This window comes from Bos indicus, chromosome 11 (assembly GCF_029378745.1).
Source record: "Bos indicus isolate NIAB-ARS_2022 breed Sahiwal x Tharparkar chromosome 11, NIAB-ARS_B.indTharparkar_mat_pri_1.0, whole genome shotgun sequence".
NCBI classification, from domain to species: Eukaryota; Metazoa; Chordata; class Mammalia; order Artiodactyla; family Bovidae; genus Bos; species Bos indicus.
The window spans coordinates 21,174,575-21,751,290 of record NC_091770.1 but is presented as its reverse complement, the minus strand read 5'-3'; the positions used below and the strand labels follow the sequence as shown (position 1 = coordinate 21,751,290).

At 38.8% G+C, this 576,716-nt stretch overlaps 4 protein-coding genes, 1 non-coding gene and 3 pseudogenes across 15 annotated transcripts; 5 read left to right on the top strand and 3 right to left on the bottom strand.

Annotated features, from left to right (window-relative positions):
* Positions 1–91,368: 91,368 nt before the first annotated feature.
* MAP4K3 (mitogen-activated protein kinase kinase kinase kinase 3) lies at positions 91,369–274,517 on the top strand. 6 transcript variants are annotated; one of them, XM_070798534.1, is made up of 35 exons: positions 91,369–91,742; positions 152,422–152,479; positions 185,585–185,675; positions 197,466–197,530; positions 202,525–202,580; positions 203,138–203,185; positions 205,589–205,631; positions 207,122–207,194; positions 209,921–210,052; positions 210,248–210,310; positions 210,397–210,478; positions 210,576–210,686; positions 215,317–215,395; positions 219,960–219,995; positions 221,478–221,536; positions 222,819–222,881; positions 232,813–232,871; positions 240,484–240,522; positions 240,767–240,820; positions 243,626–243,668; positions 245,205–245,364; positions 246,229–246,341; positions 249,238–249,279; positions 251,765–251,849; positions 253,274–253,353; positions 254,472–254,532; positions 254,619–254,736; positions 256,335–256,393; positions 257,426–257,529; positions 262,701–262,872; positions 266,232–266,300; positions 266,381–266,473; positions 269,738–269,808; positions 272,322–272,377; positions 273,086–274,517. In XM_070798534.1, the coding sequence occupies exons 1-35, from the start codon at positions 91,647–91,649 to the stop codon at positions 273,171–273,173; spliced, it is 2,721 nt and encodes a 906-aa protein (XP_070654635.1). In that variant the 5' UTR covers positions 91,369–91,646; the 3' UTR covers positions 273,174–274,517. The 6 variants fall into 6 exon arrangements, with proteins under 6 accessions (XP_070654635.1, XP_019825599.2, XP_070654636.1 ...); XM_019970040.2 differs by lacking the exon at positions 219,960–219,995; XM_070798535.1 differs by lacking the exon at positions 222,819–222,881.
* LOC139186023 (U2 spliceosomal RNA) lies at positions 211,125–211,281 on the top strand (annotated as a pseudogene).
* Positions 259,007–259,114, top strand: LOC139186045 (U6 spliceosomal RNA). Its single transcript, XR_011569614.1, has one exon. It is a non-coding gene; the product is annotated as a U6 spliceosomal RNA (small nuclear RNA).
* A 3,917-nt stretch (positions 274,518–278,434) lies between the features above and the next one.
* Positions 278,435–341,225, top strand: CDKL4 (cyclin dependent kinase like 4). Of its 3 annotated transcripts, none has more exons than XM_070798538.1 (10): positions 278,437–278,576; positions 292,706–292,929; positions 296,137–296,258; positions 311,961–312,033; positions 318,499–318,589; positions 319,646–319,843; positions 321,494–321,576; positions 323,970–324,026; positions 326,028–326,162; positions 327,731–328,392. In XM_070798538.1, exons 2-10 carry the CDS (start codon positions 292,762–292,764, stop codon positions 327,794–327,796), a joined length of 993 nt encoding a protein of 330 aa, XP_070654639.1. In that variant the 5' UTR covers positions 278,437–278,576; positions 292,706–292,761; the 3' UTR covers positions 327,797–328,392. The 3 variants fall into 3 exon arrangements, with proteins under 3 accessions (XP_070654640.1, XP_070654639.1, XP_019825597.1); XM_019970038.2 differs by lacking the exon at positions 327,731–328,392 and adding an exon at positions 328,422–341,225 and having other exon boundaries at positions 278,440–278,576; XM_070798539.1 differs by lacking the exons at positions 296,137–296,258; positions 311,961–312,033; positions 327,731–328,392 and adding an exon at positions 328,422–341,225 and having other exon boundaries at positions 278,435–278,576.
* LOC109566007 (large ribosomal subunit protein uL23 pseudogene) lies at positions 298,404–298,947 on the bottom strand (annotated as a pseudogene).
* A 52,444-nt stretch (positions 341,226–393,669) lies between the features above and the next one.
* SOS1 (SOS Ras/Rac guanine nucleotide exchange factor 1) lies at positions 393,670–524,886 on the top strand. 3 transcript variants are annotated; one of them, XM_019970033.2, is made up of 23 exons: positions 393,670–393,896; positions 446,147–446,272; positions 451,467–451,598; positions 453,661–453,825; positions 455,389–455,598; positions 458,498–458,641; positions 463,278–463,388; positions 463,463–463,561; positions 480,710–480,837; positions 481,633–482,288; positions 491,197–491,278; positions 492,027–492,149; positions 492,661–492,764; positions 493,866–494,088; positions 495,431–495,550; positions 499,522–499,684; positions 500,170–500,287; positions 508,056–508,228; positions 508,430–508,546; positions 511,653–511,917; positions 517,201–517,245; positions 518,904–519,022; positions 519,940–524,886. In XM_019970033.2, the coding sequence occupies exons 1-23, from the start codon at positions 393,810–393,812 to the stop codon at positions 520,429–520,431; spliced, it is 4,002 nt and encodes a 1,333-aa protein (XP_019825592.2). In that variant the 5' UTR covers positions 393,670–393,809; the 3' UTR covers positions 520,432–524,886. The 3 variants fall into 3 exon arrangements, with proteins under 3 accessions (XP_019825592.2, XP_019825595.2, XP_019825593.2); XM_019970036.2 differs by lacking the exon at positions 451,467–451,598; XM_019970034.2 differs by lacking the exon at positions 517,201–517,245.
* On the bottom strand, positions 418,915–419,396 carry LOC139185749 (ubiquitin-ribosomal protein eS31 fusion protein-like; annotated as a pseudogene).
* Positions 524,887–532,032: 7,146 nt separating the features above from the next.
* On the bottom strand, positions 532,033–574,341 carry ARHGEF33 (Rho guanine nucleotide exchange factor 33). Of its 2 annotated transcripts, none has more exons than XM_070798531.1 (14): positions 574,182–574,341; positions 573,732–573,853; positions 572,438–572,580; positions 569,042–569,101; positions 567,959–568,183; positions 561,746–561,875; positions 555,097–555,229; positions 553,351–553,434; positions 552,087–552,170; positions 548,744–548,892; positions 547,584–547,748; positions 543,918–544,713; positions 540,601–540,740; positions 532,033–533,777 (listed from the first exon to the last, which is right to left on the bottom strand). In XM_070798531.1, exons 1-14 carry the CDS (start codon positions 574,299–574,301, stop codon positions 533,648–533,650), a joined length of 2,481 nt encoding a protein of 826 aa, XP_070654632.1. In that variant the 5' UTR covers positions 574,302–574,341; the 3' UTR covers positions 532,033–533,647. The 2 variants fall into 2 exon arrangements, with proteins under 2 accessions (XP_070654632.1, XP_070654634.1); XM_070798533.1 differs by lacking the exon at positions 532,033–533,777 and adding an exon at positions 533,885–535,634.
* Positions 574,342–576,716: the final 2,375 nt, after the last annotated feature.

Sequence of the window (576,716 nt, the reverse complement as noted above, 5' to 3'; positions counted from 1 at the left end):
AGACCCTGATGCTGGGAAAGACTGAAGACAGGAGGAGAAGAGGATGACAAAAGATGAGATGGTTGAATGGCATTATTGACTCAACGGACATGAGTTTGAGCAAGCTCTGGGAGTTGGTGATGGACGGGGAAGCCTGGCATGCTGCAGTCCATGGGGCCACAGAGTCGGACACGACTGAGTGACTGAACCGAATTAAGGATTGGGATAAAGGGCTGGGATTAGGATTAAGGCATGGTACCTAACCTGGAGACATAATACACAGAAACCTAGACAAGACTACTGATATATACAAATAATATATACATACTTGCTCACACGTACCCAAACAATAGCAGGGGAGGAGGAAGTTTGGTTAAGGGCCAGTGAGTCTCAGAATATTTCAGGAGTTCAGGGGAGGGCAATCTCAGAAAGGAGAAGCCAGTCTAAACCATCACGGTTCCCTTGGTGACAACAGGGTGGACCCCATGGTATCCCAGGAGCTGGTTCCAGTTCAAGTTTAGGAGTCATCATTGAGTCAATTAACACCATTTCCTGGGAGGCTCTGGCTAGTCCTATGGAGACATAGAGGTGAACAAGCGGAGACTCTGGCCTCCACACAGCTCCCGCCCAAGAGAACCAGGAACACAGACCCCTGACTGCAGTCGTCCCCGGACCACCAGCCCCACCTGCTGCAGCTCAGTGACCGGAAGACTCAGAGAAGATGTGTCCATAGAATTTTCTTTGAGTTATTGATGAAGACAGTTGAAAAGTGAGAAAAATATCCATCAGGGGGATCAAAAGAAGCAATCTTCCATCAGTAGGAATGCACCAGAGAATGGTGAGGTGAGAATGTGACTTTGGGTAGAGATTTGGGTTTTCCTCTTTAGCTGGCTGCCTGGCAGTCCCAAGATCTTACCAATCCTGTTTGCTCAAAATGACAGTCACAAAACATAATGTTACCCGACGTTTCCAAAAGCAAAGAAATATGCAGTATCATTTTTCTTTGCTTTAAGCAACTCTGATTTTTAAAATTCAAAGAGATAAATCACTGAAGGATCCTTGACTTCATAAAATGTCTCACGTCAGGATGGCCTTAAAAAGGAAACTCCTGCAGTAGTACATTTTAGGTAGAATTGACTTCCAAAAAAAGAATTTTTATGCAACATGGAAGCAGCCCATCTACTACATGAAGTCAGGTAGCCTTGAAAGTTGATCCAAGTCATAAAAAGAAAAAAAATACAAACAGTCATTCTTCATCAAGATTATTCAATTGAGAAATCCGGAAGGGCCATCTAAACAATAATTTTCCTGTCAGTGACTGTATTATTAGACTGCAGCTTTCCAGTTTCCTGTATGTTGACAGGAAGCTGATCTCCTGAAGTAATAAGAATAAGACAATGTACACCCATGGGATCCTTTCTTCAGCCCCATTAAATGTTAATCAGGGCCAGTTTATCTACACTCAGCCCCTTCCACTGCAGTGAAAAGTCTGATGTAACAGATTGACATGGAAGGATTTCCAGGAAAATTCTAGAATGGAGTATTTAAATGATGATTTGTGAGCACTTAGAAATTGAGACGTGATCACTGATTTGTATTTTCTTGAGCGGCCATACTAAATGATTGATGAAAGGATCCATGTGAGCCTGGAGGGAGGGTCCTGAGAGAGCATCACAGAGCTCTTTACTGCTCAACGTCTTATCAATGTCTAGAATAAACATTTGGAAAGTTCTGTTATCAAAATCATGTAGCATACAAAGCTGGAAGGCTAACATACTAGGTAGCAGAATGTAGATTTTAAAGTTTCAGCAGTATGGAAGAAAAAAATCAAAATAAGCAAAATATAGTTTATAAGGGATAAATACAAAATTTCACATTTAGAATTTTATACAAAGAAAAAACATCTGGCTTGTTGAAAGGTCATGGGACAGAGAACTAGGTGTCTTGACTGGCCAGAGATTTTATACGGGCCCTTAAAGAAATATAGATGTTAAAAACAATAACGAAAAGCTAATGGTTTCTGGGCAGTTAACATTTATTTTCTCCTTGTTTATCAAAGATTCTTATTTTCCTTATACTCTTCTGAACTTTTCCAAATTTTATACAACAAGAATATGTTATTTTTATAAACAGGAAAAAAACTATTCTTACTATTTGAAAATATTCTAATGACTGTCTGTGGAAGTTGGAGCAGGCTATTCTATACAATAGAGGCTGGAACTAGGGGAAATAACTCCTATCCAGTTCATAGTGGAGTGAATTCCCATTTCTGGAAGTGTCCACATAAACACTGGCTAACTACAAAGGTGGCATAGCATTTCTCCATCTACAAAAGATGTATTACAGTAACTGTACTTACCATTTGGTTACAAAGGATTCAATAGGTTCATTCATATCAATGTTCTTAAGACAGTAACAGGCCTGTGCTCAATAAACATTAGCTACTAGTATCTTCCAGGAGGGGCTTCCCTGGTGGCTCAGTAGTAAAGAACCTACCTGCCGGTGCAGGAGATGCGGATTCAATCCTGGGATAGAGAAGATCCCCTGGAGAAGGAAATGGCAACCCACTCCACTATTCTCACCTGGGAAATCCTATGGAGAGAGCAGCCTGGCAGGTTACAGTCCATGGGGTCGCAAAAGAATCAGACACGACTTAGCGACAAAACAGCATCTGCCAGGAGTGGTACAGAAAGAATGTCTGCTTCACTTGAGAAATTAAATGATTACCAAGGGTTTCTTCCAACTCCATGATCTTATTATTCTAGGTGGGAGATTCTCTACTCCACCCCCAACCCAGATGGCTCTCTCTTATTATCTAAGCCTGAAGTTCTGAACAGAATTCTGATAATAACAAAATTATTGCATGAGAGGAAGTGTCCACCGGAGGACGCTGTCCAGAGGTTATGCAGAATCTCATGAGTTTCCTTACCAACATAGAAAGAAGACCCAGCAGTGGCACTGAACATGTAAACCAAAGTCATGATTGAGTTTCCAACGACTAGACAAAGGATAAGGCATGGGTGAGATAGCCAAAAAAAGAGGGAGCCAAAGAAATCACAGAAAACCTAAGTCCATGTTCATTCATTCAGTCGTCTATTCAACAAACATATTTACCAAGCATCTTCTATGTATTACACATACTAGGCTCTGTGCTGGGTCTAGGCACAGAAAACCAGGCACAGTCCCTACCCTCATGGAGTCTACAGTCAGTGAGAAATTTATCTGAACCAAATAATCACAATAAATATAAAATTACAGCCATGATCATGATATGAAGGAGAAGTACCCAGTGTCATATGGTAGAGATTTGCCCTGGATATAGAGGTCAGGGAAGACAGTTCTGGGGAAGCCACAACTGAGAAAGACTTGAAGAAAGGGGCGAAGTTACAAGTTGAAGAGGGGTGAGGAGCTTTCTGGGCAAAAAACTATTGAGAAAGGGAAACATACCAAGTAAAAGGAAGTGAAAGAAGGCCAGAGTGGCTGGTGTGCAGAAAGCATGGTGGGGCATGGTTTCAGATAAAGCTGGATAGGGGCAGGGTATGTTAAGAATATTGTGTCCTAAAATAATGGAAAGAAATTCAAGCATTTCAACCATTTTCAGCCTGGGCAGTGGTGGCCATAAAGATCAGATGAAGAAATCACCCTGGATATGTTGTGAGAGGTAAAGGTCAAAATGGCTGCAGATAGACCAGTAAAGAGGCTTTTGTAGCAATCTAAGTAAGAGATGATGGTAGCTCCGGATAGTGGGAAAGGAAGAAGGAACAAGATTATGGATTCAGGAGAGGTTTAGAAGGCAAAACTGAATGTGAAGGGTAAGGCAGAGGGAAGGGTCTTGGAGACTCAAGTTCTGGCCTATTTAACTCTTCAATGAGATGGGGAACACTGAAGAAATTTGAGGTTGGGGATGGAGATCAAGTTTAAAAACTATAATTCAAAAACATGCATGCACCCTATGTTCATAGCAGCACGAGTCACAATAACCAAGACATGGAAACAATCTAAATGTCCATCTACAGAGGAATGGATAAAGAAGATGTGGTGCATATACACAATGGAATACTACTCAGCCCTAAAAAAACAACAAAATAATGCCATTTGCAGCAACATGGATGCAACTAGGGATTATTATACTAAGTGAAGTAAGTAGAAAGAGAGAGACAAATGACATATGGTATCACTTGTATGTGGAATCTAAAATATGATACAAGGACTTCCCTATTGGTCCAGTTAAGACTCCATGCTTCTAATGCAGGGGGCACGGGTTTAATAGCAGGTTGGGGAAGTTCTGCATGCTGTGTGGTATAGCTGGAAAAAAAAAATAATAAAAGATACAAATGAACCTATCTAGAAAACAGAAACAGACGCACAGAAATAGAGACCAGACTTGCGGTTGCCAAGACAAAGACAGGGATGGATTGGGAGTTTGGGATGAGCAGATGCAAACTATATAGAATGGATAAACAACAAGGGCCTGCTGTGCAGCACAGGGACCTATATTCAGTACCCTGTGATAAGCCATGATGGAAAAGAATAGATATACCTTAAACTGAATCATGGCTCTACAGCAGAAATTAACACATTATAAATCAACTCTACTTTTTAAATACTAAAATTGAAAAAAAAATAGAGTTTGGTTTTGGATGTGTTATATTTTCAATATCTGTGAGACTTCCCAAGTAGAAATGTTAAGTAGGAAGTGGATACGTGGGTCTAGAGCTCAGAGGAGAGATCTAGGCTGGGAAAACGTTTTTGGCATGAATAAAATATAGAAGGAGGGAAGAGAGTCTAGGAGTGAACCTTGGGTATTTTAATATTTGTTAATTTGAAAAGAATAGAGAAGGCTACAAAAAATGATAGTAAATTAGCTGTCAGAGAAGACAGAGGAGACCAGAAAAGTCTTGTATCAGTGAAGCTAAGAAAAGACAGTGGTCCCAGGAGGGATGGTGAACAGGACAGATGACTGCTGGGGAGGCAGGGGAAGAGAAAGGACCTCAGCACAAGCTGTTTGGTTTGGTTGATGGCTCAGGAGCCAAGCTGAGAGTGACCAGAGGAGCGAGTGGGAAGTGAGAAACGGAGTCCACAAGTATAAATATTCTTTCTAGAATGCTCTATAAGGGGGAGAAGAAAATGTAATGGTTCAAGAAGAATGTACGGTTGTGATATGGTTGTCTCCACTCCTCCCACTCCACTCTCAGTGGGAGACTTCAGCACACTTCAAAGGTGACGAGAAGAATCCAATAGAAAAGAGACTAAAAATAAAAGCATGATGAAAGAACATGCAGCACCACAGCAGGATAAGAGGCTAAAAAGGACAGCTGGCCAGGGACGTGCCTTTTGGCCAGGAAGATGCAGCAGGTAGGACTTCCTGGTCAAAAGGTGGTCGCAAACGGCAGGACTCTGTTGATGTTTTGACCAAGCTGGTGGAGAGGGGACCAGCTGGAATCAAAGCTCCCTGCTGCCCCCTGGTTTAGGCTTCCAAGCAACGTATCTGTGAGAAACTGGTAAGGTACTACCAAGAAATCTTAGCTCAGGCATCCCAGAGATTGGGTCCTTTCCTCGAATAGAAATAACAGTAGTCCCTGTGGGAGGGAGTTCTTAGGGTCCTCTTCTGAGTTGAAATCCATACCAATTGTTATCTGAAGAAATGATATCAGGTGTGCTTCCTCACTCGGGTCTCAAGTTTATTTCCCAGAAATATAATATTTTGCAAATGAAGAAACTGAGCTGCATCCCTAGCTATGGCTATTCTCAACCTGAACAGAAGAATTTGGAGTTTGCATGAGTCCAGCTTTCCCGTGGTTTTGAAAATGTAGAATACCAGCATGGCAGGAAGCTATCCTCTGAGACAGTGTTTTCAGACACCCACGCCCAGGCCTGATGAAATCACAGTAGGGAAGGAAACCCAGGTTGTCCCAAGCATCTGCTAGGTGCCAGGCTGTGCGTTGGTCACCATGGCAGGCATTATCTCACTTAACCCTCATAACACTCTCTGACTTCTGGATCTGAGCTTCTACCCAAGATAAGAGAAATCTGCTTTGCCACCTTTCTGAGTGCTCCAGGCTGGTTCTTTTACTTCCCTGGTGGCATTCATGTATGGCCCCAGGCTAACCTGGCCTGCCAGGCCTCTGACAAAGTAGATTTTTGAGTTTATAGCAGCACATTTCCCTGAGCTTTTCTGTATTTCTCCCAGCCAACTCAACTGCCAGGAAAGGTCTGTATTTTTATCTTCTCAACTTTCCTTTCTTCCAAGTTGGGTTCCAGACAAATATTTGTGGTCACTGCCCAATGAAACCAAAGTACACGAATGTCATGTGCTAATTAAAAAAAAACGGCGAGATGAAGGATTTCTGAGTACTTACCAGAGACCTAATACATTATTTTTTTTAAGCCAACAACCCAACCTTAATTACAACTCCCATTGTTAGAGCCTTTTTCATCTTTCAATTGACAGAACCAGGGCAACCCACTGAGCAGGGCTTCTAGAAGGAAGTGAGGTTTCCAACAAATAGGAGACACATCTCTTCTTTCCGTTTCTCAAGGACATATTCCAATCGTCCTTGGCCACTAGGGACACTTAGGATCCACACTTTCCTTTCTCACTAGTCACCCTACCATAATTGCAGTATCTCCTATGAGAATATCTCACTATTCAGCTTTTATGTTCTGAATTTCTATAAATTTTTCTTGAGATCTTATTTTTCCCAGCTTTATAATCAGATGATATAAGCATAAGTAGAATGCTGGCAATTAATCCCAGATTCATAAAATGTGTATGTTAGTCATGCAGTCATGTCTGACTGTAGCCTGCCAGGCTCCTCTCTCCATGGAATTCTCCAGGCAAGAATACTGGAATGGGTTGCCATTTCCTCCTTCAGGGGATCTTCCTGATCCAGGGATTGGGATCCAGGGATTGAAGCCAGGTCTCCTGCATTGCAGGTGGATTCTGAGCCACCTGGGAAGCCCGCAAAAGCAATCCCTAAACAGTTTGTTCCTAAGAAACAGCAGCTCTGATCCCAATGGACACTCCTTCACAGGGCAAATAAACACTCTGCGTATGTAATCCCAGAGTGCCTTGCGGATTGCTGAAGTGGGTCAGGGATTCGGAAGGCTGCTCCGTTCCCATCTGGGAGGAACTCCTGGCCTCTCTAGTCTCTGCCTGCCCCTTACTCCCCAGCCTCTCCCACTCCCCACACTTCCTCCATGTAAAAGTGAGGGAGGCTTTTTTCCTATAAGTTTGCAGCTACCTGTCCCTAACTGAGTTCAGTAATGAATCAGTCAATCACAATGTAATGAATACCAGCTGCATGTGACACTAGATTACCTTTCATTACCTCTGTCTGCATAGCTCATTAAGAATGAGGAAAATAACACTTTAAAACACATACTGCATAAATGCTGAATAATTATGATAATTATTAATAACACACCAGTCTAAGTGGAAATCGGGTTTTACTCGGATGGATAAAGTTACCTTCAGAGAACAATCCATTTATGGAATAAGTGAGTCAGCATCAGATATTTGTGTTATTTGCAACAGCGATATTCTTTATTCAGTCTGTAGGTCATACCTGGCATTCAAAGCCTGTTTCTCAAACACAAGGCCCTTGTAAGCTTTTCCTTTTAAATGTACCTGCAGCCTTGTCTTCGTCACTAGCATAATTTTGAGTTAGGGCTTCCCAGGTGGCATGTTGGTAAAGAATCCTCCTGCCAATGCAGGAGATGCAGGAGACAACCGTCTGATCCCTGGGTGGGAAAGATCCATTGGAGGAGGAAATGGCAACCTGTTCCAGTATTCTTGTCTGGAAAATTCCATGGACAGAGGAGCCTGGTGGGCTACAGTCCATGGGGCTGCAGAGAGTAGGACATGACTGAGCAACCAAGCACACACACAGGCTATTTTTCCAACAAGTGAAAAAATGTTGATATGAACGTATTGTGTGTTTGACTAGTTACTTCCTTTCTTTAGTGAGCATGTGTTGCAGGCTTGCTATGCTACAGGCATTAGGCCAGGCACTGAGCTATCAGTGTGAGCAAGACACACCCATGCCCACAAGTACCTCACAGTTTAGCAGGTACCCACCCAAATTATAGTAATAGTGACTGTTACTGGTACGATGACAGACATCTGTGAAGTCACAGTAAGGCCCCAAAAGCCATTACAGTGGGTTCTACCTATGAAAGGTCATAAAAGACTTTACAGAAGAGATAGAAAACAATCACTTGGCAAAAAATGCACACCATTTCAGATTCACATTTAAGCATTTTGTTATTAAGTGACTAACCTCTCTAAAAAGCAGAGACATTACTTTGCCAACAAAGGTCCGTCTAGTTAAGGCTATGGTTTTTCCTGTGGTCATGTATGGATGTGAGAGTTGGACTGTGAAGAAAGCTGAGCGCCAAAGAATTGATGCTTTTGAACTGTGGTGTTGGAGAAGACTCTTGAGAGTCCTTTGGACTGCAAGGAGATCCAACCAGTCCATTCTGAAGGAGATCAGTCCTGGGTGTTCATTGGAGGGACTGATATTGAAGCTGAAACTCCAATACTTTGGCCACTTGATGCAGAGAGCTGACTCATTTGAAAAGACCCTGATGCTGGGAAAGATTGAGGGCAGGAGGAGAAGGGGACGACAGAGGATGAGATGGTTGGATGGCATCACCAACTCAATGGACATGGGTTTGGGTGGACTCCGGGAGTTGGTGATGGACAGGGAGGCCTGGCGTGCAGCAGTTTATGGCGTTGCAAAGAGTCAGACGTGAGTGAGCGACTGAACTGAACTGAACATCTCTAAATACAAAAGTATTTGTTATTTCTGGCAGTAATGACAGTTAAGCTTAAGAACTATGGTATTGGCTCTATCAATATATGTGATGTTTTTTACTGAGGTTTGTGGTTTGTATGTTCTTCTATAGAACAATCCACAGTTGCTGTCAAACTGTTCTATTCTCAGCTGGCTGATCTGCAAGCAAAGCATCAGTTTCAACCCATTCTGCAAAAATCTTCTGACCCAGTACGTGCTAAAGTTGTACATCCTAGAGTAGTGACTTCACTATTTAAATATATATCTGGTGAAACTTAAGCTCTGAAGTTTAGTTAATAGTTTGGTACCAGTGTTCATGTCTTCATTTGGAAAATTGTACTTGGTTGTAGAGATGTTAAAATTGGGAAACTCGGGTATATACAGCAAAGCTCTGTACCAGTTCTACAACTTTTCAGTAAATTTAAAATTAGTTCAAAATAAAAAGTAAATAAATACATGTGTGCGTGTGTGGGTATATATGGGCTTCCCAGGTGGCACTAGTGGTAAAGAATCCACCTGCTGATGCAGGAGATACAAAAGATGCCGGTTCAATGCCTGGGTCAGGAAGATCCCCAGAGAAGGAAATGGGAACCTGCTCCAGTATTCTTGCCTGGAAAATTCCATGGACAGAGGAAACTGGCAGGCTACCGTCCACGGGGCTGCTCAGTCAGACATGATGAGCAACCAAGCACATACACACACACCTGGATATATTAACATTTTTATGAGATCAATGCTACAGAAAGTGTGTCCCACAAATTCTTTTTTTTTTGAGAGGGGGGCTGTGAGTCACCCATCCATGGGGTCTTTTCTGCCAGCAGTTTCTTTTATTTCCATGAAGATTTTACTTACAAAATGCAACTTATTTATAAAGTACAGTTTTTAACATCCACTTTTTTTTCTTTACTTTTTTTTAAACTAAAGTATAGTTGATTTACAATGTTGTGTTAGTTTCAGGTATACAACAAAGTAATTCAGTTTTATATATATATATATATATTATATATACAAAAGAATATATATAATAAGTATTATATATGTGTGTGTGCTCAGTCACTAAATTGTGTCAAACTGTGAGCTCATGGACTGTAGCCTGCCAGGTTCCTCTGTCCATGGAATTTTTCAGGCAAGAGTACTGGAGTGGTTTGCCATTTCCTCCTCCAGGGAATCTTCCCAACCCAGGAATTAAACCCTGATCTCCTGCATCTCCTGAATTGGCAGGCAAATTCTTTACCACTGAGCCACCTGAGAAACCCTTATTATATACATATATAAGAATATATATTTTTTCAGATTATTTTTCCATTATAGGTTATAATAAAATATTGAATATCATTCCCTGTGCTATACAGTAGGGCCTTGTTATTTATCTGTTTTATATATAGATATGTACCCAACTCCAGTACTCTTGCCTGGAAAATCCCATGGACGGAGGAGCCTGGTGGGCTGCAGTCCATGGGGTCGCTAAGAGTCGGACACGACTGAGTGACTTCACTTTCACTTTTCACTTTCATGCATTGGAGAAGGAAATGGCAACCCGCTCCAGTGTTCTTGCCTGGAGAATCCCAGGGATGGTGGAGCCTGATGGGCTGCCGTCTATGGGGTCGCACAGAGTCGGATACGACTGAATCGACTTAGCAGCAGTAGCAGCAGCACAGTGTGTATCTGTTACTAATTTATTCCTCTCCTCCTCAATATCAACGAAATAAGCAACCCAATCAAAAATGGGCAGAAGACCTAAATAGACATTTCTCCAAAGACAAACAGATGGCTAACAGGCACATGAAATGATCCTCAACATTGCTAATTATTAGAGAAATGCAGATCAAAACTACAATAAAATATAACCTCACACTGGTCAGGATGGTCATCATCAAAAAGTATGAATAATAAATGTTGAAGAGGGTGTGAAGAAAAGGAACCTTCCTACACTGTTGGTGGGAATGTAAACTGGTATAGCCACTATGGAGAACAATATGAAGGTTCCTTAAAAAATAAAAAATAGAGTTACCATATGATCCAGCAATCCCACTCTTGGGCATATATCTGGAGAAGGTCATAATTCAAAAAGATACATGCATCTTAATGTTTGTTGTAGCACTGTTTACAATAGCCAAGACATGGAAGCAATCTAAATGTCCATCTACAGGTGAATGGATAAAGATGTATATTTATGTACAGTGGAATAATACTCAGCTGTAAAAAAGATTAAAATAACATCATCTTCAGAACATAGATGGACCTAGAAATTATTATACTAAGTGAAGTAAGTCAGAGGAAGAAAGACAAATATCACATGATATCACTATATGTGGTATCTAAAACTGATACAAATGAACTTATTTACAAAACAGACTATTATTATTAATCAGACAAACTAAATATGGCAACTGAAGTTAAGCATTTAGAAGGTTGTATAACAATTTAACATTTTTACAATATTTAAGCATATGATTGATTTCCTAGAAGTTTACTTTTATTGCATTTTTAAAAAGTATCAATCTGTATTAGAGTTCTCCAGAGAAACAGAACCAACAGAAGGTGTGTGTGTGTGTGTGTGTGTGTGTGTGTTTATATATACAGAATTCCTTCTTGCTCAGGGGAGTTCAGTCTTTGTTCTGTTAAGACCTTCAACTGATTGGATAAGGCCCACCCATATTATAGAGACATTCTGCTTTACTCAACTACTGATTTAGTTGTCAATCTCATCTAAAAAATTACCTTTGCTGAAACATCTAGAATAACAAATATCTGGGCTCCCTGGCCCAGCCAAGTTACCACAAGTTATCACATAGTCTATGACAGATTGAAAGATAGTTTGAGAATCCTTGTACAAGACAACTTTTAATAGTCTACCAAATAGTTACATTAATAAAAAACCTTCAGACTAAGAATGTTCCTGTTTCCACAGGGGAACTACTATGAGCAGTTCCCTGGATAGTCTAGGGAAAAAAAATAGAATTACTTTTCTATACTCACCATTGAGCCTAAGTCATTAAAATCCATCTTCACCCATTGAGACAATTTGTATTGTTCTAATCCTGAGGTTCCCAAACTTTTCCAATTCATGGCTTCTTACTGTCTCAGTAATTTTTTTCACAGAGATCCTGGGCCAAAAAAAACACTATAAATCTCATTTATCCAATAGGAAGATCCCAACAACTTAGCTATTTGAAAAAAAATAATACCCATAAATTGAAAGAAAAAAATATTTTAATTTTATTCTTAACCACATTTATTTATAAAAAGATATGTATGACAACTGGGCATTGAACATCTTCTCAAACCTTGGAAGCTGTTTAGACACCACCACTCATTCACCTCATGTTCACACAGATTTTTACTTACTAGTCTCATTTTATAACAGCTGCTGAAAACCCAAAGATATCTTTGAAAGGAGTGCAGCACAATCTAATGTTGAAACCCTGAACAACCTTGACCAAGTAGTCCACCTGGGGCCAACAGATGTCAAGCATCACCCTCGACATTTAACCTACACCACAGAACCTCCATGAATTTGCGGTGGTGTCCTGGGCACCTAGCACATAGTCTGGAATTCTTGACTCTATTCTTTTTCAATTTTTTATTCTATCCTCCCATTTGTAAAATAAAATCATCCATTTTAAATGTCTAGCAACTACCTCTGCTAAAGCTGGGATTAAACAGAATATAACATTTACTGTCAGAACTCTGGCCTTTCACCGCTAGCACTCAAGAAGCTGTGTATTTCCTCCTCTGTTCTTTGTTTCTGGTGAAGCCTGTAGAGGATGAGAAGGTCCCCAGTGGCCAGACATCCCAAATATACGTCTCAGAGAGGTTAACAAAATCTTCTGCTCTGTTATACATTTAAATAAAAGTGCAGTTTTAAACTTGAGCTCATAAATAGATACAGAGAACAGATGGGTGGTGGTGAGGGGGCACAAAATGGGTGAGGGAGGTCAAAAGGTACAAACTTCCAGTTATAAAATAAGTAAGTCATGGGTATATAATGCATAGTGTTGTAACTACAGTTAATATTACTAATTTCATATTTGAAAGTTGCTAAGGGAGTAGATCTTAAAAGTCTTCATCCTTGGCTGCCCAGTGGTTAGGACTCTGCACTTCCACTACAGGGGACACAGGTTTGCTTCCTGCTGGATCCTGCACGCTGTGTGGTGTGATCCTGGAAGATCCCACATGGCGTGTAGTGTGTACTGTGGCCAAAAAAAAAAAAAAAAAAAAGTGTTCATCACAAGAGGAAAAAAAACTTTTGTAGCTATGTATGGTGATGGCTTTAACTAGACATATGGTGATCATTTTGTAATATATACAAATAACGAATCCTTATCCTGTATAAGTCAGTCAGTTCATTCGCTCAGTCGTGTCCGACTCTTTGTGACCCCTGAACCACAGCACATCAGGCCTCTCTGTCCATCACCAACTCCCGGAGTTTACACAAACCCATGTCCATTGAGTTGCTGATGCCATCTAACCATCTCATCCTCTGCCGTCCCCTTCTCCTCCTGCCCCCAATCCCTCCCAGCATCAGGGTCTTTTCAAATGAGTCAGCTCTTCACATCAGGTGGCCAAAGTACTGGAGTTTCGGCTTCAACATCAGTCCTTCCAATGAACACCCAGGACTGATCTCCTTTAGGATGGACTGGTTGGATCTCCTTGCAGTCCAAGGCACTCTCAAGAGTCTTCGCCAACACCACAGTTCAAAAGCTTCAATTCTTCGGCGCTCAGCTTTCTTTATAGTCCAACTCTCACATCCATACATGACCACTGGAAAAACCATAGCCTCGACTAGATGGACCTTTGTTGGCAAAGTAATGTCTCTGCTTTTTAATATTCTATCTAGGTTGGGCATAACTTTCCTTCCAAGGAGTAAGCATCTTTTAATTTCATGGCTGCAATCACCATCTGCAGTGATTTTGGAGCCCAGAAAAAGAAAGTCTGACACTGTTTCCACTGTTTCCCCATCTATTTCCCATGAAGTGATGGGACCAGATGCCATTATCTTCGTTTTCTGAATGTTGAGCTTTAAGCCAACTTTTTCACTCTCCTCTTTCACTTTCATCAAGAGGCTCTTCAGTTCTTCACTTTCTGCCATAAAGGTGGTGTCATCTGCATATCTGAGGTTATTGATATTTCTCCTGGCAATCTTGATTCCAGCTTGTGCTTCATCCAGCCCAGAATTTCTCATGATGTACTCTGCATATAAGTTAAATAAGCAGGGTTATACCTGAAATCAATATAACATTATGTGTCAATTATAACTCAAAAAAAAAGAAAAGAAGTTTTTAACTCATCATGTTATCTTTTAACAGACCATTCAAGACTGAAAGCAGTACAAAAATAGGTGGAATTTGGCACCTTCTAATTTTTTTAACCATTCTCAATCACATTTTATTCTAATCCTGACTTTTCTATCCAATTATATTTATTTCATTCATCCTAAATTCCTGTCCCTTGGATCATGTAAGAGGCTCTAACAGGAATATGTGGGACTTAAGCATAGCTTGAAATCAAGTCTTTGTTTTTTTTCATCTGGGTCAAAATGTTCTCTTCATCATCACAGTTGTCATCATCATCATAAATATGAACTATTTATCCTATTTGGCTGCTATTAACAGTTGAAGGGATGGCCTCCCTCTGTCTCCTGTTTCTAGCTTTTCCTGGCTCCTTTTCCATCAGCAGAGGAAAGGGGAGAAAGAGAGAGACTCATATATCTTATACTCCCTACAAGACTGTCTCTTCCCGGCAACAACGAAAAAGACTTTTTCTTTCTCTCTCTCTCTCCGCCCCCTCCCTCCTTTTTAGGAAGATCCCCTGTTCTCTTATCTTCTGTTCATTACTACCTTCAGATAATTGATACAGACTACCTCTGACATTAAGCTACTGTCTTGTAATGGAAAATACATTCCGTGTCCAAGGATAAATCCAAGCTTATCAGAATATACTATTTAAAACCACTTTCATAAGAAACAGCACACAAATTGTAGATTGATGGCTCAGCGCCACTGGGACTCCAGGACAGGTATCTGATGTCAGAACAAGGAGGGCAGCGCCCTTCACTGCTGCTCTTCATTCCCCCTGCCTGACGTGGAACTCTCCACTTCTTTTCTTGCTGGCGATTTTCTATACACCAGATGTCAACAAATATATTGGATTCTTTATCCTTTAATCTGTTTAACATTTCAAAAGTGCTGAAAGATTTAGGCATATTATCAATTCAACTATGGGCTAGTCTCTGATTACTCAGTTCAGTTCAGTTCAGTCGCTCAGTTGTGTCCGACTCTTTGCAACCCCATGGACTGCAGCACTCCAGGCTTCCCTGTCCATCACCAACCCCCGGAGCTTACTCAAACTCATGTCCATCAAATCAATGATGCCATCCAACCATCTCATCCTCTGTCATCCCCTTCTCCTCCCGCCTTCAGTCTTTACCAGCATCAGGGTCTGATTACTAGGGGAGGGGATTAGCAGGATACCTGTTTGAAGCAAGTATCCCAGAAGTCACTGTGTTTAAAACCCGTGGGAAGACTGATGGATGGTGCTCAGAAAAATTAAAAGCCAGGAAAAGCAGAGGCCCCGGGGCCAGAACAAGGCAGGTAAACAATGGTTCCATCTGGGAGTCAAGGTGGGAAGTTTTTCTTACCCTGCTCCTGGGGACAAAAGTTAAGTGAAAACATCTTTACAACACTAACTCCCCATCAGAGGGACTCCTGTTTTTGCCAAGCTGATTTTGTTGCAGGAGAGGGGACCCCTTCCAGGGCCTGAAACTGGGCTCTTGTCTAACACTCGGAAAAGAATTGTCCGAGGAGACACGTGCTGACAAAGCAAGAGATTTTCCTGGGAAAGGGCACCCAGATGGACAGCAGTAGGGTAAGGGAACCCAGGAGAACTGCTCTGCCGCATGGCTCACAGTCTCCGGTTTTATGGTGATGGGATTAGTTTCCGGGTGGTCTTTGGCCAATCATTCTAATTCAGAGTCCTTCCTGGTGGCACACGCATCGCTCAGCCAAGATGGATGCTAGCCAGAGGGATTCTGGGAAGTGGATGGACATGCGGTGTTTCCTTTCGACCTTTCCTGAACTCTTCCGGTTGGTGGTGGCTTATTAGTTCCGTATTCCTTATCAGGATCTGCTGTCATAAAACAACTCATGTAAATGGTTACTATGGTGCCTGGCCAGGGTGGGCGGTTTCAATCAGTGTGCTACCCCTAACAATTTCATGAGTGGTAAATGAAATGTTCCTCGAAGAGAAAGATGATAGAGGAAGACACAGGAAAAGCACAACCGAATGGCCAAACGTGACCCGCATTGCAAAACAGGAGGAATTTTCAGAAGCAATGAGAGAGACCAGCCCAACCCAGCTCTCCCTCAGGTACGTTTTCTTCCTTCCTGACTCATCGGTTTCTTTAGGGAAGCCTGGTGGGAAGGGATTAGGCAGCCAGCAAGGCAGCCAGCTTTTTCTGGCACCACAGGGCTTTTTGATTTCAGATCCTGTGAGTCTTCAAGAACAGACGAGGCATGCCAGTGTTCTAGGCTGGGGGCCAGCAACAATTCAGCTATGACGAAGCACATCAGATGGTCGATGCTCCCAGCCAGAGACCTGAGGACCCTCCTGGGGTTGCCCCTCTCTGGAAGTTTGAAGCTATCAGGACAGGTCTGCCTTCTTGAAACATACAAATGTCACCAGCCGGGAGTGGCAGATGCCCAGAGGCGTCTGGAAACAGATTTCCATCTGGTAATGGGTTAGGCTTCCTGGGACACAGATTAAAATAGTTTGAAATAAAGCCACGGAAGTACCGGCTTGGCTTTTCACATATTGTTATGGTCTCTGGGTCATTTCCTGCCTTTGGAATTTACTTCCTTTCCAGGTTCAGCAAAACCCCACTGAATACAAGAAAGAGGTGGGGAGTTTTCTCTGCCCAGGCCCGGCAGAGGGGCCGCTCTGCCTCTGGGAACTGGTACCTCTCGGGTGGTTGCCTCTTCCCGTGTTCCTGTCTGCTCACGCTGAGCCCTGCAGGGCGGAAGCTTCAGGAATGGAACAAAAATTAGGAAAGGGAGCCATCTCCAGTTAAGTCAGATGAATCCTCTTGTTTCCTGGAAAATAAGGGAAGGAATAAACTGGGAAGGATGCAAAGGATGATTCATCCTTTTGTAAAGAGGAGAGCCCTTTACCACCAGTGTTCTGTTCAGGGAGGGATGCAGCCTCTCTTGGAAAGAGGCTGAAACCAGCTCCACCTGGTCACCCATCCCCTGACCTGCAGTTAGGTGCTGAGGACAGTGACATCAGCTACACCACCAGGACCTGTCTTGTTTTATTTCACTAATATTAATTTTCTACTTTGTTCCCCAAAAGATTTATGGTACCAATGACTGTCTTCCTGGCAGCATTTTTATGCTTATTTTGGGCACTCCGAAGCTGATGTGACTCCTTGGAAATTTTACCCACAGCTCCTAGTATGCCCTGAACAGCCACTGTGTTTCTGCAATGCAGGGACACCCAGAGGTCAAGGTAGAACCCTCTCACTCAAAACGCTATAAGAGCTGGTCAGAACTTTAATGCGTAAGCTGCTGCCACTGCTGTTTCCAAAAAAGGTTTGTCTCTCCAGAGTGATCCAAAGTCACAAGTTCCCTCTGAAAAGCCAACTCATGCAGTCCTTGTTGTCAGGAGGAAGCTCCTGGTGTCTGTTCAATGTCCACAACTCATCTCTCTCTAGACTAAGAGATCAGAGTTCACAGCTTTGGAGGAAGGGCCCATTTTTGCCCCAACTCTCAGTATAAGCACAGCTACACTGGCAGCAAGAGCTCGGTCAACATAAAGGAAGTGGAAGCTGGTGATCAGCCTTTATTCTGGCGGCCCCCTCCCCCATCCCCAGAAACAAGAACCAGGACTCCCTTCCCTCCCCCACTGCCTTGACCAGGTTATCACTGTGGCTTAGGACTGAATCAAAGTGAACTTTCCGAATCACGCTGTCTCATCGGGTATCCACAGAAATGGTCTGTGACCTTCACGGCAATGTTTCTAGCGTTTAGAAAGTTCCGGGGGAAGTGAATAAGTGGCTAAGGACAGAGTTGGCCCTGTAACTAAGCAGGGTCAGAAACACCTCTAAGGTATGATTTTTTTTTTCAATTACACAAAGATATCTTTAACAAAAAAAATACTCATACACATGCTGCTAAAGTTGAGTAAAATACGTAATTTTTGAAGCAACCAGAAATCTGCCCAAGGGCTCCAATTTTCCTCCACAAAGGAGATTCTGGATGACTAAGGCCTTATGTTTCCATAACATTTTCGTAAAAGTGTAACGAGGGACTGGTTAACTTTCTAAGCTTTTGCTTTTTAACTTTAGAGAGTCTGATTGCACAGGTCTCGCAGGAGGCCAGGGACCTGCATTTTTTATCAAGCCCACCTGCTGATGCTGGTACAAGTGGTCTGTGGCCCATATTTTGGAAAACTGTGCTGAAAATAATAGTGAATCATTATCATATTAACATGGATTAACTGCTAATACAAGAGAACATTGCACCTGGATTCCAGGCCAGGCTTTGGTGCTCTGCGAGGCTGCAGACAAGAAAGTTTAATTCTCCAAGATTGAAGGTCTCAGGACCAGATGGTGACCTCTAAAAATTTAGTTGGAGGCTGTTTTCTAAATTATGGCTGAAAATCCCAAAGAGTATGAGGATTTGTCCAAAGGGTCAAAGATGGTAGGCCTTCTACAGCGTGCCCTGAGTACTCACTGAAGTCCTGTGGTCAGAAAACCACAGAGGCCAGGGAGGATCTTCTGACCCCAGGGCTGCAGTCTTGATATCCTACATCTCAGGACAAGAACCAAAGGAACAGATACATCTTTCCTTGCCATTATGCATGTGTGCATGCTAAGTCGCTTCAGTCGTGTCTCTTTGCGGCCCTATGGACTGAAGCCCACCAGACTCCTCTCTCCATGGAATTCTCCAGGCAAGAATACTGGAGTGGGTTGCCATGCCCTACTCCAGGGGATCTTCCCGGCCCAGGGATCGAACCCACATCTCCTGTGGCTCCTAACTTGTAGGCAGATTCTTTATTGCTGAGCCACCTGGGAAGCCCTTCCTTGCCCCCAATCATTTCCAAACAGAAAAGAGGAAAAGGGAAAAGATTAGAGTTATTTAGTGCTTTATATGCCTTTATATCTTTTAAATTCTCAAATAGTCCTAGTATCATTAGTCTCATTTTGAAGATGAGAAAATTAAGGATTAAAGATGTTGCACAAGATTGAATTCAACTATACTTCAATAACAAAATAAATTAAAAGAGAAAAAATGCTGGATAACTTTGCTAAATTGCCAAAGCCATATGGCTATTGAATGCCTGAGCTGAAATTTGAACTCACATCTATCAAAGTGCAAGTTCCATTTTCTTTTCAGAAAGCCATTCACAACTAAAGTTATGCTGTGACCATTTTGATGGCCTAGCTGTTTTGAGACCCTCAAAATACCGTCACCTCTCCATGATCTTCATCCATACCCGTTACCTACTCTATTTCAGAATCTCACCTCATTTTTTATTTTTATTCCATCCCGGGTCTGCAACCAGTCCCTCAGTCCTGGTCATTTCTTATCACAAATTCTTTACCCCCCAGAGGTGAAATATCACCACTTCTCCTGGGCTCAGGAGGACTTTTTTGGTCCATAATCACTCCAACCAATGACTTTAAGACCCTTAGGTTCGAGAGAACCCAGGATATCCCCAGAGGTTTCCAAGGAAAGAGACTCCTCAAATGCCTGAGAGGCATTCAGTCCAATTCAGTTGCTCAGTCATGTTCGACTCTTTGCGACCCCTTGGACTGCAGCACGCCAGGCTTCCCTGTCCAACACCAATTCCCAGAGCTTGCTCAAACTCATATCCATCGAGTCGGTGATGCCATCCAACCATCTCACCCTCTGTTGTCCCCTTCTTGGTGCCTTTAATCTGATACCACCATCCAACCCCTACCCCCAACTCCCTATGCCCCACCTGTGGATCTCTTCTCAGATCAGGACAGAGAGGCAGGAAACCGGGGTCAACTGGTACCCTTCTGTATTAGAAGGAGATGCCCCTCCAACCTCAACTTCCTAGTAACAGTGATTATCCTGGGATGCTGGGCACCCCCTAGTGGGAGTAACAGAAGAAAAGACAAACTTGTGATGCTGTTCTCAGTCACCCATCCACCCCCAACTTCCTGCCCTCAGCTGCCTTGGCCCCCCCCCCCCCCCCCCCCCCGCATCTCGCTGTTCTTGAAATGATTCATTCTTCCCACGATGACTCGGCCTTTTGCCCCATAAAGCCCTCCCTGTCTTTAAAAATGTAATGAACTAAAATTAAGCAGAAGGCAACTCAGGCAGAACAGCAGGAAAAACTTCCTATAGGGAGAGCTCTCAAAACCGTGAAATTCCTTATAAGGCAAACTTTGACCTAACTGCAGTGGGAAGACAATAGAGAATATCTCAGAAAGATATTTTTGGAAACGAGGAGGATGAGGGAAAGGCTGCTTTCCTGATTTTAAGATCTATGTTAATACACACATCTGACCCCCTCAGCCTGATTCCAAGACTTAGATTAATGCTTGGTGCTATGTCTTACCTCTCCTAAGGCTGAGGGAACACTCAACCTTTATGCATTTGGGGATAAGCAGGTGAAGCCCTGTCCTAGCAGAGAGGTAGCCCATCTGTAGACTATTGTGGGATTTTCTGAACATGTGTCACTATCGCTCACTCTTTAAAGACCACGGCCATAGCCCCCCATGACAGGGATGAGCCTTATTACATTATAATCAATAAGCCATTTTCTGAGTACCTGCAATACACAAGGTTCAAGTAGCCCCAGTCTAATGCATTTTAAAGATCTGCCCATATCTAGTTTAGTCCTTTATATACAAAGAAAGTCTTTGATAAGAGAGCTAAAGGATTCAAGTGCATGCATTAAGAATTCCGGGCATATTCACAGTCCATGTTTTAGTTAAAAACCTGATCATTTGCTCACTGGGCAGGGGACAACCAATCCCATCCTGTAGCCCAGTGCCAGTCCCTAGGGGATGTTATAATTACATGACATCACACCTCCCTTTGGTTGTTACAGTCTTACCTGTTCCTGGATCTGAGTCATCAATTCATTAGTGCCCATTCGAGTTAACCTTCCCTGATAAGTTTCCTGAAACCTTGCTCGTAATGCTGGCAATTCCAGTGCAGAATTGTCTCTGCTCTGGCTCCTGTCTCCTCTTGAATGAAGTCACTTGGACAGTCTGATCTCCCAGGTGCCTACAATGTTGATCTCTTCCATCATTTCTTTCAGAGTCATTTGATATATTCATTTCTTTGACAGCCAAGAACTTTGGAAGAAACTCTCCCCTCAGGCACTTCCATTTTTGTGTCCTTGCAAACTCAGCAGGCGTCTCGCAGGAGGAACCTCTGTGGGGAGTTAGAGGACACACTGGACCCCAGTTCTCAGGACTGCTGGGAGGCAGAGAGAGGTCAAGGATATTCCATGGTCAGCCTCTCATGTCTAACAGCAGAAGCTGGGACTCTTTCCCGAATAACTTGAGCTTGAATTAGAGGCAAGGAAATGGCAACCCACTCCAGTGTTCTTGCCTGGAGAATCCCAGGGACGGGGGAGCCTGGTGGGCTGCGGTCTATGGAGTCACACAGAGTCGGACACGACTGAAGTGACTTAGCAGCAGCAGCATGTCCATTGAGTCAGTGATGTCATCTAACCATCGAATCCTCTGCCACTCCCTTCTCCTTTTTGCCTTCAGTCTTTCCCAGCATAAGGGTGTTTTCCAATGAGTTGGCTCTTTGCATCAGGTGGCCAAAGTACTGGCGCTTCAGCATCAGTCCTTCCAATGAATATTCGGGGTTGATTTCCTTTAGGATTGACTGGTTTGATCATAAAGGTTAAGAAACTTTAATTTGGGCTGTCTGTAATGAGCTGGATTCCTAGCATTGGATGCTTTCCAAGAAGGTAAGCAACCAGAGCAGTTATGGGAAATTCCGCTGTGTACTTTGTGGATAAAGGTGAGGAGAGGGTGTTCAGCTGCACCAAACAGAAATCAATGGTTTATGGAGCTTGGGGAGGGGGGTAGGTGGTGCCCAGAGAGGATGGGCCCCTTGGATCAGGCCTTGAGAGACCCAACACTGAGCCCCCATGGCAGTGTTTGTGAGCAGGGGGAGAGGTTCAAGCTGCCTGCCAGTGCCTACAGCAAGTCAGGTAGATAGGCTTTATCTGCTAACCTCCCCAAGGGAAGGGAATTATGGGCCAGCTGGAAATCTCCCAGGAAAGACAGGTATGCAACTCTTGGATGGCATTCAAGGAAACCAGGCAAGGGCTTGAACTCTGGCCAGAGAAGCAGGGTGTGTGACACCTAGGGAGCTGGGTGGGAGTCATTAGGGCTACACTCAGGCAGGGGAGAATAGGGCGTGGTGTGCCCATGAAGGGTGGGTGTGAGCATTCCAGAGCCTAGATAATGTTTACGGAAGAAGCTTTGGTAAATATAGACTGTAAGTCACTGTGGCTGCAACTGAGTTTCTGGTTCTTTTAGAGCTACAACATAAGGACGTTCTCAATAAACTTGGAGTTAAGAAACAGCCACAGATTGGACCAGATGGCCAGATCTGCAGCCTGCAGCCCAGGAGACAAGGCAAGTCCCTTTGACTTGATAGTTTTGCTTCAGAATCATAGTTACTGAAGGTAAAGCAAGCACTGCAGGTTGTCATCAACTTAATTTTCCTCCCCTCACTTCTGGGAAGTCTGTAAACCACTCTGTTTGGTGCCTTCAACCCTTTATTTCCTGGGGTGTGCTGGAGCCACTACGTACCACCTCCCAACTCCATGTTCAGTTAATGTCATGGCAGTTCACAATCAGTCATGGAACTATTTATACTATGGAAATTGGCCAACAGTACAAATTAGAGCTTTATATTTGTTTCTGGAGAGCCAGTTGTTAAACATTTACCAGTACACCATGCTCTGGTGCCTCAGAAGATAAAGAATCTGCCTGCCATGTGGGAGACCCGGGTTCGATCCCTGGGTTGGGAAGATCCCCTGGAGAAGGAAATGGCAACCCATTCCAGTATTCTTGCCTGGAGAATCCCATGGACCAAGGAACCTGGTAGGTTATATGTCACAAAGAGTCAGACATGACTAAGTGACTAACACATGCCTGTTACTAAAGGCTCTTACATGAAAGAGGGGATAGCGAAAAAAATGTAATTTTTTCCCCTTGTTTCTTCCTTTCAGACTTCCCCCACCTTTTATATACCTATTCAGCTGTTTCTCAAAACGTACCTCTTAGGCAGGTCAAGGAGAGTTATATCTGCACATTCCACTGGAATCCAGTGAGGTTAAGTGTAAGATCAAGGACACACAGCAGAGCCTGAGAGAGAAGTTTGCACACAGCAGTTTATTTGAGAATCCCAATGAACAACAGGGCAATATGGGAATCAAAAGAGGGAAGGAAGAAAAAGCAGTTCTAGAATGTGTTTGTTGTTGAGTTGATTCTGGCGAAGAGCAACAGGCACTCAGTCCCATGGAACCTGCCAAAGGGCCTTCTGCTATGCATCTCAGTATATCTCAATAATTTATATGGCCTTTCCATTATGAAATTACTGATTAAATGCTTGATATCCTTTATTTTCCAGTTTTCAAATAATGACCTGGCTTCCTAGCACGGTTAGTCAACAGTAAATTTTCTTTTAATATGATAATTAATTCATGGATTGAAATATCCATGCTAACAAAGATCACTTTGCTAACAAAGATCCATATAGTCAAAGCTATGTTGTTGTTTTTTTCCCAGTAGTCATGTACTGATGTGAGAGTTGGACCATATAGAAAGCTGAATGCTGAAGAATTGATACTTTTGAACTGTGGTGCTGGAGAAGACTCTTGAGAGTCTCTTGGACAGCAAGGACATCAAACCAGCCAATTCTAAAGGAAATTAACCCTGAATATTCACTGGAAGGACTGATGCTGAAGCTGAAAGTCCAATACTTTGGCCACCTGATTCAAAGAGCCAAGTCATTGGAAAAGACCCTAATGTTGGGAAAGATTGAGGACAGGAGGAGAAGCGGGCAACAAAGGATGAGATGGTTGGATGGCAACGTACATGAGTATGAACAAACTCCAGGAGATAGTGAAGGACAGGGAAACCTGGTGTGCTTCAGTCCATGGGGTCACAGAGTCAGACACACTAAGTGACTGAACAACAACAATGCACTTCACTGCAGTTATTATCCTGACTTGTGCTCAACTTTGTCCATGGAGGCTTATTCCTGTTGCTTCCTGAGTTTTTTTGTTCAACCCCAGTAGTTTCGGAGAAGGCAACAGCACCCCACTCCAGTACTCTTGCCTGGAAAATCCCATGGACGGAGGAGCCTGGTGGGCTGCAGTCCATGGGGTCGCTAAGAGTTGGACACAACTGAGCGACTTCACTTTCACTTTTCACTTTCCTGCATTGGAGAAGGAAATGGCACCCCACTCCAGTGTTCTTGCCTGGAGAATCCCAGGGACGGGGGAGCCTGGTGGGCGGCCGTCTATGGGGTCGCACAGAGTCGGACACGACTGAATCGACTTAGCAGCAGTAGCAGCAATAGTTTTTTATGGCTTTCTTCTTTTCTGGTATAATAAGATATCCAATAGAACGTTCTGTGATGATGGTAACGTTCTATGTCTGCACTCTATGATGCTTTAGCCACTAGCCACACGTAGTGATTAACTACATGAAATGTAGCTAATGCAACTGAGGAACTGAATTTTAAACTGTATTTAACTGTTGATTGATTTTATTTTAAATAGCCACACGGCCAATTGCCACCAAACTGACCAACACAATTCTATTTTGTAACAAATGAAGAAACTTAGTTACAGAGAAGCAGTAGGATTTGTTATGGTATAATTTATTTGATCCTTATCATTAGAATAGTGCAGGGAATAACCACATGTAAATAATGTGGGAAACTGCTCTAAAATACTGATTTCTGAGCCTCACCCTCAGTTATTTTGATTCATTCTGTATGAGGTGGTGCTCAAGAATCTGTTGTTTTTAAAAGTTATTTTAATATTATCATGTGATTCTGATGAGCAGCTAGGTTCCAGAGCCACTATATTAGGTTGCTGGAATGTAGTATTTATGTTACAGCTATGGTTCATTGAAGATCATTCCAATGAATCAACTGTACAGCTGTAACTCCTTGTGGTCCGTCTTAGAACTTCTCAGAGGATCGTAACACTCTGCTAGTTAGAGGAGCAAGAGCTACAGGTGCTTACAGAGCCTCGCCTCTCTCTGATGTCAGTGTAGGCCTGCTGGCCTTTGTTTTGCCTGCTGTAACACAAATACTATTAACTGAAAGAAAATAAAGAAAGTGAAGTCACTCAGTCGTGTCTGACTCTTTGCAACCCCATGGACTGTAGCCCACCAGGCTCCTCCATCCGTTGAATTTTCTAGGCAAGAGTACTGGAGTGGGTTGCCATTTCCTTCTCCAGGGGATCTTCCCAGCCCAGGGATCGAACCCAGGTCTCCCGCATTGCGGGCAGACGCTTTACTGTCTGAGCCATCACTATAAACTGAGTAGCTTACAAATAACAGTAATTTATTTCTCACAATTCTGGAGGCTGAAAAGTCCAAGATCAAGATACCAGCTGATTCAGCATCTGATGAGAGTCCACTTCTTTTTTTTTTTTTTCTTTTTGAGAGTCCACTTCTTATACACCATTTTTTCACTGAGGCTTCTTTTACAAGGGCACTAATTTCACTCATGAGGGTTCTGCCCTCATGACCTAAACAACTCTTAAAGACCCCTACCTTCTAATACCATCACCTTGTGGGGTAAGAGTTCAACATATGAACTGGGGAGACAGAAACATTCAGATCACAGCATGGCCCACATTCACCCATTGATGCTTTCAAACTGTGGTGCTGGAGAAGACTCTTGAGAGTCCCTTGTACAGCAAGGAGATCAACTAGCCAATCCCAAAGGAAACCAACCCTGATTATTCATTGGAAGGACTGATGCTGAAGCCAAAGCTCCAATACTTTGGCCACCTGATGCAAAGAGCCAACTCATTTGTTAAAGACCCTGATGTTGGGAAAGATTGAAGGCAGAAGGAGAAGGGGGAGTCAGAGGATAAGATGGTTGGATGGCATCATCGACTCAGTGGACATGCGTTTAAGCAAACTCTGGGAGTTAGTGAAGGATAGGGAAGCCTGGTGTGCTGCAGTCCATGGGGTCACAAAGAGTCAGACACAATTTAGCATCTGAACAACGACAACATACATCCAAAATTTTAAAGGCATGGAGCCAAGCCAGGAGTTGGACAGCCTTTACCCTCAGACCAGCCTTCATAACCCATTGTACCTCTTGTATATGTCCTAAGAATTGTGGAAGATCTAAGATTTTAGCCTTTTTACACAATAACAAGTTAGCTGCCACAGAGTCAAGGATGGTAGTGGACAAAACGAGACTCCTGGGCCAAAGACAAAGGACTTTTCTATGCTCCACACACCAAGCAACATGAGCTTCATGTTCATGTCACTCCCCCTTAGCCCCAAGACCCAAGGGGTGACACAGTAGCCCAGATGGAAACCACACACACACTGGGTTCCAACACAGCTGAAGAACCCCAATCTTCTACAATGGGCTGCTAGTGAACTTGCCCAACTTTGCCCCAGAGGGAGACATGGTCTTTATTGTAAAGTACAGTAAACAAAACCTCCTTCTGCTCCAGAGGAAGACACTATTTCTAACTGCCAGGGCTGTTCAATATACAAATACACTTGAAAAGACACTGCTCAACCAAAGGCTGCCAATGCCTTTGGTTGAAGACATGCAGAAACATGAAAGCCCATGGAGAATAGTCTCCCCACAATGTACACCCCAGGGCTCTATTCTTGGTTTATTTTCAGCACAGTGAATCCCTAGAACCAGAACCAAGACAAAAGTACCTAGATAGAGAACCTTCTATTTTCTGCCAGCTATGATGACTTTGGACATGGCTCTGACCTGGAGCAGGAGGTCATAATGCATAGAAGTTCAGTTCAGTCGCTCAGTTGTGTCTGACTCTTTGCGACCCCATGAATCGCAGCACGCCAGGCCTCCCTGTCCATCACCAACTCCCGGAGTTCACTCAAATTCATGTGCATCGAGTTAGTGATGCCATCCAGCCACCTCATCCTCTGTCGTTCCCTTCTTCTCCTGCCCACAATCCCTCCCAGCATCAGAGTCTTTTCCAATGAGTCAACTCTTCACATGAGGTGGCCAAAGTACTGGAGTTTCAGCTTTAGCATCAGTCCTTCCAAAGAAATCCCAGGGCTGGTCTCCTTTAGAATGGACTGGTTGGATCTCCTTGCAGTCCAAGGGACTCGCAAGAGTCTTCACCAGCACCACAGTTCAAAAGTGTCAATTCTTTGGTGCTCAGCTTTCTTTACAGTCCAACTCTCACATCCATACATGACCGCTGGAAAAACCATAGCCTTGACTAGACGGACCTTTGTTGGCAAAGTAATATCTCTGCTTTTGAATATGCTATCTAGGTTGGTCATAACTTTCCTTCCAAGGAGTAAGTGTCTTTTAATTTCATGGCTGCAATCACCATCTGCAGTGATTTTGGAGCCCCAAAAAAGAAAGTCTGACACTGTTTCCACTGTTTCTCCATCTATTTCCCATGAAGTGATGGGACCGGATGCCATGATCTTAGTTTTCTGAATGTTGAGCTTTAAGCCAACTTTTTCACTCTCCTCTTTCACTTTCATCAAGAGGCTTTTTAGTTCCTCTTCACTTTCTGCCATAAAGGTGGTGTCATCTGCATATCTGAGGTTATTGATATTTCTCCCGGCAAACTTGATTCCAGCTTGTGCTTCTTCCAGCCCAGCGTTTCTCATGATGTACTCTGCATATAAGTTAAATAAGCAGGGTGACAATATACAGCCTTGACGTACTCCTTTTTCCTATTTGGAACCAATCTGTTTTTCCATGTCCAGTTCTAACTGTTGCTTCCTGACCTGCATATAGGTTTTTCAAGAGGCAGGTCAGGTGGTCTAGTATTCCCATCTCTTTCAGAACTTTCCACAGAATTTTCCAGTTCCACTGGAGAAGGGAATGTCAAACCACTTCAGTATTCTTGCCTTGAGAACCCCATGAACAGTATGAAAAGGCAAAATGATAGGATACTAAAAGAGGAACTCCCCAGGTCTGTAGGTGCCCAATATGCTACTGGAGATCAGTGGAGAAATAACTCCAGAAAGAATGAAGGGATGGAACCAAAGCAAAAACAATACCCAGTTGTGGATGTGACTGGTGATAGAAGCAAGGTCCGATGCTGTAAAGAGCAATATTGCATAGGAACCTGGAATGTTAGGTCCATGAATCAAGGCAAATTGGAAGTGGTCAAACAGGAGATGGCAAGAGTGAATGTCAACATTCTAGGAAACAGGGAACTAAAATGGACTGGAATGGGTGAATTTAACTCAGATGACCATTATATCTACTACTGTGGGCAAGAATCACTTAGAAGAAATGGAGTAGCCATCATGGTCAACAAAAGAGTCTGAAATGCAGTACTTGGATGCAATCTCAAAAACGACAGAATGATCTCTGTTTGTTTCCAAGGCAAACCATTCAATATCATGGTGATCCAAGCCTATGCCCCAACCAGTAACGCTGAAGAAGCTGAAGTTAACGGTTCTATGAAGACCTACAAGACTGTTTAGAACTAACACCCAAAAAAGATGTCCTTTTCATTATAGGGGACTGGAATGCAAAAGTAGGAAGTCAAGAAACACCTGGAGTAACAGGCAAATTTGGCCTTGGAATATGGAATGAAGCAGGGCAAAGGCTAATTGAGTTTTGCCAAGAGAACACACTGGTCATAGCAAACATTCTCTTCCAACAACACAAGAGAAGACTCTACACATGGACATCACCAGATGGTCAACACCGAAATCAGATTGATTATATTCTCTGCAGCCAAAGATGGAGAAGCTCTATACAGTCAGCAAAAACAAGACCAGGAGCTGACTGTGGCTCAGATCATGAGCTCCTTATTGCCAAATTCAGACTTAAATTGAAGAAAGTAGGGAAAACCACTAGACCATTCAAGTATGACCTAAATCAAATCCCTTATGATTATACAATGGAAGTGAGAAATAGATTTAAGGGACTAGATCTGATAGACAGAGTACCTGATGAACTATGGACAGAGGTTCGTGGCATTGTACAGGAGACAGTGATCAAGACCATCCCCATGGAAAAGAAATGCAAAAAAGCAAAATGGCTGTCTGAGGAGGCCTTACAAATAGCTGTGAGAAGAGAAGTGAAAAGCAAAGGAGAAAAGGAAAGATATTCCCATTTGAATGCAGAGTTCCAAAGAATAGCAAGGAGAGATAAGAAAGCCTTCCTCAGCAATCAGTGCAAAGAAATAGAGGAAAACAATAGAATGGGAAAGACTAGAGATCTCTTCAAGAAAATTCTGAAATGCATAGAAGAGCAGCCTCTAAAGTTACACTGTCTAAATGGATTCACATCTCAGCTATGCCACTTACTAGCTATATGTCACTGAGAAATTTATTTAGCCTCTAAATGCCTCAATCTCATCTATAAAATGGGAATATAATAACACCTACCTCAAGTTATTACAGCAATTCTATGAGATTATCAAGTTATTATAAAGATTACATGAGGAGGTGGATGAACCTAGAGCCTATTATACAGAGTGAAGTAAGTCAGAAAGAGAAAGATAAATATTGTATACTAATGTATATATACAGAATCTAGAAATGGTACTGAAGAATTTATTTGCAGGGCAGCAATGAGGAAATAGACATAGAGAACAGACTTATGGACACAGGGAGAGGGGAGGAGAGGGTGAGATGTATGGAGCGTAACATGGAAACTTACATTACCATATGTAAAACATAGCCAACGGGAATTTGCTGTTTGTCTCAAGGAACTCAAACAGGTGCTCTGTATCAACCTAGAGGGGAGGGGTTGGTAGGGAGGTTCAAGAGGAAGGGGACATATGTATACTTATGGCTGATTCATGTTGAAATTTGACAGAAAACACAAAATTCTATAAAGCAATTATCCTTCATTAAAAAATAAATTTATTAAAAAAAGGTTACATGAGATTGTGAAAATAACATGTAAAGTATTTAACACAAGTTTCACAGCAAGTCCTCTGTAAATGCCAGCCATTCATAGTACCCCACTGTTATTATTCATGCATTCTCATGACTCTTCCTACCACAGTGGATCTACTTGCTCATATAGAGCCCCAACACACATTGACTTCGTGCACTGTAGCTAAAATGTCCAGTCCTGGCCTGTGCCCTCTCACTGCAACCTGAGCACCAGCCTGATACCCTGTTGGGCTTGCTCTTTTCTATACACCATGGCCTAATAAGCCTAATACAACCTGCCACCTGTGTTTTTTAATAAAGTTTTTTGGACTCAGTCGCATCTGTTCGTTTACATATTGTCTATGGCTGCTTTAGAGCAACAGCACCAGAGTTGAATGGTCCTTTGAAGACAAAGCTTGCCCATCCTTTCCCTCTTCTATTCAGAGACTATATACCAACCCCATGCACCCATCTTGGGGTTATTGATCACCAAGGGGCTCAGGTAAGGGTGAAGAAAAAACACTGCCAGCTCTAAAACAACTCCAAAGTACTGTCAATAGAGAAGGCACCAATTTAGTCTTTGAAGAGCAGTGCTTTATGTTATCCTTCTCTGAACTGGACTATTTACAAGGTCCATCATTTGACTAATATCCATCTGGCAGGCAAAGCATCAATAAACTCTCTTTGTGTAAAATTATTAGCTTAAAAGCAGAGGACTATTTCTAAAGTAAACTTCCTTTTATTAAAGGATTTTTATAAAAAAATACTCTAAAAATAAATTAGCCTTTCAAATAAGAGTAAATATAGATAGAATTTATCACTTTCATTTTCTCCACAAATATCTTTGACATGTTAATAACCACCTAATGAAGACAGACATTAAATGAATATTTATGATCCCATGGTTAATGAATATGATCCATGATCTATGCATCGAGTACTGGATTTCAGAACAAAGTTATAAGATACAGTTAGTCATCATAATTGAATATGCATTGAATGACCACTTTATTTTAGGTCCTCAACCCACATAGAACTTTGAACTTCTTCGTGCAATGCTTTCTCAGGACAGAGAGACAGAAAGTTATTTGAGAAGGCCAGCTCTGAGCAAATAACAACACAGATGCCTTTATCATGTTCAGGGTGCAGTCTTCAACAGCCTTCTGAAAGCAGCCCAAACCCAAAAATGCAAAAAGGGCAACTGGGGAGGGAGTGTTTGGTAACTCGTGTTATTTTGTAATGAAAACAGTATCACATTTCAGAAATTTTAAAGGAAAATTCCCTTTCTCCCTGTACTCTAGTACATTTGTATTTGTGTGTACATCTTTGTGTGCTATTTACACTTCATCCAAATGCACACACACGTTCACATACAGTTGACTCTCAATGAGAGTTTCTATCTGTGTGAGTTGCTCAGTCGTGTCTGACTCTGTTACCCTGTGGACTGTAGCCCACCAGGCTCCTCTGTCCATGGGGATTCTCCAGGCAAGAATACTGGAGTGGGTAGCCATTCCCTTCTCCAGAGGACCTTCCCAATCTAGGGATGAAATCCAGGTCTCCTGCATTGCAGGCAGATTCTTTATTGTCAGAGCCACCAGGGAAGCCCCAATGAGAGCTTATCCTGATAAAAAACTATTTTAAAAAAACATTAATTTTATTTATTTATTTAGCTAGGCTGGGTCTGAGTTGTGGCACTTGGGATCTTTGTTGAGGCATGCCAACTCTCAGTTGTGGCATGTGGGATCTAGTTCCTTGACCAGGAATTGAACTTGCACTCCTTGCATTGGGAGTACAGAGTCCTAGCCACTGGACCACCAGGGAAGTCCCTAAAAACAATTTTGAAATGTGTGCAAAGGTTTATCCACAAGATACTCATCACAGAGGAATCAATAGCATTATATATTAGAGCTACAAGTGACTCTCAAAAAATTGCTACACAGTGGTACCACTTAGGAAGTTTTTGTTTGTTTGTTTGTTTTTAAATGCTAACATTCTGGGCCCACCTGTCAAAAATCCTGATTTAATTAGTTTGAAGTGGGATCGAGGGTTGTGTATTACTTTAAAGCTTCCCCAGGTAATTCTAAAATGCAGCCAGGCTGAGAGCCATGGATTGAGCCCAGTACCTTAAAATTTTACAGGTCAAATATTGAGTTCTGGAGATGCACTTCAAACCCACTGCCCCTTCCTCGGCCAAGATCTTCCTGGATCCCTGCAAATTACAGCAAATAAACAGCCTCTATGTAAAGGAAGATGGTGATTGCAGCCATGAGATTAAAAGACGCTTACTTCTTGGAAGGATAGTTATGATCAACCTAGACAGCATATTAAAAAGCAGAGACATTACTTTGCCAACAAAGATCCGTCTAGTCAAGGCTATGGTTTTTACAGTAGTCATGTATAGATGTGAGAGTTGGACTGTGAAGAAAGCTGAGCGCAGGAGAATTGATGCTTTTGAACTGTGGTGTTGGAGAAGACTCTTGAGAGTCCCTTGGACTGCAAGGAGATCCAACCAGTCCATCCTAAAGGAGATCAGTCCTGGGTGTTCGTTGGAAGGACTGATGTTGAAGCTGAGACTCAATATTTTGGCCACCTGATGTGAAAAGCTGATTCATTTGTAAAGACCCTGATGCTGGGAAAGATTGAGGGCAGGAGAAGGGGACAACAGGGGATGAGATGGCTGGATGGTATCACCGACTCAATGGACATGAGTTTGGGTGAACTCCGGGAGTTGGTGATAGACAGGGAGGCCTGGTGTGCTGAGGTTCATGGAGTCACAAAGAGTCAGACACAACTGAGCGACTGAACTGAACTGAATTGAATGAAATGCAAGATACTCAAAGATTTCCTTGTGTAGGTACGATGTACTCCAGGCTTCTGAGAATAAGGATTTAGCCCTTGCAAAGCAAAGAATAAATCTTTCTTGAAATATTCCAGATTTATAAACACAGGGTCGGATATCATCCCTTAATTGGAGCCGTACCTTTGACCTAGTTCAAATATATTGTGCAAATGTTTGGGATTGTGTTCTCTCAGCCATCCACCCCTCTGCTGAATATTCAACAAAATGACCACCAATATTTAGAATTCTCTTGAGAACATAGGCTCCAAAACTGAAGATCCAGCATACTCCCTCTGTCCTCTTTTTCATGGGGTTGAAACTTAAAGTGCTTCTGTGTTGTCTCTCCCTTTGGGAATTTCCTCTGGAACTGGAGATTAAACATTATGCAAATAATAAATACTTTGAAAGTTCAAGAAAGGAAGAGAATTTGTTTAAGCAATTCTGTTATTGTAGCTTAAATGAGAGATAGCAAACAGCTGTTGTGATTTGACCTGCATTCAAATTCTACTGTACGGTTTGTGTAATTTCCAATTATATTTAATTCTTCTTTGAGATTTATATGTACCTTTGCCAAAACCTCTGGATTCCCATAAACCTTCAAGTAATTGCCCATCACCCAGCCTATTTGTACTTCCTCCCAGGCCAAAAGGGTGTTCTGGGAAAAGACAGATTAAAAAACATTTCTCTCTTGGAATGTTAGTTTGACTGAGATGTTATTTAGATTTTTTAAATAGCCTAAATGCTTGGGTCGATCTGAAAGGAAAATGCTGCCGAGTCTAATGTTGCCTAATAAATGGGGCAAGTCATGCTCACTCAGGCACAGCCCAGAGGGAAAAACAAAATCTTCACTCTTATCCTGAAGGTCAAAACTCCTTGGCTTGACTCGTCATATTTTCTCCTTCTGCATCCTCATGGGTTTCTAAACGATAGACTGCTAGTTAATAATTCTTTATACTAAACTTCCCCTGTTCAAATCACTAATCCCCAAATGAGGGCCCCATCCTCATGACCTCATCTAAACCTAATTATCTCCCAAAGACCCCATTTTCAAATACCATTACATTGGAGGTTAGGGTTTTAATTTTATGCAGAGTACATCATGCAAAATGCCAGGCTGGATGAAGAACAAGCTGGAATCAAGATTGCTGGGAGAAATATACCTCAGATATGCAGATGATACCATCCTAATGGCAGAAAGTGAAGAACTAAAGAGCATCTTGATGAAAGTAAAAGAGGAGAGTGAAAAAGTTGGCTTAAGACTCAACATTCAAAAAACTAAGATCATGGCATCCAGTCCCATTATTTCATGGCAAATAGATGGGGAAACAATGGAAGCAATGACAGACTTTATTTTCTTGGGCTCCAAAATCATTGTGGATGATGACTGCAGCCATGAAACTCAAAGACGCTTGCTCCTTAGAAGAAAAGCTATGACAAACATAGACAGCATATTAAAAAGCAGAGACATTATTTTGCCAATAAATGTCTGTCTAGTCAAAGCTATGATTTTTCTAATAGTCATGTACAAATGTGAGAGTTGGACCATAAAGTAAGCTGAGCACTGAAGAATTCATGCTTTCAAACTGTGGTGCTGGTGAAGACTCTAAGAGTCCCTTGGACAGCAAGGAGATCAAACCAGTCAATCCTAAAGAAAATTAACCCTGAATATTCATTGGAAGGACTGATGCTGAAGCTGAAGCTCCAATACTTTGGCCACCTGATGTGAAGAGCCATCTTACTGGAAAAGACCCTGATGCTGGGAAAGACTGAGGGCAGGAGGAGAAGGGGGCAACAGAGGACGAAGTGATTGGATGACATCACCAACTCAAGGGACATGAGTTTGAGCTAACTCCAGGAGATGGTGAAGGACAAGAAAGCCTGGAATGCTGTAGTCTTGCAGTTTATGGGGTTGGAAAGAGTCAGACATGACTGAGTGACTGAACAACAATGCGTACTAGGGGGTTGGGGAGGAGACACACTGAGTGATTAGTGTGGTTTCTCTCTCTTGATCTGACCCACACTGATAGCACATCCTTGCTAGATGCTGAGTTCCCCAAGAACAAAGGAAGAGCAGCAGGGCTGGGACCAGGCTGAGGCAGGCAAGGAGTGCAGGTTCGTGGCCTTGCAGGGTGAGCGCCTGAGGATGGGTGCCTCCTAGAATGCTGGGCCTCTGGTCACTTGTTTGCCTCTCCCTAGTCCAGGCTTTATTGTGCTCTTTTCTTTCTTTCTTTCTTGTCAGAATTTAGTCTAACATATTCCAGAGAAATCTAGTTAGTACATGCTATAGACTGAAATGTTTGTGTGTCTCCTCCCACCTCCACCCCCCAACACACATAGTGAAGCCCTAACCTGCAATATGATGGTATTTGGAGATGGGGTCTTTGGGAGGTAATTAGGTTTGGACAAGGTCATAAGGGTGGGGCCCTCATTTGAGGTTAATGTCCTTATAAGAAGAGGAAAGCAGAGAGAAATTTCTCTCTCCACATGCATTCACCAAGGAGAGGCTGTGTGAGCACACAGAGGAGCCAGGAACTGAATTCACCAGGAACTGAATCTACTAGCACCTTGATCTTGGAGTTTCTAGTCTCCTGTTTCAGTCGCTGAGTGATGGTATTTTGCTATGGAAGCCTGAGCTATGACAGTGCTCAATCAGGATTTAGTAAAAGGCTGAATTACCTTCTCTTTTAGAAACATTTCTCTAATACAGCTTAAGAAAACAGTTGACTCTAGAAGCAGTGTAATGTGATGTTCAAAACTTAGACTTTAAAGTCTTGAAGTCCCAGGGTAAAACCTATTACAGCCCTGATGCAGTTATTCTCTGTGCCTCAATTTCTTTAGCTATAAAGTACCTACTTCATGGAGTTGTGGAAAGGGTTAAATAAGTCTACACATGTAAAAGACTTAACTCAAATATCGACTTGTAGTGTTGACAGTAAACCAAAGTTACTCCCCAACAAATTAACCAAAATTCCCCCTACTCTGAGTCACAAAATAATGAAATTAAAAACCAAAATTCAAAGTGTCAGTAATCAGTCTTTCAGAGGGAGTCTAAAATCACAAAAGTTGAACACTGCCTCTCTCTGTCCCAAGAGTGAAGCAAAAGCCAAAGTAAAGAAAGTTTAGGAAGGAATGTGAAAAACAAAAAAACCCCAGCAATGATACCAATTGCTTTTCCCTTAAGAGTTAGAGTAAATATTCAATCTGTTCTTTTTTTTGTTTCCCTTTCAAAAAGTTGAAACCTTATTTAAATTCAATTCAGAGAGGATGCTTAGGGCTTATTTCATGATCTAGGAATTATGCTAGTTAGTAAAGATTAAAAAATAACACATTATTGACCGGAGACATATCAGTATATTTTTAGAGAGTGATACAATTAACACCACCATGCAAAGCTGTTAGAGTTTAAAATTGATCAGGGTTAATTAGACAACTTATGATTGTTGTTATTCACATTTTGCTCCATTAGGTTTTTGTTCCAAACTTGTGTATATTATAAACTCAAGTTTATTACCATAAAATTTTCAAAAATGATGCATCATGGAATTTGCAGTGAAGAATTTTTTGGTGAATTTTATGAGTACTATCTCTGATTGTCTGGGCAACACATACACTAGTGTCTCAGAAGATGGCAGTTCTTCAGAATATAGTTCTGATTCAGACAATATGAATATTAAACCAAGAAAAAGCACCCCCCCCAAAAAAAAACTTATTGATTCTGATACAGAAAGTGAAAATGAAACTCACAGTACTGGAGAAGACTTCACAGGTGTTACAGGTGTAACTGTTGAATGGAATAACTAACAAAGTGCTAGAGAAATAACAGAATTAATTTTTAGCTGGCCAAAATAAAAATTGCTGGCCACAGGCTTTAGTTTCTGCAAAAATCCCCCAGTCAATAATGACATAAGATATCCTTGTTCTCAAGCAGCTGAAGGTCTTGAGGTACAGAGATAAGCATGTAGACAAAGCAAAGGTTATTTTGAGTGACAGTTACTCTAGCTTAACTGAGATGAAGTTCACAGGTTCTGTAGGAGAGAAAGGGCAGGGACCTGTCAAAGTCAGAAAATCCTTCCCAGAGAAGAAAAAGATAATATTTGTATTGCTGCTGCCCTGCGGAACTGGAAAGGGAAAAATGGAAAGCATTGTATTTTTCAAGTGACTAGTGAAAAATGGTGTTTTGTTTGTAATTGGACAAACAAGGGCTTAATTTCCAAAATATACAAACAGCTCATACACCTTAATAACAAAAAATCAAACAACCCAATCCAAAAAAGGGACAGAAGACCTAAATATACACTTCTCCAAACCAGATATACAGATGGTCAATAGGCACATGAAAAGATGCTCAACTTTGCTAATTATTAGAGAAATGCAAATCAAAACTACAATGAAGTATCACCTCACACGAGTCAGAATGGCCAACATTAAAAGGTCTACAAATAATAAATGCTAGAGAAGGTGTGGAGAAAAGGGAACCCTCCTACACTGTTGGTGGGAATGTAAATTGGTAAAACCATTATGGAAAATAGCATGAGGGTTCCTGAAAAAACTAAAAATAGAGTTACCATATGATCCAGCAATCCCACTCCCGAGCATATCCAGAGAAAGCTCTAATTTGAAAAGATACATGAACCCCAATGCTCACAGCAACCCTAAATTATAATAGCTAATACATGGAAGCAACCTAACACATGGAACTGATCATGGCCCAGAGACTTCCACTCACTTGGCCAAGGAGTCATTCCCAGCCAATAGATATACTCTCCATAGTCCCTTTAATCAAGCCCTGTGTTGATATTGGAGGTAATCTCACTAAAATAACCAAAGGACAGAATTGGAAACTATGGAACTAGGCTAGGAAGAGTAAGCTACATAAACTGGAAGTCCTGGAAATAGTTGCACGAAGAGCCCCAGGGAATGACTGAGGTGGCAGTTGGAGGGAGGCAGGACATGTATATTGTGGCATATCTCCTTAGATTCTGGAACTCCAGAAATAATTTATGAGATTGGAACACACATGTCCAGATTTGGGAAGGAATAATAGTTGAGATGAACAGATTACTATGTGCTGAGTACTTTGCCCAGTATATAGGAAGTACTCAATAAAATAAGCTGCCCCTACCGTTATTAAAAATTTGTTCCTATCATTAAGACTAGTTAAGGATGTTATATAAAATACAGTACATCTGTGTATATAAGAGTCTGCTGAGGTGGGTGTTGTGGGAGGCTTAAAATAGCCCTCCCAAGATGCCAGGTCCTAATTCCTGGGACCTACAAATGTTATACTATTTGAAAAATCAGTCTTTGCAGATAGGATTAAGTTAAAGATCTTGAGATGGAGGAGATTATTTTGGATTACTGGTATGGGCCCAAAATGCAATCAGAAGTGTCCTTACAGGAGAGAGGAAGTTTACACACACACACACACACACACACACACTCATACAAAGGCAATGTGAAGATAGAACAGAGAGAAATTTACAGATGCTGGCCTTGAACTGACCTTGATTATTGGGGTGATGAAACCAGAAACCAAGAATTGCTAGCAGCCACCAGAAACTGGAAAATGCTGGAAACAGCTTCTCCTCTGGAGACTCTGGAGGGAACACAGTCCTGCCAACACCTTGAATTTGACTCAGTGATACTGAGCTTGAACTTCTACATCTAGAACTATGAGATAATAAAGTTTAATTGCTTTAAGTCACCAGGTTTGTGGTACAGCAGCCATAGAGAACTAAAACATGTATTAATGGGCTTTTCAACCTAGCAAAATTCATCAGTAAACTGTTGTCCATCCTGAGCCCTAGTTAATGAGTATTAATTAGATTATGCAGTTCAAAGGTATAGAGAGACAACGGTGTGCTGATAAACCAGTACCCTGAAAGAAAAAACAAACAAACTGATTTTTAATAGATGCCAATTCCTGTGATATCAATACTCCCACAATGGCCCAATTCCAAAGGTTTAACATCTGGCTCACACAATTGTTTATTACTTAACAATCAGCTCTCACAAACTGGTAGGAGCTGACTTCAGACCTTAGCACCTCCCTGTAGAGGTGCCCTAAACCACTAGCAAAATTGCTCTCAAACTGTATTGAGTGTAATTGAATTTCTCCCTGACAATCCTGAAGGGTACTTCATGGTATTGTGGTTCCTGAGAGTCAACATGGGGAACATTAATTACTGTTGCACTGCGTACGTGCAGAGTTGCTAATCAACAGTGTTGTGGTGGATAGCTTAAACACCAAAGGACTGAGAAGGAAAAGGCAGAACACAATGTCCCATGGGCTGTCAGTTGTATGGTGTTATTCCTTAGGGAACTCTGGAAGGAGTCCAGCAGAGGCTATCCTCTTCCTTAAGTAAATTTATTATGGTATAAATAGTAATAACTGTGACAGAAATCATAATTATTTTCTTCCAATGGAATAAGGCTTTCAGATTTTCAAAGTGAATTAGACTTTCACCTTGAGGAAAATAGAATAGAGGCTTTATCTCCAGAAACAAATGAAGTATGCAAAATTCAGTCTCCAGCCCCATGCTACTGATTTCTGAATAGCCTTCCAGTTGTACATATCTGGGGTTGGGAATGTTTCCTAGTTCCTGGGAAGGAAATTAACTAAAGCATATGACATCTCTGGCAAGAGTCACGATTTCACACACACACACACACACACACAAAACCTTCTTGCAATAACTTCACATATTGCTTCCCCTGGTGGAATCTCTATCTCCAGGAAAAGCTTGAGTCTAAGATGACAACTCCGTTTTTAATGAAAGTGAGAGGTGAATGCTAAAATCAACAGATTTTATTTCTTAAGAAGTCTCCATCTTAAAAATCACTTTTTACAGATGATGTCATGACAGAGATAAGTCCTTCCAGATTTCTTTCTTTATGTTTTTAAAGCATAAAAACATTTAAAGCCTTCTTGAGTGAAAAAAAGATAAGCAAATGCAGTTACTACTCCTGTACTCAACAGTGTTTCCTGTAGATAAAATATTCCAGAGTGTTTGTTATTTACATGAAATTGGGGGTGGGGGTTGGTCACTGGAGAAAAGGTTGACAGGGATTGGTGGTTATGTGATTTATTCCTGAATTAGATTACTGGAATTAATGCTTTCAAATCTCAAAATTGCTATAGATGGCATTATGGATGCCATATAGAATAGATATTATATATGTAAATATATTTATATCTATTACACATATTATATAAATATATTTATGGAAATAAAAGCAAGATAGCTATTAGCCATCCTTGCCAGTAGAGGACAATAAAACCATTTCAGTATTAAAGGATGAGATTACCATTTGTGTTTCAACATGGATGCAGTGCATGCCCTTTATGTACTCATATGTATAAGGGCCAGGATCTGAACCACAGACAATCTGATGCTGGACTTCATAGTGTACCCTAATTACAAAAGAACACATTTGTTAATCATCACAGTGATGAGATGGTATTAAAATGTTTGACAAACATCTACTGCAGGAAACATGCTCATTCCCTATAGGAAATGGACAGTAGGGTCAGAGCTGGAGGGTGAAGGACAAGATTTACAAAGCTTCAGTCCTTTTACTCAAGAGTGATGGTGAGTCAGTTCAAGTCCTCCAACTGTCCCATAGGCTTTGTGGTACAAAAGCAAATAACTTGCAGCGAGCTTAAAATAACAAGTCCAACAACCAGTCTTAATTTTGCTACTGGATTGACTAATCATTTTGCTTGTGAAATCATGTATATCTTGTGGAAAATTTTAAGAAAATCTTTGCAGTATACATAATCGAATTCCCCAAGGTGACTTCCTTCCCTTTTTATAACACAAATGTCTGCCTATAACCATTTTAACTAGCATTTTCCCACAAGTGTGTTTAAAAACCCCTAAAAAGATTCTAATAATCAGATGTCAAATATAATGAGGTAGGAAGGGGAAGAAAGAGAGCATGGCGGATTAACGGTCCACAGATAATCCAGTGATGCAACCTCTTAAATGAAAACACAGTCTCTGTGCTACTCCAAGGATCCCACAGCATGTTCTTGCTCTTGAATAAAATTAATAACAACAACAAAAGAGACGGTCAAAAGATTACAGCAAAAAGCAATCAGGAGAAATCGTGACTTTGTAATTTCCCAAACCAAAGGAACAATCCCTGAAAAGTGAGGTAACATGGGTGTGGGATTAAGATATAGACGAGTGTTTGAATCCTGGTTGTCCATTTACAAGCTGTGTAATAACGTTGGACAATTCACCTAATTCCTCTGAACCTTAATTTCTTCACTTCTTAAGTAAGATAATTACACATAGTGCATAAGGTTTTTGAGAAGATGCCCAGCAGAAGCTTAATAATTCTATTACCCAACAGGTAGGGAAGTCAGCTGTGTGGTTTTCTTTGAGGCTGTGAGTGAGTGTGTATGGATGTCTCCGGTGGGTTTGTGCCAAGGGGTGTAACTGTTCCGAGAGGCAGGAAGGGTTGGAGGTGTGTGAAGGCTCCCCTGCTCCTATACTTCATTCATACACTTTCATCACCACCAGATGAAAGTTTCACATCATTTACATTTCCATCTGGATGGAAGCAGCCTAGGAATTTTTGCCCTGCCTCTCAGCAAAGATTCACTGACTGCCCCAGGAAGTCATCTGAGCAGTGGTATTCCACCCCATATATTCTTTGCCCATTCTGTGTATCTTTGTACTGAAAGGCAGAACAGTGCAGTGATGAAGAGGGCAGGTTTTAACGTCAAACAGACCTACTTTCAAAGCCTACTTCTGCTATGTGCCACCTCTAAGCCACAATCTTCTAAACAGTAAATGATGATCATAATAGTATCAATATTTACCTCACAGGGTCATTAGGAAAATTAATGGCCAACATATGCTGAGTGCTGTCTCCATGCAAGTACTATTCTAAGGGCTTTAATTTAACTCATTTCTCACTTTAAGTTTGTGAGGTATTGTATTTCCATTCTACAGACACAGCAAATGAAACATTTTCCACTGCTTGCTCGAGGAACCAGAGCCACGCTACTCTGGTTCTGAGTCCATGTTGCTAACTACCATGTAACCCAGCCTAAGAAGAAAAAATGAAATAGAACACATACAGCTCTCCACAGTGTCTGGCACTTGGAAACCAATCCACATGTGATAGCAGTGTAAGTATATTTAGCTACTGTGCATCCAATACTTCTTTATGAATTCTGGTTTGATTTGCCACCTGAACCTCTGTTGGTTCTGTTCACAGCATTTGTACTCTGGTTCATCAAGAGATAAAGTCATGATGCAGATGTTAGGGGGTGCATTCTGGCTGAATTCTCTCAAGTCATTGGAAATATCAGTGAATGGCTGGGCAAACTAATCAATTAGTTAGAGTTAGTCACTCAGGAATCAAGATTGCCAGGAGAAATATCAATAACCTCAGATATGCAGATAACACCACCCTTATGGCAGAAAGTGAAGAAGAACTAAAGAGCCTCTTGATGAAAGTGAAAGAGGAGAGTGAAAAAGTTGGCTTAAAGCTCAACATTCAGAAAAGGAAGATCATGGCATCTGGTCTCATCACTTCATTGGAAATAGATGGGGAAACAGTGGAAACAGTGACAGACTTAATTTTTTTTGGCTCTAAAATCACTGCAGATGGTGACTGCAGCCATGAAATTAAAAGATGCTTGCTCCTTGGAAGAAAAGCTATGACCAACCTAGACAGCATATTAAAAAGCAGAGACATTACTTTGCCAACAAAGATCCATCTAGCCAAAGCTATGGTTTTTCCAGTAGCCATGTATGGATGTGAGAGTTGGACCATAAAGGAAGCTGAGTGCCAAAGAATAGATGCTTTTGAACTGTGGTGTTGGAGAAGGCTCTTGAGAGTTCCTTGCACAGCAAGGAGATCCAACCAGTCCATCCTAAAGGAAATCAGTCCTGAATATTCATTGGAGGGACAGATGTTGAAGCTGAAGCTCCAATACTTTGGCCACCTGTGAAGATGCAAAGAACTGACCCATTTGAAAAGACCCTGATGCTGGGAAAGATTGAAGGCGGGAGGATAAGGAGCTGACAGAGGATAAGATGGTTGGATGGCATCACTGACTCCATGGACATGAGTTTGAGTGAACTCCAGGAGTTGGTAATGGACAGGAAGCCTGGCGTGCTACAGTCCATGGGATCGCAAAGAGTTGGACACGACTAAGCGACTGAACTGAACTGAACTGAAGTCACTCAATTATGTCCAACTCTTTGTGACCCCATGGACTGTAGTCTACCAGGCTCCTCTGTCCATGGAATTCTCCAGGCAAGAACACCGGAGTGGGTAAACACTCCCTTCTCCAGGGGATCTTCCCAACCCAGGGGTCAAACCCAGGTGTCCTGCATTGCAGGCGGATTCTTTACTCTCTGAGCCACCAGGGAAGCCCAAACTAATCAATAGGGCTTGCAATAACTGTTATTCACCCCTGGGTAATTTGGATCTTAATTGTATTTTGCAGAAGAAAGAAATAAAGGTTCTCAGGCACTACCAGCAGATGGACTGGAATTTTAATATCAGCCTTCATACTTCCAGCTGTGCAAACTTGGGTGCATTACTTAACCAATCGGAACAGAAATTTCCTGATATCTAAAATTCAAATATTATCACTCATCCAACAATTGGCTGTAAGGAATAAAGCATGTTAAAGGTTTGTCACATAGGAGATACTCAATAAATGGTACTTAATGTTGTTATTATTTTTGATTGGTTTCTCTTTGAATACATTTTTGTGACCTAAATGAGGACCTTATTCAAGGCATATATCCAGATATTTCTTAAAAGAATTTTTTCTTTTTATCATCCAGATTATATGCATCAATACTGTTTACTTGAGTGGAAGAAATTCTAGAATGGAGAATTGACTTTCTGGTGATGAGACAAAATTAGTTGAGTAAACTATCCAATCAGCTCAGAAGAAAGAAAAAAAAAACAGGGTTCAAAGGTTTCTTCCCCCACCCCCCCCACCCTACCCCCCAACCCCCCGCCTTTGGGTTTAGTTTATTGCTGTAAGCCTCTGTTTGTTTTAGCTGTGGAGACATGTCAATTTCATTGCTAGTTTTACCCAGGAACTGGAACTATACTTCAAAATAGGGAAAATTGGATTTTTATTTTTTTATTCATAGAAAATGACTTTTATATGACTAGAACTCATTTACAATTAGTCATTCAAATATCCAGTGACAGCATAATAAAGATTTAGGCCCTTCATTTAATTATACGCTCTGGTTTACTATTCCCTGGAAGTAGTTACACACATTTGGGAACTGCTCCTTTTCATATATTTAAAATAGCGTCTAACATTAAGACAGAAATTTATTAAGAAGTAACCTGCTGATCTGAAAGTGCTGATGTGATTTTACAATGTATTTAGGATGAATCCAACTCAATAAGGCTTATATGCAGGGATTTGGGAAATAAGAAGCTTGTTATAGGATTTTCATAGCTACCCCAAAATGACAAATGAAGAAAAATTGCAGAAATCAGGACTACATGTTGTAATCGAAAAGGAACCTTTCTACAAACTGAAACAACTTGGAAGACAAAAAAATGGAAGATTAAACACTGAACGCTGAGTAATATTACTTGTTCCTCTGTGTTAAAGTCTGACAGGAACCATGAGTCAAAATGTAAACACACGCTAGTTATGGTGGACCTCACTAGTTACATTTTGGTCAACCACAGCTGCCTCAAACTCACAGTTGAAAAGGTGTTTTAGGGAAATGAAACTAGACACCGCCCTTTTTTCATGCATGTGATACATTATTCATAATAAGTACTTCTTATAATTGGACTAAGCATACTTATAATATTCCAATGACTTTCCTAAATCTGCAAAAATATATTTATAATATATAATCTCCTTCACCTGAAACTAATAGAATATTGAGTCAACTTTATTTCAATTTAAATATATATATAATTTTCTTATATTTTTCATACCTAATTTACAAAATATTCAAGAATTTCCCATTATGAGCTTAATTTTAAGGTCTGAATTTTTTTGATGCCTTCTTTTTTCTGAGCTAGCAGCTTTTCTAATGCACTACTACGAACACACAGAGAGTGGGGAGCCCCTTCAAATACCATATACCAAGAAAATGTAGTATAAATGAGAGGAATCTAAGTATGGGATCAGCTAATAATAGTAAAGCGAATGTTTATTCAGTACCTGCTATTTGCCAAACACTATGCTAAGCGCTTTAGAAGAATTATTTCATTCAGTCCCAACACAACAAAATTCCAGTATTCCAAGTTACGAGAATAAACGCTTTTTAAATCCTCATAGTTGACAAAGACGTAAATCCCTAAATGAGAATAGAAGTTATTTTCCAGGTGATCCGTAAAATTGGCAATTTGTAAAATTAAAGCTTTCCGAAATTACCTGTATACTGATATACACTTCTCATACATTGCCAGTGTCTACAGCCAAATGCCAAGTAATTTCTCTGCTTTGTTAGTAATATTTATCAGCTTTTATATGAAATTTCCTTTTTGTAGGCCTAATTGAAGACCAAAAGATAAAACCTCCTTTTCTATACCTTAAGCTAATTTTCACTAAAGTATCTTGTCTTCAGAAGCCAACTACTATAAGATTTTCCATGATTTGGATTTCTCATCCACTCCTCAGACTATATTAACTACCTCCTGTGGACTATACCCTGAGAATACAATAAGACATGAACCCTGCTCTCAAACAACATTCAACCTATTGAGAGGCATGTAAACAAACCATAGCAAATACCATATGCACTATATCATATACTAGAGGTAGATAGAACGGAGGCCTAAAGGAGGAAGTTGTCACTTTCCTTCCTAAAGAGGAAGTTGTCACAAAATAAAGAAGAACATTCTAGAATAATCCAGAAAATTCAAAGTTCATGGAGGCATTGACACAAAAAGTAGTCTTAAATGTAGATGAAAATCTGTGGCTCTCAGTGGTTGTTCAATTGACTTACATATTTGATCTACCTTTTTTGTCAAAAGATGGACTACATTTTTTAAAAAAAAGCATAGTCACCTACCCTCCTATACTCTTTTATATCTTTATAACACTTTATATCTAAGTCACCTACTCTCTGATACTATTTTACTTCCTGTACCTGACAATCTATTTCTTCCAGCACTTATATTGGCTTCATTTTTATCTCTTAGGTATCTAATCAATTTTGCTAACAACATGAAAATTCTTTTTAAAATATTTATGATACAACCAAGTGATGCCACACCTAAAGTTAGAATATTTCATTAATAAAGATGGAAAGCAATCATATCAACAATCTGTATTGTTTATGGGTATATATATATAATATAAGAATAAAAAATCACACAAAAATTAAAACTGGAAATTCAAGATAGGTTTTACTTCTACAGATGGCAGGAGAGTAATGGGACAGGTTAGTTACAGGGGCTATAGCTACATGTATAAGACTTTAATTTGGAAAGAAGGAAGAGAGATGAAAGAAAGGGAGAGAGGGAAGAGACAGGGAAGAAGAAAGATATCTGGAGCATATATGGTAAACTTTTATTATATGACTTAGTTGGATGACAATTCATGACATTTTGTTATTTATCCTCTAAACTTTTCTGTATGTTTGAAATAATCTACAGTAAAATGAAAGATGTGCTAATCTTTATACTATTAATCTTCAGTGTTAATCAAATCTAACAGTAAAACAAAAATTTTAAAGTAAAATTAGTAAACTGCACATACAATTTTCTAGCTCTACCAGTAAAGAAACATATTTGCTTCCAGGGAAGATATGATGCACAGTGTTAACTTTCCCGCTCTCCTTCTAGAGCATCCTTAAGGAAGATGAAGTGAGTGTCTTTGTATTATAAAGTGACAAGCTGGTGCTTATTAACTACTCTGCTGTGAACCAATTTGTGAAAGAGCTCCTAAAAGACCAATGAAGGGCTGACAATTTGCTCAACCCTTATTTATCATTTTTTTTCCAAGTCCCTTCAGAAATTGTAAGAAGAGGTTTACAGTTCAGTAGGCCTCCAAATGAAAAAGCTTAATGCTAATTCATTTGCTAATAATTAAATTATTAGTTCCAGAAGCAAAATTAAAGCCTCAACATGGTAAATCAAGGAACCAAGTCAAATCCATATTGGGTTTCTGACATCAAAATAGGATGATCTGAAGAGTGGCCATATGTAGGGAAAAGAGCCCAGGGCTGGGCGGATGGAAACCTATCTCCTGGGGCTAACTGGCACCCCCTAGTAGAGTGGTTTTCAGAGTTCACTTATCTTGAGAGGGTGCCCTTTGATTTCACCATCTCTCATCCTTCTTTCAGGGCATTTAGGACAGCCTGCACTGATTTATTTGTCTGAATTCTTATGATTTGGTTTTGTCTTGTCAGTCTCCCCACAAGAATTAGAATTCCCTGAGGATAGGGGCAAGTTCTGTGCAACTCATCACTGTATCAGCAGCATGTAGCACAGTGGGTCGTCGATTAATGCTTATTGAGTGAATGAATGAGCGAATCTCTGGCTTCCTTGATTCAGACTGGGCTCATCTATAAGAGTCCATTTTGCCTCAGCCTCTCCACTGTGTTATCTGCCCAGACTAGCCACCAACCTTTTCACCTATAGAGCATCCGATTTCACTCCTCACCCTTGCCTGGCTCAGCCCTTCTGGCCTTGATCTCTCCCCTTGGGTTGCACAATGAAAAGTGTGTTTGTCTTGGAGCTGTCTCTCTTGCTGCCTCAATGATCAGCTAGAGCTGTTCACCTCAGCTGCTCTACTTGTCAAAAGAACAAAAACAGCCAAAACCACAGCTGTCTTGGGATTCTACAGCTAATCCTGGAGAACTGGCTCTACTTATTAAATTTACACAAGGCACAAAGTTGACAGTGTGTCTAATACAATGGCGAGTCAATATCACAGTGGTCTTCCCTGGCTGCTTAAGTACACCTCTGGTACATGGTTTTCAAGCTGGGTTCCCTCCTTTAAAGGGGAAAGACTGAAAACTTAAAAGTATGTCCAGAAGAGGGTGATACATTTGTAAACTATTGAAATAAGAATGGAGCTAAACACACAGACTCTGGAGCTAGACTGAGTTTGAATCCTGGCTCTAACATAATACTTCCTATATGATATTTTATCAACTACAGCTTAAGCTCCCTATATACGAACTTTCAAGTTGCAAACTTGCAAAGATGTGAACATGCCCAGAGAAAGCACAAAGAGAGACAAAAGGAAGAAGTAACGGAATAACTGAAGAGATTCCTGATGCTAGAAATGGCAAGGGGATTTTCTTTATTTGAGGCACAGGACCCAATGTAGAGCAGTACACAAAGGTTGTAGCATCTGTTCAGAATGCAACCTAGGGCTAAAGTGTCCTCTATGAGGAGAAGAAGAACACTACTACCAGACCTCATCAGACTGTTTTTTCAAGAGGATAGATAGAATTGAATCCAGCAAGGAACTAGGACTTGTGCCATCCATGTCAGGTGTGAGTGAAACTGCAGCTTGCCCTCCCTCTCCTATTGCTGATGACCCTTCAGCTCCACCATCTCCCACCTCCTCTCCCTTCTCCAGTCAGTAACTCTTGTCCGTTCACTCCATGCCAGCCCCTCTATGCCAGCTGTAATATTGTGCTACTGTACTTTTCAAGGTACTGTACTGTAAGATTAAAAATGTCTATTTTTTGTGTTTGTTCTTTTATGTATTATTTGTGTGACAAGTATTATAAACCTATTACAGTACAGTACCATATAGCTGATCGTGTTAGTTGGGTACCTAGGCTAACTTTGTTGGATTTATGAACAAATTGAACTTAAGAAGATACTCTCGGAATAGAACGCATTCATATGTAGGGGGCCTACCGTAAATAACCTTGTGCCCTGGTTTCCCCAACTGTAGAGTGGGGCTAACAGTAGTGCCCATCTCATAGAATTATGGAGATTAAATGAGTGGATACATGCAAAGCACTTAAAATGGGCAGGCACATAAGCTCAATCTGAACATCAGATATAATTATACAAAAAGTGGTTAAGAAACTGGTACAGTATGTGATTCATCATTCTTCAAGACCCTTGCTACTTAGAATGTGGTCTGAGGGCCAGCAGTACTGGCTTCACATGGGAGCTTGTTAGAGATGCAGACTCCTGGGCCCTGCTCTTGACCTACTAAATCAGAGAGGGCACAGCAGAAGCCAAGTTGGGAGCGGGGAGAGGCACAGTAAGATGTCAAGTTTGTAGAACAATAAAATTAGTTTTTTCATTCTTCTTTCTGCCTCCTTACCTCTCCTACATCTCTATGTCAGTCTTTCTTCTCTCATTCTTTCTTTCTTTTTTTTCTTGTATGGGCTTCCCTGGTGGCTCAGAGGGTAAAGCGTCTGCCTGCAATGTGGGAGACTCGGGTTCGATCCCTGGGTTGGGCTTCCCAGGTGGCACTAGTGGTAAAGAACCAGCTTGTCAATGCAGGAGACATAAGAGGTGCGGGTTCGATCCTTTGGTCAAGAAGATCCCCTGGAGGAGGGCATGGCAACCCACTCCAGTGTTCTTGTCTGGAAAATCCCACGGACAGAGGAGCCCAGTGGGCTACAGTCCATGGGTCACAAAGTGAAGTGACTTAGCACGCACACACACCACTTTCAAAAGGAAAGACACATTAGTCAGAGAGAAGCAGCCACAAGCTTGGAGGGTGCGTTCCCTACCAAGGGAGCATCATCTGGGCGGCTGTCCCAGATCACCCACCAGAGAGTGAGGTCAGAGTCAAAAGTGGGCAAAGAGGGGCTAGGGTGGGAGGAGTGGGTCGGGTCTCCTGCCAGCTAGAGGCAATACTGACTCCTCTTACTTCTCTAGCTCCTTCAGGAAGAGCTTCTCCAAAGGCAGAATCCCAACCTGACCAGCTCCCTGTCTTCTGTGCTGCAATCTAAAGGAATGTCCTCACTCCGGACCACCCATCCACCTGGGAGGAGTAGGAGGAAGCAGCCACGAAAAAAGAAGAGAACCTCAGGCTGCCCGGAAGCCCTCACAGTGAAGGGGCCAGAGAAAGGGTGTGTTTGAGTCCCCACCATGAGACGTATCCATGGGAACTCAGCTAACCAAAGATATACATATATATTCCGGTTTGGCTAAGATGTCGGCCAATGGAAACCTACTCTCCTCCTCGTGAAGAACCGTGACATACAAGAGAAATACAAAGAACTTAGTAAATAGACTGCGAAGACAGGCCAAGGAAGTGTGGGAAGAATGGATTCTTGTTTCGTTCCACTTTGAAAGCAAAATACAGCTTATTCTGAGATGTCATATTAAGAGAATCTCTGATTGGAATGGAAATGTTGTGAAATCAATCGCAAGACTATCAAAAAGGAAAACAATCTCATCTCACTGAAGAGAGAAAGGAAATATAACAGTTTTTTGTTTGTTTTTCTTTTAACATACACTTTTCAAATGTCATTTTCTGTGCATTTGGCTTTATAACTAGAGTATAAGATACTATATGTCTGGGGCCATATCTTTCTCTTTCAGTTTCCCCAAACGGAACTTAATACACTGCATTACATGCCGTAGTTGCTCAATAAACGCACTGCGTTTCAGGAGATGCTGATCTCACCCAAACTTAAACTGACTTGACAGTAATCAGATGATTAACATCATGAATATGAAGAACGTACGTGACCAGAAAGTAAATGACCCGTATTTATCACAATCCTCTTTGTCCTTTGTTAACCAGGTAATGACATAGGAAGGCAGCAGGTGGGAATTGTTAGAAAAAAGTACAAACAGGTAAGAACTGAGAATCCTTGTTGCTTCTCTAACTTGCTATGCGAATCCTGCTCTCAGTCACTTCACATTTATTAGGACCTTGATTTCCTTCTGGGAAATAAAGGTGGGAGACAGAAGCTATCAAAGCAAATAAGATTTACAGAAATGGGCATCAAAGGCATATCTGGGCAGAGATTCATTTATGTTGAATTTCCTGATGGAGAGATTTCCAACCTCACTTTGGAAGTGTCACAACTTCCCAGGTTGTTCCACATGAGGAATTTATCCTCAATTACCTGCTTTGTTTGAAAAATGAAGATAATAAATGTGGTCAGTGAAGTCTGGTTGAATATTTGGAAAAGACTCAAAATCCACCAACACTCATAGTCAAACCACCCTTCATTACAACCCCTAAGCAGCATTTTAATAGAGATGGTCTAACGCAGAACTTGGGGAAGTTGGGGAGAAGGGACCAAACCCCGGCTTTATGGTGGGCATGGATCGGGGGGATAGGCAAGATGTAGAATCAGTTCGTGACCCTTTGTACATGGCATCCAAACAGCAAGGATCCCTCCCTGCCAGGTAAGGAATGGGCAATGGCACCCCACTCCAGTACTCTTGCCTGGAAAATCCCATGAACGGAGGAGCCTGGTAGGCTGCAGTCCATGTGGTCACTAAGAGTCGGACACGACTGAGCAACTTCACTTTGACTTTTCACTTTCATGCACTGGAGAAGGAAATGGCAACCCACTCCAGTGTTCTTGCCTGGAGAATCCCAGCGGCGGGGGAGCCTGGTGGGCTGACGTCTATGGGGTTGCACAGAGTCGGACACGACTGAAGTGACTTAGCTTAGCTTAGTGGGGAAAAAAAAGGGATCCAAATTGTCTGCTTCACTATACCTGGGAGCTTCCCAGGTGGTGCTAGTGGTAGAGAACCCCCTGCCAATGCAGAAATATAAGAGACGTGTGTTTCATCCCTGGGTCTGGAAGACCCCTTGGAGGAGGGCATGGCAACCCACTCCAGTATTCTCTCCTGGAGAATCTCATGGACAGAGAGGCTGGCAGGATGTAATCTATAGGGTCACCAAGAGTCAGACATGATTGAAAGGACTTAGCATGCATGCACTACACCCTAGAGATGCCCAGACAAGGTCACTATAGGTCTCAGTCTGTTCAACCTGCTATAACAGAATATCAGAGACTGGGTGCATTATAAACAACAGAAACTTATTTCTCACAGTTCTGGAGGTTGGGAAGTCCAAGTTCAAGGTGCCAGTATGCAGTGTCTAGTGAGAGCCCACTTCCTGATTCATAGGTGGCAGTCTTCTTGCTGAGTCCTCACTTGTGGGAAGGGGCAAGTGAGCCCTCTGGGGTCTCTTTTACAAGGGCACTAATTCCAGTCATGATGACACCATCTTCATAACCCATGCTGCTGCTACACCTCCCCAGAGTCCCACCCCCATATACCATCACATCAGAGATTAGTTTTCCAACATATGAATTTTGGAGGGGACACAAATATTCAGTCTATTGCAGTATGCTTGAAAGAGTAAAAGAGGCTTACTTTTTTCCTAGGCTCCTCATTATTAAACCAAAGGTCAAAACTAGTAAGTACATTAGTCATTGTTTTAAGACTGCATTGTAGCCTGTGTGCATGCTGAGCCGATTCAGTCGTGTCCGACTCTTTGCAACCCCATGGATTGCCGCCTGCCAGGCTCCTCTCTCCATGGGATTCTTCAGGCAAGAACACTGGAGTGGGTTGCCATGCCCTCCTCCAGGGGATCTTCCCGACCCAGGGATCAAACCCACGTCTCTTAAGTCTACCTGCATTGGCGGGCAGGTTCTTTATCACTAGCGCCACCTGGGAAGCTCACGTTGTAGCTTAATCTTGGTTCAGAGAATGGGACAAGCTTATGTTTTAATGTCAGAATAGTAGCAAGAAAATCTGGTGCCAAATATGAGGGTTTATTATATCAGAAGTGGGATGGGAAGCAAAGAATTAACAGGAACATAAGTTAACACATATGCCCCTAAATTTTCAGTTTTCTCATATGAGCATATTTGCTGAAAGCAGGATTTCAGGAGGGTTACACCATATTTCTAGCTATGTTAAGTAACAGAGTGAAGAGGAAGAGAAAGGAAATAGAATCTTATCAAGAAGGAAATGAGTCAAAGAAAAGCAAAAATATCCCTAGAATGCTTCTGAAGTAAATCTATTTAGAAACCTCAGAATCCCTTTAACTTTTGGGGAGGAAAACCAAAAGGCCTTTCTTGGGTTATCATTTACAGTTCTGAAATTTAGCCAAGTTCAGTGAGAATCACAGGATTGTATTTTTTTATATATATGGTATTATTGGCACATCAACTTGTCATTGGAAAAAAACAACAAATTTCAATGGAACAAAAAAAGATGTGGTAAAATCAAATACTACAACATTCAGAAATAGATTGATTTCTAAATCAAATGTTTCTAGCTCCAACTGGAGATTATTACCTGTCCCAGGAATATTATTCAGATAAAGAAAATTGAGTCCAAAGATATAACTCATTTTACTGGTAAGCATTTGTGAGATGGCTGATGAAAATAAAATTAAGCAAACGGTCTACCTATAGCAAGAGTAAATTACATATACTGGATTCTGTTTACCAGACAATTGTTATTGTCCTAATAGCAGCTTCTGTAACAAAATTCTATTCATTCCCTCATGCTATAATTGTAAAATTTTTTCATTCTTCAGTTCAGTTCAGCTCAGTTGCTCAGTCATGTCCAACTCTTTGCAACCCCATGAATTGCAGCACACCAGGCCTCCCTGTCAAATTCCACTAATTCCCATTACTTATCATTAAATTAGTCAATTAAACTTTGTTGAGCACTTCTTTATTGAAATGTTTGTTCATCTAATCCTGCCAGTGTTGTTAACTCAAAATTATTTGTTCTTTTATGTCTGTATTTCTGTTTGTTCTCTCCTCTCCAAAGTTAATCATTAGCAACTTAATTTTTCCAATTCTAAAATGAGTATCTGTCTCTAAGAAGCCTACTGTAAAGAAAACTCACTCCAATCATAAAATGAAAGTGATGTATTTGCAGAAAAGACAACAAACTGGTGGAAAAAAAAAGATTTCTGTTTTTACATATGAGTTATAATTGCTAAGAAATAAAGTTCAGTTATATTTCTACACTGAAGGTCAATTCTGTTGGAGTCCTACTATTATTGAAATCAAAACACTAACTGTTTAATGAGACAAAATTCTCTGATAAACAGACTTCTGTTGAAGTTTTATGTTTTTAAAGAACAGTGTTTCGGGGAAGGAGAGGATGGGACCGATTGTGAGAATAGCATTGAAACATACATTACCGTATACAAAATTAGATACTAAGTGGAAATTTGCTATTCGATGCAGGAAGCTCAAATCTGGTGTTCTATGACAACCTAGAGGGGTGGGATGGGGTGGGAGGTGGGAGGAAGGTTCAAGAGGGAGGGGACATATGTATACCTATGGCTGAGTCATGTTGATGTATGGCAGAAATCAACACAATACTACAAAGCAATTATCCTCCAACTAAAATTTAAATTAAGAAAAGAATAGTGTTCCAGATGTCTTATATATCCATCTAAATGACATGTGATACTGGAAATCATATGTACTACATTACATTATCATGAATCATTGTCACTAGGCCAACAGGAAGTAACAAAAACAAAACAATATGATTTCTTTAGAGGTAACTCAATGCTAGAGACATTTTAACACAGCATTTTCTTCCTATGGAATAGATAAGGATTCCAACATACATAGGCGTGTGTGTACTATATATGCATTATATAGCCAATGTCATTATATTTAAACTTTCACATGTAGATATACAAATATCATGCAGCTGACTTAAATTCGATCACAAATACATTGCTCTTGCTTCTCTCAGTTACACTTAAAAAAAAGTGTAATCTTAATAATTACAAATTTAAAAATCATTATAAAAATAACTTTTATATATTATGTCTAACCTGCAACTAGTATGTGGTTCTTTGAATGTCTATTTCTGCATCCAGTATGATTTTTCATCCTAAAGTTAAATTTGCTACTAATTTAACACATCACAAAGGTGATCACATCTATTTCCTGCATAAACCCCTCAGAGACAGCTTCTTAGAATAAAAGACAAAGAAACAAAGCAAATTCATTTAAAACTCTACAACCCTTAAAATAAGCTGTTAACAATGGTACTCTTTTTCATCTTGGTAGATTACTGTGTTGTATCTGATCCCTTGGCACAGGGCTTATCAATGTAGAAATGTATGACAACTTTAATCATTTTCAGTCCTGCAAGTTACTTGCAATAAAATTAGAAACTCGTTTCTGTTTGGCTTTGCTGTTTTTTCAAATTAAAAAAATTTCATTATCCTAATCACTACCTTCCCTAATTCAAGTAGTATCTATAGACCCCTAACACTAGGCAAGTGCTATCTCAAGCTAACACATTCAATAGGAAATTCATATAATGGAAGGGACCTCTCAACCCTCTCTCCCTGTCTTATATTACTTCAAAAATACGACTCAGGGCCCAGTGGTACAAACTTATTAAAGCCACCAACCATTTTTTTTTTTTTTTAATTTTTAAAGAGCTCATCAAACGTTTGAGTTAATTATAATTAAACTGCAGAAGCACGGAGTCAGAGGCAACAGCCCCCTCATTTTACCTCTGAGGTTAAGAGATTTGCATCACCCAGGTCAGTAAATAGAAGGCTTGCACCAGAACTCAGGTCTCGCTCCCAGGTGAGTAATCCCGTGTGTGTGTACTATCAAATAAACACAAGTAACAGCGTTGAGTTCTTTACTGAAGAGAAAATGAGAAGGAGCACTTTAAAATACCATTCAGCTCCATAGGTTTCCAGACTTTTTTAGTTCTCTTCTAAATGAGTAAGAATTTGTAGATTTTATAAACAGAGCCAAATTTTCAAATAAGGGAATAAGACAAATACAGCCGCATAGGAGGTATGTGTGCTAAAAAAAGAATGCGCCTCTTCTTATCTCAGAAACACTTCATATACATTTTCTTAACTTGAGAAGTCAGGCTATTTTTGATTAAGCACATTTCTACATATCGCGTGAGCCTACACTAGTAGTACAGAAGACAGTGGAAACCAAAGGAAACGCCACATCTTTCATGGTGTGATTCAGTTTCTTTCCAAATGACACCTCCTTTGAAAAGGCATAGCTTGGGAATCTGCCTTTTGGAAATGCTTCGTTTCAATTTTCAAATATAATTGTGATGTAACTGATCTAATCCGCATTTCAAAGCTTCCAGAGCTGAGCTTACCACCAAAACTAAAGCCTGAGATCTCCTTTTATGGACCCAAATAAAGAACGCTGTATTGAATTATTAGATAAGCTTTTGTTCTTTTCTTCACAATATTTGCATGAATTATTCAGGCCTTGTATGGCTGGAGCTTTGAAATATTCAAGTTCCTTCAAATATTTCATTATTTAAGGTTCATACTTATTAAATCCTGTAGGAGGTACTTTACCCATGAAAGTACAGATTCAGCTCATTTACTGTTTCTTCAGTAGAAACTATATACAGGGCAGAGTCTCCGGTGATGGAGAAGATACAAAGATAAGCAAGACAATCTTAAGAGATTTTATCCACAGGTGGAATACAAAGCTATAAAATACTTGCAAACCACAAGTTATAGAGTTTACAAAGAAAAAGGGATAGCTACCGGGCCAGGGGCTAAAGGAAAAACTTCAGAGAGAAACAAGCATTTCAAATGGGCCCTAAAAGACCAACAGGAGGTTCACAAGTAGGGGAGCCATGAAATGAGGGGCTGAGATCTTCATCTGACCCATGCTCTGGGTTCGATCCCTGGGTTGGGAAGATCCTCTGGAGAAGGGAAAGGCTACCCACTCCAGTATTCTGGCCTGGAGAATTCCATGGACTGTAAAGTCCATGGGGTTGCAAAGAGTCGGACACAGCTGAGCAACTTTCACTTTCACTTCACTTTCACCTTCACTGTTTCATCCATGAGACCCTTTTTATTTTATTTATTTATTTGGGTGCACCAGGTCTTAACTGCGGCATGTGGGATTTACTTCCCCAATATGGGATCAAACCTGCACCCCACCCGGCATTGGGAGAAACTCCTACCTATGATAACCTGCAGAGCCATATTGCCAGCCATGATGGTGACTCCTCTGGTCTAAACCTTGATTTGCCCCCCAACTTGGCAAACTCATTCTGACTATCCCAGCAGCCCCCTTTCTGGGAGCCGCTCCTGCATTCTTTCTTCACAGAGACTACCCCATGCAGCAATTCTGGTCACAAGGAGCCCTAAAAAGGCAGTGAAGAGCAGCAAATTACAGTCTTATCACTATCCTTAATACATACCCATTCCTTCTCTACCTTGAGTCCTGCTTAATGAAAGATGCAATCCAAATGGCTACAAATGTAGCCATATGACCCCATCCCCATTTCTAATGCATCCCTGATACCCCAAACTGTTGTTATTCAGTCACTAGTCCATGTCCAATTCTTTTCAACCCTATGAACTGCAGCACATCAGGCTTCCCTGTCCTTCACTATCTCCTGGAGTTTGCTCAAATTCATGTCCATTGAGTTGCTGATGCCATCCAACCATCTCATTCTCTGTCACCCCCTTCTCCTCTCGCCCTCAATCTTTACCAGCACCACGATCTTTTCCAATGGGTTGGCTCTTTGCATCAGGTGGCCAAGGTATTGGAGCTTCAGCTTCAGCATCAGTCCTTCCAGTGAATATTCAGGGTTTATTTCCTTTAGGATTGACTGGTTAAATTTCCTTGCTGTCCAAGGGACTCTCAAGAGTCTTCTCCAGCACCACAGTTCAAAAGCATCAATTCTTTGGCACTCAGCCTTCTTTACGGTCCAACTCTCACATCTGTACATAGCTACTGGAAAAATCACAGCTTTGACTATACAGACCTTTGTCAGCAAAGTGATGTCTCTGCTTTTTAATATGCTGTCTAGGTTTGTCATAGATCTTCTTCCAAGGAGCAAGTGTAATTTAATTTCACAGCTGCAGTCAGCACACTCAGTGGTTTTGGAGCCAAAGAAAATAAAGTCTGTCACTTTTTCCATTTTTTCCCCCATTTATTTGCCATGAAGTGATGGGACCAGATGCCATGATCTTAGTTTTTTGAATGTTGAGTTTTAAGCCAGTTTCTTCACTCTCCTCTTTCACCTTCATCAAGATGCTCTTTAGCTCCTCTTCACTTCCTGCTATTAGAAAGGTATTATCTGCATATATGAGGTTGTTGATATTTCTCCCAGCAATCTTGATTCCAGCTTGTACTTCATCCAGCCTGGCATTTTGCATGATATACTCTGCATATAAGTTAAATAAGCAGAGTGACAATGTACAGCCTTGATGCGCTCCTTTCCAATTTTGAACCAGTCCATTGTTCCATGTCCGATTCTAGCCCAAACGGTCGTCTTTAGCTTGATGTAGAAAACTTTTGTGCTCAGCCTCATTTATCCCTATTCTCCCTGGCTCACATTGACTCTTTGTAGACCCCCAACACACACACACACACACACACACACACACACACAACTCACAGGCACCATGTTGCATTTTGTTTCTGTTTTGCTTATGCTTCCCATTCTCTCTGGAAAACAAGCCTTTCTTCCCTGGGTTGTCAAAATAATTCTTACTCTTCCTTTTAGTCTCAATTCAAATGAATTCTCTCCTATTGATAATGTCTGGCTCTTTCTAATAGAACAACTTAGCCTTTCTGGACTGAACCCACATCAGTCTTGATTTTGCCCATACAATAAAGGATTCTCCCTCCTTTATTGGGGCAATAAGGGGACCAGGAAGAAAGCTAGAATATTTATAAGTCTTTTCTGGAAGGGAGTGTCCAGAATCATAAAGCTTGACACAAACTCATGAAAATTCTGCCACTTTTAAGCTATCCTGCTTTGCTAGGAAAACACTGAAATGGTCTGAAAAAGGAATAATAGGGTATCACGGCAGGTGCACAAACAGTGCAATCAAGAAAGGAAATTCAAGGCACAAGGATCAATAAAATGTGCAATTAGCTGGCTGCGGAGAAAATAGGAGGGATCAAGGATGGGTGTGAATTTGACCTTTAGAAACTAGGAAAAGATGGTACCTGTGATGGAATTTGGAAAGTTCAAAAGGGGAATAAATTTGATGGAACAGTAGGACATCAAGTAGAACTACCACAGGCAGATGGATAGCTATAGAACTCAGGTGGGAAAAGTCCTGGGATGAAGACAGGCACTCACTTTAGAGGTTACTGAAGATGTGAGAAAGTATAAGGGTAAAGGAAACAGAGAGTGAAACCAGAGGGGAAAGACCTTGGGGCCCTCTACAGCTAACACATAAGAGGAGGAAGTGAAAGTAGGTTTAAAAAGGGAAGAATCAGAAGAGGTAGTGAACCAAGTCGGTGGAGCACAGTATTGGCCAAAGGCAGAGAGGTGCAAAAGGAGAGCAATCAACGTGGCTGGATGCTGCAAACGAGTGAAGAAAATGAGGACTGAAGGGAAAAGCTATTTATTTCAGTGACTGAGAAATGGCAGCATTGACCTCAGAGAGGACAGTTTCCAAGAGGAAGGTGAGAGGGGAGGAGGATATTGAACAGTAAAGAGCAAATGGGAGTGGACTTACAGTGCTCTGAGGACCACTCTAAACCAAGACGATGGTGATAACGGATGAGATGTAAAATGGGAGAGAAGTGTGAAGTGTGAAATAGAGTGTGAAGTTTTGTTCACACTCAGAAAGACCTCTGCTGCCCAGAAATGGAATGGAAATAATAAAGCAAGTGGCCTCGAGCTGAAGGCCTTCCTTTTGTTTGGCCGAAAGCAAACAAAGGAATTCAGGAGCTGGACCCATACAAGGTGTCAGGGGCTAAACATCTTCTGTGTAAGGTAACTGAAATCAAGGGTCGGACAGGACTACCCCCTTGACGGAAGCTGCTTAAGACTGCAGGCTTGAACAAATCGACATACTAGAGGATGCGGAAGAGCCAGGCACAGTCTCACAGCCAGAATTTGACTCTGGAGAAGGAAGTGGATCTATAACACTATAGAATAAGATCAAAGTCTGGCCTGGAAGCCCAGGAACTAGCTGGAGAAACCACAAAACTGCTAAACAGGGAAGGTTGTATTTAGAGGAACATTCGAAGGAAGGAAGGGAAGGAGGGAGGAAATTAATGCTAAGAAAGTGAGCGAAAAGTAGCAGCCATAACATGAAGAAAAATTCACACACATCCCCCCGCCCCAAAATGAGGGGAAGGTTATAAGACCAAAGAAAAGAAATCATAGGTTTAAATATTGAAAACATTGAAAGAGGTTTAAATATGGCAGAGTGGATACTGCCTGCTTTTCCTCTATCCACCATCCATATCCTCTTCTTTTGATAAAAACATTTCAATTTTCCTTAAAGAACCAGTCTCACTCCCTGTCTGCATGCATATTATAATCTACTGACTGAAACGATTGGTTTGGAGATGAGCATATGAGCAAATCAATGAATCAAAACCATCCTATTGACCGAATTATTGCAAATAGAAACTTTGCAAGGTGAACACTAAAAAGGAAGTTCTGGGTGCTGCTGAGAGAATATAGGATGTAAGCTTGGGGCTTCTGGCAGGATCTCACCACAGGGAGATCATGACCTGAAATGGAGCCAAGACAAAGGGAGGTACAGTAGAGGGATTGAGAAAGCAAGACCAAGATCAAATGACATTGTTTTATCACCTGAATCCAAACGTATTGGCTTATTAGTTAAGTGAGTGCATAAGCTTCCCTTTTTTTGGTTAATTTGAATTACGTTTCTGTTATTCTTACCTGAAAGAGCCCAGACAAAACAGAAATGAAGAGACTCAGTGGTTTCTGTTTCCAGATAACATGGTCAGTTACCTAGAAAATCCAAGAAAATCAGCTGAAAACTATTAGAACCAATGATGCAAGGTCAATATGTTAAAAAAAAAAAAAGTCAATAAACCAATTATTTTGAAAACAGAAAGTATGATAAGGAGGGAAAAAAACAGGTTCCATTCACAATAGCAACAAAAAGTAGAAAATAGCCACCAAAAAAACTAATAAGATATGTGCCAGAACTACAAGAAAAAATTATGAAACCTAGACGAAGACTTGAATAGGAGGACGTGAGGTTGTCAAGATAACAACTGTCCCCAAATTATCCAAAAATACATTTCCAACAGAACAAAAATTGATCAACAGCGCAATAGAAAAAGAGAGAGAGCCTGGAAACAAGCCAATGTTTATAGGAATTTAGTATGATTGTAAAGGTAGTATCCTGAAACAACAAGGGAAAGAATGGAATTTTCAATAAATGATATTAAAACAACTGGCTAATATTAGAAAGAAAAATTAAGTGACCCCCTTTTTTTTTCTTGGCTAAGCCATGCAGAATCTTAGTTCCCCAAGCAGAGATTTTGAACCCATACTCCTGCATTGGGGAGTATGGAGTCTTAACCCCTGGACCACAGAGAAGTCCCAAAGTGACTTTTTTTTAACCTCAATTATTTATTAAAATAAACTCTAGGTAGATTTGGGTGAAAAAAGCTAACATACTATTAAACTATAATAAGAAAATACGTAGAAGACCAAATTTCTGATCTTAGGGATAGAAAAGATCTTCTGAAACAATATATAAACTGCAAAAGCCACAACAAAAAAGGGTTAAAAAGATTAAGAAATTTCACTTTATCAAAACTTTAGATTTGTTCAATGAAATAAGCCATAAATGAGATGAAAATTCCAGTGACAGACTGGATGAGATCATTGTAACATACACAGCAAAGGACTTGCTCTTATAGATCCTCAAAAAAAAGGCAAACAAAATAAAAAATGGACAAAAAAATATGAACAGGCAATTCACAAAAGAGTAAACACGAATGACAAACATTTGAAAAGATGCTCAGTGTCACCATATTAGGAGGAAATGCCAGTAAAAGCATGGGGGATACCATTTTCCACATTTAATTGGCAATAAGGAAGAAAGATCGATATCAAGCGTGACAAGCATATTGAAATGGAGGTGCTCTCTTAAATCTGGGACTATAAACTGCGTAAAGCCTCTTGGAGAACAAACTGGGCAGCAGCTTTTCCGACTTGAGATGCATCTATCCTTTGACTCCGCAATCTTACACCTTGGTATCTACTCTAGAGAAATACTGCATGGATGCCAGAAGGAGAGTGGTAAAAGGCTGTACACTGAAGACTATCTGTAGCAGTGAAAACCAGAGCAATCAAAATAATCACCGAAAGAGGGAGAGCTGAACAAACAGCAATGCATCTGAGTTACGTGCAAGAGTATGCAGCAGTTGGGTTTCCCAGGTGACTCAGTGGTAAAGAATCCGCCTGCCGATGCTGGGGCCACAGAAGATGTGGGTTCGATCACTGGGTTGGCAAGATCCCCAGGAGGAGGAAAGGACAACCTATTCTAGTATTCTTGCCTGGAAAATTCCATGGACAGAGGAGACTGGCAGGCTATGGTCCGTGGGGTCACAAACAGTCGGGCGTGACTAGATGACTGAGCAAGCACGTATGCAGCAGTTAGAAAGAATTAGAAGCTACTGCCACAGAAAAGTCTCCAAGAGACGTAGCTAAACTAATTTTAAAAAAAAAGCAAGTTGGAGAATAATCCACACTGTATGACACCATTCAGGTCAAAGCAAAATTCCCTTTGTCTATAAATCTCTGTTATGTGTGTATGTATACACATATAACTATATAATACATAGAAAATAATACAGATATTTAAACATCTGAAAAGATGAAAAGATAGAGTCCAAAATGAAATGTGCCTTGGCCCGAAGTAGGAACCTGAAATGGAGGTGGGAGGAGAAGTAGAAAGAAAAATTCTTTATTTACCTGTAATGTGTGATTTTTTTTTAAAAACATCTCTTGTAGCTTTATGAATGTAGGTTTTCACTCTGTTTAGGAAAAGAGCCTCCCCTTTCTAAAGGCCTGTGCCCCTGCACTGCATTCCAGACGAGCTGCATTCCTGAGGAAGCCGTGACTCAGCGCAATGTGCCCCAGGCAGGCTGGTGTGCAGCGATTCTGTGCTTCAGTCCTGGGTCAACACTCACCCAGGCGGACTGAGGGCAAATCAGTTTCAGCTCCCTTCTCACCACCAGCTCAGTTTGGAAGCGGTTTGCTTACAATGGGGTGAGAACAAGGGTGCAAGCAAACTGCCACTCGATAGGCTGTCTCCTCCCAGGCCTCTGGTAACCAGCCAAACTCGCCTTGGCCAAGGGGCCGTGGAGATTTCAGGGGAAATGCTTGTGGACTTTGTGCACTGCTCACAGCAAAAGGGCAAGCTGAGAATACCATGGTTGGAAATTTTTTAGTGCAGTCAAGTGTTTCTGGCCCATCTGGCAGACTAACACAGTTTTTCTTACACTCTTTTTGGTAATTGTAAGGCAGACAAAATGGCTCTTCACCATGAATGAAGCCCTTGGAAAGATGATTTACAGGCCACAAAGAGAGATGGAAATGGGAAGGGGAACCTAAATGCTGTGAACGATCTCCTTAGGAGAATGCTATTAATAAAAACCCTACTTAACAGTCAGGGGCACCCTGAAAGGAGAGGAAGTCAGCATGTATGAAACAGTCGTATAAGTTACACAGCTTCCAGGGCACTACTAACATCGTGCTACTTCCTAAACACTGGATTCCCTTCTCCTTTCTTTTCTTCCACCCCCCAAAGAATCTAAAACAATCTTTTAACAATTACTAAACTAGGGGAAAGGCAAACCACTCTCAGAAGGAAAAAAATAGCTCTAGATATCTTTTTCAGAGTTTGGCTAGGACTGTTGAAGTTATTTGTCATTTTCCCTTCTTCTTGGCCACATTGACAGAGCTTCAGGATTTCAGCTGGTTCCAAGAACTGCTCAATAAAGATCATTCCAGAGAAATTTCATATTCCTGAGATTCCTTACATTTCTCTCTCTTTAATTTTAGGAAATGAGATTGGAAAAGATGAAAAGTGGCCCAGATTGCACCATTTTCTATGCAAGGTTCTCGCAAAGCAAGCTGTGCCTCTCGTTCCAACAAGAACAGAGAGAGGCAATTTCAGTTGGGAAGTGGGCGGTGGGGCCCTTGGAGCAGCAGTAGGACTATTTGTCTTTTGAAAAGGCCCAAGAGGCCCAAAAGCTCTTTGAAAGCTTTTTGTAAAGGCGGAGAAGAAAAAACAAAACACCAGACTTTAGTGTGCTCAGCCATTCAAAAAGCTTGTGACTACACCATGGACATCTTTGATTCACCAAGTGTTTACCTTGTACTTGTGCGGTACCAGACTCTGTTCTAGGTACTAAGGGTAGAGCAGCAAAGACAACCAAGTGTCTGATCCCTGGAGGGAGTTTCTGTGAGGGTGGGGATGGGACTGATCTATGAAGAGAGCTCCAGGAAGTCCTTTCCCATTTCCTCGCAGCAGAGTACCTGCTGGTCCCTTCGTCCTTGGGGCTCTGGAGTCGCTTCCTTCTCCTGCGTCCTGGGTTTATTATTCCCATTACCTTTCCCCTTTATAATCACTTGTCCCTTTGTAAACATCAAAGCAGGACCAGGGAGCTGAGGAAAATGAGGCCTGTGACTCATAGGAGGATGTTTTTCTCTTTTTCATTTATGCAAGTCTCTTCTCAAGAACCTTTTCATTATGAGACCAGCTTGCCTCCTCTTTTTCAGAGATTCCTCATTTTCAGCTCTGGTTGTCAAAATCACTCTCAACTTTTCAGTGGTGTTTCAACTCAGCTACCACTCACCTGAGCCCTCAGAGTAGCCTGACGATCATTTCCTGTTTCCCTATGCAGCTTTTTGTTGTTGTTGTTTTTAATCCTTTGTTTAGATGATTCCTCCCAAATCTTCACACTCCTCACAGCTCCCTACCCACATCCCACCCCAACATCCCTGCTCACCCAGCAAGCCTCAGCAGATGACAGTGCCCATTCAGTGAGAACACAGAAACCAGCAGAAAGAACTTCTTCCATTTCCAGTCACCTGCAATAGACTGTTTGTATCCCCCAAAATGCATATTTGTGGTTGTTGTTCAGTCCCTCAGTCGTGTCTGACTCTTTGCAACCCCATGAACTGCAGCGTGCCAGGCTTCCCTGTCTTTCACTATGTCTCCTGGAGTTTGCTCAAACTCACGCCCATTGAGTCGCTGATGCCATCCAACCATCTCATCCTTCTGCCCTCAATCTTTCCCAGCATCAGGTCTTTTCCAATGAGTTGGCTCTTCACATCAGGTGGCCAAAGTATTGGAGCTTCAGCTTCAGCATCAGTCCTTCCAATGACTATTCAGGGTTGATTTCCTTTAGAATTGACTGGTTTGATATTCTTGCAGTCCAAGGGACTCTCAAGAGTCTTCTCCAGAACCACAGTTCAGAGGATCAATTCTTCAGCACTTCTTTGGCCTTCTTTATGGTCCAACTCTCACACACATACATGACTACTGGAAAAACCATAGCTTTTGACTATATGGGCTTTTGTCTACAAAGTGATGTTGCAATCTAATCACCAATATGCTGGTATCAGGAGGTGGGGTCTTCGGGAGGTGCTTAGATAATTAAGTCATGAGTGGAGCTGTCCTGACTGGGATTAGGGCCCTTCTAAAAGAGGCCCCAGAGATTTCTCCTTCCCCTTTCCCCAAGTAAGGACACAGTGAGAACCAGGAAGTGGGCTTTCACCAGATATTCACATATTCACCATCAAATTTGCTGGCATCCTGACCTTGAACTTCTCAACCTCCAGAATTGTAAGAAATAAATTTTTGTTGTTTATAATCCACCCAGCCTATGGTATTCTATTACAGCAGCCTGACCTTTCGGAACCTTTAGAAAGGGGAGGCTCTTTTCCTAAACAGAGGGAAGACCCACATTCATAGAGCTATTAATACAAAGACTAAGACACGAAGTTTTCTGCTCCCACAAACATTTTTTTTCCACCCCTGCACAAAGAAAGGGTGTTCTACCATTTAATGTGAGTGCATGCACCAGAGCTTTGGACCCACTCCATTTAACCTTCTCAGGGAAAAGACCCCAGCAGTTATCCCTTCTTCACCTCCCCGCTCCATCCCTTCCCCTCAGCCAGATTTTTGTTCCAGTCCAATGCAAAAACCCTAGCCTTTCCCTGTATGAACTAAAAGCAAATCCAGAAATCTAGCCAAGGGTGAATATTAACAATAAAAAGACCAAGACAGGACCTACATAAAGATACTGTTGGGTCTTTTTAAAGAATGCCTTTCACCTTTTTTTCTCATATTCTACTGTCTGACATATTTTATCTTCTAATCCTTCCACTGAAATTTTTATTTTGCCAAGCATACTTTTCATTCCCAAGATGTCTATCCTCATATTTCTGATCATCCTTTTTATCACATCTTTGCTCTTGCTGTACCTTTTCAAATATCTGGAAATGTTAATTAGAGACTGTTGGGTTTTTAAAAAATAAATTTACTTCTGTTCCCTAAATTATTTCTCTGTCAGCCTTGTGGGATCCTCATCATTACTTGGCAGACACTGATGAGCACACACAATATATTGCTATTCCAGGCCACACTCCTGAACTCGATAGTATCTTTAATCACCTAATGAACAACTCTGACTTCCTAAAGGCACGTCTAACTGAACACATGTTTTCCTTCAAACTTGTTTTTTTCTTTTATCACACTACAAGGCACTACCATGCCCTCAGTTACCTGAGTAAGAAACATAGGAGTAATTCTTTTTCTTTTTTTTTTTATTGTATTTTTAATTAATTTATTTAATTGGAGGATAACTATTTTGCAATGTTAGGAGTAACTTTTGACTGGCTCTATTTTTCCTCGCCTATATCTACTACGTTAATTCCCAGTGATTCTATCTCTTCAATTTCACTCAGTGGTGTCCTAATATTTTCTGCTTTGTTGAACAAGCATAGGTGGTGTCAGTCCTGGCATTTCTCCATGCATTTGACTGCTCTATCTCAGGGAAGGTGGAATGACCCATGGTTTGTCTAGACGAATTAGTTCTGAGCCACTTTTCATCCTCTCGACTGCTAGCTACAGGAGACAAACATCCCAGCCCTCCAGGTTTTGCATTCCCTGAGGTGTCACATGTTGGGTTCCCTGGGAGGCAGATTCTGAGATAAGTACTATTGTGCAGGAGGTTTATTAGGTAGTGCTTTTGGAATCAACAGTTGGGGAAGGAAAGAGAAAGAAAGAAAAAAAAAAAGGAGGGAAAAGAAAAGGACAGGATGGGAAGAATGAGCAGGAAGGAAAAAGAAGGGAGCAAGATTGGGCAAAGGGAGAAGTGCAGCTGAGAGTTAGTCTCAGTAAAGGCTGTGGCCATTCTCCAGGGAGCCCCAGAGCTGGGATGACCTTTCAAAGTTGTCTCAAATTGGGGGAGGGGGACCATAGCTTTATATTCCTTACTGATCAGTCGTTGAATTCCAGCCACTCAAGAAGGAGACATAACTTTGGGCTATCGGGATTTTTCTGCCAAGGCCCTCAGCTGCTAGCTGAGTGTAGTAGCAGCACTTCTGGCACAGGAGAATCAGTCCTTTATTTCTGAAGAGGGATCCAGGTGGCATACCTCAAAATTCACCTCAGAGAGGGCTGCCCTCACCTAGGGCTTCACTTAGCATCTCATTTGGCTTTCACTCTAAGCTAAGACTTCTACGGAACTTTTTCCAGCAGTAAATGGCATGTTTTGGAGTCCACCTGTCAATCTTTTGTTTTATTGCTTAATTTTCTTGAAGACCTAGGGGTGCTATTTAAACCTAAGACAATTCTCAGTATCCTTCCTGCCACTTGCTGGGATAAAGCCATCCTCAGCGCCCTCCTAGACTACAGTCGTTGGCTGGCTGGCCACCCTATCTTGATTATTACCCCTTTCCAGGTTCTTCTGCACACTTTAGTCAAAGGGAAATTACAAAAGCACAAATCTGATCAGCTCGCCCCCTCCTTTCCTTTGCCCTCAGAGAAAAGATCTAACCTTCCTGATGAGGCTGACAAGGCCAACAAGATTTGATTTGAGATCCTTTGTTTGGTCTGATTCTCAGCTCCATCTCTCAGCTCTGTATTTGATGTTCTAGCAAGAGAGAAGTATCAAAATTTTCAGTCTCCACCAGCAACCTAATGGTTTTTTGACTCTGAACTTTTAAAATATTTTCCCAGATTAGAATATATGGAACAGCTTCCCTGTCCATTTCTCTCACTTGAAAGTGAGCATCTTAGAAGTAGAGACATTTCACTGTTCTTACACTAGGCATTCAATAAATATTGAATGAAAGCATGAATATATTTGGAAAGGATTTATGGCTTATTGCGTGCTTATTTATTAGCAAGGGCCACTGAACATGGAAAAATATTCAACCTTGCTATTAAAAAGGCGCTCTGAAACAAGGAGGTACAATTTTTCACTTAGAAATTGGCACAGCTACCATCAATAATATTTGAGGTTAGCAAGGGTATGGTGAAATGAGCACTCTGATACACTGCGAATATCAGAAAAGCATTATGACAATATATAACAAATTATAAAATGCTTAAACCATGCACCCTAATAATTGCACATCAGAAATTTATGCCATATAACCAGAGTGGGAAATAAAATATATGTGCAAAGGTATTCATCATTATATGTTTTTCTATTATACTTGCACTCTTAAATTGTCCATATGTTCTACAATTTAAAAATCAGCAGAATATTACTAAAATGCTGATAGGGTTAGAGTTGGGAGCCAGCCTCCAGGATGGCCCAATAATTCTTGCCCCCTGGTATTCACACACTTGTGTTGTTCCTTCTCACATTGTTCCAGAGTTGATCTGTGTGACCAATAGAATATGGCAGAAGTGATGACATGTAACTTTCATGACAGGGTTGCAAAAGACTCCACAGCATCCAAGTTAGCCTTTCTCTCAGATCACATGCTCATGGGGAAAGCCAGCTGCCAGAGAGACCCACATGGTAAGACATTAAGGCCTCCTGATAAAACCACACGAGTGAACTTGGATGCAGACTCTTCAGCCCAAGTCAAGCCATCAGATGACTGCAGCCCCAGGTGCCATCTTGACTGCAACCTCATGAGAAACCCTGAGCCAGAACTATACGGTTAAGCTCTGCCTCCATTCTTGGTCTAGAGAAACTAGATTACAAATGTTTATTATTTTAAGCTTCTAAATCTTGAGTAGGATGATCAACTGTCCAGATTACACCAGGACTGAGGGGTTTCCTGCTATATGGGACTTTCAGTGCTAAACCAGGGAAGTCCTGGGCAAACTGGAACAGTTGGTTACACTAGTACTTTTAAATACAGCTTTCAGTTCACTTCAGTTCAGTCTCTCCATCATGTCCAACTCTTTGCGACCCCATGAATCACAGCACGCCAGGCCTCCCTGTCCATCACCAACTCCTGGAGTTCACTCAAACTCATGTCCATCAAGTCAGTGATGCCATCCAGCCATCTCATCCTCTGTTGTCCCCTTCTCCTCCTGCCCTCAATCCCTTCCTAGCATCAGGGTCTTTTTCAATGAATCAACTCTTTGCATGAGGTGGCCAAAATATTGGAATTTCAGCCTCAGCATCAGTCCTTCCAATGAACACCCAGGACTGATCTCCTTCAGAATGGACTGGTTGTATCTCCTTGCAGTCAAAGGGACTCTCAAGAGTCTTCTCCAACACCACAGTTAAAAGCATCGATTCTTTGGTGTTCAGCTTTCTTCACAGTCCAACTCTCACATCCATACATGACCACAGGAAAAACCACAGCCTTGACCAGACGGACCTTTGTTGGCAAAGTAATATCTCTGCTTTTTAATATGCTATCTAGGTTGGTCATGGAGAAGGCAACGGCACCCCACTCCAGTAGTCTTGCCTGCAAAATCCCATGGATGGAGGAGCCAGGTAGGCTGCAGTCCATGGGGTCACACAGAGTTGGACACGACTGAAGTGACTTAGCAGCAGCAGCAGGTTGGTCATAACTTTCCTTCCAAGGAGTAAGCGTCTTTTAATTTCATGGCTGCAGTCACCATCTGCAGTGATTTTGGAGCCCAAAAAAATAAAGACTGACACTATTTCCACTGTTTCCCCATCTATTTTCCATGAAGTGATGGGACCAGATGCCATGATCTTAGTTTTCTGAATGTTGAGCTTTAAGCCAACTTTTTTGCTCTCCTCTTTTACTTTCATCAAGAGGCTTTTTAGTTCCTCTTCACTTTCTGCCATAAGAGTGGTGTCATCTGCATATCTGAGGTTATTGATATTTCTCCTGGCAATCTTGATTCCAGCTTTACTCAGATATAATTCACATGCCACAACATTTGCCTATGAAATGTCCAATGGCTTTAGTGTATTTGAAGCAGTCAGCCATCACCTTAATCCAATTTTAGAGCCTTATAAAGAAACTCTGAAAAAAAACCAAAACAGAAATCCTGTACACTTCAGCTATCATCCTCCAGTCTCCCCACTCCCTCCAACCCCTAGGCAATCATTAATCTACTTTCTGCCTCTAGTCATTCTAGTTTTGAAGATAATTAATTATGCAGCAGTACTGAACAGGGTTATGAATAATAGGATAAAGGATGCTTGCTTTTTCATTACTCTTTCTTTACACTTTACTGAATTCTATAGTTTCTACAATTAGCATATTCTCATTTAAAATTAAATAAAAAGTAGTAATATTCTGATTTATTGAAAACACGATGTACAATTTCACAAAACTGTTTTGGCCCTCCCAGGATCCTTCTACACCCAGTTCTTCTAGTAACAACACTACCCCTCTTCCTTAGGGAAGTGTCTTTCTCCAGGTCCAGGTTGTTCTGATGTGGCAGGCAATCAGAGGATAAGGTGGATACTTGACTCAGTTCAGTTCAGTTCAGTCGCTCAGTCGTGTCCGACTCTTTGCGACCCCATGAACCACAGCACGCCAGGCCTCCCTGTCCATCACCAACTCCCGGAGTTCACTCAGACTCAAGTCCATCGAGTCGGTGATGCCATCCAGCCATCTCATCCTCTGTCATCCCCTTCTCCTCCTGCCCCCAATCCCTCCCAGCATCAGAGTCTTTTCCAATTAGTCAACTCTTTGCATGAGGTGGCCAAAGTATTGGAGTTTCAGCTTTAGCATCATGCCTTCCAAAGAACACCCAGGACTGATATCTTTTAGAATGGACTGGTTGGATCTCCTTGCAGTCCAAGGGACTCTCAAGAGCCTTCTCCAACACCGCAGTTCAAAAGCATCAATTCTTCGACACTCAGCTTTCTTCACAGTCCAACTCTCACATCCATACATGACCACTGGAAAAACCATAGCCTTGACTAGATGGACCTTTGTTGGCAAAGTAATGTCTCTGCTTTTGAATATGCTATCTAGGTTGGTCATAACTTTTCTTCCAAGGAGTAAGTGTCTTTTAATTTCATGGCTGCAGTCACCATCTGCAGGCCAGAATAATTAGATTTTCTCCTCCAATAATTTGAATCTTGCATAGCAGCACACAGGGAAAGAAGGTATTTACGACTAGTCATCAGAAGGCAGAATCCTAGAGACTTTGCTGGGGAACTTTTGTTTCTAAAATCTCTGTAACCTTCCTAGTTCCTTTTCTTTCTTCTTAGGTATGCAGTAATTGATTTGATTCTGTAACTTACTCCTTTATGACTCCATAAATCTCTTTTTTACTTAAGTTAGTTTCTTGCAATAGAAGAACTCTAACTGGTTCAAATAATATAAAAAATATTCATGTGGTAGGGAGGTTGAATGTAGGGGGCTACCGCCTCAAAAAAAAAAAAACAAAACAAAACCATAAATCACTCCAACACAAAAGTTTTTTATTTTTTTATATCACCTATTGGTTCATTTTCACATAGTGTACCTATCATCTTAAATTTTATTTTTCTACCTAACATTGTACCTGTAAAAATTTTTAGTGTCTCTACAAAGTCTGATCACCATTTTAAGTGTATGTTATTATCTTGTACTGATAATAGCATAATTTGTTAAATCTTGGTCCACTCATTGAATATTTGGGCTGATTTTAGCTAATAGATGTCATGTTTAAAATAATCATTTCTACAGCAAGCTTTGTGCTTCTGTTGAATTTTTCTTTCCTTAGGATAAATTTACAAAATTGAAAAATGGATCTTCTATGGTGTTTTCCTTGTTCCTTTCATGAATTTGATGTGTTGCTTTGTAAAATGAAAGGTGCTTTTGTACTACAAATAATTTTCCGGTTTGAATGTTTGGATTTCCATTTATGCAATATTCTTAGATTGGGCAAATTCAGATGAACAGAATTTGCTTAGTTAAAAATCTACATTGTGACTGTTACACAAGTATTCATATGATTATAAGTATTTAAATACACCTTTGTATTGAATATTACATAAATAAAAATGGTACAAATCATAAGTGGAGAATCTCAATGAATTTTCACAAAGTGAACACACGCATATGTAATAAGTACAAAGATCAAAAAGGGCTACTGGCCCTCTAGAATCCCCTTTATGCTCCCACCCAATTATAACCTTCTGTCAGATAACCACAATCCTGATGTCTATTATCATAATTTAATCTCTTCTGTTTTTGAACTTTAAATACATGCAGCCTTCTGTGCACAGTTTCTTTCATTTATTATTATGTTTCACACATATGTAGCGGTAGTTCATTCATTCTCATCATGTGTAGTATTGCATTGTGTAGATCCACACCATTTAGGTATCTATTCTACTGTTGAATGGATATTTGGGTTGTTGGTAAATTTTGACTACTACAAATAGGACCGAAATTGCTGGGCCACAGGTTATGCACATATTCAGTCATCAAAACTGCCAAATAGTCTCCCAAAGTGGTACCAAGTTTACATTCTCACCAGCTGTGTGGGACAGTTACAGTTGCTTCACATCTTCCAACGTTGTGGTTTTTCACATGTTTATCGGGCACTTGGATATTCTCTTTTCTGAAGTACCTGTTCAAATCTTTGACCTATTTGGGGGGTCAGACTTATTGAGATATGATTTTCTTTTTTTTTTGAGATATGATTTTCATACAATGAAATTCACCAATTTTAAGAGCACAAGTCTATGGATTTTACAAATGCATTCTATAAGGTAAATATCATCATACTAATGATATAGTTCCCTTTTGCCCTCTGAAGTCAATTTCCTTCTCCCACCCCATGACCACTGGCAACATGGACATGCATGCCACCACTGTACCTTGTAATGTACAACTGCACACACATGGAATCAGGTAGGGAGTCTGTGTCTGGCTTCTTTCACTGAGGATAATGCTTTTCAAATTCTATCCATATCATTTCATGTATCAGTAGTTCATTAAGTTTTTTTAAATTGCTAAATAGTATTCCACTGTATAGATGTGCCACAATTGATTTATCCATTCACCTGTTTAATAGAACATTTTGTTTCCAGATTTGGTCCATTATGAATATAGTTGTAGTAAACGTTCAAGAATTAATATATATGTTTATGAATACATATGTTTTCATTTCTCTTAGGTAGATACACAGGAATGTGATTGCTGGGTCCTATGGTAGGTCTATGTTTAACTTCATAACAAATTGTCAGATTTTTCCAAAGTGGCCATATTGTTTACACTCCTACCAGAAGTATATGAGTGTTTCGGTTGCTCCAAATCTTTGCCGATACTTGGTGCTGTCAGTGTTGTTAATATTAACCCTTCTAGTTTGTGTGTACTGGTATCTCATTGTGGTTTTAATTCCATTTCCTTGACAGTTAATGATGTTGAGCATCTCTTCATGTGCTTATGGCCATTCATAAAATATCTATTCAAATCTTTTGCCCATGTTATAAATTGCATTTTTTCACTTTGAGTTCTTACTGAGTCATAAGCATTCTTCTGTATTCTTGATACAAGTCCTTCAGGTATGTTTTACAAATATTGTATTCCAATATGTGGTTTGAGTTTTCATTTTTATAACAGTGACTATACATTTCTATAAGTCTAAATTTATTTCAAACTAAAAGACTTCCAGAAAGAGAAGAAATAACTAGTTTGTTAAGAGTTTTAAACCATGAATGGATACTGAATTTTATCAAATTCCTTTTCTGTATCTATAAAGATTATCATATATATTTTATTTATTTATTGGGTAAATAATAAGACTATTAATGTTAAACTGACTTTGAATGCTTGAAATAAATACACATCTTATATATCATATGCCACTGGATTTGTCTTGCTGATATTTAATTTATAATTTTTTTCATCACTGATAAGAGAAAGTAGTCTATAATTTTCTTTTCTTGTAATGATCTCAGATTTGGAGATCAACAGTTTATTGGCTTCATAAAATGAGTTGGTATTTTTGTATTCTCTGAGTTTGTGCAAGACTGTTATTTCTTCCTTAACATTTGGAAGAATTCAATAGTGAAGTCATAAGAATCTGGGGTTAATAGCTAATGTCTCAGTATTTTGATTTCTATTTATTCCACTCGTTACTTACTCTTTCTTATTGTCTTTTTTTTATTATTAATTTGGGGTACAGTTGCTTTATAATATTGTGTTTGTCTCTGCTGCATAGCAAAGTGAATCAGTTGCATATATATGTATGTTGTTGTTGTTGTTCAGTCACTAAGTCACGTCCAGCTCTTTGCAACCCCATGGATGGCAGCATGCCAGGTCCCCCCGTCCCTCAGACCACCCGTAGTTTGCCCAAGTTCATGTCCATTGAATCAGTGATGCTATCCAACCATCTCATCCTCTGTCACCCTCTTCTCCTTTTGCCTTCAATTTTTCCCAGCATCAAGGTCTTTTTCAATGAGTCGGCTCTTTGCATCAGGTGGCCAAAGTATTAAAGCTAAAGCTTCAGGATCTGTCCTTCCAATGAATATTCAGGGTTGATTTCCTTTAGGACTGACTGGTTTGATCTCCTTGCTGTTCAAGGGACTCTCAAGAGTCTTCTCCAGCACCACAATTTGAAAGCACCAATTCTTCGGCATTCACCCTTCTTTACTGTCCAGTTCTCACATTGGCACATGACTACTGGAAAAACCATAGCTTTGACTATACAGACCTTTGTTGGCAAAGTGATGTCTTTGATTTTTAATATGGTATCTAGGTTTGTCATAGCTTTCCTTCTAAGAAGCAAATGTCTTCCAATCTCTTGGCTGCAATCACCATCCTCAGAGATTTTGAAGCATAAGAAGAGAAAATCTGTCACTGCTTCCATTTTTTTCCCTTCTATTTGCCATGAAATGATGAGACAGGATGCCATGACCTTAGTTTTATGAATGTTGAGTTTTAAGCCAGCATTTTCACTCTCCTCTTTCACCTTCATCAAGAGGCTCTTTAGTTCCTCTTCGCTTTCTGCCATTAGAGAGGTATCATCTGCATACCTGAGATTATTAATACTTCTGGCAATCTTGATTACAGTTTGTGATTCATCCAGCCTGGCATCTCGCATGATGTACTCTGCATATAAGTTGAATAAACAGGGTGACAATATATAACCTTGTTGTACTCCTTTTCCAATTTTGAATCAGTCTATTGTTCCATGTCTGATTCTAATGGTTGCTTCTTGACCCACATACAGGTTTCTCAGGAGACAGGTAAGATAGTCTGGTATTCCCATATCTTTAAGAATTTTCCACAGTTTGCTGTGATTCACACAAAGGCTTTCATGTAGTCAATGAAACAGAAGTAGATGTTTTTCTGGAATTCCCTTGCTTTCTCTACGATTCAGAGAATGTTGGCAATTTGATTTCTGGTTCCACTGCCTTTTCTAAACCCAGCATGTACATCTGGAAGTTCTTGATTCAAGTCCTGCTGAAGCCTAATTTGAAGGATTTTAAGCATAACCTTACTAGCATGGGAAGTGAATGTAACTGTCCGGAGATCTGAACATTCTTCAGCACTGCCCTTTTTTGGGAGTTGGGATGAAAACTTACTTTTCCAGTCCTGTGGCCACTGCTGGATTTCCCAAATTTGCTGACATATTGAATGCAGTACTTTAACAGCATCATCTTTTAGGATTTAAAATAGCTCAGCTGGAATTCCATAACCTCCACTAGCTTTGTTGGTAGTAATGCTTCCTAAGGCCCACTTGACTTCACACTCCAGGATGTCTGGCTGTAGGAGAATGACCACACCATTGTGGTTACCTGGGTCATTATGGCCGTTTTTGTACAGTTCTTCTGTGTATTCTCTTTTTCAGATTTTTTTTCCCATATAGGTCATTACAGAGTATTGAGCAGAGTTCCTTGTACTATACAATAGGTATTATTAGTTATTGATTTTATAAATAGTAGTGTGTATATGTCAGCCCCAACCTCCCCTTATTGTCTTTCTTGCCTTCCTTTTGCTTGAGTTTTCTTTATTATTACTTTTCTCTTTTACTATTTATACAAGATATTGTTTACACATACTTTTACTGTTCTCTTAATAGTAACCCTAGAGTTTACAACTTGTACCCTTGATTTACTTTAGCTTATTATAAATTAGGGCTTCCCAAATGGCACTAGTAGTAAAGAATCTGTCTGCCCATGCAGGAGACGCCAGAGATGCAGGTTCATCCCCTGGGTCAGGAAGATTCTCTGGAGTAGGAAGTGGCAACCCATTCCAGTATTCTTGCCTGGAAAATTCCACAGACAGAGGAGCTGGTAGGCTACAGTTCATGGGGTGGCAAAAAGTTGGACACGACTATGTATGCCCACACATTATAAATGAATACTTTTACTACTTCTGAGACGTCATATCCTTGCTGGCATCCCCGTGAGAGGTCTATACCATTCTGAACTGTTATCTGGGGATGAACATGGGTCTTCACCATTTATGGAAACTGCCTCTTGTCTAGTTCTTGCCTCCTTCTGGAATCAAGAGATCCAAATTCTCCTGAAGTCAAGTCATTCCCATTTTCTTAGAACCCTTCTCCTTCCAGATAATTGAGTCTCCGTCTCCCTAAAACTTTAGAAAATCACCACGTTTTATCCTTTCCTCTAGACAAGAGAAGGGAAAAATATTTGTTTTTCCATGGCAAGCCCATAGACAGGAAAATAAGACATGATTTCTTAATCAACTGCCACATCTACTAATATTATTTGGATTTTGTGGCCTTGAGTTAGAATGTAACAATTATTAATTACTCTATTTCCAGGGGAAAGTAATTTCATGTTATAAACTTTTAGGAAACTTTGAGAACCCAACATATTCATTGGATATCAGTTCAGTTCAGTTCAGTCGCTCAGTCGTGTCCAAATCTTTGAGACCCCATGAATCGCAGCACGCCAGGCCTCCCTGTCCATCACCAACTCCCGGAGTTCACTCAGACTCATGTCCATCGAGTCAGTGATGCCATCCAGCCATCTCATCCTCTGTCGTCCCCTTTTCCTCCGGCCCCCCATCCCTCCCAGCATCAAAGTCTTTACCAATGAGTCAACTCTTTGCATGAGGTGGCCAAAGTACTGGAGTTTCAGCTTTAGCATCATTCTTTCCAAAGAAATCCCAGGGCTGATCTCCTTCAGAATGGACTGGTTGGATCTCCTTGCAGTCCAAGGGACTCTCAAGAGTCTTCTCCAACACCACAGTTCAAAAGCATCAATTCTTCAGTGCTAAGCCTTGTTCACAGTCCAACTCTCACATCCATACATGACCACTGGAAAAACCATAGCCTTGACTAGCCGGACCTTTGTTGGCAAAGTAATGTCTCTGCTTTTCAATATGCTATCTAGGTTGGTCATAACTTTCCTTCCAAGGAGTAAGCATCATTGGATATATTCCCTCTATAACAGCATATTTCTTGCTTTTCTTTATTTAAGGAAAGGAAAAATTGCAGATACCAATGATAAGGTTCATTATTAATATAAAAATACTCTGGTCACTGCTTTAAGACTTTACTTCAACCTTAATACCCACAAATGAGGTCAACATGAGGGAATAAGTGATCTTTTACCAAATTGCAAGATATTTTTGTGTCTCTAGTTTTCTTTGTCAAGGCATAAATGACATAGAGATAAAGAAGGATAATAATTTAAAAGATATTACCTCCCTGAGGTACACTTTAGAATGAAGAATGAAGTCATAAATACAGATGTAGGTAAGGTCTAATTTAAGAAACTGTATTTTGGATATTGTAGCACTTAGGCCAAAGAACCCTGAGACAGTGGTCTGGTTTAGTAAAATACACCAGGGATAAAACGGAGGTAGTTTTGAAATAGACCATACCAGCTACTACTTTTGCTAAAAGTAACCACACTGATTCCTACATTTATTTCATTCTGTGATAACTGACTTTTCGTTCTGAGAAGAGACAGTGTAGTCCAGGCCTCTCACCATTTCCTGTGCTCCTCAGCTTTCATTCTGGACTAGTAGAAACGAACCTTTTACTCTGAGGTGTCGGGGGAGGTGATTGCCTCAAGCACCAAGCACTTTTTACTAGACAGACTACAGGTAAATTGAACTCAAAGTAACTTCTTTTCCTCCAAAATCCTTTCTGATTTCACAGGTGCAATATTTTTTGTTTTTTAGTTTCACTGGACCACCATTCCCAGGTCTTGTCTAATAAACACTACAAAAAACAAGGTGTATTTGTGTGTGATTATGCAGCATATCAAGAGAGGAAATGTTTTTCCAAAATAATTTGTAAGTTTGGCCTATGATTGTCTGAAAACTGGAAATAACTATGAAGCAGTTCAATAGTCATAAAATGAATTTTTAAAATCTGACTTTCCCTATAAGAAATAACCCACACTTAATAATTCAAGAGCCGATTATTCAGAATGTGTAATATACAAACCCGTTATTTTTTCTTTTCCCTTCTGCTGCCTGATTTTTCGTCATTTCACAGCTCATTAGTATTCTCTCTCTTGGAAAAGAAAAGCAAATGTAGCTCAAACTAGTATTTTCAACTTTCTATGTACAGGTTTTGTAGGAAGGGTTATAATTATTGGTTCATAAACCACTTTTCTTTAATAAGTATCTGGTTAGGCTCTACTGGGCACTGGGGAAGAATAAAACACATTAAAGACATTGTCCCTGCTCTTAATTCTCTTACAATATAATTGGAAAAAGAAGGTTCATGTACAGTAAAGTCAAACATTAATGCAAGGCAATATATATTTAAACAACAATATGAAAGAATTTGGTCATAAATACATAGTGTACAAGAGAACTTTATAGATCTATTAGGAAGGAAGCTAGGCATGAGCAATGAGGGTTGGCCTGGCTGAAAGGCATGCAAGCTCATCTCTAAACCCCATCCCAGACACACCCAGGAGAGCTCACAGATATGCTACAAAAATAGCCACAGAGACTCTTCCAACTCCTGCACATGCACACAGTGGATACAAACCAATCACAGGGGCTTCTTCAAGTAATTTTAAGCAGCCAGGAGCCCATTAAGGGTTCATAAATATTCTACACATATATACATCTGATTATAACAGACTGAATTATGGGAAGACATATACAACAGAGCCTGCTGTTATATAGCTTGCAATTGTCAATCGGCCTTGACTATATGCCTATTTACGTTTCCTTTCATTGATTGGTGGTGGGTACAGGCCCTATTTTGCATAGTGAAAGTGCAAGTGAAAGTCCCTCAGTCATGTCCGACTCTTTGCAATCCCATGGAATTCTCTAGGCCAGAATACTGTGCCTTTCCCTTCTCCAGGGTATCTTCCCAACCCAGGGATCGAACCCAGGTCTCCCACATTACAGGTGGATTTTTTATTTAGCACAGGGCATAACCAAGAGGAGGAGACAGGAAGTATAAAGAAGAGGGAAGCCAAGAGGGAATGGGATGACTCCTTTGGGGTCAGCCTGCTCCTATGCCTTGGGAGTGTCTGTCTAATGAAAGACCTGTCTGCTTGCGCTGAACTGAGCTGTAACTTTTCTGTTACGTTAAACCCTTTAGTTCGTTGTTCCAAATTTTTGTTGCAATGAGACAAGAACTGAGGGAAAAAAATAAACTGACCTGACAGATCTATCACGGTTTCGAAAAGCGGAAGCAGTTTGAATTGATAAGGTTGGTCACAGAAATTCTCAATTAAGGTAGTGAGACTTGAGCTAGATATCAAAGAATGGATGGAATTCCAGCATGAGAAAAGAAAAAGAAACAAATCTGCACAAGAGTAAAAACCACAAGAGAATCCCAGAACTCCAGGGCCCATGGCCCAGAGATACTTTTAAACGGAATATTCCAAACATACAGAGTATAGAAAAATAATATAACAAACTCTTTTGTCTTTCCCACCCAGCTTTGTCACATATTTACTTTTGATCCACGTTTTTTGCTTTTTTTCTTTTAAAAGAAACACAGATTTGGCTAATGGCTTCTGCATACTCTATCATTATCCTGCCTTCTCAGCAGAGGTAACAACTATCCTGAATTCAGAGTTTATCATTACCACGAATATTTTAAAATGCTATTACAAATGGAAATATGCAGTATCATTTGATGCATTTAACATTCATGTCAATGGTAGCATACTTTATCTTCTGTCACTTTTTTTCACTCAGTATTCCATTAGTTGAGATTTATGCATATTCTAATTCCAGTTTTAGCTCATTTACTTTAACTATAATATTATATTCTACTGTGTGATCATACACAAATTTACTTATCCATTCTCAGGTTGATGAATATTTAGGTTGTTTCCAATTATTTTCCTATTATAGACAATGCTTCAGTGAACATTCATTTACATGTCTCCTTACCCATTTGAGGGAGAGTTTCTTGTATACATGGGGAAGTGGAATTGTTACATTGTAAGACTGTAAAGGCATCTTTAGCTTTGATAATGAAACATGTCCTTCCAACGTGGTTGTACCAATTTATTCTCCTCCTCACGGTGTACAAGATTTCCCTTTTCTTCTTTACCTTTGCAACTGTGACGACTGCAGCATAGGCATGGAACTGCCAGGTACCCTGGAGTCAATTCTTCGTGTAAACTGCAACCTGTAAGCACTTTGCGTAGGTGATGCTCAGTTGTGGACTGCACCATGAACCAGCCCAGCCCGAGCTCAGAGGGGACAGCAAAGCTCTGGGAGAGAACTGGAGAAAGAACGGGCTGAGTGGTCGAGGACTGGGTGCATATCTTACTCATAATACAACCAACACCTAATATAACCTGAAGTTCAGTCATCAAAGCTGACTTTGATGGTGGGCTTCCGTCTATGGGGTCACACAGAGTCGGACATGACTGAATCGACTTGGCAGCAGCAAGCTTCAATTTCCTACTTTCTAAACTGGGGACGATAAAAAATGAAGGAGTGATTCCAAAGATAAAATGAGATATAAATATGAAAACATTTATAAATGCTAAAAAGCAATGCAAATTCAGTTATAACAGCTTTGAAAGCTGCTTCTGTGTCATGACTTGTTACATAGGACCAGATAATATTTTAGCAAAATTCAAAACTATTGGCAAATTTCTCATTGGCATTCTTCTCGTAACCTTAATTTATTCTGGGATCCCACCTACCTCAAACTCTTCTTAGGATCACATATAAAGATACACCATAATCTTAGAAAGGTATTCTAATCATTACTTGCAGCTCTCAAAGAGCACCTATAAGGAACCCATTCATGGTTACAGACTCACACTTGAGGTCCATTCTATTCTCTTTAGGCCTTAAACACAAACCCCCAAACTTTCTCTAGGAACCAGTTAACTGAGCTTTTGGTTATTTTCTCCCTTCTCTCTTTCTTTCAACATCTGAAAGGTTGATTCAGCTTCTTTCTGGCTGAATTATTCCCCTTGTCTTCTTACTGCCCGACTAACATGTCTCCAACTATCCTGTCTCTAAATTTCATGTCACAAATATATCAAACAAAGAAAGGCTGGAAAACACTGCCTGAGGAAGAATGAATACATACTCAAATCTTAATAAATCATCCCACAGTATAAATTCTTGATATGGAAGTAACATTCTTTTCACTTTAAATGTTTAAAAAAAAAAAAAGAAGTCCAGAAACATTTTCTGCTCCCTTTAAGTGGCCTTCATTCAAAAAAAAAAAAAAAATGCTCACCATTGTTCTACACTCTCAGACTGAGAAAAGAACTTAGAGATCTCGTGATTCTACTCTTTATTTGTATGACTCAAATTTACACGTGATGATCTCATTTCCTCTTGTACTTTCTAAATCTGTCACCATCTTTGCAATGGTTTCTCCTTAATGCCCTTTTTATCTTCTCAAATTTAATATGCCTAAAAGTGAGTTCATATTCATTCCAAATTTAGCTTCCTCCCAGGACTTCCATATTTTCACTGTTGGCATTTTAAGAAGCCTGCTTCTTAGCCAGGTGTGGTATTGTCAGAAGAGAATGGGGCCAGGGAGACTAATTAAGAGGCTTGCATCCCATAGCTAAAAACAGACTGCTCTCAGATTTGCGGACATGGTATTTTGGATTTATTTGGAAGGATCAAAGAGGGCTCTCTTTAGGTGACAGGTTAGCCCTAAATATTGACATCAGCAATGTAAAAGTGTTATACTTTTAGGTATTAAAAGTTCCTACAACATTTTCAGATACTGATGCCCAGTTGATGTTGGTGTTGAGACAAAGATAGAATGCCTGTACAGCTCCACACTTACACTTAAAAATGACCATTCATAAATTTTATAGAAGAGCTTAGCCTTTTGTAAATAAAATACAAAGCAGCCAGGAACGTTTCATGAGTTTCCTTCCTTTTGTTCCTTTTATGATGAGAACAATTATTTCACCAACACATGTTTAAACTATTTCTGATGGTATCAGATGCTCAGCTGGGAAAGTTGGTATTACCAGATGAGTCTTAATTTAAACATAAGAAGATTTTTAAAGTATCTTTAAGTCCAGATGATCAGATTCCAGGCTGAAGTTTTGGCTCTAATGCTGAGAAGTGGCAGAGAAGGCAATGGCACCCCTCTCCAGTACTCTTGCCTGGAAAATCCCATGGACAGAGGAGCCTGGTGGGCTGCAGTCCATGGGGTCACTAAGAGTCAGATACGATTGAGCGACTTCACTTTCACTTTTCACTTTCATGCATTGGAGAAGGAAATGGCAACCCACTCCAGCGTTCTTGCCTGGAGAATCCCAGGGACGGGGGAGCCTAGTGGGCTGCCATCTATGGAGTCGCACAGAGTCAGACACAACTAAAGCGACTTAGCAGCAGCAGCAGCAGCTGAAAAGTGGTCTTGATCCAGTTGGGCTTTACCATGAGCTCAGGCCCAGCAGGTTCTGTTTCCTGAGGCAGAGATCTGGGTCAGTTTGAGAAATGAGTTACCTTCACAGCTGCCTTGAGCAATGAGCAGAGGGTAAGGAATAATGAAAAACTCCTAGCATTTTATTTGAATTATTTTACTGGGCTTTTATTTCTGATTTGCTTTGTTTCTGTTTTGGCTGTTTTTTGTTTGTTTTGATAAAAAAAAAAAAAAAAAAACTCCAGTCCAGGTTTAAACCAAATTAGTGGATTTTTTTCCTCCAAGGTGATGAACTTTTTAGATATATAAGCAGATTGCTTTGCTACAGGCTTTGTTGAGAGTAAGGTTTGGAGTCCTCCTAAGGGAATAATAGCAACTAGACTAAAGTTTCTAATGAAAAGGCCAGCAGGATGGCACTCTGGGCAGTCACCTACCCTGGAAAAACACTGTATGTAATTGAATTTGTTCCGGTTCAACTCCATCTGGCCCAACAGTTGTCTTACTCTGTACTTGGGAACTAGAGGACAAGGCAATAGCCTTTAACTGAGGGCTAGACGTTATATGAAAGGGAACCAGGGAAACACTGTGCTCTCATCTACCAGGGGACAAAAGATGAATATAATTAGGAGTTTTATCCATAAGATTATCTTAGCATCTCTATCTCTCACCCAGCCTGCAATCAGCCTGCCCTTCCTTACAATCCTTTAATATTTTGTCTATTTTTTCCATAGCCTGCACCCATCAAGGATTAGTTGGGTCTAAAAAGATATCATTTACCTATAGAGCAGGCCCAAGAGCACCCCCTTGAAATCCTGACTTCTCAAGAAGATAGGAAGTACTTCTCTACCTAAACAAAGTTCTTGTCTTGTTTTTCTTTGCCAGATCTCTGCTGGTAGCAACACTGAGTAGTGGTATTCTGTGCCCGGTTTTGTTGGTGTGTTACATCTGTTTGGTGATGAGAAGATGCTATCTGATCTGATGAACTTTTGGCAGGGACTTTACAGTAGGATTTATGAGATTAGGTTTCTTGTCCCTGGTACTTCACGGCAATGGGCGTTCAAGAACACCTCTGACGATCTGATTCAGAGGTGAGCAAATGTTTTTTGGAGACGTTTCATGATCAGGACCTAGGGGCCAGCTGGAGTTGAGAATTATATAATTGCAAATTATAATCTGATCCCCTGGAGTTGGGCAGTACAATGGCCCTAAGTTTGTTGGAACTATAAGAAACTGAATCAAAGTTTAGGCCATGATAGTGCCGAGATAATAGGTACTTATAGTCTTCCAGTAGTCAACACTGACCAGACTCCATGTGGAATACTGAGCTAGCTCAATGCTTAGCACCAAAATTTAGAAAGATATGAATATACAATATGTGTCCATATGAGAGGGGTCCAGATGAAATGTATGAAGATCATGATGTATGAGAAAGGCTGAAGGGGATCTAGGAGAATATAACTAAGAGGGGACACTCTGGCAGAAGAGGAGTCACGAATGTCAATACTTAGGTCAGCACTAACCTCCATGATGATAAATCTAATGACACTCTTCTGTCTCCTGTCTCTTTTTTGGCGTTTAACACACTTGATCATTCTCTTTTTTAAAACTCCCTCCTTCTTTGCTTTGTTAATACTAATTGTCCTAGTTCCACAGATAGTAAAATTGAATTAGAAGGGCAAGAGACTTAGGTGTGGAAACACCTGTGAAGTATAAAGAGGACTGGGAGCAGAAGTGCGAGGCACAAGACTGAGACTGCAGACCAGCTCTGCGGAAGGCTCAGTGAGGCCAACGAAGACCTCAGAGCAAACACTGCTCCATGTTCTCCCAGCTCATCTCCAGTTCTGCCCCCCGCCAATTCACTCGCCACCTGCAGACACTGCCGTATTTCCAAGACATAAATAAGATTATGCCACTCGTGAGCTGATGACCCATCACTAGCCCCCTTGGGTTCTCAATAAAAATCCAAATTATTTATCACAATTTGCATGCCTGTTAAGGGACGATCCCTGTTTACCACTCTAACCTTATCTGTTAGTCACCCCAGACAGAACTACTTTCATTTCTTTGAGTATAATCTTTCTACTCTCAGTATGGAGTATACTTTCTTGCCTGGCTAATTCTCTACTCATCTTTTAAGTCTCAGCTTAGAGGTTCCTTCCTCTGTGAAGATGTTCATAACCAGCAAAGACTAGATTCAGTGCCCTCTTACGTGAACCCAGGAACTACATAATAAAGGGGAAGTAGAATCTTGGCTGTGGATCTACAGAGAGCTGAGAAACATCACTTGGGTGCTAAATACTGGAAATGTAGTAAGAGAGACAGTACATATTAGGACTTCTCTCAGGGAATGTACTATGATGTAGAAAGGAATTCCATGGTAAATAGTTTGGTGTGGGTGATAGCTCTCCTAAGGGACATGATAAACATTCTCAATTCAGTCACTATCCACACCCTCCAGCCCAGCCCTAGGCATTTGGAAATGTTACTGTTGATGTCAGTATGGCTGGGGGCAGTACTGGTGCAGGGCAGGGATTTATAATGCTTGGGGACAGTCCCACACAAGGAAGAACTGTCCTATCCAAAATGCTCCTGAAACCTCCATTGAGAAACACTGTGCTAGGAGGTATGCAAATCTGAGAGCAGAGGTGAACTGCTCAGAATAACAGAGTAGAAGCTGAAAGCTGACACCTGAGGACTTCCATCTCCACCTACTTCCCATGCAGGGCTCCACTTGCCCTGTGAGTAAACGCTGAGTAAAAATACTGCTTTTAAAAATACGCATTTACTATCTTAAAAAAAAATTAAAATATTTATTTAAAGAAAGTAAAAATATATATAGGTTGAAAAAGAACCAAATTACTAGCCTGAGTGGCATCTAATATTTCCTTCTTGCTTTGCTTCTCTGCACCTCAGTACTTACCTGAGAACTTGTCTTTAGCCTCAATTTGAGTTTAGGGACCTATTTCATTGCCAGAACTTCATATATGTTTGACACCTAACAGATGCTCAACAAACATTTCTGAACTATGGCTCCCCAAAATTTAAAATTAGTCTCCTAGTTTTTTCTGTTTCAACTGTAATTTTTATTAGTGATAAATGTAAAAGTTATCACTTATTTCACATTTCTATTTGAGCACATCAAATTTAACATATACAAACAGAATCACTCCTTTGATCCAGTGTTAAAACTCTCCAGCAAATAACCCCAGCTCCTCTTATGACAAATGCTATCACCTTTTGGGGATCTTCCCAATTGTCTAGGTCAGGCACCTGCTTGTCATCCATGTCTCTGTCTGCTCCCTCACCTCTCCAAATCTGTCAATTCCATCTTCCAATTACTTCCTGGTTTCCTTCCCTTTTCTCCATCCTAGACAGCTCTGGCCTTAATTCATGTTCTGTTATTGCATTTGCTTCCTAAATCATATCTCCATCCCCATCCTCATGACTCAGTTTAGTTCAGTCGCTCAGTCATATCCGAATCTTTGTGACCCCATGGACTGCAGCACGCCAGGCTTCCCTGTCCATCACCAACTCCTGGAGCTTACTCAAACTCATGTCCATCGAGTCAGTAATATCATCCAACTATCTCATACTGTTGTCCCCTTCTCCTCCCGCCTTCAATCTTTCCCAGCATCAGGATCTTTTCAAATGAGTCAGTTCTTCACATCAGGTGGCCAAAGTATTGAAGTTTCAGCTTCAGCATCAGTCCTTCCAATAAATATTCAGAACTGATTTCCTTTAGGATGGACTGGTTGGATCTCCTTGCAGTCCAAGGGACTCTCAAGAGTCTTCTCCAACACCACAGTTCAAAAGCATCAGTTCTTCGGCGCTCAGCTTTCTTTATAGTCCAACTGTCACATCCATACATGACTACTGGAAAAACCATAGCCTTGGCTAGATGGGCCTTTGTTGGCAAAGTAATGTCTCTGCTTTTCAATATGCTGTCTAGGTTGGTCATAGCTTTTCTTCCAAGGAGCAAGGGTGTTTTGATTTCATGGCTGCAGTCATCATCTCCAGTGATTTTGGAGCCCCCCAAAATAAAGTCTCACTGTTTCCATTATTTCCCCATCTATTTGCCATGAAGTGATGGGACCAGATCCTCATGACTGTTCCCCTTTAAAACATTATAAAAATGTACTCAAAACAACAGTAAATAATACTTTGTGGGATTACTATGGTGCCAGGCACTACTGACTTTTACACATTATTTTCTTTTCAACTCTTCATAATTGCTCCTCTTTGAAATAACTTCCCAAGGTTGTTCAGTAAGGAGAGAGAGACAAGATTTGAACCCTAGTAACCAGGCTCAGAGCTGTGCTAGGCGAGGCTATATAATCTCCTGCAATGTTCTGCCACATTGGTTCACAGACATACCTGGGTCTGAGTCTCTTCTCCCATGGATGGCTTGGTTGTACTGAGTCTTTTCTGAGTTAGGGTTGCCTCAGCATTCCTTTCCCTGAGCTGGTGGTGTACTGAAAATGTGAATGGTGGTTATTAGAGAGTTATTAGACAATGAGTTATTAGACTCATTGACAGTGAGTTATTAGACAACAGGTTCTGAGGATAAAACTGAAAGCTGGTATGGAGACCAGAGAATTTCTAAGCCACAGATCCATGAGGGACAGGCTAACAGAAGGGTGGTCTGGATATGGCAGTAACTACTACAGTTCATCTTAGCCTTCATGTGCTCCCTACATAGATGGGTGCTTTAAGGGCCTGGGGCTAAATGGCCAGCTTGGAGTGTACCATTTCCCACCTTGTCTGGCAAACTCTGATGTAGTTTTCAAAATTTAGCTTTAGCATCATTCCTACATCTTCTGGTCAACATTTATGTCCTTCCTCTGTGCTTCTCACACTGTTTTGGATACTGCAAATTCCTTGAAGGCAGTCACCATGGCATTTCTTTGTACTCTATGCCACTAGAATCTAATAACCACCGACTCGAAATGCGTAACAGGCAGGCAGATTCTGGCTAAGCATGAGAGAAAATGTTTAAAGTATAGTTTAACTACAAACTAGTGACTAAGAGCCTGACCTTTGTGTAGCACTGCTGCTGCTGCTGCTGCTAAGTCGCTTCAGTCGTGTCAGACTCTGTGTGACCCCAGAGACGGCAGCCCACCAGGCTCCCCCGTCCCTGGGATTCTCCAGGCAAGAACATTGGAATGGGTTGCCATTTCCTTCTCCAATGCATGAAAGTGAAAAGTGAAAGTGAAGTCGCTCAATCGTATCTGACTCTTAGCGACCCCATGGACTGCAGCCCACCAGGCTCCTCCATCCATGGGATTTCCAGGCAAGAGTACTGGAGTGGGGTGCCATTGCCTTCTCTGTGTGTAGTACTACATTTAGTCAAATTTCAGCTTTTTCTGTTACCTTGAGCAGTTTACTGTCTGTGCAACAAAAAATGGAGATAGTAATATCTATGTCATCAAGTTGTGAGATTTAAATGCGATAAAACATGGAAAGAACTTGGCTCAGGGCCTGGCACCTTGTAAGTACTTGGTAATGTTAAATATTGTTGTTTTCTATTATTGTTATATGATTATTTACTAACACTATCTCACAGTAAAGTGGGGTGCTTCAGAAATGTGTGTTAGTCACTCAGTTGTGTTCAACTCTTTGTGATCCCATGGACTCCATCAGGCTCTTCTGTCCATGGAATTCTCCAGGCAAGAAGAGGGTTGCCATTCCCCTCTCCAAAGGATCTTTCTGACCCGGGGGTTGAACCGCATCTCCTGCATTGCAGGCAGTAAGTTCCCTTTTAATGAAGGTATTCAAGCAGTAGTAAATAGGGAGAGACGCTTTGGAAGCAACTTATGACTTCTAAGGATGCTTCTAATCATAGAAGAGGGAAGCTATTTCTCTGATTCAAAGAAAGTGTGATCATTAGTGTTATTTCTAGCGAAGATGAGAAGTGTTAGAATAGAAAAAAAAAATCAACTTTGACTGTATATATGTATTAGTATTGCAAAGAACAAAATATTTTATTCTTTGTTGACTGCAAAAGTCCTTTTATTTATGTTGTAACCCACATGGCAAATCAGGCCCTTACATACAAATCCATGTCTTTTCAAAAGGACTAGTTTGGCCCTGCCAAAATGAAACAAACAAAACTTTAAAGACTGTTCCAACCCTACTGAAATGTCTCTTCCCTTTGAAAGAAGTCTATTAGCGATGCAAATACAAAGTTATCTGCACAGATGATAATCCTCACAAACAAAACAGTGAAACCATTAGAATGTTCTTTTTGGCGCATTCAATCTTGAGACTTTGTCTTTACAGCATTAAAAAGGCAGAGAAGGAGAGCAGAACTGGTTCCTATTTGGGGTAGTTTATTAGATCTGCTTATCTAAATCCTGGGCTAATTATCCTCATGTTTGGCTTAAAGAAGCCAAACAATTCTCCAAAAGTGGACAGGCTGAAGAACAGGCTTGCACTCTGGGGAAGTGCCTTAAACAGACCCAAAACAGGGTCCTTAGCCATGGAATAACATTTATAGTCAGGAGTTTAATTCTGAAGATACCAGAGGCTTAGGGTAGATCCATCTAGAAAAAAACCCAGTGATAAGTATTTATACAGTGGCAGTTTAAGTAATATGTTCATGGTATAATATGCTCATGGTACTGATACTTTAAAATAATTAAACACTAGATGATTGAAAGTCTACTTGTATAGGCGAAGAGATGGTCATTTCCCAACATCTTTTAGTCAACAGAGCAAACAACTTTGAGAATTTAGTAAACATGCAATCTTACTGTAAGCAAAGGGACTGAAAAGATAAAAATGAAGCAGTTTAGTTCATTTGACTATTATTTGATGATACTTACATGGTCTTTCATCCCATGGACAGAGAACCTGGCAGGCTACAGTCCACGGGGCTGCAAAGAGTCGGGACATGACTGGACAACTAATGTACATGTAGTTAGTTTTCCCAGTAGTTATGCACAGATGTGAGAGTTGGACCATTAAGAAGGCTGAGCACTGAAAAAATTATGCTTTGAACTGTGGTGCTGGAAAAGATTCTTGAGAGTCCCTTGGACTGCAAGGACATCAAACCAGTCAATCCTAAAGGAAATCAAAACTGAATATTAATTGGAAGGACTGATGCTGAAGCTCAAATACTTAGGCCATCTGATGTGAAGAGCCGACTCACTGGAAAAGGCCTTGATGCTTGGAAAGATTAAGGTCAGGAGGAGAAGAGGGCAACAGAGGATGAGATGGTTGGATGGCATCATCGACGCAATGGACATGGGTTTGAGCCAACTGTGAGAGATCGTGAAGGACAGGGAAGCCTGGCATGCTGCAGTCCATGGGGTCACAAAAAGTCGGATACTACTGAGCAACTGAACAATTTTATCCTTAACAGGTTTGACAAGACCTAGTTTCTCAGGGAGACTCGAGGCATTAGAGAATATTGATGGTCAGAGGGTGCGGTGCCTAAGGGTATCAGGAAAGCATTTCTGAAGCAAAACTCCCAAGTGGTACTTCGGAATGGCCATCACCAATCTACTTGATTACCGCTGTTGGAAATGCCTAGTGGGCGCTTCCCAGGTGGCGCTGGGGGTAAAGAACCTGTCTGCCAATGCAGGAGACATGAAACACAGGTTTGATCCCCGAGTCAGGACGATTCTCTGGAGAAGGGCATGGCAATCCACTCCAGTATTCGCGCCTGGAGAATTCCATGGACCGAGGAGCCTGGCGGGCTACAGTCCATGGGATCGCAAAGAGTCAACAGGACTGAGCGACTAACACAATGGGTAGTTTCCTGAGAACAGAAAATTAACCCTCCATACCCAAAAGTTTTCTTGGACAGCTAATAAGAGTTGGAGCTGGTGTCCACATACATGGGATGCAATGGTTGAAATCTGGGTCTTAAGCAGGGTGGAGCTTTGGGTTGTTCAACTATAGAGCTTCCGGATCATCACGTGTTGACATGTCAGGCGTGGGAATGGAGCTTGTCCACCCTCCACCTTTCATCCCCACCCCCCTCTCCTTTGCAAGGTTGCTTGACAGCTTGCTGGTCTCTCCCCCATCTGTGATAATCCAGATGCCTTGTGAAGGTGATCGTCAAGCACTGCTTTAGTTCTAGACTCTGCCTGTCTCCCACGCCCTCCACGCGTTCGGGGTGTTTCCCACCGCCTACCTACTCCACAGGCCACCCTGGCCGCCCTCCTGGCCCGTCCTCTTTGGCACCCCGGCAGGTCAACTCCACGGGCCCGAGTGTCGGGGGTCGGAGTCTGCACAGTTCACTTTTTTTCAGGGGCTTTCCTCAGGACACTTTGCCAGCAATACCAGAAAGTCTGTGGTATTCGGTTGTGTCCTATTTGTGGCTGCGTCTTAAAAAAAAAGTTCGAGACACTACCTGCAAATTCAAATTACTACCTGCTCAGGATGGGAGCCTAAGGAGGCGACGTCAAACTTTGTCGTTGGGGGAATGACAAGCGAATAGGCGCTCCTGTCGGCCTGTGCCCACCCACGGTCCCGGGGACAGGCGAGCTTTCCTGGCGCGGCCTGGCTGGCGGCAGCCGCAGACCGGTCCGCCACCACGGGAAGCCGCGGCCCCCTGGGCCGGTAGGGCCCGGCCACCCGCCCGCGCCGGGGAGGCGCGCGGAGCCGGAGCGCGCAAGGGGCGGGCTGCGCGCGGGGCCGGGGAGCGCTCCCTCCGGGATCGCGGCTGCGCAGTCGGGCGGGAGCCGGGAAAAGGGGAGGAGGGTGGCGGAGCCGGAGTAAGGGGAGGGGGAGGAGCGGCCAAGGCGGAAGCCATGTTGGAGTTTCACCCCGAGCTAGGGGCTGCGAGCGTCCTCCGCTCCGTGTGGGTGTGACCCGGGTTCGGCGCCGCGGCGGGCTGCGGGGGGCGGGGACGGTTAGGCCGGTGGTTGTCGTCCGCGGCGGCGGCCGCAGCGTGGAGCCGGGCAATTGTGACCGCCGGGGGGAGCCGGGGGCCGGCCGCGGCTCCCACTCTCCGTGTGGCCCCCTGAGCGCCCCCCCTCCCCTGGCTGGGAGGGAGGCGGGGGGCACCCGGGGCCCGCCATGAACCCCGGCTTCGATCTGTCCCGCCGGAACCCGCAGGAGGACTTCGAGCTGATTCAGCGTATCGGCAGCGGCACCTACGGCGACGTCTACAAGGTGAGGGCGAGGGGCCGCGCGCCGCCGAGGCCGCGGGGCGCTGACCCGCCGCGGGGAGGGTGGGGGGCGCCGGCGAGCCGGGGCGCCGGAGTCCGCCCTGCCTGTCGGCGCCGGAGAGATGTGGGGGAGGAGGCACGGCGGGCGCCCAGGGCTCCGCGGCTGTGCAGCGAACAAAGGGCCGGGCGGTTAACCCCGAGACCCCCGCGTCCTTACCTGGATCTGCCCCGGACGCGCGTTTCCCGGGAAGCGCTGATCCGCGGCGGCAGCTCTGCTCTTGACCGCGTTGAGAGGGTCTGCGCGTTTGTTGCTTTGGCAGGGGCAGTGCGACGAGCCGGATGGCAGGGGTTTGGCGTGTGTCAAACCTGCGTGCTCCGCACGGACCCGGGATATTCCGCGCTGGGTTGGCATCTGCTGCCCACCAGGCCCGGCAATGGTCATTACTCTGGGCAGTCTCAACCACCTTTCGTCTCTTAGCATCTGCAGGCCAGTTTCTTTCAATTTTCCAAGTAATGACTTTCTTTTGCAAAAGAGATCTGGTTAGGATGACTCCTTTCTCCCTTTCTTTCGAAAGAGCAACTTTTTCTCCATCTCAAATTGGATTGTGATGCCTTATTAAACTTGTTTCCGTCAGTGACACATACGATTCAACTCTCTCTTTTTTTTTTTTTAAGTGACTTGAACACTTAGGGGAGGTACTGGTTTGACAAGGTTAGAATTCAAAGTCCATTAGTAGCACAGCATTCCTGTTGTAGAGGGACCACTTCTAAATGTGGGAGATAAATCATGCTTCCTTGGCCAGCTCAACTCTTGGCCTCGCAGAGGCTGCCAAGAAGAGGACGCTCATGCCAAATGTGGCAGCAGTCTTGATTTGGTTGTGTATCTTCTTACTGGTAACTGAAGTGGAACTCCTCCTGTTTCACATAACACCTGAGGATGCGTAGAGAAACTTAAGTTTACTTTGGAAAGTTGAGTCTTAACTTTGTTTTGCCCACGTTTAAGCAGAAGATTTTTACTTTGACATGACTTGTAATGCATGTGGTAACTTAGATATTCAACACAATGCAGCCAGTATTCTGCAGGAGTCATGTTTTGTGAATGAGTCGCTTTCCCTTCCCACTTATCTCACCACTTTTCTCCATGAACAGCACGGGTGTCTTATGCATGCCTATTGTGTATAGGGGCTTCCCAGGTGGCTCAAGTGGTAAAGAACCTGCCAGCCTTTGGAGGAGACATAAGAGATGAGGGTTCAGTCCCTGGGTGGGGAAGATCCCCTGGAGTAGACAGTGGCAACCTACTCCAGTATTTTTCCCTGGAGAATATCATGAACAGAGGAGCTTGGTGGGCTACAGTCCATGGGGTCCCAAAGAGTTAGACACAACTGAAGAGACTTAGCAGGCTGGCACTGTATATACTGTGTGTCTAAGCACTTGGGTTGTAGCACTAAAAGAGGGATGGTCTTCGCAAGTCTTACTTGTGTATATTTTTTGGACAAGAACAACAGTAAACAGTCATTTAAATAACTGTCTTATTGCAATTTCCTTTTGTGCTGCAGAGAAGAGAGGATTAGGATTAGGGCTAGTAGAGCATGTACCAGGGGGGACCTCATCTCCTCAGGGGAGTCAGAGGCACTGGGGAAAGGGGATTATGCCAGATAGAAGGAGCATGATCTGGGAAGGCTTGGAGGCCCCAAGGGCAGGGTGAGGATTTGAAAGAAGGCCTGTATGGCCTGAGTAGCCAGAGAGGGAGAATGGCCCTAGATTGAGCAGGCCTCTTATTAGGTCCTCCAAGGAGGTGGGACTTCTCCCTAGGACAATGAGGAGTCATTGCTGGGTTTTAAGCAGAAGAGTGAATTTAGACTTGGATTTTTACAAGCTTTATCACTGCAGTGTGTAGGGTGGAGATGGGGGACAGAGGTGAAGAGCAGTTAGGAGGCCACTGTAAGAATAACCATTATGTTACTGTGTTTGGAATTTGTAGTGATTGTGAAAGTTGAGGTGAGTGAATCCAGGTAACTTAGAATTGGTTAAGGAAGTCTTGCTGTATTGAGATGAAAAGTAACTGAAACTTTGCTAATGTGTCAGTCTTAGGTGGCGGTGTGGACAGTAAGTGCTTTATCAGTTCTTTACAGAATAATCGGCCATGTACTTACTGTGTTTAGAAAAAACAGCTGGTAGTTAAGCCACATGCTTAAAAAAAAAAAATTCAGGCCTGTAATTTCTCAAGACATCTAAGTGCAGTACAGGTATAAGTTGATTAATTTTGTCATCTGTTTAAAATAATGATAATAGAAGCTAACATTTATAGAGTGTTACTTGCCAGGCACTGCTCTAAGACTTTGTCCTGTATTAACTTACTTAATCTTACAACAACTCATGGAGGGAGACATTGTTACTAACTCCATTTTGCAGTAGAAGAAACTAAAGCACAGGGAAGTTGCAGTAACCTGTCAAAGATGGTAAGTGGCCAAGCCAGAAGGTGAATCAGTTTGCTTTAGGGACTGCATTCTTAATTCTTAACTTAATATGTGGGCAGATCATGTATTATCCAAGTGAGGACACAGAGGCACACAACTTAGTTCAGCATTTAGCTGCAGCCGCGCTCTGAGTCAGAGAGGATCTTTAAGTAGTAGTTGGTATACCTAAGTCCTGCTGTGCAGCCAGGCCTCACTGTTTTTGTAGAGTCTGCCAAGTGGACATCAGATAATAGATGCTTGATCCCTGCCTGCCAGACTCTTCTAGTACCAGGGACCCAAAAGAGAGAAACTACGTGGTTTTTGGCATCATACCCTGGTTTGCTGAACAACCCAAAGCTTAAACTATTTGTATTTTTGTCTGTACATAATCATGTTCATGCTATAAAGATAACAGATTTTTTTTTTTGGTATTTGTTTTGCTCTTTTGATTTTCCTTGTTTATGCAAATTGTGTTAATTAGAGAGGAGTGCATTAAAGGATTTTTTTTTTCAAAAGTCAGTAGTTTGCTCCCTGATTTACCAGTGTTTAGGTGCTAAAAATGGAATGATCCGATTAAGTAAAAAAGTTAGAGGCCTGATTATGTACAGTCATTCTTAGAGGGTTGGTGTTTTAAGGGATTTTTGTTTTGAAAGCTATATCCTATGCAATGTAATAATATGCTTATTATATTTAAGGTGGTGTGTTTTGGTTAAAAAGTATTGAGCTAGGATGTGGAAGTGGAGAAGGAAATGGCAACCCACTCCAGAATTCTTGCCTAGAGAATCCTGTGGACAGAGGAGCCAGGTGGGCTGCTGTGTATGGCGTCGCACAGAGTTGAACACAACTGAAGTGACTTAGCTGCATGCATGCATTGGAAAAGGAAATGGCAACGCACTCCAGTGTTCTTGCCTGGAGAATCCCAGGGACAGAGGGGCCTGGCGGGCTGCCGTCTGTGGGGTCGCACAGAGTCGGACATGACTGAAGCGACTTAGCAGCAGCAGCAGGATGTGAAAGAGCCAGAGTTTATTAGCTCTGTAGCCTTGTAAAATCATTTAGCCTCTCAGAGCTGTTTTGGTTTGAAGGTATTATTACCATCACGTGCCCTTCTGTTTGTGGTGTTAAATGACTTATGTCAGTCAACAAGTTTTTAATTTTTTTAAGACCAAAAAAATACAGATAATACATTTCCTCTGCACTGTCTTGGGCTTCCCAGGTGATGCTAGTATTAAAGAACCCGCCTACCAATGCAGGTAGATATAAGAGACACAGGTTCGATACCTGGGTCAGAAGGATCCCTGGAGGAGGGCATGGCAACCCACTCCAATATTCTTGCCTGGAGAATCCCATGGACAGAGAGCCTGGCGGACTGCAGTCCATAGGGTTGCACAGAGGCAGACACGACTGAAGCGACTTGGCATGCACTGCACTGTCTTAAAGTACATGAACATATAATTTAAAAAGAACAGTCATAATACTTTTAAATGTCTTATAACTCTGGGTTTTATCAGATGAAGTATCTGTAGCAGGAGTTACCTAGGGACCTGTGAGTTGACAGCTAAAAGGGGCTCGTTGATTGAGCCTCAGGAGGCCCATGAAATCCTCTGAAATTAATAGACTTAACATTGTATGTTTGTGTGTTTTTCTGGAGAGATGGCTCTTGGTATTACTACGTTTTCAAAGAGGTCCATGATCCTAAGGAAGAAAAGAATGGAGAGCTGTAGGTTTGTTATTTGAAAGCAATTTCTTGGAGAGGTTAGGTAGTTATATACCATATCACGTTACCAGCATTTGTTAACATTAATGTGATTTCCATATGCATTATGCTTTTTTTCTCAGGCAGTTTTCCTGTTGAATTTGTATTTTTCCTACCGTTAGAGCCTTTGTGTCCAGATGTTTTTCTAGATTTACAGCTAGAGAAGATGCTAAAGCTGGAGATAGGGTGAGGCAAGGTGAATTTGAAGCACCGGTTTTCATGTGTTCTAAGAGAGCCTCTCAGTTGGTTCAGTGGCTTTGGCCTGGTCCCTGTGGACACTCCCAGATGCCACCAGCTTGTGCCTTCTCCTGAGTTCTAGCTCCTTGTCTCCAGCTGACCTTTTCGCAGACTACATCTTCCTCCAAAGGTGCCTCATAGCCCTCTTTTGTCAAGTGCCACGGTATGTCCCAACGCAGTTGGTAAGTCTTGAAGCCTTGGCATCATCTGTGCCTTCAGACTGGACTTCATAGGTGTTTTCCAAAGTGTGACCAGGATGCTCCAAGGAAAGCAGTCCTATGAGTTACACCAAAGACCAGGAAGTCCTGCAGTAAACAGACCTGGTAAACAGCGCTTTACCCAGCAAACTCCAGACTTCCTTAACACTGGGATTCTTCTCTGTAATTCCAACTGCTTACCCTTAGAACTAGTGTCTTGTAGAACATACTTTGGAAATGTTGATACTGATTTTATCTATGTGTGTTGGGAAGTCATTCCCTCTGGAGCAGAGGCTGTAGAGAGGCTGCGCTCCAGGGTAGCTTTCTCGTGGTGATCTGTGTAAAGAGAGTCTCTGAAAGCTGACGGGAGAAGAATTGAAGACGGGATAGTGAAATCAGGAAATTAATTTGTATGTTCAAGTGTTCATGTGTCCGAGAGGGACCAGAGGAAGTAGTCTAAAACTTCAGAAAGATAGAGTGAGATAAATTAAGGGTGAGTTTCTCACTTCAGTACTTACTTGAGATGGAAAGTGACAGTGGAACAGATTGTTGAATAATTTCTGTAGACAAACAGGTTATCACAACACATGTGATTGTGTGTTAACTTGCATGTAACTCTGCAGTCTTTCAGGCATTCCGATTAATACCCTCAGACACTCTTTCATTATAGTCAGGATTTGTAAGGACTTCTGTGGAAAAGTCAGTTAAGACATGAAGACCTTTAGCATTTAGAAAAGAACAGCTGAAAGAAAATGAAACATGAGTATCTAGGGCTATGCCCATTTTTTTTACTTTCATGGAGAACAAAGTCGAGAGGGACCAGAGGAAGTAGTCTTAAACTTCAGAAAGATAGAGTGAGATAAATTAAGGTTGAGTGTTCTCACTTCAGTACTTATGTGAGGTGGAAAGTGACAGTGGAACAGATTGTTGAATAATTTCTGTAGGCACAAACAGGTTATATGATTTTGTTAGGCTCTGATTCCCTAAAGAGGTACTTACCTCTAGAATTCGAAAGTACATCTAATTGTTTTGTATTGAGAATGAATAGTCATTCTCTCATGAGAGTCCATTTAACATTTGCCCCACATTGAATAGCTGTAATATGAAAGGAAAGGTTCTAGGGACTGTGTGTGAAATAGTGAAAAGGATAAGACTTGGTACTTTATGTACAGGGGCATAAAATGTGAGCCTACTTTAAGCTGTCATAGTTTGAGATCAAAACTGTGTTGGTTTCCCCTTTTCTAGCACATTAAATATCTTACTGGCAGAGGGATTGTTCCGACACTTGATAAAGTGGACAGCCAACCTCTCTATAGCACAGCATAGTGATTTAAGAGTAGTTTCTGGAGTCAGACTACCTGATTTCACCACCTACTAGCCAATTACCTAATCTTTCTCTCTGTTCCTCAGTTTCCTCAGTTGTAAAATGGAGATGTTTAAAAAAGTATTTGGGACAGTGTGTGTGCGTGCATGTGGGTGTGCATGTGTGTGTGTGTGCATGTGTGTGTGTTGCTTAGCCATGTCCAATTCTTTGTGACTCCCATGGACTGTAGCCCTCCAGGCTCCTCTGTCCATGGAGTTTTCCCAGGCAAGAACACTGGAGTTTGTTGCCATTTCCTCCTCCAGGGGATCATCCCAACCCAGGGATTGAACCTGGGTCTCCTGCAAGGCAAGTAGATTCTTTCAGTTCAGTTCAGTTGCTCAGTCATGTCCGACTCTTTGCGACCCCATGGACTGCAGCACGCCAGGTTTCCCTGTCTATCACCAACTCCCAGAGCCTACTCAAACTCTTGTCCATCGTGTCAGTGATGCCATCCAACCATCTCATCCTCTGTCATCCCCTTCTCCCACCTTCAATCTTTCCTAGCATCAGGGTCTTTTACAATGAGTCTGTTCTTCCATCAGGTGGCCAAAGTATTGGAGTTTCAGCTTCAGCATCAATCCTTCCAATGAATATTCAGGACTGATTTCCTTTAGGATGGACTGGTTGGATCTCCTTGCAGCCCAGGGGACTCACAAGAGTCTTCTCCAACACCACAGTTCAAAAGCAATTCTTCAGCGCTCAGCTTTCTTTATAGCCCAACTCTGACATCCATACATGACTACTGGAAAAGCCATAGCTTTGACCAGATGGACCTTTGTTGGCAAAGTAATGTCTCTGCTTTTTAATGTGCTATCTAGGTTGGTCAAGGTTGGTCATAGCTTTTCTTCCAAGGAGCAAGCATCTTTTAATTTCACGGCTGCAGTCACTGTGTGCAGTGATTTTGGAGCCCCCCAAAAATAAAGTCTCTCACTCTTTCCACTGTTTCCCCATCTATTTGCCATGAAGTGGTGGGACCAGATGCTGTGATGTTAGTTTTCTGAATGTTGAGTTTTAGGCCAGCTTTTTCACTCTCCTCTCTCACTTTCATCAAGAGGCTCTTTAGTTCTTTGCTTTCTGTCATAAGGGTGGTGTCATCTGCATATCTGAGGTTATTGATATTTCTCCTGGCAATCTTGATTCTAGCTTGTGTTTCATCCAGCCAGGCATTTCGCATGATGTACTCTGCATATAAGTTAAATAAGCAGGGTGACAATATACAGCCTTGACATACTCCTTTCCCGATTTGGAACCAGTCTGTTGTTCCATGTTCAGTTTTAGCTAGAACCCCATGAACAGAGTGAAAAGGTAGATTCTTTACTGTCTGAGCTACCAGGGAAGCCCCATTTGGGACAGGGCCTGTCACCTAATACTCAGTAATGGTTCATTGTCAGTCATAATATTTATTATCGTATATTGCTATTTCTCCTGCTGCTGTCTTCCTAACCTACTCTGCTCCTCCTGCTGCTGCCTTAGTGGTTTTGCACTTGCTGTCTGTGCTTGAAAATTCCCCTCCCCTAATGTCTGTAGGTTTGCCTTTTCATTTCCCTCAGGTGTCAGCTCAAATGTCACCTTTTAATGTGCATGTTCCTTACGATCCTATAAGAAACAACTCCTCCGCACTTCTGTCTTTACCCGAAATGTGTCCAGATTTTGTAGGACCTGAACTTTATACAGTAATTTGGGTACCCTCAGTGAGAAAACAAATACATTAGAATAAAATGTTTGGTGTGAAAGTGAGTACTTAGAATTAGAAAAGGTGTCCCAGCAAATACTGTAACCTTAGAGGCAGGTCCCTCTCTTCTGAGGGCTCGTCAGGCATTTAAGCAGAGATGCTGGGTGGCGCTTCCGGATGCCACCCACCCTGCCTCTCCTCCCCAGCGGCACCCTCCATGTCCCAGTAGCTCTCAGCACTCTCAGAGGCCCAGGAGAGTGAGGGGGCCTGAACTTTTAAGTTTTATTAGCTTTATAAAAAAATTCAGCTCTGCTTCTTACTCTCCCTAATTCTCACTGTGGCATGTGTCACCTTATATTTATTTGCTTATTGCCCTCCTCTCCGCACTAGGGTGTAAGCCCAAGAAGCTGGTGGTTTAGTTTTGTCCATGGCTGTATCCCCAGAACGTAGAAAAGTGCCTAACACGTATTAGACTCACAGTAAATATTTGTGGAATGAATGAATGAACCGGCATGAGAGAAACCATGTGCTACTACCTAAGTTTAGAGGAAGGAGAACATTATTTCCGGTTTGGAGAAATCACAGCAGGTTTTATAGTGGAGATGATATCAGGCTTGACCTATAGTTGTGGCCACAGTGGGTACAGACTGAATTAAACATTATGGATTATTATTAGGACCAAGGTAAATCAATAGGCTTAATGTATCTTCTGCATAATAAGCAGTGTTCATAGCTTACATGGATGTAAGAATACTCTTGTCATTTTAAACTAAAGACATTTAGTAACTAGTAAAAAAAAATACATGTAGCTGTTACATACTGGTTTTCGTGTTTTGAAAATATGATTAAGTTGGACTTCAAATCAGGAAGAGGACTTTGTTCACCAGTACCAAAAGGCCTTAGATTTGAGAGATAAGTTCATGTTTGTTTTAGCTTTGTTTTTACAGGGTTTTTTTTTGGTGGAGATGCGGCTGGAAGATGCCATGTTTCATTTCCAGCTGCCTTGACCTGAGGTTATAGGTTTGGATTCTTCATGTGACAGTGTATTGCCTCCTTTAAACCTTAAAATCTGTTGAAAAAATTTTAGATGTGACCGTAAATTTAGGTACGTCCAAATAAGACATTTATTTAGTTTGTTTAAAGTCGTCTTAAAAACTTGAGATGGTAAGAAAGTTCTTCCTGTATAAATCATCCACCTTCTGTTCCTTCATTACCTATAAAATGGAAACTTCTTAAGAAAAATTGAAGTACAGTTTCTGTGGAATATATAAATTACAATGTAGTGATCCACAATATAGAAAGATTATGTGCTGCCGATAGTTTAAATCTCACCTTTGAGACATTGTCCTTTTTGCCTTCTGGCCCCTTAGGAAGAGAAAGTTGAGATTGGAGGAGACAGGGAGAGAGGAAGGAATGGTAGGTGCTTTCCAGGTGAGGAGGGACTGTATATCTATAGGAGTAAAGGTTTAGAGACTAAAAGGGAGGATTGACTAACATGGAAGACCCGTGTGCAGGAGCATGGAGAAGGAGAATTTGCTAGGTGGGGCAGGACCAATTTACTAACTTGGAAGCCAGGTAAAATCGGAGTGACAGGCTGTGGGGAGCACTAACGGCTTTTGTGCAGGATGTAATAATGTTGATGAGTGCCCAGGGTTATTCTGGCAATTTTATTCTGATGAGAATGGATCAGAGAGGAAGGGCAGAAATACCTATGAAAGAATCTGCTTTAGAATCCTTATGTACTCTTAAAAATAGTTGATAATACCAGAGTTGTTTATGTTAATTGTATCTATTGCAATTGACTATATTAGCAATTATACCTGAGAGGTTTTTTAATTTTTTGAAAAAAACAATAAACTTATAACATGTCAACATAAATTGACATTTTCATGAAAAATTTTTTTCAAAATAAAAAATTTAGTGAAGGGAGCAGCATTGTTATACATTTTGCAAATCTTTTTAATATTTTGTTAAATAGAAGGCAGCAGATTCTCATTGTTCTTTCATTCAGCCTGCTGCTGCTGCCACTAAGTCGCTTTAGTCGTGTCCGACTCTGTGCGACCCCATAGACGGCAGCCCATCAGGCTCCCCCATCCCTGGGATTCTCCAGGCAAGAATACAGGGGTGGGTTGCCATGTCCTTCTCCAGTGCGTGCATGCATGCATGCTAAGTCGCTTCAGTAGCGTCCGACTCTGCGACCCTATGGACAGCAGCCCTCCAGGTTCCTCTGTCCACAGGATTCTCTAGGCAGTAATACGGAGTGGGTTGCCATTCCCTTCTCTCTCATTCAGCCTATTGGGATACTTTTTTTTGGTTGACATGTAAAGGAAATCTGGTCTCTGGCACATATTTTTTTGGAAAAGGAGAATATTTTTTAATAGCCTTTTCAGATAATTATGGGTATTTTCCTCTGATATTTCTCTACAACTTGACAGTTAAAAATTAGTTATAAAGTAGAATCTAAGACCTACCATTATGGTAAAACACTTAATTGTTAGTCTCTCTTGAATTTTAAACATCATTTTTACCCATGTATGATTTTTTTTTAACAGCATGCATTGTTCACTCAAAAATATAGATCCACGACATTATCCAGACCTTCCCAAGGTTGCCACCTTTCATTACACAGTACCACAAATCATCACTCATCTCATCAGAAAAGTCTTAAAGTATCAATGGTAGATACAAGTTTTCCAAGACTCAAGTTTCTATTTAAAAGTGCTAAATGCATCCCCTGCAACAAACTGTTGGTTTTTTCATTGAACTGACAAATTCATTTCGTTCATGTTCAAGAAAATGTCAGATATCTAAACATGAATAATCACAGGTAAGTCAGTTGGTCTTTGAAGTAAAAACAGTGTACTGTGGAAAAAGTGGCTAGTTCAGGTTGCAGCTCAATCCCCAGTGCTGTTCTTTGAGATGATAACCAGTGTACTTGGAATGTGGAAGTGTTTTATGCATTTTCTCAAATAGAATATTAAAATAATAAGTGTTTAAGGGTGAAGATTTAATAATACTGATGCTTCCACAAGGGCATTCTTAAGTGAAACTGGTCTGTTTTTTCCCAGTGAGTGCGCGGCAGTGAAGAATACAGTTACTGCTGTACGTTGTGGGGCTGCTGCCTTGATTTGTGCTAAGGCACGGTAGTTTGGGCTTCCCTCGTGGCTCAGATGGTAAAGAATCCTCCTGCAATGCCTGGGTCGGGAAGATCCTCTAGAGAAGGAATGGCAACCCACGCCAGTATTCTTGCCTAGAGAATTCCATGGACAGAGGAGCCTGGCGGGCTACAGTCGGTGGGATCATCAAGAGTCGGACAAGACTGAACAACTAACACTTCACCCGCAGTTTTACCATCACTGCTTTTGTACTGTTGGTACAAATGTCAGCACAGAGAAAGGGGGCCAATAGCGTTTCAGTATTATTATGAAAATGGTTTTGACTTTTCAGACTCTCAGAAAGAGCTCCCAGGGACCTCCAGGGATTCACAGAACTGTGCTAGAGGGTTATATAGAGATCTAAGAGGAAGGTCAATGGGAATGGGTCAGACAAGGCAAACAGAAGTGAAGAATGGAAAGGAAGAACAGATAGATGAAAAGCATCTTGGAGAGAAATTTGACAGGGCTTTGTGGAGAAGTACAGGGATGGAGAGAGACGATTCAGAGAGGACTTAATTTTAAGCCTCATTGAGGAGACTGTAATAGGTGCTTTATAAATGCTTGTTTAAATCAGTTAGTGGGAGAATGGCATCAGTTACAGAGACAGTGAAGTTGAGAAGGGGAGCTCTGACAGTTTGAATACTCTATTAGAAAATAGGTATCCGTGAGGTTTTTTTGCCCCTCCTTATTTTCTGGCTGTGGTTACTCTATAAAGAAACAGGAATAATAAAGACTTCCCTTCATTTTTCTGTGCAGAATAACAATTGTTTAGCAGTGTCTTAGGATAAATGAGGCTGATAAGGGCCAGAACCTTTCTCCCAGCTTACTAAGGGATTAACAGGAGGAGATGAAAAATGTGTCCTATTGAAGAAAAATGCTGCAGATTTGGAGGATAATTGATATAAGGAATTAGTGAATGGAACAGTAGAATATGAGCTAGATATTTTTATTCTGGCATAAATTTGAAAAGTTTTTTGTATTCTGATTATAATGTACCTTTTTTAAAAGAAAAAAATAGACAATAAGAAAACTCTGAGAAAATTAAAATGATTGATAGGCTTACTCCCAAGAGGTGAATATTCTTAGTATTTTGATGTTTCTTTGTAGACAGATATTTTACAAAACTTGTATGCAGTTGTGTATTTTTAAAATTAATTATGGCTTACTTAGAGTGAAATGCTTAGACCTTAAATGTTTCAATTAGAGGAGTTTTGACATATATAGTTCTGCAACCCATGCCTTTATTAAGGTAGACGGTTTCCTTAACCTCAGAAAATTCTCTTGTGTCCCTTCTCAGTCATGCAGCACTGCCCCCCTCAACCATTCCACTCCTGTTCTAATTTCTATCACTATGAAAGCTCTTCTAGAATGTGATATAAGTGAATCCCAAATGGATTACCTTGGCACCTTTGACAAAAATCAGTTGACAGTACGTGTGGTATTCGGCACTTTGTCTTGTCCCATTGAGCTTTTTGGCTATATTTTCAACAATACCTCAGTCTTGCTTGTGCATATGTGCATTCTCCAGGCAAGAATACTGGAGTGGGTTGCCATGCACTACTCCTGGAGAATCTTCCCCATCCAGGGATTGAGCCCAGGTCTCACGTATCTCCCGCATTGCAAGTGGATTCTTTACCTGTTGAGCCACCTGGGGGTTTTCTGTGGCTTTATAGAAAGTCTTGAAAACAAGTAGTGAGATCTTCCCAGATGATGCTAGTGGTAAAGAACCTGCCTGCCAGTGCTAGACATGAAAGAGATGCGTGTTTGATCCCTGGGTCCAGAAGATCCCCTGGAGGAGGGCATGGCAATCCACTCCAGTATTCTTGCCTGGAGAATCCCATGGACGGAGGAGCCTGGAGGGGTACAGTCCATAACGTCTCAAAGAGTTGGACATGACTAAAGCAACTTAGCATGCACTCACACAGTAAGTCCTTCAACTTTATCCCCGCCTTTCAAAATTGTTTTATGTATTCTAGGTCCTTTATTTTTACCATGCAGATTTTAGAGTCAGCATTTCAATGATATGAAAAAGGCTTCTGAGATTTTAACTTTTTATTTTGAAGTGATTAAAAACTCACAGGAAGTGGCAAAAAAAAAAAAAAAAAGGACAAAGAGATCACGTGAACCCAACCCCCAGCTTCCCCCAGCGTTGATACTTTGCCCAACTATAGTGCATTATCAAAACCAGGAAGATTGATTGATACAATGCAGTTAACTGGACCTTAGTAAATTTCACCCCTTTTTGCATGCACTCATATTTTCATATCTGTGTGTATAATTCTGTGACATTTTATCCCATATGTAACCTACTGGATTTTATTGGGATTACGTGGAATCTGCAGTTCATTTTGTGGAAAATTGAGATCTTAACAATACTGAGCCCTGTGATCTGTGAATATGGTATCTCTCTCCATTTATTTAGCTCTCCTTTAGCTTATTAATGTTTGCCTTTTCTTCTTATTTATAAATTTCATCATTTGCTTTCTCTACTAATATAGTAAAAGATAGCTATTATGAAGTATTTCTTCATAGTGGTACAGTATTTGTAATGTGAGCCACAGTTTCAGTTTTTATTAAAATCTTCACTGTACTAGTGGTGTCTGACTTCCTTTGATTTAACCTTGAACATTTTTAGCCCTGAGCATATGGACTCTTATTAAAATTGGCAAAATGAAAACAGGGGAAATGAATTTAAAAAGCTGTCCACTTCAACTATATTATCTAAAGATTAAAACAAAGTCCTTAGAGCCTTATATATGAGATGAATTGGTACATATTTTGCAAAATTAATATTTTGTGCTTATTAAAGGAAAATAAAAGTTTGCTTCATCCTTAAGAGAAAAACAAACAACATTGTGCTTGATTGGTTTAGAAAATCCTAGAGAATTCTTTCAGATCTTGAGGAGCTTATAATCTGATTAAGGAAACAAATTATGACTAAAATGTATATGTGCTGCCAAAGCAAGTGCAAAATTATGCCTAAAATGGAGCATCTAAGGAACATTTCTAAGGCGGTATTTGAACAATTAAAAGAGCAATAACATGTTTTAAATACTATAGAAAATTCAATTTAAGGGAAAGGTGAGTTGGCACTAATTTAGTAAGGACTTCCAGGAAGAATGAATCTGACCTGGGAGTCAAAGAAATAATTAAGTTTTCATTTTTAGAGAGAAAACTTTTCATTTGTGAGTGAAGCCATTCCAAAGGAGTAGGTATGTATAAACATAAAACTGTGGGACCTAAGTGAGCAAAGAGGTAATAGACATTCTGACTAAAGTGAGCGTTCATATTTTGAGATGTGATAGATAATGTTTCAGATATCCAAGATAAAGACAAATAAATGCTCGGAAAACGTGCTACTCATTTGAACTACAGTATATTTTCCAAATTCGTAGAGCCAGTCTTGTCTTTCTGACCGTCTTAGGTCACTCTTGGATGAGTTTTATTTCCTCCCTTTTCCCTCTGTTGGGCTAAAAGTTATTTTTATACATTTTATTTTTATACTTCTGGTTTAAAATTTCAACCATAATAAGGTGGATAATAAGGTTAATGCATCTTTATTCTCTTTCTGGTCAGTGCATGGACTTGAGAATGATTCGACTCAATTGCCACCTTTCTGCTCTGTGTTGTCTGTTAGTTTGGTTCTACACTGCTTTTTTTGTCTCCCAGATGAGTGTTTACTATCATTGCTTTATACATACAGTGCTATTTTACGTTCAACCATATGGTTTTCAGTTTCTTTGCTCACTATTGTTTCTTGGCAACTTACTGTGTCACTCTGGCTTCAGTTTTCTTCTTCCTGTTTAGCATTATTTGGTAGATTATTATTCCTCCCTCCCCCTCTCCCTTCGACTGTGTAAAGTTAAAACTCAGTCTCTTTTTTTCAATAAATATCTCTACTTTTGTCTTAACTTTTATAATGTAGTGTAGTATAACTAAGTTAACAATTACTTTCTCTCGGAACTCTGAAGATATTCTATTGTTGATGATAGGAAGTCTGTTGTCAATTTGTTGTTCCTTGTAGCTTGCTAATCAGTGTTTTCTTTCTAATTGATTTTAAGATTTTTTTTCTTTGACTCTGGTGTTACATTGATGTTTCTAGATGTGGATTTAAATAAAAATATTTGTTTCATCAGTTCTGGAAAAGTCTAAGCTGGCATATCTTTGACGATTATCTTTTCCTATCGTTTTTTTCTTTAGAACTATTGTGTACTTTTCTTTGTATTTCATCATGTTGCATAACATCATGATTTTTCAGCTCTGTATTCTGTCTTACAGTATGGTTCATACCTTCAGTATCTTCCATTGTGTCTGTGTCTCATCAGCTATTCAGAATTTCTGTTGCCTTTAAAAAAAATTATTTGAACTCACAGGAAAATTAGAAGAATAATACAAAAAACTCTCATATACCCTTATGCAGATTCACCAGTGGTTAACACTTGGCCACATTTGCGTTGTCATTTTTTTCCCTCTCTTTCTGTCTCTAGATGTATATATATGTATGCACACATATTACTGGGTTGGCCAAAAAAAAAGTTCATTTGGGTTCTTCCATAGCATCCTAAGGAAATACCTGAACGAACGTTTTGGCTAACCCAGTATTTTTCTGGGAAGCATTTGAGAGTAAATTATAAGCATCATGCTCCTTTATGTATATACAAATCACATTGTTTCTCAAATATTTTTCACTTAAATGAAACCGCAGAGTCAGACTTTCAATATAATACTACTATCTGATCTGTAGACCTTATTCAGATTTCTCCAGTGGTCTTAATAATGTCCATAAGAGCATTTTGCCTGCTAGTTTAGAAACTGACACAGGATTATTCATTGCTTTTAGTTTTCAAGACTTTTCAGTCTCTCTTCATCTAGAATAGTTTTTTAGCCTTTCTTTGTTATCCTAGACACTGACATTTCTGAAGAGTGTGTGTCATGTATTTTGTAGAATGTCCTTCATTTTTGGAGTGTCTGGTGTTTCCTTTTGGTTAAATTCGGGTTACACATTTTGGGCAGAAGAGTGTGTAAGTGATGATGTGTACTCAGTGAATCGTATCAGGAGGCACATGATGTTGATTTGTCCCTTTATTAATGTTAGTTTTGATCACTTGATTAACAAGGGTCTGCCAGATTTCACCACTACAGAGTTAACTTTTTTCTTTTTGTAGTTAATAAGTAATTTGTGGGGAGATACTGTGAGACTGTATAATACCTCCTTTTTCATCTAACTTACATCCATTAGTTTTAGCTTCCAGTGATGATTCTTACTCAAGTTATTACTATGATGGTTGCAAAATAGTGGTGTTCTAGCTCCATTAATTTTTTCTGTATTTATTGGTTGACATTCTGTCGTGATGAAGAGCTTTTGCTGTGCTTAGTCTCTTAGTCATGTCCAACTCTTTGCAACTCCATGGACTGTAGCCCACCAGGCTCCTCTGTCCGTTTACTTCTCCATTTATTTATTTTTGGACTTAAAGATTCTTATTTATTGAGTTCTAAGTAATCACTATCACTTATTTTAATGGCCAAACTATTTAAGCCTTGGTTATTTAGATTCTGTCTTAGTCAGCTCCAGCTGCAAAAACAAAATACCGTAGACTGGATGGCTTAAACAACAGAAATTACTTTGTCACGGTTCTGAAGACTAGAGGGCTAGGCTCAAGGTGTGCCAGCACAGTTGGTTTCTGGTGGGGGCTCTGTTCCTGGTTTGTGGAGGGCCCTCATCTGCTGTCTTACAGTGTGCTTATGGCAGAGACGCAGTGAAGCTCTCTTGTATCTCTTCTTCTAAGGGCACTGGTGCCGTGTGAGGGCCCCCAGCCTCATTACCTCATCCTCATCTAAACCTAATATCTGCCCAAGGCCCTGTCTCCAGACACCATCATATGGAGATGAGGGTTTCAGCATATGAACTGGGGGGAGGTGGGGGACACAGTTCAGTCCATAGCAGATTCACTTCCTTTAATAATTACATTTCGAGAAGCTCTGTTTTATTATTTTTTTCAAGTCTGTATATTTTTTGCATAGTTTCTTGTTCTTAGGGTTTTGACCCCTTCTTATAACTTTGATTATCTTAACATACTTACTAATGTTTGTTATTCAGATTACTATCCTGTCTTTTCAAATTCGGGGTGGAGGGAATGTTGATCTTTCTGTGTTTTGGTTTGTTGTGTTTGTTGATTCTCCCTTGTGGTAGATTTTTATTTTAATTTTTAATTCATCTGAAATTTATGTGAAAATCTTTTGTGGCTCAAGTTATATGGGAATGTGCTTCCAAAACAGTTTTGCTTTCACTCCTACTGGGAACCTCATGAGTCTCATTGGTCTGGAACTAACCTTTATGTTAAATGCTCAGTTTGGAATTTCTCATACATTATGTGTAATGCAGATTTGAACCCCAGACCCAAATGAGTAGCACACTCTTGGTTTTGAATTCTGAAGGGGCTTTTTTCTTTCCTCCCTGCGGTAAACATCGTGGACAGAGATTTTTGTGTGGACATAACTTTTCAACTGTTTGGGGTAAATACCAAGGAGCGTAATTGCTGAATTGTGTGGTGAGACTATGTTTAGCTTTGTGGAAAAACTGCCGAACTTGCTCCCAGAGCGACTGTACCATTTTGTATTCCCAGCAGCAATGAGTCCTGTTCCTGTCGCTCCACAGCCTCGCCAGCATTTGCTGGTGTCTGTCTTTTGGATTTGGCTATCTTCGTAGGTCTGTAGTGGTTATCTTATTTAATTTGCAGTTCCCGGGGACATTGATCATCTTTTCACGTGCTTGTTTGTCATCTGTGTATCTTGTTTGGTGAGGTGTCTGTTCAGGTCTTTTTGTCTTTTTAAAAATTGGATTGTTTGTCTTCTAACAGTTTTAAGAATTCTTTGTATATTGTAGGTACAAGCCCTATATCAGATATATGTATTGCAGTTATTTTCTCCCATCTGTGGCTTGTCTTTTCATTCTCTTAACAGTGTCTTTAGCAGAGCAGAAGTTCTTAATTTAGTGAAGTCCAGCTTGTTGATTATTTCATTGATCATGCCTTTGGTGTTATTTAAAAACCCATTGCCAAACCCAGACCATGGTCACCTAGATTTTCTCTTCCAGAACTTCTTTAGTTTTGCATTTGACATTTAGGTCTATGATCTATTTGAAATAGTTAATTTTTGTGAGAGATGTTAAGATCTGTGTCTAGATTTTTTTTTTTTTTTTTTTTTGGCATGTGGATGTCCAGTTGTTTGAATACCTTTTGTTGAAAAGATCATCCTTTTTCCATCTAATTACCATAATTTCTTTGACAAAGGTCACTTGACTGTATCTGTATGGGTCTATTTTGGGGTTCTTGTATTAGCTTACTAGGGATGTCAAAATAGAGTATCATAGACTGGGTGGCTTGAACAACAGAAACTTATTTTCTTGGAGTTCCTACTAGCTCTGGAGGCTAGAAGTTCTGAGATCAAGGATTTTTAGCAGAGTTAGTTTCTTCTAAGGCCTTTCTCCTTGTCTTACGTAAATGACTGTCTTCTCCAGGTGTCTTTAGGTGGTCTTCCCCGTAACTGTCTGTGTTCACACAGGGGTAGTTTGAGATTATTAAAGAGTGGTATGCAGTACTTTGGAGTCAGATGTAGCATAGAACTGGGTTTCCCAGGTGGCACTAGCGGTAAGGAACCTGCCTGCCAGTGCAGGAGACATAAGAGAGACAAGTTCGATCCCTGGGTCGGGAAGATCCCCTGGAGGAGGGCACAGCAACCCACTCCGGTATTCTTGCCTAGAGAATCCTGTGGACAGAGGAGCCTGGTGGGCTGCAGTCCATCGTGTTGCAAAGAGTCAGACACGACTGAAGCGACCTAGCATGCACCACACATATAGCATACAACTAGGGGAAGTAAGACTGGGAGTTCATTGAATCCAGTTAGGAGAATGTACTTGCTGTCTGTAGAGTTGTTTTCTGGAGTGTTTAGAGTGGTTGGAAAAATATCCTGTTTATAAGTGATTCAGAAAATAAGAGAAGATGGTGACATCTTTCGTAGTCTTTTGTTGAGGAGTTTGATCCTGTTACTTCCTCCTAGCGCCATATCATTTATATCCTTCTCTAAATGTGTTCCCCAGGGGTACTTACTGAGCATCTCTGCTGAACCCTGTACCACGGCTATGCGGAAGATGTGAGCCCTCTTCTCAGGGAGGTGGCAGGGTAGATATGGGCGTGTGTGTGGGTACACGCTCAGTTGTGTCAAACTCTTTGTGACCCCATGGACTGTAGCCTGCCTGGACCCTCTGTCCATGGCATTTTCCAGGCAAGAGTTCTGGAGTGGTTTACCATTTCTTACCCCAGGGTATCGATGTACTATGTAATTTAATTCCAGCATTAACATTGAGCATTTTTTTATTTGTATTGAATTATGTGATTCTTGATAGACTTACAGAAGATCAGAAAACGGTTGTAACTTTCTAGAAGAAACAGACTGAAAGTTGGTCTCTAAAATGTGCTTAGATTTAATAGGTGAAGTGGAACAACATTGCAGTTGAAATGAATATTGGAAAATGAAGACGATTGAGGGTGGGGGATAAGCAAGAAGGGATCATCCAGGAAATAGGTCAGATTGCATCAAATGAGAATAGTGGAGAATATTGGATATTAATGACAGCAGTAATTAAATAATAGCAAATAGCATTTATGGAGTACTCACCAAGTCCTAGGCATGGTTCTGTGCGAACAGTCCAAGAATGAATGATAATAATGTGAATTAGATTAAGGACATGGGAAGTTTGGAGCATAGGTGGCCTGAAGAGATGGGAAACTTGAATAAAGTAAGCTGTATAGTTGGAGTTTGGACAGATCGATTGAGATAATCAATTTAAGTGGAAATGTGTTGTCTCATCTCCTTCCCCTTCCCTCCCTGCTAGTGGTCGACTAGCAGAACTGAAGGGATCGGGGGGAGATACAGTAAAGAAAGAAAAAGTGAATGTGCCAATGAGATTTCTTCAGATTTCTTATGGGAACCAAGAGAAGGGACATCTTTTGCTTAGAGGTTTCAAATAAAGAAGAGCTCTCATCTAACTTCCTCCTCACTTTTAAAAAATGTTCAAAGGATTCAAGATTCGTGGTTTCAATCTTTTTTTTGAGGTGTCACATTTGAGTGAGTGAGTGAAATATGCCCTGAAAGACCTGTGCCGTAATATACATGTGTGTGAAAGTTATGGTATTTAGGAAAAGGTTTGGTGTTACAAGTTACTGAATATGTTCTAGTCGAAACAGCTAAGACTAATGGAAAGATAGTGAGATATGACCCACCATTGTTGTAATCAAAGTTTTCTTTCAACACCTGTGCATCCTTGAAATCCTTTTTTGGATTCCTGTTTTCCTTCCGGTACCTCAGGAGTTGGTGACTTTGATCTCCCAGTGTCCCTACACAGGAGGCTTCACACTGCTCTCCCACCACAGCATCCTTAAGGTCACGGAGTCAGTGAGAGGTAGAGGACATTGAGGCGCCAGTGATAGGAGACTCAGGTGGACAGTCGCTTTATGAAAACTTGTTCTGCTTTCCTTTCTCTGTTTCTTGCTGCGTTTGTCCCCGCCCCTGCTCCTCCGCCTTTTCTCCCTTTAATGAAACCTCAAACCCCAAACCTTCAAAGAGGGTTGAGTAGAGACTATAAAGCCTTCTACAGAAACAGGCCACACGCAGAGCTGTTTACTTTTTGTGTGCCGTTCAACTTGAACAGTCATAGGTCAGCCAGCCATTGTCATTTTTATTTCATAATCATTATGTTGACATTTTTCTTTGGGGGTCTTGTGTTTCTAGTCAGTGCTTTGATGTTCATCTGCTTCACTACTGGAGTCTGCTAATCACATATGATGTTTTCATTTGGAATGTTGAGGTTTTTTTGTTGTTTTTTTTCCTAAAGTAAACTGTGGTTACATGAGGCTTGACAGACTTTTTTCTTTCAAAAAACCAAAATTGAAGGTTACTGTTAATTACTGGGCAGAGTTGCTATTTTTACAGTAGGTTTGTATTGAGATTTCCTTGGCTGTTTCTATCATGTTATAGTATTTGGATTAAATTTTAAAGAACATTTCTGTAATAATATAACCTGTATTGTTTTATAATAAGTGATCATATAAAAGGTATGAAATTTAAATCTGTGTTTTATAATACTTTAGACAAAGTATTCTAAAAATATAATTTAACTTATTTTGGTGGGTTTTAGAAAACTCTGGAAACCGAACTTATTTTATATGGCCGCAAAAGGGTCTAGTTTTTTTTTTTAGCAGCATTGTTTGTAAAAGTTATTCATTTACCTGATATGATCAGCTGTTTTAGAAGATAAATACGTTTTTGTTTATCTGGACAAGGCTTAAACTCATCTTTTTACACTCATACCATTTTTAAAATCTAGTTTCTCTTTTAATTCTTTGGCTTGAGATTTTTTTTTTTAGCTTATTTTAGAATATTCTTAGATTTATAAAAAGTTACAAAAATAGTAGAGAGTTTCTGTAAACTCCTCACCTGTTTTCCCCTTTTGTTAACATCTCACACGACCATGTGACTTCGTCACAACTGTAAGAACCAACTTTGGTTCGTCACTGTTAATTGAACGTTACCTTTTGTTTGGATTTCACTGGCTTTCCCCTGACTTCTCTTCTGGTACCATTCAGGGTGCCTCCTTACATTTTGTCCTTGTGTTTCCCAGACTTTGTTTGTTTGTGATGGCCTTTACAGTTTTGAGGAGGGCTAATCAGGTATTTTATAGTGTGTGTCTCTATTTAGTTGTATCTAATGATTTTCTCACGGTTAGACTGGAGTATGAATTATTGGGGAGGATGAAGTATCCATGCTACTAATTTGACTTATCACTGGTGATGTTAACCTTGATCACCTGGCTTTGGTGATGTTTTCCAGGTTTCTTCATTGTAAGTCACTGTTCCCACCTTTCCATGCCGTGCTGTCCGAAAGCAAATCATTAAACATAGCCCCACACTTAGAGGGTGACTAGTTAAGCCTCATCTACGTGAGAGAGGGAGTAGCTATGTAAATTACTTGGAGCTTTTCCGTATGGAGATTTGTATCTTTGCTCCTCAGTTAGCATATTCAAAAGCAGAGACATTACTTTGCCAATAAAGGTCCATCTAGTCAAGGCTGTGGTTTTTCCAGTGGCCATATATGGATGTGAGAGTTGGACTGTGAAGAAAGCTGAGAGCCGAAGAATTGATGCTTTTGAACTGTGGTGTTGGAGAAGACTCTTTAGAGTCCCTTGGACTGCAAGGAGATCCAACCAGTCCATTCTGAAGGAGATCAGCCCTGGGATTTCTTTGGAAGGAATGATGCTAAAGCTGAAACTCCAAAACTTTGGCTACCTGATGTGAAGAATTGACTCATTGGAAAAGACTCTGATGCTGGGAGGGACTAGGGGCAAGAGGAGAAGGGGACGACAGAGGATGAGATGGCTGGATGGCATCACTGACTCGATGGACGTGAGTCTGAGTGAACTCTGGGAGTTGGTGATGGGCAGGGAGGCCTGGCGTGCTGCGATTCATGGAGTCACAAAGAGTCAGACACGACTGAGCAACTGAACTGAACTGATGGATTTATCAGTACTTATTTTATGTTGTGGACTGTAATCCAGTACTCAGATTGCTCAAGTTGTTCCAGCATGGTCATTGGGAGCTCTTTCAGGTTGTCTCTTGTGTCCCTTTGATATGTCCCTATCATTTTGTTTTTAATACTTTATTACTCCTGGCAATATTGGGAGGGACTGGGGGCAAGAGGAGAAGGGGACGTCAGAGGATGAAATGGCTGGATGGCATCACTAACTCGATGGACATGAGTCTCAGTGAACTCCGGGAGTTGGTGTTGGACAAGGAGGCCTGGCGTGCTGCGATTCATGGGGTCGCAAAGAGTCGGACACGACTGAGCGACTGATCTGATCTGATCTGATCTGATCAGGCTCATCGTGTATATTCCCTGCCCCAGCCTTATGATCAGGCATTTCTTCAAGGACCCCAGATACCTTATATTGAAGAGTACTGTGAGAAGCCAAGATTGGGGTTATAGGAGTACTTGTTCTTACTGGTGTGTCACTCCTTATAGGCCCCCTTCTAGATGCATCTACTGCTACTGCTAAGTCGCTTCAGTCGTGTCCGACTCTGTGCAACCCCATAGACAGCAGCCCACCAGGCTCCCCTGTCCCTGGGATTCTCCAGGCAAGAACACTGGAGTGGGTTGCCATTTCCTTCTCCAATGCATGAAATTGAAAAGTGAAAGTGAAGTCGCTCAGTTGTGTCCGACTCTTAGCAACCCCGTGGACTGCAGCCTACCAGGCTTCTCTGTCCATAGGATTTTCCAGGCAAGAGTACTGGAGTGGGGTGCCATTGCCTTCTCCGAGATGGATCTAGGAGATATATATTTATATACGCATGTATACACTCACGTGTATAAATAAATCTAGGAGATATATATGTATATAATATATATTGTTAATGTATAAAATACTTATATAAATCTAATAAATATATAGTATATAAAATATGTTGTTAATATATAAGGTATTTGTTTTATAATATATATGTTATACATAAATACATGTATTAGTGGTTAATGTAGTTTTTTTTTGTTTATATAACTATTCTTTTAAGCTAAATGTGGTAGTGTACTGATGTCTTTGAATCTAATCCAGTCCCCCATGGTTCATTCTAGACTTCCTCGTTGCCTATCTGTAGCCTTCTCTAATAGTATGAAACCTGGCTCACTCCCACCATCTGCCATCCATTTATGTCCTTGTTCAATTTTAGTATATCTGTACAGTTTTTTAGGAATTGCCACAACTCTGTTTTACAAGTTTTCAAACCAAACTATCTTCATACTTTAAGTTGCTCATTTGCATTTTGAAGTAATAATTATTACTATATATCATGTGCTAAGCATTTTTCTGTAAGCTTTGGCCCCTGATAATCTGTTTTAATCTTAATCCATGCTATGATGTAGCATCTGCATCTCTAGTTTACAGACGAGAAGAGAGGGGTACAGAGACCTTTGGTGGTTTGCTTGAGGGTTCCCAGCTAGCAGCAACTGAACCCAGTCTGCCTGCGGAGTCGGTGCACTCAGCTACACTGCCAAAATTAGGTGTGTGGAAGCACAGAGCTATGCATCTGTTGTGTTGGTTTCTACTTTTTTAAAAATAATGTTTTTGTGGGGTTTTTTTGCCAAGGAAGGAAGGTTGGAAGTGATTCGGTGATATGAGAAAAGCCCCCAGTGTATCTCCCTGGTCATGAGAAGGGACAGTGATAAGAAATGAGTAGATTTCCTTAAAAAGGCAACTATGCAGTGGAACTGTATACTTACTAAAGGAGAGGATATTTATCTTCTGGTTAGTTAAGATTGAGCTTGTGAGGAAAGTAGTTTATGCTTTTGAAAATGTTCTGGCATAAAACATGGACAGCTCCCCCTTCTCCGCCCCAAACCTTCCACCACTGTTGCCAGAATATTATTTTTTCCTTCTGGTAGAAGCATGTGGTTCTCACCCTCTTCAAATATGTTCCTTGCACAGAGGGGAAAGGAGTGGGTCAGAACTGCAGTTAGCAAAGGCGGGTTAGCTGGCTGCTGATCAAGTCAGGAACCCAGTCATTTGAGGGGATTTCTTTATTTAACAGGCCAGAAACATCAAATCTATTCTGTTTCACCAGAGCCTGTTTAGCTTTTGGTTTCATTGGTCAGCTTATATAGAAAAGCTTAGTTATTCTGGAGCTTTTTTTTTCAGACACTGCAGTCCCCCCGCTCTTTCTCCCAACCCCGGCATTTGACTTAAATGTTTTTTAACAAGTTTATTGAGAGAAAATTCACATACCATAAATCTCACCCATTAAAAGTGTACAATTCAGTGAGTTAACCATCTGACTTAAATTTGAGTCTTAAAATAAGAAACAAAATAGAGATGGAATTTATTTTCCCAAATTTATGTATTTTATATAATTCGTAATTTTATTTTTACATTAACTGCTGCTTAGGGACACCAAAGGTGACTACTAATGCCTAATTTTGTTAATTTATAAGGATTGGAGAGACATAAAGGCCATTAGAAATTATCAAAACGTGGCTTTGTTTATTCCTCTTTGAATAATATACAAAATTGACTTATTTTCACCATAATTCCATTTTCCTTTTTTCTTTTTATTGGCTGTCTCCTTTTTTCCCACTCAGTCTTAAAGGGCATTCAGTCCTCTAACCGTGTTTCAGCTAAGTCATAATTAAGCTGAAGCTAGGTTCTGTTTATTACTTGTCTACCAGTAGATGCAAAGGGAAGAGGTCTTTTTCGTACACTGAAGATTCCCACTTATTTAGTGTCAGTTCAGTTCAGTTCAGTTCAGTCACTCAGTCGTGTCCGACTCTTTGCAACCCCATGAACCGCAGCACGCCAGGCCTCCCTGGCCATCACCAACTGCTAGAGTTCACTCAGACTCACGTCCATCAAGTCAGTGATGCCATCCAGCCATCTCATCCTCTGTCGTCCCTTCTCCTCCTGCCCCCAATCCCTCCCAGCATCAGAGTCTTTTCCAATGAGTCAGCTTTTCGCCTGAGGTGGCCAAAGTACTGGAGTTTCAGCTTTAGCATCATTCCTTCCAAAGAAATCCCAGGGCTGATCTCCTTCAGAATGGACTGGTTGGATCTCCTTTCAGTCCAAGGGACTCTCAAGAGTCTTCTCCAACACCACAGTTCAAAAGCATCAATTCTTCGGCACTCAGCCTTCTTCACAGTCCAACTCTCACATCCATACATGACCACAGGAAAAACCATAGCCTTGACTAGATGGACCTTTGTTGGCAAAGTAATGTCTCTGCTTTTGAATATGCTATCTAAGTTGGACATAACTTTCTGGAACATGTTAAATTTCTCGTGTTGCTTAAGCAGAGTCAGATCAATTCACATAGAAAATCTGAAGGCAACCTTAATCATTAATTCTGGTGCTTATGCAGATAGGCATTATGTTTTTAGCCATACATTTGAAACTGTTTAAGAACCTTATCTTTTAAAAAAGCACCTTACTTCCTAGAAGGAGTTTGGACTTTGCAAGTGCAAGCTGTCATTTCACAGAAAAGAGAACCTGGCTAAGAACCACACCCAAGTTGTGGGCTGTTACCCCTGGCTCAAAATTGCTTATAAACTCTGGAAGTTCATAGTTCTTCCCAAAATTGTAGGTGACAGTAGTTAGGATTCTTTATGGATTTGGTGGTTTTATTTTGAATAAATGAACTACCATTTATGTGATGAATTACCGTTGACATAATATTTGGTTTTCATACAACATTCAAAGTATCAGATTGGTACATACTCTTGAATTGAGGCACAGGAGGCAGAGTGGGAAATAGAGATCTGCAAGCAGGTGGCAGTGGAGGTGGGATGTGGAGGCATTTTCCCAAAAGCATTACCGACACATTTTCTTAAGAACACATATTCTTCTGAAAAGTTTTCCTGATGATATTGTAATTTTGAAATTACTATTTGCCTCCCATTTCCCACAGAATGATATCTAAAAACTATTTAATAGAAGATTTTAATGTCAAATTCTGAAATTCCTTATGCATAGGGATTTGGCAGTAAGATATGAACATTCAGAGCAGGAATTTTTCTCCCTGCCTCTGGGCACCACTAGTGTTTAGAGAAGAAGTGTTCAGTGCTTCTCTTTACTTCTTGCTTTTGGCTTTCGATGGAAAGGTTGAGGGGTATGTTTCTAGCTTCCAGAGTTGGCTGTTTTCTATGAAGATAACAGCATGTTGCTTATTGTAAACGTATCAAGGCAGAAGGGAACAAAATCATATTTAACTGTGCCAGAACATTTTAATGCTGGCCGTGATCATATTGTTTGGCTTGCAGATACTCCTTGAGCTACGCTTCTTCTGGGGTCACTTTGGGGAAAATGTTATGGGAAAATGAGAATAACTGTGCAGGTCGTTAATGTGAAGATGCAGAAACTGATAGGGAGGAAAGGAATGATGTGCTTTGGGACTGTCAGAATCTTGTACATGTTCTGTAGGAAGCAGGAGATTAAAGTCCCCATGAGTGGCAAAGTGATCGATCCAAAGCTGTACTTCCCCTAGAGCTACTTAGTCAGCATGTGTGTGGTGAAGGTTGGACCTCTTACTCCAAGAACTCTCGGAAAGACAGTTGTGAGCAGACTTCTTTGCCTGGTGGCACAGTGTGCCTGACTCTACCTGATCTTGCCTTTCTGATGACTTTCTGGTTGTACTGTCTTCTCTTTAGTCCCTGTTCCTGACACCTGAATGTCTACCGTGTTTGCTGTTCCACATAATGGCAAAGTGGATTCTTGCAGTTGTAATCTCAATCGTTGTAGTTACTGGCTGTGACCCATTTTTGACTGTTAGTGTTTGGTTTCACAGATTTTGTGATTGTGCCTTTTTTTGTCCCCAATACCAGTATCTGGTATACCTTGGACCACAAGGAGATGAAACCAGACAGCCCTAAAGGAAATCAACCCTGAGTATTCATTGGAAGGACTGATGCTGAAGCTGAAGGAGGAGAAGGGGGTGACAGAGAACAAGATGGGTGGATGGCATCACTGACTCAATGGACATGAGTTTGAGCAAGCTCCAGAGGATAGTGGAGGGCAGAGGAGCCTGGTGTGCTGCAGTCCATGGGGTCACACAAAGTCGGACACAACTTAGCAACTGAACTGCAGGACAGTAACATCAGTCAAGTAGATACTGCTTGGTCAGATGGCCAAATAGTTAAGAAGTTAGTCTCTTGAACTGGGAAGCTGGATTTGAACTTAAGCTCTCCTAGTTTTTTAGCTTTGTGACCTTTGACACTTAATTTATCTTCTCTGTACCTTGGTTTAATTTGTTAGATGAAAATAATGAAATAGGTTATTGTGAGGTTTAAATAAAGCCTTTAGATCTTAGTATATTACCTTTTACTTACTAAGTACTCCATAAATGTTAACTGTTTTTGTGATAGTGTTTGTTCCTGTTACTATATAAATTTGAGCCTATATCCATGGCTCAGTTTAGGAAAGCCCTTCTTAGTACTTCCAGGGTTTTTTTGGTTTGTTTTTATTTTGGTATTAGCCTGTCTCAGTCATACTCTGTGTCACATCTTCCAGGTTTTGTTTGCTTTCTTTTCCTCCTACGTAGCACTACTCAATCTGTTGCCTGTTTGTTTGTTTCCCACAACTGGAATGTAAGCTTTGTGGGATCAGGGAACTTCTGTGTCCTATATTTTGTTATACCTCCAACTTTTAGCACAGTCCTGGAACAAGTAGAAGCTCAGTAAGCATTTTGGAGGAAGACATTAATTGCTACAGTTAGCTGTTCAGTGTATAGCTGCAGGAATTGTGGACATTTCTCTTCTTCTTCAACCATTTTGTCATTTTTTCCAGGTCCCTGACCTTCTGGCTGTCAGTCAGTTTTATCTCTGGAAGTATGTTCTCCCCTGACATGATCCTTTGTATCTTGTTTGGTACAGTAGTAAGGTTTCCCCAAATTTGTTTTCTGGAGCATTAGATCCTAACTTAAAGGACTAACCATTCTGTGATCAAATGAGTTTGGGAAACGCTGCTATTTCCTTCCTCCACATGGAAACTCACATTATATATTAGTGTATTGAAGACTTTGAAAAGTCTTATAATAGATGGTACTTTTAACTTTGATTAGTTATTGTCCTAAACTAATAGATCATAAATCTAAACTTTTTTTTTTTTGCCTAATATCACAGAACACGCTTTGTGAAATGCAGGGCTGGCCTTCTGCTCAAGGCCTGATTTACCCTCTCTCAGTTCCTTTCTGTATAAAATTATGAGGTCAGGAGAGTTACAGCAAAATAGTGAGAAACAACTTTATGAACTCTAAAGTGCCTTAAGGCATTCATTGTTGTCAGGCATTTAAACCTCCCTCTTTAACTACCAGGTGAATGTGGTGACCAATATCCTTGGAATCTGAAGGCATTACATCCCCCTATCTGCAGACCTTAAGGTTTTTCATGGCTAGTAGTCCCAGCTGTTCTTTCCCTTAGAATTTTTTTTTTTTTCTTTAGCTCAGGAAGACTTTCTGCCCATGTGTAGAACAGATACTTGACATACCAGAACTAAATGAATGATGAGGCCTTGACAGATAAAAGCTCACTGGCTTCATCCACTGTCTCACCAGTCTTACTCAGTCATTCAGGGAAATGGACTTTCAGAATTTTAACACATGGTTTTACCATTTAACAAAGGCATTAGGTTTATGCCAGCAGAAGCTTTGTGTCCCAACACCTAGCACCGTGCGTGCTCAGTCACTTCGGTCATGTCCAATTCTCTGCGACCCCATGGACCACGGCCCGCCAGGCCCCTCTGTCCATGGGATTCTCCAGGCAAGAACACTGGAGTGGGTTGCCATTTCCTTCTCTAGTAATAAAGTATGAAGTGAGTGAATGAAGTCGCTCAGTTGTGTCCAACTCTTTGCGACCAATGACTGTAGCCTACCAGGCTCCTCCATCCATGGGATTTTCCAGGAAAGAGTCCTGGAGTGGGGTGCCATTGCCTTCTCCAGCAGGTATTTGGCTCCCAATAAATAATTAGTAACTGAACTAGACACTGAAATTATTCTCTTTCTTCATTCTTGTGTAGTGAAATGAAGACACCAGTTAGAAAGGGAATATAAATTCCTGCAGTCAGTCTGGAACATGCATGACAATTTTACAGTATACTTTAAATAAGTAAGAAAATGTAATCAAGACACCTGAATTTATACGAGAAGTAAGTGAGTCAAAGTGAGATCGATATAGCCAAAGTTTAAAGTTTTTCCAGTAGTCGTGTACAGATGTGAGAGTTGGACCATAAAGACAGCTGAGTGCTTAAGAATTGAGGTTTTCGAGTTGTGGTGCTGGAGAAGACACTTACGAGCCCCTTGGACACCAGGGAGATCAAACTAGTCAATCCTAAAGGAAATCAACCCTGAATTTTTATTGGAAGGACTAATGCAGAAGCTCAATACTTTGGCCACCTGACGAGAAGAACCGAGCCATTAGAAAAGACCCTAATTCTGGGAAAGATTGAAGGCAGGAGAACGGGGCAGCAGAGGATGAGATGATTGGATGGTATCATCGACAGAATGGACAGGAGTTTGAGCAAACTCCAGAAGATAGTGAAGGACCAGAAAGACTAGCATGCTGCAGCCCATGGGGTCGCAGAGAGTTGGACATAACTTAGCAGCTGAACAACAAGGGAGTCAAACTTAATATTTCTCTGTACTCGTCTTTTAAACTGGATCTCATATTGCAACCTTAGCTAAAAATAGAGGTCAAGAAGACTTCTCAGATATTGCTGTCAGTTTATTTCCTAGTCCTTTTAGGAAATCCATCCTCAGTCTAAGGCATAAAATTATAGGGAGTATATCTTGCTTTAAAAAGTTACTGTTTAGGGGATTCCCTGGTGATCCAGTGGATAGTACTCTGCACTTCCACTGCAGAGCACACGGGTTCCATCCCTGGTCCAGGAACTAAGATCCTGCAAGCTGTGAGCTGTGGCCTAAATAAATAAAATTTAAGGGGAAAAAAATGCTGTTTAATTATTGTTTTAAAGAGGACATTTGTTAGGTTCTGTTCATTTATGTATTCAATTCAGTTCAGTCGCTCAGTCATGTCCGACTCTTTGCGACCCCATGAATCGCAGCACGCCAGGCCTCCCTGTCCATCACCAACTCCCGGAGTTCACTCAAACTCATGTCCATCGAGTCGGTGATACCATCCAGCCATCTCATCCTCTGTCGTGCCCTTCTCCTCCTGCCCCCAATCCCTCCCAGCATCAGAGTCTTTTCCAATGAGTCAACTCTTCGCATGAGGTGCCCAAAGTACTGGAGTTTCAGCTTTAGCATCATTCCTTCCAAAGAAATCCCAGGGCTGATCTCCTTCAGAATGGACTGGTTGGATCTCCTTGCAGTCCAAGGGACTCTCAAGAGTCTTCTCCAACACCACAGTCCAAAAGCATCAATTCTTCGGCTCTCAGCTTTCTTCACAGTCCAACTCTCACATCCATACATGACCACTGGAAAAACCATAGCCTTGACTAGATGGACCTTTGTTGGCAAAGTAATGTCTCTGCTTTTCAATATGCTATCTAGGTTGGTCATAACTTTCCTTCCAAGGAGTGTCTTTTAATTTCATGGCTGCAGTCACCATCTGCAGTGATTTTGGAGCCCCCAGAAATAAAGTCTGACACTGTTTCCACTGTTTCCCCATCTATTTCCCATGAAGTGATGGGACCAGATGCCATGATCTTAGTTTTCTGAATGTTGAGCTTTAAGCCAACTTTTTCACTCTCCTCTTTCATTTATGTATAGCTTTAAGTAAAATAGTATAATGACTTAAAAATCTTCTGTTCTTTTAAACACATTTTATTATTTCTAAAAGATTTACTTAATGCCTTTGTGGATTAGATGGTATGGTTGTATTTCATTTGAATGAAAAAATAATACAGAAAAGCAATGCTAGGACAGCAGTGTCATTTAATAATATATATATATATATATATATATCTTTAATGTCATTATTACACATAGCCTTTTATGTATTTTAAATGACTGTTCCATACATTTTAATTTAATTGCTAGATTAAGAAAGTTTCATTTTTGAGAAGCCAGAGAGATTTTCAAAAGTTAGGAAAATGTTTTTGTATTTTATATTATTAAAAGTACTAGTTTATGATATTTACCAAGTCAAAGTCTTTTTAAAAATAATCCTTTAAATATCATTTTCACTATAAGTAAATTCATGTTTACCTCTTGAAGGCAAATTTTGGTTTTCTTCACATGTTGTGTGTTTATAGGAAAATAGCATAATATGGTTTTTGGCTATTATAGTTAAATGACTGTAGTGGTTTTCCATAGTTTGTTATTATAATGTGTGGGTACGGAATCAAAATTTATATAGATACAAAGCTTTACAAACTTTTTTTTTTTAAATAATACCAGTTGACTTTGTTATGACTATATTACTCTTAATTTTCTAGAACTGTGAAATTCTCTTATTAGAGTGAGTGCAGATTGTTGCATGAGTACAGGGAACTCAGAATTCTTGATTCCATCTATTCCTGACAATCCAGGGAGGGTTCTTCTGCCTCTTTTGCTTTAAAGCAGTGGCCTGTCCCTGAGCTGAAAATCAGCTTTCTTGTTAAGACGGATCAGCAGCCCCACCTCCAGTATTCCAAATTACTGTCCTTCCACCCAGACCTAGATGTAATAGAAACCAAAAAGAGATCAACCAAAGTTATTTCTCTGATGTAATCAGGAAAAAAAGGGTGACTGTTGGACATAAATAGCATTTTGTGGAGAGAAGTTTTTCAAAGTACCTTTAACAGTTGGAATCCCTTTCTGCTATTTTCAGCTCATTGTTGGAATTGGCACATAAAAACTATCCGCTTAAGAGCTGTTGACCCTCTTAAAGCTATTTCTTCCCTTAACCACACTGTCTTTATCTCAGGACCCGTGAATTAGAGGTCTGTCTTTATATTTCATATGGTATTAGGTAAACAGGCATTTATACAGACTAACATAATCAGTGATTGCATGTAGAATATGGATAATGATTTTGTTTCTTTCTGTCCATAGTGTTAAATTACTGTGTCTTCCTTAATTTTTACCTGAGTCTCTCTCGGTATCTACCATATTTTATTTTTTTCTTCTGATTTCTGCTCTCTGCACACTAAATTTTTCTGGAGGCATTTACAAACTGGCTGTTTATATTGAAGCATTGAATACAACTTCAAGTAGATTTTTGTTGAGATTCCCATCGAGTACCTATTTTCATATCTTTAATTCTATTTACTCAAAATTCTGCATTTGGTTTTAAAAAGCTAAAGTTCAACTAATCATACATGTGTTGTGTATTTATTATGTATAAGCACTACCCTATTAAGTCATAAATATGTCATACAAATAAGCATAACAACAGTATGATTTTATTTTAGGAGTAAATTGTAGGTTCTCTGATATGGTATGAATACAGATTTGGGGTGAGGATACCAGAAAAGTTACAGTGAGGAAATGATCTTTAAGGTTTTTTTTTCTTTCTTTTTAAAAAGCAGTTTATGGGGGTGTAATTGACATATTGAAACTGTACGTATTTAACTTGTATGATTTGATTACGTTTTGACATATGTATATACCCATGAAGCTATCACAGCAATCAAAATAATAAACATCCCCATAATCCTCAAAAGTTTCTTTGTGCCCCCATGTAATCTTTCTTGCCCCTCGCCTTTCTCACTTCCAGCTAGTCCCCAGGCAACCACTACTGTCAGTTTAGATTAGTTTGCCATTTCTAGAATTTTATATGACTGAAGTCACAGAGTATGTACTATATTGTCCAGCTTCTTTTACTGACCTTAATTATTGTGACATTTACCCATGTTGTTGAGTGTGTCAGTATTCCTTTTTATTGATGAGTATAGTGTTTCACTGTGGGGATACAAGACAGTTTGTTTCTTTACTCATGGTTCTTATTCATGCTGTTTTTATTTTATTTAAGAAATATTTGCCAAACTCAAGGTCACTAAGATTATCTCTTAATATTTCTTTCAGAGTATTTTTCGAAGTAGTGTTTGGGCTTTGCTGTAGTATAGCTAACAAAACATAAAAATTACGCAGGACTGTATTACAGTCTGATTTCTAGTAAATTTATATGGTTGTGCAGCTATCTCTACAATCTCATTTAGAAGACTTCCCTCACCCCTGGAGGTTTCTTTATGTGCCTTTGATCTCAGATCAATTTGATTATGATGTGCTTTAATGTTCTCTGCATGGTTCTTGTGCTGGGAGTTAAGGTGTCTTAGATCTGTGGATTTATAGTTTTCATCACATTTGGGGAAAATTTGATCATCATTGTAAAAAATTTCTGATTACCTATTATTAAGGTGCTTGAAGCTGTCCCACAACTAATACTCTGATCATTTTATTCCAGTTTTTTTTCTCTGTTTCATTTTGCATAGCTTATACATGATTTGTTTTTGAGTTCATTAATCTTTGCATCCATGCTGTCTGATCTGCCAGTGTATATTTTACCTCAGGTAGTTTAGTTTTCATCTTTTAAGCTTGATTTAGGTCTTTTTCATATTCCCTGTTTATAGTTAACTTGCTCAATCTTTGCTTCTTTAACATATGGAATTCAGTTATACTATTTTCCTTTTTTTTGTTTTTTGCTTTTTGTCCTTTAGTATCCTAATAAAGTGTTATTATCTTAATATCCTTGTCTAGTAATTCTTTTTTTTTTTTTTTTTTTTACTCTCTTTTCTATCGATTTTCCTTCCCATTTTATGGGTTGTATTTCCTACCTCTTTATGTGCTTAGTCATTTTTACTGGATTCTAGACATTGTGAATTTTGCCTCAAGTATGTAGGATATTTTTGTGTTCTTATTAATGTTCTTGAGCTTTGTTCTGTGGTGCAGTGAAGTTACTTTGGAATCAGATCCTTGGGAGGTTTGTTTTCAAGCTGAGTTAGGTTGAAACAGAGCATCCTGTAGCTTAGGGCTAGTTTACCCCAATAGTAAGGTAGTACCCTTGTGAGTGCTTTTACCCATGGCCTCTTACATTATGAGGTTTTCTGGTAGTAGGAACTTGAACTATTCCTGGCCTTAATGAGCTGTGGGGGCTGCTCTCTCCAGTCCTTTCTGGTGGTTCTCTTTCGGGTCTCGCACACTGGGGATCGGTGCTGAGCTGAAAAACTTGAGATTTAGGTGGACTCTCTACTGAAGTTGTCTCTCTCTGCAGTTCTCTCTTGGATACTTTTCCTATAAATTCTAGTTGCCTGGGTTTTCCCATGTTCCCAGCTCCATCTTCTCAACTCAGGGAGACCATGAGACTGCATCTGGATTCCTCCTCCCTGCACTAAGGCCTGAAAATTATCCCTAGGTTATAAGCTGAGACAGTTGTAGAACTCTGTAGGGTTTTGGTTGTCTGTTTACAGGAATCACTGTTGTTACTATCTGATGTTCAGTGTCTAAGAACCATTGTTTAAGATTTTATTTTTTTCAGTTTCTTAAGAAGAAAGGGTAAAACTGGTCTGTCTTAGCCAGGTCCCATACTTTTGGAAGCTCAAAACCACTTTATTACTCACCTAGTTAAAGCGGAAATCACAGTGAAAGCCACACAGTAATCTTATCCATGAAAAATTATCAAAACTCTGAGTAGATAAAGCAGGACTTGCAGTCATAATTTATAATTGCTAATTTATTTATTAAAAAAACAATAGCAAAAAATAAGCATTCACCCCCAAGAATTAGAAAAAGAGCAGAGTGAAATCGTAGGCACTGGAAGACATGTAAACAGAAAGGAGGGATAGGAATTAAGTGAAAAAAAAGAATGTGGGGCAACTGATCAGGAAAACCTAAAGCTGATTATTTGAGAGAACGTGTAAAAATGGTAAGTTTCTGACAAGATCCAGTGCTTTGGCCACCTGATGCAAAGTATTGACTCATTAGAAAAGACCCTGATGCTGGGAAAGATTGAAGGCAGGAGGAGAAGGGGAAGACGGGATGAGATGGTTGGATAGCATCACTGACTTGATGGACATGAGTTTGAGCAAGCTCCGGGAGTTGGTGATGGACAGGGAAGCTTGGCATACTTCAGTCCATGGGGTTGCAAAGAGTCTGACACAACTCAGCGACTGAACTGACAAGATCACCTAAGAAATGAAAGAGAAGGCATAAATAGTATGTATTGTTTGATATTTATTGAGGAAAAAAGAGTGTATACCTACCGATATAGCAGATATTTTAAAACTCATAAAGGAATATTATGAGCAATTTATGCTGATAAAAGTGAAAGCCTGCTAGATGTGTGGATTGTAAAGTCACAAGAGAGTCCAGGCTAGAGACTGTCTCATCAAATATTCCAGAGAAGAGATGATAGTGGCCAAAACCCTAGAGCACCAAGAGTGGAAGTGGAGCAGTAGAAGATTCAGCAGGCGTTTAAAGTCCTGTGCGTGAAGAGATGGAGTGTCAGAGAAGGGTTAAGGTGTTGGGTTATCAGATCTTGCCTTGGATGGTATTGTGCAGTAACATTACACCTAAGAAATAACATAATTTGGGTGGAGGCTCTTGAATTTGAGATGTGTTGGGTATGGGAGGTGTTATCCAGTTGGTTATATGGATCTTGAACTTTGAAGAGGGGTCTGAGTAAGTTGTCTGCTTATGTTGCCACAGGATTAGGTTCTTGTTTCCAAACTCATCAGCTTGTTTTTGTGAATATGCCTTCAGAAGTTCCCAGAGATAAAAATACCTTTTTTATCAGATTAAACCCTCCCCCATATAAATATTATTTACCCAGGTAGATCTTAGATACAAGAACAAAGATCCTACTTAGAGCAGTCTCTTCTAATAAACACTAGAACATACGCCTGTAACAGGAGCCCTTAAATTTTTGGCACAGTTCTGTGTCCATACTCAGATTTCTTTGAGTGATGTGGCCGTGACTTAGATTCTGATTCTTTGGAAGTCATTGCTGGGCTTAGCTGACCCTGTCCTAGGCAGCTGGGGCAGCCTTTACTAGACTTTAGCCCTTTCCTCTTACCTTTCATTTCCCTAATTAGTGCCTAAAATACTTTCTAAATGAGCCACTTTCACTTATGTTAATGAGGTGCTAAATGTAGACTTTTCTTTCCTCTCTGGTCCTAAACAAAACTCCCAACCGACCCACAGATGGAAGCAAGATGGGGGTGGGTGTGTGTGTGTGTGTGTGTGTGTGTGTGTTAGTCACTCAGTCGTGTCCAACTCCTTGTGACCCCATGAACTGTAGCCTGCCAGACTCCTTTGTCCATGGAATTCTGTGTGTGTGTGTGTGTGTGTGCGAGTGTGTATGTTAGTTGCTGAGTTATGTGTGTCTGTTAGTTGCTCAGTCGTGTCTGACTCTGCAGCCCCACGGACTGCAGCCCAGCCTCCTCTGTCCATGGAACTCTGTGTATGTGTGCCTGAGTTGCTCCATCATGTCTGACTTTTTGCAACCCTATGGACTGTAGCCCACGAGGCTCCTCTGTTCATGGAATTCTCCAGGCAAGATATACTGGAGTGAATTGCCATTTCCTTCTGCAGGGGATCTTCCCGACCCAGGGATCGAACGCAGGTCTTCTGCATTAAAGGCGTATTCTTTACCATTTCCAGGTCCTTTTTAGTTCTTTTTGGGAGAAGAGACTAGCAGATATTGGAAGTGGCTTTTCCTCATTGTTTCATTCCTTCACTGGATTGAAGGCGGTCGTTTACCACCTCCACCATGCCAGTGTTAGCATAATCCCAGCCTGACCTGCGCTGAGCTGGCTGTTATTAAAACCTTTATCTACAGAGGCAGAAGTGTTTATGCTTGTCCCAAGCATTTACTCTCCTGCTGGCTGCTTATAGACATGTGAAATGCAGCTGTGTCCAGCCAGGCGGACAGCATGCTTTTCACCACATAGCGCAAAGTGAGTTTTCCAAAGGGAAGGACGTCCTCTGGTTTTAATAGATTGCTTTGAAATTTGGTATGAGCATACAGACAAGTGTGATCATGTTTGTGATACTGATGTTTCTTTCATACAGTGATTAGTATTGTTGTCATTTTAATTACTTTAAATATCACTCAGAGGAAAGGCTTACACCATGGTCCAATGACGTTTTTTGACCAAACATTAACCAAGTCACCAATTTCTTTTTATATCTTTATTCCAAATGTAATGGTTAACTTATGATTTTTTGAATAGGGAATATATTTGCTTACACGGGTCAGAATTGAAATGCTGTTTTTTAAATTGTATATACCTTAAGAAGTCTTAATCTTACCCATCCCTGTTACTTCTCCCCAGACAATTACATGTAACTATTTTTGCACATTTCTGTTTATTCTTTCAGATGTTATGCAAACAGCTAATTCAAATATATATTCTTTTCTTCCTCCTCCTTTTACTCAAGATTTAGCATACTAATGGTTTTCACTTTATTTTATTTTTCATTTTTATACCTTGGAGCTCTCTATCAGTACAAGAAGATCTTCCTTTTTTTTTTCTTTTTTTGACTATATAGTATTCAGTTGTGTGTATGTACCATCGTTTATTCAACCAGTCCTCTGTTGCCAAACACTTGAATGTGTTCAATCTTTTGCAGTTACAAACAATTTTGTAGTGAATGAGCTTGTTCATGTATTATTTCTTATGTTTGCAGGTGTCTTGTTTTGATTCCTAGAAATGTGTTTGCTGGGCGAAAGAGTAAACACACCAGTAATTTTGATAAGTATTATTACAGTCCCTTCATGTAAAGGTTGTACACTTTGCATTTCTACCAGCAGTGCCTGAGGATCCTTGGAGCACCTATTCTTAATGGCTTGATGAGAGAGTGGTTGAACTCAGATAGCATTTTGCCTCTGATAAGAAGTGCTATCTCATTTCTGTTTACATGAGTTAGGTTAAGGATTTTATGCTATCTTATTTGTATTTCTTTTAGAGTGTAACCTGTCCATTTTTATTTCAGGTTTTTTCTCTGTTTCTGGAAATTGTATGAGTCTTTTTCTGGACTTTGTACTGTGTCCCATTGATCTGTTCATTCATTTGTCATTTCTTCGTGGTTTTAACTCTTGAGGCCTTATAAAATATGCTTTAATATCTTTTAGGGTTGTCTTTTTCAGAATTTTCTTGGTAATTATTGCTTGCTCAGTTTTTAGTTCAGTTGTAATTAGTGAAAACCTAGTGGTTTTGACTGACAAAGAAAACCAAAGCCAGTATCATCATGTAGTGGAAAAAGCTACTTGCTATGGCCTGGTTAAAACAGTTATGAGTTAGAAAAAAGTTTGTATGTGTGGTGGTGGTTGGTGGGTTGTTTAATAAAATCCACTTTTTACATACTTAGATGTGTCAACATTAAGTTATTAGTTTCCACTCTTAATTTCTGCCGTATTTTCCATGGATTGAGAGCCCTGTGCAGATGGATTTATTGCACATTATGATATTAGTACTTCATTATGAGTTGTTGTTATTTTTTGAATGGAAACAGTGGCATTGACTTTTTTTTAACTGAACGTCAGAATGCTAAAAAGTCTATTTTATCTGAACTACTAGTATTACATCTGCTCTTCAGATCAGATCAGATCAGATCAGTCGCTCAGTCGTGTCCGACTCTTTGCAGCCCCCCATGAATCGCAGCACGCCAGGCCTCCCTGTCCATCACCAACTCCCAGAGTTCACTCAGACTCACGTCCATCGAGTCAGTGATGCCATCCAGCTATCTCATCCTCTGTCGTCCCCTTCTCCTCCTGCCCCCAATCCCTCCCAGCATCAGAGTCTTTTCCAATGAGTCAACTCTTCGCATGAGGTGGCCAAAGTACTAGAGTTTCAGCTTTAGCATCATTCCTTCCAAAGAAATCCCAGGGCTGATCTCCTTCAGAACGGACTGGTTGGATCTCCTTGCAGTCCAAAGGACTCTCAAGAGTCTTCTCCTACACCACAGTTCAAAAGCATCAATTCTTCGGCACTCAGCCTTCTTCACAGTCCAACTCTCACATCCATACGTGACCACAGGAAAAACCATAGCCTTGACTAGATGGACCTTTGTTGGCAAAGTAATGTCTCTGCTTTTGAATATGCTATCTAGGTTGGTCATAACTTTCCTTCCAAGGAGTAAGCGTCTTTTAATTTCATGGCTGCAGTCACCATCTGCAGTGATTTTGGAGCCCAGAAAAATAAAGTCTGACACTGTTTCCACTGTTTCCCTATCTATTTCCCATGAAGTGGTGGGACCGGATGTCATGATCTTCATTTTCTGAATGTTGAGCTTTAAGCCAACTTTTTTACTCTCCACGTTCACTTTCATCAAGAGGCTTTTTAGTTCCTCTTCACTTTCTGCCATAAGGGTGGTGTCATCTGCATATCTGAGGTGATTGATATTTCTCCCGGCAATCTTGATTCCAGCTTGTGTTTCTTCCAGTCCAGCGTTTCTCATGATGTACTTTGCATATAAGTTAAATAAGCAGGGTGACAATATACAGCCTTGACGAACTCCTTTTCCTATTTGGAACCAGTCTGTTGTTCCATGTCCAGTTCTAACTGTTGCTTCCTGACCTGCATACAGATTTCTCAAGAGGCAGATCAGGTGGTCTGGTATTCCCATCTCTTTCAGAATTTCCCACAGTTGATTGTGATCCACACAGTCAAAGGCTTTGGCACAGTCAATAAAGCAGAAATAGATGTTTTTCTGGAACTCTCTTGCTTTTTCCATGATCCAGCGGATGTTGGCAATTTGGTCTCTGGTTCCTCTGCCTTTTCTAAAACCAGCTTGAACATCAGGAAGTTCACGGTTCACGTATTGCTGAAGCCTGGCTTGGAGAATTTTGAGCATTACTTTACTAGCGTGTGAGATGAGTACAATTGTGTGGTAGTTTGAGCATTCTTTGGCATTGCCTTTCTTTGGGATTGGAATGAAAACTGACCTTTTCCAGTCCTGTGGCCACTGCTGAGTTTTCCAAATTTGCTGGCATATTGAGTGCAGCACTTTGACAGCATCATCTTTCAGGATTTGGAATAGCTCAACTGGAATTCCATCACCTCCACTAGCTTTACTTGTAGTGATGCTTTCTAAGGCCCACTTCACTGACTTAAATGATAGATTCTGATTGCTGTCACAGAGGAATCAAAAGAATTAGGAAATAAACATTTTTTATTTCTATGTGTTTGTACCTTAAAGGTTCAAAATCTTGGTCGAAAAAATATGTTTTACACATAATGTCAGATCACAGTTGTATCATCAGAGAATCCCTCCCTGACTTTGTTAGTCTCTAAGGAAGAGTCTCCCATTTACTCTTATAGCACACATCTCTATTTCCAGTCCTGTATTTCTCTTTCACGTTAGACTGTCTTCCCACAAGAGCTTATTATAAAGAACATCTTACACAGAGCCTGGCATTCAATATTTGTTAAATGAAGCAACTGCTGCATTTTTGAGCTTTCTCTAATATTTTCCTCAAAAATGAAATTTAGAGGGGTGGGAGGGATTAAAAAAAAATGAAATCCAGGCACATGTGAAATTCACAACTGAACCTTTAGTTTTATATCAGGCAATTGAAAATGTGTATGGCGTCTGCTTAATACATACTTGTTTTCAGGGAATCTCTTTTGAGTAACATTTCCTGGTTATGGGTAACTTGGTGATGAAGAGCATAGCTTTTTGGAATCAAGACAGCCTGGGTTCAAATTTGTTAACTTATCTGAGTGCCAGTTATATCATTTATAAAATGGATTTAATAGTACTGCCTACTTTATAGGGTCATCGTGAAATAACTGAGGTTTACAAACAGAGCTCTGGCACAGTGCCTCGCGTGTAGTATGTGCTGGGTAAGCATTTATTGCTGTTTAGCATTTATTGCTGGGTGTAGTATCATCATCATTGTGTTCTGAGCCGTACTGCCATGGTTTGTGCATATACTGAAGCAGAAAGAGAACATTTTCAGGTAGGAAAACTGTAAAATTGCATAAAATGAATATCCTTCTGTAGTAGGATACTAAAAATATTCTATTGGCATGAGTTAGTATTTTATTAAAGATTCCCTCCCCCTCCCAGAAAAAAAACCCTTCTAGGGAAAAAAAATCTGATTCACCTTGTTCAAGCATCTAAGTAATTAGCCAATGTACTTTTTGAAGGTTGTAGGATATTTTGTAATCATCAAAGATTGATTATCCTTTTTGCACCCTTCTTATATTATTAACACACATGAAAGAGGTTGCTGGTTTTCATCTACATCACACTAGGAATTTTTACTAGAGTGAAAGTTGGCTGGTATCATTGAAAGAGCCTGGTATCAGCATTGCAAAACTGTTGAAGAGACAGACCGTGATCTGAAATGAGTGTGTCGACAAATGTAATCCTTCTGTCAATTTCATGAGCTGTTTTTTGCCTTATAATAATTTAATATGTTTACTGTGAAATGCCAAGATTACTAACTGAAGTTGTTCAATTGTGTCCAACTCTTTGTGACCCCATTGACTGTAGCCCTCTCTCCATGGGATTTTCCAGGTGAGAATACTGGAGTGGGTTACCAATTCCTACTCATGGAGATCTTCCCCACCCAGGGATCAAACCCACGTCTTCTGCATTGGCAGGTAGATTCTTTGCCATAAGCCCCTGGGGAAGCCCATTTCTTCATATAAATCTGTGCCTTTTCGATTAGAAACCTTAGGGACATTCTCTTATGTTTCGGTGGAAAACCATGAAACTAAAATCTTTATGCTTTTATTTGGCTCTGTGTGTGATGTGGTACCACTTAAAACTTCCAGAGATTGAGAATCTGCTAGTAGTTTGGATAACTTGGCTTAAGTTGTAGATTAATTGCACCATCACTTTTATATATATATATATATATTTATATTTATATATATTTATATATATATATATAAATTGTTGTGGTGCTTTTAAAAGTTATTATCACAACTTTGCTCTTCTATTTTTGTTCTTAATAATTTTTTTTAATTAACAAGTAAAAAAACCTGAGAGTCTCTTCCTTTCACCTTCTTCCTGTTAGCTGTATGTAACCACTGGTTACTGTGTATTTTTACTGTGTAAAAATGTGTATGCATTTTTAAAGCTTTTCTATATGTATGTGAACTGCTATCTTTATCATATTTTAAATTTATTCCATCGATTTGGTGATTTCTGTGCCAGAAAAACACTTTCCTAAATTCTCTACCGTTTTAGTATGAGAATCCCTTGGACTGCAAGGAGATCCAAACAGTCCATTCTGAAGGAGATCAGCCCTGGGATTTCTTTGGAGGGAATGATGCTAAAGCTGAAACTCCAGTACTTTGGGCACCTCATGCGAAGAGTTGACTCATTGGAAAAGACTCTGATGCTGGGAGGGATTGGGGGCAGGAGGAGAAGGGGACGACGACAGAGGATGAGATGGCTGGATGGCATCATTGACTCGATGTATGTGAGTCTGAGTGAACTCCGGGAGTTGGTGATGGACAGGGAGGCCTGGCGATTCATGGGGTCGCAAAGAGTCCGACACGTCTGAGCAACTGAACTGAACTGAATACTTGTTACAACAATTTATCTTCTTTTTTAATTCTTTGAAAAATTTTCCTTGGTTAATCACACATTTTCACTTCCAAGTGTATTTAGAATTTGTGTAATGGGATGCCTTTAGGCTATTTGTGAGTATAAGATTTCTAGGCTCAGGTACTCTGCATTTATACAGTAAGGCTTTGATCATATCTACTCTCTGACTTATTCCCTGTGTTTGTTATCACTGGCTGTTAACTGCCTCTTACCTTTCCTATTTGCCATTCCATTTGTCTTTTAGCTGCTAACTAGTACACCCACTTGATTGGATTCTTTGCTTCTGCTTTCCAACTTTTGTGTGAAGCATCTCAGCTTCTCTAGATCTCACTGGCCAGTCAGCAAACAAACAATCATATTACATCTGGTTATGACCTTAGGCTTCTTAATTCTCTGCCCTTTCATTATTGCTGACTACTCAGAGTACACTGCAAATGCCAAACAAGCTTTTTGTTTTTTAATCATGCTTTTGGAGCTATTTCATTTGCTTAGATTTGCAGGACGTCTGTTCTAATAACCAAGATATTATTGGATAGTCATTATGGCAGTGTGTTTCTGCCCTGCACAATTTGAGATAACATACTTGTTTTGTTCCTCTTGCCCTAACTTTTCAGCTAAGTCTTTAAATGTTGTTTAGGTTGTAACAGACCAGTGTAATCAGACCAGGTTTGGAATTAACTGGTATGATTAACTACACATAGCTACTGTTGGATACCAGCTTCATGTAAATTTGTATTTCCAAAACAGATACTTTTAAAACATTAAAAAAAATTTACCTGATGATTATTTGCTTTGCATAAATGCTATCTAACTGCAGCCTGGTGTGCTGCAGTCCATGGGGTCACAAAGAGTCGGACACAACTGAGCGACTGAACTGAAGTGCTGCGACACCTGTAGAGCTCCTACTTGGTTTTAAATGCTTTCTTAAAGAAACTAGAATTACTGTTTGTTTTGTGTTTTTTTCTTTTTTCTCCTAAATTTACCTAGTATATTCCATTTAAAGCAGATTCATATAGATTTCTCAATATTTTCTCATTTTATCCAAATTTTGAGAGTTCCTTGACTGAGTTGAGACAGTGGAAAACAAAAGTCCTCACAACTATAATGAGTTTACCTCATTTATTATTTCCATTTTACAGATGAGGAAACTGTAAAAGGTTAAAGAACTCGCTCAGTGTCATACAGGCTGCTGAATGTGTTGTGTGTGTTTTCATAATAAATGATGGAGCTGGGATCCAACCTCACAGAACATACCCAGAACCACTGTGCTTTATTGCCTTTATATGTTTTTGTTTGCCGTTTAATGGATTCAGATTCCATCTGAGTCACAGGAAGGTCCCTTTCCAGCCTTTGGGAGGAGGATATATCACTGGCCAAAGGTGACAGAAGCTCACTGTCCATTTTCCTTTAGCCCTTTCAGACCTGTGTGAGATTATCATGGGAAACCACAAGCTGTCCCACCAGAATGTGGTACCTGAAAATAACATTCATCAGTACTGGCGAGATCAGGTTCAGTTGTTGTCAGCAGTCTGGGCTTATAGCCACTGCGATGCCTGTCTCTGTTTGGTCTTGTCTTTGGCCCCATAACTACATTCTCCCTGCCTTATTCTCTGAATTGGTCTTCTTTTTTCCACAATCTGCTCTTACATTTCTTTTTCCTGTCCATCTGGCCAAGCTCTTTCATAACTTATTTGAGGATATGCTGTCTTCATACTTGGCAGCCTGTGTGAACTCAGGTCCAGTTTTATTGGAGAGGAATGGCCCTGCTCCACTCTGGTCCTTCCTTTGTTGTTCGAGGACTGTCCTAGAACACCCCTGGATTGACAGTGCAGCAGAAAACATAGCTGTTTATTCCTGAAAATAATTGCATTAGCAAATAAAATGTGGATCTTGTTAATTTGGGCTCTGGACAACCACAAATGGAAACATGGAATAATGTAGAATGTTAGCCATTTCTGTCCATTCTCATTAAATTACTTTAGCTCAAGCACTTATCATTCCATGCCTGCTTTAACACTGTGTCCTTAGGGGTTGTCCTGTCTTCTTTTCAGCCCGTCTTTTCAGTTTATCCTCTGAGATCACCAAAGCATGATTGAGGTAAAAACCCAGCAGTAATGGAAACAAGTGAGATGCAGTCAGAAGGATTTTGGAACAGAGGAAAAATGTGAAAAAAGTGGTATTCATATTGGTCGTTCTCCTGTATTAATAGATGGATTTTTAGTGAAAGGAGGAATAATAGTAGAACATTTTTTATATAATATGATATCAAAAAAGATGTTTCTAATATTTTTAGGAGTGCTTTGTGAAAGTATCATTTATAGATTTCATGAAGCTAAATTAGTCTGTCTTATAAATATATTTAAGCTTGTAATTTTGTGTCAGGTAAAAAGCAAATACATGTTTTAATATCACTGATTTTAGGGAAAGATATAAATCCAGCACTCAGATGCATTCATGTGTTCCAATAATTTGTTTATTTATTTCAGATCTAAACAGAATTTTAAATTTAAAAGATGCAGTTGGCTGTTGCATGCTTTTATTTAATGGATAGATCCTGATTATTATAGGTGGAAATGGTGTTCTCAAATGGATAGATGCTAGGTTTCATGACTGATGTATTTGAAGGATATATTCTTTTGTAAGGTAGAAATTCATACTTAAAAATAAATAGAAGGCTTCAAGTGAGAAAAAGATTTTACTGGGTAGACTATTTTGTCTTTTTTTCCAATCTTTTTATAATTAATCTGAACTACCAATTATCTCAATAAATAAATATTCAGTTTATTTGACATAATATTTCACCATGGTTGGATTTTTATTTTTTTCTTTTGAAATTTTAATTAGATGTATGTTCCCTTCTCTTTCATGAGATGTATTTATGAGATAAGATGATTTTAAAATGTCTCAATCTCTCATATCTTCTATATCTGTCTCTTTTGGCTGTTTTAGATCTGTCATTTGGTTTAAATTCTGTCTCTGTGTGTGCTCCAATTAGGTTTTTAATTTCAAGAATTACATTTTTTATTTCCAGAAATTCTATTAAGTTCTTTTTTTCCCATCTTTCAAGTCATTTTTGTTAGCCTCTTGTTTCTGGCCCATGTAGTTAATACTTTCCTTTAGTCCTGTAAACTTGTAAAGCATACTTAACTGTAATTTTATGTATCCATTAATTCCAAAATTTGAACTCCCCACAAATTTCATTCTGTTGTTTTAAACTTTTGCTGTTCTTGTAGTTTGTTTCCTTTTGGTTTGATAATTTTGTTTTAATTCCATGTTTGGCCAGTGCTGTATTTAGGAATCTCCTGGGGCATGGATTGAAAGTGTATTTCTCTATAGAAAATTTGTTTCTCTTTCTGACAGGTGCCTTGATTACCAATGCAGAAACAGCTTAAATTCATTTCTTAGCTTGAGTTTCCTGGTCCTTGCAGTGTAAATTTATACTCAACTGAGAAAATAGGCTGTAATTATGAATTTGAATTTTCGAGGAATCCCATTCCAGTGATTCAAGCGCTTTTTTTTTAAAAATTTGTTCTCTGTGTCAGTGGACAGACACCCCCTTCCTTACCTCCATGCACCGAGAGGTGTGATTTTGGGGTCATTGTTGCTTTTTTTGTGATGATCTCAATTGCAGCTTTCACTGTCAGTTCAGTTCAGTTCAGTTCAGTTGCTCAGTCGTGTCAGGCTCTTTGCAACCCCATGAACTGCAGCATGCCAGGCCTCCCTGTCCATCACCAACTCCCGGAGTTTACTCAAACTCATGTCCCTTGAGTCGGTGATGGTGATGCCATGTCGTCCCCTTCTCCAGCCTTCAATCTTTCCCAACATCAGGGTCTTTTCAAATGAGTCAGTTCTTCGCATCAGGTGGCCAATTAAAGTCTCTAGATTCCAAGTTCAAGCTGAAGTCATGACTTTCGCTCTTGTTTACCACTCTGATTTCCTGCAGTAAATGCATTCAACAGATTTTATTTTTTTAGCAAATTACTGTTTTCTCTGTTTTTGCCTCCTGTGGATTTCTTTCCTCCTGAGTCCAGCAGTACATTTAAAAGAGTACTTGTTCTGTCTTACTTGCTATAGCTGGGTATTTATAATGGGAAGGATTTTCATATCTAGTTTTACATATTTCCAAAAGCAAAACCTCAGGTGATTTTTTTATACGCACTGGAGTTTGGAACTCTTTGGATTAGAGATGCTGCTTCTGTCGTTTCTTTAGTGGGAAGTAGGAATGAGGTTACCTGGCCCCTTATGTTTTCCCTAACTTATTGCCACTGTTAAGGTTTTATACATGTTATCAGTTCATTTGACATTGTGGTCTGCCAGTTACCATTTGAAAGTGTTATTGGTATGGAACAAGTCCAATTTGAATTCCAAATAACTTTAAAAAAATAAACTTTGAAATATAACTTGTTGCTGTTTGATTTTTATCAGTCATAGATTATTTTCTGTCTTTATACAGTCATTAGCTGTTAAGTGCATCTTTTTAAAAAGTTAGTATGATAGTCTCAATCTGTTTTTTGTGTTTTTTTTTTTTTTAATTAACATCATACAGTCTTAGAAACTTAGATCTTTAATCACCTGATTTTAAGAAACAAAGACATTCAGGTTAATTCAGGAAAAGAGAGGCTGTTGAAAGCTGCATGTGATAGGGGCCTGGAAAGTTGTCAGGAACTCAGGGCAGCTTTGGAGATACGTTTCTTTCTCATGGTCTCTTATTTTTTTTTCTATGCACTTGTTCTGTTCTCTGCTCTTTGTTGTCTGTCTCCATGCTGTATCTTTTCTGTTTCTTCGTATCTTTATTTTGCCCACAGTCCTACTTGCTAAGACACTGGCACAACTTTATGGCATCATTTTCACACTGGGTTATATCGCATGCTGGTTCAAACTTCTTAGAGCTGTGATGTCTAATATGGTTGTCACTGGCCACACATGGCTTTTAAAGTCGAAGTTAAACCAATATGTAGGATCTATGTGCTGAAAATACACAATGTGTAGGATCCATATGCTGATAATGTTTTTATAAAACACTCACGAAAAACATCAAAGAAAACCTAAACAGAGAGTAATGTTCATGGACTGAAAAGTTCTGAATGGTAAAGGTGTGAGTTTTCCACAAATTGATCTATAATTATCAACAATCAAGATCAGAATCCCAGCAGGATTTTTTACAGCAAATATAGACAAGGTGATTCTAAAATTTCTGTGAAAAGAGAAAGAACCTAGAATAGCTAAAGGAACTTTGAAAAAAGAAAAATAAAATTGGAAGAATCACAGTGTCTCATTTTTAAGACCTAACTATAAAACTGTGGTAATCAAGATTGTGTGTAGTGTGGGTAAGGAATAGAACAAGATCAGTGGATCAATGTAGAATCCAGAAATAGAACCACACAGATAACAGCCCATTGATTTTTAACATAGATGCAAGGCAATTCAGTGGAAGAAAGATAATAACCTTTTCAACAAATAGTATCAGAAGAGTTGGACATAAACATGCAAAAGACAAAGGAACATTGACCTAAGCTTCACAAAACAAAATTAACTTAAACAAAAATGAACTCAAAGTATATCATAAATATAAATGTAAAACTTGTTTTTTAGAAGAAAACACAGGAGAAAATCTTTATGACTTGAGGTCAGGCGAGGTCTTACACGTGACACCAGAAGCATCATTCATAAAAGAAAACAATTGATAAACTGGATTTCATCAAAAGTAAAAAATTCTGCTCGGTGTGTTAGTTTGCTAGGTCTGCTGTAGCAAAACACCACAGATTGGGCGGCATAAAACAATTGAAATTTTATTTCCTCACAGTTGTAGAGACTAGAAGTCCAAAGTCAAGGTGTGTTGGTGTCTCCCGAGGCCCCCCCTTGGGTTGTAGGCAGCTGCCTTCTTGCTGTGTTCTCAACGTGGCCTTTTCTCTCTGCACTAACATCTGCGGGCCCTTTTCTTATAAGAAGACTAGTCCTGTTGGGTTAGAGCCCATCTGTATGAACTCATTTAACCTTGGTTACCTCCTTTAAGGCCTTGTCTCCAAATACACTTACATTCTAAGGTATTATGAATTAGAACTTCAACATCCAGATTTTGGGAGCACATAGTCCATTGTTCAGTCGCTCAGTCATGTCCGACTCTTGCGACCCCGTGGACTGCAGCACAGTAGGCTTCCCTGCCCTTCACTGTCTTCCAGAGTTTGCTCAAACTCTTGTCCATTGAGTCAGTGATGCCATCCAACCATCTCATCTTCTGTCGCCCCCTTCTCTAGCCCTCAATCTTTGCCAGCACCAGGGTCTTTTCTAGTGAGTTGGCTCTTTGCATCAGGTGGTCAAAGTATTGGAGCTGCAACTTCAGCATCAGTCCTTCCAGTGACTATTCAGGGTTGATTTCCATTAGGATTGACTGATTTGATCTCCTTGCCATCCAAGAGACTCTCAAGAGCCTTCTCCAGCACCACAGTTCGAAAGCATCAGTTCAGTCCATAATGCTCTGCAAAAGACACTGTTAAGAGAAAAGGCAAGCTAAGACTGGGAGGAAATATTTACAAATCATAGTGCTTGCAAAAGAACTTGTTTCTAGAATATATTAAAAAAAACTTTCAAAGCTCAACAGTAAGAAAATAAACATCCCAATTAAAACATGGTCAAAAGATAGAAGACCTTTCACCAAAGGGTGGCAAATAAGCAGTGGAATAGATGTTCAACATCATTAGCCTCTAGGAAAATGAAGACTAAAACCACTGTGATTATATACCTGTTGGAAATGGCTAAAAAGTACAATTCCAGTTTCTGACAAGGAAGTTCTGGAAGAGCTGGAGCTCTCATACATCACTGCTGGAAATGAACAGTGGTACATCCACTGAAGAACAGAATTGGCAGATTCTTTAAAAATTAAACATATATCTACTGTATCCCTCTCCAAGATATTCTTATAACCTGTGCGTTGGGTTTATAGCAACTCTGTGTATATTTACCAAAAACTAAAAATAGCTGATAGCTTCAACTGGTAGTGAATAAACTGGGGTATATCCATACAGTGGAATACTACTTAACAATGAAAAAGGAACTAATGATATATGGAGCAACTTGGTGAAAGAAGATAAGTCTCAGAAATTTACATGATGATTTAATTTACGTGAAATTCTTAAAAAGGTAAAACTGTAGTGGCAAAGAACAGCCAGTGGTTGCCAGAGGTAAAGGTAAGGGGAGAATGTAACTTTCTAGGGAGTTTTTGAAGTAATGGAACTTTTCTGTTTCCAGATGATAGTTAACTCACTTTATGCAAATCTATACATGTGTTAAAATTACTAGAACTGTATTTTTTAAAGTTGATTTTTTTTTTCCCCAATTAAAGCTAACTGAGTCCTAAGGATGAAATGTTCAGCATGGTGACTATAGTTAACAATAATGTATTGATACTAAGAGAACAGATCTTAAAAGTTCTCATCACAAGAGAAAAAAATGTGTAACTAGGTATGGTGATGGATGTCAACTAAACTTGTGATCATTTAGTAATATATATATCAAATCATTATTTTATACACCTGAAATGAATACAATGTTATATGTCAATTATATCTCAATTAAATATTTAAATATCTGAACAGTTTGAGAGCCTTTCAAATTTAAATATCTTATTGCATATCAAATAATTAAATAAAATTCAGTTCTTCAGACAACCAGCCATGTCTTGGTTTGCCAGTAGCTTTATGTGGCATGGGGCTACAGTAAGTGGACAGTGCGTGTAGAACCTTTCCCTTAACACAAAACATTCTATTGGACAGTATTGTTTCAGAGTGGGAGTCAGCGGGTTTTTTCTGTAAAGGGCCAGGTAGTAAATACTTCAGGGGTTCTAGGCCATATGGTCTCTATCTCAGCTACTCAGCTCTTACATTGTGTTGTGAAAGCAGCCACAGATGATACTTAACCCAATGAACACGTTCCTGTACAACTTCATTTACAAAAACAGTCATGCTTGCTGACCCCTGTTTTCAATAATCCGATCAGCCTCTCTCCTTTTTCATGTTGGCTCAGGTCGCGAAGGTAGAGTGACCTTATAGTTTACTGTCCAAGTTAAATAAAATTTTAATTATAAATTTGAGAGTGAAAGTGGGCCCTGTTAGTAATTCTGCTAGGACAATCGGCATAACCTATGCAAACCAGGAATGTCTGTCACCCTGGCTATCAGTCTTCCTATAGAATTGGCTGCCCTTGTAGTAGGCTCCTACCTAGTCTGAGTAACTGAGGAAAAGCAAACAAAACTCTTCCTTCAACAGGAGCTTTGGGTTAACCATTTCCCTCTGAAAGGGAGCATTTATATGGGAAGGAGCATTTATATGGGAGACACCCTGAGGTTCTGCCTGCCCAGTGCGCTCAAAATAGCCTCTGTTTTCTGTCCCTGTGCATTTGCTCATACTTTTCTTGCTGTGCCCTCTTTCCTATCCTGCTTCTGTGTTTGTTGTAATCCAGCCCGTCTGTCAAACCTCTGCTTAAATGGTACCTCCTTCATAAAGCCATCCCTGTAACACCCCTTCCAGACTTAGAAGTTGGTATTTATATTTTAGAAAATTCACAAGGCATGGTGCCTTAAGCCAGGTCCCCAGACCTGGCTGAGTATCAGAAGCACCTCAGTAGCTTTAAATACAGATTGCTGTCTTGTCCTAAACCTGTTGGTTCAGAAATCAGTGGCAGCGTTTTTTGTTGTTTTTCAGCTCCTCATATGATCCTTGTATAACCAGCCAACTGGTTTAGTATTTGGAATCTGTTAATTTAGACTTAAATTATTTGATGCAAACACCTTACTTTTAGAATTAGAAGGAAACTTCGAAATAGTCTCTTTTTTCTCCTCTTATTTTTAGATTGAGGGCAGAAGACACGGGGAAATTACTAACTCAGATCCTATTGCTTGTTACTGGCAGAGCCAGCACTAAACTTTGCATTTCTTCACTCCCATCTTGGAACCTTTCTTTATATATGTTCACATTGGACAGCCCCTTCTGAACAGTAAGCTTTGAATATAGACGGTGTTGGGTATATAGTAGATGATCAGGTTTGTTACTGACAGTTATCTAACTCACTTTATATAGTGTGTAGCATGTTTTTGCCACTAATAGTTCAGTCTAGATTTTGTTTACTCCCATTGTCACAGTCAAGGAATACTTTTCCGATAGTTAGAGATAACTTAGTAGTCAGTATGAAATCGTCTCACAGAAACCTTTTCCCAAACCAGTGCTAGAATTGAACCAATTCAGTGAACCAAACTGAATTCCAGGACAGCTTAGAAATGGTTTCCAAGAGCTCCTCTAATCTGAGATCAGCTCTAGATCTGCAGGATTTTCCAAACCAAACTCACTCCTGTATGAGAATGGTTACCCAGAATATCTGGGAGTGTGTGTGGGGGGTGCCTGACTTGAACTGGGGTCAGGAAGGGTTTGTAGGCAGTGATAATAACCTAAGGTGAGCTTTAAAAGATGTCTAGGAGTTAGGCTAGGGGAGGGAGTTTACGGAAAGTGTTTGTCTAAGCAGTAAGTGCTAGAGGGTAAGTGTGGCTAGCACTGGGGTTGGGCAGTTGTTTAGTTTGGCTAGAGCATAAAGCGCCAAGTAAGGACCAACTGGAAATACAGACAGGTAGTAAACAGTTTTATAGATAAAATGTTGTACTTCACAGCTGGCTGTCCATGTGCAAAGGAGTGAAATTTGAGCCCTGCCAGACATCATAGAAAAAGTCATAGACCTAAATGGAAATGGGTCATAGACTTAAATGGAAAAGCTAAACTATAAAACTCTTTAGAAGAAAAAATAGAGAAAAAAAATCTTTGTGACCTTGGTTTCCAGGCAGTCGTTTCTCAGCTATAATACCAAAAACATAAGCAACTAAAAGTAGATAAAGTTTGACTTAACAAAATTTAAAAATTTTTTGCTTCAAAGAACACCATCAAGAAATGAAGACGACTCAAGAGTGGGATTAAATATTTACAGGTCATGTAACTAATAAGAGACTTACATCAGGATATATAAAAAATGCTCACAAGTCAACAGTAAAAGTACGACACAATTAAAAATGGGCAAAGAATTAGATACACATTTTTTCAAAGACACTATTCAAATGACAAACAGGCATATGAAAAGATGCTTAAGATTGTTAGTCATTAGTGAGTTACTAGACCACAAAGAGATACCACTTCACGTCAACGAGGAAAACTAAAGGTAAAAAGCCAGGTAATAATATATATCGGCTTGGCTGTAGAGAAATTGGAACCCTCATACATTGCTGGCAATCATATAAAGTGGTGCAGCCACTTTGGAAAACAGTCTGACAGTTCTTGAGGAAGCTAAACAGAGGTTGCCATGTGACTCAGCGATTCCACTCTTAGCTCTCTATCCAAGAGAACTGAAAGCATAGATCCACACAGGGTTCATAAAAGCATTATTCATAATAGCCCAAATGGAAACAGCCCACACATCCTTCAACTGGTAAAAGGATAAACAAATGGGGAATTTTCATTCAATGAAATATTATTCAGCAACAAAAAGAATAAAGTCCTGATATATGCTGCAACATAGATGAACCTGGAAAGCTTATGCTCAGTAAAAGAAGCCAGTCACAAGGGACCAGAGTTTGTACGATCATATTTGTGTGAAATATCCAGAATAGTCAAATCCATAGAGACAGAAAGTAGAGTATTAGTTGTCAGGGATCGGGAAGGGGAGGAATGGAGAGTGACTGCTAATGGGTCTTGGGGTTTCTTTCTGGGTTGATAAAAATGTTTCAAAATTAGATAGGAATGATGGTTACATAACTATGTGCATATACTAAAAATGACTGAATTGTACACATTGAAGGGGTGAACTTTTTGGTATGTGAATTGTATCACAGTAAAGCTGTTATAAAATGCTATATTTAGTAAATACTTTAAATTTTCTGGTAAGGAATTTGGATCATGTCTTTCAAACAATAGTGTGTACCCCTAAAGAGTTTTGAACTCAAAAACAACTGATCTGAGCATTACTTTCAGAACATGTGAGAAAGGTGGACAAATCAATGCTGTGGCAGAAGACTAGGTCTAGAAGCTGAGAATATTTATCCTCAGTTTTCTTCTGTGGGCAGATCTGTAAAGTTCATGTTCAATTCAGTTCAGTTCAGTCGCTCAGTCGTGTCCGACTCTTTGCAACTCCATGGACCGCAGCATGCCGGGCCTCCCTGTCCATCACTAGCTCCCGGAGTTTACCCAAACTCATGCCCATTGAGTTGGTGATGCCATCCAAACATCTCATCCTCTGTCGTCCCCTTCTCCTCCTGCGTTTAGTCTTTCCCAGCATCAGGGTCTTTTCAAATGAGTCAGCACTTTGCATCAGAGGCCAAAGTATTGGAGTTTCAGCTTCAACATCAGTCCTTCCAATGAACACCCAGGACGGATCTCCTTTAGAATGGACTGGTTGGATCTCCTTGCAGTCCAAGAGTCTTCTCCAACACCACAGCTCAGAAACATCAATTCTTCGGCCCTCAGCTTTCTTCACAGTCCAGCTCTCACATCCATAGATGACCACTGGAAAAACCATAACCTTGACTAGATGGACCTTTGTTGACAAAGTAATGTCTGTGCTTTTCAATATGCTGTCTAGGTTGTTCATAACTTTTCTTCCAAGGAGTTAGCGTCTTTTAATTTCATGGCTGCAGTCACCATCTGCAGTGATTTTGGAGCCCGAAAAAATAAAGTCAGCCACTGTTTCCCCATCTATTTGCCATGAAGTGATGGGACCGGATGCCATGATCTTTGTTTTCTGAATGTTGAGCTTTAAGCCAACTTTTTTACTCTCCTCTTTCACTTTCATCAAGAGGCTCTTTAGTTCTTCACTTTTCTGCCATAAGAGTGGTGTCATCTGCATATCTGAGGTTATTGATATTTCTCCCGGCAGTCTTGATTCCAGCTTGTGCTTCATCCAGCCCAGCGTTTCTCTTGATGTACTCTGCATATAAGTTAAATAACCAGGGTGACAATATACAGCCTTGATGTACTCCTTTTCCTATATTGAACCAGTCTGTTGTTCCATGTCCAGTTCTAACTGTTGCTTCCTGACCTGCATACAGATTTCTCAAGAAGCAGACCAGTTGGTCTGGTATTCCCATCTCTTAAGAATTTTCCATAGTTTATTGTGATCCACACAGTCAGAAGCTTTGGCATAATCAATAAAGCAGAAATAGATATTTTTCTGGACCTCTCTTGCTTTTTTGATGACCCAGCAGATGTTGGCAATTTGATCTCTGGTTCCTCTACCTTTTCTGAATCCAGCCTGAACATCAGGAAGTTCATGGTTCACGTATTGCTGAAGCCTGGCTTGGAGAATTTTGAGCATTACTCTTCTAGTGTGTGAGATGAGTGCAATTGTGTGGTAGTTTGAGCATTCTTTGGCATTGCCTTTCTTTGGGATTGGAATGAAAACTGACCTTTTCCAGTCCTGTGGCCACTGCTGAGTTTTCCAAATTTGCTGGCATATTGAGTGCAGCACTTTCACAGCATCATCTATCAGGATTTGAAATAGCTCAACTAGAATTCCATCACCTCCACTAGCTTTGTTTGTAGTGATGCTTCCTAAGGCCCACTTGACTTCACATTCCAGGATGTCTGGCTCTAGGTCAGTGATCACACCATCGTGATTATCTGGGTCGTGAAGATCTTTTTTGTACAGTTCTTCTGTGTATTCTTGCCACCTCTTCTTAATATCTTCTGCTTCTGTTAGGTCCCTACCATTTCTGTCCTTTATTGAGCCCATCTTTGCATGAAATGTTCCCCTGGTATCTCTAATTTTCTTGAAGAGATCTCTAGTCTTTCCCATTCTATTGTTTTCTTCTATTTCTTTGCACTGATCACTCAGGAAGGCTTTCTTTTCTCTCCTTGCTATTCTTTGGAACTCTGCATTCAAATAGGTATATCTTTCATTTTCTCCTTTGCTTTTCACTTCTCTTCTTTTCAGAGGTATTTGTAAGGCCTCCTCATGTTACTGATAGTGAATTAGAAATTTTTTAACTATATGCTTTATTATAATTATAAATATTTACCTTGTTTTCATTTTTCTGTAATCAATTTTTCTAGGTGATTGAAAAAAGAATAGCAGGTACAGAGCATTAGAATTGGTATTTTAAAATTTACTTATGTGTAATCTTGGCTGCTGTAAATTTAGAAACAGCAAAATATGACTTACTTTAGCCAGAAGACCCAAGATTCTTGATGAATCATAATGTTAAACACCTTTCATGAATAAACCCAAGGACTATGATGTGGTAAAGATCAGAAATTCAGGTTTCCTGAGGATTTTTTCTTCCCTTTTTTGTGAATTATCTTATTTCTGTCAAATAAGTTACATATTAGAAAATATTCAGAAGGCAGAAAGAACAGTAATCATTAGCTGTCTTCTTTTCTTATTGACTCTGAAGAGCCATAATTTAAAAACTTGTTACCCTTTAGAAAATCCTAATTTAAATTTTGAAAAATAGTATTCATAAGTCAAGCCTATAGTAAATAATTGACTCTCGTAAAGTACTTACCCGTAGTTTACTGTCATAGTTTTTCTGTTAAATATGTGCTGTGTTAACTATTAATGAATCTATTTTTAGAAGAGTACATTGTGTGCTGCAGCCATTTTGGACCCTTGTGTAACCTGTGTTGTCAGTGGAAGTGTGCCCTCTTGCGGTCAGTTGGAAACAGAATTTCAGTTGTAAAAATAGTCACCCGAGCTTTCTCTGAGGGACTTCCCTGGTGGCTCAGATGGTAAAGCGTCTGTCTACAATCTGGGAGACCTGGGTTCGATCCCTGGGTCGGGAAGATTCCCTGGAGAAGGAAATGGCACCCCACTCCAGTACTCTTGCCTAGAAAATCCAACGGACAGAGGAGCCTGGTGCAGGCTACTGCCCATGGGGTCGCAAAGAGTCGGACATGACTGAGCGACTTCACTTCACTTTAGCTTTCTCTGAGTTCATATTTTCTTTTGCTCGTTCGTTTGGAATTACCCAGACTCTGAATTTATTTTTCAATAATCAGAAAATAAAACTATTTCAAGATTTTTAAATGGAGAATTGAGAATTAGAGAGGGGTGTCTTATTTTATTGGAGAAGTGCTTAAAAAAGATACGGATTAGAGGACAGAGTGTCAAGAAGTCTAACAGAGAAGAGGTATCACAACGTGAGGAAAGGCAAGGTGTTCTGATAGTGTTTGAGAAGATTTATGACTAACGGTGCTGTGATATAATGAATATTTTGCACTCTGCTCCATCCTCTTTACAAAATGCTCCCAGAATGACACTCTGATTTTATTTCTATTCCATTTATATATATATGTCTTCTTATCCTGGTGAAAGCGATAAATACTTCTGTGACACTATTGGAAATGTCTGTTTCATGTAATGGAAATTAAGTTAATTTGAGTAAATGTTCAAATCTGTTTTGAACTGCTTGTAGTTCAAAAACTTACTGCTGAGTTCAAAACTTACTACTCTTTAGTAAGTTGGCATCATAAGTGTTCATGAGTTATGGAGATTTTTTTCAAAAGGAATGAACTTCCCTTGAAATTTTAATTTTAATTCTTCGTAATTTGTATTTTTAATACCTTTGTTGTTCTTTGAGTTTAAAGGTTAAATTTTTATTTATATGTTTTAGCAGTGACTGTGTCCCGTATATATCTTCTTAGAAACTGATTTTTTTTTTAATGCCCCAATACTCTTAGAAGGATTCACTGTTAATATTGTTATCATCCCTTATGGGTGATTCACTGAGCTTTCAGTTCAATTCAGTTCAGTCGCTCAGTCGTGTCCGACTCTTTGTAACCCCATGAATTGCAGCACACCAGGCCTCCCTGTCCATCACCAACTCCCGAAGTTCACTCTAACTCATGTCCATTGAGTCAGTGATGCCATCCAGCCATCTCATCCTGTGTCTTCCCATTCTCCTCCTGCCCCCAATCCCTCCCAGCATCAGAGTCTTTTCCAATGAGTCAACTCTTCGCATGAGGTGGCCAAAGTACTGGAGTTTCAGCTTTAGCATCATTCCTTCCAAAGAAATCCCAGGACTGATCTCCTTTAGAATGGACTGGTTGGATCTCCTTGCAGTCCAAGGGACTCTCAAGAGTCTTCTCCAACACCACAGTTCAAAAGCATCAATTCTTCGGCTCTCAGCTTTCTTCACAGTCCAATTCTCACATCCATACATGACCACTGGAAAAACCATAGCCTTGACTAGATGGACCTTTGTTGGCAAAGTAATGTCTCTGCTTTTGAATATGCTATCTAGGTTGGTCATAACTTTCCTTCCAAGGAGTAAGCGTCTTTTAATTTCATGGCTGCAGTCACCATCTGCAGTGATTTTGGAGCCTAAAAAAATAAAGTCTGACACTGTTTACACTGTTTCCCCATCTATTTCCCGTGAAGTGATGGGACCAGATGCCATTATCTTCGTTTTCTGAATGTTGAGCTTTAAGCCAACTTTTTCATGCTCCTCTTTCACTTTCATCAAGAGGCTTTTTAGTTCCTCTTCACTTTCTGCCATAAGGGTGGTGTCATCTGCATATCTGAGGTTATTGATATTTCTCCCGGCAATCTTGATTCCACTTGTGCTTCTTCCAGCCCAGCGTTTCTCATGATGTGCTCTGCATATAAGTTAGATAAGCAGGGTGACAATATACAGCCTTGGCATACTCCTTTTCCTATTTGGAACCAGTCTGTTGTTCCATGTCTAGTTCTAACTGTTGTTTCCTGACCTGCATATAGGTTTCTCAAAAGGCAGATCAGGTGGTCTGGTATTCCCATATGTTTCAGGATTTCCCACAGTTTATTGTGATCCATACAGTCAAAGGCTTTGGCATAATCAATAAAGCAGAAATAGATGCTTTTCTGGAACTCTCTTGCTTTTTTCATGATCCAGCGGATGTTGGCAATTTGATCTCTGGTTCCTCTGCCTTTTCTAAAACCAGCTTGAACATCAGGAAGTTCACGGTTCACATATTGCTGAAGCCTGGCTTGGAGAATTTTGAGCATTACTTTACTAGCGTGTGAGATGAGTGCAATTTTGTGGTAGTTTGAGCATTCTTTGGCATTGCCTTTCTTTGGGATTGGAATGAAAACTGACCTTTCCCAGTCCTGCGGCCACTGCTGAGTTTTCCAAATTTGCTGGCATATTGAGTGCATCACTTTCACAGCATCATACCAGTCCACTAATAAGAAGTGTTACAACTAAGAATAATTCTCATGACATGAATGAATTTTTCAGTGTTGAGTGAATTGCATATATTGGTCTTCATTAGTTGATACAAAAATCAATTTGTTTCAGTTCATAGTTTAAAATATTTTTAAAATTTTTATTCAATTATAAAACATTTTAAATTTACAAAAATAACTACCATTTTTATACAAATTGAAAAGATGATTTCTGCTTACTTACATGTAATTACACTTGTAAACACTGGCAATCTAATATTATGGGTTGATTTTTTAAAATAGTTTTTACTTTTAATATGTGGCTTGTAAAATGTATTTGGTTTGTATTGAATTGATTTCTTTATACTATCAGATGTGTTTAAACAGATATGAGGAGCTTGTTTTTACAGTTATATAAAGGTATATGATTTTCATAAAGTTTTTTTAGGTTAAAAGTTTAAAGCTAGTTAATTCAGAATTCTTTGAATGAAACAGGACAGTGAAAAAGTTGGCTTAAAATTCAACATTCAGAAAACTAAGATCATGGCATCTGGTCCCATCACTTCATGACAAATATATGAGGAAGCAATGGAAAGAGTGAGAGACTATATTTTGGGGGCTCCAAAATCACTGCAGATGGTGACTACAGCCATGAAATTAAAAGACGCTTGCTCCTTGGAAGAGAAGCCATGACCAACCTAGACAGCATATTGAAAAGCAGAGACATTACTTTGCCAACAAAGGTCCATCTAGTCATAGTTATGGTTTTTCAAGTAGTCATGTATGGATGTGAGAGTTGGACTATAAAGAAAGCTGAGCACCAAAGAATTGATGCTTTAGAACTGTGGTGTTGGAGAAGACTCTTGAGAGTCCCTTGAGTGCAAGGTGATCCAACCAGTCCATCCTAAAGGAAATCAGTCCTAAATATTCATTGGAAGGACTGATGCTAAAGCTGAAACTCCAATATTTTGGCCACCTGATGCAAAAGACCCTGATGCTGGGAAAGATTGAAGGTGAGAGGAGAAGGGGAGGACAGAGGATGAAATAGTTGGATGGCATCACCAATGCGATGGACATGAGTTTGAGTAGGCTCTGGGAGTCGGTGATGGACAGGGAAGCCTGGTGTGCTGAAGTCCGTGGGGTCACAAAGAGTCGGACACAATTGAGCTACTGAATTGAACTTGAGTGAATCGCAGTGGAATGTAATGCTTAAAAAACTCAGGCTCTGGAGTCAGACTGCCTGGGTTTGAATCCCAGCATGTCCCTAGCTATACGGTCTTGGCAAGTTCTCTGTGCTTCAAATTCTTCATGTGCAACACGAGAATATTATTGATATTATTACATTAGTACCTGCCTTTTAAGATTGCTGTAAACATTCAATAAATAGAAAACCACTTGGAATAGTGCTTAGATATACTACAATCTAGGTTTCTGTTAACTGCTGTTATTATCATCCTCATTAAATTTATACTTGGATTGATGTTGAAATTCATTGGGAAGAATATACTGTTTGTTTTGTAAATATAAATCACTTTTACAATTCTTGCTTTAAAAAATATTCTGAATAATTGACAATATAAGTAGTAAGCTAAAATAGCATTTCATAAAGTTTTTATGAAAGCTTTCTTTTCACAGTTATCTTCTTTTGTTTTTTAGGCACGGAATGTTAACACCGGTGAACTGGCAGCAATTAAAGTAATAAAATTGGAACCAGGTAAATTCATTGAAATTTGGTGTTTCTTACTGCCCTCAGCCACTGGATATCTCAGGCTTGTTTTAATGATGTTTGGTCAACATTCTCTATTGTTCCCAATATCTGGCAGAGAGGGCTGTTGTCTGCTCCTCCACCTCTCTGAGACCTGTAGACACCATGCCCAGTTCTTCCCTGAGAAACCACTGATGACTGCAGGAGGAAGGGGAGCTCCGGAGGAGACTGTTGCCTCTGGACTCCGTTGAGCTCACTTGTCACACAGTGATGGCGGGGTTTGTCCAGGTTAACTCTGTCCAGTGACGAGAGGCAGTGTGCTGCAGTGGAAAGAACGGAACTGGCATCTGGTATTTGCAGACCAGTTCTTGGTGTCCCATACTCCTGCTCTGTGAACTTGGGCAAGTAACTTTAGCTCTGAGTCTCAGTTTCCTCAGTAAACCTAACTCTCACATTTTATGGGTCGTTAATATTGGAATAGCTGCCTTCCACCTGGAGTAGCTTGTAAAGCCCCAGGACTGCTCCCTATTTTTCATCTGCTTCAACTATATTCTATCCCTGAATTCCCCCCACTCCCTGCAGAACCCATGTCTTTCTGAACTAACTGCGTACTCTTAAAAACCCCTCTCCTCCCCGGTTTCTCCCTCCCATCGTAAGTACGTACGTGTACTGGTGTCTAGACTGAATTCCACCTCAGTGATAGTGCCTTTCTGCTGATGCCTTTCTGTATGGCCACAGATCCATCCAGTAATATATATAATTTTTTAATTGTAGACAACTTTTTCTGTAAAGGTCGAGAGTAAAATATTGTAGGCTTTTGGGACCACATGTAGTCTCTGTTTATGGTTCTCGCTCTCTTCCCTCCTCTCTTTCTTCCTCCTGGAACGTAAATACTATTCATTGCCGAAAAACCATTCTTAACCAACCAGGCCACCTGTGCTTGTAGTTTGCCCACCCCTGATTTTAATCATCAGCACACTTAGAAGTGCTGTTAAGATGAAGTTTCAAGGGTGCCTTGACTGGCTGTGATCAAACTACACGCGAATATAATGAATTTAAAAAATACTTACTCATTTATAGGTATTTACAGATTTTTTTTTATGCTCTAATTATATTCTAACATCACAAGACAAAGCCTTTTTCCTTTTCTTTGAAACTCCTATTCTTTAGTGGATATTCAAAATTGACAAACTGACAAAAAAAGAAAGGTTTGACATTTGAAGCAGGGCCTCCGTTTTTAATCATTAAGAAGAGGCTATGTTATTGATGAAAGAGTCTGCTTAGAAGCAGTGTGTTCATACACCATTCCCTCAAATCAGTTTAATGCCTTCTCTTTCGGGAAACCTTTCTCCCTAACCCCTCCTCTGATAAAGATGACTCCTACTACAGGAGCACCTTTTCCCACAGCTGTGATTCTAGAGTTGCCTTTCTTTTTTCCTAAGTTGCAATCAGATTTATGTCCACAGCACTCAACTTAGGGTCAATGCATAGTACTCACTCAGGACATCTTAAAATGTCCTTTAAAAAATTAGGAACTTAAAATCTTATTGTTCATCAGGTCATTTGCTTTCTGATTAGTGAGTTGTTTGTTTTATGTTAATCTTAAATACTGCCTTTTATATATATGTATATATATATCACTGTAATAAATGAAAATACAATTAAATAAAAAGAAATGGAATACATTTCAACTCTGCCACTCAGAGATAACAAGAATTACTACCATATATATGTTATGAGGTATACACTTAAATTTAATTAACATTGGACTGTCTCCTTTTGTGTTCTTAGAAGCCACCTGAATTTTTATATTAAATTTCTTTAATTTGTTATGTCTTGTGAGAAATGTTTAACTTGTCAGTGAGCTTGAAGTATATGGCCTAGTGGTTATGACCACAGATGCTAAAGCCAAGCTACTTTGATTCTCATCTGACTTGACCACATTGCTTAAGCTTTTTGGATGGACTTTTGTTTCCTCATCCCTAGAATGGGGATAATAGTAATAGCTTCCTCTTAAGGCTGTTGTAGGGATTAAATAAGCTAATATATCTAAAACACTTTAAACATTTCTTGAAAAGTTTATTAGTTTGCCGTAAAGTGACTTAGCAATAGCAATGGCAATGACCTAGCAGTTCCACTCCTGTGTATCTACCTACACAGCAACTTTTACACACAGCAGTGTTATTCTTAACAGGCAAACGTTGGCAGCAACCTAACTGCCCTACAGCAGCCTAACTGTAAATGAATAGACTGTAAATGAATAGACAAAACTGTAAATAGACAAAATATGTCTATACAATACAATGGAATACTATTCAGCAATAAAAAGAAACAAGCTGTTGATACATGCTGTGACAGTGCTGCCGCTGCTGCTAAGTCGCTTCAGTCGTGTCCGACTCTGTGCGACCCCATAGACGGCAGCCCACCAGGCTCCCCCGTCCCTGGGATTCTCCAGGCAAGAACACTGGAGTGGGTTGCCATTTCCTTCTCCAATGCATGAAAGTGAAAAGTGAAAGGGAAGTCGCTCAGTCGTGTCCTGCTCTTCCAGGCTCCTCCGTCCATGGGATTTGCCAGGCAAGAGTCCTGGAGTGGGTGCCATCACCTTCTCCAGCTGTGACACTAATGAACCTTAAAAATTGTGAAGTGTGAGGAGCCAGATGATTCTGTTAATGTGGAATGTCTGGAAAAGACACATCTACAGAGTCAGAAAGAGGATTAGTCAGCTGGTGTGTTTGTGAGAAGGGATTAATAGTTAATGGATGTGAGGGGTCTTACTGGGTAATGGAAATATTTTCAAATTGATTTATACTGATGGTTGCACAACTAGGTGAATTTGCTAAAGAAAAATCTTTGATTATGCACTTGATATGGATTAATTGTTGCTGTAGTTCAGTTCTTGTCATGCCCGTCTCTTTGCAACCCCACAAACTGTAGTCTGCCAGGCCCCTCTGTCCCTGGGATTTCACAGGCAAGAATACTGGAGTGAGTTGCCATTTCCTTTTCCAGGGGATCTTCCTAACTCAGGGATCACCCCGCGCCTCCTGCATTGGCAGGTGAATTATTTAGTGCTCAGCCACCAGGGAAGCCCATGTATGATTTTAAAATATGCCTTGATATAGTTTATAAAAATATAATCATAATACCATTGTCTTAACAATATTAATAAGAGCTTCTTAATAACAAATAAGTTTCACATGTTACAATTAGTTGATATGTCTCAAACTTCTTTTATGTCTATAAGTTCTGCCTTCACTTCTTTATTTTTTTCCTTGTCCCTCCTGCCTTTTGTCCTTAGTCATTTGTCCTGTGGAACTTCCCCCCTTAACCCAGATAACTGGGTTTTGCCAGTTATCTCACCATAGAATCATTTAATGTGGTCTTCTGTGGGTGGGGAGTTAGCTCTCGAAGACTGGTAAGATTCAGGTTTGATTTGGAATGTGGTAGAAGAGGACAGCTTCATTGGTAGTGTTATGTACTCATTTTTCTGAATTAGAATTCTAATATCTAGTCTTTGACATTTTGAAAAACAAAAACTAAACCTGAAATAGTCAAGTGTAATGAAAAGGATTTTAAGAATTTGCATCCAAAGTAGTTGTTTTTCCCCTTTTTCTTGATAACTGATATCCAATCTTAACGTGAAGCTAAGTGAAACTGTATTTGGGCAAAATTGTTTAAATTTTTTTGTATAGAATTTGATGAAGGGTAACATAATGGCTGATAATGGTATTGTTTGGATATCAGAGGTAGATACAATAATGGAAGATACTCAGTGACTTTGGAAAATAAAGGATTTCATAGAGGTAAATTTTCTAAAATTCTATTTAAATTGCCAAAGTTGTTTTAACCATTATCTGTAAGTATTTCTCAAATGCATTTCATCTGAAATAGCATGCTGAGAGTAGGATAGTTATCATAATGTAACTAATAGTTATAAGTTGTCTTCAGCAGCTCATGACAAATAAAGAAACGTGACTGTGCCTCTTAGAAAAAGGCTCTAAATGATGACCTTTCCCCACTCAGTGTCGCTAGTTGCCCCTGCTCCCCCCACTCCCATCTCTCTGATGGCCGTGCTGAGCAACTTAATAAATAGAATCCTAACCACTGGACTGTCAGCGAATCCCCTAGTTGCTTCTCTTTACATCAGTTAACATTTACTGACTATGTATTGTATTAAGACAAAATGACAAGGCACATTTCTTGATTTTGAAGTCTGGCCCTTTATATCTGCCTCCTCTGTCTGCTTGTTTCTGTTGCACTGTTGGCCAGAAGATTGGACAATCAGGTTTGTTAGAATTGTATCTAATGAAAAAGAGCATGCTATGAGTTTATCAGAAGAACTTTCCTTTGAACTGTGCATTGTCTCTTTTATCTTCTCATGGTACCTTTTTGTGCGTGCCTGATTCTCATTTATGTTCTGAAAAGTTAAAGTTATTAAGGAAGTGCTTAGTTTGAAGCCCAGTTGTTTCTATGATGGATAGTGAAATCAAAGCACGCATGGTATAGTGGTTAAGAATGTGGACTTTGGACCCAGAATGCTTAGATTATAATTGAGGCTCCATCACAGCAAACTGTGTGACCTTGGCAGATATTTAACTGCTCTACCTGTTTTTCCTTTCTGCACAGTAGGGATAGCAATAGTTTCTACTTCCTAGTATTGGTGTGAAAATTAAGTAGTTTAATGTATTGGAGAAGGAAATGGCAACCCACTCCAGTATTCTTGCCTGGAGAATCCCGTGGACAGAGGAGCCTGGCAGGCTACAGTCCATGGGGTCACAAGAGTCAGACATGACTTAGCACCTAAACCACCACCACCAAATAAAGAAAAGAGCCCTTTTTATATGTTTAGTTTGAATCTTTGATATATCCAATTTAGTCTTTAAAGTCTAAAAATGTTGTATAAGGTAACATTTACTTTCCCGAGTCTCTCACACACACATGTACTCTTACACATGCTTAGAACTATTGGAGATACTTAAAATAACATTAATAGGCTCTGAAGTACTAACAGGTCCTTTTGAAATTAAAAACCAGGAAAATGCACCTATCATATTGGGTTTGTCTTCTAAATCAGAGAAGGTACAAAGGAGAATTTGGCCATGTCCGACTGTTTGTGACCCCATGGACTGTAGCCTGCCAGGCTCCTCTGTCCATGGAATTCTCCAGAAAAGAAAACTGGAAAGGGTTGCCATGCCCTCCTCCAGGGAAATCTTTCTATCCCAGGGGTCGAACTCACGTCTCATGTCTCCTGCATTGGTTGGCAGGTTCTTTACCATTAGTGCCACCTGGGAAGCCCCTGGCAGAATTCCACACGGGCCCAGAAATCAGTAGAAAATAATGATGATGTGCAGAACTTGGTTCAACAGAAATTAACCTTCTTATTAATGTTTTTCCAGATGGTGGAATTATCTTCCTTAAATTCACAAACTCACATAACAACAATAATGCTAATGATGATAAGAGTTCCAGCAGCCACTTTTTGGATGCTTGCTTAGGACAATGTGCCAGACCCTATACTGAGCTCTTCCTTTGTACTGTCTCAATTAATCCTCCTAATGAGAGGCAATGCAGTAGGTGTGGTATTAGCATCCCCATCTCATAGAATAGAGACACAGAAAGATTAATTTGCCTAGGACTGTATAACAGAGGAGCAAATTCAAATCCAAGTTTATGTTTTCTTAGAGCCTGTGCTATTATGTATTCAAGCGTTACAGGCGCTTCCTGGAATTTTTAGAATAATTCCCAGTTCTCCAGCAATATTTTTTGAAAGTTTGCCTCTCTACTATAGAGCTCATTGTTCATTATTTTCAATGTTAAATCTTAAGTTGTTACAGTTTTATTTAACGTAATTTCAGACTTTAGGGAAAATTGGAAAGAATAGTACAAAGAATTTTAATATTTCATCTAGATTTCTCTATTTCTTTTCCTACACTTAAAATACCCTCTTCCTCTGAATACCTTTCGTGTGTATTTCCTTAAAACAGTGGAATGTCATTCATTGCCTTACATAACAGTACGGTGATCAAAATCAGGAAATTAATGCTGCTACGGGGCTGTTATTTAATCCACAGTTCTTACTCAGATTTTGTCAGTTGCCCCAGTAGTACGTTTTTAGAAAAAAAAAAATCTAGGAGGATGTGTTGCAATCAGTTGCCAGGTCTCTTCAGGTTTTTTGTTTGTTTGTTTTAATCTGAAAGAGTTCCTGAGCCTTTGTTTTGAATGCTGGGTCTGTTTATTGCTACTGATGCATGGTTTCTACTAGGTTGTCTTCAGGGATAGAGCCAGGAAATAGGTGTGTATATGCACACATAAATATATACATACCCACGCACCTCTTCCCTCCCCTATCCCCATCTATCTTTGTTGAAAACCATTTCACGCTTATACCTCCAATACCAATCTAATACTCTTCTCTCCATTCCATATGTGTAACTTCCTTCTCCAACAGAGAGAAACTTCATTTCCATTATCAACAGTATATTTATTTATTTTCTTAATCCTTGAACATAAAAGTATTGTGAACCTATGCCTCCCTTGAGAACTCAGCTACTAACTGGAGGTCATTGTTCAGAATTCTGTTGATCTGTAGGCTGAGGACATATATTATCCTAAAATCTGGTTCTCCGTCTCCCTTTCAAAATTGCTTATGTTATTCTTTTGAAGTCTGTATGGTTTCTAGGCTGCCATAACAAAATAGCACAAACTAGATGGCTTGAAACAGCAGAAGTTTATTCTCTACAGGGGAGGCTACAAGTTGGAAATCAAGGTGTCAGCAGAGTTGGTTCCTACTGAGAACTCTGAAAAATATGGCCAACAATTTTGGTATTCCATGGCTTATAGATGGTTCCAGTCCTTACCTCCATCATCTCAGAGCAAACACCCCGTGTTCAAATTTCTCCTTCATATGAAGACACCAGCTATAGAGACCACCATAAAGGCCTCATCTTAACTAGATTACAGCAAAGACCTTATTTCCAAATAGGATCACATTCAGAAATACTGGAGGTTGATTTCGCCGTATCTTTTGAGGGGATGCATTTTACCCCATGAAAACCTGACCAGTTCATTTGTTTCTGTTTGTATTCATCTTTGATTTCATTCCTTTAGAGTATTTGTGAAGTACATGAAACTTGAACATGATTTAGGGAAGTATCATTCTGTTTTGTATTCTATTCTCATTCATCTCCTGTTGATAACCACAATTTATGGTCTCAAGATTATCCTTTCCATGTTGTGTTGTTTTGTTTACCCAAACGGGCAGTACTTGAATATTTTCTTATTTTTTGTTTTTTCACAAAAGGTAGACAGCTAGAGCATACTATAGCTATCCCTTTGAATTTTGCCCTTTTCATTTAACATTATGTCTGAGAAACCATTCCACATTAATTCTCATTCTGTATAGTTACTCCATCATATGACTATACAGTAGTTAATTCAGTCACTGGTCTATATGTGAGCCTTTAGGTTGGTTTCAGTATGTTGCATTTACAAATATTCCTGCTTGTAAAATTTATATCATCCATACTGATAAAACTACAAAATGAAAAAGGATGAACCTCAGAAACATTGTGCTAAAAAGCCAAACACAGTAGGTCACCTATTGTATATTCTGTTTATTAATATATGAAATATACAGCATAAGTAAATCCAAAGAGACAGAAATCTAGTTTGTTGTTGCCAGGGGCTGAGGAGAGGGAGGAAGGGGAAGTGACTGCTTAGTGGGTGTGGGGTCACCTTTGGGGGCGATAAAGTGTTTTGAAACTAGATAGAGGTGATGGCGGCACAGTGTTGGGAATATACTAAATGCTACTTTGTTATACGGATGTCACCTAAATAAAAAGTGTATATTATCCATATAATTTAAATAACCGCTTATTTTGTTTTTTTTTTCTGGATGTTGATGCTGTTGACATTTCAGCCACTGGATAATCAGTACATCTTCAGATGCTTCTCAGAAAGAGCATACCCTGAAGTTAATCACTTTAGTGACCATATGTGTATATATTGTCTCTTCACACCTTTTTTTGGTCGCTCAGTCAGATTTAATTTTCTTTACCTCCTCTGTCTTTCATTTTACAAAGTTATGTTTTGTTTTTCTGTTCATTGGAAAAAGCTGAAGTCTAATGATGCTGGAGCTAAAGAACCTTCATGGGAAAAAGTGGGGCATGGTCCAGGATGGGAGTGGACCATAAAGGATGAAAACCAGAAAGATACTTAGGGCCAGATTAGGTACCATAATACCTTTGTTCCATGCCAGAAAGTCTAGAGCCATGGGTCACAGAAGATTATTAGGGAGAAGACTAATATTTAGTCTGTGTTTTAAAAGATAACTGGTAGTAATGTGGCAGATGAATTGAAATGTAAATTAGTATTGGAAACAGAGAGACCAGTGAAGAGGTATATTGAGAAGGGTATTAGGAAAAGAATGTGTATATATATGTATAACTGAGTCACTTTGCTGTACAGCAGAAATTGGCACAAATTGTAAATCAGTATCAAATGGTAAACATTTTTTAAAAGAAGCATATTACATTCAGGTTAACTGCTATAGCAAAAATACCCAAAATAAAGTGACCTAAACAAAATTGACATTTATTTCTCTGTCATATAACAGTTCTGAGGTAAGCACAAGTTGGTAATTCAGTTCTGTTCCATGAGGTTGTTCAAGGATGCCTGTTCCTTGTGATTTATCACCCAGTGCAGCACTCATTCATCTGCTGATGTGAGGTTGGGTCACTGGTATGTCCATCTTTAGCTTGCAGGTAGAGAGATAGATATTTTAAGGCAAGTAACTTTTCTTTTTAAAAAGTGAGGTTGGAAGTCACACACCAGTTCTGTTCATTTTTGTTGCTCATTTTGTTGCTATAACGTAACTTCAATGGCTGTAGAAATGCAAGAGGGAAATGGAAGAGGCTGGGAAAAGTAGTCGTTAACATGTCCAAGAAGAAGGAAAGAATGGCTTTTGGAGGCACAAGCAGTAGTCTACCCCACGAGGCAATCTGAGTGTTTTTATTTTGAGGATTTGAACCCGGGTAAGAAAATAGACGGAACTGACCAGTTAACAGTGATGGAATTGTTGTACAGTATTGACTGCTTAATTGAAGTTAGAAATCAACTGTTTTTATTATGCCCATTGACTTACCTATGCTGCTATTCAAGAACTGTCACTGGAATATCACCTAGAAACAATATGTCATCGATTTTTACCTATTAAAGAACTTTTCTTTAGAAATTAGTATTAAGGGAATTAGACGGGTACTACCCCTAGGTAGGTAAATTTGTCTCTATTTTAAAAACTGCTCATTAGTGCATTTCCTGCCCTGTTATATAAATTATCCATCCATGTTACCTTTTCCCCAAAGTCTCAGAGGATAACAAATATGTTTGTAAATTTATTTTAAGCCTTACTCATGAAGTGGGTAAAAAAAAAATATCTGAGCAATACTAAGACAAGTATTTAATGAGAGATAGAAATATTAATACTTTCATAGAAAAGAGAACAACATTACCCAGATAATGTCACTTCATGATCTCATCTTCCTGCAGAAAGGCTTCTTGATTCTCACTATGTAATGCAGACCAGTGACTTCTGGCGTTTTACCTGAAATACGGCTAATAGAAATGTAATATTTACTGTATTCCCATAATACACCAGTATAGAAGAAAGTCCAGTTTCCATTTAAGACCAGTTGCTTCTAACAAAGTTTACATTTTATTGATGTTTTATAAATTACATTGTAGTCCCAGAGATCTTCACAATAAAAATTAATCTGCACTTGTTATCTTTTTATTGCTTATGATAACCATTTTAACAGACGTGAGGTGATGTCTTATTGTGGTGTGTTTGTATTTCCCTGGTGATTAATGATGCTGAGCACCTTTTATATACTTGTTGGCCATTTGTGTGTCTTCCTCAGAAAAATATCTCTTCAGTTCCTCTGTTCATTATTAAATCAGATTGTTTGGGGTTTCTTGCCATTCACTTTTATGAGTTTTTTATATTTTTTTGGATATTAACCTCTTACCTGATATATGATTCTCAGATATTTTCTCCCATACTGTCTTTTCATTTTCTTGAGGTTCCCTTTGCTGTGCAGGTTTTTAGGTTTTTATCATAAAAATATCCCATTTTTTATCCAGGGATAAATGTTGGTGAGGAGGTGGAGAACAGGGCACCCCTGTGCACTGTTGGTGGGAATGTACATTGGTGTAGCCACTGTGGAAAACACTAAAGATTCCTTAAAAAATGAAAAATAGGACTGCAGTGTGATCCAGCAGTCTTACTTCTAGGTATATATCAAAAGGATATGAAAGGATATCGAAGAGATACCTGCACTCCTATGTCATTATTCACAACTGCCCAGATAAAGAAACAACCTAAGTGTCTGTGGATGAATGGATAAAGAAGATATGGGTGTGTGCATGTGTGCGAGCTGCTGCTGCCGCCAAGTCGCTTCGGTCGTGTCCGACTCTGTGCAACCCCATGGACTGCAGCTTACCAGGCTTCTCCGTCCATGGGATTCTCCAGGCAAGAACCCTGGAGTGGGTTGCCATTTCCTTCTCCAATGCATGAAAGTGGAAAGTGAAAGTGAAGTCACTCAGTCGTGTCTGACTCTTAGCGACCCCATGGACTGCAGCCCACCAGGCTCCTCCATCAATGGGATTTGCCAGGCAAGAGTACTGGAGTGGGGTGCCATTGCCTTCTCCCTGTGTGCGAGCATGTGTATACATATATACACGGAGTATTAGTTAGCCAAGAGAGAAAGGAAATCTGCCGTTTGCAGCAACATGGATGGACCTTGAGGGCATTATACTAATTGAAATTAAGCTAGCACATTAAATGAGTACATAAACTTCACTGAGGTTAGATAATGTTTCTTCAAAACCAGTGTATCCACTGAAGTTGGATATCTTTCATGGAGAAATTGCTGTATAACAAACAAAAGATAAATCGGCAAACAAACTTTTCTGAAGAGCATAATGTAATCAGTTTAATTAGCAAGCTGTGGAGACAGGAATCTTAAATAGCAGAGAAAGTCAGAATCTGGCCATTTATCAGGCTGGAATAGCAGACATAGATAAAACCTCAAACTCAACAAGAAACAATATTTCTCCCAAGAATGATAGAGCTGTGAAATGTCATAACAAACCCTGTCTTTGAATGACTATGGCTTGCCAACTCACTGAAAAACTTTGTTTTGGAAAATCAGGCTGTCGGAAACTTGACTTGTGTGTAATTATATCAGGAAGAATAAAACATCCCACTCTTGCCTGGAGAATCTAGGTCTCTCTGACATAGAATAATGGTCTTAATTTACAGCCAAGACACACAGCTCCAGATAAGGGGTTTCTGGACACAGCATCCACATCTGTCTTAACTTTGTAGTTCCTGAGGAAAGAGGATCTTGGTTCACTTTGCAGTCCAGTCCTGAAGTAGACCCTTTACACACAGCTCTGCTTTGCTCTAAGCCTATCAAAACACAGCTTCATGTAAATCTCACCTGTACTCTGTGTGTGCGTGCTAAGTCACTTCACTCTTGTCCGATTGTTTGCAACCTATGGCCTGCAGCCCGCCAAGCACCTCTGACCCTGGACGTCTCCAGGCAAGAATATTGAAGTCATTTGTCATGCCCTCCTCCGGGGGATCTTCTCAACCCAGGGACTGGACCAGCATCTCTTATATCTCCTGTGTTGACAGGCGAGTTCTTTACCATCGCGCCACCTGGGAAGCCCTATACTCTACTCTTTTGTAACTACTATAAATATTATTATAGTTGTAAGTCTTACAGCTTTCATACTCTGCTCAGTTGTGTCCAACTGTTTGTGATCCCATGGACTGTAGCCTGCCAGGCTCCTCTGTCCATGGGGATTCTCCAGCCAAGAATACTAGAGTGGGTTGCCATGCCCTCCTCCAGGGGATCTTCCCAACCCAGGTCTCCCACAGTGCAGGCAGTTTCTTTACCATCTGAGCCACCAGGGAAGGCTAACTACTCTTCCCCAAATCTTGTAACTACTCTTTCTCCTTCGTTTTGTGAGACGGCTGAAGATTGCCCTGGTGTGCAGTCTTGCTTGTTGCAGGGGGTCAGTAAATCTGCTCTTGTCAGACTGCAGGTTTGTTTCTGTGGTTGTTAGGCTGATGGAGCTAGTACACCACCAGCTCTTGAGACTTACTTTAAAAGAAAGTTAAAAGGGATCCAAATGAACGCTTGTGGCAGAGCCTGCTAATAGAATAGAATGCACAGATACGTATTGGGTTCCAGGCCCAAAAGTTCGTTTGGGTTTTACTACATCTTACGGAAAAACTCAAATCAACACAGTACTTTCAGACTTCACTTTCAAGTTCTTATCTTTTTTCTTCTTATTGTGTTTTAAAGTCTATTTTAGAGCCAGAAGATACTTTTTAGGTCATAGATAGATGGTGGTCAGATCTTTTTACAATTTTCAGAACTTGGCGTAGAAAATACTCGAAGGCAGAGAAGTGTCATTTGAACACTCTCTTCCGCCTAATGCTCGCATTTCCTATTGCAGGGAAGCAGGCATGGCGCTTGTAATTTACCCAAGGCCATTCATCTTGTTTGTGGACCTGATTCCTTTGACTCTTTACCAGTTGTTCTTTAGTTTTTCACACTAAAGAAATAGTATTTAATTAAAGTTGCTTGCAGTCACTCATTTGTGGTATTTTTCACAGCTTTAGTTATTAAAGTAGAATGTAAATGCAGACAGATAACACTGATTAGGTAGCAGCTCATGGGAGCAAGGAGAAGGCAATGGCACCCCACTTCAGTACTCTTGCCTGGAGAATCCCATGGACAGAGGAGCCTGGTAGGCTGCAGTCCATGGGGTCGCTAGGAGTCGGACACGACTGAGCGACTTCACTTTCACTTTTCCCTTTCATGCATTGGAGAAGGAAATGGCAACTCACTCCAGTGTTCTTGCCTGGAGAATCCCAGGGACGGGGGAGCCTGGTGGGCTGCCGTCTCTGGGGTCGCACAGAGTCGGACACGACTGAAGCGACTTAGCAGCAGCAGCAGCAGCAGCATGGGAGCAACTCTTCTAAGTAGGGAAACTCATTCCTCTTCCAACACCATGAAAAGTACTGAGATTGATAAGTAGGAAAATTCTTCGTGAGAAAATAAGGTATGATGTTTTGTTTTCAGAAGAGCATTGTTTATTAAACTGTAAAGCAAAAATTTGAAAGTGTGACTAAGTACCAGTAAGACCCATTCCACAGTTTTTTCATGGGGCTCCAGAGTTAACTGTTATGAATCTTCTTTCCTGCCAGCCTTTGACATTAGCCTTCTCTGTCCTGAGAGGTGGGAGAGTGCATTTTCCTCCTCCGTCTCTCATCACAGAGGGCAGGGAGGGGAATGAGTTATCTGCTGCTTTTCCCATCTCCCTGAGCGCTTGATTAAACCCCTTGCCTCCAACTGTTTGTTCAGTGCTGCCAGGTGTTGATTGCCCTCATGAAGAGAGTTGTTACATCATTCTGATAATTACTTTTCAAAGGTTAACCATGGATTGCCTAGCCACTCCTTAACATACTAGAGCCACATTATTGTCACAGTAAGCTTGAGGCCCACTATACTGGTCAGATTAGATATTTACACAGGGCAAGGGAATAATGTTCAAAAATAAAGAAGATGTTTTACTTAGTATATCTGCACTTTCTTCCTGCTCCTCGACCCTATGTCACTTCAGTGATTCAGCTTCGTGAATATTTGTTTAGTACTCAGTTTAATTAGAATAGAAGGTACAAAGACGTGGTTCCTCCCTTCAAAGAGCTTGTTACCCAGTGTGAAAACTAACCGACCAGAAAGCGTGTGTAAGTAGCCGAATTGCAGAGATTTACCCGTTGAGCAGAGTATATGTATGAGTAGTGGTGCTGGCAATAAGGAATGGTGGTGGTTGTGGCTAGAAAAATGTTACCAATTCACATGTCTCTGAGTAGCTGGCTTTGCTGTTTTCTTGTGAAATACTCTAGATTGGGCCTATTTAGGCAAGATGCTGTCTGACAGAATGTGGTCCACTGGAGAAGGGAATGGCAAACTACTTCAGTATTCTTGCCTTGAGAACCCCATGACAGTATGAAAAGGCAAAATGATAGGATACTGAAAGAGGAACTCCCCAGGTCAGTAGGTGCCCAGTATGCTACAGGAGATCAGTGGAGAAATAACTCCAGAAAGAATGAAGATACGGAGCCAAAGCAAAAACAATACCCAGTTGTGGATGTGACTGGTGATAGAAGCAAGGTCCAATGCTGTAAAGAGCAATATTACGTAGGAACCTGGAATGTCAGGTCCATGAGTCAAGGCAAATTGGAAGTGGTCAAACAAGAGATGGCAAGAGTGAACGTTGACATTCTAGGAATCAGCAAACTATAATGGACATTCTTTAACTCAGATGACCATTATATCTACTACTGTGGGCAGGAATCCCTTAGAAGAAATGGAATAGCCATGATGGTCAACAAAAGAGTCCGAAATGCAGTACTTGGATGCAATCTCAAAAACGGCAGAATGATCTGTGTTTGTTTCCAAGGCAAACCATTCAGTATCACGGTAATCCAAGTCTGTGCCCCAACCAGTAACGCTGAAGAAGCTGAAGTTGAACGGTTCTATGAAGACCTACAAGACCTTTTAGAACTAACACCCAAAAAAGATGTCCTGTTCATTATAGGGGACTGGAATGCAAAAGTAGGAAGTCAAGAAACATCTGGAGTAACAGGCAAATTTGGCCTTGGAATACGGAATGAAGCAGGGCAAAGGCTAATAGAGTTTTGCCAAGAGAATGCACTGGTCGTAGCAAACACCCTCTTCGAACAACACAAGAGAAGACTCTACACATGGACATCACCAGATGGTCAACACCAAAATCAGATTGACTATATTCTTTGCAGCCAAAGATGGAGAAGCTCTATACAGTCAACAAAAACAAGACCAGGAGCTGACTGTAGCTCAGATCATGAACTCCTTATTGCCAAATTCAGACTTAAATTGAAGAAAGTAGGGAAGACCACTAGACCATTCAGGTATGACCTAAATCAAATCCCGTATGATTATACAGTGGAAATAAATAGATTTAAGGGACTAGATATGATTGATAGAGTGCCTGATGAACTATGAACGGAGGTTCTTGACATTGTATAGGAGACAGGGATCAAGACCATCCGCATGGAAAAGAAATGCAAAAAAGCAAAATGGCTGTCTGGGGAAGCCTTACAAATAGCTGTGAAAAGAAGAGGAGCGAAAAGCAAAGGAGAAAAGGAAAGATATTCCCATTTGAATACAGAGTTCCAAAGAATAGCAAGAAGAGAAAAGAAAGCCTTCCTCAGTGGTCAATGCAAAGAAATAGAGGAAAACAACAGGATGGGAAAGACTAGCGATCTCTTCAAGAAAATTAGAGATACCAAGGGAACATTTCATGCAAAGATGGGCTCGATAAAGGACAGAAATGGTAGGGACCTAACAGAAGTAGAAGATATTAAGAAGAGGTGGCAAGAATACAAAGAAGAACTGTACAAAAAAGATCTTCACGACCCAGATAATCACGATCACTGACCTAGAGCCAGACATCCTGGAATGTGAAGTCAAGTGGGCCTTAGAAAGCATCACTACGAACAAAGCTAGTGGAGGTGATGGAGTTCCAGTTGAGCTATTTCAAATCCTGAAAGATGATGCTGTGAAAGTGCTGCCCTCAATATGCCAGCAAATTTTGAAAACTCAGCAGAGGCCACAGGACTGGGAAAGGTCAGTTTTCATTCCAATCTCAAAGTAAGGCAATGCCAAAGAATGCTCAAACTACCGCACAATTGTACTCATCTCACACGCTAGTAAAGTAATGCTCAAAATTCTCCAAGCCAGGCTTCAGCAGTATGTGAACCGTGAACTTCCAGATGTTCAAGCTGGATTTAGAAAAGGCAGAAGAACCAGAGATCAAATCGCCAACATCCACTGGATCATCAAAAAAGGAAGAGAGTTCCAGAAAAACATCTTATTTCTGCTTTATTGACTATGCCAATTGACTATGACTGTGTGGATCACAGTAAACTGTGGAAAATTCTGAAAGAGATGGGAATACCAGACCACCTGACCTGCCTCTTGAGAAACCTATATGCATTGTCAGGAAACAACAGTTAGAACTGGACATGAAACAACAGACTGGTTCCAAACAGGAAAAAGAATACGTCAAGGCTGTATATTTTCACCCCGCTTATTTAACTTACATGCAGAGTACATCATGAGAAACGCTGGGCTGGAAGAAGCACAAGCTGGAATCAAGATTGCCGGGAGAAATATCAATAACCTCAGATATACAGATGACACCACCCTTATGGCAGAAAGTGAAGAGGAACTAAAAAGCCTCTTGATGAAAGTGAAAGAGGAGCATGAAAAAGTTGGCTTAAAGCTCAACATTCAGAAAACGAAGATCATGGCATCCGGTCCCATCACTTCATGGGAAATAGATGGGGAAACAGTGGAAACAGTGTCAAACTTTATTTTTTTGGGCTCCAAAATCACTGCAGATGGTGACTGCAACCATGAAATTAAAAGATGCTTACTCTTTGGAAGAAAAGTTATGACCAACCTAGATAGCATTTTCAAAAGCAGAGACATTACTCTGCCAACAAAGGTCCATCTAGTCAAGGCTATGGTTTTTCCTGTGGTCGTGTATGGATGTGAGAGTTGGACTGTGAAGAAAGCTGAGCGCCGGAGAATTGATGCTTTTGAACTGTGGTGTTGGAGAAGACTCTTGAGAGTCCCTTGGACTGCAAGGAGATCCAACCAGTCCATTATGAAGGAGATCAGCCCTGGGATTTCTTTGGAAGGAATGATACTAAAGCTGAAACTCCAGTACTTTGGCCACCTCATGTGAAGAGTTGACTCATTGGAAAAGACTCTGATGCTGGGAGGGATTGGGGGCAGGAGGATAAGGGGACAACAGAGGATGAGATGGCTGGATGGCATCACCGACTCGATGGACATGAGTCTAAGTGAACTCTGGGAGTTGGTCATGGACAGGGAGGCCTGGCATGCTGTGATTCGTGGGCTTGCAAAGAGTCGGATACGACTGAGCTACTGAACTGAACTGAACTGAGGCAAGATGCTGTGTGAAAGAATACTGATTGAACAGAGGAGCTAATATCTCCTGATTCACTTGGTGAGTCCAGAGAGGTTGTGAGGTTCATTTCACTTGGGGTAATTAAGAAAAGAACTGTTTAGCTGAGTCTTTAAGGCTGGCTGGCATTTTGCTGGCAGTATAAGAGAATGGAGAGTATTTCATATGAGGATAATATGAAAGCAGAGGTGATATTGACTTACTAGGCCTGTTTGGAAAATTGTAGTTTGATTTAACTACAGCGGTATGCTCTGTTGTATTCCCCAGTGGCTCAGATGGTAAAGAATCTGCCTGCAGTGCAAGACACCTAGGTTCAATCCCTGGTTTAGGAAGACCCCCGTAGAAGGGACTGGCTACCCACTCTAGTATCTTGTCTAGAGAATTTCATGGACAAAGGAGCCTGGTGGGCTAAGGTCCATGGGATCACAAAGAGTCAGACACAACTGAGTGACTAACAGTAGTGACTGTGCTCTGTTTGTCATAGTGGGAAATAAATAGGAAATATAGTAGGAAATAAGATGTGAAAAGCAGATTGATTATAGTTTATGGAGAACCATAAATGTAATAGCACAGAGATTTAGACTCTACCCTGTGGATAATGGGATTTTTTAAAAATAGGTTAGTAGTGTGGTCAGTATACACAGGATAGATGGAGAAGAGAGACTCCCCTGGTAAGAAGACCTATTCCTATTAAAACATCCACACTTGAGTAGCATGGTAGGCAGGGATGGGCAGGATTTTAGGGTGAAGGAATGAGACTTAAAATGTGACTGATAAGACAAAGGATAAGGAAGAAGTACTGTCTGTGTTAACATTAGGGGCAGATGTAACTCAGAATTTAGTTTGTGGGGAGAATAGTTTTGCCATACATTTTTTATTTTAGGGAATGGTAGCTTAGTGAGTTGATTGTGGTTTATGCCTCATGGCCTCAAGAATAGATCAAGAGCCACTATAAAACTTTATTTAAAATCAAGTCTTCTGAGAGAGAACCAGAATGTCTGAAAGCTTGAAGCATCTCAACATTAGAACTCTCCCTGAATAATAGACTGTGGTTCTCGTTGGTAAGCCTCTAGAGATACAAGTTTTACCCTGTATTCCTTCAGTTCAATTCAGTCACTCAGTCACTTGCGACTCTTTGCAACCCAATGAATCACAGCACGCCAGGCCTCCCTGTCCATTACCAACTCCCGGAGTTCACCCAAACTCATGTCCATCAAGTCGGTGATGCCATCCAACCATCTCATCCTCTGTCATCCCCTTCTCCTCCTGCTTGTATTCCTTATTTGGCTTAAAATCTGTGCTGTGCTTTATTTTTCCTTCTCTCTGTTCTTACTCCAGAAACCTTTTTTAGCCTGGTACAAGACCTACTTTGCATAGAGAGACTCTAGCTATGCTACTGTACATTTTTACCAGAGTAGGAAAGATAGAATCCAAAGACTGGGAATTCACCTCTTGTGTTGAGGGCACATGACTTATTTTGGATCGTCCATCGGAGCCACATAGGTAAACCTGGCTCTCAAAAGAAGAGCTGGATCCAGGTAAGAGAAAAAGAGACCTAGCATGCTAGTCAGGAATCTCATATTAAACCATTCTTCCCTCACTACCTGGAGACCATCTGTTACCACTGAGGAATGTTTTCTCATATGTGCCTTTAACTTGAGAAGGCAGCGGAATTTATTTCTTTAAGAAGAAAAAAAAAATCTTAATATATTAAGCACAGATATATACACACAGTACATAAACAGAATATCTGTGGCATTAAATTTTCATGGAGAGAGGTGACTAGGACCAAAAGGGTTATAAACATTGCATTAGAGTAAGACTTTTTTGAGAGTGAGGATCATGTTTTCTTTAAACCAAAAACTAAACCTAATCATCCAATAGAAGCTATTTTGGCGGCTATACCAAGCTGGATATTTTGATCTTTCCATTTCAGTAAGGGACTTTTTTTCTTGATCCTGTTGAACCCAAGTTCAAAATTGGTTCATAACAATTTATGCAAAAATAAGTGATACTTATCTTAAGCATTGTTAATCATGAACACTTACTAGAAGACAGGCAAATAAACAGGCTGTAAGTTATGTTTAAACAAAATTCAGCTGAGTAAATTTGTAGATATAATTGGTTGTATTCAGTGACTCATGAATCGAGCAGAATCCTGTCTGGCAACTGGCACAGCCCTCCTAGGGGATGTACAAAATGGAAAGCTTTTAGAGGAAGAAATATGGGACAGGGGACCTTTAGCAAAAGAAAGGAAGGATTATTGTTAGACCAGGACATCTTTTGTGGGGAAGGAATAGCAAGGGTTTTATGCTACAGATTGCTTTTTCCTCCTCAGTGAGGTTGGAGAGGGCCCGTGTGACGGATTAGTTAATTGATGCTGACCAGAAAATCCCAAACTGGTTGGTCAGGATTACATTCCTGGTGAAAGCTCAAACTGCATTCGGGTTAGGTTTTTGATCTAGGTTAGATATCATGGCCTTTAGTACAAGTGATGCCATCTTAGACCTGTGATTTTCCTTTTTTTAATCTCTCTTTATCAGGTATTTTCATCAGATGAAATATTTGAAGTGTCATTTTCTTCATTCTCAATCCTTAAAAATACATACATTGATATTATAATTAATTTTTCTGTATGTCAAAATATCAAGAAGTCAGTAGGATTATTAGATGCTCCCTTTATATTTCTGTTTGGTATTATAGTTTGACTATTTCTCCAAAAACCAAAAATTAGGTGCTGGTTTTATGGTTTTACAAAAAATATCTTATAATAGTATGTCATTACTTAAAGCCGATTTTATCTTTTTTAAAACCAGTCATTAGATCTCATATCTTCTTAGCTTACGATAGTAATTGAATTTCCTGGTATTCTGGTAATTTGTGATAATAATTGACAGCTTGTTTAAGGGAATCATAACAGCTCTGGGTTGTGAGCCATGGTTTTACTGAAATTATTTCCATTGTTTCTGTAGTATGAGATGGGGTTTATAAATTGTGTACTTGGAATGGTGTGTGCTCAGTCGCTTCAGTCATATCTGACTCTTTGCGACCCTGTGGACCACATATCATATTAAAAGATAAATTAAAACTGATCTTATAATTAAAATACTTCTATATAATAGGACAGGTAAATATTACCATTTCTCTGTGTTTAAAATAGAAGGAAGATTTGTGAATACCCACATCGTGGGTGTGAGAAACCTTACTTATTCCCATAGTTTAAATTGTTTCCTCAGGCCATAGGACACTGTGTGTATGTCTGTGTGTTTGTATGTAAGAACACATAACATTAGGTCTACCCTCTAAATAAACTTTTAAGTGTATCAAGCATATCAATAACATGATATGCTGTTAAGTATATCATGCAATACAGTTATAGCAGTATTGCTAACTGAAAACTTAAGCTGTATAGAGGGTCTCCAACAAGATTGAAACTCTAAATCTATTGAACAGCACTTCCTCACCACTCCCACCCCACTCAGCCTCCAGATCCTGGCAACCCCCGTATTTTTTCTGTTTCCATGAGTTTGACTACTGTAGATATCTTATAAGTGGAATTATGTAGTATTTATCCTCTGTGACTGACTGATTTCACTCAGCATGTGTTCGGGGTCCATCTTCAAGGTTTATCAGTGTTGTTGTATATGCCAAAATTTCCTTCTTTCTGTGGTTGAAGAGTGTTCCATTGTGTGTGTGTGTGTGTGTGTGTGTGTGTGTGTACCACATTTTCTTCATCTATTCATGCATCACTGGACCTCTTAGCCATTGTGAATAATGCTACAGTGACCATGGGAGTGCTGATATATCTTCGAAATCCTGATTTTAATTCTTTTGGTTAAATACCCAAAAGTGGTATTGCTAGATCAGATGATGGTCCTATTTTTAATTTTTTGATCAACCTCCATTCTGTTTTCCATAGCAGCTGCATCATTTTGCATTTCTACCAAGAGTGTACACGTGGTCCGATTTGTTCACATCCTTGTCAACACTTGTTATTTTCACTATTTTTTGTAGTTGCTGTCCTAAGAGGTGTGAGTTAACACCTCTTTGTGGCTTTGCGTTTGTGTATTTGCAAATGTGGATTTGCATTTTCCTTCTGATTAGTGATGTTGAACAAGTTTTTGTATACCTCTGGGCTGTTCGTAATGTCTTCTTTGGAGAATTATCTATTGAAGCCCTTTGCCCATTTTTTAATAAGGGTTTTTGTTTTGTTGGGGTTTTTTGTTTATTTTTGCTGTTGAGTTGTAGGAGTTACTTAGATACTTTGGATACTAATCTCTTATCATATATATGGTTTGCACATATTTTCTTATTCTTTAGGCTCCTTTTTTGCCCTGCAACAGCTTTCTAGTTTAATGTAGTTGCACTTTCCTATTTTTGCTTTTGTTCCTTGTTCTTTTCACATCATAGCCAAGAAGTCATTCCAAGACCAGTGTTAAAGATGTTTTCCCTTTATTGTTTCTGGTCTTGGGTTTAAGTCTTTAATCCATTTTGAGTTGATTTTTGTGTGCGATGTAAGAGACAGATGGATCTCGTGTCACGTTTCTGTATATGGATATCCACTGTTCCCATCACCAGTTGTTGAAGGGACTAGTCTTTCCCTATTCTGTAGTCTTGGCACCTTTGTTCAAATCTATTGATCATATGTATATGGGTTTATTTCTGGGCTCTCCATTCTCCTCCATTGGTCTATAGGTCTGTCTTTATGCCAGTACTGAAAGGTTTTGATTACTGTAACTTTGTATCTTGTTTTGGATAATCAAGGTCTTTCATAATGGTTTCATATGATTTTTAGGGTTGTTTTTTCTAATTCTGTTTTTTCAAAAATGCCATTGGGGTTTTTACTGGGATTGCATTGAATTTGTAGATCACTTTGGGTAGTATGGACACTTTAACAATATTAAGTCTTTTAATCCATGAATATGGGTGTCTCCATTTATTTCTTTAATTTATTTCAGCAGTACTTTGTAATTTTAAGTATGCAAGTCTTTCATCTTCTTGATTAGTTTATTCCTAAATATATTACTCTTTTTTCATGAGATTGTGTAATTGAGATCTTCTTCATTTCCTTTTCTGAGTGTTCGTTGCTTGGGTATGTTGATTTTGTATCCTAAAACTTCGCTGAATTCATTTATTCTAACAGTTTTCCTGTGGAATTATTATAATTTTCTACATAGAAGATCATCTTGTCTGCAAACAAAGACAGTTTTACTTCTTCCTTTCCAATTTGGATACTTTTTATTTCTTTCCCATCTCTCTGGTCACAGGACATTTAACATGATCCAAAATAGACAAAGAATCAAAAAGATGAGAATTCTTTTGGGTGTATCAATTTTTAAATAAGAGCTACTCATTTAAAAATAATGCCTACTACAAATGCCTATCTACAAATTCAATGCAATCCCAGTAAAAATCGTTCCCTTGTGTCAATTTTTTTTCCAGATGAATTTAGTTACAATTTTTTTATGTTCAAAGGAAGATTTAATTGGTATTTTGGTTGGAATTAATAATTACATTAATTCAGAGATAAATTCATGAGACAGTTGCCATCTTTACCATAGTAAATTCTTTTGTTCATAAGTGAAATGTTTTTCCACTTTTTTCAATATCTTCTAACTCCAAAAATACTTACAAATAGTTAATTAAATGTAGCCCACACATTTTAAAGCTTATCTTTAGGTACATAATTTAATTTGATGTATGTATTCTAACTTGTTGACTTGATTATTTTTTTTTAATTGTTTCTGGTTGTTTTTTCAGTTGTTTTTTTTGTTTGTTTGTTTTCTTGCTTTCCAAGAACACAATAATATATATTGCAGATAGTGAGAACTTTGTATTTCTACTATTCATACTACCTTATTTTTTCACTTGTGGGTTTCAGTTGCTTAGTACTTCTAGAATAATTCATTAAGTCCTTCAGACTGCCTTCAGACTGAATGCCCCTATTATGTGTTGGGAGACAGAGTAAATAAACAGAGAGTGTATTAGATGTGATAAGTGCTGTGGAGCAAAATAAAGCAGAGTAAGAGTGTTATAGAGTTGTAGTTGTGAGTTGCTGTTTTATATGGGGTTATCAGAGAAGGTCTCGTCTTAGAGGGAACAGTTGAGTGGAGCCCTAGAGGAAGTGAGAAATCAAGGCAGCTGCTCAGAAAAAGAACATTGCAGGCAGCTGAATAAAAAGTACCCTGACTCTGTTTGAGTCAGGAGCTGTGTATGGTATTCAAGGAAGAGCAAGGGAGCCAGTGTGGCCGAAGCAGAGTAAGTGGGGGAATAGTAGGAGAAATGGAAGTAGGTTTACAAATAACAAATCATACTGGGTGACAGCAATAGAGGTAATAGTTATTAAACATGTGTGAGACCTTGTTCTAGCTACTTCTTTCATTTAATCTTTGCAGTAACCTTCAGAGGGAGACACTGTTATCTCCATTTCATAATGAGGAACCTGAGCTCAGAGAAGGTGAGGATTTGCCTAAGATCATACAACCAGAACGTTGTGAAACCAAGTTTCATCGTTCAATATTTTGATTCCAAAATACTTGTCCTTAATCTTGACCCTGTGCTAGACATGTTGAGTCCAGCAGCAAAGCGTAGATTTAATGTTACAGAAATAAGGGAGTCAATCCATTTCAGAGAATGGCAACTCCATCTTTCCAGTTGCTCAGACCATATGTTTGAAAGTGGTATTTATCTCATCTCATTTTTTCATACTCTACATCCAGTCAGACTGAATCAGTTGGCCCTATCTTTAAAATAGATCAAGTTGGTGATCACATCTTTCCATCATCACTGCTCCAGCCCTGGTGCAAGCCAGTGCACATCTCCAGGGATTGATACACAACCTTCTGAATGATTTCCCTGCTCCCATTGCTCCTTTTGTTTTCCACCCAGCAGTCAGTGTTAGCATGTCAGGTCTTTGCAGATTCCTGTCTCAGGGTACAAGACAAAGTGCTCACATATGATATACCCCCTCATCACCCTCATCTTCTGCGCTCTCTCCTAGCTCACTCCACACCAAGCACAGCAGCCTGCCTCCTATTCCAAGAAGCCAGGCAGTTTGACCCTTTTCAGGGGCTCCCTTCCCCTTTGTATCTTTAGTCAAATATCTTCTTTCTCACCCACTCTCTTTAGCCATTCCTGCCAAATCCCTATTCCCTCCTTTGCTTCATTTTTCACCTTACTACTCATTGCTTTCGAATATACTATATAATTTTGCTGACTTATTTTGTTCATTGCCTGTCTACTTACATTAGAAGGTAAGCTCTGCAATGTCAGGGATTTTTGTTTGTATTTTTTTTTAACTGGTGCCATCCCATTGCTGGCAGATAGTAGTTGTTAGTAAAGATCTGTTGAATAACTTTAAAAAAAGAGAGCAGGGAGTTACTTAAGGTTTGACTCTAAGGTATTATAGTGATGATTGTGCAGCATTTTTTATCCCCTGTAAGTTTCCTAAAGTCAAGGAAAGTCTTGTTCATTTCTAGAACTCTGCCCATGCTCTTTAGTATGTCCTCTTTTATGTCATATTAGCTGCTCAGTGTGTGGTGATTGTTGAATGTCTTCTCAACACAGAATGTCCTAAGAATAACTATTCATCTTCACCCAAATGAAAGCACTAGATATTTTCACAAATAATATATATACACAAATACATCCTCATACACATATTTCTTTACATGCTTACACACTAATGTAAATCAGATCTATAACAAAATAACTTGCTTTTAAACTCTTTAAAAGTTATAATTAAATGTTTTAAATTCTAATCTGTATTGTTAGTTACCACGTTAATTAACTTTTGATACTGCAAAGAATTATTTCATTATCATGACATTTGTCGTGACACTTCTAGAAAAACATGTTGGCTTCTGAGAGACATGAACATGTCACTTAGAAGAGACACATAAAGATGCCCCAAGGAAAATTTAAAAAACAAAGAATCAAGAAACAAAAAACAAAAGGTAATTGAGGGTGACATGTAAACTTGTTTATTACTTCATAAGGAAAGAACTAGGGAAACAGAAGACTCACAGTTTACAAGTAGACCCAGACTTGGTTTCCTAAAGACTTGTCTGTTGGTTCACCTCCCAGTACAGATAATCCTTACATTTGCCTGTTCTTCTTATAACCTCTCCTTCCACTCATTGTGCAGATACACATAAGAATACTTGGACTTAGATACATAAACTGTTAAAAAGACCACAGTGGTAGTGCTACCCTGCCAGTTGTTTTCTTTTGACAGCTTCACCATATTTATCTAGCAACAGTGTTTGTGGAATTTTATTTGCTTTATTGAATTTTTTGCCGATTTTTTGAAAATGTAAGTGGATAGCTTATTAAGACGAAAGTGAAAGTGAAGTCACTCAGTCATGTCCAACTCTTTGCGACCCCATGGGCTGTAGCCCACCAGGCTCCTCCATCCATGGATTCTCCAGGCAAGAGTACTGGAATGGGTTGCCATTTCCTTCTCCAGGGGATCTTCCCAACCCAGGGACTGAACCCGGGTCTCCTGCATTGTAGGCAGACGCTTTACCATCTGATCCACCAGGGAAATCCATTAAGACAAAGTGCTTATGTTAAGAGTAGGTCTTACAGCTCTCACATATATGAATAGCTTTTTACAGGAAAGCATTAAATTAAAAATGTATAAAAAATGGACCAAATACAAATGTCTATAATCTTATTCATTTTATCTGTCCTCTGTCTGTTAAAAGGATAGTCTTGTGTTTGTAATCCACTAAAACATTTGTGAATTAACAGTTTGGAAAAGCTACAGTTTGGACAACCTTTTTAGTAAGTGGTTGGTAATTGCATCACTTTAGGATAATGCTAACTGCTGTAATAACTAAACTAGAGCATTAAAAGTTTTCATTATCTTCATTATATCCACCATAGTTTGACCTCAGGTCAAACAACAGGGAGGGAACACAGCCCCACCCATCAACAGAAAATTGGATTAAAGACTTACTGAGCATGGCCCCCTCCATCAGAACAAGACCCAGTTTCCCCCTAGTCAGTCTCTCTCATCAAGAAGCTTCCGTAAGTCTCTTACCATCAGAGGGCGAACAGAATGTAAACCAGTCACAGAAAACTAACCAAACTGATCACGTGGACCACAGCCTTGTCTAACTCAATGAAACCAGGAGCTATGCCGTGTAGGGCCACCCAAGATGGACAGGTCATGGTGGAGAGTTCTGACAAAATGTGGTCCAATGAAGAAAGCAGTGGCAAACCACTTCAGTATTCTTGCCTTGAGAACCCCATGAACAGAATGAAAGGCAAAAAGATGGGACACTGAAAGATGAACTCCCCAGGTCAGTAGGTGCCCAATTCCCACGGGAGATCAGTGGAGAAATAACTGCAGAAAGAATGAAGAGACAGAGCCAAAGTAAAAACAACACCCAGTTGTGGATGTGACTAGTGTTGGAAGTAAAGTCTGATGATGTAAAGAGCAATATTGCATTGGAACCTGTAATGTTAGGTCCATGAATCAAGGCAAATTGGAAGTGGTCAAACGGAGATAGCAAAAATGAATATCAACATTTTAGGAAACAAAAATGGACTGAAATGGGTGAATTCAATTTAGATAACCATTATATCTACTACTGTGGGCAAGAATCCCTTAGAAGAAATGGAGTAGCCATCGTAGTAAACAGAAGAGTCCAAAATGCAGTACTTGGATGCCTCTCAAAAACGACAGAATGATCTCTGTTCGTTTTCAAGGCAAACCATTCAGTTATCACAGTAATCCAAGTCTGTGCCCCAACCAGTAACGCTGAAGAAGCTGAACGGTTCTATGAAGACCTACAAGACCTTCTAGAATTAACACACACAAAAAGATGTCCTCTTCATTATAGGGGACTGGAATGCAAAAGTAGGAAGTCAAGAGCTACCTGGAGTAACAGGCAAATTTGGCCTTGGAGTACAAAATGAAGCAGGGCAAAGGCTAACAGAGTTTTGCCAAGAGAACACACTGGTCATAGCAAACGCCCTCTTCCAGCCCCACAAGAGGAGACTCTACTCATGGACATCACCAGATGGTCAATACAGAAATCAGATTGATTATATTCTTTGCAGCCAAAGATGGAGAAGCTCTATACAGTCAGCAAAAACAAGACCAGGAGCTGATTGTAGCTCAGATCATGAACTCCTTAATGCCAAATTCAGACTTAAATTGAAGAAAATAGGGAAAACCACTAGACCATTCAGGTATGATTTAAATCAAATACTTTATGATTATACAGTGGAAGTGACAAATAGATTCAAGGGATTAGATCTGATAGAGTACCTGAAGAACTATGGACGGAGATTCGTGACATTATACAAGAGACAGTGATCAAGACCATCCCCAAGGAAAAGAAATGCAAAATGGTTGTCTGAGGAGGCCGTACAAATAGCTGAGAAAAGAAGAGGAGCGAAATGCAAAGGAGAAAAGGAAAGATAGACCCATTTGAATGCAGAGTTCCAAAGAATAGCAAGGAGAGATAAGAAAGCCTTCCTCAGCGATCACTGAAAAGAAATAGAGGAAAACAATAAAATGGGAAACACTAGAGATCTCTTCAAGAAAATTAGAGATACCAAGGGAATATTTCATGCAAAGATAGGCACAATAAAGGACAGAAATGGTATGGACCTTACAGAAGCAGAAGATATTAAGAAGAGGTGGCAAGAATACACAGAAGAACTATACAAAAAAGATCTTCATGACCCAGATAACCATAATATGATCACTCACCTAGAACCAGACATCTTGGAATGTGAAGTCAAGTAGTCCTTAGGAAGCATCACTACAAACAAAGCTAGTAGAGGTGATGGAATTCCAGTTAAGCTATTTCAAACCCTAAAAGATGATGCTGTGAAAGTGCTGCACTCGAAATCAGCAAATTTTGAAAACTCAGCAGAGGCCACAGGACTGGAAAAGGTCAGTTTTCATTCCAATCCCAAAGAAAGGCAATACCAAAGAATGCTCAAACTACCACACAGTTGTACTCATCTCACATGTTAGCAAAGCAATGCTCAAAATTCTCCAAGCCAGGCTTCAACAGTACGTTAACTGTGAACTTCCAGATGTTTAAGCTGGATTTAGAAAAGGCAGAGGAACCAGAGATCAAATTGCCAACATCTGCTGGATCGTGGAAAAAGCAAGAGAGTTCCAGAAAAACTTCTGCTTTATTGACTATGCCAAATCCTTTGTGTGGATCACAACAAACTGTAAAAAAATTCTGAAAGAGATGGGAATACCAGACCACCTGACCCGCCTCCTGAGAAATCTATATGCAGATCAGGTAGCAACAGTTAGAACTGGATGTGGAATAACAGACTGGTTCCATATCGGGAATGGAGTACATCAAGGCTGTATATTATCACCCTGCTTATTTAACTTATATGCAGAGTATATCATGAGAAATGCTGGGCTGGATGAAGCACAGGCTAGAATCAAGATTGCTGGGAGAAATATCAATAACCTCAGATAGGCAGATGACACCAGCCTTATGGCAGAAAGCAAAGAAGAACTAAAGAGCCTCTTGATGAAAGTGAAAGAGGAGAGTAAAAAAAAGTTGGCTTAAAACTCAACATTCAGAAAACAAAGATCATGACATCCGGTCCCATCTTTTCATGGCATATAGATGGGGAAACAATGGAAACAGTGAGAGACTTTGTTTTCTTGGGCTCCAAAATCACTGCAGATGGTGACTGCAGCCATGGTATTAAAAGATGCTTACTCCTTGGAAGAAAAGCTATGACCAATCTAGACAGCATATTGAAAAGCAGAGACATTACTTTGACAACAAAGGTCCATCTAGTCAAAGCGATGGTTTTTCCAGTAGTCATGTGTGGACGTGAGTTGGACTATAAAGAAAGCTGAGTGCCATAAAATTGATGCTTTGAACTTTGGTGTTGGAGAAGACTCTTGAGAGTCCCTTGGGCTGCAAGGAGATCCAACCAGTCAATCCTAAAGGAAATGAGTCCTGAATATTCATTGGAAGGATGTTGAAGCTGAAACTCCAATACTTTGGCCACCTGATGTGAAGAACTGACTCATTTGAAAGGACGCTAATGCTCGCAAAGATTGAAAGCAGGAGGAGAATGGGATGACAGAGGATGAGATGGTTGGATGGCATCACGGACTCAATAGACATGAGTTTGAGTAAGCTCTGGGAGTTGGTGATGGACAGGGATGCCTGGGGTCGCAAAGAGTCGGACACGACAAAGCGACTGAACTGGAGTTTTTATTGCAAGTTTATGTCATAGTTTAGAGCAGATGTTCAAGTTGTTGGATGAAATTTTTCTTATGATGACTCAGAGACCCAGACTTCTCACATTTTCTGGGACTTCACAGTGTCATGTAGCCTGCTAATGGGAAAACAAAGAGCAGGAAAAGGGCATAATTTTTTTTGTCCACATCCCATTGGCGAGAACTAGTCTCTTGGGCACATCATGTTGACAGGGAATTGTTGTCTTTTGACTGGCTGATTGCCTCCCAGCAGTAACTTCCCTACCATGAAAGGGAGAGCATAGATATTTTGTGAGTGGCTAGTCAGCTCTGTCGCACATAATGTTGATAGTAATTATGTGTTAATTTCCTATGGCTACATTTGCAAATCCCACACTTGATGACTTGAAACAGCGCAGATTTATTCTTAATGTTCTGGAATTTAGAAGTCCAGAGTGTGTTTCATTGGGTCTAGATCAGAGTGTCCACAAGGGTGCTTTTCCTCTGAATACGCTAAGGGAGAACCAGTTTCCTTGCCTTTTCTAGCTTGTAGAGCTACATTCCTTGCATTTGTTAATTCTTGGCCTCTTCCTCCATCATCAGAGCCAGCAGCATAGCATCTTGCTCCTTGCCTTCTTATAGTCAAGTCTCCCTCTGTGCTGCGCTCAGTCGCCCAGTCGTGTCCAACTCTTTGCAACTCTTTGGACTGTAGCCTACCATCCTCCTCTGTCCAGGGGATTTTTTAGGCAAGAATACTGGAGTGGATTGCCATTCCAAGTCTCCCTCTCCCTCCTCTTACATTTGATCTTAGCCAAAAAATGGAGCAGTGATCCCCTCTGCCTCCTGTTAAAAGGACACTTGTGATTACACTTAGAGGGCCCACCCAAATAATTCAGGATAATCTCCCCATTGGAAGATCCTTAATTTAATCACACTTGCGAACCTCTTTTGGCCATATACGGTAGCATTCACAGGTTTCAGAGGTTAGCATCTGGCTCTCCTTGGAGCCGTTATTCAGCCTACTAAATAGATAACATTTTTTACCACTTGGTATGTGTCATGTTGATTCTGAGAACTTTGCATGTGTTAGTTTGTATTTTTCTGCCTGCCTACTTGGTTTATTCATGATCTCTTCTTCTAGGCTTGCCTATTTTTCTCAGTTAGGTTTTGTTTTTATTTTTGCCATCCTCTGGAAGATATATACTTCACTTTCATGTCTAAAAATTTTACCAAAAACGCCTAGACTCTCAAAATTGGAAAGAATTTGCAGTATCCAGTTAGGTATGCTAAGATTTAGGCGGGGAGGGCTGTTAATTTATTCTTTGGAATATTTCTCTTGAACTTTGAAAAAAGTCCTTTAAGTCTGTTAGGCTCCTTTGGATTAATTAATGTAATAAACTGCTTTCTTTTTTCCTTCTCAAATCTACCTTTTTCAGTTACCTTTAAAAATCAAATTGTGAGTTTTTTCCTTTGAATTTTTTTTCCCCACAAAAATGTTGAATTTCATTTGGCCATTGTCCTAATCACAGGAATTGACTTAATAGGATAAAAAGGAAGCACTTTGTATCAACATTTCCTGGGAGATAGTTGAAGGCTTAAAGTCACTCATAGGTTTTAGTAAAAGCACAGGAGTAGCAAGCAAACTGGAGAAGGCGATGGCACCCCACTCCAGTACTCTTGCCTGGAAAATCCCATGGACGGAGGAGCCTGGTGGGCTGCAGTCCATGGGGTCACACAGAGTCGGACATGACTGAAGTGACTTAGCAGCAAGCAAACAGTTGTATAAAACATGCTAATAACTGGATGAAATTAAACCAAAAGCCGATGTTCCTGATTTAGAGTCATCAGGTAGAGGCATTATGTTCTGTCATGGATTCATTCAGACAGCTGCATATTATTGATTACATATTAGGTGCTAGGGATGCAAAGGTCATAAAAGCATCATCCTGTTCTGTAGGCTGTCACAGTCCAGTGAGGATGTAGACATGCAGACGTTGATGCACTGATGCTTGCAGGTGTGACAGAAGCTACAGCTCAAGGTGGCTTAAACAGTACAGGGAATTTATTGATCAAGAACAGGTATATCTGAAAATGACCAAGGCAGATGAGATTTCCAAGTTTAATTACATTGTCACATGCCTTTCCCTTTCTCCCCTTTTTTTGTTTCTTCTTGCTGTTTTCTGCAGATCAGTGTTATTCTGGCTCCCTAAGAGGTTGTGTGATGACTAACAACTTCAGGGCTGCCCCCCAAAAGAGAGCAGCTTTCCTCTAACCATTAAACTAAAGTCCTGGAGTTAACTTTATCTCAACTTTGATTTCCTGTAACCCAGTTACCAGATTGGGGAGAAGGATAATCAAGAGGCATGTGAAAAAGCAAAATTTAGAGCTTACAAAGTATTTAGTGTATCCCTGAAAATTGGTATTAGTCTCATTATGGCTTTATTATTTTTATCTTGGATTTTTCTTAATACACTGAAAATCAAGAATTCTTACTAGTGGAAAGTAAACCCAGCAGAATATCCTCCTGGTTTAGTGATTTTCTTTTGAAATTTTGAAGATATAAAAATTTGCTACTCTCCCTTTGGAGATCTTTGATTTTCATTTCAGTGCAGAAATGACAAATCTGACATACTATCTCTTCTCTACCTCTTCCCTGTGACTGGGACTGTATTGAGTTCATATGTTTCACAGTTAGGCTACTTCAGGTCTCAGTTACATTTACAGGTGGAAAATGCCAAGACCAGAAATGTCAGGGCTTCTCATTACAGCCTTGCTTTTATGATTTAGACTGCTTTGGGAAGCCTATTTTTGACTTTGCCACTAATATTCATTTAATCAGATTTTTTATAGTATATAATGCTTTAAAAACTGAATTAGTAATAAAAAGCTGCTTTGATTTAAATGTAAGTACTTCTACATGTTCTTTTTCTGCATAGTCTCTGGTTTACCACATTTGCATTCATGGCAGTTCTTTTTCTCTCATGACAAGTGTTCATTCAGGAGGCATAGTGTGTGACATTGTTATAGGATTGCCAGATCTTATTTCGAAGAATTTGGGCAAGGAGGAAAGGAGTAGAAGGGGAGAGATTACTTGCTTACAGTCTGACCAGGCTTAAATGCAATCCCATTCTACATCCCAGTACACCTGGGACGAGGCACTCGAATACGGGATAGGCCTGTGTGTGGGGACCACCTGGTAACCCAGTACTGCTAAAGGCCGCTCAGCTCTACACAGAGAACTGTGGAGGTACATTTGATAGTCTGGGTGTCTAGGGGTTCCTACCCTATCTTTAAAAAGAATTGCTTCTTTGTGTAAACTTATATTAAATGTTATTTGCTAATAAAGGGAAAAAATAATGTATTTCTAGTGAATTATGTGATGATTATATCCAGGGCATAATTGTAATAATAGTAAATGCTTATCTAATGCTTTCTTTGTGTCAAGATACTCTTCTAAACATTTTACATACATTAGTTCACTTGACCCTTCCAACAGCCCTATGAGATAGGTTATTATTATTTTTTATCCCCATTTTACAGAGGAAGAAATTGGCACAGACAGATCAAGTAATTTGCCCAAGTCCACACAGCTTCGTCAGGGACAGAGTTAGGATTCGAATCCGCACAGTCTGGGGCCAGAGTTCATACTTTTAATTGCTGTACTTTACTTTCTGTCAAGAAAGGACTGAAGTTATCATTAAAAATAATATCAGCATAATTTATTATGTTTTGAAACAAATTGACATTTTGAAATTTACCTACTAAATATTCAACATGCTTATTTTTTATTCTAGGAGAAGACTTTGCAGTTGTGCAGCAAGAAATTATTATGATGAAAGACTGTAAACACCCAAATATTGTTGCTTATTTTGGAAGCTATCTCAGGTACATTGTTTGTTTCCCTTATGAAAAGCAATAATGATTTCTGTCATTTAATCCATTTAACAAAATTAAGTTAGCTCAAGTACCATGTTTTGTATATTTCTTCATGCTTTGGAGACACGATATTTTCACATGAATGGAATTTTTGTGACCTATCTAATTCTGTAACCAGTACCACAGTCTGTGATATGTCTGTTGTACTCTTGGGAATTCTGGGTGTAGTTTCACAAGTAAAAAGTTCTATGGTTAGTCTTTCTATGGTAGAGATCTAAGTAAACCATTCTGTACATGCCCCTTTCTTCTAGTCTTGAGTGAATTTAGAGAGTATATCTGTTGTTTTTATTAGAACCTTTTTTTTTCTTTTGTGCTTCTATCCTCAGAGTATTGCCTCATCCCTTCCTTTCGTTTTATCCAAAGGACTACGAATTATAATTATTTCACTAGCTTCTTATTTTCCCAGGTCCTAAAGTGAACTTAGAAAGACTGAATTTACCACCCCTTGTTTTGGTTGGCAGGACCAGGCTGGGTTTCCCAGATCATATTCCATAGGGGATGACCTCAAGGTCAAATCTTGTGTTTCATTCACTTCTGTATGTAGTTATAAGTTGAATACTGTGACCTAATTGTTTTCAAGGTTCCTTCCAAAAGGGGGGATTGCAGAATGTTTTCTTAGGTATTAAAAAAAAAAAAACAAAAAAAAACTCCTGTTTGGTTCCCATACATTGTAGGATAAGTAAGATAAGGATGTAACTTATTACAGCGCCCCTTCCATCTATGAGCCAAGTACAAAACACTTCTCCTCTTCTGATGCAGGCACAGCATATGCAAAAGACTGGGCAGTTCTGCCCTCTCTTCTTTCCAGCTTGTGAAAAGCCAGCCGGACCAACTCTTCTTGATTCTAACTACTCTTGGACAGCTTTGATTGCCCACCTTCATTGAGGTCGAAGGGTGGGTTTAATGGAGACTTTAGTTCACATAGGGACAGGTACTACCCCCAGGTCAGTGACTATTAAACATTTTGAATGGGTTCTTTAACAACCAAGTTGAAACTGCTTTAATGCTGAGTGGTTCAGACAATACTCTTAACAACCATTTCTGCATCCGTTTTTATTTTATGGACAGACCCAGCACAGGCAGTTACTGTTATCAGCTCAAAGAAGTCTCTTAAAATCTTTTAAATTCATGATACAAATAATCGATTGCTATCAATATGTTAAAATTATTTCAAAACAATTTGTTTTACTATTCTTGGTTCTAACAAAATGACCCTGCTTAGACTCATTTGGGAGAAGTATTACAAAGTTTTCTTCCTCCAAGGAAGAATAGGTAATTTAAGAGTTTCTGTGTTTCCCCAAAGACATTAAACTGAGTATTTCTCAAACATGGCCTGAGTCTTCTAGAAGTAAGGGACCATCCACAGTCTAACTGTTATTCCAAGATAGCTGCACCCATTTACACGTCAACCTTGGGGTGGTCTTTCTGTGAAGGAGACAGTAGTATAGTTGCTAGTTCAGAGAGCCTAGAGTTCTGGAATCAGGTTGGTTGAATCCTGACACCATCACTTACTAACTGTGTGATTATGGCAAATTACCTAATCACTCTGTGCCTCTGTTTGCTCATCTCTAAAATGCAGATAATAATAACAGATACATGATGTGATAGCAAATGGGGGTAATTGGTAAATACAAGTGTTTAGAACAATGATTACAGCATAATAAATGCTTGATAAATGTTAACTGCTATTACTACTATTATTGGTACAATTGCTATTACTATTAGCTATTTTTTGAATACCATCAGGTCCGTGCCTTATTTGATTTTTTTCAACAATGCTGTTAACAATTTTACTCTGGTAAATATTCTTCCAGTTTTACAAATAAGGTGTTTGAGAGAGTTTCCTACCAAGTATTTAGTTCCCAGTCTCATTTCAAATTATTTACAGAAGCTTTGTGTGATACTTTGCTCGTGAATCACATGACTTTTGACTTGGCCTTTCTACTTCTTGGCAAAAGAGCTGACCAGATAAACTTCTAACATTTCACATCTTACCACCTGCCCTGCCCTGCCCCAGAAAATCCGCCAAGCTCGTGTTACACTAAATTGGACATTAGACTTTTTGGCTTCCTTAGGCAGGAGCCTTCTCACACAGGTTAAGCAGCAGAACATTTGATCTTGTTACCAGAATGCAGAATTCCTTTGGAGTTTATATCCATTTTTGTTGAGGCTTTGGGCAAAAGAGCACAAGCTTGTAGTCACATACTCTTTAACCTTAACTTTGAGACTTGCTGCAAGAGAGTCAGTTTGAGGTTATGCCTAACAAAAATAGTACTTCCTTTTAGATTTCAGGAAACATGTATTCTGACTATATTTTGAATACCCTTTTTTGAAAAGTAAACTTTTAAAATTGAAAGATAACATACATACAGAAAAGTGTGCAAATATCTGTTATGTGTATAACTGGATGGATTTTTTTTTAAAGAGGGTACTTTTATTTTAATCTGAATATAAGAATGCAAAGGGCAAAACTGTCCAGAAACCATAATGAAACCGACAAAATTGAGGTTATTATTATTATTTTTTTAAGTGAGGCTGTGTTCATTTGGAGTTGAATGATTTGATATAGGAATACTGGGATTTTTTAGGGGGATTTTTTGTTGTTTTGTTGGTGGTAGGTTTTGGGGGTTTTGTTCTTTTTTTGTTCTTTTTGCCACACGGCAACACATGTGGGATCTTAGCTCCAAACCCATGCCCACTGCAGTGGAAGCTCGAGGTCCTAACCACTGAAACACCAGGGAATCCCCAGTACTGTTGGTTTAAATAGATAGTTTTATTCTGTAACTTGTATAGCTGATGAAAGTAATATGAAAGCAAATGGTAGTTATTAATATAAAATAGCAATTAATCCTCTCTTTCTCTTTTCTTCAATAAATTCTTCCCTGCTTCCCTAGGTAAAGTCTAGACCCATCCAAATTCAGACTCTGGGATAATGATCACTAGCCTTGTGGGGTGTTAGAGCTGGAAGGGACTAAGAGGTCTTGTCACTTTAGCCCACGCTTTTTTTTAACTGATGGGAAGATGGAGTACTGGATAAATGACTTCTTCAGGTTATCCAACTACTCATTGTAGGCACTGGGATTTAAACCTGGCTTTGCAGGTACCTCGCCAGCATTTTTTTAGGTATAGGTATTACATAGTCCTGGAGAAGGCAATGGCACCCCACTCCAGTACTCTTGCCTGGAAAATCCCATGGATGGAGGAGCCTGGTAGGCTGCAGTCCATGGGGTCACAAAGAGTCAGACATGACTGAGTGACTTCACTTCCACTTTTGACTTTCATGCATTGGAGAAGGAAATGGCAACCCACTCCAGTGTTCTTGCCTGGAGAATCCCAGGGACGGGGGAGCCTGGTGGGCTGCCGTCTATGGGGTCGCACAGAGTTGGACACGACTGAAGCGACATAGCAGCAGCAGCAGCATTACATCGTCCAGAAAGGACAGATTTAGTCTCCAAGGAAACATGGTTTCTTGGATTCTTTCTCATTACTGAATGATTTTACAGAAGGCAAGGAGCTTGTTTGCTTGAACTTGATACAAGCCCTCTAAAATATATATTGTTCTTAGTGACATTCTTCTATCTTGTTGCCATTGTAGCCTAGTATAACAAATTTAGGCCAAAAAATGAGGAAATTGAACTAATGTAGTTTGTTAATAAATTTCCCCTCCAGAAAATTACACTTAACCCTTGAATTTACTGAATAGATGACCAGCATATAATTAATTTCAGAAGCATATTTTATAATAGGATTATAGTGAGCTATGATTATTTCCCAAGGAAATCTCAAGACTGAGCCTCCTATAAAACAGGAGCCTAATATTCTTGATGGTGCCTTCCTTATTTGCTCTTCAATATCCTTAAAAGCCTGTGTTTATTCCAACAAGGACCTACTATAAAACACATAGAACTTTACTCAGTATTCCGTAATAGCATAAATGGGAAAAGAATTTGAAAAAGAATTGTTATTGTTCTTTTTCAGTCACTGAGTCATGTCTGATTCTTTATATCCCTGTGGACTGAAGCACATCAGGCTTCCCTGTCCACTGTCTCCCAGAGTTTGCTCAGATTCATGTTTATTAAATAAATATATATATATGTACAGCTGAATCACTTTGCTCTACACCTGAAGCTAATTCAAAACTAACTATGCTCCAATACAAAATTTTAAAAAATATTTTAAAGGCCTGTGTTTATTGAGTGCCTAATTATGCATACTATGCAATAACAGCTGACTATATAAAACATTTCTTTGGAAATTTAAAGTAAATAGTCCTGGTTTTGTATATATATTTATCTATGTATTTCTGTGTATATATTTATAAAACAACAGATTTAAATCACTTATAGGCCTATTCTTTATTCCTAGAAGAACTTCTTTTAAGCTTCTTTTAACTATTGTTTCTTTTAAGCAAATTATGATTTTGACTTCAGATTGCTTCTGAGCTTTCCTTAGCCCAGCGTATCCTTTGAATAACAGCAAATGCTCCTCAAAAGATAAGCCTTTGGAGGATCAAAGCCAGATTTGTAAAAACAATTTTATTTAGATGATGAGATATTTTAAACCTTTGAAATCTAACGTACTTGAACATAATTTAATTTACAGTAATAATATACTTCTAAATCACCACCACTTACAAAGTGTTTTTATATTATTTCTTAGAATGTCTGGAGTGCTGTATTGATTTCTGGAGATGTTAAGATAGATAAAACAGCCCTTGCCTTTAAGGAGCTTATTATCAAATAGAAAAAACAAACATGAGCAAATAATTGCAACATGCTATGCTAGGTGGACACGACTGAGTGACTTCACTTTGACTTTTCACTTTCATGCATTGGAGAAGGAAATGGCAACCCACTCCAGTGTTCTTGCCTGGAGAATCCCAGAGATGGAGGAGCCTGGTGGGCTGCTGTCTATGGGGTCACACAGAGTCGGACACGACTAACGCGACTTAGCAGCAGCAGCAGCAGCATGCTAGGTGAGGCCCTCCAGGTGGCGCTAGTGGTAAAGAACCTGCCTGCCAGTGCAGGAGACATCAGAGACCTGGGTTAGGAAGATCTCCTGGAGAAGGGCATGACAACCCACTCCAGTACTCTTGCCTGAAAAATCCCATGGACAGAGGAGACTGGCAGGCTACAGGCTATTGGGTTGCAAAGAGTCAGAAATGACTGACACACAATATGCTAAGTACAGTAATCATTTTGATGTCAGTTACAAAGTGGTTAAGATGGTAGAGCATCTGATTTTGCTAAAGCGAATCAGAGAGAGCTCTTTGAATGATATGATTCCCAAATGGTGTTAAAGGGTTAGTAAACATTTACTGTGGTGTGTGCATGTGTATAGAAGATTATAATTTCTGACAAAGGAAATGCATGCATGAAAAAATCATGAAGTGTTCAGGAGACAGCTAACAATCTCACATTAAAGCTTAAGGGGAAAGGGTGTAGTTCAGAAGGTAAGGCCGAGGAGATTTAGGCAAAGAAAGAAACCTTTTATGCCTTAATTAAGAGCTATAAGTGTAGAGCATATTTGTTGGAAGGCTTTAACTCAGAGATAGTATATTCTGTGGGGGAGGAACTTGGAGTGAAGGAGAGTAAGACAAGGAGTCAGTTAATTTTATACAGTATATTTATTACAGTAATCCAAGAAAGAGATGGTAGTCTCTTGAGTTGTACAGAAAGTGGAAGAAATTTTTTTTCTAGAGCCAGAGAGAGGACTTGCCAGGGAAACCACAGAATCTTAACTAAAAATGCCTTTTTGAATGTTCACACTATGAAAATTAAAATTACAGTTAAGTCATTTTAATTTATACCTAGTTACTCTTTTTTAGAGCAGAACATGGCAATCCACTCCAGTATTCTCGCCTGGAGAAAGAGACAGAGGAACCTGGCAGGCTACAGTCCATGCGGTTGCAAAGAGTCAGACATGACTGAAACGACTAGCACACACATCTTTTTTTAAAAAAAGAAACTTAATTTTGGAATATGTTCGATTTACATAAAAGTTGCCAAGATAGTACAAAGAGTTCCCTCAGCTTTATCTGATATTAACATCTTGCATAACCCTGGGACATTTGTCAAAACTTAAGAAATTAGCATTAATACAAAACTATCAGTTAAACTAAGATATTTCATTCGAATTTCACTGGGTAATCCCTAATAGTCCTCTTTAAGTGTGAGAGATTTGATGGAACTACCTTACAAGGTACTTTATTACACCAGTATTGCTCAGGTATTTCTACCGAACATTTGTTTTGAGGGGTGCTCATATGTGGGTTTATGGAAAAAATAATTTGGGGGCGAAGCAAATCAGAGAATTTGTATTTCCTCTTTATCTTTGTCTTCCCTCGCGCCTTCTGCTGTTTGTTCTCCTCTTCCTGCTCTCCCTTCTCCCCTTCCCAGCTTTTTCCGTCTCCCCTCCTCCCCCTTTTCTTCTCTTCGTCCGTCCTCGTTTCCCCACCCTTTCCTCCCTTTCCTGCATCTCCTCCTTCCATTTCTCCTTGTACTCTGTCTCCCCCAACCCCACTGGTTTTCTCAGAGCCCTTTAAATATCAGTGGCATTGTTAATTTCCAAGAGAAGGTTAATATATGACATTTCTAAAACTTATTTCACTGTCCAGCCGTTAACTTTGAGGGAGCGTGCTTCACATAGAGCTGCTGTCCTATGGTCCATTCTTGGTCAGATATTATGCCAAACTGGGGCTTGTTAGGTAGAATTACAGAGAAATAGGTCACCTTGTATCCCCTGAATACATAGCTACCCCTCATTGTTAAAGGGGAAGCAGGTGGATGGGTTCCATATACAAAAGGCAGTCATTTTTTTTTTTTTTTTTTGCATATGTTTAAAAATGAACCAAAACATTTTAAATTCAGCTCACATTAAAATAAGTCATCCTAAATTAAAACGCCCAGCAGTTAGTGAACTTTACATTTTTCACATGGGGTGGGAGGAACGACTTGGTGTGCCCGTTTGTAGCAGACATTCAAGAGCTGTTTATCCTTGGTGATCATGCTCACATTTTTTCTTTTAAAATATTTTTATATTTGGGCAAAATATATAAATAATTATGCTTAGTTTGTTCAATTGGTGTGGGAAGGTTAAAAGGTATGTTGTATTGATAGAAATGATAAACTCTTCAGTGAAATATATATTCTAGTAAACACCGAACTAGAAGGTGAGAATAGTGAATTTTGCCCCTATTTATTTTTCTATTCCTTGTCAAATAGAACAGTGATTTTAGAGGATAAGAAAGAAGAATTCTAAGGATTTGCTGAGTCAGGGAATTAAGAGACACATATATTTACCTCAGTGATTAATTGTATTTCAGTCCCAAATACCCAGGGACAAAGATTTTATAATTTATTGGCCTGCATAAAGTGGACTAATGTGATTCAAGTTCTTTCCTGTTAGACAGATGGCTTGGTGAATGACCAAAAGCAAATGAAGATTCACCATCACAAGAGGGACATTCATGGAACAGATGGAAGTCATTTTTCTAATAAACTCAGAATATTCAAACATTTTTTATAATAGCAGAGTTAACTAAATAGAGAGTTATAAAGGTGAAGTATTTATACCTCCTGAAAAGTAAAATTTTAAATGTATTATTACAATTTTTTCCCTCAGTGTGTAAGTTGGAAAGTCATTTCACATAGAATGAAGAGAAAATTGTACTTTTAAGCAAGGTAGGCAAAGGAGTAGACCAACTTCAAGGAGAGGATGGTGTGATACTGAAATATGTTAAAAAGCAGAGAACTCATTTCCTACATCCATTTTCCTTACTAAAGGAGAATTGTTTTCAAAGTAGCAAGGGTAGGAAAAGCATTATTAAGAAGGAATTAAAGCACAGATAGATGAGTAGATAATTACAGAACACTAGACACTACCTGAATCCAAGCCTTTTTAGATTTATATAAAGTATATCTCATTACTGTACTGAAAATATAGCAGACACGATGGCCATCCACTGTCAGTGAGTGCCTTTTGACGAAAAGGAGAGATGTCAAAAGATCAGTGATCACATTGACCGATTCGGAAAGGAAAAGGTGATTTTTAGAAAATACAGACCGTTAAACTTGTCGGTCATCTGTCCCCAACAAGCATCTAAGATAATTAATCACATAATTAGCACTTACAAGAAGGAAGTGGTGATTAACACAACTTTAGTAAGAAGTTACATCAAATCAATCCCATCTCTCTCCTATTTTTTTTTCCTCTTAGAAAAGGGCAGTTTTATCTATTTACACGTTCTCTGAGTTCTAGGAGCATTGTAAGCAGTGTAAATAACTGCCCAACAAGATGAAATATAAGAAAAGAAGTAGAAATGGCTTAACGTTTATTGGGCTTATTAAATTCGAGGTCCTTTACTAAGCAGTTTACATGTTATTTCTGTTTATCCTAAGCAGATCCCAGAACAACCGTTCAGCCAGTTTTTGTAAGGTGTGAGAAGTCCCTGCTGCCTGTTTGCATAATCACTTGCAACAGGAATTTTACATCAGATTCATGTGCAACAGATGTGAAAATATTTTAGAGCCGTAGTTCTCAAAACATTTTGGTCTGAAAGCTCATTTTTTTCTGCACTCTTAAAAATTATTGAGTACCCCAAAGAGCTTTGGTTTCTATGGATCATATCTATTGATACTTACTATATTAGAGATAAAATTGAGACGCATTTGAAACAAGAATACATAAGCACATATCCCAGTAGCCATCAGAGGACTTACATCATCATCTCACTTCTGCAGCCTCTGGAAGACTCCACTGTATTCTCAAAAAAGAGTGCAAAGGGCAAGTAATTTTTAGTGTTGTTATGAAAATGGGTTTAACCTTGCTGACCCACTGAAAGGATCTCTGGCACTCTTAGAGGGCCCCAGACCATACTTTGAAAACCATTGTCCTAAAGAAAGGATTCAGTCTAGAGAGATCAGGCTATGAAATCCTGCATTATACATATTGAATTATAGTCTAAGCATCATTTCAAAGAATATTAGTTGATGGACTTGCCTGAGCCTTACACCTCTCTGTGCAACCAAAGGTGCAGAGAGGTGCCAGGTGGTAATTCTGAGCAGTATACATAGCTATTCATGTCACCAGTGGAAAAATTACTTCTTAAGCTCATTAGTGGAGAAGGCAATGGCACCCCACTCCAGTACTCTTGCCTGGAAAATCCCATGGACGGAGGAGCCTGGTAGGCTGCAGTCCATGGGGTCGCTAAGAGTCAGACACGACTGAGCGACTTCACTTTCTCCTTTCACTTTCATGCATTGGCGAAGGTAATGGCAACCCACTCCATTGTTCTTGCCTGGAGAATCCCAGGGACGGGAAGCCTGGTGGGCTGCCGTCTATGGGGTCACACAGAGTCGAACACGACTGAAGTGACTTAGCATAGCATAGCATAAGCTCATTAGTAACCTCACTTCTTGTTGTTTAGTGGCTAAGTCATGTCTGATTCTTTGTGACCCCATGGACTGTATTCTGCTAGGCTCCTGTGTCCATGGGCTTTCTCAGGCAAGAATACTGGAGTAGGTTGCCATTTCCTTCTCCTGGCGATCTTCCCAACCCAGGGATCAAACCCACGTGTACTGCATTGGCAAGTGAATTCTTTACCACTGAGCCACTTAAGAAGCCCAGCTAGGTCATACTTTACCATCAGCTGCCATGTCTCAGTTTCGTCGGTGCGTGGACCACCTGTAAATGTGAGGTCCTGATTTCTTTCGCTGGGCTTCACTCTCTTCAACTTTGTAGAATCATGGCAGTTTGTACTCTTGTTTGCTGACCACACTCTTTAATAGTTTGTGTTCGCTTGTTACATGGTCCATGGTCCATTGTACCCAACCAGGTCAGCTCAGCTCTCAGGTCTGCTTCATCATACCAGCACTGCCATACGTGTCCACTTGTTAGTATACTGTTCATGTACTACTCTGAGGGCTTCCCTTGTGGCTCAGCTGGTAAAGAATCTGCCTACAATGTGGGAGACCTGGGGTGGGAAGATGCCCTGGAGAAGGGAAAGGCTTCCCACCCCAGTATTCTGGCCTGGAGAATTTCGCAGAGTCAGACACGCCTGAACGCCTTTCACTTTTCACGTGCTGTACTCTGAATAGTACTTAACTCTGGGTGCCACGTTTTAAGAGACACTGACAAACTAGAGACCTTCCAGGTGAAGGGAACTAAACCAAGGCATCCACAAACAGACCGTTGTTTTACAGTATGACCTCAGCCCATTCTAGCTTCATGTCTTGCACTCTCTCTTCAGGTAGCCTGAATTCAGCTCATGCTAAATCATCCACAGTCTCTCAAATGTGGGTCTTCTTTCAGATTTTCATTCTTTTGCACAGACCTTTTCCATGTCTCTTGGCAGTGAGTTCCTACTTTAACTTCAAGACCCAACTCAAATGTTTTTTCCTCTCTTAAATATCCCTTAACTTTGCTAGTTTTTTTACCTCTAGGTTCTTGCAGAACTTATACAAGGCCGGATTGTCCATTAATCAAACTATAATTCTGTCAAGGGGTCACCAGACCTTTTCTTTAAATGACCATATAGTAAACCATTTAAGTTTTGTGGATTTTGTGTGTTTCTCTCTATCACAATAGCTCACCGTTGCTTTTAGTACAAAAATCAGCCACAGATAATATGTAAGTGAACAAGTTTGACTATGTTCCAGTAAAACTTTACACGGACACTAAAATTTGAATTTCACATAATTGTCATGTCAAGAAATCTTCTTTTGACAACCCTCCCCCAACCATTTAAAAATATGAAAACCATTCATAATTCCTGGTCTGTGCAGAATCAGGCAGCAGGTTAGATTTGGCCCACTGGCCATAGTTTGCTGACCCTGGATCTAATCAATTTGTTTATTCTTTCACTCACTCATGTATTCATTCATTTATAGAATAAATACTCATTTGCTGGATACCTAGGCACTATCGATACAGGGGCGAGAGAGACAGACATATGTCTCTATTATGTCTCTATTATGAAGGCAGAATCTTCCGTGTTAGACTGAGCTTGCTCATCTCTGGCCCCCAAGAATAGTACATTTCCTGGTACGTTTTGAGATGAAGTAATTAATGATTCAACAAAGGAATGAACAAAGGAATAAGCAATTATTTCTTTGCTAATTATTTCTCCTGTGACTTATGATTATGCTGTCTTATAATGTAAATGTGAGAGAGAAATTCTACTAAAGACAAGTGAGTGATAGTTTTTCTTTTCTTTTCTTTTGTTCTAAGTGATAAATTTTTAACAAAGGTTAATTTTGAAAGATCTTTGTTGAGTCTAGATATGAGGGTAAAATTTACATTTTGTCTGTTTTGTTGATAAGAGCGCCATCAAAGTGATGTAGTTTAAGATGTATTGCTATTCTGTGTGATAAATCTTCTATATAATTTTTGGTATGAACCTTCTAATTAGCATTTAACTTTTATAATACAGTCATAAGGTAGATGGATAACTGATGGAAGGGAAGTTTTTAACTAAAGGGACATTTTCTCTCATTTGAATGTGCTGGATGACATCTTTATATCCTGCAAAAGGTGTATTTTAAGAATTAAAACCTTAGGTTGAGTTACAGTAGCACATAAGTATCGAAGATTCGTTTACTCATAGAGATTAGCTTCTCTCTTAAATAGCACATTGCATTTATGTGGTTTTTCAAGGTATTAACATACAGCCTTCCAATACTTGTTACTTCAAGTAGTTTTAATCATGAAAATGTGATAATGCTTATTTTCTTTTTATAGGCGAGATAAACTTTGGATTTGCATGGAGTTTTGCGGAGGTGGTTCCTTACAGGATATTTATCATGGTAAGACCAAAAGTTGTATGTTAAAGAGATTAAGTAGACTTTCTTAAAATGCAGTTATTTACTATATTAAACATCAGTGTTTTGTGGAAAGTATGTTTTATCATTATACTGTATGGATACATAAGGAAATTTAAGATATATACAGGCAAAAGGAGCATTTGCTTTCTAAGTTAGAAAGCTTCATGCAGTGGAATTATTTGCTAATTCTAAAGAAGGCATTTTATATATAGTTAGTTCAGTTGGAATAGGAAACAGGAAATGATAGATTTTCCAGAAGTGCTTTAGAAGGTATAATGAAGAAAGTGGGCTTTAAATTGGTCTTTAAAAGATTGGTGAACTTTGGGTACAAAGAAGAGGGAGATGTGCGCTCCTGGGGGTGAGGCAGCAGCACGGTGACATGAAGGTGTGGTTCGAGATCACTCTCAATGTCTGGGGTGTGTCTGGGATCAGATCCAGAGAGCCTCGAAAGCCAGAAAGAGGGACTTACCGGGTAGTCTAGTGGCTAGGACTCATTGCTTCTACTGCAGGGGACATGGGTTCGATCCCTGGTCAGGGAACTTAAAAAAAAAAAAGTCAGAAAGAAAAACATGAGAATATTGAGTATTTCTGCTTTATGAAAAGTTACTTATTTTCTGATAATATTTTTTATTAAGTGTGGCTATTCTTTCTATTTGATAATTTTTTCCTTTTTATTAATAACATTTTGATGTCAAAGGTTCAGTGAAAATTGAAAAATATTTGGCACCATTTGCATTACAGAACATAGTGTTTCTGGAAGTTGGTTATAAATTTTAAAAGCTATTTTCCCCTTTTATTGTCTTCATTTGGACTAATTTCTCTACTATGTTACTTATTGATTTAATTTCCTTCTTTCTTAAGTTTTTTTCAACTAAGTCTCCTGGTGGTAAACTCAGTCTTTGATCCTCATTCTTAAATGATAGATTAAGCAGACATAGGCACATTTTCTCCACTGACAGATGTTTTCTGTCAGCATTTCAAAGATACTGGCCCATTGTCTTCTAGTTTGTGTAGTTGTTGGTACCTTCTGCTAACTGTTGATCCTTTGCAGGTAATCTTCCTTTCTTTCTAATTGCTTTTAAGATTTTTCTCTTCATTTTTGGTGTTTCTAGTATCTAAGTGTAGATTACTTTTCCTGCTTGGGACTTAAAGTGCTTACATATGAGATTTTAGTTCTTTTATCAAATCTGACAATGGTTAATTACTGTCTATTCAAATAGATTCTCCTTCAGTTTCTCTGATTGCTCCTTCTAGAATTTCCATTCCATGTCTCTTAAAGTCACCTTCATATTTTCCAGTTTTTAGTCCCTCAGAACACTGAGGATACTCATAGCCATCTTCTGGTTCACTGATCGTGTACATGTGATAAGTACATCCATTAGGTTTTAATTTTTGGTGACTGTATTTTTCATTTCCAAAATTGATTCTGTTTCAGGTCTCCTTCAATTTTTTGTCTTATTCTTGTCTTGTAATTTTTCATCCGTTCTTTTGCATCTTTAGTTTTTTGAAGCATACTTATTTTTTGGTCTTAGATTGCTTCATAATTTCATCAGATATATATGATTGGTCTTAGATGTCTGATTCTGCTTTCTTCATTAGGAAGCAAGAAAGACAGTTGTTACAGAAATAGGTTGTCATGTTATCTTTCCATATCAACCTTCTGATGGAAATAACATAGTAATATAAATTTGTTGGTACTGATCTGTTTATGAAGAATCTATGGAAGAAATAATCTTGTATTAACTTGCGTGCTGTCAGACATACATGCTGAGAATATACATGCTTATACACAGCTCCAAACCCTCTTTCTCTGCATTCACTCCTTTGATTTCACCTAGGTTTCTATCGAATAGCCTCCTCATGGCAATGTATAGTTCTCTTTGGCTGTGGTCTACAGTGCTGTCTACTCACATAACCATATAAGACGTGTACTTCCATTTCTCTGTGTGTGCGTGTGTCTGTTTCCTCCTCTCTCTCTCTTTCATCGTGTTGTCATTCCATTGGGAGTAGTATAAAATACGCTGAATTACCTTCGTTGGTCAGAGAGATGTTCTACTTTTCTAATAACCACAGTGCTTATGGGGTTTTTGTTTGTTGCTTTGCTGGCATATACAAATTATATTTTGATCCATTATGCAATTTTTTTTATTAAAGCAGCTTTTAAAAAATTATTTCTGTTTATTTCTGAAGCACCATTAAGTGAATTTTTATATTTTTTCTTACTGTCCTTAATTCCATCATCTACTCAGTGTGATTTTTCTTGCATTTAAATCTTCTTAAAAGGTGAACCATATTAGTTGTCTGTTGCTGTGCAACGGTGATCTTAAAATTCATTGTCTTAAAACAAACGTTTGTTATCTCACAGTTACTAAGGGTCAAGAATTAAGAGTGGCTTAATTGGGTGATTTGCCTTACAGGACAGGCCAAAACATGCGTAAGACATTTGGTCCATGCTGAAAGTCCTTGCAGTTTGGTCCTGTGCAGTGAGCGTGTTTGGTTCATGCCACATGGTTTTATACAGGACTTGATATCAGTCATCTTTTAGCATGGACCAAATGCCTTGAGGACATTGTGGGCAGGACCAAATATCAACAAATACCAAGATCCTTTCGGTGTGGATCGAAAGTCTTATGGAGGTTTTAGGAAGAACCAAATGTCTGCTAAAATGGGTGATTTTAGTTCATGGTCACTGATGAAGTTGTAGTCAAACTCTTGTCTGGAACTGTAGTCCTCTGAAGGCTTGACTAAGGTTGAAGGATTTACTTTCTAGATAATTCACTCACATCAGTATTAGCAGGAGGTCTCAGTTCGTTACCATGTAGATTTTACCATAGGACAGCTTGAGTCTCTTCATAGGATGGCAGCTGATTTCTCCCAGAGGAAATGATCCCAAAGAGCAAGGAAGAAGCCATAGGCTTTTTATGGTGTAGTCTTAGAAGTTGTATTCTGTCACTACCGTTACAGTTTGTTCTTTAGAAGCAAGTCATTTTGTCCAGCCCACTCTCAGGAAGGGAATGAAGTTGCCACTCTTAAGGGGGCTGTATCAAAGAATTCATGGACATATTTTTGACCACTTGGCTGGGGGCAATGGGGCAAATCCTTCTTCTCTCCTTTTGTTTACTTTTCTTTGCAGAACTAACATTAGAACTTTATACTGTTGCAACATAATAGATTTTTTGGTCTCTGTTTTTCATTGAACATTTATCTTTCTGTTTGATGTTCTTTAACAAGTTTCTACACTCTGTTAAATATTTATGTTGAATTTTTTTCTCATTCATTTCATAATTTTGAGATCATCTTCAGTGGGAGTTCCATATGACTTTAAAGAGTGTCCTTTCAACAATATTGGATTATTTTCCCCAGGGCTCCAATGGCCTCATTGTTTTCGATATATATTTGAACTCTAAACCTCAGTGAAGAAGCAACCTTATGAATTCCAAGAGAAGATATCTTTTTCCCCTGTCCAGATCCCAGGCCATGACACATCCCTAGTCATCTCCTGGTGCTTATCTGCTATTTTAATGAAGATGTAGCCCTTTGAGGATTCTGGTTTTATGTGGGTGTTTGTTTTAACTCTTCCTTTGCAGGCCTATAACCTTTTCTTCTGTGCCCATGTAGGGGATAAAACTAAAGCCCTAGCTTATTAAGATTGGCCTTCTCCTCAGAGACAGCTAGAATATTTGATATTTTCACCATTCTGCTTTTCATTTCATCTCTCTTTTTGCTTTTGGCTTCTGAGCAAGTCTCTTACTATTTATAAGCTTAGCTAGACATTTTAAAAATTATTTTAAAATGTTTACCTGGTGTTACTTTCAGGGTTTTCAAGTTATGTTATTTGTCATATTGTGGGAACAGACTTGTCAAGAAGGCCTTTCTTACTGGATGAGAATAGGCTTACAAACCACAGAAATTAGTTACTATATGGTTTATCCTCAGACGTTGAAATTTATCCTTGTCCCTAAAAGAATCTAAGTGAAATAGATTCTTCTCTCCCACAGTTGTAAAATACAAGTAGTCTGAACTACACATTTTTACAAAACGTTTTAAGTTTGTGTAAGTGGGAAATCACTATCTAGTATATGATTTCATCGTTGGGATTTAATTCAATTTCTGGAATAGTTTCTCCTACCTAACTTACTTCTTATATTCTAAAGTGATTTAATAGTGAAAAAGAAAAAAACTGTTTGAATGTTTTTCATAGTTTTTCATAGCAGATGCACACAGAGGAAATACTATTCAAATATTACAATATGATTAAACTGTATCTCTCTCTCTCTATATATAGAGAGAGAGAGATGGAAAGATGTCGTGATAAGTGAAAAAGGCAAGTCCCAGAACTGTCTGTGTAGTATGGTTCCATTTATGTTTCTGTGTGTGTGCACTGCCTACCTGCACTGTATGAAACATCTGTGCATAAAGTCATCTGGTAGAGACAGGCCACACTGTTGATTTTGTTTATTATTGGGTAATAGTGGTTTGGATCAGGAAGAGACCTATCTCTGTTGATTGAAATTTTTTATAGTGAACATGTGTACTTTTATATCTATAAAGCAAATAATTTTAGGGGAAAAGTATTGTTTTTAACTTAGCCAATAATACATGTTATGTCAGTTTTTTTTTTTTAAAGTTTTAATAAAAACTAGTTAGACATCTTGGCTGTGCTTTCTTTAACATTTAAGAGGTGTTATGATCAGGTGTAAAAAATGAAAATGTAAATTAATTTCATTGACTGTTTCACTGTTTTATTTATTCTGTGAACATTTACTCAGTAGCCTTTCCATGCCGGGCACTGTTCTAAACACTGGGGATACAATGAGCAAATCAGATTTTTAAAATTCCTGCCCTCATGGACCTTACATTTTAGTAGAGCTTAAATATATTAAGTCTGTTGCTTAGTGGAACTTTAACAACTTTGTCTTTTATTGAAAAAACACACTTCGAGTAATTTTATTAACATTAATTTTCTCCTCTCATAGTAACGGGACCTCTCTCAGAACTGCAAATAGCGTATGTTAGCAGAGAAACACTACAGGTAAATTCAATGCTAATTGAAAAGTAATGTTCTTTATTAAACTAAATGTTTGATTACTGTGCATAAGCTGTTAAGTAGAATAAGGATTAAATATTCCAGTTTGGAAAATTCTTGAATTTGTACATTATATTTGCAAATAAACTATTTAAAGCTTTAGTATGATAATATACCTCCTAAAATTGGATTTACTTATTTATTTTTATATATCTGTTAGTACCAAAGAAAGTCTTGAAAATTAAATGCTCTTATGAAATTGAAACTCATTCTGATACTAATTGGATATTTATTTTTAAAATGTTATTTCAAACTGAGCAGAGTTTAGTGAAAATTATTTGTCTTAGGAAAATTAGCAGTTCAGAGTGAGCTCTGCCTCTTTCATTTTCTTGATTCTTTTATCTTTTTGGATATTCCAGTAAAATAAAGTGATTATCCCTAGAGCTTTCTGTGATGAGTAAATAAGTAAGAGAGACTACTACTCAGTTAACCACTTTAAATCCTAGAGTGTTTTTTGTAGTAAAGTCTTACTACTGTTTCTGACTTTTTTTTTGAAACTCCAGGGATTATACTATCTTCACAGTAAAGGAAAAATGCACAGAGATATAAAGGTATATATCATATGTTTATTTAATGGCCCTCTTCTTCTTCTTAAAATATTCTGATCAAACTGAGCAAAATTGTCTCAATTATTCTATTTAATGAATTTATTGTCTTAATATGTTACTATAATAAAGTTGAGTGATACTTTGAAGATTTTCATTATTTTTTTATAGCAGCTCTATTGAGATACAGTTTACATACCATCAAATTCATGCCTTTTAAAGAGTACAATTGTGGATTCATGTTTTAATAACACATTTTATCTTGTTTGTGGTTATTTATTTATAAAATGTAAATTAGGTCCATAACTTCCATTAATTTACAGACTTTAGGAAGTTTCTGGCTGGCCAAAATGTTTGTTCAGGTTTTTTTCTGTAAGATGTTTAGTTAATTTTGGCAGTCTTAAGGAACTGTCTTTAATAATGTATCAAGATGGGTAAGTTAAACCTTGACCTTTTCTGCTAGTCTTTAATTGGCAGGGGAGAGCAGGTGCCCCATACATGCTTGGCAAAACACCCCGATGGTAGGACTCAGCTTATTTCCAAAGATAACTGACATCTCCTTTCTTCTTCCTCACCCACCTTACCTCCTGCTTTTTCATTCCCCCTTCTGTTTCCTGAGGTTTTCTCTTACAGAAGGGTTCTAGCCCTTTTGGGAGGAGGGGTGGATCACATATTCTTTGAGTCTCTGATGAAAGCCATGGACTCTCTTCTCAGAAAATACCCTTATGCACATGCCTTCAAATTGTGCATGAAATTTCAGTGGACTCTCAGATCACCTGCTGAGATCCTCTGCTTTAAGTATGGTTTGTAAGCCACTTAAAAGACATAAGAGCCTTGGATACAAAGGTAGGAGGGATCCTAAGAAGATAAGTAAATCAAGAAAGATTCTGTCATTGGCACTTCAGTGATCTGGAAGAAGTGATAGATTTTTGTTGGAGGTTGGACTGCTTTCTAAGCAGAGGGAACAGTGTGGGCAAAGATACAGAGATCAGAATTTTGGGGTCATTTCAGGGATTGTCAAGTCCGCATCTTACAGATTGAAGAGAAGAAAATGTAGGAGAGTGTTAAGAGATCAGGTTGGCCAGGAGGTTTGGTGCTCCATTATGCAAAAACTTGTGTGCTGGACTCCAGAGTTTGGGCCTGATTAGGTAGATTCTGGCCATTGCCACTATTTCTCCCCTGTCTAAGTCGCTATTATATCTCACCTGGACTTATGGAATAGCCTTCTAACTGGTCTTCTTGCTCCCATTCTTGAGTGGTCCAAAGGAAGTTCTCTACCTCACAACCAAAGTGACCTTTTAAACTCAGATCTTGTCACCCTTCTGCTTATAAACTACCATTGGCTTCCCGTGATACTCCATATATATTCAGATTTTTTAACATGACCATTAAAGTTATGCATGATATGGCCCCTGCTTTCCTCTCTGACCTCATTTCACACGTCTCTTCGTTTTACTCATTCTGTTCTAACCAGACTAAACTTGCAGTTCCTGGAACATATCAAGTTCATTCTGGTCCCAGGACTTTGCTGTTACTGAAATGTTCTAGATTTTAGCATGACTCTTACCCTCTCTTCATCTGAATCTCTGTGTAATTACCACTGCCTTAGAGAGGACTTTTCTTCAGCTTTATCTTCAGAGTACTTACCTCTGTCTGTCTTTGAACCATTTGTTGGTTCATTCATTCATTCGTGTAGTGTGTGTGTGTGTGTGTGTGTGTGTGTTCATTTTTAGATTTTCTTTCATTCCTACTTGGATGTAAGCTCCATGAGAGCTGTAACTTTTTTGTTACTATAACCCCAGAGCTTAAAATAGCGTCTGGTTGCTGGTAGTCTCTCAGGGAGAGAGGGATAAATGGGTGTGTAGATGGATGGATGAATGGAAGGAAGGAAGCATCATAACTACAGGTGACATGATATAAACGGTAATTAAAAAAATTTAATCTGGAGAGAACAAATCGAAGACTTTGCAAAAGTCTAGATTGCTAGGGCCTAATTCAAGTTGAAATCACTACTCTAGTTTTCTTTCCTTTTTCTCATCTCTCCCATTTCTTCTTAGAGCTGCAGTAATATCAGGGGGTGCAGATTTTGGTTATTTCTTCCTCTCTGGGGTGTGGGAAGGGATTTCCTGATATTTTTTCCCCAAACTTACTCTTATATAATTGATTGCATCCTGAACCATACAGGCTGCTTATTTTTGCTTTCTCATTTAAAAGTTGCCCAGGGAGGAGGCGGGTGCAGCCTATAGAGGCAGTATTTCTATTTAACATTTTAATTGGGCATACTTTAAATCATAAGTATTTCTAGGTCTGAGGCTGCCATTTGTTATTTTAAATGTGTATGTTTAATGTATTATATGTGCGGTCTGATAAAATGTTTCCTACTTTAACTAAAATGTTCTCACTTTGAAGGGAGCTAACATTCTATTAACGGATAATGGTCATGTAAAATTAGGTAAGTAAATTTGAGTTTCATCACTTACACAAATTTATTTCAAAGCATAGTAAGTTTGTTTTACTCTGTAGGATTAGGTTTCCCCTTTCAGCAGTGTCTATATATTTTTAGGCAGAAATTTTCGTTGCAGGACATAACATATATAATCTCTCTGTATCTGTTTCCTCTTCTCTTAATGGGAATCAGATTTGTCCTTCATATATGACAGATTTGTTATAAATAATGATTGATGATATAATGAATAGTGAAATAATATACCTTGAAAATTCTTTCACCTCTAACCCTAAAGAAATGGGACTTCTAGTAAGAAATCTGTATAAAATTACCTTGTAACCAAAAAGCAAAAAATCAATAAGGCCAAAAATCCTACCTACTTACGTAAGCTTTTAAAATAAAACACAGTATTAACTTACATAAGAATGCGATTTAGATGCTAAATGGGCTTTTATTTTGTAACTTTTGGTTGTCACCTTATGATTAAAGCAGTTCAAAACCTAAATTTTAACTTAATTTGGAAGTTTAAGATAGAAAACATGTACAATATAGTAACTTTATAAAACTGTGTCTGTTAGGTTTGAAACGATTATTTTGAACTGCCTGCCACTATAAAATCAAAATTCAAATATTTATTTTCTAAAAATAAGATAAAACTATTTTGATCTATAGCCTACATTAGGACTAAGCAAATTTAAAAGTACAATAATTTGCATAAAAAAAATTTCCTAAGTCACCTCTATATATGAGAAAAGCAGCTATCTATTGATGGCTTAGTGAACAGTTTCCATCTGCAATTTAATGTTTAGTGTCAATATTATGTGCCTTAGAGACCTCCTATATATATAATATATATCTTAGTTTGTAAAGATTTATAAATCATTCATTAAAAAACTAGAAAATACAGAATTCAACATACTTAAATAGCAACATAAAAATAAACTGACACAAAGATACATTTCTTGATAGTGATTGATATTGGTATTAGAATGTAAGATTTTTACAAAAAGATTTTTTAAATTTTCTAAGATTTTTAGAAAAAGTCTGTTTCAATGTCGTTTCATGGTAGATTTGCCAGTAGAGATTTATTTATTTATTTTTTTATGTCAGCTGTCACGTGTATGGCAGGAAATGAATGGAATATATTCCTACTTAAGGTCCCTTCCAACGACTTTCCTTGAATTTCAGGTCCTGGGAATTAGAAATTATAACATTAAGTCTGGCAGGTTAGAGTCTCTCAGTTGTTTCTTCATCAAAATTATTGATCTTGACTTCTGTTGTCGTTTGATTCACGTGGGGATGTATGGGAATCCACATGGCTATCATGCACCGTATTTTGTGATATTTTAATGCTAGTCCACTTAAAGAATTTAGAGTGATGTTTGAGAATGTCTCATTTCTATGAAATTAATTAAAATAATTACTGAAATTTTTTCATGTTACTTTAATTTTACTTTCAGTTTTATTTTCTAAATGTTTCTCTCTTTTTTTAATAGCTGATTTTGGGGTGTCCGCTCAGATAACAGCTACGATTGCCAAACGGAAGTCTTTCATTGGTACACCATATTGGTAATTTTATTTTGACTGATAATTTAACTTTCTGTTTTTCTATCATTATTGTATGCAGTGTTTATTTAAAAATAGACTGAATGGTGTAAAACAGATTAAGGAGGTCATCAACAGGCCAAGTAATTTAGGTATATACACTGTGGATGAATTACATAATCATTGAATATTCTACCATGTTATTTTTCATTAAGTGGAAAAGGCATTAAAGATTGATGTGGCTTTTAGAAGACCTGGTACAAACCTGATGGTTCAAGTTTTGCCCCCCAAAAACCCTCAACTCTCGGTCCTACACATATTATATATATTTTCATAGTCAGTCCGTATTCTGACAAATTTTTCAACATTATATTATTCACAGTATTCTCTTGCTCAAAACTTTTTGAACCAACTAGTTGGAAGGAACCTAGTCATCAATAAAATGATAATTGGCTTACATTAAATTTTACTTATTGGGGTTCTTGGCTTGCTTGTTGGTCTCGTCCTTCACACGCTCTTAGATTTGTCCTTCCTCCTATTTGCCACATCATTTACTATTATTTTACTTCTGTCCAAATATGTCTTCTAGATTTTTCAAAGACGATATGTTTATATTTCTCCTTTTGTTCTCATTATTTGGGGTTGATTTCCGAGAGGAATAAGAGATTAAAGAGTTATCTGTTACAACTCTTTTTAGGTACCCTGTCTCCTCAGTTTGATTTTAAACATCTGGAGGAGCTCTCATTCAGTCTCCAGAATCTAACATGATTCTCTTCCGACTCTCCTTCAACTCTCTCTCATATCATGTCTTTCCCACCTAAACTCTAGGGATGTAGAATATTTACGGAATCTCTCATTCACTGTCACTAAGGTTGGCGGTTATTTCAGTTAATCCGAAAAAGTCTGTGATATTGGCAAATCTCAAAATTAATACACTGCACATGTACCTTAAACATTTTATTTCAATTTAAGGTGAGTACTTTTTTTTTGGCAGGGGACAGTCTTCTGATACAGGATCAAGGCCTTTTCTTTGTGCAGATGACTAGTTAGATGTATGCAATTGAACCATGTTTTTTTAGTTTGTGTTTCTCTAAAGTCTAGTGAGAGCCTAGCCAGTCAGGTTTGTTGAGGTATGAATGTAACATTATTAGGTGTACGATTCTATGAATGTTGAGAAACTCTGTGGTTGTGAAAAATGCCACCACAATGTGAAACATAGGTTTCCATCGCCCAGGAAAGTTTCCTTTTGTTCCCTTTCATAAATTATTTTTGCCCATCTCTAGCCTCTGGCAGCACCTGCTCTAATTTTTGTCTCTATAGTTTTGCCTTTTCCCCCAGTGTCATGCAAATGGAATCATGTAGTCTGTAGCCTTCCTAATCTTTCACAGCTGTCCTGTTCTTAGCCTGGTTTGCCAGATTTTTTTGGTTTTTCATCTTTAGAAACTTGTCTTCAAGAATCTTTTCTAAAGCATACATTTTCATTTTCATGACAACTTATTCTTTTTACCTTCATAATAAATTAGTTTTTATAATTAATTAAATTACATATTCATAATAACAAATGTAACAAACAGGTTCACAGATGACTCAGTTGGCTGTGGTAAGGATGCAGCCTAATTGGCAGGAGCAGAAGTGCATAGGGTGGAATCTGCCACTCATATTTTTGTAGAGGAAGAGGGAGCATCACCTGTGAGCTCGTTAAGGTGCCGCCTGTGTGCACTTCATCCTCTATAGGGCATTTCCACAGCCATCAATAAAGTTACAACCGTCACCCTTAAAAATTCACTTTTCTTATGATAATTTGCATAGTCATAAGAGCTACTTTAAAGTTAAAAACCATCTTAAGATCAAGGGTTTAAAAAATTAGAAGGAGTTTTATTGTTTGTTTGTTAACTTGACTGACTTCCTTGACTTTCCTGAAATAATACCGGGAAAATAAACATTCTTGTAAGGCTGCCTAGATAAATCATACTTTTTTTTTAAATCATACTTTTGATATGTAAGAGTTGAAGTGTTTATGTCATGTAGTTATTTTCAGAACTACTGCTTAGGATTTGAAATTTTTTATATTTGAAAATCAGTGTATTTAATAAAATATAGATTTATAGAGATAGAATAAGGCTACAATAAAGTTGAAAGAAACAAAAAATTTACTGAATTTAGGTAACTTTCCTCTTAGTAAATACATTTCTTTAAAAAAAGCAGACCCTCATTTTTATAACTTTCCACACACCATTTAAGTTTATAGTAAATACTAGTTAAGTACTAAATCAAGATTCTTGGTGCCCTGGTAAATAGTTTTGGTCAAGTGAAAACAGTCAGAGACCAGATGACAGTTATTGATATAAAAAGGAAGAGCTAAAATGATAAATTATTTATTACAGTATGTTATTTCTCTATAGAATTTTGCATATACAGAGGAAGAAAGATTGGGGTTTGGACAAATTTAGTACATGTTGCTCTATTACATTTGTAAATTGTTATAAACCTTTATACTAAATAGCTAACTTAGCAAAGTAATGGATGAGAAACCAGTAGGGGCTTGGGATGGGGAGGGTCTTACAAGATGTAACGGTCTCATCTTATGAGATGTCGCGATCTTGGGAGCCACATTAAGTACTACATACTTACTTTTCAGATGTCAGGGTCTAAGTAGGCCTCAGCTTACACAGTGATGGTTCCATGTGTCTGGTGGGAATAAGATTAAAATACAGTAAACAGTTTTTTCTTTTCTGGAATATTTCCTTCAGGATGGCTCCAGAAGTCGCAGCTGTTGAGAGGAAAGGGGGGTACAATCAGCTGTGTGATCTCTGGGCGGTGGGGATCACTGCCATAGAACTTGCTGAGCTGCAGCCTCCTATGTTTGACTTACACCCGATGAGGTCAGTGCGTCGTACCTGAAGAATGCTGTGCTTAAATTGAGGTCCCATCCCCCTCCCAGTACTATTTATCATGTTGTGACCAAATAGCATTCTTAGTTTTGCTTCACCTTATTTGGGAACAGTAGTAGTAGAATTAATGTTTTATACTAAAGTATGCAGTCTTAAAATGCTGTGTAATAATTGTTGATTTTTCAGAGCATTATTTCTAATGACAAAAAGCAATTTTCAACCTCCTAAACTAAAGGATAAGATGAAGTGGTAAGTATTTTTGTGCTATTTACTTTTACAGTCATGAGCAAAATACAGAATTGAAATTTTAAAATCTGATTTTCAAAATTTCTTAGGTCAAATAGTTTTCATCATTTTGTGAAAATGGCACTTACCAAAAATCCAAAGAAAAGACCTACTGCTGAAAAGTTACTGCAGGTATTATTTTTGCCCTGAAAAATGTCTTTTTTTTCAAGAGGTAAGATGTCACTTAATCAAGACTTCTAATAAGTACTATGTTGTTTTATTTTTATAGCACCCATTTGTCACACAGCCTTTGACACGGTCTTTGGCAATCGAACTGTTGGATAAAGTGAATAATCCAGATCATTCCACTTACCATGATTTTGATGATGATGATCCTGAGGTAGGAACTGTTTTTACCGTTTTTACCAAGTGGTATATGTAATGTTTGTGTATATAAGTATATACATCTTGGAATCAGTTTGCTAAAGGTCTGGGTCTAATTTAAATAAACTCTTGAGGGAAGAAATACCCCTTGATTTTGCCTATCCTAGAGAAGTCATGAGCTGAGTTTTTTCTGTTGCCTTCTTTGGAAGACTGTTTTCTGAAAATATTAAAGGTAAAGGGTGCATTGCAGGCAGGGAAGTCCAATAGTAAAGGCAGAATCATCTAATCCACTTCTTGAAATTACTCTAGTTATTTTAAAGTAGTCATTTTAGATGAAGTTGCCAAATAAATAACCCATTGTAAAAGAGAACGCAAACGGGAACCACCTATACAAGGTGTTAGAATATACACAAAATTTCTGTTCTGTTTTCTTCTCCAAAAGAATCCATGTACAATCGCTTCTCGGCCTTTTGGCTAAGATCAAGTGTAGTAAGAATCCATGTACAGTACTTGATGAGTTATTAGTGGTTAGTGGAAAGTATAGGATTGACTTTGTTGGTGACTAATACCCTAATTGTCTGCTATGTTTATCCAGTGTAATTAGAGAATTAATTAACCCTAGTGTGATGGGAGAATAGATATAAAAGGAAGCTTTCACTTTGGTTTGCATATTTAGCATTCCTAACTCAGCTAATAATTGTGACACCAAAGATCAACTCATATATGTTACCTGTCAGAATTCTGTTACTGAGTATGTAGCTGAGGTGGATAGTCTTGAACTTGATTGGCTTTTAGAAGGTATTTTAAATGGTGTAAATTTCAGTGATGATACTGAAGAAACTATGGCTCTTGGTGGTCAGAAAGATGGTCTCAGCTTATCTTAGGTCAGAGAACCTTTCTATCAATTCACCACTGTTCTAACTTATATTTATACAACTGTAAATAAGCCACTGTCCTTTTGTTTAAAGGTCTGGAAAGGCATTTGGAAATTTAAAAAACTTAAAAATTATTAAATATTATTGACTTTATACTAGGGAGAAATTGGGTTTTGTTGTTTTGCTTTATAAATTCTTCTTTAATTTAATATATAGGTGTTGCCTTGATTTGGATGGTAGTAAAGGACTGTAAAAATGATCAAGTGAGCTGAAATCCTGCAAAGCAATCTAAATTGTCCATAAGGAAAATTATAATTGTTTTGTGATCTTAAAAAATTTTTGTCAGAAGATTAAAATCTCTCTTACTGTCCATTTTAAATGTAAATGAAAAATAGTACAACTAATATTTAGTACACTGTGATATATTATAACCTAAGAGAATTGTTTCTTTTCTTTGTTTAAATAAAAAACTACTTCGGTGGATTATTTCACTATCAAGTAGTCTATTTATTAAGTAGATTGCACGGTGTCTGCCTTCTTCTTGTCATTTAACTTCATGACACAGAGCAGATTATTTTTATGCTTTGGTGAATGTCATTTTCCTACATTCAGAGCACCTCTAGCATTTTATCCTTTGAACTTTGAATGTATGAAATAATCTCCATATTCCTGTGATGTGCAGTTTTTTGCTGGTGCCCCTTGTTCTAGGGCATCTTCATCCTTTTTATCAGAACTTCTTTCTTCACTTGCATCAGCTTCATCCTCACTAAGTTACCATGGCTGTATGTCTGCAGTCTCTTGAACAGCAGCAATGTCAGCATTCTCACTGTCGTCTGTTTTATCTTGTAATTTCATTTCCAGCATTAATCCAGAGTGATCACTTTCTATTTCTTTGCAGCAGTTTTATCTTTGTTGGCTAATTCCTTCTTTCAGTTAACAAGTTTTTGTAAAAATGTCACATGAGTATATTATCCCTGGGAGACAGGGAAACAACACAGCTATACACTTTGCTGCCTGTGCATGAATTGAATAACAGATGCTCAGGCATCAGTCACAGATGTACTTTGAAAGTAGTGATGTGATTAGCCACTGATCATGATGTACATATGTTATTATAAGTAGACTATAAGTCGTCTTGCCTGGTGGCTCAGTCAGTAAATAGTCTGCTTGCAGTGCGGGAGGCCCAGGTTCAATCTCTGGGTCAGGAAGAGCGATCCCCTAGAGAAGGAAATGACAACCCACTCGAGTATTCTTGCGTGGAGAATCCCATGTATAGAGGACCCTGGTGGGCTACAGTCCATGGGGTCACAAAGAGCTGGACACGACTGTGACTAACACACACATAAATCTATAGTCATCTGTGGACTGAAGAGCTCACAGTGAAGTTTCTGTCTTATGCAATTACAATCAATATACTGAATGTTGATAAGATACTAATATACTGAATAACATATAATTAATAATTCATAATATACAATTAATATATTAGTGACTAAAATTTGAATCATGTTATAGAGGACTAGTATAATTTAACTATATGATAGTAACTGAAATTCATGTGTATCAAGATTCAGCACATGGACTGCCTGTACTCCTTCAGTGCATTAGATGCTGTGCAGTAGATGCTGCGCTGTTGTCCCTCACTTCATTCTGTTTATTTGTGCTGGATTATAAAGTCCTTTAAAATGTGTTTAAAGTGGAGAAATAATAAACCAAATGTAGAAGCAAGCTGTAGAATAAAGACTCCTCTGAGATTTTCTCATATGGCAGAGAAATAAATTTCTGCTTATCAAGACTGTGTTACTGGTATTAAAATTATAGGTTAAGGATGGGGGTAGCTTTTCTTTTGACCACAGTTTAAGATCTTTTTATTTTTCTTTTTGATCATACTTTCCCCAAAGAAATTTATAATAATTTATACATATATACTACAGTGTATGTTATGCATAAAAGGTAATATCCAACAGTCTTATTATATGCAAATGATTTGTAATTGCTAAGTATTTGAATGTGCTTAGTATTTCAGCAGTTGCTGATACTATATATATATTGTGGAAACTGAAATCTCTTGAAAATATTTAGCATGTGTACTAGTTCTACTTCAGTCTTTAGTTTTTCTTTATTATACATTATTCACAATGGAAGAAAGTCCCCTTTTCCTGTACGGTTCCCGTGTAATTTCTGTTTTAGAAGTACTGCACATTGAAGTAATTGTGATTCTGGTTTTTACTTGATAGTATTTTCTTCTATATGTTAACCCATTTACTAGGCACAACATTGTAAGATTTAATAACTTTATACCTTTGAAGCTGGGAAAGTAAAACGATTCTCATAGAAAGGGCGGATTTCATCCATGTTCACTGATAATAGCAGTATGTGTTACTAATCTAACGTGATACCTATTTTTGCTTGTTTTTGTTCCAAATATTGTTTTCAAAAGTCCAGGGTTTTTCTCATTCTGCAGCTAACTAGCTGAATGTCCTCATCTATAAAATGAAGATAAAGATTTGTTTCACAAGTTTGAGAACAGAATGGGCTAAGGTATATGAAAGCACTTTGTAAACTACAACTCACTGTGTATGTTTGAAGTTTAAATACTTACTTTTTAAAGTTATTTTTGCTTCTGTTTTATTACCCACTGGTGTTTTAATATTTGGGTCTCTCAGATTCATATATCTTTATTTCCTGAGAGATGTCTACACTGAGAATAGTTAACCTGGGTCCTGTTCTTGATTTACCTTATAGAGTCTTAAGAATTGGAGCTCAAGTGTTTACAAATTACATTTTCCAAAAAGATAGATATATGAGTATATCTTCTTCACAGCTAATAACTTCAAAGATAATGTTTCACACACAGGGAGAAAAACCTATTTGGCACGTGAAATAGATGCTGGCATAGAGTATATAGAATGAAGTTGCAGAAGCTTTTCAGATAGAGCCATTTTTACTCCATAAAGATTGGAGAATGTCCATGTGTTAGTATTAACAGTAAGAAGAACTCACCCCCACTTCCCCTCCCGCCAGGATACCGCTCTCTGAATGTGGCAGTACACATAGAGAGATTTTAATAAAGTAAAAGGAAAGAAAATAAAGTGCTGCTTCTATAAGAAAAAACATTAAGGTGGGGGAAATGTTGTGTTTACTAGGTAAGAAGACCATAAATCATTAATGCCTTTAGCATTATTTCATTTCATTTATTTTATCCTTGATATAAGAAGTTGAGGCAGATTTTTTTTTAATTACAGTTTTCTCCTCTGAAGCAGGGAAAGCTTGCTGCAGCCTTTGAACACCTATTGTATTGTCAAAATATTCATTTTTTAATATTTATTTATGTTCAACTCATAAGAACACTCCTATATTCACTTACAAGAATATGCCTGCAATGCCTGAGACCTGAGTTCAATCCCTGTGTCGGGAAGATCACCTGGGAAAGAGACGGCTATCCACTCCAGTATTCTTGCCTGTAGAATCCCATGGACAGAGGAGCCTGGCAGGCTACAGTCCATGGGACCTCAAAGAGTTGCACACAACTGAGCAACTAACACTTTCATAAGAAAACTCACTGGGAACCTGCTGTGGATAATGTTTATCCCTAATCTTTAGCTCCCAATTTGAAGAGAAAAGAGTTTTAAGTTTGTGGTTGCCATTTAAAAATACTAATAATAAAGTTGTATTTTGTTCCCATTTTTATGTAAAGTGAGAGCTTTCTTTCATATGTAGGTAATTCTGTGGACAAGACAGTGACTTGTCCTTGACTTTGTTCTTTCCTAGCCTCTTGTTGCTGTCCCACATAGGATTCACTCAACAAGTAGAAATGTGAGAGAGGAAAAAACACGCTCGGAGATAAACTGTAAGTATATATTGTATAGAGTTTGTAATTTAACAATGAAAAATAAGATTTCAAGTTGTAATTTAGTTGCCATTATTTTTGCTCCATTTTCTTCCAAATAGTTTTTATGTTTTCGATGCTTTGAAAGGTAGAATTTAATTAAGACAGTAAGAATTTTGTTTTCTTGCTCCTGGGAGCTTTCTGGTGGTGGCTGGGGATGTGTATTTGTGTTATTGTTTGGGAAGAGGAATAAAATTCCTAGAGTAGGCAGGATAGAAGGAATCAAGGCAGCGCTCCCTAAACTTCCTTTTTGGTAGCACTTGCCTAGAGAGCTTGCAAAAATGCCCTTTCTGATTCAGTAGTTCTGAGGTGAAATCTGAGGTTCTCTGCTTCTGACAAGCTCCCAGGTTACAAAGAAGCTGATGGTCCAGAAGAAGAGAGGGCTGCAAACTTAAAAGCTAAGTAAGGCAAGTAGGGACAGACACTATCACCATTTAATAGAAAATAAAAAAGAAATGCAAAGATGAATAGATCTACCTGTCGGGTGGAGTCATACAACTGATTAATAACAAGCCCGAGATCTCTCAGCCTCCAGCCCAGAGGTCTTTGGCTCCACAGAAACACCTCGGTACACGTGTGTGACCTTCACCCTGAAAGTCCTTTGTGAACTGTCCTTTGGAATGGTGGCTGCACCTTACACTGTGTATTAAGTTCTTGGCAGATTTTGGTGCTGGTGCTACGTAGAAATGCTCATATAAGATGGAAATTCTTGAAAGATAAGCACAATCTACTTGGCAAAAAGCCCAGGACTGGGATTAATACTTTGCCTATAGTCAGTTTTGTGACCATGTTAAATTACCTTTATAGCTCCCACTGAAGCCACGTGGTTTAAATTTGCTAATTTCTCCTCAAAAGTGTTTTTCTAAAAATGACAACTTTAGCATGCAAGCATTCCCCATTAAAAAAAAAAAAAAAAAACCTGTTATTTTTATTTATTTTATTTATTATTACTATTTTACTTTGGCTCTGCTGGGTCTTTGTTGTGTCACACGGGCTTAGTTGACCCGCAGCATGTGGGATATTCCCGGACCAGGGATGGAATCCACGTCCCCTTCATTGCAAAGTGGATTCTAAACCACTGGACCGCTAGGAAAGCTCCCCGTTATTTTTTAAACTCTAAAAAATGCGTTTATTTTATTTTTGACTGTGCTGGGTCTTCGTTGCTGCGTGTGGGGTTTCTCTAGTTGGTGGCAAGTGGGGGCTCCTCCAGTTGTAGTACGTGGGCATCTCATTGCAGTGACTTCTCTTGTTGCAGAGCACGGGTTCCAGAGCATGCCGGCTCAGTAGTTGTGGTGCAAGGACTTAGTTGCTTGGTGGCATATGGAATCTTTCCAGGCCAGGGACCGAACCCATATCCTCTGTATGACAGGTGGATTCTTAACTATTGGACCACCAGAGAAGTCCTCCATTATTTTTTAATATGTGAAAGTAGTTACAATATGTCTTTGTCATTTCTTTAATAATACAAAAGGTGATTAGAGATGCCTTTGTAGTTGATTCAGAAAACCTTATGTGTTCAGTAGTATTGAAAATCTGAAGTACTTTCTATTATGTTATCCAGTTATATTTTTAAGTTGTATTGTCAGGCCCTTTATTGCAAAGTGCAGTTACCTCTGGGTCCTTCTTTAATAGTTTGTATCAGTGATTATCCGCTCCTAACTACATATGCATATATTCTATTTAGCTAAATACTGTTACCCTAGTTTTTCTGAGATACTGATATGCCCCATTTTTGGTGGGAGCAGGTGATACGTGATGGACATTTTCTCACCATTTACCAGTAAGAAAAGTGTCATGTCCCTCCAGTATGTTGAGGTAGCAATGGGATTAAAATCACCACTTCTTACAACTTGTGGGTTTGATATTTGAGCCTTTAAAATCTTGTACAATGTTCTAGTATATGCTTTCTTAGGATGTTTTATGATTTTATATGAGATGTTATAAAGTATAGGCAGTCGTGCTATTGACGATAAAGACAGGCTTTGAAAAATAACTTATTTTAGTAGTCGTATATCTTTGTTCCTTTAATAATGTTTTCTGTTTACAATTACATGATGTCTCTTCATGTAACTGAGGTTTTCTGTTTATTAAGCTAAATGATGTTAAGGCAATATATGTAAAAACTGACTCACTTGCAGAAAAGTTATTACTCTTTCCCTTTTAGAAAGACCTTTTTGCCTTCAGTTGAATATGGTAAGCAAAGACTTGCTTTGAGAGGAAGTAATTCTGGGGCTCTTCTTGTCTACCATGGTAGGATCAGTTTTGACCCTAATAGTAGTGATGGGTCAGCAAGTGATCATGTCAGAGCTGTTTCAGAGAACTAAGAGGGAGTTTTCATCTGGATGCTGCTGCTTAGTCAGTTCAGTTGTGTCCAATTCTGTATGACCCTATGGATTGCAGTCCACCAGGCTCCTCTGTCCATGGAATTCTCTAAGCAAGAGTACTAGAGTGGATTGCCATGCTCTCTTCCAGGGGACCTTCCCAACGCAGGGATTGAACCCGGATCCCCTGTGTTGTACGCAGATTCTTTACCACTGAGCCACCAGGGAAGCCCTTTCATCTGGATAGTAAAACATAAATTTATGGTTTGTAACTTGACATATGTTCAAGGAGATAGTAGCAGAAACAGAGATCAAGACCAATAGACGGTTACAGATAAGTAGGAATCTTCAACATTATTAAGAACATCATAAATAGCACTGCAGCCCGGGGTGATTGTCCAGCAGTTATTTGAACAGAAGCTGGAAGGTCCTGTGGCAGAAACTGTCATAACTTTAGGGAAGTTGCAGAGAACAGAAGAGTGACACCAATGTAAGGCGTGAAGAGTGAATCTCCAGAGGGACTTTGTGACTCTTTCTGGGAATGCATTCCCACAGAGTATAAGGGTGGTGAATACCTGTGACAGTTGGGGTTCTGTCCTTGTTATGAAAGTTAGTCTTAAGACAGCATCACTTAAATCCATGCACCTTATCTTTGACAAAGGAGGCAAGAATATGCAATGGAGAAAAGACAATCTCTTTAACAAGTGGTGCTGGGAAAACTGGTCAACCACTTGTAAAAGAATGAAACTAGATCACTTTCTAACACCATACACAAAAATAAACTCAAAATGGATTAAAGACATAAATGTAAGACCAGAAACTATAAAACTCCTAGAGGAAAATATAGGCAAAACACTCTCTGACATAAATCACAGCAGGATCCTCTATGACCCACCTCCCAGAATATTGGAAATAAAAGAAAAAATAAACAAATGGGACCTAATTAAACTTAAAAGTTTTTGCACAACAAAGGAGACTATAAGCAAGGTGAAAAAACAGCCTTCAGAATGGGAAAAAATAATAGCAAACGAAGCAACTGACAAAGAATTAATCTCAAAAATATACAAGCAGCCCCTGCACCTCAATTCCAGAAAAAAAAACGACCCAATCAAAAAATGGGCCAAAGAACTGAACAGAAATTTCTCCAAAGAAGACATACAGATGGCTAACAAACACATGAAAAGATGCTCAACATCACTCATTATCAGAGAAAAGCAAATCAAAACCACTATGAGGTACCATTTCACACCAGTCAGAATGGCTGCGATCCAAAGGTCTACAAGCAATAAATGCTGGAGAGGGTGTGGAGAAAAGGGAACCCTCTTACACTGTTGGTGGGAATGCAAACTAGTACAGCCACTTTGGAGAACAGTGTGGAGATTCCTTAAAAAACTGGAAATAGAACTGCCATATGACCCAGCAATCCCACTGCTGGGCATACACACCGAGGAACCCAGAATTGAAAGAGACACATGTACCCCAGTGTTCATTACAGCACTGTTTATAATAGCCAAGACATGGAAGCAACCTAGATGTCCATCAGCAGATGAATGGATAAGAAAGCTGTGGTACATATACACAATGGAATATTACTCAGCTATTAAAAAGAATGCATTTGAATCAGTTCTAATGAGGTGGATGAAACTGGAGCCTATTATACAGAGTGAAGTAAGTCAGAAAGAAAACACAAATACAGTATGTTAACACATACATATGGAACTTGGAAAGATGGTAACGATGACCCTATATGTGAGACAGCAAAAGAGACACAGATGTAAAGACAGACATTTGGCCCCTCTGAGAGAAGGTGAGGGTGGGATGATTTGAGAGAATAGCATTGAAACGTGTGTTATCATATGTGAAATAGATCACCAGTCCAGGTTCGATACATGAGACAGGCTCAGGGCTGGTGCACTGGGATGACCCTGAGGGATGCGATGAGGAGGGAGGTGGGAGAGGGGTTCAGGATGGGGAACACATGTGCACCTATGGCTGATTGATGTCAATGTTTGGCAAAAACCACCACAATATTATAAATAGCCTCCAATTAAAATTAATTAATTAATTAAAAGAAAGCATCACTGTGCCCCTGTGCTCAGTAATTATGTGGTCCAATGAAAGCGGGCATTTCATATGTGACAATAACAAGGCAGATAATGCATGGAACTGTCCTCGTGTAACTTTATTATGCTATTTGGTGACAGGTATAGGTGAGAGTTGTTCAGTAGGCCTCTATCAAGGTGAGATACATATATATATATATGTATGTGTATATATATGTGTATGTATGTATATACATGTTTTAATATCTTACTAAAAACTATTTTGTAATCTTTGATTTGTGATCATATGTGAACAGGCATGAGGAACCCATTATTGAAGAGCCTGCTTATCTCCAAGAGCCAGAATTAGATATCTAGTTCATAACAGCTATAAAGCATATACATACTTCACATTACAACTGTGTGTTTTGTAGGGCCGTTTCTCAACTTTCTTTATTTGTGCTTCCTATTGCTAAATATTCAAATCTCATGATCTCCTTTCATTGTTGTTAACATTCACAGTAATCATACATACTAAGCTAAAATCAAAACAGTTACAAAATAAGTGTGCTTTGAAATCTCACTCGTTCCCCTGCCTTGATTGAGAATTGTTGTTTTGGCTGAAACTCAGGCTCTTACTAGTTGAGCTGTAATATCTGTGACTCTCTGTTTTGCTTCTTTTTCATGTTTTATATTTGTGCCCCTGCTTTTATCTCGGTGGTCTTGAATGCTGTACCAGGTTATAAAAGCAGATAATGACAATGAGATACAGAAATTAAAGATAAAGGTAGTGAGTCATTCATTAAATTAGAAGAGCAGGGGGAAAGGTGAATGTAGTATAGTCAGTTCATGTCGGCTCTCATATTTCGGTGGTACTTTCGCTGTAGAGGTGTGCTAGTTATTTATCGTTGTTTAACAGATTACCCCTAAAATGTAGCAACTTAAAGCAATAAACATTTATTATCTCATACGTATTCAGGGATCCAGGACAGCTTGGCTGGGTGGTTCTCGCTCAGGGTCTGTCTTGAAGCTACAATCAGAGTGTCATCAGGGGCTGCAGTTTCCCAAAGGCTTGACCAGGGTGGAACATTTGCTCTCAGGGTTACTCACATATTGTTAGCCCAGGACTTCAGTTCCTTGCAGTGTAGCCTCTCCATAGTGCTGTTCAACATGACTTCCTCCAGAGCCAAGTGATCCAGTAGAGAGAGCACCCAGGACAGAAGCCTTATCTCAGAAGCTGTATGCTACCACTGTGCCATCTTCTTATCACATAGGCCACCCCAGGATGTAGGAAGGGACTACATAAGTTTATGAAGGTCAGGAGGCAGGACTTATCAGAGACCACCTTGCAGGCTGGCTTTCAGAAATACTCTGCCTGAATTGCTGTCTGTCTATAAAGTCCTAAGTTAAGATTGTCTGTATTTAATGCTGGGTCACAATGAAGTAGCAAGTTAGATCCTGACATAATTTTGCTAATCATCTTTGGGTTATTAGATTAAGCTTTAACAGCTTAGACTTTCTTAGGTTTCTTCCAGCTAACAGATTGTTTATTTAAATCTTTGGGTGTTAATCAGTCTATAAGAGATGATGGGATTAAATGTGTTTTGCTATGGAGTAACTTTTTAAATTATTGTTAAGAATGTTGAAACAGATCACAGCTTTACTTTTTATCTTTTTTAGTTGGCCAAGTAAAATTTGATCCACCCTTAAGGAAGGAGACAGAACCACATCATGAACTTGTAAGTAGTGTAATCTTGGAATCTTAACACTGAAAATAAATGTTTTAATTAGTCTTTCTGATTTGTTGGCACTGACTACAAAAGCTAGTTAGTAAAATTTTCTAAGCCTTTGGGGAAATAAAAAGGTAAGTAATTCTAAAATTCAAAATAAATAAATCTGTGTTGCTGAGATTAAATATTTTCAAAATTACTTTAGGAGAAACTTAGTTTGTACCATTCTCTGTTTAAATGTCTTTAATGATTTTTTTTTCTTTTTTCATTTTTGCTTTGCAATTTTTGAGGGGCTTTTTGCAGATATATTTATTAGGATAAATGCCACAGTCTTAAACTAGAATTTTGGACCAGTGATAGTATTAATATGTCTTCTCATTAAGTTTATGGGCAACTTTTTAAGAGTGTCAGCCACTTTTCTAAACATCAAGGTAGAATCCAGTCTCCTTGGAGTAACTGAAATTCAGGAGAGACTAGGTGTACATAGCAGATTAAGTTTATCATTTATTTAAAGATTGCTAAAATGTTCTTTTCATGATTCTTTTTTGTTAATTTTTTATATACTGCTTTCCAGATATATGATAAAATATTAAGTGCAATCTCGGAAGCAAAATGCTGTGCAAACATTTGAGATGTTAATAGTCTACAGAGGAATAAAAAATGAGACTTAAAAAACAAAATCAATCTTAATGAAATTACTTAACCAAAGTTCCAGATTGTATGTTTCATTTTTTTTTTTCCCTTTCTTGCTTAATAATGAGAAGAAAGTAACTTAATGAATACTCAGAACTGAAGTGGGAACTTTCTTCTTAAATTTAATGCTTATTTTAATCCACCTGACTAATGGCATACAAAGAGAGTCTTTAGCTTTTAATCTAAAGAGTTGCTCTCAGTATACCAGCATGGAAGAAAAATTCTTAACATGTTAAGAATGTTAAAAGAAAAATTCTTAACATGATCATGTTATAGTACTTCAGCCTGACCTTTATGGAGAGGATGGAGAAGGTAAATCTTGATGTTTATAAATGCCAGTTGTTATTTTCTGCTTCTCTTTTTAAGTTAGCATTGCATGCATTTAAGTTCTGTACTAATTTAGTAACTGTATTATATAGCAAAGTTGTTGCACCGCTGCTTTTTTAGAAGCTGCTTAATTGGATTTGACTTTGCATTTACCTTAATAAAATGATGTTAGCAGGACTGACTGACTTCCCTTGTGAAAGTCTCCCTTTGTGAATTTGTGGCTTTTAGTCTGAGTGTAAATAACTTGGGTTTTTTGGTCTCTGCTGAACAGCCCGACAGTGATGGTTTTTTGGACAGTTCAGAAGAAGTATACTACACTGCAAGATCTAACCTGGTATTTCCCATCTTCTGATTTTCTTTGTCAGCATTGTTTTAGTCTTAACTGTTTTTAGGTTTTTTTAAATCAACCATTTTGTTCAGTTTTAATGAATCAGTTTAAGCATTGTTTTATAAATTCCTGCCAGTAAGCAACCTACCATATATTAAGGATTATAGCAATTTTTTCTATAAGGTAAACGTATTTACTCAAAGATACTATAATGTTACAGTAAAAATTAATTTTTTTATTTGTTATAAAAACATTTTTGTTCTCACTCAGATATAAATTTTTTCTTTAAATATTGCATTTCCCTATAAACATGCCCAGTGTGAATAATGTGACTTGTTTTAGTGAACTATAAACCATCCATGTATATACATATCCATATATTACAAAAATAAAATATATATAATTTTAAAAAATAAATTACCCCTAATTAACAATGAAATCCATCTCAGATGAAATTTTAACTTTGTAATATTATGTAATATCCAGTTTTCTCAGGCAAGAATTTGGGTTATAAGGACTCCCTGAAGTTTTTTTTTTTTTTTTTAAATTTTATTTTATTTTTAAACTTTACATAACTGTATTAGTTTTGCCAAATATCAAAATGAATCCGCCACAGGTATACATGGGTTTTAAATACTATCTTACCATTAGGTAAGAAAAGATGAGAAATTAAGCCTAGCAAATATTAAATAAATAGTACTTTTAACAGTTGTTATTAAGTAGCTTTTTCGATTTTTGTAGCTGGCCAGGGCCCCAAGTTGCCTCAGCGTTTACTTCTTGATCTACTTTTCTGCCTTTTCAATTGAATTTTCCTTCTCTTTCCTTCCTTTCATACCTGTTTTAGTTCTGGTTAGTTTAAATGATTCTTTATAAAAATTTCTAAATCTATGCCAAATAACATTTGTAGAACATAAAAGAGACTTAAGATACAGTTTCCCTTTTAGGAAAGTTGCTATCTTGATAGGCGGAAAATACTTGTATATGTAAACTCTTAGCCTTGCAACAGAATGTACAGTGCCCTGCCAGAGTTTCTTCTGGTGGTGACTGTTGAGGAGAGTCTAACATATAATAGATACTATGGAAATCAAAGAAGGAGAAAAGCTTTGGGGTTAATGTGATTGATCTGGTTTGTGGGAGGAACTAAAAGTCTGATTTCAGTATTGTGTAGGAATCATTCTATGTTTTTCAGGAAGAAAATGAACAAATGACTCCTATGTTTCGTGGGAATTAATGTGGGAACAGTCATTGACACAGTTTTGAGAGATGGCAGATAAAGAGCTGAAATTATGGAGTGGTTATACTACTACTAATTATGAGATTAGCTCAGAAAAGGATGATTCATGTCATCAAAGAGGAAATGATAGATGAACCCATGGGATTGCATGTTTTCCCCAGTTAGGTCTGAAGAAAGAAAGTGCAGAAGACTAGTTACCACAGCGGTGCTGCCTCTTCTGCGGTAAGAGGTAGAACCAGCACTGGAGGCAGGGAAGCAGCAGCTGAAACGCTGGAAACTTGAAACTGACGTCGCTCAGTCGTGTCTGACTCTGCGACCCCATGAACTGCAGCCTACCGGGCTCCTCAGTCCATGGGATTTTCCAGGCAAGAGTACTGGAGTGGGCTGCCATTGCCTTCTCCAGGGGATCTTCCCACCTGGAAGAGTCAGTAAATGGCCCAGAGAGGCCAGAAGACATGAGGCCAGAATTAATCATCTGAGGAGACAGGTGAGATGGAATGTCTGAAGACAACACTGCCAGTGATTTGTGGATAGAAAATGTTTTCAAAATTAGGCATATGTAGGCTAGAATGATAGTTAGTGAAATTTGTTGTGGAAATAAAAAACCATAGACTCAAAAGCTTAAAATGACTATTTTATGTATTTATATTCTCCAGGAAAAAAAACAGCAAAACGAGAAACCATTTTAGAGCTGCAGTCTTTTTCTCTGCCCTGTGTGTAACTCACCTAGTAACTTGAGTGAGTTATCCTGGCTCTGTTCCCTCGAACTTCCTCCCACACCACTTATGTTATGATAGTGGGGCAGTTGACAAGGGGTCTTGTAACCGAGAAGAGCTTTAGAGCCATTCAACTTGTGGGTAGTTCTGGAAGAAGAGGAATGAATGAAGTATTTGTCAGATCCTACCATTTATAAAATCAACCTTTAAAAATCCACTTATATTGATAACACTCCCATTCCCCCATCCCTAGCCCCTGGCAGTTGCCATTCTATTTTCTATGTCTTTGAGTTTTTCTGTACTCTATGTAAGGGTATTCTGTATTCCATGTAAGTGGAATCATGCATTATTTGTCCTTTTGTTACAAATAATATAAGTGAAGTGACTGGCTCACTTCACTTGGCATAATGTCGTAACATCTTCAGGATTTATCTCTGTTGTAGCATGTGTCTGAAGTCTGAATAATATTTCATTGTATGTATAGCTGCATGTTGTTTATCCATTAATCCATCAGTGGACTCTATTGTGAATAATGCTGCTGTGAACCTGGGTATACAAAAATGTGTCAAGTTTCTGCTTCTAGTTCTTTTGGGCATATAACTGGAAGGGTGATTGCTGGATCATGTGTTAATTCTATGCTTGATTTTGGGGGGGATTACCATACTGTTTTCTATAGCAGCTGCATCATTTTACAGTCCCACCAGCATTGCACAAGGGTTCCAATTTTCTCCACATCCTCCATGCTTGTTATTTTCTGAGTGTATGTTTGTTTTATTGAAGTATAGTTGATTTATAGTATTTCATTAGTTTCTGGTGTGATTCAGGTTTTTTGTAAAGATTATATTCCATTATAGGTTGTTATAAGATATCAGGTATAATTCCCTGTGTTATACAGCAAATCCTTTTTGCTTATCTATTTTATATTTAGTAGTTTGTATCAGTTAATCCCGTACTTCTATTTTTCTCTCCTCCTTCTCTCTCCCTTTTGGTAACTATAAGTTTATTTTCTGTGTCTGTGGGTCTGTTTTTGTTTTGTAATAGATTAATTTGTATTGTTTTTTAGATTCTGCTTAGACTAGGCATCATATTCTATAGGCCAGTCCACATTGATGCAAATGGCAGTATTTCATTTTTTATCACTGAGCATTATTTCATCATGTGTATGTACCACATCTTTTGTTGACGGGCACTTGGGTTGCTTCCACGTCTTGATGTTGTAAATAGTGCGGCTGAGAACTTTGAGGTGCATGTGTCTTTTCACATCAGTGTTTCTGTTTTTTGGTGTGAAGTATCCATAATTATTCCAGTCTCCTGCTTTCATAGTTCTTAGCACTGTGAACAGGATTTCAACTCATAACAAATACCTGTTGCTGGCCACTAAAAACCTGATGGACCCAACATGTCTGGCTGTTATCTTAGTAGAGTGTTGGCACCAAGATGATGGCCCTAAATCTTTTGCGACTGAAAAGAAGTATTTATCCTCTTAAAGACCTCACCACCTTACTTGTCATCAGTGATTTCTGGTTGCAAGTATTTTCATCTTATGGTTTTTGTAAATGAATTCAGAATATTACTATACCTCAATTTTCAGTACTATAATAGAGGTTTTTTTAATCAGGCAATCTTAATATGTAAAATATATATGAAATATATGAAACAAAAAGAAGAAAGCTTGATTTTAGCATTGTTAGAAAAAAAAAAAGTCTTTCAATTTTGAAAGATTTCTGAGTTAAAAAAGCAAAGTAAAAAACTCAGCAAAATTCGATAATAGTAAGAGTTTTGCCTATAACCATATAAATGAATATATCCCATCTACAAGATGCTGTCTTTATGTTAAAAGAATATATTACACATCTGTTCAGCTACTGCTGATTTTCCTAGTTGTACTAGGCATTTTAGCCCATGTACCAGTGAAAAATATATTGAAAGGTAATTACGGTTGACCCTTGAACAGCAAGGGCATTGGGGACACCAGCAGTCAAAAGTCCGAGTATAACTGTAAAGTTGGGCATCCTGTGCATCTGTGTTTTCAGGTTCAGCCAACAGCATATCATGTGGTAGTGTAGTATGTCCTTACTGAAGAAAAGCCAACATATTAAGTGGATGCAACCAGGTGGCGCTAGTGGCAAAGAACCTGCCTGCCAGTGCAGGAGATGTAAGAGACTAGATCTGATAGACAGAGTGCCTGATGAACTATGGACGGAGATTTGTGACATTGTACAGGAGACAGGGATCAAGACCATCCCCAAGAAGAAGAAATGCAAAAACCAAAATGGCTGTCTGAGGAGGCCTTACAAATAGCCGTGAAAAGAAGAGAAGCAGAAAGCAAAGGAGAAAAGGAAAGATACACCCATTTGAATGCAGAGTGCCGAAGAATAGCAAGGAGAGATAAGAAAGCCTTCCTTAATCATCAATGCAAAGAAATAGAGGAAAACAATAAAATAGGAAAGACTAGAGATGTCTTCAAGAAAATTAGAGATACCAAGGGAACATTTCATGCAAAGATGGGCTCGATAAAGGACATAAATGGTAGGGACCTAACAGAAGCAGAAGATATTAAGAGAGGTGGCAAGAATACACAGAAGAACTGTACAAAAAAGATCTTCACGACCCAGGTAATCACGATGGTGTGATCACTCACCTAGAGCCAGACATCCTGGAATGCAAAGCTAGTGGAGGTGATGGAATTCCAGTTGAGCTATTTCAAATCCTAAAAGATGATGCTGTGAAAGTGCTGCACTCACTATGCTAGCAAATTTGGAAAACTCAGCAGTGGCAAAGGACTGGAAAAGGATTGCATTCCAATCCCAAAGAAAGGCAGTGCCAAAGAATGCTCAAACTACCGCACAATTGCACTCATCTCACATGCTAGTAAAGTAATGCTCAAAATTCTCCAAGCCAGGCTTCAACAGTACATAATCGTGAACTTCCAGATGTTCAAGCTGGTTTTAGAAAAGGCAGAGGAACCAGAGATCAAATTACCAACATCCGCTGGATCATCGAAAAAGCGTGAGAGATCCAGAAAAACATCTATTTCTGCTTTATTGACTATGCCAAAAGTTTTGACTGTGTGGATCACAATGAACTGTGGAAAATTCTGAAAGAGATGGGAATACCAGACCACCTGACCTCCTTCTTGAGAAATCTGTATGCAGGTCAGGAAGCAACAGTTAGAACTGGACGTGGAAAAACAGACTGTTCCAAATAGGGAAAGGAGTACGTCAAGGCTGTATATTGTCACCCTGCTTATTTAACTTATATGCAGAGTACATCATGAGAAACACTGGGCTGGATGAAGCACAAGCTGGAATCAAGATTGCCGGGAGAAATATCAATAACTTCAGATATGCAGATGATACCACCCTTATGGCAGAAAGTGAAGAGGAACTCAAAAGCCTCTTGATGAAAGTGAAAGAGGAGAGTGATCAAGTTGGCTTAAAACTCAACATTCAGAAAACTAAGATCATGACATCTGGTCCCATCACTTCAGGGTAAATAGATGGGGAAACAGTGGCTGACTTTATTTTTCTGGGCTCCAAAATCACTGCACATGGTGATTGCAGCCATGAAATTAAAAGACGCTTACTCCTTGGAAGGAAAGTTATGACCAACCTACACAGCATATTCAAAAGCAGAGACATTACTTTGCCAACAAAGGTCCATCTAGTCAAGGCAATGGTTTTTCCAGTAGTCATGTGTGGATGTGAGAGTTGAACTATAAAGAAAGCTGAGTGCCGAAGCATTGATGCTTTTGAACTCTTGAGAGTTTGGACTCTGGAGAGTCCCTTGGACTGCAAGGAGATCCAACCAGTCCATCCTAAAGGAGATCAGTCCTGGGTGTTAATTGGAAGGACTGATGTTGAAGCTGAAACTCCAATACTTTGGCCACCTGATGCAAAGAGCTGACTCATTTGAAAAGACCCTGATGTTGGGAAAAACTTAAGGCAAGAGGAGAAGGGGACGACAGAGGATGAGATGGTTTGATGGCATCACTGACTCAATAGACATGAGTTTGGGTAAACTCCACGAGTTGGTGATGGACAGGGAGGCCTGGTGTGCTGTGGTTCATGGAGTCACAAAGAGTCGGACACGACTGAGTGACTGAGCTGAACTGAACTGAAGAGACACACGTTTGACGCCTGGCTCTGGAAGATCCCCTGAAGAAGGGCATGGCAACCCACTCCAGTATTCTTGCCTGGAGAACCCCATGGACAGAGGAGCCTGGCAGGCTACAGTCGATAGAGTCACACAGAGTTGTACACAACTGGAGCAACTAAGTATGCGTGCATACACTTTAAACCCATTGTTGTTCAAGGGTCAGCTGTCTCTGTAGAACACTATGTTAATTGCTGTGGAGGAACATCAGCAGTAACATAATCATTGCTCTGAAGAACATGGGTCTCCTGCATTGCAGGTGGATTCTTTACCACTGAGCTATAAGATTACCCCAGAGTTAAGTCAAATTGAATAAAGTCTATAAATAAATTTACTATGGAAAAGAAACAGATCAGCTTTGTTCATTTTAAATCTGTTAAACTATTACTTACTATAAAGTTTTGTTGTGTGGTCACATTACTTACCTTTTGTATATAAATACAGTTCTAGGGAGGACTCGTTTTATAATTGCATGATGATAGGACATTTGCTGGAAAATACACCTAACCTGTTTCAAATATACTTCAACAAAATTAAAAAGAGAAAATAATAACCTACTGATATTCATTCCATATTTATTCAGTTTGCGTCCTTTCTTCTGCTTTTATTCAGTGTTCCAACCCTACTTGCTTTTCTTTTTAAGAAACAAGAATTATCTAGGGTTCAGTCCCTTTTACATATGTAAATTGTCAACCACATTAAAAAGTATTTCCTAACACTTCACTTATGCACCATATTGTCTCATTTTTTTGATGAGAAAAAAAATTCTATTTTCTGTTTTCTTGGTTAAAATATATGGCTAAAGTATTTCTTTTCTGTTTTTGTAGCTAACTGTAATAATTCTTTAGACTTCCTGCTGTTTCCTCATCAGTTATAGATAGACTTTGTAATCTCCAGCTAAGTTTAAAAAAAAACAATAATAAGATTTTCTTGGTGATATAGTCTCCTTTTCCAGTGTTCCACATCACATCCTCTGTTTATTTTCAGCTCTTGCAGGGCCCTTGTTTTCTTAGAGCCTTTATCCTAGTTCAGAAGTTTTCCCCTATTCATTAAAACACTTAGGACTTTCTGACCCCAAAAGATATTTTAATTGGGCCTAGGTTGACCATCTTAAATTTTTTGCTGAATGTTTAGTTTGAATCTGTTCTGGGCTATTGCATGTTTTCAATCTATGTTGGTTGGCTTCTTTGTTAAATACTGTCATTCATTAATAAGTTGGTGCCTGATTTATGCTACTGAATTTTTTATGTCTATCCAGACATGTTCAAATATATTCTTATTTAGCTTATAAAGAATGGACTTATTATCACTTTATAGGGTTATTTGAGTGTTTTGCCAAAAGTTTTGGTAGCATTTTTCTATTCAGAATAGCTTCTAGGTCCCGTTGGAAAGCTTTTTAGATCAGTCTTTCTTAGACTGCCCTAAAGATACGTGAATGACTGCTAACTTTACCCAAGCTTCACTTTTCTTCCTTTCCTTTTTATTTCTTCTCATTTTTCTTTCTCATTTTTCTTCTCTGATTTGCTCTCTGAATTCCTGCCATTTAATAAGTGCTTGGTAAATAATAGTTGAATTAAATTAACTGCTTATTAGAAGAACTTAGTGTAGTCCTTTTACTTGATAACATGCCCAGCACATTTTTTCCCCACTTTGGATGCTAAAATATAACTTGATTTACAGAGGCGGAATTACTAAAGAATGAAACCCTTTCAGTTTTAGCTTTCCTGGTAGGGCTTAATACATGGCACATTTAATCATCAGACTTGGATCTATCAACAGATTCTCCCCAGCCTGAGTGTTATTCTGTATGTGAACTTAGGCTCCATTTTCTATTAAAATATTTCATTAGTTATTTTAAATTCTTCTCTTACCTTTCTAAATATCTCAGCTGATCTTTTTTAATTATTATCATCAACCTGGTAATTGTCATGTAGCAGATGAGCTAGCTATTCTTAGGACCTGCTATATTTATATAACACAAGCCATGGCCACTCTGCACGAATGTGTGCTTTCGAAAGCTGTCATATGATTAAAGGCTTAAGAGATTATACTGGCTAAAGAGATTGCTGGTCTGGCTTTTAGAAGGGCCCAATTACATGTAGCTAAAGAAAATAAAGTTGAATTCAATAAGGTATGCATTGATATTAGTATTTTTCTCTTCTAATTACCAAAGCTTAAAAGTTCCTATGTAACATGACCCCTTAAATAGTACAGCATAATAACTGTGTGGTGGTCTTATGAAAGTAGTGATCTCATCATATTAAAATACATCGTTACAAATTAAAGAGAACAAGTGTCCTTTTTCATTAGGATTTTATGTGATACTAGTGTGACAGTTCACTAATCTTTTTTGTTTATGATATATTATCTTTTCTGTCACTGGTAAGTACATATGTTATGCATGGAAGAAAACAGTTATTGAAGAAGACAAAATTTGAGCCTTGTCTAAACCAGGCTTTTGACTTTTATTTTCATCAGATATTTTTTTGGACAGGTCTTAGAGTATTTAAATGTTAAAATGCTTTTCACTTAAATGTGATGTATTGCTTAGAAGTCTCATATTTCCCAGCTTAATATTTATGTGATCTATGTATATCTTAACAAGGCTGAATATTATTTATTAACAGGAAAATAAACAAATGGCATTTGAACAAGCATTTATTTAGGGCCTAATTACTGTGTGCCAGGTACTATGCTAGACCCTAGGCTATAGGGAAAAAAGATGGATTTAACAATTTTCCTATGTTTGAGGAGCTTACAGCCTGGCTATTATTTTTATAGACTTATAAATAAATTAATGAAAAGCCAGTGTAAATGCTAAAGGAGACATATGTGTTAAATACTTTGGAGTCATGAAGAAGGTCACACTATCTTCCTGGACAGTCTTGGAAGGCTGCTCCAAGAAGGTAACTTTTGCATTAAGTCCTCATTGTGCATCTGGCAATATCTTGTAAAATTAGAAAGCACTTTGAGTACACTAATGTATTCTAATGAAAATAACATTCATTTAAAATGTTAAATATTCCCCCCTTAATCATTAAAACAGTGCTTGAAATACCCTGGGAGAAAATGAAACTTTGTACTTTCCATTGTTGTTGGAAGGCACTTTTTCCTCAAGAAGGCATATGAGTCGAGCATACTTATTATTATTTCCCTTATATTTCAGCTCTTAGCTCTACAACTTGTAGCATTCAGTGGACGTGTTTAAATAGTTGACCTACCTTAATAATTATCATGTGAAGCTTTGCTGTGTAACTCTACAAGAGTATTAAAAGTCCTTAAGTGCAGTTTATAATCTTGTGCAAGTTCACATGTATAATTTACTTTAAAAAAGCACCTTATTTTTTAATCTTTAAAAAATTATTACCTGTTGAGGCAGTAGTAGAAATATGTGAATGTGTGTATATACATAATGAATCCAGATCTTATTTACAAAGTCAAACCAAGATTTTTGTTGCTTGTTCTCTTTTGTAATCATTTTTGCTTCTTTATAGCTTGAGCATAAATACCTTATTTAAGCTTTTTCTTTCCAAAAACTTATTTTTACAAATGTTAATTATAGTAGCAGTGACCATAAATGAAACTTGCATATATTATTCAAACTAATTGCCAGAATATTTTTGGTAACTTAAATCATAAAATGTATAAAGCAAGACTACAAACTTCTGAAATCTTTTATTGTTGGAAGTCCTACTTTGCCTCCTTTTTAAGAACATATAGCAATACAGATTTATTTGAAGTCTGAGGTTTCTCTTTTTAAAAAATATTTATTATAGTATCATGATTTGTGATATACAGCCATTTTGCTAAATATTTTATTTTGTACCATTAGGATCTACAACTAGAATATGGACAAGGACACCAAAGTAGTTACTTTTTAGGTGCAAACAAGTAAGTAAAATCCTTTTAAAATTATATTTAAATTTAAGAATAATTAAGTTGCCTTTAAATATGTTATTAATTTTATTTTAAATATTTACAGTAGTAAATTATACTAGTCTGGTAGATTATATTTTATAATATGTTTTAAACTTTTTTTTATTACTGCCTTGCCAATCATCTACTCAATAATTGTCATAATGGGGACAATCACATTAAATTTTTTATGTCAAGCTACTTTGTAGACCTTACCTGTTAGGGAAAGCTAAGTACATTCCAACTGAAGAGAAATATATGTTTCAGCAATGTATTGCTTTTATTTGCAGAGTTGACATGTTTATTCCTTATAAAACTTGTTCCAGTGCATCTTTCAGATGTGTTGGCCTGTGAAAACAGATGGAAATAGTCACACTGTTTAGAAATCTTTGTCTTAACTTTCTTTTAAGAAAATAAATAGTTAAAATGAGTCTCAAGTTTTTGAAGTTATCATATATTTTATGCAAGAAGTAAATCCAACAGTTAATTCAAGGTCAGCTCTATACCAGGCCCTGTGTAGCTGGTGCAGCCCCGCAGTGAAGCGGCACCTAGCTTACAGGGTGACAATCTAAGATGTTCATAGGCCTGAATTAGCATGTTACCAGCCAGGGTCTGCTGTTTCTCAAAGTCTCATTTCCTGAGTTCATGGATGAATTATCATTATAAAAGCTAATTTATAGGGAAATACTTTAAATTGACAAAATCTCCCAGCTGTGTGGCTATTATTTCAATAATCAGAACTACTTAAAATTTCAAAATACATTTTCAGTGAAATTATAGGGTTGAGACATATTTTAAGTTAAGCAGGTGACTAAAAGACAAGCAACTCAGATTCTCAGATTTAGAGATAGTAATGCAAAATCTCGGAGAAAGCAATGGCACCCCACTCCAGTACTCTTGCCTGGAAAATCCCAAGGGTGAAGGAGCCTGATAGGCTGCTGTCCATGGGGTCGCGAAGAGTCGGACACGACTGAGCAACTTCACTCTCACTCTTCACTTTCATGCATTGGAGAAGGAAATGGCAACCCACTCCAGTGTTCTTGCCTGGAGAATCCCAGGGACGAGGGAGCCTGGTGGGCTGCCGTCTATGGGGTCGCACAGAGTCCGACACGACTGAAGCGACTTAGCAGCAGCAATGCAAAATCTTGTCTCTTTTTTTATAAACTCAATGTTTAATTTAAATATTCTTTTTTTAACTCAGAGAAGGCTTTGAATGACAAGCTAGAGAAATGCATTAGTTATAATTTAGCTCAAGATTTTGGTTTGTTTTTTATACCTTATGTTTCCTAAAATTTAAAATAAGTCCAAAATTTCCCTGCTAGAAAAATGAAGTTTGTCAAAATAATAGCAATGTGTTATTTTATAGTTTGTCCTGATTTATTGATGGGCAACAAAGGAAAGTCTGTCTCATAATGGGTTAGCAAATAAAAAATTCTGATGTGTTTCTGTGTTATTTTTGTCTTAATTTCAGGTCCCTAGTTTTAAGAATCTTGTTAACAAATTTTGATGTATTTTTATGAGATTGGATAATTTGGAAAAATATTTCATTTACCTTTTTTAGTTTATTTGAAATATATTTTTATATTATATACTTGCAAAAATACCCCCAAAATAGCCTGTCACTAAGTGCGTTTCCAGATTCCTTGGTTCTCATTTGTCTGATTGTGGGGTTTTTTTTGATTGTTAAACATTTTCATATTATATAGTTAACGTTGGCTAGGTAAAATGTTAATAATTTGCCCAACCTTCATTTTTTGATTAATTGGATCCCTGCTTAAGGAACTGTATTCTATATAACGAATCACTGGCAAGGTAGGTTGGCCAATATATACATACATGTGACATGAGCATGGATGTAGCACTTCTCTTATTGTACTGATATGTCTGCTTTATTCTTGTGACGAGGCAGTGTTTTAAAACTCAGAGGATTTTCTGCTTTCTCCATAGGTGATCAGGCAGACAGATTTCCATTTATGGGTTTCTACCTATTCCAGACCACATAGGAACTGTCTAAGAGAGTTTTTTGTTTTTTTTTTTAATAGAGTACATACGTATTTTGACTTAGTTGTTTTCTTTTGAATTCTGTTATTATTGGGGTCAACTTTTCTGTTAAAAACCAACAAGATATTATTTTTTAAAGAAAAATTATTTCTGATTTCTATTAATATAGAGCCAAAGTTCTAAAAATAAATTCTCTTCTAAAGACTTAAATCAGTGAAAAGAAATTCCTGGCATAATTAAGTATAGCAGTGCACACGTGTGTGCTAAGTCACTTTAGTCGTGTCCGACTCTGTGACGCTATGGACTGCAGCCTGCCAGGCTCCTCTATCCATGGGATTCTCCTGGCAAGAATACTGGAGTGGGTTGCCGTGCCCCTCCAAGGGATCTTCCCGATTCAGGGCTCGAACCCACATCTCTTACACCTCCTGCATTGGCAGGTGGGTTCTTTTACCACTAGCACCACCTTGGAGTGTAGCAGTAATAAATGCCAGATCAGAGTCAGAACTCTTTCTTGCTATAACTGTGTAACTCTGAGAAATCTACTTCAGTTCTCTCTAATGAATGGGGATTATAATAGTACCTACCTCATAGTACGAGAAGGCAATGGCACCCCACTCCAGTACTCCTGCCTGGAAAATCCCATGGACGGAGGAGCCTGGTAGGCTGCAGTCCATGGGGTTGCTAAGAGTCGGACACGACTGAGCGACTTCACTTTCACTTTTCACTTTCCTGCATTGGAGAAGGAAATGGCAACCCACTCCAGTGTTCTTGCTTGGAGAATCCTGGGGATGGGGAGCCTGGTGGGCTGCCGTCTATGGGGTCACACAGAGTTGGAAACGACTGAAGTGACTTAGCAGCATAGTATGTTAAGGATGAAAGGGAATAATCATTGCAAAACATTTAGCACCTTTTTAGTAAAAACACATTAGTTGCCCTTATTTATGGTATTTACTCAGTAAATGTTGATTGTAAGAGTAAATGAGTATGAGTGAAAGAATAAAATTGCCTTTTGGTTTTAAAGAAATAGGTTTTTTGCTTTGTGTTTTAATATAATCAGGGTAATACTTACAGTTTTGAGCCAGTTAGGCAGTTTTGAAAGATTATAGTAACAAGCAGCTAATTCAGATATTCCATACACTTCGGTGGTGGTTTTTTATTTCTCTGTCTGTTTCTTCAGTTTATCAGTTAAGTATATGATCTGTTTACAGATTGTACCATTTTTAAACTCTTCATCCAAATTTTTTAGTCATTTTAGATTGACTATTTAATATGTGAGGACATCTTTTTTGATTTGTTTTATTCATTACTGTCTCAAAATTCCATAAAAGGAATTTAAGTAGGCTAGTGAATAGTGACATTATTTATTATGTTGCATCCAGTCTTGTGATTAAATCAATATCATATTTTTCTCCAACGCATTCAAGATGCAATATTTAGTATAAATGAACCTTTATGTAAATGTAGCTGTATTTCATTTTCTCTTCTATAAAGGCTGAAAAGCAAACCATGTTTTCTCCTTTTCGTTAAAACTTCATGAAGTCTGTAACTTTATTAACAAAATATCTTAACTCATCATAGGAGATTTATAAATGAATTAAAAATATATGAGCCCCTAGCCATAGAATATCTGCTTTTTCATGTTCTCTTATTTTATAGAACCTTTAATCCCAGGAAGATAATATTTTAAAAAGTGAAATGCCATATGAGTCCAATTAAATATGATAAACTGAAAATAAAAATACATTTTAAATTCTCCTTTTAATTATTTTAAAATGCTAATATTCTCTACTGGAAAAGAAATGGCTCAGAAAATATTGTCATATGCTTAAGAAAAAGTTTTTTTCATATCTTCTAAGATCTTCTAAGATGGCTTCCCTTATAGCTCAGTTGGTAAAGACTTTGACTGCAGTGCAGGAAACCCGGGTTCGATTCCTGGGTTGGGAAGATTCCCTGGAGAAGAAAATGGCAACCCACTCCAGTAATCTTGCCTGGAGAATTCCATGGACAGAGGAGCCTGGCGGGCTACAGTCCATGGGATTGTAAGCGTCGGACACGACTTAGTGACTAACCCCTCAAGATGGTGTGAAAGCCTACTGTAGAGTTTAGAAGACATTATGTTTCATTTGATGAAAATACAGCAGTGCTTCTGAAATTTTTAGTCTCAGGATCCCTCTACCGTCTTAAAAATTATTAATGATTTCAATGAGCTTTTGTATATATGGGTTACAAAGATAAATATTTGTAGTACTGAAAGCTTCAAAATATTTTTTTATTTCAAATAGTAATGTACTCATTCCGTGTTATCATTAAAAACGTTTTTTGTGTGTATTAAAAAATTCCTCATCTTTAAGAATGAGGTGAAATGCCAACTCTTAATGGTACCTTCTTTGTAATACCAGTTGATTCTTTTCATGAGACTTAAAAGCAGCTTACATATGGCAGTATAATACAGCAAACATTTTGTTGAGGCCCACAAACAACATTGTTTTATGAAGAATAGCTGTTTTTTTCTGAAGCAGAATAATATTAGGAAAAAAGGTGGCATTGTTTTATATTTTTTGCAGAAATCCTTACTATCTGGCTTGATAGAACATAGCTGGATTCTCACGTCTGTTCCTAATCTATTTTGATATACATCTCATGAAAACATGAAAAGAGCACGTGTTAGTGGTTCAGTCGTGTCCAGCTCTTTGGGACCCCATGGACTGTAGTCTGCCAGGCTCGTCTGTCCATGGAATTCTCCAGGCAGGAATACTGGAGTGGGTAGCCATGCCCTCCTCCAGGTGATCTTCCTGACCCAGGGATTGAACGCAGGTCTCCCACATTGCAAGCAGTCTCTTTACCATCTGAGCCACCAAGGGAAGCCCTTCACATCTCATAGTCTCCAGAAAACTCTCTTGAGTTTCATTCTCAATGAAAGAATAAAAGAGAGAAAGAAAAAGAGTGAATGAGTTTGTATTTTTTTAAAGTGCTTTAGATTATGAAAATAGTTTTACCTTGCAAACCTCTTACAGGAGCCTAAAGGACCTCCAGGGTTCCCAGACCATACCTTGAGAATTGCTAATTTAGAGTAGTGTTACTTAAGAGATGGGCATACCAGACCACCTGACCTGCCTTTTGAGAAACCTATATGCAGGTCAGAAAGCAACAGTTAGAACTGGACATGGAACAACAGACTGGTTCCAAATAGGAAAAGGAGTATGTCAAGGCTGTATATTGTCACCCTGCTTATTTAACTTATATACAGAGTACATCATGAGAAACGCTGGGCTGGAGGAAGCCCAAGTGGAATCAAGTTGCCGGGAGAAATATCAATAACCTCAGATATGGGGATGACACCACCCTTATGGCAGAAAGTGAAGAAGAACTAAAGAGCCTCTTGATGAAAGTGAAAGAGGAGAGTGAAAAAGTTGGTTTAAAGCTCAACATTCAGAAAACTAAGATCATGACATCCTGTCCCATCACTTCATGGCAAATAGATGGGGAAACAGTGGAAACAGTGGCTGACTTTATTTTTCTGGGCTCCAAAATCACTGCACATGGTGATTGCAGCCATGAGATTAGAAGATACTTGCTCCTTGGAAGGAAAGTTATGACCAACCTAGATAGCATATTCAAAAGCAGAGACATTACTTTGCCAACAAAGGTCCGTCTAGTCAAGGCTATGGTTTTTCCAGTGGTCATGTGAGAGTTGAACTATAAAGAAAGCTGAGTGCCGAATAATTGATGCTTTTGAACTGTGGTGTTGGAGAAGACTCTTGAGAGTCCCTTGGACTGCAAGGAGATCCAACCAGTCCATCCTAAAGGAGATAAGTCCTGGGTGTTCATTGGAAGGACTGATGTTGAAGCTGAAATTCTAATACTTTGGCCACCTGATGTGAAGAGCTGACTCATTTGAGAAGACCCTGATGCTGGGAAAGATTGTGGGCAGGAGGAGAAGGGGACGACAGAGGATGAGATGGCTGGATGGCATCACTAACTCGATGGACATGGGTTTGGGTGGACTCCAGGAGTTGGTGATGAACAGGGAGGCCTGGTGTGCTGTGGTTCATAGGATCGCAAAGAGTAGGACATGACTGAGTGACTGAACTGAACTGAATTTAATTGATAATAATAATTTTTTAAACCCCACTGACTGAATACTTACTGTACTCTAAATTACTATTCAAAGCATTTTACCTATATTAATTAATTGTATTTTCAGATAGACATTTTGATCTAGATACTATTGTAATTCCCACTTTACAGATATGGAAACTGAAGCTTAGGGAAATCATAGTAACTGATTGAAGGCCGCATCACTTACAGTGGAGAGGCTGCTTCACAGCTTGAAATCATTTTGCTATACTGCCTCCTGGTCTCTTAGACAGGTCTCTTTTAGACCTAGTCCTTGAAGAGCTTTGTGAATAGATAATACATTTGACCAAAGTCCCTCAATTTTTTTCACATGCAAAATAAGGTTTGCAATTAGTTTATGGTTTTCCTATATCATTTACAACTCCAGACTTAAAATTTTGTCATTTTAAAAGACTTAAATTGTTATTTAACTATCCTAATTAAAACATTTGATGGCTAAAATCTATTCTGTTAATTGTTTGTACCAGCTAACCATACCTTTCATTTTTCTCTGGTTTTATGCTTTGATAATTCTGAGGGTAGTTTTTTCAACTTTATATAATAGGAAAGGGAAATGATTAGAAGGTACTACCTTACAACTTTTGAGGAGAGTAAATTTTCTGCTGAATCACTTTTACCACAGTAACCTATTAGTAACCGTATTTCTATCTCATTAGCTTTAAGAAGGCTCTTGAGTTTTTATGCTTAAAGAATATAATACAGGAGGTATGCTGCATGAATGGGCAGGGAAAAGAAGTAAGGGACCTTCAGGAATGCTGTGAATTCTCTCTTACATTCCTGAATACCAAAGTTTTATAAATTGCTCCTAATGGTAAAACCCTCACACCTGGTCTGATAGAGGCTTAGTCTCCCAAAAGTGTAAATGTGTTTGCCAGTACACCACTGGAGAACAGATCCTTCAGGTAAGTGAGTGTCTCCTGTGGAAGCAAAGTGCTACTACATTCATGTATTCACATCACATGCATGCGTGCTTTTGCAGAGATCCAACCTGTTGAGTTTCATTTCGGAGGATTGCCTGAGAGCATGATGTTTTTTAAAGTGTGTCACCTTTCTTAAGAAAAAGAAAATATAATTTCAGGTGTCAGGTAAAATAGTCCAGGTAAAAATGTAAATCCTGGAAACCCTTGAGTGTGACCCTGCAATTATTGCTTTGTCAGCTCTATTGTGACCTTTCATGGTGGGTTGTCCTTTGTTTGAATTGATATTTTTCCAGTAAACGCTAGAATTTATTTTGTTCATTTAAAATACATGTATAAAGACATGAGCAGCAGAAAATAGATGTTAAATGATGTTTTATGGTATAGAGATGATCATTGTAGCAAGTTTTTAGTGAGTAATAAAAGTATTTTATTTGAAAATTTTATATATAAGGTTAATGTGATAAAAAAAATTGTACTTGATATTTCTTTGCTTTATTCACATTATTTTTAATTTTTACTTTTCTCCTAAGGAGTCTTCTGAAGTCTGTTGAAGAAGAATTACATCAGCGGTAACTTTAATTTTTAATTAAGTTTATAATATTTTATGTTACAGATGAGTCAAGTCCATTTGCCCCCTTCTCTATCATATAGCCTAAGAGTGTTTTGTTGTTGTTTTAATATTCTGAATCCTAAAAAGATACAGAAATAAAATTCTGTCCTGTGTTAGCTCTTCTTGCATTGTCTAAAATTTCTTCTTAAGCTTTTTGGTAAAGTCCATTTAGTAACAGTGAAATTACCCTTTTTCATCCGTAGAGGGCACGTGGCACATTTAGAAGATGATGAAGGAGAAGATGATGAATCTAAAAAGTAAGTTCTGTTTCCCTTTTTAGTAAAAGAAAGAGTGTCATTTAGCCTGATTGAGTAAATCTGACGGCTTAATAGTGAAGTAATTTTACTGTCTTTTATCATGTAGTATCATGGGTTGTACCAGAGTTTCTTTCCTTTTCTCTGTTCTAGTTGTATTAGTTCGGGCATCCTTAACAAATACCATAGACTGGGATTTATTTCTCATGGTTTTGGAGGCTGGGCTGCTGGTCAGTTTACCTCCTGGTGAGAGCTCTCCTCCAGGCTGGAGACGGCTACCATCTCAGTACATCCTTAGACTTCCCTCAGTGTGTGCGTGCAGACAGAGAAATCTCTCTTCCTCTTTTATAAGGCCACCAGTCCTATTGGATTAGGGCCTCATTCTTATGACTGCAGTTAAATGAGCTTTATTACCTCCCAAAAGCACTGTCCCCAAATATAATCAGTCACATTGGAGTTAGGACTTTAACATATAAATTTTGAGGAGACACAGTTTAGTCCAAAAAGTCTTATTAACTCCTTCCAGCATCAACTCTAAAGTCCAAGACTCATCTAAATATCATCTAAGTCAATCTGATTTCGATCTCATGATCCCTAGATCACCTTTAGGATTTATTTTTTCCTTTTTTTGAAGAAGCATACATGTTTGGAAAGCTCTGTCATCCCGTCTACAGCCTCCCTTCATTTTGTCTTGTCCATCTTCTATTCAAGCTGCCAGTGTTTGTTCTGGTACAATCCCATGAATTCTTTTTTTCTCTGAGTGATAGTTCAGGCATAAATGTAGTATTCTCTCCAGTACATGCTTTCTGATGCCATCCATTTCTGAGCTAATACGGATAGGCTGAGAATTTTTCAGATTTCAAGTTCTGGCTCCTTTTTGCTTAGTAATTGCTTCTTCAGTTCATCTCTCTTCTCTTATTTCACTAGAAGCAATCAGAAAGAACCAAGCCACTCCTTCAGCAGTTTGCTTCGAAATCTCCTCAGCTAACTTATCCAGTTTCATCCCTTGCAGATTTTCCTTCCACAGAACACTAGAACAACACAATTCAGCCAAGTTCTCTGCCACTTTTTATGAAGGATTACCTTTCCTCCATTTCCCAGTAACTGCATTTCCATTTTGAAACCTCACCAGAATAGCCTTTAATGTTCACATTTCTACCAACATTCTGTTAATGCCTATTTGTGTGTTCTCTGAGAAGATGGAAGCTTTCTCACCAGCTCTCCTGTTTTCTCACTGACCTCTCACTCTCAGCGTCCATATTTAACTCTTACAGTCTTTGCTTATTACTCAGTCCCAAAACTGTTTCCACATTTTTAGGTATTTGTTACAGTAGCACCCCACTTCTTGGTACCAAAATATGTTTTAGCTCAGGCTGCCGTAACGAAATATCATAGACTGAGTGGCTTGAGCAACAGAGATTGGTCACAGTTCTGGAGGCTGGGATGTTCAAAATAAGGTACCTGCAGATTCAGTTCCCAGTGAAGCCCTCTTCTTGGCTTGTAGACAGTGGCCTTCTTGCTTTGTCCTCACACAGCCTTTTCGCAGTCTGTGCACACACACACACAGAGAAGGAGATCTCTTCCTCATCTGACAAAGCCACTAATCCTATTGGATCAGCTCCCTACCCATATGACTTCATTTAACCTCAGTTACCCCCTAGAAGCCCAAACACAAGCACATTGGGGGTTAGAATTTCAACCTACGAATTTTCAGTGGACACAGTTCAGTCCATAGCAGGAGTTGATTAAAAAAAATAATAACTGAAAAATGTTTACAGAGACAGTAGACATATCTTGTGGTTTAATGTTATAAATTAGTAATTGGTAGCTGCTAGAATTATTACTGTAACTACAAAGAGTCTTACTATATGGTTGATTAAATTTCATCTGATATGTTTCAAGTAAACAAATCCTTTGGGTACAATTTTTTTTTCTTTTTTTACAACTGTATTTTTAAGGGGAGAATATTTTTCCCTTCCGTATTTATTGATGTTAGTTCTTTGAGAGAGGAGAGGGAGTTTGTTTTTGTTTTTTTAAAGAGGGATGCAGTTTCCTGATAGAGTGACAAAAACACCTGAGAAGCCATTGGAACATTGATTTTCTTTCCTACCTCACCACTATGCGACCTTGGGCTGGGTCACTTAACCTCTCTGGGCCTCAGTCTCCTTAGCTGAGAATTTATGCTCAATAATCTTTTTTTTTTTTTTTTTCTAATTTTATTTTATTTTTAAACTTTACATAATTGTATTAGTTTTGCCAAATATCAAAATGAATCCGCCACAGGTATACATGTGTTCCCCATTTAATTTTAGTTCAGTCCTGAGTTGTAATGAATCTCAGTTTCAATCAAGTAAATTCTGCCATTAGTTTCATAGAGCATGTAAATGAAAAAAGCATGAAGCTTTTGATGAGCTTCATCAGAGATATTTCCTAATAGTAGATAAAAATGAAGCTTATATCTTGATATATTTTTATATCATTTTACTGTCTTTCCTTAAACCAATTGATGCTTGTGTTTTTATATTAATTACCTTTTGATTGATATAAATTGGAATTATAGCTATCTTTTCCAGTTTTAATTACTAAATATTATTTGGAAACAAGAAAGCATATAAACTCAGTTATTTCTCAATAATACTTCATTCAGCATAATGTGATTATTTCACAGAATATTTTGGAAAACACTAATCTTAGAAAAAGAAACCTGTATATATAAATCATCTATATTTTTGAAAAATGAATCATATTTTAATAATGATTTATTTGTAAAATGGAGAGTTCTGATTCTAAGTGTTTATGTTTTTATAGTTCAACCATGAAAGCCAAAGTTCCACCTCCTTTGCCACCAAAGGTAAAAAGATTTCTTTTTCAGTGTGAATTGTGTATGTGTATCTTATTGTTCTGCCACTTTAATACTGTATTAGTATTTACTCTGTAGCTTATTTTCACTTGGGATTCACAAAGAAAAATCTTGAAGTTACTAATCATGATATAAGTAGATGATTGTAGTTGTTTTTGTCTTTTTTTTTCCAATTTATTTTCCAATTTATTATTTGATGTTAATTCTAAATAATAAGTTCTAGAAATTCATAAATAAAAATGATTATTTCACTTGGGTTAGAAAACTCATGTATTTAATAAGATTTTCTCTCTAAATCTATAATCTACAAGTAACTGATTTCCTGAGAATGGGTAAAAAAGATAGTGACTTACCATTACAGATATTTAATTTTCAGAAGATACTTTTAAATAAAAAATACAAAATAGGACAGTAATTTGAAAATAAAATTTTAGCAACAAAATCTTTTTGTCAAATAAAACAAAGCATCATTAGAAAACTCCCTGGTGATCCTACGGCTAGGACTTGGCACATTCCTTGCAAAGGCCCAGATTCAATCCCTGGTGAGGGAACTAAGGTCCCACAAGCTGTGTGGCATGACCAAAAAAAAAAGGAATCATAAATAATAATCCCAACTGATAGATATTTTATAAGTAAAATAAGTTGATAGATATGGTAATTTAAGTTTATAAGTTCATATGCATAGCAAATTTTAACTATAAAATGAACTGTTTATAAAATGGGTTGTTATTAGGTTTGAAATCAGGAGTTGTAAATGAGAATTGGAGTCCAACCAGTCTAGATATCCAATGTACTACTATATTTTGTTTTCATTTTATACTTTAAAAAAAATCATGATGCACACACATAAGTAATATTGTTTTTTGTTTAGTTTTATAGTTAGAAATATAGAGATCTGAATTTCAAAGAGATAAATATGGCTCAGTCTCCCTAATAAGGGACACATTATAAAAATTTATAAATTCTGCAAACCTTTGGCTGACTGGAGGGTTTTCCATTGTCTACACAGAAAGTCTCTCAGGTATCCTATATTGCTGAGTTTGTGTTCTCTGATTTAATAAAATTTTAATCAGCATCTTCTGTTGAGCGTCTGGAAGATTAAGCATTAGCATTAAAGACTTAAAGTCATCTGGAAGAGACAGTTTAGAGATTAGCCTTGAAAGGAATTGAACTTTGATTAGCCTGCATGTTTAAAATAAAAAGAGACTCATTTAAATTGGAGATCATAAAGACCAGAATATTTTTATTTGGCAGATTTAAGTAGGTAGGCTTGTGAGGAATTAATAGAAAGAGTACAACAAGGTCTTTTTTCTTGAGAAAACATTTTTGTGTACATTTTTAGGATATATATTAAGATTATCTGAATCAGATAGTTGAATATGCTTGAAACTCAATTATTAAACACAGTTTGAAAGCCTGTGATATATAATAATATTTACTTCAGGGAAGATACTTAATATTTTTCATGTTTAATGAAACATGAGCGATTTCTTGTTTAGTCATTGGTCTTTTCTGTATTTTTTTCAGCCTAAGTCCATATTCATACCACAGGAAACTCATTCTACTGAGGATGATAATCAAGGAACAATCAAGAGGTGTCCCACATCAGAGAGCCCAGCAAAGCCATCCCAAGTACCACCTAGGCCACCACCTCCCAGGTTACCGCCTCAGAAGCCTGTGGCTTTAGGTAATGAGGAAGAGGGGGTGAAATGAGAGTGTTGCCAGGTTTTCGTAATGTGTGGAGAAAAGTAGAAGGACTCCTTCTTTTAAAAGATGATTTGAAATTCCTTTGAGGAGAAGAGAAGGAAGCAGTGGCTCTAGAGAGATGAAGTTTGCTTTTTGTCTCATAGTTTGAAGTGTTTTTATGATAGGATTACCTGTGACCCAGGCTGAGATATTTTGTCCCTTGCTTCTCATTTCATGTCTAGCCTTCCCTCTTTTGGAGAATTGTTTGTTCCCAATTTGTCATTTATCTATAGAGTGTGGCAACAAAAGAAATTAAACTCTGAACAAACAAGGAAAATGTGTTTTGGTCCTAGGCTACTTCATTTTGAGAAAAAGGAGAAGATGCCTTGTCGAACTTGTTTGTTTTATTTCGTTTAATCATTTTTAGAAAAATTATTGTCCGTATTTGCTAGGTATTTGCCTCCAAATTAATCCTCAAAGGTGCTGTTTTAATACTGTGAAGTGTCTTATGTTTATGCAAAAGAAGCAGTTAAAAAAAAGAGTAGTAATGCTCCTTGGATAACAAACTATAAATTGCCCCTTTCCTGAAAGTAGTTATGTATTCAGTACTTTTTTCTTTTTAGCACAAATATATGTACTTAGATACAACCTGAATTTTAATTTGCCTATATGAAAAAAATAGAGATAAAACTAGAACATCTATATGATTGTTACACTACTAAATATTCTGATTGGGTAATCCCAAATGAAGGCTGAAACTGCCTCAGAGATAATATATTTTTTTCCTACTTGATAATTTTCTGAATGAAAACTTTCATGGAAATTAATCCTTTTTTTTAATATATTTAAACATATCTTATTGAAGGAAATGGGGTGAACTCCTTCCAGCTAAATGGTGAACGAGATGGTTCATTATATCAACAGCAGAATGAATATAGAGGCACTAACCTTTCAAGGAAAGAAAAGAAAGATGTACCAGTAGGTATTTATGTTCATAAGCTCTACTTGTATTTGTTTCCTTTTTGACTATTAAATTAGTTTTGCAATTTTAATTAATGAAACAATAGCAATTATATATTTTATAATTAGTATATTTATATTTTATTATGTTAATAATAGGTTGTTTAAATCTTGAAAAAAATGACTTTGCAGTGGTAAACATGAATGAAGGCTTTCTACTCTTCAAATTATTTAGGCCAATTGGTTATATTGCATATTATAAAATGTGGGCTTCTACATATGGGTAAACACTTAATATTTTTGTGATTGTTGAGAAATATTATTCTCATTGAAGAAAATGATTCTTATACACTCCTTTTATCGTCTCAAGAACTTATGGAAGGAAAGCCATACCTTCTACCTTAGGACAAATTTCTGTCACATAATTTGTGATGTTACTACTTTTACCAAAGAAAATAGCGAACAAGGAAGAAAAATTAAGGTTATTTCTAGTAGATATAAGATACCACTTCAGGAAAGATGAAATTAGCCTTAGCAACTGTTCCTATTAGAAAAATTAGATAAAACACTATGACATAACTACCAGAACATCAATAGAATTTATCAAGGAGATTAAGAATTTGTAAAGAATTTACACTTAATCATCAGAAGACATTCTATGATGTCCATCATCATAGAGCTTAACAACAAAAAAATCCTTAAAATTCCCAATTCAGCAGATGTCAACAGATCGTAAGTCAGTATTTTGGGGGAATTTTTTGTGTATACTAGTTTTTTTATTGTTCTAGAAATTCATAGACCATTTAATATGTTTATGTGCATATAGCTATAATAACTTTGTACACTAAACACATTGCTAGAGGTTTTTGTACTGTATCTGTTATTTTATAAGATTTCACTATAGAATGTGACATACGATTTTTATGATTCATTTAAAGCATTTGACTGGCGTTATGCATTGTAATTTGTGAAACTTAGGACATTTTTAACAAAAGTGAAATGTCTTTTAGAAATCATAGGGTTTATGTAGTCTCTCCAACTGAGAAGTGCCATTTTCATTTCATCAGCTTAAATTTTAGCAATCCTTCTAATGTAGTAGTTTAAAAATTCAGCTTAATGACTGTAACAGTATAATAACCTTTGAGAAATGAGTACTTTTTAAAATTTATATATTTTAAATTCACTTTTTCTATCACCTTATTAGGATAAGGAACTAGTAGTTAAACTAACAGTCTCAGTAATTCTAAAATAAGTGTGTCATGACTGTATCATAGGATAAATAGTATCCATGGTATATTGCAATGTGATTACAGTTTGTGCAGCTTCTTGAAATTATTTACAACCACTTCTGTCAGTACTTAAATTAAATCCGACAGTTATAACATTTAGAGCTCCCTAATTAAAAATGTTTTGCTAAAATAGATGATATATGATAATTTAGGGACATCTATATAAAATTATGTACATAAATTATTTGCAGAATGAAAAAAAATGATCAGAAATTGATGGCAGTATGTACATCCTCATAAACATATCTCCAAAGTAAAATTTCATAGTCTTAATTTTAGAAATGTCTAAAAGTTACTCATATAAATAGTACTATATAGAATATTTCATTTGTTTCATGTATATGAAATCAGTTAATAGTAGCTTTAAATTTTTATCTCATTTAAATAATTCTGATTTATATTAAACTGAGAAAAATTTATAAGGTCATGCCTTAAAATGCTGTTATTAAGATTAAAAGAAACTAGACTATCAGAAGCTTATGTTTAAATTATAATCTCTCCCAAGGAGATTCTTTCTCCAGGGATAAATCATAAAATTGAAAATGATTTATTCTCCAGGGGTAAATCATACACCCCAGGAATGTAGCCCCTTGGCAAAATATCTGGAACTCTTGAGGATGTTGTCACAGATGAGTGATGTGATTGTTTTTGCTCTCCTTACATTATCATTATACTCTGACCAATGATTTATGCATTTGAGCCCATCAGAGTTTAAAACTTCAGTGGACAAAGCACTTGGTAAATGAGGTTAAAAATCTACAGACTAGGAGAAAACATTTGTAATATATAGCAGTAAAGTATTTAAGTCTAATTTATATAAACAGCTCCAAAAAATAAATAACTCAGTTTAAAAAAAAAAAAGCAAGGCAGGGAGGGGAGAATTCACAGAAGAGGAAATACAATTAGCCAGTAAACATTTCTTTAAAAAGGTTCTCAACCTTCCTAGCTGTCAGAGGCATGCAAGTTAATGAGAAACAAAGGGGAAAATTTTTTTAGTCCTGTAAAAACTGTTATCAGTTTGATAACATTGTCTGTGAGACTGTGAAGAACCAAGACTCATACATTGCTGATGGGAGTGATACAAAATGGGCACTTGGAAAGGCAGTTTAGCAGTGAGTATCCACTAAAGTGCAAAAGCTACAGACCCCGTGTTCCAGTGTTTTCACTTCTCACAGCATATTCTTGAAAAAAACCATTCACACATTGTGTAGTAAAGGATACGCGAGGATGATGATTTCCACATTGCTGTTGTAGTAAAAAATAGAAAATAATCTACACATCCAACAACAGGAAGTAGCTAAAGTTTGTTATATTCATACTGTGCTGCAGTTAAAGCCAATGGCAAACAGGTCTGGAAGGATATACAAATACCTGAGTATTTTCTAATGTAATATAATTGCCTAGAGAAAGATTTGGAAGGGTACACAATAAACCATGTGGAGGGGGCAGGTTCTAGGACTAAGTGGACTGTGAAAGGATATAGGGATCTTCAATATTACCTATAATGTTTTGTTTGACAAAGAAATGTATTCATGTATTTTATTGGGACAACACATGAGTTTGAAATAATAGTGTTGATATACCAAACAAAAAGAAGTATAATCATGCATCTGTTCTTTTTCTAGAAGCCTATTAGTAATGGCCTACCCCCAACACCTAAAGTGCATGTAAGTATAAATATCAAATAGGCTAAGTTTTCAAACTCAATACAGTGACATATAATTTCTTGAGTACGTGCCTTTGGTTGGATTTTTTTGCCTCTTTGAAAGAACCCCCATTATATTGAAAAAAATCTTAGAAGTTGCTAATATAAATACTAATTGGTTATATTTGAAAAGTATAGCTTTTCAAAAGAATTACGATATATTATATATTTTATAACTTCTTTATTTGAAAATTACTAATGTTCTGTACATATTTTTGAAGGAATGTGAAAAACGCAGAGTTACCAAAAACAGAATTTTAGAACTAAAAGGAGCATTGAAGGAGCATCTGGCCCTAACTTTATTTTGTCCATGGGTAAAACTGAGACCCTTTGGATCCAGTTTGGGTCCAGAATCCTGTTTGCTTAAAAACATGGAGAACTCATGGCTCCTGACTCCTTTTCTCTCTTCAGTCCCCAAGTCTGGGGAAGGAGCATTCAGCTCCTTTGGAAGCTGACCCAGTGGGAGCATGGGGTCACAGAGTTGGACATGACTGAGTGGCTATCACTCACTCACTCAAAACTGAGACCCAAAGATACTAGTCACCAAAATCACAAACCGCCACCCAGCTCTAACCAGAACTAAAACTAGACCTTAGATGTCTGTATTATAGTCCTTGTCATTTTTTATATCTATCTATCTATATATATATATACCATGCTGTCTTTTTTAGGATTAAAATTATATTGTGCTCAGTTGTGTCAGACTCTTTGCAACCCCATGGACTGTAGCCCGCCAGGCTCCTCTGTCCGTGGAATTCTCCAGGCAAGAAGACTGGAGTGGGTTACCATTTCCTTCTCCAGGGGATTTTCCCAACCCAGGGATCAAACCCATGGCTCCTGCATTGGCAGGTGGATTATTTATCACTGAGCCACCAGGGAACCCCTTAAAATTATATTAACTCAGTTTAATTTTAGTTAAATATGGATAGAACTACATTTTGCTGATCTCAGTCTATAGCCTGAAACTTCATATAACACTAGTTTAGAAAGGGTCCATAGTTTTTCTAGTTTGTAACCTCTCAAGTCTACTTTTTAGCCCTTTTACTTTTCAACTCTACTATTAGTATAAAAATCTGACTAATTATACCTCATCTTACAAAAAGAAGTTTTGAGTGTAAAGGGTTTCCAAGTCTAGGAGATACATATGTACGAAGGGGGTGAAATTTATTGTTGGCCTACAGGATGAAACTCCTTTATCGGGTATGCAGTTGACAGGGAAGAACTAATAACTGTGGATCAACTGTAGAAGTTAGCTTTAGGTTGGGACTGGTTTGATTGTTTTGTACCTCATTCTGTCATTTAGATTTTTAGGAGTTTCGCAGTACCTTAACATAGGAATTTGAGGTACCTATCTTAAAGGACAATCATCAGGATTAGTTAAGTGATAGAATTTCCGCCCTACACCATAGGGACGTGTCTTATTGGCCTTCTGCCATGCACTGGTATTGCCAGGCTGTTGTTCTTATTGGAGAACTAAAATATTAAAAATACTGGTTGCTCGGTTTCTATACATAAAAGGGAAATTTTAAGATCAAATATTTTGATTATTTTGTGTTAATAATTTTAATCCACTGTAGTCAACAATAATCACTCATTGTATTGTCTCTGTGTTTGTGAAGAAAATATTTCTGCTGTAAAATGATGCACAGTAGAATTCCCTGGTGGTCCATTGTAGGACAAGGTGCTTTCACCGCCGTGGGCCTAGGTTTGATCCCTGGTTGGGAAACTAAGATCTCACAAGCTCTGTGGCATGGCCAGAAGAAAAAAGAAATGACCACAGTGCCGTTCTTCTGATCAAATGCTTCTGTATCCTTTTTCCCCTCCAAGTTATTTATTCTAACCAGAACAGTCATTTCAAAATTAACATCTTACTCTTTGAAGATCAAAAAACATTCAAATGAGTGATATTATATTTCATTATAAGATATTTATTATCTGAAAAGTTTGTAAATGAGCTTGATAAATAAATATTAGCATCAAAGAATAAAGCTTTTTGTTGACTTCCTCCAAGGAGAATAATCAGATCGCTCAATTTTTTTTTTTTTTTTGTAAAGTGCATCTCTCTGTTTTGAGATTAAAGTACATATATGAGTTTCAAATCAACTGTACCTCTTCCACTTTGTAATATGATATTCAGTGATTAATACTAGTTTTAGGCTCATGAAACCAAGTAAGAAAATTTTCACCTTTGTAGAGAGATTATGGTTTTCCTTATCAGAGAATATTGTATTAGTCTTAATGTGGGATATGTAAGTAATACTTCTATAAGCAAATTATTGTGCAGAATTAATTGCTATTACTGCTTTATTTGAGAAGATAGGAAGAATAAAGTGACTTTTAAGTAAAATCATATCTAACAGTCCTTGTGCCTGGAACCTCCTTGATATCACTGTAAGGCAAGTGAGTAGGACTTGATAGATTCATTTAGTTATTTTTTGTTTTTCCAGATGGGTGCCTGTTTTTCAAAGGTTTTTAATGGATGTCCCTTGAAAATTCACTGTGCAACATCATGGATAAATCCAGACACAAGAGGTAGTACTATCTGTTTTTATCTTTCTGATTGCTTGGTGTTTTCATGAGGCTAGAACAGCACTCAGTTTTAATCACTTTATGCATATCTTTCTGAAAAATAAATTTATTATAATTAAAAAAACATTCAAGGTAAATATGTTTCTTTTGTTATTAGCAGTGTTTGAGGTGACACAGGATATTAAAATTTTACTGTATAGTCACCATGAGAAGGCAGTGGCACCCCACTCCAGGACTCTTGCCTGGAAAATTCCATGGACGGAGAAGCCTGGTGGGCTGCAGTCCATGGGGTCACGAAGAGTCAGACACAACTGAGCGACTTCACTTTCACTTTTCACTTTCATGCATTGGAGAAGGAAATGGCAACCCACTCCAGTGTTCTTGCCTGGAGACTCCCCGGGACGGCGGAGCCTGGTGGGCTGCTGTCTATGGGCTCGCACAGCGTCGGACACGACTGAAGCGACTCAGCAGCAGCAGCACCATATCAATATATTGAAACCATACACTCTGTGCCATCTCTCTGTATAAAGATGTACATAGATACACATGTACACACATGTGCACATGCTTGATGTCTCTTACACACACACACAGGTTTGCTAAATCTTTTAAATAGCCAAGATGTGGGTACTTTTATTTCACAGGTAAAGAAAACAGCACTCAGAGAGGCTCGTTGTTTGACAGTCGGTAGTAGAGCTGCAGTTTGAACCCCGTTCAGTCCTGTCTGAGCACAAAGTTTAATTTCCCAGTACTAACCCTAAACACTGGGCAGTTGAGGAATGCTCTTGACACTCTAAGTTGTTTGTAGGATGCTTCAGCTTAGTCTGGAGAAGTTCTTCACCTACTTTTTGATATGATCATAAAATGTGATCGAACAGGACCATGACCAGACTTGTAACGTCTTCTAGAAGATACTGAACACCCTAGCAGGTATCCAAGTTTAGTTAACCTTTTAAAGAGGCAGTAGTCAGATCTTGGTTTTTTGATGCTATGCTTATAACAGACCATCTGCAAAAATATTTTGAGTTTTCATCAACTTTTCCTGGATTACATTCTATGTGTCATTTGCACGTGATCCTCTCCAAGAGGGAATTTAGAAAAGGAGTTGCAGATTCTCTTATCAGTCCTTAGCACTCTCCAATGAATGAGGAGTCCTAACATGCCATTCTTCAGAACCTGTTTTCCTAAAAGTTTTCTTCAGTGCTTTGAGGCTGATAACTGCATATAAATCAATTCTTTGAGCTACAGTTTCTAACTACTTACTTGCATTAAAATAAGAAATACTGCTTTATAGACGATAGCAATTCTTTTTTCATATGTTAATGCATATATGTATATATATACACACACACTAAATGTTAGATTATATAAGTCTTTTGTAAAAGAATTTTATACATCAAAATCAGTGGATTATTTTGTCATTTCAGATCAGTACTTGATATTTGGTGCTGAAGAGGGGATTTATACCTTGAATCTCAACGAACTTCATGAAACATCAATGGAACAGGTATGTTACTCTGTGTTTCTCCCTTTAAAAAAAATATTCTTAATTTATTATACCTAGACATTAAATAAGGAATAAGTTTCAGTGCTGTGATTTGCTGCTGTCTCTTGTTTAGAAAACCTTCCTAGAGCATGTCCTGTTTACTCAGTGCTGGAGACGTACTCAAATTTTCCACAGTTTGTTGTGATCCACACAGTGATTATTCACAGGAGTAGTGCTCACTTTCAAGTGGCTCATGATCTAACAGAGAAAATAGACCTATAAACCAGTAACCGCAACATATTGTACTTCCAGTTAGATGTCACACTAGGAGTGAGTATAAAGTGTAACCCCCAGAGGTGGTTATCACTAGCACCACCTGTGGAGAGAAGAGGAGAGACATTTAAGATGGACCATAAATGATGGTGAATAGAAGGTTGACAGACAGACAAGAGAAACAAACTGCATGACACGAGTAGGGAACTATGAATGGTCAGTTCAGCTAGAGTACAGAATGAGCATAGAATAATAACAATAAATGAAGGTGGGTGAGTAAGCAGGTGCCACACCCCAGAGCTTTGTGTACCATGCTGATGATCAGTAATGAATTCTGTATATATGTCCTTTATGATTTATAGGTTTTCAGCATTTTCTCTCAGCCTTTTTTCCTCCATACCTAGTGTTTCCATACTCTTATGTTTTACGACACCGTGATCTTTTTTCCTCTCTTCTGCTCCAGAAGCCAGGCATGTCCATATGCCCAGATAAGACCATTTTTTGGAAGTACACAGGAGAGTTTTAATTACTGAAAACTCAAGAACCAAAATAAAGGAATAGACATTGTCTGAAAATGTCCTTTTCCTCATCTAGTTTGAGATTACATAGTCTGTACCATAAGGAGAATAGAGCTAATCATATAATGTAGGAACTTAGATAATGAAATTACACTAATTTATTTTTCTTCCATATAAATATGTACATGTAGCATCTTGTTTTAAATACCTTATAAAATGATTTTCTATTAAAAATAAATTTCTTTTTAAAAACTGGCCTAATGATATGACAGCTACATGGTTAATATGTGAATATTTACACTGCCGTTATCTATTATTCTCTGTAAACTTTGTGCTTTTTTTTATCAGCTATTTCCCCGAAGGTGTACATGGTTGTATGTAATGAACAATTGCTTACTGTCAATATCTGGTAAGTCTTTTAGTTTTTAAAAACCTTACAGTTGTTGTTCCTATTTATGTTATCAGCTTTTGTGACACCTTTATTTTTCTCTACAGGTAAAGCTTCTCAGCTTTATTCTCATAATTTACCAGGGCTTTTTGATTATGCAAGACAAATGCAAAAGTTACCCGTTTCTATTCCAGCACACAAACTTCCTGACAGAATACTGCCAAGGTAATTGTACATTTAATTATGTTTTCATCCTTAGAGATAATATGTGAATGCATTTATTAAAAAAAATAGATATACTACAGAAATTGAAAAAAGCTCTCAGCTTGGCTTTGTGGAAATCATATGTAATGAAGAAAACTGTAAAAAGTAACATATTTTCAGAAGTGTCTATCATATTCTAAAATTTTCTACTTTATACTTTTCCACTTATATCAAACATTTTCTTTCTGAACTGTTTTTCTACAATGTTAAAACTAATTTTTTTTTCCTCTAATTTGCTTGTAACTTTATATCACATATAGTGCTTTTGACTTACTTGTGTCAATTTGAATGAATTGAATTTTTTTCAAAGTAGTTTCTAAACTTAGAAAATTTAAGTGACTTATTAATTGAAGATTTTTATAAGAAGATACTTATAAATTTAGGTGTTTTGTTTTTCTACTTACAGGGATTTTTAATTATGTTTACTCCTCTGTTTAGTCATTATTATTATTTTGGTTATTATTATATTGGACCTTATTTGTTAAGTAAAAGTCTTCTGAGTCTGGTATAAATTGTACTTTACAATACTTCTGTAATGTAACCATTCTTCCTTTACAGTATTAGTTGTAAAGCAACTAATATAGAACCTTAACTTTTAAGTACTTTAAAAATTTGTCGTTAATTACTGAGTTTACAGTATAGCTAAGATTTGCCACTTTGCGCACAAAAGCTTTTTAAAAATTAACTTTTCAAAGGAAATCCTTTTAAAATATACTGCAAGCATTTCCGTCTTCTTAAAATAGATTACACTGAGTTTAACTATGTCTTTTCATGATGAATTAATTAGTTGTGGTAATGAACTTGATTTATTATGTTTGTACTATAGTATCTATAGTTGGACTTAAGGGTATCAGGAAGTTTCTTTCTTCGTATATAGTTTATATGCCCCATTTTTTCTCCCAGCTGCCACTTTCTGCTGTTGTTTTTCTGCCTCCTTAGAGCATGACTCCATTCTGCTTTCTAACTTGATAAATCTTAAATTCCTGTGGGCATGGAAACTGACCACCAAGCTTTAAAGTCATATACAGCTCCCAAACAGTGGAAGGCACATAAACTTTAATGTATTAACTTTTGGATACCGTTTTTATCAGAACAGAGTCCTGTTCTTTTCCCAATTTGTGGCTCGTCTTTTTACTTTCTCAGCTCTGTCTTTTGGTAAACTAAAGTTAATAATTTACTAAATACATTCAACGAATTGAATGCCACTCATAGTTTGAGGTGCTATGGATACATCAGTGAAAAAACAAAATCTAAGTTTATTATTATTTTCCTGTATAATCTATTTTTGCATTTTTAAAAGTAATCCTGTGGTCATATTCTTCAAAAATCTATATATTTTATAGTTTTGTTTTTTCATATTTAAATTCTTTATCCATTTGGAATTGATTAGAGAGGGGTTGAGAAAGGTATCCAGTTTATTCTTGTTTTTAATAGATAACCCATTATGTCCGGACCAGTTTTTAAACAACTCATCTTTTCTCCACTGTTCTATAACAGTAGTATTTTCATATACTAACTTCACCTACATGTATTATATATTCATTTCCATTTCCATTTAGGAAATTTGCTGTATCAGCAAAAATCCCTGAAACCAAGTGGTGTCAGAAGTGTTGTGTTGGTAAGTAAACCATCCAAATTCACACAGCTCTCCTGTTCTGCAGAGTGGATAAGAGGATGCTGTGAGGCCCATTTTTCAATCTAGTATAAAACCGTAGTACTCCAGAATATCCTGCCAGTAATAGTTTACTTTTCTCCCTTAAGTAAAATAAATGTATTGCCCATTCTATTTTCATGTAAACTAAACCTAATGTAGAACTTTGCACACATAGTTGTTTCCCAAATAATTTATTGACTAAATAAATGGAGAATGATGTTATTACAGCACGTTACCATACCCTGTTCTCTAAGGGGCCTGTTACTAATCATTCACCATTCTGCTTAGTAATGGCTTTTGAGACTGCATTTATTCACTCAGTATACTTGTTATTTACTCTCATACCTTTAATACATGAAACTTAATGCTTGTGATGTGCAAGTCAGAGTCTCCTTTTCACATACCGCAAGCCTTAAAGTCCTCCTCAACCCCTGTAACAATTAGCTGGTTGATTCGTATCTAGGAAAAGCAAAAAATTGTTTTCTTTCCTCCCTTAAAAACCTCTGAGGCAATTCAGCTTTTTTATTTGTAAACCTGCATCGTGATTAATGTCTCCATCTAGTGAGGACCAAGGCAGTACTGCCTCTGATAAGTACTACCAAGAGCACCCCAAATCACCCTAAATGTGCTACAGCTATCCATGTGGGAACATTTCCCCAAATCTGCTTTAAACCTTTCTTCAGGATCTTGCTGTCTCAGTTAATCTCTCTGATACCATAAGACCTAAAGTTCTTCTGCTACCGTAAGACCTAAAGTTCTTCTTCCCACCCCCTGGCCCCATAATAACCAGCAGTTTTTGAGCATACAAATAAAAATCCTGGAAGTGATGAGAGTTTTGCACTCCTATCTGAAACAGTATTTCTTTTTCACTCTGCAATCAAATTAACAAATTGAACTGGCCTCCACCTTTCGTTTGTTTATTTTTGGAGCAGGCAGCTATTACTGTAAAAACTTTGCATTATAAGAAAACTTACATATACTTTTTTGCCTTGACAGTGAGAAATCCTTACACAGGCCATAAATACCTATGTGGGGCACTTCAAACTAGCATTGTTCTATTAGAATGGGTTGAACCAATGCAGAAATTTATGTTAATTAAGGTAAGCATGAATGTCAGCCTACATCATTTTTTATATAAAAGCTTATCAGTTTTCCTCTTCTTTCAAGAAAACTTTTTTTTTTTCCAATTAATTCTCAAGACAATGTAATGATTTTGGATTATATGGCAGAGTGGTGAAAATCTGCCTAATTATTTTTAAAAAACTCCATTGGCCTGATAGAAGTTTTAAAAGAGACTAGATAGATAGTTCAGGGATGTGACAGTGGAAGTCTGAAATACTGGATCGCATACACAGTCTGATATCAAGAACAGGAGGTACTAAGAGAGCAGTAAAATTTTGTCTGAATATGTTCTCTGGTTGACCTGTTCCACTGTAGCAGAGGGACAGTCTACAGATTGGCATTTGGCTTAAAAAGTCAAGGAATAACCATCATGAAGGGGAAATAATTTGTTTGGAATATCTGCCATCCTATTAATTCACCTAGGCCTTCCCATGGATCGATTTTTGTGCCTTTGTGTCTCTAGAATCTTAACAAAAAAAGCATTTTTTGGCTGTGCCACATGGCATGGGGATTTCAGTTCCCTGGCCAGGGATCAAACCTGTGCCCCTTGCAGGGGAAGCGTGGAGTCTTAACTACTGGGCTGCCAGGGAGGTCCCTCTAATGAATATTTTTTAAAACATTTAATATTACTCAACTGAAATTTAAATTTAGAGGAAAAGCTAACTGAAAATGTATGAAGTGCTGACTCTGTCACTCCAAGGAAATACCAGATGAATTTTTTATGCTGTTTTCCTCGCTATTTTGTATAGATTAACTAGTATTTCATGAGCATTTGCTATCTCCATAGAAATTGGGATCAAAATAGTTGGAGTGGATTCTTCCTAAATTACGTAATATAGAATTAAGATGTTTAAAGTATTGGCTTCCTGTTATTTAAAATTTTATGAGTGACTAGGGAATCTAGTTTTAATTTTCACATCAGTATTTATTAACCTCACAATTAACTAGGACTAAAGAAATGAAATAAAGAGTTTCAAGAATTTACCACCCATTGAAGTAATATTTCCACAAATTCACTGAAACAAAAATTCTTTAAACAAAAAGCTGAAAGGGAAAATAACCTTATAAATTGTGCAAAACAGAACTTCTGAACCCAGCCCATTTCTGTCCACCTGGTTTTGTTCTAAATTTCTCTTTGTTCTTATCTGTTTGACAAAAGCACAGCATATCCTAGATGGAGTGGTAAAGTGTATATAATTATTTTTCTGCAGCCCTTCCCTTCCCTGTCTTTATCCTTAGTCTGTTACAGTATGTCCTTCCTATTCCTTTCTTTACTAACCTCTATCAAAATGAAAAATAGTTCATTACATCAGTTGTTCACGGATACTAATAGTTTGATTAAACCTTAGTATGAATGAATTTCATGTGTTACCCGATATGTTAAACTATTTATCTTAATACATAGTGAAAGATTCTCTCTATTAAAGGAACTTTTTGTATTAAGAATGTACAGGTGCTTGCTTCGATAACACATATACTATTACTAAAATTGGAACAATACAGAGATTAGCATGGCCCCTGCACAAGGATGACATGCAAAGTCATGAAGCATTCCATATTTTTGTGATGTAATTATCCTCCAATTAAAAATAAATATACAAAAAAGAGCATGCAAGAGAGAATATATATTTTGACGGCATGGGAAGCTTAAAAATTACCCATGCATGTTTTCTTTTTTCTGGGTACCAGGGAGCTTGGTGCTGACTGATGAGGCCTGTTGCCAGGATTCTAGGATGTTAGCCTTACATACAGTTCTACTTGTAGGCCTCCTTTAAGACTTCTCACTCTTCCCACTTTCCTTAAACTCCCTGAGCAACATGCACTTTACTGTCTTTCATCTAAACCCAATTCTCCTTTCTTTGTCTCTCTGCTTTGAAATTTCTCTTGAGTGTATTTTGTTTCTATATTTGATATTATCTCAATTAGTATTTATGATGTTTCTATACTATAAGTCTTACCAGATGTATTCAAAAACATTCTTATGTTTTCTGTATTCTTACTCTTCATGACATTTTCTAAGTTTTTGCTTCACTACACTGTTTTATTTTCAATATAAATAAAAGTCATAAATTGAGGCAGATATTCATGTACTTATTACAAATCAGGTACAGTGCTATTTAATTAGACAGATAAAAATGAGTAAGAGAGAAGGTGTGGAGAAAAGGGAACGCTCTTGCACTGTTGGTGGAAATGTAAACTGATAGAGCCACTATGGAAGACGGTATGGAGATTCCTTAAAAAACTAGGAATAAAACCACCATGTGTCCCATCAATCCCACTTCAGGCATATACCCTGAGGAAACCAGGGTTGAAAAAGACACATGTATACCATTGTTCATTGCAGCACTATTTACAATAGCTAGAACATGGAAGCAACCTAGCTGTCCATGGACAGATGAATGGATAAAGAAGTTGTGGTACATATCAGTTCAGTTCAGTTCAGTTCAGTCACTCAGTCGTGTCTGACTCTTTGCGACCCCATGAATTGCAGCACGCCAGGCCTCCCTGTCCATCACCAACTCCCAGAGTTCACTCAAACTCATTTCCATCGAGTCAGTGATGCCATCCAGCCATCTCATCCTCTGTCGTCCCCTTCTCCTCCTGCCCCCAATCCCTCCCAGCATCAGAATCTTTTCCAGTGAATCAACTCTTTGCATGAGGTGGCCAAAGTACTGGAGTTTCAGCTTTAGCATCATTCCTTCCAGAGAACACCCAGGACTGATCTACACATTGGAATATTACTCAGGCATAAAAAGGAACACATTTGAGTCAGTTCTGATGAGGTGGATAAACCTAGAACCTATTATACAGAATGAAGTGAGTCAGAGAGAGAAAGAGAAATATATTCTAACACATATACAGAATCTAGAAGAATGGTACTGAAGAACTTATTTAGAGGGCAGCAGTGGAGAAACAGACATACAGAATAGACTTATGGACATGGGGAGAGGGGAGGAGAGGGTGAGATGTATGGAAAGAGTAACATGGAAACTTACATTACCATATGTAAAATAGATAGCCAATGGTAATTTGCTGTATGGCTCAGAAAGCTCAAACAGGGACTCTGTATCAACCTTGAGGAGTGGGATGGGGAGGGAGATGGGAGGAAGATTCAAAAGGGAGGGGATATATCTATACCTATGGCTGATTCATGTTGAGGTTTGACAGGAAACAACAAAATTCTGTAAAGCAATTATCCTTCAATAAAAAATTAATTTTAAAAGAAAAAAATGAGTAAGAGATAATTATTTCCCTCAAGGACTATCATCAGTAGCAACTGGTTTTAAAACTATTTTATGGGAACGCTCTTCTGCTAGTGACTTATACATATTATTTAGTTATTATTGGAAGCTAAGTAGAAGTAGTCACAATCTGTTGGTTTTCTAATTCACTGAGGAAAAAAATACAGAAGCATTGTTTTCTTCCTGTCCTACTGTTGTTTCCACATTTCAAAGAGAATTATTTTAAATGTTTTGCTTTATTAAAAATAGGACAGATTTTATCCAAAGCACATCCCCGGGTCATAGGGATGCTCCCAGCGAGCATGGGCATAGAATGTTTGTTGAAGGCATGTCTAGAGCTCTGGGATGGAGGCACTTAGGCAGTTTCGGGGAAGGAGCAATGTGGGAACAACAGGTGTGGGCAGAGTTTCACCTTCCAGTCTGAGGATCACACTGCATCTTCTGACACTTTAAGGCAATTGCTTGTGGTAGCCCCATTTCACCTGTTTATTTTCTCTATAATTTATTTTCTTTAGAATTTATAAGTAAACTACAGAATTAAAAAATATCAATTTCAATAGCTTTTAAAGATACTAACAGTAGCCATTGGGAAATATAATGAAAACAGCCCATTTATAGGAGCAACAAAAATAAATTATAAGTAGCCCTAACAAAATATGTGTAAGACTAATATATTTTTTAAAAAGCTTTTTATTGTAAGGAAGAACATTGCCAGCACCCCAGAGCTCCTCATGGCACCATCCCCCCTACAAAGCAGCTCCCATATTTTCCATTTTTACCATAGCACATAGCCGTAAACATTAGCATTTTACCTAATGTTTCAGCAGTATGGAAGTGGAATCATATTCATTTGGGCCTGACTTCTTTTGTGCAACATTGTGTTTGTGTACTTGTTGGATGTAGCCATAGTTGGTTCCTTTTGATTGCACTCTAATTTCTGATTGTGTGAAACTGTCATCATTTTATCTGTTTTAGGCATTTGGGTTACTTGCAGTTTGTTTGTTACTCTTAGCAATGGAACGCGTATACTTTTGCACATGTCTCCTGTGTGCGTGTACAGTCATGTTCTGTAGGTTGTATAACTAGGAGTGTTATTTCAGGGTTCTAAGAGATGCATATCTTTGGCGTTAATAAATGATTTAGTTAACCACTGTGGTCATACCAGTTTGTTCTGCCACCATCAGTGTTACGAGCATTTGTCTACTTTTCTCTGAGTAACCCTTATTATTCTCGTTCTTCTGGTGGGTGTGTATAGTTACCTTGATTTTTTTCCCCCGATTACTAACGAAGTGAATGTTTTCTATTTTTCCAGAGTTTCAGAATGTGAATTTAATCTCTTTGTAGTAAAATAAAAATAATTTTAAGCTTATGTATAATGAAAATCAGTTGCATTGTAATTAAGTTAATTTATTGAACAGAATCACTTGAAATACAGGGCTAATTTCTTTTGTGGTTTTTTTTTTTTCTTCCCCTGTCCACGCTTCTAAAAGGAATGTCGCTTGCTAATTAGCATTTCAGTTTTCTCACCCATGTTTGCTCAGTTGGATAAGAAGGCAGAGGAGTATTACTGAAGTGCAGTGTCCAATTAGCAAACAAGAGACTACCTCAAAGGGTGGAGGTGGGGGGACTCTCAGACCAGCCATGCAGTTGCTGGATCTGTTTCCAATTCTGATGCTAAAATGTGTAGTATTTAACTTAAAAATTACAGTGCTGAACCTAAAATCTTTATAAGATGCTTCATAATTTGGATTTTTTCTGCATACCCTGAGTTTCTGTGAGAAGAAGCAGTCTTTATAGTAGAGAGTACTCTGTTATGTATTTTCATAAAACCAAGCATTCCTAATGGCATTCCCGTGAAATTGTTTGGCTTTTGTTTTCCTTTTGTAATATATTTTGTTTTTTTCCAGCACATAGATTTTCCTATACCATGCCCACTTAGAATGTTTGAGATGCTGGTGGTTCCTGAGCAGGAGTACCCTTTAGTCTGTGTTGGTGTCAGTAAAGGGAGAGACTTCAACCAGGTGGTTCGATTTGAAACAGTCAATCCAAATTCTACCTCTTCGTGGTTTACAGAATCAGGTTTGTGGTTTTTATTTCATTATTAAGGCCAGTGCATAGACTGGTTTTGTAAGTAATAAATTTACTATATCTTTCATCAGGCAAGTACAGTGCATAAAAATCCAGTCTTGAGTAACTTACTGAACTGGAAAAAGAGAAGATGACTTGCTTTGAAATAGCTAATTTGTTTGACACATTTAAAACATTCTGGTGTCTCCCAGACTTGAGTGTGTGTCAGAATCACTTGGCTGGGTCCAACCCCCAAGTTTTTCATTCAGTAGATCTGGGTGAGGCCTGAGATTTTCAATGTGTAAGTTCCCAGGATGTTGATGATGTTACTACAGGGACCACACGTGGAGAACCACATATATATATACGCAAACCTTGTTGGTAGTGCAAGTCGTATCCGACTGTTTGCAACCCCGTGAACTGCAGCACACCAGCCTTCTCTGTCCATCACTTACCTCCCTGAGTTTCCTCAAACTCATGTCCATTGAGTCAGTGACGCCATCCAACCATCTCATCCTGTGTCGCCCCTTCTCCTCTTGCCCTCAGTTTTTCCCAGCATAAGGGTCTATTCTAATGAGTTGACTCTTCGCATCAGGTGGCCAAAGTGTTGGAGCTTCAGCATCAGTCCTTCCAATGAGTATTCAGGGTTGATTTCCTTTAGGATGGGCTGGTTTGATCTCCTTGCTGTCCAAGGGACTCTCAAGATTCTCCTCCAGCACCTCAGTTCAAAAGCATCAATTATTCAGCGCTCAGCCTTCTTTATGGTCCAGCTCTCACATTTTATATATGACCGCTGGAAAAACCATAGCTTTGACTACATGGACCTTTGTCAGCAAAATAATGTCTCTGCTTTTTAAGACACTGTCTAGGTTTTCCACAGCTATTCTTCCAAGGAGCAAGCATCTTTTAAGTTCGTGGCTACAGTCACGGTCCACATTGATTTTGGAGCCCAAGAAAATGAAATCTGACACTATTTGCACATTTTCCCCATCTATTTGCCATAAAGTGATAAGACCATATGCCATGATCTTAGTTTTTTGAATGTTGAGTTTTAAGCCAGCTTTTTTACTCTGCTTTTTCACCTTCATCAAGAGGCTAATAGAAAACCTGATTTAAAGGAAAAGCTGCATTAAGTATATTTTCCAGTATATTTTTGTAATTGATACACAGGTACTACCTGGTAACTTTAATAAATATTTTTAATCATTTGTAATTAGGATACAAAATATTAAGTAAATAGTAAAGCACCTCCAAAGTGTTTGAGGGTGCTTGAAAATAATTCTTTAACATATTTCCTAAATTTTGATCTCCATTTCCCAGTTGAGCACATTCTTCCTTCATAGCTTGTACCTTAGGAAATAATATCTCCAATTAATGAGTTCTTAACAGAAATTTGATTAGTTTGAAACCCTCAGTTGCATTGTTCCAATCCATACACATTGGCAAAACTTGGGTTTTGTGGTAAATTAATCTGATTAAACTGTTACACTTTTAAAAAAATGACCTTAAAGGTCTTTTTATCTTTGTTTTTAAAACACTGTGTTTGTTATGAAGCTCCTTTTGTGTTTTTGCCTAAAAAAGGACATTGTACAATGTTTTGCTATAAAATAGGCATGGCCATTTTTGAAGGTAATTTTTAAAGGTCTTGCGAAGGCCCTTTGCTCAGTCTTTGACAACTTAGAGAAGTGTTAAAGATCCAACTTGCCAACAAATATTGATTAGACAGGAATTTGTTGGAAGCCTGAAAGAGTGTTCACTAAAGGAAAAAAATTAAGAGACTGAGGTTTTGGCATTGGGAAAAAAAAATGATCACACATTTAGACACATTCAACAGAAATCTAAAGACAGTCTCATGGCTGCTGAAGCCCAGGGAACTTGGAGAGCTTTCTATTGAAAGAAAGCATGGCCAGCCCTTGGCAACAATATGGGGCTTCTCTTTGGCTTCCTCAAATTCTCTTGTTAAATTCTCCCTTTTTAGACAGTGTCTACCCTTTCAGACATGGGGTTAACTCCTGCTTTCTAATTTCTTCCCTTCTATTGTTGGTTGACTAATATTTTATTTAGTGAATTTTAGTTGTCTTATTTCTCCCAACCATTTTAATTTTAAATCCTTTTCTACTAATTGTTTAATGAAGAGCCTCTCATTTCCTGACACAAGAGTTTTGTACCTTCCATCCCAGGAACTTTTGATCGCTTATCTTAGCATAATAAAATCCCTTTATTAGAAGTTAAATACAACAGATATAATTCATTTCTGATTTTGAGATGATGAGGTTGAGTAAGAGGGTGAAAGTATGTTTAAGGTTTTGTATGAGCTGAAATTATAAGCTGTGGTTTCCTAAACTCTGCTGCATAGTAGAATCCACTTGAGAAGATTTTAACACTCTTGATACATCAAGTCACACACACACACCCCCATTTAAATAATATCTGGAGGTGGCAGCTGGACATCAGTAGACCTCCAGATGACTTCAGTGTTTGGAAACTAATTATTATAAGCCATTTGTAAATCTCATTTTCCTGGCTTTCTATCTAGTAATGCTAGACTGGCTTCTTGACTAATTTTCACCAAATGTGTAAGAGTTACAAAGATCTGGTTGGCCTGATTTATAGGAGGCCTATTCCATATCCTTCTTAACCCTGGCTAGTCACAGAATATGTGTGAAAGTCTGAACTACAGCTGCCCTTGGATTTATTAGGATTCTAAATACTATGGGAAGTAAAAAACTAGACTGGTAGACTAGACTTCAGAACCACTCTCCAGAAACAAGGCCAATAGCTCAACAGTTTTAGCTTTGATATTCATACAAAGTCTAGGATATATTACATCTCTCTTCCTGGAAAGCTAAATCATTTAAATATTTTAGGTTTGTTAGAACTTAGATAAATCATTATTATAAAAATAATGCCTCTGCATTTTTATGGTGCTTCATACTTCTCAAAATATGTCAGTATTTTTTTAACTCATTTGTATTCAAAGTGATTAACTTTCTGATTCATTCATTCAGTAAATATTTATTGCATGTGCTAGGCACCACATATAATGATTTACAAAGCATAGCCCTTGGCCTTCTGAGCTTAAAATCCGAAATTAATCATTGCCATAATATAGATCTCACATATGAATCTCACGTATGAATAGGATAGTGCATTACCGGCAGTAATGACAATAGCTAACCCTCCATTAAGCACTCACTCAGGTTAGCTCTTGTATCAGAGTTTGAACCCAAACCCATCTGAGTCAACCGCTGCATGTGTATGACCAAAAATATATATTTCAAATTCAGTTATATTCAGAATTCTTTTTTTAATGTCTCTGCTTTAAATATTACTGTTTCCTGTAAGTTTTATCAAGTTTGTTTGTGTTGTAGATACCCCACAGACAAGTGTTACTCATGTAACGCAGCTGGAGAGAGATACCATTCTTGTATGCTTGGACTGTAAGTTTTTGTTTATGAATATCTTTATCTTAATAAGATTTCTTTTATCTTAGTTTCTAAGTGACTTTTTTCCGTTATAGGTTGTATAAAAATAGTAAATCTCCAAGGAAGATTAAAATCTAGCAGAAAATTATCATCCGAACTCACTTTTGATTTCCAGATTGAATCAATAGGTAAGTCAGAGTTTTATGTTTCTTGTTTGATTGCATTATCAGCTGCTTAGAATAATTTGTCCAATAGTTATTTGAAATTATAAAAATATATTACTAAGGACTCATTTTTTTTAATATAGGATATAATGAATATGAGGTATCAGTCTTTGCTTTTACATATTCCCTAAAATAGTTTAACAACTTTGATATAATCAGTAAATAATGTCATCTTCCCTACAGGTTGGGCATTTTCAAAATAAGTAACTATTGTTATTCATAACCTAGTTATGAATTTCCATTTTCTTGAGACTCCTGTAGGGTTTCCCAATAAGTGCTTTACAATTTAGTATAATCTATTATTTTTGCTGTTGTGTCTACTGATCACAGATCCTTAAGTATATGGAATTTCCTTCTTGCGATTTTTACATTATGCTTGATAAGAATTTTTTCTGGAAAAAGATTTCTTACAGAATCAGTATTCTAAAATGATTGCATTCAGGAAAAATAAGGTAAAATGACCATAATAGAGAGAATGCTGATGAATATGAATGGCAGTTAATTTAGCTGTACACTGGTTTTTCTGGTGTTCTTTATCAGTAAAGATCCTTGCATGTATGTGCATTAGCAGAAGGTAAGGCCCAAGGGCAGATAGTTCATTTGTCTTATTCTTGGTCCTATTTTTAATCTTTCTCCCAATTAGAATGCCTCTCTCCAACAAGCAGACACTGATGATAATAAGTCAGTTTTGAGGGACATCTGCTCAAAATGTTCAAATGGAATCCATACTTAAAAACACATGGCCAGGTCAAAAAAAAAAGGCAAAAAAACATAAACTCAAAGTGATACGCCCTCATGAGTGGTAAAGAAAACCAGCGGTGTCCCGCCGAAGATGGGGACCCAGAGCCAGGCGTGTTGTTTGAAGCACCTACTAATTAAGACTCCCCACATAAGGCCTGGTGGCTTTATAGGGGATTTTTATCCACTATTAAAAGAAGGAATAGTCCCTGTCCTATATACCAACTGCTTCAGACTGTAGACAAGAAAGGAATGCAGAATAAATCAGTAACACTCACTTCAGTTCAGTCACTCAGTCATGTCCAACTCTTTGTGACCCCAAGGACTACAGCACACCAAGCTTCCCTGTCCATCACCAACTCCCGGAGCTTGCTCAAACTCATTTAGCACTGTTGATAGTGAAATCAATTAAATTACACAGAAAACAAAGTTTCCCAATCTCATGAAAACAGATTTTGGAAAATTTATATAAAATACTAGCAAATAGAATTCCATATCATCAAACAGTAGACTTTATCTCAGAAAAGCAAAGGTAGTTCAGCAGCAGAAAATTTATTTATGTATAGCACATTAAAAGCCAAAATTTACATAACTCTTCAGTAGATGCACAAAAAGCATTCAGTAAAATCTAAGTCATTCTTGGCTTTTTAAAAAGACAACTTTTTAGAAATTATCAGTAGAAGGAAATGTCCTTCATCTAGTACAGCTTATTAAAAATATCATTCAATGGTTAAACTGATTCCCATTAAACTAGATAATGAGATAAGGAGGTTTGCTATCATCATGTTACAACATAGTCTCATTAGACTATGAAAAGGGAACTGTGAGGATTAGAAAGAAATAAGCAAAATATCTTTTTTTGCTGATGGTATGATTATCTATGAGAATATACAACTCTAAACTATTAGAACCAATAAGAAAATTCAAAATTGCTAGATATGAATAACATAGATGGAGAGCTTTCTGACATGCCAGTAAGATGCCTAGGAATAAATGTAGTCAAACATGTGTAAGATCATTATCTAGGAAATTTGAAGTTATCTTTTAAAAGCATAAAAGAAGATTTGAACAAATGAGCTACACTGTGTTGATGTATAGGAAGACTTAATATGGGAAAGATGTTAGTTCACAAATTAATCCACACATGCAATGCATTTGCAGTAAAAAAAAAAAAAAAAAAAAAAAACCCAGTAAGGTATTCTTGTGCTGCTTGATAAGCTGATCTTAAAATTCATAAGGATAAGCCAAAGGCCAAGAATAGTAAAGTAAATTTTGATGAACACTTGCCCTGCTTGATATTGAAACTTACTGTGAAGCCATAGTGATTAAGACAGTGTGGGATCAACACAGGGATAAATGGAAGAATGGAACAGAAGGCTCAGAAGTAGACCTACATGTAATTGGATATTTATATCATATGTCAGTGGGGAAATGATGTTCAGTTCAACAAATGATGCCAGTACAGTTCGTTATCTGCAGGAAACAAATTAAGAATATTCACTGAATATACACCAAAATATATATTAAATATTTAAGTACAGAAAGCAAAACTAGAATTTTTAGAAGGCACATATCCCAGTAATTCTATTTCTAGGTATCCACTCCAGAGACAATTTTGCCCACGTATGTAGGGAGAGGTACAAGAACGTTTAGGGCTTCCCAGATGGTGCTAGTGGTAAAGAACCTGCCAGCCAGTGCAGGAAGCATAAGAGACATGGCTTCCATCTCTGGGTTGGAAAGACCCCCAGGCGGAGGGCATGGCAACCCACTCCAGTGTTCTTGCCTGGAGAATCCCATGGACAGAGGATCCTGGCAGAGTCGGACACAACTGAAATGGCTTAGTACGCACACATGCACAAGAATGTTTATTGCAGCATTGTTTGTAATAACAAAAAGAATTAGAAACATCATTTGGTTCCTCACACTAAATATATGAAAGTTGGAAACATACAATATAAAGTTCACTGATCATGTGAACTCACTGTGTTCTAATAGTAAAAATAAGCATGAGAACAACAGATACCAGATCTGTAAGGTGGTTATCTCGGGGAGGGAGGAAGGAAGGGTTGGAATGGAACTAGAGGAGGAGCATATAGGGATGCTGGCAGTATTCATTTTTATTTAAAACAAAGAACAAATATGGGGAAATGTTAGTATTTAAGTGTTGAATGGTAGATATGTGTTTTTATGTCATTCTCCTGTTTTTGTATATGTTTCAAATATTTTCACAAAATGAAACTTCCTAAAGCAAAAAAATATTTTCAGTGAATTTTCTTTTTCTTACCAAAATATGAGTCAGTTCAATAATGTATTTATGCTGTTTAGTTTATAATGTGTAGTACGTGGTGTGGTAAAGATGCCATTATAAATCTGGACTGACTAATAGTTATTCATTGAAATATTGTTATTCAAGGTAGAAAGAGGGGTGAAGTGACGCTTATTGGTTGGACTTTGTACTGTTAACAGTAACTCAGCTGTTCTTCCTGTTAGTTTGCCTACAAGACAGTGTGCTAGCTTTCTGGAAACATGGAATGCAAGGTAGAAGTTTTAGGTCTAACGAGGTAAGTGATCTTTTTAAAAATTACAATCATTAAATAGTCCTGAAGCACTGGCAAATTCTACATCACAGAGTTTTTTTTAACTTTGGAAAATTCCTGATTGGTGCAATGAAATGTTAACATTTTCTGTATTCAATTCAGTGATAAATTGAAGAGCGCATACTTTATAGCCCCCTCTCTCTGTCCATTAAGTCAAACAAGTTCAGTGCGTTATTTTATGTGCTTCCAGATAAGCACCCTTATATTCAGAACAGGAGCTTGCTAAATACTGCTAAAAGTGAGCCAGCTCTGATATTCTTTCAACTTTCCCAGACCATCACCTGGAGCAAGAGTGCAGATGCGGGTTCGCTCTGTCCCTGAAGCACCTTTCCTACTTTGTATATCAGAAAAATGACCAGTGTAGGCTCCAAGTAAAGGGTTTCCCTGGAAGTCAACTTGCCTCCTATTTCTGGTACCCTTATCTCATTATCCTTCCTTCCTTAATTTAACTCCAAGTCATATGACGTATTCTGGAGAAGGCAATGGCAATCCACTCCAGTACTCTTGCCTGGAAAATCCCATGGCTGGAGGAGCCTGGCAGGCTTCAGTCCATGGGGTCGCTAAGAGTCAGACACGACTGAGCGTCTTCACTTTCACTTTTCACTTTCATGCATTGGAGAAGGAAATGGCAACCCACTCCAGCGTTCTTGCCTGGAGAGTCCCAGGGACGGGGGAGCCTGGTGGGCTGCCGTCTTTGGGGTTGCAAAGAGTCAGACACGACTGACGTGACTTAGCAGCAGCAGCATACAACGTATTCAATTCAGTTCATCATTTATGCCAGAAAGTGCTGGTGTTATAACATGAGCAAGACTTGGTACTTGTCCCTTAAAATATTATAGGCAAGTAAAATCATCCTGAGTTCTTTCAGTAACCCCATGCCAGTTTCAGTAGTAAGACTTCTACTTGAGCATTGGAGGGAAAGGAAAACATTAGGTGCCTTGAGTAAGAAAATAGCTTATTTGTGTTTTAAACTGTTACGCGTTAAGCTGAGAACATTTCTCCTGACCAGTAAATGGTACTGGTAGAATGATCATGAGTGTGGGTTTCAGAGAAGATCCTGGGGTTCAGTCTCAGTTTTCCTCTTCAGTAACTGTGTGACCTTGGCGCTTCACTTAACTTCTCTTTGCCTGTATTTCTTCATCTGTGAATTAAGGATAACACTATAGTACTTACCTCATAGGGTTGCTAAAAGAAAGGAAATAAGTAATGTGCTTGGCATAATGCCTAGCCTATAGTATGTATTCAAGAAAGGTGGCTGCCAGTATGTTTCCAAGAGTTACTCCCACAAGAGGGCTCACCTCTCAGGAAGATTTTTTTTTTAATCACCTGAGGGAATGGAACCTAGAGATAAGAATCGTCAACAGCTATAAACACCAGACAGAGAAAGAAAAGCATCGTAGGCTGGATAGAAGAGAATGGTTTAAAAAAAATTAGTTCGTCCCAAAATATCCTGAGGCACTTTTTCAGACTGCTTAGATACCCCTTACTAAATACAACCCCTCCAAAAATGGTCTGTCCTTTAAGTAGGCAAATCCCAAAATACATTGACAATCAGTGATGATGAACTGCTACTATTGAAGTGAGCATGTTAGATCCTTTAGGCATGCTGAGTTACAAAAGAAGTCAAGAATCACTGCTGTTTCCAGAATAATTTTATTTTCAAAATCAAATTTTTTTTTCAGCCTACCAGATTCTGGGGGCAGGCTACTGCCATAATAATTGGGAATGTTTTGCATTTAATAAGCAATAAACAGTGGGTTTATCTTTCTTCTGTAGACTTATTCTTAACTCCCCAATTGGTACTTGGTCACACTGCGGACTTCTTTAAAGATGTATGCCATCAGAAAATATTATTTCAGGAGACTAGTAAAGAAATGGGAAAGAGAATTGTTATCTACTGAGCATTTCCTTAACTAGGCATTAAACCCACTATAACTTACAGGAATATGCAAGATACCACTGAAAGGTAGATACTGTCTATCCCTTTTGGCAGAAGATAAACCACTTCCAACAAGTTACATACCTTTTGCAGTTGTCACTACTAGTAGGTGGGAGAACTAGGACTGAAACTGGGATCATGAGTTTGGCCCATCGCACTACACTGCAGCCTTTTAAGTGGAAGGACCAGATGCGACGGCCTTATTGCTGCGAGAGCCTTGCTGTCAGCATTAGGGTAGCTGATAAGAGGTTTCTGATAAATAAAGTGGACTAGGTGCTTTGCTTTTAAATTTTTCCCTGGGAGCCTATATTCCTTTTACTACTTTCATGTTTTATGATTGATTCAAAATAATCCATATTTTTCCTAGACTAACAAACGGACATACCTGTGCGCTGACTTGAGAAAGTTAATGGTCATACAGGGGTTCCGTTTCCATCTTGGGAATTATATTTCTTTTCTATAGAGTTATAAATTAAATGCCCATATAAAATTCTGTATCTTTCATTTCAGAAGTTAAATTGGTATTTTCATTGAACAGGTAACACAAGAAATTTCAGATAGCACAAGAATTTTCAGACTACTTGGATCTGACAGGTAGGAAAAGTGGTTGTATTAAATACATAGTTCTAAACATATTTTATAAATCCAGCATAAAACTAGTTTATTTTTCAAGAGAATTGGAATTTCTGCAGTAATATATTCAAGATTATATTTTTCATGCTATAAGTATTCACAGAAAGTCATGAAGCCTTTGACAATGAGCCTGATCTTCCAAGTAACAGGAATACATAGATGTTGTCAGTACTAGTTTTGCATTAAACATAATACCTCAAATATGATTTACAACACAAGAGAGGAAATACCATATGCTAGCAAACAGAGAAGTTTTTAGTTATAGGACCAAATAGGATCTGGGGTTCTATTTTGATTTATTTTCTGACTCTTGAACTACATATTGTTTTTAGAATTCATAATAAGACTCTTGAACTACATATTGTTTTTAGAATTCATAATAAGAATTAAGTTCCCCCTACTTATTCCTAGTTACAGGTTTTACCCCCTCTGGCTCTTAGAACAACACTGGCTTAGAAGAGAGTGGTGGGCAGCAAAATTACTTCCCAGAGCTAGAACTGCCTCTTTAATCATAGTGATTTGCAAATGATTTCTGCCCACATAGCAAATAAGCAGCATTTATTAGAGGCATATAATGAAGAAGCAGTGGAAAAATTTTCTGGTAACATTAGTTTGTAAGAATAACTTTGTTTTGTTATATGTTTTTTATGTGTTTGTTTACTATTTTAGGGTCGTGGTTTTGGAAAGTAGGCCAACCGATAACCCCACAGCAAATAGCAATTTGTACATCCTGGCGGGTCATGAAAACAGTTACTGAGAAGTGTGCTCTGACAGTGAACTATAGGAAGAAAGAACACTACCACTGCAACATTATCGGACGCTTGAAGCTGTGCAGAAGCGCAGTTACCTGGCTTCAGTTCCTTGTAATTTATTGTGGCATGAGACAAGATGGGGCAATTTTTTGTTTTAAGTGGTATGGATATATTTAGCATATTGAACCACACAAGTGCTTACTTCATTGTTATGTAATCTTTGTACATATAGGCAGTATTTTTCTGTGAAACTTCATATTGCTGAAGACACACACTAAGAATTTATGTAGATAATGTACTTTTATGAGATGTACAAGTAAGTGTCTTATCTGTACAGATGTAAATGTTGAAAATGCAATTGGGATTAATATTTTAAGAATTCTTTAGTATATTCTTGGGTGTGGCTATATTACAAAATGGGATGCTGGCAATGAAACCGTACCTTTAACACTATTGTATTTTTTATTATATGTAATTTAGTAATATGAAGATAAATCTTGTAACTTTTAAAATTGTAATGGAGGCTGTAATCATTTTATAATCTTGTTTTTAATTTTAATGCAAGTACACTGGTGTGTTTATATTTGCACAAAGTATTGATATGTGATGTATTAAGTCACAAAAGTAAGCTGTGACATTGTCAATATGCATTTGGCTCCACAACATCTTTTATAAATGTATTTGGATTGTTTTCTATGTGAAACAAACCAATTAACCCCCTGTTGTAGTAACTGGTCTTTTTTCTATTTCAGGAAAATCCTATAAGATTGCTTGTCTCTGCTTAAAAACAATACCTTTGAACACTTTTTGAGTCACAGAATAGCGGTACCGTGATGCAGCACTGCATTTTGTCTGGGTTACAGTATGCACAGAGTATGTTAGCATTATCAAAGAGTCCACACTAAACATGTCATATAATCACTTTGAAGAACTATAACATTCCATAGAGGGAATCAGTTCAAATTTCTAGTGGAATTTTTACTTTTGTTGGCCTTATTTTATGATCATTTTCATGTTTCTTTTGATTTAGAGTATTAACACTTGGCCAAAATAATTTAGTTACTACCTCATAGAAACAATATAATGGTTACTACACATCACAGGAACTTAGTTTTGGTTAAAGTCATTTTTGATTGCTTTTTTCCCAGTGGAATGTGTATATACCAAGTTTTAGAAAAATGCACACTTTTGGCTGTTTTTTGGTATATGTTCTTTATATTTTAATGTGAGTATATACACAAAGAACAAACTAAATTGTGATTTATGGTCTTCATTTATTTTAATTGACAATGCTTTTAAATATGTTCCTGATTGTACATAGTGTAAAATAAACATGTTTTTTAACATGCTGTTGTATAGTAGCTTGTCATCTGGCTTAATCTGTATATAGTAAGATTAAAACATATTAAGGAGAAAAGTGTTTTTAATTACTCTGCATTAAATCCTTAAGTAACCATTGTGATCCTTCAGATCTTGATATTTTTATTTGATCTGTCATCTAAATTTCATAAAAGAGTAATATTCCTACATTTGAAGGCTCTTCAACTTTCTGATCAGGAAAATCACAACATTCATAATTTTTTAGTTGGAGAAGTCAACAAACTGCATTCCTGGGCCCAGTCCTGCTTAAGTGAAATTTACTAGGACAAATACATTTACATGTTGTCTACAGCTGCTTTCACCAAAAAAAAAAAAAAAGACAGTTTTCCCCAAAAAAGTACATGACCCACAGAGCCAAGATATTTACCATCTGACCATTTATAGAAAGAGTTTGCTGACTCCTGGGTAGAGAAAGGAAAGGAGAATGCTGGGGAATGCAGTTCTGAAGGCAAGGAGGGCAAAGTTAGATGTAAGAAAAACGAGTTGGGGACTGAGAGGTGGGTGACATTTCAACTCTTGTCAATGCTTCTCTGCCTGTTATTATGACCTTGGATAATCTTGACTCCAGAACAGTTTCCTTATCTAAAACTGACTTCTAAATCATAGAGATGTTAAAAATCATAGCAGTCGTGTATATTTATCACTTTGCCCAAATACATTGTGACTAATCTTAGCATTAATAATAATGATTGTTTTAAGGTTTCCTTGATGGCTCAGACGTTAAAGAAATGCAGGGAAACCCGAGTTCGATCCCTAGGTCAGGAAGATCCCCTAGAAAAGGGAATGGCAACCTATTCCAGTATTTTTGCCTGGGAAATCCCATGGACAGAGGAGCCTGGTGGGCTATAGTCCATGGAGTCGCTAAGAGTCGGAGACGACTGAGTGACTAACACAGTGACTGTTTTAAAAACAGATCTTTATCAGTATAACATGATCATCAGTTTGTTGAAAAACAGATTTCATGGAAAAGATTTTTAAGAAATCAATATTCTGTCCTTGGCATTTATTGATCAGGTTGTTGATCCTTTACCTGGGCCACGTATTTCTAGTTTCCAAATCCTGTAAATTACATAAAGGGTCACATCTCAAAAAAATGTAACCTTCACATTTAACTGTCAAACCATTTCAAAATATTTCCAGAAGATAAAGTATACAACTGGTTGTATGTTACACACGGGCTTTTTAAAACTACAGACCCCTGGAATCAGTCTTTGAGGAAGGGCTCAGTAGCCATATTTTTATAAAGTTATACAAATGACTCTGATGTACAGTGCTTCATGAGAACCACTGGCCCAATGTTGAACTTAAATCAGTGTTTCTGAGTGTGATCCAAGTATCCCTTGACTGAGAAAGAATAATCAGTGGTGACACTCAGGAATGCAAATTTGAGAGCTCCACCTACCAACTTTTGATTGAGAATCTTTATTTAGTAAATAGGAAGAGAGTCCCTAACTGAAATGTTGGGAAAGATTTTATTTCATTGAAATTCAGAGTTGTCTATTCTTGTGAGCTAGTTTCTTGGACATTGATGTTGAAAATGATACCAATTTTTCTAGGCCTTATTGGCATCATTCATCTTGCTAGTGTGTTACTGATTTCAGTAGAGATCAGGAAATAAAGGACAGGCATCACTTTTTACCGTAGATGAAAGTGTGCTATACTAAATAGTGGGTAAACACTAAAGAGTATTACATGAGGGAATATAATAATAAGTGCCCAATGAATGTGTTTGTGCTATTCCACATATTTTCCATAGATTCTTCCATGGAAGCCCCAAAACAGCCAATGAGGTAAGTATCGTTAATGCCGTATTACAGATGAAGAAACTAAGGCACCGAAAGATTAAATAACTTGCCCAAGAATATAGCTGGGAAACAGTGGAGCTAGGATTTGAACCTAGGCACTTAGTTCAGAGTGTATACTCTCAACTACTATGCTAAGCTGTATACTACACAGAATATATCCACTACCCTCTGAAATACACTCGAGCCATTTCTGCCCTGAAATTACACTTACTTTCTCCAGGAATTGGATTTCAGAATCTGATTTTCATGGTCTCTTTGCAGCAAAAGAAATTAACTTTCTGTCTTTTAATTTTTCACTTTATCAAAAAAGATTTTCCTTATTCAAAGTGTTTTGTGTAAGAATAAAAGGATTTGCATATAATTGATTTTACCGTTAAACCTTATGAAACACATCTAGTCAAAACTCATTACAAAGACTTGACTTTCCAAGTTTCCTCTGGTGAGATAATTGTTTAGCTAACAAACATTGATCATTCACAGTGGGTCCAAGTGCTTTACTGACACTGGGGAGAAGACAGAAGATCATCATTCCCAATATTCCAGGAGCACACTTGGATGAATAAATAGGTTTGAAGAACAATACAAAAGGCTGTGCCTAATTCTGCTTTGAGAAAAGAAAAGCCTTTATAGAATGTTATATATAAACCAGGTTGTTAATAGATGAGTTTATCAAGTGCAGAAAAAAATCAGGGTAGGGAGCTGTAGGCATATGCAAAAATGCTTATTCAAGGAATAGTGACGTTAAATAAAGTAGAGCTCAGGGTGTGTGAGGCAGAGTAACAAGACATGCTAACATGCTACTGCCAAGCAGGGATGGGCCTATTTGTAAAGAGCTTCCTATTGAGAAGAGTAGTTCTAATAGTCAACAGTTACAGAAACTGCAGAGATTAAATACCATGATGAAAATAGCCATTGGCAAAAAAAAAAAAAAAAAGACTTCCCTGGCAGTCCAGTGGTTAAGACTCCATGCTTCCAATGCAGGGGTGCAGGGTTTGATCCCTGACTGGGGAACTAGGATCCCACATGCCGTGTGATGTGGCCAAAGACAGAAAATAGGCGTTGGGTCTGTACCTAAGGTGATGTGATCTCTTGAATCCTTACTGGGAAAATTACCTATATAGCATGATGAGGGTAAAAATGATAGAAAAATAAGTTGATACAAGCTTATGTAGATTTGAGTTCAGTGGGATTATGTTTGGTCTTAAAGGCGAAGGAGGTAAAAGTTTCTAGTTTTGTTTTTGTTTCTGTCTTTTGTTTCTAAAGATGGGCAGAGATTAGAGGATATGTCTCAGCAAATGAAGGAAGTGGAGAATTGAAGATAGAGAAGAAAAAGGAAGAAGAGTTACCTCTGAGGGAATCAGAATAATCAACATCCTAAATCTGGGCATGATTGGGGAGCATTTTACTGAGGCCAAAGTGTGTATGTGCTCATTAACAACATAGAGTTAGTGTTCCCACGTTCATCTTGTAAACGAGTAGACTTTAGAAAAATTATCTTTTTCCAGTGTTAGTACCTATGACCCCATATAGCATTCATCACATTACTTGTTTGCTTGACTCGCTTCCCTACTGGGTGGCAAACATGTCTTTCACTGTGAATCAGCCCCACATAATAGTAACAATGCTTGCTGAATTATCAAAACAGCAGCGATGGACCGCAACTAATAGATAAAGCTACTTGTTTCGGAAAAGCCTTAAATCTGCTGAGAAGCTATGTGGACACTAGGGCAGAACCAAAGAGGAACGATTAAGAATAGAGGATCTGGCCACCTCAAGGTCTATGCCCAGGGAGGGAAACGGCCTACTGTAACTTCAATGCTAACTTTTAGTGCTCCTGAGGCCTGGGATAGGAACAGTACTTGGTGTGATCGCAATGTTCTGGAAAAGTTAAAACGTTCCCCGAGTGCCTCCTTCAGGGCAGCTTAACAAAGGTTCCGGGAGGAGAAACTGCGGCTGCGTCCACACTCTGCTGTTAAGGGCTGGCCCACAGGTGACCCACCGAGATGCTGAACCCAGGCCGCGATTTTCCCTGCGGCGGGCGCCGGGGGAACCCGCTCCGGAAGCCGCCCTGCCCTGCGCGGCCTGAGCGTCCGGTTGCCCGGGAGACGCCGCGCGGGGGCTGCCTGCGCACAGCGCCCAGCGCCGTAGTCGCTGCGCCGGGGCCGCTAGAGGCTGTGTCGCCATCGCCCCGTCTGAGCCCTAAGTCCGGCGGTTGGGAGGCAGGTGGGTCAGTGCCGGGGGCGATGGAGAGAGAAACGGGGTCTGGATGGAGGTTTCCAGAGAAGGGAAGGTTCCCTGAGAGAAGGGGAGCGGGGGAGCCTTCCCGATTGGCCTCCTCGGAGGGACAGACAGGGATGGGCGAGGGCCCAGAGGCGATGGGTGGCACCAGCCGACTGTAAGACCCACCCGGTGTGGGCCCCCGGGGCAGCGGAGCGGCTGTGCTTGGGAACATCGACCCCTGGCGTGCCGAGAAGCTGGACTGTCATTAAATGTATGGTCGAGGCTAGTTTAGAAGCCTGGAAATCAAGTGGATTATGCCAGACTTTCAGATCTGTTATGTGTTCACATGAAATGTGAGGCTTTTACACAAAGTTCGTTTCTTGGATTATGTGAATGATGTGGTCTTTGGTTTCCTGGGGTGCTCTTAGTTAATCCTGTTGTATTGTCACGAAGACAGGTTTTTAAACGGGTGTGTGTACTTCTGAAGTTCTGCGATTTGGTATGATGTTTATAAGACAGACGGAGAATGGTTTTATAGCCCATTTTTCCGGTCAGTTTTATTAAATATAAATACATGTTTGTTGCATTGCAAATAATAACAGTGTGGCGGATTGTGACTTTTAGCGTGTAGAATCTGTAACTTGTCTTGGTCTTCAAAGGGTCTCCTTACTCCCCTATTCATAATGCCACGATTTACCAGTTTCCTATAAACTTTTAGATTAGGAAATTAATATGTTTTTTCACCCCATTTCCTCTCCCTTTCTTAATTTTGTTTTCCTTTTCTCAGTATTGTCTTTAAAGGCTAGCTTGAACCCTCGTGACCTGCCTCGTGGTACAATCATGGCAAATAATCTGCCCCCAAATGTTGTCTTAGTTTGTATGTGCATCCTTTTGCAAATCCTCAAGACTAAGGAAGATAAATAGAACATTTTCAAAGAATTTAATGATCCACTCAAGTATCTACCTGTCTGTGTCATATTCACCAGTCGGCCCAAGCCTGTACCTGTTTTTGCCTTTGTACACAGAACTTCATTAACTTTAATAGTCAAACATTTGGTAGATTAGCCAAGAGGTACATAGGTTCAGATTGAAGGTGACTAGTGACTGAAAAATATTCTCTGTCAGTTGCTTCTATTCACTGCAGATAACTGTCTCACTGTTTAATATTGATTTCCTGCCCAGGTACTATATTAACAACCAAAATGTATTACTGCTTTTGTTTAAAGCAGAAAGGTACATATTTAGTGGAAAGGTTAGCAAATAAAATTACGATAAGACTGAAACAGACAGGTCGAGCACCTACTGTGTGCCAGACAGTGGGCAAAGTACCTCAAGTGCAGTAAGTAATGTGTAAAAAAGGAGTGAAGAAGTTGTTAACTCAGTATGTGTGGTGAGAAAGGGCTTGCCTTTGGGGATCAGGGAAATGGTAAGTAGAAAAAGCATTTGAGTTGAACTGCAAAAGATGAAAAGGGTTTGGGGGTCAAACCTTCCAAGCAGCATGTAAGCAGAGACTTAGAGACTTGACAGTGTTTGGGGAAAAAATCTGAGAAGCACTGGCGGGGAAGGTACATTGGGACCAGTGTTGAAAGGACTGTAAATACCATACTACAATTTGAACTTTATTCTGTGACAGTAGAAGCCATAGCCATTTTTGAGAAAGGACGATCTCTGATTATATTGATGTTTGAGAAAGATGTTTTGCTGTCATTGAACTAGATAGGCAGAAAAAAAGTGAGTTGACACTATAGTCCCCCTATATATAGGTTCCTAAAATAGCTCTATTTTGGTATAATAATTTCAAACCTGAAAGCATAGTACAATGAACTCCTATACATTTATATCCTTTAATTGTTTACATTTTGCTCTATTTTTTATTGCTTTCTTTCTCTTTGTGTGTGTATTGTATATATATGCATATTAATTTTTCTGTGCTGTTTGAGAGTACATTGTAGACATCCTGTCCCTTTAAACAGTTCAGTGTTTATTTCCTAAGAACTGGGACATTATCTTATATAACCTCAGTAAAGATTACCAAAATCAGGAAATCTGATATCTGACCTACAATCAGTATTTAGGTTTCACCAGATATCCCAGGATGATTCTTTATAGTTACGATTTTCCCCATTCCAGAACCAAATTCCAGATCACGCATCACATTTCATTTTTTGCTTCTCTTCACTCTCCTTCAGTCTGAAACAGTACTTTGATCTTTGCCTTTCATGACCTTGATATTTTAAGAACACAAGCCAGTTATTTGTAGAATGGTCTTCAGTTTGGCTTTGTCTACTATTACCTTATAATTATATTCAGGTTTCCATTTTTTGGCATAAGTATCACAGAGGAGATCCTGTGTCCTTCTTAGTGGCTCATATGACTCTCCTAGAAATTTCATGTAAATGCGATCATGTGTGTTCCTTATGTGTGTGTGGCTTTTCTTACATAGCATTATGGGGTTTTTTAAAAATATTTAACATATTATAGCATGTATCAGTACTTTGTTCCTTTCTATTTTGTTTTTAATTTTTATTGTAGTGTAATTGATTTACAGTATTGTGTTAATTTCTTTGTTCTTTTCTATTACTGGTATTTTGAATTGAATGAAATGAATGGTATTTCATTGCATGGATACTCATTCATCAATTGATGGTTTGCTTTCAGTTTAGGACTCCTATGAGTAATGATACTATAAATATTTTGGAAATTCCCTGGTGGTTCAGTGGTTAGGAATTAGTGTTTTCACTGCGGGGACCTGGGTCCACCCCTGGGCCCAGCCACGAGGCACATCCTTTTAATTTCTTTTACTTGACTTATTGCACTGATGAGAACTTTCAAAACAATGTTAAGTAGTGGGTGAAAGCAGACATCTTTTTCTCAGTCTTAGGAGAGAACGATTAAGCCTGATGATGCTACTGCTACGTCGCTTCAGTCGTGTCTGACTCTGTGCGACCCCATGGACTGCAGCCTACTAACTGTAGGTTTTTCACAGATCTCCTGTAGGGAATTCCCTTCTAATACAGTTTGTTGAGATTTTTATTGTGAATGGATGTTGGATTTTTGTCATATCTACTGAGATGCTGCGTTGTTTGTCATATTAATATGATGTTTTGCATTACTAATTTTTAGATATTAAAATAACTTTGCATTCCTGAGATAAATCCTTTGTAGTCATGGCATACATCCACCTTATATGTTTCTACTAATTTTGTTGAGGATTCTTAAATCTATGAGAATAATGATCTATAGTTTTCTTGTGATTTCTTTTTCGGACTTTGTATCAAGGTTAATATTGGCCTTACAGAAGGGGCTGGGAAATGTTCTTTGCTCAATTTTTTAGAACAATTTGTGAAGAGTTGATATTAATTCTTCTCGGTGTTTGGTAGAGTTCATCTGTGAAGCCATCTGAGCCTGGACTTTTCTTTGTAGGTAGATTTTTAATTACCAATTCAGTTTCTTTTATTTTTTAAGGGTGTAATCAGATTTTCTATTTTTCCTTGAGTTAGTTTGATATTTTGTCTTTTTAGGCATTTGGTCAACCAAGGTATCTAATGTGGTTGCTTAAAGTTGTTCATAATATTCTCTGTTAATCTTCTTCTTCTATAGGGTGGTTCTGATTTTGGTAATTTTTCTTTCTTTTTTCTTAGTCCATCTAGATAAAAGTCCATTAATTTTATTGATCTTTTTAAAGAGCGAGTTTTTTCTTTTATTGATTTTTTTGTGATTGTTTTTCTGGTGAAGAGTTGGTCAGTGAGCATGTTGCTGTTCCCTTGTATGTGAATCATTTTCTCTCACTGTTTTTGAGAGATCTCTTCATCTTTGGTTTCCAGAAGTTTGATTATGATTTATCTAAGTATGGATCTCTTCACATTTATCCTACTTGGGGATTTATTAAGCTTCTTGAATCTGTAGTTAGTGTTTTCCATTACGTTTAGAAAGGTTTTGGCCATTATTTCTTCAAATGTAATTTTCTACCCCTTTGTCTCACTCCCTCTTTCTGAGAAATCTCACTACATGTATATTGGTACTGTTGATTTTTGTTCCAGAAGTCTGTTCATCTTAAGGCTTTTGTCTCTCTTTCCAACTGGTCATTTTTTATTAACCTGTTATCAGATTTACTGATTCTGTCTTCTGCCATCTCAAATCTGCTACTGAATCCATCTAGTGAATTTTTCAGTTATATCTTTTGACCCTAAAATTCCCATTTGGTTCTTTTTTATGCTTCTCATTCTTCTGTGGAGATTCCCTGTTTATCTGAGTCATTGTTGTCATATTCTCTTTTCGTTATTTAAATTACTTGAACATATTTATAAAAGCTGATTTTGAAGTCTTTGTCAGCAAAATCCATCTGCTCAGAATTCATTTTTATTGACTTTTTCCCTGAGTATAGGTCACACTTTCCCTTTTCTTAGCATGCTGCATAATTTTTTATTGAAAATTGGACATTTTAGATAAATATTATCCAGAAATTCTGGATTCTGATTTTCTCCCCTGGGTTTTTGTTGGTTTTTTTAATGGGTTGATTTTTGTTTTTGCATTCTGCCTGTATTTCAGAGTCCATCTCCTCCCATATGTGTGGCTGCTAATGTTTCTATTCAGTGTGTTAGTTTTTTAGTCTGGCTTTCTAGAAGTCACCACTGTCTTGCAGAGCTTAGTGGTCGCCAATAATTTGGGCAGTGGTGGTACTCAGACATCTCTAGCCATAAGTCTTCCACCTCTTCTAGGAAATCAGTATGTGGGTTGGAGAGAGGATTCAAAATTCAATCAATCCTCCAACCTGCCAAGCTTTAACTTTTTTAAAGACTTTCTTTGATCTTCCCCGTGTGTGGAAAGCTAATCTAGCCCCTCTGTGGTTCTCTCATTTTTAGGATCTTCCCATAAATCCCTTGGCTGGTCTACACCTCACCCGCATGAGAACCTCATTTTAAGGCTTGAAAAACTGTTTTCTTTCCCATTTGTTTCATATCAATTCATAAGAATTTCACTGACGTTGTCACAGGTTTTCATCTTCTGAGGTATATCAAACACACCGCCTCGGGAGCAAGGCTGCTGGCTCATGACCCGTCCACACTGGCCTTATTACTGCCCTCATTGAACTGGGGGCAGGGGTAGCGGAGGAATGATGGAAGCCTCAGGCAAGAAGCCGCAGACCCCACTGTTCTTAAGTAGCCTTCTAGCAGCGTATCATAAATAAATACTTCCCCATTTGCTTTTTGCTTCTACTCAGTTTCCAGATCCTGAAAACTGTTGTATTTTTGTTTTTGTTTCTTGGACAGTTTTGCTTAGTGTTATCCTTGTGTTTTAGGAAGAAAATTTGCCAATCTCTTTACCCCACCATAGTGGTCAAAGTCTGACCTCTTGTGCTTTTCTGTGGGATTAAAAAAAAAAGAAAAAAAAAACTTCCTCTATTTCCTATACTTAAACCAGTCTAGATTCTCAATCCCTAATTGGACAAATTTTGGTAAACTCTGTCTTTTGAGGAAATTATCCATTTCATCCAAGTTTTCATATTCATTTGCATAAATGCCTACAAAATAGTCTCATGATATTTTAAAAATTCTTCTGTTTTGATGGTTATTCCCTCTTGTGATTTTATTTTACATATTGTTATTTCTCCTTTTTTCCTTCATTAAGTTAGGTAATGATTTGTCTATTTTAAATTTCTCAAGGAACCAGGATTTAGGTTTATTAATTAGATTTACTGTTTTATGTTTTCTTTGATTTATTAATTTCTATTTCAGTTTATTAATTTATTGTTTCCCTTTTTGTGCTTTACTTTGGTTCATTTTGTATTTGCTTTTCTATATTTTTAAATGTTGAACTTAATTTGTTAATTTTTAGCCTTCTATCTTTTTTCTATATGTTTGTTTTGATCTCTGGCTTTTCTTCTCTTTACTGCTTTATGACAGGGTACTTCAACTGTGTTATTATTTTAGATCAGAGTGGTGTTTATCATGGGGGTCTGTCCTGCACCTTGAGGAATGTTTAGCAGCATTCCTGGTCTCTGCATACTCATAAAAATATGTCTCCAGACCCTGAAAAATTCCCCTGGGGGCCAAAACCAACCCTAGTAGAGAACCACTACTTTAAATGTATCTTCTAGATTTTGATATGTTGTATTTTCATAATCATTTTTTTTAATTTTATTAGTTTAGTTTGTGTTTCCCTCTTTACCCAAGAGGTATTTAATAGAAGACTTTTTCACTTCTAGGTAGAAGATCTTTTTTTATTTTATGTTTTTAATTCTTGTTCCAATTTCTTGTTTGATATTTTATGACCAGAATGTTATTTATAATATTTCTACTTTTGAGATTTCCTGATGCTTTCTTTGTGACTTAATAATAATGACTGACACTGAAGCTGAAGATCCAATACTTTGGCCACCTGATGAGAAGGGCCAACTCATTGGAAAATAACCTGATTCTGGGAAAGATTGAGGGCAGGAGAAGGGGGCGGCAGAGGATGAGATGGTTGGATGGTATCATTGACTCAATGGACGTGAGTTTGAGCAAACTCCAGGAGATAGTGAAGGACAGGGAAGCCTGGGCAAGCTGCAGTCCATGGGGTCGCAAAGAGTCAGACATGCCTGAGCAACTGAACAGAAACAACAGTTTTTGTGACTAGTCCCTGTGTGCTTGATAAGAAGGTCCATTCCGTATTATCAGAGTTTAAAATTCAGTTTATATCTCTCCTCTAGGTTCACTTTACTGCTTGCATTGTTTGGGTCTTCTGCAGAGTTACATATTTTGTGTTCACTGGCCTTGTCTTTTACCGCGTGATGTATTTAAGTCTCTCATTATTAATTTGTTTCTATACATGTCTCCTTGCATGCCCTAGAGTTTCTGCTTTACAACAGTAATTGCTGTGTGATTTGAGACTGTTACATCTACATTATGAATTTTTGCTCTTAGCATTAAAACCTGCCCCCTTTTGTCATATTTAATACTTTTTTTAGCTTTAATTTTACTTTGTCTGATACCAAGATCACAAATTCCTTTCTTATTGTTTCCATTTGTCCTATATACCTTTTCCTGTCTCTACATTTTTTTTTCTAATTTTATTTTATTTTTAAACTTTACATAATTATATTAGTTTTGCCAAATATCAAAATGAATCCGCCACAGGTATACATGTGTTCCCCATCCCAAACCCTCCTCCCTCCTCCCTCCCCATACCATCCCTCTGGGCCGTCCCAGTGCACCAGCGCCAAGCATCCAGCATCGTGCATCGAACCTGGACTGGCAACTCATTTCCTACATGATATTTTACATGTTTCATTGCCATTCTCCCAAATCTTCCCACCCTCTCCCTCTCCCACAGAGTCCATAAGACTGTTCTATACATCAGTGTCTCTTTTGCTGTCTCGTACACCGGGTTATTGTTACCATCTTTCTAAATTCCATATATATGCGTTAGTATACTGTATTTATGTTTTTCCTTCTGGCTTACTTCACTCTGTATAATAGGCTCCAGTTTCATCCACCTCATTAGAACTGATTCAAATGTTTTCTTTTTAATGGCTGAGTAATACTCCATTGTGTATATGTACCACAGCTTTCTTATCCATTCATCTGCTGATGGACATCTAGGTTGCTTCCATGTCTTGGCTATTATAAACAGTGCTGCGATGAACATTGGGGTACACATGTCTCTTTCCCTTCTGGTTTCCTCAGTGTGTATGCCCAGCAGTGGGGTTGCTGGATCATAAGGCAGTTCTATTTCCTACATTTTTAACCTTTCTGAATCACTTTATTTTAGGTGTGTCTCTTGCATATAGCTTATAACTGGATCTTGTTTTGTGAGCCATACTTAAAATTTTTCTCATTTAATAAATGACTTAAGCCCACTCATATTTACTGATACAACTTATTTTCGTTTCTATTCTGCCATATTGTTTTATGTTATAATTATTATGTGCAGAATGTAAAATTTTCTGAATTTCTCTATGTACTGTGTTAGATTTATTTTTTTTTCAATTTCTTTGGTATTTTGGAAAGCTTATATTTTTGTTTCAGTAGTTACCTTTAGACTAATGCCTTTTTTTTTTTTTTTTTTTTTTTGGCAGAGCTGCACAGTTTGCAGAATTTTAGTTCCCTGACGGGAAGTGAAACGGCAGTAAAAGCACCAAGTGCTAACCACCAGACTGCCAGAGAATTCCCTAGACTAATACTTTAAAAAAAAAAAATTCTCATAGTCCTTGTTTTCTTATTTAACCTTTTGTTCTCTGGTTTGTCAAGTTTTTTTATAATTTTATTTATTTATTATTTATTTGTTTGTTTTTGGCTGTGCTGGGTCTTCGTTACTGTGCGGGCTTTTCTCTAGGTGCGACAAGAAAGGGCTGCTCTTCATCGCAGCGCGTGGACTTCTCACGGCAGTGGTTCTTCTTGTTGAAGAGTATGGGCTCTTGGGCGTGAGGGTTGCAGTAGTTGGAGCTCATGGGCTCAGTAGTTGTGGTTCCTGGGCTCCGGAGCACAGGCTCTATGTGGCATACAGGCTTAGTTGCTGCATAGCATGTGGGACCTTCCCAGACCAGGGATCAAACTTGTGTCTCCTGCATTGGCAGGCGGAGTCTTTACCACCAAGCCCCTAAGGAAGCCCCCAGTTGTTTTTTGTTTTTTCTTAATATATCTTTTGATTCCTACCTGTTCAGTTATCCCAGAGAAGGCAATGGCACCCCACTCCAGTGTTCTTGCCTGGAGAATTCCAGGGACGGGGGAGCCTGGTGGGCTGCTGTCTATGGGGTCGCACAGAGTCTGACACGACTGAAGCGACTTAGCAGCAGCAGCAGTTCAGTTATCCATGAACTTATTCTGCTTCCCTTTTCCCCCATTCTTTTAACAAATTTTTAGTTGCATTACTTCCTACACTATCAAAACTGGTAACATCTACAAGTTTTTACTTATATATTTATTCTTCCACTTTTGTACCTCCCTTTGTTTCAGTCTTTGAATATTTTAAATGTATACAAAGTCTTTGAATACACTGAATACATTAAATGTTCACTATAAGTCCTTTTGCTGAAGTTTTCCCAATCAGCTCTTGGTTGGGTGAAAGTTACCCTCTCAGATTTTTTGAGAAGAGCTCAGGAATATAACATTACTGGAATTCTTGCTTGTTTTACACTGTTGGTCTATTTCCTTGAAGGACAGCTTGGCTGAGTTGAAATCCTTGGCTTTCACTTTCTTCCCTTGAATTTCTTCAAAATGCTGCTGCATTCTCACTTTGCGTTGTACGTTGCTCTTGATAAGTTTGACGTCACTCTAATTCTGTTACACTGAAGTTATTTAGTCTTTATGACTGGAGGCTATGAGAGTGTTTTCTTTATCTTAATAATTTTATTCAAATATGTCTCTGAATTGGTTGTTCTGAGTTAGTTAGCCAATTACCTGATGGGTCCTTTCAATATGTACATTCAGATCTTATTTCCAGAAGTTTTTCTTGGTTTATGTTCAAATATTGGTTCTATTCCATTATTTTGTTTTCTTTCTTAAGGAACTCTAGTTAACTTTTGTTGTATCTTCCTTGCCTATCTTCCATTCAACTGCTGTCTCTCTAAACTCGCTCCCTTCTTTCCCCCTCATTTTTAGCCTCTAACCTGCTAGTCTGCCTTTCTTTAATTTCCCTTCTTAAATTTTTATTTCTGTTCTCCTGTTGGCATCTTGTTATTTAGTCTCTATTTATGAGATCATTTTTCTGTCTCTTTCCTGAGTTAAATCAACTATCAATTTATTTTTTTATCAACATTGTATGTGTGTTAGTCGCTCAGTCGTGTCCGACTCTTTACAACTCAAGGACTGTAGCTGACCAGACTCCTCTATCCATGGAATTCTCCAGACAAGAATACTGGAGTGGGTAGCCATTCCCTTCTCCAGGGGATATTCCCAACCCAGGGATCGAACCCAGGTCCCCCACATGGCAAGCAGGTTCTTCACTGCTGAGCAATTTAAAGTGGTTCTTTCTATCTCCAAATCATTGTTAGAGGATATTTAAATCAGATATTGTGTTAGTTTTCTTCTGCTTCATGGTTAGGTTTTTTGGAAAGTTCTTTTGTTTTTTTTATTTTTTCAGTTGCACTGCTCTGCTTGCAAGACCTCAATTCCCCAACCAAGGGTTGAACTCAGGCCATATCAGTGAAAGCTCTGAATCCTAACCACTGGACAGCCAGGGAATTCCCTCAACCTATTTGTTATTCCTTTATCACTATTCCAGTGGAGAAGGAAATGGGAACCTACTCCAGTATTCTTGCCTGGAAAATCCCATGGACAGAGGAGCCTGGCGGGCTACCGTCCATGGGGTCAGCAAGAGTCAGACACGGCTTAAACGACTTGGCATGCACTATTCCAGGGAACTCCCTGGAATGATTTTTATCAGCTGCGATGTTTTATTCTCATTTCTGTTCTCTTCTACTAATAACTTTGTGGGGAGATTACTTTTTTCTATTTTATTTCTTGGGCAGGTTTAGGCTTAGAGTAATTGACAGCCATCCTAGTTCAAGGAAGCCTGCCGTGCTGCTGTGCTGAAGTGCAGTGTCTAATGGATTGTGCTTTCTTAGTGGTGGGAGGAAGGTTTACATAGCCTTCTGTTTCAGAATTCCCTCTTGTCTTGCAGAACTGCAAATTTATCCTCTTGTTTCTTTTCCCCTTCACTTACCTAGTCTCCAACAAAGACTGAATAAGTCTCTCCCTTCCCTGTTACCTTCTCTTCCCCAAGAGTAGGACAAGTTGACTGATGCCTCCTAGATGCCCTTGTACTTTTAAGTCTCATCCCTGTAGTGAGTGCTCAGATCTGCCAGGACACTCTCAGTACTTTTTGTGCTTGCAATGTGTTTTTCTCTTCTGAGGAGTGATGCTAAGTCTATCTTAGACCCTTCTTTTACTCTTTTCTCTTCTTTATAGTTTTTCCAGACCTCACCCCACTCCCATCTTTGCTCTCTGCAAGGGCTTAAAAGGGCAGCTCAAGAGGTATCTTTTCCAGAATTGGGTGTTTATCTTTCTATTTAAGTTTGGACCCCTCTGTCTCCTTATAATGTTGACTGTATTGGATTTATGTGGTTTTATTGCTTTGGTTGACTTCCGTAGCTTTGTGAAAGGTACATGAGAGAGATTCCATTTAAGCTGCTGCCCCTGACCTTGGCTGCCTCAGTTTTCACTGTGCATATCTTGACAAGCCATTTAGGAACTGTGCGGAGCAGGTTTGGGAACTTTGGGTAAGGGTAGAGGATTAGAAAGAAGACATTTGATTTAGAATGTATTGATTTTGAGATGTTTCTGTCCATTCATTTAGAGATGTTCATCAAACAGTGAGATATCTGACCTGAACCTCATGTCAGAGATAGGAATTATAGCTTCTATAAACTCTGATAGAGTCCTAGTAAGCTGGAATTAGAGCCATAAATTCCTTTGTGAAATGCCTGCCTTGTTCTAACGCCTACCTATGTACTCAGATTCATCTCCTATGAACATATAAGGGCTTTGGAAAACAGATAATATGGGCATGTTACTCAGTTCAGTTCAGTCACTCAGTCGTGTCCGACTCTTTGTGACCCCATGGACTGCAGCACGCCAGGCTTCCCTGTCCATCACCAACTCCCAGAGCTTACTCAAACTCACATCCACCGAGTCAGTGATGTTACTAGTAAAGTACTATTTTCTGGTGCTTTATATTATCATATTCAACAGTTTGGTTGATGTGACAGAGATCTAGATATTATTTTTAGCAATCAGTCTTTGCTGCTGAACCTGTTGAAAGAAAAGGAAAATCATAGATCAGTAGATCAGATCACCTACTTGAGGGAAACAAAATAACACATAGACTAAAACTTCATAATTAAGTTTTTTTGGCATATTCAAAATTTCCCTCAGTAACTGTAATGCTCATTAAGTAGGTTAAAGTCATAAATCTTCAATGTTCTATGCCAATAACTTTCTAAAGCAAGTGCCATTTCTCCTGTCCTCCTCCCGATCACCCTTTACTTGGCTGGTGGTGGTAGTTTAGTTGCTAAGTCATGTCTGACTCTTGCGACCTCATGGACTATAGCCCACCAGGCTTCTCTGTCCATGGGATTCTCCAGGCAAGAATTCTGGACTGGGTTGCCATTTCACTCTCCGGGGGATCTGCCAACTCAGGGATCGAACCCATGTCTCCTGCATTGCAAGCAGATTCTTTACTACTGAATCACCGGGGAAGCCCTTTACTTGGCTACAGAAAGACAAATGTATGCATGCCTATACCTAAATGCCTTTAAGATAATAATATCTATATTAAAATTTTTTATATTTGTTTTATTGATTATTTATTTGGCTGTGCTCAGTCTTAGTTGCAGCACATGGAATCTTCGATCTTTGCTGAAGCATGCGGGATTTTTTTTAGTTACAGCCTGCAGGATCTTTAGCTGTGGCATGCAAACTCTTAGTTGCAGCATGTGGAATCTAGTTCCCTGAACAAGGATTGAACCCAAGCTCCCTGCATTGGGAGCGTGAAATCTTAGCTACTGGACCACAAGGAAAGTCTCAATAATTCCTATTTTTAAATACAGTGTAATTAACAGAGTTTTCAGGCTATAACCTGTGATGGATTTTCCATGTGTTACTTGAGTGTGTGCTTAAGTTTTCTTCCTTTTATAGGAGAAAATAAAATCAAAAAACAACAACAAAGAAATGGCATTTGTAAAAGCACAAATTTTTAAAAGGTAGTACTCCTTTACCTCTTAAATACGTTTCCCAGTTGTGTATTTTTATGGTTGCAAGCAAGAGTAGATGATTTCTTTCTCCACTGAGATACTCTTTAGATGGAAAAGACAATAATGGTGAAGTAAAAAAAAAAAAACTGTCCTCATTTGAAACATGAGAAGTTTTTAAAGTGATTGGCTCTTTCACTTGACATTTTATTAATCTGAATACCTGGATAAAGCTGTTCTTCAAATTGCGCGTTCTTTTGAATTCACCAAAAGGCAGTGTAGTGTTGTGAGTCAAATTGTGGTCTCTGGAACCCTACTGCCTGAGTTCTCAGTCCATGCTTCCTTTACTGTGCCTGCTTTCTCATCTGTATAATTGAATACAAATAACACCTACTTCATAAAAATTTGTGCAGATGATCTGTAATTTCATTGGAACAATGTTGTTTAATTGCTAACTATTACTGTGAGATTATATCATCAAGATTCTGGGGTGGGATTTTTGAGACTATTTAGAATTTGTGTATCTTTCATTGCTAGATGTATATGTCTAATTGTGTTGGCTTCATGTGTTACTTAGCGTGTCAACCAGTTACCACAAAATTGATGGATGTATGATGCAAGACAGAAAAATCAAAAATAGTATTATCATAGAAGTCTCTATGGATATGAAAGCATTCATGAAGAATTAGAGCTGCCTTAATTTTTTGTGCTTTTTATTATTTTCCTTAGGATCTAAGAATTTAAGGATCCATTCCTCCATACATGTAAACCCTAGGGGCACTTTCGTGCATTGGAGAAGGAAATGGCAACCCACTCCAGTGTTCTTGCCTGGAGAATCCCAGAGATGGGGGAGCCTGGTGGGCTGCCATCTGTGGGGTCGCACAGAGTCGGACACGACTGAAGCGACGCAGCAGCAGCAGCAGCAGCAGCAGCAGGGGTCAGAAACGATACTCTAGAAAGATTTTGTTAGTGTTTTTAATGACCGCTTTGTTCAGCAGCCGTCTCTCTTCTGTCCACCAGGTGGCAGTAGAGCACTTTGTATCCATACCATGCCCTGTTCCCACTTCGTAGCCAGCAGTATTAACCTGGAATAGGACCAGAAAACACCATACACCAGAGTGTGCAGTGTTCCTTCAGCTGGGTTTTACAGCATCATATTTTAAACATTTTATTGAGGATAATGACAACAATAGATTGGATAATATTCCTTTCCACAAATTCTTTTAGCTCAACTGAAGTACACACAAACCCATGATAAGAAGTATATGTGGAATCTTTGCAGTAGTTGGAATAACTACATAGGACTTACTGAATTAACAAAACAATCTCCAGATATTTTTTAGTATATTTAAGGTTAAATGGAAATAAACCTTTGGCATCCAGGGCAAATTAATTTTAGGTGGTAAACTGTGAGAGCCCTATCCTTGGTAAAGTGATTAAGCCAAGCCATCTTATTTTCCAGGTGCAACACTGCGCTGCAAGTCAATCAGTACAGAAATTTAAATCACTTCAACACCAATGGAGAAGTATGAAAAATTAGCTAAGATTGGGGAGGGGTCTTATGGGGTTGTATTCAAATGCAGAAACAAAACCTCGGGACAAGTGGTAGCTATTAAAAAATTTGTGGAATCCGAAGATGATCCTGTCGTTAAGAAAATAGCTCTAAGAGAAATACGCATGTTAAAGGTAGGTTAACTTCCTCTGTACATCTATAATATCACAGTACTGGAAAATTACAAAGAATTTTAAAGTGATCTTTTTTTTTTTCTGTTGGACTTAAATTCCTCTGTATCAGCAACTCTGTAAATAGATCATCACTTTGGGCTTTGGCCACTCTGATCTTTAAGTGATATTATGAGTACAGCCATAGACTGTTCAAATTTTGATTGTTAAAAACTCATTCTGGTTGGTAAATATTCAGTGTCTTAAGTCCCCTCATCCCCAGTGTTTATCCTCCCCTTCAGCCCTGGCCTTTCCTCCCAACCCCCAGCCAAGTCCTTCTCCCCATAAACCAGCAACCAAAAGGGCTTTTTGTGGTACAGAGGGACCCACAGGGCTGCATCAGAGTGCCTGTAGTCATCGATCTGGTTTGGGCCCGCCTGAGCTCACTGGTTCTTAAGACACATTGACCATCACCCCCAGCTATGTATACACACTTTACACAAAGCCTTTACATTGTTTTTAAAGGCTTTAAAACAACATAGGATTTAATATGGAAGATTCACAAGTTTTCTATGCAAATTTTTTCCTATCCTAAAAAATCTTACAAGTTTAGAGCCGTAAGAGAGCTTAGAGATGCTTCTCATGCGACATAGGGAGGAAACTGAGACAAAAGGCAGTGCACCGGGATGCCCTGAGGACCTTGTTGGAATGCAGATTCTAAGTCTAGGTCTGGGGTCAGCCTGAGATTCCGTGTTTCTAACAAACTCCCTGATGGCACAGATGCTGCTTGTCTGTGGACCACACTTTGAGTAACAAAAGTGTGATTTCCTCAGGAACACACAGCTCACCTTGGCTTTTTGGCATATGTCACCTGTTTACAGGAAAACCCCAGAAATCTAGTTTTTAAAAGGAGATAAAACTCCCTTCCCTTTAAAAACATTTGTAGCAGGTTTCCTCAACTAAAAAGTTTTGGCATTTTGTTTAAAATATGACTTGATATGCACGGAGTTTTCAAGAGCACATCCATCATGATTTTAAAAACAGTTCCCTGTTAACTTCGTGGCCAGCAGAGAGTGCTGATCAGACACACAGCTCATCACAGATGAACTGGGTGTGTCTGAACCTGGCAGTGGGTGGTTTTCTAATAGGAAAGCTTTTTATGCACCCACTCCCACCAACCCTTCAAGTACAGTTAATGCTCAGGTAGCACCTCCTGGGTTACAAGTGTCCAATTTAAGGGTGCACTTGAAGGTAAAAAAAATAGCCAGATTCCAACTCACTTTGGTCTCCAGTGATGGCTCTCTGATGGTAAAGAATCTGCCTGCAATGCAGGAGACCCAGGTTCGATCCCTGGGTTGGGAAGATCCCCTGGAGAAGGGAATAGCTACCCAGTCCAGTATTCTTGCCTGGAGAGTCCCATGGACAAAGGAGCCTGGCGGGCTACAGTCCATGGGGTCGCAGAAAGAAGGACACCACTGAGAACTAAGCACGATGGCTCTCTGAAGGTGCGTCTCTCCTGCCTCTGGTATGTTTCACCCACCTGCGCCCTGAAGAGATCCCTTCCGTGATAAACCTACCTTACTTTCCTCACATACTCCTACTATTTAAATTTCCTTTGATTTCCTCCTCACTACCTGTTTTTCTTTACACAAGTCACTGTTTTCTGATCTAAGTTCATTTGATTTGCAAAGAAGATATAAATTGCCAATCCACTCAGAGAGAGAGCTGAAAACCTTGCCAGCACATCCAGCTGCAGTACCTGCGCATCCCTGACTCTTGATAGAGACTCTTAGCTCCCAGTCTGCAGTTTTGGCTCAGCACGAAGCATCTGGCTCACCTGTGTGACCTGTTCCGTCCACTGTTTGCCTTTCTGCTCTTTTAGCTGGTGGAGCACATAGGAGACACATTGATCTGGTGCCCCGGGTGTATAGTTAATGTGTAATGTGTTCTCTTTCCCCACACTGTTGAGCAGCAGGCACATAGTCACAGGGTGATACTTTTTGTTCTGGGTTATTTTTTTTTTTTTTTTGGTTGGTTGGTTTTTTGTTTTCTTTTCTTTTCTTTTCTTTTTCTTTTTTTGATCAAGCCATGCTTACAGATAAGAGAGAGTATACTGTATAAGTCACGGTACTTTAAGCCTCTCTACCGGGCCTGCAAAATATTTGTTGAGTTTCTACAATATACAAAATACTGCATATCTTTCTGAGTAAATGGTGTCTAGGGTTTGGAAAGTTAATTCGTCTACTGTAGTGGGAAAACAACAGGAAGATGACTCAAAAGTAGGAGTGATGAGATGTCCTGGTTTATAGCTTCTGTCCCAGTGTTCCATGTGGTTAGCATCCCTTTTTGTCTGGCTAGCATTTTCTTTCAAAAGTGTGGTAGTTCACGTGTGAAATTATACAGTCACTTACCTATAGGCAGAGTGACCACGTTTGCCGATTTGCCTGGGACAGTCCTGGTTTATACTCGTTACCCTGGTTGGGTGATAAATTATGTAGTTACTTTAGTGATATTATCTTACTTAATCGGGGTTTTTCCTTTGATTTGCGACATTGTGAAATGCTTGTGAAAGGCAGCCTTGTGAAATGCTTCAGTCTGGGAATTGAATTTAACTCATTAAACATCTCAGCATAAGACAGAACAAGAAAATCAAAGAAGAGAGCTGAAAATGTGATAAATTTAGACACAGACTAACCATAAGGATTCCTGGAATATGCAGTTATTTCAGATTCGAGGGTTGAGATCTAGTCTTTCTGAGCACAACACTAAAATCCAAGCCGGATTTCAATGCAGCCATTTACATTAAATCTATGACAGTATATAAGCTAAATGGGTATAGATGATTTTTATAGTCTTTTACTCAATAATTCCATTACCATTCTATATTCAGATCATCTTACAACTTGTATACTTAGAATTTCCACTAAATTCATAAAGCATTTTTAATTTTAGTGCTTATATTTTAAGTTGTACTTTGCTATCTCCAGAGAGATTCAAGCAGCTTAGTTACCCTTTACTATGGGGTATGTTAGATAAATTCTTTCTTCCAGCTTTAAGATTCTTTGGTACTTACTAAGAGTAGTTCCTCTTTTGAGTAACTATAATAATTTCTCGGCAAGAAATGCACAGAGAAAGATGAGCAAAGCCTTTGGCTCTTAAAATTGTAAGGGGTCTGGGAGAAACTATTACAAGAAGTGAATCACCAACTTTTGTATTTCAATTCCTTTGCAGCAATTAAAACATCCAAATCTTGTGAACCTCATTGAGGTGTTCAGGAGAAAGAGGAAAATGCATTTAGTCTTTGAATACTGTGATCACACACTTTTAAATGAGCTGGAAAGAAACCCAAACGGGTAAGTAATCTAGAAAACTGAAGTTCTGCTGGCTAGTTCCAGGTTCATTACATGTGGGATTCAGTTTAGTTCAGTTCAGTTGCTCAGTCGTGTCCAACTCTTTGCGACCCCATGGACTGCAGCACACCAGGCCTCCCTATCCATCATCAACTCTGGAAGCTTACTCAAGCTTATGTTCACTGAGCCAGTGATGCCATCCGACCATCTCATCCTCCATCATCCCCTTCTCCTCCCTCCCTCAATCTTTCCCAGCATCAGGGTCTTTTCAAATGAGTCAGTTCTTCACATCAGGTGGCCAAAGTATTGGAGTTTCAGCTTCAGCATCAGTTCTTCCAATGAATAATCAAGATTGATTTCCTTTAGGATTGACTGGTTGGATTTCCTTGCAGTCCAAGGGACTCTAAAGAGTCTTCTCCAACACCACAGTTAAAAAGTATCAATTCTTTGGCACTCAGCTTTCTTTATAGTCCAACTTTCACATCCATACATGACTACTGGAAAAACCATAGCTTTGACTAGGCAGAATCTTTGTTGGTGAAGTAATATCTCTGCTTTTTAATTTGTTGTCTAGGTTGGTCATAGCTTTTCTTCCAAGGAGCAAGTGTCTTTTAATTTCATGGCCACAGTCACCATCTGCAGTGATTTTGGAGCTCAAAATAAAGTCTGTCACTGTTTCCATTGTTTCCCCATCTATTTCCCATGAAGTGATGGGACCAGATGCCATGATCTTAGTTTTTTGAATGTTGAGTTTTAAGTTGGGTTTTTCACTCTTTTCTTTCACCTTCATCAAGAGGCTCTTTAGTTCCTCTTCGCTTTCTGCCATTAGGGTGGTGTCATCTGCATATCTGAGGTTATTGATATTTCTCCCAGCAGTCTTGATTCCAGGTTGAGCTTTATCCAGCCCATCATTTTGATGGTGTCCTCTGCATATAAGTTAAATAAGCAGGGTGACAATATACAGCCTTGATGTACTCCTTTCCTGGTTTTGAACCAGTCCGTTGCTCCATGTCCAGTTCTAACTATTGCTTCTTGACCTGCATACAGATTTCTCAGCAGGCAGGTCAGGTGGTCTGGTATTCCCATCTCTTTCAGAATTTTCCACAGTTTATTGTGATCCACACAATCAAAGGCTTTGACATAGTCAATAAAGCAGAAGTAGATGTTTTTCTGTAACTCTCCTGCTTTTTTGATGATCCAACAGATGTTGGCAATTTCTGGTTCCTCTGCCTTTTCTAAATCCAGCTTGAACAGCTGGAAGTTCATGGTTCACATACTGTTGAAGCCTGGCTTGGAGAACTTTGAACATTACTTTACTAGCGTGTGAGATGAATGCAATTGTGCGGTAGTTTGAACATTCTTTGGCATTGCCTTCCTTTGGGATTGGAGTGAAAACTGACCTTTTCTAGTCCTGTGGCCACTGCTGAGTTTTCCAAATATGCTGGCATATTGAGTGCAGCACTTTCACAGCATTATCTTTCAGGATTTGAAATAGCTCAGCTGGAATTCCATCGCCTCCACTAGCTTTGTTCATAGTGATGCTTCCTAAGGCCCACTTGACTTCACATCCCAGGATGTCTAACTCTAGGTGAGTGATCACACCATTGTGATTATGTGGGTCATTAAGACCTTTTTTGTATAGTTCTTCTGTGTATTCTTGTCACTTCTTCTTAATATCTTATGCATCTATTAGGTCCATACCATTTCTGTCCTTTATTATGCCTATCTTTGCATGAAATATTCCCTTGGTATCTCTAATTTTCTTGAAGAGATCTCTAGTCTTTTCCATTCTATTGTTTTCTTCTATTTCTTTGCATTGATCACTGAGTGATTTTTATCTCTCCTTGCTATTCTTTGGCACTCTGTACTCACATGGGTATATCTTTCCTTTTCTCCTTTGCCTTTCACTTCTCTTCTTTTCTCAGCTATTTGTAAGGCCTCCTCAGACAACCATTTTGCTTTTTTGCATTTCTTTTTCTTGGGGATGGTCTTGATTACTGCCTCCTGTACAGTGTCACAAACCTCCATCCATAGTTCTTCAGGCACTCTATCAGATCTAATCTCTTGACTCTATTTGTCACTTCCACTGTATAATCATAAGAGATTTCATTTAGGTTATATCTGAATGGTCGAGTGGTTTTCCCTATGTTTTTCTTTTCTTTTTTTTTTTTTTATAGTGAAAACTTTTATATTTGGAATTAGCCAGCTGGACTCAGTTTAGATGATGCCAATTTTGTTGGCAACATCCAAAGCATCATAGTCAGGAGCCAGTCGAACATATGCCTTCTTCTCTCCATCAGGCCTGATCAGAGTATTGACCTTAGCCACGTCAATGTCACAGAGCTTCTTCACAGCCTGTTTAATTTGGTGCTTGTTGGCCTTGACATCCACAATGAATACCAGTGTGTTGTCTTCTATTTTCTTCATGGCTGACTCGGTGGTGAGGGGGAATTTGATGATGGCATAGTGGTCAAGTTTGTTTCTCCTAGGGGCGCTCTTCCAAGGATATTTGGGCTGCCTCCTGAGCCACAGTGTTTTGGGCTGCCAGAAGGTGGGCAATGTCTGGATCTTCTTTTTTTTGTGGCTGTGGACACCTTTCAACACTGCTTTCTTGGCCTTCAAAGCCTTTGCTTTGGCTTCAGCTTTAGGAGGAGCAGGGGCTTCCTTCTTCGCCTTCGGCGCCATCTTCATGAAAAGCTTCCCTATGTTTTTCAATATAAGTCTGAATTTGGCAATAAGAAATTCATGATCTGAGCCACAGTCAGCTCCCGGTCTTGTTTTTGCTGACTGTATAGAGCTTCTCCATCTTTGGCTGCAAAGAATATAATCAGTCTGATTTCGGTGTTGACCATCTGGTGATGTAGAGTCTTCTCTTGTGTTATTGGGAGAGGGTGTTTGCTATGACCACTGCATTCTCTTGGCAAAACTCAATTAGCCTTTGCCGTGCTTCATTCTGTACTCCAAGGCCAAATTTCCTATTACTCCAGGTAGCTCTTGACTTCCTACTTTTGAATTCCAGTCCCCTATAATGAAAAGGACACCTTTTTTGGGTGTTAGTTCTAAAAGGTCTTGTAGGTCTTCATAGAACCGTTCAACTTCAGCTTCCTCAGCATTACTGGTTGGGGCATAGACTTGGATTACCGTGATAGTGAATGGTTTGCTTTGGAAACGAACAGAGATCATTGTGTCATTTTTGAGATTGCATCCAAGTACTGCATTTCAGACTCTTTTGATGACTATGATGGCTACTCCATTTCTTTTAAGAGATTCTTGCCCACAGTAGTATATATAATGGTCATCTGAGTTAAATTCACCCATTCCAGTCCATTTGAGTTCACTGATTCCTAAAATCTCGATGTTCACTCTTGCCATCTCCTATTTGACCACTTCCAATTTGCCTTGATTCATGGACCTAACATTCCAGGTTCCTATGCAATATTGCTCTTTATAGCATCAGACTTTACTTCCATCACCAGTCACATCCACAACTGGGTGTTGCTTTTGCTTTGGCTCCATCTCTTCATTCTTTCTGAAATTATTTCTCCACTGATCTCCAGTAGCATATTGGGCACCTACCAGCCCTAGGAATTCATCTTTCATTGTCCTATCTTTTTGCCTTTTCATACTGTTCATGGGGTTCTAAAGGCAAGAATATTGAAGTGTGGGATTAACGATGGCAAATTTCAGATCTGAGCCCCCTTCTGCCTGTTTGCATCTGCTGGCTCTTTCTCTCCAATCTCAGGATGTGCTCAAAGGGCAAATGAATATTAACCAAAGGTAATGTTAACTTAGAGGAATAATGTATAGTATTTAATAGACAAATCTACTGCAAATACAAATTACAATGTATTTCAAAGCTATATGTATTTCAGAGTGATTCAAAGTTATATGTTAGATTGTCCGAATTCAAGGAATGAACCATAGTTCTTTCATATAATTCACTAAAGTTAAAGGAGAAAAAATACATGTTTGATAAAATTTGGAAAGTCAGTTGATAAATTCAACATCTTCTCCTGATTATTTGGTGGAAAAAAAACCTTAGCAAACTAGAACTAAAATACTTTTTATACACACAAACACACACACACACACATACAGACATACAACTTCTCCAAATTGACTGCAAATTTTATATTCAATGATAAAGCACTAGAGAAACCATCATTAAAGTGAGAAATAAAACATGAGAACTCTAGCCAGCATAATGTACTAAGAAAAACAAATAGGATTTAAAACTTCGGAAAACAAGATAAAATTTCCATTATTTGCATGATATTATTGTAGTCTAACAGAATTACCTAGAGTTACTAAAACAAATGGAATTCAGTTTTCATATATATATATATACATATATCTGTGTGTATGTGTGTATATATATATATGTACATATATATGTTTGTATGTATAGCACTCTAAATTCTGTACACAAAAAGTAATAGCTTTTGTATCAATCAGTACTGTAGAAAATCTAATGGAAAAGGATCCCATTCAAATGTCAACAATAAAAGTGTTTAGGAATAAAGATACAAAAGATGTTAAAACTTTGCCTAAAAACAATTACAAAACTGAGATACACAAAGGATTTTATTTAAATGAACATATATTTCTGGATGGAAGTATTCATTATTATATTTTGGCTTCCTTCCTGATTTATATATTGCACAAAAATCTAATCAGAATGCCAATGGTTTTTTTTTCCTTTGTGAATTTATTTATTTTTCAATTGAACGATAATTGCTTTATAGAATTTTGTTATTTTCTGTCAAACTTCAACATGAATCAGCCATAGTTGAGAAAGTTCAACTAAACCAAGAAATTTTTTAAAGAAGAAGAAATGCAACTTCAACTGCCAAATAATGTCATATTAGTTTTAGAGAGTCCCTTTGACAAAAAGTATGTAAACAAAACTAAAAAAGAAGTGGCAAATTGGGTGAATCTTTGCCAAATGAAGAATTAATATCATTTCATACATACACATGTAGATTTTGCAAATCAAATTTTTTAAAAGATTCAGTTCAGTTCAGTTCAGTCGCTCAGTCGTATCTGACTCTTTGCGACCCCATGAATCGCAGCACGCCAGGCCTCCCTGTCCATCACCAACTCCCAGAGTCCACCCAAACCCACGTCCATCGAGTCAGTGATGCCGTCCAACCATCTCATCCTCTGTCGTCCCCTTGTCCTCCTGCCCCCAATCCCTCCCAGCATCAGAGTCTTTTCCAATGAGTCAACTCTTCCCATGAGGTGGCCAAAGTATTGGAGTTTCAGCTTCAACATCAGTCCTTCCAAAGAACATCCAGGACTGATCTCCTTTAGAATGGACTGGTTGGATCTCCTTGCAGTCCAAGGGACTCTCAAGAGTCTTCTCCAACACTACAGTTCAAACCATCAATTATTCTGTGCTCAGCTTTCTTTATAGTCCAACTCTCACATCTATACATGACCACTGGAAAAACCATAGCCTTGACTAGATGGACTTTTGTTGGCAAAGTAATATCTCTGCTTTTTAATATGCTGTCTAGGTTGGGCATAACTTTCCTTCCAAGGAGTAAGCGTCTTTTAATTTCATGGCTGCAATCACCATCTTCAGTGATTTGGGAGCCCAGAAAAATAAAGTCTGACACTGTTTCCACTGTTTCCCCATCTATTTCCCATGAAGTGATGGGACTGAATGCCATGATCTTCGTTGTCTGAATGTTGAGCTTTAAGCCAACTTTTTCACTCTCCACTTTCACTTTCATCAAGAGGCTTTTGAGTTCCTCTTCACTTTCTGCCATAAGGGTGGTGTCATCTGCATGTCTGAGGTTATTGATATTTCCCCCAGCAATCTTTATTCCAGCCTGTGCTTCTTCCAGCCCAGCGTTTCTCTTGATGTACTCTCAATATAAGTTAAATAAGCAAGGTGACAATATACAGCCTTGACCTACTCTTTTCCCAATTTTGAACCAGTCTGTTGTTCCATGTCCAGTTCTAACTGTTGCTTCTTGACCTGCATACAGATTTCTCTGTATGGAAATCTCTGTAGGAGGCAGATAAGGTGGTCAGGTAGTCCCATCTCTTTAAGAATTTTCCACAGTTTGTTGTGATCCACACAGTCAAAGGCTTTAGTGTGGTTAATGAAGCAGGGTAGATGTTTTTCTGGAATTCCCTTGCTTTTCCTATGATTTAGTAGATGTTGGCAATTTGATCTCTGGTTCCTCTGCCTTTTCTAAATCCAGCTGGTACATCTGGAAGTTCTTGGTTTATGTACTGTTGAAACCTAGCTTGAAGTATATTTTAGCATTATATTGCTAGCATGTTTAATGAGTTCAGTTGTGCGGTAGTTTGAACATTCTTTGGCATTGCCCTTCTTTGGGATTAGAAAGAAAACTGACCTTTTCCAGTCCTGTGGCCACTGCTGAGTTGTTCAAATTTGCTGGCATACTGAGTGCAGCACTTTCACAGCATCATCTTTTAGGATTTGGAATAGCTCAACTGGAATTCCCTCACCTCCACTAGCTTTGTTTGTCATAATGCTTCCTAAGGCCCACTTGACTTCACTCCAGGATATCTGGCTCTAGGTGAATGACCACACCATCATGGTTATCTGGGTCATTAAGACCTTGTTTTTATAGTCCTTCTGTGTATTCTTACCACCTCTTCTTAATATCTTCTGCTTCTGTTAGGTCCATACCGTTTCTGTCCGTTATTGTGCCCATCTTTGCATGAAATGTTCCCTTGGCATCTCTAATTTTCTAATTTTACTTTTAAAATAGAAATTAATTTTAGAGACTTCCCTGGTGGTCCTGTGGTTAAGACCCTGTACTTCCAGTGCAGAGGGTGTGGGTTCCATCCCTGGTTGGGGAACTAAGATCCCACATGCCTCAAGGCATAACCAAAAAAAATTTTTCTTAATAATTTAAAAAACAGTTAAAGGAATGAATTAAAGGAATGAATTAATTCATATTTCAACTTTACTTTGAGCTAAATAGGGTTTTGTATGTTGGCTTTAGAGGACAGATTTGTTGTTTAATTTAAATATAAATTAATTTATAAATTAACATACATTTTCATAAAGTTAGACATGGATGCTTAATATCATGCATTGTTCAAGGCCCTGAAAATAAAACCTATAATACATTCAATCCATGTACCAGTTTAATTGAACTGAACATCTCTTTCTTCCTTCTGTGAAAGGAAGGAAGTCTACTGCCTGTAGGACTTAGCTTATGCTTTTCCTCCTAACTTTGTGTCCTCTTTCCCTATCTGTATCATTATCTCTAGAATGTGAAATCCTAGACATTCTGACTATCTGTGAGATTCCTTTTTCTGAATGGTATTGCTTCCCTCCTTTGAATATCCGTGAAATTTTGTTTTCATCCCTGTTACGGTACTTGGCACTTACTACCTTACAGGTGTTTAAGTGCATACTCTCTCTTCCTTTGAGTGCAGAACTCATATCTAATTCATCCTAATAGCCTCCTTAGTGTGGAGCATGCTTTGATTCATTCATTCACTTCAGAAATATTTTACTGAACACTTCTGCTAGTGCAGAGGCTAGAAAGATATAATGGCACAATCCTGTGCTCAAGAAGCTTAAAATCTAATGAAGAAACTGATACTCAAAGTAGCCATTACAAATGACAGTGAAAATTGAGTTACCAACAATGCTTCGGATACAGAAGAACAGCTCCAGTCTCTGTTGGTCCCGGGGAATCAGGGAAGTTTCTGCGGAGAAGGACACATTTGGGCTGAGACTTTGAAAAGGGGAAGAACTGGCTGGGTGGGCGATCTTGGTGGAATGCACAGATGCAAGAAAGAACAAGGCATAGTTGAGTAACTCATTTGTCTTGTATGTATTTAGCAACCACAGAGATCTCTGAACTCCACTGCTTTCCTTTGGAAAGTATATTTGGTGTGTTTAGTGTGAGCAGGGCATGGTAACCCACTCCAGTACTCTTGCCTGGAGAATCCCCATGGACAGTGGAGCCTGGTGGGCTACATACAGTTCATGGGGTCGCAAAGAGTCAGACACAACTGAACAACTAAGCATAGCACAGTGTGTTTTACTAGTGTATTTAGCAGTGCCAGGGTATACAGCGTGCTTTGGGTCAGCCCTAAGACTTGGATCTACATGAAGGAATGCAGATAGGAACAATGCAGGCCCACCACTCTTTCTATGAAATGCTGGCTACTTCCAGAGAACTATGATTAATTTAAAATATTTGTCTGCTTTCACTCCCTTCCCAAAATCTTCAACATCCCAAAGAGTATAAAGCCAATGAATAGCGACCAGAGGTAAACAACTAAACAGCATACATACCAAGCCTATGGGACCATTGTTTGTTCAGTAGCTAAGTTGAATCCAACTGTTTGCAACCCCATGGACGGCAGCACGCCAGGCTTCACTGTCCCAGAGCTTGCGCAAACTCTAATAGTCAGTGATGCCATCCAACCGTCTCATCCTCTGTCGCCCCCTTCTCCTCTTGCCCTCAATCTTTCCCAGCATCAGGGTCTTTTTCAGTGAGTCGGCTGTTCATATCAGGTGGCCAAAGTATTGGAGCTTCAGCTTCATTGTTTATCAGGGTAAATTCACAGTTCGAAGAAATAACTGGTGTATAGATATAAGATGATCAAGGTAATGGATGTTCGGGATGAGCTGTGAGATGGTGAGATTGTCTAGAGACTTGAGGACTAAATTATATCACAAAGAAGAGCTAATTCAACACTGAAGTAAGATGGTGAAAATGTACTGCTTCCCCTGCCAAATGAAAGCAACTGGTTTCCTCTACTTTTTTAATAGAGGGAAAAGCATTTGTTAGATCAATAGCTGCAGAGTAAGCCCTGAGACTGTGTTTGATTTGCTGCAGTTAAGAAACTGCATGTACCAACACAATATTGTAAAGCAATTATCCTCCAACTAAAAATAAATAAATTAGAAAAAAAGGGGGTAGGAGGGAGGTTCAAGAGGGAGGGGACATACATATACCTGTGGCTGATTCAAGTTGATATATGGAAGAAACAACTGCAACTGGTGTCATCTGATTAAATTTGAAATAATACATTCCCATTCTCTAAAATGCTTCTCTGTTCAAAATAGGTCCAGGAGGTAAGTTAATTGGTAATGTGATAGAAATTACCACCTACCAACAGGAAAGATTCCCTTCACTGTCATTGCACTATACATAGTAGAACAGTCCTACCATCAAGAAATTTAAAATCTAATGAAGAATTAGATATATAAGGGAACAATTAATTATAAATGGTCTTTTAAAACTACTGCTCTCCACTTCTGGCTGGCAACAGCACAGCATGTACGTCTGTAAATCAGGTTTCAATTTATTTTTTTTAAATTCGTCTTTACCTAGGTGTGATGGACATATAAAAGAATTAATTTCCTTCTCAGCAAACTGATCATAGGTAATTTCCTGTAAAGCTATGGGTGTGGGTTGGTGGAGGGCTGGGAGTGAATCATGAGCACTGAGAAGTGCTTTAGCCAGAAGAGCAGCAGCATGTCCCACATGCTGAAGCAGGGAGAGTCTTCCTTTGAAATGACATCCTGGTTTCCTAGGAATGATGGGGTCCCTGGGTGACAGAGGCCAGGAAGGAGTACTGCATGTCCAGAAGTTCCTGTAATAGACAACAGAGCCAGCGTGGTGATCAGAATGATTTGATCTGACCATGGGTTCTCCCACACAAGATAGATGGGCAGGTCTCTAAAGTTCTTTTCTACATAAACTAGAGGCTTGGCTTCAGCCACCGTAATAGCCCCAGGTGGCGCTAGTGGTAAAGAAAGTGAAGTGAAAGTGAAAGTCACTCAGTCGTGTCTGACTCTTTGCGATCCCATGGACTGTAGCTTGCAAGGCTCCTCTGTCCATGGGATTTCCCAAGCAAGAATACTGGAGTGGGTAGCCATTCTCTTCTCCAAGGGATCTTCCCAACCCAGGGATCGAACCCAGGTCTCCTTCATTGCAGGCAGGTTCTTTACCAGCTGAGCCACAAGGGAAGCCCCAGTGGTAAAGAACCCGCCTCCCAATGCAGGAGATGCAAGAGATGCAGGTTTGATCCCTGGGTCAGGAAGATTCCCCTGGAGAAGGAAATGGCAACCCACTCCAGTATTCTTGCCTGGAGAATCCCATGGACAGAGGAGCTTGGTGGGCTATGGTTCATAGGGTTGCAAAGAGTTGGACACTACTGAAGTGACTTAGTGTATAAGCACATCATAATAGCCAAGACCCAGGGCCTCGTGAAGGAGGCAGCTATCCTTGGGGAATAGCCCTGCATTGACATCATGTGTGTGTACTTAATTCTTCCTCTTAGCCTATCCCCGGAGAAGGCAATGGCACCCCACTCCAGTACTCTTACCTGGAAAATCCCATGGACGGAGGAGCCTGGTAGGCTGCAGTCCATGGGGTCGCTAGAGTCGGACACGACTGAGTGACTTCACTTTCACTTTTCACTTTCATGCATTGGAGAAGGAAATGGCAACCCACTCCAGTGTTCTTGCCTGGAGAATCCCAGGGACGGGGAAGCCTGGTGGGCTGCCGTCTATGGGATCTCACAGAGTCGGACACGACTGAAGCGACTTAGCAGCAGCAGCAGCAGCCTCTTCCCGAATGGCCTGTGACCAAATATTTACCAGGATAGTTGTGTACTGGGAAAAGAGAGCTACCCAATCTCTCAGGAATCTCTGAATCATGCTCTGAAGTAAAGCCAATCACCAGTAACTTTGAAAGTTACTGTGGTTCAGCAGTTTTGTGGGGATGGGAAGCTTATTGAGAGTCCCCAGTGAAATTTAACCTGAATCCATCCCATGGTAGTCCTGTCAGGTCCATGAATCCATCCTGGGGGCTGTTTCCCCATTTCCTAACTGGATAGTGGAAATAGATACACTGCTGCTGCTGCTGCTAAGTCGCTTCAGTCATGTCCGACTCTGTGCGACCCCATAGACAGCACCCCACCAGGCTCCCCCGTCCCTGGGATTCTCCAGGCAAGAGTACTGGAGTGGGTTGCCATTTCCTTCTCCAATGCATGAAAGTGAAAAGTGAAAGTGAAGTCACTCAGTCTTGCCCGACTCTTAGCAACCCCATGGACTGCAGCCTACCAGGCTCCTCCGTCCATGGGATTTTCTAGGCAAGAGTACTTGAGTGGGGTGCCATTGCCTTCTCGGATAGATACACTAGAAAATGGAAGAAGAACCAGTAGGTTCTGAGCCAAGGAATGAAGGCAGTTGTGGTAGGAGGAGCCTAGTAGAAGTGTCTGGCACCAAATAGAAAACTGAAAGCAGTACTGCAGATTTGGGGACAAACACAGGCTTCCCTGATAGCTCAGTTGGTAAAGAATCTGCCTGCAGTGCAGGAGACCCCAGTTCGATTCCTTGGTCAGGAAGATCTGCTGGAGAAAGGATAGGCTACCCACTCCAGTATTCTTGGGCTTCCCTTGTAGCTCAGCTGGCAAAGAATCTGCCTGTAATGCTGGAGACCTGGGTTCAATCCCTGGGTTGGGAAGACCCCTGGAAAAGGGAAAGGCTACCCACTCCAGTATTCTGGCCTGGAGAATTCCATGGAAGAGTAGGACATGACTTTCACTTTTCATAGATTACTGCTACCATTAATACTTTGAGGTGACATAGCTGGGAAGTAGATGAGCATGTTGCATGTGATAAATCCTCTCCAACACTCCTATCTCCCCAAAACTTTGGATTTCTTCCTCTTCATTTTACTAATGAACTTCCAGCATTGCAATTTCATTTGGCACAGGCACCCATCTAACCCAGATTCTGATCAACCAATTCAGCAATCACCTTCTCTCACTCCTGGCTGCTCCAAGCAGTTTATTGAGCCAGGCTCCATAGGAAGCGTGCCCATAACTGTTTATAATCAGCCGAGTGTAACATCGTGTTTCCTCCTTTCTGGTCCGACACTAGGAAATCCATTTCCACGTACATTCTCCAGTATAGATTGGCAACTTTTTATAGTTCTCTTTGCTGTGCAAATCTTCTTTTCTTCTCTTTGACTTTGTAGTAGGCCCTTTGGAACATGCTGAGATCTGACTTTAGTCAAAGTTTGGAGACATTGACGGGTGGCAGGGAAAGGAGCCTTGAGGAGAATTGACAGCACCCATGTTTTACAGCTGCCTCGAGTGAGATCGTGAGGGGCCCTCCACAAGGCAAGACCAGTCTCCATACAAGTTTGAGGGCTACTTCATGTAAGAAGAGACGTTTGGGACTTCCCTAGAGGTCCAGTGGTTTAGACTCCACGCTTCCACTGCAAGAGGTTTGATCCCTAGTCAGAGAACTAAGAGCCCACATGCCATGAGGTGTGGCCAAAAAGTAAATAAGTAAAAAAGAAGGGATATTTGGCAGGAGGTTGGGATGCTCTTAGTTCCGTGAATACTCCCAAGTGTCGCATTTCATTTCTCAAAGTGTATGTCTCAGTTAATTAACTGAGAAATTAATTAACTTCACATAAATTCAATTTGTTTTGTCATTTAGCACCCAGCAGGACTATTCTCAGTGTCCGATTTTTCAGTCACTTCTGGGATAATCCCAGTGGTCAGTGGAGCAAGTCTTAAAAACACAAGAAATAAGGGCAAACATTGAAACTTCCGGTCTCCTAACTGTGCCTCGAACCAAAGCATCAAAGCCTTACTTAAAGCTATCCTTTTGTTTTCTTCAGTTTTTCCAGCGAAGTGAGACACAACCAGCCCAACCCCAATTTATTACTTTCCTATGTGTTCCCGTTTTGTTTGATCACTTTCAGTCCAGCAAAACCCTGCCCTGAATAGGCACTTTATTACAGATGACCACACGCGATTATGTACTTAATTGGTTCATCACTGGGTATCCATTCACCAGGGTTACAGCCACTGATGGTAATTAGATCCCCCGGCCTTCAGATCCAACCAGTCAGATAGCCTGCCTTTCCAAGGCCTCGACTTTGCTTCCCATGCCCAATTCTGGTGTCCTATTCTGCACTGATCAGGATTCAACAACAGAATTCACTCTAGCTAGTTTAAGCAAAAAGGGATTTATTACAGGGTGTGAGTTTATATAGCCTCTGAGAGTGCCAGCGAAGGAAGCTTAGTTGAGGACCTGTTGGGTACCAGTTACAGTTCGAGGCCCTGGAGCTACAGTAACGGACAAGGTAAAGAAAGCCCTTACAGAGTTTCAAGGCTTTGGAGGAGAATAAAACACACTGAGAAGCTAAAGAATTCCTGGTGAGGGGCATAGGATGAAGAGTAAACACAGAGCTTTGGTGGACTGTTGAGGGAAGAGCAGACACTAACGGGCCAGAGCGGAGGTCAGTGAGAATGTGGCAGGAGATAAAGGTAGGGGAGAGGGGTGAACAGAAGTGAAATCATTAAGAGGCCGGTAGGCCACAATAAAGGTTGGATTTTATTCTAGGATAACAAGGGTTTACAGAGAAGGGCTTGATTCATCTTGGGCACTGATAATGAAATTGTTTTCCCCATCAAGTTATATATAAAACTAAAAGATAATGAGCTCTGATGTCAGCGCCAGGATTCCCCTGAGTGGCTGAAAGAGCAGCCTCTGGGCAACCCAGTCTGAATTCCCTGACCCTGCCACCCTCCCTAACACCTTTGGTTTTGAAGCAGGATACCATGTTTTTTGTTGTTTTTTTTTAAAACAATTAGTTTTGTTGTTGTTGTTCAGTTCTTTGTGACCCCCATGGACTGCAGCAACCAGGTGCCATCCTTTGTCCTTCACCATCTCCCGAAGTTTGCTGACATTCACGCCCATTGAGTCGATGATGCCATCCAACCATCTCATCCTCTGTTGCCCCCTTCTCCTCCTGCCCTCAGTCTTCTCCAGCTTCAGGGTTAGTTACTGGCCATGCCTCGCTGCATGTGGGATCTTAGTTCCTTGACCAGGGATGGAACCCATGCCCTTTGCAGTGGAAGCATGCTGGACCACAGAGAAGTCCCAGGATGTCTAGTTTTTGCTTTCAGACCTTCATGATTATCAATTCTTCCATTATATGTTTGTCATTCACCCACAGTATACGAAGCATTGAGTATCAGTTGGTTTCTATAGGTTTTATTTCACAAAATACTTAGAAAAACTGCTGAGTGTGGCTAAATAATGTTACAGCAGTCTGTGTTTCTGGAATGAGCTCTGTGTGAATCTGTATTCTCTTTGATAACTATCTTTGTAAGATCTGTGGTATTTGTTTGTAGTTGTTATTTTTTATAAATGTTGTTTTGCCTAAAATGGAATCTGCCTTCCTGGAATCTGTGCTAAGGATTCTGTTTTGAACCGAAGCCATGACTCTTCTGTGAAATGCCCTGAAACAGTGCATCAATAGAAAAGTTAGAGGGAATGTAATTGCTGCAATTTATAGAAATGGTTACACAAAATAGACTAAGTACTCTCGAATACACATTGCCCAGATCCCCAAGTGGAAAATACTCCCCAGTATTTTCCACACAGGAAATCTGCAGAGGCGAGAAGCTCCCAGACTCCCATTTTCCTGGGCTCTTGTTCCTCCCTGGCCCCCTGGTTGTGTGCCTGCCTGCTTACCAGGTGCAAGTGCTGTTGCTGTTCAGTTACTAGGCGTGTCTGACTCTTTGCGACCCCATGGGCTGCAGCACGCCAGGCTTCCCTGTCCTTCACCATCTCCTGGAGTTTGCTCAGATTCATGTCCATTGAGTCAGTGATGCCGTCCAGCCATCTCATCCCCTATGCATCCCCTTTTCCTCTTGCCCTCCATCTTTCCCAGCATCAGGGTCTTTTCCAATGAGTCGGCTCTTCGAATCAGGTGGCCAGAGTATTGGAGCTGCATCTTACCAGGTGTAAGTAACAGTTATAAAAACAACTCTTGCATATGCTTGAGTGTTTACCACCAGCATGAATTCAATGAATTGAAGGTCACTCTTCACGGATGCCTTTTTTCCTGCAAAACCAGGTCTCAGTTCTACCTGAAGTTCATACCTGCAGGATCGAAATATATCATGTGCCTCCCATAGATCCCAGAAATCCCACTTCTAGAACTTACCTTAAAAAGATTATTGCACAACTGCCATAGATAGTTGATAGGATATTCACTGAAGCATTGTTTCTAGAAATGAAACTTGGATCAAACCTAATTGCTTGTCAATGAGGACTTACTAAATTATGATACATCTATATAATGAGATCTTTGGTCACTGAGATAGATGTATACATATTCTGTATATATGTATCTGTACCTCAATGCATACAATGTTTCTGAAAGAGGCAGGGGAATTTGCCAAGGATGAAATGATTGGCTAGGCAGATATGAGAGAATTCTTCATGGATATTCTTTTAACTTTAAAAATATCAAACCTTATGAATGCATTTGTTTAATATTAAAGTTAAAAAGTAAATGCAGAGAGAGGAAGAGAACCAGAGATTCCCAAAGGGACAATCACTGTAAGTTACAGCAATTATTTTGGGCTAGCAAGATTTGAATGAACATGTCTTATTTCTTTACTTTTCTATATTGTTTGAATTTTCATGATAAGCATTAAAAATTTCAAGTTAAAAAGGAAAGTTACATAGCTATAATGAAAAAAGTAGCAAATCAATTTTTGTTAAAACATTTTTTAAAAAGAACATTTCCAAGATTCCCTTTGTACTGCATCCACTGGCTGTGACAAGCCCCACCCATTCCATTTCTATTCCCAGCTCTGCTCCTGAAAACACATCTTAGGAGTTTTCATTTCCTTTGTTATTTTTTTCCCCAGAGTTGCTGATGGAGTGATCAAAAGTGTGTTATGGCAAACACTCCAAGCTCTCAACTTCTGTCATAAACACAATGTAAGTAACATTCCCTAATGTCTTTGCTAATTTCTTCATGATGACTCTTCTCTCCTAAACGGCTCAGGGGTCTATTTGAAGAGCTAATGGTGGAAGGAGAATAAGAACCAGAGGAGCAAAACAAAAGAAAGTTACGGAATACAAGGAAAAGTAATGCATTATTCATGGCTTTTTTCCAACTTCTATAAGAATCAAATTATTCATTCCTTATGAATTAAAAGTTTGTATGAACTTAAAAGTTTCCTTTTGCCCCAGTACTAATGATTATTTTTAAATAATCAGTACTATGATTATTTTTAAATTGGGTTAAAATAAGTCTTCAGAATATCAGTAGTGTAACCCTCCGTGGCACTTGATTTTCTCTTGTTTTTAACGTCTCTTAAGTCTTTTATACTGTAAAGGTCTCCTTTCCTCTATCTTTTTTTTCTTTTTTCCATCATGAATTTTTCAGAGCCATGGGTGTCAAACTTGAGCATGCATCAGAACCACCTGGAGTTCTTGTCAAGACACATTTTGCTGGGCCCACCTCCAGAATTTCCGATTCCGTAGGTCTGGGATAAAACCTGAGAATCTGCAGTTCTAACAGTTTACCAATTGATACTGAAGCTTCCCAACCTAGAACCATGCTTTGACTTCTCCTGTGTTATAGAAATCCTTTTGGCTGGTTGCTTCCTGTGTGTTTTTTAACTTGTTCTTTTGCCTGTATTTACTGTAAATTGGTGTTTATATCCAGAGGCTTGTCACACTCAGGTTCAGTCTTTTTAGACAGGAAGGCTTCACATACAGTACTGTACACTTCTTACTGTGTCAGCTACCTGAGGCGTATATAACGTCTGGCCGTCTTTCCCACTTTGGATTGTCTTAAAATAGATTAGTAGGTTCAAGAGATGTTCACTCGATCCCCTTCTTTAGCACTTTTGCTGTCAATCTTTTTTTAGTTTTAGCATTTAGAGATCATTATTACCTCTCTCCAGTATTTCATTAAAGTTAAAAGGTGGCAATTTTCTAATTCTAATATTCCTTCTGCATTTATTAATTGGAATTCTATGGAGAAGAATTTACCATGGACCCTGGTTACTGTAAAGTACAGTAAGATAAATATGTGATTATTCCTTTTAGATGTCGGTACTCACAGTGATGAACTGGTGTCTCCAAGAGTGTCTCCCAGCAACCTTGAGGAGTGAAGGGTTCGGTGGGGTGTAGGGCATCATTATGATTTTATGTATGTGATGTGCTTCAGTCCTTTGCAGTCATTGTTCTCTCTGATGTTCAGGTTGTCCCATCTTAGGCCAGTGGGAGCATCTTTAAGTAAGCTCTTGGGTGCTTTTGCTATAATGATAGTTTTTTTAAAAAAATAACCTTTTGAGTTGGTGCCTACATAGAGGCAGTGTTGAGGCAAGGATACAGACTACCATATGGTCAGTTTTGATGCCAAGAGCAGAATATCTATCCTGGTAATCTAGGATTGCTGAAAAAGAGTACACAATCATGCAACTAATTTTCAGTACTTAAGGAAAGCTTCCCTTGGTGTTAAGAAGAAACTCAGTGAAGGGCTTCTCTGATGGCTAAGTGGTTAAAGAATCTACCTGCCAGTGCAGAAGACATGGGTTCGATCCCTGATCTGGGAAGATCCCACATGCCAAGGAGCAGTTAAGCCCATGTGCCATAACTATTGAGCCTGTGCTCTAGAGCCAGGAGCCGCAGCTACTGAGCCCACAAGCCCTGGAGCCTGTGCTCCCCATCAGGAGAAGCCACCACAACGAGAAGCCGCACACGGCAGCTGGAGAGCAGGCCCTGCTCACCACAACTAGAGCAAAGCCCAGGAACGAAGACCCAGGACAGCCAAAACTAAATAAAACCATTTAAAAAAAGAAAGTGAGGTTTTTGTTGTTGTTAGAGTAAGTCAGAAGCTTTGACTTTTTATTGATAAAGTATATAGAATATAGAGACATATTGCTCACAAGATACATATTTTTCATGATGCAAATTGTGCTTTCAAATAATTGCTAAAGATGATGCAGAATTGAATCCACATCTTTGTTGCTTTCCACCATGCTCTGAGAGGTATTCAAGTTCACCTAAGTTTGCTGCTGGAGTTTTATGGGTAATTAAAATGATTTTTAAAAAATTTTATTTACCATAACTATTTGTGTATTCAGTTCAGTTCAGTCGCTCAGTCGTGTCCAACTCTTTGCGACCCCATGAATTGCAGCAGGCCAGGCCTCCCTGTCCATCACCATCTCCCGGAGTTCACTCAGACTCACGTCCATCAAGTCAGTGATGCCATCCAGCCATCTCATCCTCTGTCATCCCCTTCTCCTCCTGCCCCCAAATCCCTCCCAGCATCAGAGTCTTTTCCAATGAGTCAACTCTTCGCATGAGGTGGCCAAAATACTGGAGTTTCAGCTTTAGCATCATTCCATCCAAAGAACACCCAGGGCTGATCTCCTTTAGAATGGACTGGTTGGATCTCCTTGCAGTCCAAGGGACTCTCGAGTCTTCTCCAACACCACAGTTCAAAAGCATCAATTCTTCGGCACTCAGCTTTCTTCACAGTCCAACTCTCACATCCATACATAACCACTGGAGAAACCATAGCCTTGACTAGATGGACCTTTGTTGGCAAAGTAATGTCTCTGCTTTTCAATATGCTATCTAGGTTGGTCATAACTTTTCTTCCAAGGAGTAAGCATCTTTTAATTTCATGGCTGCAGTCACCATCTGCAGTGATTTTGGAGCCCAAAAAAATAAAGTCTGACACTGTTTCCACTGTTTCCCCATCCATTTCCCATGAAGTGATGGGACCAGATGCCATGATCTTTGCTCTATATAATCAGATTATAAGCTTGAATGCAGTCTCTGTGGATGGTTTATCTTTGTATGTATCTCTTTAATGCCTGGTCTGGATCTTTTTATATATGGTGTTCAGGAAACATTTATGGAGTAACTGGATGAATGTATGAATGAATGAGTCCATCAATCAACTTACCTACCTGATTATGACTTACTGTTTAGAGTGAACCCAAATGTGCTTGTAGCTCTGTGCAACTGCCACCATTCCTCTGCTTGGAACAACATGTTCTATACCTTAAACCTTAAAATATTGAAAACCTCCCACTTATAACCCGTGACCTTTATTACAAATGGATAATTTTTCAGACAGACTTTCTTTCTCTGACAAGAAAATTACTTCTGAACTCTGGTTACCCCATTTTTCTTACACTATGGTAAACCTTTGTGTATCTTTTTAAAATAAACCTATTAGTTGAAACATATGCAAAGGGAAACAGTCTAAATCATATATAAGCTGTTACAATACTACATCTAAAACCTTTATACCCTCCTTATTTTAAAGGAGCCCTCATGATACTCTCAAATAGGAAAGGCAATCCCACCCATGTTGTTGCTGAAGATTCACAGTGGTGACCATGACTATCTTTTATCTCCAGAGCAGTTATCCCAGCCAAGGTCAAGGTAGTAAGGGATTAAGGCCTTGTTACTCAGAGTGTGGTTGGTGAAGGTCTCCTGAGAGCTCATTAGAAATTCAGACTCTCAGGCTCATTCCAGATCTACTGAGTCAGAATCTGCATATTTAACAAGATCTCCAAGAGATTCGTGTACACATTAAATTTTGAGAAGCACTGGACTTAAGAAAATACCTACTCATTTTGTTCTTTTTTACCCTATGATATGGCTAGAGTGAGGTAACTGAAGTGACCCTTTAACATCATTATCAACTCATGAATTTTTATGTATTTGATGTATCAATTAGAGAAAAATAACTTCATGTCTGGGAATTTCCTGGCAGTCCAATGTTTAGAGCTCAGTGTTTTCTCTGCTGTGGTTCCCGGTTGAATCCCTGGTTGGTGAACTAGGATCCTATAAGCCATGCAGTGTGGCAAAAAAAAAAAAAAAACTCCATATCAAAATGGCAAAATTACAGTGACTTCCAAAATGTGAGTGTGTCTGGCTATAACATCCATTATCGTCTTGTTGATATCAGTGTCCTAGTTGTCAAGGAGGCTTCTTTCCTCTCTGATTATGAGTGTCTGTCCATAAGGCTCAAAGAACAACCTTCTCAGATGTCCATTCAGGCTTATGTAAAGAGGCAGCTTCTGGCAGGGAAGTTTCTGGAGATGGTTCTTAGAATTAAGGATCAAGTTTAAAATACCATGGATACCTCTTCCTACTGGCTTGTGAGTCTGTAAAAATGAGATTGTACATCAGCCAGCATAACCCAGTTTAAGCAATGTTTGCTAAAAGCTGTGTATGAAACCCAAGTTTATTAAAATGTTTTGATTCCCCTGACTTACAACTTTCTTTTTCTTTGGTGGAAAATAAGTTGATTGCAAGAGGCATACAGAGTTTACACTTGAGTGCAATTTTGCATTGGAGAAAGTGAATGCTGTATGTCAAAGCATCTTCTGTTCTCCATGCTCTGGTTCTTACTGTTCCTGTGATTTTTACTCTCTTTTTCCTTCTCCAGTACTCCCATCTATTCTTCTTTATTTGTAGCTTCTCTTACCTGTACCTACACTAAATGATTTTCTCTGTTTCTTTGGGACTTGTCTGTACTTCATTAGCTGTTGTATATTTTGGTTGGAAAACAAGTGGCTGTAAATTTCACAGGGATTTGCATATTTCAGTAGGCCACTAGACAGGTAGCAGTATAAGTCCATTTACCTGGTAGTACCACACATAATTCAGAAACTTAGAATTTGCTGCAGCCTCATCTGAAGGACATAACCTGTTCTTATTAAATCAGTAGCTATTATAGGTGAATATGACTCAGTGTTAATCCAGTTTTCATAAATGTGTTGCCTAAAAGGTAGGATGAAAACTATGTTGGTTATGTTAGAACAGTGTAGCTTTAAAAATTACCATCTAAGGCCTTCGGACTTTTAAGAGGCCTTAAAAGGTTTCTTCTAGCTGATGGCCATACAAATGATGAAACAGTTGACAGTAATTGAGACTAAATACAAACAAGCTTGCAGTATGAGTGCCGGATTTTTTTTTTCCATGACCCAGAATGAATTTAGCATTCAACATTTTCTCTTCTTAGATAGCTATTATAAGAGCAAAAAAAAAAATTTTTTTTTTTTTTCAAAATCATCAGTTTGAAAGGAATATTTAAAGGGACTGACATCACAACAGAGAAGTCAGGCAGAGGGAGCTGATTGTTGTGGTACTAAATCAGGAGTCCAGCGGTTGCCACCTGCCAGCACAGGATCATTGCAAGGATGCACTAATTCATGTGGAAGTGCTCTGAGAAGTCCAGAGCTCCGTGTGAGGGCTGAGTTGTAGAAGAAGAGCAAGATCGTTTTTAACCTATTTGCTTGTTTGGAGGGAGAATAACCTGGAAAGCTAAAGTTCTGAAGACGAGGGCCTGAGCTGTTTTCTCCTGGGGCATCCACAGCACGCAGTAGCCATTTCTGGGATAAGAGTGGGTGGGGTTCACTCAGCCCACCGTCATGCACGCCCCCAGCTTGGCCCTCTCACAGCCGGAAAGGAGCATTTGCTTCACTGAGGGTCCTGGGATGGTGCAGCAAGTTGCGAGTTCTCCACTGGAGAGGACTCTAAGGGGAGAGTGCCTCCCAGTGGCAACCTGGTCTCCCAGGAGCGACTCCATCATGAGGTCACACCTCAAGAAAGCTGTTCATGGTTGCAGATTAGCTCACTGTTGAGGATACTCGTCTCCTGAGGCTGAATCTTTGGTATCTCTTGTTAATAGGTGGCCATAGGTTCCAGCTGGCCTAGGACAGCTCTGGTCTGTGAACTCAGCTCCCTTTCACACATCCTGACCAGAGGGTAAATAAGATGGTCCCTCTGATGCATTTTCTTTTTGTTGTCATTTGAATGTTTTTCCAGTTTCTCAAATCTGTAATATTTATGCAACCTGAATTGTGATTCTTGGGTGACAGCTGTTCTTATTAGAGGCACTCTGGGTATAATCTCATTCAGGGTTTTTTGTTTTTTTTTTTAATTAAAGTATAGTTGATTTACAATGTTGTGTTAATTACTGCTGTACAGCAAAGGGATTCAGTTATACATATATATTATTTTTTAATATTCTTTCTCTTTATGGTTTATCATAGGATAGTGACTATAGTTCTCTATGCTATACACTAGGACTTTCTTGTTTCATTCAGGGTTCTACCTCTTACTATTCAAATAGGGCTCAGTAAAAAGTGGAAGAAATAATTATATAATACACCCTTCTCAAAAAATTTTTTTTCAGTTTTCCCATCCAATAATTATTTTAATTTTTTCCCTAGTATAGCAACTTTTTTGTTATGACAAGATTTACAAATTAAAAATTGCTAATTTAAGGTTTTAGAAAAAAAGAAGGAAAACCATATTTGTGTTTATCTCACAGCCTGTGTTTATCATTGAAACTAATAGTTAATGTTTATTATGCTTTGTTGTTTTGATGACTCAGGGAAATAATTAAATATTTTCTTACAGTGTATTCACAGAGATGTAAAACCTGAAAATATTCTAATAACTAAGCAAGGAATAATCAAGATCTGTGACTTTGGGTTTGCACGAATTCTGAGTAAGTAGCAAGTTTTTTACTAAGTTATGCAATACAGATAATTATGAAATGATATAGTTTAAATTCTTTAGATATTGAATTATGCTAATTGTTATAGTGTTATTATTCAGAAAGGGAAATTTCACTTTAATTTTTTAGTCAGTACATTAGTTCATACGCAGCCACATTTATGTGCTGTGCGCATAGGAAAGGAAGAGAACTAAAAGATGCATTTCTGGTCTTCATGTACTTATAATCCGAAGTAGAAGAAACAAAAGACTAACACAAGATGATTGGCAATAAAGTGCTAAAGCGAAGAGGCAGATGGTTCCCCGGAGGGAGATACTAACGTGATCTAGAGTGGTTGGGAAAATCTTCATGGAGCTGATGAGACTGGGAGAGTGAACTGTAAATTACAGAGAGGATTCAGAGACAGTGCTGAGAAGCAAAGAAGTCATCCCAGAGAGAGAGGAACCAAAGGAATGGGGGGACAGGTAACTATCTCCCCCTGAATCTAAAACTCTGCAGCAAGTGGAAACATGTGTTAACAACAGACACATTGCAAGGTGGGTGTGCGCGTAGTCAGTTTGTTGACAGGACCTGACGGTGCTTTGGGAAGCTGGTTTATTCTCAAAGCTGCACTACAGAAATTCTCCCCATGCCCTCACCCTGGGCCTCTCTCTTTGGGATTACATAGATGTTAATAAATAGCTAAGGTATCTTTGGAAGTTGAATTTTTAAAAAATTTATATATTATGTTAATATACTATAGTATAGATTTATAGTATTATGTTAGTTTCAGGTGTGCAGTATAGTGATTCAGCATTTTTGCAGATTATACTCCATTATATTGATAGCTTATTACAAGGTAATGGTTATAATCTCCTGAACTACACAGTGTATCCTTGTTGCTTGTCTATTTTATATTAATAGTATGGAAGGGGAATTTACTCTCTGAGTACACAGTGTAACAGTTCCCTGGGTTAGTGCGTCACTGCGTTAGGAGAAACGTGGCTTCTGAGAATTATTGACGCTGATCTCTTCAGAGAGCCTGACCTGCTCTTGATGCATTTGCAGTTCCAGGAGATGCCTACACTGACTACGTCGCTACAAGATGGTACCGAGCTCCCGAACTTCTTGTGGGGGATACCCAGTATGGTTCTTCAGTCGACATATGGGCTACTGGTTGTGTTTTTGCAGAGCTGCTGACAGGCCAGCCGCTCTGGCCTGGAAAATCAGATGTGGACCAACTTTATCTGATAATCAGAACATTGGGTATAAGTTACATTTTATGGCTTACAGAGTTGCTAACTTGTAGTAGTAGTAGTATGTCATTATAATGAACAAGAGCTTTCTGTTGTCTCCAAAGTGCCGCTGAGGGCGGCTGTTCTGGATTGTAGCCAAAGCCCAACCCTTTTCTCAATGTGTGGAGCCCTAACTCCTCTCAGTGAGGAGTTTCAGATGCCGTTCCAAGTCAAGTCAATTAGCTGTGCAATAAAGTATACATTTACTTTCCTTATCAGGCTAAGATGGGGCTAAGGGTGTGAGTCAGCTGCATAGAGCTTACTCTGAAGACACTTAATCAAATGCAGTTTCTGCTTTTTCCCCCCTTTCCTCTAGCACAGGGATCAGCAAACTTTTTCTATACAGGGCCAAATGGTAAATATTTTAGGTCTTGCAGGCTATACAGCCTCTATTGCAGCTTTCAACTCCACTCCTCTATATGTAAGATTGACAGATTGCTCTCACACACACCATCTCAGTCTTAATAAAAATCCACTAAGAACATTATAACATTTTTCATTGTGCCTGTTTTCACAAATGAGGAAACTGAGGCTCTAGGAGCTTGCATGAATGACCTGAAGTCGTACAACTAGTTATTAACAATTGAAGAATGAGAATGGACTGCAGTGCTCTCTCTCATGAGCTTTCATCCCATGTCACTGTTCTCAACTCTTGCCCTTTCCACCTGGTTGGAAGAGAACATAACCCAAAAGATCAGCTGCAAGCTTACACCTCAGCCTGGGTGTGAACAAAGAGGCAAGCCACGCACAAGATGGCTATTTAGTAATCACTTCCTGTAGGCTCTCCTGGCAGCATGGCTGCCAGGCAAGGGAACTGCTGCTGTCTGATTCCCTGTGTGGTTCCCACACCTTCTTCTGGAGAATTCCAAGCCCTGGAAGATGTGGAGTAGTGTTTCACTATAGGCCACACCTTAAGCTTATGCTGTTTAACTGATTTCCTCTAAGGACTGTAGAAATTTACATTAGGCAGATATTAGACAGATCTGAGTTTGAATCTCAGGTCTGTCACCTAATGACTGTGTGACTTGAGGCAGGTTATCAAGCCTCTGAGCCTCATTCTCTCACTGGGACAGTAGAGATAAAGAAATTGCAACCATCATGAGATAGTTATAAGATTAAATGAGATCATATATGTAAAGCTCTCCACACCACTTGCTTACCTCCTCCTCTGATGGCAGCTGAATGACAGACTGGGGCTTTCCGGGTGGCTCAGTGGGTAAGGAATCCACCTGCAGTGCAGGAGATGTAGGTTCGATCCCTGGGTCAGAAAGATCCCCTGGAGAAGGGCATGGCAACCCACTCCAGTATTCTTGCTTGGAGAATCACATGGACAGAGGAGCCTAGTGGGCTACAGTCCATAGGGTCACAAAGTTAGGCACGACTAACGTAACTGAGCAGGCACGCACAAATAACAGAGCAAGCCACGTGTGGCAAAGAGAGTTGGCAGCACCGATCTTACCTGAGAAGGCATAGTTTTTGCAGGGACCAGTTTCTCCCAAATTTAGAGGAAATGATCAGGCTCAGTCTTTCTTTTACATCTGGACCTCGGAAATTAACTGTTGAAGCACGATGCTGTCTTTAACTAAAATTAATCGTCAGTTATGTGGTTTGTATTTTACAGGAAAGCTAATCCCAAGACATCAATCTATCTTTAAAAGTAACCAGTTTTTCCATGGCATCAGTATTCCTGAACCAGAAGAGATGGTAAATTGCTTGATTTTGGTGTTTCGCTCTTTGTGCTGCTACTTTCTTTAAAGGGGTGGTTGTTTCTCTTTTAATATTTGTGCTTTGAACTCCTGTTCTCCTTATGACATACTGATACAGGTCGAATAAACCATGTAAAAACTACATAAAATGAACCAGGAGAAGGCTTTAAAAGTTTTCTTGCCCTATCCAAAGATTAACTTAATTTTAAATGTGAATTGAAAGCATCTTTCTTTCCTTCATAAATATGGTGAGCCTTTTAATCAAAACAGTCAAGTACCTTTCCCTGAAATAATTATAAAATAATTATTTTCTCATAAAAAGTACTTAGTTATATTTATTTTGAAAAACAGATGCATTCTCTATTTTTTTCAGCTTCTGAAACCTCAAATCAATACAAACCATCTTTTTACAACATGTCTTTTCACGTGGAAGGTCATTCCACAAAACGATCTTTACTGTATTGAAATCAAAACTGCAAACCCCAGTGATCACCTCTACACCCTCGCTGTGGTCTTTGTGGTCATTGATTTCTTATCTGTGTTACCTGAGTTTGGGCTTTGAACTTTAAAACTCCACATGGTCTGTTGTTGTTGGTCTGCTAAGTTTCACATCCGACTCTTTGCAATCCCATGGACTGCAGGATATCGGGCTTCCCTGTCCTTCACTATCTCCCAGAGTTTGCTCAAACTCATGTCCTTTGAGTCAATGATGCCATCCAACCATCTCATCATCTGTTGCCCTCTTTTCCTCCTGCCCTCAGTCTTTCCCAGCATCAGGGTCTTTTCCAGTGAGTCAGCTCTTTGCATCAGGTGGCCAAAGTATTGGAGCTTCATCTTCAACATTAGTTCTTCCAATGAATATTCAGGGCTGATTTCCTTTAGGATTGACTGGTTAGATCTTATTGCTATCCAAGGGACTCTCAAGAGTTTTCTCCAGCACCACAGTTTGAAAGCATCAATTCTTTGGCACTCAGCCTTCTTAATGGTCCAGCTCTCACATCTGTACATGACTACTGGAAAAGCCATAGCATTGACTATATGGACCTTGGTTGGCCAAGTGATGTCTCTGCTTTTTAATACGCTGTCTAGGTTTGTCAAAGCTTTTCTTCCAAGGAGCAAGCATCTTTTCATTTCGTGGCTGCAGTCACCATCTGCAGTGATTTTGGAGCCCAAGAAAATAAAATCTGTCACTGCTTCCACTTTCTTCCCCATCTATTGCCATGAAGTGATGGAACCGGATGCTATGATCTTAGTTTTTTAAATGTTGAGTTTTAACCCAGCTTTATTCTGCCTATACAATGAAAGGACCATCAGGGAAGGCTTGTGCCCTGCTCCCAATGTGTTGAAGACAGAGTGATGTGGAGGAAGGGAGAATCTGTTAAGCCAGGTCATGATTTATGGCACCTGTGAACCATTGGGTTCAAATGGCCCTGGCTTCTCTAAACACCTGTTCATCTTCAATTTATTTCATATAATACCTTGATTTATATACTGGACTTCTATTTTATTATGTTTGTTAAGACTCTTAACACATATAATGAAAGGTTAAATGTTTAATTACAAGTATAGAGGTTGAATTAAAAATAATATTCATAAAACATGTTTAGTTTAAAGACTAAAATACAGTAGTTCCCTGGTGATGCAGTGAATAAGAACCTGCATGCCAATGCAGGAGACATGGGTTCAGTCCCTGGTCTGGGGAGATGCCACATGCCTCTGGGCAGGTAAGCCAGAGCGCCACAGCTACTGAGGCGCACACTAGAGCCCATGAGCCTCGACTGCTGAGCCTGCGTGCCTAGGCCCGCGCTCCACAATAAGAGACGCCACCGCCAAGAGAAGCCCGGGCACTGCAGCAAAGAGTAGTGCCCACTGGCTGCAACTAGGAAAAGCCCTCGCAAAGCAGCGCAGACCCAGCACAGACAAAAAGAAGGAGAATGGTGCCGTTAACTTGGAAGCTTCCCCCTCCCCACATTCTCTTCCTCAGTCCCATTCTGTTCCTTGCTTACTATTTGAGTTTTGCATTCATCATTCCTTTGCTTTCTGTAGTGCTCTTATTCATGCAGTTCAGTGTGTTTTCATTAATGTTCAAAGCACCCCTATAAGTAGGTTGGGTATCCCTATAAGTAGATTTTATGGTACTGAAGGGGACATTTAGAATGAGCATTTACCAAACACCAATTGTAAGACATTGTAAAATTAAGAAAATAACTTCAGCTTTTTTTATTACACTATAGTGTAAAATCATGTAAAATTAAGATTTTAAAAAATCTTTGAAAGGAATTATATAACGTATTAAGGGACTTTCTCCAAAGTATTCTTAATACTAATATATTTTAAATATCTGCTACTTTCTTGTTATATAACATTGAAATGCTTTACTCTGTTTTTTAGGAAACTCTTGAAGAAAAGTTCTCAGATGTTCATCCTGTGGCTTTGAGTTTCATGAAGGTACCTAAGAATCAATTATAACCGTATTGACTGGAAATCATAATAACTGGAGCTGGTAACTCTGGGATGGGTGGACAGTAGGTCAAATAAAGCCAATGTAAAAATGTGGTCATTGAAACTATTAAAGAACTGTGAAATAATTACAATTAGAGGAACATCAGTGGTTTAAACACTAAATCTTTCCAATATATCCTTTAAAATTAGTAGAAGATAAAAGAGAATGATTATAGCTATGATGAACACCATGCTTTTGCATTCATTAGGAAATTTGACAGTTACGTCAGTGTATTTCAGACTATGGAAATTTATGAGGATGAATGTATTCCCTTTAAGTTGGAAAATCAAGAACTATGCTATCCAATAGGGTGGCCACTAGCCATGTTCCTACTGAGCAGTTGAACTATGGCTGATTAGAATTGAGATGTTCTATATTTCTATGAAAATTACCTTTTAGAAGAATATAAAATATTTCATTAATAATTTTTAAAATATTACATGTTGAACTGATAACCTTTTAGATACACTGGGTTCACTAAAATTCTAAATTGCTTGTTAAATAAATCAGTAGAAGATCAGGCAAAATCAGAACCATGTCGATACTGAATGTAGCCCCTGTACCAGGGTCAAACAAAGAACAAGTTCTAATAAAAAAGCAGAAGAAGCTCATCTATGACCAGTCTGCCATTCTTGCTTGACCGGCTGAGACCATGCTAGAAAGTGTGACTCTTCCATTCACCATGGATACTGAAAGCCTTTAATGGGGCAGGGATGGAGATACCAGTATGAGTATCTATCTTTAACAACCAATTAAGTCATATTTATAGCAATGGCTTCCATACCACTCATCAAAATGACTACTCATCAGAATGAGCTATTTAAAAATACACATTCCAGTAAATAACCTCAGATTTACAGAAGCAGAATCTCTATGAATAGGACCTTGGAGTTTATATCTTTAAGCCTCTCCCTAGGTAATTATGATGAACACCACAGTTTGAAACTCTTCTGATCTAGGAAGTAGAGCCATCAGAGTGACCTAGAGTCAACGGTGTAGACCAGCCTTTGTACTCGTGCTGGCCACTGCCCAGGTTCTATCCAGCGTACTGGATTCCTTCAGTCTGAGTCCTCCTGAGACCAAGAGCCCCACACCTCTGAACTCTTAGATTGCCCTTACCACTGCTCCACTGGACCTCACCTGCTTTCTGCCTCTCACTGCTCTGACCTGCTCTAACCCAGCATTCTGCAGATCCTATCCTGGAAGTCTAATTCCCCAACTTTGTTGGCTTGTTAAATACAGATTAAAAGCCCACAGATTGTTTGGCCCTACCCCCAGGGCATTTGATTCAGTAGACTTGGGGTTGAACCAAGAAATTTGTATTTCTAGCAATTTCCAGGTGATGCTGATGTAGCTGGCCTGCTGCTGCTGCTGCTAAGTCGCTTCAGTCGTGTCCGACTCTGTGCCACCCCATAGACAGCAGCCCATTAGGCTCCTCTGTCCCTGGGATTCTCCAGGCAAGAACACTGGAGTGGGTTGCCATTTCCTTCTCCAATGCATGAAAGTGAAAAGTGAAAGTGAAGTCACTCAGTGGTGTCCGACTCTAGCGACTCCATGGACTGCAACCTACCAGGCTCCTCCGTCCATGGGATTTTCCAGGCAAAAGTACTGGAGTGGGGTGCCATTGCCTTCTCTGGTAGCTGGCCTAGGGACCACATTTTGTGAAGTCCTACAAGCTATTTGCTTTACAAGTGACACACACCTGACCTACATTGACCCCCTTCAAAACATTGACTGTGCATCAAGTCTGCCCTCAAAAGACTTTGAATTGGCAAAAGAAGAGCAATTCCAGTTATTAACAAGTTTCAGGTTCTGGATACTATACAAACTCGAAGATCTTCTAAACTTGTGTTTGCTCTACCAAGTTGTTATTCAGAGTTTTAGGGTACAGTAACAATACAGGCTCCTCTTTTTAATATCTTCTTTGCTCTTCCCGTCTTCCAAAGGAGTGTCTGAAGATGAATCCAGATGACAGATTAACCTGTGCCCAACTCCTGGAGAGCCCCTACTTTGATTCTTTTCAAGAGGACCAAATTAAAAGAAAAGCACGTAATGAAGGAAGAAACAGAAGGCGTCAGCAGGTACCTCGGTTCCAAAGTTAAAGTGCTATAAAAATGATTATTTTCCTTCTCTACCTCTCAAAGTGAGACTAGGCGGGCACCAAGATCTTTTCTTTGCACTGGTTTAATTATGTTTGTTTGTCTAATAGAAATTGTGATTGATGCAATAAAAACCATAAAACTGAAAGTTTCCAGATTGCCGCAAAATCTTATTCCAAGTATACTTAAAGTTATTGCACAGTTCTTTTGTTACACTGATTGGATATCCTCCCCACCGAATCATGTACCCAAGACACAACAGTTTCATACAACTAAGCCCGGATTACAGCTGAACTGACTTTAACAGGCATTATGGAAGAATCCTTGTACCTTTCTGTAGCCTCCACGTGTATAATAAGAAACTTGACTGTTCTATTCTTTCACCCATGGCAGGCACCTTAGTCTGCCTTTCCTAGGCTTTTCCTGGTAGCCAAAGACAAGCTCTGGACAGATTCAAAAAGTTGAAACTCAGATATCTGAGAACCAATCCTGTCCTAAAATATGCCAATATTATAGATTAATATGGTGAATATAAAGATAGATGTTGATTCTATGGCTTATTAGGCAACTACCATTTACTTGCTTTCAGACAACACTGAAGTGGAAACAAACTCCATGGAAGTAGGTTTCTTTGGGTTTAGACTTCTTTCCCCCCTCACCTGCATCCCTAGCACCTAAAATAATATCTGTCACATCGAAGGTACTTAATAAATAGTATTCAAATAAATAGTGGGTAGCCATTCCCTTCTCCTGGGGATCTTCCCGACCCAGGGATTGAACCCAGGTCTCCTGCATTGCAGACAGATTCTTTACCATCTGAGTCACTGGGGAAGCTCAGTAAGTAGGTAAACATTGCTTATTGATAAGTCAAGATGATAAGTTTCCATTTCTCAGAAAACTGACACTCATCACATTTTGCGTTTGCTTAATTCTCCACCTCTGATCTACTTTTCTGTTCACCTATCTTCCCATTAGCATCTTTGCCATAAAGGAAGAAAGTAGTCTCTTTCAGTAGTTAAAATAGAAGTTTTTTGGGAGAGAAGGGTCAAACTGATCAGTAAGATGAAATGTTAAGATGACGTCTGTGTATCCCAAATCTTTATCCAAGATAAAAATCCAAATTTTTATTACATAGGCCCTTTAACTATTCAAGTTACATGCTTGCAAGTTCAAGCCCAATACTGTTTACTTAACCAAGAAATTACGGTTTGTTCAAATTTGAAATAGTGTGAATTGTGTGTAAAAACACTGTCCCCTCAAAAACATCTCACCAGCTCCTGGACCTTTGTCGTGGGGAGAGGGGATGGGCAGGGCTCCACCCTGCCTCTTGGTCCCTGAGCCACTTTCCACTGCGCTCGCCCCCAGGTGGGTGGGGATGCTGCTGTCCCTTACATCTCCAGTTCACAGCTGTGCTACCCTTTCTTTAATACTTCATAACTCAGCTGAATAAGTCTTCCCAAAGACACAGGACAACAGAAGGAAAAGAAACACCAAGAGCAGCATGCATCTAGAGAATTTCGTTTACAAAGATGTCATGTTCTCTGTCCTAGCCAGCTGCAGCCTGTCCATCTTGTGTGTCAGCCCCTCCAGAGCGCCCCCCACGAGACCATGCCTAACCGTCTCCCTCCATCAGGCGGAGATGGAGAAGGCCCAGGGCAGCCCGGCACACCAGAAGGCCCTAGAGAGCAAGGCCAAGAGAAAGACAGAGACATCTTCCAAATTTTGATTTTCTTTCTGAGCATGCACGTTTTTCTTAGACATCTTACCATATCAGAAAATAAAGATTCTGTATCTCTGAGTGATTGACCAACAATCTCCTTAAGCCTAAATATTGTTTAAAGTTGATAGTAAAGAGATTTTAGATCTTTGCTGTTCTGCTAATATCCTAAAATTAATATCTGAAGTTAAAAATCTGAGATGAGTAAAATGTAGACTCTTGCGCTTTTTGTTTAATAGCTGGTGGGAAGTTTTCTTTTAAACCCTGACCAGATACTCAGAAATGAATTCATTGAAACAGATCATAGTACGTCCCTGAGTATCCTATAATGAATAATATAAACTAATTTTCAAGTATCAGAACCACAATTTTTAGAAACGTAACTCTGTTTAATTTTTTAAATTGATGTCTTTTGACATCTTTGTACTGTATGTATCCTTTTGTTTTACCACCTTGAAATCAAACTGTACCAATAGGAATTGTTTTCAATTTACTTTCTTATTTTTGTCTTGTTCTGCTGTTAGAATCAACTGTTGCCTCTCATACCAGGAAGCCACATCTCCCCCACACCTGATGGAAGAAAACAAGTCCTCCAGTTAAAATTTGATCATCTTCCAAACATTTAGTTCTTTCAAGAGGAAAGTAATTTAATACGTATACACATTTTTGTACCAGAGAGATAGGGAGTCTCAGTGTTTCAGATGCAAATGAGCCATATGAAAATTAAGATGCTTTCTAGAATTGTTTTGCTCTGATCATTACTGATTCCTCTGCCTGTGTTTTTTACATGCCAAGTTTATCTTTTAGAACATTTTCTATAAATGTTAACAGCATTTGAAACTGCACATATGGAGGAGAGATTTTCGATTTTATCAGAGCAGCCCCTCTTGAAGCAACTTGTATTGAGAATTTGTGAACTTATCCTTTGATTTATGAAAAAGATTTACATATACCATCTTACTTCAGCTGACCACATACAGTCTTAGAGCAATATCAGATTGCTTGCCTAGCCATTGTTTGTGTAAGAAATGGCATTATATTTCTGCATTTTAATTGGCTCTTGTTGCAACCAGGTCTGTTGAGTTAATCCTGGTATTTTATTCTGTGTTTTTATGTTGGTGTAGGAAGGGAACCTTGAAATGTCATCTAGGTTTATCCCTTAATTCCAGGGCAGACTCTACTTTCTCTGTCTCATAAGACATTGACAATTCTATTTTTAAAGCTAGCTAGAGAACATGCCGTACATTTACATAGAAAATAGTGGATGAACTGCGAGGAATTACCATCCTTGTGACATCACACCCTAGAATAACTGACTGCCTTCTCCTGTCCTTTGGTGCATCACAGTTCCTTATCCTTTTCTCCTCCTGATTAAGCCATCTCAGTACCTAAACCTATCCTCCTGGGTGTATTTTCTAAACATCTCATTGTCAACACTCTCTTCCAAACATTTGCATCCATACACTCTATAAACTTGCCCTGGGCATCATGGTCAGGTCAAGTTTGTAAACACTTCTGAGAGCAGAAAGATTATCATTCAGTTAACTTCATTTTGTGTCTCTTGTCAAAAAAAAGACACAAACAAAAAAACACCTCAATAAGTGAGTTGAATTTATGTTGGGACGTTTTCCCAAGTAAACTTGACACACACATACATACGTGTAAGTACATATTTATAATTATAAATTTTGAAGCATCAGAGTAGATCCCTTTTATCCTGGACATCTAAAAATGGTACAAACTGTTCGAAAGTACTTTTAGTTTGCTAGTAAGGAACTCATGTAAAATAATAGCATGAGGAAAAAATAAATAAAAATAAAATAATAACATGAGGCTGTCTATCACTGACTGGCATAAAGGCACAAAACAGTGGCATCTTTATCAATAAATGTTAAGATGATTTCATTAACTTTTTTCTGCTTCGGGGTCTGGCATACCTAAACATGGTCAAATTTTGCAAATACACCTAATTCCAGAAATTCCTCGTATTTGACACTAAGACACCAAGCATAAATTGTTATTAAGGAAGCACAGTTCCACCTCATGTTCATCTCTAAAAGTCTGCTGCACATATAAACATGGCCCTGTGAACTTTCAGAGAATCTCAATCAAGTACTTGGGTGCATCTCTTTATTGAGGAGTTATGACATCTAAACAATAGTTCTGTGCTAACTAAAGATATTTGAGGTGAGCTTATTTGACCATTTAATATTCTTAGTGTGAATATAGCCTGCTTAGGATCTTCTTTATTTTCATCTTATTATCAGAATGTGTCTCTTCAGATTTTTTGCATTTTTAGTAGGATGATACCACAGGTACAAGAACAATGAGGAATAAAAGATAAAAGCAACATTGATTAAAGATTTATTTTTAGCTTTCATAGTGGGTTTTTTTTTTAATCATTTAAGCCTTCTTATTGCCAAACCACTCATGCTGTTCAAGCTCACCTAAATGTGAGCTTACATGCAGAAATTAAGACAGCGCAAGACCCCATTATCCATTTTATAACTGCTTCAAACAACAATGGAGTTTTGGGCAGAGGTTGGTTGGATAACTGTCTTCCCTTAATTTTTGCTCATGTTTAAGAATCCTTTCAAACTAGCATCTCTCTCTCCATTCTGTTCCTTAGACAAATCCATCATTTAGGTATCACTGGAGAGAGGAGAGGTGAAAGCATCTAATGCTTAGAAAAATGTTCCAGTGTAGTCATATTACCTTGAAGAAAAGGAATCTTCTGATAGACATTTGCATGCTTATCTTTCCCTGGGTGGCCCAGGCCGTGGAGCACCTCAGACACCTAGGTCGCTCAGGGGCACACATCTCGAAGTGCGACTCTTTACAGAGTGCGGATTTCTCACCTCTGTACTTTGCAGGCTCCCTTGCATTTCTCAGCTGCATGGAAGACAGCGGTACTCGTCCCCAAATTAAGTAATGACTTTTGTAAAAGTTCTCCTCAGCAAATAGGCTTGCTCTTTGCAGAAGCCCACGTGATTCTATAACCACGCGTTTCCTTCTACAGCCTTGCACACTTGCTGGCTTACCTGGGGCTTGTCTCACCCGTGCCAGCTTCCAGGCTTTCTAATTTACTTACAGAGCTCTTTCCCAGGGCTGTCCAAATACGACACCGTCATGGTGAGTGACACCATCTGAATACTCCTTTCTCCACATTAGTGTGAGCTCTTGGTGCCCTGGTTTTCTCACTTTCCACACACACATACCTGAGACTCTCCAAGTTGCTCTCTTTCTTTCTTTTTCTCTTTCTTTCTCCTTCCTCCCTTCCTTCTCTTTCATTCTTCTTTCTTTCCTTCCTTTCTCAGGGCACTTTACAATTAAAAATGCAGACCTTATTTATTCTTAGTGCTGCTGCTGCTTCAGGAAAGAAGAAAGTATAATACATAATACCTAGAGAGGACATCTGATTCAACTTTATCAGCCCCGTAGGCCTCTTTGCTTGGACTCTGTCTTTAGTCCCCATTTCGGTCCTGATGATATATCCATGCAGTTGTTCAGACTTGCTCCAACCACAAAGCCCTTGAGGGGGGTCACTTTTTAAAGATTGTTTTAACAAGACTGAACCATTAAAAAGTGGTATTCAAGAGGCAGCTGTCAAATGCTTTGGATTAGGGAGGTGATTGAGTAAAGGGAAACAGCAGAGTGCAGGGATGAAGAAGTGAGCAGGGAGAATGTCCCTCTGCTAAGGAGCTCTCTCACTGTCTTTTAGTGCTCTTGCACATTCCCCAAACTACAGGACATAAGAAAATTAATATGTTCTTTTTAATAAGATGAACAATTTTCAGTTCCGAACATGTTGTAAGGTCCTTGTTCATACTTGCCGTAGAATTACAGTTTTTTTAAAAGGTGGCACTTTCTTTGTCATTTGTTACCACCAGCAACTTCCAATCCTGGTTTTGGAACAACTTGAATGGCACAGAATTCTCCAAAAAATATAAGTATATATTTTAAATTAAAACATACTCCCAAAATAGGAATGATCCTAAAATTCCACAAACAGTAGAATCTTGGAAAATTGGGGTACTAGTGTAAGGTAATAGTGAAATCACAAGTGTATAGATTTTAATGCATATAGTTAAGACATTAAGATGTCATTAAGACATTAACACTTGCAAGTTAAAGTAGTATGCTGGGTATATATGTGTATGTGTTTTCTACTAGAATCATTAACTCAACAATGTCATTCTTGTTTTGACAGAAGATGAAAAGTCAAGAGTGGTAATTTAGACAATAATAGAAATACCATTTGGTCTGGAAGTTAGGACACTGGTTCTAGGTCTGTGTAGCCTTGTCACAATATGTAACTTTCTTTTGCCTTCATTTTCTCATTTGTAAGATAAGAAAGTGGATAAATGAAATAATACGTTAGGCTCCCCTTCAGCTCTAAACTTCTGTGATTCTCTGTGGGGCATGGTATTTGTGTCTTGGATGTATCTTCCACTAAAATAGTCTTTCTCGAGACTGGTTAACAATATCAAAATACATTTTGCTCTTTATGATTTAGCCAGGAGCAAGGAGATCTCCCTCTTTCTCTCTCTCACCTCCTTTCTTTCATACTCACACAAACACACACACACCGCCCCCTGCTAGTTCTATCAAGTGAATAGCAGTTTACAGACAACCACCTAACAGAGGTCAATTTGATAAACAAAATTAAATTTTAAAGCTAATTATCACTGGATTGTTTTTAATTAATGTAAATCAAACAGGTGTGCTTTCAAAATGCAGAGTAATATGTAATCATTCTTTGCTGATTTAATCTAACTCTAATTAGCTTGGAAATGACATATGCTGTGAAATACTAATTTAAGATATCCATTAAGGCAAAGAACATTCAGTACATTTCTAACTTCAGTAAAACTTTTGGTAGTTTCAGTAAATGATAACAATGGAATTCTACAAATAGAACTGAATTTTATCTGTTTTATATTTCAACAACAGGGACACAGGCTCAGTCAACCTTATATTTAACTTATCCTCAAAGCTTATAATCAAGCCAAGAATTTTTTTTCCTATTTAACAGGCATATAAATGACTTGTATTTATAAAGTTACAATTCTTCTTTTCTGTCCTGAACGCTAGTCACTGACTGTATCTCTAAATATTGTTACTTTGAAGATGTTGTGTGTCTACTTATGATTTTAGGACATGTTTGTATAAAAGCAGGTCTACTTCAAATCACATGAACTTATGGCTGTGATTCAATTAGCATTTGATAGATAGCATAATGACAATTTAGACTTCTAGATATAATGTACTGCAAACAGTTTTAGTTGTATTATGTTAAATATACATAATATTTTTTTATTTATCTTAAGATACTTGTAAAACCTGAGAATGGGATTAAAAACTTTGGTGACTTTATATTCGAATATATCACTTAACCTGAATATGTTCTTTAGCTTATTTTAATAAAAGTTAGAACTATTTCTGTCTCCTAATTTTTGTTCAACTCAGGTATTAGTCTATTGACTATTACTTTGTATTTAAGTGAGAAAAACTGTCATCTTCATATGTTAATTCCAGAATTTGTTATTTAATTTCCTATCAGTTGGAATATCTGAACAGCTGATGTAGCAAACTATTCCTTTTGTTGCCTGGGGCTGGGAATTTTTACAAATGGAAAACTAGCAAAAATTTTTCCAGTCTGACCGGCTTGATGTTTATCTCTGAGAACATCTTTACAACTTTACTTTGAGGCTCTAAGATTGTTTTTCCTCCAGTTCAAATATTTTTTTCTGGCCCTTTACGATACTTAAGCCGCAAGATGTTCTTGTATCTTCAAGCCCAAGCTAGTTTCTGTTATAGGTTTAAAAACACGAAAAGGCTCAAGACCAAACTTAGACTAATGATCAGAGAGAAAAACAATTGATAAAATAATGAATGAGTCACTATTTAAATATACTTCAGTTCTTTTATTTTTTTCTGAACTAACCTTTCTGCTTTCATTATTTTTAATAGCACTTATGTAAAAAGAGTGTGGTCAATTATTTCCAATGGTAGCTGCAACAATTTCTCTCAACCTACATCAGTTTTACCATGACACTTTGCACTCCTCTTACCAAGAGATGAAGTCTCGCTCCCTCTCTTCATCTTATGACCCATGTCTTCCATAGATGCCCTGTGCCATTTCTGGGCTTAGTCCTTGAAAGGTCTGGCAGCTTCTTCCTCAGACAGAGAAGTCTGTCATTTCTCTCTGGGAAAGCCAGCCTCCATGCTCTAAAGAAGCTTGAGCTAGATACAACTAAATGATGAGATACCACATGGAGAGGAAGAGGCTGCTAGAGGGGCACCAAGGGAGCCAGTCATGTGAGTGAAGCCTTCCTGGGCTTTCCAACTCAGTGTAGCCACCAGCTGAAGGTCCCCAAATCAGCATCCCTAGCCAGCATCAGGTAGAACAGAATAACTGCCCAGCTGAGCCCAGTCAACCTACCAAACTATAAGAAATAATAAACCAGTGGTTTTAAACCACTACTTTCCAGGTTGGATTTGTTACGCAGCAATAGATAACTGAAACAGTATGTTTTTAAATTGTATACTGTTCAGTGGAGAAACATGTTTTCAATTTATATGCAAACTTTAAGTAAGGCATAAAGTTTTCTTTTTAATTTTGTTGAAGTATAGTTGCTTTACAGTGTTGTGTTACTTTCTGCTGTACCTCTAAGTGATTCAGTTTTATATATATATATTATTTTTCATTATTGTTTTTTCACAAGATATTGAATATAGTTGCCTGTGCTATACAACAGGATAGTTGTTTATCCATTCTAAATGTAATAGTTTGCATCTGGAGAAGGAAAGGCAACCCATTCCAGTATTCTTGCCTGGAAAATCCCAGGGACAAAGGAGCCTGGTGGACTACAATCCATGGGATTGCAAAAGAGTCAGACACAACAACTAAACAATCCCAAACCACCAGTCCTTTCTTCCCCAGCCCCCTCCCCTTTGGCAACGGTAAGTCTGTTCTCTCTGTGAGTTTGTTTCTATTTCATGGATGAATGAATGAAAGGCGCTCAGTTGTGTCCAATTCTTTGCAGCCCCATGGACTACACAATCAATGTAATTCTCCAGGCCAGAACACTGGAGTGGGTAGCAGTTTCCATCTCCAGTGGATCTTCCCAACCCAGGGATTGAATCCAGGTCACCCACATTGCAGGTGGATTCTTTACCAGCTGAGCCACCAGGGAAAGCTTTCTATTTCATAGATATGTTCATTTGTGTTACATTTTAGATTCCACATGTAACTGATATCACATGGTGTTTCTCTTTTTCTTTTGGACTTACTTCACTTGGTATGGTAATCTCTACATCCATCCATGTTGCTGCATATGGCATTATTTCATCCTTTTTATGGGGGAGTACTCCGGGAGTTGGTGATGGACAGGGAGGCCTGGCGTGCTGCAATTCATGGGTCTCAAAGAGTCGGAAATGACTGAGCAACTGAACTGAACTGAATAGTTGATTGAATATTCATTGGATATCTGTGAATATTCACTGAAAGGACTGATGCTGAAGCTGAAGTTCCAATACTTTGGCCACCTCTTCACCAGATGTGAAGAGCTGACTCATTGGAAAAGACCCTGATGCTGGGAAAGATTGAAGCCAAGGGAGGAGGAGCAGCAGAGGCTGAGAGGGTTGGATAACATCACCAACTCAATGGACATGAATTTGAGCAAACTCTGGGAGTTAGTGAAGGACAGGGAAGCCTGGCATGCTGCAGTCCATGGGGTCACAGAGAGTTGGACACGATTTAGAGACTCAACAACAACAAAACATTCCATTGTATGGAATACCACATTTATTGTATTCATTCTTTATCCATTCATCTGTCGATAAACATTTAGGTTGGTTCTATGTCTTGGCTATTGTAAATAGTGCTGCTTTAAACACTTTTTACATGTATCTTTTCAGATTATAATTTGGGGGTCAGATGTTATTTAGCCTAGAATATACTCTAGGGAATCTAAAAATCCTTCTTCCCAGTTACCCATTGGCCTCTGTCTTTGATTCTTATTTATCTTAGTCAACGCTGCTCTACTTCCCAGGGGAAATCATCTTCTCATAAAACATGTATAACCACCCTATGGGGGAAATCTAAAACACCATAATGAAGAAATGGTCCAGACATTGTATTCTATCAAATCTATGAGTACATTCTAGCTAGAAATTTGCTTGATATCTTCACAGTGATCCAATAGGTGATTTCCTTCTTTTTGCAAGAAAAATATTTACATCTATGTTAGATAACTGGATAGATGCCAGACTACTCATTTTCTCTTTTGTCACCCTGCCAAAAAAAAAATAAATAAGCAGTCAGTTTGGGTCCTGATGAGTGTTCTTTAACCAGTGCTCTTCACTCATTATCATACTCACTAGACATCAGCTAGGTCATCTTCTGGATGTTAGCGGAAAGACTGATCTACACTGAAATGAGCTTCTGCTCATAACCAAAGATCTCTAGCGCTTTTGACTCTTCAAGATAACTGGTACCCTTGTCTTTCCACATTTGCCCTCTTTCTCCTTTAACCTGAAAGGCATCCAACCGGAGGTCAGATTTTGGCTTTGCCACTTACAGGTCATGACCTTTGATCATCAGTGTCTTCAACTCTAAAATGAGAATTTTTAACAACCTGAAGTTGTTAAAAGTATTAAGGGAAACAATTATGTTAATATGCTTGGTAACATGAGGAGCTATGTAAATATTGATTATTATTTTTAATACCTTCTAGAACTTTTGAATATATTAACTTCTACAGTTTAATATGTGATCCCTTGAAATAAATAGAGTTGTTTAATTACACTAGTTGCCATGTTCCCTCCCAAAGAGCGGGGAGAACTCATCTTACTCAACAGCTCCTATCTTCCATTTGGCAGCTCTTGCATTTCTAACATGAGAAAGAGCTTACCTTCTAGCAAATAAAAACGTCAAGTTTTTCTGTGTACACAACTTAGTCTATTGGCACTGTTTTCAATGTCCACATATTACCTAGCAAACACTGTCAAGTACAAGGAAGAAACAGAATTGTAAAGCCCTCAGTGGAATATGTAACCACGAAGACGAATCCAGTTAGTGGGATTTAGCCAAAAAGGCACAAATTAAGACCTCACCAGAAAACCTAAAGACACCAACACAAGCACCATGAAATAATCTGACCATGACTCTGAGGGATTCGAGAGATTTCCTGAAAGTCAGAATCATCAGAGATAGAAGAGTTGGCTGGGGAAGTACAACTAAATTTTGAAGAAGAAGGAAAAAAACCACTTTTTTAAAAACAGTGTGGCTGCATGGGCACGTTGTTGCATCACGCAGGCTTAGTTGCCTGTGGACCTGGTTGTCCAGAGGCAAGTGGAATCTTACTTCCCCGACCAGGGATAGAACCTGGGTTCCCTGCATTGGAAAGAGGATTTGTAAACAATGGAACACCAGGGGAAGTCCCAGAAAAAAGCATCTCAGGTATGGGAATACACAAAACAAATTTAATATTGTGTGGGTTAAACAGCCCAGGATGATTAGCCATGGAAAACTCAACTAGAGAAAAAGCAAGAGATCCAAGCTAGAGACGCAAAGCTTTTTTCTGTCTGTTTTTATTTTTCCAAACTTTAAACTTTTTATTTTGTATTGGGATATAAATCTTAATTTAATTTGTGTATTCTGGCAACTGAGGTTGTATACACAACTCTTATTCCTGAGGCAGTGAGGAAGTGCTGTGAGTGAGAAGAAAAGTCCATCCTAATCTTTGAGAAATACTTGCACTGAGAGAAAAAAAGGAAAGGCGGGAAATTGTCAGAGGTGCCAGTTGGAGAAAGAATCAGTATCTGTCACTCGTCCAGCAACCGTCCTCCTGTCAAGATCTCCTTTCCACCGTCCCTCCCTTCCTCCTTCCTAATTATCCTCCTCTCTAGCCACACAACCACTGTGGCTACTTTTCTTGGACTTGAATCCCTATCTTTTATCACCAGTTTCTTCCTTTACCAAGTACACATCACTCCACTCTGCTCTGACAAAGACCTAGTCGTTATTCAATTTCCCTTCTCCTGATTTTGCTAATCTCCTCCCCCTACCACCTGTAGTCTTTTAGTCAGAGAAAACCATCCTGATTTAATTTTGTCTTACATAAGAACCTCCTGTAAAATACCAGCACTATCTTATGTAAACTAAATTTGGAAGTAATCTTAGGTTGAATTCAAATAACTCTCTAAAATATGTTTTTTTTTTTAAATGATTAATGTCTCCTTGGATGTCATACACTCTGTTATTTCTTCAGTGTAATCCAATTTAGCAAAAACTCTCACCAAAATTGACTCCATTAGATGTTCCCTCTAAATTGTGGGGGTTTAGCCATGAGTTGGCTTCAAGGGGTCCACTGGAAGTCCCTTCTTCCATTTAAAATTCCAGATTCCAAATGTAACCTCGGCTATTATTTCCCCAAATTTCAGAGAGCTTTGCTGGGTTAATACCTGGATGGTTCACAGTACCTCCAGTCTAGGACAAAGGGCATCTTCCCATTTGCCCTGCTACTCACCAGCTTACCTTTCCCTGCATCCTGAACACTTTATGCCTTGAAATAGAGCAAAACCATGACTGAGTCTACCTTATAGACTGACTGGCTTAGAAGAGATAAAAATCCCTTCTTCGTTCTGCCTTAACATTTAGAAATGCATCTGGGTTCCAAAATAACCCCACTGAGAAGCTATTAGGGAGAAAAAGTACCAGTTAGAATTTTGGTGTGAATTTGTTTCAAGGAACAGCTTTCCCTAGAGCTGTTTGTCATCAGAATGTAGAGAAAAGGGCGGTGTGGGCTACAGTGGGTGGGGCTGTTGGGTGACTGGAAGGTAATGTCAGGCATGGCGTCTTTCTTTAGGGACTGGGAGTGAAGGGCACCACGAGAAGTGGAAGTGGAAATATGCCCCCATGTCCACTTTGAAACTTGACCAGTGCCATGCCTGACCATCATTTCTTACAAGGAGCATGCATCAGAACGGCATGGGGAGGCAGACATATACTTTGGTGGGTTCCAAAGCCAGGTCTACTGCCAACTCTACTGTTTTCAAGTGTTCCCTTCTCTCTCTGGCCCTTCAGTCTGTAATAAGGAGTCCTCAAGCTTGGTGTTTTTAAGGATCCCTCTGGCTGATCTATTTTGTGAAGTGACACACACAAACGACTATCACCTCTCTCTCGTCCTGTTCCTGCGTCCTCTTCCACCCTCCTTTTCTCAGGTCTGAGGACAGAGTAATGGCCTATAGCTAAGGATCTTGCTCTACTGGCTTCACAAAGAAGAAACCAGTCCACTGACCTTCCACCTTTCTGATCCACTCTGAGATCTCCTTTCTCTTCAGAGAGCTGGCTCCTTAGCGGCAAATGCAAGATCCTGGGGGTGCAATTGCTTTGCAAGAGGCCAGTTTTCGCTTTATAAGCAAACCAAAGATATGTGAGGTATTAGATAGTTTACACCGGGCTTGAGGTTTGTTCTGCAGCTGCTGTTTTGTTTCGTTTCACCTCGGTAAGCACTTTAAACTCCTCGTTGCTGTGGATGATGGCACACCTTAGATAGAGGAGCTGGACACCACTCTGAAGAGGAAGAACACCATCGCTGCCCATTAAGTGCACACAACATGCCCTCTGATCAATAACATTGACAAAGAAGACAACACATGGCTGAGAGAATAGCTCTTAAGTGCAAGTGAAATTGAAACTTCAGTTTTCAAATTGCACAATTCCTAAGGATTAAAGTAAATCCTTGGCCAGGATCCCATGAAGACTCCATCAAGCAACATCGCCAGGAGATTTTCCGGCACTCGCAGTATGTACGGCTCCAGAACATTATTTACAGTACTTTTATCTCAACTTGCTATCCACCAGTTACCTTATCTTGCACAAATTCACAGTGTGGTTTGTTTGTTTAATTTTTCAGAATTTTTAGACCCATATGGGAGCAATAATCACCAATGCAATTGAATATTTTAGGAAATTGATGGGTTCAAACCTAGAGAGAAGCTTTAAATAATGTTAGAAATCTCAAGCCTTATGTAGTAAAAAGGAAAGAAATAGTTAAAATCAACATTCTAAATATAAAGCAGCCAGCATATGTTGAAATACAAATCACTGATACATTGTGGAGGCCAATTATGGCTTTTTCAATTCATCCTTAACTTCACCAACTTGTGCATTTCCACATGTGTATTATTACCTCTTTTCTGTTGGCTTTTATGTTCTTGGTAGATTAACTGGTCCAAGGGAATTAAATGACAGTCAGTGGCAGAGGATGAGATGATTAGATGGCATCACCAACTCAATGGACATGAATTTGAGCAAACCCCAGGAGATAGTGGAGGGCAGGGAAGCCTGGCATACTGCAGTCCATGGAGTCACAATGAGTCAAACACGACTTGGCAACTGAACAGCAACAGCAATAGCCCTTATCGGATGTCAAACATTATAACTGATGCTTTATATAAACACTCTCTAACATATTCCACCAAACACTGTGGGAAGTAGGTACTGTTAGCCACACTGTACAAGTAAGAAATCTCAGGTTCAGAGACATAGCCAGAAAAGTAGCAGAGCTGGATCTAAACATTTCAGAAAATTTCCACCAAACTTTTCACTTATTTTTGCACTTAAAGGTGGTAAGCACTTAAAGGTCTGAAACTAAGTCCCTTGTTGTTGTGGGGCATTTTTAATTTTTGCTGAATTCTTATATCCTGATATTTGTAAGTTCTCTAAGGCCAACCTTAAATAACTATGGGAAAACACTGTGTCCTTAGTTAAATATCTGGTCTCAAACTGTAGCTAGGTGTTTGGTCTCTCTGTCCGTAGATCTCATTGCATCTGTAAATGAAGACATCTGCATATTCCTCTTCTGAATTTGCAGGGCTGGGCTCTAACCAAAGTGATGGTACTGAGATTACCATGAAATGCAAGCAGTTTGAATGCCACATAAAAAGGTAAAATTTAAAGCCGTCTCCTTTTGTGAGATTACTCCAATTGATATTTACAGATAAGGAAGCCAGGGCCTTGAAAAAACTAAGGGACCCAAAGAAATGTCAAACAGATTAAACAGGTAGTCAAAACTTTGTTTTAACTACTTGTGTCTGTTCATTGCCTTGTTTGATAATGGATTTGAGGCAGTTTGTGTGTACAATAATTATAAAATGGGAGAACAGTTTCCCAAAGCAAGAATGGTGAAATGTTCTAAAATTAGAAAGTGGTTGCACAGTCTGTGAATATACTGGAAAACATCCAATTGTGTACTTTAAAATTGTATAATTTTTATGGTATATGAATTATATATCAATAAAGTTTACTTTTTTAAAAAGAGCATGACTTTATTTTTTTAATAGAATAGAGGATAAAACCAAGGATTGATGACTTTTTAAGTTTTATGTTTTTTTATTATTTACAGTCTCTTTTCTCAATTCCATATTAGAATATCACCAGTGAATTGGCCCAAGTCATGTTTAGCTTAATGAGTCAAGAACATTGATCTATTGCCTCTAATTCTCTATTGTGGAGTATTCAGCCAGGTTACAAAGTTTCTACTGGGACTGAGAAATTATTTTCGAGTAAGAATCTGGAATACATTTCCAAAGAGAATGCATTTTTTTTCTCATGAGAAATCTCTGAGTAAATTCAAAGCCGTAAACTAAGGGGTCTTGATTTCTATTGTTGTGGTTGTTGTGTTAGTCGCTCAGTCATATCCAACTCTTTGTCAGGCTCCTCTGTCCATGGAATTCTCAAGGCAAGAATACCGGAGTGGGTAGCCATTCCATTCTCTAGGAGATCTTCCCAACCCAGGGATCAAACCCAGATCTCCTCCATTGAGGGTTGTTTCTTTATCATCTGAGCCACCAGAGAAGCCCCTGGTGATTTCTATTAAGAGAGTTAAATCTGTTATTCGATATACAGACATACATTTGTATACAAGCATACATTTCAATTCCTGGGCCGGGAAGATCCACTGGAGAAGGAAATGGCAACCCACTCCAGTATTCTTGCCTGGGAAATCCCACGACAAAGGAACCTGGTGGGCTACAGTCCATGGGGCCACAGGAGTCATGTGTGAGTGACTAAACCACCACCACCACCATACATTTCAAGCAAAATCTTTTAAGATAGTACACATAAATTGGTCTAGAAATCACATTCATCATTGAATATAATGAGCTCAGAAAAAGGCTTGAAAACAAAGATATTCATCCTAGCATTATTTATGGTAACAAAAAAGTCGAAACAAATCTAAATGTCCAACAGGAGAATTTCAGGGTGGAGTGGAATATTGTACAGCACTTTAAAATGAGGTTTTCATTTATTTTAAGATCTATGTTACTTTTCTGATTACAGAGATAATAATGATATGATATTATTTTTAAAAATTAAACCTCAAAACATTTTCATACAGCTCCTCCTCATAAGACATAACCCAAATTAACTGCTTGGTGAATATTTTATGTGAGCATCCTATAACACTACTTTGCAACTTGCTTCCTTCACTTCATAATGAATCTTTGTATATAAATTCCTGCAGATCTACCTCACTAGCTTGTTTTTGTTTTTTAACCCTTTTAAAAATTGTTCGACTTAGGGATATGTTCATGACATAATCTTAAGTGAAAAAAAAGGCAGGCTAGAAAACATCACATACGTTATGATCCTGAATTGGTTAGGGAGGCAGAGTGGCAAAAGACAAAGCAATACAACAAATTGTTAATGATGATTAGTTTAAGTGGTAGAATTAGGAGTAACTCTATTTTCTTCTATATAATATTTTGTATTTTCCAAATTCTCTATGATGAGCACGTTAAAAATAGCACTGGCTTTTTCTACGTCTAAAAATAACTTAGGTTTCTTGTAGGCAATCTGGAAAATACAGATAAACTTCAAATAAGAAAATAAGAAGTCACTCATGATCCAACTACCCTGAGAAAATAATTTTTGCCTTTTAGATACATTTTTAAAACAACTCTGTGTATGTGTGTGTGCATGTTTTACAAAAATAAAATTATGCTGGCCATAATTTTTATAACTGGCCTTTGTCACTTAAATGTAGTGTGAACATTTAAAAAATTCACTAAACACTCTTCTACAAAATGTTCTTTTGGCCACACAGGACCATAATTCATACAGAGGATTTAGTTATTACCATTTTTGCTTTTATAATTGATGTACTGAACATTTGTATGAATAAATCTTGGTGCATATATGCCACACAACACTTTCATCTGGATAAATAGCTAGAAATGGAATTGCTGAGTCAGATGGTCTGCAAAATTTTAATGCTTCTGATACGTCTTGCCAAGACATTCTTCAGAAAAGATTTAGCAACTTTTCCTCCCAGGCCTGGAATGAAAAAGTGGTCATTTTCCACACTTTCAGCAGTGTCAGGTATTAGTAATCTGGAAACTGACTTTTATTATTTTTTCTGTTGGTAGGAAAATGATAACTTTATTACAGAGACCTTAGAATGTACAAATAAGCAAAAAAAAAAAAATCATAAGGATACCATCAACCACTGACTCTTTATGTATATGTGTGTAGACTCATATGCATATGTACATATTTACTTATTAATATAAGTAAATCATGTAATTTTGTTGTTGTTCAGTTTCCAAGTCGTGTCCAACTCTTTGCAACCCCGTGGACTGCAGCATGCCAAGCTTCCCTGTCGATTACCATCTCCTGGAGTGTGCCCAAGTTCATGTCCATTGAATCTGTGGTGCCATCCAACCATCTCATCCTCTGTCACCGTCTTCTCCTTCTGCCTTCAATCTTCCCCAACATCAGGGTCTTTTCCAATGAGTCAGCTGTTTGCATCAGGTGCCCAAAATATTGGAGCTGCAGCTTCAGCATCAGTTCTTCCAAAGAGTATTGAGGGTTGATTTCCTTTAAGATTGACTGGTTTGATCTCCTTGCTGTCCAAGGACTCTCAGCAGTCTTTTCCGGCCCACAGTTCGAAAACATTTGATTCTTTGGTGCTCTGCCTTCTTTATCATCCAGCTCTCATATCCATACATGACTACTGGAAAAACCGTAACCTTGACTATATGGATCTTTGTCGGCAAAGTGTTAACACACTGTCTAGGTTTGTCATAGCTTTCGTACCAAGAAGCAACTGTCTTCTAATTGCATGGCTGCAGTCACCATCCACAGTGATTTTAGAGCCTAAGAAGAGGAAATCTGTCACTGCTTCCACCTTTTCCCCTTCTATTTGCCATTAAGTGATGGGACCGGTTGCCATGATCTTAGTTTTTTTAATATTGAGTTTTAATCCAGTTTTTTTGACTACCCTCCTTCACCTTAATCAATAGGCTCTTTAATTCCTCCTTGCTTTCTGCCAATAGAGTGGTATCATCTACATATCTGAGGTCATTGGTATTTCTTCCGGCAATCTTGATTCCAGCTTGGACCTCATCCAGCCTGTCATTTCAAATGATGTGCTCTTCATATAAGTTAAATAAACAGGGTGAAAATAAACAGCCTTGTCATACTCCTATCTCAATCCTTAACCAGTCAGTTGTTGTTCCATATAGGGTTCCAACTGGTGCTTCTTGACCCACATACAGGTTTCTCAAGAGACAGGTAAGATGATCTGGTATTCCCATCTCTTTAAGAGTTTTCCACAGTTTGGTATGATCCACACAATCAAAGGCTTTAGCGTAGTCAATGAAATAGAGGTAGATGTTTTTCTGAAACTCCCTTGCTTTCTCTATGATCCAGCGAATATTGGCAATTTGATCGCTGGTTCCTCTAAACCTTTTCTAAACCCAGATTCAACATTTGGAAGTTCTTGTTTCACTTAATGCTGAAGCCTAGCTTGGAGGATTTTGAGCATAACTTTACTAGCTTGGGAGATGAATGCAATTATCCAGTGGTTTGAACATTTTTTAGTACTGCCCTTCTTGACAATTGGGATAAGGATTGACCTTTTCCAGTCCTGTGGCCACTGCCGGGTTTTCCAAATTTGCTGGCATATTGAGTGTGGCACTTTAATAGCATTATCTTTTAGGAATTTAAATAGCTCTGCTGGAATTCCATCACCCCCACTAGATTTATAGGCAGCAGTAGTTCCATACAGGGTTCTAAGTGTTGCTTCCTGACCCGCATATCTAGACGGCATGGCTCATAGCCTCCTTCATTTACTCAAGCCCCTTCAGCACGACAAGGCAGTGATCCATGAAGGGGAAATCAGGTAATAAATGGCAGCTAATATTTATTAAATATTAACTATTAGACTCTATGCTATATGTCTAAAGTGAATTGTCTCACTGATTCCTTATGCCTCTATATAATAGTACTTTCAGCAGCTAATCTGTGTTTATTTTTAAAAGAAAGCTGAGTAGAGAGATTAAGAAATTTGTCTTAGGTTATATAGCTAATATGTGACAGAGCTGAGATTAAACTATGCTTTTTAATATTCCTTGTTCTTATGTCCATTAGGGGCCCCTAGAAGGTTTTAGCGGTAAAGAACTTGCCTGCCAGTGCAGGTAGATGGAACAATGTGGATTCGATCCCTGGGTTGGGAAGTTCTCCTAGAGAAGGGCACGGCAACCCACTCCAGTATTCTTGCCTGGAGAATCCCACGGACAGAGGAGCCTGGCAGGCTATGGTCCATGGGGTCACAAAGAGTTGGACACAACCTAAGCGACTTAGCACACACAGATTTTATATTCTCTGTCATGGGGGACATTCAACTTTATTGAAAGCATAAGTACTGGCCTAACCCCTTTACTTAAATAAGAGCATTTTATTATTTTGACAAATGAAAAGGATGTTTGTAATATTAATATATAAATAAGTGATGGAACAAACAAATAGAGAAGGAGAGACAAATATTCATTTCAGAAGAATTCAAAATAATATATGTAGATACTCTTCCCTCCAAAAGGTGGAGCTCAGTTCCCCTCCCCTAAGTGTGGGTTACACACTGACTCTATTCCAAAGATTTAAGCCTGAAAAGGGTGACTTTAGAGGAACCTGGCAGAGCCCAGCTACCCATGTAATCCACATTACTATCACCAGGGATCAGTCGTCATGGTGATAACATGTACCCCCTGATCTGGTGTGAAGAGAAGGGTCCCTCCCTCTGATAGTCTTCCCACAGCCCAGTATAATCATGAGAAAAAACATCAGAGAAACCTAATCTGAGGGCCAGTCTACAAAATACCTGGTCTGTACTCCTTAGAACTGTCAAGGTCATGAGAGACAAGGAAGTAGTCACAGAGCAGAGGATCCCAAGGAGATATGATAGCCAGATGCAATGAGGGATCCCAGACTGGATACTGGGACAGAAAAAGGACATTTATGGAAAAACTAGTGAAACCCAAATAAAGCCTGGAATTTAGAATAATGTACCAATGTTGGTTTCTTTGACAAATGTACCATAGTAATGTAGTGTTAACATTACAGGAAACATCAGGCATGTCTTTGCAACTTTTCTGTAAATCTAGAATTATTCCAAAATAAAAAGTTTGTTCGTTTGTTTGTTTTTGAAGAAAAGGATGGTTGTTTCCACATGACCATCACTTGTGGGTAGCAGAAATAAGGTTCCAGCTATGGCAGGCTTTTCAGACTATCATGGTCTAAACTGGTCTCCTCTCTTTCTGTTCTTGCTTCCCAGTGAATGGTCCAGTGGCCAGCCAGAGTGCGGCCAAAAGGAAAAACTCTGATGAGGCAGGTCAGGCTGATCTCTAAAACCTCATCCCAGAGATCCAACTAGTTTTCCTATCAGGATTGGTTTTTTAGTTTCTGCAGAACTGAAGGGCCTCTGGTCACTGTTATTGATTAGTCCATTTCTCTGATATATTTCTACTGACTTCAAGCAGGAGGGAAATTTGGGGTTGGATGATTCTACTACAGTGCTGGCTGGCATCACAAATGAGCAGGGAAAAGAAGAGTGTGTTACGATCACCTTTCCCTCCCAGTCTCAGCAAAACTGCTCGCACAAAGAAGGATGGCGAGAAGGAGGAGGTAATTAACAGGCAAACCAGAGAATCAGGGTTCACAAGTATACCATGGGGTGGGCTTCAAGAAGAGTGCCCTTCAGGCACTCTCCAGGAGATGAGGAAAATTTGCCTCAAAAAAGGTGGGAACACTCCAGGAGTGCATGCTGACACCAAGTTTTGTGGACCAAATGAATAAAAAGTATCGCATTCCAGGAGAGGCTGAGCTTAGGAGGTGGAGGTGGAGGGAGACTCAAGAGGGAAGGAATATATGAGTACAAACAGCTGATTCTCATCATATAGCTGAAATTAAGGCAACATTGTAAAGCAATTATCCTCCTGCAGGGTTTAATATAATAGCCACCTGTTGCTCTGGCTAAGCCATGAGAAAATCACCATGGGAAAAGAATAAAAGCAAAATATAGCAATATAGCATAACCAAAATAAGAGTACACTGGGTTGATTAGTTGGGGTCATCATACCCTGCTAAGCTAAAGAAAAACATAGTGTGGACCTTGGAATGCCAGGTCAGTGCAAGTTCAGAACGTTGCTTGTGTACACACCAAGATGTTCTCCCAAGGCATATGCAGGTCTATGGCCTCCAGCCAGGTGATACCCCTTGTACAAGAAACTAACACAGATAGTTTAAAGTAATCAATAAAATGGGAGACATGACCAGGGACACAGGAGGCTGACTTCACCGTGGCACAACAGATACTTTCTGCTTGCCAAGACACAAAGTAAAAGGGATGTGGCTCTGAGGAACAGGGCTCTCGATCCAAGAGGTCTTGAGTCAACTGGTCCCATCTTTCAAACTTTAATTCTGTCTCTATTTTTCCCAAGCTGTGTGTTGACCACTTTCGATCCCTACCTGCTATGCTGGCTGCAGCATACTCCAATTAAAAATAAAAATAAATGTCCCATATGATATCTATGTGCAGCCGTCCAGAAAAAGTAATGGGGATGAAGATTATCATACAAGTTCAATATGGAGGTTGCCTATGTCTCTGTCACCACTTTTAAAAACATACGAACAATGTGGATGAAAACCAGTTGCTGCTTGTCAAAGTCATAAAACCAGGGAAAAAGAGAGAGAGAGCACCACATACCCACAGGACAACGTAACCCTGATTGTTATCTTGAGCTGGACTATCTCTCCAGTATTTCTTCAGATCGTGAACCAGGGCTGTTTCCCTGGTTACAGAGACCAACTCACTAGGACAAAGGGCACAGTGGTTGTGTTATTCCAGGAATTTGTAATGGCAAATGCCAGGCTTTCATGTGAATATGTGTATGTGTCCTGAGCTTTTGGAATAGACTGTTTGTAGATTTGTAGACTATAGCTCTCTTAACCACTTTGTAATCTGCTGCTTTTTTTTTTTTTTTTGCCTTAAATAAAGCATGAACATCTATGCATGTTACTAAGTGTTTTTCTATAAATCTTCTGCAAACACGATCTTCTCAAAATGACTAAATAAATTAAGGGGTTCATATCAAAGGAATACTCTGTGGTTGTTTAAAAGTAGCTCTCTATGTGCTCATCTTGAACAACTGTATTCTTCATATTGAAGAATTAAGGGTAAAAAGCCAAGGGCAGAACAGTGTGGATAGTAAGATACCACAAAAGAAATAAAAATATAGGCATATATATTATTATATGTAATATTATGGAAGAATGTCTCTGGAAAGACTGAAAGGGAAACTGTATCAGTTGCCTTCAAGAAGGAAATTCAGTGGCAGGAAGATAGGAGTGGGAAAAGGCTGATTTTTTTTTATTGTATAGACTTAACTATTTTGTGAAACACTCATGAACTATTCAAAGTGATAATTTTTTAAATTACATTATAGTTAATGCCTAGTGTGTACATTAGGTTGTTTCTAGTTATCACTATTACATATAACAAATCTTTGCCTACATTACACTGATTTCCTTCAAATAAATTACTGCAAATGAAATCGCTGAATCAAAAGGTGGGAACAGGACTTCCATGGTGGTCCAGTGGTTAAGGCTCTGCACTTGCTGGATGGTCAGGAGTGGTGGAGAGGGAAAGTTTTTAGGATTTTTCATAGGCTTCACTAACCTCTCCAGAAATAAATGAACTTACATATTTTATTTTCCTGTAGTCTCACCGGGCTTCCCTGGTAGCATAGCTGGTAAAGAATCCACCTGCAATGCAGAGACACCCCAGTTCAATTCCTGGCTCAGGAAGATCCCCTGTAAAAGGGACAGGCTACCTATTGCAGTATTGTTGGGCTTCCCTGATGGCTCAGATGGCAAAGAATCTGCCTTCAATGCGGGAGATCTGGGTTTGATCCCTGGGTTAGGAAGATCCCCTGGAGGAGGGCATAGCAACCCATTTCAGTATTCTTGCCCGGAGAATCCCATGGACAGAGGAGGCTGGCGGACTACAGGCCATGGGGTGGCAAGGAGTCAGACACCACTGAGCCGCTAAGCACAGCACAGCACAGCACATACTCTCACTAACAGGAAAGAGGTTTCTTTCTTTTTACTTTGGTAGGATAAACTATAATGGAACGGAGGTGGGAGGGAGGGAAATCCAAGAAGGAGGGGATATATGTTTATGTATAACTGATTCACTTCATTGTATGGCAGAAACTAACACAACATTGTAAAACAATTATATTCCAATAAAAAATGTATATATAATGGAATAAATGTACATATATATTATTCCATTATATTCTATACACATATACATAAATATATATGCATGATTATATGGTTGTCTTGCTTCGTGAGGAACACATGGATGGGAAGCGTTCAAGTCTCTGTATATATGATTGTATCTTCATAGTTTTTATCAGTTATAGATTTTGGAGTCAGATAACTTCCTCTCAAAATTTTGAAGACAGGGCTGCAGTAGCTTGCTGATCTTCAAGTCTGACATTGTTGACTTTGGACCCTTTGAAAGTTACCAAATTTCTTTCTTCCCCTCCGAAAGGTTTTAGAGTTTGGGATTCTCATGAGCTGGCTTTCCTTAGATTATGCCGTGTAACAACCTCAGAATCTTAGTAGCTTACAACACTAAATATTTATTTCCTGCTCATGTTACTGGTTGGAGAAGGAAATGGCAACCCACTCCAGTATTCTTGCCTGGAGAATCCCAGGGACTGCGGAGCCTGGTGGGCTGCCGTCTATGGGGTCGCACAGAGTCGGACATGACTGACATGACTTAGCAGCAGTATGTTACTGGTTGGTGGCTGTAGTTTGGCTGTTTTGGTCTACTCCAGTAGTGGGTTGATAATGGACTCCTTTGTCTCCTGGTTCAGGGATCCAGGCTAAAGGAGGAGCTTCCATAGGGGCTGTGCCCTACCAGAACAGTGGGCCTGAGGGAAGCTTGCAGTGCTAAAGGAGGAGCTTCCGGGGTCTGTGCCCTACCAGAACAGTGGGCCTGAGGGAAGCCTGCAGTGCTCCTAGAATCTTCTGCTCAGGAGCAGCACAGGTCATGTCTATTCATAATTTGATGCTTAAGGCAAATCCCTGGGTTGAGTGAATCACAGGGAAGGGGGTGAATAAGGCTTCTCCTTGGAATTCTGATTTTTTTTTTCCCTAGGAGGTGTCCAGAAATAAATCAGCTCCTTAATTTTTACAAAAAATTCAGCTTGTATTAAGCAATTTATGGGCCTCCGCAGTGACTCAGCAATAAAAAATCTGCCTGCAAAGCAGGAATTGCAGGTTCAGTCCCTGGGTCAGGAAGACTCCCTGGAAGAGTGCATGGCAACCCACTCCAGTATTCTTGCCTGGAGAATCCCATGGATAGAGGAGTCTGGCAGTCTATGGCCTTGGGGTCGCAAAGAGCTGAACACAACTGAAGTGACTGAGCACGCATGCACAAAGCACTTTGTGGGTCGTAGTCCTTACAAAGCACTGAAAGAAAACGAGAGGGCAGAGAGGGGCTATTTCATAGCAGTGGCACACACACAAACACACAAACACAAACACACAAACACAAAACCTTTAAATTTGAATTTGGACATTTGCAAGTATAAAGAGCTTCTGACTCCCCTACCTCGGGGGCCTTTTGGCTTCCACTTCTCCCCTGCAACAACTGTACATCTTGCTTTCCTGTCTGTCCTCCTATCTCTCCTCTTCACCCTCTCCCTCTCTTCAGTTCTTGGAATTTGGGGATTGATATTCTGGAACTTAAGCAGGAAGTGGGGGACCTGAGAGAAGAAGATTAAACGTGCCTGTCTCAGTTATCTTTTTTTGCCTAACAAACCACCCCAAAACTTAGCAGCTGAAAACAAAAGCCATTTTATTATCTCAATCCTGTGGGTGAGCTGGAGCCCAGCAGAATGTCAATTTCACCGGTTTCCCGTGGGGCATCTGACTGCTGCAGTCAGACAGCGGTGGGGCTAGACCCTCCAGATGGTTCCACTCACAGGTCTGGCTGGGAGGCTGGGCTCAGGTGGGCCTCTCTCTCCACCCCTATAACACCAGGCCCTTTCTCTTGATGAGCTCTCCACAAAATACCTCCAGCAGGCCTTCTATTAATACCCATTTGCTCAAGGCTGCTGGAGAAGGCAATGGCACCCCACTCCAGTACTTTTGCCTGGAAAATCCCATGGTCAGAGGAGCCTGGTAGGCTGCAGTCCATGGGGTCGCTAGGAGTCGGACACAACTGAGCGACTTCACTTTCACTTTTCACTTTCACGCATTGGAGAAGGAAATGGCAACCCACTCCAGTGTTCTTGCCTGGAGAATCCCAGGGATGGGTGGGCTGCCGTCTCTGGGGTCTCACAGAGTCGGACACGACTGAAGCGACTTAGCAGCAGCAGCAGCTCAAGGCTGCAAGATACACAAGAGAATAAGTTACCAGGCCTTCCTAAAGCCTCAGCCCAGAATAGGTAGGCTGTCACTTCTGCCACTTTCTGGTGGTTAAAGTGAGTCCCAGGGCCAGCCCAGGTTCAGTGTGGCAGGGGAAACACAGAAGCACGAACAGCAGAAGGCTGCTGTGCTGGGGGCCACCTTTGAAGAGAGACAGCACAGTGCTTTAACACAAGTTCATCACATTCATGCCTTTGTTAAGTGAACTTATAAGGTAATAATAACAGTTAATGCCATGTGGCATTATTCAATACGAAAGTATTGATTTTAAGCTGAATTGCTATTACTACTTTGTTTTTGTCTGTTGACTGAAGATTTTGATCACTTTGACTCCTCATTTCCACCTTCTTTCCCTTCCAAACAGATTCAGTATGATTTAGTTCCTCTGCTGGATGATACCTTTAGACCTTTAATTGACTTTTTAATCAGTCAGCTACTCTCAGTTCATAAAGTGAGAGACGTTTATCACACCATCATCTCTCCTCCTCCTATTTAACTTCTGTCCGCTGTAATTTGCAGCATTGGGGTTAATAGCTTTGTTCTGCAGTGTTCTACAGTTAGTGTTGCAATTAGACTTGTTTCCCATTCCTCTCTGTAGATTAATTCTAAAAGTTCAAATACAATATGCAGTCAAGGCAGGCCTTGGGGGCCACTGTGAGAACTCAGACTTGGACTCTGAATAAGATGAGGATCCCTTCGAATTCTCCTCTTCTGTGTCCTCTGCCTTGACTCTGCTGGCAGCCTGCAATCGATGTTTCCTAAATGAAAGAAAAGGAGGGGAAAGAAAAGAGGGGGAGGGGAAAGTTTGTGGCAATTTTAATCCACCACACCTGCTTCGGAGAGAGTGAAAGTTAAAGGTGGGGTGATCTTACCAGGAGTACCATGGAGGACCCTATAGTACTGCTCACTGCACATCGGAATAGAAAGATATGACTACATTCCCTTTTTCCCTGTGTTGGGATGCAAAAAAAAAAGAAAAAAAATGCTTAACTCTCATTTGATTAACATCTTAGGTGTGTATAGAGTTCTGTATTAGAAATATCTTCCCATAAACTTCCTGGTGGTCCAGTGGTTAAGACTCCATGCTCCCAATGCAGGGGACATGGGTTCAATCCCTGGTCAGGGAACTAAGATCCAACATGTTACACAGTGCAGCCAAGGGGGGTGGAAAATTCCCTCTTAATTTTAAAGGCATTGTTTCTCAGTATTCTAGCATCCAATCACACTGACAAGAAATACCAGGTAAATTTGATTTTCATTTCTTCACAGATTACCTGTTTTTGCTTTTGCTTGAGTCCGTTTTCTCTATTCTTTCAAAGTTTTTAGCACTCCTCTATATGCTTAGTCTTCAGAATTTTTACCAAGTGGAATCCAGGTATGAGTTTCCTTCCTCCTTCCCTCCCTCCCTTCTTCCTTCCTTCATGTCTTTCAGAGCTGGAAAATGCTCATATTATTTGTTTTTATCGTTTTCTTTTCTCTGTTTTCCCTTTTGAGTCAGGTGTTGGGCCACTTGGATTAATCCTCCATATCTCATAACCTTTCTGTCATATTTTCTTTCTCTTTCATCTAAATTCGTTTCCGTCATGGTCTCTTCTGTTTCCGAGTTTTTCTCATAAATCTGCCTATGCAAACAAAGTTGGTGATGGCTTCTCTTAAAGGCAAACAGCTGAGAACCACACTAGAGCTCCTAATGCCAACGCTGGGGTGGGGCGGGGGGGGGGCTTTGTTCTATTGTTACAAAGCCATTCCATTAGAGGGACCCCTCTACTTAGTGTCAGGGTTGGGTGGAGAGAGAAACACTTGTTGCCAGGTGTGGCTGTGTGGCGCCGGGGAGGCAGGTGGGCAGGGCTGTCTGTCCATCGTGCAGATGGGAATGGATTCTGGTCTCTCCAGCTCCCTTACTTCCTCTTCCTACCAGGCATTTCCAAGCCATCTCCCCTAGGTTTTTCAAGGCATATTCTGCTTTCTCCAGAGCTGTGTCCCACTTGCCCATACTCCATGCTGTAACTCTTTCCATATTACATTTAGCCTCTCTTCATCCATTTGCTGTCTTGCATAGACCAGGGGCTTCTCTGGTGGCTCAGTGGTAAAGAATCCACCTTCAGTGCAGGAGGCACAGGGGACCAGGGTTCAATCCTTGGGCTGGGAAGATCCCCTGGAAGAGGAAATGGCACTCCAATACTCTTGCCTGGAGAATTCCATGGGCATAGGAGCCCATGGGCTACAGTCCATGGGGTCGCAGAGTCAGACACAATTGAGCACACGCGCAGTCCACACAGACCTGTTGAAATCTCTCTTCTGCTGTGGCTTCCCCTCCAGTTCTCTTTATCACCTCAGATTTCTTTGAAGCTATTCATGCAGAGAGCCTGAAGTCTATCATAATTTCTCTTCTTAGAAAGCACAACATCATATAGAAGGGAAAAGGTGAAAATATCTAATATTTGAGAAACCATTTTCTTCCTCTCCCTGTGTTCCTTTCTTGATCCCTCAAGTAGCATCTACAGTCTTTTGAGAGAGTGGAGAGTGAGCCTCCACCTTTTCTTCCACCTTAGCTCACCCACTCTTTCTGAAGAGGAGTAAATTATCTGAGGGGTGAGGTCAGGAAAAGAGTCTGACTTGCGGCTGCACGCTTTCTTGTCTTTCTAGCCTGTCCTCAGCACACCCAAATTCTCTCTCTTTAGCAGATTGTGTCAACGAGTCCAATGTTAGTTAGCCAAGAGCAGTGAAACAGTCCTGGGGTTTGTCTGCTGAGATAATTTATCCATCTAGAAAAGAAAGTGGTATCATTACCCATTTCTGATGGTACTACCCTTCGATTTTATTAAACTTGTATTAAAATTTATTAAATATTTTTTATCCATTTAGAGCTTAAGTGCAGTGTGCTTACAAGGAGTATATTAGAGTGATGAATGGATTTCTTGGTTTGGGATGGACTTGAGCCAAACAGAACATAAGAGTTGTACCAAATTATCTCCAAGTCATTCTGGTATATTTTCTTATTCACAAAGTGGAAATAAACATCTTCAGAGTTCAGAAAAAGCAAAATGTCACAACGTAGTGTAACAAGGTAACTTGGTGTGAGATTGGACCTCAGAAGGTTGTGAACTCTTAATGGAGAGAGACTGAAAAAGAATAGATTGGACTTAGTTTAGGCTGACATGGACCTCATACAGGGTAACCCCATGGACTGTAGTTCGCCAGGCTCCTCTGTCCATAGGATTCTCCAGGCAAGAACACTGGAGTGGATAGCCATTCCCTTCTCGAGGATAAGGGGTATAATTTATGACTAAATAACACAGACATTGAGAAATACACTGACATCGCATTATTTGCCACTGGGTTTTGCCCTCTGTCAGGGAGAAGAAGATTTCCCATAAAGGAAATTGATATTCCACTATTGACCATTCTTACATCAGATAAAGAAAGGCTTAAAGTGCTTTCATTACAGGGTGGAGCCTAGAAGGGAAAGCAATAAAGCAAAGCAAGGTGGGGCTGATGCCGGCACTGAAGGAGACTGATCTGCTAGGCTGGTGTCTCACGGTGATTCCTTCCTTTGTCCCCAGATTGTCCGCAATGTCTCATTAAACATTATAGCCTGGTATTGATGTACAGTGAACAAGAGCTTTCATATAGATATGATGAAGCAATTAAGGGAAGACCAGTCAAGGGATAATAGCCAAAGTGCCTTCACTGGAGTAAAAACGTAACATCTATTAATAAGGAGACTCCAAAATCCAGTGGTTCAAACTACTTTGAAGTTGGCTGCTGCTGCTGCTGCTAACTCGATGCAGTCGTGTCCGACTCTGTGCGACCCCATAGATGGCAGCCCACCCGGCTCCCCAGTCCCTGGGATTCTCCAGGCAAGAGTACTGGAGTGGATTGCCATTGCCTTCTCCTTGAAGTTGGCTACTCTGTCACATAACAGTCAAAGCTGGGAATTCCAAATGAATGCACAGTTCTGTTCCACAGAAACACTCAGGGACCTGTGTTGGTGGGGGCTCTGACATCCTTTATATGTAGCTTTCAAGGCCAGGCTCATCATCACCAAGTAAGCCAAAAGGAAGGGTGAGGAGGGAAAGTCCAAGACCAGGAATTTCCTCTTAAGTAAGGGAGATGGAACTTGCCCACATCACCCTTACTCTTGTTACATCGGTTGGAGCTTTGTCAGCTCAACCAGGAGCAAGGGAGGCTGGGGGCAGTGTGCTGTCTGTCTGGGCAGGCATGTCTTGGCTACATCTCTTTTCTACAGAAAAGAGGGTCCTTAGATCTTGATGGGCAGCCTGCTTGCTCTGCTGCTAGGGAACCAGCAGAGACCAGATGATGCCTATGGAGTGATGGGTTCAGCAAGGGGGCTGTGGTGCGAAAGGGTACCAGAGAAGAAGACAAGAGAAACATATTCAGGGTCTTGCCTGAGGCAGGAAGAGCTGGGGAACACTTAAAAGGGGTTAATTTCATGCAACAAAGTTGGCAGAATTCATCACCAAAATGGAATGAAGAATGTTTTTTTTCCCCCTTTGCTTTATTGAGAGGCAGTGTGAGAACAAGAGGCTTGGGATGAGAGCCTGGGCTTAAACCTTAGATCCACCTGCCACTTAACAACTTTGAAGTTAGAACATTCATTTTCAGTTTCCTCACCTGCCAACTGATAAGACCCTGCCTCCTTAGCTTACAAGACTGTTGAAAGAGTCAAGCGAAACATGATTTTAAAATCCTTTGTAAACAATAAACTATCACCCAAATATAAAAGTGTTCATAATGCTAATAAACTTAGTTGGCTTGATCTGCTATGAAATAACATAATGTAAGAATCGAAGCAAACAAAAACCTCAAAACCTATAGACCTTTGGCAAACTTCCCTGGTGGCTCAGTCTGTGAAAGACTCTGCCTGCAATGTGAGAGACCTGGGTTTGATTCCTGGGTCGGGAAGATCCCCTAGAGGAGGGCAACCCATTCTAGTATTTTTATCTGGAGAATCCCGAAGGACAGAGGAGCCTGGTGGGCTGCAGTTCATGGGGTTGCAAGGAGTCAGACATGCCTCAGGCCCATTTTGGAGTGAGGCAAGGTTGTTATAAAAATATTATTCAAGGATCATAAATCTAAAGGAACTAAGACAGATGCCTTTTAGTTTTCCATTTTTGCCGTTTGGCTACGTGGCCAGAAGGTACCCACTTCTCTAACAGCATTGTTATAAGCCTTCCTTTGGCAGGTTTGGGTAAGTAAACAACTTTAGAAGTGATACCTTCACCATTCATCTCCAGCTTCTAGTGAGCATCTCTAAGACACAGAACCTCTCTGTTTAAATTACATTTTAAAAAGGCAAAAAAGGAAGAAGGCTCCCAAATAAATCCCAAACCAAAATGCCAGCAATAAAGAGTGAAAGAAAAAGATCAAATGATTTTTTTCCCCCTGGGAGCTCTTCTTCAAACGACTGTAACATCTTGAACCTATCTCCTCAGCAACTCAACGTGTTATCGGAGGCAGCCATCAGTAAACTGTGAGGCAGACCATTTGCCTCTGTCTCCAGAACTTTTGTACACAATCACCTTTGCACTCATAAGGCACCCAGACCTATGGCAGCTTTACTTTTTCCTTTACCCTAATCTGTTCCCAGGAAAGGATTTGAAGGAGTCATTCTTCTTGGGGTATCTGTAATTAGTAAAGCATAACATTTTACTTCTTTTTCAACATTTAACAAGGCAAAAGTTTAAGCCAAAGAAGTAAATCTCTACTTGTGAAATTTCAGGCATCAGTCAGCTGAGTCAATTGTTTCCATTTCTCAAAAGTCTCAAAAGCCTTGTTATAAGTTTGTATCTTTGCCAATTTATTAAATGAAGAATGATATCTTCTGGTTTTTTATGTGTATTTCCTTTAATTGTGAGCTTTTTAAAAATTATAAGCTTTGCATGTGTTATTGCCACTTCTGTGTTTCCTTTGAATGCTGCTCATTGCTGGCCTTCAGTTGCTTAGTGGGAGAGCACAGGGTAGGAAGTGAAAGTACCTGGGAATCAGCTCAAACCACACACCTCAGGCCTCAGTTTCCTCCAAGTGCAGGAGACTGGTCTAGGGAACCATGATGCTCTCTAAAAGCTCTAAAATGCACAACTGGCTTCACAATGAACAGTCTTCTATAATTTTTGCTTGACAATAGTAAATCTCAGGAGAAGGCAATGGCACCCCACTCCAGTACTCTTGCCTGGAAAATCCCATGGATGGAGGAGCCTGGTAGGCTGCAGTCCATGGGGTTGCTGAGGGTTGGACACGACTGAGCGACTTCACTTTGACTTTTCACTTTCATGCGTTGGAGAAGGAAATGGCAACCCACTCCAGTGTTCTTGCCTGGAGAATCCCAGGGACGGGGGAGCCTGGTGGGCTGCCGTCTATGGGGTCGCACGGAGTCGTACACAACTGAAGTGACTTAGCAGCAGCAGCAGCAGTAAATCTCATAGATAAAAGTAAAACCAGAGCCAAAATCTTCTACTGTCCTTCCAGGCTTAATAAACAAATAGGAGAGATTCATCTGTAGCCTGTGTTTGCATCAACCAAGTCAATTTGCATCAGCCTCTTGGGTCTGTACCTCTTCTGGCTAATTTCAAGGTGAATTCTTACCTGAGGGCTTTATTTGCCTGAGCTATGTTTATAGAAATTAGCTTCATAATTGGCTTTCTTAGACATTATCTACTACATTTACCTTAAGCGTGAGAATAAGGCTACATTAGATTGCATCTGCATTGTTTAAATACTATATACAACCTTGACAGGCACCATGCGGTTCAGGTGATAAATTGTTAAAATAAAATGGGTACCTGCCACTCACTTGGTTAAATTGAGACACATCAATAGCAGTGAATGGTGGCTAAAATACCATAATTTTGGTTAAAAGCATATTTATCTAAAATCCTACTTTTTTCCTTTTCCATCATGGTTTATTCAGTTCAGTTCAGTTCAGTCGCTCAGTCGTGTCCAACTCTTTGTGATCCCATGAATCGCAGCATGCCAGGCCTCCCTGTCCATCACCAACTCCCGGAGTTCACTCAGACTCACGTCCATCAAGTCAGTGATGCCATTCAGCCATCTCATCCTCTGTCGTCCCCTTCTCCTCCTGCCCCCAATCCCTCCCAGCATCAGAGTCTTTTCCAGTGAGTCAACTTTTCGTGTGAGGTGGCCAAAGTACTGGAGTTTCAGCTTTAGCATCAGTCCTTCCAAAGAAATCCCAGGGCTGATCTCCTTCAGAATGGACTGGTTGGATCTCCTTGCAGTCCAAGGGACTCTCAAGAGTCTTCTCCAACACCACAGTTCAAAAGCATCAATTCTTCAGTGCTCAGCTTTCTTCACAGTCCAACTCTCACATCCATGCATGACCACAGGAAAAACCATAGCCTTGACCAGACGGACCTTTGTTGGAAAAGTAATGTCTCTGCTTTTCAATATGCTATCTAGGTTGGTCATAAGTTTCCTTCCAAGGAGTAAGCATCTTTTAATTTCATGGCTGCAGTCATATTACAGGATATTAAATATAATTTCCTGTGCTATACAGTAGGACTTTGTTGTTTATCCATTATCTATATGATAGTTTGCAAACCATCCACTGCCCCCTCCCCCTGGCAACCACAAGTCTGTTTTCTATGTCTGTGAGTTTATTTCATAGATAAATTCATATGTGTCCTGTTTTTTAATTTTTTATTGAAGTATAGTTGAATTACAATGTTTTATTAATTGCTACTGTACAGTAGCCACTCGGTTTTATATATCTGTGTATACATGTATACATTCTTTTTCATACTCTTTTCCATTATGGTTTATCACAGGATACTGAGCTGTACTGTAGGACCTTGCTGTCTATCCATTCCATGTATACCAGTTTGCATCTGTTAATCCAAAATTCCCAGTCCAACCCGCTTTTACTCCTCACACTCTTGGCAACCACAAATCTATTCTCAATAGATTGAGTCCCTGGTTCTGTTTCATAGATAGATTGATTTGTGTCATATTTTAGATTCCCCACATAAGCAATATCATATGATACTTGTCTTTCTCTTTCTGACTTACATTGCTGAGTATAATAATCTCTGGGCCCATTCATGTAGCTGTAAATGGCATTATTTCTTTTTTATGACTGAGTAGTATTCCATTCTTGGAGAAGGAAATGGCAACCCACTCCAGTGTTCTTGCCTGGAGAATCCCAGGGACGGGGGAGCCTGGTGGGCTGCCATCTCTGGGGTCGCACAGAGTCTGACACGACTGAAGCGACTTAGCAGCAGCAGTATTCCATTATAGGTATGCACCACAACTTCTTTATCCATTCATCTGTTGATAGACATTTATGTGTTTCCATGTCTTGGCTATTGTAAACGGTGCTGCTATGATCATAGGGGTGCGTGTAGCTTTTTGAACTATAGTTTTGTCCACATATATGCCTAAGAGTGGGATTATTAGATCATATAGCAACTCTTTTTAGTTTATTGAGGACCCTCCATGCTGTTTTCCATAGTGGCTGCATCAATTTACATTTCCACCAGCAGTGCAGAAGGGTTCTCTCTAAAATCCTACTTTGGAAATGGGTAAATAGAAATTACTGCACCCAAACTAAGATTTTCCTAGTGTAGGTTCTACTTGGTGAAGAAGTAAGGATAAAATTCTAAATGCAAAGGTCTAAAAACTCTAGACTTTTAACTCATACATGCAACATGAACGTGAAGTCGCTCAGTTGTGTCTGACTCTTTGCGACCCCATGGACTGTAGCCTACCAGGCTCCTCTGTCCATGGGATTTTCCAGGCAAGAGTACTGGAGTGTGTTGCCATTTCCTTCTCCAAGTGATCTCCCCAACCCAGGGATTGAACCCAGGTCTCCCGAGTCGTAGACAAACGCTTTACCATCTGAGCCACCAGGGAAGTCCATACATACATAAAAAGGGATATACTATTCTCAACAGATTATTTCTTCCTGATTTTTGTTGTTTCTTTTGAAAAATTGCTGGAAAAATATCTTACATTTGCCTGTTTTCAACAATCTAGTCCAGAATGAAACAGGCAAAGTTAGGAATGACATTGAGAATTAGGAAGTTAAATAATAACTAAAGCTCTCTAGAGCTATCCTATCCAATAAAGTACCATAATGTGAGCCCTTGAGATATGGCTCTTTCTAACTGAAAGGTACTTAAGTGTAGAACATGCTCTGGATTTTAAAGACACTATGAAAAAAGAGAATGTAAAATGTCTGATTAATAATTTTTATCAATTACACATTAAATAGTATTTTTAATATATGAGTTAAAGAAGCTTTAGCATTTACTCCTAATATATCTATATTTACCAACTTGTTACCAACTTGTTCATATGTGTATTGTTAAAATACACATATGAACACCAAGCTAAATTGGGTAAATTATAAAATATTTATTTTAGCTATTATTGATACAAAAATTTTGCTCTTATGAAAAATATTATTAGGGATAATAATATAATTAATAAGAGCAATATATTTGAATATGCCACAGTTGTTTTGTTTTTATTTTTTGGCTTTTTGACCACACAGCTTATGGGATTTTAGTTACCCAACCAGGGATTGAACCTGGGCCCTCAGCAGGGAAAGCATGGCATCCTAGCCACTGGACCATCAAGGAACTCCCCACAAATGTAACTTTTTATTTGACACTTTGCAATGAAACAAAGTCTAGTTCTGTGTTCATTTTTCCCTAATATGTTCTTTAAACTCTATCAAAGCTAAAAACTACTTCAAAACAGTATGTTGAAATACATTATTGGCTAAACTTACTAAGGAGAAGGAAATGGCAACCCACTCCAGTATTCTTGCCTGGAAAATCCCCTGGACAAAGGAGCCTGGCAGGCTATAGTCCATGGGGTTGCAAAGAGTCAGACACAACTGAGTGACTTCACTTAAGTTTGCTAAATCATAGTACTTATTTTTCAGTCCTACTAACAATTATGTAAGTGTTTTGTTGAATCTGGTTAGGAAAGTTTTCCATTTTCCCTAAAGTCAACAGCTATTCTTAGAAATTAATTGGACATTGTCAAATTCTTATTTTTAACAAGTATATTTAAAACCTACTGAAACTGTCCCTTTATAAGATTTTTAGACATGTTAGAAAATTCAATTTCCAACTTTTTTCATATGTGTACATATGCAGGTTTTTATTTAAAGGCATAATTATATTGTTTGAGGTATTTAAAAAGTCATATAATGACTGGGATCCACTTAAATGAGGTACCTACTGCTGCTGCTGCTGCTAAGTCATTTCAGTCATGTCCGACTCTGTGCGACCCCATAGACGGCAGCCCACCAGGCTCCCCCGTCCCTGGGATTCTCCAGGCAAGAGTACTGGAGTGGGTTGCCATTTTCTTCTCCAATGCATGAAAGCGAAAAGTGAAAGCGAAGTCGATCAGTCGTGTCTGACTCTTAGAGACCCCCTGGACTGCAGCCGACCAGGCTCTTCCGCCCATGGGATTTTCCAGGCAAGAGTACTGCAGTGGGGTGCCATTGCTTTCTCCCAAATGAGGTACCTAGAATAGACAAATTAATGCAGAAAGTAGAATAGTGCTTACTAATAGAAACTGGGGAATAGGGAGTTATTATTTAATGGATATAGAGTTTCAGTTTGGGTTGTTGAAAAACTTCTGCAAGTAGAGGGTGGTGATGGTTTCATCACATGTGTGCGTGCCTGCTCAGTCATGTCTGACTCTTTGTGAACCTGTGGAATGTAGCCCGCCAGGCTCCTCTGTCCATGGGATTTTTCCAGGCAAGAATACTGGAGTGGGTTGCTATTTCTCCCTTCAGGAAATCTTCCGGACCCAGGGATCGAACCTGTGTCTCCTATATCAGTTGGTGAATTCTTTACCACTGAGCCACCTGGCAAGACCACATCACACGGTGAATGCACTGAACTGCATGCTTAAAAATAATTAAATGACAAATTTTACCACAATTTTAAAAAAGTAAAAAGGAAGCAAACTACTGATACATGAACAATGCAAGCAAGAGACTTGTCATTTCCATGACATTATGTTGAGAATCCAGACGCAAAAAGGAGAGTACATATTGCACAATTCCATTTACATTGGTTCAAAGCAAGTGTTTCCATCTAACCTACGATAATAGAAATCCTAACAGCAGTTACCTAAAGTTAGGCTGGAGTGAAGATTGATTGAAAAAGGACACATTGGAGCTTTCCAGAGTGATGAAAATGCCCTATATCTTGATTGGTGTTACCCAGGTGCCAACTGAAAAAGCTGCAGCACTGAAAAGTTGAGAACTATGTTTTATTTGGGGACATTACTGAGGACTATTCAGCCTGAGAACCAGCCTCTCACATAGTTCTGAGGAATCGTTCCAAAGATGTAAGAGAAGAGCCGGAATATATAAGAATTTTTCCTGGAAAAAACAGAAACAAATGTTTAGTCAAACAGCAAAAGATTGCTGTTAATCCCACACACACACACACAAAAGTTGTTTTTGAGTTGACATTTCAAGTTAATGATTTTAGTACTTTTCTATGTATGGAAAACAACAAGAGTCTGAATTGTCAATTATTGCTTTGCTATGCATTTTAACTGTCTGGAGCCAGTGCTTAGTCTATCTTCATCCTGAAATCCCCTCAGGATGCTGACTAGGGGGACTGCGGTGGCTGATGACTTGATGCAGGGCATAATTGGTTGTTTACCTGAATGGCAAGCAACATTCTTTGTTTCCTGAAATGGAAGACAGCATTGTTCGTCCACACAGGTACATACAATTGTCAAAATTCATGGAACTTTATGTCTAGTATTCCTGCACTGAGTTCTATGAAACAATATGATGAAATAAAAATAAAACCAGTGAAAATGTTTTAAAGTGAAAATAAAATTTAAAAAAATAAGAGTCATGATATATTACAAAATAAAATGGTACAATGAAAGACTGCTTCAAGAATTCAAGACATGCCTGATGGTCCAGTGATTAAGACTCCATGCTTCTATTGCAGGAGGTGTGAGTTCAGACCCTGGTCAGGTGAACTAAGATTCCCACACACCACGTGGCATGGCTAAATGTATATGTTTGTGTGTATACACACACACACACACATATATACTGCTTCAAGAATTAAGGGTTGCTTTTTCTTTTTAAGTAACCAGAGCTCACCTCCTCAGCATTTGGGGATTGTCAACCTGAGAAATCCACAACTCTCAAGAAAATCTTAAAATATTTTCCACTATGTTTTGTTTTTGTTTGTTTGCGCTAGCTATTGAATAGCATTCATCAGGAAAGAAACTGAACTAGCAGAGAATGTTAATCTCAACCCCAAAGTATAGTCCCCTATTATCCACAGTTTTGCTTTCTGAGGGTTTAGTCACCTGAAGTTAATGGTGGTATGAAAAGCTGAATGGAAAATTCCAGAAATAAATTGTCGGCTGTTGTGAGTAGTGGGATGAAATCTTGTGGCCACCTGCTCTGCCCCACCCAAGACGGGATTCATCCCCTTGTCCAGTGTGTCTCTGCCTGATAATCACCTAGTAGTGATCTCGGTCATCAGCTTGGCTGCCAAGTATCCCAGTACTTGAATTTCAGTCACCCTTATTTAGTAATAGCCTCAAAGTATAAGAGTAGTAATGCTGACAATTTGAATATACCAAAGAAAAGCTGAAGAGTGTTTTCTTTAAGTTAAAAGATGATACTTCTCCACTTAATAAGGAAAGAAAAAAAAACCAGAACTGTCCTTTCAGTGCTAAGATCTGTAGTAAGAGTTAATCTTCCATCTGTGAAATTGTGAAAAAAGAAAACAGAAATTCATGCTAACTTTGCTGTTCCGCCTCAAACTTGCAAAAGTTACGGCCACAGTGCATGGTGAAAGTGAAAGTTGTGCAGTCATGTCTGACTTCTTGTGACCCCATGGACTACACAGTCAATGGATTTCTCCAGGCCAGAATACTGGAGTGGGTAGCCTTTCCCTTCTCCAGGGAATCTTCCCAACCCAGGGACCAAACCCAGGTCTCCCACATTGCAGGTGGATTCTTTACCAGCTGAGCCACAAGGGAAGCCCAAGAATACTGGAGTGGGTAGCCTATCCCTTCTCCAGTGGTTCTTCCTGACCCAGGAATCGAAGTGAGGTCTCCTGCATTACAGGCAGATTCTTTACCAACTGAACTATGAGGGAAGCCCTAGTGCATGGTGGGTGCCTGTTAAGTTGCTTTAGTCATGTTAGACTCTTTGTAACCCTATGGACTGTGACCCGCCAGGCTCCTCTGTCCACGGGATTCTCCAGCAAGAATACTGGAGTGGGTTACCAGGCCCTCTTCCAGGAGTTCTCCAACCCAGGGACTGAACCCGCGTCTCTTATGGCTCCTGCATTGGCAGGCAGGTTCTTTACCACTAGCACCTCCTTGGAAGCCCACAGTGCATAGTAAGTGGTTCGTAAAGATGGAAAAGGCATTAAGTTTGTAAAATAACATATTTTGAGAGAGAGAGAGAGAGACCACATTTACCTAACTTTAATTTCAGTTTATTATAATTATTCTTTTATTATTAGTTATTTTTGTTCCTCTCTTACTGTCCCTAATTTATAAATTAAATTTTATCAGAGGTAAATATGTATAGTCTACAATGTCTGATTCTTTGCGACCCCATGGGGTGTAGCCCCCCAGGCACCTCTCTCCATGGGATTTTCCAAGCAAGAATACTGGAGTGGGTTGCCATACCCTTTTCCAGGGGATCTTCCCAACCTAGGGACGGAACCCAAGGCTCCCACACTGCAGGCAGATTCCTTACCAACTGAGCCATCATAGGGTTCGGTAATACTGTGATTTCAGACCACTGGGGGTCTTAGAAGATACCGTCTCAGTTAAGAGAGGATTGCTGTATTGCTTTCCTGAGTATCTCTCTTATACTCATGAATTCTTGAGAACTTGCTGATTTTAGAAAAATACTCCCCTGCACACTTAATTTTACTCTGTGGCATTCTATTTAGTGGGGTTTAAATTTTGAGAGAAAAAAATTCTGCTTGGATTTCTACTGATAAAGGCCTAAAGGATGTGTTAACTCATCAGTGCAAACTAAAATGTAAACCCCAACCAAAATTTCTGGGAACCACACCCAACTTCCCCAGGAGTAGGGCAGAGCCTGGGGAAATGGGCTGGTAGGGAAAGGGAGGGGGAGGGGATGGCGTGTGTTGAACCCATTCTCTGTGCCATACACTATTTGGGGAACTTTATGGTAATTGTGTCACCTAAAGAATATAAACAAGAGTATGGAAAAGGGATTCGAAAAGAGGTTAAAAAAAATTCTTTGGCTATCTTCACCTACCAAGTACAGAGTCATATCTTAGCAGAAGCCGACAATGACAGGTTCCAGGAAGGACTAGGGTGGAGGTGGCTGCCAAGAACAGTCACCTCTTAGGAACTCTCACACCTCCTCACCATCCCCTCCCCACCCCTCCAAACAGGTGGCTGAGCTTTTGCAAGACTTGTCTAAATAGTCAGTAAAAGAAATTGTGTGTTTAATTTTGAAGAAAAAGCCCGCTGTTTTATATGATTATTTTTAATTAGCTATTTTCTGGAGGTTGATTAAATTTGGAAATAATTGCCTCTTGAGAACTGTTTAAGAACCTCAGATCGTAAACCCAGGACTGCCTCAGGAATTTGGGGATGGGTTGTCACCCTGTGACCAATTTTCAGTCCTGAAAACAAGTATCTGTTGTCTACAGAAGAGATCGTGGTCATGCAAATTTTTTTAGTTCTCTGCCTGGAAAGAGAATCCATCTGGCCGACTTCTCTTTTTTCTCTGTTGTCTTGTATGAAATATGCAAAACACAAGTGCTTGAGCCACCAGAGCAACAGATTATGTTGCCTGTGTATTGCAGATAAAATTGAAACACGGCAAGAAGTTAAAACCTGCCCTTGGGAGAAGCATATAAAAGATACTTTATTTATATAATAGTATAAAATTTTTAATAAGTCTAGTATAGAAATGATTATGAGGAAGAGAAGAAAATTGCCAGTTTGAAAAATGCAGTCCTAAATAAACTTTAAAAGAAATAATTGAAGAGTCTAGAATATTTAAAACTGCGATGTGAATTCATTTTACAAATTTTTAAAAGATTTTTTTATATTGTTAAGATTATATGTCTACCTTTCAAAGCACTTTCATACCTATTATGTTATCTAATATTCATGCCTATAAGGTAGGGAGAGAAGTTATTATTAGACTTAATTTACAGATGAAGAAACTGAAGCTCAGAACAGTTTTACCCAAGGTAATACCTGAGTTGTAGTTAGAACCAACTCTCAGGTCTTGATATTCGAAATTCCTGGGCTCTTGCCATAATATCCCATTGCTTCTGCTCTCTCCCTGAAAATATAAACTAAATAATAAGTTAATTATAGAGCAAGATCTTTAATTAATTATATTTACTAGTACAAATTTAGAAAGGCGTTACAGTGTGGTGGTTAAGAGCGTGGGTTGCTTACACTACTTTCCAGTGTGACCTGGAGTAAGATACCAGTCCTTTCGCTGCCTCAGTTTAGTCATCAGTAAGACTGGAATAATAAAAATACCTATCCTATAGGGGTTTTCAAGGCAATAAGTGATTTTTTAAAATTATTTATTTATTGGCTGCTCTGGGTCTTTGTTGCTGTGCCATGGTTTTCGTTAGTTGTAGAGAGTGTGGCCTACTCTCTAGTTGCCGTGGGCAGGCTTCTCATCGTGGTGGCTTCTCTTAGTACAGAGCACTGACTCTAGGGTGCACATGGGCTCGGTAGCTGCAGCTCTTGGGCTCCAGAGCACAGGGTCAATAGTTGTGGCACTTGGGCTTAGCTGCTCCAAGACACGTGAGATCTTCCCAGAGCAGGGATTGAACCTGTGTCCCCTACATTGGTAGGTACATTCTTATCCGCTGGACCATCAGAGAAGCCATGCAAAAAGTGATTTAATACATGTTAAGCACCTGTTAAGTCTTGGGGTTTGGGACAAAAAAAAAAAAAAGAAATTCAGGCCAAAGCAAAGGAAAGATTAGTAGAAGAATGCCAGCCAAACAATCAATAAAATGAAAAGGCAACTTAAGGAATGGGAGAATATATTTGCAGACTATATATCTGATAAGTGATTCACATCCAAACTCATAGAACTCAATAACGGCAACAACAACAAAAATCCCATTTAAATGGGCAGAGGAACTGAATAGACATTTTCCCAAAGACATACAAATAACCAACAAGTATAAGACAAGATGTTCAACATCACTAATCATCAGAGAAATGCAAAGCAAAAACTACAATGAGCTGTCACCTCACACCTGTTAAAATGGCTATCATCAAAAAGGCAAGAGATAATGAGTGTGGCGAGGATGTGGAGAAAAGAGAGCCTTTGTGCACTGTTTGTGGGAATGTAAATTGGTGCAGCCACTATGGCAAACAATGTGAAAGTTCTTCAAAAAATTGAAAATACAACTGTCATATGATCCAGGAATTTCACTTCTGGGTATATATTTGAAAGAAATGAAAGCAGAATATCAAAAAAGATATCTACTCCCTCATGTTTATTGCATCATTATTCACAATAGCCAAGATATGAAAACAGCCCAAGTGTCTGTCAGTGGATGAATGGATAAAGAAGATGTGGTGTATGCATACAATGAAATATACAGCCATAAGAAAGAAAGAAATCCTCCTATTTGTGACAACATGGAGAGACCTTGAAGGAATTATGCTAAGTGATGTAAGTCAGAGAAAGACAAATACTACAGTATACGATGTCACTGACATGAGGAATCTAAAAAAGCTGAACTCCTTAAGACAGTGTAGAATGGTAGTTACTAGGGGCTGGGGATGTTGGTAAAGGGTACAAATTTGCAGTTAGAAAATAAGTTCTGAAGATGTGATATACAGCATTGTGATTATAGTGAGCAATACTGTATAATATACTTCAGAGTTGCTAAATGACTAGATTTTAAATGCTCTCACTACAATCAAGATATAATTATGTGACCTGATGGAGGTGTTAGCTAACACTATATTGCTATGTATATATATATATATATATATATATATATATATATATAGATGTAATCATACTGCAATATAAATATTAAATCAGCATGTTGTAAGTATACTTCTACAATGTTATTTGTCAATTATATCTCAATAAAAAGAAGAAGGATGTCAGATAATAAATTTTCAATGAATTATGGAAATTGACCATATTGCAACCCCAATGTTACAATTAATCTAATCAGGGATTATCTAAGTCAGTTCTCAAATGTCAGTGTGCAGCAGAATCACCTAGATGCTTGTTAAAACACAGATTGCTGGATGCCGTCCCCAGAATTTAGCCATTCTGGGGTGGTTCCCAAGAACTGGCTTTGTTATCAAGCTTTCATGTGACGCTTGTTCCAGAATCACACTTTGAGAACTATGAGTGTAAACATAGGAGGATGGGTTGTTAAGGAGCGGATTATTCACACACACACACGAAAGGTTTTTAAAACAAATAGTTAAAAGGGAAAAAAAAATTTATCAGAATGGAAGAAATTACCAACATCTTTCTTGACTAAATTCAGATACTGTTCATATTGTTATCTGGTCCTGGAATCTCCAGATCTGAAAAGGGCAGACCTTCCCTGAAATGCCAGGCAAGATCACATCTAAACTTTAGGAGCACTTTAGGACCAAGGATTTTAAGTCCACTATCAACAGACTTGTTTGACCTTAAGCAAGAAGTTGCCTTTTCTTTAGGCTCTATCTGCATTAGTTATAAAATTAGGATTTTGAACTAAGTGTTTTCTGTGGGCCTAATGGCAGAGTGTTATAAAGCCTAAAGAAGTTTGGCTGGAAGAAATGACTGCATACTGCAGCTCTGAAATCAGAAAATAGCTATACAGAGACACCATCTCTAGTGAAAGTTATTTTTATAACATTGCATAAGGGATTTCTTTTTCTAAGAAAGTTGCTTATCTTAGCATCTTAGCAATATAGATTTTAAAAGAATGTGAACAAGAAATGTTGTAAGACAGGTTTAAAGAGGCAGTGTTGCTGCAGCCACTCTGCTTTATATAGGGGGCTAGGAATTGTTTCAGAGAAGGCAATGGCACCCCACTCCAGTACTCTTGCCTGGAAAGTCCCATGGACGGAGGAGCCTGGTAGGCTGCAGTCCATGGGGTCGCTGAGGGTCGGACACAACTAAGCGGTTTCACTTTCACTTTTCACCTTCATGCATTGGAGAAGGAAATGGCAACCCACTCCAGTGTTCTTGCCTGGAGAATCCTAGGGACGGGGGAGCCTGGTAGGCTGCCGTCTATGGGGTCCCACAGAGTCGGACACGACTAAAGTGACTTAGCAGTAGCAGCAGGAATTGTTTTACCCTACAGAAATAAATAAGTAAATAAATAACTTGTCAGTTTCTTCTAGATGTAAAACCATAAGCCAGTCTTGTAAAACTTTGTGCAATAGTAAGGTAGACTAAGGGAGACTTGGTCAGGGGGAAAAAATGTTTCTTTGCTACCAATTCTCTTTATAATCAATGCAGTTGTGGTGGATCCCAAGTTTATCTCCTTTATAGATTCTCCATTCCAGTCTTGAGGTCATTCTGAGAAATAAATGGATTTGGAGCTAAAATGGGCATCATTTGAAGGGTCCTCAAAGGAAAACACCTCTCTCTCTTGACCACAACAAGGAAAACACCACAAGGGCCACCAGAAATACACAGCTCCCATCCCTGTAGTCCAGTGGTAAGCATGTGCTGCTGCTGCTGCTAAGTCACTTCAGTCGTGTCCAGCTCTGTGCCCCCCCATAGACGGCAGCCCACCAGGCTCCGCCATCCCTGGGATTCTCCAGGCAAGAACACTAGAGTAGGTTGCCATTTCCTTCTCCAATGCATGAAAGTGAAAAGTGAAAGTGAAGTTGCGCAGTCGTGTCCGACTCTTCGAGACCCCATGGACTGCAGCCTACCAGGCTCCTCCGTCCATGGGATTTTCCAGGCAAGAGTACTGGAGTGGGTTGCCATTGCCTTCTCCGGCTAAGCATGTAGAAAGCTAGAAATATTGAGCCTTCCATATGGGTTGACTATCTCAGATCTGCTGTGCTCATTGTGGGTCATGTGGACTTCAAGTGAATCCCAACTTCTGGATAAAAAGGTTACAGCTATTAAGTGTTGATGTGAAACCTGAAAGCACCTCTACTGGATTTCTACCAGAAATCCTACAGAAAGTCAGCCATCTAACTTTCTGTACAAGGTGAAGATCTAAGTGACTTGAATTAACCTGTCCTGTGCTCCATCCCTGAGGAATACTCTGTGGCTGCTTTAGACTTCCTGGAATAAGTGGACCTCAAAAGAATTTTTCGGTTCAGATAATCTGTCTAGGGCTCTGATTTATCAGACAGTAAAGCATCTGCCTGCAATGTGGGAGACCTGGGTTCAAGCCCTGGGTTGGGAAGATCCCCTGGAGAAGCAAATGGCCTGGAAAATTCCATGGATGGAGGAGCCTGGTAGGCTACAGTCCATGGGATTGCAAAGAGTCAGACACGACTGAGCGACTTCACTCTCTCTCTCTCTGATTTATCATTTCAACTTTTGGTTGTCTTTTGAGGTAACCACAAATTAAATTCAACCAAGCTTGGATCCACCAGATGAGAAAAGGGGTGCAGGCAGATTTAATCTTTTTTCTTTTAGTAATTTTTAATTCAGGTAGTGTTTTTTCCATGTTCCATATTAAGACCTTTTTCTTTTTTTTTTAAACTTTGACTTGGAATAAGTTCTTAGAGCATATTGCTTGGTTAAGTAACCTTAAATCTATATTGGAATTGTGAAGTGTCTAGTGAATTTGCCAGCCCCTTCCATTCTGAAGGAGATCAGCCCTGGGATTTCTTTGGAAGGAATGATGCTAAAGCTGAAACTCCAGTACTTTGGCCACCTCATGCGAAGAGTTGACTCATTGGAAAAGACTCTGATGCTGGGAGGGATTGGGGGCAGGAGGAGCAGGGGACAACAGAGGATGAGATGGCTGGATGGCATCACTGACTCGATGGACCTGAGTCTGAGTGAACTCCGGGAGTTGGTGATGGACAGGGAGGCCTGGCATGCTGTGGTTCATGGGGTCGCAAAGAGTCGGACACGACTGAGCGACTGAACAGACTGACTGACTGACTGAGTGGAACCAAATAGGTTTTGATGTTAAGGCCAGTAAATGCAGGGACTCCACTTTAGGAGCTCCTAAAGCCTCCTCTAGATCAGGTCTAAATAGTATAGAAAACTGAGGTAGAAAAAGTGTGGTTTCTGCTCAGGTCAAGGGATTCACTGACCCGTCATTACAAGTCCAAAGCAATGTGAGCAGAGCCTTAACCTAAAATCCATTTACGATTCCCAGATCTTTGTATGATGTTTGACAAAGATTCCCAATACACATGTGCCCAAACATTGAAGGTATTAGACATTCTGTAGATGCAGTAATTGGGCTTCCCAGGAGGCTCAGTGGTAAAGAATCTGCCTGCCAATGTAGGAGGCTCAAGTCTGACCCCTGCATCAGGAAAATCCTTTGGAGAAGGAAATGGCAACCCTCTCCAGTGTCCTTGCCTGGAAAATCCCATGGACAGAGGTGCCTAGCAGGCTACAGTCTGTGGGGTCGCAAAGAGTCGGACACGACTTGGCGACTGAGCATACACGCAGATGCAGTAGCTTTGCTCTCAACCCACTGGTATGTCTTTATATTATTCATTTTGAGATTCAGAGGTGAAAGACGGGTGATATAGAACTCTGGTTTTAATCATTACAACTTAAACTATCCAGTTATGTTCCGTTCTGCAAAGGGACATGAGGAAGTTACCCAAGATTACTGAAAAGTCTTTCCATTTAATGAGACAGTCTGATAATTTCCTAGTTTTGTATGTTTGATTCAATAAAAATCTTTCAAAGTGGCCTGGAACCATCTGATGCAGAGTCTGGATTTCTCTACAATAAATCCCTCTGCCAAAGGCAGGCGCTGCAGACTTTCTACTGGCAGGAGAGAAGCAAATCGGTGGGTAGAACTATCCTGACGTGGGGGCATTTTCCTCTAGGAGTTCAGTCTTGATACAAGTGTCAGTTCAGCAGTCACACTCCTCTGGACGGTTGTGGTATCACCTGAGAGGACCTGCCAGCCGCATCTGGGCCACAATGTTGGCATTATTTGAAGTGGCAGGCAAGATGCCTACATTCTGATGTGTTTGGGTGAATGAGCCAGCCAGGGAGAGGTTGGATGACTGAGAAACAAGGGATTCTTGGTTAAACTGAAGTGTTCATTTGAGAACCAAAAATCTTAGCAAATAATCTCTTGGACTTTGAGCCACATATTTCCCCTAAAAAGTATGCATTTTTTTCCCAGTGAAATTTTGTTGGGGGTTATGTTATTGAGGAATGAACTGAGTTGACTATGTGGAACTGTTATTTCATGGCATACTGTCCTAGAAATCTGAAGACCTGCAAGAGATTTAAAAATTCCAACCCTTGTTGTAACTTTTTAAAAAGTTGTAATGTTATCAACATGAATCAAGTTTTAATCTCCTGTATAATAGGTGGATGAGGCTGCCCGTTGAAATTCAAATTTCTTTCTTTGAATTCTCAGGCATGGTTTGGCAGTGCAAGAACTCTGTAATATTAACAAATTCCATAAAAAGTAAATATATGGGGGGAAAAAAGATCGTCTCTACAGTTTCTAACTTTTTATGTGAATTTCATAATGAAGATCCTTTCAACCAAGGAAGAGCAGATCATCTTAATGTGTATGCAATGCAGGGAGGGTGGTTCTCTAAAGGGAAACTCTCACGGGAAGAAGTAGGGAAGGAGACTGGGCAGACAAATGGAAGATTACATGGTTCAGTGAAATCAGAATCTCTGATGAAACAGGCATTTGGAGTTAGGTGGTAATGAACTAGGGAAGTAAGACTTGGGTAAGGAATAGGGAGGGAAATCATAGAGACAGCCAGGGTGAAGTGAAGTTCTGGGCATCTTGACAGCAGAGCCTGTCTGTCAGGTGGGAAAGAAATAGATGACCCAGAGAAACTGGACTTGCTTTCATTCTTCCTTATGTTGCAAGTGTATTATAAACATTACTTTCAGCAAAACTGGTAAGGCCAAAACGATGCCGTTCTGGGAAACAAATTTTTTTTGTAAATGTTTACCACACGCTTTGTGAATTTTTTGCCACAAGCGATTTCACAAATTTTTACCTCCACCTCCTACTACTTCACACTCTTATACCATAGCAGGATACTCATTTATCCCCCTTTGTCATAGTGAAGGTTATAGAGCTAGGAACGGAGGACCGACCAAACAAAGCCAGTGTAGACCCACATTCTTGGTCTGCAGTATCCAGCTCCTTAGCTCTCATCTCCAAGGAGCTTTGGAATTCCCAAGGGGCTTCCTGGTTGGCTGAGTGGTAGAGAACCCACCTGCCAATGCAGGAGGGGCACGAGACATAGGTTTGATCCCTGCGTCAGGAAGAGCCCCTGGAGAAGGAAATACCAAACCACTCCAGGATTCTTGCCTGGGGAATTCCATGGAAAGGAGCCTGGAAGGCTACAGTCCATGAGGTGGAAAAGAACCAAACAGGAATGAGCAACTAATTACACACAGCTGGGCTGCTGCTTTTAGAATAAAAGCTCAGGGACTTCCCTGGCAGTCCAGTGGTTAAGAATCTGCCTTGAAATGCAGGGTAAAAGAGTTTGATCCCTGGTTGGGGAATTAAGGTCCCACAGGCCGCAGAACATCTCTGTATGTGCTGCAATGAGAGAGAAGCCCATGGGCCACAACAAAAGATCCTACATGATGCAACTAAGACCTGGCCCAGCCAAAAATAAATAAAGAAAATATTAAAATGAAAAAAAGAATAAAAGCCTAGATCAGATGTGCCAGATTGAGAGCCCTGGGGAGAAGTATGTCCAGTCTTTGGCTCACCTGCATTCCATGATAATTATATAACGACAGAAACATATAATTAAAGATATTCCAAAGTGCACCCATGTGTACATATTTATTTCTTTGACTTTAAGAAAATGTCCTAATATTTCAAAATTTAAAAGATTTGCAAAATTGTAGAAAACAGCGTTTTTTTTTTTTTTCTCCTTCTGAGGGTTTTATAGCATGCTAAATTGATTTAGCACGGGTCTCATTTTTGGAAGACTTAGTGCTGGTCTTATTTTTTAGAGCATTTAAGGTGCCCAGGAAGAGAGTGGTACCTGCATAGATCACAAACTTGGAAACCTGCTTTTGGGTTCATGAACTTAGGCCAAGGATCCTTTTTTCTAGTACTGAGTTTTAAAGGTAGGAGTTGAATCATGACTAATGGTCATATTTACCTCCTAAAAACAAAATGCTGAAGAACAAGAATTGGATTGAGCAAGGGGATCTCTTCAAGTCAGAGCCTGCTGGTAGCCCCAGCTGGACCTGACAACAGCCTTGTACACCGGTGTCCTTCAAAAGATTAAAGAATGAAGCTGTTGGAACTTTCCTCTCTTGAACAGTCTCATTTTTCCAAAAGATAAATCTGAAACAGCAGCTTACACCCAGTTCTTGGCACGAGGAAACGGACGGAGTGAACAAGTGCTGACCTTGGAGTCAGCTGACCGCTTTGCACTGGGTGATGGAGGGCAGCATGCGCAAAGCAGCTGGATCTCAACTTTCTCCTTGGAAAAATGGGGATACTAACACCCGCTTCATAAACTAAAATATAAGTAAGGAATCTGGGAGGCTAGAAATGCTCTTAAAGTGCTAGTTTTCTTTGGCCGTAACCAGACTAGTTTGAGAGTAGAAGCTCAGGGTGGTAGACTGAGGTCTGTGCATTCAGATATAGGAGAAGGATATGGCAAGATGAGGGAGCTCTGGGTTGATGATTTTGATTTTATTAATAAAAGTCAAAATTAAGAGCAAAAGAGAAGTGGAAATGGATGGGAGAAATAAAGTGTTAGTAAAGAGGGAAAGGTGGAAATTAGGTGCTCTGAAGATGGATGTATAGAATTTACAAGGGATTCAGTAGACTTCCCAGTGATAGTGTCCTCTGGAGGTGTGTGGTCCTGAATGAAGGTGATGCCTGCTAGGCAACTGTATGGTTCTATAGCACCGCGCAAGTACGCATGTGCGGATACAGAACTCGTAGATGGTTGGGATTATCTGAGGCCAGACCTTTTGCAAGGCAAGTGCGGAAAAAAGAGAGAGGCAAGGCAATGCAAAGTATTTTCAAGGGAGTAATCAGAGTGGTAATTATGGAATTTAAGCTAAATAAGGAAAGAAGAAAAGATAGTAGGAGACTTTCCTGAAAATACAAGGGAGCAGTATGAATATTTCCACTTCTGGTATGAATTATGTTGCCTTTCCCCTTAGAAAGCCAATTTTGTTTTAAAATAATCATCTTCTTATCTCCCTCACCTTAGCAAACTAAATCCAGAAGTTTATTAACAGACTGATACAACATGAGCAAGAACAGTTTATTCTAAAATATTTGAGTACTTAAATATTACATCCACAAATGAAAGAAAAATAACCAAATGACCATATCACAAGATGTGGTATCAGTTATCTATTGCTGTGTAACCAACCACAAACTCTGTGGCATGAAACCATTTTGTTACGCTCCTGGATTCTGAGGGTCAGTAATCAGGGCAGAGCGTAACAGAGACCGTTTGTCTCTGTTCCACAATGTCTAGAGATGGGCAGAGGAGACTCGAAGCCAAGGATGACTTCATGACTGAGGGACAGAATCATCTGAAGGTATCCTTACTCATTTGTTTAGCACCTGGTGGGGGCTACTGGCTGGGACCTAAGCTGGACTGTCAGGTGGAAAATCACTGCATGCCTCTCCAAGTACTTTCTCCATGGGTAAATCCGAACTTTCTCATAGCATGGCTTGAAAGATTCCAAAAATGAACATCCCAAGAGAAGAAAGTAAAAGTATGGAAATTTTATGATCCAGTTTCAAAAGTAATATAGTATCACTTCTGGCATACTCAATTTGTCCAGGCAATCAAAAGATCTTTCCAGGTTCAAGGAGAGATGATACAAACTCAGTGGAAAAGGTGTCAAGTGTGGGAGATTGGACATAATGTTGTGACTTCTTAAAAAACATAACCTGTTATAGAAATTGAAAAATTGATCAAATTCAGCATCTCTTGCCATTTTAAAACTCTTAGATGGAAGAAAATAGAAGGAAGGGTATATATCCAAAATAATTGAAAGAAGGATGGCAAAAACATATCTCCACATCCATGTTCATAGTAGCATCGTTCACAATAACAGGTAGAAGGGACCCATGTGTCTGCTAACAGCTAAATGAATAAACAAAACATGGTATATACATACAATGGACTACTGTTCAACTTTTAAAAGGAAAAAAATTCTCATACATGCTACAACATGGATGAACGTCAAATTCATTATGCTCTGTGAACTAAGCCAGTCACAAAAAGATAAATACTGTGTGATTCTACTTATGTAAGTTAACTAGAGAAGTCAACCTCATAGAAACAGAAAGTACAATGATGGTTGGCAGGCACCGAGGGAAAGGGGAAAATGAGGAGTAGTTATTTCATTTGTGCAGAGTTTCTGTTTTATAAGATGAAACAGTTCTGGAGATTGGTCACTCAATAATGTGAGTACACTTAACACCACTGAACTGTACAGTTAAAAGTGGTAAATTAAAAAAAAAAGTGGTAAATAGTAAATTTTATGTATGTGTATTTTATAACAATTTAAAAAAAAGAAATTGAAGGAGACTTTCTAGCTCTGCTAAAGCCCTGTAGGAGGGCTTGTCTGGTGGCTTAGTGGTAAAGAATCTGCCTGCCAATGCAGGAGACAGGGGTTTGATCCCTGATTCAGAAAGATCCCACATGCTGTGGAGCAACTAAGCCTGTGCACCACAACTATTGAGCCTGTGCTCTAGAGCCGGGGAACCGCAACTACTGAAGCCCATACGCCCCAGAGCCTGTGCTCCACACAAGAGAAGCCACCGCAGTGAGAAGTCTGCACACTGCAGCTCCAGAGTAGCCCCTCTAGCCGCAACTGGAGAAGAGCCTGCGTAGCAATGAAGACCATGTAGAGCCAAAAGTAAATAAATAAAAATTAGTTAAAAAAAGAATACTGTAGGAGATATGCATATTGGTCTGCTCTAGAATGAATGCACACGTGGAAGATCAGCAGCTGTTTCCCAGGCTCTCTTGTGGTGAGTGCTCAAGATGTGACTTGGTTTCCATTAAATAGAAGCACTTGTGTGAGGCTTTGACCTGGAGCTGCGTCCTCTATGGAGAAAGGCAGTGTGCACAGCATCTGCTTTGTTGGGGTCCCCTGTGGCAGAGGTGGTGAGGTTCTGGGGCCCGCGGATATAGTAGCAGCTTCTTATGAATTTGGCAGATGGCTTCTCGATTCAGCAGGATTCGACATCACGGGTGGCAGCATTCGCAGTTTTGGTCAAGGCAGAGTGGTTATGGGGTCCAGGAGTCGCGTGGGTCCCTTTCCACCCACTTTAATGAAAAGCCTGGAGGCAAAACCATCATGGTCTGCATATAAAATGATTATAAACAGAATCAAAGTCACTGAATTTTAAAAGCAAAAGTACTGGAACAAATGAGTTAAACAAGGGACCAAAATTGAAGACAACTATATTAAAAAAAAAAAAAAAAAAAACTTTTCTTTTACTCAGCAATAGTCAAGTAGAAATGTAATTTTAAAGTTCAATTCCAAATGACAATAAAAGTTAACAAGAACCAGGAACAGCCATACAAGAACTGAGCCAGAACTATTCAGCACACGGGTTCCATTTCAGTTCTTTTCTTCTCCTTTTCACCTTCCGAATACGTTCCACATTCTCCTAACCAAAATTAATGAACAACTAAAAGGAATATTATAACAGCATACTTCATGAGGATTGTGTCCCCTGAAATCTCAGTCGTAAGAAAACCTATTTTTGCCTGATCAGCTGAGCAAATCAAAATTCAGTTCTTCATTAGTTGTCCCTGTTGCTTTCCATCCCTTGGTTTTACTGTTTTAACTTCTACATTAGAGTTAAGAAAACAAAAACTATACACACTGTAAATCAAGGCAAACTTTTTTGTTTTTCCACAAAGAAGGTTAAGAGGAAAACAATTCAGAAGCAGCAGCTCTTCTGCCTCAGGGAGAGAAAATTTTAATATAACCCTTATGAAACTGTTTTCCTGGCATGGTCTTCATAAATCATGCATGTATAAGTAGTTTTCAAAGATTTAGGGAAATCAACTGTTGCACAAGGGTTGACAGGATATGTTATTTTGTTTTTGTAATTTTTTCTTTCTCTTTCTTTTTTCAGAGTTGCTAGTAGTCTATTGGCCAAAAAAATGAAGAGATTTTTCTCTTTATTTCTTCTCTGTCAGAAGCTGTCAAGGAAGAATAGATGTGAGGAAGTTTGGATACTTTAGCTGTATTTTTCATAAGTAAACTCTGCTTAAGGAGCATGATCAAAATTAGGGTAAACTACAAGCTCTTAGAGCTTCAGAGCTATATCAATTTCTGTACATATTACAAGAAAGTAGTCAGTTTGGAAAATTATCGATGTATTCCTGAAATCAATGAATTTCAACAGCTTATATGGATGCATCAGGATTTAAAATATCTGTTGATGTCCTATAAAATAGTTTCCTATACAAATGTATCAGTTGAGTCTACTGGGAAGCAGAAACTGAGATGAAGTTAAGAGTACAGGAGGCTTATTGAGAAGTAACATCTGTGAAAGGAAAAAGGAGGAAGCTGGTCTGGGTAGAGAAGCCCTCAGACCACAAGGCAGATCTGCCAACAGCTCAGGCATTGCAATGGGGAGCTCCAGAGCAAAGACTGCCCATTAGGGGAGTTCTGCATTGGGTGGAGATTGACAATCTTTTGTTCCACTATCTTGCTGAGCCATTGATTAAGGCTACCTCGAGTAGAGTATGACCTTGGCTTGAAAGCTGAAGGAAACTTGAAGGAGTTAACAGTTAGATGCTGTCAGTTAACTTCACAGTCCTTAGAGGGAGTCCTTTTGTTTTTTTTCCGGGGGATGCACACTATGCGGCATATGGGATCCTAGTTCCCCAACCAGAGGTTGAACCCACACACCCTGGAGGGGAAGGGCAGTCTTAATCACTGGACTGCCAGGGAAGTCTGAAGAAGTCCCTTCTTGAAGGGGCATCTGAGATACACAGCATCTCCATGTCTCTCATACAAGTTAGCATCAGTGTTACCTATAAAACAAATTATGTGCTAAGTCCTTACAATTCTTTTTTATTAAAAACATGATATGGATGTAAAGCCTACAAACAATATCAGTTTTTAAGAAATGCCAACTGACCAACTGGCCTGATTTGTTCTAACATTTTCTTTACATACATTCTTGGAAGAAAACAAGTGCTTTGTAGATCATGTGTGTTGATCTAATAAAATCTGGGGTCACTCCACTAGCCTGGCAGATCATCTAAGCTCTCAGTAGGGTAACAACCCTGATATATGAAGAATTGACAGTGGCTTGCTTGCGTAATACATTTATATGTTGTAATTAAGCCACACACTTTATAGAATGAACATGCAATAAGACAATAGTATTTTAAAAATCACTTGTCTTATTTAGTTCAGAAGGCATTACCACCTCAAGGTATAAGGTATGACTTCAGAGAAACTCAAAACATTGTTTCATAGTCCTTATGGATACTAACATGATAGGAATATTAACTCTTAGGTAACTAAAATTTTCTCCTTTGTCTTATTATTACTACACCACTCCTAATGAGCACCCCCAAAGACATTGAGAATATTAAATAATCAGCCCTCTAGTTTGTCAATATTTATTAAAATAAATATATGTTCCCATTGACCCAGAAATCCTTCTTCAGGGAATTTATACTCAGATATATTTGAATACAAGCAAAATAATTTTACTTATTCCACCACTGTTTCTAATCAAAGGTTAGGGGAAAGAAGCAAATGTCTCCCCCACCCCCAGAAAAGCCAAATGTCCCTAAGAAGATTAATAAGATAAATTATTGTATATCTATTTAATAAAATTATATGTACGCTATAAAAATATGAAAGTGTTCTTTATGTATGGATTTGGAGGAATTTTTAAGATAAATCATTAAATGTAGAAAAAAAGTGCAAAACAGTATTTGCTATAATTTGTTAATAAAGTGGGAATGTAAGAGCATATATTTTTTGGCATACTAAAGGAGTTTAGCACTGTATAAAGCTACAAGATAAATTTTAAAAAATCAATTATATTTCTATATACCACCAATAAACAACCTGACAATGATATTTTAAAAATTTACAATAGAGTCAAAGAGAATAAAATATTTAGGAATACATTTAAGAAAAGAAGCAAAAAGTATGAAAACTATAAAACATTATTAAAAGAATTTTAAAATTATATAAATGGAAAGACAGCTCATGTTCATGAATCAGCAGAGTCAATATTGTTAAGCTGGCAATACTCACCAAACTATTCTATAGATTCAATTCAAACCCTATCAAAATCCAAGTACCCTTTTTTGCAGAAATTGAAAAGTTGATCATAAAATTCATATAGAATCACAAGGGGCTCAGAATAGCCAAAACCATCTTGCAAAAGAAGAACAAATGTGAAGAACTCATACTTCCTTATTTTAAAACTTACTACAAAGTACAGTAATCAAGACAATATAGCACTGGCATAAACTTAAATAGTTTGATGGAATAGAATTCAGAGTCCCAAAATAAACCCTGACATTTATGTCAATTAATTTTCAGTAATGACATTAAGAGGGCTTCCCTGGTGACTTTTATTCTTTACCATTAAGCCACTGGTAAAGAATCCACCTGGCAGTGCAGGAGACACAGGTTGGATCCCTGGGTCAGGAAGATCTTCTGGAGAAAGAAATGGCAACCCACTCCAGTATTCTTGATCTTCCCTGGTGGCTCGGTGGTAAAGAATCTGCCTACCAATGCAGGAGATGCAGGTTTGCTATGTGGGTTGGGAAGATCCCTTGGAGAAGGAAATGGCAACCTGTTCCAGTATTCTTGTCTGGGAAATTTCTTGGATGGAGGAGCCTGGTGGGCTACAGTTCATGGGGTTGCAAAAGAGTTAGACACGACTGAGTGACTAACAACAACAATGACATCAAGACAGTTCAATGGGAAAAAAATAGTCTTTTCAATAAATCATGCTGGGACAACTGGATATTCATCTGCAAAGAATAAAATTGGGCCCCTTCTTCACACCATACACAAAAATTAACTCAAAATGATCATAAACCTAAATCTAAGAAATGAAGCTATAACTCAGGAGAAAATATAGGGAAAAATCTTCATGACCTTGGATTAGGCAAAGCCTTTTTTAGATATTACACCAAAATCACAAGCAGCAACAACAAAAATAGATAAATTAGACTTAATTGAATTATAATTTTTTGGTCCTTAAAGGACACATTAATAAAGTAAAAGGAGAAATGATAGAATGGGAGAAAATATTTGCAAATCATGGATCTGATAAGGGACTTGTATCCAGAATATACAGAGAACAGTTATGGCTCAATAATAAAAAGACAACGCAATTAAAGAATGAACAGAGGATGTGAATAGAGATCTCCGCAAAGAAGATATATGAAAGGCCAAAAAGCACATAACAAGATACTCAACATCATTAACCATCAGTGAACTGCAAATCAAAAGAACAGTGACATACCACTCCATATCTACTGGGGCTTCCCAGGTGGCACTTGTGGTAAAGAACCCATCTGCCAATGCAGCAGACAGAAAAACCACAGGTTTGATCCCTGGGCCGAGAAGATCCCCTGGAGAAGGAAATGGCAACCCACTCCAGTATTCTTGCCTGGAGAATCCCATATACAGAGGGGCCTGGAGGGCTACAATCTATAGGGTTGCAAAGAATTGGACACAACTGAAGTGACTTAGCATGCTAGGATGCCATATCTACTAGGATGGTTACAGTAAAAAAGATATACAATAATAAGATATTGATGAGGTTATGGAGAAATTGTAAACTTTATACATTACTGGTTGAAATGTATTCATGAAATGGTGTCACCACTTTGAAAAACAGTCTGATAGTTCTTCAAAAGATTAAACATAGGGTACCATATGCCCCAGCAATTCTGCTCCTAGATACATACTCAGGAGAAATGAAAACATAAGTTTGCACAAAAAGTTGTACATAAAAAAAAAAAGTTGTACATGAATGTTCATAATAGCATTATTCAGTATAGCCAAAAAGTAGAAAGAATCCAAATGTTCATCAACTGATGAATGGATAAATAAAATATCCATACCATGGAATATTATTCAATAATAAAAGGAAATGAAATACTAATATATGCTTAACATGAAGGAAACTTGAAGACATTATGTTAAGTGAAAGAAGTCACTCAGAAGACCATATTTTGTATGATTATATTTATTGAACTTTATGGAATGGTCAAATCTGTGGAGGCTGAAAGTAGATTATTGGTCGTTCTGAGCTGTGGAGGTAGGGGAGAAATGGGGAATGACTGCTAACGAACATGAAGTTTCTCTTGGGGTGATAAAAAGTATTCCAGAATTGATTGTGGTGGTGGTTGAATAACTGTGAATATACTAAAAACAAACAAACAAAAACATTGATTTGAAAGCTTTCAATGGTGAATTGCATAATGTATGAATTATAACTCAATAAAGCTGTTTGGGGGCTTCTCTGGTGGCTCAGCAGTAGAGTATCTGCCTGTAAGTCAGGAGCCCCAGGAGACCCTGTGTTCGATCCCTGGGTTGGGAAGATTCCCCTGGAGGAGAGCATGGCAACCGACTCAAGTATTCTTGCCTGGAGAATCCCATGGACAGAGGAGTCTGGCGGGCTACAGTTCGTTGGCTGGCAAAGAGTTGGACACGACTGAAGAGACTTGGCATGCATGCGTTCAAAGCTATTTTTAAAAATAACATATATTTGTACATGTTACTAGTTACAAAGAGTGAAAATAACTTTATATTGGAGGAACTTGGCTGGCTCCACCTTAACCAAGTAATCAAAATTAGTATCACCAATGACAGGACAAACTGTCATGTCCCCATGCTGTGACACACTCAGAATGATAGATACCACACATATTTGCTTTTCATATCCAAAATGCAAAAACCTGAATCTTACCATGGGAGAACATCAGACAAACCCAAACTGAGGGAAATTGTAAGACAAAATGGCCTATCAGCTGTAGAAATGGCAATACCATAAAAGACAAGGCAATACCATAAAAGACAAAGACTGAGGAGCCATTCCAGAACTCAACAGACACAAAATCCAAATGCAGTATATGATCCTGCACAGGACCCTAGACCAGGAAGAACCATCTCTGTAAAGAACATTATAAGGACAATTGGTGAAATTTTAAGAAAATCTATAGATCAGATGATAGCATTGTACCCACGTTAGCTTTCTGAATTTAATGATTTGACTATGATTGTGCAACTATAGTCTTTGTTCTTAGGAAATGCACACTGACTCACTGGAAAATGGTTGGGGTAGAGGGGGATGATGTGTACAAAATGGTCTCAAGTAATTCTGAAGAAATACTACGCACACACTTATGTATGTGTGTGTGTGTTTCATTATATATAATCAAACTAGGACAGAGAGAGAGAGAGACAGAGAGGAAATGATATAGCAAATGAACCAAAATGTTAACATTGGTGAGTCTGCATGAAAGGTACATGGGAATCTTTGTCCTGGTTTTGAAACTTTTCTATTAAAATATTATATTTGCATTTGCATCAACAAACTCAGGAGGAATACATAAGAAACTCCTAAAAATGGTTATCTGCTAGGAGACTGGAGGGAAGCACTATAGCTGATGGTAGAAAAGACGCTTCATCAATCATGTGGATGTATTACTTCCTTGAATTTTTAAATGCAAAGTATTAAAAAAATTTTTTTAATTAACCTTTGAAATACATATCATGGCTACTTATATTCAGATATTGAACTTCTGGACTTCCCTGGTGATACAGTGAATAAGAATCCTCCCGCCAATGAGGAGACACAGGTTCATCCCTAATCTGGGAAGATTCCACACGCCTTGGAGCAACTAAGCCCATGTGCCACAACTACTGAGCCCTCAGGCTGCAGCTTCTGAAGCCCCATGCACCTAGAGCCGGTCCTCTGCAACAAGAGAAACCACCGCAATGAGAAGCCTGCGCAATGAAGAGTAGCCCCACTCCCTGCAACTAGAGAAAGACCTCTCGCAGCAACGAAGATTCAGTGCAACCAAAATTAAATAAAGAAATCTTAAAACACACAAAAAAGATATTGAACTTCTTATACAATGGGTGCTTGACTGATGAGGTTATTTCCTCTGGACACAAATTATACAAGTTGTTTTAATAGATGATAAGTAACTTGCTTAAGGCAACAGAAAGCAATAAAGGACTTGAGTTGGCTGACCTGAGTTCAAACCAAAATGTAGCTCTTATTCTTCAGTTGTCTTTCCAACCCTTGGTATCTGAGACTAAGAAACCTTGGAGATGTTAGCCTGTTGCTGCTGGGCAGAGGAGCAGAAAAGGGAAACTGGCAATCACTATAGATGCTTCATATGGTTTGTCTTTAAACTGTGATCTTGTAGAAAACTAGCCTTTTCCAACTCTGATCTATAATTAAGAGCAGGTAGATTTTGGGTCTTCCCTGATGGTCCTGTGGTTAGGATTCTGCCTTCCAAAGCAGGGTGGGGAGAGGGGGGTTTAGTCTCTGGTTGGGAAATTAGGATCTCACAGGCTGCAAGATGCAGCCAAAATATTAAAACAAAAGCATGTTGATTTTATTTCTTAAGTGCATTTCTGAGACTGTCGCACTCAGTTCAGAATTGTCTATGAAGCCACTGTGCTCTCTTTCTATTGGCCTATTGTAGCCGTCAACCCCTCCTCTGTGTGTAGTGTGTGTTTGTAATGTAACACAAAGAGTGTATGTGTTTAAATTTTAGAATAAGATAAAGAGAGGTGTACCTACTACTCAGGTTAGAAATAGAACATTACCAGTATCTCATTAGAACCTTGTCTGAAACCTCCCCAGCTGCAAACACTTTTTATTAATATTTTTCTCCTGCAATTTACAATATATCCTAAAGATCTCTCCATATACATACATCCTTCATAACCACCATTAGGAGTTTATTATTATTTTAATATTTTGTTATACTTTTACCATTCGTTTATGAATCCATAAAAATATTAGTTTTCTAATGCTGCATAACCCATTACCCCAAAATTTAGTGGCTTAAAACAACATGCATTTATTATCTCATAGTTCCTGAGAGTTAAGGATTTTGAAATGGGTTATCTCAGTGTTTCTGGCTCAGAATCTCTCAAAAGATTGGAGTCAAGATATGAATGAGATTTCACTCATCTGAAGACTTTACTGGGAGTAAGGGATCTATTTCCAAGATGGTCCAAGCCTCCGTCCTGAGTCTGATGGCAGGAGGCCTCAGTTTCTGTCAATGAGAGCTTCCCCTAGAGGATTGCTTGAGAGTCTTCACAACATGGCAGTGACTTCTCCCAGGAGGAGAGATCTGGGTAGAGAGAGAGACACTCAAGTGGTCATGTCTTCTAAGACTTAGCCTCAGAAGCCACATACATAATTTCTGCAAAATCCTATTTTTGCAGGTGGCTATTGCACACAATTGTCTATTCAACATGGGAGTGGTGTCTATACTGGGGCATGAATACCAGGAAGTAAGGCTCATCAGTTCAGTTTAGTTGCTCAGTTGTGTCTGACTCTTTGCGACCCCATGGACTACAGGATGCCAGGCCTCCCTGTCCATCACCAACTCCTGGAGCCTACTCAAACTCATGTCCATCAAGTCTGTGATGCCATCCAACCATCTCATCCTCTGTCGTCCCCTTCTCCTCCTGCCCCCATCCCTCCCCGCATCAGGGTCTTTTCCAACGAGTCAACTCTTTGCATGAGGTGGCCAAAGTTTTGGAATTTCAGCTTTAGCATCAGTCCTTCCAATGAACATTCAGGACTAATCTCCTTTAGAATGGACTGGTTGGATCTCCTTGCAGTCCAAGGGACTCTCAAGAGTCTTCTCCAACACCACAGTTCAAAAGCATCAATTCTTCAACACTCAGCTTGCTTTATAGTCCAACTCTCACATCTATACGTGACTACTGGGAAAATCATACATATGTGTGTGTGCTTAGTCGCTCAGTCATGTCCAACTCTTTGAGACTCCAAGGACTATAGCCCCTCAGGCTCCTCTGTCCATGGAATTCTCCAGGCAAGAATACTGGAGTAGATTGTCATGCCCTCCTCCAGGTGATCTTTCCGACCGAGAGCTTGAACCCAGGTCTCCTGCATTGCAGGAGGACTCTTTTACTGAGCCACTCAGGAAGCCCACAAGTATTGGAGTGGGCAATGTGTCCCTTCTCCAGAGGATCTTCCCAATCCAGGAATCAAACCGGGGTCTCCTGCATTGTAGGCAGATTCTTTACCAGCTGAGCTACCAGGGAAGCCTAGTAAGGCTCACAGGGCCTTCTTAAAGGTTGGGTATTACAGTAAATTGCATGCAAGGCAGTTCTACTTGTTGATTTTGTCATTGTTGTTGCACTTTATATAATGAATCATATAGTGGGAAGTTTCCTGTCTTGCTCAGGGGTTTTGTGGTCTGTTTTTCTTTTTTCCTTTGGAAGGTCGTGGCACATTTATATATTACCAGTATTATTTTTAAAGAATTCACCTATACTGATATGTGTCTTAGCTCTTTGGGGCTATTATAACAGAATACCATAGACTGGATGGCTTATAAACAGCAAGAATTTATTTCTCACAGTTCCTGAGGCTGGAAGGACATCTTCAGATTCAGGGTCTGCTGAAAGCCTGCTTCCTGGTTGGGAAAGAACTGTCTTCTCTCTTGTCCTCACATGGCAGAAGGGAAGAGCGCTTTCTCTGCGGTATGTTATTTGGGCACTGACCTCATTTATGAGGGCTCCACCCTCATGTCCTAACCACTTTCCCAAAACCCAATCTCCAAACACCTTCATACTGGAGATTGGGATTCAATGAATTTTGGAGGATTATATACTGTGGCTCATTCATTTTTGGTGCTCTGTAGCATTCTACAATTTATTTGCCCATTCTACTGTTTGTTGTTGTTGTTTAGTTGCTAATTTGTATCTGAAACTTCTGTGACCCCGTGGACTGTAGCCCACTAGTTTCCTCTGTCCGTGGGATTTCCCAGGTAAGAATACTGGAGTGGGTTGCCATTTCCTTCTCCAGGGAATCTTCCCAACCTAGGGATCGAAGTCATGTCTCCTGTCTTGCAGGCAGATTCCTTACCACTGAGCCACCGGGGAAGCCCCATTCTACTGTTCATGCTATATGAAATGATAGAGTAAGGAACTTTTCTGGGATACATATACCATGGGAATAAATCTATGCCAGTTTATACAGGTCATGCCCATATCCACATTTCAAGAAAAGAAATAGTTATATAAACTGGTTGTAATCATTTATTTTTCACATAGGAGTGGATGACAATTTTAAGTTTTGTTCAACTTCTAAGTTTTTGCTAATTCAATGAGTGTGAAGTAATATTTTATTGTGGTTTTAACTTGCTTTTCTCTGATTACTAGTGAGGTGAACATTTAACCATCATTTCCTCTGAAGTAAACCATCTGTCTTGGATACTAATTCTTTTTTGGTTATATGAGTTGCAACTACTTTCTCTTGCTTAATGACTTGTCCTTTTAATTCTTTTATGCCTTATTTTAATTTACAGAGGTTCTTAATTTTAATAAAATTAAATTTATCATTATTTTCCTTTGTGATTTGTGTTCTGTGTGTATTATTTGAGAAATATTTTCCTACTTTGAGATCATAAAGATATTATTTATTTTCCTCTCATAATTTTATAATTTTGTTTTTCACATTTAAGTCTTTTATCCACATGGGATTGTTTTGTGCAGGGTAGGAGTTAGAGATATAATTTCATTTCTTTATATATATAAATATTTATCGATTGTGCATATTTCATTTATTGAAAAGTATATCCTTTCCTCACTCATCTGCAAGGCTTGCTGTGTTATGAATTCATTTTCAATATATTTGGCCTCCTATAGATCCATTGGTTGGTTTGTCTGTTCATGTTCCGGTACCACACTGTTTTAATTACTCTGGCTATACAATGTCTTCATATCTGGTAAGTCAGTTTCCCCTATTCTGCTCACGTACAGAGGAAAAATTTTTTTCTGTTCCATATATACTTTAAAACCAGTTCAAGTCCCATGACAAACTGCTGGGAATTCGATTAAAGTTGTATTGGATTGGGGTGCAATCGGCTTGAGGAGCCATTACAACTTGAATCAACTGGAAAGAGACTTTTGCCAAAAATTGGACTCTGCAGGAATCCTGGGGAAAAAAAAGTGCCAGGAATGGCCCCATTTATCTTGGAGACTTTTGATCATTTATTCTAATTGTACCTACATTGCTCCCCACCATCTTTGCAAGAGAGAGGCAGGTAGGGAGAGAGACAGAGAATCAAGATATTTACTGAAAGTGATAGAGGATGGGTATCCAATGGCTTTATCAGAAAGAGAAAATATCTACTTTTTCTGAGATATTTTCTCAAGACAGTATTTGGAAAAATGGAATTGAAAGTGGAGATTGGGAAGAAAGGTGGAGGGGACACATGAAGATAGCATATACAGCTGGAAGAGAAGACTTTAACTCTATTGATGGCTGAAACTGCTGTTTCTTATGCCTGTTGGTCTCTGAAGTTTCAGGTAAGGAATCCTAAGTGGGGGCTGAAAGACTTCTGAGAGAAGGTAGCATATAAAGCTGGGGTCTGCAGCCTGGATAAGAGTTTCAAAGTGAATGTATCTTGGGGAGGTGGGGGGATGCTGTAGTGGGATTGGAGGAAAATGATTAAGGGCATTTCTGGCAGGTGGAACAGAATAGGCAAGAAACAAGAGACAGAATGGGTTTATAGGAGGCATTAGTAGTCCATTTTTAGTGAGACATACGGTTTTTCCTGTGGTCATGTATGGATGTGAGAGTTGGACTGTGAAGAAGGCTGAGCGCGAAGAATTGATGCTTTTGAACTGTGGTGTTGGAGAAGACTCTTGAGAGTCCCTTGGACTGCAAGGAGATCCAATCAGTCCATTCTGAAGGAGATCAGCCCTGGGATTTCTTTGGAAGGAATGATGCTAAAGCTGAAACTCTAGTACTTTGGCCACCTCATGGGAAGAATTGACTCATTGGAAAAGACTCTGATGCTGGGAGGGATTGGGGGCAGGAGGAGAAGGGGACGACAGAGGATGAGATGGCTGGATGGCATCACTGACTCGATGGACGTGAGTCTCAGTGAACTCTGGGAGTTGGTGATGTCTCCCTGGGAGACAGGGAGGCCTGGCGTGCTGCGATTCATGGGGTCGCAAAGAGTCGGACACGACTGAGACTGAACTAAACTGAACTGAACTGATACCGGGAAAGATAAGTAGGCCTGATTGTGCAAGGCCATGAATACCAAACTAGGGACTTTGGACTTTATTCTGGGATGGCTGTGGAGGCTCTGGGAGAGGAGCTGGATCTGAAGTATGTTTCAGGAAGATCATTGTGGTTGCACCCAGGCAGGGAACACTGGCTGCCTTGCGTTGGGCCACTGGGCAAAGCGCGGAGTGCTGCACTCCTACCTGCAGGGGGCGCGCCGCTGGCCGAAAACTCCTCCCCGCCTCTTTCCCCGCCCCTGTTCTGACTCGACGCTCTCAGAACTCGGCTAGCCTGCCTGGACCTCCGCCTTCGGGTCGGCTTGTCTGCCTGGATGAGACCCCGTGCGTCACGTCCGTTCTGGCTCCTGACTCTTTAAAGTCGAAGAGGGCCACAAACTCAACCTTTGCGCCTGCGCGTCGGGTCCTCTGTTAGAGGTTAACGCTAAGGGGTAGACGGGGCTTTCGCGTCTACACTAGCAAGTTTCTGAGTTCACCATGGTCGTCTTCTCTCACAGCACGCCCATAGATCTTGATTTGGCTCAAGAAATATAAGCAGACGATGTAGTGGGACTCGATTGTTCCTTGACCTTAGCAGCGTCGAGCCCCCCACCACTTCCCTTAGGTCTCTCAGCTGCGGAGGGCTGAGTCTCTTCTCTGCAGTTTCTCTCCAGCTGTCTACTGTCAGTCTGCAGCCAAAACGTCCCTGCTAGTGAAAACCTGCCCCGGACGCTAAACATGCCCACCCGGGCTGTAATCCATGTTTCTAGTCTTGTTTACCTCTTCAGTCAAATCTGAGCCTCGCAGTTGAAGGGGACCTTGGAGGTCATCAAGTCCCACCTCTTATCTCTCCTCGTAGTCCCGAGTGAGCGAATGTACGGTTTTTACTTGCACACTCCCGAAGATCACCCGTTTCTTGGGACAACTCTAATCACATAGTCTTCCTGGAAGTTTCCTCCATTCAACTTTCATTCCCTCTTATTGAGAACCTACTATATGCCAACTACTGTAGTTCCTTGGGATACGATGATGAGCTAGAGTGAACTCGGAAGATTGTTGGTCTTGGAGTTTACATTTCAGACGGGGGAGAGGGGGAGACCAACACTGAAAAAATAACTAAAGGCCAGAATTTATACTAGCGAAGAAATATTAATAAATAAGCCAAGTTTTATGGGAGAAAATATAGGTGGGAACTACTTAGTGTGATCATAGAAGGCCTTTTGGACGTGATGACGTTTATAACAGGCCAAGTGAACAGTTAGGAGCAGAATGAGGGAACAGTTACCGGCTGAGGGAAAAGCAAAGCCCCTAAGGCGGGAAGGAGGTGGTGTTTTCTAGGAATAGACAGCAGGCCAAAGTGACTGGAATGTGGTGAGCCAACATTGAGAACGGTGAGGAAAGGTTGAGAATGTAAACAGGATCCAGATGCAGGTTTTGTGGGTCACGGTAAGAAGTTTGAAAAGTATTCTAAGAGCAGTAGGAAGCCAAGGAATAATTTATGGCAGGGGCTTGATCTTAATTCATTAGTTTGAGTGAGTGAGGGAAGTCGCTCAGTCGTGTCCGACTCTTTGCGACCCTGTGGACTGTAGCCCACCAGGCTCCTCCGTCCATGGATTCTCCAGGCAAGAATACTGGAGTGGGTTGCCATTTCCTTCTCCAGGGGATCTTCCCAACCCAGGGATCGAACCAGGGTCTCCCACATTGCAGGCAGACGCTTTAACCTCTGAGCCACCACACAAAACTATATGACATATCATGTTTGGGTTTTTTCCCCCATATCATTGGCAATTTTTAAATGGCTGTCATGTTTTTCTCCAAACCCTTTCTCCTGCCCCTAAACCCTGTCTCAACTATGGGTACTTTACATCGTCTTACCCAGTAGACTTGTGGATGATTTTCAAAATGTCATTCTGAACACTTTGAAAGTGTGGAGAATGTTTAAATGTAAATCATGTGTAGATTTTTAAAGGAAAAGACTCAAGACTTTTATGAGATTCTCAAAGAGGTTTGGTAGAGATTAAGAACCACTGCTTAAACGTTTCTCATCTATGTGATTCTGGTTATCATTCTCTGAAATAGTAGGGCACAATATCAAATTAAACTCAGCCTAGCTCCCTAAACTGTGAAGCAAAGACAATAGGATTGCTATGAGGATTAAATGAGATTAAGCTAAAAAAGTGCTAGTGGTAAACCATGCAGCGCCAGCCACGCAGTGCTACTGTTAAAAGCAAACACCTGCATCTCTGGGATGGAGGAACAGTTTATAGATAATTCTCTTTTAGCATTCCACAAACATTAAGTGCCTATTCTGGGTAGAGCCCCATGCCTTCCAGGAGTTCGTTATCTAGTTGAAAGAGGCTCGTAGCGATACAAAACATGATAAACCAAATACCCTTAGAGGGGCCTCAGTAAGGTGTTCTGGGATCCAGGAGCTGCAAGAGAGGTGTCAATTTCCACTGGAGGTAAGTGGTTATTGGAGTTCATATTTGAAATGGGTTTGAAAGATGAACATGTTGAATTTAAAAACAAACAAGATCAATTACACGTACACATTTTATTCTTGGTGATGTGGAAAGAACGACTGGAAAAACCTCGATTACTATTACCCGAGAAATATTAAGACGTAGGTTTCGTGAGAAAGGCACCTATCTTTTATCCAGTCTGTTTACTATACATTGCATGCTCTGGGCAGTCCTTATCTTCATGTTCGGGAACAAAGTACACAAATACACACCCCTTTCCGAAACGAAAGGCCCAGGGACTCGAAGAGAGGGGTGGGATCCCTGTCGGTCCAACCACACAATGGGGGCAGCTTCACCGTAGCTCACGCCCCACCCCGCAGGCCCCACTCGGCTGGGGGTTCTACTGCTTCGGGCCCTGTCGCTCCTCCCCCTGCAGCCCTCGGGGGCGCAGCCACAGTCCGGCGCTTCCCTCGTTGGCGCTTTCCCTCTTCGGCGCTTTCCCTCCTCCTTTGCTGGGGAGCCGGAAAACCCGGAGCGAACCGGCCCTGCCCGGTGGCGCATGCTCAGTAGCGAGCAGGTTCAGTTCGCTAGTAGGAAGCTCGAGCGCTACACCGGCGTCGGCGGCGGCCGCGGCGGCGTCTCAGGGCAGCCAGATTCCCCAACGACGACCTCGGGCCTTCCCCCTCCCCCGCTAGACCCCGCGCCCAGCTCCGCCCCGCCCCAGGTCGCCAGCGTTTCGGGGTCCGTGCCGCGGGGAGCGGGCGCCGGGGCCGGAGCGTCCCTCCACAGCCCTCCCCCAGCCGCCGGCTCCGCCGCGGGGCCAGGCCGGGCTCGGGAGCGCAGTCCCGGCGGGCGGGCGGCGACCGCGGCGGAGGGCAACCCGGGGCGGCGGCGGAGGGCAACCCGGGGCGGCGGCGGAGGGCGGGCCGGGGAGGGGTAAGGGGGCCCGGCCCCGGGGCGGTGGTGCGGGATGCCGCCGCCGCCGCCTCCGGGCTGCGTTCGCTTTCCGCGGCTGGTGCCTGTGTCGGGTGGGTGGCCGGGCGCGGGCCTCGCCCCCCAGCCCCCTCTCCGGGGCTAGCCCGGCTGCTCGGCGCCCCAAGGGGGCCGGGCCGTCCGGTGGGACCGCGGCCCTGTTCCGCGCTACGAGCTCACCCTCTCGCGGCTCCCCGGCCCGGCCGCCGCCGCCCCTCTCCCCGCCCGGAGGCGCCCCGGGGGCACCATGCAGGCGCAGCAGCTGCCGTACGAGTTTTTCAGCGAGGAGAACGCGCCCAAGTGGCGGGGGCTGCTGGTGCCTGCGCTGAAAAAGGTGAGGAGCGCACGAGACCCCGCTCCCCGGCTGCAGCCTGGGCGAGAGCACCGGGCCCGGGTCGGGGAAGGGCTGGGGAGGCGGGGCGCGCGGGGCCGTCTTTCTTCCCGGTCTCACCGCCTCCCAGAAGGGACGGCACACCCGGAGAGGTTCCCCCGCACTCGTTGGCTCTCGGTGTTGACAGTCACCCCGTGTGGCGTGTGGGAAGGCCGCAGGGAGCCAGGGAGAGTTTGTCCGAAGAATCCAACCGCTGAGAGCTTGCCCTGCCCCTGATTCAGAGACGAGAGTTGGAGGAGCCTCAGTTTTCATTGGAGGTCAAAGCAGGCCGCTTCTCTGCCTTCTCTGTGCTTTCTCGGAGCTGCTGTCAGCCTCCGGTTTTATGTGTCCAGTATGCTCGTCCTAGTGGGTTCAAGAATGCTCTGGCCGTAACGCTTGCCCTAAGTAATTGCGGAGCTCGCCTGCCAGCAGGAACATGGATGGCCTGCTTTGCTCGCCCTCCGTAATCACTCTTCATTCCCCTGAATTCCCCCATACCTCCGATTTACAGGGGCAGGTGCCCATACCACTGTTTTCTTTCCTTCCTTCTTTCTTTCTTCCTTCCTCCCTCCCTCCCTTTCTTTCCTCCTCCCCACCTTCCCCCACCCCCACTCCCCCGTCTCTCTCTCTCTCTCTCTCTTTCTCTCTCAAAACCTTGGCCCTGTCATTCGGTTTGTTGATTAGAAATTTTAGCAGTTCTGTTTCTTCGAGCTTGCCACATTGTTATCTAAAGTTATATACCCCGTGATCTGTACTTTTACACGTTTTAGTATAATTACGAAATGTTACATTTTCAAAGCTTCTAAAGCAATGTTGTGACTTAATAAATACATTAAAACATCAGCAACTGATGTCTGAATGAATATATTAATGAAGGCTATCAGAGTATTTTTGTTTTACCTTATAAATACAGGAGTAGCTTTACTCTTTTAATAGGTATCTAAATCGTCATTGCTCAAAAAATGTTTCATGGTATCTGGTTAAAAAATAATTTTGCTGTTCACTCAGATTTGAGATTATAGGATACCCTTTCTCCTAAACATTTATGCTTTTAAAAAGGTGTTTGGTATTTTTCAGAGGCCAGCAACTTTTACTTTCCCTTTTGTCCTGTTCTCCCTCTCTTGCTATCTTACAGTGGAAGCTGTTTGGTTTGTTAGCAGAATTTGCTGGTATATTTCACGTGTAACTTACTGACTTTTTTGTTCAGATGTCTGATTAGTCACAGACATCTCTGATACTGTTTTCTAAGAAAAATAAAGGTGTGTCATATGCCTTACGTACCTTATTCTTTAGAAATCCTGTCAGGCTCTCACCCTGTTTACTTTCGCTTTACCTGCCGTCTTAGCTTGTAGTAGATGGGGGGTAGGAAGTCTCAGTGATTCCGGAAGCAGGTATCCTGACCAAGGTGGGTGTGGGGTGGAGAGGAGACAGAAAAATTATTGAAAATATATAAAAGAACTCATAAAACACTATCAGTTTGGGACTGTTTTGCTTGGAGGCAAGCAGCTCCTTTGCCAGGAGAATCACCATGAAACCCTGTCAGTTGAGGGTCCTATGAAGCAGTGAGACGAACATCATAGGAGTTAGCAGACCAGGCCTGCCTCTGCCACACTGGTGGCCCTTGCGGAAATCTGTCCACAGAAACATTTTGTTTGGCTGGCATAGTGTTTTTTTGTTTTTAATGTAATTGCTAGTATTTTTAAATGGGTGTTACTACATAAAATCTGAATCTTGAACTTTTCTTGGAGAATGGGAAGATCTCTCCACAGTGGGCCAGCATTCAAGCAGGGCAGTAAGCTGCTGGAGCTGAGTAAATGGCTGCCCATCTGTCTCCGATTGACCACAGACCCCACCAGTCCTCTCTGCTTATTTACATAACCCTGCTTTGACTTTAAGCAGAGATACCCTTGCATGGCAGTAGAAGTGATGGGAGGGGGTGAAAATGTACGCAGTCTAGTTGATGTGTGAGATTTCTTCCAATTCCCACTTAAGATATCCACTAAAGATGATTTTAAGCCACCAAAGACAAGTTAGATATTTCATGTGCCTACCTCCGTATCTTCCTTTAGCCTTATTGTAGTTTGCGGATGCATCAACTTGTGTTATGTAGCCTGGGGCTCTTTGGATATGCTCTTTTCTTCACCTGGACTGCGTTTGGCCTGGCCTAACACTGCTCATCCTCTGGGCTCACTGGACCTCTGATCTTTTCTCAAATCCTCAGGCCTGAATTGGATAGTCTTTCTTTTAGTCTGTTCTTTTAGCACCCTAGCCAGGCACTTAACAATTCCTATTTTTTTTCCTATTTAAGTTCACCACCCCAATTAGATTGGATGGTCCTTGGGAATGGGGATGATATTTTACCCTCATTTCATCCTCTATGTATACAGTGTCTGTCACCTAGTTGGCACTTAAATTTGAATGAATGGGTAGGGAATAGCCAAGGAAAACCATCAGCTCCCTCCCTTCCACTTACTATTTACAAATTTTTTTCTCTTCATGGCTGTATTATTTCATTTGACTGGCTCAAGACTTTGATGTCATTTCTGACTGTCCACACCCAGGAAGAGCCTGTAGGTTCATTTTCCTTGACATGGTCATATAATCAATTCCCTCCTACTCCAACTACACTTGGGTCCCCTTTCCCAGGCTGCTGCTATAGCCTCTTAACTGAATTCACTGCCCCACCTCTCCTTTACTGTTTTTCAGATTTCAGAAGTTATAGGACACTTCTGAATATGTCACACAGTTGTTCAGAACCATCGATGTCTTTTGAGGGCATAGAATGAAGTGTGTATTCTTTGAAATAGACTTGATGTCGATCAGTGATCTGCCTTCATCCTGCTTTTCTGAATGGATTGCCTATCCTGGTCTTTCATATACTTTATGCTTCAGCCAGACAGGACTACCTTTTTTCCTGAAAATTCCCAGAAGGTCTCAATGGATCCCATCTGTTAAAGTCCGATCTTATCTATTGCATAAGTCTGTCATGCCTACTGCAGACCAAGTATTGCCCTCAACAGTAAGAGTTAAAAGGGAATTGACATTATCCAGAAATGACTAAGTTCTAACATGATGAGAAGTGGCAGAGGATGAGTTTGGAGGGAAAAGTAGTTTATAGCAAATTTTTTAATGTTAAGCTAAGGAGAATGATTTTTATTTTGAGGGTATAGATGTCATTGAGGAACCTTAAATAGGGGAATAACATCAGATTTCAATTTTAGAAAATCCACTTTGGCCATAGAATAGAAAATGGATTGCAGAAGAATGAGACCGAAGGTAAGGAGAAAAGTTAGAAAGCTAGTTTAATAGTCCAGCCAGGAGATGATATATATTTGAATTAAGGGAGCATTTGAATTAGGATGAAAGTGTAGAGATGGATTTTATATAGTTGAGAGATGTTTAAAAGGCAGAATTGACAGGATCTAGTAACTCATAGTGATTGGGGTAAGTGGTAAGCCTAGGAGGACTCTTAAGTTTCTGGTTTGAGTGCCTTTAGTCAGGATAGAGAATGTAGGAGGAGTACCTGTTGGAGTACTCCTTTATAGTGCTATAAAGGAGTAGCATTATAAGATGAGTTTTGAACTTGTTAAAGTCCCTTCTGGTTATCCAGGTGGACTTGTAGGACTGGCAGTTGGTTGTTGGTATCTGGTGAACAGATTTGGGACTTTTAGGTGTGTGGGTGGGGCCATGAGATAGATGAAGCTGTCCATTCAAGAGTTACACATGAATGCTCATGGCAGTTCTGTTCAGCAAAAAATTGGAAACAATCCAGATGTCCATCAGCAGGTGAATGTATAAACAAATTGTGATATAGCCATACACTGGAATACTTCTCAGCAGTAAAAAAGAATGAACTATTGATACATGAGACAACATTGCTCAAAATAATTAAGCTGGTAACACCCCCTACTGCCCCAAACACCATAGTACGTACTGTAAACTTATAGAAAAATGCATCTACAGTGACAGAAAACAAGTCAGTAGTTGTTTTGGGGAGAGGCATTTATGTTCATTTGCTTTTTGATTGTACTAATAGTTTCAGGAGCATATGCATGCATTCTTGTGTGTGCTCAGTCACGTCCAACTCTTTTTGACCTGGTGGACTGTAGCCTGCCAGGCTTCTCTGTCTATGAAGTTTTCCAAGCAAAGAATACTGAAGTGGGTTGCTATTCCTTCCTTCAGTGGATTTCCCGACCCAGGATCAAACCTGTGTCTCCTGCGACTTCTGCATTGGAAGGCAGATTCTTTACCAGTGAGCCACCTCAGGAGCGTATTAAAATTCTAACGTGTTATACAGCTCAGATATTTGTAATTTATTATGTGTTAATTGTACCTCAAAGAAGGTGTTTTTAAAAAAGTGAATGAGGCCACTCACTGAAAATGATAAGAAGTAAGAATGAAATTAGGCTGGCATCAGAACTGGAGGAATAAAATGAACAATAGAATGTAGGGAAAGAGCAAAGGGAAAGGAGTGAGTGAAAGAGATTAAGAAGGAAAGAGTCAGGTAGAAAGAATAAGACCCTAGTGTCCGAGAAGCTGAGAATGGATGAGTTTCAAGGAAAGTGTTTTAACTGTGTCAGGCTATAGAAAAGTCAAATAAAGTACCTGAAACATAGTAGTTAGATTTAAGCTGTTAAATCTAACTACTATTTTTCAGGTGCTTATGTCCGGCAGTTTAGGTGTGAGAATAGAAAATAGAAAAACAAACAAAAAAAAGAAGATAGAAAAACATGAAAAATGAGTAGCAAGAATAGATTTTTTTTTTTTTCCAGATTTTTTTTTTCCCCCTTCAAGCTTGTGAATGAAGGGGATTCAAGTTGCGGAAGACACTTGTTTTTTATTTAAATGTGATGGAAACTTGTTTATGTTAGGATGCTTCGGGGAAGTAACTGATGGAGAATGATAGTGAAGATACTAGTATTTGCCTCAAATTATTTGCCAAGTACTATTTTAAGTGCCTTATGTGTTCTCTAATTCTCACAGGATACTATCATTGTGTCTATTTTATAAGACAGAAAACTGAGGTTTGGAAAGGATAACTTGGTTACAGAGTCTGCATTTTAAAACAGTATTAATGATTATATGCTACCTCTGGCAGGAGTGATAACATCCTTTCTTCTGAGGTGGGAGGGGATGAGATAAAATGGGTTTGTAGGTTGAGGAGCAGGGAGTTCATGCTGCTGCTGCTAAGTCGCTTCAGTTGTGTCCGACTCTGTGCGACCCCATAGACGGTAGCCCACCAGGCTCCCCTGTCCCTGGGATTCTCCAGGCAAGAACACTGGAGTGGGTTGCCATTTCCTTCTCCAATGCATGAAAGTGAAAAGTCAAAGTGAAGTTGCTCAATCGTGTCTGACTCTTAGCGACCCAATGGACTTCAGCCCACCAGGCTCCTCTGTCCATGGGATTTTCCAGGCAAGAGTACTGCAGTGGGGTGCCATTGCCTTCTCCGGAGTTCATGCTAGGTAGCCTCAATTTTCGTAATGAAAGACAAGATGCTTTACGTAGAGTGAGGAAAGAAATGAGTAAGGATCTTAAGTTTTGGAATTGCTGCTGTGGAGTTGGGAGAAGGAGCCAACCAGTGAATAAGAAAGGATTGCTGAGCAGTGCGGAGTGTGGAGAGCATTGTAGGTTTGAAGAGCATTCATTGGCCTGCTGGTTGTGAGATTTTCTTCCTGCAGCACCCATCAGTTAAGGTAAAAGGGTAGAGAAGGATTGTTGTTTGCTTGTGGCTGCAGTAGAGATGAAGAGAATAGTGGTATTTCAGAAGATTGAAAGTTAAGCTGTAAGAGAGAGAATGGAGGTGTAAATGAGAGCTCCATGGATTAGAAATCTCAATGAGTTGTAAGAGGAGGGTAAGGGGAGCAGATAAAGAATTTTGATTAGAGATATTGATAATTACATTTTGGAGTTTTAAGATTCTAGAAATGAGGAAGATGAAACAGGGGCTCTGGACTGGTGTGCTGAATGGTGGATAGCGTGCATGGATGAGGATGGTTTCCACAAGGATTATGATGTGTGTTGTAGTAGAGAGGAAGAAGGCAGTGGCAGAGAGGTCCAGACATCACAGCAGTGACAATGCTCCAACCAAATAATAAGAGGCAGCTACTCCCTATGATACATTATTTTAAAAACTTTGCCCTTCATTTTAGAATATATTTATTTGTCTTGTAATCAAGTTTTGTATCCAACATTTTATTATGAAAAATTTCAGATACACAAAAAAGTTCAGAGTTGCATGGTAAATACTCGTATACCCACCTGGATTCTCTAATTTACAAGTATTTTATTGTTTGCTTTATCATATGTCTATCCATCCACCAATCCATCTTAACATTTTGAAGGATTTTAAATTAAGTTGTGGACATCAGTACACTTTACCCTTAAACACTTCAGCTTGCATATCATTAACTTAGAGTTCACTCTTTGTTTACAGTTCTTTTTGTTTTTCAGGTAAAATTTATGTACAGAGAAATACACAAATGTTAATTGTACGGTTTAATGAGTTTTGGCAAATGAATACAACTGAAGCTTCTACCAGGCTATGGAACATTACCGGCCCTCCCGAAATTTTCCTCATGTGCCTTCTCAGTCAGTTCCTACCCCCAGCCTCCAGAAGCAGCTGCTCTTCAGATCTTTTATCACCATACATGAATCTTATCTGTTGTAGATACCATATAAATAGAATTGTACAGTATATATTTTTGGTGAGGCTTTTGAGGTTGTGTTTAATGAAGAATTCAGTCTTTTTTTTTTTTTCTGTCATATGAATATGTCAAAGTTTATTAAATGCATGGATACCTGGGAGATTTCCAGTTTGGGGCTGTTGAGAATAAAGCTGCCATGAATGTTCTTACTTATAGCTCGTGTTGTAGAAGTGTTTTCATTTCTCTTGGGTAAATATCAGGAGAAATGGCTCAGAGAGTAAATGTCTGTTAGGTTTATAAGAAACTTCCAGACCTTTTCTCAAAATGGTTGGTACCATTTCATGTTCCCACCAACAGTGTATGAGGGTTGCAGTTGCTCTACATTCTTGCCAATATTTGATGTCATTAGTCTTTAATTTTAGTAATTTTGATGGGTGTGTAGTGTTATCTCATTGTGGCTTTAATTTGCATTATCCTGGTGACTAATGATATTGAGCTCTCATGTTCTTCTGGGTTATTCGTGTGTCTTCTTTTGTGTAGTATCTGTGTGAATCTTTTGCCCATTTAAAAAATTGGGTTGTTTTTCTTTATAGTATTGAGTTGTAAGAGTTCTTTGTATTATCGTAGTTAACTGTCCTTTATCAGATATATGTTTCATGAATATTTTCTTCTGGTCTGTGGCTTGTCTATTCATTTTCCTAATGGTGTTTTTTGATAAACAGAAGTTTTTAATACTGATGGAGTCAAATTTATCAGGTTTTTTTCTTTTAAGGTCACTGTGCTCTGTCACAGAACCCCTTGCCTGCCACCAAGTCATGCACACATGGTCCCAAGGCTATTTTCTAAAAGCTTTAGCTTTTACATGACCTATGATCCATTTCAAATTAATTGTATATGATATGAGGTAGAAATTGAGATTTTTTTTTTTTCTGCTCAAATCTAGTTATTTCAGAACTATTTGTTGAAGAGACTTTCCTCTCCCTGTTGGATTGTGTTGTTTCTGTGAAAATTAAATGAATATATATTATATGTTTATGTAAATGTATATTTAAATATATAATATCTAAAGTAAATATGTATGTGTTTTAGACTCTTCTAGTCCATTGATGTCTTGTTTATCTTTCCCCCAATACCACACTATTGATTACTGTAGATTTATAGTAAGTCTTAAAGTTAGGTAGTGCAAGCCCTCCTTCTTTTAAAATAATTATTTTATTGTTTCTAGATTTTGTATTTCAGTATAAATTTTGAACCATCCTGTCAATTTCTACCAAAAAATCTTGGTGAGATTTTAATTGTAATTTCATTTAATCTGTAGATAACAGGATAGAATTGGCATCTTAACTATAGCAAGTCTTTGGATTCATGAATGTAGTATATGTCTCCATTATTTAGACTTAAATTTCTCTCAGAAATGCTTTGAGTGTAGAAGTCTTACATGTCTTTGGTTAACTTTAATCTGAAATATTTTGTTTTTTGATATTATTGTAAATTGTTTTAAAATTTTTTATTTTACAGTTATTTGTTAATGGGTATATAGCAATAGGTGAAAATTTGGAGAGCAATAGAGAGGAATTGCAGGGTGACAGATGTGCTCAGGCCTAGAGAGAATTTAGTCCAAATGGGAGATGAAAGGGAGAGACTTCTAAGGGAAAAGAGAGGGAATTTCAGAAATTTTATATTGTTATCAATTGGAAGTCCTTAAATAAGCATCAGTGAGTCCTTTGGTATGCTAAAAATTCACGAAAAAGAAAGGCATTATGAAACTCAAAAAGTTGTTTAATAAAGATCATATATCTGAATTAAACAAACATGTAGCTAATTTTTATATATTGATCCTTTATCCTTTGACCTTGCTCAAAGTTGTTTTGCAGATTTCATAGAATTTTTATCTATTTTTGGCCACTCCCTGGAGCATGTGGGATCTTAGTTCCCTGACCAGGGATCCAAGCCACACCACTGCATTGGAAACATGGAGTCTTAACCCTGAACCGCCAGGAAAGCCCCTCCATAGAATTTTCTACGTAATTATGTCATCTGCAAATAGAGACAGTCTGATATTTTGTTTCTTTTTCTTATTTTATTGACTAATAGAACCAAGATTTGAACTTAAGTCTGTTTAGCTTCAAACACAACTCTTCCCACTGCACTGTGTTGCTTCCTTCGAGTAGGTAGGCAGCGTGATACAGAAAAACGGTGTTCTAATTTGTCCTGCACCTTAGATTTTAGGGAATAACTGCCTTAGGGGAGAAGGAGGCGAAATGAAGAAGGCTTTGAAGCCCTTTGTGTTAGACTGAGAAACTTAGCTCTCAAAACTTACATACTGGGGTTCTGCATACACTTGCATGCATTTGACGAAACTATCCTGCTGCATAACACAGTAATGATTTTAAGGTTATGGTGGTGGTGGTTTAGTCACTAAGTTGTATCTGACTCTTGCGACCCCATGGACTGTAGCCTGCCAGGCTCCTCTGTCCATGGGATTCTCCAGGCAAGAATACTGGAGTGGGTTGCCATTTCCTTCCCCATCACTGACCTAGAGCCAGACATCCTGGAATGTGAAGTCAAGTGGGCCTTCTACGAACAAAGCTAGTGGAGGTGATAGAATTCCAGTTGAGCTATTCCAAATCCTGAAAGATGATGCTGTGAAAGTGCTGCACTCAATATGCCAGCAAATTTGGAAAACTCAGCAGTGGCCACAGGACTGGAAAAGGTCAGTTTTCATTCCAATCCCAAAGAAAGGCAATGCCAAAGAATGCTCAAACTACCGCACAATTGCACTCATTTCACACGCTAGTAAAGTAATGCTCAAAATTCTCCAAGCCAGGCTTCAGCAATATGTGAACCGTGAACTTCCTGATGTTCAAGCTGGTTTTAGGAAAGGCAGAGGAACCAGAGATCAAATTGCCAACATCCGCTGGATCATGGAAAAAGCAAGAGAGTTCCAGAAAAGCATCTATTTCTGCTTTATTGACTATGCCAAAGCCTTTGACTGTGTGGATCACAATAAACTGGAAAATTCTGAAAGAGATGGGAATACCAGACCACCTGATCTGCCTCTTGAGAAATTTGTATGCAGGTCAGGAAGCAACAGTTAGAATTGGACATGAAACAACACACTGGTTCCAAATAGAAAAAGGAGTACGTCAAGGCTGTATATTGTCACCCTGTTATTTAACTTATATGCAGAGTACATCATGAGAAATGCTGGACTGAAAGAAACACAAGCTGGAATCAAGATTGCCGGGAGAAATATCAATAACCTCAGATATGCAGATGACACCACCCTTATGGCAGAAAGTGAAGAGGAACTCAAAAGCCTCTTGATGAAAGTGAAAGTGGAGAGTGAAAAAGTTGGCTTAAAGCTCAACATTCAGAAAACGAAGATCATGGCATCCGGTCCCATCACTTCATGGGAAATAGATGGGGAAACAGTGGAAACAGACTTTATTTTTTTGGGCTCCAAAATCACTGCAGATGGTGACTGCAACCATGAAATTAAAAGATGCTTACTCCTTGGAAGGAAAGTTATGACCAACCTAGATAGCATATTGAAAAGCAGAGACATTACTTTGCCAACAAAGGTCTGTCTAGTCAAGGCTATGGTTTTTCCTGTGGTCATGTATGGATGTGAGAGTTGGACTTGAAGAAGGCTGAGCGCATAGAATTGACGCTTTTGAACTGTGGTGTTGGAGAAGACTGTTGAGAGTCCCTTGGACTGCAAGGAGATCCAACCAGTCCATTCTGAAGGAGATCAGCCCTGGGATTTCTTTGGAGGGAATGATGCTAAAGCTGAAACTCCAGTACTTTGGCCACCTCATGCAAAGAACTGACTCATTGGAAACGACTCTGATGCTGGGAGGGATTGGGAGCAAGAGGAGAAGGGGACGACAGAGGATGAGATGGCTGGATGGCATCACTGACTCGATGGACGTGAGTCTGAGTGAACTCCGGGAGTTGGTAATGGACAGGGAGGCCTGGCGTGCTGCGATTCATGGGGTCACAAAGAGTTGGACACGATTGAGCGACTGATCTGATCTCTGATCTGATCCCCATCTTAAAGGCAATAGTTAATGGAAAGATGGCATAGATCATGAAGGAAAAGGCTGAGAAGAAATGATCTTGGGATGGCAATAGGAAGCTAGGAGACTATTCTAGTATCCTTATGTTTGGGAGTGAAGGAAGTAACATTTTAGTGGAAGTGAGAGTTGACCAGGTGAGGATAAGGAGGATGTGTCTTCCAAGGGTTGGTGTTGCACAGAGCCACTGGAATCCAAGAGGAGCTCAGCAAATTAGGAATTCTGAGTAGCTGGAGTCTATTCAGTCTGAAGTGTGGAGTCAGCTCTTGTGAATGAAAGTATTGGATTTTATCTTGTGAGCAGTGAGGACCTATTGAAGACTTTTAAACCAGGTATTAATAATTAGATATGAATTTTAAAGGATCTCTGCTCTGTGGAGCATGGATTAAATGACTGTAGAACTGTAGGCAAGAAGGCAGGTTAGGGGACTTTTGCCACAATTCATGGAAGGGATCGTGGTGTTCTTGACTAGAGCAGTAGCTGTGGGGTAAAGAAGAGTGGACAGATTTTAGCTTTAGAAGTAGATTGGTGGTTGAATGATGGGGTAGCGAGAGAAGATTCAAAGTTGATTCCCAGGATTCTGGCTTAGGAGTCTTAGTGGCAATAGTGATGAAAGGGGGAATACTGGGAATGCTTTGGAGGGAAACTAAGAAACCATCAGTATTCTGGGAGTAGCACGGAGTGAGAGAATTGTGATGGGAGGAGTTTAAACATTGAGGGTAGCCAAGTATGTAAGCATGGAAGGCATCTTTATTGGACTGTCCTTATTAATTATAGGCAGGTACAACCTGAAGATTCTGTCTTTCCGTGTATGTTTCAAATGCTGTCTCCTCTACATAGGCTTTCTACTACAATTCCATCCCCTAAGTAGAATGGATCTATTAATGTCTTTAGTAGACTGGAGAAGAAAATGGCAACCCACTCCAGTATTCTTGCCTGGAGAATCCCGTGGACAGAGGAGCCTGGAAAGCTATAGTCCATGGGGTCACAAGAGTCGGACACGACTTAGTGACTAAACCACCACCATTAATTTCTTTAGTACTTTATGTGTCAATATTAGTACTTAATGAAAATCTGCCCTTTAAAGTTTGTATATGTGGCTTCTCCTCCTCTATATTGGGAGTTGTTTGAGAGCAAGATAGGAACCACATCACCTTTGTATTCCCTCTAATGCTTAGCATGTTTCTCATGTATAGCAGGTGCTCAGTACACATGTTGAATTGTATGTAGCTCTGATCTTGTCCCTTTAAGAATATACTTACTGATGAGTTAGGTATGTCTTAGTTGAGATTTTTAGCAGACAAAGGCATTGGAATTGTCATGTTTGGTGTATCCTATTTTAGCAAATAGGGAAGCAAACATGATGCTTTAGAAATAATTTTTTAAATGGCTAAATTTTAAAAAAAATGCAATGCTTCAAGGAAGAAGCAGATGCCAGGATGGGATTAAGCATGCAAGGAGTTTATTAGAAGTGCTTGTGAGAGAAAATGAGGAAGGAGGCAAGGAGAATCATCAGACTGATGCAAGTCTGACTCCAAGTGAAGGAGAAAGGTAAGGAAGGAAGGAACTTTGGGTGAAAGTCGTAGTTCTAAGGAAATTTAACCGGGACCTCAGAAGTTCTTGAGCAGAAGTTGTCTATCACAGAAATTTCTCATCTTCCAAGATCAGGGCCATCTTAGTGTATGCCTGTGGTGTTCTTTACTGGGAGCAGCCAGTGAGAAGCACGGCCTCTGTGCAAAGTGATGGATTTCAGAGTGCAGCAGCTGGGGCCCAGAGTCAGTTATTTTTCCCTAGAGTCAGAGATCTGAGAGACTGAATCTCATAGCCAGCCATGGTCATCTCTGTGGCTATAAATTGCCTGATTCAGGACAATCGAATTACAGTATTCCCCCCACTTAAAGTGGTAATTTGTTCCCCCAAGCTCCTTATGCTTTTTCTTTTTTTTAAAGATACCTTAGGATGAGTTCCGAAAGTCGGAACTTGATTGTCATTAATAGTACACAGTTTGCTTTGTTGTTGTTTAGTTGCTAAGTTGTATCTGATTCTTTTGCGACTCTGTGGACAGTAGCCCACCATGCTTCTCTATCCATGGGATTTCCCAGGTGAGAATACTGGTCTCTGTTGCCATTTCCTCCTCCAAGGGATCTTCCTGACCCAGGGATCAAACCCACATCTTCTGCATTGGCAGGCAAATTCTTACCGCGGAGCCACCGGGGAAACCCATGGTTTGCTTTAATAGTTATCAAATAAAGTTTGCATTTCCTATTCAAGTTGATTTCGTATTCAGCCTTAATGTACCAAATGACAAACAAAGCAATAAAGATGAAAGAAAACATGCAAACGATACCTACAGTATGACCTAGTGAATCAGGAGTACCTCAAGCACTTCAGGAGTACCTTGAATAGGCCAACCATCCAGTTATGAAGATGAGTGCTTGTGGACTTTCCTTTCTAGGCTGGGCTGCTTCAGGTAGACAAGCACAAATCAGTACAAGAAGGTACACATAAAGTCAGGTTCTGGAAATTACCTGTTGGAGTTGGGGATGGAGGCATATACCAGAGAAAAGAAGGAATTTAAAGTTTTAGTTTTATAGGCCCTGAATTACTCAGATGTTATTTTTACGGTAGATATTTTAACTTTATAATGGGAAGATGATTTTGAAAAGAGTTTCCTTAATGCTGCTTTCCTACTGATTTTGACTGGTGGTGGTAGTTTAGACACTAAGTCATATCCGACTCTTGCCACCCCATGGACTGTAGCCCGCCAGGTTCCTCTGTCCGTGGGGTTTTCCAGGCAAGAATACTGGAGTGGATTTCCATTTCCTTCTCCAGGGGATCTTCCAGACCCAGGAATCTAACCTGGGTCTCCTGCATTACAGGCAGATTCTTTACTGACTGAACTATGAGGGAAGCTGATTTTGACTAGTTTGGTTTTATTCACCAGATTTATTGAGTATTATATGACAGACATTCTGGACAAATGAAAACTAAAACCTCAATTGTTGCTTTTATGAAACTTATATCTGGTGATAAAAAAAAATCTGTTATCTTCCCATCTGTGTTAAAGCACTCTGATTGTACTTTATAGAAAGTTTGATTCAGGGTTAAAAATAAAAATATAAATTTTAAATTTTAAAATTTTAAAAATAAAACAAGTCTTAGAATTAAAAAATAAAAGTTTTAAATTAAAAGAGACTTTTTGTAATAAGCTGACTTAAATTCTAGTTATTCTTTTATAATTCCTGAAACAAAATTTTTTCCTTTTTATATAGACAAGTCCCATCTTCTATTTTATTACAATCTAAACCATTTGCAAGTGAGTTGATTTCTATGTATGGCTCAGTAGTTTGTAATGGAATGCACTTACTGCTAATTGCATTCACAGTTTAAGGACTGATAGGATTCTGATTTCTTTACATATAATTAATAACTTTTTCTTACTGTGGTAGAATATATTTTACATATATCCATATATATATATATAAAACACAAAATTAGCCATTTTAACCATTTCTAAGTAGTCTAGACTGCAAGGAGATCCAACCAGTCCATTCTAGAGGAGATCAGTCCTGGGTGTTCTTTTGGAAGGAATGATGCTAAAGCTGAAACTCCAGTACTTTGGCCACCTCATGCGAAGAATTGACTCATTGGAGAAGACTCTGATGCTGGGAGGGATTGGGGGCAGGAGGAGAAGGGGATGACAGAGGATGAGATGGCTGGATGGCATTGCTGACTTGATGAACGTGAGTCTGAGTGAACTCCGGGAGTTGGTAATGGACAGGGAGGCCTGGCATGCTGCGATTCATGGGGTCGCAAATAGTCGGACACAACTGAGGGACGGAACTGAACTGAAGTGTACAATTCAGTGCCAGTAGCTATGCTCACAAGATTGTGCAACTGTCACCACTGTCTATTTCCAAAACTTTTCATCACCTCAAACAGAAACTCTGTACGTATTAAGCAATAACTCCTAACTTCCTCCTCCCTCAGCCCCCATAACCTCTAATCTACTTTCTGTCTTTATGAATTTAGCTGTTTGAGGTATTTAATGTAAGTTGAGTCATATAATATTTGTCCTTTTGTGTCCGATTTATTTTAGTTAACAAAATATCTTTAAGATTCATCCATGGTGTAGCATGTATCAGAATTTAATTCCTTTTTAAGGCTGAATATACTCCATTTTGTGTATATACCACATTTAGTTTATTCATTCATCTGTTGATGGACACCTGAATTGTTTCTATCTTTTGGCTACTGTAAGGAATGCTGCAGTGAACATTGGTATACAAGTATTTGTTTGAGTTCCTGTTTTCAATTCTTTTGGGTGTACACCTAGAAGGGGAATCGCTGGGTCATTTGGTTTATATGTTTAACTTATTTAACATTTATATGTTTAACAGTTGGTTTATATGTTTAACTGTGTTTAACTTTTTGAGGAATTATCATACTGCTTTCCACAGCAATCACACCGTTTTTACATTCCTACTAGCAGTGCACAAAGGTTCCAATTTTTCCATATCCTCTCTTGCATTGTTATTTTCTGTTTTTTTTTAATTACTATCCTAGTTTATGTGAAATGATACCTCTTTGTATTATGTCTTGTATTTCCCTAATGACTAATAATATTGGCCATCTTTTCATGTGCTTGTTGGCCACTTGTATATTTTCTTTGGCAAATGTCTGTTCAGATCCATTGCCATTTTTAAAACCTATGTGGTTTGAGTTTTTGTTGTTAAATTTTAGGGCATCATTGTAATATTCTTGATGTTAGCTCCTTATTGGCTATATGACTTGTAAATATTTTCTTTCATTCAAATACAACCAAAAATCTACTTTTCAGTTTCTTGTTAATGTCCTTTGCACAAAAGCTTTAAACTTTAATGAAGTTCAGTTTATCTTGAAACCCAACTGCTTTTTGTGTGTTGGTTTTCTTCTGCAACTTTGGTGAATTAATTTACTAGCTCTGGTATCTTGTGGATTCTTTGGAATTTTTCTATATATAGAATTGTCATCTGCAAATAAAAATAGTTTTACTCTGTGTGTGTACATATGGCTTCCCTGGTGGCTCAGACAGTAAAGAATCTGCCTACAATGCAGGAGACCCAGGTTTGATCCCTGGGTCAGGAAGATCCCATGGAGAGGGGGATAGCAACCCACTCCGGTATTCTTGCATGGAGAATTCCATGGACAGAGGAGCCTGGCAGACTATAGTCCATGGGATCAGTTTTCATTCCAATCCCAAAGAAGGGCAATGCCAAAGAATGTTCAAAGTACTGTACAGTTGCACTCACTTCACATGCTAGCAAGGGTATGCTCAAACTCCTTCAAGCTAGGCTTTAGCAGTACAGTAACCGAGAGCTTCCAGATGTACAAGCTGGGTTTAGAAAAGGCAGAGGAACCAGAGTTCAAATTGCCAACATTCATTGGCTCATAGAGAAAGCTAAAGATTTCCAGAGAAACATCTGCTTCGTTGACTGTGCTAAAGCCTTTGACTGTATGGATCACAATAAACTGTGGAAGATTCTTAGAGAGTAATACTGGACCACCTTGCCTGTCTCCTGAGAAACCTGTATGCTGGTCAAGAAGCAACACTTAGAACCTTACATGGAACAACTGACTGGTTCAAAATTGGAAAAGGAATATGACATGCCTGTGTATTATCACCCTGTTTGTTTAACTTCTGTGCAGAGTACATCATGCAAAATGATGGACTGGATGAATCACAAGCGGGAATCAAGATTGCCAGGAGAAATATCAGCAACCTCAGATATGCTGATGATACCACTCTAATGGCAGAAAGTGAAGTGGAATTAAGAGCCTCTTGATGAGAGTGAAGGAGGAGAGTGAAAAAGCTTACACGCATACATGTTCTTTTTCAGATTCTTTTCCCTTATAGGTTATTACGAGTTATTGAGTATAGTTCTGAGTGCTATACAGTAGGTTCTTGTTAGTTATCTATTTTATATATAGTAGTGTGTATATGTTAATATATGCTTTGTAATTGTTTTATCTTCTTGATGAATTGACCCTTTTTTCAACATACAGTGTCCATCTTTGTCTCTTGTAACAGTTTTTGACCTAATGCCTTTTTTTTCTGGTATCAGAATAGCCACACTAACACTCTTACTTTCTGTATTCATGGAATATCTTTTTTCCATCTTTTCATTTTGAAACTATAGTTTTGTGTATAAATTGAGTCACTATAGTCAGCATATACTTTAATCATGTTTTTAAATCAGTCCTGCCAGTCTCTGGCTTTGATTGGGAAGTTTAACCCAATTAAATTTAAAGTAGTGAGAAGAGCCTGGCAGGCTATAATGGGGTCTCTGAGTCAGACACGACTTAGCAACTGAACAACAACAAAAGTGACTGATAAGGAAGGACCTCTGCCATCATTTTGCTTCTGTGTTGTTGTGAAACTTTATACCTTTTTTGTTGCTCATTTTACTGGTTTCTTCTTCTCCCCCACCCCCATTTTATTATAGTGAACCATTTTGATTTCCTTTTGTGTGTATTTTTTTAGAAATTTTCTTTGTGGTAATCCTTGTGAATTACATTTAACTTCCTAAATTTATAGCAATTTAGTTTGCACTGATATGGACTTAACTTCAATAGCATATAAAAGCTCTGCTCCTATGCAGCTCAGTCTTACCCCCTTATATTGTTGTTTTCACAAATTATATCTTTATACATTGTGTATCCAGTATCATGGGTTTGTAATTATTTTTTATGCATTTGTCTTTGAAATTCTATAGGAAATACAAAATGGAGTTAGAAGCCAAATATATATATAGTAGTACCCGTTTTTATATTTGCTGGTGTATTCACCTATACTAGGGGTCACACAGAGTTGGACACTACTGAAGTGACTTAGCAGCAGCAGCAGAGACCTTTATTTCATCATATGACTTTGAGTTGCTGTTTAGTGTCCTTTCATTTCAACTCGAAGGACTATCTTTAGCATTTCTTGTAGGGCAGGTCTTATGATATTGAACTCCCTCAACTTTTGTTTATCTGACAACATCCTAAATTATACCTAATTTTGAAGAACAGTTTTGTCAGATGCAAAATTCTTGGTTGACAATTTTTTTATTTCAACAGTTAAATGTGCATCCTACTGTATTTGGGCATCCATGGTTTCTAGTAAGAAATAAGTTGCTGACCTTATTACGGACTCTTGAACAGTTGAACTATTTCCTATCTTAAAAGATGATGCTGTGGAAGTCCTGCATGCAACATGCCAGCAAATTTGGAAAACTCACCAGCAGCCATAGAACTGGAAAAGATGAGTTTTCATTCCAGTCCCAAAGAAAGGCAATGCCAAAGAATGTTCACAAGTGAGTGAAGTCGCTCAGTCGTGTCCGACTCTTTGCAACCCCTTGGACTGTAGATTACCAGGCTTCTCTGTCCATGGGATTCTCCAGGCAAGAATACTGGAGTGGGTTGCCATTTCCCTCTCCAGGGGATCTTTCCAACCCAGGGATTGAACCCAGGTCTCCCACATTGCAGGCAGATGTGTTACCCTCTGAGCCACCAGGGAAGCCCTGGTGGGCTTCAAACTACTGCACAGTTGCACTCATCTCACACGATAGCAAAGTAATGATCAAAGTTCTCCAAGCCAGGCTTCAACAGTACATGAACCATACACTTCCAGATGTTCAAGCTGGATTTAGAAAAGGCAAAGGAACCAGAGATCAAATTGCCAACATCCACTAGATCATCGAAAAAGCAAGAGAGTTCCAGAAAAACATCTACTTTTGCTTTATTGACTATGCCAAAGCCTTTGTGTGGATCACAACAAACTGTGGCGAATTCTTAAAGAGATGGGAATACCAGACCACCTGACCTGCCTCTGAGAAATCTGTATGCAGGTCAGGAAGCAACAGTTAGAACTGGACATGGAACAACAGACTGGTTCCATGGAGTACATCAAGGCTGCATATTCTCATCCTGCTTATTTAATTTCTATATAGAGTACATCATGTGAAATGGTGGGCTGGATGAAGCACAAGCTGGAATCAAGATTGCCAGGAGAAATATCAATAATCTCAGATATGCAGATGACATCACCCTTATGGCAGAAAGTGAAGAAGAACTAAAGAGTCTCTTGATGAAAGTGAAAGAGGAGAGTGAAAAAGTTGGCTTAAAACTCAACATTCAGAAAACTAAGATCATGGCATCCAGTCCTATCACTTCATAGGAAATAGATGGGGAAACAATGGAAACAATGACAGACTTTATTTTTCTGGTCTCCAAAATCACTGCAGATGGTGACTGCAGCCATGAAATTAAAAGATGCTTGCTCCTTGGAAGAAAAGCTATGACCAACCTAGACAGCTTATTAAAAACCAGAGACATTACTTTACCAACAAAGGTCCATCTAGTCAAAGCTACGGTTTTTCCAGTAGTCATGTATGGATGTCAGAGTTGGACTATAAAGAAAGCTGAGCACCGAAGAATTGATGCTTTTGAACTGTGCTGTTGGGCAAGGCTCTTTAGGGTCCCTTGGACTGCAAGGAGATCCAACCAGTCCATCCTAAAGGAAATCAACCCTGACTATTCATTGGAAGGACTGATGCTGGAGCTGAAACTCCAATACTTTGGCCACCTGATGTGAAGAACTGACTCATTGGAAAAGACCCTGATGCTGGTGAAGATTGAAGGCAGGAGGAGAAGGGGGCGACAGAGGATGAGATCATTGGATGGCCTCACAGACTTGATGGACATGAGTTTGAGTAGGCTCCAGGAGTTGGTGATAGACAAGGAAGCCTGCGTGCTGCAGTCCATGGGGTCGCAAAGAGTGGGACACGACTGAGAGACTGAACTGAGCAGTATGAAAAGAGTTGCTTCTCCTGCTGCTTTTATGGTTTTGTTTTTGTTTTTAGACAGTGGTGTATAATGTGCCTTGGTGCAAGTATCCTGGAATTTATCCTATGTAGATTTTATCGAACTTTTTGAATTTGTAGATTAATGTATTTCATCGATTTTGGGGTATTTTCAGCCATTATTTCTTTACATGTTCTTTCTGTCCCTTTCTCTCTTCCCCTTCTGATATTCCCACAATGCATGTTTTGGTCTGCTTATTATCCTGCAGGTCCCTTAGGCCCTGTTTACTTTTTGTAAAAAGCATTTTGAGCATATTCAAATCAGTTTTAAAGTTTTTATCTAGTTAGTCTGATGGCTGGGCTTCTTTAGCCAGTTTCTTTCAGTTAATTTTGTTCCTTTCAATGTGCAATTCTGTCTTGGTTTGTTTTTGTTTTGTATGCTATGTGATTTTTTTTTCTTAAACTGGGCATTTGAATAGTGTAATGTAACTGTTGAAAGTAGATTCTTCCCTTTTCCCAGGGCTTGCTGTTGTGTTGTTTGTTTTTATTTGGTTTTGTTTTTGATTGTTGAAGGCTATATTAGTATGTTTGTTGAATGACTTTCCAAAGCTGTTGTTTTTTTCAAACAAAGTATTCCTTGGTGTGTATAATCACTGAAGTCTCTTTGACTTAACTTGTGTTTCCACAGTGTTTTGACAGAGATTTCCTTGAGTTTCAGGAGCTAAAAAACAACCAAGCAAATAACAACAAAACCTCTGTCAGTCTGTATAGCTTGGGTCTGTCCTGGTGCACTCTTGTAACAATTTGTGAAAATTGCCAGTGTGACATAGCAGTAATACAGTAAGATTCAGATTTATATCCTGAGATTTGTCCATTGTGCTATGTAAAATCAAGTTTTCTTCTTTCTACAAAAAATAATTTGTTTTGTTGTTGTTCATTTGCTAAAGTCATGTTTGATTCTTTGCGACCCCATGGACTGCAGCATGAGAGGCTTCCCTGTCCTTTACTATAATCTAACCATCCCATCCTCTGTTGCCCTCTTCTCCTTTTGCCTTCAATCTTTCCCAGCATCAGCATCTTTTCCAGTGAGTTGGCCCTCTCCATCAGGTAACCAAAGTATTGGAGCTTCAACTTCAGCATCAGTCCTCCCAATGAATATTCAGGATTGATTTCCTTTAAGATTGACTGGTTTGATCTCCTTACAGTCCAGGGGACTCTCAAGTCTTCTCCAGCACCATAGTTCAAAAGCATTAGTTCTTTGCTGCTCAGCCTTCTTTATGGTCCAACTCTTATAAATGTATATGACTACTGGAAAAACCATAGCTTTGACTGTATGGACCTTTGTCGGCAAAGTGATGTCTTTGCTTTTTAATATGTTGCCTAGGTTTGTTATAGTTTCCTTCCAAGGAGCAAGCGTCTTTTAGTTTAATGACTGCAGTCACTGTCAGCAGTGGTTTTAGAGCTCAAGAAAGTAAAATCTGTCACTGTTTCCACTTTTTCATCTTCTAATAGCAAGGAAGTGATGGGACCAGTTGCCATGATCTTAGTTTTTTGAATGTTGAGTTTTAAGCCATCTTTTTCACTGTCCGCTTTAACCCTCATCCTGAGGCTCTTTAGTTCCTTTTCACTTTCTGCCATTAGAGTGGTATTATCTGCATATCTGAGGTTGTTGATGTTTCTCCTTGGCAGTCTTCATTTCAGCTTGTGATTCATCCAACACAGCATTTTGCATGATACACGCTGCATATAAGTTAAATAAGCAGGGGGGACAGTATACAGCCATGTCATACTCATTTCCCAATTTTGAACCAGTCAGTTGTTCCATGTAAGGTTCTAAGTGTTGCTTCTTGACCAGCATACAGGTTTCTCAGGAGATGGTTAAGATGGTCTGGTATTCCCATCTCTTTAAGAATTTTCCAGTTTGTTGTAATCCACACAGTCAAAGGCTTTAGCATAGTCAATGAAGCAGAAGTAGATGTTTTTCTGGAATTCCCCTGCTTTCTTTGTGATCCAACAATTGATCAATTATGATCAATTGTTGGCAATTTGATCTCTGGTGTGTCTGCCTTTTCTAAACCCAGTTTATATATCTGGAAGTTCATGGTTCACATACTGTTGAAGCTTAGCTTGAAGGATTTTGAGCATACCCTTGCTAGCATGTGAAGTAAGCAGTTGTACAGTAGTTTGAACATTCTTTGGTCTTGTCCACTTTACAGTTGAAATGAAAATGGACCTTTTCCAGTCCTGTGCCACTGCTGAGTTTTCCCAATTTGCTGACATACTGAGTGCAGCACTTTAACAGCATCATTTTTTAGGATTTTAAATAGCTCAGCTGGAATTCCATCACCTCCATTAGCTTTGTTTGTAGTAATGCTTCCTAAGTTCCACTTGACTTGATAATACAGATAATTTGTACTTGTTTTAAATTGTGTTCTAATATTTGGTTTTTAAAATTCTTAAATAAAAAGTAGTTTTTGTAGCTCAGCTGGTAAAGAATCTGCCTGCAGTGTGGGAGATCTGGGTTCAATCTGTGGGTTGGGAAGATCCCCTGGAGAAGGGAAAGGCTACCCACTCCAGTATTCTGTCCTGAAGAGTTCCATGGGGTTGCAAAGAGTTGGACACAACTGAGTGACTGTCACTTCACTTCACTTCAGTTGATTTAAGAAGTCAAAGGTAATTTCAAACCTCTTGTTACTCTGTTCCTAGAGAGCCCAGTTACTAGAGTTAATCCCAGAGGAGCTTCTATATGCAAAATCTTGGATTGACTTCATAGGGTAGTAAAATGATAACTTAGATTTTCCATCCAAGTACTTATAATACAGTGATTGTGTGTGCGTGCTCATTTGTGTCTCTTTGTGACCCCATGGAGTGTAGGCCACAAGGCTCCTCTATTCATGGAATATTCCAGGCAAGAATACTGTAATGGATTGCCATTTCTTCTTCAGGGGATCTTTCCAACCAGAGACTGAACCTGCATCTCCTACATTGGCAGGCATATTCTTACCATTGTGCCACCTAGGAAGCCCATAATACAGTGAATGATAAAACAATTCCAAAAATAGATATCATTTAAAGAACATAGTCTCTTCAAAAAAATAATGTGACACAAATGTGTAAATCTTTTAAATCATTGGATAAATGGTTGAATTAACTATGTTCTAAATATATACACATATATAACAGAACTTTGGGGAGATAAGGCTAGGGTAAGAAGTACTCCTAAAATAGATAAAGGCTACTTCAGTATTTCTTAAATATTTACATTTTTTAAAGTTGTAGTCTCTGAAATTCTGAGAATTGTACTTTCATTTAAATTAGCAAGTATACTCTTAGAAAAATCACAAATGCAGCTGACCCTTGAATAACATGGGTTTGAACTGCATGGGTCCACTCATACATGAATACTTTTCAGTAGTAAATACTACAGTGCAGTATTGTTGCTGGTTAGTTGAGTCTTCGGATGCAGAGGAACTGGGGATATGGAAAGCCAGCTCTTACATTACACGTGGATTAATCCTCAAGTTGTCATATGGTCAGCTGTACCTCAGGAAGATTTAAGCTACATGTTATTTAGTTTATTTAGAGTGCTTTTTTCACTGTTTGTAAGCTGAAATCACACCTGTTCATGAGAGATTGAGAGTCTTGGTGGTAGCTGGGACAGTGGGTTAAGTACATGTAGTGTATTTTGGAGGGGGGCAAGGCTTTGTGGGAAGGTGTTGCATTGGGGTATGTGGGACTGCATAACAAGGAATAGAGAGAGGAAGGTGAGACCCTGATACGACATTTTCATAGTTGAAAATTTTGACTGAGGTCACTTTATATATGAGAAAGGGGAGTAATATGCTCTTATTCCTTCCTCCTTTCTCCTGCTTTCCTTTCTTTCTTCCTTCAAAAACCACAGAATTTCCTGTTCTCATCTTCTAGAATTCAAAGTTCTACTTTAGAACTTAGATTTTATAATTTAAGTAGACTTTTCTGAGATTCTTAAGATTTAATCTTCTTTTATTTATTTATTTATTTATTTATTTTTGGCTGCCGTGGGTCTTCGCTGCACGCAGACTTTCTCTGTTTGCAGTGAGTGGTGCTTCTCTAGTTGCGGGGCTCTGGCGTCTCACTGCGGTGACTTCTCTTGCGGAGCACAGGCTGTTGCAGTTGTCGCGCTTGGGCTCGGTAGTTGTGGCATGTGGGCTTAGTTACCTCACAGCATGTGGGATCTTCTGAACCCATGTCCCTTCCACTAGCAGGCGGACTCTTAACCACTAGACCACCAGGGATGCCCCAGTGTCCATTTATTTGTCGGAAAATGTGTCCTCAGCATCAAACAAATAATCTCTAGCATCAAACAAATAATCTATAGGAATAGCAGTGAGTTTATAAGTTTGAAATACGTTTGAAAAGGTAACTTCCATTAAAAAGTTTTTTCTACCTTAACATTTCAACTGGTGGCTCAGATGGTAAAGAATCTGTCTGCAATGTGGGGGACCAGGGTTTGATCCCTGGGTCGGGAAGATGCCTTGGAGAAGGAAATAGCAACCCAGTCCAATATTCTTGCCTGGAGAATTCCGTGGACAGAGGGAGCCTGGCAGGACTACAATCACTGGGATTGCAAAGAGTCGAACACAGTTTAGAGACTGAGCAGAAGCACGATTAGTATTCTTGCCTGGAGAATTCCACGGATAGAGGAGCCTGGTGGGCTACAGTCCATGGGGTCACAAAGAGTTGGATGGGCCTGAAGGACTAACACACACAAGCATTTCAACAATTAATAACAAATTTACATAACATTCTTGTTTTATATTTTATATTGTATAGTAAAGTGTTCTTAATTTTGTTGCTACTTTACATCGTACACTTACATGTTTGCTATTAAACTCATCAAAATTTAGTAATCTCTAGTAGCAAATTCTTGAAAATACAATTAATTTATAAACTCATTTCAGTCTTTGGTAATTTTTAAAATGTTCTTCGTATTTACATTTTTGACAGTTAATATATTTTTTAGTGTTGAATATAACAAATATGAAACGTATCCTATTTCATTTTTTAAATTAAAAAACAACACTTTATAAAACTTTTAGAACACAGTCACAAAATTTAAAGCTCAAAAGACTATACAGTGAAAATCTTTCATCTCATTCATCTGCTCTACTGTTCTTACAACCTACCTAGGGGCAAACAATTTACAAGTAAAGATTTTTCTGTGGTTAGCTTGTGTGTGTATACATGTATGTGGTGTGTCTGTGTGTGTTTTCTTTCTTTTGGGGAGCACACTCTTTTTTTAGTACCCTTATCACCACTACCCTCCCCCCCCCACACACACACAAATATACTTTGGAGACCATAGCAGTTAAGGTTATCACCTTTATTTTCTGTGGCTGTATACTACTATTTAGTTGTATTATAATTTATCAAACTAGTGTCTCTGTCTTTTATTAACCAATATGCAATTACTTGCCTTCTGGTTTGTTGAAACAATAGGTCAGACAACATTTGCCGCAGTAATGCCTGTGTAAGTGGCTTGCCATAAAAACTCTGGCACCACATTCCTCAGTAGGGCACTCCTGATGAAGGTGACTGATTCTGCCATTGTCATCCACGATATAGTATTTCAGAACAGCCAGCTTAAACCTTCTTTGTCTTATGCTTGTTCTTCTTGGGAGTGATGTAAGACTTCTTCCTTTTCTTTTCTTAGCACCACCACAAAGTTTAAAACGTTAAGGTAAAGAGTGGACTCCTTTTGCATTGTAGTCACAGTACATCCATCTTCAGTTGCTTGGCAGCAAAGACCAGGCTTTGCCCATCGGGAGGAATTCCTTTGTTATCTTGGATCTTGGCCTTTATATTTTCTGTTGCATCCGAGGGTTTGACTTCGGGAGTGATGGACTTCCTTGTCAGGGTCTTCATGAAAATCTGCATCTTGGTGATGGTTCCACTGCAAATGGCAGGTCTAAAAGCTAACTTGTCCCTTACTGAGAACCAGTGAGGTCATTTTCTGTCCTTTTGTTTTGTAAACACTTGTAGCAAAAATGTGTGTATGTCATATCATATATGAGTGCAGTGTTTCTTTGTGTCTCTTACCCATTTTCTAATTGGATTGTTTGCTCTTTTACTGTTGAGTTTTGAGAGTTCTTTATATATATTTTGGATACTAATCCTTTGTTGGGCCTGTGGTTTGGAAATACTTTGCCCACTTCTTACATTACCTTCTTATCCACTTTCTAGGCTCTTTGCTAGAGCAAAAGTTTTTAAGTTTTGAGGTTCAATTTATCGGTATTTTCCTTTAATGGGTTGGTGTCAGGTCTTAAATAATCTTTGCATATCAATGGATCCTGAAATTTTTCTCCTGTATTTTTCCCTACAAGCTCTATAGTTTTACATTTTACCTTTAAGATACATTTTGAGTTATTTTTGCATAAGATATGAGACTTAGGTTGAAGTTCATTTTTTTTGCCTACACATGTCCGTTCGCTTCAGCACCATTTGTTGGAAAAGCAGTCCCTCCACTGAATTGCTTTTGTACTTTTGCTAAAAATTGTGCATATTTTTGTGGATCTATTTCTGGGTTCTGTCTTATTCCATGTGTTTCTCTCTCTCTGCCAGTACTATACAGTTTTTACTACTATCGCTGTAAAATAAGTCTTTAAATTGGGTAGGATATTTCCTTCCATTTTATTCTTTTCCAAAATTGTTTTAGTAAGTCTAGTTCCTTTTCCTCTTCATATAAATTTTAGAATGATCTTGTCAATATCTACACAATAAATCTTGCTTGGGATATTGGTAGGAACTATGTTAAACCCCTGTATTAATATTAGGGAGTGGAAGAATTGACATTCTGAGATTGTTGAATCACTCATTCCATTAACATAGAATGTCTCTCTATTTGTTTTTAGATCTTTGGTTTCCTGATGAGTATTGTGCCATTTTTAGGATACAAGTCTTATATGCTTGTTTTGTTAGATTTGTACCTAGTGTTTCGGGTGTGTGGGTTATTTTATTTTTTATGTCCATGTGTTCATTGCAAGTACAGTGGATTTTTTCTATGTGTTTGTCTTGTATCCTATGAACTTACTGAACTCACTATTTGTTGTCTTTTTGTTTTGTAGATTCTTGGCAATTTTCTACCTAGATAATCATTTAATTGACAAATAGAGACAGTTTTATTTTCTCCTTTCAAATTTATTATTTTTTTTTAATCTCCTTTTCTTATTTTATTGCACTGGCAAAAACTTTCAGCAGTATGTTTAATGAATATGTTGATTGGACATTTTGTGTTTTTTCTCCCAATTTTGGGGGGAAAGAATTCATTCTTTGGGATCTGAAAGCAGTAGAGGATCTGCCTGCATTGCAGGAGAGGCAGGTTGATCCCTGGGTTGGGAAGATCCCCTGGAGAAAGAAATGGCAACCTACTCTAGTATTCTTGCCTGGAGAATTCCATGGACAGAGGAGCCTGGCGTGCTCCAGTCCAGGGGCTGCAAAGAGTTGGACACACTGAGTGACTAACACTCCCCAGTATTCTTGCCTGGGAAATCCCATGGACGGAGGAGCCTGGTGGGCTGCAGTCCATGGGCTTGCAAAGAATTCAGTGTGACTTAGCTACTAAACAGCAACAACAATTCAGTCTTTTACTCTCAAGTGTATGTTACTGTAGGTTTTTGTAGATGCTCTTTATCCAGTTGAAGAAGTTCCATTCCGTTTCTCTTTCTCTGAGAGATACTTTTTCCCCCATGAGTGGGTGAAGAATTTTGTCAAATACTACTTTTTTTTTTTTTTTTTTACCTCAATTGAGATGAATTACATGGTTTTTTTCTTTAGCTTTTTAATGTGGTGGATTACATTGATTAGTTTTATAATATTGGTCTAGACCTGCAACCCTGGAATAAACTCTGCTTGATCATAATGGATGATTCTTTTTGTATATTTCCAAATTTGACTTGCTAATATTTTGTTAAAGATCTGTACTTATGAAGAATGTTGATCTGTAGTTTTCTATACTGTGTTTATGTTTGTTTGTTTTTTAAATCAGGGTGATACTAGCTTAATAGAATGAATTTGAAAATGTTCCCTTCAGTTCTGTTTCTAGAAAAGATTGTGGAAAATTGATGTTAATTCTTCTTTAAAAGTTTGCTACAATTTTCAGTGAGACCATCTGGATCTGGAGAGTTTTTCGGATGTTTTGAATTTACAAATGCATTTTATTTAGTAGGTGTAAGACTATTCAAATTATTAACTTCATAAGTAAAGTTGGGTAAGTTGTAGTTTTTGTTTTGTGAGAAATTGGTTCATTCCTTCTAAATTGTCAGTTGTTTGTGAAGAGTTATTCATAGTGTTCCCTTTTTTTTTTTTTTGTAGTTGCAGGGTGTGTAGACACATTCACATTTCATTTCTGATTTATTCCTATGTTGGTAATTTGTATCTTCTCTCTCTCTCTCTCTTTTTTTTTTCCTTTGTCTTGCTAGGTGCTTCAGTTTTTGATCTCTTAAAAGAACCAGCTGTTTTATTGATTCTTCCCTATTTTTCCATTTTCAGTTTATTGATTTCTGCTTGTATTTTTATTTTTTCCTTTTTCTTTCTTTGCTTTTATTTTGCATTTTTGCAGAGGGATTCTAGAGGTTGAGAGTTAATTATTGATTTGAGTTTTTCCTTTTTTTTAATTGCTGTAAATTTCTTTCTCAGCACTGTTTTACCTATGCCTCACAGATTTTAATATGTTGTATTTTCATTTTCCTGTAGTTCTTTTTTAAAAAAATTTATTCTTTTAGTGGCACATAATTGCTCTAAGTGGTAGTTTCCGCTGTAGAACAAAGTGAATCAGCCGCATGTGTACATATATCCCCTCCCTCCTGAACCTCCCTTCCCCATCCCAGCCCTCTCGTCATCACAGAGCACTTAGCTGAGCTCCCTGTGCTGGAACAGCAACTTCCCACTAGCTGTCCGTTTTACACATGGTAGTGTATACATACATCAGTCTTACTCTCCCAGTTCATTTCACCCTCCCTTTCCCCTACTGTCCGTGTGTCTTTTCTCTACACCCGTGTGTCTGTTCCACCCTGCAGACAAGCTCATCTGTACTGTCTTTCTAGATTCCATACATAGACATTAATATACTTATTTTTCTTTTTCTGACTCACTTCACCCTGTGTGACAGACTCTAGGCCCATCCATATCACTGTAAATTACCTAATTTCATTCCTCTTTATGGCTCAGTAATATTCCATTGTATATATGTACCACAACCGCTTTATTCTTTCATCTGCCGATGGATGTTTAGGTTGCTTCCATGTCCTGGCTATTGTAAACATTGCTGCAGTGAACACTGCGGTACATGAGTCTTTGAATTACAGTTTTCTCAGGGTATATGCCCTTTAGTGGGATCACTGGGTCATGATAGTTCTATGTTTAGTTTTTTTAAGGAACCTCTGTACTGTTCTCCAAGTGGTTGTATCAATTTACATTACAACCCACAGTACATTTGGGTTCCCTTTTCTCCACACCTTCTCCAGCATTTATTATTTGTGGACTTTTTGATGATGACCATTCTGATGGTATAAGGTATTAATACCTCATTGTAGTTTTGATTTTCATTTCTGTAATAATGAGTAATGTTAAGCATCTTTCCATGTGTTTGTAGGTCATATGTATGTCTTCTTTGGAGTAATGTCTATTTAGGTCTTGCACCCATTTTTTTGGATTTATTTATTTGGCTGTGCCAGTTCTTAGTTGTAGCATGTGGGATTTAGTTCCCTGACCAGGGATCAAACCCAGGCCTCATGCACTGGGAATTAGGTCTTAGCCATGGGACCACCAGGGAAGTCCCTCCTTCAGTTCAATTGTATGTGTTTTTAAATTTCCTTTGAGAATTCCTCTTTGATCCATAGATTATTTACATATAAGTGTATTGTTAAAGTTTCAAGTGTTTGAAGATTTTCCTGTTAACTTTCTGTTATTGATTTCTAGTTTGTTTCTATTGTGGTCAAAGAACATATTTTTAATGATTTCATTTCTTTTCAGTTTGTTCAGATTTGTTTTGTAGTCCAAGATATATTCTATCTTGTTTTATGTTGCTTAGGCACTGGATAAGAATGTGTTTTCCTCTCTTCCTGTATGGAGTGTTGTATAAATGTTGATTAATTCTTGTTGACTGATGGTATTGTTGAGTTCTTTTAAATTCTTTGTGATTTTCTATATAGTTGTACTGATTGTTTAGAGAGAGGTATTGAATTGTTCAGCTATTACTGTGGGTTTGTGCATTCTCCTTTCAGTTCTATCAGTTTTTGCTTACATTTTAGAACTCTGTTGTTTGGTGGATATGCATTTGGGATTGCTGTCTTCTTGATGGACTGGCCTTTTTAACATTGGATAATGTCCCTCTGTCCAGTGAATTTCCTTGCTTTGAAGTCTACTTTCAGTTCAGTTCAGTTGCTCAATCATGTCTGACTCTTTGCGACCTGATGAACTGCAGCACGCAGGCTTTCCTGTCCATCACCAACTCCTGGAACTTGCTTAGACTCATGACCATCGAGTTGGTGATGCCATCCAACCATCTCATCCTCGGTCGCCCCCTTCTTCTCCTGCATTCAGTCTTTCCCAGCATCAGGGTCTTTTCCAGTGAGTCAGTTCTTTGCATCAGGTGGCCAAAGTATTGAAACTTCAGCTTCAGCATCAGTCTTTCCAATGAATATTCACGACTAATTTCCTTTAGGATTGACTGGGTGGATCTCCTTGCAGTCCAGGGGACTCTCAAGAGTCTTCTCCAACGCCACAGTTCAAAAGCATCAATTCTTCAGCACTCAGCTTTCTTTATGGTCCAACTCTCACACCCATACATGACTACTGGAAAGACCTTAGCTTTGACTATATAGACCCTTGTCGGCAAAGTAATGTTTCTGCTTTTTAATATGCTGTCTAGGTTTGTCAATAGCTTTTCTTCAAAGGAGCAAGTGTCTTTTAATTTCATGGCTGCAGTTGCCATCTGCAGTGATTTTGGAGCCCAAGAAAATAGTCTCTCACTGTTTCCATTGTTTCCCCATCTATTTGCCATGAAGTGATGGGACCAGATGCTGTGGTCTTAGCTTTTTGAATGTTGAGTTTTAAGCCAGCTTTTTCACTATTCTCTTTCACTTTCATCAAGAGGCTCTTTAGTTCCTCTTCCCTTTCAGCCATAAGGGTGGTGTCATCTACGTATCTGAGGTTATTGGTATTTCTCCCAGCAGGCTTGATTCTGGTTTGTGCTTCATCCAGTCCACCATTTCACATGATGTACACTGCATAGAAGTTAAATAAGTAGGGTGAAAATATATAGCCTTGACATACTCCTTTCCCAGTTTGGAACCAGTCGGTTGTTCCATGTCCGATTCTAACTGTTGCTTCTTAACCTGCATACAGATTTCTCAGGAAGCAAGTAGGTTGGTCTGATATTCCCATCTCTTGAAGAATTTTCCACAGTTTGTTGTGATCTACACAGTCAAAGGCTTTAGCACAGTCAATGAAGCAAAAGTAGATGTTTTTCTGGAATTCTCTTGCTTTTTCTGTGATTCAACAGATGTTGGCAATTTGATCTCTGGTTCCTCTGTGTTTTCTAAATCCAGATTGAACATCTGGAAGTTCTTGGTTCAAGTACTGTTGAGGCCTAGCTTGGAGAATTTTGAGCACTACTTTGCTATCGTGTGAGATAAGTGCAATTGTGCGGTAGTTTGAACATTCTTTGACATTGCCTTTCTTTGCGATTGGAATGCAATCCTTTTCCAGTCCTGTGGCCACTGCTGAGTTTTCCAAATTTGCTGGCATGTTGAATGCAGCACTTTCACATCTTTTAGGATTTGAAATAGCTCAGTTGGATTTCCATCACCTCCACTAGCTTTGTTTGAAATCTACTTTATCTGATATTAATGTTGCCACTTCTGCTTTCTTTTGATTAAGGCTTGCATGATGTATCTTTTTCTGTTCTTTTACTTTTATCTACTTATATTATTGTATTTGAAGTGACTGTCATTAGGTAGTACATAGTTAGGTCACTTTTTTTAATCCACTCTGCAAATCTCTGCTTTTAATTGCTATGACCATCTTCATGCAGTGTAATTATTGCTGTGTTATGGCTTAGCCTGCCATTTTAGATACTGTTTTCTGTTTTCTGTTTCCTGGGGTTACTTGAACATTTATTAGAATTCCATTTTGATTTATTTACTGTGTTTTTGTGTATCTCTTTGTATAGCTTTTTGTATAGTGGTTCTGAGTATTACATGATGTATACAGTCAACCCTTGAACAAGGCGGGGGGTTAATCTGTGCATAACTTACAGTTGGCTCACAGTCTCCACTATTGCTCTGAATCTCCAGCTTCAGTCAGCCATGGACTATGTAGTACTATGGTATTTACTTTTTTTTAAGTTTATGTTTAAAAATTACTTTTGGCTCTGGGTCTTCACTGCTGTGTGAAGTCTTTGTCTAGCTGTGTATGGCCAGCCAGGGCCACTGTGTGCGGCATGTGCAGGCTTCTCCTTCCAGCAGCTTCTCGCTGTGGAGCACAGGCTCTGCGCACCTGTGCGCAGCAGTTTCAGCTTGCAGCTGTAGAGCTCGGGCTCGGTAGCTGTGGCTCATGGGCTTATTTAGTTCCCCAGGGCATGTGGAATCCTCCCAGACCAGGGACTGAACCCATGTGCCTGCATTGGCAGGCTGATTCTTAACCACTGGACCACCAGGGAAGCTCCCAGTATTTACTGTTGAAAGATATCCCCCTATAAGTGGAACCACACAGATCAGACTCACATTGTTCAAGGGTTAATTGTGTATAACTTATCACAGCATATTGGTATTATTTTATGTTTGATTGAAGCATAGAGAAATTTATCTCCCTTCCTTTATGTGGTTCTGTATAAGATGATTGCCTTAATATATCCTCTACCTACATTTAGAACCACACGAGACATTGTTACAATTTTGCTTCAGCCATCAAACATAATTGGAAAATGAAGAAGAGAAGGAAAGCCTGTTGTACTTACCCAATAATTTCTTCATCATGTTCTTCCTTCCTTCCTGATGTTCTGAAATTCCTCCTTCACTGTTTGCCTTCTGGTTAGACAACTTCTTTGGAGTGCAAGGAGATTCAACCAGTCCATTCTGAAGGAGATCAGCCCTGGGATTTCTTTGGAAGGAATGATGCTAAAGCTGAAACTCCAGTACTTTGGCCACCTCATGCGAAGAGTTGATTCATTGGAAAAGACCCTGATGCTGGGAGGGATTGGGGGCAGGAGGAGAAGGGGACGACAGAGGATGAGATGGCTGGATGGCATCACTGACTCGATGGCCATGAGTCTCAGTGAACTCTGGGAGTTGGTGATGGACAGGGAGGCCTGGTGTGCTGCGATTCATGGGGTCGCAAAGAGACACGACTGAGCGACTGATCTGATCTGATCTGATCTGATTAAGCCATTCTTTTAGGGTGGGTCTATTGGCAACAAATTTTCTTAATTTTGTTTCATTTGAGAATGTTTATATTTCCTCTTCATTCCATAACAGTATTTTCACCAATATAGGATTCTGAGTTGGTAGCTCTTTTCATCTAGCACTTAAAAGAATATTATCGTGACTTCCTCTGACTTCCATGGTTTTTGATGAGAAATTTTCTGTCATTTTAATTGTTTTTCTAATCTAGGTAAGGTGGTGTTTTTCTCTGACTGCATTCAAGCCAGTCTATTTACAAATCTTCTCTTCCATTTGTGTATGATTTTTTGTGTGTGAAAAAAATATTTCCCCAGCAATATTGTATTGTTAGCCTTAAATAGGAATTACTTGGAAGTTTTAGTAAAATTATTTCATAATGAAACTACTACTTTAAGAAGGTCTCCAGTGAAGTAAAAAAAATTTTTTTATATTTATCTAATACCCCCCTCTAAGCCAGGGTACTTTATATTTTCAGATTCTATTAGCAAAAGTAATTTTTCATTCCTTTGACCCTATTTGAAATTTGGAGTCAAATATTTCAGTCTTTAATGTATATGCTGGAAAACTACCAAGACTTGAATTCAGTGAAATCTCTTTATGACTGTATTTTAAGTTATCTGTGTTACATTAGCATTTTACCTGAGGAAGTTCAAAACTTTGCAGGGTAGGAAAAGTATAAGTAACCAGAAATAACTTCAGATCTGTATAATAAACCAATTCCAGTTTGCTTTTGCTTTTTTAGATTTTTGTCTTCTATTAGGATTTAGGTTGAACAATTATTAAGTTGATAAAAGCATAACTTAATACTTATTGATACTTTATTAATAGTTATAGTATATGGAGTGAATTCTACCTTTTAGAATTATTAAAGTATTAAAGGACCCAGCTTTTTACAGAATGTATTTTGTTGTTCTACCGTTAAGTAATTCCTAATTTTTTCATTTAGTCACCACTTTGGAACAAAAATATCTTGCCAAAATATTAAGCCAAAACATTTCTTCTGTGGTTTCTTTTTCAGAGTTTGAGTATGTTATGCTTTTTAGCAATTCATAATACTAAGCTCTTTTAGTCTGCATACTTTGGTTACAGCAAAAGTACAGGTTTAAAAATAAAATTATTTTCAAATACAAGGTTTTTTTTTAAGTTTTTTAATGGGCATTTAATAATGAATATACTGGTAACTACGGCCATCTTCATATTGATTTTATAGCCTTCTTAAAAATAAAAAAAGAACTTAAAAGATTGAGACTTTCCTTGTGAATCACTTTGTGGGATCTTGTTCCCTTTTAAATAGTAATAATCATTCACTATTCAAGTTAAAATTAAAATAATACAGATGCATGTGAAATAAAAGGGAAAATCTCTTCTTTCTCTTCTTCTATCCCACCAGTCTCAGCTCACCAGAATCTACATAGCCTAATCTTTTGGCTCAAAAATGAACTCTTCTTCCTTTTTAAAAATAGAAGCAGTACTTAAAAAAAAAAAGATCTTAAACGGAAGTTCAATATATTGCCAGATCACTAAGTTTTTTTCCCAAAGGCAGTGAGTAGAATTATGGTGGTACTTGTGTACCTCCTGGGAAAGCTCTTGAGTTCTGTGCTAATAATTTGAGAACTCCTGTTTCTTTTGTGCTTCTGATAGTTAAAAGTAAGAAATTAGTTGAACATTTTATGAAGGAGACATACTCTGGTTTTTAAAAGCATATATTTAAAAAATAGCCTTATATTCCTAATATAAATGTTGCTTTGTCAGAAATTTCAACATTTGGAACAAATTTTATTAATAATTTCTAAATAAATAAAGTATAATTCAAATTAGGTTAGTTAGGATTAGTGTCCAGAAAGCTGTTAGAATTCACATAATGCTAAATGTAAAGTTGTTTTCTGTATTATCTAATTGTTCGGTTGTTTTAGACATACTACTGAAATTAACTCCTGCAATGAAAATATATGTTTTTGTTTATATTTTCTTGATTTTATTCATTTTCTTTCTGTGTTGTGGTTTTTTTTTTTTTTTTTGACAGGAACTTTGAGGTGTAATTTGTGTTATTATACAGTCTGCCACTTACAGTGTATAATTTAGTGGGTTTTAGTATATTCACAGAATTGTGCAACCATCACTACATTTAATTATTAATCCTTTTCATCACCTCAAAAAGAAACCTTGATTCCTTCTGTCGTACCCCTCCCCAGCCCCAGGCAACCATTGGTCTACTTTGTCTCTATAAAACTGCCTATTCTGGCATTCCATGTAAATGGAATCATATAATATGTGTTTCACTTGGCAGAACGTTTTAGGTTCATCCATGTTGTAGTATGCATCAGTATTTCATTCCTTTTTATAGCCAGTTATTAGCCCATTGCATGTGTGTATGTATGTTGGTCACTTAGTTGCGTCTGACTCTTTGAGACCCCATGGACCCCTCTGTCCATAGGATTCTCAAGGCAAGAGTACTGGAGTGTGTTGCCATTTCCTTCTCCATGCGACCTTCCGAACTCAGGGATCAAACCTGGGTCTTCTGCATCGCAGGCGGATTCTTTACCATCTTAGCCACCAGGGAAGCTTGTATGGATAATGCTACATTTTATGTGTCAATACATGGGTGGGCTTCCCTGATGAACTCAGTGGTAAAAAATTTGCATGCCAGTGCAGGAGACATGGGTTCGATCCCTGGGTCGGGAAGATCCCCTGGAGAAGGAAATGGCTACCCACTCTAGTATTCTTGCCTGGGAAATTCCATGTACAGAAGGGCTACAGTCCATGGATTCACAGAAGAGTTTGACACAACTTAGTGACTAACAGCAACAAAACAATACATGGACATTCAGGTTATTTTACATCTTTTGGCTATTAAGAATAATGTTGCTATAAACACTTGTTTAAATATTTCTTGTGTAGATGTAGTATTTTCCTTTCTCTCAGAGTGGAATTGCTGGGGCATGTGGTAAACTTCATGTTTAATTGTTTGAGGAGCCACCAGACTGCTTTCCTAAGTGGCAGCACCACGTTATACTCCCACCAGCAGTGTGTGAGGGGTCCAGTTCCTTCACAGCCACGCCAGTGCTTAATGATCTTGTTGATTCTAGCCATACTAGTGGAAATGAAGTGATATCTCATTGTGGTTTTTATTTGCATTTTCCTAAAGTAATAATGTTAGACCTCCTTTCTTGTGCATATTGGCCATTTGTTTATCTTTTTTGGAGAAATGTCTATTCAGATTCGTTTCCCATTTGTTAATTGGGTTCTTTGTTATTAATTTGTGAGAAATCTTTATATATTCTGAATACAGATTCCTTATCAGATAAATGAACTGCAAATATTCCTCCTGGTTTATGAACCAGAGCATTCTTACCATATTGTGATTAATATAGAATAGTTAAAGCTTATATAAACTTTTTAATTTTCAGAAAGTGAAAATGTTTAGCACTTGAACTTTTCTAATCATGGGTTCATCATTAATGTTTCAGGGGTTTACTTCGGGCTTGTGCCTTAGATCCGTTCTCGAACATTATTAAGCATTAACAAGTGGTGTGGATGCTGTTGGTTCCTGACCCTCTGCCTTAATGATCCCTGTTAACTATCACAAAATATTAGAAAAATGCTGATAAGTAGCAGTTTCTACTTATCTACTAGATAAATTTAGATTTATCCTCTCTTGTTTGCACATACAATTTGCATATATTTGCATATACAAAGTTTCTTATACTATTGAGCCATGGTTAGTGCCTCAGTTATTTGGTTCCTTTTAAAATTCATGCATACACATACTTTTCTTCCTAGGTTTGTCTTCCTTCAGATCCTCACAGTTATTTGAACTTAAGAAAATAATCTAATAATCAAAGAATGTTAGAACTTAAAAGGAGCTTTACAGATCATCCAATTAATTCCTCTTCTCTTTGCCCAGATAGAAATTAATTAAATCACTTAATCCAAGATTACATAGTTAATTAATGGTAGGTATAGGTAGTTCTTGGGGCTTCCCTGGTGGCTCAGACGGTAAAGCATCTGCCTGCAATGTGGGAGACCCCGGTTCGATCCCTGGGTTGGGAAGATCTCCTGGAGAAGGAAATGGCACCCCACTCCAGTACTCTTGCCTGGAAAATTCCATGGACTGAGGAGCCTGTTAGGCTACAGTCCGTGGGGTTGTAAAGAGTCGTACACGACTGAGTGACTTCACTTTTACTTCACTTTCACTTTCATAGGTAGTTCTTAGTAAATTTATTTCTGATAATTCTTTTTTGAAGGAAAGTACAAATTTATTTCAGCTCATATATTTTTAGTGATTTTCAAATACAGATCTCCTTGGCAACATTTCTTCAGATAATAAAAAGCTTACTATTTTTGGAATGACTTAAAAATTGATTCTGTGCTAAATAGTATCTAATTATTTTACCATGTACCAAAAAACCCATAAATTTAGCCTGGCAGATAATTTGGCTTTTAAAAGTATGATTTATAGGTGTTTTTGTTTTCTCTTTTTCTCTCACCTTTATTAAGGTATAAGTGAGAAAAGTTGTATATACTTTTAAGGTATATAATGTGATATTTTGATATATATTTACATTGTAAATGATTACCACAGTCAAGCTAATTAACATTTCCACCAGCTCACACAGTTATCCTCTTTTTGTGTTGTGAGAACACTTAAGATGTCTCTCAACAAATTTCAAGAATATGATACAGTATTATTGAGTATGGTCATCATGTTGTATATTAGATCTCCAGAACTTACACATTTTGCATTACTGAAGTTTTGTGTAAAGGGGACATTTCCCTTTATGGGTGTCTTTTCTCTTCTGTTTTTAAACAAAGGAAGCATATGAGGAAGAAGATAGATGTTTAAAAATATGTGCTAGTGAAATGTGGGACAGAATTTCATGAATAAACTTATGTAAAACAGAGTACAGTGGGCAGGTTAGTTATTTCCTGGAGACATGTTACACCTATTAGAAAATTCAAAGGCAGTGATAAGAAAAAGACATGTAATAGGAAAAGGATAAAGCTATCTGCCCTCCCTCCCCAACTCCTCCCCACGTGCCCCCTTTAAAAATCTCCCTGGCCAAAGTCTGTGTAAGGGAAGAGACAGTCTTGCTTTCACCAGTCTAAGTTAATAGGCTAATAGATGTTCCTTTTAATATTTACAAAAATACTAAAGTCTCTTTTTTTCGTTTAAAATGAAAGTCACTCAGTCGTGTCTGACTCCTTGGGCTTTTTGACCCAATGGACTTTACAGTCCATGGAATTCTCCAGGCCAGAACACTGGAGTGGATAATCTTTCCCTTCTCCAGGGGATCTTTCCAACCCAGGGATCGAACCTAGGTCTTCCTCATTGCAGGCAGATTCTTTACCAGTTGAGCCATTGTTTAGCCCTTCACTTTAATAGTTAAGCGATCTTTTTTTTTTTACTTTTTGCCCAAAATAGTTAATCTGTGTTGTTTCTTTCATAGGAGTTTGCTTAGCCAAATAGGTAGCTGTATATAAACATCTAGTTTTTTAGACACCAACTGTGAGATGTGTGGAAAGCACTGTTAAACACTAAAAATAGATGGTGAAAGCACTGCTGCCTGCCTGCCTGCCCTTGGTCTGCTCCTGCCTAGGCTTCTATATAGCCAGTGGCCTATTCCAACTATGCTGTAATGTTTCTAAAATCATTTTTATGCTTCACTGTAAAAACTCTTAATTCTATCTTCTTTGAACTGTGAAACAGTTCTGTCCTATGTCAATCTCAGTTTATGTGGAACTGAAATAATTTTTGTCTTAGAACCAAGTATTCCAGTTAAGTCTTTGGGCTTATTTTCATCTTTTAAATTTGCCCTAGATTAGGGAACCTATTACTAAAGTAGGAAATGTAAATCTGCCCCCAATTCAAAAGAGAGTTATTTCAGATAAAAAATTTTGAACGTGGCCTGCAGAATTCAGGTGCTTAAGAGCCACACACTGCCGGGTTGTTAGTTCATATAATCTGGGAAACATGCCTCATTCTAGCCCTTCGTAACTGAGCTGACTTTCCTGCTTGCCTAATCATAGTGTCTCTTTCTCCAGGAAGACTTTTTAGATGAACTCCACTCATCTACCAGTCCTCAAGTAATTTATCAAGAATCCTTAGACATTCTCATGAGTCTGAGAGTTGTTACGAGATTTAAACAACTTTGTGTTTCTCCATAGGTATAGATACTAACGGACTTTCCAGGTGGAGCAGTGGTTTAAGAATCCACCTGCCAATGCAGAGACACAAGAGACATGGTTCAATCCCTGGGTCAGGAAGATCCCCTGGAGTAGGAAATGGCAGCCCACTCCAGTATTCTTCCCTAGGTAATTCCACAGACAGAGGAACCTAGCAGGCTGCCATCCAGGAGGGTCACAAAGAGTTGGACACGATTGAGTTTGCACGCACACACACACATAGATACTAGTACTGTACATCTGAGACCTGGGATCGATCCCTGGGTTGGGAAGATCCCCTGGAGAAGGGAAAGGCAACCCACTCCAGTATTCTGGCCTAGAGAATTCCATGGACTGTGGAGTCGCAGAGTCAGACATGACTGAGCGATTTAAGAGTGTCTATTGGATGGTGAGTTTGAACATGATCATTTTGAAACAATGACAAAACCTTTTTGAAACTTTGTAAGTAGCACATTTGAGCAGCAGTTTAAAATAAAGATTTTAAAAACTGTGTTTTCTGTGATTCTAGGTAGTTCTTTAGAGGGACCTTCATGGAAACTGAGGGGATTGATGAACTAGAGGTAGGGGATACCACACTCTGTTTAACCAGGGCAGCTTTACTCTTACTTGTGTTATGCATTGTTGTTCAGTGTAGATTTCTCTTGGAAGCTTGCCTCTCCCTTCTAAAAGTTGTGAAAGTCGTAGGACTAACAGGTTTATGATTTGGGGTTTTGGAGGGTAAACAGGATGATGTGTGTGGCTGACTGAATTATTATTATTATAGAAGATCTGTAAACAGATCTTCTCTAGTTAGCCTGGTAAGAAGTCCTCAGAAGTTATTAATGATGATTGGGGAATGCTACTCCAGGACATCTTTGACGAATAAGTCAGTAGTTCTCAAGTTTTTGATCTGATAACTCCTCTACACTCTTAAACAATTATTGAGGGTCTCAAAGAGCACCTTGTATATGAGTTATGCCCATGAATTTATATTTAAAAAAAAAACACTTAAATTTATTTTAAAATAGTTAACTCCTTACGTATTAACAATAAATTTTTTTTATAAAATGTATTTCCCCAAACAAAAAATTTAGTGTCATTTTTTACATTTTTGCAAATCTCTTTTTCGACTTCATAAAAGAAACACAGTTTCTGGTAGTCCAGTGATTGAGACTATACTTCCACTGCATGGCACACAGATTCAGTCCCTGGCTAGGGGACTGAGATCCTGCATGTTGCATGGCAAGGCCAAAACATAAAAAATTAGAAAAAGAAGGAACAGATTCTCTTCATTCAGTTGGTTGTGATATGCTGTTTTAGTTGAACTGTATAAAGGAAATACAGCCTCATGGCTGTAAATAGTTGGGAAGGGAAAAGGTTTTTCAGATATTATGAACATTTTTCTTTGACATCAGACCCCACAAGTTTCTTATTTGCAATGTGGAATCTAAAACCGTGGCAATGAACTTTCTTTTTCCTGAACTTAAAGTTGCAATGTACCCTTGTAGAAACCTAACTGCTGCTCCATCACCCTCAAAAGTCGTTAAGTGATCTGGCCACTCCTATCTCTGATCTCATCTCCAGACCCTCTGCTGGCTCTGCTTGCTATTTGTTTCTCTGAACAGTCTCCTTCATTGGGCTTTAGTGCTTGCTGTTACCTCCAACTTCACAGCAAATAAATTCAGTCGAGATCAGTCACTCTGTCCTGTTGGCTCTTTGAGACCTCATGGACTTCAGCAGGCTAGGTTTCCCTCCATCACTAACTCCTGGAGCTTCCACAAACTCATGTCCATTGAGTTGGTGATGCCATCCAACCATCTCATCCTCTATCATTCCCTTCTCCTGCCTCCAATCTTTCCCAGCATCAGCGATTTTTCCAATGACTCGGTTCTTTGCATCAGGTGGCCAAAGTATTGGAACTTCAGCTTCAGCATCAGTCCTTTCAATGAATATTCAGGGTTGATTTCCTTTAGGATTGACTGGTTTGATCTCTTTGCAGTCCAAGGGACTCTCAAGAGTCTTCTCCAACACCACAGGTCAAAAGCATCGATTCTTCGGCACTCAGCTTTCTTTATGGTCCAACTCTCAACATCCATACGTGACTACTGGAAAAAACCATAGCTTTGACTAGATGGACCTTTGTCGGCAAAGTAATGTCTCTGCTTTTTAATATGCTGTCGAGGTTTGTCATAGCTTTTCTTCCAAGGAGCAAGCGTCTTTTAATTTCATGGCCGTAGTCACCATTTGCAGTGATTTTGGAGCCTAAGAAAAGTCTGCACTGTTTACATTGTTTTCCCATCAGTTTACCACAAAGTGATGGAACTGGATGCCATGGTCTTAGTTTTTAGAATGTTGAGGTTTAAGCCAGCCTTTTCACTCTCCTCTTTGACTTTCATCAAGAGATTCTTTAGTTTTTCTTCGCTTTCAGCCATAAGGGTGGTGTCATCTGCATATCTGAGGTTATTGATATTTCTCTCAGCAGTCTTCATTCTGGCTTGTGCTTTATGCAGCCCAGCATTTCGCATGATATACTCTGGATAAAAGTTAAATAAGCAGGGTGAGAATATACAGCCTTGACGTGTACTCCTTTCCTAATCTGGAACCAATCAGTTGTTCCATGTCCGATTCTAACTGTTGCTTCTTAACCTGTATACAGATTTCTCAGGAAGCAAGTAAGGTGGTCTGATATTCTCATCTCTTGAAGAATTTTCCACAGATTGTTGTGATCCACACAAAGGTTCTAGTGTAGTCAATGAAGCAGAAGTAGGTGTTTTTCTGGAATTCTCTTGCATTTTCTGTGATCCAGTGGATATTGGCAATTTGATCTCTGGTTCCTCTGCCTTTTCTAAATCCAGATTGAACATCTGGAAGTTCTCGGTTCAGGTGCTGTGGAAACCTAACTTGGAGAATTTTGAGCATTACTTTGCTAGTGTGTGAGATGACTGTAGTTGTGCAGTAATTTGAGCATTCTTTGGCATTGCCTTTCTTTGGGATTGGAATGAAAACTGACCTTTTCCAGTCCTGTGGCCACTGCTGAGTTTTCCAAATTTGCTGGCATGTTGAGTGCAGCACTTTGACAGCATCATCTTTCAGGATTTGAAATACCTTAGCTGGAATTCCATCACCACCTAGCTTTGTAGTGATGCTTCCTAAGGCCCACTTTGCATTCCAGGATGTCTGGCTCTAGGTGAGTGATCACACCATCATGGTTATCTGGGTCATTAAGACCTTTTTTGTATAGTTCTTCTGTGTATTCTTGTCATCTCTTAATATCTTCTGCTTCTGTTAGGTCCATACCATTTCTGTCCTTTATTGTGCCTATCTTTGCATGAAATGTTCCCTTGGTATCTCTAATTTTCTTGAAGAGATCTCTAGTCTTTCCCATACTATTGTTTTCCTTTATTTCTTTGTAGTGATCAGAGGAAGCCTTTTTTAATCTCACCTTGCTATTCTTTGGCACTCTGCTCTCAATGGGTATATCTTTTCATTCCTCCTTTGCCTTTCACTTCTCTTCTTTTCTCAGCTATTTGTAAGGCCTCCTCAGACAGCCATTTTGCCTTTTTACATTTCTTTTTCTTGGAAATGGTCTTGATCACTGCCTCCTGTACAATGTCTGTAACCTCCGTCCATAGTTCTTGAGACACTCTTGTCGATCAAATCTAATCACTTGGATCTATTTGTCACTTCCACTGTATAATCGTAAGGGATTTGATTTAGGTCATACCTGAATGGTCTAGTGCTTTTCCAAACTTTCTTCAATTTAAGTCTGATTTTTGCAATTAGAAGTTCAAGATCTGAGCTACAGTCAGCTCCCGGTCTTGTTTTTGCTGACTGTATAGAGCTTCTCCATCTTCGGCTCCAAAGCATATAAGCAATCTGATTTCTGTATTGACCATCTGGGGATGGTCATGTGTAGAGTCATTTCTTGTGTTGTTGGTCGAGGGTGTTTTGCGTTCTCCTGGCAAAACTCTGTTAGCCTTTGACCTGCTTCATTTTGTACTCCAAGACCAAACTTGCCTTTTGCTCCAGGTATCTCTTGACTTCCTACTTTTGCATTCCAGTCCCCTATGATGAAAAGGACATCTTTTTTTTTTGGTGTTAGTTCTAGAAGATCTTCTAGGTCTTCACTGAACCATTCAACTTCAGCTTAGTCAGCATTACTGGTTGGGACATAGGCTTAGATTACTCTGATATTGAACAGTAGAGATCATTCTGTCGTTTTTCAGATTGCACCCAAATAATGCATTTCAGACTCTTTTGTTGACTTTGAAGTCTACTCCATTTCTTATAAGGGATTCTTGCCCACAGTAGTAGATGTAATGGTCATCTGAATTAAATTCGCCCCTTCGGGTCTATTTTAGTTCACTGATTCCTAAAATGTCAATGCTCACTCTTGCCATCTCCTGTTTGCCCACTTCCAATTTACCTTGATTCCTGGACCTAACATTCCAGGTTCCTATGCAGCATTGTTCTTTACAGCATCAGACTTTACTTCCATCACCAGTCACATCCACAGTTGAGCATTCTTTTTGCTTTCACTCAGCCTCTTCTTTCTGGAGCTATTTCTCCACTCTTCTCCAAATAAATTAGATATTGTGTTCAGTTCAGTTCAGTCGCTCAGTTGTGTCCAACACTTTGTGACCCCATGAATTGCAGCATGCCAGGCCTCCCTGTCCATCACTAACTCCTGGAGTTTACCCAAACTCACGTCCATTGAGTCAGTGATGCCATCCAGCCATCTCATCCTCTGTCGTCCCCTTCTCCTCCTGCCCCCAATCCCTCCCAGCATCAGAGTTCTTTTCCAGTGAGTCAACTCTTCGCATGAGGTGGCCAAAGTATTGGAGTTTGAGCTTCAGCATCACTCCTTCCAACGAACACCCAGGACTGATCTCCTTTAGGATGGACTGATTGGATCTCCTTGCAGTCAGTCCAAGGGACTCTCAAGAGTCTTCTCCAACACTACAGTTCAAAAGCATCAATTCTTCGGTGTTCAGCTTTCTTCACAGTCCAACTCTCACATCCATACATGACCACTGAAAAAACCATAGCCTTGACTACACGGACCTTTGTTGGCAAAGTTATATCTCTGCTTTTCAATATACTATCTAGGTTGGTCATAACTTTCCTTCCAAGGAGTAAGCGTGTTTTAATTTCATGGCTACAGTCACCATCTGCAGTGATTTTGGAGCTCAAAAAAATAAAGTCAGCCACTGTTTCCACTGTTGCCCCATCTATTTCCCATGAAGTGATGGGACTGGATGCCATGATCTTCGTTTTCTGAATGTTGAGCTTTAAGCCAACTTTTTCACTCTCCTCTTTCACTTTCATCAAAAGGCTCTTTAGTTCCTCTTCACTTTCTGCCATAAGGCTGGTGTCATCTGCATATCTGAGGTTATTGATATTTCTCCTGGCAATCTTGATTCCAGCTTGTGCGTCTTCCAGCCCAGCGTTTCTCATGATGTGCTCTGCATATAAGTTAAATAAGCAGGGTGACAATATACAGCCTTGACATACTCCTTTTCCTATTTGGAACCAGTCTGTTGTTCCATGTCCAGTTCTAACTGTTGCTTCCTGACCCGCATACAGGTTTCTCAAGAGGCAGGTCAAGTAGTCTGGTATTCCCATTTCTTTGAGAATTTTCCACAGTTTATTGTGATCCACACAGTCAAAGTCTTTGGCATATTGAATTAGGCCCACCCTAATAAAGACCCTGCTTTTAAGTATAGTCACATTCTGAAGTAGTAGGAATTAGGACTCCTGATATGAATTTTTAGGGGACACAATTAAGTCCGTAACAGTAATATTGCATACTTTATTCAAGTATTCTCTTACTGATGGATGTTTGCTTTCCAGTTTTTACCACTATGAACAGTGCTGAAGTAAAATCATTTTATGTATATTCTTTTATTTGGTTAAGATAAATCCCAGGGGTGTGTTTTCTGGGCCATAGAATTTATTTTTAATTTTGATAGTGGTTGCTGGATTACTTTTCAAAAAGCTGTTATCAGCATTTCTGCCAGCAAGGTAACAGAATAATCTTTTCTGAACATTCCTGTCAACAATAGGTGTTATTGATCATTTAATTTTTGCTAATAAAATATTCTCTAATTCACATTTCTCTTGATTCTGTCGAATTTGAGGAACATTTCGTATATTTGTATAGGGAAAATTTTAAATGCAAAACTTCAGTAAGATTGTAAAAGTTATTTTAAGAAGAAAAACTTAAACTACCATCTGAATATGTTGCCAGTTCCCACTTAATAATGAATTGAGTTTCAAAAGTTGATTTGTGAATGCTCGTGATTTGAAAGGCACTCTCATGGAAAGGCAGTGATAGGAACAGTGATTGTCAACCTACGCTATAAGGCATGCAGTATAGATAGGATACGGTCCTACTTTATTGGAGGAAAGATATTAATGGTATTTCTGCATTAGCCACCACTTATGTGCTTATGGGAGGTATTGATTAGTTGTATGTAGGTAGACTATTTCGTGTACATTGAATAATAATACATATTCAATTCATAGGAAAGCTTAGATATACTTAAAGACTGTTGCATATACTTTAGTTACAGTGACTACAGTACAAATATATATTTTTGTATTTATTTATACAGAAAATGTTACACTGCCAGATTTTATGACAGCCTTCAGAAGCTGTTTACAACTGATACTCACTAAAGGTGTGTGTGTGAGAGCAGTTACAATATGCATCACATATTTATCTATGTGTTGGGGTGGCATTAAAAGAATAAAGAAAAAAATTCTTTTGTTTATTTATGTGTACTTGATGTCTCATTTCAGTAGACTGAGGTTCAAAATAAGATCCTATTTTTAAAAAGTAAAAGCAAATGGCTGGATCCCTCTTATTAAAATATAAGCTTAGTGAGAGCAATTTTGTGTATCTTGTTCACTGTTCGATCTCTGACATTTAAAATAGCACCTTATACACAGTAGACTTTCAGTAAAAATTTTCTGGATGAGTCCCAGTTTAGGGGGAGAAAGAACTTTTTTCTTCATTCTTTTAATGCCCCCTCCACACACTGATAAATATGTGATGCATGTTGTAAGTACTCTCTCACACACACCTTTAGTGTATATCAGTTGTAGATAGCTTCTGAAGGCTATCATAAAATTTGGCAATATGACATTTTCTATAGTCTTGGATCATTTGAGTACCATTTAGATTCATTTGAGTACCATTTAGATGGAATGGAACACTTTAGCTATAACTGCTATCTTATGGAAGAGAAGTTTTGTTTTGTTTTATACTATCTGTATAGGAAGTGCTACTTCTGCCTGCTCATTAAAGAAATCTCTTTAACAGCCATCTTCTTTGAAATAATAAAAAACAAAGTCTGTATTTCAGGAATTGGTTCTCTGCTTATCTTTAAACATTTATCATTGCCCTTGTTTTCCAGTCAGAGGTTTTTGAAGTATTATTTTGTTTTTAAGGAATTAAAATAATTTATTAGTCTCTTGTGTAAATGAACTTTATGATCCTAATTTGACAGATTTAAGATGTGATAAAGGTTAATCTCTAGAAATTTAGATGAACAGTTCACATCATGCATTATTTTCTATTTAAGCCTAATCCTTTGTTCGATTTATTTACCTGATACGTTTTATTTGACTCTTAGTAACCATCAATGGGAAGATCCCCTGGAGAAGGGAAAGGCTACCCACTACAGTATTCTGGCCTGGAGAATTTCATGAACTGTATAGTCCATGGGGTCGCAAAGAGTTGGACATGACTGAGCGACTTTCAGTTCAATTCAGTTCAACCATCAGTGAATAAAACCGTTTGAATTTTAATTTCTAAGATTTCATGTATCATGCTGCTGCTAAGTTGCTTCAGTCGTGTCCAACTCTGTGCAACCCCATAGATGGCAGCCCACCAGGCTCCCCTGTCCCTGGGATTCTCCAGGCAAGAACACTGGAGTGGGTTGCCATTTCCTTCTCCAGTGCGTGAAAGTGAAAAGTGAAAGTGAAGTCGCTCAGTCATGTCTGACTCTTAGGGACCCCATGGACTGCAGCCTACCAGGCTCCTCCGCCCAGGGGGTTTTCCAGGCAAGAGGACTGGGGTGGGGTGCCATTGCCTTCTCCATCATGTATCATACAACATGTCAACCTTAATATTTTAACTATATGTGACTGAATTACAAGCACTATCATGGTCTGGGGTGTTTTTTTTAAAAACATTAGCATTTCAACACAGTAATTAAATACAGTTGAATTGATTCTACATAATAAATGTTGATTTTAGTTCTGACTGCCTTTATGTTGAATGATTTCTGCTTTAAAAGTTCATGCTCCTGAAATCAACCAGACTCTGTAGCCTTCACTACCACTCGTTTTCACTCTTAATTCAGAGGAAAAGATATTTTATTACTTTTACCCCTATAACACAGAGGCTTTGAGTGTTCCCTGAATGTCAGAGGTTTAGTGTGAAAAACAAAGAGAAAATGATTCTGTAAGTAGATAAACAAGGCCTTGCCTAATGGGAGCGTCAGTAGAGGAAATTTACAAGGGAACAAGTAATTATAATTCAATAAGACAAACCCAGTAACAAAAATGTGATACCTAGTACAAGGATTAGCATAGAGCAGAGTATAAGGCCCATAGATCAGGGGAAATTTTTGATTAATCTCTATATATCCAGCCTGGTATTTAATAGGTTCAATAAATCAGTTAAATGAATGAGATTAATACTGCCTTAGAAAGAGACAAGAAGCAAACAAGTCTTCCCAAATGAGATGAGATCTGGGTTTTGAAAATCAAATAGGTAGACAAAAGGGCAAGAGAATGAATGATAGCCACGGAGAACAGTGTGAAAACTGCATGCCATGTTTCACAAACTGCAGATAGTATGAATTCCTTCAGCGTAAAGTGTAAACTGAAGAGCAGCTAAAGATGGAGCTGTATTAATGAAGAATTATATAATTTCCAAGGGTCTTCTTGAAAAACAACATTTTTTAAAATGTAATCTGATCGATTCACATTTTCTTGAATACTTTCTAAAATGTGTTTTGAGGTACCTAAATCACTTTTTCAAAGCACTTGGGTATTTTTTAAAGTTAATTAGAATTATTGTTAATTAAATATTTTTAATCTTAATATTTCTTACCTCTAGCAATTTAGCTTTATGTCAGATTTTTAGTATATTTATAATATTACATAATACATGGGATCTTTTGTGTAATCGAAGATCATTTTACCCATTTTGAATGGGTAAGATGATTTTACTTGTTCAGATGATAAGATTCATAGTGCTGCATTTACATTTATGGTATGCTGGTGTTACTTAAAAGTATGACCACATACTCAAAGCCAAGTTTTATACAGAGGCCCGCTATATAAATAGATACATTTCATGGACATTCTATTCCTTATGCTGATGGAGCTACTAGACACTCCCCATATGCCTCCAAGGTTTGACAGTCTATGGTTTAGTGGAAAGAGCTTTGCCCTAAATACCAGGAGGCCCAGTTCAGCATTGCTCGTTAGCTATGAGGTTGTGGGTGTCTCCTTTTTCACTTCAGTTCAGTTGCTCAGTCATGTCCGACTCTTTGCGACCCCATGAATCACAGCACGCCAGGCCTCCCTGTCCATCACCAGCTCCCGGAGTTCACTCAAACTCGTCCATCGAGTCAGTGATGCCATCCAGCCATCTCTTCCTCTGTCGTCCCCTTCTCCTCCTGCCCCCAATCCCTCCCAGCATCAGAGTCTTTTCCAATGAGTCAACTCTTCGCATCAGGTGGCCAGAGTATTGGAGTTTCAGCTTTAGCATCAGTCCTTCCAATGAACACCCAGGACTATTTCCTTTAGAATGGACTGGTTGGATCCCCTTGCAGTCCAAGGGACTCAAGAGTCTTCTCCAACACCACAGTTCAAAAGTATCAATTTTTTGGCACTCAGCTTTCTTCACAGTCCAACTCTCACATCCATACATGACCACTGGAAAAACCATAGCCTTGACTAGACAGACCTTTGTTGGCAAAGTAATGTCTCTGCTTTTTAATATGCTGTCCAGGGTAGTTATAACTTTCCTTCCAAGGAGTAAGCATCTTTTCATTTCATGGCTGTAGTCACCATCTGCAGTGATTTGGAGCCCAGAAAAATAAAGTCTGACACTGTTTCCACTGTTTCCCCGTCTGTTTCCCATGAACTGATGGGACTGGATGCCATGATCTTCGTTTTCTGAATGTTGAGCTTTAAGCCAACTTTTTCACTCTTGTCTTTCACTTTCATCAAGAGGCTTTTTAGTTCTTCACTTTCTGCCATAAGGGTGGTGTCATATGCATATCTGAGGTTATTGATATTTCTCCTGGCAATCTTGATTCCAGCTTGTGCTTCTTCCAGCCCAGCGTTTCTCATGATGTACTCTGCATATAAGTTAAATAAACAGGGTGATGATATACAGCCTTTACGTACTCCTTTTCCTATTTGGAACCAGTCTGTTGTTCCATGTCCAGTTCTAACTGTTGCTTCCTGACCTGCATACAGGTTTCTCAAGAGGCAGGTCAGGTGGTCTGGTATTCCCATTTCTTTCAGAATTTTCCACAGTTTATAGAAGGACTGTGTGAAATAACATCTATCAGTTCAGCTCAGTCGCGTCCAACTCTTTGCAACCCCATGAATTGCAGCACACCAGGCCTCCCTGTCCATCACCAACTCCTGGAGTTCACCCAAACTCACGTCCATCGAGTCGGTGATGCCATCCAGCCATCTCATCCTTTGTCGTCCCCTTTTCCTCCTTCCTCCAGTCCCTCCCAGCATCAGAGTCTTTTCCAATGAGTCAACTCTTCTCATGAGGTGGCCAAAGTACTGGAGTTTCAGCTTTAGCATCATTCCTTCCAAAGAACACCCAGGACTGATCTTCTCTGGTTTTATAAATGTGTAGCTGTATTTTATGTGATGCTGGATCCTTAAATAGGAATGTAACCCCAATTATAGCAACTTTTCCAGGACTATCTTAGTGAAACTGGGGCCTGTCTATGTTGTTTTTCATTTGTGAGATATAGGTCTATGTGTAAGATAGTTCTTCTTATTCAACTTTTATAATAAGTTCCTCTCTCCATCCCCCATGTCATAGTTGAGATTTTGGTAGGATAGGCGCAGATATCTAGCCCAGAATTTGGTGTATGGGTCTAAAACTGAGGAGAAAAATCAGATTTGGAGTCATCAGTCCATGGGGCTGTGAAGAGTCAGACATGACTGAGCGACTAACACTTGAACTTTTCATGTAGGTGATAAACATATGGGAGTAAGTGAGATTAGTTAGGGGAAAGAACAGAAGGAGGGAGCAGACAGACAAGGATGGACTCCACATTTGAGGGGTGAAGGAAAATATGTAACTCTAAGAAACAAATGGAAAAAGAAACAGAAATAAAAAGAAGCAGTTGGGATTGTGTGTCACTGATAAGAGAGAGTTTAAAAAATGAAAAATCGAGCCCCCTTCTCCCCCCCACCACCAAAAAAAGCCTGTCATGTAGTTTTAGGGTGCACCTTTCAAGGAAGATTAAGTCAACCTTGAAGGTAAAGGGTGTCTACAAAAACAGTTTAAACCAATGAGGGCATGCAGTTATATGTATAAAAGTAAAACTTTTGTCAAAAGTTCCGTTCATGTTTTGTTTTAAAAAAAGGTTTTTAAAATCTTGCTTAGTGTTGAAGAGGAATCCATTTACAAAGTCTGTTACCTACACACAGAATGCTATGGCTGGTGAATAGAAAGCTGAGAAGCATCTGGGTTCTGGTCTGTACTCCATCCATTATTTTAACTGCTCAAGCACTCAGTCGTCTAATAGGGTGGGAGATCTGTAAACAGATCAGTTATTGTCAGGTAGGTAATTGCTATACCAAAGATGACAAAAAGTTCTTGGGCAAATGATTTACGCCTTTGGGGGCTCCGTTTCTTTACCTGTAAAATAATAATAAATTATTATTTATAGTTGACGTAGCACCCTTCACACAGTTTTGCATTGCTGTAATGTTACTTGCTTCTAATTAAAAAGTATAAGTGCATATATGTGTTTGTATACATATCTGTGTACTTCTAATGTATGTTAAAAAATTCATTATATGGTACACTTGATAAAAAAAAATCTGTCTGTACACTGAGGCTGTCAGGCCCTCAGCTAATGAAGTGTGTACAGTAAGATAGACCATACTAAATGCTCTTGGTTAGTGAGTGCTGTCTACTTTAATCCAGTGAGAGTTCTACCATCCTTTGAAGAGTTGAGCGTTTTTGAAACGTTTGTCTTCTGAATTTTATTTTGCTGCCATTTTAAAAAGTAGGGAGTGGTTTTGACCCATAATGAGTGACAAAGGGATGCAAGGAAAGACTGGCCGGCCGGTTATGAAAATTTAAGTTTTATGAAGAGCGGTGGCTGCGATGCCTTCAAAGAAATGGTTGAGGAAAACGAAGGTAAAGAGTGCGGGGCATTTATGAATAGGTGACCACCAAGTTATCTTCCTGAAGCATGGACAGTCTCTCATTGTCAGAAGTGCCTATTTTGTGTCCTTTGATACAGGGTGCCTTTGTATTCAAGGCATTTATTAGCTTGTATTATGTGCCCTGTACAGTGCTAGTTGCTGGAGTTACTTTGGTGAAAAAAAAAAGATACAGGCCTCTTGAATGTTACGATTTGGTAGGAAAGATAGAGTTAACAAGAGACACATCGGAGGTCAGTTTTGCCCAAGCACTGTATGGAGCCAGTGTTCTAACTACCACTGGTTCTGGACAAAAACCATGTAAACTGCATCGTTTATCTCTAGCTCAGCCTCTCCCTCCCTCTCAGTATTCCCACACTCTAGGATAGGCATAGTTTAAGGAAAAAATTTTGAAATTTTGTAATTAAGTATCTGAATCTCTAGAAACATGTCAATAAGCATGTATAGTGCATGTGACTAGGAAAAAGGTTAAGAATTCAGGCCAGGGAAATAACATTGAAATCTGTATTTGCAAGCCAGACTACGTTCTTGAATACAAACCCCACACTTGAAAAAATTACTTGCTTTGTTTATTTAATCAGATTAAACAAACCTTTAATTACTTTGTGTTTATAGGTTCAGGGGCAAGTTCATCCAACTCTTGAGTCTAGTGATGATGCTCTTCAGTATGTTGAAGAATTAATTTTGCAGCTATTAAATATGCTCTGCCAAGCTCAACCCCGAAGTGCTTCAGATGTAGAGGTATGATTAGTTTTGCCTTGTATCTAATATGTGTGTTTATTGTAATGTCAATATAGGGGGGAGGTGTTTGCTCTTCAGTTCCACACAGTGTCTAATGGTATGTTTAAAATGATGACTAGATTTCTTTTAACTTTGTATTGACTGTCTGCTAGCTTGTATATGTTTTTGCATCAAACTATTCCATTATATGCTTTTAATCTAAAGTCAACTCTTATTGACCTCTAAATACTACTTCTTGATGCTAGAATGACAGATATATTTAAGAGTGGAATATATCCAAGTGTTTCTTTTTTTCTTGTTGTTATTTCTTAAAGTCAGCTATCATTTCAAAAGCATTTCAGCCAATCCTTCAATCTTCAGTGCTCTGTGTATTTTTAGATAGGAAGTGAACCCCTCCCCACCAATTGGAAGGGAGGGAAACATCAAAATTCTAGGAAGGAAGATATCACAAATATGACATGGCTCCTGTCTTTTTATGGCTTGTAGAGTAGTGGAGATACAGGTAGATGTATGGGCAATAACATAATGTGATGTCCTGTGAGTAAAGGGTATGTGGGAAACCATAAAAAAAAAAAGCAAACTAATAATGCAGACTTTGGGGCTTAAGTTTGGATTCTCAGAAGAGCCACCTAAATTGAGTTCTTAAGGAGTCAGGTTTGAGAAGAGAAAAAAAGAAGGTTTGAAGTACCAACTATAGAAAATGGGAGATAGAGCTGGAAATATAAAAGGAGTTTTCTGGCAATGATGTAAGGTCATTTGACTTTGAAGATCTTGAATGTATAGTGTACAAGTCTTTGCATTTCTATGATATTTCTTCTGTGGTCCTTGTGTGGGCTCAAAAAAGACAGTTAAATGGTATTTCACCATGGCTATACAGTGACAGAACAGTAGGGCAAGAGGGTTGTGGAAATTAGTAATAGTGCTTTACAACCCTTTTCAGGACACAACACACTAGAGTGTAATGATGACTGTGGTACACAGTGGCTGGGGAGGAGGTGTGTCTCTGTGTACCCCTGCTGTGTTCTCCTGAGGCAGTTAGCAATTGATATATAGTTATATCCAATAGGAAGCTCAGCTGAAAAGAGCATCAGAGAATCAAATTGGATAAGGGAAAAAATGAAATTTAATAACAGCTGATCTTTGAGCGCTTGCTCTGAACGCTTCTATGTTTATATTTCATTTAAAGTTTTTAATAACCCCATGAAGATGGTACTGTTTTTCCTGTATTAGAGTATGAGGTCCAGAACATAAGTTCTTATTCACTACCAAACCCCCAGCACCCAGAACAATGTCTGGCGCTGAGAAGGCACTCAGGAAATATAGTTTGAATGAATTAATGTGGAAACTGAAGCATAGAGAGGTTAAATAAGTTGCCCATGGTTATAGCTAGTAAGCAGTGAAGCCAAGACTCTCATCCAGAAAGTCTAAACTACCGGGCATACATTCCAGTAAACTATTCTGTCAGTTAGGAGAGGGGCGGGTAGATTGGAAAAACATGGAGGGAACAGGGATTTCCCAATAAGATCAGAGAGTTGATAACACTAGAATACCTGATAGAAATAGAATAGATTGGGATCAGAGACAAAGTTGTTAGGATTTAAGATTCTTAAGGTAACAGTTCCAAAAGCAGGATGTCAGAGATTAACTGACCATGGGTGAGTGGGTCTCTCTCTGGATTTTCTATCCGCATTCAGTGATCTGTATTTCTGTTTTTGTGGCAGTACCGTTATTGTTTGGATGACTATAACTATGTAGTATAGTCTGAAGTCAGGGAGACTGATTCCTCCAGATTTGCTTTTCTTTCTCAAGATTGCTTTGACTATTTGAGATCTTTTGTATTTCCATACAAATTAAAAAAAATTTTTTTGTTCTAGATCTGTGAAAAATTGCATTGGTAATTTGATAGGGATTGCATTGAATCCTGTAGATTGCCTTGGGTTGTATGATCTTTTGACAGTATTGATTCTTCCGATCCAAGAACACAGAATATCTTTCCATCTGTTTGTGTCCTCTTTAATTTCTCTCATCAGCGTCTTACAGTTTTCAAAATACAGGTCCTTTGCCTCCTTCAATAGGTTTATTCCTAGGTATTTTATTCTTTCTGATGCAGTGATAAAAATGGGATTGTTTCCTTAATTGTTATTTCTGATCTTTTGTCATTAGTGTATAGAAATGCAACAGCTTTCTGTGTATTAATTTTGTACCCTGCAACTTTACCAAATTTATTGATGAACTGTAGTAGTTTTCTGGTAGCATCTTTAGGATTTTCTGTGTATAGTATGATGTCATTGCCAAACAATGACAATACTTTTTTCCCAGTTTGAATCCCTTTTATTTCTTTTTCCTTCATCTTAGAATTTTCTTTTTACCCTGTGAACTATATCCTTAAATTTTATTTTTTGGCTTTCCTTTTCCTTTCATTTTTTTTTTCAACTTTTTTTCTTTTCCTTCATTCCTAAAGAATCTTTGTAGTTTCTAATAAGTTTGTCACTCACATTTAGATTTCCAAAGTGATTTCTCATTATTTTCTACCTTTCTAGGCAGAAAAAAAAATTCTCCTACACATTCTAAGCCTTTATTAATAGCACTTTAAAAGTGCCTCCGGGTCTGAATATTTGCACTCAAGTGCATGTATAAGAATTTTCATACAGCCTAGAATGTTTGTATTGGAATTAATCTTCAAGATTATCTATCTAGGCACCTTTATTATGTAAAGGAAAAGACAGGTTCTGCTAATGAGACAGAGCTGAATTGTGAACCTAGCTCTTTATATTTTATTTTTCCCAAGGCCACTAAATGTCAGTCAAAGTGGAGAGTCTCAATTTAAAGCAAAACTGTTAATCTTGAAAGTGGCAGAGTAATAGACTTTAATTCATGGGTCTTTTATTGACCATTTCTCCTTGGGCTTCTTTACCTTAAATTATATAAGATAATTGTAAAAAGAAATTTTATTTTGCTCTGGAATTATAATTAAATTTTCCACGACAAGAGATAAAGTATTTCCTTCATTCTGGCCTTTTTCACAATCAAGGCATCTTTTTAACCCTATCAGTCTTTCCCATGACCTTTGGTAGTACTTCTCAAATAAACAGTCTAGTAGTATACTAATAAATAAGTTAAAAATGTTTTCCTCATCATTATTATTTTCCCTTTCTTGCCTTTTCTTTTATCGTTCCTGAGACTTTCCTTCCCCTTCTTTTCAAAACAGTAGATCAACTTGGAACTAGGTGGATAAAATTGAGATGAGAAGGGATTGCTGTTGTGTTTTCTTTCTCTTCTACCTCAACCGCTGCCTGCTGTTTGCCTCTGTAATTCTACCAATGGTTTGTTTGTTTTTTTCAAAGATGTATGTTAAGTGTATTTAGAATTGGTAGGTTGAGTTCAGCTTCTGTATTACTCTCGGTTATCACCTCTTATGCCCAACTAAATTTTTATAAATGAATAGGAAAAATCAGTGCATTGCCTATAGTAAAAGAAAGTTTTATTTTAAGAAACTTTGTTTCAGTTTACTATGTATGTGATTACAAGGGTGTGATCCAAAATGTATTAAAGAAAGAAAGTGAAGTCGCTCAGTCGTGTCCGACTCTTTGCGACCCCATGGACAGTAGCTTGCACCAGGCTCCTCCGTCCATGGGATTTTCTAGGCAAGAGTACTGGAGTGGGTTGCCATTTCCTTTTCCAATGTATTAAGAATTTATTATTTCTTACTATGCATTGAAGTTTGCCCACCTCCATGCCTGCCAGTGAGCTACAGGGTTATACTATTATAAGGTTTGTAATCATGGTTATACCTATACCTATTCAGTTAACCATGGGTTAAACCCATCAATATGAAATTTTTAATTGAGAATTATGGTAAAGTTAGTCCAAAATCTCTTAATCGTAATTTTTGGATTAGCAAGTGTATAGTAGTGACTTGGAAAAAAGGAAAAGAATTCTTGTTTTGAACGTTCCTTTCCAACCTTTTCCCCATTCCTTTATTATTCCTTTTTCGCTTGCCAAACTCCCCCAGTATTTTGGGCCTTTGTATTGCCTTTATTATATAGGTTATAGTATCCTAGCAAATAGCTTTTCAACTAGACATTTGAAAAAGTTTGTTAACTCCATTTTTAACTACAGTAATTTTTTTTATTAGAATTAAAATGATCACTTCTTACATTTGACAGCTGACATTGCCTTAGATGAAGAGAAAATTTATTAAACTTAAGTAGGTTAAACTATTCTCAATTCATAAATTTGTTCATAACATGTCCTGGAGTTACTGTGTCCTTTTTCCTACAGAATATCACATAACGATCTTTTCAATAGCAATTGCTAGGACTTTCAATTTACATTTATTGTAATTTTACCTAATAATTTTTACATATTACTGGCTAAATATGGAACAATTCAAAATACGTGTTAAAATTATGTAGTAGTGACCTCTACTGGTTGTAATTATGGTATCCTGAAAGTGGATTTTAGAAACTTCAGAGGTTGAAAGTACCTTTTGTTTGAAATGAATTATATTAGTTTACTAAAGTCGGGAAATTCAGCTTTTACAGTAACATGAGTTCTTTACCTTTGAATGGGAATTCTAACCGAATGAGTGCTAGACATTAAAATGAAGTATCGTGATGAAAATTAATGACCTGTGGAAGATGCAGACTCTAATGATAAAACTACAGTGTATTAAAGTTGGCTGTTACTAATGTAAACCTTGATTTCCATGCTTTACAAATAGTTTTGAAATCAAGTACCTTTTTGCATGATGGATAAAGAAAAACAATTCTTACAAGTTTCAAGTGCAAAATGGTATTTTAGATTATAATTGATGTTGAAAGAAAGGACAAATGAAAGTTGAATTTAGATATTTGCTTTTTGAACTTAGATCTTGTTCCTTGAAAATTTATGTAATAATGTTTTAAATAGCTTCTGCTCATTCTTATTATCAGCTTTATCATGGTGAAGTAGAAATTCAGAATATGATGTCCCCCCATTAATAGAAGGAGCATTTAGACTCTTAATTGCCTAATTAAGAAACTAGTACTTTGGCAGTTATAGTTGTCTCTTAGTTTAGGTATGTTTGTAGTATAAATTATACCACATGTGAAACACCTGCTTTTGGTATTCTTTGATTTTTAAAAGTAAATTATAAGTGAAGAACACTATTTAATATATTTGTTGCTTAGTTTTTATTTTCCTATTTTCCAAGGAACGTGTTCAAAAAAGTTTCCCTCATCCAATTGATAAGTGGGCAATAGCTGATGCCCAATCGGCTATTGAAAAGAGGAAGCGAAGAAACCCTTTATCTCTCCCAGTAGAAAAAATCCATCCTTTGTTAAAGGTAAAGCTGAAATACTACCTTCTTGCCTCTTAAAAGCAAAATAAAACCCATGATTTTCAAGCACAAGAAATATATATTATGGATAATAGAGTCAACTGAAGAGTGACATTCTCTCTTTTTAGTTTTTCCAGGAGTTTATGTCATGGGGAGGGATGATATAATAGGAAAGTATATGTTCAGCAACATGATTTAAAGTAGTTTCATACCCACAGTAATCATCAAATTGAAAGGACTAAGAAAGTTATAATTGTGAATTTTGTTAATCTCAGATGTTACCAGAACCTCAAAGAGTTTGCAAAACTCCTTTTTCTATTGGCTAGACATACTTGTCCCTATAAATCCTTCAGATTTTAATCCTTCACATCATTAGAAGTGTAGGGACCTCTGTAAGATTGCCATAGGGCCATGTGTCATCTTTGAACAAAAATTCCATAAAGATCACCTATACTATCTAGTCTTGCTGTGCTTAGTCTCTCAGTCATGTCCAACTCTTTGCAACCCCATGGACTGTACTGTAGCCTGCCAGGCTCCTCTGTCCATAGGGATTCTCCCAGCAAGAATATTGGAGTGGGTCGCCATGCCCTCCTCCAGGGGATCTTCCCAACCCAGGGATCGAACTCAGGTCTCCCACATCGCAGGCAGATTCTTTACTGTCTGTGCCACCAGGGAAACCCAAAACTACTGGAGTGGGTAGCCAGTCCCTTCTCCAGGGCATCTTCCTGACCCAGGAATCAAACTGGGGTCTCCTGCATTACAGGCAGATTTTTAACCTGCTGAGCTACCAGGGAAGCCCTACTCTGTAGTCTTACTTGTCATTTTTATTAGTCTAGTCAGTCAGTTGAATCTCTCCAGAACTAATAGAAAAAATAACTGCTGGAAACTTTAATAATGTTATTTGTATTTTATTTAATGACATCATTGATTAACTCTCACATTAAAAATATGGGTATTAGAATAATTAAAACCTTAATAATATTTCTGATATCAGTAATTTTTTACTATAATATAAGCAAAATGCTAATACTTTTATACATCATGTCTAAGTTTTATTATTCAACAGAGTTAATTATCATCATCCCCACTTTGTAGATGAGGTAACTGAGCAGAAAGTGGTTAAGTAACTTTTTGTCCAAGTTCACAGGGCTCTAAGTGATAGTGTTAGGAAATTCAAGTCTGGCTGGACACTTGTATGATTAAGACTATCAAAAAGTTATGTTTTGTCCTTTATTGTTTGAACAGAAATATCTGCCTGTATCTTACTAACTGGTCTGAGGATGTTAAGTGCAACTTACAGAAAATTACTAAGCTATTAGTTGTTGCACTTCTTTATGATTCTCTTACAGTTGATTTATAAAGTTATATTAGTGTCAGGTGAACAACGTAGTGAGTAAGTTTTGTAGGTTGTACTCCATTTAAGGTTATTATAAAATACATAAACTTATTTTGAAGTTTTTTCCTTAATTGGATTGTTTAGAAAATAGAATCTGTTTTCCTATGCGAATTGATCAGGCCCACAAAAGCCCATTCTCTCTTTGAAATTGGATAGTGGTACTATTTAATATGCCCTTAATGACCACTGTTGTCCAGCAGGACACAACAGGAATTTTTTTTCCATAGAAACAACTTAGATACCAGGAATGTACCACTAAGTTTTTAGGAAGTCCAGGTTCCTTTGGATAGAAGGATAGAGGTATAAGGATAGTAGATATTCCCAGATACCAATTAAAGGAAAAGAAACTTGTTTGTCATTATTAATTCTGGGTATTCTGAATTAGATAACAATGAGCATTTTCCCCTCCCACAGACTTGGGCTTCCCTTCCTAGTTGAGGGATTATCTCTATAGTTATCTGTACTTCTTAAGTATTTTACATGATCATAGGTAATTTTGGCTTACCTTTTCTTACCTTACATTTTCAAATAGCAATATGTGTATTATTCATAGATGTACCACTTTACAATGGCCTTGGTAAAAGTTACGCTAAACAGTATACATTTTTTTTAAATCAGCTTGTCAAATCTATAGTAAATAATTTTAAAAGTGCTTTTCTTTTAATTTTTCAGGAGGTCCTAGGTTATAAAATTGACCACCAGGTTTCTGTTTACATAGTAGCAGTATTAGAATACATTTCTGCAGACATTTTAAAGCTGGTGGGGAATTATGTGCGAAATATACGGCATTATGAAATTACAAAACAAGATATTAAAGTGGCAATGTGTGCTGATAAGGTAAGATACTGATCTATATGTTCTATTCTTATATTTTTATTTGTGACTTAAATGGGTGCTAACATACTACTCAGACAGAATAAAATTGTATATTGTCTGTTAGGTTATACTTTTAGTAATCTAATAGCAAAAACTCCAGATATCACTTTATCTAAATGAAATTTATATATAGAGTCCTAAAATGTGTTTAAATATGTCATGTAGCTTTTCTTTTCTGTATTGTTGCATGTAGGGTTAATAACAGTAATTCATCTCTTATTAGTGAACTTCTTAAGTTTTTATTTGGATTGGAAGAACTAGAAGATTATGGATTTATTTGAAAACAATTTTTGAAAATGTACAAATACTAAACTCTTGGTAGTTTTATTTCAGTGCCTAACTTTCTTTAGATACTGCTAGTATGGTTTTACTATGATAACATTAAGAGCAAACATTTATTGAAAGTTGAGCATGTATGTGACTTATTTCATTTGGTCCCTAAGATATCTCTCTACAGTAGATACTCTTATCTACATTTTATAAAAGGGAAACTGAAGTTCACAGAGATAAAGAAATTGGTTCAGAATTTTCTGAGATGCTTCAAAACCTAGACTTGAACTCCAGATCTAAGTCTAAAGCATTGGACTATATACTACCTCAGTATTTTTATTTAATAAAAATGATCTTTCAAAAAAGAAAATATTTTCTAATGAAGTATTTCATCCCCTTTTTTCTGTCATTGATTTGAAATATTCTTTCTGGTTACCTAATCCCGTTAAATATATGTTAGTATTTATTGTTCTTTCAGAATGTGAAAATCACCTGACCTGAAGGATTTCAAATTTTTTATTTTTTAATGAATAAGTATTTTATTTTAAAAGAGTAAATGAATATAAAATATTTGATGCTTTTAAATGAATTGATAAATAAAATATTTCTGAGTATGTATATAGCTCACAGAGAAGAGATGCAAGTGAAGCATAAAATGAGGCTGTAGATTTGATGAAAGGGTACTTATATTTGTGAAACAAGCAGAAAGTGATACAAGGTAAAATCTTATTTTATTGTTATAGGGATAATGATGTAGAAGTACACAGGAGGGAAAAGATGAGGTTTAGCAAGAGGAGGAAGAGGAGGAGGAGGAGTAGAAGAAGACTTCTTGGGGAAAAAAATGGGACTTATTTTGATCAATCACCAGAAACCTGGGAGTTATTCACATATGAGTTATGTGAGGCCCTGGAATGAAATGGTGATGCCAAGGGTATGAAACAGAGGAAACTAAGAGAGAAATCCAAGACAAGATTTGGGAACAAAATAGAAGTACTAGATTAACAAGAGAGACAGACAGACAGACAGATACTAGTATTGACAGAGAACTTAGAAGAGGCAGTTTGTGATACCGGATGTAAAATTTTGTCTTAGAGAAGCTGTAGAGGGAGCAGTAGCATTATATCCAAGAAGAGGTTATTGTGTGTCTGTTTATTGTCATTTAAGAACTGTATTCAAATAACAGATTTTGTTTAACTTCAAATTTGACTATAGATTCATATTTTATTATAGTTTTTTATATCTCTGACTATGCAGGTATTAATGGATATGTTTCATCAAGATGTGGAAGATATAAATATATTATCTTTAACTGATGAAGAGCCTTCCACCTCAGGAGAGCAGACTTACTATGATTTGGTAAAAGCATTTATGGCAGAAATTCGACAATACATAAGGGAACTTAATTTAATTATAAAAGTTTTTAGAGAGCCCTTTGTCTCCAATTCAAAATTGTTTTCAGCTAATGTGAGTATCATTGTGTGAATGTATATCATTACATGTGTTGTTAATTTTACATGACCACTCAAATTTGAATTTGTATAGTTCATGACTGCTAATTTGTCCATTTTTTAAAAGTTGTAGGGTTTAATTTATCATGACTATGATCACAAATGAAGTTGCTACAACAGTTTTAATTTATTTTTTAATTTTGAGGGAAATTGCTTTACAACGTTATTTTGGTTTTTGCCACACAATACAAATCAGCCATAGTTATACATATATCTGCTCCCTGTTGAGCCTCTCTCCCCTCCCCCAGCCACAGCAGTTTTGATTAACCACCAGAAATTAAAAGACAAAATCTAAGCTAGATTGATTATGTAAGTATAAATGAATTCACAGAATCTTCCACGAGTTCCAGAGAATAAAGCATCTTGTTTAGGTGGAAGATTTCTGTGTTTAATTTGACTCATTTGCATCATTGAACCAACACTGCATCAGTGCTGCCTATATTGTTAGATGCCATACTTGGCAATGGAGATTCAAGATAAATCAAAAACTATTTACTTTTCTCAAGTACAATCTAGTCAAGACAGAGATGTCAACTCTAAATTGCAATACAGTACTAATTACCATAACAGAAGTATGTGCTAATGTGCTATGTGCTGATTACCATAACAGAAGTATGACAACAGTATTTTGGGGAGCACAAAGGAAGGAGCCAATAACTGGAAATCTAAAGGATTACTGATCTTACAGTAGTAATCAAACCAACCTGATTGGGTCCCGGAAAAGTACTAAGGAAGAATAGCTGAGATTGTCTAAGCAAGTTGCATTCTAGTAATTTCTAAAACTGTACCTACATAATCATGGATGACTGATGGAGAAGTGGTACTCACAACAGAGGCTGAGACGGAATGTTCAGTCATTGTTATGACAATGAGTGAACATTAAAAAATAAAGGAGTAAACGATGAGTTGTACAAATCTGTAAATATAGTAAAAACCATTGAATTGTTTACTTTCAATGGATGAATTGCATTGCCTATAAATCATATTTTAATGAAGTTGTTTAAAAAGAGAAAGAGATAAAGAGTAGACAAAGATATTCTTAGGACACAAAAAATCAAGAACCATAAAATTAAAAATTAATAACCTAGACTGCATTAAGACAAAAAAAACCTTTTGCTCTTCAAAAAGCATTATCAGAAAAATAAGAACATAAGCCACATATTGGTGGAAGCTACTTCAAATACATCTAACCAAAGGATTGTATTCAGAATATATAAAGAAATTCAGCAATTCAGTAATAAGAAAAACAGCTTGATACTTTTAAATGGGCAAAAAATTCAACACTTTATAAAAGAAGATACAACAGTGATCAGAAAGCATGTCAAAGGATGACCAACATCAGTAGTCACTGGTGTTAATCATTTAGTCATGTCTGACCCTTTGTGACCCCATGGACTGTAGCCTGCCAGGCTCTTCTGTCCATGGGGTTTCCCAAGCACGAATACTGGAGAGGGTTGCGATTCCCTTGAAGGATCTTCCTGACCCAGGGATCCCGGGTCTCTTGCATTGCAGGTGATTCTTTACCATCTGAGCCAAACCCCCACACATCTTAATAGTCATAAGGAAAATGCAGATTAAGAACATTATGAGACACTACTGGATACTCATTAGAAAAGCTAGAATTAAAAAGACTGACAATACTGGATGTTGAAAAGAATGTGGAGCAACTGCTTTTGGGAATGTAAAATTCCCACATTACCTGTGAGAATGTAATCTGGTATAAATACTTAGGAAAATAATTTGGTAATTTCATATAACATTAACCATAAATTAGCCATACTACCTAGCAATTCCACTACAAAATCACACTTGGGCAAAACATCAGTTCAAAGTTCAGAATAGACCAGTGGATTTTAATTTAATAATACAAAGTTTATATAGTTTCAGATTCTACCTTGCAACTAACCTTTAAGAAGCTACATATTGACTTGTGTAATACTGTAAAAAGATAATCACTCCATATATATGCAATGTCCAGAATAGGCAAATACATAGAGAAAGAAAGTGGATCAGTAGTTGCCAGAGACTGGGAGTGGGTGTGCAGGGGAAGAATGGATACAGTATTTTTAGGGGGGATGATGATTTTCTAGAATTTGATGGTAGTAATGATTGAATAGTTTTTGAATATGTGAAAATCGTTGAATAGTATATTTTAAGAGTGAATTTTATGATATATAACTTGTATCTCCATAAAAATAACTATGCAGGAAAAGGAAAGAGTATCCACAATTATTTGGATAGACTATTAAAATAGTCCTCTCTTTTCCAACTACATGTCTTTTAAAGCTAGATTTTCCTCATATGCTTTAACCAAAGCAATGTATCACAAGAGATAGAATGCAGAAATATACATGAAAAGCCAGCTATCTTCAATTAAGCTAGGAATTAGAGATTGTGTTAGAAAATGTAAAGCAGTACCATTCTCCTCACCAAGATTTTTGGTTGTTTAAGAGAAACTAGCTACTTTTCATAAAAGTACTATTTATTGTTATTTTTAAATGAATTAAATTTTTTATAATTTTCTTGATTTTAATGTCTAATATGGTAAGTGTAGTAAATGGCAATAGTAAATAATTTCTAATATAGTAAGCAAATAGAGTTTTCAATAATTTTGAAAAGTATAACGGACTCTTGAGACCAGAAGGCTTGAGAACCAGTGACCTAGAGCAATGTACCTACAAATTGTACTTCATTGCAAAAAGAATTCTTTGTCTTTTACTTGTATTTGTAAAGTTGTTAAAATTTTTCACTGTATCTGCCATTTTAAATTTCATGATTATAAAATGACTTATTGGTTCAAAATAAATTTTTTATTGTACAACCTAACTGAATTAATATGTTTTTCTTTCCAACAGGATGTAGAAAATATATTTAGTCGTATAGTGGATATACATGAACTTAGTGTAAAATTACTGGGCCATATAGAAGATACTGTGGAAATGACAGATGAAGGCAGTCCCCATCCATTAGTAGGAAGCTGCTTTGAAGACTTAGCGGAGGTGAGTACTTTAATTATACACCAAAAAATCGTGCATCTAGAAGGCCTAAATGCAGTTCACAGGCCTAGATTTAATTCAAATACATTTGAATAAAAATTGGAATATGAATTCTTATTTCCAGCTAACATAGACATTAACTGTTAGCTGCTCAACTGTATTGCCCCTTCCTCAAAGGGTCACTGTCAGCATTTGTTTCTGTTATTTCATAAAACTTAGAAAAAAAGGAGTCTCTCATCCTTTATAAAAACAAGCAGATCCCAAAGCTGTCTTCAGATCCCACAGTTCACACTTAATTGGCTATCTTATCAATGAAGAGGCCACAGAACTTGGACCTAAGGTCAGGCTACTTATGTTTCAGTCTAAACTCTTCTACTTATTAGTTGTATGTAACCATGGGCTATTTACTTCACATCTCTAAACCTCCCTATCTATATTTGTAAAATAAGGATAATAATAGGACTCGGGATTTTGTGAAAGTTAAATAACCTACCTGAAATATTTAGCTAGTCACCTTCATACAGCTACTTAATATATGATAACTGTGCATTATTATTTAGAAAAAGAAAATGAAGTCCAGGACCTAGTGGCATGGTGATAAAGAATCTGCCTGCCACTGCAAGAGACACGGGTTCAATCCCTGGGTAGGGAAGATACTCTGGAGAAGGGAATGGCAATCCACTCCAGTATTCCTGCCTGGGAACTCCCATGGACAGAGGAACCTGTTGGGCTACAGTGTATGTGGTCGCAAAAGAGTCAGACATGACTTAGCAACTGAACAAGTTCATTATTATTTAGAATAGGAAAATCAAGTCTAAGGTTTAGATGATGATCATAGGGGTAGAAAAATGGTGACCTTCTTGATACTTCAGCTGCTAAAATATACAAGTTAGCCCTAATAAGTTAGCATTGATTGTCATTCTGAAATTTCTCACTCTTGCTTTGTTCTCATTCTAAAATCAACTGTATCTTTTATTATAACTCAGGGTTGAGTTTATAAAACAAGACTTTCAGACAAAATAATATGCTGAGTTTAAGCTTCACTAAGCCCCTCAATGTTGCTTTAAACACATAAAAGTCATAAAGTATAAAAAGAAAAAAGGAATATACATAACTAAACTCAAAACCCACTCCAGTACTCTTGCCTGGAAAACCCCATGGATGGAGGAGCCTGGTAGGCCGCAGTCCATGGGGTCACAGAGGGTTGGACACGACTGAGCGACTTCACTTTCACTTTTTACTTTCATGCATTGGAGAAGGAAATGGCAACCCACTCCAGTGTTCTTGCCTGGAGAATCCCAGGGACGGGGGAGCCTGGTGGGCTGCCGTCTGTGGGGTCGCACAGAGTCGGACACAACTGAAGCGACTTAGCAGCAGCAGCCCCAGCAGCAGACTCAAAAGCAAGGATGTTCTTCAGCCAGAGGGAAAGTTGTACTCAGAGGAAAGTCAAGGAATACAAGAACTAATGGTGGGAAACAGAGTAGCAAATTTTATAAGCTATTGCATAATCTTAACACCAGAATGCTTTTTTTTTTTAACTTGAAGGGTGAACTAAACTTCTCAGTGCGTGATTCGGGCTTGTCTTCAGAAGATAAGAAAAACTAAACAACTTTGAAAGTTTGAAAGTGAAAACCCATGGAAGTGAAAGTCGCTTAGTTGTGTCCAACTCTTTGTGACCCCATGGACTGTAGCCCACCGGGCTCCTCTGTCCATGGAATTCTCCAGGCAAGAATACTGGAGTAGGTTGCTGTTCCCTTCGCCATGGGATCTTCCCAACCCAGGGGTTGAACCGAGGTCTCCTGCATTGCAGGTGTATTCTTTACCGTCTGAGCCACCAGGGAAGCTCAAGAATACTGGAGTGGGTGGTCTATCCCTTCAGGGGATCTTCCAGACTCAGTAATCAAACTGGAGTCTCTGGCATTGCAGGTGGATTCTTTACCAGCTGAGCTATCAGGGAAAACCTGGTACCAGGGAAAGAGAATGTAAAGTTTAAACAACTTTAAACTCTCTTTAAAATTTAGAAAAAATTTATAAGTAATAGCAAGCCGTATTTGATTTTTGAAACATTTAAGAAAATCACCAAATAACAGAAGTACTACCTATAACAGTGCACAAAAACTATAGAAACAATTTTTAATCATTTCTATGATAATAGGAAAAAATAATGAAACAAAGAAAGCAGTGATAATGAAAACAAAATACAGTCATCCTTCAGTATTCTTGGGGGATTGGTTTCAGGAATCCCCTTTCCAATATCAAAATCTGTGGATGCTCAAGTAACTTCATATAAAATGGTCTAGGACAGTTAGTCTTCTGTATCAGCAGATGTGGAAGACAGATACAGAGGGCCGACTGTACAGTATGATAAAATAAATCCAATTATGTCATGCTACTACATTAGTAACTCAGTATGCACAAACTGCTGAAACTTGCCTATTTAAAGAAAGTACTTAATTGTTTTAAGGTCTGTTTTATGCAGCTTATAAGTGAAAGTGAAAGTCGTTCAATTCGTATCCGACTATGTGCGACCCTATGGACTATATAGTCCATGGAATTCTCCAGGCCAGAATACTGGAGTGGGTAGCCCCCTAGAGATCAAACCCAGGTCTCCCGTATTGCAGATGGATTCTTTACCATCTGAGCCACCAGGGAAGCCCAAGAAGACTGGAATGGGTAGCCTATCCCTTCTCTAGCAGATCTTCCTAACCCAGGAATTGAACTAGGGCCTCCTGCATTGCAGGTGGATTCTTTACCAGCTGAACTACCAGGGAAGCCCTTATAAGACATATACCCAAAACAGAGACATAGAAATACTAGGTTGGTGCAAATGTTAATTGCTATTTCGGACCATGAATTTTAAATCATTATAACTTATAGGCTCAGGCTAAAATAGGAATCATTACAATGAGCACATTTTTGCCAATGAGAAATAAGTTTGTGTATTCCTGTAACATAAAAATCCATGCCTCAGGATTCGATGAACTCTTGAAAAGCATTTTTTGTCTCCTGCTGATTGTGGAAGTATATTTTCCCTGCAAAAAGTTGTCAAGCTGCTTGAAGAAGTGGTAGTTGGTTGGCAAGAAGTCAGGTGAATATGGCGGATGAGTCTTAAAACCACAAGGTATTCAGAAGTAAGCCCAATAAACATATGCAAGATTTTTGTTAAAATATTAAAATAGATTCTTAAGGAAGATCAAAAATAGAGACACAAAAGGCAACTCAGTTTTAGGATTATATACATATATTATTAAAACTGGGAAAGAATAATAATATAAGAAAAATATGAACCTCTTTATAATCTAAAACACTGTGTCCGGTATGATATATCTTAGGATATATTTTATGACATATCTTAAATGGTTGAAGTTTTTAAAAAATTAATATATTTCACATTATCATTAAAATCTCAACAAATAAGAAAAAGCATAGAAAATTAAAGTCATTCAGAAATTTCTTTAAAATGTTGGCCAAAGTAGGAATAGAAGGGACCTTTCTTAATCTAGTAAAGGATATCTATCAGAAACCTATAAAAGATACATTTAATGACCAAGTTGTAGGAGAATGCCGCTCACTACTTACATTGAGCACCCTAATAGAGATACTAGCCAAAAGACAGGAAAAGAAGAAATAAAATTGTTCTGTTTGTAATCAGCATAATTGTCTACATAGGAAATCCAGAAAAATGTATACTGTTATAACTATTAGGTAGGTTCAATATAGTTGCTAGATAAAAAACATATATATATATATATATATCTTTCCTTAAAAAAATAAGTCTGAGAAATAGCAGGGTAAGTTAAACATCGCATTTTCTGTCATTCACTCCTAACTTCTTTTTCATTCCTCCACTAGGTGTCCTCTTCCTCCTCATTCTAGAATTACCCTTCATAAAATTGAGCTCTTGCTAGAATCTTCAACACTATTTTCATAATAGTTTGGAGGTTTTGTGTTTTTATTTTTACCTGGAATAGGGCACAGGATGGAGGAGAATGGAGATCCTACCTCCTGAGAAAAATCACAATACATGCTCACTTTTTTTCTTCAGAAATCACCAGAACTAGTAGATTATAACCTTTCGAATTGTTTGGTTTATTGATGATGGTAAAACTTTTTGGCAATTTGAATTAAATTAATTGTTTTGTGAAAACTGTAACAGTGGATTTTAGGTGATATAAACAATTTACTTTCAGCTTGCAGGATGTGAAAGTAAGTCTACCACTAAGGAGTAATCATGAGAAAATAAATGCTTGGCACCAGTATTCTAAATGTGTATACTTTATCTGGTTATAGCTATCTATGCTCTTTATTATTCAGGCTAAATTTCATTTTCCAGATCCCAAATCCCCCCATATGTTTGTTCATAATACTCTACTAGAATCCTTTAGTGAGAGGTGTCATAATATGCTAGAATCCCATTACTCATCAGAAAAAAATTCATTTTCTTTCTTACTTGAGAATATTAGGTTTACTCTAGTAAAATTAATAGCTATGTAATTTTGCTTTGAGGCTTTAAAAAAATATGTAATTGTACAGTGATAGAAGTCTTCATAATTTAATCTTTCTGTGTTTATAGAGGTAGGTTATTTATTCTTTACCATAGAGAAAGATTATTTATGTTTTACCTTTTTTGTTTTTTAAGGAACTGGCATTTGATCCATATGAATCATATGCTCGAGATATTCTACGACCTGGTTTTCACGATCGTTTCCTTAGTCAGTTATCAAAGCCTGGAGCAGCGCTCTATTTGCAGGTATAGTAATTTTTAGATCAAGATATAAGATGCCTGTAAAGTAAGCTTAAAAATTAAATCACTTTGTTTTCTAGTCAATAGGCGAAGGTTTCAAAGAAGCTGTTCAATATGTTTTACCCAGACTACTTCTAGCCCCTGTTTACCACTGTCTGCATTACTTCGAACTTCTGAAGGTAAGAAGACTCTTCTACTTACAAAATATTCAAGTCTGATACAGTTTTTTAACCAGTTTATTTGTGAATCATTATGTGAGTGCTCATGAATATGTCTATATCTGTTTTCTTTTTCTAGTTAAGAACAATTATATATGAATCTACAATGCGTGTTTTCTCCAGTTTTAATTGTGAATTTTAAAGCAGTCATCAGATATTTTTATCTTGTGCACTTCTTGCTTTCATGGCCAGTTGTTTGGAAACAATCTTGGATTTGTGCATCCTAGTCTCCATCTTGGGACCTCAGCAGATTCAGGGACTTAGATAAGGGACCACATGTTGGATAATGCCAAAGTAATGAAGAAGATTAATCACCTAATTTTTGTAGTTTAAGTTTGCAACTATGTCTATAAAAACTACTTATTATTAGTTTAGATACAGTAAACTATAGTAATCCTAGTAAAAAATTTCCCATTTGATTATAGTTCAAAATACTCAATTTTAAAAGTACTGACAGAAAAGAAAGGATTTTGCTTTTTTCCCCTCTTTTCCTATTATGCACTGAAATTAACTAGGGAGAAGGGGAACGTTAGTCTGTATAAGTTATAATTCAATAGTGTAACTTAGTGATTTACTTTTAAATATCTTATGTAACTAATGATGTCTGCTTTGGATTATGGATAATATATCCTAAAAAACATCAAGTTTTCTCAAAAATTTTAAATAAATGAGATAATAAAGATATTTTATTTATCTATAATGAACTAGCCCCATAAAGACAAAATATGATATGCATTAATACTATTATTATTTCTTTAGCTTTAAAAAAATGTTTCATTAAAGAAAAATTGTATTTAATATCATGTTGTTATGGAGCATGTATTATTAGAAATCAGATGTATAGTTTGCAGGAGTACATGAAGAAATGGGCTCTCTATAATGAATCAATGGAATAGAAAGCCTCTAAAGGTAGTAAACTGAAGGAACTCTCATCCTTCCCAGGTCTTTCTACATTGTAGGAACTTGGAGTTCAGTTAGATTTCTTAAGCAGGACTGTTTGAATCAGGAAAGGACTGAGGAAGTTGAAGAACTTAATCACCAGGTAGAGTTATGGAGCTCTCAGCTCTCTATTCTAGGCTGCAAACAGAATACAATTTATGGTCTTCAGTAGTACAAAGTAAAGTAAAATTGCTCAGTCGTGTCCGACTCTTTGTGACCCCATAGCCTGTTGCCTACCAGGCTCCTCTGCCCATGGGATTTTCCAGGCAAGAGTACTGGAGTGGGTTGCCATTTCCTTCTCCAGAGGATCTTCCCGACCCAGGGATCGAACCCAGGTCTCCCTCATTGTAGGCATACACTTTACCGTCTGAGCCACCAGGGAAGCCCAGTAGTATAGGATGATTATTTTAAGAGGATAATCAAGAAGAAGCATTTGGTGTATAAAATCATTCTTTGTAAAGAATGACAAACCATAGTCTCAAAATGGATCATTTGCACACAAGTTTATTATATAGACCTTTTCTTCATAATGGCATCTCTAATAATGGGATTTTTTTTTACCTGAGACTGTAATGAAGTTCTGAAGGATTAAAGACCATATGAACCTTGAAGCAGTCATTAATCAATAAGTAAGAACAAGAAGCTTTGATGAAGCTTCAGAAGGTTATTAAAACCTATCTTAATAGTGTAAGAGAAATTATTTACTTCCCCAAATATAGGCAATTAAATTAAAAAAAATTTTAAGTTATTGTATTGAAATTTTTATTTTATAATTGTATCTATCAGCAATTTAAAGGTTTCTACTGGTAAACACCTGTATTCCTTGTTCATATTACTGCCTAAATTTCATTGCAAATTTAACAGTATATTGGGCAGGAAATTTTGCCCAATTAATTCCACAAATTGTCATGACTCCTTTTTATTCTGCCTTCTCAGCACTGATGTACTATTTGTGTTTACTGTCTTTCATTTCTATTTGTTGGCATGTTGCTTAAATTATTTTATTGAGCAGTATTTTCAAAGTGTATTCTATGGACTGCTAGTCCCATAAGATACTCTAGAAGTCTGGGGGAGGGAATGCCTTGGTGGGCCATTGGTTAGGACTTCGTGCTCTCACTGCTGAGGACCTGGGTTCAGTCCCTGGTCAGTGAACTAAGATTCCACGTGTTCAGTGGTCAAGTATATTTGGGAAAAACTGTATCCTTAATTACACTCCTAGAAATGTTCCGTATATATTAGAATATTAAAGGCTTTGTAAAATTGTGCAATAAAGCAATCTATATAAAACAGTCTAAAGTAGTTAATTCCCAAATTAATTAGGCCATTTGTTGTTGTTTAGTCACTAAGACATGTCCAACTCTTTGTGACTCCATGGACTCCTCTCTCCGTGGGATTTCCCAGGCAAGAATACTGGAGTGAATTGCCATTTCCTTCTCTGGGGGATTTTCCTGACCCAGCAGTTGAACCTGCATCGCCTGCATTGGCAGTCAGATTCTTTACTGCTGAGTCAGCAGGGAAACCCAAATAGGCCATGAAACCCTTAAAAAATGTAATGTATTTCTGGCGGTTACTTTGGAAAACTTTCATAGAGTTCTTCCATCAGAATAACTGAAAGACCTTCTAACACTTAATGGTCTTAAGATTTTTTTTCCAACAATATGATTCTCACTAACTCTAAATTTTTTTAATCTGGGTATTGCCATAATTCCAAGTTCCAATGTGGACTTGGTGATTTTGGACTCAACAATGATTAAATAAAATCAGCAGGGAACAGCAAAATCTTAAGACATCAGTGACAATTGGAATAATTTATCTATGGCATGGAGTGATCTTTGAAGGCTCATTGGACTAGATAGGAGTCTGATGTTTCTTTTCTGATCTTAGACTGGTAGCCAACTAGCTGAGTAGCCTGCAACAAGTCACCTCACCTTTTGAGCCCTGGTTTTCTAATCTGTGAAATGCTTATCTCACTGGGTTCAGTGCATGTAAAAGTACTTAACATACAGTAAAAATATAAATACCGAGTATTGTCATTACTGGAGACTTTTCTTCTTGTCTTGTAGGTTATCTTCAACTTAAACTAACATTTTACTCCCTTTGTGTTTCACCACTTACCTCCCTTTCATGCCTGCCGGAATTTGTATTCCATTTCTTTGTTGATCAGCTCAGATCCCTTCACCAGAAGCTTCAGTGCCATCTTTGATTCTTCTCTCTCCCTTATTTGTAGAGCATCATGGTTTGATTCCACAAATGAGTCTGAAATCCAGTCTGTTCCCCTGTTGCACTGGCATGGCCTTAGTCCAGACCCTCAGCATGTCTTTCCTAGGTTACTGTAGCAGTTTCCTATAAGGTCTTGTATCTCATGGAACTCTTGGTTTGAAAAGTGCATTTAGTGTCCTTGTGAACTGGGACACAAAGTCTAAATTCTTTAGCTTTTTTCAGCCTCATCTCTCAATACTTGGTGTTACTTACCTTATGCTTTAGCCATAAAAAATTTCCAAGCAGCCCTGGAAATGTCAAATATGTTCAGAATTCCTTATCTTTTTTTCTATTTCCCTGGAATTTCTCTTCTACCTCTACCATCCCCTTTCATCTGAGAAATTCCTGCTTATCAAAGAGTTTGTTCAAATGTTGATTCCCTGTCAAGTTTCCCTTTCTCTAGGCTGATCCTTTGACTAAGCTGCTTAATTTTCTTTATGTCTCTATAGAACATGTCTCATTTTTATTGTCTATCTTGTCATTAGAATGGAGCTAAACCCTATGTATTTTTGAATTCTCTTGCCTAGTAGTGTTTGGCATTTAGACATTTAATAAATGCTTGTTACAAGATGAATAGCAAAAATAAGGTAAGTTTTCCTTTGAATTTATGTTTATAGGAATAGTTTACCTGTAAATTGTATATAATTACATTTACTTTGGAAATTTAGAATGTCTTAAACTTTACAAATTCAGAAAATAAAAGTTTAGTTATTGATAGTATGACTTTAATGCCACTGAAACTGGAAAAAGGAAGTAACTCCCTTACCCGTCCACCTCCCCCACCCCGCCCAAGTTAGGAGTCAAGTCTTTGAAACCTTTAATAAACTTTTTCACATTAAAGTTCATTTAAAATCAACAACAACAACTTCCTTTGTATCCTTTTGAAAACCTTATTGCTCCAGTAATGTGATTTTTCTATGTGAAGATTAATTTGCTGTATTAAACAAATTTAGAGTTGTTTCTTGGGGCTAAGTATTTTGAAGGTTACCAAATCAGCACATTGTTCAGTTCAGCAAAAATAGTAACCTTTTCTTTGTTCTTTAAATATATTATTTTATCCTCTAAAGGTAAACTCAGACAAATGTTAGAAAAAATTATCCAGGATGATTTTGAGCAAATCAGTTCCCTAGAGAATTACCTATTCTTTTTCCAGTGCACTGGATACGTATAACCTAGGAGATATAAATTGTCTCCCTTCATTTCAAAAGCAGGTTCAAGTCTATATTGCGACTTGTGCATTAGCGTATTAGTTTCCTAGGGCTGCTAGAGCAAAACACCACAGACTGAGTGGCTTAAAAACAACAGAAATTTATTCTTTCACAGTTCTGGGTGTCGGCAGGGCCATACTCTTTCTAAAGGCTCTAGGGAAGAATCCTTCCTGCCTTTTCTTTAGCTTCTGGTGTATCCCAGTAACCTTTGGCAGGCTTTGGCTTACAGATGCCCTCACTTCAATCGTTGCCTTGGTCTTCTTTTTCACATCTTTACATTCTTGTCTGTTTCCTCTGCATTCAAATCTCTCCTTCCTTTCTCATACAATACCCAGTTAGTGGATATAGGGCCGACCGTAATCCGGTGTGACCTCATCTCAGCTTGATTATATCTGCAAACACCCAGTTTTCAAATAACATCATGTTCACAGGTACCAGGGGTTAGGACTTTGGAGGGAACACAGTTCAACCCATTACATTTAGTTTTTGGTATACTATAAAAAAATTATATCCATTTTTGTTTTTCTGATTCTCTAGTATATACTGACTTGCTTAAACACATAAAAATATATTTTTTGCATAGGCCAATTAATCATTGCTTCCTGATCTTAGACTTTAAAATTTAATTTCAGTCCGACAGCAATTTAGTGAAAAACCAACAATTGCAGTATTTTTCAAATAGTAAAAATTCACAGGGATACAGAATTACTAACAATCACCTGAGGAGGACTAATGTACATAACTGAGGTTGGGGTTATCATGTATGGTTTCCCTTAAAAAAAAATAATATAAAATTTAACACTTAAAACCTCCATTCTTAGATTTCACTGATGATAAAAAGTGCAAGACGAGCAAAATAATTGAAGGAAAACATTTCCAGGTTTAATTTTAACACGTCATAACAACCCTCTGCTTTTAGATAAGATTAAGAACTAATAGAATAGTAAATATTGCAATGGATGTTAATTCGTTAATAACAGTGCAGTGCTTGTCTTGGTCACAAGCTTTACTTTAGAAAATAAGAGACACTAAAGATTGTAATCTGAATGCTCATATGATTAGATGCTTCCTGTGTTACATAGTAACATTTAATTTCCTAATATTCCTCGATTTTTGTGTACTGACTTGAATAGTTCTTAACTTTTCCCTTTAACATCATAAATAGTACCAAAATTGTAGTCCCAAATGCTTAAGTACAGAATTGTGGGAAAGGATTACAGGTAAGAACTTAGATCTGAATGGTGCAGTGAATAGAAAACTTAGGAACTGAGGGATGTTAAAAATAGGAGATACTTTTCCTCCCAGAGCAGGTTTTTGTTTTGTTTTGTTTTGTTTTTTTTCTTTTTCAGGATAATATAAATGGAAAAGGCAAATATAAATTGTGCTACATCATTCACTTTAAACACCCCTTAGTGGCCTTCACATAGTGCTCCAGAAACTCTTTTGTAAAGAAATACGCTCTGCAGACCCCCTGCTACAGATACCGTGTATGCGTTTGTTAATGGCTTTGGTTTGTTGCTTTTTCATTAGGGGAGCGGGAAGGTATCAAACATCTTCTACTCTAGGTGATTTCTTATGTAGTTTTTTTCAATATTCTCCATCTGGTTGCTGTATGCTTCAGACCATTTTTTTTTTATACTGCCCATACGCCAATGTTTAATACCAGCAATAAGAGGAGATTTAGAAAACATAGCTTCTCTCTGAGTATCACAAAAATAAGCCCAGAAGAGGTCTGTCTAGCTTCCATTCCTTTGAACTAGCTTTCTAAATTTAGAAATTCTTTTCCAGAAACCATGGACTCAAAGCATTGAGCTAAATGGTATATCTGACCACAGATGTTGATGACTAAAGTTAAACATAAAATAGTATAATTCAGGAACAATTATAAACAAACAGCTGACTTATGTTTTACTCTACTTTTAAAATTTTAAATCAACTAAACTGCTATGAGGAACATTTATAGTTTTGGTGATTTTCTCTTTGATAAGAACAGAGTGATGGTTTTGAAAGGTATTTTATTTTATAAATGAGATTATCCTAACATTTTTTAGGGTTAATTTCCTGTTTAAAGTTTCAAAATCCTTTCTGTTTAAGATTTTGAACTTGCTTTTACAGCATTCCTTTTTCTGCCATTTTTCTCATTTCTGTTCTTTCTGGAATGCCAGTTACAATGTAGAACTACTTTATGTTGTCCCATACGTCTCTGAGACTATTCATTTTTCTTAAATCATTTTTCTTTTGTTCTTCAAAGTGGTAATTTCTATTGCTCTGTCAATAGAATTATTAGTTATTATACTTACTCTAGAATTTCCATTTGGATTTTGTTTTATAGTTTCCAGAGACTCCCTATCTGAGCACTCAAGAAGACCATGTTTTCCTTTAATTCTTTGAATATGGTCACATAAACTACTTTGAAGTCTTTCCTAAATCTGACATCTGGGCCACATGGAGCCAGTTTCTACTAACTGGGTTTTTCCCTCAAATATGGGTCACATTTTCCCAGTATTTTTGCTGGCTAACATCTCTGGATTCTGTTGTGTTGAGGACTGTTGGAGTTCCATTTGTGGATTTGTCTTTTGCTCTGTTTTGGATTGTTGGGTTTTTACTCTAGTGGGCAGTTAACTTTTCTGATTTGTGTGTGGGTGTGCTCAGTCGTGTCTTGACTCTTTACAGCCCCATGGACGGTAGCCCACTAGACTCCATTGTCCATGGAATTTTCCTGTCAAGAATACTGGAGTGGGTTGCCATTTCCTACTCCATGGATATTCCCGACCCAGGGATTGAACCCACGTCTCCTTCATTGATAGGTGGGTTCTTTACCACTGTGCCACCTAGGCCTCAACTGCAAATTTGTCTCTTCTGTGTTGTGTAGCAGCTGATATCTCTGTTCACTTTTTAGGATTTCCGTATGCTACTCTTTTAGCCTAGTTCTCTCCTGTCTTCCCTACACATGTATGACTTGACAGACTAAATGTTTGGGCAGAGATAATGTTGAGATTTGGGGGTACAGTCTCTGGTTGCTTACACCTACAGATTCCCCCTTAATTTCCATGCACTCTGTCAGACTCAGGCTCTGTTTCCTAACACCTTAAACCAGTAAGACTTCAGCTTTCCGCTGTCTGAGCTATGTACGTTTGAGAAGTAAACTCAGTTTAAGAAAAGCAGAACTTTATCCATTATAGCACTGTCTTTCAAAAGTAGATTCTCTTTGGTCTCTGCCACATTACTTCACTGGAGTCTTTTCATGCATTCAGAGTTTAGCAGTCAGCCAGATGTTTGGGTAGAATTTATTCTCAGATTTTATGTCTCAACCTTCTGTAGTTCATTCACTTCCAGATTTCCCCCTTCATTTCCTCTTCTATTCTGCTGTCTTCCATCTCTAGCCTGTAACTCTTCCTTTCGTTCTTCCTCACTGTTATCATGGGAGGTTAGGGGAAAACCCTAATCCCACAACTGTACACTTTCTAGTTGTAACTTTTTAAGAGCAATAGTACTACTGGCTTATGCTCTCTTTTAGATGTTTTCCAGTGCCTATAAATATTTTTAATTTTTTGTTTAGATTGAATAATTGTTATCTGCAGATGGTTCTCAAGACTACTGCACCACCATTACTGGAAGTTCTTGCATTTTTATAGCTCTGCTTCAGTATTTGTTGTGGCTTTGTTATCTGTGACAATAGGAGGGGATACAGTGAAGGGCTGCAACTCAGATTCCACAGGTAGGCAAGAGAGCCGCTAACATTAGAAAATGTATTCTACTAAATTTAAAGATAAAAATAGCTAAGTCCTGTTTAAAATACAATTTGAATATTGGGCATGTTTAAAAATCGGTTGCATTGGTTATTTGGGGGGCTTCCCTGGTAGCTTAGCTGATAAAGAATCCGCCTGCAATGTAGGAGACCCCGGTTTGATTCCTGGATCAGAAAGTTTTCCCTGGAAAAGGGATAGGCTACCCACTCCAGTATTCTTGGGCTTCCCTGGTGGCGCAGATGGTAAACAATCCACTTGCAATGTGGGAGACCTGGGTTCAATCCCTGAGTTGGGAAGATCCCCTGGAGAAGGGCATGGCAACCCACTCCAGTATTCTGGCCTGAAGAATCCCCATAGACAGAGGAGCCTGGCAGGCTACAGTCCATGGGGTCCCAAAGAGTTGGACATGACTGAGGGACTAAGCATAAGCACAGTTCTTAAATCATCCTTTGTCTTTTTCCTCACCTAGATAACATGCTTGAGCTTAAAATATTCCCATACAAAAACATTACACAAATTTTATCTGATGAGCAGGAATTCTAAAAACTTTTTACAGTTATCCAGGATTACTTCCGGAGAAGGCAATGGCAACGCACTCCAGTACTCTTGCCTGGAAAATCCCATGGACAGAGGAGCCTGGTAGGCTGCAGTCCATGGGGTCGCTAGGAGTCAGACACAACTGAGCAACTTCACTTTCACTTTTCATTTTCATGCATTGGAGAAGGAAACGGCAACCTACTCCAGTGTTCTTGCCTGGAGGATCCAGCGGACAGGGGAGCCTGGTGGGCTGCCGTCTATGGGGTTGCACAGAGTCGGACACGACTGAATTGACTTAGCAGCAGCAGGATTACTTCAGTATGAAAGCGTAATAGTGATACTTGGAAACGGCTATCCTTGTTTTTCTTTTTTTGCTGTTGTGTTATGACTTCATCAAATAAACACTGTATTCAGTTTTATCCCACTTTTTTAGCAGGAAATTCACCAAACTCTCTCCTTTTCTTTAAGTTAAAAATAAAAAGAAATTTGGCCTTATTACAAAAAAATTGGTTTTAAGTCAGAATGAAAGGAGCTTGGTAACATTATTCACCAGCATTTTGGTCTTTGAGTTATATTTCAGTTTCTTTCTTTTTCTAAGTTGTAAGATCTTTTCTTTCATTAAGTGCTTCGCTGTTTTAAAAAGTTTTCAGAATTTCTAACACTGTAATATTTAACTGGTAATTATTTTACTAATAGATAATAATACTTTTATCATTATCTGTCTCTATCATTCTTTTGTTCAGAAATACTGAAAAACTTTTTCATAGACGGTTTTAATTCTTATTATATACTTAATGTTTGTATTAATTGTAATTTTCCATACAAAAGGGGTAAATAAAACCAATTTAGCAAAATCTTAAGAACTGCTGTAGATATTTTAATGAATCCGTTTACTTTTTTTTTTTTTGGACCAATGCATACCGATGTATAGTCACTTTGATTTTTAAATTTTTTAATTAAAAAAATTATATTTTACATTTTACAGATTCTTTTAATTATGTTTTTTTATTTTTAAATTAATTTTATTGGAGTGTAATAAAATTTTCAGTGTTATATTAGTTTCTGCTGTACAGCAAAGTAAATCAGCTATACATATACTTATATCCCCTCTTTTTAGATTCCCTTCTCATTTAGGTTACCACAGAGCATTAAGTAGAGTTGCCATTTACCTTTTTAAAACCATATAATCTTGCCAAGTCTTTCTTTGATAACTGCATGTTTCAGACTGGAAACTGAACTTACCATCAGTATGATGGCTAAGACCATTTAAAGCCCATTTTAATAGGTATGTGGGCTTCCCTGGTGGCTCAGACAGTAAAGAATCTGCCTGCAGTGTGGGAGATCGGGATTCGATCCCTCGGTTGGGAAGATACCCTGGCGAAGGGAATGGCTACACACTCTAGTATTCTTGCCTGGAGAATTCCATGGACAGAGGAGCCTGGCTGGCTACAGGCTGTGGGGTCATAAAGAGTCAGACACGACTAAGCGACTAACACTTTCACTTTAATAGATACACAGAAAATTAAAGAGCATATAGTTAGCTAAAAGTATTAAATTATTACTTTTTAAAGAAACACCTTTATTGAGATACAATTAACAAGCCATACTGCTCTCCATTACAATATGCTTTTTTATTTTTTCAAATTATTTCCTTTCCCAAGCACCTGTAGGGGAGGACAGTTTTTTCCTCAACCCTTTTAGAGTCTCTGGCTGGGTCTGAAAAGGAAACTGACAAAAATTAACAGGAGAAAAGCATACAGATTTATTTAATGTAAGTTTTACGTGACACAGGAACCTTACATATTGAGTATTTTAAACTGAAGGAACTTGAGAAAATAGAACCGGGAAGGTCACTGACCTTCTCTTTCCCTTATTTTCCCTTATTTTCTCAAACTTCTTCAACTTTTAAAGTATTCAGTATACCAAGGTGCCAGATTGGGGAATAGTATGTCCTGAACCCTGTCACACCCTTCCCCTCCCCCAGTCCCATCTTATCATTTACTCATGAAGTTTACCTAGAAAAAGCAGTGACCCCTTTGCTGTCAGATAATAAATGTGTCAATCCAAAGGTTACTTTTAGTAGCATGAAGAAAATCAGGAATTTATGCTGATTTCAGTAAGATTAAAGAGATTAAATGAAGAGAGGGGCATGGAAAAGGAAATGGCGCAGTGTAGGCTGTTTATTGTCCACCTGTCTTTTGACCAGCTGTGCTTATTTATTGTGTAAGCAAATCAAATTCACTTTCTTGAAAACTCCTCATCTTGCCCAGCAAAACCACTCGTTCTGTGTTCATTCACTTGGTGAAGTGGTCCCACTATCCATTTGGTTACTCAAAATAGAGACCTGGAAGTCCTCAACTCTTCTCTGCCATTTTCCACATCACATCCACTTTGTGTGTGTGTGTGTGTGTGTGTGTGTGTGTGTGTGTGTGTGTGTGTGTGTGTGTGTGTGTGTGTGTGTGTGTGTGTGTGTGTGTGTGTGTGTGTGTGTGTGTGTGTGTGTGTGTGTTAGTTGCTCAGTCGTATCCAGCTCTTTGCAACCCCATGGACTATAGCCCATCAGTCTCCTCTCTCCATAGGATTTTCCAGACAAGAATACTGGAGTGGGTTGCCATTGCTGCCTCCAGGGGATATTCAAGATTCAGGGATTGAATCGGTGTCTCCTGCATTGCAGGCAGATTCTTTACTCGCTGGGCCATCAGAAAAGCCCCCTAGTGACCAAATAGGTCCTTTTCATTCTTGAAAAGGATCTTTTGATTTCATCTTCTGTTCATTTCTTCTCAGTACTCTAGAGCCACGATCATCTCATCTGGGTTATCACAAATCTCCTTTTAGTCTCATCCCCACCCCATCCCCCAATTTGCTGTTGACTGGTAACCAAACCAAAGCTGTCTTTCTAAAATGCAGATTTGATAGCATTGTGAAGTGAAGTCGCTCAATTGTGTCCGACTCTTTGCGACCCTGTGGACTGTAGCCTACTAGGCTCCTCCTTCTGCGGGATTTTCGAGGCAAGAATGCTGGAGTGGGTTGCCATTTGCTTAAAATCCTTAATGGCTCCCCATTGACCCAGGTTAATGTTCAAGTTCCTAATAAGGATTACAGTCCTGGCTTGGTTATTGTTGACTTCTCCAGTATCTTGACCCATCACTTCTGTCCACCCCTAACTCCTTCCCACTCACCAAGTTCTACTCTTCAGCCTCATTTCTCTCAATGTTGGCCCTAAATAACTCTTTGAATTAACAAGCTATTTCCTCTGCCTAATACATTTTTTTGTACCTCTTTTGCCCCATGGCTAAACCATTCTTATCCTTCAAACCTTATAGTCATTTCTTTCTGGCAGCCTTCTTTGCTATATTCTTCTGTCCCTTTATTAGGTTAGGGATTCTTGCTGTATATTTCCAGAATGCCCTGTTTCCCCATTATATCCTTTTGTTGTTCGTTTGTCTTCTCTTTAACACTCTAAGCTGTAACAGCAGTGACCAGATTTCGCTTGCTCATTATCATATTTTTATTACTTATGAATGAGAGGGGCTTCCCTGGTAGCTCAGCTGGTAAAGAATCCTCCTGCAATGCAGGAGACCCTGGTTCAATTCCTGGGTCGGGAAGATCCCCTGGAGAAGGGAAAGGCTACCCACTCCAGTATTCCTGCCTGGAGAATCCCCAAGAGGAGCCTGACAGTCTACAGTCCATGGGATTGAGAAGAGACACGACTGAGCGACTTTCACTTTCTTTCATGAATGATAGATGGTTAATTAAATATTTGTTAAATTAATTCTGATTGGAACTTTACTGGAAGTCTTCTGTAGACTGCCCTTTTGAGTCTTTTTCCAGTCAGCTACTGTTAATATTCTAAATAGTTTCTAAAAATGTACAAAAGACCCTTTAATTATCTTAAGAAGACTTGTGACTTTCCTCAAAATCTTTGAGCATTTTGCTTTTCTTTCCTAATAGTGAACTATGTCATGTTAGAATTTATATTTTAAGATTTACTTTTTATGTATTCAACCATTGACTAATTTAATAAAGATACTATTTCATTTAAATTACAATTATTGAAGAATTATACTATTTTACTGTTATACTATTTATTTCATGTAATATATACCATTTTGAAAATGATCATCTCCTCACTTGTCTTGGGAGAAAATGAGGGTTAAGTAAAAAAGATCAAATTTTGTTAATATCATTAAAATCATATACTGGTTGAAATTTTATGTATTGTAGAATTATCTGCATATATGAAATTATTTTTTGACTCAAAAAATAACTTTTGGAGGGAAAGGAAGGACCTTCCTGTTATGAAATTTACTTCATGATTCCCGTCTTTGCTTTTGTTCTCACATTTTGTGATGAAATCTTATATGTACATATAATATTTAAGATAAAGATAAATCTTTATTTTCCAAATCTTAATTATATTAATATATATTTTTTAAAAATTATAAAAGTACAGTTGGTTTACAATAGTGTGTAAGTTTCAGGTGTACAGCACAGCAATTTAGTTATACTACAGTGTTTATTCCTCGATGATATATTTTGTCATCCTTATGCATTGCAGTTTACCATTTGAATGGAATGTTTTATTTGATGAATATTTTTTAAACAGGTATTTACAGTCTTTTCAGTTCCCTGGATAGTATATTGAAAAGGGCTGAGAGTTGAGACTCCTGGGTTCTGGTCCTGCCTGCCTCCATCATCAAGTAATTGGCAGTTCCTTCATTTTATATTATTTCATGTTGGAGAAAACTAATTTCTAGAAATAAAAGCATATAGATTCAAGTTTGTGTTTTTTAAGAGAAGGCATTATTTGATTGTGAATTGGACAATTTGTTTGTGAGTTGGACTCATAAAATTGTGTCAGGTTCAACACTTTATTTTTTTATGTATAAACCGATTGTTAATTTTATTCATCTACTGAATACTGTTGTGAATTATCTTTTTCCAGTGTATAGCCTCTTAGTTCAGTTCAGTTCAGTCACTCAGTCGTGTCCGACTCTTTGCGACCCCATGGACTGCAGCACACCAGGCTTCCCTATCCATCACCAACTCCTGGAGGTTACTCAAACTCATGTCCATCAAGTCGATGATGCCATCCAACCATCTCATCCTCTGCTGTCCCCTTCTCCTCCCACCTTCAGTCTTTTCCAGCATCAGGGTCTTTTCCAATAAGTCAGTTCTTCGCATCAGGTGGCCAAAGTATTAGAGTTTCAGCTTCAGCATCAGTCCTTCCAATGAATATTCAGGACTGATTTCCTTTAGGATTGACTGGTTTGATCTCCTTGCAGTCCAAGAGACTCTCAAGAGCCATCTTCAGCACCACAGTTCAAAAGCATCAATTCTTCAGTGCTCAATTTCTCAGGGTTTCCTTTGGGCACACAATATACTATGTTGACTACTGCCTCTTCTATTTATTTCTAAAGGATTCCTCCCCACCCAAAATCACTGGTGAAAGTGACTCCTTTCTTTTGAAAATGTAAATTTAGTCATATCTATAGGTCATTATGAGTTACCATTGTGCTTTAGAATATGATTCTCTGGATAAGGTTAAGTATATTCTCATATATGGCAATATATCATCAGGACTTGAAAAATTTTTTAACTATTTAGTAAACAGTCATTTGTAAAATGAAATTGCTGTTAGATAATGTTATTAAATAGGCCCCCATGAAAAGCATGGATATCACTTTGGTAACAAGAAGATGCTGCTTTGTAAAGTTTCATTTACATACTAATTGCCCTTGGTTTATTTCTGTAGCAACAATAAGCTACCCCTTTGGTGATAGTTAACTTGAATTATTCTTCACCAATGCCCAGTTTAAATCAGCTGTGTTAAGTAAAAGAAGCAAAGAATGCTTATAAGAAAAGTCATTTATTACATTGAAATTTGTTTTAGATGCTTGACTGATGCTATAAAGGTAAATATTACGCAAACCGATGGACTGTAGCCTGTCAGGCTCCTCTGTCCATGGGATTCTCCAGGCAAGAATACTTGAGTAGACTGCCATGCCCTCCTCCAGAGGATCTTCCCAACCAGGGATCAAATGCAGGTCTCCTGCATGGCAGGCAGATTCTTTACCATCTGAGCCACCAGGAAAGCCCCATGAAATGCTATAGTTAATGGTAGAGAACATGACTCAGAAATTTAAAACATTTTTTAGAATAGAAAATCAAATGCATGTCTAAATGAATCTGTTACTTTGAAAGTTCTTTTTATGTGTGTTAGAATTGTGTGTCTTATATGACTTCCAGTATTTTTGCCTGAATTAATGATATTAAAAAATCAAAGGATAGAATATAAAGGACTCTAATATTCTGTTGTGTGCTAAGTTGCTTCAGTAGTGTCTGACTGCGGCCCTGTGGACTGTAGCCCGCCAGGCTCCTCTGTCCATGGGCTTCTCCAGGCAAGAATACTGGAGCGGGTTGCCATTTTCTTCTCCAGTGGAGCTCCCCAACCCAGGGATTGAACCCAGGTCTCCCGCATTGCAGGCAGATTCTTTACCAGCTGAGCCACAAGGGAAGCCCAATAGAGATGGAAGATACTTTGAAAGATTACCCAGAATCCAGCTTTCAGCCTACCCTTAAGTAAAAACCTTTTATCTTCATGAAAACTTGGCCATTGGCTTTCTTTAATATAGATATAGCTGACCATAGTGAAGAGGAACACTATGAATAAAAAGTATTTGCATTTTTTAATGTATCTATTTTTAAGTCTCTTATCCTTTAAAAACTGTCTCCTCCGTAACCCTTTTTATGTTGGAAATTTTGTGACTAGATTTTTGTTTTGTTTAACACAAATGAGACTAAATTTCCAGAGAGGGTGGATTATGCCTCAGTGAATTTTAAATAATGGATATAAGAAATCTGAATAATAAGACCTGATGTTTTATATTTGTTACTTCTGGAATATTTGAGCATTAAGATATTTTAAGTAAATTATTTTTATAAAAATGGTTTGGAGCATTGAATATGTTTACTTTTCATAGGTCATTAGTAGACACACACACATGTGTGTGTAACCTGTATCAGTTGAAACAAAAAAGAATGTATTATTAGTCTTTAAGAAACGCCTCTTGAACATAAGGCTCTTAAAGTGTTGAGTTGGCAAAAAAGTTTGTTTGGGTTTTTCTGTAATATCTTAAAAACCCAGATGAACTTTTTGGCCAACCCAATGCTAATGGATAATGAAGCTCATTGAAAAGTAAGCCTTTCTAAGTTACTTTGAAATTTTTATGGTTTTATTTCTCAAGTCTTTTTCATTTATGATAGAGAGTGAGTGTTCTCAAATGTTGCATGAAAACTCTGTTAATATATGTTATTTCTTAACTTCTCTTTGGTAGCCACAGATTTATAAGGTTACTGAATCATTGTCACTTATACCTCAGTTAATTGCTTGCTTGAATTACCACCACCTTGTCATATTGATTATTAGTAATTATTAATGACTCAATCCTGTTAAGTACAGACTTTCTGTCTGGCACATGTAGTATCTTTAGCTAGTATTTGAAAATGTGCTTGAGTTCCACTAACATATACATTGCTACTTTTACTCAAAATCTTCACATGTGAATACTGACAAAGTTCTTCATGATACTAATGTTAATTCTGTAGTTAAATTATAAAGGAAAGCAGTTTACAATAATGTTGTACATTACTATTTTACAAAGGACTTTGATTTTTTTCAGAGTGCTTTGACTTTTAATAGCAACCCCATAAAATAAGCAAAGCAGGCTTTTTATAAGCCTCATTTGACAGATAGGAAAAGTGGGACTCAATCAAATAACTTGCCCCAAATTCACGCAGAAAGTAAGAGTCAAATTTTGATCTTAGGCCTTGTATCTTCAACTGCCTTTATACTATATTGCATCCTTCTCTGTATTTTTAAGCATCTTTCTTAAGCATTCTATTGCTGAGAACAGTAATGTGGCAATCAGAAATCTAAGACCAAATTACACAACTTAAAAAAAAAAAATCTCACCTATGTATCTACTGCTGTTCCAAGACCTGTGATAGTTAAAAATATAATTTATATTCCTCATTTCTTTTCAGTAATATTTGTCTGAAAAAATGCACATTCCTGCCTGTCAGAAGGTGTGACATCTTTTAACAGTTTCTACTTTACTTTTTCTGCTGGCACATGTAGTATCTTTAGTCAGTAATTGAAAATGTGCTTGAGTTTCACTGACATATATTTTACTAGTTTTACTCAAAATCTAGGAAAACTAGGTTCCATAGTCATACGGATAGTAATACATATTAGAAGAAAAAGACTTTTAAAAAGAATAATGTATTTTATGACACACTAAAATTTTAATTGCAGCAGAAAGAGTTGAGTCAGTGTTATCTTTATCAATAAAATGGGTTTTATTTTTATCCAGAACTGTTCTGTTAATTCAGATTTGTCATTTGTAACTTTGCAGCAGTTAGAAGAAAAGAGTGAGGATCAAGAAGACAAAGAATGTTTGAAACAAGCAATAACAGCTTTGCTTAATGTTCAGAGTGGTATGGAAAAAATATGTTCTAAAAGTCTTGCAAAACGAAGACTTAGGTGAATATTTTCACTTTTTTTTTAAAATAATCCTCCTTTTCACCCTCAATACTGTGGTATAAATTCAGGGATCCCTGGTCCCTCCTCAAGTAAACAATGAAGAAAATACTTTTAGTGACAAGCTTGGTCTTTCAGAGGAAGTGACATCAAAGCCAAGAGAATTTGTTATTGTTTGAAAAACCTTTCATATTTGTGCATTTTCCTTGCATACTCCCAGACAAGACCTCCTGAGAGTCAACTGGTAAGCTAAAGGAGAGCTAGAGCAAATGTATTGGGTAGATTTATGTCAACAACGTTGTTCTGTCAAAGTAAAATCAGTAGTGGCCTTTATTTTAGGGATTATGTAACTCGAGGCATTAATTCAGATAATACGCTTCCAGTTTCCTAATTATAATAAGTGCATGGTTTTTAGCTTTAGGTATTGTCTACTTAAGCATTTCTAGATAAATTTTTTAATCTCTTACTTTTTTTTTCACTGTATTGGGCTACTTTGTAATACTTGTCATTCTAAATATTTAGTAGCCATGGTAGAAATAATCATTCTGTAGCTAAATATATAGGGTAGATTTTTGTCAATAGTCAGCTGTTCTTTTTAGAGCACTAAAAAAAATGTCTCTAATGTGTTGCTTTAGTTTCCAAAATTGTGCAACTTTGTAACACTAATATATTTGGAGATTCAGTGAAAACCTTCACAGTGCAACTTTTAAAAATATGCTTTAGCACTGTCGTTAATATTCATGAATTATAGATTCCCTGTCATCTTTGTACTAACAGTGTTTTTTTCCTTTATCCCAGTGAATCTGCATGTCGGTTTTATAGTCAGCAAATGAAGGGGAAACAACTAGCAATCAAGAAAATGAACGAGATTCAGAAGAATATTGATGGTTGGGAGGGAAAAGACATTGGACAGTGTTGCAATGAGTTTATAATGGAAGGAACTCTTACACGTGTAGGAGCCAAACATGAGAGACACATATTTCTCTTTGATGGCTTAATGATTTGCTGTAAATCAAATCATGGGCAGCCAAGACTACCTGGTGCTAGCAATGCAGAATATCGTCTTAAAGAAAAGTTTTTTATGAGAAAGGTACAAATTAATGACAAAGATGACACCAGTGAGTACAAGCATGCTTTTGAAATAATTTTAAAAGATGAAAATAGTGTTATATTTTCTGCCAAGTCAGCTGAAGAGAAGAACAATTGGATGGCAGCATTGATATCTTTACAGTACCGGAGTACCCTGGAAAGAATGCTTGATGTGACCATGCTGCAGGAAGAAAAGGAGGAGCAGATGAGGCTCCCTAGTGCTGACGTTTATAGATTTGCAGAGCCTGACTCTGAAGAAAATATCATATTTGAAGAAAACGTGCAGCCCAAAGCTGGAATTCCAATTATCAAGGCAGGAACCGTTATTAAACTTATAGAGAGGCTCACATACCACATGTATGCAGGTAAGACATACGAACTTGCCTGTCTCTTTTATTCTCCTCCTTCAGGCTGATTTTTCTTTGTTGCACAGGTCATTGTGCCTAAAATAGAAAGCAAACTGACAACAAAAGACCTCCGCATTGTCAGAGTTCATTTTCCTTTGACTAAAAAGACTGCCACTTTATATTTCTATGAAATTTTATAATTTTTCTACCACATTTACGTATGTTATTTTAACTTGACAATCAGAGTTACAAATAAAGTTACTGGGCTAAATTTACCCAGTTAGCCAGTGGCAAAAATAAGACTGAAACTAGTGATAAATCAGTCATCATTAGGATCTAAAAATTGTTTTACTCCTTTACGTCTTTTTTCTCTTTCATTACTGGGATTATAAAATAAGTAAAAATTCTAATATATGTTATGTATCCATTACCAAAACTGTACCAGTAGTACAAATATATACAGCATTGCTTTTTCTTAATTTCCATTCCTAAAATTTATTAAATTTAGCAATCCTGGGGTCTTTTAAATTTTCAGGATTTTTTTACAACTGATATTATTTAGAAAACAATGTACCTTATTATGGCAATTTTTAGAGATAAACATAGGGGTTTGGAGGTTTCCTAGAGTGTTGAGACATGTTTGTCTCTAAGTGGGCTGAATCAAATATAATGTTTGGGAGGTAAGGAACAAATGTAATGGTCGATTCTTTAATTTTATTTCTTCTAATAAGGTAACAGATGATACTCCAGTTTTCCTCAGCTTCCCTACATAGTAGGAATTTTGAGGATTATAAAATACTGTGGAAAGAGCACTAAATTTAGGTTCACACCCTCACTCTATCACAGTTTCTTAAGGTTTCAGAAGTAGTGTAGTTTTCATCTCAAAAATCAACATCACAACAGCTATCTTAGAATATTGTTGGAAAGAATAAATGAAATACTAAGGTGAAAGCTCTTAGTAAACTTACTTTCAAAGAATGCTTTTATTACAAAGATATATATAAAATCAAACATAACTCTTAAAAGTGCTGGTCTTAAAATAGTTGAATGTATAAGTTAACCTCCATCTCCAGACTTTTTGCTTAAATATATTTCTATCTCTAGGATACGTGTGTTTCTGAGGAAATTTCCCAGTTTTTAAAGTTCTTCAAATGGGCTCTTAGTTCTCTCTGGAAACTATTCTGGCACCAGTTCAATTAAACTTTTAAGAATATCCGTTAACTGTAATCCACTGTAATAAAGATGAATGGTATTCAACACTGTTAATCTGTTTAATTTATTAAATACCTGGTCAGAACTACTCATATTGCCTGGAAACTATCAGGGCCACCTTGCAAAAAAGTAAAATTATAATTTTGTTTCCATGATCTCAAAGCATGTTATAAATATGATCTCTTTCATTATCTCCACATGTCTGGGATAAATAAGCCCGTGTTTTGTTTTTAGTTTTTATTTGGACTCTATTTGGTAGTTCTTTTGCTAATATTTTCTGTTGTAAAATGATAGTGTTTTTCTCCCCCCATAGGTAATTTTAAAAGCAGTTTAGGCTTTTTAAGCATATGCCATTTGGTAGTAAGCAGGCAGTAACTGAAACATGTTGATGATAATAAAAAAAGACTCTGGGATTTTTGCTCTTTTTAGTAAAATTGATTTTATTAATTAATCAATTTTACTATTGATTTTTCACTTAGAAACTTATGTAGTCAGGTATTCATTTTGCTGACACAAAAATAAAAAATAAATCCAAGTATAGAAAATTTAAATAAGCTGCCTAGGATTTTCATGAAAAATAAATACATTATTATGTCATCTTTTTTTACATGTGAAACTAATTTTGATAGGTGCAATTTCAGTAGTAAATACGACCCATCTATTTAGCTGATCACCATCAACTTTAAGATCTAGAATACAGCTTAAAAACTATCTTATTCAATTACCAGAAATTTATGGTTGCAAAACAGTTATTTCTTTGGTCCTTCTTAAGGCATTTTTAAGGATATGAAAGTTCAAATTGTTCTTCTTGCCACATTATTCTGATTTTTGTATCTTAGAAGATTCACAGAAATTTTTAGCCTAAACATTCTAAAGTATTCATCATTTTATTTTAAATACCTTTGTTTTGGGTTCTTAGACTATTGAGAGTATAATTAATCCTTAGATTTTAATCTGTGTTTGTGAGACAGAAGCTCTACTCTTTTTTCTTCTGTAGAGCAGTACAAGTGGCAGGTGCTAAAGAAGATTTACCAGTGTTTCCTATCAAGTCAAGTGGTATTTGATTTCAAAAATATTTTCAAATTTCAAATTTTTTAATATAATTGTTTTCCTTAAAGCGCTACTGTTAGTGATAAAAATATTCTTTACTGCTTGCTTTATTTCACAGAACTACCTTATGATTGTTAATAGTAGTTATAGCACTACAATTAAATATTTCTTTTCTAGAGACCTTTTATTTATTTTTTGTTAAGTTAAACAAAACTTAACAAGCATAGCTGATAGTTTTTCTTTAGTCTTGGCAATCTTCTCCTCAATATACACAGTGCTCACCAAATCTATAGACATAGCACATTTGCTATGGTGTTTTATTAGTTACTTTTGATAGTCACCCTCATTTATATTAATCTTTAGCTTTTAAACAGAATAACTTAAGTAACTTCTAATTAATATGCACTCAGCTTTCTAAATTTATAGAACTTTGCAGAGTTAAGTGTATCCAAATTTAAATTGACAAGATCTTTTTACTTTTTTAAAATGTTAAAGTTTTTAAAAAATTCCTTTCATTAATTTCTTGAGGAATAAAAAGCCAGTGTTGGGTTTAGAGTATTATAGCTAAGTTTTTTTTTTTGACATTTTTCTTTTCTATTTTATTTTGAAGATTAATAGAATATTTTAACTTATGTCATAAATATATTACTAGTGTAACTAAAATCCACAAGCAGCTTTCATGAACTGTGGTTTACCATATATACCAATAAGTATTAATTACTAGCTTGTTTGACTTCTGTAAGGTCTGTGATAAATGTATTACTGGCAACATAGAATGTGTTTTTAATAGACCATGTACGAACTTGTAAAACATTCAAACAGCTATTTTTTTAAGACCTTTTCCAGCTTAATTGGACTCTGAGTCCTCACACAGTGATAATGGATTAACCATTTGTTTTAAGAACTGTTGGTCTGCTCTATTTAATTTTGGTTCGGTAGTTTGATACGTATTTTTTATCAGAACATACAGTGTAAGTTGTGGCTTGCACTAAAACAAAAGCTAAAAGTTAGACTGCATATTTTTATTATGCTGTATAGAATTGTAATAAAAGACATTGGCTGTAATACATGAGAAAAATCCAGTAACTAATAAGCACTACTTACAGACATTTTTTAGATTATAGCTTGGTCAGACATTGTCATCAAAAAACAGAAAACTTGTTTAACCTTCCTTAATTCAGACTTCACTGTGGCTTCAGTCAACTTGATCACTCAAGTGTTTACAGTAATTTATAAAACAGAGCTTAGATCTTAAATGCTCAGTCGTTCACTTTATAGACCCAAACCCAAGGCCTTGAAGGTTATGTGACTTGCCAGAAATCATATCAGTTAATTGCAGGAAAGAGTATGAGAAATCGGGTTTCTTGACTCTTTAAATAATAGAGTTTATTTTCTGCCATGTTACACTGACTCATACAAGGTGAATTTTTTTTCATCTTTATAGTATAATTTTTATTATGTATATTGAACAGTAAAAATAGAATTGCTTGCTTGGTTTGAATTACCAGGAATATAAATGGCTCTTCACTTCTGGGCAAACATGGGTCTAATATATAGTCAGAGTACTGTTTTTTCTTATTGAAATAGGTAATAAATTCTAACTATGGATAACTTCCATTTTAATGCATAGATTTTAGTTTTTAGTTAGATGTTGGTCATTATAATTTTAGTTTTTAACAAAATCCAATCTGTTGGTGTTACTTGCTGTGTAAATTTAGGTGAATTGGAAAGTGCTTAATTGTTGCTCAAAAGATTACAACAGAGTCTTATGTAGAATTTAATATATGGTGCTGCAGATCCAGTGTTTCTGGGCATAACAGTAATTTGCTAACTACATCAGAACTGCAGAATTCATCTGAAATGGTGTGGGGGGACATTGTCTTGTTAGATGTATCATTCTGGATCTGGCAAGGATATGAAGAGACCTTTATTTACAGTAAGAAAACACAAAGCAATATGCATAAAAAGGAGGAGATGCAAGTAGGAATTTCAGTTCTATTCCAGAGTTACAGGAAATAATTTAGTATAAATTCATTATTGAGACTTTGAAACAACATGTGTAAAGAAATGTTTGGAGACGGTGTGTCTGGTTTTGATCATCTTTTTTAAAGAAATGAGATGACTTTGAGGTAGGGGGTCTCTTATTAGATCTGACATTATATAAAAAGAACTTTTCATTTTAAAGTGTGGGGAAAAGGGGTTTCCCATGCATGGTGAACTTCGGTTTTAAAGAAAATGGTATTAAAAACAACTTAAGCCAGTTCATATTTTTCTTTAAAATATTTACTGCTATTTTAGGCCCTTATATTTTTGCAAAAAAAACTGCATTAGATTTATTTGAAGTTTGTGTTCTCTATAGCTCCGTTTGGGTGTTTTAGCTCTTAAAAACAACTTTTGAACAATTTTTGATCTATAGGGCAGTGCTGTACTATTTTTAAACTCTGATTTTTTTTTTTAAGTGTTTGTGCGTCAGCATAGCGTCTGTTTCCTTTTTTAAGGAATTCAAGAGTGATTGTTTATAAATCCTTGTTAAGGAGCTTATTGTTTCTTGTGGCATTTTAAATGGCTATATTAAAGGGAGAATTATCACATGAACAGACATCCTGATTAACAGTGTTTCACTATGGTGGTTGGGGGAGGGGTGTTTACATAAATAACTCTATGTAACAAATATTTCATAAATGTATTGACCTTGCCAATAAAAATGTATTGACCTTGCCAATAAAAATGTGTTGAAAAAAAGGATTAACTTTTTCACCTCAAATGTAATATGCCGTATTCTGAACGTTATAGTAATTATATTCTGATTTCCTAAGATTTTCAAGAAATATACAATAAAATATTATGAAAGAATAGCTTTAGAGTGAGGGAGACAGGCAGCTAAAGACCAGCAGAAAATAGGAGATATCTTACTTGAAATAACCTGGGCCTAGACAAGGGACACGATGGTAAACTTGGAAGATAATTTGTACATACAGAGAGGTTGGGTAGACAGAGGGCAGGGAAGCAGAGTAGGATAGAAATCTTAGTACAGGGCTTTGAGAGTCAAGTAGAAAAGAGTGGTACCTAAAATGAAGAAAAACCACAGAAGACATTTCTACCATTGCTCATATTGAAATCCACTAGGATTTATGTTTGAGAAAGAAGTTTATGGAATTACATTCACTAGCAAGAAACAAAAAGAGGAGAATATCAAAATAGTTGATTTTCATTTTCTCCACAAATATTTGTGCTTACAAATATTCGGTTAAAACCGAATCAGCATAGCATGGCTTTTGTATTTTTAATGCTTTTGCCTTCCATCTGTCTCTGAAACATCACTTTGTAATACAGGGAGATAACTGTTGCTCTGCAACCATCAGAGGCAGTGTAAAACTTAGCTTCTATCATTGTCTGATAAATGTGAAGTAGGTACTTTATTTTTCTACAAAATTACATAACCTGTCCTTATTGATGGGTTTTTTAAGTATCTAATTATCTTGGGCTTTCATCTCATCATTAAGATAAAGGTCTCCAGTGGTTAGTGTAGCATTATATGTGCTACTATCACTGAAACAGGGAAATCAATAGAAATAAAAACAGCATCTGGAATGTGATATTTTGTGTTAAAATTTCAAGTATAGATGTTATGTCCTTCCTTAATATAAGTTTTTCATTCATTAGCAATTTTCTATGGCTTTTGACTAAAAATAGAGCCAGAATTAATTCAAGCCTGGGAATATATGCAGCCTTTAAGATGTTTTTTGAAAGTATTTAAAGTTTTGCCAGATTTTCTTGGTTTGTTTTTAGCTTCTGCTGGTTTTTCCTTTTGGCAAGTCTGCTCTAATTTCTAATCAGGCTAAAAACAACTTAAACTTGAGTCACTTCAGAAGTTAATACAACAGTGATGCTTGTGGGAGTGTTTATTTCACCGCCAGCTCGAAAAACTCCTCTTCTGAGTACAGTGTACAGGAAGGTACAGCTGCTCCTTCCTAAAATCTGGAAGAAGGCTTAACAAGAATTACAGAATCACAATTAGACTGCTAATTTTTCAGTGACTTCAGTGCCTTTAACCAAGCAAGATTAGCGGTTTACAGCTTTATTCTGAATTAATAATTTATGTAAATTTCTATAGTGACTATATAACTCGTGTATTCACTCTTTATAGTTAGATCTCACAGCTTTGGAAACCTTAACAAAATCCTTTAATCCAAGGAGGTTATGTGATATGGGAGAAAAAAGCAATAAATCAGAAAACACACCATCCAGATTCCAATTCCATTTCTGTCACTCCACTGTGTGACTTTAAAACTCTCAGTTACTTCTCTCCTATGTAGAAAGGGACAAACAGCAGCAACCCTGCTCACTTCACAGAAACGACATGGAATGAATGATGTGAGTGCTCTTTGAATTCATTACGTAACAGACATCAGGAATTGATGCGATCCCTTTTGACTGATGTGGCAGTGGGACACACCGTGACTTTCCCAGCATCTTCATTAGTTAGTAGAGTACTGAGATGGCCAGAAGCTTTGGTATAAGCTGCAAAGGCTGTTCTAAAATAGTTTACCTTTAAAAATAGCCAACTTTCTTAAAACGTACTTTAATTTACTAAGAGCTTGCTTTTTTTGTTTTTCAACTTAAAAGTAGCTTTGATATCCCACAAATTTTTAGCCTGACTTAGGTGGAATTTGAGAAGAAATGGACCTGGATATTGATTTTAGACTTTTAGACTAAACTTTTGTTTTTTTGAAAGGGAGAGGTCACCCTTAATTTTGACAGCTCTGGGATATTTGGAGCACTCTGTACTAAGTAAGGTCTGGCTCAGTATCTCTACAGTGGCCACTACTTTGCTTCCTAAATACATGATGTTTTGAGTAGCCTCACCTTACATATAGATTTGCAGAACAGGAAGAAGATTCTTGGAAGGGAGGATTGTGATGAAACCGATATAAATCTCTGTTTTAAAATCTTGTACAGCCTTCTGTTTTAAAATCTTTTCTTCTGGTTGAGACATTAGTCTTTAACGTTTGAGGAACTCTGTAACTGAAGACAAACAATAAAATACCAACAGAGAGGAAATTACTAAAGGATTGTATCTGTTTAAATTACTTTTATCAGTAACCCACTCTAGCCTCAGAAGGTATGAAGCTAAAGGAGAAGAGGGGATTTAAAATGAATATATTTTATTATGTAAATTTTTCTCTAACTTAAAGTATTATAATCTTAAATTCAGGGTTGTCTGATATTTAAATCGGGTCATTATCTTGATGACCACATATACCAGTATATTGGAAATAGATTTTTATGATAAATCCATGAATTTTATTTTGGCAGGTGGGAAATTAATATAGTTATTTTACTTTCAGGCTAAATTTAGGGTGATTCTTAATCAGACAAAAGTCAGACTAAATAGAGGTTTTCCACGCAAATAAATTCTGATTCTTGCTATATTCTATGCTAATAAAAGATATAGTATTTCTTATAAAGAACCCATAGTATGTAGCCTAACAAAAATAAATTTAGTTGCTACTCTCAATAAATTTATCATTAAATTAGAGCTTACCATTCCATAGTGATGTGAAATAGGAAAAGGATACTCCCAATAAAAAACGCAAGTTACTGAATTCTCCCCTCCTCCTTTTTAAAGACTCTTAACACCTAAATGTGGACATTGGTGAAATTTGAGTTACAATGACTGGTGAGTGGTTTTTTTTCCCCGTTATGGGAAGTTGTCCCCCAGCCACCAGGTCTCTCGTGCTGGTGACAGCAGCCTTTCTCCACAGGTTGGGAGAATACTGTCCGAGACTAGGATAGGCAGGGCACACTCGGTCAGCTTCCTGCTTTACGATGAATGAAAAGCAGGTGCTTTCATGGACGTATGAATGAAAAGTAGGTCCTTTTCGTGGAAGCAGTTGAAGACTTGGGCTCTTATGGTGAAACTCTAATTGTGTCTGTGTGTATGCTCACTCAGTCTTGTCCAGCCTTTAGCCACCAGGAAAGCCCCCTCATTGTGTCTATTTGCAGTGCAAGTAATTAAAAGTTGTAAACAGAGCCAAATCAACATATTGTCATACATTGAATAGTTTTAATAACTTACAGGTGTTTATTTGTAAGCATCTTTTAGCGGTTTTAATTAAGACCTCTAGGAAATAAAACAATTTAGAAACTGAATTTAACTTAATCAACGACATTATAAGATCTAATCTCCAGTTGAATGCTCTGTTGACATGATTTAAAGAAATCTAGATAACTAATCCTAGATAAATTAGTCTGGATGGCAGGGAAAAGTAATGGGTTATTGCTGTGGCCTCTGTGTTTTTGAAAGAGAGAAACCACCTGATGATGCTCTGAGATCCAGGTAGCATGTAGAAACTTGCTTCTGTGCTTTGCCTTTCTTCCCTTTGCATTCCTGTGGTCAATAATGAGTTTTAATATCAGCTAGTCAGAGTGTGCAGAGGTCAAGAAACAAGTTGATGTAAAATTTTAGTGTCAATGATTTTTCCACTAATTTAGGAAGAAACTAAAGCTAGCAATTGATTACAAAGTCCAAAGCACCCTGTGTGGTCAAAACACTTTGGGACTTTAAGAGCTGACTATTTAATCTCTTTTGGAAATGTAAATAATAATTTTAATCATTCTTCATAAAAGGTTTTAATAAGATATTTTTCCTTTTTCTTCATAGATCCCAATTTTGTTCGGACATTTCTTACAACATATAGATCCTTTTGTAAACCTCAAGAACTACTGAGTCTTATAATAGAAAGGTCTGTCATTTTAAAATGTTTAAGTTCTTTGTTCTTTTTTTAATGAGATTGAGCTAAGATTTAGAAATATTTTGAATGAGCTTTACATTTTAGTTCAAGAATACTTTAAGAAGAAAATATCTTGGAAGACCATTTGTTTTATATTACTATGTTAGCTTTGATTATTTAAATATAAAAATATTTTTTACATGGAAACTCAGTATGTGAAATTTCAAATTTATAGAATTAACCAGGTTAAAGAACTATAAAAATGTAGAATTTAGGCTCTGGAAATTGAATTTTTAATGATCTAAATGTTCTAAATAGAATTTTTTTAATATACCACATGTTGAAGAGAATGGAGTGAACAAGTACTATAATCAAGACAAGTGTTTCTAACCAAAGGGCACTCAACTTTTCAAAACTTACCATTAAAAAAGTTTATGTTAGCTTATTTAGAGTAATTACACAAGCCCAAAATTAATATCATTCCCTTACCTTTATAATCATACCTATTTTTTAGACATTGCATATATTCTTTATTCCTTATTACATTTCTAGTTTTATTTATCTTAGCAAGTATTCATTTCTTTTTAAAAAATTAGTCTTTACATTATAGATACCTCATTTGTTTTCACTGTTGTGTATATCCTTAGTAATTTTTACAGTGCTTTCTTAATTGTGCTGACTAGTGAAAAGATTTATAGTTTTCTGTTGGCATAATTTGATATAATTGATCTTTTCATTAGTTTGTTCTATTTTATGTTAGGTTTGAAATTCCAGAGCCTGAGCCAACAGAAGCTGATCGCATCGCTATAGAGAATGGGGATCAACCCTTGAGTGCAGAACTAAAGAGATTTAGAAAAGAATATATACAGCCTGTGCAGCTGCGGTAAGCATTAAAATAAATAAGTAAATAAGTCTTCGTTGAACTTTTGTTTCAGAATTAAAGTAAATAAGATCTTTCCCAAGCAAGGAGGAAGTAACATGTAAAATGAGTGAAGTAAAGAGAAGTTATCAGAAATTACTGTGTAAGTGTTAATTAAAATAGAATTTTGAAGGTGATAAGCCACTTACAAGATTAAAGTTGACCCTGGAACACCATGGGGGTTAGGGACACTGACCGTCAGCAGGGTGGAAAATCCAGTTTACAGTCAGCCCTCTGAATCCTTGGTTCTACATCCACAGATTGAACCACCTGCCTAGGGTACTACACTGTGGTATAGATTTAGTGGGGGAAAAAAAATTACACCTGGAGCCGTGCAGTTCAAACCCTGTTATTCAAGGGTCATCTGTATTTAATTTGTTGAGTTACTGTGTTTTCATTTATACCTCTCATTGTGATAAATGTTTATGTTTGAGTTCCCATATAGTTCAATTCTTCTTCTGTGTTAATACCACAGAGTATTAAATGTATGTCGGCACTGGGTAGAGCACCACTTCTATGATTTTGAAAGAGATGCAGATCTTTTGCAGCGAATGGAGGAATTTATTGGAACCGTAAGAGGTATTTTCTTTTTTTTAAGTGCCTTAGTTTTATATGTAATAAAAGTATGGTGACTATCAACTAACATCACTACTCACTGTAGTTTAGAGGTATTTATAATAATGCCAGCATAATCAACTGGAAAAGTTAAATTTTTTCATCAAATGTTTTTGACCTACAAATTGTTTAATAATGATCCTGTTGATCCAGTGAATTTTCGTTTAGTAAATCAACTTACTGATTATTTTGGACTTGGATAGAAAGAGTCTCAATTTATGCTGTTTTTACACATCTGAAAGTATGTGTACCAGAGGACAATTAGAAACTGTTGTAGTAACACCACAATGGAGGTTGACTGGGAAACAGTTAGGTAAATAGTGCATAACATACAGAGAATCAGCAGCGTTTATTGAACTGAGACCGGAGAAACAAGAGTTCTCTTCTGAACTCTTGCCATTTGTTAGATAAATGGGTGAAATAATTTTGATTCTTTAGACTTCAGTAACACGACAAGCTAAGATTGATGATCTCCAGTTCCCCTTTTATTTCTAAAAATGTCCTCGACAAACTTGTTTCTATTTCCACTGTACACTTTAAATGAGAATCGAAAAATAAGGGATTAAATAATAGTACTTTCATGCCTAGTGCAAAACAAAGCCACATGAAAAACACACAAAAGGAAGGAATCAGTCCTATGGCGCTGTTTGGTTTATAAAATGCAGTTTGTTAGGTTAACAGCTAATGTTGTATGATCCTATCATTATAAATCTTATTTGTGTAAGATATCTTTTTTGGAGAGGATTATAAAATAATATTTTCAGCTAAAGTTTAGAACAATAGAAGTGAAAATTTTCTGCAAATAAATTACTTTATCATTTTATTTAAAAAGGATGTGGAAGAATATATACCAAACTATTAATAAATGGTTAGCCACATGAAGAAAAATGAGACTAGGATAGGAAACAGGGAAATGGTGAAGGGGAACTTCATTTTTAAATTTTGGTTGTTTGAACTTTTTATAACAAAGATATATTCAGGTATCATTTATATGATTTTAAACTTTTTTAAATAAAATATTGAGTAAAATACTTAAATGTTACTTTTCATATAATGTTATTTCAGGTAAAGCAATGAAAAAATGGGTTGAATCCATCACTAAAATAATCCAAAGGAAAAAAATTGCCAGAGACAATGGACCAGGTCATAATATTACATTTCAGAGTTCACCTCCTACGGTTGAGTGGCATATAAGCAGACCTGGGCACATCGAGACTTTTGACCTGCTCACCTTACACCCAATAGAAATTGCTCGACAACTCACTTTACTTGAATCAGATCTATATCGGTATGTAATTTGATGTTCAAGCTGAAAAATCATTTCAAATGAGTTAACTTTCAAAATGAAATCTGATTTCTGGCGTGTAGGATTATTATAAGACATAATGAGATAGTACACCAAGTGTCTTGTGAGAAGGCCTTCTGTATAGAAGACGCCTCTTCTTTTACTCCTTGATCACCTTTGCTCTAGCTGGGTTTATAGCTTCTCTCTCTATGCAGTCGCCCCTAGTTAGTGAATCTACTAAAGTCATTTGCTAACTTCGTATCCTCGGGCAACTTTGATCTTGTGTGACTTACTCCTCTGCTGCTTAGTTTCCTCAAGAGTAAATGGAGTTAATGATGGCACCTACTCCTAGAGCTGTTGTGCAAGGTTTAGAATAGTCCATATATTTATAGCACTTAGCACATTGCCCCACACAGAGTAAGGGCTCAGTGAGTGAGATAGCACCATTGTCATTATGAACTTAAGTCATAGCCATTTAACCTTTTTTAGTTTTTATACATTGATATAGCTGCTAACGGAGAAGGCAATGGCACCCCACTCCAGTACTCTTGCCTGGAAAATCCCATGGACAGAGAAGCCTGGTAGGCTGCAGTCCATGAGGTCGCTAAGAGTCGGACATGACTCAGCGACTTCACTTTCACTTTTCACTTTCATGCACTGGAGAAGGAAATGGCAACCCACTCCAGTGTTCTTGCCTGGAGAATCCCAGGGACGGGGGAGCCTCGTAGGCTGCCATCTATGGGGTCGCACAGAGTCAGACATGACTGAAGCGACTTAGCAGCAGCAGCATAGCTGCTAATCTCAAAAAACATGCCTGTTTCTAGTTTTAAATTTAGACTTTTTTGATTTCAAGCTGTTTATTTTTTTAATAACTAAATGGAAAAGGAAACTAAATGTATAGGTTTCCCACCAAAGATCATCACTATTCCCAAAATCAGTGTTAGAACCTTTTGTTTTTCTTTCCCAAGACTCCTCCTAAGAGAGTTTTTTCCCTTCCTTGGGGAGATTTATGAATTGCAGCAATTACTATACCCTCAATTATTATATCATTATTTAAAAGAATTATCCCAAACTACTTTCTTACCCTCATTTGTTAGATAATATTTATAAGTGCTGGGAAAGACACTGTGAAGAAACCCCACCCATGCCCAAAGCAAAATACTGCTCTAAAGCAATAAAAAGAGTACACAGGTACATGCATACAAAATTTTTTTAAATCAATGGAAAAAATGCAGAATTATAATGCTTTTGTTTTACCTTGTTTTCGTAAACCTTTTATCTCACTTGATAAAACAGTATACTAGAGGGAAAAGTATCATGCAGAATTATGTCTTGATGATTTTAGAGCTGTACAGCCATCAGAATTAGTTGGAAGTGTGTGGACAAAAGAAGACAAAGAAATTAATTCTCCTAATCTTCTGAAAATGATCCGGCACACCACTAATCTCACTCTGTGGTTTGAGAAGTAAGTCTTACCGATCTTCTTACTTTTGTAACAGTCAGTGATGTTATAAATTTCACTGCAGTTTTATTTCCGTGTCTCATGTGTTTGTTGTTGTTCCTCTGTTCTGCCTTTCTTTGACAGTTGGTGAATATTTTTCTAAAACAGCATTTTAAGTGTTTTTGTTGTTGTTAATGATTGCCTTTTAGGTTTGCCACATGCATCATAACAGAATTAGTTTCAGATTATACCCGAATTCCAGTGATATATAAAAATGTTACTCCTCTATAGCTCTCTTCACTACCCCCCTTTTGTGGTATTGTAACATGTACTACATATAATTAACGATGTAGATCTAGCAGTGCATTGGTATTATTTTCTTAGCCCTTCCCAGCTTTGCTCTCTTATTGGCAATGTATTTCACGTACGTTACATTTCTATGCGTTATAGACCCAACAATACATTACATACATATTATTTTATCCAGTTGTTTTTTAAAATCAGTTTTAAAAAACATTGAGGAAAAAATAGGCATTTACAGCGTTTTTTATAATTAACTAATTACCTTTAGCAGTGTTGTTTGTGTGGATTCACACTGCTGTCTGGGGTTACTTGCCTTTAGCTTGAAGAACCTAAGTTAGCACTTCTTATATGGTGGGTCTGTTAGCAACAATTCTCTTAGTTCTTGTTTATATTGAAAAATCTTTACTTTGTCTTCATTTTTGAAAAACAATACCTCTATAAGTTTAACTGTTTATTTCTTCTGCCAGTTCAAACTGACTATTGAGTCGCTCTAGTAAAATTTTTATTTTAATTATCATATTTTTCAAATCCAGAGTTTCCATTTGGTTTCTTCTGCAATTCCTGTGTTTTTTAGGACACTCCTATTGATGCACACTGTCATCAGCACCCCCCACCACTTTGCTTTTTAAATCATACTCCCCTTTAGTTCTGTGAATAAATTCAGAATGACTCCTTTGAAATCTTTTTTGTTGTTGTTGTTTAATCTGACTTATCAGATCTGTCTTACAGGCAGTTTACCATTCCCTGTTTTTTTCTCCCCCATTGAGTCTTGACATTTTAGATGTCAAAGGAGATGGGGCCCCTGGTTTTGGCTGTCTAATTGTGTCCCCCCACCCCCCACCTCTGCAAGGTTCTCTGAGGAAGCAGACTCTTGCCTCTCTTACTGAATTGTAAATTTCCTGAATAGATGTTTCTTTACTTGCTGTTTACTTTTAGGGCCATTTCTAGAGACTGCTAAAACTTATATAATTTTCACCAGTGTCCCTGAGGAGTAAGGAAGCATAACTTCTTGTCATGTCAGAAGTCCAGAATCTCAATACAGTTTTTTAATTGGAACTGGAAATAAGAGTTTTATGTACTGGCCATATTTTTTATGATCTTGACCCATGTTTTATAAGGGTGATGTGAAATTTGCACAGATCATATTGGCATTATCAGAACAAGAGACCAGTGACATAGGGAATGACTGGAGCTATAGTGTGGGTAAAGACCAGAAAGCAATTCCTAAAGAGAAATAACTCCTCTGAAAGTTCTGACTTCCTTTTATTTATTTATTTTACTTCTTAGCCTCTAAAAAGTAAAACTTTGGAGTTTGCCCTCTAAGTGTTGCTTCCTGATTTCTTCTTTATCAACTCAAATAACTATACTTCAATTGCAAAGGCTCTTTTCCATCATAATAGTTAAGTTATGTCTGTAAAGAGGAAACATAACTCATAAGACCTACAGACAGTTTCCATCTCTGTCCTATTTTTAATAGATTGCTGAGAAGGCAGCCATTTCTTTTTCTTTTCTCTTTTGTTTTTTTAATTGTGGTAAGATTTTTTTCAATGTATAAATACAATATTGTTATCTGTAGGCATAATGTTGTACAGCATATCTGTAGAACTTCTTTATCTTGTGTAAATAAGTGCTAATCAGCATGAAAATTTATACATTGATAAGCAACTCACCATTTTCCTGGTTCCCCTGGGAACCATCATTTTATTCTTTGATTCTATAAGTTGTTTTTTTTTTAGATACCTCACATACGTAGAATCATGCAATAGTTGTCCTTCTACCACTCGCTTATTTCACGTAGCATAATGTCCTCAGTGTTCATTTTTTTATTTCCTTTTTAAGACTGAATAATACTCCATTGTACATCTATTTCTTGTTTTCTTTATTCTTTCATTTGTAGATGGACATTTAGGTTGTTTCCGTATTTGGCTACTGCGAACAGTGTTGGAATGAACATGGGAGTGCTAATATCTCTTTGAGATACTGATTGCAGTAGTTTTGGATAAATACCTAGAAGCAGGATTGCTGATCACGGGAAAGTCCTATTTTCGAATATTTGTTGTTGTTGTTGAGGATCTGCCATACTGTTTTCTATAGCGACTACATCATTCTGCATTCTCACCGTTAACATTGTATAAGGGGTCCAGTTTCTGCCTTTTCAGTGGAAGAGGTTCTTGTTCACTTGCCACAGTGGTTTTTGGCCATAGATGTGCATTAGAATTGAAATCACGTCTCGAGAAACCACCCCAGACCTACCTGGTTTTTACAAAAGCTCCCCAGGTGGCCTCATTTTGTATACCTAGTTAATAGCGACTCAAATCGTTTTTTAAAAGATGTAAATATATTATACTGGTATCATGCCTTTTAAAATGTCCAGAAAAATAGTTAACCAATAGATGATATATTTATAGACATCTGGCTAATGTTTTAATGCATAAACATATTTAATTTGATAATAAGGCAAGTTTATTTTGATAATTTTGCAGTGTTTTGTTTTCATTGTGTTAGATCAGCCTCATCAGAGAATAGTGTAATCTGCAACTTTACATTTTTGTTAATATTTAATATTGGTTTATATTTATTTTTCCATATGTGTATTTTATTTTTTCTTAGATTGATTTGTTTAATATTACATTATTGAAAACCTCTGGAGAGGGGAATGGCTACTCACTCCAGTATTCTTGCCTGGACAACTCCATGGACAGAGGAGCCCAGCAGGCTGTAATATATAGGGGTGCAAAAAGTCAGACAGGACAGAACAGCCATTGAAAACCAAGTTTAAAATATTATTTTCTTTACCGATAAGTGAGTAGTAGATTAAAAATTCTCTCAGATGTTAGAAATAGAGAATAAATGCTCACTGAGGAATTCTTTTTTTGAGCATAGCTTCTTTTTACTTGGATATATATACTTTCCAAGGATTCTTGGCTTTTAAATATAAAGAGCTTTTGTTTTCATTGACTTCTTTATTCTTTCTGATTTTTAAAATTTTATGCTTAATTGTAAAAGTCACTTTTTAACATTATAGTGCTTATCTCAAGAGCTGTTCTTAGAAATGTAGCTAATTATTCCTACATATCAAAAAAATTGAGCATTGATCACTAAAATCTTACGATTAGATGAAGAATAAGAGTCAGAGAATTACAAAATTTGAGAATAAATTTCCCTAGAACACACCCACATCCTGAAGACCAGCATCCATTCAACAAAATGATAGACATTGTGCTCGTACTCACTCCTGTCTGACTCTTTGCGACCCCGTGGACTGTAGCCCACCAGGCTCCTCTGTCCATGGAATTTGCCTAGCAAGAATACTGTAGTGAGTTGCCATTTCCTACTCCAGGGGATCTTCCCCGTTCAGGGATTGAACCCGCGTCTCCCACATCTCCTGTGTTGGGAGGCAGATTCTTTACCTGCTGAGCCACCTAGGAGAACTCCAGTGCTGAGAGCAAACTCACCAAATACAGTAGGAAAAATGATTGACTGATTTGGCCTGGAAAACAAGAAGAGCAGCATGCCTGACTGAAAGCATTTCCTTCTATTCACCTACTATTTACCTGCCACCCTGCATACATACTCTCTATTGTTATACTATAGCTACCCTCCACTCCATTTTATTTGGTAAATTCTTTAAATCATACCTTTGTTGGGAAAACTACAAACATTTTAATTCACTTTTTGTCTTTGATTCCCAGATGTATTGTAGAAACTGAAAACTTAGAAGAAAGAGTAGCTGTGGTGAGTCGAATAATTGAGATTCTACAAGTGTTCCAAGAGCTCAACAACTTCAATGGTGTTCTTGAGGTTGTCAGTGCTATGAACTCATCCCCTGTTTACAGACTAGACCACACGTTTGAGGTAGGTTTGCAAAGGTGTTTTTTTAAATGAACTTCCATTCCCCATTCTAAGGATCAGGATTTTAACAATTATGATCTTTAGAGACACATCTATCTTTTCAGTAACAGCCAAAATGATGTAATTATCTAAATTTTTATTGAATTGGTGTGCTCTTTTTAAATTAGGCAACCTCATTAAAATACATTCACAGGTCCTAGCCTAAGTTAGAAAAAGATTTCAGCATCTGATTTGTAATATAATGTATAATAAAATGCTCAGATAATTGAGGAATGGCAAGATAAACTAGATTTTTCTTACATACACACACTTCTTTAAGATTGTACTAGAGTCTATGAAGACAGTCTTCTTGAAGCAGTGTTATCATTCTTAGAGTCAAACTGATACTGTTATGTTTGGGCTTTTTTACTGTAAGCCTGGCATTTTGGGGCAAAATCTGTGATTCCTTTTCTAAATTTATATTCCCTAAATATTTTTTTTTCTTGTAGCAAATACCAAGTCGCCAAAAGAAAATTTTAGAAGAAGCTCATGAACTAAGTGAAGATCACTATAAGAAATATTTGGCAAAACTCAGGTCTATTAATCCACCATGTGTGCCTTTCTTTGGTGAGCATTTCTTCTTAAATTTTTATCATGTTTCTAAGACAGTTTTTCATTAAGTGACTGAGTATACACATGTCTAATATACCAGCTGAAAATACTTAACAAATATTTAGCACCTGAATCCCCTTAGAATTTTTCTCTGTGAGGACTTTAAGATCAAGCTTAATATGTACATTCTACTTTTTATTTCCATAATGGGCAGCCATTCAGTATTGTATAATGCTTACTTCGGTTTTAATATTCATAGAAGTCTTTTTTATTGACTTTTAATAAACCAGACACTCTGCAGAAGAGGCATGACCATATTTACCCATATTTATAACCATGCTTCTTATATACAGTTTTTTTCACATGGCTAAAAATAATGTGCCTTAGGGCCCACACGTTCTTTCTACACATCAAAATTTTACCTACTCTTTTTCCCTCTCTTCTGCACAAGAGGAAAGAAAGTAGTGCCTTTTCTTTCTGTTAAGACTGAAACCTACCAACCATCTAAATCTTCTCCCTTCTGATAGGTTTCTCTCTCTTATTCCATCATTTATTTCCTGTATTTTATATCTTTAGTATCTCTTTCCAGAGAAGGCAGTGGCACCCCACTCCAGTACTCTTGCCTGGAAAATCCCATGGACGGAGGAGCCTGGTAGGGTGCAGTCCATGGGGTCGCCAAGAGTCAGACACGACTGAGCGACTTCACTTTCAGTTTTCACTTTCATGCATTGGAGAAGGAAATGGCAACCCACTCCAGTGTTCTTGCCTGGAGAATCCCAGGGACGGGGGAGCCTGGTGGGCTGCCGTCTATGGGGTCGCACAAGAGTCGGACACGACTGAAGTGACTTAGCAGCAGCAGTATCTCTTTCACACTGGTTTCTTTTCTGTGCTAGGATGTATGCTCTGGTGATTCTTCCTCTAAATACTTACAAAAATTATGACCTCAATTACATATGTGGTGTTTAATCTTTTTAGTATATGGTATATTTTCTTCTAGCCTTTCCCTTATCTCTATTTGTATATTTTCTATATAGTTTTAAGTTATACTGCATGTAACATTGTTATGTCCTGGTATTTTTTCAGTTAACATCTTTGTTCAGGCTTTCTAATAACCATTTTTGTATTTGCTTTTAATCTTTGTCCTATACATATTGTATATAGTTGTAATTGTGTGACATGTACACAGGGTTTTCTTTTTTCACTTACCATGTCCCAAATGTATGGTGTTTTTTTAGTCTTCATAATTACCATTTCTCATGGCTACATGACGTTTTTTAAAGTTGTTATGACAGTTTATTTAACCATTACCCTATGACCTGACGCGTCCGCGTGTGTTGTGTCTATCTTTTTTGCTTTCCTAAATAATGTTATAATGAATATCTTCATATTTTTGCCTATTTTTTGGATTTGAGAATATTTTCTCGAGCTGTAAAGCCAATCTAGCTAGATAATTTATATCTAGCTGGATATTTCTTGAGCTAGATATTTTTACCAATCTGCCTTTTAGTTTTTATTCTTTGAAATACAGTATTTTTTAAATTCTATAATCTGTTCATTTTCCCCATTATGATTTCTATTGTTTCTAACCTTAGGAAGTTCTTCCAGTTTAGAAATTTAATATTCAGTCATATTTTCTCCTGGCTTTATGACTTGACCTATAAAATTATATTTAACTGTTTAATCAAGTTGAAATCTCTTTTAGATATCATGAAATACTCAAATTTATTTCTCCACCAATTCTTTATTTGTTGACCCTAGTTTATTGAATAAGTTTTCTTTATTCCCATTTACATATTGTACCCCCTTCTTTAAAAAAAAATATTCCCCATTAAATTCTTTTTATATTATTTTAATTTTATTGAAGTAGAGTTGATTTACAGTGTCATGTTAGTTTCAGGTATACAGCAAAGTGATTCAGTTATATACATACACATATCATCCTTTTCTAGATCCTTTTCTCATATAGGTTATCACAGAAGGTTAAGTAGAGTTCCCTGTGCTCTACAGTAGGTCCTTGTTGCTTATCTATCATATATAGTAATGAGTACATGTTCATCCCAAGCTCCTGATTTATCCCTCCCTCCAGCATTTCCCCTTTGATAACCCTTAAGTTTGTTTTCAATATCTGTATGTCTGTTTCTGTTTTGTCAATAAGTTCATTTGTATCTTTTTTAAAATTAGGTTCCACATATGAATGATATCATATGATACCTGTCATTCTCTGTCCAACTACTTTCACTTAGTACAATAATCTCTAGGTCCGTCCCATTAACTTCTTATCCTTGTGCCCCAGTCTTAATGACTGGCACTTTATAATCCATGATTCTCATCCAGGGCAGTTTTTGCCCTCCAAGGAACATTTAGCAGTGTCTAGAGACATTTTTTTTTAATTTTTCAATATAGACAGGAATATTGCTAACATTCTTCAGTGCACAGGACAGTCCTCCACAACAAAGAAATAACCAGTTTAAAAGGTCAGCAGTACCAAGGATAAGATATCTTGCTTTAGGGAATTCCTTGGCAATCCGGTGGTTAAGACTTGGAGCTCTCACTGCCAGGGCCCCAGGGTTCAATCCCTGGTGGAAGAACTAAGATCTCAGAAGCCAAAGTAGCAGGACCAAAAAACCCCCAAAATTCTGCTTTATATTTAAAATATTGTCATATATGATAAAGTTGGCTTGTCTTTGTTTCTTCAGTAGTTTCTTTGCCAATTTTGTCTCTTTATTTTTCCAAATGAACTTGGGAATGAGGGGGTAATTCCCCAAAATACAGCTGGAATGATCAATCAATTTGGAAAGGATGTATATATATGATATTTAGTTTTTTCCTTAGGTATTTTTAATTATGAATGGTATTTATTTTTTTAATAGTCAATTTCCCTTAATTCCAGGAATTAGTCATTTCAGGAGATTTTCTAAATATGTAATCATATCTAGAATAATAATAGTGGCTCTTCCTTTGATCTTATTTGTGTTAAGCCTTATAGCATTAATAACTTCCCAAACAAAGGTTAAATGATAATAAAAATAAGAAGTTCTGTTTTAATCTCCATTTCAACAGGGATAGGTATAATTTTGCTGTTTGCTTGATTCGATGCTGTTTACTGTGTTTAGAAAATTTCTCTTTATAGTTTTCTACTGCGTTTTTATTGGCAATATACATTTACTGTTTTAAGTAATTTTCTATCTGAGAGCAAATGATTTTTCTTGTTTAACAAATTAAAATTACAAGTTTGCTAATACTGAAACTTTCTGTTTATTAACATTGAGCCTTAATTTGTTCATAGTGGAGTAATCTGTTAAATATACAAATGAATTCTATGCATTATCATTTTATTTAGGATTTTTGCATCCATCTTTGTAAATGAGATTGCTCTGTGGTTTCTCTTCTTATACTATATTTATCAGCTTTTGTTATTATGGTTATATTTACTTTGTAACAAAGGTTTAGAAGCTTTCCATATTATTTTATTCCAGGATGTCATAAAATGATCTAGCCTTTAAATTTTGAAATATTCCAACAGAAAAATCATCTGGGCCTAGAATATTTTGTATCATGTAATTCTATAATAACATTTTCATTTCTTCCCTAATTTTCTTTCTGATTCAGTTTTGTTTTGTGTTTTTGCTACACAGTTGTCTCATTTAGGTATTTTAAAGTACTAGCATTCTGTCTATTAAAATGAAACTTTTGAATTTGCTCCTGTTTGCAATATATTTTACCATTTCTATTTTTACTGTTTGTTTTACATACTGAGTTTTTCTTCAAAACAAAGCTGAAACATAATTATTCTCCCTGATTTTATAGTTTTATGTCATTCATGACTTTTTATCATTATTAATTTATTCTGTCTTCTGAGGATTTTCCCCCATAAATTATTGATAAAATTGTTGAGTTCATTTATTTTCTCTTCCTGATAAAACAATGAAGTCCATGCATTTACTTTTAAGTGTGGTAACTGGTGCCAGTTCATAAACAAAGGAACCTAAGAAGGACCTTAGGTCTGATGTTTATTTCATTCAACCTGTCTACAAATGTTTCTTGAGTACCTAAGTATCAGGAACTATGTCAGGTGCTTAGAAAAAAATGAAATATACGTAGTCATTCAGTACACTTGCTAAACTTATAATCGTGCTATTCGTGATATCCTGTGGTCCCTGTTACTAGATTTTTCCCCTCTATTAAGAGGGTCAAGGGTAGTATCTACCTGACACTTAATTTCTTTATCGTCTTATCAGAATTTGTTACTCAGTTTTTTTTGGCTGGCACTGCTCTATTTACAGAAAGATAAAAATCAGGCAGTTTCTCCTTCCAAGGTTACACCAGGCTACGGGTCTACATCCCAATTTTTCTCCATACACTAAAAGGTTCTACTCACAGATAGAATGCATATATATGGGCAGACTAACATTTCCTCTCAGGTAATAGGATGCGTGGTAGATTCCTACCTCAACCAAGTCTCACCTCTCTAAACAAAATTCTAAGCCCACAGCCTCGGCTCTGCTCTTCCTTTTACACAGCTTTGATTTTGTGTCCTACCCCTGTTTCTGGTTGGTTTGCTTCCTCTTCACTCTTGCTTTCCTGCCATTTTAGAATTGACTATATGTCTCTTATATCCTGCTCTAGTTTGCAAATGCTTTCATTTCTGTTCTGAAATAATGTGCTGCGTTTATTCATTCAGACACATCAGTTGAATGCCTGTATGTGCCAGAACCAGGACTAGGTGTTGAGAATAGAGGGACAAGTAAAACAGTCTTATCCTCAATAAGCTCCCTTGAAAGAGCAGGAAAATAAGTTACAGTGCTGTGTAGTAAATATACCACTATTGTAGAAACATGTAAGTCAGAGCATCAACAAAGTGTTGTGGGAACCCTGAGCAGCCACTTTTTCCCAGAAACCTCACCCCTCTTCATTATTTGTCATAATGCTCTGCTTTTCCCCTCCCTACAACAGCTGACTTCAGAGCAGGTATGTAAAATGATGTTTGTTTGTTTTTTTTTTTAAATTAAGCCTTAACAGTTTATAATATTCAGGTCATATATATATATATGTGCAGTACATTTTCTATCATATATGTGTGTATACATATATATAAACAAACATGCATGCTTAAACATTTTTTACTGATAGTTTATGATCAACAAAATCTAAATACCATGTCTCAAATCATTTGTTCTCCTTTTAACTAGCAATTTATTTGTCATAATTTCCAAATTTTATTCTGGACTGTCTCAGAATGCTACTTATAAGCATTTTCACAACTTAATTCAAGTATACTTTTAACACCTACAATATCCCATAACTTCTTATCTGCATGTTCCCCAGGTCAGTCATTATACCATCACCCAGTCAGACCCTCAAGCACAAAGTTGAGAGTCTTCATTCTCACTGTGCCAACCTCTGCCCAAACCAGTTAACCAGTTCTTGTGGGTTCTACCTCTTAAATATTTATGCAGTCCACTCTATCCCTGTGGACCCTCATTATCTCACCGAGGACTACTGAGCTTCCTCCTTCTAGTATTAACTCTTTCTTAACTCCAGAGAAATCGTTCTAGAATGTAAAGATGCTTTAATCTCCTAATTACCTAGTGAATAAAACCTAAGCTCTTTAATAAAAAAAAGGGGGTCTCTTCCTGACCCACAAACTCTTCACAATTGGGCCATCAATTTGTGGCTAGTATGGAGTATGGAAAGTTAATTTTGGCTGTCATTAATCATGTGTACTGTCATGGACGTTTGTCAGACTGAACACTGAGCTAAGTGGATCATGCAACTTAGCATAGTGCGTGCTAACTCACTTCATTCGTGTCCAACTCTTTGTGAACCCATGGACTGTAGCCTGCCAGGCTCCTCTGTCCATGGGATTCTCCAGGCATGAATACTGGAGTGACTTAGTGTGAAGGAGAATATAACTGACTGCAAGTAAAGGAGGCAGTGATAGGAGATATGAAAAATAAAAGAGCCTGGACTTATTAGAATGCATAGTCGTGCTGAGAAATAACCAAGTAACCAATACACTTAATAACTGAATACTTTCTAGAACCAGACAAGCACTGATATCTATCATATTTCATTATTGCTAACTTGTTCACTATTGGTTGTGAGTCATTTAATCTTTCGAAGAAGATAGCCAAAAATTCTAGTATTTAAAAGTTTTGCTTCAGGAATTCGCTGGTGGTCCAGTAGTTAGGACTCTGCTGCCCTCACAGCGAAGGACCTGAATTCTATCCCTGGTCAGGGAACTAGAATCCCACAAGCCATGCAGTTCCTCTACCATAAACTCATTTAGAACCACTTATCTCTGATTAGAACGTAAGTGCCTGTTACTTTGTTCATTCTTCTCATCCAGTACATAACGTATAGCTGTGGAGAAGGGATTAGAACTACTAACCTCTTGTCTATGCCTGTCCTCATTTCCTGCCCCTCTTCCTCCACCCCACACACCAAACCCCTAAAGTCTAGCCAATTCTGAGTATGCCTTCCAGCTTCACTACAGACCAATGTCTTCAAACTTAATGGCTGCTTTGCTTAGAACACCCCGCTATCTTACTCTACTTATTAAGCTTCTGTTCATTTTTTGAGACTTACTTTAAACATATTTTGATCAGTGATGCCTTTTTCTCTAACAAAAGCTCAAGGCAGAGTTAGGCACACCTTGTTTGTGTTCTCATAGCATCTTATGCATTAGTACTCATTAATATAGCACTTACCAAATCGTACTGTAGTAGCCCACATTCAAAGCTCTGAACTCCTTAGGGAGGAACTGTGTATCTTGTTCATCTTTGTATCTGCAGTACCTAAAGCAGTGCTTGGCATACAGCAGAGACTCAGTACATGTGTACTGAGTGAATGAACTCATATTCACACACTTTTCCCCCCCCACGCATCATAGTACTTGAGAGGAAAAGGCAGACATAAGAGGATAGGGTAAGAAGAGCAACAACAGCATCAACAATCACAACCATAGATAATTAAGCATCTGCTTTTGTCAGGCCCTATTCTAAGTCTGTAGATAAATTAACTCATAATGTTTCACACAGCAACCCTGCTATCCTCATTTCCCAGATGAGTAAACCAAGGCACACAGAGGTTAAGCAACTTGTACAAGATTACAAAAACAGAAAGCAGCAGAGCTGGCTCTAGAAAGCAGCAGAGCTGGCTCCAGAACCTTTATGCTAGAACAGAAAGGAACTAAAAAGCCTGCTTTTCTGTTCATTCTCCTCCTCATCCATTGCACAGCCTGCAGTGATGCGGAAATAGGAACTCTACCTGGTTACCATAACTCTAGAAGTACTGAAGACCAGAATATACATAAATTATATGTAGTCCTGTACTTGATAGGATTGCAGATCATTTCACATTTTCATGAGTAAGCCTATCCAAACAGTACCACCTCTGAATTACAAATCCTAATAACCTCTTGAGGGCCCCAAGAGATAATTATGCAGAAAATATGATCCTCTGAATTTAACATTTTCCTCTTTTGCGAAAAATATGTGTCAAATGATGGGTTATTCTTAAAAGTTCCATTAACAAAACCATGACATTATTGTTGGGAGATGGAAAATTGATTATTCTTCTTGTAAATCTATTAATTTTCTTAAACTTGGTCTTCCTTTCTCTTGATATTTACTTAGCCTGTTTTTTTTCATAGAGTGGAAATTTGTGCTTTAATTCTTGGGTTATGATGATTGAGATGGTACGGTGTAATATAATTACTGAAAAAGAAAAAAACTAGCCTTTTCCATTTTTATCCTTGAAATAATTTCATTATATCTTCCAGGAATTTATCTCACTAATATCTTGAAAACAGAAGAAGGCAACCCTGAGGTCCTAAAACGGCATGGAAAAGAGCTTATAAACTTTAGCAAAAGGAGGAAAGTAGCAGAAATAACAGGCGAGATCCAGCAGTACCAAAATCAGCCTTACTGTTTACGAGTAGAGTCAGATATCAAAGTAAGTTGAATTCTTTGAGGATACATATTTCTGATTAAGTTTATAACCACCTGATAAGAGTCAGGTTTATTTCATAGAAGAGAAAAAGGAAAATAAAACTTTAAATAATTCCAGTTTTGTGTTAAAATGTTTTGTTATTTTCATGACTTTTAAATTGAATGTAAATTATTTAACAATAATAATTCTTTGCATTTATTTTAGAGGTTTTTTGAAAACTTGAATCCAATGGGAAATAGCATGGAAAAAGAATTTACGGATTATCTTTTCAACAAATCCCTAGAAATAGAACCACGAAACCCTAAGCCTCTTCCAAGATTTGTAAGCATTCATATTATTTCCTTTACATTTAAATATTTTTTGCGGTTGTTATCTACATCTATCTGGTGGTTTATAGTTTTCTATAAAGGCATTCAGGGATGAAGTGCATGTGTAATGGATAAAAATAATGAATAAGTCCTTAATAAATACACTCAGGATTAGTCCACTTAGTTCCAAGTAAATGAACACTAACATTAATGTGAATAAAATTAATTTTATTTTTTTATAAAATTAATTTATAAAATTATTATTTCTTCTTCTTCAAGTTTTAGTTTTGTTTTGACAAAGAAAAATGTTATTCATTATTTATTTTAAGGGCAGGAAATTTGACTGATTTATATCGATTCACTTATAGTAAATATATGTACTTACAACTTTTTTGAAAGTAATGACATGAGAATTTAACTATAAATCATTACCTATAAAAATAACAGGTTTGGCAAAAGATACTTTTTGGAGGGGGAAACAAAATTTACATTATTTCCTATTACTTGTAAGTGCCTGACCAAATTTATATCCAGTATCATCATTTCACTGTTCTGAATATAATCTCTCTTATTCATAAGAAAGTCAGGAATCAAGAAGAAACATAAATGGCTTCTAAGTAACCAAGATAAATCTCATAATGTCTGTGAACTAAAGCTTAATGAAGTTACTCTATAAGAAAATTTCTCAAGGCCTAAAACAATTTCAAAAGACAGATTAAAAACAGAAAATTGAAACTAGCTATATAGTCTGCTCCAGTGAAATACACTGACATCGAGAAACAATCACTCTGTAAGAAAAAAAATGTCATAAAACTAGCATAAACAGGTGAGAACTCAAGCAATTTAATCCATTTGTAAATAGCATTTACAAAATGCATTTGTAAATAATCCTGATGGCATCACTGTATTACCGCATAGTCAGATACCTGAATGCAGAGTTCCAAAGAATAGCAAGGAGAGATAAGAAAGCCTTCCTCAGCGATCAATGCAAAGAAATAGAGGAAAACAACAGAATGGGAAAGACTAGAGATCTCTTCGAGAAAATTAGAGATACTGAGGGAACATTTCATGCAAAGATGGGCTCAATAAAGGACATAAATGGTATGGACCTAACAGAAGCAGAAGATATTAAGAAGAGGTGGCAAGAATACACAGAGAACTGTACAAAAAAGATCTTCACGACCCAGATAATCACGATGGTGTGATCACTCACCTAGAGCCAGACATCCTGGAATGTGAAATCAAGTGGGCCTTAGAAAACATCACTACAAACAAAGCTAGTGGAGGTTATGGAACTCCATTTGAGCTGTTTCAAATCCTGATAGATGATGCTGTGAAAGTGCTGCACTCAATATGCCAGCAAATTGGGAAAACTCAGCAGTGGCCACAGGACTGGAAAAGGTCAGTTTTCATTCCAATCCCAAAGAAAGGCAATGCCAAAGAATGCTCAAACTACCACACAATTGCAGTCATCTCACATGCTAGTAAAGTAATGCTCAAAGTTCTCTAAGCCAGGCTTTAGCAATATGTGAACCATGAACTTCCAGATGTTCAAGCTGGTTTTAGAAAAGGCAGAGCAACCAGAGATCAAATTGCCAACATCTGCTGGATCATGGAAAAAGCAAGAGAGTTCCAGAAAAACATCTATTTCTGTTTTATTGACTATGCCAAAGCCTTGACTGTGTGGATCACAATAAACTGAAAACTTCTTCAAGAGATGGGAATACCAGACCACCTGACCTGCTTCTTGAGAAACCTATATGCAGGTCAGGAAGCGACAGTTAGAACTGGACATGGAACAACACACTGGTTCCAAATAGGAAAAGGAGTATGTCAGGGCTGTATGTTGTCACCCTGCTTATTTAACTTCTATGCAGAGTACATCATGAGAAACGCTGGGCTGGAAGAAGCACAAGCTGGAATCAAGATTGCCAGGAGAAATATCAATAACCTCAGATATGCAGATGACACCACCCTTATGGCAGAAAGCGAAGAGGAACTCAAAAGCCTCTTGATGAAAGTGAAAGAGGAGAGTGAAAAATTTGGCTTAAAGCTCAACGTTCAGAAAACTAAGATCATGGCATCCGGTCCCATCACTTCATGGGAAATAGATGGGGAAACAGTGGAAACAGTGTCAGACTTTATTTTTTTGGGCTCCAGAATCACTGCAGATGGTGATTGCAGCCATGAAATTAAAAGATGTTTACTCCTTGGAAGGAAAGTTATGACCAACCTAGATAGCATATTGAAAAGCAGAGACATTACTTTGCCAACAAAGGTCCGTCTAGTCAAGGCTATGGTTTTTCCAGTGGTCATGTATGAATGTGAGAGTTGGACTGTGAAGAAAGCTGAGTGCTGAAGAATTGATGCTTTTGAACTGTGGTGTTGGAGAAGACTCTTGAGAGTCCCTTGGACTGCAAGGAGATCCAACGAGTCCGTCCTAAAGGAGATCATTCCTGGGTGTTCATTGGAAGGACTGATGCTGAAGCTGAAACTCCAATACTTTGGCCACTTCATGCAAAGAGTTGACTCATTGGAAAAGACTCTGATGCTGGGAGGGATTGGGGGCAGGAGGAGAAGGGGACGACAGAGGATGAGATGGCAGGATGGCATTACCGACTCGATGGACATGAGTTTGAATGAACTCCAGGAGTTGGTGATGGACAGGGAAGCCTGGCGTGCTGTGATTCATGGGGTTGCAAAGAGTCGGACACGACTGAGTGACTGAACTGAACTGAACTGAAGGTATCATAGTTTAAAACAACGGTCTTGGCTTTCATCCCAAGATTAAATTAGTTTCACACAGTCCATTTTAAAAGCCAGAGAAATGTTCACTGTATCTTAGAAAGATTTCCATCAGAAATATTGAAATAACAAATACTCTGGTATTTATAGGATTAAAATTCAGTTATTTAAAGAAATTCATTCCCTACTAATTTAGATAGCCAAGGCTTTATGGAAATGGGGTGTTAACTCTTTAACTTGAATACTTTGATTTGAATCAGTATTAGTGGTTTATGGTTTTCCTGGATATTAATCGAATTTTACCAGGCATTTATAGAACCTTCTTTTCCATTAACGGTGTTGTAAGTATTGTGTTTCTTTTGATATGTCTACAGCCAAAAAAATACAACTATCCCCTAAAATCTCCTGGTGTTCGTCCATCAAACCCAAGACCAGGTACTATGAGACATCCCACACCTCTGCAGCAAGAGCCAAGGAAAATTAGTTATAGTAGGATCCCTGAAAGTGAAACAGAAAGTACAGCATCTGCACCAAATTCTCCAAGGACACCGTTAACACCTCCTCCTGCTTCTGGTGCTTCTAGTACCACAGATGTTTGCAGCGTATTTGATTCTGATCATTCAAGCCCTTTTCACTCAAGTAGGTGTTCAAGTTTTAAGTGCTTTGAGTAACTGTTAGTATTATATGTACTAGAAGTAAAAAAGAATCTGTGTGTGTGTATATATATATATATATTTTTTTTTTTTTTGGTAAATTTGTAGATAAACCACATATCATTTCCAAATATATTATTATAAAAGTATAAAATAAATTAGAACAGGGCTCTTTAAATGTATTACACTTTACTGATAGGCCTGGTAATTAAATTGGTAATTGAAATTTCATTTGAGCATTTGTTTTCAATTGGCAAATTTGAAAATGCCTCTCTGACTTCCAGAGGAAAGGAAGATAACTGCTAAAACTGCATGGACTAATCAATCTGATGCTTTAAATGTTTCCTCCAAAATTACATTTGAAACTGCTCACTACATGATTTCTTTCTGACCAAATCCTGTAGTTTCTAATTTTACAGTGTATCAAAGTCACACTTCTACTTAACCCTTGTTCAGTCAACAGCATCCTATATGGTGCCTAATAAACTCCTGTGCTTTCAAGCCCAGCCATACAACTCTCACAGATTTGTCACTGTCGCTCATCCTTTCCTATTTATAAATCAGTGCTGTCCAATAGAAATACTTATACTATGAGCCCCATATGTGACTTTTAAATGTTCCTTCTACATTTTTAAAATGCAAAAATTAAGTGAAATTAATTTCGATAATATATTTTATTTAACCCAGTATATTACAAAATATTGTCATTTAAACATGAAATCAGTATAAAAATTTACTGAGATATTTCACAGTCTCAGTTTTTGTCCTAAATCTTCAAAATGCAATATGTATTTTATACTTAACGTAGATCTCAATTTGGACTAGCCACATTCAAGCACTTAATAAGCACATGTGGCTAATGGATACCAAACTGTACAGCCCAGCCTAGCCCTTTGAGAGGCTACCTTCACTGTTGCCATTAATTTTTAAAATCAATTTCATATTGAGCTTTAAAGCTCTACTGAGATCTCAGAACCTTTTTTCATTTATTCATTATTAAATCAGAATTTGAATGCAGTTGCTTTTAACCCTTTCACAACCACTTCCACATGCTCTTTCCACTGGCTGTCTTAGCTCATGGTAGAGTTCAAGTTCTCCCCTAATATTAGACGTAATAGGATCCAATACTGAGAGGCATCCTGACACTGTTGGGGAGGTAGTTAAGCACTGGCATAGTACTCCTAACTCCTAGTTTGTCATCTCAGTCTGCTAGTGAGCCTTCTGATTTTAGATAAAACAGTTTTTTGGTGCCTTCTGTGGATTAAACTAGACTTTTTGATTTTTTCCAACTCAGAAATCTGTTTAAAAAAAAAATTACTCTATGGAGTTCTACTATTTTGAGATTTGGTCCAGAATACTACTTATTTATTCCTGTGTTGAATATATATTTATAGTTGTCCATCAGTTTGTCTTATCTTTTCTACCACATAAACTGTGTTTGTTTTAAGAATTACTACATCTTGGCTTTATTTGGCTACTGAAGATTACGAAGTCATGTTATGTTACTAGTAGGCTGTCAGATATTTTTAATAAGTTCAAGTAAAACCAGGTAAAATATTACTGTTTCCCCAACTCGCCAACCTCCTAAATTAAGTAATAAAATAAAACCAGCACTTTTTACAGTATACCTGACTTAAAATTATTATTTATTATGACCCATTTAACTGTTTGAAGAGGTTTTTTCCTCGAGCAGATGGCTATGGTCTGTGTTACAAAGATTCCCACATGAATGAATTATTGAAATCCCATGAAAGCCATCGACTGCAAATTCTGTTTTTCTTATTTAAGTAGCTAAAAATTAAAGATGTGGCGAAACAGGAGATACTTATTTCATTCCCTACTCGTGCTAAATCTTTAAATGATTAGTCAAACAGGGGAAAAGAGTCATTTTGGAATGCAGTGCTCTGGATCATTGTTTTCTCATATGTGGCAGTGGAATAATATTAACTTAAAGTAGCTGGACAAGCGAAACCACTGTAGCAGGAATTAGGCTTCGTCATCTTATTCCTGAGGATTTTTTCAGTTTCTCTTTCTTTGTGATAAAAGGAAACCCCTGTTACTATTCCTTTTGTCCTTAGTAAAAATTGAAAATAACAGATTTTGAAATTAAGAAAGCCAGTATAATACAAAACCATCTGTAAGCTCAGGTAACCCCCTCCTTAAAGCTCATTTATGGATATTAAAGGTCCTTATCTGCTTTTGACCCCACTCTGCTTAACAGATCTGCTAGTGTTAATGGGGGGAGGGCCCAGTGGTCACCAGCACATCCAACTTGATACTCATTGTGTTGCCACTACAGCGAATACCTACTTCCTTGCTGTCCTCAGGGCCTGGCAGGAGAGAGCTGCTGTACCTACATTTTTAAGTCATCTGGACATGTTCCACTCAGTACGGAGAGGTAGAAAGGCATTGCAAAGCAAAGACACTGCTTAAGGTTTTCAAAAGGCGAAATTTGACTAGAATTTTTTGATCAGTTATACTAGTTGTTTTGCTTTTTTTTAGTTTTTTCCCCCAAAATAATTTACTTTAAAAACAAAGATTAATTTCTTCAGCCAATATCTGTCAATATCTCATTTCTTGCTAAATAAGCTTGGACACATCTTCTCTGGTAAGGCTTGCAATCTTACTGAGAGATTAAAAAAAATAATCATAATAAAAGAAACTCATAGTTAAATGCTTAGCCAGGCAGGGTTAAATGCTTTGATTCTGTTTGTACTATGATTTTTTTTCATCTCTCAGTAAGATTGCAGAGACGATGTATAGTTTTAGTTTACTGACAAAATGCTAAATGAGTGAAGATATAAATGCAATAGAAATTCACACAAAGATGACCACAGAATGGGCAGGAATGGTCACAGAAAACTTGGTGGTGAACACAGAGAGGAAAGGAAACTGGCCACCTACCTAGTGCTGCTATACATATGCTCACATTCAGAGCCCTGCTCCACACCTTGCCCTCACCAGGTCCATCTCTCAGGTGATGATGACAGTGGCCGGGAAAAGGCGAAAGACCACCAGCTTTGTATCTGTGGCTCTAGCATGGAGAGAGGAGGATGAAGTGCTCTTGATACATTGCTGTTGAAGGTTGCGATGATAAAAGGGAGCCATGGGTCTGGCCTGGTCTGTGTGCTAGACATGAGCTTTACCCCATCCCTTAGTAGGGAAAACTTTAACAAGAAAAGATATATTTTAAGCTGGAATGCAAAGCTTTTCTTTGTAGCAGGTTGTTGTAGGTGACTAGTTTCTGATCTCATACATTTGCATTTAATAGGCTTTTATGAATTTAAGAAATTATCCATGATTTATATAATTTTTTTCTATATGAAAATGATTATTTTTATTCTCAGAATGACTCAATTATAAATTGGAGGTTATCGTCCAACAGTGGTTTCAACCCTGACTTAAAGTTATAATCCCCTGGAGAGCTTTAAAAAAATACCTATATGCTCAGTCCATGCTTGTACTAGAGCAGCACTGGCATGTGGGCATCAGTATTTTTAAAAACCTTCCAGCAGGGCCTAACATGCAGCCACAATGGAGAAATCACTGATCTGTTGTCTGGGATTTGTACTTAACCAGCGGATGCTACTTTTTGATTAACTGGATTTCAGCCCTAAGTCACTGTCAATACATTTGTTCAGTACCTAGCTGACAAGAATTCCTAGTATATATTTCTTGAGATATATAATGTATAATTCTGAAAGAATTTTTTATAGCATTTTCCAGGCAGTAAGACTAAGCAATTAGTTTGAAGTGACAAATCAGAAAAGTGCCCCAAGTTTACACATAAATCTAAGCCTTTGCTGTATATACATTAGCCCAAAGCCCAGCCTACAACTGTGTGCACAAGTATGTGTGTGTAGGTGTAATCATTCTTTCTAAAAGCCTACAGTTGGTAGCTGTCATTAGCTTATGTTTTGATTTTACTCCTATATTGCACTAAGTATATGACCATGTTCTCGATTCTTATCCCCAAAAAGCATACTTATTTCCTTCCCCAAAAAGTGGAAAATACATAAGTAGTAAGCACTGGAGCAGATACTCCCTTTAAATCCCTGTTATGTTACTGAAGAGAATCTCATTTGTAGTGAAGAGAATCTTTGACACAGCAGCAGCATTATTTAATGTCAAAAGTATAAAAGTGAATTTTAATCTTTTGAGAGATAACTTATTAGAATTCGCTGGATTGCTACCCTCAGTAACCATAGCCTCCAAATAAATATCAGTATATATGGAAAGGAGGTAGTAGGTTAAGTTATTTGAAATCAGGGCTGTCTGGGAAACAAAAACACTGTATCTATATAAGGAGTCAAATTGCCGACTGAACCTAGGACATAAATTATACTTGTTCTGACCAAAGAAGCTAGAAAAAGCAACAGCCCTAATCAAAATGAGAGAGAGAAACCTGAATTAATCAGCTCAGTCTCATGCTAGAGTTATGGCTTTAGCCTCTTAGATATGATCTGTTCAGAATGTTGGTAATGTGAGGCGGTGTAACCTAAACGACTGTATTGATTTAGAACCAGTATAGATCCTCTAGCTTTTGTCTCAGTTTTTCTACTTAAATGCTCTCAGGGCTTTGCATTTTATAATTTTCAATTTTTTTCTTAAAAGAATTAGTATTGTTGAAATTAGATATTCAAAAATTATCAGTTTCCTGTATAAATAATGTGTCTAAGCACCAAAAATGTTTAATGATATTTTAAGTGTTTAAAAATATAGAAGGGGAAAAGCTACATCACTTGCAGCTTGTTGTAATATCCCAAGCTGTAGTTATTTTGTGATGAACACATGCCCCAAGAACATTTTCTAAGGTATATATATATTAATAATAATAATAATGGTATTTTTGTAATATAAATTCATTATTTACTACTTATTTTCACAAGTTTGGGTTTTCAAAATTATCCTTAGTGAATGACATATTTCTGTATGTCCAACTGAATTCTTTGCTCAAATTGGGTTTATACATTTTTTGGAAGTCTTCCATTGAAATAGAAGGATATTGTAGTTTTCTCATGAATGCTTTTTCATTTAATTATTATGATATCAAGTAGTGAATCTAAAACAAATCTTCGAAATTCCTAATGATATTAATGCAATTTAATTCTTTTTCTCAAAAGTAATAATGAGCTTTTGCTAAACTGTTCTATCATTCTTTAAAACTAGAATGACAGAAATAACATTTCTATTATAAATAAATTTTTACAGATGAATTGAATATATTTATGAAAGAAAAAAATCTACTTTTTCTTGTTTCCTTTCACAGGCAGCGATACCGTCTTTATCCAAGTTACACTGCCCCATGGCCCAAGTTAGTATATTTGGTTTAAGACTCATAATTTTTGCTTTGGCTTTAAAAATTAAACCAAATGTAACCTTTCCTGCTAAAACTCGTCTTGGGTCTGGCAGCATTGGTGCCTTGCTTTGCAGCATCTTAGACGTGAGGCCTTCACTTGTACTATCTTTTGATCATAAATGATTTGCTTAAACTTATATAATTCTCATGCTTTTTGTAAAACCTTTCTTCTCTTTTGAAAGAACATTATTATATGGGTGGCTTCCACATTTAACCATTTCTCATTTCCAACTCTGGAGTTCTAATGCCCAACTTAAAAAAAAAAAGCAAGAGCATGCATGCGCATATGAGAATGTTGGCAGCTACATGCAGTGTCTAAGTCACAAAATACACTTAGGCTGGGGGCAGCACAGGCTGTAGGCAAATGACTTATTTGACTTTAGAACAGCTACCTTATCACTGTGACTATCTGTATTATATAACCTAAATATTCATCACTGATAAGCAAAATAAAGTTCCAGTGTAGGTATTTGTTTTTAATTTTAAAGTAAACTAACAATTCACCAACTATCCCATAAATTTTAAGCCAATAGATTGTTTTTTGCTGTCCTTCATACAAATGATTTCAGAATGTATACAATGGAAAATAGTGTTATAAGCTAACTTACATAGTCTCATAAGAAGAAAGGTAGGTGATCAGAATGTTGCTCATTTAAATAATATCAATACACAAAGTACTCTAAGTTCTATCTTGTTATAACATTTAATTGACAAAATTAAAACTGTCAGTGTTTAAAGGAAAGAAAACCTGCCAAATACAATTTCGAATGATCATTTAAGTGTTTTTTCACATCTTTTTCATTGTGCTGATGTACAGGTTAACTTACATTAATGTTTTTCAAAGTGTAGTTATTTATATGCCTATATTAAGCCCTTATCATAAATGTTTGTAAGATAGGTTACAATTAGAGGCTTTTACTTACCTTTTTAGTGCCAGTTCATCAATTTACTCCTAAATCAGGTTCACTAGATTCTAGTGTAATTTCTGTTTTTATTATCAGCATAGCCTCAGTCATTTTAAATGCGTTCATCACAATGAAAAATTTTGGATTAGAATGTGATGAACCTGACTTTGCTTCCCCACCAAGGAGAGCTGATACCTAAGCAAACTGGAGATCCTTCCCCAGGACACTAGAGTCTCTCCCTGCCATCCTTTCAAAGGGTGGCAGGGAGAGACACTGGAGAGAGTGGTTAAGACCAGAAAGTATTCCCAAAGACTATCCAGTGAAGGCAAGGAAATTCTGTACTAAGTCATGAGTGGGGGCGGGGGGTGCGGGAAATGAGCCCATCATAAAAGGTTAACAAAAATTACCGTTCCAAAAGTTTTTGATAGTTTGCTCTCTCCCAGGAAATTTCAGTAATAGATTCACAATGGAAATGTTATTTTCTTCAAGAAGTATAACAACAGAATAACTTAGACAGCTTTTTCTCTGAAAACTGCTGAGAAATTTCTGCATGCTTTTATAGCAGTTTGCTTTAATAAAGGAAGTACCGTTGGGTGTTGCTTTATTGAATTCTGCTTTTGGTACTTCTGTACATTTCTTTTAATAAATATAAGCAGGATTGATGATATAAAATTCCTGTGAACTTTTCAAAATTGTACCATCCTACAGGATCTGCTTCAGTATCATCTATAAGTTTAACCAAGAGCACTGATGAAGTGCCTGTCCCCCCTCCTGTTCCTCCACGAAGACGGCCAGAGTCTGCCCCAGCGGAATCTTCACCATCTAAGGTAAAGTAAAACATCTGGTTATCTGGAGACTGGAATCATTGCAGTTCCATTATAATCAAGCGCTCATCTCTCATTGAGTTCTAACAGAATGAGGTTAATACTTAGGGTATTGGGGCTTAATAGAGTTTAAACCAGAATTAAGTATGGGTTTACCATGCAGTAATGTTTATTTCCTTTCTTCTGAAAGCAGTTTTCTGGTAGGTTTTCAAAATACTTATAAATCTAAATCTGGGTACTGTCAAAAAAAAAAAAACCAAACACAAGTTTAACCTATAATTTAAGAGTAATGTAGTCTCAAGCAGTTCTTTAAAAAGATAGAAAGAAAGAGATCTGAAGCTTTATATGAAGGCACGTTTTAAATGAAACTATATCTCAGTGCTAAGTGTTACATATCTAAGCCTGTAACAGGTGAATCTGACAGGCTTTTCAGTGGGATTTTCATGCAAATTCCAGGTCAGAAGAGACCTTAACAGCTCATAATAGCTATTTTTTTCCTACCTGTTTAAATTCCTTTCTTTACCAACTGTTAACATGATTCAGTGGTCTCAAAGTGTCCAGAGAGCAGAGCACCTGGGCAAAGCAAAGCTCTTTGCAGAATACCATGAAATGCTATTATAGTAAATTTAACATTATGAAATTGACAGGTAACATGCTAAATTGAAATGATCTTAGATTGAGTGATAGGTAAGCAGCAGCAAACAAAATTTTGAGAAGAATAAAAACTTAACATTGAAGGAAAAATACTTTTTTTAATGGATGAACTGCCATAACCTCCAATTTAAAGCACATGGCAAAACTCCCTGATCCACACCTAGAGTTCTTCCAGTAACGTATTTGAAAACCCAGCTTAATTCTTAGTATATTCATGGTGCTACATACGTTGTTAATAAATGTCTTTTTTTTTCCATTTATGTTAGATGATGTCTAAGCATTTGGACAGCCCCCCAGCAATTCCTCCTAGGCAACCCACATCAAAAGCCTATTCACCACGGTATTCAATATCAGACCGGACCTCTATATCAGACCCTCCTGAAAGCCCTCCCTTATTACCTCCACGAGAACCTGTGAGGACACCTGATGTTTTCTCAAGTTCACCACTACATCTCCAACCTCCCCCTCTGGGCAAAAAAAGTGACCATAGTAATGCCTTCTTCCCAAACAGCCCCTCCCCCTTTACACCACCTCCTCCTCAAACACCTTCTCCTCATGGAACAAGAAGGCATCTGCCGTCACCACCACTGACACAAGAAGTGGACCTCCATTCCATTGCTGGGCCGCCTGTTCCTCCACGACAAAGCACTTCTCAGCATATCCCTAAACTCCCTCCAAAAACTTACAAAAGGGAGCACACCCACCCGTCCATGCACAGAGACGGGCCACCACTGTTGGAGAATGCCCATTCTTCCTGAGCTCCTCTGGACCAGGATGTACATTTTCCTAGCCCCAGATCCATTGCTGGCGATGGATGCACTGCGTGTGCCAGCACTGAGGAGTTAAAATGAGAACTCCAAACACTAACGACTCTACTTCAAGATGCAGTCATAAGACAATGAATTTTAACACAGATGTAATTATAAAGTGAATATGGAAAGATTGATCTAGAGGAAGTGGACAACTGATTTCACCTGAAAATCAAGGAAAGGAACCTTTTGCCAGCCAGTGAGCAGAAGTCCTCTTTTTGTGAAGTGATCTGTATCATTAAAGGGATGGAAAACCGTCTAGTGTCCAGCAGGCCCACATGATGACAGTTTTTGTAATTCAAAATATTATGCACTTTTTAAAAAGAAATCTTAAACAGGGATCTTCAAATCCTCCTTTGTTTTCCTTTGCTTTTACTCGTCCTACTTTAGAATATTTTCTTAAAAATCATTCAGAGGACTGTGAGGAAAGGCTGTGGTACCTGCCCTTGTTGGAATCAAGGCCCAGCACCATTCTGCAGTCCTGTTTACAGATTATTACAGTGAATTGAATGGGTACCGAGGCTTCACCAAAGAGGTACTTTTTTTTTTTTTTTTTTAAGAATAATTATGCCAATTTTAAGAGCATCGCCCTACCCACCCTCCCTACACAAACAGAATGTGGTGGTGTTGCCTTCAAACGAAGTTTTGTGTCATTAACAATGACAGAAGAACTCTTCTAAAAACGTTTAACTGTCAAGCATATGATTTACATTTAGGAGACTGTTAATCTTTATGCTAGATTGTCATTTCCCCCCTTTTCCCACAGAAGTTTACTGGTAATCCATGTCATGGCTTGTAGCTGTCCCTCTAACCATACTGTGGAAATGCAGTCACCCGGTGGGAAAGGAGCACTTGTTGGGCGTCGCTGACACCGGTCATGTTTGACTAATAGTTGAGTGATCAGCATATCTAGAATTACCTTGCATTGCCTAAATCATGTGTATATAGTGAATGTTATATAATATACCTGGCAGGTCTGTTTTAATTTAATTGAATAAAGATACAAATACTTTGTTTGGCTGGCATATATTAAATTATTATATGGAGTAAATGGTTGATTCTTATTTCTTTCAGTTGAAACACACACACAACACTAAGCATAAGAGCACGTATTGTGGTACGCCTTGGTTTCTAGTTCTGGGTGTATGTATTCCTCTTAAAAGAATGATCTAAAGTCGCAGTTCAGCATGTAGGAAAATATTTGGTTAGAATAGGATGGGTATCTTTTAAGCAGAGCTTTGTAAGGTTTTTAATTTCCTAGGTAACATGTATTACAGTTTGTTAAAGTTTATATTAAACATTCTACCTTGCCTGAGGTCTTTGCTCTATCAGAACTATTCATAATAGAACATCTACCTACATCATTAATAGCATAATATGGATTATTCATTAAACCTATGTACTGACCTTCTGAGTCTAACAAATACTGTGACTGAAATGCATGCAACTTGTTGAAGAGAAAAAATGTTATTAATCTCCACTATAATATCTGTGAAGTGTGCAGTATTCCATCCTTAGAGAGTCATCAGTTCATCTGTATCTGCATGTGTCCTCTGAATAATGAAGTAACATTTCAGCAGTTCTGTTAACCATGCCATTAGAGGCATTTTTAGAAGTGCTGCATCATGGTGGAAACCTAGTACTTTAATAATTTTCTGTGATATTTATTAGAGCATTAAATGTACATCACGATAGTACAATATATAGTCCTTTAAGACCAGAATGTTGGTTGTATCATCATTAAGCAATCCATCCTGTCATATCCTTTCTTATTTATTTGTTAGAGTTGTATCTTTTGTTTTTAATATTTGTACCATTCCTTTTAGGGTAGCCACTTTTACAAAATGTCTCCTTTCAAAAGTCTCCCCCAAAATTTATTTCAAATCCACTCTTGTTTGCAAAGCATCCATAAGACCATTCATTCAACAAGTACTTATCTACGCCTACTTACTAGTGCTGCTACAATTAATCATAATACACATTCCAGAATTTCCATGACTTTTTATTAGACCAGCCTCATCATCCCTAGGATTTCCCTTTATGTGTCTTATGCACACTTCTCTTTAATTACCCCAACCCTAACTCCAAAGGAGAACCTGAGAAAAGTCACATTGGAGCCCATTCAGTATCCCTCTGGCCAGTGTGTTAGCCTTCTAATAAGGTAATGACCTCTTTTCAACCTGCCTGATTTTGCATAAAGAAGAAAAACTCAGATTTGAAGTTCTAATCATACTTCTTCCAAAGGGAAGTATTCTTTTACCCTGGTGGTTCTAGGCGACCGCTTCACTGTGCATCAGCTGTATATGCATTGTGGATAGAAGATATTTGTACTCTGAAGTGTAAAAGTGGGGTCAAAATATTTTCTGCAGTGGTAACTGATTAGAAAAATTTCAATTGGATGCCCTTAAACAGTGGTGAGAAAACTATCCTTGCCTTCTTCACATGTGAAGCATTAACTCACTGGCAGATTAACTCTTTGTAGTAACTGAAATCTCCTTAATCCAGGGACAAGAAGTGGCTGAGAAGATAAATGCATCACCACAAAATTCTGCTTTTGAATTCAGGACATTACAAGACAGTGCAGCATGACTTTCCTAAACCACATTCCAAAACATGGAACATTTCTTTTAGAAATGGAAATGCTCTTAGTTGTTTCATTATCTTTGGGTCAACAAAATGAAAATATTTCAAGGCTGAATTTACCTACATGGGCCAATAACCAATATAATAGAAAGGGAGGCTTTCACATCTAAGTACTTTTAAAAACAGGAACAAATAAAGTATATGTTTCTAAAGTTATTGAAAGACAGGTTATTTACTCTTTCCACATCTCCAAATGTATTTTAAGGCTACAAATGATCAGGAAATGTATAAACGTCAAAAGTTTGCTTAATTAAAGGTTTTTGGATATCAGATTATGTGTTCAGTAGGTTACTACGCTCTAACAACTCAAGAATGTTTTAATGAATCTAAATTTAGTGAAGAGCATGCCACCCTAATTATACTACAGTCAACAGAGCAGTGTAGTGAACCATACTTTTTCAGTTGGCAGCTACATTGTGGTTCCAAATTCCTTAATGTGTTTTTCCCTACATTAAAAATTAAGCCAAAAATTAGTTGGTATCTATGATCACTATCTTGTCTTAATTCTCAAATTTAGCTCACTTTAATCATGTACCTCATCGTTTGTCTTTTAATGACAGCTTAAATTGAGAGTTTTAAGTGGCTCAGCAAAACATAATGCAAATGGCGGGGGGGGGGGGTGGATAATTCCAGTTTATTTAGTGTTATACATATTGAGGAAAACCTATTTTTTTTTCCCCTCTAGATTCAGAAAGAAAAAATAAACCATTTCTTTCTTGGTATTCTGCTGCTATAGGTAGGTTCACTTATCTTTTAACCTATATTGTATGACTGTTGTATAAGTGTAGGTCCTATGGAGTTGCACATTAATCTTTACCAGTAAAATAAGCATCACAGGGTTAATACCAGTTTGGCTGAAAGAATTATGCAGTAAAATTATTTATAAGGGAAAGTGGTGACTTAGTTTAATTTATTCAATATTTTTCTTTTGAAGCATCTCATTACTTTTAAAATCATTTCATAATCCTTTATACATGAGCCAATGAAATATTTTGAGCTCTAAAGAAAAGCATGAAGTCTATATGATAAATCTGAACAAAAGCACTTGTAACTTGTTTTGTAAATTTCATGCCTTATTTTCCATTTTTGACACCGAAAAGTGCATTTTCTGTCAACTGTGAGCAAATTTCCCTTTTGCCTTTAATGAAAATAGTGCATTAAGTAGCCAACTGCTGCAGAATTACAGAGCAAGTTAGCTAAAGGTGGATCACATTGGACTACCACTCAAAGAAACAAGATGCATAGCAGATGGAAGTCACACGTGTGGCTTTAGGGAGAGCGCACCTGTGCCAGATGCATGCCACTTTTCAGTAGCTGCCAAATGTGCCTTTAATTAAGAACATCTCTAATTTTTTTCTTCAGATCAAGTCAGCATTTGGGGGCGGGATCAGGGCAGGGGACTCTGGGGTGCAAATATCTGGTGAAACCCACCAGAGAAGAAGCCTTCGTTTGTCAAAGTGACACGAATAACTTTAGTTGAAACATGTTTGTGTATATATATGTGTATTTGCCTTTGTTTAGTAGCACGGTTATTTGCTAAAATAATTGTCCAAAAAATTGCTCTGTCAGTCTCACTTTGATGTAAAAACAGTGCGGTCTACACATCTAATACGGCCTTTGTGCCAGCCGTGTTCGTAGGTGATCTTTGTACTCTGTGTGCAGCAGTATTTGGTTTGCATTTAAAGTGAAAATAATGGCTGTTATTTTTCTGGCATTACTAAGATAAACCGAAAAATAATAAAGAAAAATGCCTTACACATAGCCCACACGTGTATTATTTTTGCATGTGTTTATTTTAGAGAGCAACATTTTAATGTCATCACTGACTCTCATTTTAGCTCATACTCTGTGGAAATAGTTTGCTCTTAATCATGCTTTTGCTTTGAGGTGCTTTTTTCTGTATCATAGTATTATAAAAGAAGTTGAATACTTTCTCCTGTTGCACGCTCTATGAATAGAGTGAGTGGGAGGACACTGGGATGAAAATTAGTGCTTTAGTGACCTTGGGTGTTACTTGGATAAGTTGCAGAGGGAGGGCTGAGGCATTTGTATTCCCTAAAAGAAGTTTTAAGATACCACAGTTCCTCGAAAGGCAGGTTTTGCTGAGACCTACTGGAACATGGCAGACTGACATTCAGCAAGTCTTTGTAGGCTTGGCAAGAAAAGATACAGCTTACAGCTGCACACTGCAAAGAATTATGCAAATGTGAGGTCATTCACGGTGAACTACAGAATGTGAAAACTCGTGATCCTAAGAGATCTAATGCCCTTATTTAAAAATTGAAGCAACTGATTCCTGGTATTTGGAGGACTGCTTTCCGGAACAGTCAAAATTCACTGGGGTTTTTTTGTTTGTGTTTAACCCCTGGTTTAAAGACCCAAAATCATTAATTTGTACAAATTCCATTTGTAGTCCACTGTGAAATCTAAATATGTATTATTGGGTATATTCTAGGTAATCAATTTAATAGCTATAGGAAGATAACATTAATATTGATTCGTCAGACCTGATTTCAAATTTGCTTTTGAAACACCACTTCTTTTGAATTTTAACCAGGTGGTTTGCCTTTTTACTTAGTCACTAGCTCATCACAGATTCAGGGCACTTGAGCCTCTAGGGTTCAGCAGAGACTACGTTTTTGCAGATAGATGCAGATGGCAAGGAAGACTTTGCCTTACAGCCATTCTACTATTTTAGGACTCTTGACTGTCATTGGAGACAAGAAAGAAAGCTACAGCCCATTTTTAGAAGCTGGTTTCTCTACCATCATGACTCATGTAGAAAGGGAAAAACCACTGTTGGTGGAGTACAGGCAGGTGCTTTGGAGTCAGATTTCTGTGTTCACCTTCTGGTTCCATGACCCATTAGATGTGTGACTTTGGAGGAGGTATATAAGTAATCTGAGTCTCAGTTTCTCAGTACACAGGGTTAATAGATCTGCCTGGGACTGTTCTGAGCTTTAAAGGTAAGATGTGAAAACCCAGTGCCTTTCACAGACTGAGTGTTTAATAGTAACTAAAGTTATGAGGGATATATCTTCAGAGTTTGCCTGTTATTAGATATCTGTTAAACAGTTTGATTTCATCCTGAAGTTCCCATAATTTGATTACGTACCATACAGCTTCTTGATGTTCACTGTCATTTAAATTGGTTTTGAGTGACCTTAGTTATAAACATTTGATAAGGGCCCATCTGACTATTCAACATTTCAACAAATATTTATTGTATCTGGTACAGTTTTGATGTTAGGAATATAAGCAATGAACAAAACAGACAAAAATCCGTATCATCATGGGACTAATAATCTAGTGAGGAGATGTAGACAAGAAGTAGTAAGAACAGATATATGTAAGAATGTTGTAACTGCTATCAACAAAGGCCAGACAAGATGACAAGCAGAGGCAGGGGAAGTGAAACTTGACCAGTGTGGGGAGAGTCAGCCTCGTGCAGGAGGGGACACTGAGTAAAGCCTTGAAGGAGGTACAGGAAAGAGACATGCAAGTATCTAGGAAAAGAATACGCCAAATCACAGGGAACAGCCGATTCAAAAGTGTGGAGACAGGAGCGTGCTTAATATATCTGAGGAATGGCAAGGCTACTTGTGTCTGGAGAAGATGAATATGAGTGAATAGGAGATGCCATCAGGGGTTTAAGGGGCTCCAGACCCTTTGTAATGGCTTTCATTTCTGTTTGAGAGAAATAGAGCCCTTAGAGGGCTCAATGTGATCAGATTTACATATTAACATCACCCTGGCTGTCATTCTGGCTGCAGTGTTGAGAATAGTTCGAGGTTATGAGTGGGAATAGGGCAGCTAGCCCAGTAGACAACAGATTGGCCAGGGTGATGGCAGAGGCGGTAGTGAGGAGAGGTCGGAGCCCTAATATATGGCTGACGACAGCTAAATTGCTGATAGACTTGATGTTGGGTTTAAGAAACAGAATTGTCAAGGAAGACTTCCAGATTTTGGGCCTGAGCAATTGAAAGGACAAAGTTATCAACAACTGAACTGGGGAAGATTAAGCTGAAACAGGCTTGCTGCTGCTAAGTCTCTTCAGTCGTGTCCGACTCTGTGACCCCATAGACAGCAGCCCACCAGGCTCCCCCGTCCCTGGGATTCTCCAGGCAAGAACACTGGAGTGGGTTGCCATTTCCTTCTCCAATGCATGAAAGTGAAAAGTGAAAGTGAAGTCGCTCAGTCATGTCCGACTCTTTGCGACCCCATGGACTGCAGCCTACCAGGCTCCTCCGTCCATGGGATTTTCCAGGCAAAAGTACTGGAGTGGGGTGCCGGGCTTCAATAAATACAGAAGACATCTGAGAAGTGCCCAGGAGACAGGTGGAAATGTGAGTCTGGAGTCTTGAGAGAGAGTTCATGGTTGAAGATATAAAATTGGGAGTCATTCTCATAAATGTTATATATTAAAGGCAACAAACCAGATAAGATCACCAAAGAAGAGAATACAGACTGGAAAAAGAAGAAATTTAAGCAAAGAGCCCTCAGGCATTGTAACATTAAAAGAAAGGAGAGAGGAGGAACCAACACAGACCAGGAAGGAATGGAGGTGAAAATGGGGAGCCTGTTGTGTCCTTGAGGCCTCGTACGGAAATAATTTCTGAAGAAGGAAGTGATCAGCATGTCCAGTGCTACTAGATATGGGGGGTAAAATGACAGAATTTGTTCGGCAAGGGTGAAAATCACCAGCGCCCCTGACAGAAGCAGTCAGGAGAGTGCTGTGGAATGGGAGGAAAGGAAGAGTTTCCTCTTTCAGGTTTTATTTACATCAAAGGAAGCCGAGAACTGAGACAAAGCTAGAGCAATTAAGTTTCTTTTGCTTAAAATGGGAGAAAAAAAAAAGCGTGTTTGTATGCTAAAGGGTTTGCCCCAGTTGTAAAGGAAAATATGATAGTGAGAAGAGAGGATGGGCTCTAGTGCTAAGAGGAAACAGCCCACTGAGAAACACAGATGGGACCCACACCGGCCCTTTACAGTAGATACCACGATCTTCAGATGAACAGGTTTATATACGTGAGGAAGAAACACTTACACAGTCAGTCTTCCTGCTAAGGATTAGGAGCACTGAATGCTACTATCTCTGAAAGGAATGAAACAAGAAGAAGGAATAAAAATATCTCTACAAAGATATTTAACACAGTTAATAACTTATTAAAGATTATGCACTAAGCTCTTCGAAAGCAACAATAAATTTTGGGAAGCAAGTTATTTGGCTTAAGTACAAAAACACTATTTCAAATGTCTGATAATTTCCCAAAACAGTATTTCAGCACTGCTTACAGCACATTCTTACATTCTTATGTGTTTAAAATTTAGTGTCACACATCAATTTCTAAACTTTTCCCTTAAAATATAGAAGTGTCTCTCCCATCAGTTTTCTCAACCTTCTTTTAATCTATGTCCTTTTTGAAAAACTGTCTCACCTTTTTTCCCCTCAACCCCTCCCTACCATGCGAGACTCACTGGCCTCTGCACAGATATTAAGATGCTCCGAGGCTGAGTGGGGAATGTAAAAGAGTCAAATTAGCTCTCAGGATATGAGAATCCCCGGTGTTCCCAGAGCATCCCTGTTTTAGCCTCAGGAAGGAAGGTTAGTATGGTGATATTTCAAGAGAAAATGTAGTCTGAAAACGACTTAATTTTACCATACAACTTAATGTAAGACATTCATTTTATCATGGTTCTAAGTGCATGCAATTGATTATTCAGAATATACAGTCAATTTTACCAGTTTCTTATAAAGAACACTGATCATGTATATCTTTCTCATCAAATGATAGAGGACACAGATGGTAAATTAAATAATTCAAAAAGATTCATTTGGGTTTTCATAAACTGTCAGTTTTCTGTAACTCAAGGTAAGTAATAATCCTTTTTTCTGTCCTAAAAGTCAGTGTGTTTAGAAACTGAGTTTTGTGGTTTATATACTGACTCATTCAACTTATTGAAGTAGTGGCTCTCAAATTTCAATGGGCCAAAGAATCACCTGAGTGCATTTAAAATGCAGACTCATGGGCCCTACTCTGAAATATTACAATAGAGTGGAACTGAAATGTTACCCAGGAATCTTCAATTTTCTAAGTGCCCTCATAGGGAAGATAATATATTCATACAGACTTGAAGGAGGTGAGTGATTATGACAGGAGGTGCTATAGAAACACTGTTCAAAGGGTTTTCCTTGAGCAAGCAAGAGACAGTAATTTCAAGAAGTTTAAACTATGGTGAAATAACCCACCACATGGATCCCCAGAAATTTGGTCCATAAACTCCTGGTTCTATGAGGTTCCAGTTCTGGAATCAGAAAAGCAGGGCAATCCTTGCCTGGGGTTCCATACAGACCTCACAAGAATGCAGAAGGGACCAGTAGCCACTCCCAGCCTGGGCAGAAATACCCACTTCATTTTTGGTGGAGTGCTTCTTTCTGCTAATCCACTCAAACACTTCCAGAAGCTGGCAGTGGTCTCCTTTGTAAACCATGCTTCTCCAGAGGACTGGAGGCAACAAGTTTTAGCAGTTCCCAAGTCTTCCACACCCTGACCTCATCCCTAGTGTGACATCAGTTAAATACCATTAATCAATATCATTAAAGATCCTGTCTCCTCCCTCAGTTTACAGTGCTACCTATAAAGATGATGAAATCAGCCAGTACAACCTGGAAGAGTAGCAAACTGTTCTCTTTCATGGAGAGATGTTCTCGAATGCAGATGCTGTCAAAGTGGTAGTGGTGCCTTTACCTGCTTCTGATGACAACTGTATTTTATTTCCTTTGCAATTGATATTTGCCTTTTAAAAAAGACAGGAAAGTAAAGTGACAACCCTGAAACTCTTTGACAAATTCTGAATAGAAATTAATTTCTGTGGTCTCTATCTTTAGAGCACCCCCATTAATGTTGATTTCAGCCATTTACTGAGCACCTACTATTCTAGAAGTGGAAAGAATTTCAAAAGCTCTGGTATGGTTCCTGCTCTTGCAGAGTCTTACATTCTTCTTGGGAAGACAAGACACATTCATCAAAAGATAGACAAGTTATACCACAGGAGACCACAGAAAGAAGAGGCTTAGATTTCGGTCTTAAAGATTAGCAGAGAAGGAGGCCAGAGTAAAGACATGAAGCAGGAGTGAAACTGAGCAAGGTGCATGGCTTGCCAGGAAATAATAAGAGCCCACACTGCAAATAGGGAGAGAGGAGCCAGAGGAAAAACGAGCTGAACTGGAGGGAGGGAGATTGAATGTCAAGTCAAGGAGTTTGGAATTTGACTGTAGATAAATAAGAACAGTCAAAGAGTTTCACACAGGCAATGTTTGGGAATGAGATGTTAGAGACCTGTGGGATTGATGGGAGCAGGAGGAAAGCTACCAGGAAAAAATCCAGATATCAGGTGATTGAGACCCAGAGAACAGCAACATTACAATTAGTTTTTATAGGTTACGTTCCTAAAATACAACTAAATGGAGTTGTGCTACAAATGTAGCATTAAGATTTTTCAAAGGATGTTATCAAAATGAAAATTTGGGAGGTGTGTGATGTTAGGGGCCAGAGTGAGGCACTCTGCCTGTGGCAAAGGTCATGAGGAAGGAGGCTCGACATACGCAAAGGCAGGATCGAGCCTCAGGAGTCCCCGTGGAAATCCTTGAGCATCTACCCCCATAACCAGAGCCTGCCTACTTTACTACTTTGTGCTCTCTCACCTACACCTCTGACTTTAAGGGGGGCTGTCCCCCACCACCTCTTTCGGAGAAGGAGTTAACTTAGAGCTCCAGTTAATAAAAACTCCTGGGCGTGATAGGAGTGTTTCAACCTACAAACTCCTCTGAAGGTTCTCTAACCTGCCTGACAGGCTTGTCCGGCCACATGTGATTGCTCACAGCCTCCCAACCGTGACAGGCACGAGATGCTTTAACCCTCTAAAAACAGGTTCCTTAGAAAAGTTAGAAAACCATTAGTATAAGCATAGTGGGCTGATTAGAAATTGTATTGGTGAAGGGTTTTTCATTTGTTGAGCCAATGTTTGTTGCTAAGTCTCCACATCCCCTGCCCTTACACACATTAATGAATATGTAGAAGAAATAAGTATTAACCTTTGATATAAATCACGTTAGACCTTAGGCTAAGTAAATTCTTTCCTTAACTAAAACCCACTACACCCTCACCCTATAGGAATGTAACTTTATTTGGGTGGCATCTGTTTTAAGAATAATCACCCCTGGAGAAATAAGTGTCCTGATTGACTGACCGCTGTCACAAGGAGAGGGTCGTAAATTGTCAGCAGGCCCCCCTGGCCAGAAGATGATGTAACACCCCTAAGACCTCTGTATACATTTGTATGAAGCACCTGACTTTGATAAAAGTCAGGACTGCTGACCCCATGTGACTTTTGCATAACATCTCAGTGTATAAAAGTAGACCATGGAAAATAAAGAATTGGGATCAGTTCCTCGAAAGACTGGTCTCCCTATGTCTCTCTCTCTCTCAAACTCTGGCTGAGTCTCCATCTGGAGCGCGGAGCCCGCCATGCTTGCTAATTATGCCTGGGCTTCTAAGATCCAACCCGGGAGGCCTCAGTGTCTCCTCTCCTTCAGGAGAACGGAAGGACACCTGTGGCCTACGTAAGTGGTGCAAACTTCTTGTCTTGAAGTTTTATTGGTCTCCCATGTAAACCAAGCTACTCAGCCTCTTTTCTCCACTGAATTTTCCTGCTGAGCTATCCTTATTCTATTACTCTTTACATCTCTAATTAATATCTAATTGAAGCTATTGTATCCTGATCCTCGCCGACGCCGTCCCCGCTTCGAACTCCCTGGATCAGCCGGGGCTGGACCCCGGCAGTGTGATATTTCTGAAACCTTCCCAGTAATTGATCATTTCTATAATAATATGAAGGGGGAAGAAATTTTGTTTTTAATATTTTATTTACGAGTTTATGTCTCCTGTTTCACTTTTCGTGTCCAGTCGATTTCACACTTTGCTTTTAAGCACTGACCGCCAAACATCTGCGGCCTGATAATAGAAATCTAATTTCAAAGGAGTTCATTAATTTCAGAAAAATGAAAAGCTTGGCTTCAAATTAAATATCAGAAATTCCAAAAAGCTGGCAGTTATCCTGTGACTGTTCCAGACTCCTTTTGTTCAAGATGCTAATAGATGGGTTCCTGATTAGTCATCAGACAAGGAGAAGAAAACCTGTAAGACTTACAAGTGAAACTTCCCCTATTTTATCAAACAGTACATCGCTACAGGAACAGCCCTCTGGAGAAGTCAGCTGCAGTACCAAGATTCTCAATAAACAGTAGTAACCTATGCCCCAAATTACAGAGAACTGCCTAGAAATAGAGACGGATTGTTTAAACCTAATTGTTTTCTATTATGATTCTGAACTCTAGGCATGTCAAGGACGTGGACCATCTGGGCCATATCTGTGTGGAAACAGAGCACATTTTATTTCCCCGTAGCCAGGCAAGCCTCATTGCAATAACTCTTCTGCCTGTACTGTAAGAACTTTCTTTTCAACTTACTTCTGGAAAACAGAATAAGGTAATGCTAGCCCTAAGCTTTCATTCTGACTTGGTGTTTGTAGCAACCACTGTGTGTGAGCCAGTAAAGTATAGACGTTGTTGCTACCTTCTTTACAGACGGAAGAACGTCTTTTAAGGCAATGTGGCTAAATCAATGCTTTCTTCTCAGTCCACGTGGTCGTGAGTGTGAGTGACACTCAGGATCACTGGTGGACCTTTGAATCCTGAGTATTTAATAAAACACAGACTCTGGACTTTTTCCTGTCCGCAGCACAACCCACAACCCACATGAGGGAAAATGTTTCTTTGACCTCCCAGTTCTAGAGGAATTACTGTTCCCTGCGCTGGTTTTCATAACCATAGAACAAGAGGAATACTACTCTTAAGGTTCTTTTCCTATTTGCATATCAACATGTCTTTAAGCTTTGAACCTTCTTTGTCATGGTTTAAGCACAAATTTTTCCACAACTCGTATTTGCAACATGTAATACAATTGGGTTAACTGATGCTTTGCCTTAAGGGATGTTAGGTGTTGCCTTGGGGTTTTTGGAAGACATATGGCATGACAGAACTGCCCCCTAGCATGGTGTATACTAGTCTAAGATGAAATGAATAAGCTAAAGACCTCAGAAGCATAAATTTCACATCCATGTTAAATATGAACATGCTCAATATTATACTGGGGGAATGACTTCAAGGTGGAAGTTTTCTTACAAGCATTTATTTTCCTCCAAATTTATTGTGTTTTTGTAATGCTGTGAAAAGTCTTCATTTCCCTTGTCCCAAGTGTTGTTCAAAGAGCCAGCTCTCAACCAGAGACTAATCTTCATCTCTTCAATGTCTCGTATGTTGATTTAGTTTCATATGTAGGTATTTATATTAGTTTTCCTCAGGGATTTATACATCAATATATATATATATATATTCCTACACAGATATATACAAGCTTTTTATCCTCATCTTACCACTTGACAATACAACTTTAAGTATGTTTTACACAGCTGTTCCTTGGTCAAGCTCATTTGCAAGAGCAAGTCGGTTTCTGAAGAAATCTTGTTTGGTGGGTGAAGGATCCATTGAGGGATTCTCATTAGTTTTTTCCCTGTATTCTGATCCACTGGACCTAAAATCTCAGCACACAGATAAAGTACAGGTTGATTTGGTTTTAATTGTTTTCAAATATTTTATCTAACCAAATTGTTTTGCATTTGTAAAACAGTTGCCTCCTAGATCTGGAATAATGTTTACTTCCCTTGAATTTCATGACTCAGGACATGTGTAACTAAGAGTTGCAGTGCACATAAAGAGTTGACCTTTCTAGTGCTTAATGGGGACACTTGTGACAATTGTGTATGACAGTGTAAGAAATCATGTAATAGCATTGTCAACGGGGGAGAAAGGATTAGAAAATTCAATAAATCCTATTTTCAATTCAATCAAGGAACTACTACACAAATTAAGAAGGCCCTTAAATTTTAAAGGATAGAATTCATTGCTCTCAACCAAGGTTATCAAGGGCCTTTACTTAATCTGGGCATTACATTACAAACTCTTGCTTTTGCTTGTTTTCATTTTTAAATGAAAAATTTATTGAAGCCAACCACACACATATGCTACATTTGGCAGAATGCAGAAATCAGTACAGTAATCAGATTAAGGAGATTCTATTATCTCAACCACCACATAGGAGACCAAGCCCAATTAAGAGGCAACAACTCAAAACAGTCCAATTGAGTCCCCAGTCGAGGGTGTATTCTTCCTTTCTCTTGGTTAAGCCAGTTGGGTAATCCATTCCAGCTCTGCACCTTCTCCAGTTTGTTCATGTCAGAAGTCCCTAGAGGGAGGAGGCTTTCTGGAAATAACCTCTGATAAGCTAGGCTGGGGCCCTTTGGCTAGCTTCAGCTCTGAGCTAGAATGGGTAAAAACTAGCCCAGTGACTAAGAAGCAATATCAAAAGACCTCATGCAAGGTGTATGACAGTGACGTTAGACATGAAGTTCTTTGTCCAAAGCTCCTACACAACTGAGCAAGTTCTCCAAATGCTGAGGCAGAGTCAGGCATGCTTCCACTATCCACAAAAGGATACATTCTTTCACTATCGTAGATACACTAGGAACGTCCTCACTGTTGCTATTAGATACGTTAATTATGACTCTATCATTTACTGAAATCATTGGGCAGAATGCAAACGTTCCTTTACCTTATTTAAGGAAAGAATCTAGATCCACACAAAGACTAAAATTCTGATGTCTAGAAACATAATGATTGATTGGATTTTTATTTTTAACTCTGACCCTGTTATTTGGTTTCACAGATGAAGGCCTTAGCTGTCTACCACACTTCCTCCATCTGGTCAGTAAGGAGCCCTTTTCCACTATATCCCAGTACATAGAGGAAGAACTTTCTCTCCTCAACCCCAGTAGATCTGGGTGTTCATTAAGTAAGATGATGGCTGGCTGGGCTGAAAGTCTCTTTCCTTTTCAGAAGCCGCCTGCAATTCTCCCCTGAAACCACCTCCTCAGACCCCACCCTAAAGCTCCAGGCTTTCTCTCAGAACTCCCCGCTACCTCCAGTTCAAATCATCCCTGGTTGGTGCACTTGTGCCCCAACTGTTAGGAAGATAGATTTTTGACCATGTCATTCTTTCCCCGTATCTTCTGTTATCCAGAAGACTAAGAATACCTAAAGCATTGCAGGGCGAGGGGGCAGGAAGTAGGAAGCAAGATTTGAATCTGGCTGCTGTTTCTTCCAAATTGTTTCCCCACATGATAAGTTTCTCATCAGAAAACATTCATCAAAACTTAAAATCTTTGCCTTCCATTTCCCCTCTTAGCTACATCTGATCTCTCCAAAGCCCACCATGTCATACTTTGATGGTTCCAACATGCAACTGTTTCATGTTTACCTGGAAATGGGAAAGCTCTGATGTCACCACCAGCCCCAAGGACCACAGAAATCTTCACCAGTTGAGTTCCCATTTCTGAAACAAATGCCAAAATCGCCCTGTCTAGTTTCCAAAGTCCACAAACTCAGCTTAGTATTTTTCTTTTTTAACTGCTCTTCTCACAAACCACCTTTGTGTCTGCAAGGTGTGTGAATGGCTCCTCATTTCTTGATATTAACTAACAATTAACTAAATGGTAACTTGCTAATCATTTTCAAGATCTAGTATTCCATGGTAGCCATGACTAGAAGCTAATTTTCACCCTTTTAAAGATATTTTTAGCTGATTTCTTTCTAATGCTTACATGGTATATGAACACCTCAACTTTAGGAACCTTGTGAATGTGTGGTTGTCAGGTTCTAGAGTAATGCATACCTAAATCACTGAAAAATAACCTGTGGAATCTAGGTGGAAAGCTAGTGGATTTGCTTTTTATCCCCTTTCTTTATAAAACAGAAATGGCTTTTGAGTTGCTAGGGCCATTCTGGCTGACTGCAAAGGAACACACATAAGGGCCAGGCAGGCAAACACTTGCTGGGCAAGATTAGGATGGCTGCCAGCACCTTCTGACACAGCCATCCAAATGTTTGATGGGAGGGGAACACACCTGTCCCTAACTTTCCTTCCCCTCAACTGACAGAGACAAAAAAATCACAAGTTGGGTAGGTCACGCAAGTACCAATTTACTACAGTAAGCCGTAAAGTTTATTTGGAGCTGGGGAAAACAGGAGGGCTGGAATCAGTGGTGCAGGAGCCTCTGACCTAAAAAGGGTTGCTTTGCTGACTGGAAAGACTGTCTGCCTTGAAAGCTTCAGGAACATGCAGATGGAGAAGAAAGGGAGCAGCAGAGCACCCATCCTGTCGGCCACGTAAGCTGGTCCTGACAATCAACAGGGCGACAAACGCACACTCGTTTGATGTGGATTTGTAAAGGGGTTACTATGTCCTAGGCACTAAACCTGGTAGCTGGGTCACTCTTACATTTGGATCTTAAGCTTCTGCTGACAGAACCTAGAACACTGAAGACCCTTAACTTAGTGACTGATCTCAAATGACCTACTGAGTAACATCTATAATCAGGTTTAAGTACATGTTTTCTCTTCAGCCATCTCCTTCCGTTTTCCATTTATATGGGGAATTAAAATGGGAAATGAGAGACAATCCCAAAGTGGGTAAGAATGGAGGAAGAACTTCAGACAGGCTCTAAGGAGGCAGAGAAGAACATGAGGTGCAGTTATCAATGGATTCTTGAGTAGTTGTGCTTTCTATGACATGGTCTGCTCCACAGTCCAAGCTGGGCAGACGGCAAAGCGGACTCACTGACAGTCATATGGGACTCTGTGGAAGTGCTCTCTCCGCAGTGTGTGATTAAAGAAAGAAGAGATTTCCATGGGACTGGTAAAGGGAGGGTGCTGACTGGGAAAGAGACCCTCTGAGGCATGTAAATTACAAAGTGCTAAAGAGGAAGAAACGGGTGACGAAGTAGAATTAATCATTTGGACGCCATATGCTTTGTCTTCCACTCCCATGAGAGTTGAGGATAAAAAGAGCACGTATATCCCTGCCCCTAAGCTGTCTTACAGAACCCTCTTCCCCTATGCACACCCCCAACCAAGGTATTGGCCTAAGTCTAAGATTCACACATAGGGATGAAGTAGCATTGGTCTCGGACTTCAGGACAGTCTAGATTCAAGTTTTTGAAAGCTTCCAGGTCAATGCTCGTACAATGGAATGGTCTACCTTCCATCCTGCTCAAAGGCAGGGGGACAAGGATTCAGTCCAGCATCAACCTATCACATGAGGTCTGTTCTGTTCCTGGCTTCTAAGAATCCTCATTAAAAAATTTTTAAAATCACTTAACGTTTTCCAACTTTAAGATATGTCATCTTTATTTTGACCAATTCTGGGCAGCTCTCAAGGACATGTGACCTGGTATCTACCCAGGATGAATGTGCCTGAGATAGAAACGGTCAGAGCATCATCCTCTCCCCCAGATATCTTGGGCATTTTTCATGACTTTTTTTTTATGATGTCAACTTGACTCTCCCTTTTCAATCCTTGTGAGTATGAGCATTCGGCCCTCCCAGCCTCAGAGGGAAGAGAACCCTTTCTCAGGTTTTCTGTTGCATCTGGCTCCATGCCTAGCTTCATCCCGAAGCAGCATTCTGGGTGTGTGGGGCCACCAGCCAAACAAGCCCCTATGGATACAAAAAGTGTGTCAGTGTAGACAGGAACAAGCCTCCAGAGGGCTGTGGGGAGGCAGGCAGTGAGCCCCGGGTGTGACAGAGGCAGCTGTTCTGGCTCTGATCCGTTTTGGACCTCTGAGGCCAGCCTCTAGCCTGACTTCAGTACCCAGGATGAACCATGTCTTGAAGTCACAGGGCTTGCTGCCAGCCTGACCTCCCAACACATGGGAGGAGGATGGGCAGAGTGTCTCTTTCTGGTTCCTCCCTGTACCTGTCTATATGCCTGGCTTCAGTCTGAGAAGTTCCTACATAACAGCTAGGACCAACCAAGTCACTCACGATTCCTAGACAAGCATCTCACACAGTACACGTGTATGACAAAGGATGCTTCATTCATGAGAAGAGTCAAGTGTTCTCATCCGAGTTGAGAGCTGCTGACCTTTCTGTGCTATGCTGGGGCCTTCTTGCCCTTTGTCTCTACTTTAGCAAAATGGAACAAACTTTCCAAGGTTCTAGGATGAAAATACTCAGGAGAAGCTACTCAAGCTGCTTTTTGACCTTGAGCCAAGTCTCCAGAGGGCCTACCAAAGCACCCCGGATACAAGGCGACAAGAAAGTATTACACAGCAGCGCTCACAGTCCTACACAAGATGTAAAAAGCCAGGAAAGCCAACCAGAGGGAGCAACAACTGTATGGCACTAACTTTACTTCCATCCGTATAACATTTCAGATTTTAAATACAAAGGCAGTGCCAGAAGTGGTGGCAGCAATTGGGTTGAGGCAAGAGGGACTTGTCTATGATAAAAGTAGGAGAGAACTAAGGGGATCCATTTGACCCTCCAGAAAGGATCCCCAAAATCTGCCAGAGGGCTGAAAGTAATTATCTAACATGAAAATTTAGAGAGTCCACAGCAAATCCTTGGCAATGAACCAGTGGCTATGGGAGGTTATAGAAAGATAAAATCTGGCCTTCTACGTGGTCATTAAAATGACAGGTCCCAGGCCACACTGATTTCTTGTTTCAAGCATTAAAAAGATGTGATCTCCCAGACTGATCTACAACAAAGTCAAAATACAGATAAAGCAAATTTCAAGCTAGAAAGCACTCGGGTGGCAGTGATCTCCCACCCGCTGTGGGTGTCCCTTTCACAGCCTCCCTAACCAGGGTCATCCAAATCCTCCTTAGGAGAATCCACTGCCTCCTGGGGCAGCCAGCCCCAGTTCCAGGCAGCTGCGTTTTTAAGAAAGTTCCTCTCTTATCCACTGTTCCCGGTCCTGGAACGGGAATGTGCAAAGGAACCAGCAACAGATCCATGACTGGGTGCTTTCCAACAGGCAGCACACAGTCATTATAAATGGCAAAAAGTGGTTGTTCTCTTGGGAAACACTGTGGTTTAAAAATAAGTAAAAATAAAAGGCTCAAGCAGTGGTCTTAGGAGTCTGGAGTTCTTAGCAGGATTCAGAAGCCTGCATACCAAAGTCAGGCTGGAGAACTGTCTCCAGGTCTCTCCACTGTCACACTTGACAGGAGGTGCTGGGTCAGGAAAGATCTAAATCTATGGTCCTAGAAAGGGATTCAATTCTCAGCTCATTGCCCCCAAATCAAGGGGCTCCAGCAGTCATGCACGCCCGGGCTACTCTAGCAAAACCGAACGGGCTAGAATAGGAACAGGGCTGTCTCTGCAGGACTGCTGCTCCCCCTTGCCTCTTCTTCCAGTAACAATGGGTGGGACCAACGATCAGAGAGACCTACTACTCTCAGTACTACCCTCCCTCTAGGAGAGGAATTAGACAAACCGACCGCAAAAATCCTCAGTCCAGGCCTGCCCCAGTTCTTCCATCAAGACCAGTATCTAAATTGGGAGAAAGTGATTTCCTGTGTTTCCTCACACGGGAGCTCCAAACTATGAAGTCAGCAACAGTGCCTTTAACTTTTCCATCCACTAAAATTTTAGGGACACTTGCTGTTTAAGGCTCACTGTGAGAAGCTCCTCTAAGAAGGGAAACGAAGCACCAGGCAACAACTCTAAGGGGGAGACAACAGGCCTGAGGACGGGTGGAGAAAGGGACAGCAGTCTCCCCGGCGGGTGATGGCTGGACTGGAGATCCCCCCACTGCCAAACGCTAACACTCAGTGCTTTTGTCTTACGTTTCATGCTGGCATTTGGCCAATGCCTCCCAGTCTGTGAAACAGTGCTTGTAAGTGCTGACCAAAATGACAGGTGGGAGATACCACACAGCAAGGGCTGAGAATCTTAGGGCCACAGGAAAGAAGTGCCTTGCTTTTGCCTCCTATGGAGTACGGAGACTCCATTAAAGTGATGTTTTAAGTAGGACCCAAGCCGAATCCATCCAATCGTTTCTGCTAGGGAAAACATAGGCAGATATCCCCCAAATGTGCACTAGTAACCAGGATAACTACAGGTCCCTACAGGCGGAAGAGCTGCGATGCCTGAGAAAACCTTCCACAGGCGGGGAGGTTCTGATGGTGCACCCATTACACCCAACCCCACTCCTCGCGCCCATGGGGATTTCCCAGGAGACCTCCTCTGCCCACTCCTCCCAGGACACAGGACTTTGGGAACAAGGAGGCAGGGCTAAATGACAGAGGCGGCAGAGGACAGAGCCGAGTGTGCTTTTACTCTAGGAGATCACAATAAGAAACATCTTCACCTGGCAGGAATTGTGGCTACCGGGTACAGGCACTGAGCTTGAAGCAGTTGTGTAAAACCAGGCTACTTGTTACTGTTAAAACCTCAAGACTTAGCCCACAGGGAAATGAGTTACAATGCTGTCTTGTCTAAGGGCTACTCACTTCTTTTTAAAGAGCTTGCGGAAGGAGCTGCGAAAGCCCCCTTTCTGGTCTTGCCTGGGGTTTTGATCGCTGAAAGATGTTTGTTCGCTTTCTCTTTCTTCCTTTGGACAGAATCTGGTGGCATCTTCTAAATGCATCTCCTGAAAACACAAAAGAGGGGTGTATTTTTACTCTTTTCCAAAGTTAACATTGATCCTGACTATGGGACAATTTTCTTTAACCTCTCACTTTCCTCTCCCACCCCAAAAGACTAATGACAGGCACCTATTCCAACTAAAGCAAACCTGGGCTAATTAAGAAACTAGATCTAGGGATTATTTGGGATTCTACTAAGATTCATAACTAAATAATGGAGATCAACATTTTGATGGCTGAGTGTAGCATTTTTGAAAGTGTGGTCCTAGGGCTACAGGATCAACTGGGGCTTTCATTTAAATGTAGGCTCCTGAGCCCAAAAACCAAACTATCTGAATCAGAATCTCTGAAATTAGGCCTAGCTAATCTTTTTGCACACAGATTAGGAAAACAGCAGTTTAAGGTATGTTCTTGCCTACCTGCACTTAATGTTTATATGAATCACCTTGGAATCTTGCTAAAATGCAGATTTTGATTCAGTTGGTCACAGGTGGAGCCCAAATTCTGCATCTATAACAAGCTCCCAAGTAAAGCATTTACTACTCGTGCAAGGACCAAATCTTGAGAAGTGGGCTTTTTAGGGACTTTTTAGGAAATAAATCTAATAGTTGAAGGAAAATCTTTCTGTGGAATCATGATCTTGATGAGATCTTGCCTTTGTGTAGCATTTCACACTTTACAAAGCGTATTCACAAATTTTATCTTATTTGGCCTTATCCTCACAACAACCCTGTGAGGTAGGTAAAGTATGGATTGTCTTATTTCATAGATGAGAAAACTGGAGGCAGAGAAGCCAACTGAATTGTCCAGAAGCACACAGCTATTTGGTAGCAGAGTCAGGATTAGAACACGGATCTCCTGACTCCCAGTCAGGTGCTCTTGCCACTAAAGCATATCGTCTTCTTTTTTGACTCTTAGCGACAGAACACTAAAGACTAGGGTGTGGCTGGCTCTGAGGGCAAGGATGGCAGATACACAGTACATCTGAGGAGATGGAACCCTAGGAGTTTTGCACACCTCATCAGGAAAGAGCCGATAGCTTTACAGATGGGGCTTTTGAAGGGCTCATCTTTTGCAGCTAAAACCCCATCTCACTCTGATTAATGGTTTTTGCCTGGCAAAACCATTTGTTGAGCTCCCAATTTTTCACACATCAACTAGGGGAAAAAAGACATTTGTATGAGCATATGAAATAAAAGCATTCTTTGCAGTTTATACTATAGGAGTTAAAAGATTTTGTATGTATATCTCTGCCCATTCCAAGTCACTTTGAGTTGGGACTTTTTCTACTTTCCTTGTTAATGAACTTTAAAAAATATGTGTATATATATATCTTTCATTTTTGAATCCACTTTTTTTTTTTTTGGCCACGCTGTGCAACATGTGAGATCCTAGTTTCCAGACCAGGGATAAAACTCATCAAACTCATGCCACCACCACCCTTGCCCTGCATGGGAAGCACAGAGTATCAACCACGACTGCCAGGCAAGTCCCTAAACTTTTAAACTTGGACACATGCCTAACTTTGATTTATCTAAGAAATTTTACCTAATAGAACTGTATAAAGTTCAGAGTTGAAAATCAGAGGCAGAAGGAAATCTAAGAATCCCGGGGCCCTTCAGCAACCTTAGCTGGGCACACTAAAGTATTTCTGCCTTTCAGGAGCCAGACACAGACTTTGATTTCTGGAGTCCAGATGGGCTGGAAGCTCCAAGGTTCTTTATGTTCCTCTGGACTAATGTTCACCACTCCCACCTGGGGAAGTATTCAAAAGAAGACTCACTCCTGCCTTTTTTTTTTTTTTAAGGCCTATGAGCTTTCTTTTTTATATTTCCCTACACCATTCTTCACTTAGCCAATAGCTAAGCAGCTTTTAAAATTAAATTCAGACGTTCAAACTATCTAAGACTTCTCTGAGGGTTTAAATAGAGACCCTCCCATGTGCTCCCATGGTTTATTATAATTCTGTTTATGTGTCTCCTTCAGGGCTAAGCCAGTGGCCTTGGAGGGCAGAGACTGGATGTTGTTTATTTCTGAACCCTCAACATTTAGCACAGAGCCTGGGGTGAGGCAGGTGGTCAGGGTTTGCTGAAAAATGAATGGAGTCAGTGATCTTCAATCTCTTCCCACTCCTTTAGAAATAGGAACAGGTGGGACGCAGGGCCCTCACTCCTGTGGAAAATTGTTTCTCCTGGAAGCAAAGGATCCCTAGTGCTGGATGTAAGGGACACTTAATGAAGGACAGTCCTTGACTGTCACTTTCAAGATGTTTCAATCAATACAGTGCTGCCCTGTAAATCCTAACCCTGCTTCTAAAATGTTAAACAAGAAGAATGGGGGCACAGCTCAGAGCCACTCTGTTACTCTCTACTTAATCAGAAATTGCCTTTGTTCCAATCACTTGCGGAGACATTGTTTATTCAGGAACTATTAGTCCTTTCACGAATATGTATTTAAACACTGCTTTAAATGTCCCAAGGCTTGCAGATGTCAAGGTGAAACATCAAAATACCAAACATCCATATAGAGGCCAAAGAAGGTGTTTGTGAGTCAATGCTTTCTGGACAGTTTGGTGCTGTCTTCGTCCAACTGGAGTCTGCAAAGTACCATGACACCCTTTTCCAGGCAAAAGGAAAACAAGTGGAAATGAACTTTTTTCAAGAGTCCCCAGGGAGAGAGGGCAACTTGCCTCCTCCCTAGCTATAAACAAGGGTGCAGGTCAGTGCTAGCACATAGGATTCGATATTTTGAACAATAAGGGGTGCGTTTAATAGGCAAAGAAGACACAGCCCCTGGGACTTCTGTGAAGTGTTTTGCATATGAACTGCATCTGGGAGGTGCCACAGCTTAAGCAGGAAAGCACAGAACACCTGTAACGCTTTAACTTGGTGGTGGTGGGCGGGGGGTGTTTTAAGCAGGTCTAAGAGGAGTCCTAGTCTTTTTGTCATCATACACATACATAGGTATGGCATGCTCCTGCGTCCTGGCCCTGAAGAACTAACACTTTCCTCCGAGGACCACTGACGGACAAGCCTGTAAGTAACACGGGCTCTCAGCATCTTCTGCTGCCCCCGCCTGGCCAATCTGCGTTCCCCTCCACGCTAGGTGAGCCCAGGCTGCACCCCTGGAGATCTAGGCCCGGGGTTGCCAGCGCTGTGGGTTTGGGGTTGGTTTTACTTTACCCTCCTTACTTCCAAATAGGTCTGCTTTTCGCTTTGGGATCTCTGTTGGGGAAAGAAGGTCCGGGGCGCCCCGCGAGCGGAGGCGGCTGGGCCGTGCGCCTGCGCGGCGCGCTCGGCCTTGAGCGGCGCGCGGCCGCCGCTGCTGCTGCGCGTGCTGTAGAGGCGCGGGGCCACGCCCTCGGGCGGCGGCGCGCGCGGGAACTCCTTGAGCGAGCGGCTCAGCGGCTTGGTTTTGTGCGCCTGCGCTGCTGCCTCCAGCTTGTAGGCGCTACTGCTGCCTGCCGGCGACGTGGCGCTCTTGGGCAGCGGCTGCAGCGGGTGCTCGGGCCGCTCGGCCTCCATAGCGAAGCTGACGGGCCGCAGGAAGCAGATGTCCAGGCTGGACTCGGAAGAGGCGGGCGAGCAGTTCTCGAAGAGAGCCGGAGCCTGGAAGGGCTCCTCGTCGTAGGGTGCGGGCAGCGCGAAGATCTCACCGCCATACTCAAACTCTTCGTAGGCCGCGGGCACGTAGCTGCGGGCGTCGGGCAGGAGCTCGGCCGGGGCGCGCAGGGAGCGCTCCACGTTGCCCAGCGGCTCCGCCGGCGACGGCTCGAAGTCCATCTCCGGGATGGCCTGCAGGGTCCCGGCGAGCGCCTTCACGTCCTGCTCAGCGGCACAGAACTGCGCCGGCGCCAGGAGGCTCTCGGGCCTCTCGTGCTTTCTGCCCTCCATCTCCCAGTCACTGGGCTTCCCGGGCTGCATGCTCTCCATCAAGCTTTGCTGCTGTTGGCTTTTCTTCACTGGGGGCATCAAATGTCTTTAAAGGGGAGACAATACAAAAGAAGTGTGCTTACGGTGTATTAGTGCGCGCCTGTCCCCGAGCAGCGCGAGGCTGGGAACCACACAGTGCCTACCAGATACCGCTTAGACGCAAACTGTCTGCTCCCTCTTCTCCGGCCCTCCCAGGCTCCTCTGTGTGTTACCTACCAAGCGCCACAGGTTTGTCAAATTGAGGAGCCCCCAGGAGCCCTGGTCCCCCAAGTGGGAGAGTGAAAATAACCGTTTGTGAAGAGGATCCCGGAAGTACCCGTCTGAGCCCTGAGGCACTGTGTAGAGATGGCTGGTAGGCCAAGGATGCTCAGCGCTCACCCTCTCCACCATGTGTCAAGGCCCCAAGGCACATCTTTTTCTCTCTTCTCTCCCTTTTTTGTCCTAGCAGAGTCCATAGAAAATCATGGAAACAACTTTTGTTCAACTCAAGGCTCTTCCTGCTTAAGAACAAATCCCAGATGAAGTAAACAGTAAAAAAAAAATCTGGATGAAGTAAAAAAACATCTGGATGATGGTATGCGGGGTTCACTGTACATTTTGCTTTTGTATGTATTTGACATTTTCATAATAAAAAACTAAAAAATTCCCTGTGGCTATGAAGCATGCTATATAAGTCATCTCAAACTTCCATCCACAAGAACATTACCAAAATGAAAAGTCTGTCTCTCTGAATATGCCCGATTTCATGGAGAGTTATTTTGATTTGTTTCATCGTGGATAAACAATAATTCACACTGGATACTTGGATAGCATACGCATCAGATTGGATGCGAATGCCAGTTCGGCTGGAATTTAATTGCCAGACAGATGAGAGTGGACTACTGCACACTGACCCAAACTAGTTATAGTTTATTCATACTAAATTTTGCCACAAAAAAAATGCATAAAGAATGCAGAAGTAAACTGTAACACTATTTTTTGTCTGATGGTCTTAAGATAAAAATTAAGTGTCACATTTACAAAGATGAAAATATAGTAAAATGGAATGTTGACTTGAATTCTCTTTTAACTTGGAAGACTTGGGTTTCTTTTCTGGTTATTTTCCCAACAGAGTGCCATGGCAGCCATGTTCTTCCTCTGGGTGTAATCTCTAAGGATTTCATTTTTTAGGCAGTATAAGCCTTAACTTCAAAGAAGATAGTTTTATCATTGTCTTAAGAATTCAAGTGAAGAAAAAGCTGAAGTGATCCACAAAAAAATTCCATCTCCTGTCCCTCTCCCCTCCCAGGAAACGTATTTTTTTCTGTGTGGTATACTTGGAGAAGGCAATGGCACCCCACTCCAGTACTCTTGCCCGGAAAATCGCATGGACGCAGGAGCCTGGTAGGCTGCAGTCCATGGTGTCGCTAAGAGTCGGAGATGACTGAGCAACTTCACTTTCACTTTTCACTTTCATGCACTGGAGAAGGAAATGGCAACCCACTCCAGTGTTCTTGCCTGGAGAATCCAAGGGACGGGGGAGCCTGGTGGGCTGCCGTCTATGGGGTCGCACAGAGTCGGACACAACTGAAACGACTTAGCAGCAGCATACTCTCCCTACAGGTATTCTAGGATTTTGTCTATAGTAGGAAAATCATCCTGGACTTTATGTATAGAAAGATTAATGTCTCAGATTTTCAGAATGATTATGAAATTTCACCATCCTGACTGCACATTTGCACTGCCATCTCTCACTCATGTGTTATGCTGTGCTAAGCCACTTTAGTTGTATCCAATGCTTTGCAACCGCATGGACTGTAGCCTACCAGGCTCCTCTGTCCATGGGATTCTCCAGGCAAGAATACTGCTGTGGGTTGCCATTTCCTTCTCCACCATCTCTTACTGCTAAGTGTTCTCAGTTTAAGAGATGAAGGCAAAAAGCAAACAGGATTTGAGTTATTGATCAGTTGCTCCTTCCATGATTGTAATTTGCGTTCTAAAAACTAGTGATTAAAAAATTGAAATAAGCTCAACTGCTTCTCACGTCATCATAATAATAGAAAAGCAGCTTTTTGCATGATTTCTAATTTTTCCTTAATAAAACCCAAAGCAGAAATTATAGTCTGAGGAATTAGTTTGGGGAGAATTGGTAAATTGGGGATTTGAAATTTTGAGTTTTGGTTTCCCTGATCTTCCAGAAGTCCTAGTTTCAGAGGTGGCCCAAGTCCACTTATCCTTCAGAGGTAAAATGAGTTCCAGATATGTGGCCTTATCCTTTAAAGATCATCAAGAAGTTTGCTAAATGAAAAAAACAGTTTAGTGTTTGAAAAGGTTGTGTGCAGAGACTTTAACAATGATCACATCCATTCACAACCCAGAACAGCTTTCAGAGAAGCTGAAGAACAGAGGTCATGAAGTCTATTTCTGAAGAAGCTTCACGGAGAATTGGGAGATGCTAATCAACATTCTGCATCATCTCAGACCAATGTCTCATCCTCAGAGCCCAGACTTCCTCTGACCCCTGACTGGGATAGCTTTTTCCCCCCACTGTATCTCGTGGAGACATTAAAGCCCTACTGAGAGCTATAAAATGCCTTCCTGTCATCTTATGGTACTCCCTTCCACTCTGTCATTGTCCAAACCCTGAGAGACTCATGCTGTAGGTGGGGGATGGTTACGTGTGGTAACATTGAGAGTAACCTCCAGCCTCTAGGCCTGCTCCTTAACATGAGTGCCTTCCTCTGGGATCCAGACATTAGGTCAGCTGTTTGCCTGCCACATATAAGACCTGATGGGAGAGGGAGGAAGGAGCCCTGTAAGTCATACTCCTAATCCAAGCTGGTTTGCTAACCCACACAGACTGGCCTGCTACCCTATACAGACCACCTGGGACGCGAGGGCATTGTCATTAATCTTTCCACAGCAACAGGTGCTTACGTGACAGCAGGTCCAGAACTGGGAGCAGAAGGGTAGGGTTGCAGCATCTCTTCTGAGTGGATCCCACTGTCACGGACAGCCTCGGGGCCTGCAGTGGGAGAAGCATCTTGCCCGGCGTTTGCGCACTGGGAAGCCAGCCCTTTGTACAGCTTCGCCATGGATGACCTAATAGAATGGAGGTAATAATTCTCAGTGGAAAATCAACTCTCTGAATATATAGATTATACCAAGAAAAGTAGCATTTCTCAGATGAATCTCGGCTGTGAGCTTCTCACTCTCCCCAGACTCTCTACAAACTAGGTTGCTGATACATTAGAGTGCCAGCTGACTGCTGGTTGGGAGTGGGGATGCTGATCAATTGGCTGAACTGAGTTTGGGGGTAAGGGGGAGTACGGGGAGATGTCATCCATTAGAGGAGCCCTGACTTGGGGGATAGCATCTTCTTCTAATGTGAAGCACCCACAGAAATGATTCTGTTTTCCTCACTGGATTGGGATGAGGTTGGAAAAAACCCAGGTTATTAGGAAGCTTTGTTGTAAGTTGCTTCTGTTCCCTTTGAAGACCAGATTTTCCTTAGTCCTCCCTATTTCTTCTTAGTGTGAAATCTGTTCAATCACCACCCTCTCCCTTATTTATTTTTATCCATAGCACTTAAAACCATCTATCTTATTTATTACCCGGCTATCCAGGTCTAAAAAGTAAGCTCCATGTGGCAAAAATTTTTGACTGTTTTGTTCTTTGCAGTGTATTCAGTTTGCAGAACATTACTTGGTATACCATAGGTGCTCAATAAATACTTCTTGAGTTAATGAAAGAAATCAGATTTTAGCCTTTAAACTGCAATTTTAAACCAGGCAAGTTTAGCGAAATAACTATTTTTGAGGTGGTTAGCAACATTAGAAAATAGAAGGTCCCCATAAACATTACAGCAAATTTGCTTATTTTTCTAAAGTAATTTCTACCAGCTAGTAAGTACCTCCCTCCTGTAGCCAGCCTGGCCACCTCTCTTCCATTCCCTTCTCTCTTCTGCCTCCACCACTGCATTTCAGCTACTTTACATACAATGTGGTTACTTGCAACAGACACTCACATTGACCGTGTGTATCCCTGTTCTCAGAAACCTTTGGTCAACCCTCTAAACTTCACCATCAGAACCTTACTTCTTGAGCTTTTTCCGTTTCTGAATAAGCAAATCCTCATTGCACTGAAAAAGCAGGGTGTAGTGTGAGATAAATACTCGCAGGCGCTGAACACACACCAGAAGTAGGTAATAGTCAGGGTGTTCCTGCTCTGTGAACTTCAGGACATTCTGGATGGAAGAAAAAAGGAAGCAGCATTGCAAAGTTAGAATGAAAGGTTGTTTTGTCTCTTCTGTACCTTGCCTTGATATGCTGTGAGAGTTTGGAAGCCATTTACTCAAAACAATACCAATGGCCAATTTAATTACAAACTGAAAAGTCAAACTTGTTGTTCCCTTTTTCCATCGCATCTCGGGAAAATAACAGTCATTTTTGCTCCTGTTGGAGTTGAATTTGAACACGTGGAAAATTAGAAGGATCTACTAATTAGATCTCTGAAGTAATGGAGCCATTCTAACAGTTATTGTCTCTAACCAATGGTGGGAATATCAGGCATCAGAGCTGGAAGTAGGGGGACGTTATGATCAAGCCTGGCCTATTACCCCCTCCCATTACAATGCCTGCTGTGCTGTAGTGGAGCATGCATGCTGGTTGGGATTGGGAAAGCTAACAGTTACTGAAGAACTATACAAAAAAGATCTTCATGACCCAGATAATCACAATGGTATGATTACTCACCTAGAGCCAGACATCCTGGAATGTGAAGTCAAGCGGGGCTTAGGAAGCATCACTATGAACAAAGCTAGTGGAGGTGATGGAATTCCAGTTGAGCTATTTCAAATCCTAAAAGATGATGCTGTGAAAGTGCTGCACTCAATATTCCAGCAAATTTGGAAAACTCGGCAGTGGCCACAGGACTGGAAAAGGTCAATTTTCATTCCAATCCCAAAGAAAGGCAATGCCAAAGAATGCTCAAACTACCACACAATTGCTCTCATCTCACACGCTAGTAAACTAATGCCCAAAGTTCTCCAAGCCAGGCTTCAACAGTACATGAACTGTGAACTTCCAGATGTCCAAGCTGGTTTTAGAAAAGGTAGAGGAACCAGAGATCAAATTGCCAACATCTGTTGGATCATTGAAAAAGCAAGAGAGTTCCAGAAAAACATCTATTTCTGCTTTATTGACTATGCCAAAGCCTTTGTCTGTGTGGATCACCACAAATTGTGGGAAATTCTTCAACAGATGGGAATACCAGACCACCTGACCTGCCTCTTGAGAAATCTGTATGCAGGTCAGGAAGCAACAGTTAGAACTGGACATGGAACAACAGACTGGTTCCAAATAGGAACCAGTTCCAATATACGTCAAGGCTGTATATTGTCACCCTGCTTATTTAACCTATATGCAGAGTACATCATGAGAAACACTGGGCTGGAAGAAGCACAAGCTGGAATCAAGATTGCCGGGAGAAATATCAATAACCTCAGATTTGCACTTGCCACCACTCTTATGAAAGAAAGCAAAGAACTAAAGAGCCTCTTGAATGAAAATGAAAGTGGAGAGTAAAAAATGTGGCTTAAAGCTCAACATTCAGAAAACTAAGATCATGACATCAGGTCCCATCACTTCATGGCAAATAAATGGGGAAACAGTGGAAACAGTGACAGATTTTACTTTTGGGGGCTCCAAAATCACTGCAGATGGTGACTGCAGCAATGAAATTAAAAGATGCTTACTCCTTAGAAGAAAAGTTATGACCAACTTAGACAGCATATTAAAAAGCAGAGGCATTACTTTGCCAACAAAGGTCCATCTAGTCAAGGCTATGGTTTTTCCAGTAGTCACGTACGGATTTGAGAGTTGGACTACAAAGAAAGCTGAGCGCTAAAGAATTGATGCTTTTGAACTGTGGTTTGGAGAAGACTCTTGAGAGTCCCTTGGACTGCAAGGAGAGCCAACAAGTCCATCCTAAAGGAGATCAATCCTTAGTGTTCATTGGAAGGACTGATGCTGAAGCTGAAACTCCAATACTTTGGCCACCCGATGCAAAGAACTGACTCATTTGAAAAGACCCTGATGCTGTGAAAGATTGAAGGTGGGAGGAGAAGGGGACGAGAGAGGATGAGATGGTTGGATGGCATCACCGACTCAATGGACATGAGTTTGAGTAAACTTTGGGAGTTGGTGATGGACAGGGAGGCCTGGCGTGCTGCAATCCATGGGGTTGTAAAGAGTTGGACACGACTGAGCGACTGAACTTAATTGAACTGAACAGTTACTGAGTGCTTCCCATTGCCAAGCACTAAGTCTTTTACATTATTTTCTCATTTAACTTTTACCACAACCCAGTTAGATAGGTACCATTCTTACCTCCATTTAACAAAGAAGGAAATCAAGGCACAGTGAAGTTAAATAATCTTCACTGGGTCACACATCTAATGAAGATCAAAGCCAGGATTTGAACTCAAGCCAGAGAGTAGACTCCGGGTTCTTGTTTGCTTACTTACACACTGCTTGCAGGACCTGGGTTTCAAGCCTATATTTTTTCCACCAACCAAATATCTTAACTTGGGCAAATTACTTCTTTGTCTCTCCATTATCTAAAGTGTTAATAATGATACTGATTTCATGGGATAGTTGAAGATTAAATTAGATAATTATTATGAAATAATGATTTCAAAATATAAAGCCACATACAATTGAAAGTCTTTTTAATATTAATACTGGGCTACTTCTACCTGGGACAAATTCCAAGCAGTTCTGAGATACTTTCATTGAATTCCTTAGAAAAATCAGTCATCAATTAAACCAGAACAGGTGGGTAGTGGGAAGAAGAGGGACTGGTAGGGGTGTTGCTGAGTCTCTCTCAACTCAACTCCCTCTAAAATGCTACAAGCCTATAGGAAAATGGTGTGAAGATGTCAGCTCATCAGCTTCTCCATGCTTCTTTTCGTGACACAAGACATAAGCAAGGTATGGTAGATAGACCCTTGGACACAAGTCAAAAGAAAGTAGTCAGAATAGAGGTAAGTGGGGAGCTTGTATAGATACTTCTTAGGTACCCAAGGGGTAGGGCTGGGAGTGGAGGTGAATTTAGATGGCTGTGGAACCAAGATGGAAGGAACTGAATAGGTTCCCAGGATCTGGCAGGAGCTGCCCTAGAAAGATCCTGGATCAGCATAGGTGTGAATTGCTGGTAAATAAGGATAGAATTTCCTTTTTGGCCTCATGAGCCAAAACCTTTTGAGGATGAGATTTTAGCTCATACCACAAGGTAGAGATAGGGTAATCATAAAAATCTAGATTTTTAGATTTAGAAATATTAATGATTCCTTGACCCTTTATGGTGTGTTTTCATTGGAAGCCCGAAACAACTGTTTAGCATGAAAATCAGCTTTGTAGCTTGACCAGCCATGCCTACCTGTAGATGTATCAGATATTCAGGGATGCGCTGGACTATATGAAAAAACAATGTGTAGATGTCAGACTTAATCTCTTCATCACCCTGAATGAAAGAAAGTTGGAGTCAGTCTTTAGTGTGCCTCCAGTTCTGGCTGCAAAACTGAGGTCAGTTCCACTAGAGTAGCAAGGGTTTACTAGAGCATTTTCTTCATGGAGAGTGTCACGAAACATTGATCTGTCATTGGAGAGGCTACTTATTCAGGGACATGCTCAAGAAGACACCTCTTTGCTAACAAAGAGTGTGTCATGTTCTTCTTTAGAATCTACCCAAGTGTCCAAACCACCCCCTCCCCCTCCCCACCCTCCAACACCATCTTAGCAAAGTGAGCACTCAGTAAATTAGACTTGAGTTGACTAAATTTGTTAAGGTTCTTCAGCAAGTAATCTGTACAATGTTTTTACCAACAGGCATTAAAGGTGCTTTGAACCTCATGAGAATGAAGAAGGGAGAAACTGGCAACAGGAAACATGCTGGACTTTCTTCATGTCCCTTCCCTTCCTTTCTCCTTTCTCAAATATTAGCTTGGTCAAAAAGTTCATTTGGGCTTTTCTGTGACATCTTATGGAAAAACCCCCATGAACTTTTAGGCTGACTCAATATTTGCTGAGTGCTAATATACGGTAGGTATTAAACTGGGTTGAGAACAGTCAGAGGTTGACGTAGAAAGTTAAGAGAGCCTCTCACCTCTTGTGAAACTTAATTAACTCTTAGCTTTAGAGCTTCTGATATAGTTCTTTTCTATTGACCTAAAATAACTAGAATTGCTTTATATGTATATGTGCTTATTGAGCATCTAATAAATCACTGCAGTAGCAACACTTAAAGCAACATGACTAGAGCCATTTTATAATCTTGTAAAATGACAGACACACTATGACATGAATTTAATATTCAGATTAATACATCTAAGTCTATAAAGCCCAAAACCGTTAAGGTTGCAAACTGCAGCCTGAGGATCTCTGGTTAGAATATTTGTTTCCTTTGTCTGTATTTCCAGTGGAATGGAACAGAAGTTCAGTAAGGAAGAGCAAAGCCCAAAGCAATGGCACTGATCCTTGAGTGGCTCCTTGAACCCCAGGGAGGAGAGTCAGTGGCCTTGTTCAAGCCATTCCCCAGCCTGGAGAACAAGCTCAGAGTACATGTGCTGTGTTTTCTGGAAAGGTGAGCAACATAATGTAGTCACACATGTAACCAAAGGAGAATGCAAACAGAGTTAACTTACCTCCTTCAGAACAACCACATGAACCAAAGAGATGCATTCGGGCAAGTCCCTCAGGTAAGCAACATAATAATCCAAAAAATTATTCTTGAAAACAAACAGAAAAAGTCATGGTAAGAACCTGGAGACAGGAATGATAATAATTAATATGTATGTTTGTTTGTGCTCAGTTGCTCAGTCATGTTCAGTTCTTTAGGACCCCATGCACTATGGACCACCAGGCTCCTCTGTCCATGGGATTTCCCAGGCAAGAATATTGGAGTGGGTTGCCATTTCCTACATCAGGGGATCTTCCTGTCCCAGGGATCGAACTCACATCTCTTGCATCTCCTGCATTGGCAGGAGGACTCATGCATATTTAAAGGAGTACTTTGCAGAGATTATTTTAATCATTCATTAAATGTGTTCAGTAATATTTGTTTTGTTTTTTTATTCATCTTTAAAAAAACTTTTTGGTTTTAAAGAAAATAGTCCTATGGACTTGGAAACCAAAACTCAGTATCCCTGCTTTAATGAAAGTGAAATGATAAACCAAAGCAGAAAGAAGGTGCCATGTAAGTTGAAAAAATATTTTAAACAGTTAAATGATAAAAATGCAAATTTTGTTTTTTAACTACTCTCTGCTTCAATCATCTACATCCAAATGAGGAACTTTTTCCAACTCACCTCAGAGGGTCTAGATCTGGAATTCTCGACTTTTTCCACTAATTTCTTATTCACCTATGGAATATCCCCTCAGGAAAACAGTTTTCACCTCTCAAAGTTATTTTCCCATAGGTATAACAATTCTCAGCTCAAGAAAGCACACTGAATACAAATGAGTAAAAGTGAGTTTAGAGGGATGGCATTACATCCACTCTATACAAGTAAATAATTTGTAAACTTGTATTATGAATCATTCATATACAGAGGTCAACTGAAGGTAAAATCTGACTTGCAGACGAATTTCAATTAACCCATGTAATATTTTAAAAATAAATTTTCACACAAAATTCTGGACTTTCCATTTCTCTTAAAATACCAGATCTGGCAACTCTAGTCCTTTTTTCCTGCATAATAATTGGATAAAGCTGAGCAGCTATTCCTTATAGAAAAGCATATGTGCTCCACTTAAGCTCACTTCCCAGTAGTATTCCCACATTGTATTACATTCAGCTCATTTCTACTTACTAATGTCATCTGCTGGCCCTGTAGGCATTTGAGTTTGCAGATTGTGACCTAAATCATATTTTTTTTTGAAGAACATTACAGAGTTTAAAAACTTAGCATCCTTTCTCCAAGAAAGTGAAAACAAAAAACATTGTAGACAAATAGCTACCCATCACATTTTTAAAAATCTTTAAAAAATGAAATTGTGTGTGAAAGCATATACATATATACAAATGCCCATATATGTATTTTATATGTATAGATGGATATATGTGCATGTATATATACACACACACACACACACATACATATACATCATATTCAATGGGGGCAGTTATAGTTCAGCATAAAAATGATGAACTGGAACTTAAAAGACTTGGGTTCTAGCCACAGATCTACAAATATCTAGATAGCTGGGTAATTTCAACCATGGTTTTTTCTCTGAACTTTATTTCATTATCTGTAGAACAAGGAGGTTAGACTAGATCTCCTCAGACTCTGAAATCCACTGATTCCAGATTCTCCATTAAGAGAAATGGACATGGAAGACACAGATGCATGTAATTCAAGTTTATAAAGGATTAAGAAAAAAAAACTTACCTCATCATTTGTTAACTTAAGGAATAAATCTCCAAGGACTCCTTGGCGTGGCCACTTCAAGACCCTTTCCTGCAGAGCATGAAGCAAATCCAGGTGCTGCTGGACAATGTACCGTAAAGAGCCAGGGAAGAGGCTTGAAACAGAATAGAGACAGGATGACACAAACCAGGTGTAGAGAAGAAAAGGCTCTTCAAGAACATATGGAACAAGTCCAATTTTCCCAGTCATTCGAAATATTTTGAGTCACAGGTCTGCCTTTAGTATTCAAAAAAAAATTTGTCACTGTCAGCCTCACAGCAGGTAACCTCAGACCACAGAAAGACCCCTTTACTGATGACTCCTGTTCAAATGTGTATTGAATTAGTTAAGAGCACTTCGCTTGAGTGGCCTTTTCAAAGCAAAATGGTACACTCGTATTTGCTAACTGCTACTGCTAAGTCACTTCAGTTGTGTCCGACTCTGTGTGACCCCATAGATGGCAGCCCACCAGGCTCCCCTGTCCCTGGGATTCTCCAGGCAAGAACACTGGAGTGGGTTGCCATTTCCTTCTCCAATGCATGACAGTGAAAAGTGAAAGTGAAGTCGTGTCCGACTCGTAGTGACCCCATGGACTGCAGCCTACCAGGCTCCTCCGTACATGGGATTTTCCAGGCAAGAGTACTGGAGTGGGGTGCCATTGCCTTCTCCACACTTATTTAGATGACAGTAAAATTTTAAGGGTGATCTTTTTCATGTTTTAAAGTTCTTCCCACTTGATATGCAAATCATCTATTCTAATTAATGCTGCAGATGACAGCACTAAGGTGGCACTTGGTCATTCGTAGCTACCAACTGTACTTAGTTAGAGAAGGAGGAAATTTCGTTTAAAGCTGGAAACTGAAAGTTCAGGGGATGAGGGCATAAAAGTGTTACTTTTCCCCTTTCCTTCAGTTTCTAAGAGGAATCTGGGAATGCATGGAGTCTTGCCAGAGGAGGCTACAGCGTAGGTCTGGCTTGCTAGTCCCAGTTTTGCTGAGCCCCCCTCCTGCTCTCCCACCCTCTGCCCTCTATCTCAGTGTGTCTCATTTATTTCAGAGGAAATGAAGGAAAGAAGAGAGAAGTCAGAGGAGGGTGGGATGGAGAGGAGAGTCAGAAGGAGAATCATGGGAGGAAAGAGAAGGTGGACTGGATGGTGGATTGGATGGAGAAGCGGGGTGAGCAGAGGCCTAAAGGAGTGAGGAAGGAAGAAACAGGAGTAGAGCCTTGCTGGGCCACAGCAAGGATGTCAGCTCCAGCTTGGGGTCTGGGGGAACTGAAAGTAGGTTCCCCTGTGCTTTCAAGATCACAAGGTTTTTCATGTTCGTTTGGTTGGTTTTCTTGATTCTTTTGTTTTAGGTAAAAAATAGATTTACTAATATCCTTTGTAAAGAGGTTTCAGGAAAATGAGGCAGGAGAGGATGGTCATGTCCCAGGTCTCAGGCAGGTTCCTGGGACAGGCCACCACGTGAGAGTTCTTGGCTTTATGCAGAAAAGAACTCAAGGGCGAGCCATAGGTCTGGCCTGCTAATCCCAGTTTTGCTGAGCCCCCTTCCTGCTCTCCCACCCTCTGCCCTCTATCTCTTTTATCTAAAGTAAAAGCAGAGAACACATTCCATAGGCAGAATATGGATCTGTCTCAAAAGGTGAGAGCAGCCAGGACTACAAGTTGGGGTACTTTGCCACCCCCAAACAAGCAGACCTCTGTTGAGAACAGTAGGAAGAACACCAGTTTGGAAGGAGGTGTTTTCAGCCCATTTCCAAGCAAAGAAAATTCCCCTGTGGTTGCAGCTCAGAGTAGACACACAAATGCCAGCCTCCCATGAAAAGGGACAAGGATTCTTTCTACTCCAGTCTGCCAACCCCTCCAGTCCCTGTGCCTTGAGTCTCCATGTATGTGAAGCCCACTGATCCCTAAGCACAGGAGGAGAGGCCTCCTGGCCTGATATTACAGGCTCGGAAGACCTAAGTAATCCCTGTCCACATCAGAGGGAATTTGGAGGCATGGCTAGGAGACAGTCTAACTAACAGCCTTGAGTCTCCATGTATGTGAAGCCCACTGATCCCTAAGCACAGGAGGAGAGCCCTCCTGGCCTGATATAACAGGCTCGGAAGACCTAAGTAATCCCTGTCCACATGAGAGGGAATTTGGAGGCATGGCTAGGAGACAGTCTAACTGGGAGAAACCATAAAGCTGATGGAGGAAAGCAGACCTGATCACATTGAAAGAGTGAAACACTGCACCCACAAGAGACCTAGACATGAAATATTTCTCCCCACCCAGAGGCTGACAGTGACTGCAGGTAATATTCCTGGCGTGACACTGTGAGATGTTAGGGCACAGTGGTGAGATCTGAGATTGTGATGGGTGGTCAGTGTAGGTTGTATAAAATGTCTTGATTTATCTCTTCTTTTTCTCTCTTTCCTTCCTCTCCTTTTTTTTTTTTTTTTCCTTCCTTTCCTGTCCTGTCCTTTCTTTCAAGAAAGCTGTCTTCTGTTACACTATGACCAGTGTACTTGCAGAGTTGGACAGCTGGTAACTCGGTTGGAGTCCAGGTTGCCTCGTGGACAGTCCACTGGAGTGACAGTGTAAGGTTTTAGGATGGGGATCACAAAAGGCTAATACCCTCATTAAGTTTCACAGAAGCATGTGAGTTCCGTGAAGAGTGATGATTTGAGGTGGATTCTGTGCCAAATGGCTTCTCTGATAGCTCAGTTGGTAAAGAATCTGCCTGCAATGCAGGAGACCCTGGTTGGATTCCTGGGTCAGGAAGATCCGCTGGAGAAGGGATAGGCTACCCACTCCAGTATTCTTGGGCTTCCCTTGTGGCTCAGCTAGTAAAGAATCTGCCTGCAATGCAAGACCTGGTTTGATCCCTGGGTTGGGAAGATCCCCTGGAGAAGGGAAAGGCTACCCACTCTAGTATTCTGGCCTGGAGAATCCCATGGACTGTATAGTCCATGGGGTTGCAAAGAGTTGGAAATGACTGAGCAACTTTAACTTTCATTTTTCACTTTCTGTACCAAATATTGAAAACAGGCTTTAGATTTTTTTTAATTTAATAAGGATAGTATTTGAAATTAGGGCAGAGTGCAGAGGAGGTGAGCCAGGAAATGGGGAGAGGGAAAAAGAAGCGAGAAGTATAGACACACTTAACCTATTTCACTGTTTTGCCTGGAGCCTAACCTGACTCCCAGAGGCAACTTTTTCATTAGGACAAAAATGTTAAGTGCTCAATTTATTTTCTGTTCCTAACCGGGGGTGAGATTATGGCAACATGAAAAGTTTATTCTTTCTAAAGTCTTCAAAGTAATTTCAACGCCTGCAAGACAGTACTTAAGCAAGGAAATAAACTAAAAGCAATCAACGAACATCCAGTTATAGTTTTAAATTAGTAACTTAGGTCAAAACAACTCCTGAGCTTCAGCTGCAAGATGAGGCATTGATAATAAAAACACGTGCCACCTAGTGGTGATCTGAAGCATACAGTTCGTTGAGCTCTTGGAGGATGTAGCCCTGGGGTTCAGCTTTTAAGGCTAATCGGCAAATCCTGTGGGGCTGACTTTGCCCCTCCTGACAAGGGTTCATGCAGGACTATTCAAGCCTGAGGTAGTGGCTCTGTGTGGGTGAAACATGCCAGAAAAAAACAAGAACTCCAACATCTGTGATCCTCCTACCAGTCGACAACAGCACAGACTTTCCCCTCAGGCTTCCACTGGCAGCCTTTGCTCCTGCAGCCGATTGCAGCCAGGGGCAGGGCTGGCTGGAAGCAGCCTGCAGAGACTTCTGAGCACTTCATGTATTTCTAGGGAAAACCTAAACTTTTATTTTATAGGTTTGAGAAGACGTGGCACCCTCAGGTTTGAGCATCAGGTATGTATTTGTGGGTGTTGTTTTCACCCCCAGGTGACTTTTCAATGAGGGCAGAAAATGCAGAAGGCTTGTGGTTTGTGATGGGAAAGGTAAATGTTCATAAGGTAATTTTCATCTTTGTATGGGAGGAAAAATGCCAATAGAGAAGAGGAATAATCTCATTCTGTTTTGTATTTCATTCCGCTTATCTATTTAAATAAAGAGGCTACACGTGGAGGCTTCAGAAAGCTTAGGAAAAAAGAAACAGTGAATTAAGGAGGAGGATGAAGCTCTAACCTCAGGTAGGAAAAGAGTAGGGCTTCCCTGGTGGCTTAGTGGTAAAGAATCCATCTGCCAGTGCAGAAGACGCAAGAGACTTGGCTTTGATCCCTGGGAAGGAAATGGCAACCAGTATTCTTGCCTGGGAAGTCCCATGGACAGAGGAGCCTGGCGGGCTACAGTCCATGGTATCACAAAGAGTCAGACATGACTTAGCGACTCAACAGCAATAGGAAAAGGGTGACATTGCAAAGCTCAGAGGGGCTTCCCTGGTGGCCCAGGCAGTAAAGAATCACCTGCAATGCAGGAGACCTGGGTTCGATCCCTGGGTGGGGGAAGAGCCCCTGGAGGAGGGCATGGCAACCCACTCCAGTATTCTTGCCTGGAGAATCCCCATGAACAGAGGAGCCTGGCAGGCTACAGTCTATGGGGTCGCAAAGAATAGGACACGACTGAGTGACTAAGCACAGCAAAGCTCAGAACCAGAGATTTCATATTAGCACTAATACTGAATTGAAGCTTTTCTCTTCTTGGGCAATGAAAACAAAAAAGAGGATTAGCTTGGCAGATAACTAACATAAATAGCATCATCATGGATATGAGAAATAACCATTATCTTACTTTCTTGAGGAAGGTATGGTAGTTTTAATTATTTTAATCTCAGGATTTAGGGGAAGGCCCACTTCTTCCTTAGTAATGGGTCATGAGCAGTAGAAGAGAGGGCAAGTAGAAAAGAGCTTCTGTGAACTAAAAATCTTCCTCTATTTGACGGGTCAGCTGAGATCTGAAGTAAGGACAAATGGGCAGCTAAGGGAGAAGCCTGATTTATGAAACAGGAAGAGACAAAGTCAGCTTCTGGTTGAGGCACCTGGAATATTGCTGTCAGTCAAGGTGGTATCTTTGAAATCACATGGTCCTTAGAGAAGCAGTGTGATGCTAAAAGAGCATCAGACAGGCCTGGGTTTGAGCTCTGGCTTCAGTTGGTTATGTGACTTCAAACCTCACTGGACCTGAGTTTCTTGATCTATCAGGTAGGATTCACAGGTTCTTGTGAAGATTTCATGAAGTAAATGAAGTACCCAACATGCAGCCTGATTACTGTATGCTGGAGCAAACAATCCTCTCTTTCACTCTCCTTACCCCATCCCCACATTTTCAGAGAGTAGAAAGAGATACTGCTGGCTTAGACTCATAGATGTGGAGGCAAAGCCACATCAAAAGGTAGACTGGGTTTTAGTTGGGTTTTAATGTGAACTGAGCAAATCTTCGGCACCAGCAAGATAGCAAGAGGCCAGAGAGACTTCTCAGAGGGCTGAAGGGGTAATCTGGGAGGTTCAGACAAGCTGGATGGGATGAAGAAGGGGGAATCAAGTGGCCAGAAAGGGAAGAGCCAGCAAGGATCTAGGTGGCCACAGAAAGTAAAATCCAGTCCAAAGCGTCTACTGTTCACAGCTTTCAGTGTCATGTTCTTTGCTGCTCCTTACAGCTTTCTATTTTATCTAGGTTTTGCAGTGAAATAATTCTTGCAAATAGTGAAGTAATTGTGGGTTTGTCATGGCACGTTTTCTCACATCAGTCGCTTCGATGGATGTACATTGTGTTTTGGTGATTGGGTTTACTGCTGGCAGCTGCAAAGCCAAGTAAAATTGGGGGTAGGGGTGATATGGATCTGGAAAATACAGTTCAGGCTTCCCACAACTTCACGAACCACCAGTGCATATTCCTTGGTAGAATACTTAAAGTGGTAATGCTGTGTTTGTCTCTAGTCATCCATCATCCAGACTTCTCATTTATTTGGCTTGGCCTTTTCCTCGGTGGATCTGGATTATCACATCTTTATGACAGTAGTCTTTCCCCACCAAATCGTAAGTTTCTCCTTCCTGCTTTCTCTCAGCAGAGAGGGAAGCAGAGAAAATCTGAAGTTTTGGAACAGATATAGAGGGGGGAATGTGGTAACCTGGCGACTAGCAAGTTGCTGTAACACATTAGAGGCCTGATGGAAGTTCTGCCCCACAGCATGACTACACTCACATGCGGCTCATACCTTAACCAGGATTTCCTGAACAAATAATAAGAAAGGTCCAAGTTCACAGCTATGTAAGCCCTGCATCATTTATCTAATGGCCACTTCAGATCTCCATTCCCATCCATTTCCTGTGCTCCCATGAGAAGTGGTTCCAGGGGTTCTTCCAGGATTTCCAGTGGAATATGCAGATGGCAACAGATAGGAATACCTCCCTCACTGTTGCACTTTTTCCCTTTAGGCTCTTAACAGACATGCCAGGACCACTGAAAGCCCCAGAGACTCCACTCATTTTCTTATCTGCTGGAAGTCAAAAGTTGAGACTTGCCAGGGGTTACCTGCGGTCACTGACTATTCTCATTTCCAAGTCTATATTTGGAGCTCTTGATAAGTACCAGAATTCCCAAAGTGGAAACAATAAACAACTTACCTTAAATTTTAATCAATCTGAAAAGCAAAGGCAATGAATACATGGGTACCTTCTCTCTTTAGAATTCCTCTTTCCATCTGACCCCTGGAATGTTGCCTTGATCTTCAGGATCAGAGAGATGTTAATGACATATTTTCTCTCTGATTCAAGCAGTTCTAGAGCCACAGTCTGTCTTTTAGCTTTAAAAACAAAACAAGGAGGGAATTTTTGTTAACCACTATTCCCTGAGACCCTGTTAAATGATAGAAAGCAATAAAAAGGTATTGAAAGCAATAGAGACACCAGCAAGTTTCTGGAAGATGGAAAACAGAGTGGAGGCATGGTCATTAATTCAGCAGAGCAAAGGGCACCAAACCATTTACTTCAGCGTTTTCATCTGTGGATGGGAAACCAGCTGAGAAGCAGAAAGGCTCAAGGATTGGAGACACCAAGACATCACAGAGAGTACAAGTAAGAGGCAGTGTTATAAACAGGAGAAACAGTCTACATTCAGTGAAGCTGAACCTTCAGTTCCTCATACCCATGCTGGATGACTTCCTCAGTTCCACCCCAGGAGAAACGAGAAAAGCTAGAGAAGCCTGGGTCTCTGGTATCTGAACTAACAACATCAGACACAGCAGAGAGCAGAGCTGAAATGCTAAAATGAAAACAAAGGGACTCAAAGAAGGCTCACATACAAAAGAGTGAGACTCCTCTCAGCCTCTTTGCCTGCAGGTCCCAGAGTGCCAGCAGCCAGACTTATACTGTCCAGACTGGAGACCAGAGGATCTTCCACTGGAGGAATGAGCTGCCCAAGTGAAAAAGGTCTACAATCACTGACATACAGAGGTAACCAATCAAAATGGTAATTTGCCACCTGATTAGCAGATAGGAAGCCCACTTATTGATCAGCTTGACCAACACAGGATTTTTAGGTTTCTTTTTATTTAGGGCCTTTTTCCTGGATATGAATAATTAGCTAAGAACCCTCAGATACTTGAATCAATCTTACATCATAAAAGAAAGAGAAGAAAAAAGTATACACACATTTTTAAAAGGAGGAACCATAAATAGAGACAATGCAGGAAAAAAAAAGAAACCTTTAAAAAAAATCTTATAATTAATATCCTCAAAGAGTTACCAAAAATGTTCTGCCCACTTAATAATTACAGGATCCTATATTTTAAAAACAATCCAGGAAAAAAGAAACTTTTTGGCTTTTTTAAAAGAGGAGAAGACAAAGTCAAGGAAATCTGTACACCTGCCTCCATTTCCCTCCCCACCAAAAAAGGCAGTAATAGAGAAAATCAGTCCAGGAGATCCAATATCAAACTAGTAGAAGTTTCAGAGAAAAGAAAGAAAATGAATGAGAAGATATTATCAAATTAATAATACAAAAAATACCAGGACATGTATTTCCAGAGGAAAGGGCCCATTTGCATTCAGTATAATTAATGAAAAAAAAACTCTCACATCACTGTAAAATATACCAAATCACTGTGAAAATTTAGCACACCAAAGGTAAAGAGAAGATCCTAAAAGTTACCAGAGAGAAAAATCAGGTAACATACAAAGGACTGGGGATTAGATGATATTGGATTTTTCACTGGCAACATTAGAATTTAGAAGACAGTGGAACAATTGCTTCAAAATGATAATGGAAAATGACTTTGTATTCATCTAAATAGCCAATGAATTATGTGGAACCTACCAGGCTATGTGTTCCATCAAAACAAGTAGTAAACCAAGAAACTGAGAAGGATATGCAAAAAAAAAAAATACCTCCACAAAACCCTGAATAGAAATCTAACATAGGAGGAATTTTAAGGGAATTCACAGGAAGTCCCAGGAGGGCAGCAGTGCAGTGAGTCAGAATACAGTAGGATAACAGAGGTCTCTAAGGCAAATGCTGTTTTAAAAAAATGTCAGTGATAGACTTTGTTACATTGCTAAGAAAAATTAAAGAAGACCCCCCATGTAAAAAGAGTCATATACCATGTTCTTCAACTGGAATATCAGTACTGTCAAGATGTCAATTCTCTCCTAATCAGAATAAAAGAATATAGAGTAGAATTTGTTTTTTAGTCCCTAAGTCGTGGCCAGCTCTTTTGCAACCCCATAGACTGTAGCACACCAGGCTCCTCTGTCCATGGGATTTCCCAGGCAAGAATACTGGACTGGATTGCCACTATCCTCTCCAAGGGATCTTTCAGACCCAGGGAGCAAACCCATGTCTCCAGCATCTGCTGCATTGGCAGGCAGATGCTTTACCACTGAACCACCTGGGAAGCCTTAGAGTCTAGAGTTAGACCCACATATATGTGATGACTTGGCTTTTCCTATTCATTTTAGTGAGAATATGAAGGCATTTTCAATAAATGGAGCTGAAGCAACTGGATACCCATATGGGAAAAAAATGAATCTGGATTCATACCACACAGCAAAATTTATTCAATATGAGTCATAGACCTAAATGTGAATGCTAAAACTATAAAGATTTTTATAAGAAAACATAGTATAATACCTTGATAACCTTAGAACTGGCAAAAATATTTTGCAAGGGCACATAAGTCACAAACTATTTTAAACATTTAAACTTGATAAATTGAACTTCATTAAAATTAAAAATATCTATTATCAAAAGACTACCAAGAAAGTGAAAAGGCAGGGCAGAGAATAGAATAAAATATTCTCAACACATATATCTTACAGGGAACTCATATTCAAAATATATTTAAAAACCCTACTAATAGAGAATAAAAAGATAACCCAATTTAAACACTGGACAAAGGACTTAAATAGGTACGTCATAAAAGAAATTATACAAATAGTCAACAAGCATATGAAAAGATGCTCAACATCATTAGTCTTCAGGGAAGTGCAAATTAAAACTGCAATATGACACAGGACACACCCACAGAATGGTTCAAATTTAAAAGGCTGATCATACTAAATACTGAGAAGAATGTAAAAAAACTGCAAAGTTTCATACATTGCTGGTAAGAGTATAAAATGTTCCAACTGGTAAACTGCTGGTGTTTTAAAGTTAAACATAATCCTATCCTATAATCCAAAGATTCCACTCCTAGGTGTACACTCAAGAGAAATGAGGGCATACATTAAAAAAAAAAAGACTTGTGCAAGAATGTTCATAGCAGTTTTATTCATAGTAGCCCTAAATTGGAACAATCCAATGTCTAGCAACAAGAGAATGGACAAATTATGGTAAATTCATTCAATATGATTAATAAAAAGGAATAAATTACTGAATGAATTACATGCAATGCTATGTTGAGAGAAAGAGGCCAGACATGAAAAAACTGCATATTGTAATATTCCATTTTTATGGAGTCAAGAACAGACACAACTAATTTATGGTGACAGAAGTCAGAGTAGTGGTTCTGTGGGTGGGTATTGCCTGAAAAGGTGTATGAAAGAACTTTATGAGATAATATTTCTATTATTAGAAATATTAATGTTGGATTGGCCAAGAAGTTCTTTTGGGTTTTTCTGTAAGATTTTATGGAAAAACCCAAAAGAACTTCTTGGCCAACCCAATATATTTCTCATATTATACAGGTCTGTGTATCCCCAGGTGGTGCTAGCGGGAAATAACCCACCTGCCAATGCAGGAGACATAAGAAATGCAGATTCAATCTCTGGGTTGGAAAGATCCCCTGGAGGAGGCACAGAAACTCACTCCAGTATTCTTGCCTGGAGAATCCCATGGACAGAGGAACCTGGCGGGCTACAGTTCATAGGTTCACAAAGAGTTGGACATGACTAAAGCAACTTAGCATGCATGCAATGTACCAATAGAAAAAAATAGCAGCATAAACTCTTTTTAAAACATGGAAACAAGCACCAGAAAAAAATATGTCAAAAGAATTTAAAGTGCTACTGATTTTCACAATAAAACTTTTAGTGTTATTCAGTTTTCATGTATTTGATAATAAAAAATTAAAAATTACCTCCTATAAAAGGGTTGGAGGGAACCTAAATAAACAAAAGACCTATATATAGAAAACTATCAAACACTGATGAAAGAAATCAAAGATAACACAAATAGATGGAGAAATATACCATGTTCATGGATTGGAAGAATCAATATAGTGAAAATGAGTATACTACCCAAAGCAATATACAGATTCAATGCAATCCCTGTCAAGCTACCAATGGTATTTTTCACAGAACTAGAACAAATAATTTTACAATTTGTATGGAGATACAAAAATCCTCAAATAGCCAAAGCAATCTTAAGAAAGAAGAATGGAACTGGAGGAATCAACCTGCCTGATTTCAGACTGTACTACAAAGCTACAGTCATCAAGACAGTATGGTACTGGCACAAAGACAGAAATATAGATCAATGGGACAAAATATAAAGCCCAGAGATAAATCCACACACCTATGGACACCTTTGACAAAGGAGGCAAGAATAGACAATGGAGAAAAAACAATCTCTTTAACAAATGGTGCTGGGAAAACTGGTCACCTGTAAAAGAATGAAACTAGAACACGTTCTAGTACCATACACAAAAATAAACTCAAAATGGATTAAAGATCTAAATGTAAGACCAGAAACTATAAAACTCCTAGAGGAAAACATAGGCAAAACACTCTCTGATGTAAATCATAGCAGGATCCTCTATGACCCACCTCCCAGAGTAATGGAGATAAAAGCAAAAATAAACAAATGGGAGCTAATTAAACTTAAAAGCTTTTGCTCAATGAAGGAAACTATAAACAAGGTGAAAAGACAGCCTTCAGAATGGGAGAAAATAATAGCAAACAAAGCAACTGACAAATAATTAATCTCAAAAAATATACAAGCAGCTTATGCAGCTGAATTCCAGAAAAATAAATGACCCAATCAAAAAAATGGGCCAAAGAACTAAACAGACATTTCTCCAAAGAAGACATACAGATGGCTAACAAACACATGAAAAGATGCTCAACATCAATCATTATCAGAGAAATACAAATCAAAAACACAATGAGATAACATCTCATGCTGGTCAGAATGGCTGCTATCAAAAAGTCTACAAACAATAAATGCTGGAGAGGGTATGGAGAAAGGGAACCCTCTTACACTGTTGGTTAGAATGCAAACTAATACAGCCACTATGGAGAACAGTGTGGAGATTCCTTAAAAAACTGGAAATAGAACTGCCAGCAATCCCACACCTGGGCATACACACTGAGGAAACCAGAATTGAAAGAGACACATGTACCCCAATGTTCATTGCAGCACTGTTTACAATAGCCTAGATGTCCTTTGGCAGACGAATGGATAAGAAAGCTGTGGTACATATACACAATGGAATATTACTTAGCTATTAAAAAGAACACATTTGGATCAGTTCTAATGAGGTGGATGAAACTGGAGCCTATTATAGAGTGAAGTAAGTCAGAAAGAAAAACACTAATACAGTATATTAAAGCATATATATGGAATTTAGAAAGATGGTAATGATGACCCTATATGTGAGACAGCAAAAGAGACAAAGATGTAAAGAACAGACTTTTGGACTCTGTGGGAGGATGTGAGGGTGGGATGATTTGAGAGAATAGCATTGAAACGTGTATATTACCATATGTGAAATAGATTGCCAGTCCAGGTTCAATGCATGAGACAGGACACTCAGGGCTGGTGCACTGGGATGACCCTGAGGGATGGGATGGAGAGGGAGGTGGGAGCAGGCTTCAGGATGGGGGACATATGTACACCCATGGCTGACTCATGTCAGTGTATGGCAAAAACCACTACAATATTGTAAAGTAATTAGCCTCCAATTAAAATTAATTAAAAACAACAGTTGGAATTGCCATTGTCAGACATGTGCTAAGTGCTCTGTGATGATTTATCTTTTGAAGAAAGAAAATAAAGAGGGAAAAAAGGAGGAAGGGAAAAACAGACCTCATTGCAGTATTTGACATTTTGGTGGTGAACCCCTGATACAAGATTCATATGTTGAACATTCCATATCACTGAATAAATCCATTACAAAATTCTGCCTTCTTCTCCACTAACCTTATGCCTTTTCTCCCAGAGCGGTACAATACTAAGTGTCATGGATACCCAGAATCAAGGTGGTAGTCCCAGTTGGCCGTGTGACCTCAGGTGAGTCCCTTTACCACTAAAGACTTCAGTTTGTTCATCTCAAAAGGAAACCAGAAGCTCAATTGTCTCATAGGTCTACTGCATCTAAATTGCAAGGATTCCAGCCCTTAGGTTTCTTGTTTTTTACATTTTCAGCCTACATTGCCCCTTTGGACTTACCAGCTAAAGAAGTTTCACATAAAACGTTTTCCAAGGAGCTATGTCTGCCCTGGCTCACTTCCTTGAGTTTATCTGGGTGGTCTTTTGTGACGTATTCTTCACCCCAGTCTTTAGCTTCCTTAGGCTGCCTCCACACACCAGGTGGTAGATGACTCTTGGGTTGGATATCAGCTGAGAGGCAAGGTTTAAGGTTTTCTTCTGCTTCTGGAGTTGTTGGGGTCATTCCTGAAAAATAACATCTGCCATCAAGTTCTGACTTTTTTTAAATTATATTTGTTACTAACTCAAAAATATTATGCCTTTGCTTGGGTACAACTATCCTTTGAGGGTTAAACATATCAATTAAGAATTAAAAGTCTCCACAGTTACAAAGGATCACCTTTCTCTGTTTCTGGTCTATATACTTAATTCTTGGCACACAGACTGTACTGAATGACTTAAAAAAAATAAATTTTATAAAATAAAATATAAATTAGTTAATTTATAAATTATTTATTTTATAAAATATAATAACAAAACTAATTTATAGTCATATGTATTGATTCTTCATATTTCTTCCTTTCAGGTGAGCACACCTGAGGAGAAAACACAGAAAGAGCAGGAAGAAGGGTACCAAAGACAGTGTTGTGTTTTGGAATTTGTCCTCCTTGGCCCTGATGGTGTATTTCCAAAAGGAAGGAGGAAGGGAGGGAGGGGAGATGAAATAATTTATAAAATTCTGGTGAATTATCTCCTAGATAACTTTTAAATTACATAAACTATAAGATGTGTGGTCCACAGAAAATGTAAATGTCATTCCACCTGAACTTGTGAGTTCTCAGCAAGTTCTAGTTCAGTGGTAACTGAAACAAGCCTGAAGGAACTAAGAAGACCAGTTTTGTCTTCAACTTCCCTTCCCCTTCCCTCTGAGTTGCTGACCTACTCCAGCATACATCTTGGAATCTTACTAAAAACATAGTGCTTTATCTTGCCTGACTTCTTTCATGCCTGGTTTGGGACTGAGGGCGTAGAAGCAGGAAAGGTAGAAGAAGGGAAAGGGTGAGGCTGTTAGAAGAAAAGAGAACTTGAAGAAGAGCCACTTACCAGGACCCATCATTCCCTTCACATTGCTGTCTCCTACGTGCATGGATCTGGTCTCTTGTGCTGCAGACGAAGGAAAGCTTTCAATCGATATTCATCCCACTAACATAGACTGGCACCTTCTACTAAGAACTGGGATAGTCTCACAGGGCTTACCTTCTACTGGGGAAGCCAGAGCAGTAAAAAAAAAAATTACAATAGAGTGTGGCAAGTACTAGTCTCTCATTTCTACAAAGATATAACTAATACTTAACTCATGCTGCTGCTAAGTCGCTTCAGTCGTGTCCGACTCTGTGCGACTCCATAGATGGCAGCCCACCAGGCTCCCCTGTCCCTGGAATTCTCCAGGCAAAAACACTGGAGTGGGTTGCCATTTCCTTCTCCAATGCATGAAAGTGAAAAGTGAAAGTGAAGTCTCTCAGTCATGTCCGACTCTTAGCAACCCCATGGACTGCAGCCTACCAGGCTCCTCCATCCACGGGATTTTCCAGGCAAGAGTACTGGAGTGGGGTGCCATTGCCGTCTCCAACTTAACTCATAGATAGCCATAAGAATTAAATAAGATAACATTTCTAAACTGCACACAGCAAGAGCTAAATGATTACGTAACTATGATGGTAAGGATGTTAATGCTAAACAGAGCCAGAAGGATGATTTTAAAATGTAAGTCAGACCCTGTCAAGCCTCTTCTTAGCCCTCCAACAGCTCCCCATTTCTGTGCAAAGACCAAAGATCTTAGAATTATCTTAAGGCCCTAAAATATCTGCCTCCCTCCCCTGCCTGCTGTTTTTTCTCTTTTTCTTAAAAAACCCATCTCCTATTGTTTCCCTGTTTATTCTGCTTTTAGCCCCACTGGTCTTATGCAATTTCTTGAGCACATCAGTGATGTTCCTCCTGGTACCTTGGGGCTGGTCCCTTTCTCCACTCTGATATCCATAAACCTTCTTTCTCACTTCCTTCAGGTCTTTACCTGGTACCCTCTCTAAAATTATACCCGTGTTTCCTTATTTGTCTTCTGATTACTATCTAACATACTACATATTTTGTCTTGTTCATTGTCTGCTTCCTTCAGAACAACAGCTCCTTGAAGGTTAGAAATTCTTGTTCATTATGACATCCCACCACCTAAATCAATGCTTGAGGTGAATGGATGGATGAAAGTGTAGATGAATGGATGGATAGAAGGAAGGGTAGCGGGTGGCCAACACCTTGACTGCAACCTCATGAGAGACCTTGAGCCAGAGGCACTCAGCTAAGCTGTGCAAAGATTCCCAACTCAGAGAAACTGTGATATAATGAATATTGCTATTTTAAGATACTGAGTTTGGGGTCAATGGATAACAATGGCACCATTTTATAAATCACAATGGACGGAGGAGCCTGGTAGGCTGCAGTCCATGGGGACTCGAAGAGTCGGACACGACTTTTCACTTTCACTTTTCACTTTCATGCATTGGAGAAGGAAATGGCAACCTGCTCCAGTGTTCTTGCCTGGAGAATCCCAGGGACAGGGAAGCCTGGTGGGCTGCCATCTATGGGGTCGCACAGAGTCGGACACGAATGAAGTGACTTAGCAGCAGCAGCAGCAGAGAGTTGGACTGTGAAGAAAGCTGAGCACCAAAGAATTGATGCTTTTGAACTGTGGTGTTGGAGAAGACTCTTGAGAGTCCCTTGGACTGCAAGGAGATCCAACCAGTCCATTCTAAAGGAGATCAGTCCTGGGTGTTCTTTGGAAGGAGTGATGCTAAAGCTGAAACTCCAGTACTTTGGCCACCTCATGCGAAGAGTTGACTCATTGGAAAAGACTCTGATGCTGGGAGGAATTGGGGGCAGGAGAAGAAGGGGACAACAGAGGCTGAGATGGCGGGATGGCATCACTGACTCGATGGAAGTGAGTTTGAGTGAACTCCGGGAGTTGGTGATGGACAGGGAGGCGTGGCGTGCTGCAGTTCATGGGGTCACAAAGAGTTGGACACGACTGAGCGACTGAACTGAACTGAACTGAACTGAAGCCAACCCCTTCTGAAAGTTTGGTCCTTTGACCTCAAGTTTTAACATAAACTATCACCAATCATATCCAGAATGTCTTACTATGGCATATTATCCCCAAATTTGTATAGCAACTAGGTAGAATAAACTATATTATATAAGCCATGCCTAAATAATAACGAAAGAAGGAGAATTTGCCATGCATCTGGGCACTTTGCAAATATAACTTTTAATTTTTTATCTTGTGCATATGGTCGGCTGTCCCAGACTTAACTCTGATCTGACTTCTACCTTCCAAGCCCATTCTACATTCTTCCCTAACAACATCTTCATTTTATGCTGTGTTGTTTATGCCATGGAGCAAAAAACACAGAGCCACCTGTGATGAACCCATTCCCTAGATGGAGCAAGTGAGTTTTCCTAGGCTGTACCTATTGAGTCTCTAAAATAACTACTCAAATGGATAAAAAATAAAAAAGCAAATCTGTACTTTGAAGTTAATACCACTTAAAAGCCACTTGATTAAGATTTTTAAATTATCCAAAGCAGATTTATTATCTTTGAATATATGAGTTACATTGTTTCTTAAGCCATAAGGGTGGAAAACCACCAGTCCTGCTCTTGAGGAGATTACAGTTGGTCTAGAATTTATTGAGCCTCTTTTGGAAATTTTCAACATGAGACCTAAAAAACAGGAAAATTTATCCAAACAATGTTAGTATCTCCATTCATGCTCCTGCATATAAGGTGCTTGCTTATATTGTTGAGGATACAAAGATGTAGCAAACATGCTTAGCAACGTCTATTGGAAAGCCATTTTCTTCAGGACTGCTACATACAGATATTTTCTGATTATTTTCAGTGATGTGGCTGTGGCTGTTTCAGCCCACAAACACCACCAGATCCGTTTTCCAGAGAAAGGAGAGTACAGAATTAGGTTATCACTGACATCAATGCCTGCCTGTTAGAGCAGATATAACTTTCTCATATCTGTGAAACTTTTGCTGGAAAAAAAAAGAACACAATTTTCCATCTGTGCAGAGAGGTAAGGATTGAGAAGTAATGTAGAAAATAAAACAATTTATTACAGTGAATAATTAAACATTTTTTTTCTACGGCAGCTCATATAGTATTATTGTATAATAACTTATTTCCAACCCGTTTGAAACTTAGAATACCCAGATTAGTATTTTCCCTCAAAAGTAAATCTTTTAAATTTGGGCAGACTCTCTCCATCTCTTAGATCCTCTGAATTCTTCTACATTCCAGTTACAAAAGCAAAAATCCTGAGCAATAACACCATTTTCATCTAATAAAGATGGAGGCTGTAAGCCTATTCTCAATGTTACTGAAGTCCTAGGAACCAAGGGAGAACTACCTGGCTAATTCAATATGATGTGTGAACTGTACCTTTTTCATAGGCCTGAGAAGGCAAAAGGTTTGTAAAATCTTCACTTGGAAGAACAGGCTCAGGGATGTTGATGGAACGGAAGGGACTTCCTTGTGCTTGAGCAGGTCCAGCCTGTGATCCATGTTCTTCTTTCTGAGTTTTCCTAACACAAGAAAAGAAAAAAGGCTCTTACTAAGTGATGGGGTAAGAAAAGAGTCAGTTCAGAACAGGTCAAGAAAATTTCTGAACCATACAAAATTGCAGTTTTTGTAAATTAAACACAGTTGAATACTAGCAATTCATATGAGTCAACGCAACTCATCACCAAATACCTACAATTCACCTTCTAATTATAATATCTGCATTTTTATTTTTCTGTTGCTAGCTTCCCTGTTACAGAGTTTACAGCAGGAACAATTTCTTGGGATAATTTACATTCTCTTCACAAAGCAACACAAAGGTAGCAGGAAGGAGCAGGTACTCGATTGAAAACACTGAACCATTCTCCAGGGTCACACAAATATTAGTTATATTTGAAATTTGATCATATTAAAACATGTAACAATGAAGATTATGTCTACTTAGTGGTGAAGCTTTACTTAATTCAGCCTGGTTGGGATATTGTTTAACAAAAATTTATTTTCAATGGTCAAAGTAAAATAAGAATAGTATTAGAGAAATTTCAGAAATCTAACAAAATCACTGGTGACCCCACTATCTTAGCACAAAAATCATAATTTAAATATATCTTTCTAGTTGTTATTTTCCTGGTGGCTCAGTTGGTAAAGAGTCTGCCTGCAATGCAGGAGACCCAGATTCAATCCCTGGGTCGGGAAGATCCCCTGGAGAAGGACATAGCAACCTACTCCAGTATTCTTGCCTGGAGAATTCTATGGACAGAGGGGCCTGGTGGGCTACAGTCCACGGGGTCAAAAAGAGTTGGACACGACTGAGTGACTAACACTTTAACTTTCTAGTTGTTATTTTACGTTTTTACAGTTAAATTCTACATGCCACTTGATGTCATTTTCATTTACCTTCCAGTTACATTAAGTGTGTTTTCTGCTACTGTTCCTGTTTCCCCCACCAGGAATTGAACCTTTGCACCCTGCATTGTAAACACGGAGTCTTAACTACTGGATTGCCAGAGAAGTCCCACCATTCATTTCTGTGCTGCATAACCTCTCTCACATGCTGGTCCATGGAGCCCAGTGGCCAGCTGTCCACCAATAGAGGGAAAGCTGTTTCTGGTGCCTGTCTATGAGCCGTGGCTTATACGTTTGCCTTTGGTCAGTTTTTTGGTCAGACACTCACTTGGCTTTAACTTTTCGAGATTCTCTTCGCTTCTCCTGTTGAAGCTGTTCAATTTTCTGTTGCATTTCTTCTTGTTTGGAAGTGATGGCCTGGATCATTGACATGGCATTGCTTAGCTCTTCCTAAAAAATAAGAATTGATATGTATTTAATCTGGTATATGAAGGTAAAGTATATAACATAATATCTAGTACACAGAAAACTTTTAATACATAGTAAATGATGAATGAGAAATGAAAACTTTACTTCTATTGTAGCTTCTAATTTTGACATAGAGATCCAACTAAGTAAAATATGATATTTTCCCATGAAAGTTAATGAATGGGCCAGAGGAAAATTCTTGTATTTGGTTGCTAGGCAAAAAGGCAAGTTTTTTTTTTGTTGTTTTTTTTTTTTAAATTCTGTTAAGATGACCAGAAATCTCTAGGAGGGAAATAGAAGAAGGACCTACCTTAAAATAGTTCAATGAATTCTTCATCTCAGTAACTTTCTCTTCCATGGAACATCTGCAGCTCTTAACCTTCTCTTCCAAAGCATATTCTCCATGTTGAATTCTTGACAGTTCTTGCATTGCTTCTGTGAAGCCAGTTTTGAGTTCAGAGGCTAGAGCCTGCAACTAAATAATACACAAAGAGTATATTCAATTTGCTATAAATTATTATGAATGGTATCTCTGATCCCTTGGATGTTTCTTTTGTTTGCAAAACCAGGCTCTTGAACATGTACAAAACTCATTTACTAGAAGACTGTTGTGTACACAACTTAAGGCACCTTGGCCCCATTTGTCTAGGGAAAAGTGGGTCTTCTTTATATCACTCATACTGAAGCTTGATAGTGATAAAAAAGCAACCAATTTATTGTTTGCAAGTGTTCCTGCAACTTACTATTTATTCAAACACCTTTGATTAAAAAGAGATTTACTTTAAAAGCAAGCTATGCATGTGAAAGACAGTGTTGATCAGTAACTCTTTGAATTCCATGCAAGAAAGGATGTTGAAGAAATTCAGTTATTTTTTTCCCTTAAAAAAATGTAATGATAAAAAGAGTAATAATTAAGCATATCTGAATATTTCTTTGAAAGGGAAGAAGTTTTTTTTAATATTCTTGGATGATATAATGAAAAAGGGGATTATGGTGTTTCCAGGGGCAGGAAAACCTACAATGGTAGAAACTCAGCACACTGATAGTGACGAGAGTCGTCTTCAGCTGTCAAGCCTGGTCATGTAGGAATGCACACTTGGATTTTTATTGTCACCTTCCAACCATGAAAAGGGTGTCAATTTTGGAGTCAGGTAGGGTATAAATCCTAGCAACTCTCCTACAAGTACTAAAACCTCAGGCAAGTTGGTTAGCCTCTTTGTAGCAATTTCCTCATCCATAATACAGCCAGGATAATATTTCACAGGACTGTCTTGAGAATTAAATGAATAAATGTAGGTAAGGTACCTACCACAGCTTATGCTTGGTATGTAAAAAGTATTCAAGAAATTTTAATGCTTTTCCCCCGTGAAATGGCAAATCAGAAAGCTAAGCGCAAACAGAAATGTGGAGAAAATGGAGCACTTCTAAAGTTCAGTTTTATTTATTGAGTCAATGAAAAAAGCATTTTCAACAAATAAAAGGTTCAGATAATAACAATAAGGTAATAATAACATTACTTACATGATTTTTATGATCTTACATTCTGCTAAGTATAGAAATGCTTACTCCAGATTACTTTTTAAAACAGAACTTTTTAGGAGCCTAAAAAACCCTTTCCAAATGGTTCCAACTTGTGTGACATCTCAAAGTATAAAATGAATTACTCTTCTGTACCATATTTTCAAAATATAGGGCTTGTGGGTCTCTGTGCTTCACAGAAGGCTTGGAGGAGGGGGAAATAAGAGGAATCAAGGAGATCATTCCGAGGAAAAAGAAGATGACATCTCAGGTGTTTGGAGCTGAAAGATTGGGAAACAACATGAGCAGTCTGTATTTCATTCCAGTCATTTTTAATTTTGATATGTCTGTGATGGGTTTCAGCACATGTCCTAATTCAGTTGTCATGTTAGGTTAAATCACCAGATCAACTACATTTGATTTGGTAATTTTCATTATACAAATTCATCTTCTGTGAGCAAAATGAAGTCGATGGCCATGTGATATCAAAGCAAAACGTAGGCACGTTTCAAAATTGAAGGAAGGAAACCTCACATTCACTCATGTTTCCTGCTTGGAAAAAAAAAAGGGAACCACTTTCCAACAGAAATAGGTTTCATTTTCACTACTCCCCTAGGTGGATGTGTGGCATTTTGCCCAGGAGGCAAAAGGAAGCAGCAGGGTTCTCTTCACCTGTAGAACCCCAGTTCCCAAATATTAAGAGCTATCAATACATTTCACTAACAGCCAGGTTATATAGGGACTTTGGGAATTCTGAAACCATTTTGAGCTAGGAGCGCCCATTTTCTTTCCATATGTTACTGTGAGCTCCTTCGATACCTGCCACTGAAGTAACACTACTGCTTTATAAACAGCTTCACAACCACTGATCAGGCGGGGGATGCCATACATAGTGAGTACAATCACACACCTGAGACTACAGGTCACTTTTAAGTTGCTTGGGAGATTCTGAAAACCTTTAGCTACTACAGACTGGTTTTCTGGTACCAACTGGCCATTCCTTTGTAAGTAAAAAAAAATATTCTGAAGACGTGGACTTATTTGCTCTGCTCTGTCTCCAGCTTGCTTGTTTAACAGCCCACAGCCCACCCCCAGGATTAGAAATGGGTGTCTACCTTGTTCTCCAGCGAGTTGAACACGTTCCTCATCTCGTTGATTTTTTCATGAAGCTGCTCTAGAGAGGTTATGATCCCTCCATCCTGCCGCTGGAGGCGGGCTCCCACCGGAGGCAGGTTCAGGGAACTCTTGTACTTGGAAGCCTACGGTACCACAGAGGGCTTCTTAGGCTCAAAGAAATAGGGGAGGGGAGTCCGAATTCTTCCTATTT

Bases quoted from the DNA above. Each gene is read 5' to 3' on its own strand.
- MAP4K3 (XM_070798534.1), top strand. From the start codon at position 91,647: ATGAACCCCGGCTTCGATCTGTCCCGCCGGAACCCGCAGGAGGACTTC. The intron at 205,632-207,121 runs GTAAGTAAATTT...TTTTTTTAATAG, and splicing joins TAATGGTCATGTAAAATTAG to CTGATTTTGGGGTGTCCGCT. The intron at 246,342-249,237 runs GTAGGTATTTAT...TTCTTTTTCTAG, and splicing joins AAGAAAAGAAAGATGTACCA to AAGCCTATTAGTAATGGCCT.
- CDKL4 (XM_019970038.2), top strand. From the start codon at position 292,762: ATGGAGAAGTATGAAAAATTAGCTAAGATTGGGGAGGGGTCTTATGGG. The intron at 324,027-326,027 runs GTACCTAAGAAT...CGTCTTCCAAAG, and splicing joins TGGCTTTGAGTTTCATGAAG to GAGTGTCTGAAGATGAATCC. The intron at 326,163-328,421 runs GTACCTCGGTTC...TTCTGCTGTTAG, and splicing joins GAAACAGAAGGCGTCAGCAG to AATCAACTGTTGCCTCTCAT.
- SOS1 (XM_019970033.2), top strand. From the start codon at position 393,810: ATGCAGGCGCAGCAGCTGCCGTACGAGTTTTTCAGCGAGGAGAACGCG. The intron at 482,289-491,196 runs GTAAGACATACG...TTTTCTTCATAG, and splicing joins CACATACCACATGTATGCAG to ATCCCAATTTTGTTCGGACA. The intron at 519,023-519,939 runs GTAAAGTAAAAC...CATTTATGTTAG, and splicing joins CGGAATCTTCACCATCTAAG to ATGATGTCTAAGCATTTGGA.
- ARHGEF33 (XM_070798531.1), bottom strand. From the start codon at position 574,301: ATGCAAGAACTGTCAAGAATTCAACATGGAGAATATGCTTTGGAAGAG. The intron at 573,854-574,181 runs GTAGGTCCTTCT...CTTATTTTTTAG, and splicing joins ATTCATTGAACTATTTTAAG to GAAGAGCTAAGCAATGCCAT. The intron at 569,102-572,437 runs GTACAGTTCACA...CTTCGTCTGCAG, and splicing joins TTCTCAGGCCTATGAAAAAG to CACAAGAGACCAGATCCATG.